Source organism: Mus musculus, chromosome 2, assembly GCF_000001635.26.
Source record: "Mus musculus strain C57BL/6J chromosome 2, GRCm38.p6 C57BL/6J".
Classification (NCBI taxonomy): domain Eukaryota; kingdom Metazoa; phylum Chordata; class Mammalia; order Rodentia; family Muridae; genus Mus; species Mus musculus.
The window spans coordinates 143,383,483-143,960,198 of record NC_000068.7 but is presented as its reverse complement, the minus strand read 5'-3'; the positions used below and the strand labels follow the sequence as shown (position 1 = coordinate 143,960,198).

The 576,716-nt window shown below is 42.4% G+C and overlaps 4 protein-coding genes, 6 long non-coding RNA genes and 3 pseudogenes across 23 annotated transcripts in view; 7 read left to right on the top strand and 6 right to left on the bottom strand.

The window, feature by feature from the left end:
• The window catches only part of Rrbp1 (ribosome binding protein 1), a 63,902-nt gene extending 51,098 nt beyond the window's left edge, over positions 1-12,804 (top strand). For 4 of the 5 annotated variants that reach the window (XM_006500441.2, NM_024281.2, XM_006500443.1 and 1 more), the window contains 14 exons: positions 2,554-2,644; positions 3,339-3,431; positions 4,993-5,085; positions 5,162-5,242; positions 5,375-5,464; positions 5,991-6,083; positions 6,186-6,257; positions 6,870-6,965; positions 7,924-8,007; positions 9,676-9,771; positions 10,444-10,527; positions 10,831-10,929; positions 11,720-11,863; positions 12,270-12,804. In XM_006500441.2, the coding sequence (XP_006500504.1) occupies positions 2,554-2,644; positions 3,339-3,431; positions 4,993-5,085; positions 5,162-5,242; positions 5,375-5,464; positions 5,991-6,083; positions 6,186-6,257; positions 6,870-6,965; positions 7,924-8,007; positions 9,676-9,771; positions 10,444-10,527; positions 10,831-10,929; positions 11,720-11,863; positions 12,270-12,308 (1,255 nt within the window). In that variant the 3' untranslated portion in view covers positions 12,309-12,804. The remainder of the gene's footprint in view (positions 1-2,553; positions 2,645-3,338; positions 3,432-4,992; positions 5,086-5,161; positions 5,243-5,374; positions 5,465-5,990; positions 6,084-6,185; positions 6,258-6,869; positions 6,966-7,923; positions 8,008-9,675; positions 9,772-10,443; positions 10,528-10,830; positions 10,930-11,719; positions 11,864-12,269) is intronic. The other variant, XM_006500440.2, reaches the window with a different exon arrangement.
• A 4,070-nt stretch (positions 12,805-16,874) lies between these two features.
• Dstn (destrin) lies at positions 16,875-44,868 on the bottom strand. Its single transcript, NM_019771.2, has 4 exons — positions 44,552-44,868; positions 21,507-21,814; positions 20,171-20,247; positions 16,875-18,072 (listed from the first exon to the last, which is right to left on the bottom strand). Exons 1-4 carry the CDS (start codon positions 44,552-44,554, stop codon positions 17,963-17,965), a joined length of 498 nt encoding a protein of 165 aa, NP_062745.1. The 5' UTR covers positions 44,555-44,868; the 3' UTR covers positions 16,875-17,962.
• On the bottom strand, positions 19,487-20,164 carry Gm33804. Its single transcript, XR_375040.1, has 2 exons — positions 19,925-20,164; positions 19,487-19,823 (listed from the first exon to the last, which is right to left on the bottom strand). It is a non-coding gene; the product is annotated as a predicted gene, 33804 (long non-coding RNA).
• A 111-nt stretch (positions 44,869-44,979) lies between the features above and the next one.
• On the top strand, positions 44,980-133,671 carry Bfsp1 (beaded filament structural protein 1, in lens-CP94). 7 transcript variants are annotated; one of them, XM_030246932.1, is made up of 8 exons: positions 44,980-45,249; positions 102,082-102,142; positions 111,176-111,271; positions 114,209-114,298; positions 118,418-118,525; positions 128,142-128,362; positions 130,030-130,115; positions 132,560-133,671. In XM_030246932.1, the coding sequence occupies exons 2-8, from the start codon at positions 102,122-102,124 to the stop codon at positions 133,531-133,533; spliced, it is 1,596 nt and encodes a 531-aa protein (XP_030102792.1). In that variant the 5' UTR covers positions 44,980-45,249; positions 102,082-102,121; the 3' UTR covers positions 133,534-133,671. The 7 variants fall into 7 exon arrangements, with proteins under 7 accessions (XP_030102792.1, XP_011237563.1, NP_033881.2 ...); XM_011239261.3 differs by having other exon boundaries at positions 118,400-118,525; NM_009751.2 differs by lacking the exon at positions 44,980-45,249 and adding an exon at positions 97,026-97,623.
• On the bottom strand, positions 78,690-80,397 carry Gm11686 (annotated as a pseudogene).
• Gm33648 lies at positions 87,383-96,873 on the bottom strand. Of its 3 annotated transcripts, none has more exons than XR_375039.4 (3): positions 96,785-96,873; positions 95,653-95,774; positions 87,383-89,659 (listed from the first exon to the last, which is right to left on the bottom strand). It is a non-coding gene; the product is annotated as a predicted gene, 33648 (long non-coding RNA). The 3 variants fall into 3 exon arrangements; XR_866788.3 differs by lacking the exon at positions 87,383-89,659 and adding an exon at positions 91,892-92,725 and having other exon boundaries at positions 93,699-95,774; XR_375038.4 differs by lacking the exon at positions 87,383-89,659 and adding an exon at positions 91,892-92,725.
• Rps13-ps6 (ribosomal protein S13, pseudogene 6) lies at positions 104,077-104,609 on the bottom strand (annotated as a pseudogene).
• Positions 133,672-143,914: 10,243 nt separating the features above from the next.
• Pcsk2 (proprotein convertase subtilisin/kexin type 2) lies at positions 143,915-414,066 on the bottom strand. The gene is made up of 12 exons (NM_008792.4): positions 413,535-414,066; positions 386,652-386,756; positions 272,522-272,635; positions 269,764-269,872; positions 263,505-263,542; positions 210,998-211,074; positions 186,210-186,298; positions 175,496-175,671; positions 166,895-167,110; positions 164,155-164,255; positions 158,968-159,195; positions 143,915-146,874 (listed from the first exon to the last, which is right to left on the bottom strand). The coding sequence occupies exons 1-12, from the start codon at positions 413,706-413,708 to the stop codon at positions 146,388-146,390; spliced, it is 1,914 nt and encodes a 637-aa protein (NP_032818.1). The 5' UTR covers positions 413,709-414,066; the 3' UTR covers positions 143,915-146,387.
• On the top strand, positions 160,733-164,161 carry Gm52527. The gene is made up of 3 exons (XR_003953915.1): positions 160,733-161,176; positions 161,856-162,024; positions 163,331-164,161. It is a non-coding gene; the product is annotated as a predicted gene, 52527 (long non-coding RNA).
• Pcsk2os2 (proprotein convertase subtilisin/kexin type 2, opposite strand 2) lies at positions 171,013-212,616 on the top strand. The gene is made up of 3 exons (NR_040625.1): positions 171,013-172,342; positions 174,449-174,649; positions 210,778-212,616. It is a non-coding gene; the product is annotated as a proprotein convertase subtilisin/kexin type 2, opposite strand 2 (long non-coding RNA).
• On the top strand, positions 412,362-424,723 carry Pcsk2os1 (proprotein convertase subtilisin/kexin type 2, opposite strand 1). Its single transcript, NR_040354.1, has 3 exons — positions 412,362-413,794; positions 417,836-417,988; positions 422,077-424,723. It is a non-coding gene; the product is annotated as a proprotein convertase subtilisin/kexin type 2, opposite strand 1 (long non-coding RNA).
• Positions 424,724-449,830: 25,107 nt separating this feature from the next.
• On the top strand, positions 449,831-453,788 carry Gm11645 (annotated as a pseudogene).
• A 19,252-nt stretch (positions 453,789-473,040) lies between these two features.
• Gm33599 lies at positions 473,041-539,580 on the top strand. 2 transcript variants are annotated; one of them, XR_375037.3, is made up of 4 exons: positions 473,041-473,821; positions 482,017-482,273; positions 539,279-539,339; positions 539,504-539,580. It is a non-coding gene; the product is annotated as a predicted gene, 33599 (long non-coding RNA). The 2 variants fall into 2 exon arrangements; XR_866786.2 differs by having other exon boundaries at positions 539,279-539,580.
• Positions 539,581-576,716: the final 37,136 nt, after the last annotated feature.

Genomic DNA, 576,716 nt, shown 5'->3' with positions numbered 1-576,716 from the left:
ATTCCTCTTCCCAGTTTCTCAAATCAAATAAAATATTTAGAATATATATAACAAAAGAGGTAAAAAAACCTTTACAATGAAAACTTTAAATGTGTGTGAAGGAAGAGATGGAGAAACATACTAGAATTTGAAGATCTCCCAAGTGTATAGCTTGGTAGAATTAACATTGTGAAGAAAGACCTTCCTACCAAAACAGTTTACTGATTCAATGAAATCACAATAAACATCCTCATCTCATTCTTCACATACATAGAAAGAAAATCCTCAGTTTGATATGGGACAACAAAAGACCCAGAATAACCAATTAGTTCTACATAAGTGCTTGCTTCTATGCATCCTGCTAATTTGGAGTGCTAAGTGCGTATGTCTAAGACCCCAACTTTTATACATCTGTTTCTATTGAGTCGATTTTGGTCAATATTATAATGGCTACTCCAGCTTGTTTCTTGGGACCATTTGCTTGGAAAATTGTTTTCCAACCTTTTACTCTGGTGTAGTGTCTGTCTTTGTCACTGAGGTGCGTTTCCTGTATGCAGCAAAATGCTGGGTCCTGATTATGCGTATCTAGTCTGTTAGTCCTTGTCTTTTTATTGGGGAGTTGAGTCCATTAATGTTAAGAGATATTAAGGAAAATTGATTGTTATTCCTTGTTATTTTTGTTAGAGGTGGAATTATGTTTGTGTGGCTATCTTCTTTTGGGTTTGTTGAAAGATTACTTCCTTGCTTTTTCTAGGGTATAGTTCCCCTCCTTGTGTTGGTGTTTTCCCTTTATTATCCTTTGAAGGGCTGGATTTGTGGAAAGATATTGTGTAAATTTGGTTTTGTCATGGAATATCTTGGTTTCTCCATCTATGGTAATTGAGAGTTTAGCTGGGTATAGTAGCCTGAGCTGGCATTTGTGTTCTCTTAGTGTCTGTATGACATCTGCCTAGGATCTTCTAGCTTTCATAGTCTCTGGTGAGAAGTCTGGTGTAATTCTGATAGGTCTGCCTTTATATGTTACTTGACATTTTCCCTTACTGCTTTTAATATTCTTTCTTTTTTAGTGCATTTGGTGTTTTGATTATTATGTGAAGGGAGGAATTTCTTTTCTGGTCCAATCTATTTGGAGTTCTGTAGGCTTCTTGTATGTTCATGGGCATCTCTTTCTTTAGGTTAGGGAAGTTTTTTCCTATAATTTTGTTGAAGATATTTACTGACCTTTTAAGTTGGAAATCTTCACTCTCTTCTATACCTATTATCCTTAGGTTTGGTCTTCTCATTGTGTCCTGGATTTCCTGGATGTTTTGGGTTAGGAGCTTTTTGCATTTTACATTTCTTTGACTTTTGTGTCAGTGTTTTCTATGGTATCTTTTGCACCTGAGACTCTCTCTTCTATTTCTTGTATTCTGTTAGTGATGCTTGCATCTATGACTCTGATCTCTTTCCTAGGTTTTCTAACTACAGGGTTGTCTCCCTGTTGGGAGATTTGTGATTTCTTTATTGTTTCTATTTCCATTTTTAGATCTTAGATGGTTTTGTTCATTTCCTTCACCTGTTTGATTGTGTTTTCTTGTAATTCTTTAAGGGAATTTTGTGTTTCCTCTTTAAGGGCTTCTAGTTGTTTACCTGTGTTCTCCTGTATTTCTTTAAGGGAATTATTTATGTCCTTCTTAAAGTCCTCTATCGTCATCATGAGAAGTGATTTTTAGATCCGAATCTTGTTTTTCTGATGTGATGGTATATCCAGGACTTTCTATGTTGGGAGAACTGGGTTCTGATGATGCCAAGTAGCCTTGGTTTCTGTTGCTTATGTTCTTATGCTTGCCTCCCACCATCTGGTTCTCTCTAATGCTACTTGTCCTCATTTCATCTGACTGGAGCCTGTCCTGCCTGTGATCCTGGCTGTGTCACAACTCCTCAGAGTCCAGCTGTCTCTGGGATCCTGAGATCCTGGGTGTGTTAGAGTGCCTGGGAGTGGAGCTTCCTCTGGGTGTTGTGGGAGTGGCTACAGAGTTTGGGCCCAAGGTCTGCTCAGGCCACCAACCCAGACCAGAAGGCTTATTTCTGAGTGGTGAATGTCAATGAAACTCATTGGGTCTTTGCATCTGGAGAGCTCTAGAAAGTTGTCTTCAGCTGATTCCTTAAACCTCAGTTCCAGAGCTAAGGAGAACTTTTAAGTCTCAGAAGAGTTAGAAGTCAGTTGAGAGCTACTAAAGCAGTGGTGCCCAGAGTTCCAGTGGGTAATGTGACCACACTGTCCTGAGTCCTCAGCACAGTTCTGAGGGCCTGGTATGCACTACAGAGAAGGGTCAGCTCACTTGTTCTGTGGTGCAAGGTAGGATCCAGGCTAGAAAAAGGAAGGCCTTAAAAACACTACTTCTGGCTCTCACTTGGGTCCATGCCCTCTTCTTGGCACTTAAGGTAAGTAGAGAAAGAATCCAGGCAACTAGACAGGCTTCTCTGAAAGCTTCTGCCCAAGCAGATGGGATGGACTCAGACTAGGCCAGGTGCACAGGTGGTGAAGAATTGAGTTCTTGGAGCCAAGACTGAAACCTCATCATGTCTCCTTAGTCTCAAGGAGCTGGAGTCCCAGGTGTCGTGTCTGGAGAAGGAAACCAGTGAGCTCAAGGAGGCTATGGAACAACAGAAGGGGAAGAACAATGTGAGTGGAGGTGCCTACACTGGGGTGGGACGAAGGGGCAGAGAGAGAAGGCTGTGAGTTTCCTCCTGAAATTACCCAAGGATACCTCCATGTAGACCACCGAGGCTCCACAGGACCTAGCTTTCCCTCCAGCTCCTTTCCCATTGTTTGTGCCAGGAGTTCATAGTGTGTGAGCCTCTCTTCTGCCTCTCCACTCTCACACACAGTCCAGCAGCTGTCCCACAGACTGGGCTGGGGATGCAATGTGCCACATATCCTGAGCTTGCACTTGTCATAACCAGGGTATGCTCGTTGTCCAGTGACCTCCCACAGGGACTGGAGCTTCCTAAGGGAGGTGCCAGGGGCCAGCTTTCTGTTTTGGAGGCAGGAAACTTCCCTCTGAAGAGGCAGGCTAGCTCCCTGCTTCATCAGACCAATGTTTCCTGAAAAGGGCAGACTGCTTTACATTGTGCCTTGACAGTTCTACCTCTGGCCACAGTACCTGGCTTTGTGTTAAGCACTTCCCCTGTGTGGCCATATGTACATAGCCTGAGGAAAGGGTAGTTAGTCCCTGGCAGGCCCTGTGAAGTGCCCTGGTCTGAGATAGGGAGTTTCCATGGGTCCTGCTTTTGCTGACACCAGTTTGAGGCAGCCTGTGGGGACCGTGCTGTGACTCACCCTATGCGGCCTGCTGACTTTCTCTGGTTTCCTCTAGGACCTCCGGGAAAAGAACTGGAAGGCCATGGAGGCACTGGCCTTAGCTGAGCGGGCCTGTGAGGAGAAGCTGCGTTCCCTAACCCAGGCCAAGGTCAGAGCACCTGCCCATCCTAAGTCCGCTAAGGCTGGAATAGTAGTACCTCTCTGGTTTAGTAAACTCGATGAAACACATGGACAGGATATGGCCCCAGAGTGTCTTCTATATCCAACATAGCATCTCCCAGGTTCCTGTGTCTCTTTTCTTTTCTTCCCTCCTTCCTTCCTTTTCACAATTCCTTAAGATGGAGAAAAGAAATCTGTGCCCTTGATTGCCTCTCCTCTGTTTCGAGGAGTGCAGACTCTGAGCAAGCCCAGGGTTATGTGGCTTTTGTGCAGTTTTTATCCTTTTTTCCTGTTTCTTGGGCCCTCTGAACTTATAATGCCTCTCAAGGAAAAGATCTTAGCAGCACACATTTGGGCAGAAAAGTCCTCTAGTGTCCTGGTTACTTGGAAGCCAGCATGGAGTCTCATCCCTAGCAGTAGTGGCCCCTAAAGCCACTGCACCCCTGCACACATTTCCACCCCATGGAAAAGGTTCTCCTGCTAGCATCATGTGCACAGGAGTGTCTGTCTCCACAGGACTGGCTTTGCTATGACTCTCATGGATTTCCTGGGAAGCATGAGAGTGCCAGAGGGAAACCTGGGAAGGGCTAGCATTGGTCACACTGTAGTGAAATCAGATTTAGTGAATTCACTTACAGCTAAAATCAGATTCCTGGAGTCTTAGACTTTGAGCCCTAGAAATGACTCGTGACCTTCTAGTCAGTGTTATGGCAGATTTGGAAGTTGTGGCCTCAGCTGTTACCTGACTGGATTGTGACTACACAGGTAGAGGACCACCTCACCTATCAGTAGTTTGCCTCCATGGATCAGATGTAGGTAGTGAGTGCTGCTCACAGTTTCGATGGCCCTTGCCATGGAACGCCTCAAGCCATGCCAACTGGTGTGGAACTGCCAGTGTCCTGTGTCTCAGGACAACACTTTTAGGCCAAAGTTCCCTGGAGCCATTCCTCAGATTTATGTCCTCAGGGAACGCAGGTGTCCTGGGCTTTGCCTCATGGCTCCTTTAATTCTCCGGCTCTTTTTCTGATGTTGTGCTTTCAGTGGTGGAGACTTCTGGCTCCTTCTGGAGGGCCAGAGAGGGGTGTTAGGCATGGCATAACTTAGGATGGGTCAAGCTTTGGTCACCCTCACTATGTTCTCTAAGTTGGTTTAGCTCTGCTTGGTGGGAATTGGGTCCCCTTCTTTAGGGTAGCTCCAAGTGAGCCTCCCCAGCCTCTGTCCCTGTCTCCCACTGGCTCTAACCCCAGTGACTCCTGGAGCTGCCTTGCTGCTGTCTGCAGTTTCCACCCGTTATGACACCATGCGCCTTCTAGCCTGCCTCACCCTGCCCTAGGAATATACTTGGTCTTTATCCGTGTGTATATATTCTTGTACACTCAAGCTGGAAAGGAAAGCTAATGGGACTGGCGTGTCTGCTGGTGTGCACAGATTAACCAGGGGCACAGACCAAACAGCCTAGCCTCCTCTGACCTGTCCCTCCCATGTGGTGAGAATGCACCCTTCTGAGGGCAGAGGTTGAGTGCTGCCCTTCTCTTCCCCCAACCCTCCAGGAGGAGTCAGAAAAGCAGCTGCACCTGGCTGAGGCCCAGACCAAGGAGACCCTGCTGGCCTTGCTTCCGGGGCTCTCTATCTCAGCACACCAGGTAGGAAGGAGGACAGCTCCCTGGGCCCCACAGGCCTCAGGGAACAGCCTGGCCCCACATGCCTGTTTCCTTTTAGAACTATGCCGAGTGGCTACAGGAATTCAAAGAGAAGGGCTCTGAGCTGCTGAAGAAACCACCTACCCTAGAGCCCTCCATGGTAAGTGACATTGTTGTGCCCTGGGCTTCTCTGTCTAAGCCCTCTGACCCCTAGGAATCGAGAGCCCAGTCTTCAGTGAGTTGCCAAGACGACTGAGTAGACACCTGACCACCCTCATCTCTCTGCCTTTAGGACATAGTCTTGAAGTTGAGGGAAGCTGAGGAGACCCAAAACTCTTTGCAGGCTGAGTGTGACCAGTACCGCACCATCCTGGCAGAGACGGTGAGCAACAGGGGCCAACCTTGGTAGTGGCTGTGACTAGATGTTCCTAGGGCACTGCTAGGATTCAGAATTTGGGGTCTTTGGGGCAGGAGATAGCAAGGTTCTATGTGACCTCAAGTAGCCCTGTTGCCCTCTCTGGGCCTCATTTCTTTTGTTGGATGGTAAAGGGGATAAAGAAAGCTCTTGAGTTTTTGTTGTTAAGTTAGAAATAAGTGGGTTTAAGGTTTGTGGCCTGGAGAGATGGTTTCAACAGGGAATGCCTGGGCAGGCAGGCAGGAGTAAGAACAAGGTAGGCCCAGAGTAAACAGGGTTGAGCCCTTTGATTACAAGAACGGTAGGAGTTCTAGCAGCTTTACTGGGGCTACAGGCTTCATTTCCTGCTACAGCTCTGCCAGGGCTGCCTGTGACACTGAATTAAACAGACAGCAGGGCACAATAGTGCTGCAAAGACTCAAGAAGATAGTATGTGTTGGTGGGGTCAAGCTTAGGAGGGAGAGAGCCTACCTTAGTGTCACCTCCCCTCCAGGAGGGCATGCTCAAAGACCTGCAGAAGAGTGTGGAGGAAGAAGAGCGAGTGTGGAAGGCCAAGGTGGGAGCTGCTGAGGAGGAGCTGCACAAGGTATGGCTGGCCTGTATAACCCCGGCCTGTAATACTCACTCCACCCAGTCCCCAAGGAACCTCCAGCCAGATTCTCACGCCTGATGAGTCTTCTCTCTTTAGTCACGGGTCACAGTGAAACATCTAGAAGACATTGTGGAGAAGCTAAAAGGAGAACTTGAAAGCTCAGATCAGGTATGTCTTTCTCTTTCTGAGGGTTCTTTTCTGTTGTGCTATGAATTTGCTGGTCATGTTCTGACAGCCACGCAAAGATTGCATGGGTCCTTGTTCTTTTTTTTTTCCCATGGACCACATGTCCAAGGAGGCTGTCCTCCTCTAAGCAAGGGCTTTATCCTATGTAGCCTCAGTGATAAACTTTTACTCCCTTAGAGTGGCCTTAGAGTCATGGGGTGTATAGTTCTGGCTAGCAGTGGCTTTAGTTGTAAACTTCAGAATTAAGAATTAGTCAAGAATTAAGGGGCCTGATGCTCTTTAGGATACTGCAGCAAACTCTGGCCTTTGTAAAGGTGCCCTGTAGCCTAAGCTTTGCCAATACACATCTAAGAACTGCTCTGCCCACTCCTCCTGAAGCCCGAGGACTGGGGAGGACTCAGCAGGGCTGTAATTTCAGTTCGCTGTTCAGTAGTGTGAGGGACAGGCTTTCTCGCCAGTGATGGTTCCCTTACTGATCTCAGTTTACCCAGTGGCACTTTACCTTTGCTTGTTTCAGGAGCAGCCAGAGTTTGCATGGTTAGGGCCCCTGCTGGCTAGTGAGAGGCTGACCGTGTCCATGTCTGTCCCATCCAGGTAAGGGAGCACACATCACATCTGGAAGCGGAGCTGGAGAAGCACATGGCAGCGGCCAGTGCAGAGTGTCAGAATTATGCCAAGGAGGTGGCAGGGGTGAGTGATTCCATCATTCCAAGTCCTGCTCCCAAGTGGCCCCTGCCCCAGGAAACTAGATTATTCCCAGTGATTCCTTTACTGTTTGTGTGTTTGTCAGCAGGAGCCTAAGAGCTGGGTTTTCAGACTTTCACCCAACACCCTGCAGATGCCCCTTTGGATTGATAGCCCTGGGCACTTGGGGCAGATTTCAGAAAGGGAGCCCCAAGGCAGGGCAGGGGCAAAGCCTTCTTTGTGAGAGTGGTCCCTCATGCTCTGGCTGGCCCATCAGCGTGTGGCTCTCTACCTGACTTGCTGTGGTCATTTTTAGCTGACACTGGATTTTAATCAGTCTCTGTCTTCTGATTTCAGAAGTAGAACTCCCAAGCCTGGTACCTTTAGTCTAGTTTTGATTGCAAACTTTTGCTCTTTAACATGAGACAATGGGCAGGTGTCTTAGGGTTTCTGTTGCTGTGAAGAGACATAACCATGGCAACTTTTATAAAGGGAAACATTTAATTGGGGCTGGCTTTCAGTTCAAGGTTTAGTCTAATTATTGTCATGGTGGGAAGCATGATGGTATGCAGGCGGACACAGTGCTGGAGACGTAGCTGAGAGTTCTGTATCCTGATCAGCAGGCAGCAAGAAGTGAACTATGAGCTAGTAGGCCTGGTGTGAACTTCTGAGACATCAAACCCCACCTGCTAGTGACACACTTCCTTTAGCAAAGCCACACCTACTCCCACAAGACCATGCCCCCTAATAATGCCTACTCCCTATAGGCCTATTGGGACCATTTTCATTAAAACCACCAAAGCAGGTGTTTGTGAAAAGCCTGGGTGTAGGACATTGTTCCTGTAGGACATCTGTCCCTGTGCTGTGTACATCTCCAGGGCTTGGATTCTGGCTCAAGTTTAGGTGTGGACTCATTGTAACTTTTCCCCCCTCCTTTACCCTCATCTGGTTGTTTCCCCTCAAGTTAAGGCAGCTTCTGCTAGAATCGCAGTCTCAGCTGGATGAAGCCAAGAGTGAAGCCCAGAAACAAAGCGATGAGCTTGCCCTGGTAGGTTGACTTAGGTCCTGGGCAGGGGTGTATGATACGGGGTATGCATGTGATGTAACTTGATATCCATGTGGAGTGTCTGCAGCTTAGCAGGGTATGTCATACATTAGTCATGTAGGGCAAGCTTAGGGGGACTACAGCAGTTTGCATAAAACTTAGTTGGGCTTGTAGCTGCCAGGGACCAGAATGTTCACATTCTGTTTCCTGTCTTTGGGCAGATCTGGCATCTGCTCAAGACCATGGGCTGTGGGACATGTAGGCCTTAGTAGCCTGTTTGGTCAGCTGAGCAGCCCAGGATACAGGACTCCTGATACCACAGGAGAGTCCTTTAAAGCCTTTAGGCATGTCTGTGCTTTCTGCATGCTTTCCTGCTTCAATGATGGAACTGGCCTTGCCAGTCTTACAGTTATACGGGATGACCTGCTCCTTCTGGCCCTCTGCCAGGCACTGAGAGCAGATAAACCTGTACAGAGATGTGAGGAGTGGCCCTGTGCACATTGCCTCTTGTAGTCCAGTAGTTTTCCCAGTTTGCCGCTGCTGTGTCTGGAACCATGTCCCAGCTGCTTGGTCTCCCTCCTGGTCCCCAGCCCTGGCCCTAGGCAGCAGCCTGTGCAGCTGCAGCTATCTTCCCTTTATCTTCATTGCCATTTTGAAAACCTTGAAGTAGATGTCAACATTTGAAATTTGGAGATTGAACATGTGCTGTCCAGGAGAGCAGCTCTGGTGTGTTGACTCCACACTTTCTCCTAAGCCCAGCTCCCTGCATCCAGGTTTTAGGCCTTGTCCAGACTACCACACTACAAGTAGATGCTGTCTGGGCCAAGCCTCCCAAATTTAAGGCTGCCATTCTCAGCCATTTGCTAGGTTGGGTCTGGGTAAGAGCCCCCCACTACACCCCCCCCCCCCATGGGACACAGCCCAGCCAAGGCATGTACACAGACCGTGCCTGCCAAGGGTTCTTGTCACCTTTGAACTGTGCTCTTTGCTTTCTGCACTCTGGGGCATTTGAGAAGGCTAAGTGGAGACTGAGGCCACCCAGGTCTCCTAAAGAGCTTATGAGTTCTGTCCCCAGGCCTTCTGACTGGGACCTTTCCCAAGCAACCTGTGTGACTTTGCTGGTCTTCAGATGGAAGGCCCAGTGGTCTGGTGGACCCAGAGAATTACAAGGCAATAATATGGTCTTACTATTTTGTCCAAGCCCCCAAAAGGCTGTGAACAGGACACTACATCCTTGAATAATTGGAATGGGACATGTTGTCAGTTACCTCTGTTCCATGTGGACTCCCTGGTTTTGTGTGGTTGCTCCTGGGGGAGAGGGGTGTTGCCTCACAGGTTCACTTCAAAAAATACACATGGCTCTCATTAGTCAAGGGGCTTGTTGGCCTCAAGGCTTTTGAGATGCTGAGTGGAGTATCCCTCCTGCACTAGGGAACATAAATATTGATCACAGATGGCAGACCTTTACTCTTCCTATGTCTCTGAGGAGTCTCTCTCTCCCCCTCCTGGTCCCCCTCCCCTTCCCTCTCCCCCCTCCCCTCCCCTCTCCCCACTCCCTTTCTCTCCCTCTCCCCCCTCCCATCTCTCTGGCGAGTGCATGGGTGCTTGTGTGTGTGCATGGGTGCATTCCACTGGTGTGTATTTGCACAAACCCACCCCTCCCTGTTTCAGGTCAGGCAGCAGTTGAGTGACATGAGGAGCCACGTAGAGGATGGTGACGTGGCTGGGTCTCCAGCTGTCCCTCCAGCCGAGCAGGACCCTATGAAGGTTAGGGTGATAAGCTGGTCCTCACCCCTAACATCACATGGTGCTCAGGGGTGGGCAGCCTATGTGCTGATTAAACTGAGTGCAGGTACTTCAGTCCCCACTGCTAGCCACCTCCTCATCCCGTGTGATCTGGGTGAGAGGACCCAGAATGGAAGGGTGTAGAGCTAAGGGCGGGTGGCTAGGGCCCTTGGCCCTTACTACACAAGGAAGGGACTTTTGGACCTGTGTGTAGCTTGGGTTTGGGTAGCCACAGAGGAGATTTGTCTTTAGCTGTGGCCCTTTACTGGGGCATTGCTAGCCGGACATCTGTCTTCCAGAGTTTTGACCAAAAGATCAGTTACCAAGAGCAATTGGCAAGAGGCAGGGACCTATCATTGGGCTCCCATTGTAGACCATGTCCTGCCCCATGGCTTTGGGGTCTTTCCTGCCCTGTGAGTCCTGTGAAAGGCTTAGAGTCTAGTGTTTTCCCCAGCACCTTTTTGCGACTTCTCTGGTTCTCTCCTGAGTCTTGAGGCACTCTCTCCCCAGAAATGAGAGTGCTGAGAGTGACTTAGGGTGGGGAAAGGCCCAGGGAATCCTAGAAATAGCTTGAAGGGGGAGCCTGCAGTTACAGTCTGCCCCAGAGGGGCCTCTGCGAGCCTCTCCAGTCCAACTTGTGTTATCTCCATACAGTTGAAAACACAGCTGGAGCGGACAGAAGCCACCCTGGAGGCTGAGCAGACACGGCGGCAGAAGCTCACAGCTGAGTTTGAGGAGGTTAGGTTCTGCCTAGTGGCCCCAGCTCCTACAAGCGTCTTGAGAGCTTGGGCATCATCTCTGTCCTTCCCAACTTTCCCACCAGGCACCTGACTCTGCCCCAGGAGCCTTGTAGGTTTCTGCATCTTTGGGAGGTCCTGAAGGCCTGGGTGCGAGTGGGTTATCTCCAAGCTTCTTGCCCATGTGAATCAATATGAGCTTTTGTCTTAGGCTGGGGATGGCCCTCCCCCTCCCCCAACCCAGTGAATTTAGTCAGGTTTGACTGCTAGGCAACTCACCCAGATGTGTCCCCTCTCTGACAAGGCTCAACGCACAGCGTGTCGGATACAAGAAGAGCTGGAGAAACTCCGTGCTGCTGGCCCCCTGGAGTCGTCAGGAAAAGAAGAGATTACACAGCTGAAGGTAGAGGATGGAGTTGGGGTACAGTTTGGACTTGAAGGTCTTCTAGACTTTGGTCACTGTCTTAGTCACTAGTCTATTACTGTGAAGAGACACCATGACCAAGACAACTCTGATAAAGGAAAGCATTTAATTGAGGGCCTGCTTACAGGTCCAGAAGTCCATTCCTCATTATAGCAATATCCATGGTACTAGAGCAGGAGCTGAGAGCTACATCCTGATCCATGGGTCAAAAAAGTAGACTTTGCATGGGGTTTGAAAGCTCATATCCTACTCCCAGAGATACACCTATTCCAATAAACCACACCTCCTAATTCTTCTCAAATAGTGCTACTCTCTGATGATTAAGTATTCAAATATATGAGCCTGTAGAGGCCATTCTTATTCAAACCACCAGTCAGTCATTCTTGTTCTGGGAGAGGGGCTGATCCTGAGGGAACAGCTCAGGTATTGGCTTCCCTTGCCACACCTAGTGGAAGGCCCTTGGCCAGAAAGAACTAAGTCATATCTCAGTTACAAGTTAGTGTCATTTAAATGTAAGCCTGAAGTCCTGGTTCAGCTACACATGTAGTGGCCTTCACACTAGGCAGTGCACGGTGGACAGTAAGGCCGGGAAGCTGTCCAAGCGTAGCAGAAGCTGACAGAACACAGGCAGAACTGTCAACAACAAAGGCTTTCTCCCAGACAGCACTAAGTAACCAGATAGCTCTCTGTATTCATGAAGTCATTAGAGCTAGCTCTTCCTCCTGTTATATCATCTGAGAGCTGACTGCTTGAACCTTCTGGCCCACAGGAGAGACTAGAAAAAGAGAAGAGGTTAACAAGTGACCTGGGCCGTGCTGCCATCAAACTTCAGGAGCTGTTGAAGACAACCCAGGAGCAGCTGACGAAAGAGAAGGACACAGTGAAGAAGTTACAAGAACAACTGGGAAAAGCAGTGAGTGCTCAGTGCAGGCTGGGCTGCAGGGCGAGCGCCAGGCCTCCAGTGCTTTGCTGTCTAGGGGCCCCAGGGAAGCAGGACACTGGGGATAGAGAACTATATATAAGAGGAACTGACATGTGCACTGCTGGCTTGTCCTGACCCTGCAGCCTGTGTGGAGTCCCTTGCCTGCAAAACCACATTCTCAGCTACACTCAGGGCCTTAGGTTCCTCTCATCATAGGGTCACCCCAGTTCCTGTGCATGCACCCCCAGCCCCTGGAGTCACCTCTGGGCCTCCGAAGCCTGAAGGTGCTTATTGGAGCTTCTCTGAGGCCTTATGAGTCAGTCCTGGCACAGGGAAGTGGAGGGGGTGCCTTGACTCCCATCCAGGTCGTTCCTTTACATGTCTACTTTGTTTGCAGGAGGATGGTAGCAGCTCAAAGGAGGGAACCTCTGTCTGAGTCTCCTCGGCAAACTGTTCAACTTACCAAAATGCCTTACACATTCCTTACAAATAAACCAACCAACACAGCGTTATCCAGGCCCAACTTCCAGTGAAGCCATTGGAGACAAGTCTCAGAACCACAGAATAAAGCTTGCGGAACCCCAGTCTGTAAGAGAACCTTTGTCACACTTGATAAACACTATTCCCGGGAGCAGCCCTGGACCACCTCGAGCAGACGCCAAAGCCCTCCTCAACGCTGACAGACCAGGGTGTGCTGGGAGTCCAGGACTCTCGGGGTTTATGTCAATCAGTGCAATTGTCTGTATTTCTCAGTGGGGCCAGGTTGGGAAGCAACAGGCCAGGTGGTGAGTTCTCAGAGGCTGCTGAGCAGACTGGAGGGCCTCAGCCCAGCCCAGCAAGGCTGCAGCCCATCACCCCTGGAAGTTGCCAAGCAGAACTGACATGTGACTGCCTGGATGTCAATGCCATTAAAACCAACGTGTTGCCCGGCACTGGGGTTCTGTCTGATCTTCTGCGAGACCTCTCCCATCTAGCTACTGAGCCTGAGGAAAGCCAAGAATAGCTGTCCCTCGAGACATGAGGTTTTCTGAAGGCTGGGACCCTGCACAGAATCTGAAGGCTTGGAGTCCCCTGCTTCCTGGCTACCCCCCCCCCCCAGTCATTTCCTAAATTACAGAGTTCCCCAGGCATAGCAGGGACCTGGATACATAACTATGCCGGGGGTGGGGGGTTGAGGGTGGGGGGTGCAGGGCAACTGTTCTCAGGTAGAAGCCACTCTAGACTTCCTGTGACCTCAGAACTATGAGCTCTTGGTGGCCCAATAACCCGACCTAGGGGAGTCTTGTTCAAGTGGTATATGGGCTTGCACAGAGAAAACATGGAGTTTATGTATAAAGTCGTCACAGTAGGGTGTGAGCCACCAGCAAGTGGCCCTGAGCAGTTCCTGGTTCCTGTGCCAGGCTTCATCTAGTCTTGTTAAACTTCTACCAGGCAATAGGTCCCCCACCTAACCTGTTATCCTCTAAATCCTAACAAATCTGACTGGCTGAACTTGGCAAGGGACATCTGACCCTTGGATGCCACTATACATCCTATGGGGTAAGGGGGACTGGAAGGTGAGATTTCCACACTGCTCTGCATTACAGAGCAACCTGGGGTGGTAGGTGGCACTCCTGCTGTCACAGGAATCTTGGGAAATGTCTCCTCACACCACAGAACATAAACCAAGGTTTTGACACTACCAGAGACCACATGGCCAAGCACTCTGGCCCCAGCTTGGGAAGCACCTATGAACTAAGACATGGCTCTGCTGTGTGTTAACAAGGTGCCGGAGGAAGGGTAGGTGGGAAAGAGAAGGAAAGGCTGAGATGATATCAGGTCATGTGGCATGGCAGTAGGAGACAGTTTTTAAGCAAGGAATACAAAACCTTCAAAGAGGCCAAGGGGGAGAGGGGCCTCTGAAACTCTTGAGCCTTAAGCCCCACGGTTTCCTACTGGGAGACTGAGTAGAAATAACAGGAATACATGGTGTGTGGCTCCAGCTCTGTGCCTTAATCACAGGAACTCTTAAGTCAGTTCTCACTCTTCCTATAGACAGTTCATGCTGTGGTACCCCTAAAACCATCAACCTTCATTGCTACTTCATAACTGTAATTTGGTAGTTATAAATCATTATGTAAACATTGTTTTCTGATGGTCTTAGGCACAGGAGTGGGGGAGGGTGTTAACAGCACCCATGCCCAGGGCGATGGCCTCTGATGGCACAGGAGTGGGGCACTACTGAGTAAAGGTGGCAAGATACCAAGGTTACCTTACCAAGCTTCAGAATCGGTGTGCCAAGATGCCATGGCTTCTACTTGTCACCTACTCTCCTCAGGCCACCGGTGGGAGCCATGTTTACCAGTTACAGCCTGTAGGAGGCTGGCCTAGCACCTTATGCACACTACTTAAGCATCTTTGGCTCAAAGGTCCCACCAGTCCTCGAAACCTGCCCAGCAGCAGCACCTCCCTGGCCAGCAGAGGGAGCTTGAGTTTGCCCAGGGTAGTAACTGCTACGGTAGTGTACTGGATCTTGCCTCAGCTAGCCCCAGCTGTTCCTAAACAAGGTTGCTTCTATATACAGGTCTCTTAAGTAGCGAAAAGCAACTCACTCTGAGCATTGGCCTTGTGCAGAGGGAGAGGTTAGTAGGTGCAGCCATTGCTACCACCTTGTTCAATATGGCAGATAGCACAGGGGCCGTGCCCTCACAGCGCCTAGTCTACCAAAACTAAAGAAGTGCTCAAGCAGTCCCAGCTTCTAGTCACTTGACAGAGGAGGTGGGAACAAGTATCTCTTGAGAAGATACCACTCTCTAGGACTGCCCTACTTCCTTTAACACCAGGGCTACCAAAAGCTTCCCTTTAGAACATCCCACACCAGAGCTGCCCTTGATGGCCAATGTCATACAGCCCATACCACCAACCAAGCGGGAAGCTCTACTGTGCAGCCCACTGCTGTGATAAGTGTGCTCCTCTGATCATCTCTCATGGCAGGATGCTGGCTTGTAGGCAGCCTCATGGGGCCCACCTGGACAAGGAAGCAGTGTAATAAGGGCAGGAACAACAGACAACTTACCCAAGTAGGCAAGAGGCAAAGACATCCTCCGCAAATGCCTTCCCATCCCTTGGACATCTTATCCACTGCACTAAACAAAACCCAACCTTCAGATTGAGGATAAAGGCAGGAACATAGCACAGAAGCAGGGCCAGAGTCATGACACCTGAGCTTGTTACAAGTCAAGCTGCCTAGTTAGAACTGCTTTCCCTCCGTGCTGGCTACGGAAGGACTAGCCAGGAGCTTTCCAGGTACCCTGGTCAGCTGCCCTACCATGTCCCAGGAACCCTGGCTCCCCTGAACATCCTGTCACACAGAGTGTCCCTTCTTCCAGTGGCAGCCCAAACTGTATTATTTCAAAATGGTTCTAAATCCTTGGCGGGTTCATTCTCCAATGGGCTACAGAGATGAAGCTGCCAGGGACCTAGGCAGCTCTGTAGTAAGACCATGACTATCCAAGTCATGGCTGCTTTCCAGAAACTGATATTCTCAGAAGTAACATCATCATAGCCAACTTCTGGTAGAATTCTGTCTGCACTGGCCACGTAGGTGTCCTTCTCAGGAACCAAAAGTCCCCATTAGGTGAATCCTAAGTTGACTTTTCATATAGACATTTTAGTGTTTACCCTTGAGAGTATAAACATCTTCAAGAAGTGGCATATGCATAGCAGTTTTGTTCTTGACCAATGTGAAGAAATATGTAAATCTTAACTGTTATAATAACAAATAATTGTTAGTACAACTTGGGACTCAGACTAGGTGTCCCCTGAAACTTAGCAAAAGCCACCTACAGAACACAAACAGGTTCCAGGAACCATCAGGATCTACCCCATTTCTACCCCATGTGCACTTACAGACTGCTTAAAAGCCTCCCTGCAGCACTCCTGTCTTACACACATCTTAGTCAGGGTTTTGCTGCTGTGAACAGACACCATGACCAAGGCAAGTCTTATAAGTGACATTTAATAGAGGCTGGCTTACAGGTTCAGAGGTTCAGCCCATTATCCTCAAGGCAGAAACATGACAGCATCCAGGCAGGAGGAGCTGAGAGTTCTCCATCTTCATCTAAAGACTGCTAGCACAATACTGGCTTTCAGGCAGCTAGGATGAGGGTCTAAAGCCCACATCCACAGAGACACACCTACTCCAACAGGGCCACACCTCCCTGGGCCAACCATATTTAAACCATCACAACACACCTATGTGCCTGAACTTCTGAGCACAGCTGTGGTAAAGGCAGTGGAACCATACTCCACAAGCAGAAACACTTTTAAAGAGCCATGAATAATTCGTGGGGTATTCTTGGTCTCATAGGCTATGAGGCCTGCTACCATGGCTACTGAAAGCTATTTTACACAGATTCAGGAGGAATCTCAACAAGTGGCCAACTGTTTTTAAAGAGTCTGATGAAAGTGCAACTTAGATTTTGCTTGCAAAATCTTCTTGGAATAGAAAAGGGATGTCCAACTTTTACAACTGCATTCTCATTTAAGATGAGCGTGCTATGACCCTAATCCTAGCAAATGCCAAAACCTGGAAGGCTTACTGCCTAAGGACGGTAGACTGGCTTGTTTCATCTTGTGTCAACTTGATACATCTGAGAAAAGGGAATCTCAGTTGCAAAAATGCCCCCATTAGATTGCCCTGTAGCAAGTCTTTGGAGACATTTTCTTAGCGATGATTGACATAGAAGGGCTCAGTCCAATTGTGGGCGGTGCTACCTCTGGGCATGTGGTCCTGAAGTATGTAAGAAAACAAACTGAGCAAGCCAGTAAGCAGCATTCCTTCATGTCTCTTGAGTTCATGTTCTGACTTCCCTCAGTGATGGATTCTGGAAGTTGTAAGATGAACTCTTTCCTCAAGTTGCTTTTGGACATGATCTTTATCACAGCAACAGAAAAACAAACTGAGACAGAAGGCAGATTCTTTACGTCCAACTCATACACAAATAACCACACAAAGAAAGGGTAAGTTACAAATGCTTCCTTTATTACACAAAGCCAGCGTTGCTACTAAGTTCAACTGACTGTGCATCTCTACAGTGTTCGGTGCCATGCCTGTGATGTTAACAATCATTTCCAAGTGTTGTTGGGCAGTCCCGTGTCATCCATGGTACCTGCTTCAATTTCACACATAGCTGGTAAACTGCTCTAGGGATTAGCATCCTACCAGGCCCCAGAGGAAACATAATCAACACCTTCCACAGTCTACTGTACCAGATGCAGCAGTTTTAGAGAAGAAATTACAGATCAAAAGCACCTTGGCTTATCAGTACACTGCTTTGTCATTTTTCATTAATAAAGTAGATTACAATGAAGCCCTAATAATTTGCAATATAATTAGTTGTTGCGAGACACGGAACATTCTCCTGAGGATATACCATGATTTCTAAGACAGAAAGTCACTCTAAGCCATGTCCCAGCCCAGAGCCTCCTGCTGCAGATACAGGGCACTTCCTGCATGCCAGCCCCATGCTCTGGTGCTCTGCAAGGTCAGCGTGAATTTTAAGCAGACATGAGTCTGAAACAGTCTCATGACACATCTGATAGAATTTTTTAAGACTGCCTGGCTTAGTCTTACTGCTGTTAGTGTATATTAGGTGTTGTACACATTATAAAGAAAATTATGTCTCATTATCTTGTTTTAGTCAAGGAAAAATAGAGAACTTTGGTCAAAATACACGGATTGCAATCACTTTTCTAAACAAAAGAAACAAAGTAACTGCTGAGGTTAGCAAAGATGAGTTCTCGTCATACTGCCTTGTACTGTTTTGTGAACTGTGTTATTAAAAATCCTGAGCTTAACAAAATCTTTACAAGTCACCTCATGAAAACAGGCATTTGGCCAATAAGAGTTTAATTCCACACCAGTGAGACCTTAGAGGCTGGATTTAGGTAGGGTAGTGTTTGCAGACACTATACAATTTTTAGTTTACTCTAAAAGATGACAAGACAAATTCCTCAGTGAGATCCTGGCCTAATATATTTGCTTTACTTATATAGTGAAAGGATAGTGTTCAGTATGGAAGCTTTCAACTCGTGGCACTGACTGGCGGTCTACACAGGGGATCCTTCAAAGGCTACAATTAAGGAGCCACCTAGCTTTTCAGCAATACAGGTCCGATTGAGGTCTTCTGGCCCATTTGCTTGATACTCATGCTTTATACCTAGAGAGAAGAACAAATTCTGTTTAGGATTATGCAGCAGCGTATTCCTTTCTCTAAGGTACCAAAACTAATTTACAGTTTTCCAGAACAGAATCCGATTGCGGGAAGAAATCATGGATAAGCACATGCAACAAAATACTGACCCCGTCAACAAATGTAATGCTGCCTGAAAGCAACCAGAAACACAAGTGGACATTCCGTTATGACTCCATCTGTTCAAGTCTAAATCAGCCCCGCTACTGTATGCAGTCAGAAGCCAGGATACCAGTTACTACTGGGGTTCAGGAAGAGGCAGGGGAATGGTACAAGGGAAAGTAAGCATTGAGGAAGGATTTGTGAGCTAGTAACTGGATACAATCCATTGTTCAGTCTGTGAACACACGTTACTAAGGTGGTGCTTCAACAAAAAAGCAGGCCAGTCATTGTAAAAATACAGGCTAGAGACATGGCCGAATGGTTTAAGCGTGCTTATGATCGTCAGAGGACCGCAGATCAGTCCCCAGCACTCACACACAGGATGACTTCCAACCACACAAATGAGCCAGCTGTGACTACGGTGCCCTGGACTCTGAGAGCACCTGCACTCACATGTCAATTGTCAATGAATCTGCACACTGATGCTTATATGCACATGTAAAGTAGAAGCTGGGTGGTGGTGGAGAACACCTTTAATCCCAGCACTTGAAAGAGACAAGTGGCTGGCCTGTCTGGTCTACAGAGAGAATTCCAGGACAGCCAGGACTATACAAAGAAACCTAGCCTCAAAAAAAACTAAATAAATAAATAAACAAATAAAAATGCAAGCATGAACTTAAACACTGTGTTGCAGAAAACCAAGTTCTGTGGTTGCATTTCACACCACACATAAGACTGGACACGTAAGCTGTGGCACTGGTGGGCCTTAGGACAATTCTATCGGCATACTGTAGAACCAGCTCATCCAAGGGCTTAAACGCAGCAGGTTCTATGCACAGAATGTTTTAAACAGCTGAACAGTTAGTCTACCATTTGACGATCACTTTCCAAACTCTTCTCAAAGCACAAAAGATCAGTTTTTATACAACTTTGGACTAATTTGAGAAAGCCACCGATGAGTCCACAAGACAGGTGACATGGTGACTATTACTTAATATCCCTAAATCAAGTCTTATGTAGCAATTCCCCTTAAGTCTTAGGTTTCATCAAAGTACTGAGCTGAGAAGTCACTGAGCTTCAAGTTATCAGTTGATATTTGTGAGCTTACTCTAGGGCCCCCAAATCAACCCAAAGAACAAAGAACCCACTGAAGGGGACTGGGAAAGGAAGCAGGAATGCCGACTATTTAACTCATTAGAACAAGCTGGGGTGAACCAGTTCTACTCCAGGAATGCAAAAACCAGTCACAGAAAACACACAAAACCAACACTGGGTAAACCATGTAAGCTCTGCTCCCTCAGCTGTTTGGCAATCACAGGGGAGGGGAGGTGGCAGGACACACAGACCAAGCCTCCTGCCCCAGAGCTGAGAGAACGAGGCCCATGAGGTTAAGGTTCCGGCTGAGGTCACACAGCAGTTAGCAAGCTCAGCCCTTGTGCAAGCCTGAGTTTATCCCCCATGCTCTTTCTACCATACCAATGTCTTCTGACTGGAGTCTGGCCAAGGCCACGTCATCCGGACCCCAGGGACCCAGCCGCAAGTCAACCTGCCAGCTCAGGTGAGTGTACTTTCCTTTAGGACTCAATTACCTAAAATCACGCCATTCAACAGTAAAGCTAGAGACAAAAGAATGTTCGCTGCTATGAGTATCTCCTTTCTGCAGCTTTGTCATTGACTATATTCAAAAACAAGGAATGACAAACCAATGGATCCCCACCTGTTATGTGAAAAACTAGTTTAAAACCAGCTGTACAGTGATGTACAGCCAATAGGAAATGGACAGGGTCATGAACAGGGCCAGCAGACACCGTGACTCGCCCAAGAGAGATGATGCTCCCTCAGTTGCCCTTTGTTTCTAAAGATCTACGAAGATAATAAGGTGGGCTTTAGAAACAACATTCCAATCCCAACCCTGGGGACCCACTGCACCCATGAAAGCTTCAGAGGCAAGTCTAGCTCCTACCTGGAAATTTCTTCTTGATGGCATCCTTCGAGCTTGCATAGATCATTTTACTTTTCAGAGGTGCTTGTTCTGGTGCCCTGGACAGAAAGATGCCAGAGTCAAAAGGCTGCTGTAGAGAAAGCACACCCTCCATCATCTTAAACACTCTCCAGTGGAGACGAGCCAGGCCTCAGAATCTAAGTTTTCTACTTCTCATGTCATAAATGATCACATACGGTAACCACAGTGGGAAAAAGGTACCTTTCCCTCCCAAATGCTGGAATGAAAGACTTTTGTATAAGGCTTAATGTCAAATATTTCAAGACTAGAATAACCAGAAAAGGCCACATAAATCATCTTAAAATGCTCACTAGCAAACACTGTTCATGGTCTGGAGAGATGGCTCAGCGGTTAAGGTCCCGAGTTCAAATCCCAGCAACCACATGGTGGCTCACAACCGTGTAAGTAATGAGATCTGACACCTTCTTCTGAGATGTCTGAAGACAGCTGCAGTGGACTTATATATATGATAAACAAATAAATCTTAAAAAGAAGAAAAAGAAAAAAGAAAACGCTGTTCCGCTGACTCTTTTGCAACAGTGAAAATGCTGTTTCTGTCAGTCATATGTGGCTACACATTGGAAATACAGATACTCATTCAACTAAACAAAGAGTTTTAGCTGGGCATGGCAGACCATGCCTGTATTTCCAGCACTAGAAAGGACTACTGTTGAGTTCCAGACCAGCCTGGGCTATACAAGGAGACCCTGTCTCAAAATATAGATGTTATCTTTTTAACTAATTGAAATTTCAATTAAAAATGAAGTATCCCTATGCAGGTTCGGGGGAACTAACTAGATACTACAGACATAGTGGGACCACAGTGAAGGAGGAGTGACATCAACATCCTGAAAAGAACCAGATGACAAGTGCTTAAGTGAGGAGCGTGGACCCAGCAGAGCGCGCTGGTGCGCAGCACGGCGTGGTGAGGAGGGCCTGCTTTACAGCCGGCACATTGAGGAGAATCTGGGAATTCTGATTTAGAAGCATTACCTTCTAAGAGTCAACAAAATAAACTACCTAAAGTGGCATCCTTTCAAGTAGACAATGTAGCTAAACTCAAGACAGCTTAGACTTTCTGAAGCTTGTAAGCATTTTGACTATGAGTAGCTTCAACACAAATTTTTTTGCAGGGTCTGGAGATACAGTGCTAGAACCTGTACCTAATTACATGCATGGTCCTGGGCTCAACCCCCAACATTGCCAATACCATTCTGATCCCTAAACTGGTTCCCCACGAGTGGGCAGTAGGAGACTGGCTCTCAGTTCTCTAGCGGCTCCATATCCTAGTGCTCACCACAGGAAGAACATCAGCTCTTCTTTCCTGGACTCCTTGGTCTCAAAGCTGGCGTCATACAAAGCATAGCGACAATCTTTTTCAGGAAGCATTCCGACAAAATGCTTGAAAGGATCAGTTATGGTGGCGCCAACATCTCCCACCAAGATCTCTTTGCCTTCTTCAACGACTATGCACTTTTTGTCTGCACTGAGACAGAAAATGACAGCCTTCTTTCTTTTCTTGATTTCTTCTGGTGTGGAACATTTCCGAACTTTCATGTCGTAGAAAATGCGACATACTTCATCCGCAACCTGAACTCCTGAGGCCTACAATGAGAAATGTGCAAAAGAGCTTACAACTCTTCTAATTGCAAATATAAAACACTGCATTTTGGCTACAGATTGGCATAGACTTAAAATCTTAGGAGTGTGAGCATTACTGACTCCTGACTAGCACACATGGTGTAAGTCATGCCCACCATTAATTATGTGGGGAAATGACTGCAACCGCCCCTCCTCCTAAAATCTCCAAAGGGCTCCTTAAGCAGCTGGGTGGTGTCAAGGTCCCTGAGCCCATCTGTCTCTTTAGGACAAGGTCTCATGGAGCCCAGGCTAGTGTCAATGACTGTGTAGTCAAGTGTGACATAGTTTAAGTCTCTCATCTTCCTCTCCCCACCTCTCCCGTGCTGAGATTACAGTGTCTGGCAGACACTGTGCCTGGTTAATGCCATGTTGGAGATTGAATCCAAGGCTTCACCCATGCTGGGCAAGTACTCTACTGAATGAGCCTAGCCCTGAATTATGTTTTCCTCACAGGTTTCTTAGAGCCTTAGCTGAGATCACCTTCCTAGTCTGTATATTAATAATATCTTGAAAACTTTTACATGAAGCAGAACAGATGGTTTCAGCTTCTTGCTGGGAAAATTCCAGCCCTATAACATCTCTCTCTCTCTCTCTCTCTCTCTCTCTCTCTCTCTCTCTCTCTCTCTCTCTCTCTCACAAAAAAAAAACCAACAAAACAAAAAACAAAACATTATGTAAATATTTCAAAGCCCTGCTCAGTATTCAGTAACATTAATTGCTTGTCTTTAAATTTAACTCACCATTCGGGGAAAGCCCTGGAAGTGCAGTGCAGCCTATGCAAGCCATAAGGACTTGAGTTTGATCCCAAACACCACAGCAAAAGCTGGGCACGGTCCTGCCCTCCTGCTCCCAACCACCGGGGAGACAGCAACCATAACCCTATCTCCTGGGGCTGTGGCCTGCCAGCCAGAACTAATCCATAAACCCTAAGTGAGAGACCTTGTCTCAAAAACAAGAGGGACAGTTTCTGAGAAACATCACCTAAGGATGACCTCTGGCCTCCACCTCCTACCCTCCCCTACCCCCGCCACACACCCATAGGCATATTTCTTTTATAAATTATTTTATAAGTCATTTATAAAATATTTAAATTATAGATTGAGATTAGAATAAATAAAAATTTTACTGTTAATAATGAAGGTTAACAGTTTAATTTGGGATTATACTAGCCAGAAAAATAATCCTTTGTCATGGTATTAGTTATTATTCTGGATGAGGGGTTTAAACAAGTTCTTGATGCCAAAAGATCTTAAAGCAGTTTTTAGCCTTTCTGTCTTCTACTGTCCAACTGCATGTACATAGACACTAACTAACTCCAATAGACACCAGTCTGTACCAGCTTTTCTAAAGCAAAGATTACAAGCTTAAAACACTTAATAACATAAAGTTACCCATACTCAAAATTAACACCAAGTTATATAAGAGCCAAAAGTGCATTTAAAAATGAAGAGAGCCTTACAGAATGAGATTTTCAAATCACTAAGAAATTTTTACTCAGAATATATGAAGAATCTTCTCAACTCGGTAACAATAACAACAACAAAAAGAACCAGAAGCACAGGCAGGCAGATCTCTGTGAGTTCGAGGCCAGCCTGGTCTACAGATTAAGACCAGTACAACCAGGACTATTGCAAAGAAACCCTGCCTTGAAAAACTGAGAGGTTTGCAGACCAGCCAGTCTAGCAAAACACCCCCCCCCCCCCACACACACAAATACACACACACACACACACACACACACACACACACACACACACACACACGTTATCCACTAACAAATGTTAGTGTGGACAAGCTGTAACCTCACATTGCAGCAACAAAATTGCAAACTCAACCACTTGAGCAATTTTCAAAGAGCTAAACATGGAGTCACCAGATACAGTTCTTTGTATACAGAGAAAATAAAAATATCCCCGTATTAACAACCATACACAAATGTTCACAGAACCATTATTAACACAGATACAAACTGGAAACTACCTCAAAGTCCATTAAGTGAAGAGATTTTTAAATGAACTACAGCCACACAATAAAGCAAAAAGGAGGAACTGACATGCTACAACATAAATGAACCTCAGAAGACATCACATTCAGGAAAAAAAAAAAAAAAAAAAAAAAAAAAAAAAAAAAAAAGCCAAAGAGAAAGGGCAGCACACAACATGATTCTATTTATATAAAATGTCCCCAAGGCAAATCTGTAAGTAGACCAGTGGTTTCCAGGGCCCAGAGAACTGGAAAGGGACTGACTACTAAGTGGTAATTTTCTTTTGGGGGTGATGGAAATAAATGCTCTGCAGTAAACTGCTACTTCATCACATTCAAGAAGCTAGTGTTCGCCTATATCCAATGAAGCAGTGTGATGGCTAAGGCGGGAAGATCACCAGTTCAAGCCCAGCCTGGGTGACATTAGTGAGACTCAGTCACAGAAAGACAAGAGAAAAAGATGCCTGCAAGCATGTAGGGGACTGAGATATAGTGGGAACCTAGCATTTGTTTCTAAGGTAATTTGTCATTCAATCATTGATTGTTAAGAGTGCTACATCCACTCCAATCCTGGCTATCTAGTCCACATCTTCCCAATCTCCTCAGATCTTGCTAACCAAATCCACAGTTTTTGTATAGTAAATGAACAGCAGCACATTTTAATACAGTGGCAGTCAGAAAATTAACAGTAGATAGAAAACTAACAAAACTTCAATATTACTATACTCATATTCTTATTACCTGTGTATGCTTATTACATTTTTTTAATCAAATTTAAACCTTTTAGTGCTTTAGCAGTATTTTCTGATCCTTGTAAGAAATGGGGGGAAAAGTTCAAATAATATTACCAAGGAAAAACTAGAAACACTTCAATTCCTCTCTAGTCCATAATAATGCTGATATCTAAGTATTTTTTAAAGACTATCTAAGTATTTTATAAAGATTTATTTATTTATTTTCTGTTTATGAGTACACTGTTTATGAGTTGTCTGCAGACACACCAGAAGAAGGTGTCAATCACAATACAGATGGTTGTGAGCCACCATGTAGTTGCTGGGACTTGAACTCAGGATCTTTGGAAGAGCAGTCAGTGCTCTTAACCACTGAGCTAACTCTCCAGCCCTATGTAAGTATTTTTTAACCAACAACCAAGTCTTTCTTTTTAAAATGTTCTATTTAAAATTTATCATTCAGGGCTGAAGAGATGCCTCAGTGGTTAAGAGCAGCACTCTGTGTGCTCTTCCAGAGGTCCTGAGTTCAATCCCCAGCAACCACATAGTGGCTTACAACCATCTGTAATGGGATCTGATGCCCTCTTCTGGCATGTAGGTGTACACACAGATATAACACTCATATATGTAATAAAATAAATAAATCATCCCTATGATGTTTGAATCAATCCATCCCTCCCTCAGCCTCCCATTAAGTTTACTTTCTAACTTCATGTGTTTTTTTTAATAGCCACCATTTAGTGCTTGCCTAATTCTTAGAAGGCAACACTGGAAGTGCTGTATTCATTTATTCAACCAATACCTGAATATATCTAAAGTATTTAAGTCTCTCAAATGCAACTTGAAACTGACTTAGGAATTGGTCGTGACCTGTAACTGAAAAGAAAGTAAAACACGATTCTGCAGTTGTGCGTGGCTGGCTCTAACCTGGGCAGAGTGGACCTGGTAGCAGAAAGGCTGCCTGTGCTGGTTTCCGGTGAGAAGCGTTATTTCTAAACACCCGAGCTTGAGGAAATGGCCCCTGGAGACAGTGAGGAAGAAGATTTTGAAACATCCAGATTAACAAACTATCAACTGCCATAGTGAGGTAGAAAACCAAATCTAAAGACAGATGTGAAAGGGAAATGTCAGGATGGGTCCAAGACAGGGAGGGCCAGGCATCGGGGTGGAAACCGACTACAAAAGGAGACCAGAGGATGGACAGAAGAGCAAGTAGAGTACGCGGGCGGTGCTAGATAACAGCACTGCGCTCACGGGGGATCAGTGGCCAGGGTCTCCTCCACAGGCAGGCAGGTTCAGGAGCTTGGCGGCATTGGTTAGTTTAAAAACCAACTCAGATGAGCACAGCAGAGCTTTCCACATAAAAGGACGGGAGCAGAGTGCGCTATGGAAGGGCATCAGCTGCGCTAATTCCAAGTCAAGGTGAGGGGACAGGGTTTCCCTGGCAGTGGCAGCAGTACTGAGGCAGCTGTGGGCGCCAACAGGACTCAGCAGCAAGCTCCCTCACAATCCCTAGACTCAAGTCAGGGACGAAGCTGGGGGTGGTGGGCATGCCAATAGTAGTCAGGAGGCAGGTTACTCTCTCCTAAACTTCCACTGCAGTGGTCTAGAGACTGACTACAGTATGGCTCCTCAGGACTGGTACATAATTCTGTACTTTGCCTGTGAAAATAGTAAGAAACCCAGTAGGCAGAATCTATGTTAGATTTAGCTAAATGGATTTTTGAATTGCTATACCTAGGCTCAGTATGTCTAGATGGCCTTTAAACAGCAGCAATATGGAAGAGATGAAAAAATTAACTGTTGCCTGGACCCTTCATGCTTATTTTTATATAGTCAAAGACAAACCCTTTGGGCAAGCAGACGGAGAAAGCACAGAGCAGCTCTCGGAAGCCTGGCCTCACTGCCCAAGCTCCCCACTGCCTCTCCCCGCTGCTCCTCCACCGCCAGCACGCCTCCTGCCTTCAGCAACCCTGACACCTTTTATCCTGATGGCTGAATTAGAAACCAGGTAAAAAGTATAAGTGAGGTGGAAAAAAGACTAAGTAATGATACCTTAAATAATTAATTTTTTCTTAATTGACTGATTTTCTTAATAACTGGGAGGTCAGATTTGACTTTAATGTATACAGGATCTGACTATTGCTAACATTTAGCTCCCAATATTTGATAAAATGATTAATATTTGAGTTCACTGCTGTATTTACTCCCCCTCCCACACCCCATATTTACCCCTTCAACTGCAAGTTATAATGAAATAATCAAGAAGAGTCCTTTACAAACACCAGTGGCCCAAGTCCAAGGATTTGTGCCACAAACACCTGGCACAAACTACTGGCGCCTTCAAAGCTTCTTAAACCAAACCACACAAACCGGGCACAGAAGAAGGTGGCTTGCCCTGGCAGTCTACTGTGAGGACTCACCTGGGTGGCTGTTATCCTAAGACATCAGGGTGAGTCTCTGCACAGGTTGGAGCAATGGTGCAGTCACGCTGTGCATCTCTAACTTGTAAAAAGGCCCTCTGTCCAGGCCTACCCATCCCAGCCTGAGCCTCTCACCTCAGAAGCAATGCCAGTTAGGGCCTGCCCGATACCTTCAAGGAAAGGTGTGAGAGGAAAAGGTCCGCTCCTCTCAGCTTCACTTCCCAGCACTCAATTTAAGACTGAGATGTTTAACTGCTCACAGTCAAGGAGCTGTAAATTTATTAAATGAAGTTAAATCCAGTTCCATTTTAAACTTAAAGTTTGCACAGTTGAAACAATGCAAACCGCTGGAAATCCTCTAAACCAGCAAGTACTGCTGCTGAGCTGGAAGGAACCTGAGAGCAAAACTGGACTCTGCTACCACACGTGCTTAGGCCACCTTAAAAACCTATGGCGCTCACAGCCGAAATTCTCCGAGTTCCACACCAGAACCACTGGAGAAGCCACACTCACTCCCCCCTGCACCACGACAGCTGCTGCTGACCTTGCCTCAAGCATAGTGCGTTATACGCTTGTCTTAAGTCTCCTCTGACGGAGTATTTATAAAACTCACCAACTGAGAGAGTATATCAAGCTTCACACAGCACATGGTCTGAACAAGTCTCTAGTCACACACAGAACTGTGCCCTGTGCCACCCACCAGACACAGTCTTGGGAATGGCAGCAGAGCGACCAGCAAGAGCAAGTCTCTCCATTCTACCACAGAGTGAGTGACACTCCTTGAAACTTATACATGGAATTTGGAGAATTTTTATCAACCACTAAACCAGTCCGATCCTAAACATGATCGTCACTAACAGCAGCCACCCTAAACCAGAACATAGAAAAAGGGTTCATGTCATACTGCCCAAATCAAGTAGGACCCTCCCTTTGGCTCCATTACTAGAACCCATACACTTTAATCCTAATTTAAGATCAAACAACAACAACAAAACAGAATAAAAACCATTTAGCTACTTAAGAAAAGTAGGGCTGAGCGGTGGTGGCCCACGCCTTTAATCCCAGCACTTGGGAGGCAGAGGCAGGCGGATGTCTGAGTTCGAGGCCAGACTGGTCTACAAAGTGAGTTCCAGGACAGCCACAGCTATACAGCTGTCTTGAAGAAAAAAAAAAGTATTCATTTCTAAAACCCAGTTTTTCTAAGAGTTTACACTATCTGAACACAGCAGACACACATGGCAAATAAACAAACTAACAGGAAACAGTCAGTGGTTCCTTTTCTACCAGCTTCTTGAAGGCACTGGGGAGTTTCAAACTGGGCCCCTGATTCCCTTTACTTACAGCAGGCCTTGCACAGGACCAGCAGAGGCAGGAGTAAGTAACAGCTGGGTTGCTAGCTACAAAAGGCTGATGCCTCCCAGCCGTACAGATGATGCACTTCAGCTACAGGGCTCCAGAGCTGACTGAGGGCTGAGCCCTCTAACTCTGCCCCTACTATGGCTGTAACTAGTAGGAGACAATTAGAAACGACCATAATTCAATCAAGACCAGAACAGAAATTTGGGAATTAAATGGGAAGAATGGGGGAAGTTAGTGATTCCCTTTAGAAAACACACACACACACACACACACACACACACACACACACACACACCCCACCTCCCTGCCCCTTGACTTTGGAATTCCAGAGGTCATTCTCTAGAGCGTACTGTGATCACTCCAGTTAGTCATCCTACTGAAGAGAATAGTGAGCATAATGAAGAAGGCAGACTCCAGGCTACAGTAACGTAGGACCCTAAATTACAGCATCCCTACTCCAGCTGTTTTAGGGAAATGTGTGCCAATAGTAGCTATGCCAGTATTTCTTTGCTACTGTCAAATGTGGTAGCCATCCTGTGAGCTGGAATACTGGAAATACATAATAATGAAAAAATGCTAATTTGATTTTAATAAATTTAACAAGAAGCACATAAAACTGGCTCAATATTAAAAATGTTTGGGGCAATTTTTTATTTAACTTTTTATTACTTTTTTGGTGAATTTCATATCAGCACCCCAATTGCACTCCCCTCCTGATCCCTTTGTATGCATCCCCCACCCTTACAAGCTTCCCCCTCACCCACACCACTGCACTGCCGACAAGGGCCCACTCTCTGAGTGCTACAACAGGTAAGGGGCAGGGCGAACTCTCCAACTCTCCAGACAGGTGGGCAAACAAATTTACAAACTGTATTACACAACCCTCAGTCCTGGGAAACAACACACTGTTTTTGTTATGACTCACATTACTTGGAACTTGCTATTTTACTATGCAAAAAATTAATAATACATCTAAGGCAAAGATTTCACATTTAATATTAAATATATTTATAACAACTGACTATTTGTGAGGGCAAGGAAGCAATCTTGAGGTAAACAAACTGCTAATGTTTTTCTTTCTTTCTTTTTTCTTTTTTCTTTTTTTTGAGACAGGGTTTCTCTGTATAGCCCTAATATTTATTTTTGAAACAGGGTTTCATTACATAGTACAGGCTAGCATCAAATTCATAATTATCTTTCTTCAGCAAGAAGCAAAGTACTGGGATTATAGGTTGAACCACCAACCCCTGCCACTGTTTATTAAAAGTACATGTAGTGTTTGTTTTGAAAAACTCAGAGCAACAAAAAGTCAAAGTTTCATGCAAAAAGGTTCAACTTATCTAAGCAAAGCCTTTATATATTTTACCCCTTACAGAAGAAGCACTGACTACTGACTGGGAAAGAAGTGAAGTAAGAACTAGAAAAGCCTATGGAGATTGTGAAAAGCACTTGGCCCAGATCACAAATAACTTGAGGGAAGAGAGAAGGAGGGAGAGAGAGAGAGAGAGAGAGAGAGAGAGAGGAGAGAGGAGAGAGGAGAGACAGAGAGAGAGAGAGAAAGAGGGAGAGAGAGAGAGAGAGAGAGAGAGGGAGAGAGAGAGAGAAAGTGTGCACTGGTTACACTTGTCTCCTCTCCTAAGACTGGAACTGGAAATGCTTCACGGTACATCTTTCTCTGCAAAAGAGCAGCAGCAGCATCCTGCAGCATCCTGCAGCATCCCCCAGGTGACTCAGGGCTGCTCATCCTGCACTGCTAGCTCAAAAGGATGGGTGGAACCACCACACCAAGCCCTGGAATGCAGTGCCTAGCAACACCATTTAATAAGTGCACACTAATTACTACTTTGATTATCTAGAAGATCCAGTTAGAGCTTCTTCAACTCTTTAGTAAACCAGGTTGCCAGTTCTCAGTAAAGCCTTTGGTTATCAGACAAGTTAAAACTTGTATCTGAAACAGGAATTCATTTAGTTATAGATAAAGCAAGATGAGTTTACTAAGTACACTTCGAGGGGCAAAGGGCAGGGCAGTAACAAGAACAGACCATCTGCTCAAATACAGAATCCTTCTTTGTTTCCGGTTCACAGGAACAGTGGACTAAAACAAAACTTAGCATCTGGTAAGTACCATCTCTTTCTTCTCATGAATATTTAGTGGTGTCATTAACTGATAAACAGACATTCAGAGTATGATATGTATACAATGGAATTTTATCTTGCCATGAAAAATAAAATTATAAAATTTGCAAGAAAATAGATCTAGAAACTATTAGGTGAGGTACCCTGACCTCCGAAAACAATATTGTCTGCCTGTTCTGGCTCATATATGAATGTTAGCATTTAATGTCCGTATGTATGTATGAAATTAGAAGTGGGATAATAAAAGGGAGAAAGTGTTGAGGAAGGGCGGGACACCGAACACATGTGAAATGAAAGCAGAAAGGAGGCTGCTGGTGGTGGAAGGGAACAAAGTCTGGAGACAAGATGGAAGGGAAGAGCAAGGTGAGTAAAGTGTGCTTGAAAATGCCACAGTGAAACCTAATGCTCTGCACGCCACAAAAATAAATAAATAAATAAATAAATAAATAAATAAATAAATAAATAAATAAATAAATACTAGGTGGTTGAATAGCAAAGAAAGGGACCACCACGACGGCCCGACAGGTAGTCTGGTCACCGAGTCTAACTGACCACCTGAGTTCACTTCATGGAATTCACATGGTCGGAGGAGAGAATGAGTATCTGCAAGCTGTCCTCTGTCCTCCATGTGTGTCCCATGACAGGTAAATGTGTGCACACATGGAAGGAAGGAAGGAAGGAAGGAAGGAAGGAAGGGAGGGAGGGAGGGAGGGAGGAGGGAGGAGGGAGGGAGGGAGGGAGGGAAGAAAGAAAATAAATCACTAGCATGGAGCTAAGATGTTTTTAATAGTTTAAAGTTTAATAGGCCTCTTGCAGATGACACAAGTTCAGTTCCCAGGACCCACATAGGGTCGCTCACAACCACCTGGAACCCAGCTTCAGGGAATCTTCTCACCCTCTTCCAACATCCATGAGCACCTGCTCACATGTAGTACACATGCGCATGCACACACGCGCGCGCGCGCACACACACATCTCTTTTAAAAAACAGTGAAGAAAGCTGGACGTGGTGGCGCATGCCTTTAATCCCAGCACTCGGGAGGCAGAGGCAGGCGGATTTCTGAGTTCGAGGCCAGCCTGGTCTACAAAGTGAGTTCTAGGACAGCCAGGACTACACAGAGAAACCCAGTCGGGGGAGGGGGGGGGGCAAAGAAATGCTCAATAAAAAGATGGGTGAGAGTTAATGTTTTGATGATGCTCCCTCCAAACACTACCTAACAAAAACCCCACCCAGAACAAGACATGAGTTGTTGGCCAGGGCTGTCTAAAAGGCTCCCAAAACATACAACCTATCGCTGTTGTCCTTGGCTGTCCCTTACTGCTGAAGTACCATGCATTTCAGAAACAGGGTCCATGCCTGAGCTGGAGGTGACTAGAAGCCGCCATGAAAGCAGGGGAGGCACCGACAGTCCTACAGAGCTATAACACCTATGAACCACAGCAACAAACACAATGGCAGGATAACCCTAAGAGTGCACCAGTGGTATGCATACCACCAGCTCTCTAATTGGACCTAAACCCACTGAACAAGAGAGAAACCACGCCTGGTACTGGGAACTCAGCTAATTCAGTGCTAATGAAGTCATGATCTTGAAGGAGAATCTATAACCAGCACTTTATTAAACCAGTACAATCCCTAAGTACAATTTGTCCTTTCAGTTATTAGCTCTCACCTAAATCTGCACCTGTTTCTCTATGTGCTGATGAAGTCTACAGTTACTTCTACTCTTATAGTATTATCTATCTAATACTGCCCTATCTGTTGCTTGACTTCTGCTCTTGACATCTCCCTGAAAGAGTATGAGCTCTTAGTGGGTTCTTTTGATTTACTTATGCCTTGCTAGCCCCAGACTCAAGACCTTGTACATGCTAAGCAGGCATTCTATCACATGCCTATGTTCCCAGTCTGTTAGTATCTCTATCGCTGTACTCTACCCTACATATCTTTACCAATCCTCTGTCTTAGTTAGGGTTTTACTGCTGTGAACAGACACCATGACCAAGGCAAGTCTTATAAAAAACAACATTTAATTGGGGCTAGCTTACAGGTTCAGAGGTTCAGTCCATTATCATCAAGGTGGGAGCATGGCAGTATCCAGGCTGTTATGGCGAAGGCAGAGCTGAGAGTTCTACATCTTCATCCAAAAGCTGCTAGTGGAAGATTGACTTCCAGGCAACTGGGGTGAGTCTTAAGCCCATACCCACAGTGACACACCTATTCCAACCAGGCCACACCTATTCCAACAAGGCCACACCTCCAAATGGTGCCACTCCCTGGTCCAAGAATATACACACCATCACATCCTCCATCCCCGGCTAGAACTGTGAGGCTGCCAACTGCATGATGACTTAACCAATAAAAGTTATATAGTATGTCTTTAAGCTTGTACATGTTTTTTTTTTAAAACTGCCTAAAATGTGAGCATTATATTTCATATAGATTCAAGATCAATGCTACATAAGAGATATGAATGTATACACTAATCAACATTCAAGAGCATAGCTAAAAAAAAATCAATATTCTACAAAACACATTTAAAAATTTGTATGATTTAAGTTGTTTCTACAGGCCCATTTGATCCTGCTGAAAACATTTAAAGACACTACTTAAGCAAGGTGTCTGCTAGTTTTACCAAGTAGGGAGAATGTTTCATGGATTTCCTAATATTTAAAAGACAGAAATGATTCCCTGTAAAGTCAAGGATAAGGGAGGGACAGGCATTTTGCCTGAGTGTAACATCTTACCCAGAGTAGCGTGGCAAGAGAAAGAACCAAAGGATAACCAAACAGGAGAGGAGGCAAGCATAGTCTGTGTGCAGCACCAGGATTCTCTATATGAAGTCTGACTCTCACACTGATAAAACTGGTACGTGAATTCAGTTTCAAGATACGAAGATCAATATACAAAGGCAGTAGCATTTTTATATACCAACAGTGAGCTAGTGAATAAAAAAAAAAGAAAAGAAAAATCAGGAAAGCAATCCCCACTGCCAAAACAAAAACAACAACAGCAACAAAAAACCCTTACAAAGGACTGGGAAATGAAGCTCAGAGATACCTAAGGTGTCCAACAACCTTTCCAGAGCCTTAGCACTACACTATTAAAAAGCAAAAACAAAGCTAAGCCCCTTAGGCCCACATCTAGCCAAGGGAGTGAACTGACCAGCAACCCCCAGAGCTGTGTCTCTAGTTGCGTATGTAGCAGAGGATGGCCTAGTCACAGCCATCATTGGGAAGAGAAGTCCTTGGTCTTGCAAAGATTATATGCCCCAGTACAGGAGAATGCCAGGGCCAGGAAGCAGTGAGCAGGGTTGGGGGAGGGTATAGGGGACTTTCGGGATGGCATTTGAAATGTAAATGAAGAAAATATCTAATAAAAAATTGTTTTTGGGAAAAAAAAAGTATTTTAGCAAAAATAAAAGACCAGAAGCATCATAATAACTCACATCTCAAAACATACTACCTATAGAAAATAAACAAAATAGCACGGTGCTAGCATAGAAGCACACACATTCAGACTAACAGAACAGCTCGAGATCCAGGAAGTCCCTCCCCTCTCTACCCGCGCCATCACGGACAAAAGCACCCAATCCTGCACTAGAGCAAGGGCAATCTGTATGAGTGGTGCTGGGAACCTCACACACAGCGCACAGACTAGACCCTATCTCCCATCACAGATAAATCAAGTCAAGGGCTGGAGAGTCGGCTCAGTGTTTACACTGGCTGCTCTTCCAGAGGTCCTGAGTTCAATTCCCAGCAACCACATGGTGGCTCACAAACCATCTAGAAGGAGATCTGATGCCCTCTTCTGGCCTGCACAGGCAACAAAATAGAGAAACAGGCAAATGGGCAAACAGGTAAATCAAACCAATTAGTTTCTGTACAACAAACAATACGAGAGAGAATAGACTCTTGTGAGACTATGTCGGGGCCTAGCAAACACAGAAGTGTGATGATCACAGTCAGCTATTGGATGGATCACACGGCCCCCAATGGAGGAGCTAGAGAAATTACCCAAGGAGCTAAAGAGATCTGCAACCCTATAGGTGGAACAACATTATGAACTAACCAGTACCCCGAAGCTCTTGTCTCTAGCTGCTTATGTATCAAAAGATGGCCTAGTCGGCCATCACTGCAAAGAGAGGCCCATTGGACTTGCAAACTTTATATGCCCCAGTACAGGGGAACGCCAGGGCCAAAAAGAGGGAGTGGGTGGGTAGCGGAGTGGGGAGGTGGGTATGGGGGACTTTTGGGATAGCATTGAAAATGTAAACGAGGAAAATACCTAATAAAAAAATAAATTAAAAAAAGAATTGTTTCACTAAAAAAAGAGAGAGAGAATAGACAACCTGCAGCGTAGGAGAAAATATTAATAAACCATTCAACCAACAAGGATGACTGAGTATGACTATCCAGAAGAAACAAGAGACCCAACAGAAAAATAACAGTGATCTGACGTAAAGGGGGAGGGAAGGTTATTATCCTTTCTCAAAGGGTAAATGACCAATTATATTAAAAAATGGTATTAGTCAGAAGGGAAGTGCAAAGCAAACCATCACCAAGTACCATCTGTCACATTCCTGTTGAAGGCCGCCATCAAGAATCAAAATCTATCCATGCTGGCAAAGACACAGAAAAAGCTGAACTGTCACATATCTCTGGTAGTATCGTGAACTTAGACAGCATTATGGAAATTAACATGGAAGTTCCTCAGAGCACTAAAGATAGAACTCCCACAATCTAGTGTCCCACTAGTTAGACATGCAAAGGAAATCAAATCAGCCTAAAAAAGAGATGTCTGGTAAATTCCTGTGGTTATCATGACACTATTCAAAAACCGAGGTGTGAAATCAGCCAAGGTCTTCACTGTATCTGACATCACTACTCCACTTTTTCAGACCTGCCTGGAACTCACAATCTTCCTTCTTAGCCTCCCAAACGAGGGAACCATGGGTGTGTGCCACCACACCTGACATCATTTCTCCTTTTAAAGCAGATCATTTGGGATTTTGCTCCTGGGTTAACATATTCTGAACACCACACTACTCCCTGCTGGATGAATAGCTGGCAAGGACTCTTTCCTGTTATTCGGGTTATCAATTCACCCTGTTGTTTCTGCTGTATAGAACACTCAAAGTTACCTTGAGTTGGTAATTTCACAAATCAGACTCTATTTGAAGAGATGATGTGGATGCACAGAAGTTTGAGCACACATGACATTCCTTTAAGTAAGAAACTTAGATGAGCCAGTGCTATCGTGCGGACCATTAACTGAACCAGCAGTGAAATAGCTGGGGCAGGAGTGAGAATTTGAAGAGCTGAGAAACTCAAGGCATTGTCTATCTATGCATAGTTCAATGGCCCAGATGGGGATCAGCGGGAGGAAACAGGTCAGACAGCCGCTGTTTCACTTTGATCTCTGCTTCTGGCAGCGGTGGGCAGGGCACTTAACCCACTGTACACTTCCATCATGACGCTTTTGTCCTGCCAAGGTCTAATGCCACGGAGCCAGGCCATCATGGACACACACATTAGCCAGAATAAAACTTTCTTCCTTTAAACTACTAACTCTGCTATTTTTTTCACAGCAACAAAAGCTGACATACTAATTTTTCTCCTTTGTCTGCAGAATTTTAGCCAGACATGCCTTTCTGTCCAGGCACAGACCAAGGTCATCTCTTCTCAAGGTCCTTTGATGAGTCCTCCTGCCAGAAACTCTCTTCATATAGCTGAATCTCTCAACAAGAAGGATTAGCTTGCCTGGGCCCAGCTAGGCAGAAATCCTTTTTTTTTTTTTTTTTTTTTCCCCAAATTAAGTAAGTAGTTTTGGCTTTTTCTATGAAGCTGAGGAACAAAACAGCAACTAACCTAAGGCCATAAAGAAAGAGACAAACCAGACTCCAAACACACGCTTCTAAGCACTTGGCAGCTTGGCTCAACAGAGGTGGTAGGTAACAGATTTGCTAAGGATGGCACGAGACAAGGTAATACAACGTCTGACAGGTGGGTAACACCTGTAAGCCAGCATTTTTTCTATGGTTCACGATGTCTAATAAGTAAATATTACCCAATCTCATGTCACAAAAGCGGAGTTTCTGTATGCCAGAGTCATTTAGACTCTTACCACTGCAATATTGCTTCATCTATCTCTAAGGATTTTCATGAAAAGACTCCAATGGAATTATAGTATGTATATAAAGGTCAGGTGCTATTCAACTGTTTTAGTGTTTAAACCTCAATTTCCATGGCATTTTTAAAAAGTGAGAACAGGGGTATAAAAATTAAAATATTTCAGCCGGGCAGTGGTGGAGCACACCTTTAATCCCAGCACTTGGGAGGCAGAGGCAGGCAGATTTCTGAGTTAGAGGCCAGCCTGGTCTACAGAGTGAGTTCCAGGACAGCCAGGGCTACACAGAGAAACTCTGTCTAGAAAGACAAAAAATAAAATAAAATAAAATATTTCATCTCTATAGGAACTTTCCCGTCAAAATCCAGAAAATCCTCTTAATCACTTATCCACTATAGTTCCATAACATCTCTGTGAGCTGTAAGAAAGGGACTGTATTGATATGACTATAAGAACGGTACAGTCCGGTGAGTATTATAAAAGAAACTGTCTGGAGAGATGGGTCGTCAATAAAGACTGCTTCCTTACTCTAAGCTCTTGAGCTGAACCCTCATGGTGGCTTTTAACTATCCCTCCACTTTGAGGGATCCAACATTCTCTTTTGGTCTTTGGATGCTTCTGCATGCATGTGGTACACATGAACTCACAGAGGCGCAGATATACACATACACACAAATAATAAACAGAAATGGACATTCTTCACTAACTCTTAGACATGTCCAGAAGTGCACCGAAAATCAAAGTGTCAGTATTCAAGCTAACTTCCCACCACAAACTGAATAAACCAATTCATAGTGTATATAGCTGTTCCAAAAAGACCACCACTAATCATATACAGTTTAGTGACTCACTTAAATGTGGCTAAGGAATTGTATTTTTAAAGTTTATTTTATTTTAATTAACAATTTTAAAATTCTAAATTCCATTGCTAATAATTATTAAGGACAACTAAAAGTAGGTATGAGAAACTACTTTTTAAACTACTGTCCTGGTATCTAAATACAAGTCCAATATCCCCTATTAATACTTAGATGCTTGCCGGGCATGGTGGTGCAGACCTGTAACCCAGCACTCGAGAGGCAGAGGCAGGCGGATTTCTGAGTTCGAGGCCAGCCTGGTCTACAGAGTGAGTTCCAGGACAGCCAGGTCTACACAGAGAAACCCCGTCTTGAAAAACAAAACAAAACAAAACAAACAAACAAACAAAAAACCCTTAGATGTTTAAGTTCCAAACTGGCCAAGAACTCAAGACTGCCCCTGCCCCTGCCTCCAGAATGCTAAGCTAATAGGTGCACAACACCAAAGCCTGAGATGTGCTTTAGTGTAAAATATATACAGAATTTCCAATAATTAAAATATGTAAAACTTATTATTTTATTTTCTACCGGTGAAATACTGATTCAGTATTTTAATAGGGCTAGGGATGGCTTAGTAGAGTGACTGCAGGCATACGGCATACGCAAGGTTCTGGGCTGGTAGGTAGTGCCACAGATGAGTAATTATAGTGGTTTAGATTTTCACCTTTGTTGTTTTCCTTTTTTTAAGGAGCAATGAGAAAAAATTTAAATGTATATACATTTCTGTAACAAAATTTCACAACCTGAGAATTCCTGAAAGCTCAATGACTTTAAGATCTGCCCATAAGCAACAAGCTCAATCTTACCTGTGTGTCAGCTGTATAACCATTTGAGAATGCTAGCAATTGTATTTTATTAAAATTAAATGCTAATTACATCAATAAGCCAACAGAAGAACAATCATTGAAAACTCTGTTTTTTCTTTTTCTGTGATAAGGTTAAAAGAGGCACAGCCTATAAGATAATATACAAATGTCGAAAGAACCGACTTCCTTCAGTGAGATCCAAAAGTCAGCCACTGTCACCAGCATAGGAGCTGTGCTAGGAGTGAAATCTCCATTTCTCAGGCGCTCTTTTATGTCTGACTGTAGTAGTGGAGGGCTAGACTCTTACATACCTTCACTTCAACTAGACACTTAAAATTGTTTTTGTTGTTTTTAACATTATTAAAATGTAATTCTTAAATTTTAAGATAACAGAAAATTAAATAATCAAGCTAGCAACATGTAAGCATGTCTAGTGGCAATGTCAGCCACTAAGAGATTAGTTTGGTATTAGAGTTATGAATCACTTGAGATTAAAAGCTGAATTCAACGGGATCTGATGCATCTAACTACATTTGTTCAAAGGATCACTGGGTTGAATAAACCTGATAAGAGGTTTCTAACTCTACACCTTTCACAGCAAAATGTTAAGGTCAGGAAAAAAAAAAAAGGTACCAGCTCAGAAGTGTAATTCTAAGTGAGAAGCTGTCACTGTAAGAGCATGAGAAAGAGCACAAGGAAGCATACGCAATCCTAGTGTGGGATACCAGCCTTTCAATAAGCTTTCATGAAATCCAAAGGGGAAGAGGCCTGTGGCATTAATAATCTCATGTTTTGTGTTCTGCGGTTTGCACATACAATCAGCAAACTGTACACTAAGAACAGGCTGAATCACTCAGGGCCTGGGGTTCTTTGGAACTGGAGTTATAGGGTGGCTGTGTGCCACCCAATGAGGGTACTGGGGACTGAAGCTGGGTCCTCTGTAAGCACAGCAAGTGCTCTTCATTACTGACCTGCATCTGGCTAAATGAACTTCCCAGGATGAAGAGACAGGTATAGAATAGAGGAGACTAATCTCTGTAGCCCCTGGCTAAGAAAGAACTATTCTGACCAGAAGCCTGAAAATGGCAGGTGAAATAAAAGGCGCATTTGTCTTCTGTGATTTAGCACTTTAAGATGCCTGGAAAGGGGGCTGACGAGATGGCTCAGCGGTTAAGAGCACCGACTGCTCTTCCAGAGGTCCTGAGTTCAATTCCCAGGAACCACATGATGGCTCACAACCAATCTGTGTCTGAAGACAGCGACAGTGTACTCACATAAATAAATAAATCTTACAAAAAAAAAAAAAAAAAAAAAGGTGGTTGGAAAGACACAACATGGAAGAATACTAGAATACTAGTCCACAGTGTTAGGATCCAGCAGTGACAATCATATTCAGGTTGATTTTTTTTTTTTTTTGGTCAGTACTAGATTGTCCAGCTCAGCTGAAGTCAGGTTCACAGGTGTATCATATATATAAAAGCTGCCTATCTGATGTGGAGCATGCTGGTCACCTTGCTTACCTAGCACCACATGAGGCTTTTAGGGTCTATGCCCAGCCTCAATTAAAAAAAAAAAGTACACACACACCCCAGTCAAACATAGAAACCATCTTCTACACATCAGATAGGCAAGAGACTTAAGGCTCATATTAGGTAAAAAGAAATATAAAGAGGCTGTGCCAGTTATTTCTACCAGCTGGGGATCAAGTGTTCAAACACATGAGCTCACGAGGGGCGATCTCTTATTCAAGCCACCAAAAGGTTATAGATACAACACCAAGTCAGACATACCAGCAGAACAGAGAATGCATATAAGAGTCTGTGTGTTTATACCAAGAGACACACAAACAGGGACAAGACAAAGAATACATAATAATGTTAAATCAACTATGGTGAAAAGTTTAAACAGATAAACCAACTGAAGAAATGTTAAAATGTCCAGTAACAGAGGGGCGAATAAACATGTACAGCTTTACAGTAAAATAATAAATATTCGTTCAATCCAGCACCCTGGGCTGCTAAAGTGGCTCAGAGTAAAGGCATATGCCCACCAAGTCTGAGGACCCGAGTTTGTTGCTCAGGACCCACATGGTAGAAGGAGAGAACCAACTCCACCCAGTTGATCTCTGACTGCTACAAGTAGATCTCTGCAAGCTTGGGTAGGAACACAGTGAAGTAATGTAAGCCGGGTGGTGGTGGTGGTGGATTTCTGAGTTTGAGGCTAGCTTAGTCTACAGAGTGAGTTCCAGGACAGCCAGGGCTATGCAGACACACACTGTCTCAAGCCCCCCTTCCTCACCCCAAAATTAAGTAAATATAATAAAAATCAACACCCTCCCCAAAAGAACACAAGATTTTTGACAAGCTGAAAGGGGCTAAGCAAGTACAGCATATATATGATATATATGATATGTATGTATATATAGAGATACACACACACATATATATAATATAAAATGTAACACATTATTGCAGCATGAATTAAGAATGCATGCATGTACAATCAAAGCATGGACCGTGAAGGGGCTGAAGAGACGGCCCAGTCAGCAGTTAAGAGTACTTACTGCTCTTTGCAGAGAGCCTGAGGTCAATTCCACACAGGAATTCACAACCATCCAGTTCAAAGGGATCTGATGCCCTCTTCTGACCTCCACAGGCACCACACACATGGCACACAGACATACAGGTAGGTAAAGCATCCACACACATAAAGAAATTACAAAAAAAAAAAAAAAAAAAAAAAAAGCGTAACAGTACCAAAGAATGAAATCTATCACCTTTAGGTGACATCAGAGAACTGGACCTGAACCCTCTGGAAAGCACTGGTGGCTGAGAAATCCACCCCCATTCTGTGTTCTGGGAAAGAGATCACAGGAAGAGGCAGGCACATACCTATAGGTCTGAGGCTAGTCTGGGTTAGCAGTGAGACCATTTCAATTACAAAAACAAGAACGAAAGAGGACAGGAAAGGCCCACTGTACTTTTTCATGTCCTCCCTCAGGACTCCCTGGGTTATCTGCCAAGGTTCCCATTCTTTTTCTTAGAGAAGTTTCTCCATATGAAACTTCTTTGAATTTGCAACATCCTGAATGAAATCGTTTCCTTTAATGAGCCAATTCTGTAAGATCTCTGATGCAAGAGTGGGACCCTCTTAAGGGAAGGAAAAGACTAACCAGGTAGATGATGTATACTTAGCTACGGTGATAACACCCAAAACTGTCATTGTTTTTTTTGTTTGTTTGTTTTTGTTTTTGATAAAAGGGATCATTATCCGATATACTTTACTACTTAACACTTCAAAATTACTAATTTTAAAGATGAAAAGTGATTTGCAGGCAGTATTGATCCCTTCAGGCAGAGGTTCTCAGCCTTCCTAATCCTTCCTTTAACACATTTCCTCAGGTTATGACATTCCACCACCATAACATTATTTTGGCTGCTACTTCAAAACTGTAATTTTGCTACTGTTACAAACTGCAAAGTAACTAACTATCTGATATGCAAACTACCACCCCTCAAAAGGGTTTTACCACCCAAAAGCAGACTCAAGAATGGCTGCTCTACAATCTCCTTTTTCATGGTAAACCGGCTACAAACAACGTGGTGGCCCATGCCTTTAATCCCAGCATTTGGGAGGCAGAGGCAGGTAGGGCTGAGTTTGAAGGCAGTGTGGTCTACAGAGCAAGTTCCAAGATGGCCAGGGCTACACAGAGAAACCCTGTTTCAAAAAAACAAAGTATGTCCAACCTATTTAGCTGAATTGTTAAAAGTATTTTTTTCCTAATTACCAAGTAGTAGAGTACACTTGTAATGCAGTCCAGGTCAGTTAGCTCAGTTTGTTGGAGCAGAGTCCCATCTATGTTAAGTGAAAGGTTAGATTATGGCATATTCCTTAACTCTAGCTCAAGGCAAAACGACATCCCAACTTTCCAGAGGGCCATAAAACTATGCTGCAAATGCATTCCTTGGTTAAAGAAAAGACGAGCCAAATCTACCTGCGATGTGCCAAGCTGTACCCAGTAGAACTGAGCAAATACGCCTAGGAATTTTATAGCGGGCTGGTAATCTTTGCACATTATGAGGAAGCTGACACACCCAGTACACACACAGAAATGTTGTTTGCCATGTGCAAACAGAAGATACACTTCCCTCCTGTGGAAAGGGGCTTTTATAGACATTTATTGTGATTATTTTGTAGTGAGACATTTGAAAACATGACATCTCATTTCTCTAATTTCAATTTCCTTTATTCCAACTGCTTCTAGAAGACATAATGAGTACCAGGAAGTAATTCTTCTAATTTAAAACAAGCCCATATGTAGTTAAACTTTAATCTTCCCATTACCACCCCAAAAAGAGGAAAGGGGGTAGGGATAACTAAACGCACTCAGGAGTCCGAGAGAGTAGAATGCCAGGCCACTCTGGCCTAATCCAAGGCCCCAACTCAAATATAAAAATACAAAACCAGTGTTGTTCTTGACACCCGAAATCCTAGCACCTGCATCGCCTCAAGTTCAAGTCCAGCTTGGGCTTCACAGTGAGTTCCGTGTGGTTCTGAATTACAGAACAAGATCTGCCTCAGCAGCCTACTACCAAATGTAAAAAGGTTTCAAATACAGAAAAGTGCTAGAATCTGGGATAATAAAGGAAAATCTCTCTATCTCTCCCTTCGCCCCACCCCCCATTCTCTAATAGCTGGACTGAATGGAGATCTTCTGTGCTTATAAAACCAAACATAGTAAAGTCTGTGTTCTAAATTCCTCATTCTTAAAACATATCCAGAACTGGCAAACTGGCTCAGCAGGTGAAAGTACTTGCCAGGCAAGTCTGACAACCTAAGTTCAATTCCCAGAACCCACAGTGAAAGGAAAACTGGCTCCTCAAAGCACCGTGGCACTCCCGTACCCAAGTCCTCAGACCATAATAAATATATCAGTACTTGGATGTAAGAATGAACCCACCTTTAGTTTTTATTTTTGTCTCCCCCAAGTACCAGGAAATCCAACAGACTCTATTTTCATTTTATTTGAATGTACACCGAACAAAAAATTAAGCTTTAAAGCCAAGCTTTTACGTTTAGAATGTTTGGCCCTGTTTTAAATACTTTTGCATTCTCAACTAAAAGAAGACTGGAGAGCAGACACCAGTTCACTTTATTACACTGAGTGCTCAAATTTAAAAGTTTATCAGCACTCAAAACCTTTGGATTTAGTCTTTACTATAAATCAACATATACATACACTTAAAATCTTGCTGAGGTTCAACAGACTTCAAGGTCTGAAATATTTGTAGCTCATAGCATTAAACCCAAACATGACTTAATATCAAGGCACAGCTAAGCATGGTCCGTTTTCAAGAAAACTATCCATTTAATCTAATGAGCCAGCCTGCACCTGCAAGCCAGTTGCTATATCCTAAGAAAAAACCAAAGTTGTTATTCAGTGAAAACACTCTGTAGACAGATAAGTGGGTACCAACTGTTTCCCGGCGCACAGATGTAGCAACAGGATAGTATTTCTAGCAGTGAGGCAAGGCCTTGCCAGCAAATCATTGACCAAAAATGGTAACATTGTGCAGACTACAGTGACAAAATGTTCCACCTGATCGCCCAGTTGAGATACTGTTTTACAACCGATTTGAGTAACACTTTGGAGGTAGAGAAGTTTGTAAATTAAGCAAAATCTCTACCATCTCAATACAACGAATGTTTCTCTTTTTAAAGGGCTGGAGTAATTATACGGGCTTTCTGAAAGTTTTTAAATTTGCATCTGAAAAGCAACAACATCATGTCCAGGACTTGCACCCAAAGTTGTGGTAAAGCCTTGTTCTCAGGTAAAGGCAAATTTCTAGCATGGATGAATGGACCCGGCAGGGAAGGGTTAAAAGAGCCACTGCCAAGCTTGACAAGCCCAACGAGAGTGCCACTGAAGCTGATTGCCAGATACGACAAACAAAGCCACGGCAAGGCCACCCGGTTCTTAATCACGCTCACTAGCAATTACTCCGCCCTCTAGAGTGTTCAATAAAATCCTTTTCCTTCTCAGTAAAAAGGGCTGGAAAAGCTCACGGGTCACCAAGCTGGCCTTGGAGAAAACCGCGCCCACACGGATGGTCTCAGGTTCGGCCGCCCATCCCGGGGATCTACCGACTTCGGGATCGAAGGCAGCGAGGCCGGGCCGAAGGGGATCCCGGGCGGCGGCCTGGAACGGTGGGCATGATGCCGCCCAGGAGCTGCCTTGGAACCGACCCCTCCCTTAGCACACGCCCGAGGATCACTCACCATGTTCGCTGGGGCGGACTTCGGGAGGAGAGCTAGGAGCCTGACGGCAAAGTCTGTGCACCTTCGTCCTCCGGGTAGCAAAAGCAGGAGAGCAGGCGCAGGGCGGACGCGGCAGCTCGAGCTTATTAAGGGCGGGCACGAGTTCCAGCCAGACTGCGGCTGCGCGCGCCCCTCGCTCCGCCCACCGTTGCTACGCAACAGGCCGGCCTCCCCAGACAGGCCCCACCCAGGAGTCCCAATAGTCTCCAGACAACTGGAAACCCCTCTCCAGTTAAGGGGAGTGCATGGGTTCCCCGCCCAGAGGAGCGCCCGGGCTGCTGCTCCGTGAAGGGTGGACACAGGACGCTCCGGGGAATCTGGCCCTGCCCTGGAGGCGGGACCACGCGATGCCCCGCCTACCGCGCGGCCTTTGCCCATACATGGAAGTCGCCACCTGGCCAGGTGTGCGCGCCGCTAGGGGCGGGGCCCCGGCGCGGAGTGGGCGGGGCGAATGCCGGTGGGCGGGTGCTCTGCTTGGCGACGAGAACTCTCAAAACGGCTCTCAGGGACCGCGACCCGCATTTTTTTACCTACTTTGGTGCTGTTCCCACCACCCAGTCCTGATTGGTCAGCGCGGCACTTCGGGCCGTCGCGTGAGAGGGAAAAATCTGCACAGTTTTCCTCCTTCCTGAGGCGACCGTGGCTGATCAAAGTGCTGTGTGAGTCAGCGCTTATTCCAGGACTGGAAAACAGGAGTGATTTGTTTATCTTCTGAGCGGGCTGGGAGGAGGCCCAGTGGCCCGCGGGGGGTGCGTGGGGGACGCCGCGTGGCCCGGGACTGTGGGCCGGGCCCCGCCGCTGCGCTTGGGGGTTTCTCATTGGGGAATTGTGTTTTCCTAAAGGGCGGTTGCACGGAAATACTGCTTCCACAGGGCCACCCGCAATCCTAGCCTTGTTTTCTCCGGGTGTTTTTGTAGCGAATAAAAGGAACTCGTAAGACGTGGGATGATCACCTCACTTTTGAACTGAATTTAGGCAACGAGAACATCAGGATCTCTATAAAAAAAGTCTTAATTATCTAAGAAGGCTTTTGGGCAACATGATCGTTGTTTTTCTTTGTTTCTGTTTTCTGGGCGCTATATAAAAAAAATCTACCCTAGGTAGCAAACCGCGGTTCCCATTAGTTTTAAGGGTTTTGTTTCTTTCTTAAGATTAAAGGCAAGTCGTGGCAATTCTAATCCCTTACTGCATTGCCACGGGGTGTTTGGCAGGCTACGGCAGTGGCGTCAGAATCACCTGGAGAGTTTGCTCAAAGATTTCTTAGTTCTGGCTCCGTGCACCTAGAATGTAACCTAAGAGTTTGCCCTTTTAACAAGTCTTTGGTATTAATAATTGGTAATCACACTGAAGAGAAAGAACCTACATCCAGCTGCAGCCCGAACCCTTCTGGCTTATTTTTGTTTTTTTTTGGGGTTGGTTTTTTGTTTTTTTCTGCTCAGGACTCTGACCCCACTAAATGAGACTTCATTTAAGGACGGTTCAACCTATCATTGGTGTTTCGTCCTCCACAATCCTGTCCAAATACAAGAATGCTGTTTACTGCATAAAATTTTCTGTGCCTTCTTCCAGATTTTTTTTTTTTTTTTTTTTTTTTTTTTTGTCCTGGAACTCACTTTGTAGACCAGGCTGGCCTCGAACTCAGAAATCCGCCTCCCAAGAGCTGGGATTAAAGGCGTGCGCCGCCACCACCCAGCTTCTTCCAGAATCTTAAGCAAGTCTCTCTGGCTCCTCTGCCTCTAGCCTCACTCCCTCTCCTTATGGATTTGCCCAGTAACTGTGTTCCTATCACCTGCCAGCCTGGATTTTTTTTTTTTTTGACATATTTCCAGCGAATCCGTTTTATGTCTTTCCATAATCATTAACTTCATGGAAATCAGGGAACGGGGAGGGGACACCTTTCTTGGGCTTTCATGGATGTTTTGTGGCTATGAACTGTTTTTTTTTTTAATATATTTGCCACTGTTCCCAGATCAAACTGGGAGTCCCAGAAAGACAGAAATTTGGGGTGCGTTCTACATGAAGGGGCCCAGCCCATCAATGTGCTACATGTTTAATAAATGTTTTCCTAAGTGAGCCAGTATCTGAAGATGGTTTAGGATTTGTCAGACAAATTAATGTATCTGCTCACCGTAACCTCAAATGAACTCCCACCGAACTTTAACCCCCACATTTACCCCCAGTTGCTCTAGCTATTTTTATTCTTCTCATTCTGAGAAGGATCAAATTTTAATAAAATGCTATATTGACCAAATGTTGAAACCTAATTCCCAATGTGATGTAATACTATTTGAAAGTCGGTCTTTAAGCTAACCTAGGTTGTCAGGTCAGAGCTTACAAGAGTGGGAGAAGATCGCAGTGTATGAATAAAGAAATGGTTCTGCCGGTCAGTAGTGGCCCACGCCTTTAATGCCAGCACTGGGAAGTAGAGGCAGGCAGGGCTCTGAGTTCGAGGCCAGCCTTGTCTTAGTCTACAGAGCAAGTTCTAGGATAGCCAGGGCTACACAGAGAAACCCTGGGGTGGGGCAGGGGATGGTTCCTCACCAGACACTGAATCTACTGGTCCCTTGATACTGGACTTCCCAAGCTTACAGAACCATGAGAAGTTGCTGTTGTTCTGTTTACAGTAAGTCAGTCTATCACAGCAGCTCAGCAAGGCATAAATGTCAGTGAATAGGAGATGGGTGGGTGCCATTTGTCTCATTTAGAAAGTTTTTGGGCACTGGATCTTTGAACACAGGAGTGATTTCATTTGAATTCACTAATATGAGTAGCAGAGAAGAATAAATTATATACTAGTGAGACCTCAGAGAGCTTCGGACTAATAGTCAGGAGAAAACGCCTATGCCAGGGGTCATAACCCTGTCAAAACCTAAGAGAAAACTATTTCGATCTCGCTGTTATTTTTCCACTACAAATTCATCTCTCCCATATTCGTTGCTTATTTATATCTGTAGTCTTTTAAAATGATATTAGTCACATGAGTAAAATGTATATTCTCCCTAGGGAAGATTTGAACTGCAACAAAAGGATTCATGGGCACTTGCTGTTCCTTCCACTCCCAGTGCCCTCAGAGTAACCACTGGTGTGGGCGCCACTTCTGCCTTTTTAAATACACCCTGTGTGTGTTTGATTTGCGTTAGTATTCTGATGACTGGTTTTATGCTGGGTGTAAATGATCTATAGCTTGCTTTATGCAACTCATGATTGCCCTGGTGACCTTTCCTTATCATTACTTGCAACTGCTATAAGCATGACTATCCATTTATTGAATATGTCCCCACTGATAGCCACTCAGATGATTCCCAGTGTACAGTCATCACCAACAGTGTTCAGTGACCAGCCTATTCCTTGTTCCTTGTATATATAAGCTAGTACACATCTCAGAAAGGGCCAAATAAGGAAATCTCCTATTGTGGTTAGTCTTAAGTCCAAACTCTACATTGTGTATGTGGAAATGATTGTATTCTTAGAGGTTTTCTTTTGCAATAAAAGATGATAACTTGGATAGATCTTCCATATATAGTATTAATGAGAGAATGGATGTATATTGCTTGTATTTTTTTTTTGAAAGTCCTATATTGCAAAGACTTCAAAAGCTAATGATGTGGCTTAATGGTAGGGCAATTCACATTCATGGGACCCTGAGTTCAATTCTTAGCATGTGAAAAAAAAAAATAGTGGTGTAAGCCATTATTGAATTTTGATATGTGAAACATACTTTGCATATCAAAGGCGTCCAGAGACAATTAGTTCCAGCTTGGTGTTATGATTTGTTTTCTGAGAATGGAGATCCCTTTCCCAGAGTCGCCAAATGTCCTAGAAATGGCCGGAGCACCAGCTATCTCTTCCATTTTCTTGATGAGAAGAAGGAGAATGAAAAAAATGTGGAAAGGTCACTTTTTTTCATTTTTAAAAAAGAAACTTCCCAGAATTTCTGCCTTCACTTTCACCAGAATTTCATCGATGAGACGTTTCCCGTGTTCTGGCTAGCAGTGTGCTCTGCTTAGAAACAGGCACAGAGAAAAAATGGCTGTTGGGAGATAAGTAAGTGACTGCCACACATGGATACAATTTGGGTTTACAGAGAAGGCAAGGTGAAGAGGAAGTCCTTAAAAGCCCAAGACCTCAACCATCAGGGGGCATGAGCATCATAAATTGACTAATCTGATTTGTGTTTTTAACACGATGAAGTATTTGCTGGCAAAAAGATTGAAGGAAGTTGTAGAAAATATGGTGTGAATGTAATTTATTGGGCATGAATAGATGCCAGGTAGATAAGAAGATGGAAGGAAGGAAGGAAGGGGAAGGGAAGGGAAAAGGGAAGGGAAGGGAAGCGGGAAGGGAAGGGAAGAGGGAAGGGAAGGGAAGCGGGAAGGGAAGGGAAGAGGGAAGGGAAGGGAAGGGAAGGGAAGGGAAAGGAAGGAAGGGAGGAAGATAGATAGAAAGATCTGTCTTGAGTCCTAAGGCTTTGGCATCTCTTGGTCTTTATGTCACAGTAAAAGTCACTCTTTGATGTTAAGTGTTGAACAGATCTGTGTGGTTTTAGATAACAGTGTGCTACTACCAGGAAAAAATAGAGTAAAATGTGCTGCAACAGATGTGACCACTGATTCTTAGCCCCTCCTTGGCCAGGTATCCCTCTGTGGTTTTGTTTTGGGCTTTTGTTGTTGTGTTTGTTTGTTTGTTTGTTTGTTTGCAGTTTCTAAGTTTATTTGATTACTCAGCTGTTAGTTTTCTTCCATGTTGACTGTAAATTTTGAGGTAGTAGGGACACAGTTACCAGATTAGTCAATTTCTGATGCTCATGCCCCCCGATGGTTGAGGTCTTGGGCTTTTGAGGACTTCCTCTTCACCTTGCCTTCCCTGTAGATGGTGGCAGTATGTGGCTTGTTTGGTGATATCTCTAGCTTCATTTTCTGGACAAACGTACGTTGATGTGGACCATACTTACTTCTTTGGCCCAGACTTGTGGAACTTGTCATTATGCAAGAGGTTCATGCTTCCTGAACCTGCTCTGGTGGGTGTGATCATGGACACTGATGGTGTATTCTCAAGTCTCCACCTCCTGGACAAGTAAACACTTTTTCTAATAATCCTTTGTGGGTCCATCAAGATGCAACAGACAGGGAGGCCTCTGCCTGGCCTGTGATAGATTGGTCTGAGGCTGCTTGTATTGTAATACTAAATGCTGCCGCCCGCCCCCCCTACCCCCCACCCCCCCAGGCCTGGTTGCTTCCTGAGAATATGCGTACAATGTGACCTTGCTCAGCCGTTAATTTCAAACTATTAGTTAAATAAAGAGAGAGAAGCCCCTGATTGAGATTAAATATATTCTACAACACTGGCCCAAACTGGAAAGGAAAGACACAAAGGATTGTCACTACTATGAAATTTTTTTAAAGATTTATTTATTTATTATATGTCAGACACACCAGAAGAGGATGTCAGATCTCATTATGGATGGTTGTGAGGGGCCATATGGTTGCTGGGATTTGAACTCAGGACCTTTAGAAAAGCAGTCAGTGCTCTTAACCGCTGAGCCATCTCTCCAGCCCACTACTATGATTTTTATATATAAAAAAAATATTAAACCTCCTTCCACTCTTGAAAGATTAACTTTTGTGCCAACTCTCAAAACTTGTTTATAATCCCTAGATTGTCAGTTCTCAACCTGGTGACCCTCTGGAGGTCAAATGATCCTTTCACAGGGGTTGCATAAGACCATTAGAAAATGCAGATACTTACATTACAATTCGTAAACCGTAGCACAATTATAGTTATGAAGTAGCAACCAAAGTAGTTTTCTTGTTGGGGTTACCACAGCCTGGAGCTGTATGAAAGGATCGCAGCATTAGGAAGGCTGAGAGCCAGTGCTTTAGAACCCATGTGCACACTGCCCTCAAGTTCAAGTTCTTAAGCTAGGGTTCCAGGAAACTGGGAGGTGCTCTGAAAAGGAAGCCCTGTGTGAGCTATCCCACAATTCCTAGACCAAAATAGGTGTCACGTTGCCCTGCTTCTACGTTTAAAAACCTCCCAGGGCTGGGATGTAGCTCAGTTGATAGAATGCTTGCCTGGAATACAGTAAGAAGGCTAGGCTAACTCCATGACAGGCTTCCAATTGGCAGTTCAGAAGACTAGGCCTAAGATCTGGGCAAGCCCAGGCAAGTCAGTTACTAGGGAAAACCCCAGGCTTCAGGCAGCTAGTCAGAATCTAGCAGCCTTGCCATCACAAGCTGCCCCACCTGAAGCAAGAGCAATGGGTCAGCAACAGTTTCCAGCCCTCATGTCCTGTAAAGGTTCTGGAATGTCCCTAGAGATGGAGCAAGATAAAGGTCATCTACCCTGGAATTCCCCTAATGTGCTTTAAATTGGGCCTTCAAGCTCACTTGGTTGTCTCCATCTTGAATGGGAGACCCCAGCATGCTGGACTTCGGCAGAATAAACACTCTTTGCTTTTACATACTATTTGAGTTCAGGGTATCATTCTTCTGCGAATCATGGACCCTTACAGCAGGAAGTCCTGGGTTTGATACCCAGCAGTGGTGGGGGTTAGCCTTGTACACTGTATATTCAGTTGCTGATTTCTGTGCCCAGAGATCTGGTTACACTCGGAACACTAGCATTGACATAATTATTAAACCATCTCCTGGTATCTGACATGTAAAGAATGTTCCCCAATTATTGTTGATTGGTTAATCAAGAGCTGACCAGCCTGTGGCTGGGCAGAGGAGATAGGAAGGCTGGACTTGCATTCCTAGCCAGGGGTCCCGGAGGGAGAAAGAAGAGATGAAACCATTAGGAAGAGAAGAGGTGGCCATGGGGCAGAGGGTCCAGGAGGAGTCCTGATGAGATTGCCAAGGGATTCACCATGAGGACACACGTGGAGCTGAGCAAGCCAGGGAGAAACTTGGATTGAAGGCACAGGACCACTCGGCTGGAAAATAAATACATAGAGGATTAGAATTGATGAATAGCTGCCCAGTCATAATGCTTAAAGCTTGCTAATAAACAACATGGGCCTTTGTGTCAATTACTTGGGAGCTAGAACGGGAACAGATAAGGTTTTCATCTTTACTACTACACAGCAGCGCATAAACAGGACATGGTAGAACATAACCTGTAATCTTAGTTCTAAGGAGGTAGAGGCAGGAGGATCAGGGGTTCAAAGCCATTTTTAGCAACATAGTGTGATGTCAACCTGGGCTGCATGAGGAACCATAAAATAGAAAACAAAAACACCAAAAAACAAAATCAAGAACAAAACTTCCAAACCTTTATGAAGTATTTAAAAGGTATGCTTGGTCTTAGCAATACACACAGGTCTATAGTTTGTATTGATTCACTCCGTGGTATATCTTGGATTGTGGGGAAACATTCATTTTTGTTATCTTCCTGTTTTTCCTTAAGCATGCTATGTTCTATAGTTTTGATTCAATAGTTGCCTTTCCGAAGAAAGATAAGCTAGGAAAAGTTCATAAAGGGACAAATAAAGAAATTGAATATTTGGCTTCAGGATAAACTCTCCAAAATGCAGAAGAGCCCAAGGGTTGGGTACAGTCACAAATTATAAAGTCAAGGATTGGAATGAAGGGAATAACAATTCCCTGGGAAATTTTGACATAAAAGTGTAAATGCACTCCTGAAAGCTCAGAGGTAATTTTATGGGAAACAACTATTTGATATGGTTGATAAGTAAGTACCAAAGATGGAAGAAAGTGAAATGGCAAGTGGAAAGAAGAAAGGGTTGTCATAGCAACAGCCCAGTCATGCTGAACTCTCTGGTGGAAATCCCATTTTCCCTGTCTCACTGTTCTTTGTTGGTCTAGCCTCCCATACTGGGACTGCAGGGCAGGAATCCCTCAGAACCTACAAAACATCCGTCCTCCTGGCTGTCACATTGGGTCTCTGCCGGGCTGTGGGGAGTTGATGTCAATACCTGCAGGCGTGCCACATTGGCCCGGAGCTTTCCCTCTACCTCTGAGGACTTGATGTTAGATCCTGAAGCAGTGGGAGGACCGGAAGTCATCTGGCAGGGGCGGGACCTCCCAGTTGAAGTGAGTGGTTGTGGACCACTCAAGACTCATCATTGGCTTCCCAGCCTAGAACATTCATCCTCACCTGTCTTTCCAAGGATTAGCCCCATTTCTCGTAAGCATGGGTAGGTGAAGACCCTAAGACACTCGTGACTCTACTGGTCAAGAGAAAGATGGAAATGAAGTTCAGGCACAGTGAGAGTCACCAAGCTAAATAAGCTCAAGCAGAAACAAGATGCGAGTGTAGCAAACATTCTCAGAGAGGCTGGAAGAGCAGTAGGAAGCTGAGGACAGAAACACCGTTAGACCAGTTGAGCCAGTCAGCAGAAGGGCTGTTGGAGCTATCCACCCAAAAGGGTTGTGAAAGATGAAGTCAAGGAGTTAACTTGGAAGACAGCGAAAAGAAAGACATGGAGGAGAGAGAGAAACCAGCCTAAATCTATGGAAAGGGCCCAGCAGAGTGACTTTGGAAAAGGGGAAGCAGATGTTTGAAGATACTGTGAGGATGACCCGTCTGCTTTTCAAAACAAACCACTACTTTTATTCAGTATTTGTTTTGTACCTGCAATGTGCCTGCTCTGTCTAGAGATTGGAATGATAGAAGATTTCTTCCTCTGGCCTTTTAGTATCAAAATTCAACACATAATAACTACACCAGAAAGTACAGGATTGTGGGTAGAAAAGACACCATTGATAAAACTCAGTCCATGAGAGATGAGGGTGACAAAAAAGTTCTATTTAATGACACTTAAATGCCATGAAGGGCACAGCCATGGAAAGATCTTGGGTGAGGAGACACCCTAGATGGAGGAAGAAGCTAGCTTGGCCTGTTCAAAGAAGAGAAGGAAGACAGCAGGGCCTGATTAGTGGGGATTCATGGACCCTAGTGAGACAGGCCCAAGGTGACCATGTAGGGCTGTGTAGATGTGGTGAGGAAGTAGGAGGGTTAATAAAAAATTCTGAGGCATAGCCTCAGTTGTACACTGTGTGTTTATAGTTATATTATCTTCTTTTTATATTGTTCTTTTCATACTCAGGTTTTAGCTAGCATGCTAAATAATTGGTAAATTATGGCATTATCATACATATATTTTGTAGTGAGAATTTTGGTTTCGATAAAAAATACAGACTATATGTTTTCCTTTTAATCCCAGGAATGGGATTGAAACTTTGCAGCAGCTGACTATGATTTGCCTTGTGCTCTGGCAGGAATGTGGTTTTGCCAGCTGCAAATAGTATCTGGGAGTGTGTGAGTTCTGGGGACTTTTTAGAGACTATATGAATGTAGAGCCCCTGAGAGCTGTTGGCTGGTTGGTGGTCAGATGCAATTGGTTGTGGTTCACCAAGAAGTTGTGCACAAAAACACAAGAAGAAGAAATTAGATAATCCTGATGGAGAAGACCAACCTTGCCCCAAGGAACTCAACATCCCTAATCAGCAGGAAGTACCCGAAGAATAACGATGGCCCCTTCCCTTCTGTCCTTTTTTCTCTCCTAACTAGTGTTTGGGGATTGAAGGGGGAAAGGTAGGGCTGGTGAGATAGCTCAGCGGTTAAGAGTACTACCTGCTCTTCCGGAGGTCATGAGTTCAAATCCCAGGGGCCACATGGTGGCTCACAACCATCCATAATGAGAAACAAAAAAAACCTATGGGCCAGAGTGAGTGAGGCTGGAGCAAGACAGAGAAGGGAAGGAGTTGGTAAAGGTCAACGGAGAAGGGTGGAAGAAAGAAGAAGCCACAAAGTAACTGGCCACATACTTCATGTACCTTGTTCCTACTATCCCAGCACCCTCTCTTGCCACCCCTTTCCTAAGACTTGTTTGTCTCCTTTCTTCCTATATATGTATGTGTACACACACACACACACACACACACACACACACACACACATGCATGCATGGGGAACTAAGGGGGAGCCTATGTTCTTTCTGTGCATAAGAGAAAGCACAGACTTTTATCTACTCACATTACTTTCTTTTGGGTTGAACAACTTTCTCTTGTAGTATTCAGCCATCTTTGGAATGGGGCATGGCTGTGTATATGGTGATGCTTATTATCCCAGTACTCAGAAGACTAAGGCAGAAGGACTGCAAGCTTTGGGTCAGCCTTAGAGCAATATCCTATCCAAAATAAAAATATTTTTGACCTACAAAGATTTCTTGTGTTCAGTCCCATAACATACTAGCCACGTAGGAGTCTGAGTAGTCTGGTCTAATGCTTTTTAAAGGGCTGTTTTCATCTTCCTAGTGTCTATTATTGCTAAATGTTTTCCCCATGAAAGAGAAAACAAGTACTAAAGAGAAGCTTGTATTTGGAGGCAAAGCAAGGCTCTTGTTTCCTTCCTAATGGCTCATCCCTTTGACGCTTTCTGACTTTGACCTAGAACTGTTTCCTGGAGTCCACCTTTGCCAGCTGTGGCTGTTAGCCAAAAGCGCAAAGATGACTAAGTCCATACGTTTCTGTCAGGCAGCAACAGATAAAAGGCAAGAGAGGCTGAGCTCCCCTGGGATTGTTCTAGATCCTAAGCAGTGGGGCAGATCACGCCAGGCAAATGTTACGCCACCACCACCTAGCCAAATGTTACCAGGTCTTCAGGCAGCAAGCCATCCACAAAGGGAAGCCATAGAGTTGGCCTCTGTGACCAATGTGAATGAATATAAAGGAGACAGCTGCCAGGTTCACTGAGAGGTGGAAGTTTGGAGGAAGAGAGCACAGATATACTCCTATCAAGAAATTAGACCTCATATCTAAGATATCTGAATGTAGAACTGAACGGCTTGTCTGTATGCATGTTGGTCGTTTTTGGATAAGGGCTGCTGTGGTTTATGTCCTTGGTGTCCCATCTTGACATGAAAGGGGTGGTGCCAAGTAATGACTCAGTCACAGAAATCCAGGTCTTCTCAAGGAGGAAACAGTTATGGCCAAAGAAGCCACTTCTGGAAGTCATAAAATTATTTTCATTGCTACTTCATAACTGTGATTTTTCTACCATGATGTAAATATCTGTGTTTTCTGATGGTCCTAGCGATCCCTGCAACAAAAGGGGTCACTGCCCACAGGTTGAGTGCTGCTGCTGTGGCTGCTTCATTGAGAATGGAGATGGAACTCAGTGGAAGAGGTCACGTTTAGCTCATGTCAGGCAGACCTGGGATTCAATCCTCAGCACCAGAATAGTTAAAATAAATATTTAAAAAATATTATTGAGAGTTTAACCTGGTCTTAGTAATTTGTATTTTATGCTAGCCACATGAAGACGGACAGATTTTCATTTATAAACTCTAAGACTCGGGCACTAGACATAATAGCTGTTGTTTGATTGATTAGTTTTTTATTTTTTGTTTTTGTTTTTGTTTTTTGTTTTTTAAGATAAGGTCCTCTGTAACCTAACTTGGCCTGAAGTCACAGTGTAGCTGAGGGTGGCCTTGATCTTGAATTTCAGATCCTTTTGCCTCTATCTTTGTAGTGCTGAAATTGCAAGCAGGTACTATGGGAGCAGTGCTGGGTACTGAAACCCTGGTGTCATGAATGCAGGCCCAGTCTCTCAGAGGTGAGCCTCTCCCGAGATTCTCTGTGCTGGAGGTGGGAGGAATCACTAGCTCATTTTGTTCTTGTTCCTGTGGAAAACTGACTTGCCTGCTCCTTCAGCCAGTGAGTCACTTCCTCCCTGACAACCTCTGAAGTCTCCTTCCTTGCCCAGCCCAGTTTAGGAGCTTCAGACGACTCCAGGGCGAGCACCCAGACTTTGACCCTTCAGAGATGGATCCTCCAGGCAGGAGTGTGTGGGTGCTCCAACAGAGGCTGAGTGTTGGATTCTAGGCTCTCTGTTTCTTCCTTTTCGTTTTTAACAACTCTAGGAAAGAGACGTCCGTAGAAGGTGCTGCGAGTGCAGGTTTCATTTATGACTCATGGAAATTTCTAAAATGATAAATATTGGCTCCGAAGCAGCCTGACCTAAGAAACACTCCATTAAACCAGATGCCATGGTTACAAGAGAGAAGAGCGTATTCAACAAATAAACTGTGGTCCACTTCCAGGCTGTCAGAGAAGAAAGCTAGGCCTTGCTTCTTCCAGTCCCTGCTGGATTTTCCTGAGACCAGAAACACCCCTGTGAGCTGGTTGCACTGTCTTTCTGGCCAGGAGGATATTTCAGATAGTTTGAATTCTATACTTAGTCCAGATTCTTTTTGCCTAGTGTAATGAAAATATTTTACCAATCATAAAAATTAATGAGAATGAACATAAAAAATGTTCCCTTCAAGAAAGGGATGGGGAGGAGAGAATATTTTCCTTGTTGTTGAAAACATTGACTCTCTCGGTGTGGAAGAAACTGGACTGCAGAGAAGCTAAAAATCTGGACTTACAGACCAGCACCTGCTGGCCTGAGTTTTTCCTGGTAATAAAAGAGCTTTGGTTTATCATGCCATCAGCTGCCTGTATTTTCTAAAGAAAATATTACATGGAAACTTTACACCCAGTTAAAGGCTGATGAAACACTCAGGAAGATTGTAACAAATGTCTGGAACCTGCTTTTCAGTTGGCTTGTCTTCTGTATAGATTTATTAACAGAATTGCCTTGTTGGTCAGCAGTGTTCCTTATAGCTGGATGCCAAGTGCATACATGTGCACGTATATATACACATACACAGCCACTAACACATACCACTCACATGCACACATAAACACACATATATCCACATACCACACACATATACACATGCATGCAGAAACATACACCAATATACCACACACATGCACACATAAATACATATACACACACAAACATACACAGTCTAGAGTCATGATAAACATTAGGTAAGGAGGGTTAATGGCCTAAGTGCTATTTTCTTAAAAGTTTTACTTGACACATAATTATGCTTTTTATTGAAAATATAAGGGGTTGGAGAGATGGCTCAGCAGTTAAGAGCACTGATTGCTCTTCCAGAGGTCCTGAGTTCAATCCCCAGCAACCATATGGTGGTTCACAACCATCTGTAATGGGATCTGATGTGTTTCTGAAGACAGCTACAGTGTACTCACCTACATAAAGTAAATCTTAAATAAATAAATGAATGAAAGAAAATATAAAACAGAAATAGATCTCCTCCCTCATATAATATATCCTATTATGGTTTCCCCTCTCTGTGCTTCTCCCAGTTCCTCCCAGTTGCCCTCCCATCCCTTTCCCATCTCGTGTTGGGAAACAAGCCATGAGTTTATTTATGGTGTAATGATGAAATCAGGATATTTGGCTTACCCACCACCCATAGTTTCTTTAATGGTGAGAACATAGCCAGTCCTAGGTATTTTGAAGTGCACAGTGGAACACTGGATTCTATTCACCCTTGTGTCCAATTGCACTTGAGAGCTTACTCCTCACGTCCAGCTGTGGCTTTACACGTAGAACCAGTCTCCCTGCATTCCCCCTCCTGTTCTCCCTCCCTCCTCTGCTAGCCACTATTCCATCTTCTATTCCCATCGAATCCATGATTTTTATAATCCACACATGAAGTAAGTGATGTGGTACTTGTCTTTCTATGTCAGGTTACACAAATAGCTTACAGGCACCAGGGAGGTTAAGACAGGACGATCACCTCGCTCTGCCAGTCTAGCCTGGGCTACATGGCAAGACATTTGTAAACGGACTGGATGGCCACTAAGATAGCTTAGTGGAGAAAAGCATTTGCATCATAATTTCAATTCCTAACAGAAACAGCTCCACAAAGTTGTCCTGGGACTTCCATACACAGACTCCCACACACATAAAATAATACATTTCTTAGAACCTGGCGTAATGGCATGACATACACCCATGTCCTCGCCAGGACAGGTAGGAGAGGAGGACTGTGAGTTCCAGGACACACTAGGCCGCATAGTGAGATCAGACAGTACTCCACTTGCTAGTGAGCCCATTCTGCCCTTACAGTGCACTCAATAAACGATTCAAACAACCCAACAACAACAAACTAGGTAAGGGAACCATGAAACATGTAAGGATCCCAGGACTTAAAGGAAGGTGCCTGAGGCACCAAAGATTAAACCTCCCGGGTCTTACTGATCACTTCCCACAGCTTTCCAACAATGGTGGAGTTCCCTTCAACAATACAGAAGCCATGTTGGGACAGAGGTAGGGGCTCAGAGTAAAAACTCTAGAGCACATTGAAGAGAGTTGGAGATAAAGGGTGCATGTGTTCCTTTATAGAAGCTCCTGAGGTGGCAAAGACCTGGGTGGTGTGGTCTGGGAAGGGGGAGACAATGACTGCCTTTTGATCCAGCAGCTGGGAAACTTATCTCAAGTTCCATTAAGGAGAGAAACGGAGCCAAATGGACTAGTGGCCTATGCTCTGGCTCTAATGCTGAGCAGTGCTTCTCCTTTAGGCCAGCCCCTCACTTTACTGTCCTTGACTTCTCCTCTTAGATTAACCAGGTTGCAACATGCCAGAAACAGAGCACTCCCCACCCTTCCAGCAGTGACAGGAGTCTCTCTGCAGGTAGTCAAGGTGACGCTGGCAGCTGCATCCACAGCCATTTGATGGTACTGGCAAGACAGGCTTGTTGACTGCCAAGGGAGAAGGTTGGGCCCAGGGCCAGGATGCAAACGGACCTGAGAAATTCTGCATGTTGAACTAGATGACATTAACAATACACTCAGAACAGAAATCATTCAGGTACATTTTTTCCGGTCCTAAAAGAAAATGTTTATTGCATGACTGAATCTCATGCATTTAGCGTTTTCATTATTACATAAAGATCAATGGAGACTCATGTCCAGGGGTAAGAATAATACACTCTGTGGACCCTTCAGTTCCCAAGCAACAGACGGCAACACTATGGTATATGTCTCAGTGCAGAGTACACAAGAATGCCTTGTGGTGGCTTTCGTGTGTGTGTGTGTGTGTGTGTGTGTGTGTGTGTGTGTGCGCGTGCTTACTTGCTTGCTTGCTTGCTATGGGAAAATATGGATGTCAGAGAACAAGTTGGTTCTCCCCTTTTGTCATGTGGATTCCAGGGCTTGAACTCAGGTCATCAATGTTGGTAGCAAGTGCTTTTACCCACAGAACTGTTTTTTTGTTTTGTTTTGTTTTGTTTTTTGGTGGCTCTCATAGTGCCTTTCTTTGGCCATGCGTATGTCCTTCCTCAGCTGACCGCCTTTAGCACATCCACTTACACGCTCTCGTTTGTTCAGTCCTGTCACTGCATTCTGTCAGTGCATTCTGTTTAGTGGCTTTTGTTTCACTAGTACAATTGTTTGGAGGATGCCTTAGTTAGGGTTTCCATTGCTGTGAAGAGACACCATGGCCAAGGCAACTTTATAAAGGACAACATTTCACTGGGGCTGGCTTACAGGTTCAGAGGTTCAGTCCATTATCATCATGGTAGGAAGAATGACTGTCCAGGCAGGCACAGTGCTGGAGAAAGAGCTGATAGTTTATCTTGTTCCGATGGCAAACAGAAGACTGTCTCACCGGTGGATCCTCCTAGGAGAAGGGTCTCTTCCACACAGGGCAGAGCCTGAGCACAGGACCTCAAAGTCCAGCCGCACAGTGACACACTTCCTCCAACAAGGCCACACCTATTCCGACAAGTCCACACCTCCTCATAGTGGAATTTCCCAAGAGCCCAGCTTATTCAAACCACCACAGAGGGTTTTTTAGTTTTTGACAATGTCATATTTGTAAACAATGTACCTTGATCACATCCAACCCAACCCAAGCTCCGTTTCACTCCCTGAAGCCCCCCGCCCCCCAGGGCTTCTTCCTCCTACCTTCACAATGGCCTTCTCCTATTCTATAATCCACAGAGTGAAGTTGAATGACCATGGGTGTGAAGAAACTCTTATTCAGGGCAGGAGTAAACTCCCAGCAGCCACACCCGAAAGGAAACTGACTCCTCCTACCCCACCAATTATTACTAACAGTCACTGAGTGCTGATACCTTCACAGGGAGGGAGTCTCCTGGGCCCCTCTCCCACTCATACTGGAATGCCACTGGCTTGATCTCTGGCAGGAAACCACAGCTTCTGTGGGTTCATGAGGACATACCGTGTCTAGAAGACAGCATTTCATATTGGAGGGTCAGTCTCGTTGTTGAGTATATAAGTAGTTTGTTCCTTTTTAGTGCCAAATTGTATTCCATATGATGAATGTGCTATAACTTAGCCATCCATTGAAGTATATCTGACCTGCACTGGACCTACAGAAGACTAGGCCTATCAACATCCAATCAGGGATAGGAGAGAGACTCACTCGACTCTTACATTCTAAAATATTGGCTACTGATGGATCTGGAGGGAATATGTCTTTTTCTTCAGTTGAACTACCAAACTCCAAGTTTTACAGACAGCCTTCACTAAAATCAGTGGGTCATAAAACAAAACAACCTGAGTATGGGAAAAAGATGTGTATGGAGGGAGAGACAAGATAGTCGGGGTGAAGGTCACCAGAATGCATTTTTACACATATGTAAAAATTTTAAAGAATGAATTTAATCACTAAAAAAGAGTATTTGACTTACTTCCACTTCCCATCCATTACAAATAAAACTACAATTTAAAATTAGGGGTGATGTACAGCTTAATTTGCCTGCAATCTCATCCTTAGAAGGCTGAGCCAGTAGGATTATGAATTTGAGGCCAGTGTAGGCTGTGGAGGGAGGCCCTGTCACAAAAACAAAAACTCCTAATCCATAGAAAACAAACATGAAAATTATGTTTCTATAAAAGAATCATTAAAATGAATGATAAGGAATACTAATGTCTTCTATTGATTACCTTATCACCTTTTAATCTAATAATTTGAAAATGATTTTTCAAACATTTAATTACATGCATATAATTGGAGGATAGCTTTTTAAAAAATGTTATTTACTAATTTCACATGTATGGGTCTAGGCATATGGGCACAAACTGCTTTACTGTAAATGACTCCAACAACTTCTGTGTTAAAGAGTATCTGCAAATTTCGCTCCTAAAACTTTTGTTTTAGTTTGTGTGTAGATTTGTTTCAGGGGGGAGGGGTCCACATGCAACATGGCACATGTGTGGAGGTCAGAGGACAGCATGTTAATGCTATCTTTCTACCGTGTGGGTCCCAGGGATCAAAGTCCTTCAAGATTGGCAGCAGGGACCTTTACCCTCTGAATCCTCTCACTGGCTCTAATTTAGCTTCGAAACCTAAGCTAGAGCACCACTGAGAAAGTTTACCTATACATCCCCACTCAGACAACATAGACGAGCCAGCCTGTTCACGTCCTCACCACCACTGCATATTAGCTTTGCACACTGCTTCAGCCTGACGTGTGCAGAACACTGCTTCCCGATAACTAGAAATGCCGAGTATCTCTGGAGATGTTCGCTTTGTGCTCCCTTGGCTGTGAGATAGATTTTCACTATGACTGATTTTTATTTTGTTTGTCCATCTTGCCCTGATTTTAGAAGTCGTGTATATGTTCTGATCACCAACCCTCTGCTTCGTCTATAAAGATTTACTTCCTAGTTGTTTCTCACTTAATTTTTGTTTATACTGTCTTTTATAATGTTTTAAAAATGCTAAATGGTAGACTTTTAATAAGATAATCTTAGCCACTCTCTTTAGCAGCTATCACATTTTTGATCTAATATTCTTTTTTAAATTCCTAGTGTATATTAGTTATACAAAGCAGTGAATTTCATAAGGGCATCCTTGTCCAAGTTGATTATGTGCTTCAACCCTATCCGCTCTCCACTACTCTCCTGCCTCACGCCGCCTCTCCCTGCTGCTCATTGCTTTCCTGTTCCCAAATAGCCTCCCTTCTATTTTTGTGGACGGTGTGTGTATGTATATATGTGTGTATGCATGTATGTGTGTATAGCTGTGTGTAGTTTTATATGTATGTGTATGGTTGTGTGTATGTGTGTGTGATATCTAGGTCCCACATATGAAAGAATATATGTGCTATTTGCCAGTTTGAGCCTAGCTATCAACATCTTTAATTCCATTTTCCTGAAAATGGCATAGTTTCTCCTTGAAGAAAAACTCACTGTGTATATGTATCATACTTACTTTATTCACTCGCCTGTGGCTCGGAGTCTAGGTTGGTTCCAGGACTTGCTTACTGGGTACAGAATCACACTGAGCATGGTCTGTGTCTGCAGTGTGCTAGATAACATGGTAATTCTGTTTTCATTTTTTTATTGGGTATTTATTTCATGTACATTTCCAATGCTATCCCAAAAGTCCCCCCCCCCACGCTCCCCCACCCACTCCCCCACCCACTCCCACTTCTTGGCCCTGGCGTTCCCCTGTACTGAGGCATATAAAGTTTGAATGACTAATGGACCTCTCTTTCCACTGATGGCCGACTAGGCCATCTTCTGATTCATATGCAGCTAGAGATACGAGCTCGGGGGGTACTGGTTAGTTCATATTGTTGTTCCACCTATAGGATTGCAGATCCCTTCAGCTCCTTGGGTACTTTTTCTAGCTCCTCCATTGGGAGCCCTGTGATCCATTCAATAGCTGACTGTGAGCATCCACTTCTGTGTTTGCTAGGCCCCGGCATAGCCTCACAAGAGACGGCTATATCTGGGTCCTTTCAGCAAAATCTTGCTAGTGTATGCAATGGTGTCAGCGTTTGGAAGCTGATTATGGGATGGATCCCCGGATATGACAGTCTGTAGATGGTCCATCCTTTCGTCTCAGCTCCAAACTTTGTCTCTGTAACTTCTCTGTTTTCATTTTAATAGGACTTCCGTTCTCAGTTTCCTAGGACTCTAGTTTATATTCTCGGCTGCAGTATGTAAGGGTTCCCTTTTCTCTACATCCTTGCCAGAGTCATCGACATCACCTGTTTTCTAATGATAGCCCTTTCCACAATCGTGAGATGGAATTGGCATCTTCTGCTGGCTAAGGGTGTGGATCAATTATCATGTATCCTTTGACGGCATCTGTATTGCAGCTCTGGTAAAGTGCCTGCTCATCACATTTGCCAATTTAATTGTCGGGCTGTTTGTTTTAAGTGTTCAACATTTTTGTGCTTTTTATACTTTAGAAAATAATTTCCCGTGAGGTATTTAGTCAGAAAGATTTTTCTCCCATCCCGTAGGCTGCCCCTGCAACCTGTTAATTATTCCTTGTTCTGTACAGAAGGTTTTTAACTCCAGCAGTCCCATTTTCTTGAGCCACTGGAGTCCTTTGAAGAAAGTCCTTGTCTACCTACATCTTGCATTTCCGCCTTGTAGTTTACACATGTTCCATTAAAGGTCTACGGTCCATTTTGAACTAATCCTTATGCAGAGTGAAAAATACAGTTTTATTCTTCCTCATCTGATACCCAGATCCTCAGCACACTGGTTGAAGAGGATGCCTTGCCTCCAGTTTTTGATGCCATTGTAAAAACCAAGTGGGCCTACAAGTCCTTTCTCAACTCTGTTCCATGCTTTTTTTTGCTACTATGGCTTAAAAAGATCAATATCTTTTTGCTCAAGGTTGTTTTGACTATATAGGGCATTTTGTGTTTCCATGTGATTTTTTTTCCCTATTTCTGTGAACAGTGTCACTGGCCTTTTAATGGGGATTGCACCGAATCTGTAGAGTGCTTTCAGTATTGTAGCTATTTTGTTCATTCTGACATGACATGAGCATGAGAAGTTTTTGCATATTCCAGCATCGTCTTCCATTTCTTTCTTTGTCGTTCTAAAGTAGTCATTATAGTGGTCTTTCACTTCCTTCAGGTGTTTTTTGTTTTGTTTATGTCTATTGTGAATGAGTCGGTTACCCTTATCTTTCTCTGTGTGTTTATTATTAGCACATAGAAAAGCTATCTATGTTTTAAAATTAATTTTTAAAAAAGTTGATTTTGTTTCATTCTATCTTGCTCAAAGAGTTTATCAGATTTAAGAACTTTCTGGGAGTCTTTAGGGTTTTTAAAGTATAGGGTCACATCACCACAAAACACAAGGTCATTTACCTTCTTTTCCTCTTTGTTCCCTTTATGTCTTTCCATTGCCTTAGGGCTCTGCCCAGGACCTCAAGCACTACGTCAAATAAAAGTGGAGAGAGTAGCCAGCATTGTCTTGTTCCTGGTGTTACAGGATATGTTTTTAGTTTTTCCTCACTTCGTATAATCTTTATTATAGCTGGACTATGCTGAGGTATGACCTTGTAGCCTCTGCTGGCTCACAGCTTCTATTAGAAAGGATCTTACATTCTGCCTTTGCTGCATCTACTGAGATGTCTGCACACACGTTTTCTGTCCTGAAGTCTATTTATGTCTTGTGTTATTATACTTATTGATCTATATGTGCTGAATCATCATTGTATCCCTGGAATTCATCTAACTTGCTCACGGTGCGTGATTATTTCAATGTGCAGTTGAATTTGGCGTGCAAGTATTTTATTGGGAATTCTGTGTTCCTGTGTATCAGTGTGATGCTTGTCTATAATTATTCTCTCTTCTCTCTCTTCCTCCTCCTCCTCCTCACTTCCCTCCCCCAACCCCCACTCTGTGTGTGTGTGTGTGTGGTGTATGTGTGTATGTGTGTGTTCAGTTTTTGTAACAGGTTACTAATACCTCCTTCATAAAAATGTGTTTGGTCATGTATCTTGTCTTTCTATTCTATGGAAAGCTCTGAGGAATATTGGAGTTAGTGTATCCTTAAATGTCTGTCAGACCTCTTCAGTGAGTCCAGGCATTCCTAAGCAGTTTTGGTCGGAGGCTCTTTGTTACTGCTTCAGTCTCGCTGCTTATCCACGGGTGTTTAAGTTGTTTATCTCCTTTTGGTTTAATTTTGGTAAGTCAAGTCACATGTGTCTAGGAATGTGTGAGTTTCTTCTACATTTTCTAATTTAATGAAATACAGATTTTTAAAGTATTCCCTAACTGACCTTCTGAAATTGACAGCTATTTTCTGTAATGTAATGCTTGTAATTTGTAGTTTGTGTCTTCTTTCTCTTTTTTTGTTAGTTTAGTTAAGGGTTTGTCAACCTTGATTTCTTTTCAAACAAACAGCTTTGTTGTGCTAAGGTTTGTTTGTTTGTTTTTTTTTTTTGTAATTGCATTTTAAAGTCTCTATATCATTAATTTTTGGCCTGATCTTTATTATTTTTCCCATCTACTAATTTTGAAGGTTTCCCCCCTTTCGTGTTTCTAAAAATTTGAGTTTTATTACTGGATTGTTTTGTTTGAATCTTCTGTGCATTCATAGCTATGAAATCCCCCTTTAGAATCATCTTTGCTGTATCCTAAGGGTGTTGGTTGCATTTTCAATTTTTAATTTGATATTTAAGAGTTTTTCAATTTCTTTCTTGATTTTGTCAAGGGTGTACACTCAGGGACTAGGGAGATGGTTCCGTTGGTAAGATGTATGTATATTGCATAAGAGTGATGGTCCAAGTTTAAATTGCCAGCATTCACACAAAAAACTTCATGTAGCAGCATGTTTTTCTAATGCTAGTGCTCAGCAGATGTGTGCACGTGTGTGCATTTACGTGTGTATAAAGGGGTAGGACGCAGGGTGCTGGCTGAGACAGGTAGCTTCTGGGAACATATTGGCTTCCGCCTCAACAAATTAACAAGCTCCAGATACAGAGAGAGACCTTGCCTCAGACTATAAGGTGGAGAGGGGTGTGGGAGGGCATCGAGCTCTGTGCTATGTACACATCTATGTTCACACATATTTATAGGAACACATACATAGAGCACACACACACTTATGTTCACACATATTTATAGGAACACATACATAAAGCACACCTATGCATTTTTTAAAAAGAGTATATTGTTCAATCTCCATGCATTTGTCTAGATTCTGTAGTTTCTCTAGCTACTGACTTCTAGTTGACTCCATTATGATCTTATCAGGAAACTACTTCAATTCTTTTGTTAAGACTTGAACTTGGCCCAGGATGTGCCCTATTTTGGAGAACATTCCAAAGAGTTGCTGAGTAGATGGTAGGTTTGTTTTAGCTGTTGGATAGATTATTCTGCAAGTGTCTGTCAAGGTCACTTGATTACAGATTACATCTGAAGTTTTTCCATTTTGGGTGTGTGTCTAGCCAATCTATTGATGAGAGAGGAGTAATGAAGTTTCCCACTATTATTGTACCTGGCCCTGTTTGTCACTGTATGTCCAGAAGTGTGTTTTTTTTTTCAATGAAGTTAGATGCACCAACATTTGGTACAAGTATATCTGATGCGCTCCTTTATCTCTTTTGACCAATTTTGTCTTCAAGTCTGATTTGTCTTATATAAGAGTGGCTGTTTCTGCCTGTTTCCTGCTTCAGTTTTCTTGGTACATTGTATTCCATACTTTACCTTTCTAGTTGTGTCTTTGCCAGGGAGATATGTTGTCTGTAAGCAATAGATGATTAAGACCTTGTGGGTGTTTTTGTTGTTGTTTTTAATTCTTAAAATTTATTTTATGTGCATTGGTGTTTTGTCTGTATTCATGTCTGTGTAAGAGTGTTGGATTCCCTGGAACTGAAATCACAGACAGCCATGAGCCACCGGAAGGTGCTGGGAATTGAACCCCGGTCCTCTGGAGCAGTGCCCTTAACTGATGAGCTATCTCTTCAGCCCTGAGTGTGACAGTTCCTCAGCCGCAGCTTTCTTCTGCCTAGTGTTGTGTGCAGAGGCTACTTTCCACTGCTTTATTTGATTGGTTGATTCTTTTTTTTAAATTTGTTTATTTATTATATGGAAGTACACTGTTGCTGTCCTCAGATACACCAGAAGAGGGCGTCGATCTCATTAGGGATGGTTGTGAGCCACCATGTGGTTGCTGGGATTTGAACTCAAGACCTTCGGAAGAGCAGTCAGTGCTCTTAACCACTGAGCCATCTTGCCAGCCCCTGATTGGTTGATTCTTTCATCCCTCTAATTTCAGTTTGGTTCCTTTTCAGAATCTCAGTTTCCTGCTGACTTTCTCCTTCACGCAGTTGAGTCTCTTCCCATGCTGCTGACTTTTAACATCTAGGTCTTGGGCTAGCGAGGTAGCTTAGTGGTTAAGAGCACTTGTTCTTACAAAGGACCCAGGTTTGACACCCAGCACCCACATGGAAAGGCACCAGGCACAAACACACACACACACACACACCCACACACACACACAGGTTTGACACCCAGCACCCACATGGAAGGGCACCAGGCACACACACACACACACACACACACACACACACACACACACACAGGTTTGACACCCAACACCCACATGGAAGGGCACCAGGCACACACACACACACACACACACACACACACACACAGGTTTGACACCCAACACCCACATGGAAGGGCACCAGGCACACACACACACACACACACACCCACACACACACACACAGGTTTGACACCCAGCACCCACATGGAAGGGCACCAGGCACACACACACACACACACACACACACACAGAGAGGTTTGACACCCAGCACCCACATGGAAGGGCACCAGGCACACACACACACACACACACACACACACACACACACACACACACACAGGTTTGACACCCAACACCCACATGGAAGGGCACTAGGCATACACACACACGCACGCACGCACGCACGCACGCACATATGTAAGCAAAAACATTCATGCACACAAAATAAAATAAATCTAAAGAATAATAAAACCTAGGTCTTGAATTGCTTTCTCTCATTTGTCTACTTGTTTGAATCCTCTCTGATGTTGCTGAGTTTTAGTGTTTTGGATTGGCTTCCCTGTATTCCAGTGTCTTTGGCTTCAGCTAGGGAGGCCTTCTGGGGGCTGTGGGAGGCATCGCGCTGGGTTTTTTGTGGTTTGTGTTTCTGTGTTGTAATTTGCACATCAGTTGGGATGAGTGTGTGGTTTTTTTTTTCTCATTCTTTTTGTTAGTTTTAATTTATATATAGATCTTCTTAGTGGTTGTCACTTTGACTGCAGGATCCTCACTACGAGTTAGAAGGGACGTACAGGTAGTGATAACTTATTTTCTTTGCTGATAAAATGAGCCAATCCAAGGCAGATTAAAATATACATAAATGCAGGTTTATTGAGAAACTGCTCTTGGGTGGGCCAGGTCACAGGCCCTAAGAGGAAAGAGACCAGACAGAGGGGAGGGGGAAAAAGGAAGAGAAAGTGCTCGTGCAGAGAGAGGAGAAAATGTCTGGATTATACAGGGAAGAGCATCTGTGGGAAGGGCAGCCCAGCCTCTGGGCTGGAGGTTTCAGGATTGAGGGCAGGGTTTTCCAGGTAGGGACTGAGGGATGCTGGGAGAACCCGGAGGCCAGGATTGCTCTGGTATGTAAAGTATGTACCTAGGTCCCTTGTCCTAGGTCTGAAACTAAACAGCAGTAATAGGAATACTGATTAGATCAAACGCAGTGCTGAGACACATCGGAAAAAAGGTTAGAGGCAAAAAGGGGGGCACTTCAGTTACATTTCCAGTAGGGCTAATGTGGTGACTGATCTTAATTACCAACTTAATAGGGTTTACAATGACCAGAGATACAAACCTCTTGGCACGTGGGTGAAAGACTTTTCAAATTAGGATTTTCTAAGCATGGATGGTGCCATACCATTCCTGGTTAGGTGTCCTCCATTGTGTAACAGAAGGAAGTTAGCTGACCACCAACATGCATTCCTCTCTGCTTTCTAACTGTGGGTGAAATGTGACTAGCTCCCTCAACCACTGGATAAGCCAACGTCCCTGCTGCAGTGGACTGCACCCTCAAACTGTGAGCCAAAGAAACTCCTCCCACCCTTGTTCTGACACGCGTTTTCTTACCACAGTAAGAAAAGTCATTGATAAAGTTAGGAAGCAGAAAGTGAGGATACACTGGGCTGTGGTGGCGCACGCCTTTAATCCCAGCATTTGGGAGGCAGAGGCAGGCGGATTTCTTAGTTCAAGGCCAGCCTGGTCTACAGAGCGAGTTCCAGGACAGCCAGGGCTACACAGAGAAACCCTGTCTCGAAAAAAAAAAAAAAGTCAGAATACTTTGATTAGCAATTGGTTAGCAACGCTAGGAAAGGAGGAGTCGGGAAAGAAATGAGACCAAGAAAGGGAAAGCACGTGGGTCACTGGGGAAGGAGCACAGCAGAATGACCGTAAAGCACAAGCTAGCGAGAAAAGACGAAGATGAAGTAAGTCAGCACACAGATGTGAAGACAAAAAAAAAAAAAAAAAGAAAGAAAGAAAGAAAGAAAGAAAGAAAGAAAAGGTACCGAGGAATAAAGAAATAAAGATAAAACAGAGTACAAAACTAGCCAATAGTTCTCTCCCTTGTAGGACAGTCTTCAGGTCTCCAGACTTCACTTTCTAACCGTACTTTACCGAGAACAGCTCTTTGTGCCTCAGGATTTCAAACAGGTTAGACCGGAATGGTTTGTGTGTGGTGCCCTGCTGGGGTTCAAACTGGTTAGACAGGAATGGACTGCGTGCAGACTACCTTCTGTTTCTCTCTTCAGCAGTTGATTTCCCAGGCAGCAGCCAGCCTGGGTTTTATGTTTGTTTGATTGATTGATTGTTTTAATTTTCACTTTTAACCACGTGCGTATGTGTGGATATGCGCATGTGCATGAGGTGCCCATGGAGTCCGGAAGAGGTCGGCAGATCCCCTGGAGCTGGAGTAACAGGCAGTTATGAGCCTTGAACATGGGTGCTAAGAACCTCCTCTGGGAGGGCAGAGCATGTTCTAATTGCTAAGTCATCCTTCCAGCCCCTCGGAGCCCGAGTTTCTATAAGAGTTTCCTAGCTCTAAGCAAAAGTTGCCCCCTGAAGATAATACCTTTCCTGCCAGCCACTGTCTTCTTTGTATGCGGTGTGGTCACATTTTCCTTGCCTGGATATCAATTTTCTTGCGTCTCATGGGTGGCAATAAGGCTGTATTTATCTTTGCGGTTGGTTTTCCTATCTGTCCAGAGTCCAGGCTGCTTTCTTAAGAGTTTCTGTAAGTTTGTTTGTGGGCACTGAGTTTATGTTCGTCAGCTTCTGTCGGTTGTTACATATTTAGTCAGTGGTGGGAAGGGGTGGGGGGAGCCCCACATGGGATGACATGTTACCGGGGAAGCTGGGGGTTCCTTTTTTAGGAAGCTAGTTTTGTTAATGAAATAATATATAAACAAAATTGAAATGAAGCATGAAGCAATTAGAATTTGAGAGGGAGAGGGAAAGAGAGAGAGAGAGAACCCTACAGGGTAGGCACGCTATAAACGTGGGCAGCCGCTGACAGGAGGAAGGACAGAAAAGGGAAGAGAAAGGCATGTAGTTCATAAGCAGCCGCGTGGCACCAGTGTACAGTGAGCAGCGTCAGAGAAGGAATGAGAAGCTCTGGGCACAAAGTGTGCCCAAGTTTGGACGAAGAGATAGGAATAAGAAAAAGAAAGGTCGTGCCTATCTGAGTCAGTTATGCTCAGCAATGTTCACTCTGGCGGCTCTGTAGCTGTCTGTGGGGACTTAATCTCATAAGGGGATAATTATTCCTCCCCTCTCTCCTCAACACAGCGTCAGGAGCCAGGGCATCAGCCTTCCTACCTGGTAATCTCTTGGCCTGGTGATCAAGAAACCTAGCTGGATTAACATTCAAGGAGAAGGAAACAGTTAAGAATGTTCTATCTAATCTGGAGAAGAGATCAGAATGCCATGCCCCTCCCCTGGGCCAGAGGTAGTTTCCATTCTTTTTTTTTTTTTTTTTTTGGTTTTTCGAGACAGGGTTTCTCTGTATAGCCCTGGCTGTCCTGGAACTCACTTTGTAGAGCAGGTTGGCCTCAAACTCAGAAATATGCCTGCCTCTGCTTCCGGAGTGCTGGGATTAAAGGCGTGCGCCACCACACCTGGCCAGTAGTTTCCATTCTTTAGACCACAAGGAAAGAGCATTCCCTTCATGGTCCTCAGCAAAGCCATGGTATCCATCCTTTATGGCCTCCAGTAAATACTTCTGTAACTGTAAGTGTTAGTATTTCTGAATTCTATCTCGTTTCTTGCCGTCTATTTATCTGTGGCATTTCTTTGCGTCACCCTGCCTCTCACTTCTTCCTGCTATCATAGATCCGATATTCTCTTAAACGTGTGCAGGAGAGTTTTTGTCTCTGCTTTACCGTCTTTCTTCTTCCTCTGTAGTCTTTGCAGTTTTATTCTAAAGCTTGGTTAAAGAAGTCTTCTCCGAGGCTGGAGAGATGGCTCAGTGGTTAGAACATTTTGCTATGTAATTGCGAGGACCAGAGTTTGGAACCTCCTGTGAGTGATCCCATGAACACCTGCAACCCTAGCTCCAAGGAGACCTGAGGGAGGAGGGTCCTTGAGGTTGGTTGGCTACCAACTTAGCTGGAAAAAAAATGCAAGCTCCAGGTTTAGCTACAGACCTGGTCTCAAAGGAGTACAGCAGGGAATGATGCAGGAAGACCCTTCCTGGCCTTGGCACACTCGAGTAGATACACTCAACTACACACACATAAGCATATACTACAAAGTTTGGAGCTGAGACGAAAGGATGGACCATCTAGAGACTGCCATATCCAGGGATCCACCCCATAATCAGCTTCCAAACGCTGACACCATTGCATACACTAGCAAGATTTTATCGAAAGGACCCAGATGTAGCTGTCTCTTGTGAGACTATGCCGGGGCCTAGCAAACACAGAAGTGGATGCTCACAGTCAGCTAATGGATGGATCACAGGGCTCCCAATGGAGGAGCTAGAGAAAGTACCCAAGGAGCTAAAGGGATCTGCAACCCTATAGGTGGAACAACATTATGAACTAACCAGTATCCCGGAGCTCTTGACTCTAGCTGCATATGTATCAAAAGATGGCCTAGTCGGCCATCACTGGAAAGAGAGGCCCATTGGACACGCAAACTGTATATGCCCCACCCAGTACAGGTGAACGCCAGGGCCAAAAAATGGGAATGGGTGGGTAGGGAAGTGGGGGGGAGGGTATGGGGGACTTTTGGGATAGCATTGGAAATGTAATTGAGGAAAATATGTAATAAAAAATATTTAAAAAAAAGGAAAGAAAGAAAAAAATAAGCATATACTACCTCTCTCTCTCTTTCACACACACACACACACACACACACTGAATAAACAAACAAGGTCTTCTCTACTACTTAGATTTCACTTAGAATTAGTTTTATATATTATTAGGTAATCTAAATATTTTTCTTAAATGTAGATCTAATTGTCTCAGGATGATTTGTCTAGTCTTTTCCATTGGTGTGAAATATCATTTTTATTGGGCTTTCATCACTTCGTGGAGACAGATACATATATAGTTATACTGTTCACTTTTAAAAAGATATCACCTTAGAAACTGCTCTAGCATGTGCATATTGTCTTAGTCAGTGTTCTATTGCTGTGAAGACACATCATGACCACCACAACTCAAAGAAAACATTTAGTTGGAGCTTGTTTACAGTTCCAGAGGTTTAGTTTATTATCAGCATGCTGGGAAGCATGATGGCAGGTAGGTAGACATGGTGCAGGAGCTGAGATTTCAACATCCGGATCCACAGGCAGCAAGAAAAGAGAGTCACTAGGCCTGGATTAGGCTTCTGTTTTTCTGTTTTTTGTTTTTTGGGTTTTAATTTTATTTATTTAACGTATGAGTGCTCTGCTGCATATATATCCTCCTGCCTGAGGAGGGCATCAGATCCCCCTGTAGCTGGTTTGCGAGCCACCATGTGGTTGCTGGGAACTGAACTCAGCCTTAACCACTAAGCCATCTCACCAGCCCCTGTCTCCTCCCCTGCCCCAGCTTGGGCTTCTTAAACCCCAAAGCCCACCCCCACAGAAACACACTTCCTCCAACAAGGCCACACCCCCTAATCCCTCTAAGTAGTGACTAAACATTGAAAAACAAGGACCTACGGGAGCCATTCTTACTCAAACCACCATACATACATATACATATACATATACATATACATATACATATACATATACATATACATATACATATACATATACATATACATATACATATACATACACATACACATACACATACACATACACATACACATACACATACACATACACATACACATACACATACACATACACATACATATACATATACACGTACATATACATACATACCTATCTACCTATACACACATCTCCTCACAATTTAGGTTAGCATTGTATTACGCAGCTTCATCTTCTGCCCAGTAATATATTTTAAAAATTGTAAGGTCATTTTGAAAGCTATTTATAAAAGTTCTTAGGCATTTTCTCCCATATGAATTTCAGGCTCACTTGTGAAGTTTTATTTTTTAAATGCTGATGATGTTTTGAGGAAGGCAGGAAGAGATGGGTCTGGTAGTTCAGTGTAGGGGCCTGAGAGCAAACCGTTCTAATCCTTGTCTGGAAATGGGAAGGGACTCCGATTGGTTCTCTCCTGGCCAGAGGCTGGGATGACAGGGGGAGCTCTGGTTTCTTATTGTTCTTCTCCCGGATGAGGACCCAGACTGGAGGCTGCACACGAGGGTGTGGAGGAAACGCTCTCCCAGACACCAGTCTGTCTTGGTGAAGAGCTTTGGAGTTGGATTCCTAGATGTTCGTGGTTTAATAACTATACCAATCCAACCTATCTCCTAGACAATCTTACAGTCTCAATTGAAGAGGGTGATACTGAACTCTCAGAGGCTTCTGAGGATGAACACCAGAGTTTGGTTGAAGCTCATAAAGGGGAAACTCATGGGGAAAAAATAATCTACCTCTGGCCCTGGAAGAAGTCATTCTGATTCTAAACGTGAGAATGTTCTATATGTCCATCCTCTCTCTTCAAAGTTAACCTAGCTGTGCCTCTCAATCACCTGACCAAGAGATTACTACTCAGGAAAGGTTGATCCGCCTAATGCTAAGGAGCGGGAGGAATAATTACCCTTAATGGGGTAATGGCCTTATCCTCCCAAGAAACTCTGCCCTCCATGCAGTTACTCACAGAACCACTGCCACATAGTTCTGCTAAGCCAGCCCGATTTCTTAAATTTCTCAGAAAAACATAACTTTTTTCTTCTTCTTTCCATCATCTTGTAAAAAGCCACAGGCATGCTTTTCCAGATGGTCTGGACTTTCTCAGTCTTTCCTTTTTTGGGGGAGTGGGGTTCCGAGACAGGGTTTTTCTGTGCAGCCCTGGCTGTCCTGGAACTCACTCTGTAGACCAAGCTGGCCTCGAACTCAGAAATCCGCCTGCCTCTGCCTCCCAAGTGCTGGGATTAAAGGCGTGTGACTCCATGCCTGGCATTTTTTTTTTTTTTTTGGTTCTCAGTCTTTCCTTGAAGCTTTGACCAGCAGGATCACCAGGAGAAGTTCTCTGCTATGCCTCTTTTAGGGAAAGCGAAGATCATCGAAGACTTGAGACCCACAGTGGTTACACAGCAAGCCAAGCTCTGTCCCGGTCACTTCGTGGAGTCTTCTTTATACTCTGCAAACATCATGTCATCATGGGTCGTCCATGTGCCTTGCCTCAGCTCGTGCCTCAGCATCCAATCAGCTCAAGTCCAAGGACTTTTGACAAATGCAGCTCAACCACGCAATGTAAGACGGACTAATACACGCGTATTGAAGATTCCTTCATCACGTTCCTTTCACATGCTTGCTTTAGCAGAACATCCTCTCTTCTGTGTCTGCTTCAGCGAAATGTTCCTTCAAGTGTTTGCCCCAGCAGAACACCATCCGACCGACTTTCCAAAGAACCCTTAAGTTTCTACTTCAGGTTTTGTTTTTAATCAGCACTGCATGCCTATCTAGTTTACTAAATATTTTAAAGAGTCCATAGGAGTGTTACCCACTAATCGAACAGGATAAATTATATTGATGGATTTTCTTATGTTGAACAAGTCTTGCCCTTTATGATGCATATCTACGTGGCTATGATTTTTGTTTTCTTGTGTGAGGGGGGAAGGAACTGATATATGCATGTGTGTGTGTATGTACGTGTACATGAGTGTGTGCATGTGCGTTCTTCCTTGCTTACACACCAGTGTACATGCAGAGACCAGAGAAAAATGTCAGATGTATTATTACTCTATCTCTCTCCATCTTATTCCCTTAAGGCAGGGTCCCTTGATGAGTCTGGAGCTATGCTGGCAGCAGAAAGCTCCAGGGACCTGTCCTTTCTCTGTCCTCACAGTGCTGGGCTACAGGCACATACAGGCATGGACAGTGCTTCACACAGTAGAAAGATAGGGAAAAGGAAAAAAAATTTCTGTTCTTGCCAGGTGGTGATGGCACACGCCTTTAATCCCAGCACTTGTGAGGCAGAAGCTGGCAGATTTCTGAGTTCGAGGCCAGCCTGGTCTACAAAGTGAGTTCCAGGACAGCTAGGGCTATACAGAGAAACCCTGTCTCAAAAAACAAAAAACAAAACAAAAAATTCTGTTCTTGTGGAGTTTATATTTAAAAGAAGATAACAGGAATGAACTAAGTTAACTAGAGGTTAAGGACAGGAGAAAAAGCTAGGACAGAGAAGACTGGACAAGGGTCACCAAAATACAGTTTTATAGAGGGGGAAAATTCTAATGTTATACCATAGAAGGGAGATTACACAACAATTTGCTATATATTTTATAAAGAATCAGAGGGGAGGAGTTTGAGAGTCTCAATATAAAGAAATGGTATATTTAAGGAAACACAGTGGTAATTACTCTGATTTGATCATTATGCATTGTACACACATATATTGAATTACCACACTGTAATCAATCAGTATATACAATTAACATATCAGTAAAGAGTTCATGCCCAGCTTGGTGGAATAAACTTATATAGGCTTATCAGTTAGGAGGCTAAGACTAGAGGTTCATCTGAGCCCACGAGTCCAAGACCAGTTTTCTTCTGACATAGCAAGCCTTTATCTCAAAAAGGGATTAAAGCAAACAAGTAAAAGCTACATTAAGTTAATGGTGACAAGTGATACAGAGAAAATGTAGACATTGGAGGGAACTGAAGAGATGGAGGTGGGAGAAAATTTCAGACAGTATAATCAGCAAGGTCTTTCCTAAGGAAGTAATATCTGGGCAGAAAATTAAAGTATGCCATGGGCAAGCCCCATGAATGTCTAAAGAAGGTGTACTCTAGCCTCAAGGAAGATCTAGTTTGGCAGAATAGGCCAGGTTTGCTCAAGGAGAGACGATGTGGTTAGTATGACCAGCATGCAGAAGGCAGAGAAGTGGAGGAGGGACCACAGGTCAGATGAATTGGGTCAGACTAGGCCAGCCTTTCTACAAAATCCCTTGTAATGGTTTTGTTTTGCCATGTCAGTAGGAGACCATTGAGAGTCTGTTGGCACATAGAAGGTTGCAGCAGAGAGCTGTGGGATAAAATAACCGAGTTAGACTCCAAAGTGTTGTTAGGAGGACCCTGAGGGTGTAGAAGTGAGACCCACGAGGCAGCTGTTTTCTGTGAACATGGGCCCACATATAGAGATGGCAGAGTAAAGACGGGGATGAACTGGGTCTAGTGGCCAGGCTACACAGACTCGGAACTGCCCTTCTCGGGGCTCCATATTATCCCAGAGAAGTTCAATCTTATCTGCGTAAGCCATTGCTGTTGGGTGTCTGTTGTGTGCATCAGACCCTGCGTGGTGCCAGCTACCGATAGCTAAGGTCAAGCATAGTCTGACCTCTGAATAGAAAAGAGAAGAGAGCTCTACTATATCAGTCTTCAAGGAGTCTCAGTAATTCCAACACAGTGAGTGGGAGCTGATGCTGTCAGGAGGCTGACAACGAGTAAGAATAGGAGGAAATAGAGAAGCAACTGGGGCTATGCAGATAAAGGTGCCACAAGAAGGGAACAGTGATGGGCAGACTCAGATGCTGATGAGACACTCTCAGGAAAGGAGCACACACATGGGAGGCAGGACTGTACTGGGCTTTTGGCTTCTGTCTTGTTTCTCTGAGATTGCACCATGACCGTGTGTGGTGATTCTGAGTGCTGCCTTGCTGGGTCCGTGCTGCTGTGAAGGTAGGCTAGGGATATGGTTAGCATTAATAATCATTTGCTTTAAGTAAAAGCAGATTGGCTTTAAATAGTTAGCCTCACCCAGCTGGTTGAAAGTCTTTATAGCATATATTAATTTTCTGAAAAGGAAACGTACCTCCAGACTAAAACACAGAACTTGACCTGAGTTTCTATCCTACTGGCCTGCCTGATGCTTTTTCAATTTCAAACTTGCCAGCCCTACAGTCACACGAGCCAGTCCTTTAAAGTAATTGTCCCCGACCCTTCTGTCTGTCTCCAATTCACAATCCATTGCTAGAGACCATTGACAGTTTATAAATTTGCCCTGTTATTTTTTTTTTTAGCTAAGTTCCAGGAAGTAGAACCACTACTGATGTTCATTTAAAGAACTGTGATGCTATTGTTAACTTGCTTTCTAGAAATGCTATGAGACAGGCACACCAGTGGGCGGACCTCATGGGCTGGCAAGCCTTCTGGACTCGCTGCGTGAAGCCGGTATTTATGGGCCCTTTCCATCTTCACTGTTGTTGGGAGATACCACCTGTTCATTTGATATTTGTGATGCTCTTGATGAATAGTGAGTTTTGAAGCTTTTTTGTTTGGGGATAATATGCCTTCTTAAAGACCTCCTGTTTTATGTAGATCTCTAGAGAAATTACTTGCATTTGAAACAATTCTCTTAGTTGCGGCTAATTTTCCTTCTATTTGAAAAGACTGCTGCTGACGTTGAAGACTAATACAAACTTCTCAGCTGCTTGGCTTTTGCCCACGTCTCTCCTGAATGTTTGTCTTGTTCCTTTCAATTTGAAATTTTAGAAAGTTGTGTATTTTTATTAATTTAATTTATTTATTTGTGAATTTATTTATTTACTTGTATGTGTGTGTGTGTTTGCATGCCTGTGTAGAGGTCTTAGCCTGCGTACTGGAGGCTATCTGCAGAGATCTCAGGCCCAGTCTGGTGGGAGGGTTCAAGTGAAGGAAAGGCATGAGCAGGGAGGGGAGGTGTGCAGGGAGCTTCTAGTGCCGAAAGCCTTGGGAGAGCGTTCTCTTCCCAGGCACTTACAGCTCTTGCTGCTCTCGGAGTAATTCTCACACACCTTTATTCCTTCTGGATAGGATTTTTTTTCTTTTATTTATCTACTCTCCATTAGTTTAAATCCAGGATGGGTACAGCATCACATGGATTCTGTGTCCACTGGCCTTTGCAGGAAGGTAGCTTCGGAATTTGGCGCGAACCATATCACTGTTTCCGTGGGCCCGAGTTACTTTTTCCAAGATCGCTCTGGTTTTGTTCGGTTTGCTTCCAGGAATCACTGTATTGTATTTTGCTTTGTACACATAAGCACATCTCTTGCTTAAGTAGAACTCAGTTTCATCTCGAGCATAAACGCCTTCAATTTTAAGAAGAGCCGTGTGCTCTCTTTGGTTCCGGAGACCTCGCTTGTAGCCAGCAAAAATGGCCTTGCCCCACAGCCTTCCAGACAGACTTGCTTTTAGAAGTCCTGTTCCCAGCAGGCCTCCACAGGCTCCGAGGTGGCCTGGATAGGATCTTATATACGGTTTGGGGGTGGGTTGGGCCTGACAGCAGGTACTTCCTATTGGCTTGGCCTGAGATGCCTCATCTACATGCGGAGGGACTTGTGGGCGCTGCCCCTCCATGACTGAGGCCATGATTCTCTCTGTGGAGGGCTGTGGCTTTGTGACAGAGGCATGGAGCAGGAAAAACTCTTCTGTCCCTTCTGGGTCTCCAGGGCTTCAAGCCCTAGCTCGACCTTATCAAGCTTTCTCTCACGGTCTATCACCCCACATAGAGGTATGTCAGGAATTCTATCTTTCCTTTCACCGTGTGAATTCCAAGGGTGGTCATTAAGATTGGCAGCAAGCATCTTTACCCACTAGGCCTTTTCCTTGGCCCCAATTTTCTTTATGTAGCACCGTGTCTTTCATCTAATATTTGAACTTTCCCTCATATTTTGTTTAGTCCTAAACGTTGCTTATGGGTTTTTTTTTTTCCAGGCAGCACATTTACAAAAAAAAAAAAAAAAAAAAAAAGTAACGGTGAAGCCTATCAGTTTTTTTCTTTTTTAAAATTTATTTTTATTTATATAAGTACACTGTAGCTGTCTTCAAACACACCAGAAGAGGGCATGAGATCTCATTATGGATGGTTGTGAGCCACCATGTGGTTGCTGGGATTTGAACTCAGGACCTCTGGAAGAACAGGCAGTGCTTTTAACCACTGAGCCATCTCTCCATGTCTCAGCCTTTTCCTTATCAAAGCTCCTCGATAGTCATTTATTGTAGCAGTGATGACCACACGTATGAATTCTGCTCTTTTTTACATAAAAAGGACACAAACAACCTCAGAAGCAATAGGTGTAGTTCTCTGCTTTGGATGGAGCTTACAGTGCTAGTAATGGTTTTAGCATTTGCCTCTCTGTCTGGATGCATGGGAAAGTCTTATCATGTTATTTGTCCTAAAGCCTTGTCTGGTTTCAGTTGCTGGGGAAACCTGTTATTCAGCTGCTAAAAGCTTAGAAATTTTGGAGGAAAGAGGGATGGTTTCTTTTTTCATGAATGCTTGGCTGAAACATGGCACTGTGAAAAATGAATACAGCTTTAGCTTCAAGTGATAAGCATCAAAGAGGAAGTGAAAGGCTCAAAGTAGACTGAGCATTTAAACTCCACATATTATCCCCAATTCTGTGTTGATCTGATGAAAGCTTATGTAAAAGGTTTTAAAAGTGGCATACTTTATTTCTTGCCTTATTACCTCCATCCAAAACAATACAGAGGAACTGGACTTGAAGCTCAATGGCAAGGTAGTTGCCTGGTATGGGCAAAACCCCTTGGGTTCGATCCCCAACATTACAAAAATAAGATAACTAAACTAAAACCAGCATAAATGAGCTTTGGTTTGTTGTTGTTGCCTTAGCTTCTCTGGAGGGTTGGTCCATTAAAACAATCAGGCATACATCACTAAAGAACACTAATCGAGATGGCTCAGTCTCCTTCACACCTAGAGCAGTCTGCCTATTGGTGCACCTGTATTAGTTACTCTCCAGAGCTGTGGGAAAATACCACGACCAAAAGCAGCGTACGGAAGAGTTTATTTTGGCTCATGGTAGTAGAGGGTTCAGAGTCCATCACGGCAGTGGGGCACAGTAGCAGAGCCAGGCATGAGGGCAGGAGTGAGAAGCTGAGAGCAGGCATCTCCACACAAAAGCACAGAGCAGAGAGAAAAGGGAACGTGTTTGGAGGCTTTGCCCTCTCAAAACCTCACCTCCAGTGCTTCCTCCAGCAAAGGTGCACAGCCCAAATCTCCCCAGACACTGCTACTGAGAACAGAGTGTTCAAAATGGAGACCTACGGGGGAAACTTCTCATTCAAGTTGTGTGTGTGTGTGTGTGTGTGTGCGCATGCATCTATCTATCTATCTATCTATCTATCTATCTATCTATCTATCCATCTATCTATCTATCCATCCATCTATCTATCCATCCATCTATCTATTATCTATCTACTTATCATCTATCTAGTATTTGTTGCTCTGGGTTCATGATTAAGTCAAGTACAAGAGGAAATTAGGCAATCTTTTACCAGCCTAGCATACTGATTCACAGTAAGTAAGGATAGGTTTTTAAAATTTGTTTTAGGTTTATTTATTTACTTTACTTTATGTGGAGGAGTGTTTTGCTCACATGTATATATGTGTGCCATGTATGTGCCTGGTACACACAGAGGTCAGAAGAGGATGGTAGATCTCTTGGAAATGGAGTTGTGAGCCACTGTGTGGGTACTAGGAATTGAACTTGGATCCTCTGTAAGATGATTATTCTAAACAACTGAGACATCTTGCCAGCCCCTACTTTTGCTCCAGCCTCCAGAATCCTAGGATTAGGGGCATGTACTGTCATACCCTTCAAAAAAATTTTTTTTCAGTGCTGGAGATAGAACTCGGGGCCTTGAACATGTTGGGCAAGAACTCTACACTAAACTACATTTCTAGTCTCTTTACCCCACCCACCTGGAAAGATGAAGTTTTGTTTTCTGAATATATTTTTTAAAGATTTATATCTTTTATGTATATGAGTGCACTGTCGCTGTCTTCAGACACACCAGAAGAGGGTGCCAGATCTCATTACAGATGGTTGTGAGCTACCATGTGGTTGCTGGGATTTGAACTCAGGACCTTTGGATGAACAGACAGCGCTCTTAACCACTGAGCCATAGCTCCAGTCTGCTTTCTGAATATTTCTAAAAAGTGTTTTTATTTGTCCCTTGAAAATTTCATACACCTTTATGATGCATTTTCTTTTCTTTCTTTTTTTTTAATGGCGAAAAAGTGTCTGTTTAAAAGTAGCCAGCTGGGGTCAGTTTAGGACAATCCCAGTTTTGTTGTCAACATCCAGCCAGGCCTTCTTCTCTCCATCGGGTCTTAGCAGGGTATTGACTTTGACTACATCAGTGTCATAGAGGCTTCACAGCCTGTTTGATCTGGTGCTTGCTGGACTGGACACCCACAGTAAACACCAGCGTACTGCTGTCTTGTCTTCCTCCCAGCCGACTCCGTGGTCAAGGGGATTTGATGACAGCCTAGTGCTCAAGTGTGTTCCTTCTGGGCACGCTCTTTGGAGGGGGTTTGTGCTGCCCCTGGAGCTGCAAGGTCTTGGGTTGCCAGAAGGTGGGTGACATGTAGATCTTTCTTTCTTTCTTTCTTTCTTTCTTTCTTTCTTTCTTTCTTTCTTTCTTTCTTTCTTTCTCTCTCTCTCTCTCTCTCTCTCTCTCTCTCTCTCTCTCTCTTTCTTTCTTTCTTTCTTTCTTTCATTTCTCTTTTCAGTCACTTATTATTGTTAACGAGTATTGTAGACTCTGCAATTATGATACCATACTTTTTACCATACCTGGCAAAGCTGGAGGCATGCTCACACCTGTGTTGCACAGAAACATAAGGAACGCATTACTGTGACAGCTGTGATATCACTGGGCAGTGGGACTTTTCTTTCTCCATTTTAATCTCTCCACATCACTTTATGCAGGAACTTCAGCGGGGCTCCTGCATGCCTTTGGTAGTTACCTCTCCACACTGAAGGCTGCCTCCTCAGCACCACCTGCTGTTTCCTGTGCTTTGAGTATTCTGCCTTCACCAGCAGAGCATTTCTATCCTGACAGGTGGCAGAGTTGTCTACTGTCAGCATCCAAAGTCTTTTCCTGGGCTGGCTCTGCTCTATGTCTTTTGTCTGTCCCCTAGAGCTCAGTGGGGCAAGGGTTGCCCACAGTGGCACTATGGCCACAGTCCCATCAGGGCCCATCTTCTCTTTCAGGCCTCATTTCCCCTTTCTTTCCTGGCTCTTGTCCCAGATACATGACCTGTATTTGAATTCTTGCTTCAAGGTCAGCTTCTGAGGAACTCCAAACTAAGACCAATGTTAAAATAAATCAGGCTACTTGTAAAAATAATGTCTGATGTCTATTAAGGACTCATCATGTGCCAGACACTGTCCTAAGTACATCATTTAGCCCTCACAGTAACTCTTTGGACACTAGTGTTATTCTCAATTTTCAGCCAAGGTCCATAAAGCTCAGAGATCTTAAGCGTTAGTAACAAATCATGAAGGCTTTAAACCTCAATGAGCTAACTCAAGTGCTCGTGGCTTTAATTACATATGCCCTTTGCTACAGCACATCGAATTACTTCAAATATCTTCCCTGGTTCATTTTTTTATAGGCTTTGGAGAACATTTTGCCTATCGGGGTTTGCTGATAGATGAGTTTATAGATTTTTCTTTGTGATCTCCCAGCAATAATATTGCATAATGTGATGTGAATGCCATGGCCTGCTCTCATCCAGCTGAAATCAGAGTCACATGCAAGAGGCTTTCCTTTTTCTGTTTCTGACTGACTGTTTCTGACTGTTTCTGACTGTTGTTTCTGACTGTTCAGTGGTGTTCGCTTTTCCTGTCTGAGCTGTTCTTCAGTACAAGTCTAGCTTTGCAGGCCAGGGAGGCCGCTTAGCCTCGTTGTTTAGAGTATCTGGTGATATTTTTGCAGATGTATGTTCTTGCTGACTTTGTCAAAGCTAGTTGCCCAGTTTAAAATTTATTATATGGTAAGTAAACGGCACCGTTTCGGTTGCAGTAACTAGTTGAACCGATATAGGCTTCTAGCTGACCAGACACTGGGTGTGGCGTGTTCATTTCTAGTTTGAAAGACAACATTTCATGGACCCTGGGTGACCCTTATTTGAACTGGAATGTTCTTCTAGCAGCTGACCTTGTCAGGCTTTTTTTTTTCTTCTTTTGTTACAATGTAAAATATTATCCTCTGCTCTTACCTCCCCTGTTGTTCCAAAAACAGGAAAACAAATGTTTTGTGGTTCCTAGAAAATGTTATAAAGTTGTTTCCCAAGTTAGGTCATTGCAGTTACAAAATTTCTGTTTTGAAAGAAGATGTGGCCAAAACCAACAGAACCGAGGGTCAGTTATTATTTCAGGGGAAAAAGATCTTGAGACTAGCCAGGAGTTGTGTCTCCCTTTGCACAAAAAATACAGACAGAATTTTTCCAGCTGGGCTTAGACTATTTTGAGATCATCTCTTTCTCTCTCTCTGTAGAGTCAGACTTAGTTTACTGGCTGACTTCACCAGGTTTTGAAAATGCCCTATAAAATATTGAAAGGCATTTTAACTTTATAAGGCAATTTATCATAAATTAATTTTCAGGAACTTTTGAGCCAATGTAAAACAAGAACCAAACTCCTGAGTCACAGGCTCTAATTTTAGTTTGAGATTTTAAAGTTTTTTTTTCTCTGATTATTGATGTGTGTGTGTGAATTTCGCTGATTACTGGTGTGTGTGCGCGTGTGTGAATGTATGTGAATCTGAGGTGTAGAAGTACCATGGTGGACATGTGGACGTCAGAGGACAGCATTTGGGTTTTGGTTCTCACCCACCCTCTGAGGCAGGGCCTTTTCGTTGTTTCTGCTGCTCTGTGTACTCAAAGTGACTAGCTAGTTAGCTTATAGAAGATTCTCTGCTCTCCCTCCCTCCCTCCCTTCCTCCCTCCCTCCCTCCCTCCCTCCCTCCCTCCCTCACTCCCTCCCTCCCTCCCTCCCTCCCTTCCTCCCTCCCTCCCTCCCTCCCCCCTCTCTTTCTTTCTTTTTCTTTCTTTCTCTTTCTTTTCTTTCTTCCTTCCTTCTTTCCTTCCTTCTTTCCTTATCTCCCTCCCTCTCCCCCTCTCTTCTTCCTTCCTTCCCCTCTCCCTCCCCTTCCCCTCTCCCTCTCCTTCCCCTTCCCTCTCCCCCTCTCTTCTTCTTTCCTCCTCCTCACCCTCCCTCCTCCCTCCCTCTCTCTTTCTCTAGCATGGACTCTGGTGCCCTGACTCAGGCAGTAAGGTTTTCATGGCAAGGGCCCTTACCCACTAAACCATCTCAGGATTTCTTCATCTAAGTTTTAAAATTAGGATTTTAAAATTTCAGCATCAGTTAAATTAATATGCTCAGGAAGTCCAACTTCTTTCTTTGTGCTCACAGAGGCTGGGCAAAGTGTGCCAGCAGGTTTTCTTCTTTTTCTTTTTCCTAGAAGTTTCAGTCATCAGGAATTAACATTATTTAAGTAATATAAAAACAGTAAATAGTTATAATTTTTGTGAAAACAGTAAATAATTATAATTTTAACAGTTCACTTGCCAATAAGAAGACATCTTTACTTGCAGGCTTTATCAGTTCCTATGGTGTAAACACCCTCACTGCAGGCTTTGTCAGTTCCTATGGTGTAAACACCCTCACTGCAGGCCAGGCTTTGTCAGTCCCTATGGTGTAAACACCCTCACTGCAGGCTTTGTCAGTTCCTATGGTGTAAACACCCTCACTACAGGCTAGGCTTTGTCAGTCCCTATGGTGTAAACACCCTCACTGCAGGCTAGGCTTTGTCAGTCCCTATGGTGTAAACACCCTCACTGCAGGCTTTGTCAGTTCCTATGGTGCACAGCCTCACTGCATGCTTTGTCAGTTCCTATGGTGTAAACAGCCTCACTGCAGGCTTTATCAGTGCCTATGGTGTAAACACCCTCACTGCAGGCTTTATCAGTCCCTATGGTGCAAACAGCCTCACTGCATGCTTTGTCAGTTCCTATGGTGTAAACACCCTCACTGCAGGCTAGGCTTTCTCAGTTCCTATGGTGCAAACAGCCTCACTGCATGCTTTGTCAGTTCCTATGGTGTAAACACCCTCACTGCAGGCTAGCCTTTGTCAGTTCCTATGGTGTAAACACCCTCACTGCAGGCTTTATCAGTTCCTATGGTGTAAACAGCCTCACTGCAGGCTTTATCAGTGCCTATGGTGTAAACACCCTCACTGCAGGCTTTATCAGTTCCTATGGTGTAAACACCCTCACTGCAGGCTTTGTCAGTTCCTATGGTATAAACACCCTCACTGCAGGCTAGGCTTTGTCAGTTCCTATGGTGTAAACACCCTCACTGCAGGCTTTGTCAGTTCCTATGGTGTAAACACCCTCACTGCAGGCTAGCCTTTGTCAGTTCCTATGGTGTAAACAGCCTCACTACAGGCTAGGCTTTGTCAGTTCCTATGGTGTAAACACCCTCACTGCAGGCTAGGCTTTGTCAGTTCCTATGGTGTAAACACCCTCACTGCAGGCCAGGCTTTGTCAGTTCCTATGGTGTAAAAACCCTCACTGCAGGCTAGGCTTTGTCAGTTATATGGTGTAAACAGCCTCACTGCAGGCTTTGTCAGTTCCTATGGTGTAAACACCCTCACTGCAGGCTTTGTCAGTTCCTATGGTGTAAACAGCCTCACTGCAGGCTTTGTCAGTCCCTATGGTGTAAACAGCCTCACTACAGGCTTTGTCAGTTCCTATGGTGTAAACACCTCACTGCAGGCTTTGTCAGTTCCTATGGTGTAAACACCCTCACTGCAGGCTTTGTCAGTTCCTATGGTGTAAACAGCCTCACTGCAGGCTTTGTCAGTTCCTATGGTGTAAACACCCTCACTGCAGGCTAGGCTTTGTCAGTTCCTATGGTGTAAACACCCTCACTGCAGGCTAGCCTTTGTCAGTTCCTATGGTGTAAACAGCCTCACTACAGGCTAGGCTTTGTCAGTTCCTATGGTGTAAACACCCTCACTGCAGGATAGGCTTTCTCAGTTCCTATGGTGTAAACATCCTCACTGCAGGCTTTGTCAGTTCCTATGGTGTAAACACCTCACTGCAGGCTAGCCTTTGTCAGTTCCTATGGTGTAAACATCCTCACTGCAGGCTTTGTCAGTTCCTATGGTGTAAACACCCTCACTTCAGGCTTTGTCAGTTCCTATGGTGTAAACACCCTCACTGTGACTGACTTCAAGCTGCTGCTGCCAAGCCAAGCACACAGCAGGTTCCTGCAAGTTTAGCAGTCGACTCTCATGAGCTGCTCCGAAGCATCTCCAGACCAATGACAGCAGATGACTCAGTCAAATCACGTCCGCTAAGCAGACTTGGGCTCCTTGGTTTGGTGTCTTTGTGATATCCTGGAATACAGCACAGAGTTTACTAGAACAGCACACAGCAAACCCTGGATGAGTGGCTTGTTCAGATCCAGTGTGCGTCACCATCTTAATTTTCTGTTGCTGTAACACAATACCTGAAAGTGGGTAATTTATGAAGAATAGAGGTTTGTTTCAGCTTCTGGCTTTGTTTTTGTTGTGTCTGCTTTGACACTTAAACACTGAAGCCAGGGCTTTTCTCATGTTAAGTGCTTGTTCATTTTACCTAAATGAGCTATAATTCCAGTTTTTGGTTTACAGGTTAAAAAAAAAAATCTTTTGTTATTTTTGAATGATAGCTCGAATTTATTTTCTTCAAGAACAGGCATTTGATAACCAAACAAAACAAGTAGATTCTAAGCAAAGGCTGACAGGAAAATGATTGGGTCCTCACAGTGTAATAACTGCTTCAGGAAGCTTCATCAGAAGGGACCCAAGCTTAGGTAGAGTCCACTACCTTTTCTCTCATAAGGCTTAGGGGGACATGGTGCATCATGTGGAAAAGCTAGTCAGGATAGTGGAAAATGGAAGCATGAGGCTTGTCAGGAGGTGCAGCAGTCAATCCTCTGGGTCTCCAGCTGCAGGCATATCTACAAAGCCTTAGTATATAGGAGAGACTGATAGGACCTCTTACACGCGTTCTCGCGACCGGCCAGGAAGAACGCAACAAACCGGAATCTTCTGCGGCAAAAGCTTTATTGCTTACATCTTCAGGAGCCAGAGAGCAAGACCTTCTTTTTTTGTTATGCTGGGGCTCCAGGATTGCCAGAGCCGATGGGGTCACTCCCAGTAGTCATCACAGCCACCAGGAATCAACAGGACCTGGCCTACTGTGGTTGATAATAACAACCACTGAAGCCTCCAGGACACCCTCACCACTTTCTGCAGCGTGCATAGCTCCTCGTTCATCTCCCTCAGGCCATGTCTTGACTACTCCCACCTTCTCTGCTGGAAGTCTTCTAACCTACTCTCTTCTCCCTAGTCTCATGGTTCTTGAAGCTGGGAAGCGCAAGGGCATCATCTACCTCAGCAGAAGGCCTCCTGCTGCTCTAACCTGCAGAGGAAAGCTGGAGAAGAAGTGGGCATGTGCAGAAGACAAGACAGTGATACCAGGCTGCAGAAGCGCTCGCTGCCTTATTCCTGGGAGATAGGCGGTTCTATGCTCATGAGGGTCTTGTCCTGGGACACATCTGCTGATGAACCCTGCCTCCAGATGCTGCCAGATGCTGGTGGAGGAGGGAGTTCTGTGGCAGAGCATTTGCCTAGCACGCACAGGGTCCTGGGTTTCATCCCAGCACTTCAAAAAGCAACACAACAACAACAGCAACAACAACGAAGCGAAGCGAATCTTCTAAATATTCCAAAATTTGGACTTTGGAGGACACAATTGTGCCTTTGCTCTCTCCCCTGGGAGAAAACACCCTCTTTAATTATCCTTGCTAGGTCATATAGTTAGGGTCACCAAGGACAGTCCAAGAGCGTTTTAGACACAAGGGCCACTTACAGCTCTGCGGCTGGGGTGAAGACTGCTGTGTTCAGCAAAGGCTGACCACAGAACAAAATAAGCAACTGGAGTCAGCCTGGATGCCGACTGGGTTTTGTTTTAGGCTCATATCTGAAAAGCCACAGCCTCCTTTGAGGAGGCCTGGGATGTGTCCTCGTCACCTAGAGATCGCTTCCTCCCTCCCTCTCAGCCCTTTTCAAGGGACTTAGTTTTTCCCTTTCTCATGTCTTATAAGTACAGCCATTCTCCTGCCTGCTGCAGATACCATGTGACCAAAGATGTATTGGTGCTCTGTTCTTTTATAGGTCCTCTAATGATGAATGATGACATAAATCTAGCTATCAATGTGGGGAAAAGTGGAGAGCAAAGTATATTTCAATTTGAGACTGCTGCTAAATTTGACTCTGCCCTTTGAAACAGTTCAGTCAGCGAAGCTGGAGTGCGAGGCCAGGCCCTCCTCTGAGCTGCTGATAAGAGCGAGCCCAGGCAAGGCTTTATCTGTGGTCACATGGTCTCTAGCTTCCCAGAGAAAGTTTCAAGATGACCCTCCCAACAGCCAACAATCTCATCTTTCATTTTGAGTTTCCAAGGTTCTCTCACACCCCCTCACCTACCCCTGCCTTTTGAAACCAGGCTTCGAGGTGTGTCAGAAGTTTTAGTAGTTGATGAGTGAGATACTGGATCGCTGAGTTCCTGTGTAGCTAATGGGAAATAGACGGGATAAAAAGAAGGCTTAACAGAAGAAAGCTTAAGGCAGGGATAGTATCTAGGGTTATGGACAATGTCCAAGGAAGCAACAAAATACAGCCAAGTGCCCAGGGAGGAGTGACAGTGGGAAACACAGAGAGAAACTAAATATAATTTAGGGGGGAGTTTAAGTGTGAGAGTTGGGGATTAGAGCTTAGTATAGTCTCCACACAACCCTTCCTGTACTCCTGTGCAGGACTTGAAACAGCTGATGAGATAGGCAGCATAGGATATCATTCTTTCAATTTCAGCCAAATCGAGGCAGAGGATCATCCTTGGGGTTGTTCCTTTGTGAAATATTTCAGTCAGTGTCATCTGATAGCATGGGGAAGTAGTCCTGGATAAAACATATAAACAAACAAAATCCAGACAAACAAACAAACAACCTTCACACCGTAGAGTCCCCCAAAGCAATGGCCACCTCCAATGTATGTTTAAGTTTGTTTTGTTACGTTTGCTTTTGTAACCGGATGCCGTGTTGGTCTGGCTGGTTTTGACCCCACTCCCGCTGTGTAGCCACAACTGCCTTGAACTCCTGATTCTCTTTCCTGTGAGTGCTGGGATTGCAGGGGTGCAGCAGGACAGCTGACTGTGCGTTTAAATGTGAGTGTGCCTTTCCATCAGAAATGCCTTCCCAGGTGTCTGTGCTCAGTTCTGGAGGATCCATCTTCTAACTGATATAAAGCAAGGCTTGAAAGAGTCTCTCTAATTTTTTTAAATTGCATTCTTGTTTATTCATTTTATGTGCGTACGTGTGTGTGCGCAGGTGTGTGTGTGTGTGCATATCACAGTACAGCTATGAAAGTCACAGGATAACCTTTGTGGGAGGGTTTTCCCCTTCCACCTTGTGTGTTCTGGGGCTAGAACTCAGGTCATCAGGCACCTTTGCCTGATTGCCATGAATCAAACAACCGCTTTTATTCCCCTCAGACAGGGTTTCATTCTGTGGCCCCCCTGGCTTGAAACTTGCCCTCTGGACCAGGCTGACTTTGAGCTCACAGGGATCTGCCCGCCTGCCTCGGCATCTGATTTAAGGCATTGAGCATCACATCCATCCAGCCTAAAGTGTCTGCTTACAATGTCTTCCTTTTTCATTTTTATTTTAAGTGTGTGGGTGTTTTGCCTGTATGCGCTGCCCATGGAAGCCAGAAGAAGAGTGTGGGATCTCCTGGGACTGGAGTTACAGATGGTTGTAAGCCACCATGTGGGTTCTGGGAACTGAATGTGGGTCCTCTGCAAGAGCAACAAGTGCTTTTCACTGCCGAGCCATCAGTGTTACATCTTAAAGAGAGGTACAGAGCAAAAATCTGGTTAGCAGGGGGAGATTGACATTCACAGAAGTTAGCTGTGAAAGAGGCTTCTCTATACTCAGCCAGGATGGCGAGGCCTGTAGGGACAATGACACATCTCTACATCTCAGAGGCCCTGGGTAGGGTGACTCTTCCTTCACAGCCAGAGTGAGGATGAGTTGGTGTGAACATCAATAACATCCTAAGGATGTGTCCCATTGTCTTATGTGCAAGAAGCACAAGACTTGATATCGCTTAAGAGCTCCAGCGTGATAAAGTTATATGGCAGACTGAAACAGTGCTCATAGCTGTCAGTGGCGTTGTGGTTGCTGAGGCCACTCCATCTGGGGCATCCGTGGATCATTTCTTGCATTTTTAATTGTTACTAAGAGGTATTTGCTGGGTTGGAGAGATAGGTCAGTGGTTAAGAGCACTGACTGCTCTTCCAGAGGTCCTGAGTTCAATTCCCAGCAGCCACGTTGGTAGCTCACAACCATCTGTAATGGGATCTGATGCCCTCTTCTGGTGTGTCTGAAGACAGCTACAGTGTACTCATTCCTATACATAAAATAAATAAATCTTAAAAAAGAAGAAGAAGGAGGAGGAGGAGGAGGAGGAGGAGGAGGAGGAGGAGGAGGAGGAGGAGAAGGAGAAGAAGAAGAGGAGCAATTTGCTTTACAGTTACTTAGGGATGTGGCCCCTGGCCAGTTTATTAAGCTCCAGTGGATGGTTCCTCATCCATATTATATAAGCAGCATTGATAGACTTGATGCATTATTTGTTTATAGAAGGAGGAGGAGGAGGAAGAGGAGGAGGAGGGGAAAAGGAGGAGAGGAGGAAGAGAGGAGGAGGAGGAAAGAGAGCTGGAGAGATGGCTCAGTGGGTAAGAACACTTGTAGTTTTTACAGAGGACCTGGGTTCAGTTCCCAGCACCCACATAACTCCAATTCCAGGGGATCTGACACCTTCTTTTGATTTCCATGAGCATGAAATATGTACATGGGGCACATACAAACATATACACATACATACATACATGCATGCATGCATACATACATACATACATACATACAGGTAAAACACCCACACAATAAAATAAAATAAATAAATATTTTAAAAGGTAAAAAGAAGACATAAGTTGGGAGGGAGTCTTGGAAGGGACCTGGGAGGAGGTGAAGGAGGTGTGAGGGTTACATAAAATCAAAATACATTGTCTATATATATATATATATATATATACATATATATGAAATTCTCAAATAATATATATGCATATATGTATAATTATACATCTATTTGTTATCATCACAATTTTCCTGAAGTTCTTGGGATCTGAGGTTGTAATTTTGTCTTTTGTTATAATGTTAAACTTACAGAAAACTTGAGGGAAGAAGTGAGGGGCTCCCTCTGTACCCCTGACCAAACCCATCATCTCTTTACACGTTGGCTGACTTGCCTTGTTAGTCTATGAATCTATTTGTATGTGTCTAAACTCCATCCCTACCTTTTTATTCCCAACCCAGTGTGTTTCCAAAGGACAGCTTTCACATGTCCTAAATACAGTGATCAAGATAAGGAGTTTTAAATCTGCTTTGATATAATTCGCTAGTCCACATTCCACATTCAAATTTCAGCAACGGTTGCAGTAACACTCTCACTCTCTCCAGTATTTCTTGTTTTCAGCATCGTGCGTTCCAAGAGGCCAACTGTCCTCACGTAAATCTGGGTCATCTGATCCTCCAGTTGGTCAAAGAGAATAGGAGACATAGCATCATACTGATCGCTTTGTACTGCTTGACTCTCAAGTTTCACTTTCCAGAAGCTTCTTGGAGTCAACTGTGCATGTACAGTTGGAGTGACTTCTGAGTGTGATGTCACCCTTCATATTAACTTACCACTCCCAGGACACTGAGCATGCATTGCTGTAAGTCCTTAGACTTGGGGCCTGGTTGGACCACGGGCTACATTAAGCAGGGATCTTAAAGCCAAGAGTCTTCTAGTCTTTCCAGGCTTTCCCGGGCAGGCAGTCTTGCCTTCCGAAGTGGTACAATCTGCCAGGAAGGCTTCAAGCACTGCAGCTGGGCATATGCCTGCTGCCCTCTGGTGGCAGACAGCTATATGTGGTGGGAAAGGATGAGAGCAAGCGTCACAGGCCAGGCAGTTTAAACATCAGACTTCTCCTGGCCTAGGGGCTGGCCATCTGACATCGAGGCGTCATAGGGGCTCTCTGGTTGTCTTCTTCCCCTGTGTGCCTGTGTTCTAATCTCCTCCCAAAAGGACACCAGCCATGAGAAGGCACGCCCTATTATCAGTTATTCCTAATTGCCTTGTTAAAGGTCCCATCTCCAAGTGAAATGGCATTCATGTGAGGTGTACGGGGTGTGAGTGGGCTGGGGGAGGTACAATTTAGCCCATAGCAAGCAAGAAGGACATGTGAGTTTTTTTTTTTTTTTTTATTAAATCAATCATTAAAAAACAAAACCGTTGGAGAGATGGCTTAGTGGGTAAGAGCACTGACTGTTCTTCCGAAGGTCCTGAGTTCAAATCCCAGCAACCTCATAGTGGCTCACAACCATCTGTAATGAGATCTGACGCCCTCTTCTGGTGTGTCTGAAGACAGCTACAGTGTACTTATATAATAATAAATAAATCTTAAAAAAAAAAAAAAGGCTGGTGAGATGGCTCAGTGGGTAAGAGCACCCGACTGCTCTTCCGAAGGTCTAAAGTTCAAATCCCAGCAACCACATGGTGGCTCACAACCATCTGTAACAAGATCTGACGCCCTGAAGACAGCTACAATGTACTTACATATAATAAATAAATAAACCTTAAAAAAAATGAGATTACAAAAAAACAAAACCAAAAACCTTGGTTAATAACATTCTTTAAAGTGTTCAACATCATTAGCAGGCAGAGAAATGCAAATTAAAACTGCCTTGAGATGCCACCCTATTCAAGGTATAATGGTATTATTACCAAGAAATCAAACTTAGACGTTAGGGAGCACCACCCCTCTCCATCTGTTAATAGGATGTTTCTTACTTGGGATTTTTGGGATGCTATCTCACAATTACACTGAGGTCATACCTGAGTTACACAAGCCAGAATCCAAGCACGGAAGATGGTGCTCCCTGGAATGGTGCTCCCTGGAACGGTGCTCCCTGCAATGATTCTGGGATAGGGGATGTGAGTGTGCAAGAGAAGTGTGCGGACTTGGCTGTATCTGTGAGTTCTCATTGCCTTTTCCTCACTGCCATACTGAGTCCAGGTTGGTTCAATCACTTGCTAAATTCTAGAATTTAACCTTGTGTCTTTTTGATTCTAATAACACTCGTTTTCTACCCCCACCCCCAAACTAGCATCTTTTATTTTTAGTTTATTGGGCATGGTTGTTTCCTCTGCATGTATGACTGTGTGGTAGTGTTGGATCCCCTGGAACTGGAGTTATAGGCAGTTGTGAGTTGCCATGTGGGTGCTGGGAATTGAACCTGGGTCCTTTGGAAGCATGGTCAGTGAGTGTTCTTGACCACTGAGCCATCTCTCTAGCCCCTAAACCAGTGTCTTTTAGTTCTATTTAGTGAAACTGTCCTATGGCCTGTTGATATGCTCTCCTAACATGTCTCTAGACCCAACTAATTCATTCATTCATGATTGCTTTAGCACATACATATATGATGATGATGATGATGAAGGTGAAGATGAAGCTCTGTTCCTTCTGGTTGTTGACCAGCACACAGTCCCTTCTGTTGACTTAGAAGTGCATTTGGAGTTTAGTGGGGCCAAGTAATTTGGCCCCATTCAATGATATTGTCTGGAAATGTTCAAAACCAGCCATGCTATCATTCTCTAAGATGAACGTCAGTACTCAGGAACAGTAGCTACTTAGTAAGTATACAGGGCAAAGGTTACAGCTAACTCCGGACTGATGCGTCTCAGGAGCAGTAAGCAAATCTTTGTTGTTTACGCCCCTAACATTGGGGTATTCTTATCACGGCATAAAACAGCTTACATGCCAATATAAACTATTGTTCTTGTCTGCTGACTCAAAGCAACTTGGGAGGAAGATTATAGCCTGTACTATGTCTTATTTCTTGACAGGAGGGACATCACCTTGCTCAGTTATTAGCTGAGTTAGATGGATTTATCACCACATCCAGCTTATTAGTAGGTAGTCTGAAAAATACTTGCTGCACCATATTATATGGGAACTATGCTGTCCTTCTCCTTTGGTATATTTCTGGGATATATTTATTTCCAATGGGATTATTCTGTGCTGTAGAGAGAATTGGTATCGATTCTTTACACTAGTGTGATGGGATAATATATCTAAATCCTTGTCATGGTCTGAGTGAGCCATTCCACCCCACTTCATCCATTTGTATGTACGTATGCCCTTCTGTGTGTGCACAGAGGGAGGCCAGAGCTCAACTCCAGCTGTCTTTCTCTCTTAGCCTATACCTTATTCTCTGAGACAGGGTCTCTCATTGAACTTCAGCTCAAGTAATTTGGCCCCATTCAACGATATTGTCTGGTTCAGTAAGCTGGCTGGCTGGAGAGCACCCTACATCTGCTTGCTTGTCTCCCAGCTCCAGAATTGGGGTTACATAGACTTGTGACACCAAATTCTCCTTCCACCTGAACGAGATGGGTGCAGGGATGAGGGGGACTTCAGGTACTCAGGCTTAGCAGAGAGCACTTTACTGAGTCATCTCCTCAGACTCCCATGTAACTCCCCGCTTGGGCTGTCTGTGAGCCTGTAATTTGACTTAGCAACAGGATGTGAGTGGACTCACTGCCGAGGAAAACCTGGATGAACCTGTTTGGCACGGCTTCTGACATTGCTAACTCAGAAGGAAGGACAAGAGCTATGGTGCTGTCTCAGCCGATCAAAAGACCTGCAGCTAGAAGAACTGTTCAGCCGGGCTGGGGACCCAGAGAGTGGTGATAAATATGTGTTATTTCTCGACTCTTTGGGGTCGTTTGTTCTGTAGCAACAACTGACTAACATGTGATGTCAAAGGCCATGGGTGATTTATCGTACCTGTTACATGTGGGTTTTGCTCTCTGGGAAGTTGGAAATCAATTCATCACCAGCAGTGTGTGGGAAACCTTCAAAATACTCACATCATGCTCTCCTCCACTTGGCCATGAAAACCTAAATGTCTTAGGAGAGAGAGGGAAGGATGGAGGGAGGAGGGGAGGAAGAGAGAGGGGGGGGGAGGGAGAGAGAGAATATGACCATGTCACCACACATACAGATCATACATTGCTTTGTTCCAGACTGAATCCTTTATTATATAGGCTTCTTGGAGTGATAATAAACTAAACAAAGATCTCAGTGATTTTCCCTATTTTTAGTAACTTTAATTTGTAGCATAATTATGTGTAATCCATATGGTTGGTAATATATGGTGTTGCTAAGCCTTAATTTATAAGAGACCAGTCCTTTTGATAATGGTTTTTAAAACTGTGGGTGATACACATGTACTGCTAAGTATGTGGTTATAGAAATGTGAAATGTGTGCACGTATATGCTGTGGTCGGAGGAGAGCATTTAGTGTCTTCCTCACTGCCTTGACGAAGGGTCTCTTATTGAACTGAAGGTTTGCTGCTTCTCCATCACTGTACCTCCCTCTCCATTGCTGAGTTATAGGCATATTTAGCCATGTCCAGCGTTTCGTGGGTGCCGAGGATTTGAACACAGGTTCTCGTGATTGTACAGCATGCTTACCTACTGAGTTATCTCTCCAGACTTTGATAATGATCTTTAAATAAATATTTTAATATGATAAATATTTATATCCTGGAATAATCTCATCAAATAGTTCAATATTTTCAACATTAATTTTACTTTTGAATTTTTCAAAGCCTATCACATTGAGTGATTGTATATATTTCAAAGCTTGTTTTTTAACTCCAACTGCCATTTCCATAATAAAAGTTAAAATGAAACATAATGAGAATATTTATTTGAGAACTGGATAGTTTACTAAGTCCTTAGACTGTAAGGATTTCTGTTAAGTTTGAAGCATCTAACCTCACCTCCTTGGTGAGAGAGCAACGGTGTAGGTCAGTATCACCAGTCTTCCTAAGTCACTATACAAGTTGTCAAGTCCTCACAAATACACCCAAACAGTCATAAGAAATTACTAGGAGGACAGCTCAACACTTACATGCTAGGCCATTTTATCTGCATGCATAGTTAGGAAGCCCTCCCCGAGACAGCCTCAGCAACATGGTATTATTGTAACGCCTTTAAAAGCCTGAAATCAACAACAAACAAGTAAGTTCATAATGAAAGTTGGAAGGGACAGGAGAAAGTGCCAGGCCCTCTGCTGCAGGACTTTAGCAAGCTGGCCTTGGGTGGCTTACACAGAGCCAGTTAAAAGAGCATCATGCATCTCTTGTCCCCCTGATCCTCCGTGCAGTCACATAGCAACAGGCCTCCACAATGGCGGAACAAAGAGGTCCTTGCCCGATGCCCCTTCCACCCGGGAGCTGTATGGGCGGCTTAATCCCGCACACAAAGCACCCGCGGCTCTTCATTGTTGGGCGCCCGCCCCGAGGGCACATCTGCTGACCGGCTCTGGAACGTCCCAGCCCGGCCGGCCGGTTTATTTAGCAGGCGCAGCCCAGGCCGCGGCCTTCCGGGAGCCATGTACCGCCGCAGCTACGTCTTCCAGGCCCGCCAGGAGCGCTACGAGCGCGCCCAGCCCGCGGGCCCCGCCGCCCAGCCCGGGGGAACCGCGCCCGGCCTGGCAGCGCTGCAGGCGCTGGGCGAGCGCGTGGCAGTCCAGGTCCAGCGGGCCCGCGCGCTCCAGCAGCGCCACGCCGGCCTGCGGCGGCAGCTCGACGCCTTCCAGCGCCTGGGCGAGCAGCCCGGGCCCGAGGACGCGCTCGCCCGCCACGTCGAGGCCAATCTGCAGCGCGCCCGGGACCTGACAGCCGAGCACGCGCGGCTCGAGAGGCAGGAGGCCGAGGCGCAGCGCGCGCTCGACGAGTTCCGCAGCAAGTAAGAGGCACGGTTAGGGAGACTGAGGCACGTAGGCGATGTGGCGGGAGGCGTGGGGGTAACTGCAGACTGTCCGCGGAGAGAGGGGCGTCGGGATGCACGGGTCCTGCAGACGTCCAACTTTCAGTTCCATGGCACTTTCGGGATCCGGCTTCATTTACTTTTCCTATGTTTTGGGATGATAGATAGAATGGACCATACAGGTTTTAAATGCATAGTTCGAGTTTTTGGTGTTTAACTTGAGCCAACACCCAAATATGCGAGGTAGTTTGCACCACCCCAGAGCTGCAGTCTCCCAGTTCCCAGTGCACCCCGGTTCTATAATTTCAGGATATGCACTCTCACATGACTGATTTTGACTCCATACTTTTTTTTTTCAATTTAATCTTCATACAGGTACATATTGTACCATAACCGCATTCTCCCCTGGATCCTTACCTTCCCTTTTCTCATTTCTCCTCCCTCCCACTTATCTCCCTTTTCCCCAATTTCTTTTCTTGTATGTGTGTGTATGACTTTATGTGACTATATACAATCTAGGAACTACAAATTGGAGAAAACATATATTTGCTTTCTGAAACTGGCTCAGTTGGCTTTAATGTTAATCTCCAGTTGCATCCATTATCCTGGGAACAGCATAATTTTCTTTTTTATGGCTGAAAAATTCACGTATATATCAACTGTCTGTCTTGTCTGTTTTTTTTTTTTTTTTAGACGGAGTTTCTCTGGGGACTATGTTTGAATGAGTGAATATGTATATTTTAAAGCTTGTTTATCAAGTCCAACTGCTATTTCCATAATAAACGTTAAAATGAAGCATAATGTGAATTTATTGGCAAGCTGGATAGTTTATTAAGTCCATCATCAATCTTTCTGTTCCTGGTTTTGAGCCATAGGAACCCATTTGCAAGAAGGGACCTGAAACTCCATCTCTCATGGGGATATAAGCCTTGCAGAAGCCAGTGGGGAGCAGGGCTTGAACAGAGACTTGGCTGTGGCAAATCTCTGTGAGTTCAAGGCTAGCCAAGCCTACAGAGTGAGTTCCAGCACAGCCAAAGTTACATAAAAAGAAACCTTGTTTGGGGTTGGGGGGGGGGAGCCAAGGTCATGCTAAACTATAGTACCAAGGCCAAGGCTAAGCTATAGCTATGTACACTTCCCTGTGCATGCTGGCCCATCAGCTTCATCTGAAGGAGAGACTATCTCTGCCCACACTCTACAGGAATCCAGTAATGGATATTCCAAAACTGTTTCGGGCACAATGTACAGCCTCTGGAGTGCTGGGATTAAAGGCTTGCACCAGCATGGTCATACTGCCTAGCATAACCTTAGATTTTTTGATCATCCTGCCTCTACCTGCCTAGAGCTGGGATTAGAGATGTGTTCAAATTTGGTGTTGTGATCAAATCTAGGGCTTTGTGCACTCTGGGCAAGCTTTCTACTACTGAGCTGCACCCTTAGTTTCTCCTTCTGGATTTTGTAGACTATGGAATGCTACACTAAACTGCTTATTCCATTTGGGTGGGTCAGTAGCCCTCCTTCTTTTGGTGGGGGTGGTAAAGTGCACACAATGTGAAAATACCACCACAGTCATTTGGCATATACTGTTAGGTTGTATTAAAAACATTCACAGTATCGGGCAGCTCAGATACCAAAGCAGCCTGATGGATTGACTGCCAGGTTGTCCTGGGTCCCCAGATAGCTGTCATCTGTTGTCATTTGGATGAACAGGACTCCTATGAGACCTCACTGGTGAACAACTATGTTGAGATTTCCTGGTTGTTGAAGTTTGATCTTTTGACATTATTGTAATAATAAATACTGGCCCCCAAGGCATGGTTGCTTCCAGAAATGAGGGAATCCACATTATGACCTTTCTCCTTGACTTAAAACTATTGTTAAATAAAGTTGCCAACAGCTAATAGCTGGACATATAATACATTAAAGGTCACATGTGTCTTTTATCTGGGAGTTGAATAATCAAAGGTGGGGTAGAAGCCCCTGATTGAGTTGTATGGCCACCACGGAACAGTTCTTCACACTCCGTGGTTGATTTAATACCTCCTTGGATTATTTACTACCATTTCCCCAAGGAGGAGTTTTAATACTTTGTGTTAGTGGGATTTGAAAATCTTTACACACACACACACACACACACACACACACACACACACACCCCACTCCACATTCATCCTCATTCATGGACACACATATATACAAACACACACACACACACCCCACTCCACATTCATCCTCATTCATGGACACACACACACATCACTCCACACTCATCCTTATTCACGGACACACACACATACACACACACACACACACACACACACACCCACACACACCCCACTCCACATTCATCCTTATTCATGGACACACACACACATACACACACACTAACCGACTTGCATGACAAATTTGTTTTTTCCTTTTCATGGTGAGCTGGTGTGTAGCCAGAGGCAGGTGAGAGTCATTAGGTAAAGGGAAAGCGGGAGCCTCGAGGCCCACAGCCTGTTCGACATGCTCTCCATCTGGGACGTGGGTAATTTCACAGCCGTGTTTTCAGTGCTGATAGCAAAGACTAAATCAAACGGTAAACAACAAGAACTATAAAAACTAGGAAAAGCACCAAAATACAATAATGAATATAATCAATTATCCAAATGGCCGGAAACAAAACAATAATTTACATAAACAACTAGATAATGGAAAATAAAGTATTTTTTACTTTATGAACCCACTGATATGAATATGGGAATTCTTACCATGAATTTTATATAATGAAATCACTTCTCTTTACTATATCTGGATGGGTCTTCCTAGCATGAAAATTACCCATGAGACAATGCTGCTGTGCTCATTACCAAACATGGTGTTAAGCTACAGAGAGTCCTAGATGGTTCTAGTGAGAAAAGGCCGTGAGAAAATTAGATTTTTGTTAGCAATGTTATTCTCAAAGATAATTACCTATTGACAAAACAAGCTCTGGCTCTATTAGAGCCACACAAAGAAGAATGACTGCAAATGACCTCTTGGTGTGAAATGTAAAAGTAGTTTAGAGACGCTCACCCTACAGCAAGCTGCTCAGCCCACTTGGAACTGGCAGGCAGTGTTGCTTGGCTTTGGTTGTCCTTCCAGCCCTTTAAGTCTGAGAACACAGAGGTTACACATAGCACCTTCCATGGCTGGCAGTACTTCACTCTGACTCATGGGCCAAGATGAACTGGCCACAGAAAGTTGTGCTGTGTGGGTTGGGCTCAGTGTTAATTAGAATTGGTTTCTGCTGTGAGTGACAGAAGCACCAGAGTGACATGGGCCCACTCTGTGTCCCTGAGGATGGATAGAGACAGAGATCAAGTGTTTGTAAGGATGGGTTGCCCTGGGCCTCCCCGGTAGGAAGGTGAAGCCACAGAGTTGCTGTAGAGAGGACTTGCCCCAGAAGCTAAACACAGTATTATCTGTAACACAGCATTTCTTTCTCGGCATCCATTGGAAATACTTGAAGTCTGGCTCTGGAAAAGGATAGCTTGCATCCATGCTCACAAAAGCACCATTCACAATAACCAAAAATGTCTACGCAAATGTAGTATATACATAAAATAGACCATCATTCAGCTTTAAAAAGGAAAGAAGGAGCAGCCCTGAGCCTCCTTCTTTCAAAGGTCATTGGTCGCAGAAATCCCCTAGCTTGGATAACTAATGCACGTGCTAGCTGCCTACGGTGCTAGCTTGCTTGACAACACACTTGGTGCTGTTGAGGATGCCCATCATCCTTCCTTACTCCCTGCTCCATGCTCCTTGAAGTCCTTTCTCAAATAAGCTACCTACCTGGCTTCGGAAAGATTCCAAACTAAGAGAAATGGGAGAAAGACTCAGGTCCTCGTGGCTGAGCCGTCACCACGTTAGCACCGGGCCGTATCCCATATCCCCAGCCCCTGAGCTAGGTTCTCAACTCTGTTCCTCATCTCTCCCACAAAGGTAGCAATACTCCCTCCCATTCTTTGGATGTGAGGTTGAGTGATATAATACAGAAATATTGACATGTTGCAGTGTGAAGGAGCACCTCAGATGAGGAAATCTGTCATTTGTTACAGACTGAACAGGGCAGCCTTCCTGTCTCCATCCCATGTTTGGGTTACAGCTATGCTGAGATGTAATGCCCTCATCCTCAGGCGCTGGGTGGGAAGCAGCCGAGGTGGTCCAGAATGGAAAACTTCTATGTCGTTTATATTTTCCCATCATTTGCATTTTCTATGTGCTTGATGGTATGAAAATTATTGGGAAGCAGTGGGCTAGGAAGTGCGGAATTAGCTCTTTCTTTAAGATTATAATTGCCTCCTTAAAGGAAAGGGCACGGTGTTATCTGAGATTGAACTTTACGTTGGGAATGTGATCTGTAACAGTGGAAGTCTAGAAGCTGTCTAACTTGCCCGTGTGTCCGATTCGCAGATACGAAAATGAGTGTGAATGTCAGTTGGTGCTAAAGGAAATGCTGGAACGGCTTAACAAGGTGAGCAGACCACAGCCTTGGATTTAAGGAGCTTCCTTCCAGCTACTGGAATGTCTTTCTACCATTTTCTTCCTTGACTTCTTAATGTCCGAAAACACCTTATGATGCATTGTATGCGGTCTCATGAGAAAACCATAGACCATGAAGCTGATATGGTATGCTAGGTATGTTGACCCTGTTTTCCATAAGATAATGAAATACCCTAGGATGGGAAACGTGTAACAATGAGAGAGTTCTCTACCTCGCAGTTTTGGAAGTTGCTAGTACAAACACACATCACTGGATCTGGTGAAGGAGGTCCCTGACTTAGATCTATTGTGGGAACATGTGAGGTGAGCTTGCATGGCAAAATAGGAAGCCACAGTTGGGGCAGGGGATGGAAGGCCCTCTCACCATGCCCCATCCTTTGAAGGTCCTATTATCTTTTAATACCTCTGCCCTGCTCCCGACACATGGACCATAGTTCTGAACTATCAAAATATGATAGCATTACAGCAAACAACCCGCTGCTGTTTTATCCAGATAGATGGATCACGAATGACAGTGTTTATTGTGTAAATTGATACCTTTATTCTCTTGGCTAATAGTCTTGAGGTTGCTTTTCTGAAGCAAAGGGCTCAAGGAAGAGGGGAAGAACCATCCGTTTCCCTTGAAGCTCCCTCTTTGTGAAGCACAAAAACAGCCACAGGGGAGGTGCCAGGGGTTCTGGAACATTCCAGAAATGGTTGCATGAAGTTGTTCCTAGGGAGGGCAGTTTCCTTTTTCCAATTGTACATCGTCAGCCGGATTGGGTTTTCTGTAGAGCTAGGAGAATTCTGCTATGAGTAGCAGAGTCTATTGTGGACAAAAGGGTTGGACAGACACAGGCATGCCTAAAAACTACAAGAGCCATCTTTTCTGGTCATGCCAGAGCTCACACATTGGGGTGGAGGGAGTCATGCGATGCTGTTGTTGGCTAGCCCTCCAACTCGCCCCTGCTCACATCCTCATCCTCCTTGCTGCTAAGACACTGAATTTGTCCTGTTTGTTCATTTTGTCAACTTGACACAAACTAGAGTCATCTGAGAAGAGGGAATGTCAGTTGAGGGAATGCTCACACCAGACTGCCTGTAGGCAAGTCTGTAGGGCATTTCTTCATCAATGATTGATTGGTATGAGAAGCCCTGGACTCCTGGTCCTGGATGGTTTAAGAAAGCAGGCTGATCAAGGCATGAGAAACAAATTATCAAGCGGCACTCTTCCATGGCTTCTCTTCAGTTCCGGCCTCCAAGTTCCTGCTTTGAGTCCTTGCCCTGACTTTATTCAGTAACAGAGTGTGACCTGAGAGGTGTAAGCTGCCATACATCCTTTCATCTCCAGGTTACCTTTGCTCATGGTGTTATCACAGCAGCAGAAGTCCTAACTTAGACAGAACTCTTCCCCCCTGAGTGCAGATTTGCCTTACAATTCTCCCCATATACCTACCTGGCAGCCGCTTTAGACGGTAGGAGTTACTCACCGTATTTGACACTTCCTAGCTGAACTCTGTTGTCAAAGTGGTAGTAAGATCAGAACTAAACATTTGGGAAGCCCAATTTCATTTTTATTAACATTACCTGCATCCGGTGCTCATTGTCTGTGTGAGCAGCTAATGCGCCATTGAAACCACGACCTCGGGAGAGGTGGGCCATGGACGGTTTAATGAGGTCACCGGTTATCGCTGGGAACTGTCTCAGGCCGAAGAGAGGGCAGGTAGGCATGCTAGGCACAAGAGGAATATGGTGGTAAAGTCGTGCTCCAGCAGCGCTGCAAGGACACAGCCTCTAGGTTGTTGGGGATGAGTGTGTGGGTGAGGGGCAGCGATGGCTCCATGCCTGCTGTAACAGAGAGCTGGGGGGTTCCTTCAGGACCACCCAGCAGCACCCAGCTGTTCTAACATCTTTTGTTTTTTTTAAACTGAAAGTGATTTTATTGCTTGTGTACACAACAGCATTTATGCATTTATGCCACCGGAGCAGAGGCTGTGGACGACTCATATTTCCTATTTGGTGGGAGCATCGAGCCAACCGGTGAATTCTGCTCTCTGTCAGAATCAGGAGGAATTTAGCATCCTTGTCCTTTCTGTTCCTCTCAAGGTGCTTTCGGACAGCAACTGCTTTCTTAATCAAAAGGTAGAGATCCTTAGGGAGATCAGGGGCAAGGCCTTTGGACTTAAGGATTCTCAAGATTTTATTTCCAGTCACAAAACGGACCTGTGCCACAGCATGTGAGTCCCTCAGGATCATCCCTATCTGGGAGGGAGTCAGGCCTTTCTTGGCCAGTTTTTAAATCTGTCCCTTTATGTGGTCAGACTTCAGCCACATGGGGATGCTATGGTGGTAGAGCACCGCCGACTGGGACAAGCCCTTCCCAGGAGCGTGCATGCGACCCGTGATGGCGGAGGTCTGGCAGCAAAGAGAGAATGAGGTAGGAAATGACGTAGGAAGTCCTGTTCTAACATCTTTAACTTATCCCATTTTTGATTGTGGATACAGTCCAAAGGTGCAAGAGGAGGGCCCCATCATCTTCTTGACAGGCCAAGGTTTCAGGGACACAGATACTCAGCACCCTTCACTGACGTGAGGATTCAGGCTCTCTAGAATACCTCCTCAGAGCCACCACAGCGGTGTCCTTCTCTTTACCCTTGGTGCAAAGTGAGTGACAGGGGCTTTTAAAACCTTTTGTCTTTTCTCTCTTCTCACAAAGGAAACTCATATTCTCAGCAGGAATAAATAAGACAGTATAGAAACTGAAACACCAAGGAAAAGATATCCTACCATTTCCCCTCCCAGAGAAAACAGCCACGTGACCTTCATGTATATTGTGATGTTTGCCATTTGAACTTTCAGCCCTGCAAGAATTTTACCCTCATGACATTGCCACTGAGAGTTTAGGTGGCGGCTGGCACAGGGAATGGGTGTGTTTGTCCCCTGGGCCAGGGTAAGACTCTTCTGCCTACAAGTGAGCTGTGTTGTCTAAAAGAAGAGGGTAGCACGTTAGTAGACTCCTACATTACTACTGAGTAAGTATCCATGAGACTGGGGGTTGGGGGCACTTCCCTTACCGCTCTGAGCTTCAACTTCTGAATCTGCGAAATGGGAATAATTACAGTTCCCACCCCCGCTGCCGTGGGAGAATATCTCCGTGCCTCCCTAGCGTGGACTGACTGAACAATATGCGTGACTCGCCCGTCACACGGCAGTGCACAGTCTTCATCTGTGGTGATGAGCAGAGCATTTGATGCCACAGTTACCAGCTTTCCTTCCCCCTAACTGTGACATGCAGGACCTGATGGAATAGGAGCGGATTCCAGCTGATTCTAGCTGGTTCATGGAGGAGTACAGTTCTTCATGGTTGTGAATTGACTTTTTCTTTTTTTTTTTCTTTTTTAGATTTATTTGTTTCATCTTATGTGTGTGGGTGTTTTGTTCTCATGTGTGTCTATGCGACATGTGTGTGGCCTGGTGCTTGCAGAGGTTAGAAGAGGGAACTGGAGCTAGTGCACTGGAGTAATGGATGGTTATGAGTTGCTTTGTGGGTGCTGGGACCCGAACCCAGGTCCTTTGCAAGAGCAACAAGTGTTCTTAACTGCCCAGCCATTTCTCCAGCTCCCGTTATCATTTTTTACCTAAAGAAGTTTTATTTATGTGTATATATGTGTGTGACTGTGTGAGAATATGCCGCGTGTCTGCAGGTACCCATGGAGATCAGAAAGGGCATCCGGTTCCCTGGAGATGGAGTTAGAGGTGGTTATGAACCACCTGACATGGGTGCTGGGAGCTGAACGTGGGCCCCCTGGAAGAGCAGTGTGGGCTTTTTAACTGCTTAGTTATCTCTCAAGTCTCCTGAATTATGAATTTTTATGGTTGCTTTTTATTTCAAGCATTTAAAAAGTTCATTTCGAATAAACCTAAGGAAAAAAAAACTGAATCCATCTAAAGAAAACCCGGAGTGAACAGTAATTTGCACTTGGGTTAAGTGAAGCCATGTAAACACTGGATTGGGAAGGTCCTTGGATCAGCTTGTGGGAGTCCCAGATCAGCCTCTGGTTATATTGATGGGGCAGATGTCACTCTTAGAAAGAAACCAGCCCAGCTCCTTTTTCCTCCAGTGACAAACTCCCATGAGCTTAAGCAGCTGCAGAACCCTGCATCCTGTGCATGGCAGGCACAGGCCAGAGTGTTTTGTATTCATGGCTCATCTGCTTCCTAATGACTATCAGAGAAACAGTCCCTCAGAAGCCAGACACAAAGTCATGTGCTGCAGGTGAGAGGCGGTCTTTAGGTCTTGATAGTGGATCCTTATCCTGGGACACCTGACCCGGTTAGCACATGTGCAGGGAACAAGGAGGCTTCCTGCACCTCTTGCTGTGGGAACGTGACTCACTCAGCCCAGAAGCATGGGTGTGCACACTCCAGGAAGTGAACCTTACTCATTGAGGGTCAGCAGTGTGTGGATAAGTTCCCCAGTTGTTCCTCCCTCAGAGGAGAGAGTTCCACAAGTCTCCATGGTTTCTAGGTGGATGGAGCTTTGTTCACAATGGTGATCTGTCTGCCCGGCTAGCTCTCTGTATCCCATTGTTCTCTGTCTGTGGATGGGTGTCATCAGCTGAGAAGGAGGTTGGAAGAGTGGAATTCTCACCCTGTTGGTCAGAAATTAATGCATGTTTTATTTACATTTGTTGTTGTTGTGTGTTTGTATGTGGTCACATGTGCCATTGCATGTGATCAGAGGACACCTTCAGGGGTCTGTTCTCTCCCTCTACCACAGGATCTTGGGAGCTGAACTCACGTTCTCAGCCTTGGCAGCAAGTATCTTAACTGTTCAGCCATCTTGCCTGGCTTGGGTCAGAGATTTTGCTGCACAAGTCTGGAGATGTTTACTTAGTCAGACCGACTCTTTGCCTCTCCCGTTAGTCTCAGGGCCATTTCCTGGAATGTCACTTGCAGGACGATTTCACCCTTGGGTGTGGCTGTGGGAAAGACATTGATTCAGCCTTTGATTCTTTGTTCACACTCCTGTCATACGTTCACATTGCTCATGCAATTGGACTTCCGGACCAGAACATTTTTGGCTCTCAACAGCACATACATTAGAGCAGGTCACTCTTTGTTACCCGCTTTGAAGGGAAATTAAACCCTCAACATAACACTTAAAACAGTATAGCCAGAGTTAGTCACATGCTCAGTCTTTGATGGAGCAAGAACCACAGATGGCTTTTAAATAAACATTGAGGCTTGTACAACCTCTATAATTCATTGCCACACAGGTGTACTTAGAAGATTACCAGCTACCAATGATTCCCAAGTTTGCTTATCGGTTGAGAGGGCTCTAAGAAGTGAACTTTGAAGCCGTACTCTCCCCCTTTTCTTTAAATTGAACAGTTTAAATTGATTCAGTTTCTAGGTACACGGCTTTACTTAAAAACAATGAAAAACATTCAAAGGCTGGGTCACACCGTGCAGTTTACTGGCCTCTGACGTTGCCTGTGGGAAAGAGCAGGAGGCACTGAGGTCCAGGGCAGTAACGATGGAAAATGACTCGACCACTGTCTGGGTTACCAGCTTCTACCAAGAATTCCTCACGAGTGGGGGCGGGGAGCGGGGCTGGGAAGGGAGGAGGCTAGGAGGAGGCTGGAGGGTGGAGAGGCCTTCAGGAAAGGAAGGTGGAGGAAGAGCAGAAAACAGAAATGAGGCCAAGGAGAGGAGCCTCAGCTCACCCAGAGCCTCCTCCAGACAGACACGGAGAGCAACTTGTAACATTTCTGGGAAGATTTTTTTTTTATCTCCGGGGTTGAAGGAAAAGTGTTTGTAAATTAAATCCTAGCTTTAATAATCAGTGGCTTTAAAGAACTTGGTTCTCCATTTCTTAGCAGCTGGGGTTTGAAGTTGTCAAGGGTGCCTTGAATTTTAATTGTCTCTCTGGTTCCTTCCTCAAAAATGGCTTGGTAGGAAAGTGCTTTCATAGCATGCACAAAACCCTGGTTTCGGTCCCCAGCACAGTGCGGGTGGAGCTGTAAATATCCCGGGTCATGTGGAACTTCACTGTGTGTCCTCAGCACCTGGAGTAGGTATTGGAATCCCCACAAGCATTTGCATGTATGGCTGGCTCTCTCATGGTGTCATCTGTTTTGTGAACGTCTACCTTGTTTTGAGCTCACACAGTATCAGGGTTGGATTATTTTCTCAAATTAGACAGTTGACACAGGCAGTCAGCTCTGAAAACTCTAGATGCCTCTGTTGCTGCAGCGTTTGAAAATTCAGCTGACAGCATCTCAGGCATAATGAAAACACAAGCGTCTACACATTTCTGTGCTCTGGCACAAATAAAAGAACACGCTTCCAAAACAAATTCTCATCATATCAGCAACTGCGCAGTGCAGACCTGCTGGATCTCCTCTGGGGTTTTCCGGGCAGTTTAGTGCATGATTGTCTTCCAAGCAAGACATGTGCTTACAGAAGCATCTGATTATCCTACTTTAAAGACAAGTATTGCATTTTTATTATCGTGACAGGTGGCTTTGAAATATTGCTTTGTGGGAGCCAATGCTGGCCCTGGCGTAATCCCCAGGGGTAGGTGTGGAAGGATGGTAGGTGTCTGTCTGGTAGGAGGAGCTCTCCAGCATCCCAGAAAAGCTCAGGGCAGGGTCCAAGTCCTGTACCATCTGTTAGTTTCCGTTAATGAATGGAGGGACCCACTGCTCCCTCTAAAAGACTTTAGGCTTGAAATGTACTTGCCAGAGCCATACATTCGATGGATTTGGTTGAAGGACCACGAAGGGACTAGAACTGCTGGACTGACAGGCTGTCTGTGTTCTTTTATGATCTGCAGGAAGATGATCCAAGGTGCTTAGCATGTGTAAGGTTCATATCTATTTCCATTTTAAAGGAAAAAAATAAGTGAAGCACCTTTGCTTTGATCCTATACAGTGACTTCCATGGGACACTTTACTTGAAGGACGGTATGGCTGGCTTTAAAAAAATTGTGAGCAGACCAATGTTCTTCAAGGTCTCTCCCATCTACAAGATTCTGAGTGTTTGATTTCTCTTAGCAATAATGCAAGGGACAAGGGGTGCGTGGAATTCCATTTCTAATTCTTCAGTAATTGTGGGTCAAACATAGGTTCATTTTTGGTTAAAAAAAGGAGCATCAATAAGAGTTACTTACACTTAGCCCATCCTAACCCTATAGGGCTAAAAGGGACTGAGGCAAAGTAGAAAACATCCAAGAAATTGGCTTTGTGTCTTTTTCTGACACTCCACATCTGTCCCGGATAACTCCAGCTCTAGGGTGGTGAGCCCCTACCCATCAAAGGGCTATTCCTGAAGGAGGTGAGGGATACATACATTCAGAGTATTTGTTCTGACACAGACCCCAAAAGCCCATGGGGGCATGGGTAGACTCCCTGCAGCTCTGACTCTCCAGTGTCACAGGTGTGAAGACAGCAGTGTCTAGGAAGGCCACTTGAGGCAGGTCCCACTGTAGAGTCAGAATCTCTGTATCCTGCCTGTCAGCATCAGATATCAGGAATCTTCCTACATCTATGGTCTTTTAATAAGAACACTTAGAGACTCAAGTGACATTCCAGAGAATACATTTCTGCTGGGCTAACAGTCAAAGTGTCTCAGTAACCCCTGGCCATCCACTTATCTTGGTTATTCTAACTCTCTCATTGGAGAGTAGTGTCTCTTAAATAGTTTGACCTAACCTGTATCTACTTTTATTAATAAAAAGCCATTACTAGCATTCATCATGCAAAGTTCTTAAGAGGTCAGTACAAAACCATTTGGCACATGTCTCAGGTATTGGCAGGTGTGCTTAGGCAGTGTTGTCTTAGGGAGTGGGGATTCCTGACAGACCTACGTCACACCATACATACTGAAGCATTTAAGTCAATTTCAGATATGAGCACAACCTTTAAAACTATTTTATCATTATTGTTATTATTATTGTATGTATATATAAGTGTGTGTGTATGATGTAATGTGGGGGAGGGGTGGGGTTACATGCTGTGGGGTGTGTGTGTGTGTGTGTGTGTGTGTGTGTGTGTGTGTGTGTGTGTTTGTGTGAAGGTCAGAGGACAACTTTGTGGAGTCATTTCTCTCCCTCCACCTTCATATAGGTTTGGTCTTGAAACTCAAGGTAATGATAGCAAGATACAAAACATAGATGTATGTAAATGTAAAGGCTACTTGGAATGTGAGTATATCTGTACTCTTGGCCTTTTCTTGATAAGGTTTCTGAAACCTTGCACTGTGGATGTTTAGGCTGTAATAGTCTTTGTTGTGTGAGTGTGGTGTGGTGTGGTGTGGTGTGGTGGACTGTTGTGTACTGTAGGAGACTTACAGCAGTCTTCTTGACCCTGCTTTTAAGTCCTGACAATAATTGTACTTCTGGACATTGCCAAATGTCCCTTTGAATTCAAAATCGCCGCATAATGAGAAGTACTGTTCTCAACCAGGTTTACTGAGTAGCCTACTGCTTTATTTAGAACTCAGCATGCAGGGCTGGCAAGATGGCTCCGTGGGGAAAAGCACATGCAGTGCACGGCTGATGACCTGCTCAGGATCCCAGGAACCCATGGTGGACGGAGAGACTCAGCTCCTGAAAGTTGTCTTCTGACTTCCACCCATGCAAGATGGTTCACATGTGTATGCACACACACACACACACACACACACACACACACACACACACACACTCATACACACACACACACACACAAACACACTCATACACACACAAACACACTCATACACACATACACAAACACACTCATACACACACACACACACAAACACACTCATACACACACACCCAAACAGAGAGAGTATGGAAGAGAGAGAGAGAGAGAGAGAGAGTAAGAGAGAGAGAGATCTAGACCCACTGAACAAGAATCCCTTATCAAGTCCCCACCTCGGCCCTGTGTTTCTACACTGGTTCACTTTACACCTAAGTGCTCTTTGTGACCCTAGCATGGCTTTTTTTGTTTGTCTGTTTGTCTGTCTGTTTCAGGAAGCCGATGAAGCCTTATTGCGTAACCTGCACCTTCAGTTGGAGGCACAGTTTCTGCAGGCAGATATCAGTGTGGCCAAGGACAGGTACAAGAAGGTAACTATCACGTGTGGGAAGCCCTTGCTCTTACAAAACCCAGCATGGGTTGGGTTGGACAGGAGACTGCTAGAGTGAGCAATGTTGACTACAGACCCTGAACTGGCATGAGCCGGCCATTGGACAGCACTTACCCAGCCAGAGGTGCCTAGAGAACATCAGTGGACAATGGCAGGATATGCCGGGAATTGCGATGTTAGGTTTTAGTGTCATAATTTACAAAATTATTTTGGCAGCTCCATCCCTATTAAGCAGTCTACTGTTTTATCTCAGAAAAATAAAGAGAAGGGAGAATATGTGTGTGTGCTTAAGGCATTGTTTTACAGTTCTTAGCTCTGCCTTAGAGGCAACCAGATAACACTTTCTTTTAGGAACCTCTTTTATTTGTCTATTTATTATTTATACTAATTATTTTATTTATTTACATTCTAAATGTTTCCCCCTTCTTGGTCCCCCCTCCATGAGTTCTTCATCCCCCTTCCCTGGGGTATCACGTTTCTACAGGATTTAGCACATCCTTTCCCACTGAGGCCAGATGGGGCAGTCCTCTGCTACATATGTGGGTGCCGGGGAATGGAGGGTGGTGGTGGCATGGGCCAGCCCATGTAGGCTCTTTGGTTGGTGGCTTAGTCTCTGGGAGCCCTGGGGGTTCTGAGTTAGTTGATACTGTTGTTCTTCCTATGGGGTTGTAATCCCCTTCAGCTAAGAGCCTCCTCCTTCAGAGTATCCTAACCTTTCCACTCCTTACACGCCTCTGGCAGGTGTGATACTGGAGGCCTTAGCACACTGGACAATCACATCCCAGCATTGTGTAATTGTGAGAGAGCAGCCTGGCCTCTCTGGGCTGCTTCCTATCTTTAAAATGTGAGTGGTATCCTCTTTGGTGCTGCTCTGGGTTAACCATGGGTTAACAGACAGGGGAGGCAGTGGTCTTAGGCTCTGGTCTTCTCTGACTGCCCATATGGTAACCTGAACCTTAGGTCTGTTGTGTCTTGACTTACCAGCAGGAATCTGGACACAGGAATGGGAAAAGCAGAGGTTCTCAACCTTCCTAGTGCTGCAACCCTTTAATATAGTTCCTCCTGTTGTTGTGACCCCACCCCCACCCCCAACCACAGAATTATTTTTGTTGCTACTTAATAACTATAATTTTGCTACTGTTACAAACTGTAGCGTTTTTCCACAGTCTTAGGTGACCCCCTCTGAAAGGGTCATATTATTCCAAAGGGGTCGGGACCCTCAGGTTGAGAATCTCTGGGATAAAGGGAATAAAGTTATTTACAGCTGACCAGAATTCGTACCCCATCTTCCTTGCTATTTTGGAAAAGAGAGGAAACCAAAGCCAGGAAGTGTCCTGCGTAGAGTTAGTTAGCTGCAAGTCTCTAGGGCTGTGAGGATCCTGTTCCTGGGGTGAATGGGGGAGTTTCTTATCTGTCCCGAGGCTCTGTCTGCTCTCACCCAGGCTAGAATTTCTTGGGGAAGCTTTCATTCTGTAGAGTTCTCTTTGGGGTCCTTGTTTCATTGATACAGTACCTGTGTCTTTTTGCCAAGGAGCTTACTGAAGCAGTGGAAAGCTACAATCTCATAGGAAATAGAGGGGAACTTCTCTACCCCTGGAGCAGCCTTGTTCAGTGGCTGATGGGCGGGCGTCTGTGTGTAACCCCCCTGGGCCCCTCTTGTCTGGGTAGCAGGACTTGGAGGAGGTCCTCCGAAGTCTGATCTTCGTGCCCACGGGAGTGCAATTGATGGCACGCCCTGCTTAGCCAGTGTCCTTTCCCTGCCTCTTCTCTGTCCTGTTAGTCACAAGGCCCCGAGCCATTGCCCAACTCAGCTGTGTCCACACCCAGATCTTTCTCTGGGGAAACTCACACTAAGACAAACTTGGTAATTTAGAGACAGCCTGGAGCTGGGCAAGGACCCAGCTAGCCTGGTGTTCCCTCCCACCCTCCCCACCTCCCTGTGTGTACCCTGCACTTTGACTGTAGTACCCTCTCCCTGGCAGTCTTCCCAGCCTCTCACCAGGCCCTTGCCTACTTCCTCCTCCACACCTTCCAGCTTCCTTATATTTATCTTATTGGATCCCGAGAGCAGTGTCTGGAGCCAGCCTGAAGTAGGCAGGCACTTATAACAATGGTGGGAAGCTCCCATTCATTATCTGTTGGGACCCAGCCTGATGAGGAAGGGCTCGAGTCAGCCCCTACAAACAGAGCCTGAGATAGTGGTCCTTGTTCCACAGTTACATCAGTGGAGGACTGTGGGGGATAGTGTGAGAGAGGGGAGCATTGGTCTCATCTGAAGGCCAATCTTTTTCACTCATGGGCTGGGGCCCTCGAAGTTTCCTGGACAAGTTGACCAATGCTTGGTCAAGGCTGTTTTCTGTAGAGGGTTGTGTTATCAGTCATTGCTCAGAGCTAGGAAAGGTGCACTGTCTGTTTAAGGTCACCAGGCCTCCCTGTAGATGGTTAGCCCTGTCTCATAAAAAGACCTTTATTCTAGGAGACTTTGAAGCTTACCTGAGAAGACACTCATATCCACTAAGTCATTTAGTGTAGGCGTGACTGGCTAAAGTTGCCCTCTCACTGAAGCACTGCCCTGTACTGTCACAGTCCTTTGTAGCTTCCAGGCCTTGTTCGGTCCCCTTTCTTCTCACCTGTCATCCAGGGTGCTGTGAGGCCAGGGGCAGTGTGTGAAGGCATCTGAAGGGAAATGGTCAAATAAGCTGAGCCCGATGGTTCTCCTGCCCCGTTGCTTCTGCAGATGTGCAATGCCCACTCCAATATGCCATCCGTGGCAGCTGTAGCTTATTCCTCTGTCCATCCAAGTGTGGCCACAGCTGTGGGCCAATGTGTGCAGGCACTCACTCCTGGGCTCACATAGGAAAGGGGGTGAGATTCCAGCAGCTCAACTTCTAATGAAAATGCTTTCCCTCTGCAACAGAATCTTCTGGAGATTCAGACCTACATCACCGTCCTGCAGCAGATCGTACAGACTGCTCCTCAAGTGTCCCTGGTTACTGGGATGAGGGAGGTAAGTACTGGAGCCCCAGCTGCAGGGAACGCTATCCAGTCCTGCAGGGAGGGGCTGTACTCTGAGTCTTCACTCCCATACCTGTGGAGGAGTTGACCTTCTCAGAGGTCCAGGGACAAGCACGGGGTCTGACTGTTAGAACTACCACAAGTTAACTCCTGCCTACTTCTAAGTGCTATTCAAGTGTGAGGTTTGTTCTTTGTTCAAACTGTAAACGCTGATAGATTTCAGGGGACATAAGCTATGTCCCGTAAGATTACCTTAGGTATTTTCTTCTAGGAAATGTGGTCTGCCAAAATGAAGTGGTTTTCAAAATGCTTTGCTGTATGGCCTCTTTTCTATTGCCCATAGCTTGCCATTCTATGACACAGTCATAGCATGGGCAAGCTATAAAAAGGGTCGTGTTGGCTTACAGTTCCAGAGATTCAGGGTCAAGGGGCTTCATCTAGGTGCAGTGTTCCTGCTGGTAATGTCTTACAGAGTCTGTCTGTTTGTCTGTCTATGTCTGTGTCCTTTGATTTTTCTCTTCTCATAAAGTTAGCAGGATTCACCTAGGGAACTGGGCCCTGATGATCTCCAACCCTAATTACTTTCTATCGGCCTCTTTATAGTCCTGACCAACCTCCCCTCTGTTTTCTTTCGAGTCTGTCTTGCTCTGTAACCCAGGCTGGCCTGGAGCTTTTTACTCATCCTGGCTTGGGCTCCTGAGTGTTGGGATTGTAGACATGGCTTCCACATTCCCAATGCTTCACAAATAGGGACTTGAATCCAGCAGAAATGTGCAGAGGCTACGAATGGTGTTTCTGCTGTACCCAGCTGTGGTTGCAGTCCCTCTAGCTCTGAAAGAGCTCCTGCTTTATATTCCTGACAGAGCTTGCTGCCTCAGCCTTCGTTCTTGGTTCCTGTTTTGTTTCTCTGCTCGGTGTGTAGTGAGTCTGGTTGTGGTTGATTTGCATCCTCCAGTAGCTAATGATGCTAGGTATCGTTGTCTGATTTAGCGGCTGTCAATCAGTTTTCTTTGTTAATGTATCTGCTCTCCTCTTTTGCCTGTGTCTTAAAGTTGGGATGTACCTAAGCCTGTCTGATTTGCTATAATACAGTGCCATATGCTGAATAATTTATAAAGTACAGAAATTAGTTTCACACAGTCTGGAGTTTGGGAAGTCCAAGATCAAAGAACTAGCTTCTGGTTTGGGGCTGTCTTGGGCTGCCTTTCTTGGAAGGTGGGAAGGAAAAAAATGGGCAAATTCCTCATCCTCACATGTCAGAGGAACCGAAAAGGAGAAGCCCCTCCCACGAGCTTCTTCATAGAGGCACCAATCCATTCCCAGGACAAGAACCTTCAACTAGGCCCCATTCTCAACTCTGCTGTGTTGGGGATTCATCTGCGAGGCATCCCCACTGTTTGCTTTCTTCTTCTCTTTAGCATTTTGGTCATGAAGTTGAAACTTGAAGACATTTCATTTTCAAAGGCCAGCTCTGCTCATGACTGTGGGCCTCTGGCAGGCGTGAGAGATGTAAAATCTTTTTCTCAGTCTAAAACTCCCATTTAGATGACGGCTGCTGCACGTGGGAACTTATAACAACCCTCATTACCTGCGTCGGGTCTGCACAAGGCTGTGCTGGTCAACATAGTTATGCATGGTGTGGGGTCATGGGTGTCTAGTCTTCCCCTAAGAGCTATTGGCTGTTGATGGCAGGGGTGGGTGATACTTATTGTCTTGGTGTCCATCTGTGCACAGGAAAGATGGAGGCATAGATTTAGAAAGCTTCCTGCCCTGTTTGTTGTGAATCTCAGCTCCAGAGTTCTGCACACTGCTTAGTTTGCAAAGGTTTCTTACATCAACTCTCACATGTTTTATTTCTGGAAATTTGTGGAAGTCACCTTTGCACAAATGAACAGTTAGCGTTTGAATGTAAAATGTCTCTTACAGGCTCATGTGTTTGAATGCTTAGTCCCTAGTTGGTGGCTTACTTTTGGAAGGCTATGGAACCTCTAGCAGGTAGAGCCTAGCTGGGGGAAGTGAACCAGGCCTTAAAGGTTTCAGACTGGTCAGTTGGCCTCGTGTTGTGAGCCTGTGGCAGTGTGGCACATCATGGAAGGAGCAGAACAAGAAAGAGAAAGGGGGTTTGGGACCCAGAATCTCCTTCAAGGGTATAACACCCCTGCTTGTTCCCACTAGTGTAGGGTTATGGGTCCTGTGTCTGCTCTGCCACAGGGCATGGCCGCTGGAGAGGCAGGACTCGGGAGGTCGACTGCGCTTAGCCCACTCTGTCGCTGGGTAGGTGTTGGGCTGTAGGGAAGTCCCAGGACACTGCTCTGGATGTAGGGAAGCACAGTCTGAGGCAGGGACAGCTGGAGCTGCCTTGGGGTCCCCGAGCCTGCGACAAGGCTGGGGCCCGTCTGGTTTTTAGGCTCTGGCGGCCAGGCATTGCTGGAAGATGAAGGAGGGCTGAGAATGGAGTCGGGGCCCACAGGCTAGGTCTAGCCCAGGGAAAAAGGGGATGCTCAGGCTGGTCCCAAGGGAGAGTCCTTGGCTTGATGGGTGGCAGTCTTAGGCCAGGCTTGGTCATTGAGGCTAGGAGCACAGAATGGCCTTCTACGGGAGATTAGACGGTGGCTCTATAGGCCAAAGCCTTCTCCTTGGCTCCCCATGGTGGATCCCGAAGAAAAGAGAGTCCATGTTTTTAAGATATTTATTGTCATAAATAAAAAGTGGATGAGTAAAACCATACTCTACTTCTCAGGGCGGGCCTGAGGTTAAACAACTTTTGTAGGGAGGAGTGTCTGGGAAGGAAAGTGAATTGGCTAAGCCCTCCAGTCCTCTAGGTACCTCATTAAAATGGAGATCTGTCTTGAACCTATGTGACCACAGGTCACGTCCTCTATAAGTAGAGGGGCTTGGGGCATTGCCCTTACATGACCTATGGCCATAAATCTATTAGGAGCTATGACAAGTGACAGGGGCCTGGTGCCCAGTAACCGGTGAAATACCTACCTTCCCTTCAGGGTCTCTGGGGTTTCAAGCCTTAGCTCAACCGGGGACCAGGCTACCTTTCACGGTCCCACACACTAGGACCCCCTTCTAAAGGCTTCACCCTCTTTCCACAATTCTATATGATAATGACCAAGCCTTCAACACACGAACCCTGGAGATCTACACTATAGCAGTTCCTTGTGAGGTATTGGTGGGCAGGGGCTGCCTTCTGTATGTGGCTTGAACATGGAAAGCACTTGGTATAGACTCAGGTTTGGGTTTCTAGGGTTTTGAGGCAGTGTCCTCTGTGTTGCAGGCAGGGCTCCTGAACAGTTAGCCTTTAAGAATCACTGGTATTTTTGAATAGGTGGAGAGGCAAGCCATGACAGATTGTGGACAGGCTGGAAGGGGGTTTCCTTCTGGACTGCCCCACTGATCATCAGTGTCTCGGCTTCATCAGGCCTCTTCTTGCCTTTCACCTTTTGGGGCTAGATGGTTTCTGCTTGGCACTGTGGCATAGCTGATGGCTCAGAGAACAAAATGATTTTCATCTTCATAGGCACAGAACCCTTAGCCAAATGAGCATCTGCATTCCACAGTGGTCTTTTCACAAAAGGGAAAACGGAGGCTTTGAAAGTCAAATATCTGTCTGGCTAGCCAGTCTGTGGCACAAATAGGTCTATGCTTGGCTCTCTTGCTCTTTGTTGTCTGAGCTTTTCCTCTTGAGCAGTTAATGGTTCAGACAGTGGCCACTGTGGGCCTGTTTGGGTCAGCTTGGGCAGTTGGAACAGGACTCCTTAGTTTATTGCTCAGAGCTCTGGAGACTGGAAGTCCAAGATCAAGGTGCTGGCAGAATTGGTACCTGTTGCAGATTCTTCCTCACTGTGTGCCATGTGGTGGTGGTTGGGGGACAGGGGTAGGTCTCCGTTACCTCTTCGTCTTCTCATTAGCACTAAGTCCTAACGGAGCTCCGTTTTCATGACCCTAATCACCTTCCATAGGTTTCCACTCACCAATGCCTTAGCAGATCGGGGATTGGCACATGAGCTTGGGGGGATACAAAGAAGGGTTCTTACTCCTTCATTGTCTCTTTTATCTTTGCACTTCTTTGTCTGAATCTCAGTCTGGCCTCCTCATGCAGGAGAAGCTGTTCACAGAACGGGAAGTGGCTGCCCTGCAGAACCAGCTGGAGGAGGGCCGAGAGGCAGTCACCCACCTGCAGGCACAGAAAGCTGAGCTGCAGGCCCAGGTATGATCCATCTTCGGCGTATCTTATTGAACCGACACATGAAGGCAGAGGTGTCCAGTTCTGTGGTGTACAGACTCAGCACACCCGTGTGCCCTGCACCACAGCATTCTGAGCAGGGGAACAAACACCTTGCTTTGCCCTGGGCTGAGATTTCCCGGAATGTGTGTTTTAGCATTCTGCTAAGAAGAGTTCTGGGACATAGGATGACAGGGATGGAGACAGGGACACGTGGACACCCAGCCTCATGGTGGCTCTTCTCTTGTCTCCATTGAGTCACATCTCTTCTACCAAGGAAAATAACACATCTCATCATGGATCACTTTGCCTTTGTCAAGCCTGTTAACATTTAGAAAACACACACACACACACACACACACACACACACACCAGGGTTTTAACCACATATTCACTCAAATCTGGGCATCCCTGTTTTTCCTCTCCCTGTGGTCTCTCCTTTGGAATTGATGATGGTCTGGGAAGAGTGCCCGCAGGGAGGCAGGAGGCTGGCTTGTACCAGTGTTCGCCTCTCATGAGATGTCTGCTAGTGTGAGGCTCACAGTTCTGTTTCCTTTTAAGTTGTGGGTTTCATGGTTCACAGCCCTGACTGCTTCACACGCTCTCATTTCCATGCAGATGGGCACAGAGACGTTGAATGTCGGGCTTAAATGCTGCCCTTCCTACAGCTGGGTAACCACACATCCCAAACCAATCAATTGGCATTTAGTAGACAGGTACCCTCAAGGAACAAACGAGAAAAAGATCTAAAATTCTGACTGTAAAACCCGGGGCATCTGGGTTGTCATGACACTCAGGGCCTACTGTTCAGAGTCCAGGGCATCAGGAAAAACTTAACTGGATTCTCATTTAATCACCATTTCTGACATCCTGTTTTCCATCCCCACTGGGCCCCTCATAAAGCTCTCACTGTGCAGCAGTCCCAGAAGACAATGCTACAACAAGGGGGCAACAAGGAACAGTGGTTGCCCCCTGAGTGAAAGATCACAGGAGAGAAATTGAGTCAGGCCTTAAAAATGCCTTCTTCCCAGGACATAACCATGCCTCAGGGACTAGATACTTCTCAGTGACCGTGGTTTCTTTTGAGGGAGGGAGGGGAGTGGAGAAGGGAGAGATGGAGAAATGTTTATGTAGAGAATGTGGTGTGTGTGTGTGATATGTATATAGTGTGTGTGGTGTATGTCGTATATGTGTATATAAGGTCTGTGGGTAGTGTGTGAGTATATGAGGTGATTTGAGTGTATTTGCTGTGTATGTATGTAGAGTATATTGTAAAGTGTGTATGATATGTATATTGCATGCATGTGTAATGTGAAGGGTGCGTGGGCTCTGCATGTGTGCATGTATGTGTATATACATGTGTATATGTGGGGTGTGTAATGTCAGGTATATGTGTGGCGTGTGATGTTCATATGAAGTATGACTTATTCATCTATCTGTGTAGGGCATATGTGCATGCACGTGGGATGTGTGTATGGTGTAAGTGTTTTACATGTGACTGAGGAAGTGGGTGTAGGCCCAGTCCCGGTTCTGGAGACTGTGGTTTTCAAATTGTTCCTTGAAATTCACCAGGTGTAAAATGAATTCAGTAGAATTGACTGGTACAAAAAAGGAAGAAAGCAGGCTGGAGAGATGGCTCAGGGGTTAAGAGCACTGGCTGCTTTTCCAGAGGTCCTGAGTTCAATTCCCAGCAACCACATGGTGGCTCACAACCATCGGTAGTGGGATCTGATGCCCTCTTCTGGTGTGTCTGAAGATAGTGACAGTGTGTTCATATACGTACAGTAAATACATAAGTCTTTATAAAAAATTAGAAGAAAGCAACACAATGGCGCTGGGAATAAGAAGTAACAGAATGCATGGCAGTGAGAAGTATACAAAGTTTATCCTGGAAAACTTTTGTCTTAAATGTATCTGTATATTTTTGACTACACATGTATTTGCTCAAATGCACACATATGATGTGGCCTATGGTGTGAACTATGTCACTTCCTGTGGTCTGGGTGACAAAGTTGAAAAACACAGCCCTAGATACTAAAAAGATCAAGGCCCTAGCCTCACATGGAAAATTTTAGTTCTGCGGGGGGGGGGGAGGGGGGAGACTGTTTGTCTTTCTTTGTGTGCACACATATTTTTGATGGCTATAAAACCATGATATGTATAGGAAGTGTGTGATCTATTGATGTAGGGTACATGTGCCTGCATGTGGGATGTGTGTATTGTGCATGTGTGCATGGGACTGAGGAAGCAGGTGCAGGCCTGTTATGGTCCTGGAAACCCATGTTTTTCAAACTCTTAGTTATAGTTCATTGGGTGGGAAACAACAGGCTTGGCCTGGTTTCTGAGTACATGAGGTATAACTGTTGGGTCAGGTCCTGTTCTCAGCCTCTGACACTACTGAGACTTAGCAGTTTATCTCTGTGTCTAAGGTAGGGTCTCACTTTCTCCTCTAGGTTCCCTTCCCTGTCCCTAGATTTTATTAGTCTGGTGAAGTTTGTGGATCCTTTCTCATAAAATGTTGTTGAAGGCAAAAAAAATTATTCAAAGCAAGCCAATTCTATAAAGATAGTTATCCATATGTTATCCAGTGTCCTTGACTCGAGGGGTCATGTCTGGATGAATCTGCAGCAAGCTGAAGTAACCTGAGGTGCACATGGCTTTTATATGGCCCACTTATCTATTACACACCCCAACCTTACAGCACAGCACCCTGTCGAGTGTAGGGTGTGTCCTGGCTGATACAGTCATGGCTTGCTGCCACACCACTGCTATGCACGAAGGCAAAATGCAAACAGGAAGCATGGCCTCTACAGAAAGCACAGTGCTTCCACACTGTGGTCAAGTGGACCAGTGCACGTCCATGATGCTCTGCAGGGCATGTACAGTCGCTTGTCAGTATCCAAGGGGGATTAGTCTTCACAACCCCACAGGTACTGAAAATCACACTTGCTCAAGACTCCAAAGTGCTTAGTGCTTGTATGTGAACTATGAAGTTCTCCCATAGCCTTGAACTCAACCCCAACAACTTATAACATCCAGGATAGTGTGAGTGGGTATAAGTAGTTTTATTTTTTATTATTTAGGAAATGATGACAAACATGGTTATACACACACACACACACACACACACACACACACACACACACATATATATATATTTTTCAGCAGAGGCATAATTGGTTGATTGGGACTCTTAGGATCCAGAGAGGTGACTGTTCAGTAACAAAATACTGAACATAACAAAATTGGTCTAACAAAATAACAAAAATTGGTCTAATGAACCTCAGGTGTGCCACCTTCACGGGTTGTCACAGCCCATGTATGTGACGTGGCTCCTGCGTATTTTCTCATTTTCACACTGTTCTGTAAGTCAGGGAGTGGGGCAAGCAGGTTGGTCTCTCTGTTCTGGGTCTCCCAGGGTGGCATAAAGTGTGTGTGTGTGTGTGTGTGTAGTCCACCTGGGCCCCTGCTGGAGGATCTTATGGGAGAACTTGCTCACAGTGTCGGGTGTGTGGTTGGTACAAGTCAATTCCGACAGGCTATAGTGGGGAGGACCCTGTTTAGTCAAAGAGGTTGTGCATTCCTTGGCCCAAGGCTATTCCACGCCAGCGCTGTGTGTAAAGTCCTGGGTCTAACCCTCTGCCTCCAACTTCTCCTCTTAGCTGCTGCTGCTGCTTCTGCTTCTGCTTCTTCTTCTTCTTCTTCTTCTTCTTCTTCTTCTTCTTCTTCTTCTTCTTCTTCTTCTTCTTCCTCCTCCTCCTCCTCCTCTTCCTCCTCCTCCTCCTCCCCCTCCCCCTCCCCCTCCCCCTCCTCCTTCTCCTCCTCCTTGGCTTATGTGATTAGGATTAATTTAATTAATTTAAATAACTTACTTTGTGGTGCTGGTTAAGGTTTTCGATGCTTCCAGAATGTCTCCCGGTTAGGACCTTCAGGGTAAGTTCCCTGGCCCAGCAGCATCAGCAGCATCTGGGAACTTGTCAGAAGTGCAGATTCACGGGTACATCCAGACCAGCTGTGGCCTGGCAACTCCTGTCGTAACAAGTCCTCCAGGCGGCTCCACAGGCATTAGATCCATGCCTCTAAGAACAGAGCCCGAGATTGGAGCTGGGGGCCTCTCCTTCAAGTCAGCCAAACACAGGTGCCCAAGTCCCCTGGGGATTAATTTCTTCCAGGCGGACAAGGAATGACAGACAATTCAGTGTCTTGACAGGACCTGAAAACGGTTTTATTGATTGGCAAACAGGATGAGCCCTGACCTCTTTTTCATCAAGGTTCTTTACCGCCATCTAGTGGTGAGATTCAGCATCAGCGCTTGATCAGGGCACCATCCCTGAAGCAAAACAAAACACAGGACATTTACACCCCCCCCCCCTCTCTCTCTCTCTCTCTCTCTCTCTCTCTCTCTCTCTCTCTCTCTCTCTCTCTCGTGTGTGTTCACTCGTGCATATATGTGCATGCATGTGTGGAGTTCAGAAGACAACTCTCACAAGTCTATTCTTTTCCTTTTATTGTTTGGGCCCTGGGGCTCAGACTCAGGTTGTTAGGCTTGGTAACAAGAAACTTTACCCACAAAGCCAACATGCTGGATATATCATCATCATCGTCATCGTCATCATCATCATCGTCTTTACCTAAATTAACCCATTTATTGTCAGAGGTTTCAAATAGTGATGCTCCCATTGGTCTTTAGATCCTTCCGTCCTCTGATGGCTCACTTGACTGTGACAGAATTGTGGTGGGTCCAGGCCCTGACAGCCACTGTTCTTACACAGGGCCACATGCCTATGGCCCACATCTTTGCCTTAGTCTTGCCACAGGAGGGACAAGGATACTTAGTATGCTGCCTGATTTCAATTTTCTTCACCATTTTCTAGGTAGCGCTTCTCAACCTGTGGTTTACAACCCCCTTTGGCAGCTATTTTATCTCCAAAAATGTTTATATTATGATTTATAACAGTAGCAAAATGACAGTTGTCAAGCAGCAACAGAAATAATGTTATGGCTAGGGGGTCACCACAGTAGGAGGAACTGTATTGAAGGGCACAGCATTAGGAAGGCTGAGAAGCCCGGGAGGCAGGCACCATATTGGGTCCCACAGTTACTGACAGTTGTGACCTACTCGGTGCATTTAGCCATGGCACTGAGATTTAGGGATGATCCCGAGAGCCTCTTCCTCCTGTTACATAAAGGTCTTACGCCCAACAGCGTTCTGGTCTTAAGCGGACTGAGGCCGGACTTCACTGCACAGAAGGGCAGTTATCGGCTCCTGCAAAGACTCCTGCTGCCCTGCGCTGCTGTCTGAAGAGATAGAAAGAGACAGACCATCTATGCTCTAAGCAGAGAACATTCATCTCGCTCACAGTGTGAAGTGCACGCTTGCGCGTGGCTCCTGCCCTCCTCCCGCCTCTCTCTCCTGCTTTAGACACTCCCCTCCAGATAACCCTGGCTGCTCTTCCTTTCTTCTGGCTCCTAGGGTACCTGTCTTTTATGAATAATTTCTTTCTTGAACTCCCTTTCCTTATGCAGTGGCAGGAACAGGCCTTTGAGATGTGGCTGGTCATTCAGTGTCAATGGTTGAATCACCTGCCTGATTCTGTGTTTCATTCTCTGCTAACCGGTGCGGGCCGGATAGGGCTGGTGATGACTGGTAGTCCCCATCGCAGTGCAGAGATGTTGCACGTTTGGGGCTTCCCTTAGCCACACCCAAGCTTGCGAAAGTGAAGCTGGTTGTTTTTTCTTGAATATTTTTTTCTGATGCGTAGTTTATGTTTTTGAGCTATAAAAGCCACATTGGTGTAGACAGAAGTTTAGTTTCATAAACAGATCCATCTCCTTGGACAGTGAGGAAGATAGATGGGGTCTAAGGAGCCATGGAGTATTGGCTGCCTGTTAAAGGTTGGGCAGTGCCTGAGACACATGGCATGGATGACGTGCCTGAGGGCTTAGCCTTTAAAACACGGGCATCTTCCAAGAAACAACAGTCAGCAAGTCATAGATTACAAAATCCTCGTCTCTAACTTTGTTCTGTGATTCCCTTTGCTGTCCGACTTACAGTTTAGAAGCCTGAAACACTCCAGGAAATCTCTGCCTGTGGTCACATTGAGTCCCCTGTGCATTCTGTGAGCAGAGCTGGTGTGTCTGGCTGGGGATAGATGGCAGTGTAGTTTACCAGGGCCCTGGAGTGGATTCTATTCCCCACGATTCTCTGTCTCTGTCTGCCTCTGTCTCTGTCTCTCTTTGTCTCTGTCTCTGTCTCTTTCTGTACCTGATGCCCACTGCTCACTTCTACTCTGGGGGGAGGATAGGATGGGGAGGCCACAGTTTCAGGAAACGTCTTGCACTGTGCCCAGGTGGGTTTGCATCTTGCTGTGGTGTTGATGGGAAAGTCATTTCTTCTGTAGGCCTCGATCTCCTCATCTGTAGCAATGGGAACAATAGCAGCTTCTCCCTGACGAGGCAGTAGTGGGTTTGGTGAGTTGATCCATTACTAAGATGAGGACTTCCCTACAGACCAGGACTCCATACACAAAGAGGACGCAGGTTCTCGGCATGCCTCACTCTTTCTCCTACCCTTTATTGAGGAACATTTCAAGAACATACGGAAGGTGAATGAGAGTGCTCTCAAGCCTTGTGTCTCTGTCCCCTGGACCTGTGGCTCCACACATTCCCTCAGTGTCACAGTGAAGCAGCTCTTGAGAGACAATCCCCTTGTTTCTTGAAAACGTTTCTTGGTGTGTGTGACCACTGTCATTTGTCCAGATCATGGCTGCCCCAGTCGGTGGTGGGTGTGACTTGGCATTTAACACTACAGGTGGAGGCTGATTTTGAAGGACTAGAAAAAACATGCAGCAACTGGCTTAACCCAGAAGGACACTGTTGTAGTTTGAAATAAATTTAGATTTCTACAAGGTTGAAAAAGATCGCTCTACAGCCTGTATTTTCTCTGCCCAGCCCCCCTCCCCCCAAGTTAACATTCTGTAATCACATAGGACAATGGACGGCACCAGGGAATTCATGGCGCTTCACCTAACGTCTGCTGCCCTCTGCCTGTGTTGGGCCCCTGTGCCCCCTGAGCCCTGAGCTCCTGCCCTCCAGAGCAGTGCCTTAGTGTTTCTGCCTGGATGGCCTTGATGATGGGAAGGGATCTGTGGACCAGACCTGCCCAAGGGATTCCCTAATGCATTGTCAGGACCTGACTGAGGGCCTGCGACAAGTGCCATTTCTGTGACAAGTGTGATGGCGCTGACTTCCATGACTTGGCTGAAGTGATGCATGTTGCGTTCTCCACTGGGAAGGTTTTCCCCAGCCCTAAAGGAAGTGGTTGTAACAGGAAGCTTATGAAACCTGAGAGCGTGTGTGCATTAGGGACCAGGAACCAGGATCCAGCCTCTGAGGCACCGGCTCACTGGCTCTCTCTCTCCCTCTTCCCTCTCTTGACACAGGCTCCTCCGTCTCTGTTTATCTTCCTTCTTTGGTTTCATTTCTGTGTTTGAAGACTTCTCTCCCAGCTTCTCTATGTACATTACAAAAAGTCACTGCTTCAGAATGGCAGCCTCAGGTCACCACTTGCATGTCCTCCTGGTAGTCTGGAAGCTGCCTCCACTCCACTGCTTCTGAGTTCCCTCTTTCTGAAGTTCCAGGGGAGAAGATAAAGATAGGAACTCTTGAGCTAGCTTCAATGCTGGTTCCAGGCTCGGTACATTGTGGGGTGGAGACAGGCAGCTCTCAAGAGCTTGCTCACCAGCCAGGCTCACCAAATGGTAAGCTTATGGTTCAGTGGGAGATATTGTTCAAGGTAAGAAGGTAGATGATGATTTGGGAAGACCCCTGCTTTCCTGATCTGGCCTCAGCACATGTGGGCCCCCACACCCGCACACTCAGTACATGCCTCACACCTTCTACCACATCCCCACACCTCCAACCATCCCACACAACACACATACAACACACACATACAGCCCTCCACCCCTACATATACCCATCACACATACACACACTCCACAATCACAATATGCCACGCACACATATATATCATGCATACTACATGTACATATAGATACATGTGCATACTCCCCATGTACACAGCCATACATAAATCACATGCATACACACATATCATACACACACATCAGCATACCACAGACATATACACATATCACATTTCTCCACATCCAGCACACATATATACACACTTGCCCCCTAACATCACACATGATATACATGCATGCAAATACCCTCCCTGCACCACACACATTCATAAAAGGGTTCAGTCTATGTATCCATTCCCTTAATTTCCTAATTAACCTTTGCAATCTAAGTTTCCAAGTATTACCACTGAGGGAAGAGTTCAGTTGTCACAGCAATGGTTGTCTCCAGGATACCTAGCGTGCATACTTAGGCTCGGTTGCAGGAAGTACCTCGAGGTACCCATGCACGGACCTGTATACAGACGTCTGTCAAGCTCTCTGTAGCTTTAAGCATGACCCGTGGACCAGCACCATCAGCATCCCATGGGAGCTGGTTACAGAAGAGTTTGCCAGCTCCACCCCTGGAGTCAGAATCCCCACCCTCCGGCCCCTGGCAGCTCGAATGCACAGAGCAGTGTGAGACGTGTTGCTCTCAGGGGAAGCAGTAGCTTTGTTTCGCCCTTTTCAAGGCCCAGGCTTGCCAAATCCTCTCCTTCTTGGGATGAGTTTTTAAGGCCTTATTGCACACAGTAGGCTTATTGCACACAGTAGGCTTGTCACTAAGTTCACATTTAGGCCGTCACACTCCCAGGAGCTCTTGAAAGTAATATAAAATGACTTGTTTTCCCACCCCAGTCTTAAAAACTTAATTTAAATTTGTATGTAATGTGTGTGTGTTTGTGGTGTGTGTGTGTGTGGTATGTGTGTGGTATATGTGTGTGTTTGTGTGTATGTGTGTGTGTTTGTGTGTATGTGTGTGTGGTGTGTGTGGTGTGTGTGTGTGTGTGTGGTGTGTGTGTAGTATATGGGTGTGTATGTGTGTGTTTGTGTGTATGTGTGTGTGTGTTTGTGTGTTTGTGGTGTGTGTGTGTGTGTGGTGTGTGTGTAGTATATGGGTGTATGTGTGTGTGTTTGTGTGTATGTGTGTGTTTGTGTGTATGTGTGTATGTGTGTGTGTTTGTGTTTGTGGTGTGTGTGTGTGTGTGGTGTGTGTGTAGTATATGGGTGTGTAAGTGTGTGTTTGTGTGTATGTGTGTGTGTTTGTGTGTATGTATGTGCTTGTAGGCATGCCCAGAGAAGCCAGCCAAGGATGTCAAGTATCTTTATCATTCTTGACCTTATGTTTTGAGACTGGGTCCCTCATTGGCCTTGAAACTAACCATTTCAAGTAGGCTGGCTAGCCAGCAAGCTCCCTGAATCTGCCTGTGCCTCATCCCTACCTCCCCCCTCCCCCAGCCTACCAGCATGTGGGCCTTTGCATGGATGTTGGGGTTTTGAGCTCAGGTCCTCTTGCTTGTTCTTCAAGCATTCATTCTTATTGAGCCATCTTGACAGCCCCCACATTAGCTTTTACCTGTTTGGGGGAGGAGTGATGAGTCTGTGATGAGTTTCGTACTCTTTGCGTTTGCCCACAGACCACGGCCCTGGAACAAGCTATTAAGCATGCTCATGAGTGTTACGATGAGGAGCTACAGCTTTACAACGAGCAGATCGAAAACCTTCGGAAGGAGATCGAGGAGGCGGAGCGGTCTCTGGAGAGGTCGTCCTATGACTGCAGGCAGCTAGCCGTGGCCCAGCAGACGCTGAGGAATGAGCTAGACCGTTATCATCGGATCATTGAGATTGAAGGCAGCAGGTGCGGTCCTGTGTCTGTATGCCTGGCTCCCTGGCCCCCTGGTCCCCTGGCCTGTCCACACCCTCATTCTACAGATCTTTGTCGAGTGCTCACCGTGTGCCAGGAACAGTTGGAGGGAGTGGTGATGTGGCAGGCAAGGAAACTCAGACGTCCCTGACTTGAAGGTGTAGCAGGAGCGTGACAGACCACTGGAGATTTGGGCAGAGAGCATGGGAGGGAGGGTGGGGATGATTGGAGATATGTCTGATATTTTAAGTTGGGTGACGAGAAACAGCTGCAATTAGGGGTCTGCTTTGTGCCCCCCCCCCCCACCCCCCGGGAGCTGATGGATTTAGCAGGTTTTGTGCCTTCTCCACTGCATGACACTGAGGAGTGTTTAAAGCTACTGCTGCTGCTTCTGCTGCTACCTCTGGGATTTTACTGTCTATGAGGATCAAAGCAGGGCTTCTTCATCACAAATCGTGATAACCCCACTGACTCCTGGGAAATTTCCTTTCTCTCTCTCTCTCTCTCTCTCTCTCTCTCTCTCTCTCTCTCTCTCTCTCTCTCTCAGCTATGCTGATAGCCATCTATAGATAAGCTTTGGAGAATGGATGGGGCAACCAGTTGTGGCTCTTCAACACCATCCCTCAGTTCTTCGGATTTAGGTTGAGTGAGACCAGAAGTCCTTCCTCTCCAAGGCCTTGCAGCAGAGCTTCTCCTGCTGCTCCAGATGCTCTGCCTCAGCTGTGTGTGCCTGGTGCAAGTGTTTCCCAGGGAAAGCAGGCTTTTCTCTGTTCTCTCTCTGTCAAGAGCCCTGTGTCCTGGGGTAGCGCACGTGCTACGTAGGTTTCTGTGACTGCTTTGAGCACACCCATGAAAAGAACTCGAGAACTGCACTTAATTCTTTTTTTTGACAATTTTTGTGTTAGGGAAAGGGCAGCCCACAAAGTTAATGTACACTCATTTGGTTGGCTTGTTGATACCAATTTTTGAAGTAGATTAAAAACAGATGAAAATCTTACAGTGTGGACTGAGCAACTCCTGAGCACTCTGCTTAGATGCAGTAATTTCTTACATCTTCTCTTACTTCTTTAAATAGTTTTATGTTTACATACTATATATTATTTGAAATTTTTATGTATTATTTATCCTAGATAGTATTTTACGTCCTATACTATATGTATCATATACTATATATTATATTTTATGTATTTATATTATATATGTGATTTATATCCTAAATATGTGTATCCTATATATTGTACATCCTATAGAGAATAATTGTTTGCCCTAATTATCTCGAATTTAACTGAATTTAACTATGTAATTAAAAGCTGGAGGCTCCAGACTCAATCTGTTGGAGAACTGAGCTTTAGATTCTGAGTGGTCACTGTGCAGTACCCGTGGCCTTTTCACAGTTGATGGCTTGAGCTCAGAGAAATGAGGATGTCTGTGTGTCTTGCCCAGTGTGTCTATGTGGTTAACACTTTGAAGTGCAATTCATGCCCATTTTGGCCTAGAGAAGGATCTCTCTGTCTCTGTCTCTCTCTGTCTCTGTCCTTCTGTCTGTCTGTCTGTCTCCATTTTTCATTTTTGCTCAATATTCAAGGCTTGATCTTGTCCCTCACTTACTTGATTTGATGACTTAAAGATGGTGCCACATTGTTTCTGGTTCTTCCTTCCAGGCTGAGCTCTGTTTTCATTGAGACGCCCATCTCTCTGATCACCCCGAGCCATGGGGCCCCTCTCAGCCTTGGATCCAGTGTGAAAGGTAACCCCTCAAGCCCGGCCTCTGGCTCCAGCCCTGGCTTCCTCCGCTTTCTTCTCTCTAGGCAACACCAAGATTTTCTTCCTGCTTGACATTCATGTTCCCCTCCAACCTGTCTAGAACCTCAGTGTGTGCAGTGCACATGGGTGTGCATGTGTGTGTGTGTGTGCAGTGCACATGGGTGTGCATGTGTGTGTGTGCAGTGCACATGGGTGTGTATTTGTGTGTAGGTGCACAAGGGTGTGCATGTGTGTGCAGGTGCACAAGGGTGTGCATGTGTGTGTGTGCAGTGCACATGGGTGTGCATGTGTGTGTGTGCAGTGCACATGGGTGTGCATGTGTGTGCAGGTGTACAAGGGTGTGCTTGTGTGTGTGCAGGTGCACAGGGGTGTGCATGTGTGTGTGTAGTGCACATGGGTGTGTATGTGTGTGCAGGTGTACAAGGGTGTGCTTGTGTGTGTGCAGATGTACAGGGGTGTGCATGTGTGTGTGCAGATGCACAGGGGTGTGCATGTGTGTGTGCAGATGCACAGGGGTGTGCATGTGTGTGTTAAGTTCACAAGAATGTGCATATGTGTGTGTGCAGGTGCACATGGGTGTGCTTGTTTGGGTGTGTAGGTACACAAGGGTGTTCATGTGTGTGCAGATGCACAAGGGTGTGCATGTTTGTGTGCAGTACACATGGGTGTGCATGTGTGTGTGCAGTGCACATGGGTGTGCATGTGTGTTGCAGTGCACATGGGTGTGCATGTCTGTGTGCAGGGGCCCAAGGGTGTGCATGTGTGTGTGCAGTGCACATAGGTATGTATGTGTGTGCAGAACAAATGGGTGTGCATGTCTGTGTGCAGGTGCACATGGGTGTGCTTGTTTATTGTACCTTAGGTGATATTCAATCTTCTTGTTTTGCTTTGTTTTTATTGTTTGTTTTGTTTTTGTTTTTATGACAGGGTCTCTACATGTAGCTTCGGTTTACTTGGAACTTTCAAGTAGACCAGGTTAACCTCAAACTCTATAGAGATCTGCTTGCCTCTGACTTCTGAGTGCTGGGATTAATTGCATGCACTAACATCGCTGTCTGTCTGTCTGTCTGTCTGTCTAGATAAGTTTTCTTATTGGCCTGGAACTTGTTAACTAAACTGAGCTGTCTGCCTTGCCCTCATATCCCTCTGGATTTCCCAAAGGGGAGGAAAGGTGCCACTTCACCATTAACCCTCAGCTGGAATAACACACAGAGACACGTGGTACTGTACCATAATACCAAGCTGGAACAACTCCAATCTCACTCCCATCCCCATGCTGTTCACGGCAGAGCGCCTGGCTCCCCACTACACAGTGGGAACTCACTCCACACAGCCATCTCTCTAACTGCCTCAAAAGAAGCCTGTGGCAAGGCTACTGGGCCTATGACAGGTTCAGGTGGCTTCAGGCTGGGGACAACATCTACCTACAGAGTCCCAACAACCTGATTGTGATCTCCCTTGATTGCCATTCCCTCCATGGGGCTGAAAGAGGAATTAATGCTATTTAACTCATAAGTGACTATGTATCTGTATTTCTTCCCCAGTTAAATGTCTTGTATTGAGGCTGGCGTTCCTGGGTGGGCTATTCCCAAGAACTTTTCTCCTTACAAACTTCTTGGCTCAGCTACATATTCCATTCAAGGGGACATACTAAAGAGTGAAGGAAGGCAGTCTCCCTCACATAGAAGCAGTTTCTGGACTCAGGAGGCAGCGCAGTCTGTAAAATGCTTGTTGCACATGCACGAGGACCAGCGTTCACTTGCCAGGATCCATAGGAGGAGAAAAAGTAAAAGAAAGAAGAGGTGTGGTGATATGAGTCATTGCTAGGAGACAGAGGCATGCAGATACATATTCACTTATGAATTTAATAGCACTAATTCCTCTTTCAGCCCCATGGAGGGAATGGCAATCAAGGGATATCACAATCAGGTTGTTGGGACTCTGTAGGTAGATGTTGTCCCCAGCCTGAAGCCACCTGAACCTGTCATAGGCCCAGTAGCCTTGCCACAGGCTTCTTTTGAGGTGGTTAGAGAGATGGCTGTGTGGAGTGAGTTCCCACTGTGTAGTGGGGAGCCAGGCGCTCTGCCGTGAACAGCATGGGGATGGAAGTGAGACTGGAGTTGTTCCAGCTTGGTGTTATGGTACAGCACCACGTGTCTGTGTTTTACTCCAGCTGAGGGTTAACGGTGAAGTGGCACCTTTCCTTCCCTTTGGGAAATTCAGAGGGATATTGTGACTCACGCACAGTTTCTCAGGTGGTCGAGCTGGGACCTCACCATGGGTGACAGATCCCTGGCTCTTTCCCCACGGTGTTTGGCTCAGCCCTTCCTGGGCACTCACCTTCAATGCCGCTGTTATATTTTTCAGTGGCTGTCATTCTTCCCTTTCATTGACACTTGGCTTTCCTGCCTGTGTGTTTTCCATTAGATCTTGCCAGGGCCGTGCAGGATATTACAGCAGCTAAACCGAGACAGAAGGCCCTCCCCAAGAGCCTTCCAAAAAGAAAGGAGATTATAGCTCAAGATAAGGTGGAGGAAACTCTGGAAGATGCACCATTAAAACCTCCGCAGGAGCCAAAGGCACTGCAGGTGGAACGGAAAGCAGAAGGTGGCTCTCAGCCCGGAGCAGGGGGAGGACATGGAGTAAGTCCCACACAAGAAGGGGGTCCTGAGGATGTGCCAGACGGGGGCCAGATAAGCAAAGCCTTTGGGAAACTGTGCAAAGTAGTGAAAGAGAGAGTGAGCGGCCACAAAGAGCCCGAGCCTGAGCCGCCCACGGACCTTTTCACCAAAGGACGGCATGTACTCGTCACAGGGGAGTCTAGTTTTGTTGACCCCGAGTTCTACTCCTCCTCCATCCCAGCTAGAGGTGGGGTGGTGATTTCCATTGAGGAAGACTCTATGCATCATGACGGCCACGTAGAGCCCTCTCCTGGACAGCCCATGCCACCTGTGGAGAATGGACAGGGCGTTCCCCAGGGCAGGGAAGGTGACCACTCAAACCATCAGCAGGGTACAGACAAGAATGGGTTACGGGCCAAGGAACCAAAAGACCTGGAGGAAAAAGATGATGATGGCAAGAAGGAAGCTGAGGGGAGCAGGAGACCCTGTCCTGTGATCATACCTGGTCCTGATGAACCATCTACATCCCATTCACAGACGTCTGGGTCCAATCAGGGTGGACCAGTGGGGCCTGCGAGTAAGAGCAGTAGCCTGCTGGCAAAGGGCCCTTCGAAGGCTCTGTCTATTAAGAAGGTGGAGGTGGTGGAATCCATTGAGAAGATTTCAACAGAGAGTATTCAGACATATGAAGAGACTTCCGTAATTGTGGAGACTCTGATTGGGAAGTCAAAGGGCAACAAGAAACTGGGAGAGAAGAGCTTGCCAGACACAAGGGCTTGAAGGAGGAAAGTGTCCGGGCAGTGTGGGAGGAGGGCTTTGAGATGGGCTCCTGTTTGGATTAGATCATAGTCAACCTGTCTGCATTGCAGGTGACCTCCAATGACCTTCATTAAACTGCTTTCTTTTTTGCTTGCACCATCTCCCTCGTGTAATTAATAGGGCCTTGGGTCAGCTGTACTGAGGTCAAGGGTGATCTCTCTCTCTCTCTTTTAAAGATTTATTTATTTTATTTATGAGTACACTGTAGCTATCTTCAGACATAGTTGAAGAGGCCATCAGATCCCATTACAATTGGTTGTGAGCCACTATGTGGTTTCTGGGAACTGAACTCAGGACCTCTTGAAGAGCAGTCAGTGCTCATAACTGCTGAGCCATCTCTCCAGCCTGGGTGATCTCTTATTGGTCAGCACACCATCCTCTTTCAGGAAGAGACATGCTCTTCAGCATGCTTTGTCATTGTTGGTCTTTGAGACAGGGTCTCTCTATGTAGCAGTCTGTCCTTGAGCTTTCAAGCCATCTGGCCCAGCCTTGGAACTGTGGGGATTACAGGCATGATCCACCTTACCGGACTCAGCATGCTGCATAGATTCATTAAAACCTCAGATGCTGTCTTGGTTTCATACAGAAAACAGCTAGTTGATGACAATGGGTCCTTCATCCCAGTCTAAGCACAAGCATGTGTTTGTGTGGCTGAGGGTTTTGTTAGACATGAATGATAAGAAGTTTCTAAGTAGCCGGGCATGGTGGCTCATGCCTTTAATCCCAGCACTTGGGAGGCAGAGGCAGGTGGATTTCTGAGTGCAAGGCCAGCCTGGTCTACAGAGTGAGTTCCAGGACAGCCAGGGCTATACAGAGAAACCCTGTCTCAAAAAACCAAAAAAAAAAAAAAAAAAAAAAAAAAAAAAGAAGTTTCTAAGTTTGGAAACCCTCAAAAGCTGGTCCTGGAGAGAGAGAGACAGAGAGAGAGAGAGACAGAGACACAGACACAGAGACACAGAGACAGAGACACGGAGAGACAGAGAGAGAGAATGTGTGCATGTGTGTGCATACACATATGTGTGAATATTCATCTGTGTGCAGTTCCACATGTGTGTATGCATGTATGTGAAGACCAGAGGACAGTGTAGGTATTGCTCAGGTGCTGTCTACACGTCTTCTCACTGGATGGGAGTTCACCTGTTAGGATAGTCTGGCTGTCCAGCAAGTCCCAGGGACTCACCTATCTTCCCCAGCATGCACCACTGTGCTTGGCTTTCTATGTAGGCTTTGGGTAACTGAACCAAGGCGTATGGTTGCATAACTGAGTCATCTCTGCAGCCCCCATCCACTGAGCAAACACCTGAATATAAAAAGGGTTTTTTGTAATATGATCTCAGGAAGAACCAGGGAGCAGAAAGGAGTCAGGAAGCCGTGGGAAGTCCATCTCCAGGCAGGGCTAGCAGAGTTGAATTTCACGGAGCAACTTTGGGAGTATGATAGAGAAGGAAGTGAAGAGGTCACCCATCTTCTACACTACCTGCAATGTATGCATGTACACTAACACAAATGCATACACACGCGAGTATATGCATACATATATGTAAGAAGCTAGTGACTTAGTCTAACAGGAACTCTCAATTGACTATATATTACATGCCAGACACTGTAAGGGGAGATTTTTCAGATTTGTTTATGATTTCAATAGCATAGCCTTGTCACATCTGAGCATGCAAGTTTTTTTGTATACACACACACACACACACACACTCAAACATACATACTCAGACATACACGTACATGTGCACCCCCCACACCATATATACACATCACATACATCCCCATACCACACCACATATACATGCACATACACTTGCTATGCCAAGTTCTATAAAATAGAAAATACATCATCATGGGTCTTTACAAAAAGTGTGTGTGAAGTATGTGTGTGTGTGTGTGTGTGGCTGGATAATCAAACCCAGGACCTTGTACCTGACTAACTATACCTTCATCCTATAGAAATGTCAAAACTGCCTGTATGTGCCTACTATTCTATTAGCAGTCTAGAAGTAGGTTTCTAACTTATAACAATTAGAGTTATTTCTTCACATGGATGTTCTGTAATACACAAGGGACACTGAGTGATTGTGCCTAAGTTGATTGTTGTGTTGGCCTCAAAAGGACAAAACAAGCACCTGGCAAGGCAGCCACACACTGTGAGAGAAAGCTGACAGGGTCACAGTGCCATTCGGGTGCTACTTTGTCAGGAACAACAGAAGACTAAACACAGTCACCTTTCATCCTGAGGTAGAGCCTTAAACAGTCTTGTTCCAGATTCATTTGAGGCTATGGTTTCAAGAAAGAAATATGCTTTTGTTGTTCCTTCTAAAAGATGAATGGAGAAGCCAGTCCATTCTGTAGTTTGAAATATTTATAACTTAAAAGCTTAAGAGAGAATGATGTGAGCTGCTGGCTGGACCCTGGGATGCAGGACCATGGGCCCATGTGTCTATTATATTAGACGTTAACAGCCACCGAAAAGCCTTTCTTTTCCCCACTAAGCCTTTTTTATTGTCCAGATTGTGTGTTCAGTGAATATTCTTATACAAAAAGGCAGGGGGTGTCATTTTGGAATGAAAGGCCATTTTTATATTATATTTAATCAGCCAGGAAAAGATGACTGGGAGTCTGTCCTGACAGGCTTTGTAAAGACTGTGGGGGCGGGGATCAGGTGTGACCCTGTTGCTCTGCTGTGGGAAAGAAGAGAGTACAGAGGCAGACAGAACTGCTTGGGAAAGTCGGACACGGTGCTATGAAGGAAGTCAAGGGGGTGGGCTTCTGGACAGTGCTATGAGGGGTGTCCATAGGGTGGACTGCTGGGGTGACTGTGGTGTCTATTTGGGATTGAGGGGTAAAGAGAAGGCCCTATGGGGAATAGGACCAGTGATCTAAATGATAAAATGGGGCTTAGATCTGAGGGAAGAGCATTCCCAGGAGAGATAATATTAAGTGCAAAGGCCCTGGTGCCCGAATGGACTTGGCCTGTTTAAATGAGAGTTTCAGGGGTATAATAGAAGGAGAAGAGGTCAGGATAGGAGGTAGGGACCAGATGAGCCCCATTTCCTGGCAGGCTGCCTCAGCCTGAAAGCAGGGACCATGATGCGCAAAGCGAAGATGGCCTCAGTGGGCACCTTGGCATATAACTGAACTGGCCTCACCTACCCTAGGACCCCTGTGCCCAGCCTCACTTGCTTGAGTTGTTGACTCTGCTGTCTATGGCCTCTGCTTGCTCTTTTTTTTTCCTGGAAAGCTTCAGAATTGGTTAATTTTCTTGGCCCTTCTCAAGATCTCCAAATCTTTTGTTTTCATTGCTTATTAGTAAGAATGAGGACTCTGACATACCCGGCCCCTAGTGTCTAGCACAGGGTCTTCATCTTCTCTTTTCTCACTCTTTCTTGGGAGTGAGATATTCAATATTGCCTCTTGCACATGGCAGTTCCCATTCATGGCAGTTCCCACCCCAGTCAGGCTCCAAGCATCCCAGGTAACCCCTGTCATGGCTACTTGCACCACATCCCTGTGGTACTGGTACTGTCTGCACTCACAGGTCTCAAATCTGGCTGCAAGCACACATGACTCTCTGCCTTAGGGTATCCCCATGGTAGAAAGTGTTTGATCCACACACTGAGAAGTCTGGGAGCTCTGTGAAGTTATGCTTCTGGGGTAGCCCTCAACCAAGGATGGATAGGAACCAGAGTGGAAGACCTCAATCTCCTCCTCCTCTTTTGGAACAACTGAGGCATATGCAACACAATCTCTCAGAAGCTGACGATGAGTTTGAGCCCAGACACCCAGGAGGAAACCCCAGCTGTTAGCTGCCCTCCATTGACCGACCCCCTTGCTTTCCTATATTACTTCCTTCTTGACGTAGATGCTTCTTTTCCACTAAGCCGCTTGCTATTGACCCCTGTTCTCAGGGTTGGCTTCTGGGAAAATCCAGCTTAAGATGTTGATGGACATTGGCTGCCCTTCCTTTCCCAGACACACTGGCTATCAGGCAAGAGATTGTGCCTTCACTGTCCTGGGCTGGGTGAGCCTCCCAGTCTTGACTCATTAGACACTCTCTCACTGAAATCAGGCCAAAGGACCTAAGACTTTGCGTGTTACAGCCTTCCTCTAAGGCAGCATTCTCAACCTGTGCGTTATGACCCCTTTGGGGATCAAATGACTCCTCCACAGAGGCCACCTAAGACTATCAGAAAACACAGCTATTTAAATTATGATTCATAGCAGTGGCAAAATTACAGTTATAAAGTAGCAACAAAAATAATCTTAGGTTTGGGGGTCATTGCAACATGAGGAACTGTATTAAAGAGTGGCAGCATTAGGAAGGTTGAGAGCCACTGCTGTAATGGATGTGGTCTTGTGAGGTCACTCCCCGATTCCCGCTCTGTATCCAGGCTCACAGACTCTCTGTGACCTCTGACAGGCTTTACTTCTGGGAGTTCCACCACATACATTTTGTCTCATGAGCTAGAGTTGGTTTCTTTTGTGCAACCCCAAAGGTCCTAAAACTAACTGCTAGTTATTGAGAGTCAGAATCAGTGGAGAACCAGGGAGGTTTGAATTCTGTTGGCTTTCACTCAAAGTAGATGCTGGACCTTGGTGGCTTGCTGGAGCCATGATGGCAGCCCAGTGTGCTGGCTCAGGAACTCATCTCCTATTCCCAATCCTCTCTCTCTCTTTCTCTCTCTGTCACTCTCTGTCTCTGTCTTTGTCTCTCTCTGTCTCTGTGTCTCTATCTGTCTCTGTCTCGCTCTCTCTCTATCTCTCTTTTTTTTTTTTTCTCTGTGTAGCCCTGGCTGTCCTGGAACTCACGAATCCACCTGCCTCTGCCTCCCAAGTGCTTAAAGGCTTGTGCCACCACTGCCCGGCCCCCAATACTCTCTTTTCTCCGGGATCACCAGGTTGGGATTCTCCAAACCACCCTTGTTCGAGCCTTGCCAGCTATGCTCCGTTAGACAGGAGTGGGAAAGAGTATCCCTGATGCAGGAGGGAGAAAGACCACCCTTTGCTGTTTGCTTATTGTGTCTGTCCACGGCACCCTGGTAATGCTTCTGCTATTGTCTAAGTGTCCCAGTGTCCCCAGATCACACTCCCAAAGTGATGTCAGCTGAAGGAGCAAGCCTCACGGATGAGATTAATACCTTAGTCAATGTAGTAGGTGAGGTTAAGTTAGAAACTGCTGTCTAAAAACCAGGAAGCAGACCTTCGCTGAACCCTCAGATCTGCCATCGTCTCCAACCTGGACTCCTGGTCTTCAGAGGTGTGGGTGGGGTGGGGATCAGTTGCTGTTCTCTGGATGCTCCTGGCCTATGGTGTTCCGCTCTGGTGGCCTGAACGGATGAATGCGGCTTTCTCACCCTGTCCCCTCATGGAACAGCAGCTGAGTCTGGATCTCAGTTGCTTCAGCATTTAAATAAATCAACTTGGTTTCAGTGGCCTTAGAGGCACCCATACTAACCTGTTTAGCCCTTCTCAGAGGCTTAGGGGCACAAGGGACATTAATTCCAGCCTCTCCTATGTATACCTGAGTTCATTGTCTAACACAACCCTGACCCACTTGGGCTTCCTGCCCAGGTTGAAAGCCATGTGTCCTCAAAAGGCCTCTAAGCATCACTCGCCCTCTGTTTCTAGTGGGAATCCAATTTCAGCGACTCAGGGATGCTCATGTGCAAACGCTCTACCAGTGAGCAGTAGGCCCAGTTCTTGTGCATTGCTTTTATAAGGTAAAATGGTAAAGGTTCATGTTTAAGGAACATCAGCTAACCTGAGGGAAAACTGAGGCCCCAACCCTTAACTCAGATGTCTACTTGTTATGTCCGCACCTGTGTGTGTGTGTTTACCTCTACTGGAGTTGATTCCAGCTTCACTCTGCTCAGGCACAGGCTACCATCTTTAAGGCCTTGTGTATGTGTTTATACTCATTACTTCCTGGCAACACAGAGGAGACAGGCCCAGGCACCTCCTTAGAGGCTGAGTGGCTGAGGCTCCCACATATCTTACACACCTCGAGCCACACTACTTAATGTTTTCTTTGGTCTTTTGAATCCACTAACAATTCTTTTGCCTGGTTTCTGCTACTATATTATCACATTCTCTCTGTTAAATGTGTCCTTATGTTTTCTGCCTCCTGAGGGTTTAAAGGGATGGGGCATGTGATAAGGAAAGGACGTGTCAAGCAGGATATATCAATGGACCAGCGACCACTATGGGCAAATTGGCTTTGTCCTGTTGGGGACCTCTTAAGAGACTGTCTAGAAAATCTTCAAGTTGTTCCAGCACAGGGTGAGGAAGCTGAGATCTTACATCATCAGTTCCCATCCTCCTCTAGTTGAGGGTGATGCTTGGGCACTGACACGTCGCTCCTCTGGCCTGCTCCAAGTAGGCCTGCTATGTTTCTGCAGTTGGTGAATACTGCAAGCAGATAGCTTATATGGCTTTTGGTATGTATGGAAACTACATAAGGGTCTTCCAAATGGGCCAAGGAGCTACACTGGTAGGGTTGGCAATTTGGCTCAGTCAGGAAAGTATGTCCTGCACAAGCCTGAGAACCTGAGGTCTACCCCTGGCACCTACTTAAACACATCCAGATGTGTTGAGACATGCCTATAACCCTAGATCTGGGGAGACAGACACAGGAGGGTCTCTGGGGCTTGCTGGCCTGCCATTTGAGCTCCAGGCTCAAGTGAGACACCATGTCTCAAAAATCAAGGTGGAGAGCAACTGAGGAAGGTGCCTGTTGTAAACCTCTGGCCTCCAAAGACACACATGTACCCATCTGTGAATATGCACACACACAGAGACATACTAAATAAATAAGGGTCACATAGTGTCTCTTATCATTACTCAACTCCGCTGTTATAATCTAGCACAGACAGAACAAAGACAAGCAGGCATGCACTCCCAACACAACTGTACTTACAAACACAGGCAGTGCCTGGATTTGTTCCATGGCTATAGCATACTGCCTTCCTGACAGGAATGCACCCACAGGACCTGCCACTACCTCAACTTAGGCCATCGGAAGGTGATTCTGCATCTACATCTTCATGCTGGAAAATTCCAGGTTGTTCCTTCCTTGGCTTGAAACCTATAGGGGAGGATCTTGAAGTAACCATTACAATCATATTTATCCTAAAACTATTTCTGTCATAGATTTGTGGTTGGGGTATATTGGTGAATGAAGTGTCCTCAAAACTCATGCTATTTGACATACTAATGACAAAGAGCATCATTAGGTACAAATGCCTCCATTTCTCCAGGTTTGCATAGTAGCAACTAAATGCCACAAAACAAACAAACAAACAAACAAACAAAAGAGCCAGACTGATGCTAGATAAATAAGTAAACAATAGGACTTTTGAGTCCAAACTGATACAAAATTTTTAAAAAGTAAATAAATAAATAAATAAATAAATAAGTAAATAAATAAAAGGACTTTTGAGTTGAGATTGATTTCTGGGGCAATTACTCCATGGTATTGGTGCCCTTAGCAGCCACACTTGCTTCTTTGCTTACATGTGGGTATCCTGTGGTCATGTTGCTTACCTGTCACCTGTGGGCATAGGACCACAAGGGAAAATGGGAATAGTTCATAGAATGTTCTTTTGGTGCTTCCCTCAACTTCCCAAGAATATTGACTTCATCTTCAGGGATACCCACACCTAGTTCCAGAGGAAAAGCTCTTTCTGCTGCAGCTGAGCCCGCAGATGAGATGATGGGTGAGACACTCCAAGCTGGGATGGGAAGGCCCAGGCCTCAGAAGATTCCTTGGTCTATAAATAGGTGACAGGTGACATTAAGATTTAGGGGAATGGCAGTTTCATTGTTGGGCTGCTCTGATCTCTGAACTCTGTGGGTTGGGATTTCTAACTGCCTTTTCACCCTGCCCCTGCCCCAGTCCACTCAGACTGAGATTTAGGAGTTCAGCAACACAAAACCTTCACCTCTCTGGGCTGAGTTAGCAGGCCAGACTGGAGAATTTACCTCCCAATCAGATTTTCTCAATTCCTTAGAAATCTGAAATCAAATCTGATCAGTTTTTTTAAAATTAAAGGAAAGGGGTTAACTAAATGAATAAGAGACTAGAGGGGAACTCCCCTTCCCCCACTTACTGTCTCATCTGCAGCAGAAAGAGCTTTTCTTCTGGATCTAGGTGTGTGTCTCTCTGAAGATGCAGTTAATATTCTTGGGAAGTTGAGGGAGACACCAGAAGACTGAGAGTGGACATGGGGTGGGGCCACTGGCAGCTGATGGATTCAGTGCATCTAGACCTGGCCCACCCAGTCTACTGGGCTCTGTTCTCAACAGACTTCCATTTTTCAGACACTGGGGTTCTCCTGTGTGCTAGTTGGTCTCTGCCAGGTTCTGCCAGCCTTTCTCTCCATGCATTTAAGTCCCTGTAGGCTGAAAGTCCTTTCTACCACCTTCTCTATCAGCCCACTCTCTTTAGGGGCAGAGAACCACTTTACTGGATACAACTGAATCATCTCACTGGCTCATGAGACATGTGCTGGTGTTATTTATATGAGACGTGTGCTGGTGTTATTTATTTCAAGCTCATATCCATTCTTCCTAATCTTTGTGGTTTTATTTTTATTTTTTAAACATATTAGGCTCTTGCATCTATAAACACTCTGGATACAAAGTCAACACATCTAATTTGGTGTTTTTCTTTCTATCTTAATATGTAAAGTACACAGATATATGGTTTTACACTGTGTGTTTTCCATACAATCACTTGAATTAATGAATGTGTCTACTGTATGGAAAACCATCATTAATTTATAGTGACATGTGTATTGGAGGCACAGAGTGATAACTATAAGAATTTTAAAAACTAGGACTAGAGAGATGGTGCAATGGTTAAGAGCCCTTGTTGCTCTTGCTGAGGACCCAGGTTCAGTTCCCAGTGTCCATATGGTTGCTTACAACCATCTGTAACTCCAGTTCCAAGGGATCCAGTAGGCACACAGGTAGAATGTGCATAAAGTAAAACAAATAAAAAAGTGAACAAAGAGAAAACACTACACACACACACACACACACACACCTTAATCTTTAGTATATCAATGCCTGAACAAATTTACTGGCTTACAATGTTTCAATGTCACAAGACCAAACTTTGGGCCTTATATCTTTCTACATGTGTTTTTAGTCATAGGCTCACTTGAAGTTTTAACAATTGAGTGTAATAAAAATAGGATCCGAGAACATTATAAATGGTTTACAATGAGTTACTTTGAAACAATATTTGGAATAATATAGGGTCACATCGGGGTGAGGTACAATTAGTTTGCAATAATGCATAGCACCATCTGCGAGGAGAGGTCACTGTATCAATCAGAATTAAAAACTTGTTTTCCAGGAATACTAAGCACCATGAGAGGGGGGAGGGGGTCTAAGGCCCACTGAGATCCCATGGGATGCCTTACATTTCCCAGTTGTCTGATGTTCATGTAGGTTCATTGACAAGAACTGGTTGGTGCTGAGGGCAGAGTGTCTGCACATCTCCTGACAGAGGGGAGGGTGGGAAGATGTGTGGTGACTTCAGCAACCCTATGTTCAGACCACTACTCATGAAACTGAAAGAGATCCCTGTTCAGTGCTTGGAGATCTGCAGCTTTGGAGAGTTACCCAAACCCACATTTGAACTCGTGGCAATGACAAATAAACCTTTGCATTAAGCCACTGAGATCCTGAGTCTGTTACTATAGTATAAATTAATCCAGCTTAGTGTGTTCTAGAATCATGTTTCTAAAAGTATCTCTTTTTTTTTCTTCCTGAAACAGGGTCTCTCTATAAGCCCTGGCTGTCTTTGAACTCACTAATTAGACCAGGCTGGTCTCAATCTCACCAAGATCTGCCTGTCTCTTCCTTGCAAATATTGGGATTAAAGGCAGGTGCCATCATATCTGGTCTAAAAAGTTTTTGATCATGGTCCACAACAAGACATAAACTTGACATCATGTGCCAGTGTGCATGCTCAGTTGGAAGAAAGATAGATGCATGCCTGCACACACACACACACACACACACACACACACACACACACACACACACACACCAGGGAGCAGGTACAATACTTAATATACATGGCTGACTTATTCTCCCTTGTTAAGAGTTCTGGTATTGACTACCTACACTGAATTTACAGCCCACTACCGAGGTTGATAACTGAAGTCTCAGAAATGCGGCTGTTGACCATAATTTACTTGCGACTTATCTGCAAATTGCACATCTGTCATGCATATTTACTAAAGCAGGCTTTTAAGATCTGTTTTGGCTCCAGCACTGGGTGGAAGTGTTTTTTTTTTGTATAAGATACAGCACATCCCACATATTTTCCGGAAGGTATGTTTTATTGTTGAGCCTCCTAATTTACAACATATATTTTTAAATTTACTTAAAAATTCTTGTCACAGGGAGTAACAATGTTAACCTGATTGTTATTCACTTGCTTTTCAGTTTTTAAAATAAATGACTGTCTCTTGCATCAGACTCAGGGGCATCATAAAAAACATCACTAGCTTGACAGTTGGTGTTAATACTGATGCCAAAGGTGAAATAGAGACCAAATATTTACACTTAGCACTATTTGTCTTTATATACTATATACTCATATCAAAACTTGCCATTTCTATTAAGAAGCAGATAAGTTACTCTCTAATTTCATAAATTATACCACAAATGTGAAAATATGGACAACTATTTTATATTTCTGCTGCTCATATAAGACAATTAATGTTTATACAGAGAGCTTCAAAATTACAGAGGTGTCATAAATGGGAAGAGATGAACAGACATTTCACCTGAATCTCTACCGGCCTTCTACTCAGCCGGAATCATTTTGATATTTTCTGAATACTCTTTTAGAGATGTATATGGCGTCTGTGTCTTCAATACATACAGAATACACACACATTTAGGTATATGTGTGTATGTACATTTATACAGGTATATATACACACATATACACATGTATATAGTCTACATATGTATATATATATTTCTATGTGCATTTATGTGTATGTGCACACAGAATGTCCTTTGGTTTTATTTCCAGACCATTAATGTGAAATGAATTCTCAATGATTGCCATTTTTTCTTTAAATCTAAGGTGGTTTAAACAGACCTTTGTAACAAATAATAAATTTCTTTTAGAAATCATAAATATTATTACACTCAAAAGCATGACACAGGGAATGTTACAAGGTGCCAGAGAAGAAAAAATCCAGGCTAAAATGGGGGACAAAAGGAATGAAAGAAGCTTCCCAGAATTCTCTCCTAAAGTCGCCCCCCAGGAACGGAACCTTAGTGCTTCTGAGTTGCTGGCTTCAGCAAAGAAACTCCAGGCTCTGCACATGCTTCAGGGAAGGGAGGGGGAGAACCTAGGGTGGGGAGAGGACCAGGGGACACTGAGATCTGAGTGGGAAGCCAATCCTTGGGCAGGCACTCCAAGTGACAGTGGGTTACTTTAGATAGTAACTGGGAATGAAGCGATGTCTTTTAAAGTTGACAGCTGTCACCTTTGGGGTGCTTGCTAGATATTCTCGTGGTTGCTAAAGTGACAACATGTGTTTTTTTGAAAGAGATTGTCTCTTGCTTCCCTTCTGGCTTCGAGTTATGGGGAATGAGGTGGCATGGGCCCCTCTCCATGCAACAAGCTTCTAGCAACTAGAGGTCCACATAAGTATGGCAACTCATGCCTTCTGATGTGCCCCCTTCATCCACTGGCCCCTTCTCAAACAGTGACTCATTTCTCCAAAACACCAGTGAAATTACAACTTGAGGGAGGGAGATATTGCACTCCAGTGATAGTTTTGGGAAATCAAAGCCCTGGTTGGTGTGGGTGACACTGTCAAAACCAAATCAAAATCAAAACTAAACCAAACCAAACCAAACCAAACCAAAAAAACCTCTTGCCTCTTGGTTGTGTCATAACAGGGAACTCTAAAACCACTCAGGAAAGGGGATGCTCCTATTTCTAAAATTGGTAAACTGCTCTTAGCCAGACAGCAGCTAGATTGACCTGGTAGTTTCTCTCTTGGATGGCTGTGTAAAGAGTACCTGAAAACTGCGGGTGTGTGGATAAAGGCAATGTAAGAGGCATTTTGGCTGCTCCAGTGGGTCCAGTCCCAGTGAAGAGCAGTAGCTGGTGACAGAAGAGCCATGTGTTTCCATTTTATGTCATCCTGGCAGAGCAGAGGGGACACGATTTGGGTATAGGGATTAAACTTTCAAAGCTCGTGCCTTTTAAACTTCCTCAGCCTGTCCAGTATTTGGGCTTCAGGGCTCCCTGGGGGACCACATCTTTTCTCATCAGGCACCTCAGTTTACATCCCTGACTAGTCTTGCTTAATCCAAGCCACCCTCCAACCCCCATGCTAGAGCTGTGGAGTTCACTCTCTATCAGCATCTCAGCTGAGGCCACGAATATTCTTGAGTCACCATGTGTGGCTTTTTAGATGCATTCTCTTCTCTTCTCAGATAGGAAAAGAAAAAAAAAAAAGCGAGGGCAGAGCTTTCCTGGTTTCAAGTGCAGCACAACCACCCATTTACATGACAGAAATAAAGGTCGAGTCACACATAGGACATAGATGTTGGTAGGAACGCTATATTTGGGCTACAGAATAAAAACGGTTGCTTCCATTGTAGTGAAAATAATCATTGACAGCGAGCAAAGCTTGAGACCAGGCTGGGATTGCTTGTGTCGGGGGTAACAGGAATTGCTGGGTGGCTGGTGGCTGCCAGAACTGTGGAGCAAGGAGAGGCAGAGACGGGGAGGAAGGGGAGGTGAAGGCGGAAGCGTGGCCCTAGTTCTTTCTCAGGATACTTTGCAGGCTTCTCTCCACAGCCTCATCCAGCTCTTCCTCCAGCTCCTGCTTCTTGGACATGGCCAGCTTAGACTGGTAATCCCTCACCACCTGATCGATGTATGGGGCGCTCTGTGTGCCGTGAAGCATCAGGGTCCATTCCTTCAGCAACCCCTTCTGTGGTGCACTGCCCACAAACCCCAGCTCCAGGGTCCAGGTCCCTCGGGCATCCTCCCCCCAGGTGTGGGTGGTCATGAAAGGCCACTTGTCAAAGCCCACCTTGGAGTCGTCGTCTCTGGGACGCCGGCTCAGCAAAATGGACTTGGTGCCCATTGGGGAGGTCATGTTGATGTTCAGGTCTCCTCTCCTGGTCGCGTTGACTGTGATGACAGCTTGGACGTGCTCCAGGTAGCGGACGAAGTTTTCCTTCCCCTCACATGCATTTGTTTTGAGGGTCAGTACCAGCTTGCCGGTGGGTGGTATTTTTCTGAGGACAGAGAAAGGAGGAGGTTTGGTAAGAGAGGGTTTGGTATACAAGCCATGAGAAGAGGTTTCAAGACACTATTTTGTAGCAGGAAGAGAAAGTACTTTGGGATTAATTATTGAGACTGACCTGGGTTTTGGCTTTCACATCAACTGTGTGATTCTGAGAGTGAACATTCCTTGTAAAGGGACGGTTGTAGCCACTGTTGGTGTCCTTCCCACATCCCCCAGGCCCCCCCGCCCCCCGAGTCACCTGCAGCTACAGCTCCCACAGTTCCCACATAGCCTGACTAGGTCAGCTCTCTCCCAGTTTCCTCCCCTGCCAACACCGTGGGAATCTGCTCCCTCGGTGCAGGGCAGCTACAGGTGCCAGGGATTTCATTCCTCAGGAGAATCCTGCATCAGTGACTGACAGGATGTGGTCCATAAGAGTTCTCTAGCATCCCCGTTCTCAGTGGCCTGACTCATTGTCCCAGATTGGCAAGGTCAGGTCTTAGGGCTAACTTTAAGAGCAACTCAGATGGAGAAAAAAGTCTCATAATGATGTATTTTTCTTTTTATAAAAAAGAACATTTTCAATTTATTCTTTGATAATGTCATAAATTATGTGTCTCGATCAAATCCACCCCACAACCCGATTTCCCATCCCACCCCTCTGGTGCCCCCAACATGGCCCCCTTTTTGTTTTCATGTATTTCTTCTTAAAAAACAACTTACTAAGTCCAACTAATGCTGCCCATTCATGGGTCTGGGGCTGTCCACCAAGGCATGGGTAACAGTGGCCACACCCTGAAGAAAAATGACACCCCCCCCCTAGCTATCAAATACTGGGAACTCCACAGCTAGTGGTGGAGCCCCACGAGCCCCTCTCCTCTATTTGTTGTTAAGGGCTCTGTCTTGTGTAGACTGTGTAGGTGACAACAGCTGCTGTGATTTAATGAGCCATGACCGTGTCAAGGCTGGAAAACAGCATTTCACACCACTCTTCCTTATCTTCTGGTTCTTACATTCTCTCTGTCCCCTCTTCCGAAATGTTTTCTGAGACTCGGGGACTTGGTATAATGTCTCATTTAGGACTGAGCGCTCAATAGTCATTGATTCTCAGTACTTTGTCCAGTTATGAGAGGCACTGCAAAGTTATGAGTTAGCAGAGGCATGGACAGCTAGCCAGGCACTGCAAAAAGAAGTTTCCACAGTGCCTTTCTTTCAAAGTGCTAAGTCCCATGGATGGGAGCTACTGCTGATTTAATGGTTCCCACAGACTGAGTCCTCCTTATTGCAAATGCCTGGGACTAGCAGTGCTTTCGATATGGAACGTTGGAATACGTGCTTATGCATATTTTGGAGATGGAAGGCAAGTCGAAACAGAGAACTCGTATATGTTTCATATCCTGATATACCATCCTGAAGATAATCATAAATACTACTTTCATTTATACAGCGATGTTTTTTTTTTTTTTTTTTTTTTTTTTTTTTTTTTTTTTTTTTTTACCAGAATCTGTCACATGAAATCCAGTGTGAGATTTTCCACTTAGTATCATTTTGAATCTTGGAGCATGTTTGATTCTTAGCTTGGGGATGCTCAACCATTCTACCACTAATACTGCTGAAGGTAGTTTAATTCATTCAAATGAGGGACCGGTTGATTTTGGGGATGTGTTTGGCTAGAGCTGGGGACCTGGGAGGCCAGCCCAGGCATTCTCTAGGCAGTCTATGCTTATAGCATACCTCCTTCTGGGAGACTATGTGAGGGCAGCACGGCATGATGGGAGGACTGCAGAGTCTGGAAACATACTTACTGGGATTAGAATTTACACTTACAGGTCATGCAAGATTGGGAAAATTATTTAAGTGTTTGAAGTGTGTCTGCTGTAGGTGGACCTGTGAGGTTAATGACTGTGTGAAAGCACCAAGCACAGTCCCTGGCTCATGGTACCTGTTAGGGCTCTTCCCTAACTCCTTGTCTATGAAGTATCCTCATTCTATATGACTTTACACTTAGAATTCCTAACAGTACACACTTACTTGTTTTTATGAAATGATAGCTATCTTAAAACATATATCTTGTAGAACGCATTTACAAAAAGATTCTCATCACACACAACTAGCTTGGTGCCATGCCTGATTCTGTATTATCCTTGGAACCAAGATTACAAGTCTGAGAGGGTTTCCGGAAGCACACACCATGTTTAAGGCATACTCTCCTGAGCAACTTGAAAACTATGATGTTTAACACCATCGTTGTCAGCTTGACAGGATCTAGCATCTCCCAGGGAACAAGCCTCTAGGCCCATCGGTGAGGGACCATTTAGACTCAGGTTAGCCTCTGATCATGACTGTGAGGGAGTATATTGGTTGGGTTAATTGCTATAGGTGGGGCCATTTTCTGAATGGGGACTCTGAACTGTATCATTATAAACTCAACACTGGCATTTGCCATTCTCTGCTCTCCGACCATAGATGGGATTTGACCAGTTGCCTCAAGTTGCTGCTATTGTAACATCCCCGCCAAGATGGACTATAACTTTGAACTATGAGCCAAATAAGTTGCTTTGGGCAGGGAATTTTATCACAGTAGCTGTAAAAGTAATGCAGAAAATAGGTATCTCTATGGAGTGAAGTGGCATCAATGCTTGATGGCCCACAAAGCAGCCACTGGCTATAGAGAGCTGGGGACAGTGGGGAAGTGGCATTTTAGTCCTAGGCTCTTCAGAATTTGTTGGTGAGCAGTCATGAAGCCAGCTTTGGAAGTCAGGTTTTATACATGTATGTATACAGAGCATATTAGTAAATGGCTGGATTGGCATTGGCCTACAGAACCTCCTACTGTGGTGGAAGTGTCCTGTACCTGGGCACACTTGTACAGTAGGCACTGGCCACCTATGGCAACGGAACACTTAAGATGCAGTGAGCACGAGTGAGGAGCTGAAGGTTTACTTTAGAATTTCAATTTAATTAACTTTTTATTCATTGATATGATAGTTAATCCCACATAGAAAGCACAAGTGGAAACTGTTTTTGTCTGATAATTTGAATCTAATAAGAACAATGATATGTGGGAGAGGTCCTGGTCTTCTGTGTTTATGAGTGCCAGTTTCTTCCTGGTAGACTAACAATGCAGGATTTCTGGCCACCCTTTGGAGGTTTTTAGAATGGCTAGCACTTTAAGGTATGAGAACAGTTTGCCACAGGGTTTCTGTGAAGATGGTATCCAAGGGGACTGGGATTTGCAAAGAATGAAGTCAGGAAGATGCCTGACACAGTCTGAACAGTATCCTACTCCCACACTCTTGGCTCACTTGAAAAGTTCAGTCACTTGAAAAGTGAGTTCAGGAAACTCACAAGCCAACAACAGGATGGTTACTGTAATAACTGCCTTCCATGCCGTGTAACTTACTCATTATCTGCTGAAGACAACTCATTATTGGTTGGGCATAGAGGTGCACACCTGTAATCCCAGCAAACGGGAACTAGCAGGAGGAACTTGAGTTTCAGGTTAGCCTGGGCTACATAGCAAATTCAAGTTGATGCTGGGCTACATATAAAAGCCTTGTCACAAAACAAAACAAAACAAAACAAAGCAAAACAAAGCAAAACACTACCACTAATAAAACAGTCTATTATCTTAATGATTCAATCCACCTAGGAGACAGGCCGCTGGGCACAGGGAAGTTGTTTTTCTGTTTCAATTAGATCCAGGGTACTTAGGACTGGAGTCACTCAAGGACATTCTCTTTACAAATGAGTTTGTAAAAATTTTGGTAGAAAATTCCTTTTGAGAGCACAGGATGTATTTCTTTGATTGTTTAAGAATCAGAGGCAGGGGAGACATCTTAGCTCAGTGTACATCCGAAGCACAACACACACTTGAGTCTCTGACTTAACGAGTCCTGCAAGTGAGAGAACCACTCTAGGGTTGAGGTGACCTTTGATGACAGAAGAAGAGAAATATGCATGGGGCCAAACCTAAGATACAGGCACATCATAGCTGAAGAGAATCAGTAGATGGTGCCAAGTGCCCAGTCCAGAGCCCATCCCTTCTCCAGCTGTATGAGGGGCTGAAGATGCTTGGCTGGAAAAAATGTACATCAGTCACAAGCACAAGTGCTTCAGGTCAAAGTGGGGCATCTGTTGAGTGCCACTGATGGTCCAGCGTCCAGGTGGCTCAGGTCACAGGAGCATACACAGGATACACATCCTTCTCAGGTCCTTCCTGCTTGCTTCGAACTGGTCACTCCCAACAGGGGCTTTCTGAAAAGCATCCCATCTGTAAAGCATATATATTCAAATCGTTTCTCAGGCTCCACTGGGGCAACTTCCCATCCCTGCAATACCACCTTTCGCCACTCAGCGTCAAAAAGAGACTTGTGTCATTCTTGGCTGGAGAGAATTCTGGTCTATACCATCTTGTAACTTCAATCTTTCCAGTTCCTCTTGTTCCTGTAATCTCAGGACTTCAGAGGAAGGACTGCTAGGAGTTCAAGGTCAACAGGAGCAAGTGGCAAGTTAGTCACTATCTCAAAAGTTGAAATCAGACAAGGAAAAGCCCTTGAGAAGTCCTTGTAGAGAAAACTACGCTGGCACTGCCTTGACATCTTGTGTGCAGAGGCTAGCTGTCCATTGTGCTGTCTGTTTCTCCTAGACCCTGCTCCACCCTACTTAGGGCAGACATTAGAGACAGAGACAAAGGGAAAAGTGTCAGCAAGGTGACAAGGACAGAGGAAACACAGGACAGCTACTTCCTGCCCAGGGCCTTGAGCTGGGGCATTGTATACTTGTGAGAGTGGGTTTAGGGAGAGATGGAGGGAAGTGGATAAAAACATTGGAAGGTTATTACACATCCTGGAAAGCCAAAATTCAGATTGGGGTGGGAACAAATGTAGATTTTCGTTAGGAATTACAAAATTTCCTAGCCGTGGAGGTTGGAATGTGTACAGGGATCAGAAAGCCATGCCGGGGGAGTTTGTGGCTTGTTTGGAGCCATGGGGAAGGAGAATTTCTGCTCCTCCAACTCTTGTGATACTCATGTAAACTGCTCACTGCACAGGAGCTGGGGTCCCCAAAACAGGACCTGCTTAATTGGACTGCATTGGAATGTGAGGTTCTTTGAAATGAAAAGACTGATGTGAATCCCAGAGAGAAGCTTGGTAGATTGACAGCTCCTTGCTGGAAGTGTGGCTTAGTGGTAGAGCGCTTGCCCAGGCTGCTTCTAGCTGCCCTGGGTTCAACTTCAGTACTACAAAAAAGAAAGGGCACCACCCTCTCCTCACAGGCAGGAGTTTTGCAAGTACCATGGCCTCTGGAGAACTAAGATGATATAGCTCCTAACCCATGGCTTGCTAACTCATGGTGTCAACCAATGGCAGATGGGAAAACTCAGGAAGAAGATCACACTGGTACTGAGCATACGTAAGACTCCCCCTCCTCTTTGTTGCATAAACAGTACAGCCTAAGGAATAGCTAAATTAACACATATTCCTTTACATTAATGTCTAGAGGCGAGCTGGAGCATGCAGGAGTATATCACGGGTTATAGGCATGTCGGATGAGGGTTTACAGAAGGGACAGCGGTACCCATTGATGTCCCAAGCATCTGAGGTCCTGGAGCCAAGTCTTTCCGGGGGTTTCTTATTCACTTATTTCTTCTCATTTATGTTTTGATTTTGCTACAGTGACATCATCTTGTTTTTATATAAGGAAAATAGGAAAAAAAAGTTAATTCTAAATGAAAAAAAAATCAAGATCTGTGTTTAGGAAGAGTTATGTTAGAAGAAGTTAAAATAGGAGGTGGCCGTGGAGTAGATATTTCGAGCAGTCACAGAGTGCTCATTCTTAGGCTGTGTTCTGGATCGCTTTCAATGCAAACACTCAGCAGGACACTTCAGGGAAGCTGACCTCATAGGAGGCCATGCACAAAAGCCCAGTGCTCAAGTCCTATACAAACAAACAAACAAACAACAAAAAAACCCCAAAACCAACAACAACAAAAAAACAAAACAAAACAAAACAAAAAAAACCAAACCGCAAAGATAGTTGGCTCCCATCTTTATCTTGCTGTATTTGCTTTAAGCAAGTAGTCAGTGGACTCCTGCCTAGAAGCAGGTGTTTCCCAGAGCACTCAGTGGAATGCCCTTGTGTGACGAATCCTCAACTGTATTGTGATTATCTCATTAGTCACAGACAACAGCCGCTCTTTCTCAAGTGTATAAAATGCCTATAGTGCTGCATTTGTGGGAACCCCTAGTGGGGTGTCCATTTAGGGTTCCTCTTCTGTATAAGCGATAGGGTCAGGTGCCCAGTGACCCACCCAGGAAGACACTGTGGTGCAGCAGCCACTGTGCAGGACCGCACAGCACTTACAGGACATAGCACATTCTTCTCGCTCTCCTCCAGACCACTTCTGACGTTCATATCAGCTTTTAACACATTTCTTTTCCCCCTAGTTCCCCCTGGAACTCAGTTGGAGCACACACCCAGCTAGAGGAGCTGTAGCAACAGTTCCCTTTGGGGTCGGGACAAGTGGGAGGAGTGAGTGGCTGGCCTGAGCTCAGCGCTCCCCTCTGTGCAGGTAATGGGGCAGCAGAGTTCATTCCGTTCTTTGCACATGGCTGGCGCAGCTGGTCACAGCCGGTTTTCTCTTCCCTTTGATCCTTCTTGAGCACCCTTCACTGACTCTCTTGATAAAGTTCTTTAGAAAATTGCTTTTCAAATTGACTCCTTCTCTGGAAAGATAAATGCTGTGGAAACCCATATACCTGACAATCACTGGTTCTGAGAGCCCTCTCTACCTTGCCCGCTGTTTCTGGGCAGCCCGAATGACGTAGAAAGCAGTGGTTTGGAGGCTATTCATCCCTCTTTCAGAGCTCCTTGGAAGTGATTTCGGGTCACCAGGGTCAGCCCTATGTTGTCCACCAAGCTCGCCCGTCAAACCTCTGCAAGCTCTGCTGCTGCTGCTATGGCTGTCCGTGTGTGAGAAATAAGCAGTGGCTCTTCCAGTAACAGGAGCACAAGGGAGGCCCAAGACTGTAACATGAGGCCAGGCACACTCCTAGCCTCACATTCTTGACACTCTTCGTGGAGCTGTTGTTATCAGATTGCCATTTCCCATTCTGTTTGCCCTGTTCATCAACTCCCCTGCCGAGGAGGAACCTTAGAATCAGATTGAATGGGAGCCGCAGCCTCTCAGTTGCTCGTTTAGCATCTCTAGTTCTCCACAGACATCGCTACTCTTTTGGATGGTGTAGATAGAAAACATTTCACTACCCATAAAGCTTTGCAGCTTCCAAACTTTCAAGAAATTCTACTGAACTCTACTAAGAGACAACAGTGGTCATAACTGACTTCGGGAACCATTAGTCATGTTCAATAGGGCAGAGCCCTAAGTGTCCCAGGCAGACAGTGTGTTGCAATGCTCTCTGTTTGGGAGTTTGTTACTTCCAAAGGACACTGGATACTCTATAGTGCAATGACAGTTATGGAGTTTTGGGACCTCTCTATAGGTAGGTTTTCAAAGTCTTCAGGAGACTTCTTAATAGAAAATTTCCCCAGGCTTCACCTCCTTCAGTGCAGACTCACTGAAACACATAAGGCTCTACATAGCTTTCACTCAAATCCAATCTTGGCCACTCAGTAGCTAGGTAATCATTAGTGTGACTTCAGCTTTTGCCATCTAGCTTTCGCAGGACTGCCATATAGCCCAATATAGGACACGAGAGCACAGGGGTCACGTAGTCAATGAAGTAAGGCCAGAATCATATAGTGAAAAGAGCCCAGGTCTTGGCCTTCCCTTTGTTTTGGTGTCCCTTGACCTTGAGCACATTTCTTATGCTTTCTGCATCTCAGCTTCCTTACCTGTAAAAAGTTACAGTGAGAGAACACACCTCCTATGCAAAAGCTTTCAGGAACTCTCTAGTTTTACTGGAACTTATGGCCAAGTTAAGATTACAACCCGAGGTTCCTTAAGTTTAACTTGATATCCTGCTGTGCACTTAGCCTTTGTTTAACTTGTCTTTTAGAGAATGGATTAGCAACCAATCTTACTAGCCTTGGATTTCCCATGTAATCTGCTTTTACAGCTTAACACTAATGTATAGTTCTAATCTTAAGTTATGTGCTTTTCCATGTCCTGGATCAGATAGCAGTGCATGTGTGTTATGATAATTATTTGTTGAAAGCAACAAACAGGCCAAAAACAACCTTATACAACAACTATCTGCAATAAATGTTGGAAGTGGCTTAAGATATTATTTAATAGAGGCATACTTGCAGTATTGAATGCTTTGGGATCAGTTGAAGCAAATACACTTAATACCTTGTAAAACTGTTAAAGGTTTCTATAAAATATCCCTCATTCCTTCATGTGATACTGATTAATAAATGCAGGCCAAAGTCTTTTGCTAGGGGCAAATAAACCTCAGGCAAACGTAGGTACACACACAGCAGTAAGAACAACCAGAGGCAGAGGCAGAGGCAGAGGCAGAGGCAGAGGCAGAGGCAGAGGCAGAGGCAGAGGCAGAGGCAGAGGCAGAGGCAGAGGCAGAGGCAGAGGCAGAGGCAGAGGCAGAGGCAGAGCCAGAGGCAGAGCCAGAGCCAGAGGCAGAGCCAGAGCCAGAGCCAGAGCCAGAGCCAGAGCCAGAGCCAGAGCCAGAGCCAGAGCCAGAGCCAGAGCCAGAGCCAGAGCCAGAGCCAGAGCCAGCTACAGCTAGCCACAGACACAGACATAGACACAGATCTAGATCCAGACACAGAAATAGACACAGACACAGACACAGCTACAGCTACAGCTACAGCTACAGCTACAGCTACAGCTACAGCTACAGCTACAGCTACAGCTACAGCTACAGCCAGACACAGATATAGCCATAGCCGCAGCTACAGTCACAGCCACAGTCACAGACAGAAACACAGATACAGGCGTAGACACAGCCAATACAGCCAGAGCCAGCCACAGCCACAGACAAACATAGATACAGACAGTCACAGCCACAGTCACAGAGACATAGATACAGATACAGACACAACTACAACCGTAGCCACAGCAGACACAGACACAGTGGCAGCCAGACAGAGACACAGATGCAGACACAGATGCAGACACAAACATAGACACAAACAGTCCACAAACTATAAGCGGCATATAGAATAAAAGTCACAGGGAGAGAAATGGGGAATTTAAACTTGGGCTTGCTCTAGGTCAAACCAATCCAAGGAGAAGTTCTGACCTTTCTTTTCTTAATAAACACGGATATATATGGTGCCTCTGAGGCTGTCTTTAATGCATTTAATGTCTTTAATGACTGATGCAGGATCTATAATATTGTTTGAGGCTTGTGTTTTTATATTATCATGGGACCTGGTCTGAATCTTTGCTTTGCTTTTCAGTGCTGACCGAAGTGATGGTTTTTATGAGATCATGGAATAGCTTTGAGGGAAGTGTGGGGACTCTGAAGAATGTATTTTTTTTTTCTTTTTTAGATAGTGAGGATGATCACCAAGGGAGGATGTTACCCCATGGGAAGATATTCACCTATGGGAGGATGCTCATTTATGGAAGGATGCTGAGTCAGGGAAGATGCTCATCCAGGGAGGAGGCTCATAAATAACTGCTCATTCCTGGGGGAATTCTCATTTAGGGAGAATGCTCATCAGTGGAAGGATGCTCAACTATGCCTACTCACTGGTGGGTTTTCCCTCCTAAGAATGTGCTAGTTGACTGGAGGATGAACATCCAAGTCTTTCCACTTGAGAAAACTTTAAACATAAGGCGCAAATTGGAATCCACACAGGAACCTGACAGTTACTCTTTCCTGAGTTTTAAGAGATTATCATCTTTTTTTCTAAAGTGTGAACTAGGAGGGTTTGAAATCATGGATGAAAGGAAGAGGCAAAGCCATGTTCATTATGTACTCGCTGTGGGCCAGCTTTATACTGTGTCACTAACACCTCTCAGAAAGTTTGGTAAGGAAAGAGGCGTTAGTTTCACTGTCACATAAGGAATAAAAGATGTCCTTCTGGGGCCCAACGAATGCAAGCGTATTCATTCACATGAGCGAAAAACCCCTATGCATCTTAACTGTCACTGAAGTATAAGGGAAACTTTGCTTCTGTTTGGTTCATGAATGTGCCCCCGAGACAGAGTGGTCTCAGCAGACCTTGTGAGAGCCACAGCTTTTCACACCTTATACTGCATATACTTTGAAGTAGTCTTTTGAAAAGACAGGGTCTCGCCGTGTGACCTAGGCTTTGTAATTCTCCTGCCTCAGTCTCCCCAGTGTAGGATCGCAGGTGTGTGGTACCCTGCCTGGCTTTGCAGAGGCACTTTCTTCCCCATCACTGCTCTGAATTTATTGTGTATGTTAGATGCACACAATAAACTAAATGTACACTACACATTTTTGTTTAACTTGCTCATAGAAAAGAGCATGGGTTACTTTATTACAAACCAAACTTTTTAAAATGCTGTAATGTTTTTAATAAAATTGACTTTCTTTGTCCCTCTTTATGTTTTCTATAATAAGGTCAAAAACATTATATTGGGCTAGGCTTGTAGATTGCATACTGCCAAAGGGGTCAGGTTGCAATGACCGGAAATTGGCAAAAGTAGAGGGTCATAAAGGTCAAAAGCTCAGTGGAGGGGACTAAATCAGCAAAGTCTAGATTTGAATTCAGGACCAGACAACTGAGTATTCAGCTGCAGAGCATCTAAGACCAAAGGGAGACAGGAGTGGATACCGTCTTCGTCTGATTAGGTCTCTAAGTTCAGATGATCATCAGGAAAGGCAGGAGTGGGAGGTGCCTGAAAGGCACAGCACAGCCAGGCAGATTTAAGTGGCATACATCACAGGGGTGAATCCTCACAATGGCAAACTCATCAATGAGAGTGAAGGAGAGATTACCACATGCAACAGTGGGGGCGCATCTCACAACTTTAATGTCGAGCGCAATAAATAGGAAACAGAAACACCTATGTGATGAGATTCTACCTAAACGCTAGCACCGGTATAATGAATCCACAGTGAGAGGAATATGAATAATGGCTGTAGGTAGGGTGTGTGTTCTGACTGGAAGGGAACATGAGGAACATTTCCAGGTGGGTGGGATATACTATCTTTCTATGGGTGATAGTTCCCCAGTTGCATATATTTGTCAAAACTCAAATAAGATTCTGCTATGGAGCATACCTTCAAGCTCAGCACTCTGGAGGCTGAGACAGGAGGATTGTGAGTTGAAGTCAGTCTATATTACATTGTGATTTCTTATCTTAATACTGTTCCCCACAAATAAATACTTGCATTTTGGGATCTTCAGGGTATATTCATGTATTTTCATGGTGTGGAATATAGAAATTATTAATGTCATCTTATTAACGAACCAGTAAGGATAGAAAGAAATTAAGTGAAGAGGTCTCTTTACTGACTAATTCGCTTGTCACACAGGGCAAGTGGGATGGAGTGTGATATTTGATATTTGAGCGAATCAATGGATTCTGTGTGGGGAACTCACTCGGATGTCTTTAAATCACAGCCTACCTCGTGAGGAATAAATCAAGCCGTTCCCTTGTCCCACGAATAGAGTGAACAGTAGTGTGGTAAGCCCACATTGGATCACTCTTCGACAGTCAACATAAACTACCAGCATACACTGAATGTGCTCAAATCTCACAAATACAATTTTCTACATAAGAATATAGATATAAAAGAGAACACAATATAGGTTCCATTTATATTAAGTGTAGAACAGCAAAACACTCTATGGAGTTAGAATAGTGACTGCTCTTGGAGAGACAATGATGGAAGAGATTTTGGGGTGCCTCTGGGACATGTTTTATTGCCGATCTGTGTGCTTGCTAGATTGGCTGATTGATCTGTGCACCTAAAAATAATATTATAAACTATGGAAACAGTTACAGCAGTGGTGCGGAGTTGCACATCTGTGTTCTGGGTCATGCTTCCTGCACAGCTGTGCATCTCTATAGCTTTCCCCAGAAGTCGATTGTCTCAAATGAAATCCAGGTGTTTCCTGTTGTGGAGAGGGACACTGGGATTATAGTCAATGAGTACCTTCCACACGTGGCAGAAGAAGTTCTGCCCCTACTTACTCAGGGTTCTGCACAGAGCCTCCCACACAATGGAATCTCTCCGGAACAGTTTTCCAGTCTTTAGCCATTTTCACCATGGCACCTGCATCAAGGACTCCGTAGCCAAAGAGGTGATTAAATTCCAGGCCAACCCCATTCCGTCGCCACTGATGAACCTCATCATGAAGCTGGTTCCGCTTGGAGGTGAGCACAGTCAGATGTTGCATGTCTCTCCAGGTCAGATCCAGGCTGGTTATGGGAGGCAGAGAGAGCAGAACAAAGACAAGAGTGAGGGAGGGAGAGACATATGACTGATGTAAGAAACGCTCAAGACATGGCTCCTTAGGAGATTTTGGAACATCTGTGAACTTTTAACTCAAGGAAGGCATTTGTGTGTTATCTAGAATTATTGTATATGTCAATTAAAATATTGTTGCTGTTGTTACTTTTAAAGTAACAAAGAGCATTTTGCATATATATTGGAGCAGCTAAGATGAGAAAGATTGGGAATATCAAGTATGGACAAAGATGTGGAGCAATTGGAACTCAGACTTTGTTGATAGGTGTATAAATCATTGAAAATCAATAGGCTATATCTACTAAGGTGGTCTCAATGTGCATGACATAGCTTGCTAATCCCATTCTTAGATATGTGTCTGGGAGAATGTACAAATATTCAGTAGCTAAGTACAATAGACTATTCATAGCTCTAAATTGTGCTTATTGTAAATGCTCATAATAGTAGAATACATTTTTGAGGTACAACTTGTGGAATGTGGAATACTGAACCAAAATGAAAATGACTGGATTATGATTATTTCTAATAATATGTAGAAATGTCTTCTTTTGGAGACAGGGTCTTATGTAACTCTGACTGGCTTCAAACTGTCTACACAGCTGAAGATGACCTTGAACTCTTGATTCTCCTACCCCTACCTCCTGAGTACTGGGGTTATAGGCGTGTGCTACCACATCTGGTTTATGTGATTGAACTCAGGGACTTGCATATGCTTGACAAGTACCCTGTCGATGGAGCTGCCTCCCTAGCCTTCTATGGACAAATATTACCAAAATAATACTGAAGCCAGGGAGAGAAGAGAATGCTGTGGTTGATATAGGATTGAGTGTATCCCTAAGGGCTTGTGTTGGAAGCTTGGTCGTGGGTCATTGCTTAAAGAGGGTGGAAGCTTTACGAGATGTTGTGGGGGTGGAGGGGAGTGGGGCATTGTGGGCACTGACCTCTGGAAGCATTAATAGGACTCTTATGGTGCTCTGGCTAGGGAAGGAGTTACAAAGGACCAGACACAGCTCTTTCCCATTCTCTGGCTTCCCATTTAATCATGTGATTCCTTCCCCAATTATGTGCTTCTGCCGTGACCAGTGCCTATCAGAGTGGCCTCCACTAGAGGTGAAACTGAGGGAGTACTTGGTCTTAGGCTTTCAGTTCCAAATCTGTGATGTAACAAACCATTTTCTTTATTAAGTACCTAGCATCAGGTATTTTATTATAGCAAGGGAAAATAAACTAGTATAGGGGATATACTATATGGTTAAATTTGTTGAAGGCATAAAAGCAGAAACAACTAATTTATGATATTTGGGAATTGATAAAAGTTAGTTTGGGGTGTCATGACTGAATGTAAATGTAGGGTGCACTCATTTGTGAACTAGGAAATCAATTTATTACACAGGTAATCTACCTGGGCTGTAGGCTCTCTCTAGGGGGATTTGAAGTCCCTCCACTCAGTCCTCATCACAGACAAATTAAACCATAGCCTCTGGGGGTGAGAAGTAGTTGCTGGAGATTGCTAACATTCCCACAGCATTCTAATAGACAAGACTGAGATCCACGCAATCCTAGCAGTTGATGGGCAGAGGGAGGATGACTGACATTTGAGAGTTGTTTGGGATACATCAGTAGAATGTCTTAATACTAATGAATTGATAAACTAGATTAGACTAGAAGAGAAAGACAGTGCATGGATTTAAAATGATATTAGCATTTCCATGAAACATTTGGGGTTAGTGTGTTGGGTTGAAATGTAGAATTAATTTTTTTTTTTTCTGAGGGTCATGGAGGGAGAAAGGCAACCCTGTGAACTACTGTTGTCTTCAGAAGCCAACCAATCAAAAGGACAATGATTCTTTTAAGGAGCCAAGCAATAATTTATCTGGCAAAATTTCAACACATTCAAAGTGCATTGTTCTGAAACTCTAAACCTGAGCTCTGGTAAGCCACACACTCCCCAAACACCGACTGGCGCCTTCAAGGGGGAAGGTTCAAGGCAGGTCAATGCTTTGGGGAAGATTGTGAGCACGTCTGTCCCCTCCAGAAGCTGATTGTGGCTAACTTCTCTAAGGTTTTCCTAGAATGGGATTCTGAGTTTACAAATGCTAGAAGTGCTGACAAATGAGAATCCGAGAGACCCAAGGGCTGGCCAGCAGGTGGAGGAGTTTTCATGTCTTCCATACACAGGTGTTGTATTCTCAGTGTCTGGGGAGGGTCACCTCACCTGCTCTGCTGACGTTTTCCTCATCGGACATGTATGAGACACAACAGAGAAGTTCTCACTTCTGAGATAAATGAGAGCAGTGTAGACTCATCTAACTCTTGAAGGTTTGTTGAGGAGTAAATGTAGGTCATGTATGTAATGTAGGTCATACGTGTAAATTATCTCATGCAGTATTGACACTCAAGAAGGTTTATTGCTCACTTAAGCAAGATAGAAGAAAAAACAGTTAAAGTATTGACAATGATATTTAGGTTGTCGTTTTAACCTAGTGGATGGCCTGATTTTGAATATTTTGCAGATAAGATAACAGAAATCAGGACAGAATATTGGCCCACATGGACACTGGACAATCTCAGTAGTTATCTTTTTCCTGTTCTTTATTCCTCTTTGCAACAGATGGAGACCACTACAGAAAAACCCACAACCAATCAAAAGGTAGAACTGTGGAGCCCTGCCCCAGTGGATACATCTACAAAACATTCCTGCCCCTAAGGCTCAGGGGACACTGCAGAAGAGGGGATGGAAAGACCATAAAAGCCAGAAGACCAGGACTTTTACTTTGAGAGTGAGTTTCCTAGTGATGTCAGAAGCTACACCAAACATGAGCTGAACAAGGACAAGGAAAAGCCCACGAGGCCTCAACTCTATACAGAGAATTATAGGCAACTGAGGGAAGCGGAGACCAGGAGAGATGCCGGGGAAGAGAACACCATTCGGATGTTCAGTACTAAATGGTCAGCTCTGAAGTCACACAAGTAACATTATATGGAGAGGTTATATTTAGGAATACATATGTGCATGATTTTATATATCTCTATCTCTATCTATCTATCTATCTATCTATCTATCTATCTATCTATCTGTAATCTGCCTATTATATATCATCTATTTCTTTCATGTATGTATGTATGTATGTATGTATGCATGCATGTATCTCATATGCAATAATAATGAAAAATGAGGCCATAGATTTGGAGGAGAGTTGGAAGGGGTACATGAGAGGATTTGGAAGGAGGAACGGGAAGGGAGAGATGGTACAATTATAACCTGAAATTTTAAAAAATTAAGAAAAGAAAAAAAAAGGGAAGCTGAGGTTTATTCAGAGCAGCATCATGCTTAGTGACACTGTATTTATCAGCTCCTTTCGCAGTATGAGATGCTCTCATGAATATTTCTAGCCAATGAGAAATAAATAGAGGCTCTGGGTGGAGTTTCTTGGAAAGCTCATGCATTGAGCATGTGGGGAGAAAGAATCCTGATTGGTACAGGACTAAGACTCTGTTTAGCATGCCAGTGGGCTCCTCTCTCCTCCCTCCAACTTACTGAGGTTGTTCATTGTGAGTGTAAGGTCTGGGGAGTGACATTTTGCTTGTCCAAATCCCAAGGAACTGCGCTGAGCCTTGTCTAGTGAGGTTGAAAGGCTGAAGGGAGATACTTATTTGGGCTCACAGCTGAATGAGCAAAGCCAGCTTAGATCCCAGGATCTGCTGAGATCCTGTGATGATTGATCTCAGCTTCTGGTAATGCCTGTCAGGCATGAAGAAGGTTTCACTCTCGGGCTTAGAAGGGCAGAGGTATCAGTCCTTCATAGTCAAGTTTTGAAGTGTTCCATTCATGCTGTCCTAAAACTTACACCTGACTTTTGCTAGAAAAATCAACATTTAGACAGAAAAGGAACAATGAATGTCTGTCTGATTTTTTGGTTATCTGTTTGTTTGTTTTTTTATTTTTGTTTTTTGTTTTTTTGAGACAGGGTCTCTCTATGTAGCCCAGGCTAGCCTCAAATGTCATATTACCCTGTTGCAGCCTCCTGAGAGCTGGGACTTCCAGCCTGCACCACTGTGCCTCCTCAACTCTTGCTTCTTTTGCAGATCAGAGAGCATAGTGAATATTCGGAGAGAGACAAGCAAGCCTGCCTGGATAGTGATGCTAGAAACTGGTTACCTAGCAACTCCTGACAAGGATGGGAACGTGACTCCCCTACCTGAGAAGCCTGAATCCAACTTCTCACAAGTTGCTGGGTGATCCATTCTCTGAACTCCCCCATCTAATCTGTGTGTATAGCAGTATAATTCCTGGAGGGCAAGGCATACTCCAGAATGTAAGTCCAGCCTCTGATTTCTCTGAGAAGGATCCCTACAGGTAGGTATTGCTGCTGATGCTGAAATCTGAGGAAATGATCTCTTATGTGCCACCTAGAGGGCTTCCCAGTAAAGCCTGTTTCCTGGCTGATTCTGCATGGCTTCACCTGCTTTGTCTTGGTGCAGAGAAGTGGATTCATTGTATAGTAACAACCTTGGTAGTTGTTCCTTCATCTAGCTGACTGAGAGCAGGCATAAAATAGCAGTGTAACTCACAGAATATAAAGGAGGGTTTCACGAAGGAAGAAATGCGGTTGTCCTGTATTTTGGTGGTACATTGTTGATTTGTACTGTGGGTGTTGGAGCCTTCTGCTCTTTCAGGCATTCCGTTTTATGATGTATGCATATGACTGGGTGTCATTTAAGAATCGCAAGCCTTTTAAAAATGTCTATCTGAATCCATTAGCTTTGACTTTCTAGGTGCTCATATCCATGCCTGTCTCTGTGGACACCTGGCATGTGGGTGGACACACACACACACACACACACACACACACACACACACACTAGTCTACCCTTCAGAGCTGGGTTTCCAGCTCCAAAGTGAAACATACTTAGCCTCCAAAGCTAATGCAAACACGCCAGCTGCCTCCGGAGCAGCTGCAGATGTCCCAGAGTGTCTCAGAGTACAGTTGCCATACAAGTCTGTGGTAGCCTGGAAGAGAAGATATGGAATACTGAATGAACAAACCACACTGTTTGTACTCCCGACAAGGTAGGATCAGGGTAGAATCCATTTGTCTTATTAAAATTATTTTGAACAGCCGATAGTCAATGGTGATTTGGGTTGCACTGAGCTTGGCTTTTGGACTTTCATCATGAGTCTATCATGAGATGTCATGACTTGTGTTAATAGTTTTCTCTTCCAGAAGGGAAAGTGGTATCCCCAAAGTAGACCAATTATCTGAAGGATACATAGGAAGGTTAGGTTATTCAAAACAAATATTCTTCTCTATCTAAAACTTACAAAGAGATTCTGAGTTATGTTTGAAACCCTGGTGTGTGCTGGTTACCTCCAAGCTCTGTTCAGGGGAAGATGTGGATACCTGAGGGTTAAAAGACTTTTTTGAAATGAGAACAATTTCATTTTCAATATTTGTGAGAGCTGGAGTTCCCATTGAGATCATGTATAAACCACAGAAATTCTCCCTATATAGCAACCATTCTCAACCTGTGGCTTGTGGCCCCCTTGGGGGTCGCATATTAGGTATCCTGCATATCACATATTTACATTATGATTCATAACACTAGAAAAATTTCAGTTATAAAGTATCAGCAAAAATAATTATATGGTTGGGGGTCACCACAATACGAGAAACTGTATTAAAGGGTCATAACATTAGGAAGGTGGAGAATACTGCTCCAGAAAGCTATTTTATCTATCTATCTATCTATCTATCTATCTATCTATCTATCTATCTATCTATCTATCTATCTATCTTTATTTATTTAAATTTACTTAATTTTTTTTAATTAGATATTTTCCTCATTTACATTTCAAATGCTATCCCAAAAGTCCCCCATACCCTCCCTCCCACTCTCCTCCCCCCACTCTCCTCCCCCCACTCCCACTTTTTGGCCCTGGCGTTCCCCTGTACTGGGGCACATAAAGTTTGTGTGTCCAATGGGCCTCTCTTTCCAGTGATGGCTGGCTAGGCCATCTTTTGATACATATGCAGCTAGAGTCAAGAGCTCTGGGGTACTAGTTAGTTCATAATGTTGTTTCACTTATAGGGTTGCAGATCCCTTTAGCACCTTGGGTTTAAATTTAATTTTTTTGAGGTAGGGCTTCTCTGTGTAGCTTTGACGGTCCTGGAATTCACTCAGTAGACTAGGTTAGCTTCAAACTCAGTGATCCATCTACCTCTGCCTCCCAAGTGTTAGACTTAAAGGTGTGCACCACCACCACCCAGCTAATAGAGCATATTATTTTGAGGAATAAAGGATTGGGAAGATTTAAAGGTGTCTATTGGGAAAATTACAATATCAGAAAAAGGGGTCTTCTCTAGGCAAGCACAACAAGGGTCTTAGATAAGGGTTGAAGGTACTTGGGACCTTTGGGTAAGGGCCAGGCTTCCAGAAGCTAGAGGGAGGTACCATACACAGAACAGGTTGGGGGCTGCCCACAACTGTTCCTTTCTGTTTGGCTCTGGATGAGTCAGAGGACTGAAGTCCCATGCTGCTTGAAGGGAATTGGCATATCCTCTTCATTAATCTTAGGAGGAGCACAGAGGGATTAGTAGTTAAGGGGTACACCTCTTCTAGGCAGAAGGTTTCTTTCTCTTCTATCATCTATGAAGCTGACTGGCCAAGGCTGAGAGACCAGAGGAAAGTGTGGTCTTGAAACCCTAATGGTAATAATGTCTGTGTTCCAAGCTCCTGTCCTCTTCTGTTGAGGAGTCTCAATGGCAGTGGAAGGCCAGCCAAGGTGTAGCTTATCTGTGACTTTTAATCGTATGTCAAATGCCTGGCACAGAAGACTGAGGAAAGACTGGAATGTGAGCAAGGCAGCAAGAGAGGGAGAAATTCTTAAAGTGCTATTGTGCTCTGTAGCTGGGGGCTGGGGGGATAATTTACGATTATACCAGTTGCTCTGGAGGAAGATGGTTTCCTCTGGGGTGATGAGAGAGGGGGTAGGGCGGGGGAGGGAGAGAATATGAAGGAGTGCACCCTGTGACTCTTAATTTGTGTTTTAAAAACCATGGATCTCTTTTATAATATGATAAACTTACACTTTCTCCCCCTGAAAAAAATGCACAACTGTGCTGCTGCTCACCTTTAGGAATCAGATGTCACTTATGGATATTATTTATTATTATTATTATTATTATTATTATTATTATTATTTTATACTGGGGATCCAACTCAGGCTGAAGTATATGTTAGGGCAAGCATTCTACCCTTTGCAGCCTCATTCCTAGCCTGGTGGTGTTTCTTACTTCTTACTGGGGTGTTTCTTGGGACTTGTGATGCAATGCCTCAGACCTTACAATTACTGTTATTCTCGCAAGTGACATGCCAAAGAAACTTATTGATAAACTACAGCTCATCATCACTTGTATGCCAAAACAAGGAAATCTATGGGAAATGAACTGGAAAAAGGTTCATCACACGATCTTGCTTCTCACCTGCAGAGGGTAGGTTTCTACCTTGGTAAAGCACACTTGGACACAGAATGTCCTCCTGAGAAGCCATGATAATTTATGAAGAGAAAGGGATGGGGTTGGGAGATGAGTCTGCTATAGAGGGGTTCCTGGTCACATGGAAGCTGGTCAGGCAGTAGCTCGCACTCACCACACCAGCCTCAGGATTCCTCTTCCTCCCATTGCTGAAGGTGGATGCTAAGGTGGAAGAGCAACTCTCATCATACAAGGCAGTCCTGCCATCATTGATGGCTGAGTTGATGGAGATGGTCCACATGCTTGAAGCATAGCCGTCACAGTTGCAGTCATCGTAGCTGCCACCGTCCCCAGAGGCCCACACATAGATGCTGCCTTTGCCCCCACGGCCCTGGTAGAGGAAGGAAGATATGGTGCTAAGCCCAGCATTGAGGAACCAGGTACTGCAGGGATTCAGGGAGGGTTTCCTGCCCAGGTAAGGTTCTGGCTTAGGCAGGGTCAAGATTTGAGCTAATGCAGCTTAAAATCCAACCCCATTTTACCTGGTCAGAAATTATTCTTCTGATGGGAGCTCATAGGAATGATATTATTGCTTGGAATGATATAAAGTCACTAGAATTTATAATTGTAGTTGAGAATAGGAGGTTAGCAAAAGCTGGAAGCAGCACCTTAAAGGGAGGGCTGAAAGAGAGGGAGGGGAGGGAAAGATAGAGTGAGAGTTGCGGGGTGGGAGGGGGAGGCAGAGAGACAGAGGAAGCTGGCCTTCATGAGGTCACCAGGGGTCTGTGATTCAGTGGTTTAAGGTGAGGTGTCATTAAAAAACAAGGGGCTGGATTGCCTCCAAGGTTTGTCTGCCTCTTGACAAAGAGAAGTGGCATTCTGAATTTCTTCTAACAGGGTTGGGAATTAATTAACCTGCGACAGAGTGTGTCAATAAGTCCACAAGTAATTGTTTGACTACAAACTAGAAATTGTCTTCAGATTCTTGGTAAATCCATACAGCTGAAAGACTCCATTAAGACAGGTGACTGCTCCCAGAAACCACAGCAGAGGAGAAGCAGATGGTTTCTGCATGAGTTGTGGAGGGACCTATATCCGGGTTTAGATTAGGGCAAAATACCTGGGTAACCCTTCCTTACCAGTTTCTGAGCAGGCTGCCAGCCAGCTAAGCAACCTTGACACAAAGAAACACTTAGGTAGGGGATGTTACTGTGGCCTCTACTTGCACAATTCCAGGTATCGATGCCCTTCGTAATATGATGTTGCAGTTTTTTTTCCCCCAAGGGGAGAAGGGGGTCTATTTTCTACCCCTTGGGGCCTGACTGGCTTCATGTCTTGATCTGCCCATTAGAATGTGAGAGACATTCGGTGGGCAAAGATTCCAAGCCCAAGACTTAGGAAACCTTGTACATCTCTGCTATGTCTCAGAGCTTGGTTACACCATGGCAATGAATCTGACTTAGCCTGATTGATGATAGTCACAGAGCCCAGTCAAATTCACTGCCCCAGCTGAGAGTGAACAGCTCCCAGACTCCTGCAAGATCTTCCTTAGACCAGTCAGTCTCTGGCTTACCATCCAGTTGATCACAGATGCATGATTGAGGCTGTGGGAGGGCACTGGGCTGCAGAGGGGCTGCCACCAAATGGAAGCAAAGGTTTATAGTCTACCCTGGCTTTGTGATCTCGAACTTACAGAAATCCTCCTGCCCCAGCCTCCCAAATGCTGGTTCCACAAATGGTTTCCACGTTGACATCTTAGTACATTAATATGCTTTAAAAAGTTATTTAACCTTTTATTGTAAAAATTATATGCAATATAGAATAATTGAAATATATGGACTATGGAGAGGAAAATAGGAATTCTTTATAACCTGAGAATAAATGATTCTTAGTGTGATTTTGTGGGTTCCTGACACTTTTATAGAGAGAGGCAAAGTATTAGAATAGCTTTAGAAATGAACCTGGGATAATGAAACAGATTCATTTATTTGTCTTGCTTAAAAATGTGCTTTTTACTGTTATATAACACCTACTCATGTGATTAATAATATTCTATGTCATGTTTTATTAGCTCTTTTAAATAGACATTTTACAATTTATTCTCTTTTTAGACATACGTGGAGGCTTATTTCTAGTTTAATAAAACTGCCTATTGTTTAAAATAAACATAATTCTCTATGTATCTATCTATGTATAATTTATGTATGTATGTATGTATGTATGTATGTATGTATGTATGTATCTATCTGTTTGTCTTTTTACCTCTGTTTGGCAGAGTTACTAAAAGAAGTTTTTGATGGGAAGAAATTGTATGTTTGAAGACTTTCCATCCACATAACATATTTTTGCTCTATATAATGACTATAATATTATCATCTATAAATCATAATTGCCAATATAGATTATTTTTTTGTGGAGCTGGGGATTGAATCCAGGGTCTTGCACATGCCAGGCAGGACTTCCCTTTTTGCTGTAGGAGCTCAGACAGCCCAGGTAGGCCTTGAACTCCTTATGTAGCTGAAAATGACTGTGAATGCATTGAACCTACAGCCTTTGCCTTCCCGTATTTCTTTTATGTCCCAGAAATGCAGAGAAGATTTGCAATGGTATGTGAACATTTCGGAGACTGAATTGCAGGCTTCATGCCAAGCAGCCCTCCCCCAAATGTGAGGCTTTACTGGGCTTCAGAGGATAAATCAGGACTGGTGTCCCTGAGTGCTCTGTGGCAGGAGGCATCCATCGCCTGCCGAGGCCCTGCCACTAGTGCCACTGTATCTGACCCACACTCTGATTAAATTTCAACAAGCAGCATCAGGGCTTGGCCTGGCCTGCACCTGATTAATCACCTTCTCCCAACCAGCCCTGTACACCTCCCTCCTGGATGGGCACTTGAGCCAGTCTCTTGTAAGGGACTCATCTTCATATATTCTAGTACAGAAACCCAATGCTTGTGCTATGCCCCATCCCCACTCAGTCTCATCAGCACCACAGAGGATTGTTGCAGATTGTCGCTAACTATTCCTAAACTAATTATTTACTCTTTCTAGTAGCAGTCCTTAGACGTGATTAATAATGGCGCTGAGATATAGTCATCGGAGCCAGCCAGAATGTTCCAGGCTACCTTGGATGTCTGTGTTCCCTTTATGAGAGAGAAGAACCTCACGAGTCCTGTCACCGTCAAGGTTCTCTCGTGTTGTCTGAATTCTTCCTCTGGTTGTCAGAGGAACGGAAGATGCTGGAGGATGAGATGCTGTGCTCTCTGATGGCTTGCTTGTCTGTTGCTTCACTCATCCTCCTGCAAGGACTGCATTCTTCCATCCACACAGTGAATCTCTGATTAGATTGTGCTTTAGCTGAGCTCCACTGACTGTGACAGGTGACAGATGGCATCCTCGATCCCCTGGACCTCAGAACCTCTTGTGTATGGTTACTTCCCAAGAGGCTGAAGGCTTCTCCATGAACCTGCTCTTTGGCTTTGACTGGTAGGGCACAGCCACTCCCCCCACCCCTCTTTTTAAATCTTAGCTCCTTTGCTAAGATAAATATACCTTTACTGTATGTTCTACGTGGATTTTTGATATCCCATGATTTTTATCGCTCATGTAGGTGACTGGCTTGAGTACATGGTCTGTACTGACCTTTTCTGGTTCTCGTTACACCTCCCTATTTGCTCCTGGTACTCACTTTGCCTCCCAAATAACATCAACTCAAATCCTGAATGTAGAGATAATCTCTTGTGCACTATGTTGACAATTCATCTGTTAATAAGAAGCTGATTGATCAGTGAGCTGAAGCAAAATTAGAAGATAGGACATCAGGAGGGGGGAGGGAGAGGAGGATGATTCAGGGATAGAGACAGGGGAAGAAGAGGTTCAGCCCCACACAAAGAGGAAGAGGTGGCATGTAACTGAGGACCAGCTAACCAGTCACATGGCAGAACATAGAAGAGAATGACAAGATTTAAGTCCTAAGCTAGTTAGGGAATGAGCCAAGGCTTTTGCCTAGGCACTTATTCATATATAAGAAGCTTCAAAGTTGTTATTTCGGGGAAGTTGGTGTAGGTGGAATGCTTGAGGTTACACCTGAACTTGAGTTCAACTCAAGTTCAGCTCAGATCTTAAACTCAAGTCTTGTCTCAGGGTTTGCTTTCGGGAGATCCCAAACTTACACTGTGTCCCAGTTAGGTTTCTATTGCTGTGATAAAACACTGTGACCAGGAGCAACTAGGGGAGGAAAGAGTTTGTCTCAGTTAACAATTTGTAGTCCCTCTTCCAGAGAAGTCAAGGCAGGAACTCAAGGCAGGACACTGGAGGCCATGGGGGACAGCTGCTTACCAGCTTGCTTTCCATGGTCTGCTCAGCCTGCTTCTGTCTAGCACCTACAGTGAGCTGGACCCTCCTGTATCAGTCACTACTTAAGAAAATGTACCATAGGCCTGCCTACAGGCCATTCTGGTGAAGCCATTATCTTGATGGTGGTCCTATCTTTTCAAATGTCTCTAGCTCATGGTCAAGGTAACACAAAACTAGCCAGCACAGGTAGAGATTAACCATGCAGAATCTCCGTTACCAACTTCCCAGCTATACTGTGAAAAACGCTTTAACTATAAACCGAATATGTACACTACAGAGTTAAAGAGGCAACAAACCAAGGGCAAAGAGGTCATTCTTTTCCTGGGATTCTGCAGACCAAACCCAGAGCCTTGTGATTGGCAGGAAAGCACTTGACCACCGAGACATGCCATCTGCTAGTCTCTTTCCTTCTGTCTTGCCTATTCTTTGATGCCTTTTCAAGCATTTACTGAAAAAAATTTAGAAGTGGCCCACTGACATTTCTAAAGATTCAAATAGATGAGGTTTGTGTGTGAAGCAGATGATAGGCACTTGTGAATGGCAAAGACTATGCCAAACAATGTGGGCACTGTTAAGAGTAGAGACCCATCTCTTCATCTCTTTCTCATTTCCATGGCTATTATATTCATAAAAAAGCCCCTTTGCAGAATGTTAATAGTCAAAGACAAATGTAAGAACTGCCTCTCAGTGATACTCACAGTCAGATTCCTGTGTGTGGATGATATCATCTTTCCCAGGTGGGTTTTTCTTTAGAGTAAGTCAAATAACTGATATAGAGGAGCCCTTTGCTTTTATATACTATGCTGTCACTTACAAAGCATCCCAAAACTGTCTAAAAAGTGTTATCTTGAAACAAAGCCCAGGAAAAAGTCAAATGAGAAAACATATTCCCCACTGCACGGTGCACTCTCCTCTCCAAAATATTTGCATGCTGTTGTCTGAAGGTAAGCCATGAAGATTTTTTTCTTCCTTTCCAGCAATCTTGGCATGTGATGCAGAGCCATCCCACTTGAGAAGGCTGTTCAGTTGCAGGCAGGGAGGTTACAGATGGAGCAAAGAGAAGGATCCAGCTCTGAGGTGTGACATTCTGAGGCATGGTAAATGACAGGAGCCGCCCAGGGATGCCCTGTTTCAATGAGATCTGCACTGCATATGTGGACAGAGGCATTTGTTGCAGACTTGCCTGACCCTTCCAGCTTTAGGTGCCAAAACACACCACATCCACTGTCATCTGGTCCTGGGTTGGAAGCATGCTTTTTGTCAATCATGAGGTGAGTCACGTGTTAAGAAGGCAAACTGCTGATGTGTCTAAATGTGCTTTGGCTACTTGAAACAGGGTAGCAATGCCACCTCCTGCCACCAGGTCCTATTGGTAAGCCTTTTTCCTGTGCCATCTAATGTCAGGGCCCTCCATACAGTTTTAGATTGGCTCAATTGCAATGGCAGATTGCCACAACCTTGCACCAGGGCATCATTTTGTTAGTTTGCCAACAGGCCCTACCCAAGTGTAGGAAGTGATGGATGGTGGATGACTGGCAGCTGTACAATTCTAGGACTCTGCGCTTCTTGAACCTTGTATTGAACGTAAGGGAGACAACTCTTAAAGAGAGAGGTCATGGCTTACGTAGCGAAGCTGATCTGCATGGACAGGAGATGTGGTGACTCAGGTTGAAAAACTTTTCTTTTTGCAGAAACACACAATTTGGGATCTCAGGTGAGTTTATCCTAGCTTTTCCCCCTTCCAAAGGGAACTTTAAACCTTACTAGGCCAAGGCTGTCTTCTACATACAGGGTGAATATGAAGTATGCAACTTCTGTGACTGGAGGAAAACCAGGGCTATGTTGGAGTACAAGGTCTCTCTCTGAAGGGGACATAGAAGCTCTGTTTGCCAGCTTCCATGCCTGATTTCAAGCTATCAGTGTGATGTCACCAGGCACACAGGAGCATTTCTATCGTTAAGATGGAATTACAACAATCCCCTATCCACTTTGGCAAACCTATTGGTGTCATTCTTGTTCAGCTCCTGTTTAGGCAGTCATGTTGGTGAGATGTGCATGTAGCTTCTGAAGTTGCTAGGAGACACACTCACAGCAAACTCTCTGGTCCTCTGGCTCTTACCATCTCTCTGCCCCACCTTCCATAATGATTCCTGAACCTTAGATGTGGCAGTGTTTTGTAGATGTATCCCTTGGGGCTAGGCTTCAATTGCCCTGGATTTTGATTGGATGTGGTTTTCTGTAGAGTTTTGAATGCTTGCTCTTTAATTATGATAAAGAATAAAGGAAGACAGTCTTTTGTGTTTGTCAAAGAGGAAGAGAAAAAGCTGTCATTAGACCAGTGATCAGTCTTGGCTATAAAAGAGAGAGCAGGGGACATCAAGGTGAACTGGAAAAGTGATCAGGTCTTTCCACATTGTTACAGAGTCTGGCCAAATGCCCTTTCTGATTGTCTGTTACAAGATTGGAAGGGTGCATTAATTTTCTAGGAGTACCATAACAAAGTACTTTAAACTGGGTGCTTTAAATAACAGATATTCATTGCCTAGCTGCCATAGAATCTAGATGCTGGAGACTGAAGTGTCAACTGAATTGCTTCCTCTCCACAGATTGGAGGAGAGCTCTTCCACACCTTCCCTAGTCGCTGGTGATTCTCTGACACCCTGGCATCTTGGCTTTTGTTTTGTTTTGCATGTGGGTCCTATCTTCAATTTTGTGCAACATTCTTCCTTTGAGCATATCTGTGGGCAAACACTTCCATTTCATAACTGTGGATTTTTTATTCTTATCATACTGGCTTAGAGCCTGACTCACTTAACCATGCCTCATGATCACAAGTTTTATCTGCACTGACCTGAATTTCAAATTAGGCTATATTCCAAGACACCTAGTGTTGAGACCTCAAAGAGGAGGAATTGGGTACGCTATCAAACCCTGTAACAGAGAGGGATATATGGTCTTATATTTATGTTCAGGTCTTTGTTAGAACTCAATAGTACATGAGAGACTTCTCTGTTAGAGGGTGATGATTACTGAATATTCACCATTATCCCACAGAAGAGAAAAAGAAGGCATTATACAGGTCACTGTCCTTGATCCCTTCATATTCTGAGTCTTCACACAGAGCCATATTAGTTTTGAAGTCTCAGCTTGGGAAGGACATGTCTCCTAACTTGGTCCCTGGAAGCAGTAGGGACAAGTGACACAGAAGCTGCCAGGTTGTGATGAGCAAGAATGGGAAGGGGACCTTTGCACTACCTGAATGCATGCCCCAAGGAAGAGAAGAAAGGATGAGGGGGGGGGGAGGGAGAACAGATGGGTAAGGGTGGCCTAGGATTTGGACATCAGAGCCCTAATGTGGGTTTCCACACGTCTTACAGCCATTTGGAACCCAGGCAACACAACTCCCCTTCAGCTATCTGAGGACCTGCCTGAATCACCCTACTGCCCTGGTCATTCCTGTCTCCTCAAAAGACGTCCCTTCAGCTGGGCTACTTGGATGTCTGCTCCTGCAGTATTGAGATAAGGAAGGCATACAGTGTGGTCACCAAACATTCACATGTCCCTGTTATTCCCTGAATGTAAGTGGTTGATATTCCTCTTTCTGTTTAGCATGTGTGTTTAAAGTGCTATTTTAGGATCTTAGTATCTTAGGGTCACAAGTCATAAATTCCAGAGTCATCAACAACAATGTCCCTCAGCTCCTGATAGAATCTTGTTCAAATTAAGCATGGGCTACAGCAGGCCGGCTGGGCTGAGACATGGCATCTCTCTCCACCTCTATCCCCGATGCTTGCCAGGGACCATTGCTTTAAATCCAACAGTTCAGACCAGCTTGTGAGAACAGTTTGGAGACTGATGCTCAAATCACAAATACTTTGGTACTTCAGGCCCCCAGAGGAGAAAAGTCAGGTCACCCCCAATGTACCCTTTCTGAATTCCTGATCCATAGGCTGTGTTTGTGCCATGAAGTCTTGGGTAGTTGACTAAGGGTCAGCTGTGCATGGGACTGCGGGCCTTTTCTGTGGGCCGTGGGCATTTCTTTGAAGGATTCCACATATGACTATTTCATAGGCAACAAAGCAGGCTAGGCTGGGTGAATTCATTTGCTGAGAGCTTCTTGGATACTAGGAATTGGAATAGGGTCTTGGCCCAGGAGTGCTCTGATCCCTGAGCCTGGCTCATGTCCTACCTAGGTGACGCCTGCCCTGTATATTCTCTAGGAATTCTTTACCATGTGCCTCTTACACTACTAAACCCAACTCTGTGCCTATCTTCCACAGGATCTAAACATAGAGGTCTATAGGGATGTAGACCCACTTCCACTTGACCCTGCCACTCCATCCACTCTATATCAATACCACTTCACCCTCTATATCCTACCTCATGGGTGGACCAGGGCCTTGTGGTGACAGGAAAGTCTTTACCTTGTTCACGCCATCAGCCATGGCCTGGAGTGTGAGCTCTCGGGGCCCATCAACCGTCTTCCCATTGTCTGTGGGGCCCCAGCTTGCACTGTAGATGTCGATCAGTTGAGGCATGTGGCTGATGGAGGAGGCTTCGATGATGTCTGTCATAAAGGGCTGGTCCAGCATCCGGATCCCTGTGCGCAGGTGGGACAAGAAACAAGACTTTGGCACCCTAGCTCTCAGAAGACATGGGGGTAGAGAAAAGTTTGGGTTCTGGGAGGAGCTGGGGACCTTCAGTGCTTTCAGAACACCATGGAGTCTGAGGGTCAAAAATGGTTTTCAGAGCCGGGTGGTGGTGGCGCATGCCTTTAATTCCAGCACTTGGGAGGCAGAGGCAGGTGGATTTCTGAGTTCGAGGCCAGCCTGGTCTACAAAGTGAGTTCCAGAACAGCCAGGGCTACACAGAGAAACCCTGTCTCGAAAACCCCTCTCCCCCCAAAAAAGAAAGGTGCTCAGATCACCTTACTCACTCCTCTTTAGACCGGACTCATGTCTTTCCTTGAGGCACATTTATTCTGTAAACAAAAATTACTTGAGTTCTTAATGGGGAAAGACATGCTGTGCAAGGTTATCCCTAAGTTTCTAAGTGGGAACCTAGCCTCCAGCAGTGCACAATTGATCACTGTTGATGGGGGAGGGGGGGAAGCAAGGTTTCTAGGGTGAATACAGTTGTGTGGAAAGAGGGAGGCAGCTGACACTTAGCAAGAAGCTCCAGGGTCCAGAGAGTGGGGGACAGGAATGTTATAAGAGATGAGATAAAAAAGAAAAAGACACTGTCAGTTCATCATAGCTGAGAAGGAATATAGAGAGGACAGAGATGGAGCATGCTATTATAAATGGTCAGTAATGAGGTACTTGGTACAGTCCCTTCCATACGTTTATGATATGTCTGTAAGTCTGTTATTCTCTGATGTCTTTTGGGAGTGACATCTTGCCAGGAAGGAGCAGAGCCTGATGTTTAGGACTAAACTGGGCAAATCAGAGTTGAACACAGGGTCATAAGGGGAAAGAACAAAGAGGCCTTCACGTCTGCCAAGCTGCTCATAGCAACTTCCAGCTGATTATAAGACCTCTTTAGTATTAACTCTCCAGCCTACTGACTCCTCCAGATGATATGATTGGTCCAGACTGGTCTCTACAAGGCTTTGTTATGTGTGTTATGCCTGCTGTAGCTTGGAGTTGGGAAGCTGAAGTAACTCTGACCATGGGAACTTCTGTGGTTTGAGTGTGTCTCCTAAAGATTTGTTCTGGGTCCTGGGTACCCAGTAGCGATATGAGAACTGAGGTAATTAGGTTGTTGTGTGGCATTGCTTTTGGAAGGGATTAAGGTGGTTCATCTTAAGGTGGGGACCCTGGGTGGGTCCCCTGAGAGTGAGTTGTTAAAAACAGCAAAACAGAACCTCTCCATTCTCTGGCATGTATTTCTGCCAGGTCCAATGGGGACCCCTGATCTTGGCCTTTCATCTCTCAAAGCTATAAGCCAAATAAACCTCTTTATACATAACTCAGCCTCAAGTATTTTGTTATAGCAACAGAAATTGAGCTAAAACAAGGATTATGAAGAGGAGTACCTAGGTCGTGCCTAGCTAAAATCTGGACCCCAACGCTCCATTCTTAGTTCCCACGAAGCCATAGGAAAACACTTGCAGTCAAAGGACATTATTGTTCAAGGACATTATTTCTCAGTCTCAATTCTGTAACACAGTATGCAAATTAATGTAAATAAAGGCCACTCAGGTCTTGTAGGGCTTGAAGAATTGACAAGATATTGTTTTCTTTCTCAAGACCTATTCTTTTTCAAAAATTATTTTATTTATTTACATTCCAGCTGTTGTCCCCACTTTAGGCGCCCCCCACAGTTCCTCATCCCATTCCTGCTCCCCCTTGCCTCTGAGAGGGTGCTCCCTACCCCTGAAAGCACCCTTCTTCCCTGGGGTCTCAAGTCTCTCCAGGATTATGGGCATCTTCTCCCACTGAGGCCAGACCAGGCAGTCCTCTGTTAGATATGTGTCCGGGGTGGGACTCTTGGCCAGCCCGTGTATGCTGCTCAAGACCTGTTCTTACCTCAAGAGGCTAGGCATTCTGTCTTACCACCTCAATGATGTGAGGTTCACCCCCTGTCCATGCTTGGATCAAAGTTTCTCCCAGACCCCCTTTAGGCAACTGCAGGGGTAACAGTGCTTTATGTCTTATCAGACAGCAAGGCGTTTTGGTGCCCGGGTGCTATTATCGTGTTTACTTCTGCCCCCAGGTTCAGCATGATGCTGGATACTCACCTCCAGATTGGTTCTTAGGAGCGAATGTTTGTGTGTTATATCTGTGTCTTTTCTCTCCAACAGCAATAACAGTTTCAGAACAAGTAATAAAGGCCAGAGACAGCCATTAATCCCTCAGCCTCTGCCTTAACCCTGGAGTCAGGTCACCGCATTTATGCCAACTAACATTCAATTATGAATTCATATCTTTTCTTTTGGAGGAAGTTCATTTAGATGAAGACTTGATCTGAACTTTTAAGAAGTTGTGTTTCAAGAAAGCTTAAGACTACATTTGGCTATGGACCTATATCTAATTTATTTACCTAAGAAATGTAGCAGGGCATAGTGGTGCATGCCTGTAATTTTCTTGCTTTAAGGAGAAAGTTCATATGCTTTTAAATTTGTTTAGTTTTAGACTCTTAGGCCTGAGTGGCCCACCTCTAAGAGAAGCAACTTAGGGGGGTGAAGTAGGAAGACTGCAGGTTGGTTTACTTACTAAGATTTTGTTCCAAATAAACATTAAGAAATACTGGTGTAGCTCAGTGATAGATACACACACACACACACACACACACACAAATACATAAACACAGACACACAAACACACACATAAATACACACACAAACACACATACACAAACACACACACAAACACACACATAAACATACACACACAAACAAATACAAGTACGCAAACACACACACATACAAACACACACACACACACAAACACATACAAAGCACACACACACAAACACACACACACTAACATAAACACACACAACACAAACACACACACAAACACACATCCACACAAACACACACACAAATATACATATGTGCGTGTATGTATGTATGTATGTATGTATGTATGTATATATGCATGATTTTGGGTCAATTTCTAGCAGGCCTGCAACAATTTAATATAGAGACCACTGGGCTACAGAATAAGCTGAACAGAAATTTTTTAAAAAGTGAAATTGTGTTTGCTTTGGTGGGTGGTAAATAAACAGGTTGTTCTCTTGTTTTAGGGAGAAAGTTCATACAGTTTTGAATTTGTCTGGTATTAATTATCCAGGCTTGACCAGTCAACCCTAAAAAGCAAAAAGCAAGGTGAGGCAAGCTTAACACTGGCCAGAGTAGGCCTTGAGTGTCCCACCAGCTGGCTGATGGCAGCCCTAGGTTTGTCAGAGTCAGTGTGGGCAGGCGGCTGCACCTTGAACCTTCTTCCTCTTTACAACTCTGGTTCCTTAGTGTGCTTCTTACCTTACCATGACATGAGCTCCCTTTGTGATGAACAAGAAAGAACACAGAAACTGATGTGTATTTATCTGGCAGCTTTAGCATCGAGGGAGGTAGGGGTGTCACAGACTGAAGGTTAGACTCATTCATATTTCTGGGGCCAGGCTCTTGGCATTTCTTTTAATCATGTTAACCTCCAGAGGACGGAGGCATGAATTAATTGAATGTGATACAGTATTAATTTTGCAAATGACAGCACTATTAGTGACCAAGACACAGGCTCAGGGTGACCTGAAGTCTGTTAGAGAGGGTCTCTATGTCACCTGTGCTCTGTGAGCAATGGGAGGATAGTGGAAGACAGGGAGAGAGAGGTGTGGGAGGAGCTGGGGGGGTCAGTGCTTTCACATCTGTAAGATGCTATACTGGTTGACATGACTTGATAGGTGGGGACAGCTACAGGCTGCATAGCTGTCATTTTCACCCAACTCACCCCCACCCCCACCCCCAGGTCTGTACATCTCATTAATGGTCAGAGGTATTCTGTCTTTTCCTGCTCCACACATTTAGAAAGGTATAACTTGGTGCCCTGGGGCTGCAAGGACCCAGTGGATTTCAGGAGAACCTCCCTCTCTATTCCTGTCTCCAGAGGTATGCTCTCATCTGACACCAGCGCATGCTATAATATATCACCTGGGCACAGATAATTGGTACTTTCTGTGCTCATGAATATTAGCCCCAGAGGCTAAGAAGCAAGTTCACACTCAACCAGATTTTAGGGTCTGAACAGTCATCATTGATGATGCTTATGGCGACTTTAATTGATTTGCTTAAAAGATCCAGATACTAAGTATAGAAAACTCCCGAACGTGTTGTATAAACAGGTGGTTAATAAGAGCGATGGCCAAGCGGAAGTGACTCATTGGTGACAGAAGTTTCATGTTATGTGATCAATAGTGTCCTTACTATTTGTTTTAAAATTCAATCAATAGTGTCCTTACTAAATTTGTTTTTAAAATTACCTTTTGTTTCTAATTAACACTGAAATCGAACACCGTCGTGGGCTACCATGAGATGGAGCATGTCTGTCTCCTCAAGCGTTTATCTTTTTATGGTGAAGAAATCAGCTAAAGGTGATCTCATCTCCTGTGTGGTTTCATCTGCTCTGGTTTGAGAAGGAAGGCAGCCCAGGGCAGATCCACCTGGGCCTGCTCTGCTTTGGGTTATTTGGGGAAGCCCAAGGTGTCATGGAACTAACTGTGAGCCCGTGCACAAGTGGAGGACTTTCCTGTCTGCCACCTCGCTTTACTCTGCTCAGAGTGGGAATAATTATGTCACATGGTCTTGATTCTCCACCCTTGTCTTCAAATGAGGGAGAGAGGTGTCTCACCTGCTAGTCACCATGGGTTCCCACCTACACAACATCCATGAACTATACAAATGGTTTGAAGGCCTGAGGCCACATCACCCCAAAGGCTGGGCACTGCCCTGAGCTTTCAGCAGCGCTACGCTGACGAATCAGCAAGTAATGTTAATGGGAAAGTTTGTTAGTTTTGTCCATTTACATATTTATGATTGATAGATTTTAAATTTCAGTATTTTCTCAATCTCCCTTTTTCATTATGTTATGTGTGTACATGTATGTATGATATATGTATGTATGTATATTATGTTTGTGTGTGTATAATATACATACACAATGTGTATGATGTATGCATGTGTATATCATGTATTGTGGTGGTTTGAATATGGTGGGCCCAGGGAGTGGCACTATTAGGGCATGTGGTCTTGTTGGAGTAGATGTGGCCTTGTTGAAGGAAATGTGTCATCATGGGTGTGGGCTTTAAGACCCTTATCATAGCTGCCTAGAAGTCAGTCTTCTTCTGTTTGCCTTTAGAAAGTTGTAGAACTCTCAGCTCCTCCTATCTCATGTCTGCCTGGATGCTGCCATGTTCCTACTTTGATGATAATGGACCAAACCTCTGAATTTGTAAGCCAGCCCCAATTAAATGTTGTCCTTGGTCATGGTGTCTGTTTACAGCAGTAAAACCCTAACTAAGACATGTTTGTATGTGCATGCAGTCAACTTTCAGGTGTCAGTTTCCTCCTTCCCTTCTAGGTTTTAGGGACTGAACTCAGGTAACCAGGCTCACATGGCTATATGCTCGTCTACTGAATCATCTTTCAAGTCCAGTCCTTTTGCTGAACAGGTAAAATGCAGTCTAAAAGTGAAAATTTAAAAAGGAGAGGAATTGGGTTACCTCCTTACACAATTACCCACTGAAGAAAGGGACTTGTTCCAAAATAAATAAAATTGTTTTTTTTTTGTTTTGAAATTCATATTAAAGAAGTGACTAAGGGACTATCAACAACTAAAATTTCAGATGCTTTTTGAAATGATTTAAATTCCAGACTATAGCAATAATCCTGGACACCAGTCTCCATGTTAGACAATTACTCTTAAGGAGTCAGTGTGGTTAGAATTCTTCCAGCCTCCTTCCCTGGCTGAGTGGAGAAAATGCAGGAATAACTGTGTCCTTAAAACCAGATGCCAGAACCCAGGGAGCTCCTGCTTTGTCCCCTTCCCCAGGGTCCACCAGTTGTGACCCATCTGGGAGAGCAGGAAAGTGGAGCCTGAATGACACCCCTTAAAGATATTTTTAAGGGTCTCACATGCCCCTGAGTGAACAAATGAAGAGGAAGGAGCTGCTTTCTGGTCACAGAGGCTCGGAATGCCACTCTGATTCAGCTACTTCAGCAGAATGGCAGCTTCCCAATCAGGGACACCAGGTGCAAAATAACCTCACAATTTACTGATGTGCGGTTCCTGTGTTTAAGTTTTGCATGCAAAAGGTTATGACATAATAGTACAAGTCATATAGAGATATAATAATGTGATAGAATTGCACAGAACATAAAATGAGTCGAGATTTGCAGTGTGCTTGACAGAAAGGCAATGTGTTGATTGTTATTATTGGTTTTTATAATTGTCATTATGCAAGTATCTGCAGATATTTGGACTTTTAGAGTCATTTTGGGTTCCAGTATTTAGAGATTCTGAAAACGAGAGCCCGGGAAAAGTCACACACTCTGTTTTCAACAGAGGAAGTTGGCTGATAGTCTTGTACTTTGTTCTGCATGGAGCGTCCCAGGGCACTGTGCAAAGGGTTCACTAGACTGGCATCTCTGCTGTATTTGAGAAGCAATGAGCTGAGAGTGTCTGGAGAGGCTCCTGATTGCTGGGAACTGATCTGAAGGAGGCAAAGTAGCAGAGGCTGATGGTTCTGGTAGAAGGACATGTTTTACCTCCTGGGTGGACATTCCACTGACCTCAGGTCTCCAATCTCTCAGTTCTACTGCTGTCCCCATTCTGTCATTCTGTGGTCATTAGTATCTTAGTGGGTTTGTCCACTGACTGACTCTCTCTCTCTCTCTCTCTCTCTCTCTCTCTCTCTCTCTCTCTCTCCTCCCTTTCCTGTTCATTCTTCCCTCCTATCCAGCAAGGAGGATTTGCACAGACTGTGAACCACACTCTGATCTAGATGCTGCAGTGCTAAGGGGAGATCAAGTAGACACACACTGCATTTGTGGAAACTGTGGTTGCTCAGGGAGAATCAAATGGCCATGCATGGCACGGATGACTTCAGGGGCCAACTTGACTAATGCAGGAGGAATACGTAAGGAATTATTGAAGCATCATTTTGGATGTGTCTGCGAGGTATTTCCAGGAACTGATTGAGCCTGAGAGGCATAGGGGAGAAGCTATGGCCTCAGTCATGGCAGCCATGCCCAGACATACTTTCTAATTAATATGTTAGATGGTTTTATCTAAACTGAATTTACCTAGAGATTGACTCATGTATATAGGAACTTAATAAACAACACACGATACACACATGACTGTCTGTGGGGGTTACTGCAGAGATGGTGCTGGCAACACCAGTTTACCATTTGGAGGAAAACAGACTAAACAGACTAGTCAACTTAGCACTGCATCTACAAGAGCAGATTCTAGATGGACTGGTAGCCTTGTGTCAAAGTGTGTATTTACTGAAACAAACTCATGGCCAGTTGTATATGACATCAAGAATGCTTGAATACCAACAGGAAACAGAAGCAAAGTCTATGAGCTGAAGAGCTGGATAGGCAGGAAGCGGTCTCTCCTCTCTCTCTTTCTCTCTCCCCCTCCCTCCCTCCCTCCCTCCCTCCCTCCCTCCCTCCCTCCCTCCCTCCCTCCCTCCCTCCCTCCCTCCCTCCCTCCCTCCCTCCCTCTCCCTTTAGAAGATTCATTCTCTATTTTCTGTTTTCATATACAGCGCAGGCTGGTTTCTTACTCAAGATGCTTCTGATTTAGCCTCCTGTGTTCTGGGATTCTAAGTCTCTGCCACTAAACCGCGACAAGCCCTTTTCTCTCCTTTTCTAGGCTCACTAAGTATTCCTATCAGAACTAGTTACCAACATGTTACCAAGCACCTCCAGACTACCACAGACCGACAATTATCTCAGTAGATCACCAGGTGGCGCTTTAGTCCTCCATAGCATAGAAAATTGCTTAAGGGAAATTCTTTGGAAGAGTTTGGTTCATTTTTAGTAAAGGACACACACACACACACACACACACACACACACACACACACACACACACACACACACAGTTTTCAGGATTATCAGCCTGAATGAATACAAGATTTTCCCCTCTCAATTTTGTATGACTGGGGGATGCTGAAACTGGTTTTGCTTGCAATTCTTGACCAACTTTGGTGTTTCCTCAAGCAGAAGCCCTCACTGTCTTCTGATACGCTAATGGGGCACAGCATCGCATTGGACCAGACAGGCATGTCCAACCTGCTGCTTACAGGCTAGAAGAAGCTACAGAAGACTATCTACCTTGCTTTTGGTTTTGCTTTTAGGGAATGCAGGGACTAGGGGTTAGGGAACTGAGATGTTTCTAGAGGAAACATCCAGGGAAAAGAGAAAAAGAGTAAAGCAGGCAAAGGAGAAGAAGGAAGAGCCCTGATCTTAACTTTTTCAGAAACGCGCAAGTGTGTGTGTGTGTGTGTGTGTGCGCGCGCGCATCTCTTTCTCTGTGTTTGCACATGTGAGTATGTGTTTGTCTCTCTTTCTGAGTATGTGTGCACACATGTGTGTGTAAATGCCTGCTTGTGTTCAAGCATGCATGTACTTGGGGAGATTGTGGACAACTTTGGGTATTATTTTTAGGAACACTATCCATTTCCTTGGGGACAGTGTGTCACTGGCTTGGAGCTCACTAATTAGCCTAGAATAAGTGCCCAGGAAATGCCTGGAATCCTCTGTCTCCCTGTCCCTAATACCGGGATCATTTTTCTTTTCAAGATAATTGCACCATCCCTTTCCTTTCCTCCAACCGAATCCTTTCATGTACCCCTCCTTGCTCTTTTTCAAATGCATGGCCCCCCTTTTTTATTAATTGTTGCTATGTGTACATATGTATATGTCTATACATGTAGTCCTAAATATAACCCACTCAGTCCATATAATGTTACTTGTATATATGTTACTTCTATGATCATTTGGAATTGAACAGCAAATTGGTAGCTTTGAAGACAATTTCTCAAATTCTAAGCATATTCTAGTTGCCTGTAGCTCTTTGTGTAGGGTTGAGTCCTTATGGCCTTTCCCCTGTCCACTTTGTCATGTCTATTGCTTTCCTTGTTCAGCTCATGTTTAGGAAGTCATGTTGATGATATTTTATGGGTGTAGCTTCTGACAGTACTGAGAGACAGTCTCACAGGAAACTCCCTCACCCTCTGGCTCTTACAATCTTTCTGCCCTCTGTCCCATAATGCTTCCCGAGCCTTAGGTGCCCAAGTTGCTTTGTAGATGTATTTACTGGGACTGGGATCCACAGCTCAACATTTTGGTTGGTTGAAGATTTCTGTTATGGTCTCCATCTGTTGCAAAGAGAAGTTTCTACGTAAGGGATAGGGACCACACTTATCTGTGTGTATAAGGATAAATATTAGGATGTAGCTGGGAATTGTGATGGTTTAGTGAAGTGGTTGTAGGTTCTCCTTCAAGATTCACGACTTCACTAGCTTTGAATAGTTGATTAGGTTTCCTGTACCAGGCACAGTTTCCCTCTTGTTGAGCAGGCCTTAAGTCCAAGCAGAGAGCTGCTGGTTACCAAGGTATTCATGCCACTACTGTACCGTTAGGATTATCATGCCATGCTGATTGTTGGTGTGGTTCATAATGCTTGACATTTTTTATGGGGTTTCTGAGACTCAAACTCAGGTCCTTGTACTTAAAAGGTAGGTATTTTATCAACTAAGCCAGCCTCCAGCCCCCAGACATAGTCTTTTGTGAAATCTGCACCCAGTCCAGTCAGGGGTCTCTATAAACAGTCTGAAAAGAGCTAAGGGTGGGTTTGGAGAGCATCCATTTGCCTTATTTAGGCCTCTAGAAATGCAAGTGTCAGTACAAAGTAGGCTTATGGTCCAATTAAATTGCCAGGAAAGAAATTATCTGTCTGTTTTTCTCCCTAAATCTCAATGACTTTCTGCTCCCATTCTTAAAACCCTTGTAAGGAAGGAAGCATGAAGTACTCGATGCAGCTGTGTTTTATAAGAGGCTACAGGTGGATCAGGTCTCCTTAAGGATGAGTTGGACCACATAAAACAGTTTCAAGACCACCCAGTATCTTTACAAATAATCCTTCACACCTGAAAATACAAATATGTTCTCTCTATAAAAATGTTATTGACATTGACATAATACTTTAAAGTAGCAACTTTGCATTAATATCAAGTTAAAAACCTGAGATAGTCATTTCTTTCTGCTGTCAGAAAACAAGATTGTGGTTACTCTTGGTTGGATAGGTATGGGTAATACCTGGACACAGGGTCATGAGGAGGAGGTCTTTAGGGTTTGGTGGGTTTTGTTGGTCGAGTGGTCCATACATTTATGAAAATCCATTCACATTTGAGCTATGGGCGTGTGTTCTGCCTATTTTGGGGGTGTCTGATGTTTAAAGAATTCTGTGCGAGTGCTAGAATGAAATGACTTTCCCATGCCTGCTCTACCTGTGGGTCTCAGAACTGCCCAGTGGGATAAATGTGCTGAGCCCTGCAAACTGGAGATGAGAATGTGACAGCTCCCAGGTCAGGCTGTGCCTGTCTCGGGCAGGGCTGGCTCACCTGCCACCTTGGAGTTGTATGCTACGCCGACTCCACAGATATTGTTGCTGGCTGCAGCAGAAACTTCTCCTGCACACCTAGTTCCATGGCTGTGGGGAAAATAGAGACAAGTCAGACACATGGTCAAAAGCATTTATAGGGGATTTCTTCAATCCTGTCTGCAGGGAGCAACTTAGTTTTTAAAGATTAAGCTGTATTTGAGCCCCTCCTCCAATGATAATTATCTGTCTGTCAACCCCCAAATTCCCTTCTATCCTCCCCTTTCTCCAGTGGCCTTTCTGACCCTGGGTTGTTTCTATTATAAAGAGGTTTCTGAGAATGCTTTTAACCACAACCACTGGTCTTTACTTTAAAATTTGGAGCATCTTCCAGTGGAAAACACAGGTTTTCTTAAAAATGAAACACACTATAAAATAGCTGTGTGCTAGCCTGTTGGAAGCACTAGGATCTATGGGTGGGTAGTTACTTCCAAGGGTGCCTCAGCATACAGGAGCGAGATATTGCCTACCAAGGATGGAGTGATGGTCAGTTACCTTCAGTTACCTTCATTGAACTAGGTTTCCACTTTGACACAAAAATAAGAAATCACATTTTTTTCAGTATTATGGAAAAGAGGAAGCTAAAGGACCCCTGTTTCCAGGTGATAAGACTCTAGACATAAAGACCCTAAAGATGTCACCAGAAAATTCTGAACCAACAACCAGAATTCCAGCAAAGTGGCAGGACACAAAATTAGCATACAGAATCCAATAGCTTTTTAAGGCATCAATGATAATAAACACACCAAGACAGAAAATAGGAAAACAATCCAAATAGCCCAATAATAGCCAAAACAGCAAGAGTAACAAGAACAAGAACAAGGACACCACCACTACCACTACCACCACCAACGATAACATCAAAACAAATTCTGAGCTAACCTAACCTAGAAGGTGAGAATATTGAATATATTGAAAACTTTGGAAATCTGAAGAAATAAGATCTTACTGTGAAGTTCTGGATGGTAATCAGTAGGATTGGTAATAGCCTATAATTTTTTTTGGGGGGGGGGGAGGCATGTGATCCCATTGGCCAACAACTCAAAATGAGGTAGCCCATTCCTGGTACTGGGGTTTATTTGGTATCATATGGTATCTATTTGAAGTATTGTACCTCTACTATAAAGTAAACTCCATTTAAATTTTTTGTGCATATATATATATACATATATATATATATATATATATATATATATATATATATATTAGAACGTTTCTCAAGTTGTATGTTTCCATGTGAATTTTTCCAAAGGCCTTTAGTGTTAGTGTCACTCCCTATATTCTCTACCCTGCCATCTCTTTCCCCATCCCTTTTAATCCTTCCTGTTCTATTTTTCCACTTTCACCCTTTAAAAACACTATTGTCTATATACTGGAGTAATAGAACGTAAGGAAATCTAGATAATACTCATCTGAAAGCTTTATTCATACTGTTTAGCTTTATAGTTTAGGAAGGTGCTACACATGCCACCAGAGGAGAAAGAAATCATCAGACTCACCCAGTTGTGAATCCTGAACACTATAATAATGACTTGCCTGGCAAGATATGCCTGCTGTTGCAATAATGGCATGAATTTTTTTGGGGGGGTAACCAACCATTTTTTGAATGGATTTAAGTCCTGCTTCATGAGATGAAGCCGTAGTTGACATTGTCAATGAGGCTGAAAACCTGTGGCTAGATAGGTCATGGGAAAATAGTAGCAGGGAAACCGTCTACTTGTGGTATTTTGAATGAGAATGGCTCATGAATACTTAGTTCCAGGATGATTGAACTGTTTGGGAAGGATTAGGAGGTTTGGACTTATTGGAGGTTTTATCTCACTGTGGCTGGGCTTTGAGGTTTCAAGCTGGAGAGTTCAAAGGTCACTCCCTCACAGTACAGGCTCTTGATATTTCTCTTAGTTGCTCAGAGTTAGATGATAAGACCTCATTGTTGAAGATTCTGTGCACTGTGGCAACTCGATATAAAGAAATAAAGCTGGAACTGAGCTAGATGCTTTTGCCATGCTGGCATTCACAGCCCTGAAAGGTCCTATGTAGGATACTGGAGGAGAAAGGCATCAATGGTCTTACCTTCCTGTGATTCTAGTGATCTATTAGACCAACCCACCATGCACAATGTGCTCACTTGTGCAATAATGGCATTACTGTCATGGATGTAACCAACTTCTCTCTGATTGGATTTGAGGCCCTCTTGCCAGGAAAGAGTTTATACTGGTACTACAACCTGGCTCAAAACCCATGCTGGAGGAGACCATAGGTCCTGAGGATGGAACGCAGAAATGAATGCTATTGTTTAGCTAGACTGACATAGTATCAAACTGCTTTCTAAACATTTGCTTCTAGTCATAGACAACTTCTACTCTTTTCAGAGAAACTCCTTTTCAGTGAATTGTATTTAATGTGGAGACTCATGATTGGGCAAGGTGATGGGGGTCCCCAAACACGACATTTACACCATCCCCTCTAAAGCGCAGGGAAGATGGCAGAAGAGGGCTAAAAATAAGATAAGAGGTATAAGATGGGGACAAGGGCTATAAAATGCCATCTTCAGGAAAAGACACAGTCCTTGAAATTATAAACTCATAGAGTAACTAGGGTGCCTGCACTGGGCTTATCAATAGCTTGACACAGATTGAAGAGGGGCTCTACTCTTCTCTGCTGGACTATTTGTAATGGATAGATTCCAGAAGGGAAGGTACCATTGCTTTTATCGATGCATCCACTGGTGATCCTACTAAGCATCATTGAGTAGTTCCAATCCAACAGTCAAACAGACAGCCCAGGGTCACCAAACAAAATCAAAAGCCATGAATTTGGTAAAGGGGGAATTGTTGATAAAGATCAGAGGGAGATAAGAGGAGGTGTGGGGAGAGAGTAATCAGAATATGTCATACATATGTGTGGAATTGTCAAAAAATTAATCAAAACATATTCAAAGATAGATCCCCACATATACTTTTAGATTTGTGAAATTTCAAATAATGTATTTATTAAAATACTTCATTTATGATATAAATTGTAAATATTTATTTTATTATATGTATATATAGTATCTGTGAGCATATTTAGGTATATATATATTAATTACATATTTGATATATATTATATATACACATAGTTTCTTTCTTTAAGTGAGTGAATGTAAACCCTGCCCCTGCCTGTGCTTAAGATTCTCTTTACAACAGAATGGAGTCTGCATTGTGAACACATGAGGCCTGCAGGCTCTGCAGCAGTGATCCTTTTGTTGAAAGATAGAGAGCTATGAAAACTTCAAGTGCTGAGCAAAGATTTTATCTACACATCATGGGCTTTTTGTAAAGCACAGTTGAGACTTGTAAGATGGCACGTTGATATGGTTTAACTCAGGGAAGTTTATCATGGATTCCACTTTCACAGCTACCAAAGCCAAATAAAATACCTGCCCCCAAACCCATGGAAGCTCATGTATATGCATGTTGCATCCTGAACCATATATACATTAGTTCACATATACTTCAAATGCACATATTTCAATATAAATATAGCTATATACTTATAGTATTTCTTTTTTAAGATTTCTTTGTTTTACTTTATGTGTATGAGGGGTTTGGCTATGCACGTGTCTATGCACTATATACACAGAGGCCAGAAGAGGGCATTGGATCCCCTGGAACTAGAGTTACAGATGGTTATAAGCTGCCATGTGGGTGCTGAAACTGAACTTACATCTTTGGAAGAGCAGCTAGTACTCTTAACTTCTGAGCCATCTCTCCATACCAAACTTATGATATTACATGTAGTATATATGTAAAATTTCCCAAGTATTATATATTCAAACATAAAATTATATCAGATACATACCATACATCTCACACATATACTTCATATACATGTACATAAATCATGTTTCTAATACTTTACATATTTATTTGAATTAATATATAATACCACACATATTTATGGGCTGTGGTGTAGTAATTTAACACAAGAATATGATGATACACAATGTGTAATAATCAAATCAGAGGATGACTACTTCTATCTCCTTGGATGCTCATTTCTTTGTCTTGGGAAACTTCGAAGTCTTCTCTTTCAGTTCTTTATAAAATATATAACAAATTATTGTGGACTGTAGTTTCCCTTCTATGCTGTGGACCACTAGGACTTTTCCTATATAGTATATTTTAGTACTATTCATCCAACCGGCTTCTGTGCCTCCTCTTCCTCATCCTCCCTAACTTCCAGTGACTAATCTCCTTATTCCTCTGACTTCAGCTTTCTCAGTTTCCACAACACACACACACACACACACACACACACACGGAACTTTTTTGGAGTCTGATTAAGTTTGGTAGGTGTCAAGGCTGAGTCCTTGAAAGAGTAGAAATCATTGCACCATGCATGAAAAGATGACCAGGTGTCACTCATGTCAATGACAGGACAGCTGTGAGACCAATGCCAGGACTCCTCCTTAAGGGAAAAGACCATTTCCGCCTCACAGGGCTTGTTAAAGACTCTGGGATATATGCCTGTGAGCTGGTTTGTACAGATGTTTTGGTCCCTTGAATTCTTTGAGGAGTGTATGCCCTGGGATCTCCCGAGGCCACATGAGAAAGCAATTGTATTGCTACCTATGGAAGCACTGACAATGGGAAACAACAAACAGAGGTTCCCATAATCCTTTACTCAGTCAGGCAAAAATTTGAGATCTAGCTTCTTTGCTCTAAGTGACTTGATATTGGACAAAAGAGTGTCTGAGGGCCCTGCTTTGCCCTGGGTGCCTTCATATTACAAGCATTTGTGACACCATTTTGAGTGCAAATGTGGAGGCAGGGTGACTTGGCACCTTGGAGGACATGTAATCACACCTCTGTCTGACACTACTCATGAGGCAGCCTGATAAATTATCCCTAAAAACAGAAAGGGGTTGCCCTATAAAAGTGGTTTGGGACCATAAGAACAAAACCATAGCAGAAAAATCCTGCCCGTGAAGTTATTGACTATTATAGACCTCTCTAAGCTCCTTTAAGTCTACTTTTACTCTTTTACTCTTGAATTCTGGATCTGTCTGTCTGTCTGTCTGTCTTCTCTCTATAGCTATCATCTATCTATCTATGTATCTATCTATCATTTATCTGTCATCTACATCTATCATTTATGTTATCTATATCTACCTTCATCATCATCATTTATTTCTATCAGCTATTATCTATTTCTATTAACTATATCTATCTATCTATCTATCTATCTATCTATCTATCTATCTATCTATCTACCATCTACCAATCATCTATCTATCTATCTATCTATCTATCTATCTATCTATCTATCTACTTACCTGTCATCTATCTACCCATCTGTCTTTCTACAGTGTGTGTCTATCTATCTACAGTGTGATGTGTATGTAGTATGTACCCTGAGAGTTAATATTAGTAATTAAGGGTAGAATAAAAGAATCTGTGTGTGCAAATGAACAGTTATCAAAGGAAATCAGGGAAATGTGGAAATGGCTGCCAAATCAATTAATGAGCATGTGAATTTGTTAGTCAGTAAATTCTGATGTGGAAAGCCACAAACTTGTCTATTTTATTTTATTTTTGACACAGTGTGATCATGAAACAGATGTCTTCACTCCCCTATACTTCAGGAAAATCTTTCTAAGTCTATTTTCAGTTGGCCAATTTACTGCTTACTGTGAGTGTGGATGTTAGCGATCTTATTGTTTAATTTACACTTTCCTTGTTACTAATGGGATAATGCTAGTAATACGTTTCACATTTCTTAGAAATTAAGTTAATGAATCAATTTTGAAATGACACATAAAATTGCATGTATCCACTATGTTCAATGTGGTATTTTTAAGTCTGTGTATATTGCAGAATGAATGAGTAATGAGCTAATTAACAAGTGCATGATGCTTATTGCTTTAAGCTGCCGAATTCTGAGTGACTTGTTATGTGGCATTGCTATGGTAGTATATAACTGAAAGAAAATACAGGTGACAGTATAGTGGGGCAAGTCAGGGTTCACTGTGAGGACCTGTGCTGCTGTGACTGACGTGGGCTTCCTGGAACAGTCTTCATCAGCTCCTTAAGTGTCCAAGTGACACGAGGCTCTGTCCCCTAACATCGTGAGTGTTCTGAGAGCCAGAGCAGGCGCTCTCTGCTCCCTCCACTCCGCTGATGTGTACCCGAGAGTGCCTTTGCCACCTCTCTCATCTTTCCAGCCCAAAGCATGCTTCTCCTTTCATCTTCTTCCCTTATCTGTTTCCTTCTCCACATTCTCTTCTTCCTCCTCCCCTCATTCTCCTCCTTCTTTCTTCTTACTTTTTCTTTTCTTTTCTTTTTTTTTCAGGGAGGGGTTGGGGGAAGGGCAAAGCCTTGCTGTATACCACAGAATGGTCTGGAACTCATTCTGTTAGTCCAGACTGGCTTGATTCACATGAAAGCTCCTGTCTAGGCCTCCCAAATGCAGCAATTATAGATACAAATTCATCATGCCCCAAAGAATCTATTTGTGAATATACTGAGGGCATATACAACACATAGTGTAATAGTATAATAGTCTGGATGCCCGTAGTGACTCTTTTCCCCTCATTGGTGCAGACTATAGGCTTGGGACCATGCTCAAAATGCTATATAAGTTATCGTATCTAGCCCTCAAAGGATCTACCATTCTCTCCACTTTGGATAGAGAGGCTTAGCGCCATTGAGTCACTTCTCAGTTAAGAGGCACAGCCACAGTGCAGTTCAAGTTGCTGCTTCTGAGCTTCTTTTGACTTTACCCCTGCCCCCATTGCCATCTATTCCCCAACTCTGAGAAGCGTGCAGAAGAAAGTGGGCTGCTTCGTTTTATTTATCAACTTGGCTGGGCCACAGAACATGTACATATTTTAATTTATGAACTATGTTAAGCATTACAATAGCTCTGATAAATAATATAACGTTTCTTAGGTGGTCACCACACAAGCCTATAAAAGCTAAATATTCTGCAGACTTCAGAGGTTTGAAGTCTCTGCACATCCACAGGATGGTCTGGAACTCACTCTGTAGTCCAGACTGTAGTCCATATGATGGGAGTCTTTTCCAATGTCCTTTCTTCTTTACCTCCTCGGAGATTCATGACTGGACTACTTTCGATGTTTGGCAATAGTCTGTTTATAATACCTTGTAAATTATTTACCCATGAGAGGTATTCTGTAGAGACAATCTCTTATAAGCAACATCTGTCAATAAAAAAGCCTATGGCTAATGAGCTGAGGCAGAAAAATAGGAGGTTGGACATCCATCAGGGATCGAGAACTGTGGGAAATAGCCAGAGGCCAGGAGATTCACCTGGGAATGCGGAGGAGATGGAGAACCAGCAGATAGCTGAACTCGGGGTAGAATAAAGAGGACACTCACCCTAAGAACTCTAAATAGAGGGATAAGAAGACAAGAAGAGGAAACCAGCCATGTAGCTGAACTCAGGGTAGACTAAAGGGATAATAAGTTAAGAGTAAGTCAAGCTGAAGAGTAAGAACAAGCTGAAGATTTGACCTGGGTATTTATTAATAAATAGTCTCAGTCATCATTTAGGGAGCAGGGCTGGGAGGAAAATGGATTTAACTTTTATAGTACTTTTATTAATGATTTTCATGAATATCATACATAATTTGCAAAGAAAAACTCTTATATATTGTTTTATTATGCTCATGTGGGAGAGTTTTTCTGAGCTACTCACATAGGAATGAACATGGACGGGATATAGTTATAAGCTGTCTTTTGCACGGTGGGCGTGTTTCTTATATTCAATACCCTCAATGACACTTGATGTTGTCAAACCTCAGCACCGTGCCTATGGCATTAGTGTGAAATGGCATCTTATTGATTCCTTTTGTTTTGTTTTCATTGTTATGAGCAAGGTATTTTCATATGCTTAATTATCTCAGGGCTCATCTTCTGTTAATTGGCTGTTCATAGCCTTGATACCTCTTTTTCTGTTGAGATATTTGTCTTCCGTTAAACTTTTAAAAATTTAATATTGAGTCTCACTCCTTCTCTATAAAATTCATTGCATATGCCTTTTAGTTTGTGGCTTGATGTTATTTACTACCATACATTTTGAAAAAAAGTTAAATTTATTATATTAGATTTATCAATCTTTTTCTTTATGGTTTAAAGCAGTGGTTCTCCACCTGTAGGCCATGATCTCTTTGGGGGTAGGGAGTCACATATCAGGTATCCTGCATATCAAGTATTTACATTATGATTCATTACAATAGAAACCTTGCAGTTGTGAAGTAGCAATGGAACACTTTTATGGTTGGGGTCACCACAACATAAAAAACTCTATTGAAGGGTTACAGCATTGTGAAGGCTGAGAACCACTGGTTTAGAGTCTTGTTTAAGAACACAGCCTGATGTCAGGATCATAGAGATATTTCCCACACCTGTTTCTCAAAGGCTCAGACAATTTAAGATGCTATTTGTGCTCAGGGTGGAGGGTGTATGTCTAGTTTTCCTCACTTCAGTGGCTCCCACCACTTACTGAATACCATGGTACCTTCTTTCATTTTTATTGCAGTTCCTCTCATGTCAGAAGTTTCTTGTGGTGTCTCTGTGCTCTTTATTCTGTTTTTATTTTTTTAAAAATTATTATCTTATATGTGTATGTATGTGCTTGAATGTGCATGCATATATTATGTATGTGCAGAAACCTATGGAGGTCAGAAGATGGTGTCAAATCTCATGGAACTGGAGCCACAGATGGTTATGAGCCACCAACTGGGTGCTGGGAACTAAACCCAGTTCCTCTGCAAGAGCTCATATGGTCTTAACCACTGAGCCATCTCTCCAGCCCCTTGATATTTCCTCCCTCTCTCCCTCCCACCCTCCCTCCCTTCCTCCCTCCGTTCCCCCTTCCCTTCCCCTCCCTCCCTCCCTCCCTCCCTCCCTCCCTCCCTCCCTCCCTCCCTCCCTCCCTCCCTCCCTCCCTTCCTTCCTTCCTTCCTTGCCTCCCTCCCTCTGTTCTTTCTTTCTTTCTTTCTTTCTTTCTTTCTTTCTTTCTTTCTTTCTTTCTTTCTTTCTTCCTTTCTTTCTTTCGCTTTCCCCATCTTGCTTTACTTTTGTTGTTAATCTGGTCCTTCATTCTCTTTATCTCATTTCTTTACCATTTTTATCTTCTCTCCTTCATGTTCTCCTATTCTTAGCCTTTTTTTTTTTTAAATTCTGACCTATTTTTTTTCCATTTTTTATTAGGTATTTAGCTCATTTACATTTCCAATGCTATACCAAAAGTCCCCCATATCCACCCACCCCCACTCCCCTGCCCACCCACTCCCCCTTTTTGGCCCTGGTGTTCCCCTGTACTGGGGCATATAAAGTTTGCAAGTCCAATGGGCCTCTCTTTCCAGTGATGGCCGACTAGGCCATCTTTTGATATATATGCAGCTAGAGTCAAGAGCTCCGGGGTACTGGTTAGTTCATAATGTTGTTCCACCTATAGGGTTGCAGATCCCTTTAGCTCCTTGGCTACTTTCTCTAGCTCCTCCATTGGGAGCCCTATGATCCATCCATTAGCTGACTGTGAGCATCCACTTCTGTGTTTGCTAGGCCCCGGCATAGTCTCACAAGAGACAGCTACATCTGGGTCCTTTCAATAAAATCTTGCTGGTGTATGCAATGATGTCAGCGTTTAGATGCTGATTATGGGGTGGATCCCTGGATATGGCAGTCTCTACGTGGTCCATCCTTTCATCTCAGCTCCAAACTTTGTCTCTGTAATTCCTTCCATGGGTGTTTTGTTCCCAAATCTAAGGAGGGGAATAGTGTCCACACTTCAGTCTTCATTCTTCTTGAGTTTCATGTGTTTAGCAAATTATATCTTATATCTTGGGTATCCTAGGTTTGGGGCTAATATCCACTTATCAGTGAGTACATATTGTGTGAGTTTCTTTGTGAATGTGTTACCTCACTCAGGATGATGTCCTCCAGGTCCATCCATTTGGCTAGGAATTTCATAAATTCATTCTTTTTAATAGCTGAGTAGTACTCCATTGTGTAGATGTACCACATTTTCTGTATCCATTCCTCTGTTGAGGGGCGTCTAGGTTCTTTCCAGCTTCTGGCTATTATAAATAAGGCTGCTATGAACATAGTGGAGCATGTGTCCTTCTTATCAGTTGGGGCATCTTCTGGATATATGCCCAGGAGAGGTATTGCTGGATCCTCCGGTAGTACTATGTCCAGTTTTCTGAGGAACCGCCAGACTGATTTCCAGAGTGGTTGTACAAGCCTGCACTCCCACCAACAATGGAGGAGTGTTCCTCTTTCTCCACATCCACGCCAGCATCTGCTGTCACCTGAATTTTTGATCTTAGCCATTCTGACTGGTGTGAGGTGGAATCTCAGGGTGGTTTTGATTTGCATTTCCCTGATGATTAAGGATGTTGAACATTTTTTCAGGTGCTTCTCTGCCATTCGGTATTCCTCAGGTGAGAATTCTTTGTTCAGTTCTGAGCCCCATTTTTTAATGGGGTTATTTGATTTTCTGAAGTCCACCTTCTTGAGTTCTTTATATATGTTGGATATTAGTCCCCTATCTGATTTAGGATAGGTAAAGATCCTTTCCCAATCTGTTGGTGGTCTCTTTGTCTTATTGACGGTGTCTTTTGCCTTGCAGAAACTTTGGAGTTTCATTAGGTCCCATTTGTCAATTCTCGATCTTACAGCACAAGCCATTGCTGTTCTGTTCAGGAATTTTTCCCCTGTGCCCATATCTTCAAGGCTTTTCCCCACTTTCTCCTCTATAAATTTCAGTGTCTCTGGTTTTAAGTGAAGTTCTTTGATCCATTTAGATTTGACCTTAGTACAAGGAGATAAGTATGGATCGATTCGCATTCTTCTACATGATAACAACCAGTTGTGCCAGCACCAATTGTTGAAAATGCTGTCTTTCTTCCACTGGATGGTTTTAGCTCCCTTGTCGAAGATCAAGTGACCATAGGTGTGTGGGTTCATTTCTGGGTCTTCAATTCTATTCCATTGGTCTACTTGTCTGTCTCTATACCAGTACCATGCAGTTTTTACCACAATTGCTCTGTAGTAAAGCTTTAGGTCAGGCATGGTGATTCCACCAGAGGTTCTTTTATCCTTGAGAAGAGTTTTTGCTATCCTAGGTTTTTTGTTATTCGAGATGAATTTGCAAATTGCTCCTTCTAATTCGTTGAAGAATTGAGTTGGAATTTTGATGGGGATTGCATTGAATCTGTAGATTGCTTTTGGTAAGATAGCCATTTTTACAATGTTGATCCTGCCAATCCATGAGCATGGGAGATCTTTCCATCTTCTGAGATCTTCTTTAATTTCTTTCTTCAGAGACTTAAAGTTTTTATCATACAGATCTTTCACTTCCTTAGTTAGAGTCACGCCAAGATATTTTATATTATTTGTGACTATTGAGAAGGGTGTTGTTTCCCTAATTTCTTTCTCAGCCTGTTTATTCTTTGTGTAGAGAAAGGCCATTGACTTGTTCGAGTTAATTTTATATCCAGCTACTTCACCGAAGCTGTTTATCAGGTTTAGGAGTTCTCTGGTGGAATTTTTAGGGTCACTTATATATACTATCATATCATCTGCAAAAAGTGATATTTTGACTTCCTCCTTTCCAATTTGTATCCCCTTGATCTCCTTTTGTTGTCGAATTGCTCTGGATAATACCTCAAGTACTATGTTGAAAAGGTAGGGAGAAAGTGGGCAGCCTTGTCTAGTCCCTGATTTTAGTGGGATTGCTTCCAGCTTCTCTCCATTTACTTTGATGTTGGCTACTGGTTTGCTGTAGATTGCTTTTATCATGTTTAGGTATGGGCCTTGAATTCCTGATCTTTCCAGAACTTTTATCATGAATGGGTGTTGGATCTTGTCAAATGCTTTTTCTGCATCTAACGAGATGATCATGTGGTTTTTGTCTTTGAGTTTGTTTATATAGTGGATTACATTGATGGATTTTCATATATTAAACCATCCCTGCATCCCTGGAATAAAACCTACTTGGTCAGGATGGATGATTGCTTTAATGTGTTCTTGGATTCGGTTAGCGAGAATTTTATTGAGGATTTTTGCATCGATATTCATAAGAGAAATTGGTCTGAAGTTCTCTATCTTTGTTGGATCTTTCTGTGGTTTAGGTATCAGAGTAATAGTGGCTTCATAAAATGAGTTGGGTAGAGTACCTTCTACTTCTATCTTGTGAAAAAGTTTGTGCAGAACTGGAATTAGATCTTCTTTGAAGGTCTGATAGAACTCTGCACTAAACCCGTCTGGTCCTGGGCTTTTTTTGGCTGGGAGACTATTTATAACTGCTTCTATTTCTTTAGGGGATATGGGACTGTTTAGAAGGTCAACTTGATCCTGATTCAACTTTGGTACCTGGTATCTGTCCAGAAATTTGTCCATTTCGTCCAGGTTTTCCAGTTTTGTTGAGTATAGCCTTTTGTAGAAGGATCTGATGGTGTTTTGGATTTCTTCAGGATCTGTTGTTATGTCTCCCTTTTCAGTTCTGATTTTGTTAATTAGGATTTTGTCTCTGTGCCCTCTAGTGAGTCTAGCTAAGGGTTTATCTATCTTGTTGATTTTCTCAAAGAACCAACTCCTCGTTTGGTTAATTCTTTGAATAGTTCTTCTTGTTTCCACTTGGTTGATTTCACCCCTGAGTTTGATTATTTCCTGCCGTCTACTCCTCTTGGGTGAATTTGCTTCCTTTTTTTCTAGAGCTTTTAGATGTGTTGTCAAGCTGCTAGTATGTGCTCTCTCCCGTTTCTTCTTGGAGGCACTCAGAGCTATGAGTTTCCCTCTTAGAAATGCTTTCATTGTGTCTCAAAGGTTTGGGTACGTTGTGGCTTCATTTTCATTAAACTCTAAAAAGTCTTTAATTTCTTTCTTTATTCCTTCCTTGACCAAGGTATCATTGAGAAGAGTGTTGTTCAGTTTCCACGTGAGTGTTGGCTTTCTGTTATTTTTTTTGTTATTGAAGATCAGCCTTAGTGCATGGTGATCTGATAGGATACATGGAACAATTTCAATATTTTTGAATCTGTTGAGGCCTGTTTTGTGACCTATTATGTGGTCAATTTTGGAGATGGTACCATGAGGTGCTGAGAAGAAGGTATATCCTTTTGTTTTAGGATAAAATGTTCTGTAGATATCTGTCAGATCCATTTGTTTCATCACTTCTGTTAGTTTCAGTGTGTCCCTGTTTAGTTTCTGTTTCCATGATCTGTCCATTGGTGAAAGTGGTGTGTTGAAGTCTCCCACTATTATTGTGTGAGGTGCAATGTGTGCTTTGAGCTTTACTAAAGTTTCTTTAATGAATGTGGCTGCCCTTGTGTTTGGAGCATAGATATTCAGAATTGAGAGTTCCTCTTGGAGGATTTTACCTTTGATGAGAACGAAGTGCCCCTCCTTGTCTTTTTTGATGACTTTGGGTTGGAAGTCAATCTTATCAGATATTAGGATGGCTACTCCAGCTTGTTTCTTCATACCATTTGCTTGGAAAATTGTTTTCCAGCCTTTTATTCTGAGGTAGTGTCTATCTTTTTCTCTGAGATGTGTCTCCTGTAAACAGCAAAATGTTGGGTCTTGTTTGTGTAGCCAGTTTGTTAGTCTATGTCTTTTTATTGGGGAGTTGAGACCATTGATGTTAAGAGATATTAAGGAAAAGTAATTGTTGCTTCCTGTTATTTTTGTTGTTAAAGTTGGCATTCTTTTCTTGTGGCTGTCTTCTTTTAGGTTTGTTGAGGGATTACCTTCTTGTTTTTTCTAGGGCATTGTTCCCGTTCTTGTATTGGTTTTTTTCTGTTATTAACCTTTGAAGGGCTGGATTCGTGGAGAGATAATATGTGAATTTGGTTTTGTCGTGGAATACTTTGGTTTCTCCATCTATGGTAATTGAGAGTTTGGCTGGGTATAGTAGCCTGGGCTGGAATTTGTGTTCTCTTAGTGTCTGTATAACATCTGTCCAGGCTCTTCTGGCTTTCATAGTCTCTGGTGAAAAATCTGGTGTAATTCTGATAGGCTTGCCTTTGTATGTTACTTGACCTTTTTCCCTTACTGCTTTTAGTATTCTATCTTTATTTAGTGCATTTGTTGTTCTGATTATTATGTGTCGGCAGGAATTTCTTTTCTGGTCCAGTCTATTTGGAGTTCTGTAGGCTTCTTGTATGTTCATAGGTATCTCTTTCTTTATATTTGGGAAGTTTTCTTCAATAATTTTGTTGAAGATGTTTGCTGGTCCTTTGAGTTGAAAATCTTCATTCTCATCCACTCCTATTATCCGTAGGTTTGGTCTTCTCATTGTGTCCTGGATTTCCTGGATATTTTGAGTTAGGATCTTTTTGCATTTTCCATTTTCTTTGATTGTTGTGCCGATGTTCTCTATGGAATCTTCTGCACCTGAGATTCTCTCTTCCATCTCTTGTATTCTGTTGCTGATGCTCAAATCTATGGTTCCAGATTTCTTTCCTAGGGTTTCTATCTCCAGTGTTGCCTCACTTTGAGTTTTCTTTATTGTGTCTACTTCCCTTTTTAGGTCTAGTATGGTTTTGTTCATTTCCATCACCTGTTTGTATGTTTTTTCCTCTTTTTCTGTAAGGACTTCTACCTGTTTGATTGTGTTTTCCTGTTTTTCTTTAAGGACTTGTAACTCTTTAGCAGTGTTCTCCTGTATTTCTTTAAGTGATTTATTAAAGTCCTTCTTGATGTCCTCTACCATCATCATGAGATATGCTTTTAAATCTAGGTCTAGGTTTTCGGGTGTGTTGGGGTGCCCTGGACTGGGCGAAGTGGGAGTGCTGGGTTCTGATGATGGTGAGTGGTCTTGGTTCCTGTTAGTAGGATTCCTACGTTTACCTTTCGCCATCTGGTAATCTCTGGAGTTAGTAGTTATAGTTGACTCTGTTTAGAGATTGTTCTTCTGGTGATTCTGTTACCGTCTCTCAGCAGACCTGGGAGACAGATTCTCTCCTCTGAGTTTCAGTGCTCAGAGCACTCTCTGCTGGCAAGCTCTCTTACAGGGAAGGTGCGCAGATATCTTGTTTTTGGACCTCCTCCTGGTCGAAGAAGAAGGCCCAAAACAGGGCCTCTCTCAGAAGCTGTGTTGCTTTGGCAGTTCCCAGAAGCTGTCAGCTTCTGTGGTGCAGACTCTCACCTGTGCAGACTAAATTCCTAAGTTCCAGGGAGTCCTGGAACCAAGATGGCGACCGCTGCTCCTGAGGCTGAGGCCGCCTCCCAAGCCAGGCGGACACCTGTCCTCTGGTCCGGACGGTGGCCGGCTGTCTGCAGCCTGCAAAGGGTACTGCCTCAGCGGCTCTGTGCTTCTGCCTGTCCCAGAAGCTGTCCGGTTCTCTGGCGCACCCTCTAACCTGTTCAGACTAATTTCCTAGGTCCCGCGGAGTCCAGGAACCCAGATGGTGACCGCTGCTGCTGAGGCTGAGGCCGCCTCCCAAGCCAGGCGGACATCTGTCCTCTGGTCCGGACGGTGGCCGGCTGTCTGAGGCCCGCCAAGGGTGCTGCCTCAGCGGCTCTGTGCTTCCGCCCGTCCCAGAAGCTGTCCGGTTTTCTGGCGCACCCTCTCACCTGTTCAGACTAATTTCCTAAGTTCTGCTGAGTCCTGGAACCAAGATGGCGACCGCTGCTGCTTCTTAGCCTTTTTTTATGTCAGCTTTAGGATTGTCTATCTGGTTTTATTGTAAAATTCCATTGAAACATCCATTGATTGTAATTGCATTGAATTAGTAGATTAACCTGACATTTTTTGATTGTCCCATCCTCTTATCCATGAACTTAGTTTGTCACTCTACAAAGAGTGCCTTTGCTAGGTTTTATGATTTTCTTACATTTTTCTGAGATTTACAATTAATTGATCATCTATGAGATATGACAGTGTTGAATAAAAGGGATGGTTGATGAAATTTTTATCTTGTCCCAACTGAAGAGAATATTATCAAAGTTTCACCATTAAGAATAATATTTGCTGTACATTTTTGATAAACCTCTGTTATCTTCAATTCAATAAGCACCTCTCTACCTTAAGCCACACTAGGCAATATCTCATTTAGTGAGATTGTATTTTAAAGGCTGCATATTTCAAATATAATTGTTCTTTATTCTCATGTTTATGGGCTTTTCTTTTTTTTGTGTGTGTCCTATATATTTATTCTTAATATTTTTTATTTTGTTTTTTATTAGGTATTTATTTCATTTACATTTCCAGTGCTATCCCAAAAGTCCCCCACCCACTCCCCACCCACCCACTCCCACTTCTTGGCCCTGGCATTACCCTGCACTGAGGCAGATAAAGTTTGCACGACCAATGGACCCCTCTTTCCACTGATGGCTGACTAGGCCATCTTCTGATACATATGCAGCTAGAGACATGAGCTCTGGGGGGGGGGTACTGGTTAGTTCATATTGTTGTTCCACCTATAGGGTTGCAGATCCCTTTAGCTCCTTGGGTACTTTCTCTAGCTCCTCCATTGGGGGCCCTGTGATCCACTCAATAGCTGACTGTGAGCATCCACGTCTGTGTTTGCTAGGCCCCGGCATTGTCTCACAAGAGACAGCTATATCTGGGTCCTTTCAGCAAAATCTTGCTAGTGGGGCTTTTCTTTTGAGTTGAGGCAATACTTCTACCATCATTTATTTTTCTTTTTATATTAAATGTTATACCTATATATTTACCACTCTGAACAAACTGCATAATTTTTCAAGACTGATCCACAAAATTAATTATACATGATATACTTATATCTTGGTTTTGAATTTTGTTGGCTGTATTCCCTCCCCAGGCTTTGGGATTTTGGGTTGCAGAATTTTGATTTTTGCTTTTTTATCTCTCCCCCGCCGTTGGACCTATAGCCGGGTTATTGGTTTTATGATTTGCTTTTGTTGATTTCTGGTTGCGAGTATCATATCCGGGCTCTGTGATGGGGTTCGAGGTTCTGGATTCACAGAAAATGGGGAGAAGTCAGATTTAGTCCCAAGGCAGCTTGGGGCATTTCTATGCAGCTTTGTTGTCCTTCATTCTCCCTTTGTTCTGGCTCTTTGCACAGCCAGAGTTTCATGGCAGCCATCTGCAGGCTTTCACCCTTGCCCTTGGAGATGGAAATCTCAGCGTTGGGCATATAATAGCTTAAATGTAGAGAAAGTCCAACTAGCTTGACATGAGTCATGTTTGCTGTGTAGGCTCAGGCTTATGAGCATAGGTGAGAATGCATACACTAGATGAGCTGGTGATGAGTAGGAGCCTGCAGAGCTGCTTTGGTGAAGCCTGGGGTCTGTTTTATTTTGTGCAGGTGAGGGGACCTCTTTGTTTTTCTAAGCCTTCATTTTTGCAGTTAGTCACATTTCTCATGCATGAGGCAACTTTGTGTTGAGCTCATCTTTTCATCAGTAACACAAATATGGAAAGCTTAAGCTTGTGTTGTGTGTGATCTCCTTTTCCCCTTAGACATTCATATGAGAGAGCGGGTGTCTGGGTGCATAAGTAGCGGGGCTGTCCACTTGCAGCTTCGTTAGGTGTTCTCCTACTTTGTGGAGGGGTTTTTGCCTTCACACATGGAGAAATCCCTTTATTGAAATTCGCAATGACATGCGCCTCCGCAGAGGGAGTGCCTACAGGCTCTGCTATGTATCTCCATTGCCCAAGGCAAACCTTCAAGGCAAGAACATTAATTCATTCTATGCCAGGGAAACTGATATAGGCACCACCAATGCCTCACTAAACATTTTGTAGAATATCATATTTGTCTGTCATAGTTGGGTACATTTCTTCTCTCTTGAGAAAAGGGTTATTGCCACTTGAAGACCATAAAATCCATGTGTGAACATGCACAAAATTAGCTTTAAAAGCAGATATGATTATGCAAGTGTACAGGTATTTTACAATCTTTATAATTTTCTCCCAAACCGTTGAGTTTGTCTTGTGTCTATTTCCTTAGCTGAAGGAGCAACATACATGATAGATATTTATGAAGTCTAGGTAGAAGACTAGAGACTGATATTTGCTCAAGGAGTATAAATGACTAAGAACATGATACTCTGCTGGGTGTTGCCAAGCTTTGGCTTGTATATAGAACAAACTCCAAGATAATTTTTCACCTAGGCAGTCATCTCAGTGCTCACATGAACACAGAAGTTTGATCAATGTCTTTGAAAATGCTTTGAATGTTATTATCTAGGAGGTGACTTTAAATGAGTTCATAAAGACATAAGAGGAAGATGTTTATCCCTTCCTAAGCCGTTACGTATTGCCAGGGTAAAGTATGAGTTTGCACCGATGTGGCAGGAGCAAGCCAGAGAGGAACATTTCCCTTACATGACCTGTTGCATAGGGTTCTTTAACATGAAATATGGCATTTAATAAGGAAAAACCATAACCCACTGAAAATCTTTCATATTTGAAGGTTTAACTATATTATCAATCAAATTAGCTCCCATAGATAAGAGTGGTTCTTAGCCTACATCTGCCTTTCCCCTCCCTTGACTTTGGCTGCTTGGGAATAATAAATATCTTCTTTCTTCCTGAATTTATAGCAAACTTTTTATGGCCAGGCAGTGTGTCTAGTCCAAAATTTCTTCCTCTTTAGGGCTTAATAGATAGAATTCACAGCATCCTCTCTGCCACATAAATATCACCAATTGCAGGGATGACATTTCAGTGGCAAGTACCTGTCAAAGACATGCTATGCAAGAGGGGTTTTTATGGACAACAGCACAGTAATGGAGTTCAGATCCATGGCATATGACCGGATAGTCTCTTAAAGCTGAGTGAGGTGAGAGAGTACTGACCAAACGTGTGCTGCAAACCTTGTGAGTAGCAGGCAGCTCTAAAAACAGACAGCTGTCAAGGCCACTCAACAATGTGCCCGAAAAGGTAGGCTACCCTTCCAGCAATCAGCTAATCAGTGTTGACTGAATGCCAGCCAGGAAAAGAACCACTGTAAGATCCCGAGGCCTCCCAGCAAATCAATTATATCTGCTGCGCACATTATTGGTGCCTGTTAAATATGTAATATTTCCTTCCTTTCCTGTAATTTGGATTATCATTTTGTTGGGCCAAAATGTCATTCTCTGATTGCAAGCTAGGAGAAAATTATACTTTGCGAAATTTTCAACTGTGTTTCAGAAGTATCTCTGGAGCTCTAATATTGCATATAGTTATTGAGAGGTCCACAACCACTCAATAACTATGACTATACTACAAAGTGTGGTCAAGCACAGGACAGGGCATATTGAAAGCAGTGCTTGTGTAGGTATGAAGCTTGTTTTCACGAACAGTCCTTGGCTTGGAGTCTTAAATATATTCTATCGGAAATGCATACTTGAAGAAAAACAGAGTTGGTAAGATGCTTTAGAATGCTCAGGAAAACCCAGGGGTGGGGTGGGGGTGGGGCAGCATGCAGCTCTTGAATTTGGTTCCCCGTTCAAGGAATACATTTCAGTCACTTGCTTGAGGGTGCTTTGTTGTATTTTCTTCTTTCCCCAGTAATGGAATCTTAGGATAGATGGCCAACACCACTGCCACTGTTGAAGCCTGTGCAGCAATTGCCCCCGGGCTCTAACTAGCCTCTACAGCAGGCAGCATGGCTAGACTCAATAGCAGCAGCTTCTTCTGGGTCAGCAGACGGCAATTTTACTGCAGACTTAGTGCATGCTGAGATGAGCATTGCTTAAGAGACCATAAAGTCTGGATGGGTGTGCGGCACCACATTTGATACGCATGTCCAGAAAAGTCACCCGAGGAGGCAGTGCCATGTCCCTGTGGTGGTGCAGCTGGCAGGAGGCTCTGGCAGAACAACGACAGATCTTGTGCTGGCCAAGGGTAGGTGCTAACCTAAGGCTCCTTCCTGTGTCTCTGGGTGACAACATTCTTTGGGGGAGATGGGATAGGGATCCTTGTCTGTGACCCTCAGTCAGTTTCTCACCCAGCCACAGTCTGTCCTCTTCTTTCCCTTAGCAACCCAGTATCTTGTCCTCCATAAACTCTTTTTAGGATGCTGTTCCCTGCACTATCTCTGATGTCTGAACCATATGTCCAGGGCACTTCTCAAATGCATTTTGTACCTCTCGCTTTCTTTCATCTTCTTTGTTTTTCCAACTCTACCTATTTGCCCTCACCACTCATTCACTGTGTGACCTTGTACAAATGGCATAGGCTATATGCTTAGGGATCATGCGGATAATTAAGAGTGTAGGGATAATTAGATTAATGCACACAAGGTATTAAAATGATGGTGCCTTAGAAATAGTAAGATTGTCTCAATGTTTATTAGCATGTTGTGTAATGTTAGCCTTGGGCCCAGCCAGTGTTATGATGATTAAGGTGTGTGCTTCCTCCTCACACAATCTGGCGAGTTCCTAAGAAGCTTGCCTAGCAGAACTAGTGCTTTGGTGAATATTGAACTTAACTTCCACGTCCATTCACTGCCTATTTCTACGTCCCCTGAATTTCAAGCTTATTTCTCATTTTAATGTAATGGGTTAGGTCAGGAAATGTCCTCAATAGGCTTATGTGTGGAAGGCTTGGTAGCCAGCTGGAATCTTTTTTGGGGAGGTGAAGGAAATAAGAGGTGGGGGGGGGTTCTACCTGGAGGAGTAGAATTGACACTGAGGGGCTAGATTTGCCCTGGCTTTGTCTTGTCTCTCTGCTTCCTGTCAGTCATAAGGTGAGCTGCTTTCGCTCCACCATACTTCCATCACCATGATAGTCTGCCTTTCCCAGTGCCCAGGGATAGAGCCAAGATGATCATGGACTGAAAGCCCCGAGCCCCAAGACCCCAAAGAAAACTTTCTGCTTTTAAATTTTTTCCCTTGGCTGTTTGAGAGAATGACAAATATCGGATGCAGACTAGAATAGACATGGTGTACAAATACAGAGCAAGCTTTCCCGTTTTCTGCTCTCAGCTTTATTGATGGTTAACCCATGACCGGTTTCATTCCCTCAACACTCAACCCATCCTCCACTTCCTGCCTTAAGTTATAGTAAGCCGTACTGAAGATGGTACTAGGCACAGTGCCCTCTCATTCTGCAGGAAACTCCTAGGAACCTATCCTACACGTGGAAGAAAGACTATTTCATGCCAGGCCAGTGCCAGCTTTCTGGGCCAAGGTTCTCCTAGTGTGGTATGCTTGTCATACTACCTCGTACCATTAGTTACAATCTCTCTTGTTTGTGATTCCATGTGTTTAGCCTGGCATCACCAGATCATTGCAATACGAGATGTAGTAGATGAAAGTATCCGAGAATGAGTTGATAATTGGGGGAGAGGTATTTATTACTCAGAGTGGATGAACATTCTGTCCCGAGTCGTCGGTTTCCTAGGACACAAGCAGTCTGCTTGCCTGATTCACTAGGACTGTGTCTCTGGTAAACTTGTCACTTGGGAATTCTTACTCCTGACAGTGATGGATTTTTATTACACTAAACACTAATTAGATCTAATTAGAGGCTGTTAGCCTGTTTAAAATGGAACTTTCAAGAACAAGCTTGCAAATGAAAATATTTAAGAGATAAGGCATTTTCTAAGAGGATTCTTTTTTTGAGGAAGATTTCTATATGTATCACACGAGAAGACTTAGCTTGTAAAGTAAAAAATGATCTCACTATAACCCACAGTCCCAGAGAAGCTAAGTTAACAAGGAAGGCTTAAAGGGGAAATAGATTTCCCAGCTGGACTGGGGGTGGATTCAGATGGGAACAGGAGGGACGGGGAGATGGAGGGAGAGGATACCGAGTAGAATTGGTGATGCATTTCGGGGGCAAGGTAGAAACCCAGTGCAATCTAAACTCCATGAAATCTACAAGAGGGACACTAGCAAAGACTTCTAGGAACAGGGGACATTGAGCCTGAACCAGCTGTTGTCTGTAACCAGGCAAGGCCTCAAGTGGAGGGATTGGGACACCAACCCAGCCACAAAACCTGTGACCTACAGTTTGTCCTGCCTGCAGGATGTGCTGGGGCTGGAGCCTAGCACAGTCATCATCAGAGGGACCAGAGAAATTTCATCTAGCAACTGATGGGAGCAGATGCAGAGTTCACAGCCAAATACTAGGCAGAGCAAATACTAGTCCTGCAGAGTAAGGAGAGGAAGGGTTGAACAGAGGGGTCAGCGATACCAAAATAACACAGCCTACAGAATCAACTGACTCAAGTGGGCTCACAGAGATCAGGGAGACTTTATGGGTCTGACCTAGGGGCTCTGCATATATATTATGGTTGTATAGCTTGATGTTCTTGTGGGATTCCTCAGTGGTAGTGGGGTAGTGGTAGTGGGAGTCTTAGACTCCCAAAGGATGCCTGCCTGCCTTTAGGATCCTTTTTCCCCTACTGAGTTGCCCCATTCAGCTTTGATGTGAGACTATGTGCCTGTTCTTATTGTAGCTTGTTATGTTGTGTTTGGTTGTTATCTCTGGGAGGTTTGCTCTTTTCTGAGGGGAGAGGAAAGAGAAGGTAGAGGGGAGAGACTAGGAGGAGGGGAGTCAGGGGGGATTGCAGTTGGGATATAATATATGGGAGAAGAGTAAATTAAAAAAAGAAAAATAAAGAAGATTTGGCTTGGAGGGGACTATGTTTACATTCAGGAAAAACTTCTCTATCTGCTTGGGGACAGTTTACTAATACGTAATAGCTATTAGCTACAGAGAGACAGCGCATAGTCGGGAATATGCGCTCTTTATTACACTCATGAGAGGGCCAGAAATCAGTCAATGCTGAGGCCAGATCCAGCTCAACACAGCCTTCCAGAATCACTGCTAGGTATTTCTGAACTTCTTGCTTAGGGGCATTTGTTAGGTAACTTCATATCCTTGTGTCTAAATATAAGTTATCTGGTAAGATACTAGGGTGCAGGGTTCTAAGTTGTGGCAATAAGAAAGACTTCATGGCCAGAGCTCTCAGATCTTACTAGCTGTATTTTCACTGACAAAGATGCTTTTCCAAGCACTGCATGGTCAAATTCTGGCTGCAAGAGCTCAGTAGAGAGTGAATTATGCTACTGCATGCACACGAGTAACTGTCCATTAAGACTAGTATATTTCAGTTTACGTCTGTTCTTCACACTCTGCATTTTCTGAAGTTGTTGGGTCTCCACACGCATGTTCCCTGGTTTGTTAGAAAGCTAGATTAAGCTGCCTGCTTCACTTAGAACCTGTCCTGCCCACTTCTGGATATCACACGTCTTGAGTAAAATTATATAAAAAAATGATACTTATAAAAATGGTACGCATTTGAGCTGAGGATGGTGGTGCACATCTGGAATCCCAGCACTCAGGAGACTGAGGCAAGAGGATTGCTGAAAGTTCAAGGCCAGCTGGGTTACATAGTAAGTTTAAGGTCAACCTGGCTTACAAATTGTGACCCAACTTCAAACCAAACCCAAAACCAAAACCAAAGCCAAAACCAACACCAAAAAAAGAAGCAATAATTATTTAGATTTTTAAAGTATTATAAAACATGGTCTATTATTGACTGAACCTGGTTTGTTTGACCAGAGAAGCTATTCAGTCTTTCTTAACCTATCCCTATCAATAACTGAAGGAGATAACTTCTGCCTTGTCTACAGGTTAGAAGCAAAGGCAATGGAGAAAGAAATCTGTGCATGATATGCTTCTGTGCTGAGAACTGAAATTCACATGCTTTTATGATCTTCACCCAAGGGCAGGGATAATAATGGAAGCAGCTGTTTTATTTATGACTTAATTTACTTTAAAATTTAAATTAGTTTTTTTAACCTATACACAAAATGTACACCGTACTATTACCATGTGATATTTCATTATATCACATTTTGATTAGGTTTAACTTTACTGTCTTCACAAACACTTAACCATTTCATTTTGATGGGAATTCCTTAAACCCTCTTCTCTAGCTTTTGAAATACATAGAGACCACTGCCACTGTTGGTCACCCTACTCTGCAGTTCCTCACCTTTCACTATGATTTAGTTCCCACTGAGCAAACTTTCCCTATGCACCAGGTTTGAAACAAAGTATTTTTTTTCTTGGAGTAATAAAAAACATAAGATTCTGAATACTATTCATGTGCAGCTAAGCATGTAAGCAAGATATTTACCTAAAGAAAAAAAAAGAAGTCACATTTATATGTTTAGTAGCAAAACAGGATGGAAAAAGATGTAGTCTGTAGTTCAAGTCTCTGTCAATCACATGTCTGTTGAGAGGACTACCAAGGCTGCTATGATGTTATAGCAGAAGTAGTTTTAAAGATATGTCAACACAGACCCACTGGGAATTACTGGAAATGAGCTGGGTGTGGTGGTGCATGCCTTTAATCTTAGCACTAGGGAGGCAGAAGAATGGTAGAATGAATTTGAGGCTAGCCTGGTCTACATAGTGAGCTCCATGATAGCCAAAGTTACACAGTGAGACCCTGTCTCAAAACAACAAAAAAGTTTCTCTGGAATAGCTTTAGTAGAACAAGTGGACTCCTAAATCACTGTATGGTAACGTGATAAAAGCTTTCTTGTTTCTGTTTTTTTCCCCCTTATCTGTAATAGGTTGGATTGGAAAACAATTTCTATTTCAAGAGAACAAGATAATCAAAGGATAATTCTTGAGGGGCATTGCAATACTGGAAATCCAAGAATTTAGAAACGAAGCCACTGTGAAGAAGACCACACATCACAGTGCACAGTGTTGGTATGTGACTTTGCTGGTGACACCCACCAAAATAAACTCCAGAGGCTAAGAGCAAGATGTTCTCAAGACTCAGTTTACCTGTTGAACCAGTCATCTGTGTATCGAGGGTATGGGTAGGGGTCATTGCTGCTGAAGTCATAACTTGCATCAGCGTTCTGAAAGACACAAGGTATCTCAGGTCAGTAAAGCTGCAAACACACAAGGTGAGCTGATGCTCTGAACACATCATCTTATCTCCTCCCTGGAGGGGGTGCCAGTGCTCTGCGTTATTGCATTTTGCATATGTTTTTATGTATAATAATTGCATATTACAAGGATAGGCATTTGCAAAATTGTGACAGAGCTGGTGTCCCCCTATTTCAAGCCTTAAAAGGCGTGGCAAATGAGAGCCCTGTGTTCTCCAGGACTAGCTTCATTTTAAGTTGGGGTAACCTTTTGTGTGTTAGGAAGCTCCACCTAGGGCTTAGGCTAAGCGTCTTTGCTACTTTTGTTCACTGGTGGCCAGAATGCTTCATTTCTCGCATCATGAGTGAGGCAGCGTTTAGTGTTTAAGTCCTGCTTTCTGCTGAAGGCTCCCTTTTATAAGGCTACTTCAGAACTGGCTCATTTAAGTCTTGTCTTTCCTCCCAATGTGTTAACTTTTTTTCTCGTCCCCCACAGTGAGCACAGTTAACCTCATTTATTGTCTTTATAACGACCATGAATAGTTCAATGTATGTCAGAGACATGGATAAAGATGACTCAGTGTTGTCATCCCTGCCCTTACGTCTCTTAGAGCCTAGTTGGGGGAACAAACGTCCATCAACTGTTGAACAACGAAACATGTAATTGTACATTTTTGTAGTCATGTGCTCTTGCACCCTATGAGAGTTAGGGGTGTGAAATTCTGTCTTCCTGTAACTCCCCTTTTCCACTGTGAGACGCTTGCCACATCAACTAATCCAGACTCTGTCCAGTCATCGCTAAGTGATTTTATACCGTCCTTAGGTTTCTATTTAGTTTATTTTTGCTCTAGGCCTATGCTGAAAGATGCCTACTGTTACTGAGTGAATAATACAGGCCTTCCCCATTGCCTTCTCTGCCTTCCCAGGAAGGCTGGTCTGTGGAAATTATTTTCTCTATTGTTTCTTCTTTGTTGAGTTTTGTAAGGAAAACTCCAGAAGGCTTCTTGACTCACACTTGGTTAAGAAAGCGATCTTCCTTCCATCTTCAGTGTTTCCTTGATTCCACAGTCCTGAGACATTTTAAGAGCTTTTATGTGCTCCTTTATGAGGTAAAAAATACTTTGGTATGTGACACACTCTAACTTGAAAAGCTAATGTTTTGGTGTTGTTATTCTTTGGGCAGGATATTGACTAATTCCAGTTATTTTTGTTTGACTTGTTGGGTGATGAAGAGCTGCTAGCCATCACTGTTTGCAGTGATCAGAACTGTAGTACAGGCTCCAACTGTGAGATGTGTAATTCCAACATAGGAAACTATTTGCAACCTGGGAAGATGTCAAAAGTAGCAGTCAATTCCACATCTTACCTTGTGCTTAAAGTATAGATATATGAAGAATATTATATCAAAATATCTTATGATAAACTTTCAAGGTATGTATAAAACCTAAGTGATTTTCTTGCGTAGACTTGGGTCCCATCCCCCAAATATCTTGTATATATGTAACTATTCTTAAGTAAAAAATTATCAATCCCAAATACTGTGGTCTCATGCATTTCATATGAGGGATACTCAAATTGTTTAAAGTATCCTCAAACTTGCCCCTTTGAGTCTTTTAAGTGTCTATCCCTCCCCCTCCCCCAGAATCTAGGTCATTATCTGATGGTTAATCTCCATTGTCAACTTGAATGGATTTAGAGTTGCCAAGGAAACATGTATGTAGCTGTCTTTATTAGGGCATTTCCAAAGAGATTTAGCTGTGGATGGGTGATCTACCCCAGATTTGGCTAAGAGTTCTGGACTATCCGGATAAAAAAGAGCAAAGGAGAAAGTAAACTGATTAGCACCCTTCATGTCTTTCTGCTTCCTGACTGTGGTTGTAGTGTGGTTGTAGTGTAGTGTAGTGTGTAGATGTCTCACGAATCCACCGTCACAACGAGCCACAGTAACCAGCATACCTTCATCACCACAATGGACTTTTCCTCCAGACTGTAAATCCTTATGCTGCTTCTATTCCAGTAATGAGAAAAGTGACTAACATGTCATCCAACTCCAGGTCTTCATCGGAGGTCAGCACTGGCCACAGTGATGATTAAGTCCTCAGGCTCTGTGCCCCACTTGTAGCCAAAATCAGGCTCAGACCCCATGGAACCTTCATTCACATGCAAATCTTCATTCGGTGTCTGGTCGACAGTCTTTGTCTCCAGGGCCACCTGCTTTTTCAGATTTGACATTTCTCCCTCTGGAGTTTCTTTGAGCTATTTCCATTTCAGCTGCTGCTGCTGCTTCTTCTTTCTTCTTCTTCTTCTTCTTGTTCTTCTTCTTCTTCTTCTTGTTCTTCTTCTTCTTCTTCTTCTTCTTCTTCTTCTTCTTCTTCTTCTTCTTCTTCTTCTTCTTCTTCTTCTTCTTCCTCCTCCTCCTTCTCCTTCCTCCTCCTCCTCCTTCTTCTTCTTCTTCCTCCTCTTCTTCTTCTTTTCTCCTTCTCCTCCTCCTCCCTTCTCCTCCTCCTTCTCCTTCCTCCTCCTCCTTCTCCTTCCTCCTCCTCCTCCTCCTTCCTTCTCCTCCTCCTCCTTCTCCTTCCTTCTCCTCCTCCTCCTTCTCCTCCTTCTTTAAAAAAAGAAAGTTATTTTGAAATAATTTATTTGTCTTCCTAAAGTATGTTGTTGTTCTTAACCTTCTCTGAAGTGTTCAGAGATTGAGCACTCTTATGTGGAGAGAGTAGGACTGGGTTGGAATACTGAAACATGTCTATATATAAAATTTAAATATATGAATATGTATATTTATATATTAATACATTTATTATATAAAATAATATTTATAAAATGTATAGACATATGTTAATAAAACTATAAAAATAAATATATGTATAATTTTTTCTTTTCTTTTGGGCTTCAGAGTTGAGATTGAGACTTAAGCAATAGATCTTGAAACACATTTACTAAATCTGGTTGGTTTCTCCTTAGAAGTGATCAAGATTTTATGGTCTATCAAAACAACCCTGAGATTCCACCTCACACCAGTCAGAATGGCTAAGATCAAAAATTCAGGTGACAGCAGATGCTGGCGTGGATGTGGAGAAAGAGGAACACTCCTCCATTGTTGGTGGGATTGCAGGCTTGTACAACCACTCTGGAAATCAGTCTGGCGGTTCCTCAGAAAATTGGACATAGTACTACCGGAGGATCCAGCAATACCTCTCCTGGGCATATATCCAGAAGATGCCCCAACTGGTAAGAAGGACACATGCTCCACTATGTTCATAGCAGCCTTATTTATAATAGCCAGAAGCTGGAAAGAACCCAGATGCCCCTCAACAGAGGAATGGATACAGAAAATGTGGTACATCTACACAATGGAGTACTACTCAGCTATTAAAAAGAATGAATTTATGAAATTCCTAGCCAAATGGATGGACATGGAGGGCATCATCCTGAGTGAGGTAACACATTCACAAAGGAACTCACACAATATGTACTCACTGATAAGTGAATATTAGCCCAAAACCTAGGATACCCAAGATATAAGATACAATTTGCTAAACACATGAAACTCAAGAAGAATGAAGACTGAAGTGTGGACACTATGCCCCTCCTTAGAAGTGGGAACAAAACACCCATGGAAGGAGTTACAGAGACAAAGTTTGGAGCTGAGACGAAAGGATGGACCATGTAGAGACTGCCATATCCAGGGATCCACCCCATAATCAGCATCCAAACGCTGACACCATTGCATACACTAGCAAGATTTTATCGAAAGGACCCAGATGTAGCTGTCTCTTGTGAGACTATGCCGGGGCCTAGCAAACACAGAAGTGGATGCTCACAATCAGCTAATGGATGGATCACAGGGCTCCCAATGGAGGAGCTAGAGAAAGTACCTAAGGAGCTAAAGGGATCTGCAACCCTATAGGTGGAACAACATTATGAACTAACCAGTACCCCGGAGCTCTTGACTCTAGCTGCATATGTATCAAAAGATGGCCTAGTCGGCCATCACTGGAAAGAGAGGCCCATTGGACTTGCAAACTTTTTTTTTTTTTTTTTTTTTTTTTTTTTTATGTTCTTTTTTTTTTTTTTTTTTTTATTAGGGATTTAGCTCATTTACATTTCCAATGCTATACCAAAAGTCCCCCTTACCCACCCACCCCCACTCCCCTACCCACCCACTCCCCCCCTTTGGCCCTGGCGTTCCCCTGTACCGGGGCACACAATGGACTTGCAAACTTTATATGCCCCAGTACAGGGGAACGCCAGGGCCAAAAAGGGGGAGTGGGTGGGTATGGGAGTGGGGGTGGGTGGGTATGGGGGACTTTTGGTATAGCATTGGAAATGTAAATGAGCTAAATACCTAATAAAAAATGGAAAAAAAAAAGAAAAAAAAAAGATTTTATGGTCTAGAATGAGCTGGCCACAACACTCAGCGTAAGTCGCACTTGTGAGTTCCTTGGAGGGAGCCCCAAGGGCTGCCTCTTTCTTATGAGCTTGGGGGAATGGGTGTAGGTTAGAATGGCAACTTGACCTAGGTCTTGGCTCATTCTATCACAGGGGCATGGATTACAGATCAGAAGAGTTTCTGCGAGGCACCTCATCTTATAGTCTCATAGTAGTTCTTTCCTGAACCTCACTGACTCCCCATCTCAGAAAAAGAAATAGCAGAATATTCTGTGGGAGGTTGAGATTGGTGATGACCAACTAGCTTGGAAGTTCTGGTGGTCTGGACAGTGAGGACTCAGAGTTTGGGCAAGAGCTTCATGAACTGACAAGTGAGGCCCACGGGAAACACAGTGTTGAGGAAGACTGTGGGGACCATCGAGTGATCTAGGACCACGATTCCTATTTTCTCCTCCTTAACCCTGTGTGTGCTCGAGTGAGTTGACCTGCACAGCATGTGTGCAAGTACCCACCGAGGCCAGAGGGCATCAGATCCCCTGGACATAGAATTATAGGCACTTGGGGGCCTGATTTGGATGCTGGGGACCAAACTCTACTTTCTGTAAAAGCAGTAATCACTCCCGTGCTTGCTCCCTAAGTGAATGATTTGGTAAACTGTCTACTCTGGCACACATGTTGCAGTTATGCTTGGGGCTGAGGTCTCTTGGCTCCCATTCCAGGCACTGGAGAAGGTGCTGTTCTAAAAAAGGTATGGATTAGAAGAAAGGCCTGAGAGATTTTGAAAAAAATTTGAAATTAAAAAGCCTTGAACCCTGTGGATATTTTTATAAAAAGAAGAAAGACCCTGCCTTGTCTGGGGTCAGATTTGCCTCCCAACATCAAAACAGATAGTGGTTTAGCAAACCTGGTAATTTTGTTGATTTTTATAATGACTTTGACAACTAATCCTTAGTTCCTTGAGTAAGAGTCTACAATGAACACTAAGGAAGGCAAATCATTGTTCTGCTTGGCCTGTATATTTTCTGGCCCCAAAATCTAATAGTTTATAGGAAGAACGAACACAAAGCAATACTTTCAAAGGTTCTGCTTATGGTTTTATAGGCAAATGGAGCCATTGATCGCTTGCACAACAATGTGTCTGCTATAAAATTATCTGTGTACAAGAAGTTAAACTGGCCTTGAATTATATCGAACTTTCTCTATGGCAGCCATAGAAAATATTAAGAGGTTGTGAGGACTGTAGTCAATTGGATGCTCTGGCTATTTCAGGTCTAGCTAGATACTTATTTACATTCTTGTGACTTCTGAATAAAATACATTGTTATGTTTTCTTGCCTTAGAAAATATGAGCTGTTTGACAAATATAACTTAATCTTCCGTGATTCAGGCTCGTGGTGATTCAGCGGTCATTAAGAACTTGAATTGTCCTTGTGCCATCAAACAGTCAGGAAAGTTTGGGCTGCATCCAGGGTGACCTCAGGGCTTCCCTACAAGTTATTTCTGGGAGAAACTTCTGAAAACAACTCTTTTTTCTCTCTCCTTAAAGTTCATTGCAGGGAGTGGGGGGACAAAAACCTCTTGTATTTTCAGTAATTCAATAGCTAAAGACCGAGTTTCTGAATATTTGAGTATGTAGGAAGGGAAACTTACTTTGCTCTTAGCTATAAAGTTCATTCATTAGAGTTCTAGTCAGTGTCTGCCCCCATACACTCGCCATGCAGAGGGTGAGTATGTGTACCCAGTTATGAAAAAAACAAAGGAGGTACTGATTTCCATGGCCTCTTTCATTTCCTATCATTGGAGCTATGCTCGTATGGTGCAGGCTGGCAAAAGGCTTACTTTAGATAGTGCCAGGGTCACTGTAAAGGCTGGGAGGAAGAAGGGGACGTGAGCTCAGGGGGCAACTATGCTCATTGATTTCATGTTACAGTGAAGTTTCCGAAGCTCTTAAAGTTGAGGGTGGATCTGATATCGCCATCCTACCGTCAAAGCTAGACTTGAATGTCTAGAGAGGCCTTGCAAGTCCCTTTAGCCTTCAGACAGTAGCCTGATGCAGAAGGGAGAAGTGCCAGAGTCGGAGAGACTTGGTTTTGGATCTAGACTGGGGTTGGCCTAGAAGGCTAACATGCAAGGACAGCTGGATTGCAGCTTGTTCTCTAACCTCTTACTACCTCCCCTCACCCTGCAGGAGAATGTTGTAATGTATGTAGTATGAAAACATTTTTGCACAGTGTAACAAATCATTTTTATCTATCCATTTGAAAATGTGACGGCCATTTATTTGGGTTTCATCGTCTTAATTACCTCGTTCTTTAGGTCTTTAACTTCTCGGTGTCTGGACTGATGAGGCTTGGCTACAGCCAAGTCTGCTTCTGCCTGCTTTGTGGGGACAACAGAGCCTGCCTTCTTCTCCCAGTACTGTTGTCAAGGTTCTTGCTGCCAGATGCTCCTCTGCTCCAGGAGGTGGTCCATCAGCCGAGGAGTCAGAGCAGCATAGGGCCTTGCAACTGGATGAGTGATATTATTCAAAGGTCCTTTCCTTTAAACTCAGCTTCTGCTGAAGCCCTTTCTCCACTGATAGTAACAGACGACTGCACACACATAAAAGCAAATATGCAGGCATCCAAAATGCTTCCACCGGTGCTGGTTTGACTAGTAATGCCCCCCATAGACTCATGTGTTTGAATGCTTGGCCATAGGGAGTGTCACTATTTGGAAGTCTGTCTTGTTGAAGAAGGTGTGATCTTGTTGGAGGAAGTGTGTCACTGTGGAGGTGGGCTTTGAGGTTTTGTAAGCTCAAGTCAGGACCCAGTCTCCTTTTGCTACCTGTGGATTAAGATGTAGAACTCTTGGCTCCTCCAGCATCATGTCTACCTGCACACTGGCATGCTTCCTGCCACGATGATAATGGACTAAACTTTCAAGAGTGTTAAACCCTGGGAATATTGCATGAGATTTCTAGAAAAAACTGTTATCCTGATGGGAAAGAACTTGGCAAATTTAAAACCAAAACTGTTGCCAAAGGTTAGTTACCAGTTAGGACTACAGCTGTTTAGCTTTCTGTCTGTGAAGTGTTTCACTTCATAATTTTAAGCTCTTCCTCCTCCTCCTCCCCTCCCCTCCCCCTCCCCCTCCTCCTTTTCTTCTTCCAATATGGCCCACAGTATTAATTTTTTATATATACAACAGCTAACTCCCTTCCATTTCAAATAATTTATTCACAATAAACAGGAGAATTTAGCAGTGGCTTAAGGCTTGCAAAGCCTCTCTTGGAAAGAGTTTGTGGAACCATGACCCATGTTCAATGCCATTTGTGCTCCAATAGCCCACATTTTAAAGCCTTACATGGATCGTGTCTTCTTGGGTAACCCCTTTTGCTAGGGGACCTGTGCTCTCTAGGTACGGTGAAGCTGCTGAGAGGAATCTGATACAAACAAGTCTGCCTTCATTGTGAGGCGTTTGTGGCTTACTCCGTTCAAGCCTCATATCCATCAAGAAGGGTTGATAGGCAGGTTGATGAGATCACACAATGGGGCCAGCTCGCTATTGGCTGAAGGCATCTGGGAGTGGGGCACCACCTCCATCTCCTTTTTTTTTTTTTTTTTTCTTTTCAGAAACAAGTAACCTGCTTGTTCTCAGGTGACTGTCCCCGACAGAAGGCATGCAGAAGCCACTGCTCAGGGGAGGTGGACACATGGTACACATTGTACCTGTATGCAGGTCTCAGTCATATATTTTTTTTAAAGAAATACCTTTTTTTGAGAGTGCCTCACATGCATATAATGAAACATAATATTTACCCCAATTTCTCCCTGCAGTTCCCCACAAGATCACCAAAGAAGTAGTAACACAAGAGCAGTTTGACCCTTGCTAAGCTTGAGTATTAGTTGGCATATGTAATCTGGACACCCGCTGATAGGATGGTACAGATCAGGGTTTGAGTCCCAAGGAACAAATCTAAGGCTTAACCACAAAACTGAGAAGGTAGTTTCTGAAATGAGGGCTCTGATATACAGTTGAGCAAGACTCGCCTCGCTCAAGGAGCGATTGGAGTTGCAGATGGGCTTGGTGGCACTTTAGGGAGAGGCCCTGTCACTTTCTCACCCCACTGCCCAGGAGAGCATCTTTTCAAATTGTTTGCTGTTCTGCAATTCACCAACTGGCAAAGAGTGGTTGCTTCAGTCCCACACAAGCGCAGCATTATGTATGCACTGGAGTATCTATCAGTCACAATAAGAAATAGGTCTACATTGTTGTAGTTAGACAAGTCTGGACCTCAGAGAAGCCAGACAGGACGATAAGATGTCTCTAGTGAAATATAATACAAGACTGAAACAATGTCTCAGACAATAGGTGTGTGTGACTTGGGTATAGGGTGGCATGTGGTTAATTGTCAAGGCAATCCCAAGCTGCAGGCGTTCAGAATAAGAAACATCACTTTCGTCCTTTTATTCTGGATTGCTACTTTCTCCAAAGGCATTTAACCAAATAACCCAGCTAGGAGCTGTGTAACAGTATTAGCTCAAATTGCAGAGTGTTCATGGGCTAATGAAAGAGAAATGAGCTTCCCCAGATAGACTTTAAACCGCAACCATATTGCCCCAGTGCAAAGCTCATCTATATGGAAACTGAGCAACAAAATAGCCCAGTCCATTAGAGCCTAAAGAATTTTGCTACTGCGCCTACTTGCATCGAATATGGTCATGGCTGAACGTTCCCAACTGTGTCTATTTTGATTTTCCTCAAATAAGTCTCCCACATGCGCTAGTTTAACGATAATGTGCAGCTCACTTTTGACTGAAGCCAGCATTAAAGGGATTTATGTCTATATTAAGCCTGGCTGTAAAACTTAATGAAATTTAACATTTCCCTGCCACTCCAAAAATTAAAAAAAAGGAGGGGGGGGTGATGTTCAGTCAAGGGTTTGTTTGTAATTTTCCTTCATGTGCTTGAGGTTTCCAAGGTCATTTATGCTCTCTTTCCCACAGTGCTCTCCCATGGTAGCCTTGACATCTCCTCTCATTATGTCTTGAAAATTCCAGTGACTTCTTTAGGTACTGACACAGACTCTAGATACTGAGATGTAGCTACCTATAATGATGTAGCCTAATAGTGAGGACATATGAGTGCCAGCATGCTTCAAGCCACATCCTTGTGGCTGGACTTCTTGCGTTTTCCAAAGCAGAGCAGGTCCTGTCTGTGGGACTGGATGCCACCCTTATCAGCAGGATTGGGAGAAGTGTTAAGCACTAAATCTAAGAGGAGATAATGATAATGATAGTAATGATAATAATTTCTAAAGGTTAGCACACAGTGTCCTAAACTAACAGTGTCTTTATTATTTTTAAATGATTAGAAGATTTTTTTTCCTTAGGTCTTTCTCTGAAGTCTGTGGTGCATGTGTTGATGGAAGGGTAGGCAGTTGTTCAAAGAAATAGTCAAGGTATCCTTGGAGTCCCCTTATGATGACCACTGTCTATGGCTCCTTCCACTGTTTTTGGAGCTCAGATGGCCAGCGATGCATATGTCAGGATAGACTGAAGTTGGGTCCCTCACATACATGTGTGTGTGTGTGTATGTGCGTGTCTGGCATGTGTGTCTTGTTTGTGTGTTCATGGGCATGTTTATGCATGTGCATGTGGAAGCTAGAGAGCAAGCTTGGATTGTGTTCCTTGGGTGGCCTGACTTGTATGTGTGTGTGTGTGTGTGTGTGTGTGTGTGTGTGTGTGTGTGTGTGTGTGTAGGCAGGATCTCTTCCCAATCCTCTCACTGGCCTGGAACTCCTGAGTAGACTAAATTGGCTGGTCAATAATCCCCAGAGTTCAGCTTGCTTCCACCTCCTCAGCACTGGGATCACAAGCATATTCCACCGTACTGGCTTTCTTTTACATGGGCTCTGGGGATCGAACTCAGGTCTCTTGCTTGCTTGGCGGTACTCTACACCACCTGAGCTCTCTCAGTTCTGCCACACAGCATATGTTCCTGAGGGTGACCTTGAGAAGCTGCAACTCATAGGAATTCATCTTCCAAAGTCCATTCCAAGACAGGCGTCAGGGCTCAGGTGGGGAAAAGTCTACAGCTTTGTTTTCAGTAGTCACCACCTAGAGCTGAGCATATCCTTTCACATATGCCTATTTTAAGTTTGGCTGTAAAACTTAATGAAGTTTAGCTTTTCTCCAGCATCCTGAACATTATTTACAGTCAGTGCTTTGTTTGAAATCTTTCCTCTTCTATATGTGGAATGAAAGTCATGGTGATATGAGCAGTTTCTATGAGGCTGCCAATCATGTAATTTTAATATTTGTCAGCTATGATCCAACTGTTAGCCTCTTTTGGTGTTTCTTAAGCAATTATATATTGAAATGAAATTTCCAATGTGTTGGTAAGAGTATGTGTTTTTTAAGTGACCGGGGTCATAAGGGTGATGTCCTTGCAAGTGGGATTAGTGTCCTTATTTTCACCTCACCACTGGAGGATGGTCCAAGAAAACACTAATAATGCAGACCAGGTTCTCTCAGACACTGTGTGTGCTGTCCCCATGATTGCAGGCTTTTGGCATTCAGAACTACAAATTAACCTCTGTTGCTTATGAATGACTCGGTCTGAGCTAATTTGTTATAGCACAACAAAGAAATAAACAAAGAAACCTGGTTACTCTGTGTGTTTTAAGTATTTAAAATAAGACCTTAAACGTCTTGAGTGTTTGTTGGTACTACGTGGTGCGATTTCTTTGAGAGGAAAATTGTTAGTATCTATCAAAATAAAAAATGAACTATTTGACCTAACGATCCCACCCCTAAGACTGTACTCTCAAAGTACACTTATGTATTTGCATATATACCTATGTGAATTACATATTCAATTGCACATTACACATTTGAATTATTGAAGACACCTATTAGTGTAATATTAAAAGATTAAAAGTATCCCAAATAATCAATATTATTGATGAGTTAAATTAAGTATAGTTCACTAAGATGCAAAACTCTGTCTCTCTGGCAAAAGATGAAGTACAGACTTGCAATAAGCTCCTTTCCAAGAAATATTGTTAAGCAAAGATGGTAGTGTGCACAGTAGACTGTATAATGAGCTTTCAATTACATGGACAAGAGGCATATACTTTAAAATAAGTTCATAAAATATCTAGACTACATAGAATGCAAAGAAGCACAAAGGCAAAGGCTGGAGTGTTTTGCCTCTGCAGAGAGGCATGGTGTGGATTGGAAGACATGGCTTTCATTGCATAACTTCCTAGTGTAAACTCTGTTGTCATAACAATAGCAGGTAATACATAGATGTTCTGTGTGCAATGGTTTCTCTTCACAATGCTCTTACTAACAAGGCACTCAACATCACTCGTATGCCATGAGCACACACACTGAGGCCCAGGGGACCTGACTGGTTGGCAGAGGTCACACAGAGGATGAGGGAGAGAGCAAGGACTAGGAGGGAGAAGTCCAGCTCCTGGGCCTCTTCCTCTTCCACTACAACCTTGATTTCTTCAAGTTGGAATCAGAACCATTACTTTCTAGAGCACTGCTTAAAAGAGAAGACTGAATCTCCACAAAATGAAGAAAAGAAAAAAAACAAAACAAAAACCCAAAAACCAAAAACCAACTTAGTATCTTTACTCTACAGAGCAGCGACAGATCATTCTCTTTAAATCCAATTGTCATTCTATTTAAATCTAAGCATATAAATTGAGCTGATAAGTTAGCGTCCCTTACATTAAGACATGCTTTACAAGAGTTGGGGACACATGTTTTTTCCTCTGCTAGGTCAATTTATTGTTCTTTAACAGCATGGGTTTATTTAGTGAATTCTTTCATCTGAGGTTGATAGAATACCTTTTGGGCCTAACATGACAAACAGGCTCCCACCAAGGAAGCTCTTTTGCTTTCTAAACTAGTTTCTTTGTTCTCTGTTGGTTATATCATTCTGTATGGAAGTAGGATTTCTTTAAATTAAATTTTGAATGGAGAGATGGCTCAGCATTTAATAGCAAGTACTTTTCTCGAAGAGGACCCAAGGTTGGCTCCCAAAACTCAACGTTGGTCAGCTCACCACCAACCTTGACTCCAGCTCCAGGGCTACTGATAACCTCTTCTGACCTCTGTGGGCGACCACACTCACCTACACAAAGTCTCACACAAACATGCATGCATAAACATAATTAAACCTGGAAAAAAAAACTAAGGCTGAACTCTAGATGAGACAAATAATACTGGTGACTGAATGTCTCAGAAGGTGAAATCTTGGACTCCCCCTCCCTCTTTTTTCATTCCTGGAAGCTCTGAAGCAGCAGCTCCTGGGTTTAGAGTTTGAAACTCATTGGCTGGGAAGGAATCTCTAGAATGTGCACTAGTGTGCATGTGACCTCTAGAATGTGCACTAACTAGTGTGCATGTGAGCTCTAGAATGTGCACTAGTGTGCATATGATGAAAGCTTGGTCCGAAGGCTGTGCTGCTTTCAGGAGGAAGTGGAAATCTTTAACAGGTGGTGCCTCCCGAAAGTCCCAGGCATGTCCATGAGGAGCACTGTAGGACCCTCCTCCCTCCTTCTCTTTCACCTCCAGTCTATGAGGTGAAAAGTTTAGATGTGCCTCCTCTACATAAGCTCCAAAGGAACTGTCAGAAACCTCTAGAACCATGTGCCTCTCTTAAGTTGATCATGTCAGGTATCAGTTATAGTAGCAGGAAGCTGACTAATGCTGATGCTTAGCTGTGGGCCCTCCCCACTTTAAATAGTCTGGGATTCTAGGGAAGGACTGTAGCTCCTGTAAAAACACCCCTTCATCCTTATTATGTGACAATGTCTCTGCTAAGTGCTCCCTTGGTTAACACTTCCCCAAACTTGGTAATCCTTCTTGTCTACCAGGCAAGCATCGGCTTCAGGTGCCCTGGTGGCGTTTATAATCAGCCCCACTGTGTCAGGGTTGCTTTTCTACTTGGAATAGTGATTTGTAGCTTCCCTTTAAATGACACCTATTTAATGTCACAGGACTGCAGTTATGGCTGACAGATGGCTGGGAAATGTTGGAAGAAGGTAATGAAGAAATGCATAGCTCTGGCTTCTCCAGTTATCAGCTGAGTCAGCTTTAAATGTGGCTCTAAAATTACCTATCTATGTGAGACATTTCTAGAAAGAAATGGAAAAGATATTATGCCCTGAACCCTCAACAGAGTCGCTTGGCATTATGACACAATGACTTCAACCTTTTTCATCCTGTAGGCTGTTGGTCTTCAGGGTTGCCCACCCATTCACACATTAATATAATTAATAATGTGCGACAGACATTCGTGAAGTACCTGATACTTTTCAGATATTGTGCAAGTCACAACTAACTAATAACAAGCCCTTAGCTCAGCTGTTTATTTTACTCACCCTCAGGGTGTCAACTCTAGTTGTGGAATTTTTAATTGAGTTGTTAGTTACCAGTTGGTGGTGACTCCTAGCTCAGGCTGCGTGAGAAAAATCACCCTGGGGCTGGATGGCTCAGCCATTAAAAGCTCAGCTCATTCTCTGATAGTCCCGGGGATCCATCCCATAATCAGCCACCAAACCCAGACACTATTGCATATGCCAGAAATATTTTGCTGAAGGAACCCTGTTATAGCTGTCTCATATGAGGCTATGCCAGTGCCTGGCAAATACAGAAGTGGATGCTCACAGTCATCTATAAGATGGAATACAGGCCCCCAATGGAAAAGCTAGAGAAAGCACCCAAGGAGCTGAAGGGGTCTGCAACCCTATAAGTGAAACAACAATATGAACTACCCAGTACCCCGGAGCTCTTGACTCTAGCTGCATATGTATCAAAAGATGGCCTAGTCGGCCATCACTGGAAAGAGAGGCCCATTGGACTTGCAAACTTTATATGCCCCAGTACAGGGGAATGCCAGGGCCAAAAAGTGGGAATGGGTGGGTAGGGGAGCAGGGTGGAGGGAGGGTATAGGGAACTTTCCGGATAGCTTTTGAAATGTATATAAAGAAAATATCTAATAAAATAAAAAAGCTCGGCTTATAATCAAAACTTCAGGAAAAGCACCCCGAGGACCTTTACAAACATAAATACCGGGGCATGGAAAGATGCAGAGTGGGTAAGAGTACTTCCTGCTCTTGCAGGGGACCTGGGCTGGGTTCCTAGCACCTCCTCTAGCAGAACCATCTGCAGCTCCACTTCTGGGGACATCTGATACCCTTTTCAGACCTCTGAAGTCACTGTACTCATGTGGTACACTTACAAATAAAAATAAAATAAAGGAAGTGCAAATACTAAACCGGGCCCTTCAGGGTGATGATGAGAGAGCCTGTTCTTCCCATTCCATAAAAGCTGAACCATGCCTCTGTCCTCCCTGTCAACAGTGTGTGAAGGACCCGGAATCTCATCCTCAGCACAGAGGCAATGCCTACTAAGTGCAGCAAGATGCCATGATTTCCTCAAAGAGGAACCAGCCATTGCGTTTCTCCTTTTGCTAGAAGGCCTATGGAGGAGAAGGGAAAATGTCTTGTGAAATACCCCATGACGAGTGAACCCTGAACCACTCCTACAACCCAATAGAAGAGCATCCGCCTGGGGGCAGCTCTCTGTTGGTGTTCCCCCTCCCCTTTCTGTAGAAAAGCCTCTGCAATGGTTAATCTTATCAACTTGATTGTTTTTGCAGTCAACTAGGAGACACAGCTCCAAGCACGTCTTGGAAGGAATTCCTAGAGAGGGTTAATTGAAGAGATTAGACCAACTCTCTATGTAACCAGGCCCTCCACTGTCCACTATGTTTCCCACCACAGGCTGTTTCCCTTCTTAAACTCTGAGTGAAGATAGATCTATTTTTTTCCCAATGCAATGGCTTTAGGTTTACTGTGTATGGCAGGGAGGGCTTTTGTGGGGATTGGTTCTGTGAGATGATGATGATGATGATGGTAGTATAAGTTCACTGTGAAGGGTGTTCTGCTAGTAAACACACTTTGAACACTAAGATCTAAATTATTTTTGCCCCTCCATGTTTAAAATAAAGTTTCTCCTAACACTTTAAATCACATCTAATTATAGGGAAAATGCCAAGTTGCATAGTAGCAATAGGAGTTAAAATCATCCTTTTAAAATGTGTTTAAATTTGTTGAGGGTGGTGACGCAGCCCTTTAACCTCAGGATTCAGGAGGCTGAGGCAGAGACTTGTAAGTTCAAGTCCAGCCTGGGGTATATAGAGAGACCTTGCCTTAAGAAACATTGAAAAATAATCTTTATATCTCAATGCATGCTTTCCCTGCATCCTGCCTCTTTTCTGTGATATGTTTTCAGGACTTTAACAAAAGATGTAGACAAACTGAAGTCGGTACAAAGAGCTGTAATTTGGATTTTATCAGACGAAGTGCACGTGGGTACCCATAAGGATGCTGTGACTCTGTGGTCAGACAACATGAAAACATAGCCCATAGGGCCCAAAGCAATTCTGAGTTCACAACTAGATCTGAGCCATGATCTATTCACCTGGGTGACAGTTCTAGAATAGTCGGTTCTCCCAGCCTTGTGCCTGCTTTATTTCCCGGGGGCCTTTGTTGCTGAAATCTGTTGTCACCCAGAGTGACCAACTTGACTTTGAGAGCTGCAGCATGAGGTACTTGTAGACAGTGCTTGTGTTTCGAATGGATTCTTCCACCTTTCTCAAAAGCATTGCGGACCTTACATTCTCTAACACCAGGAATGAAATTTGTTGTGAAACAGAAAGCAAGCGGCTTGCTGCAGCATGGCAAGCTAGCCCAGCTTCTGTGCTCTTCTCCTAGGAAGAGGTCTTACAGAAGCCCGGCTTATCTGAAGTTGACGGAAAAGCAGAGACACAGGATTTGGAAAGGCCATGTTTGGCCTTGGTAACTTCTTGAGAGAGGTAGAGCGGGTTACCTAGGATGGCTTCGGAGATGCCCTGCAGCTTTGGGACAGAAGGAGAGAGGTCAGGGACTGAGCAGAACGTCCCCGCAGCTCAGGAACTGGCAGGCTGCAAGGTGCTGTGGCAGTGAGGAGCTGGCTCGGGAGGCAGTTCCTGGCTGCTTCTCACAGTTCCACAAAGCCTTACGTCAGCAACCACGTAAATTAACACCAAGACAGCGAGACTCAGCTCAGGGAGAAGAACTGCAAGGTGATGGTGCAGCCACGGCCTCAATTTGTCTTGTCAAGGTGGCGAGGTATGAGTCAATTTGTGCTCCCTTCTTTCTTTTTTTTTTTTTTTTTTTTTTTTTTTCATTTTTTATTAGGTATTTAGCTCATTTACATTTCCAATGCTATACCAAAAGTCCCCCTTACCCACCCACCCCCACTCCCCTACCCACCCACTCCCCCCCTTTGGCCCTGGCGTTCCCCTGTACCGGGGCACACAAAGTCTGCGTGTCCAATGGGCCTCTCTTTCCAGTGATGGCCGACTAGGCCATCTTTTGATACATATGCAGCTAGAGTCAAGAGCTCAGGGGTACTGGTTAGTTCATAATGTTGTTCCACCTATAGGGTTGAAGATCCCTTTAGCTCCTTGGGTACTTTCTCTAGCTCCTCCATTGGGAGCCCTGTGATCCATCCATTAGCTGACTGTGAGCATCCACTTCTGTGTTTGCTAGGCCCCGGCATAGTCTCACAAGAGACAGCTACATCTGGGTCCTTTCAGTAAAATCTTGCTAGTGTATGCAATGGTGTCAGCATTTGGAAGCTGATTATGGGGTGGATCCCTGGATATGGCAGTCTCTACATGGTCCATCCTTTCATCTCAGCTCCATACTTTGTTTCTGTAACTCCTTCCATGGGTGTTTTGTTCCCACTTCTAAGGAGGGGCATAGTGTCCACACTTCAGTCTTCATTTTTCTTGAGTTTCATGTGTTTAGGAAATTGTATCTTATATCGTGGGTATCCTAGGTTTTGGGCTAGTATCCACTTATCAGTGAGTACATATTGTGTGAGTTCCTTTGTGATTGTGTTACCTCACTCAGGATGATGCTCTCCAGGTCCATCCATTTGGCTAGGAATTTCATAAATTCATTCTTTTTAATAGCTGAGTAGTACTCCATTGTGTAGATGTACCACATTTTCTGTATCCATTCCTCTGTTGAGGGGCATCTGGGTTCTTTCCAGTTTCTGGCTATTATAAATAAGGCTGCTATGAACATAGTGGAGCATGTGTCCTTCTTACCAGTTGGGGCTTCTTCTGGATATATGCCCAGGAGAGGTATTGCTGGATCCTCCGGTAGTACTATGTCCAATTTTCTGAGGAACCGCCAGACTGATTTCCAGAGTGGTTGTACAAGCCTGCAATCCCACCAACAATGGAGGAGTGTTCCTCTTTCTCCACATCCTCGCCAGCATCTGCTGTCACCTGAATTTTTGATCTTAGCCATTCTCACTGGTGTGAGGTGGAATCTCAGGGTTGTTTTGATTTGCATTTCCCTGATGATTAAGGATGTTGAACATTTTTTCAGGTGCTTCTCTGCCATTCGGTATTCCTCAGGTGGGAATTCTTTGTTCAGTTCTGAGCCCCATTTTTTAAGGGGGTTATTTGATTTTCTGAGGTCCACCTTCTTGAGTTCTTTATATATGTTGGATATTAGTCCCCTATCTGATTTAGGATAGGTAAAGATCCTTTCCCAGTCTGTTGGTGGTCTTTTTGTCTTATAGACAGTGTCTTTTGCCTTGCAGAAACTTTGGAGTTTCATTAGGTCCCATTTGTCAATTCTCGATCTTACAGTACAAGCCATTGCTGTTCTGTTCAGGAATTTTTCCCCTGTGCCCATATCTTCAAGGCTTTTCCCCACTTTCTCCTCTATAAGTTTCAGTGTCTCTGGTTTTATGTGAAGTTCCTTGATCCACTTAGATTTGACCTTAGTACAAGGAGATAAGTATGGATCGATTCGCATTCTTCTACATGATAACAACCAGTTGTGCCAGCACCAATTGTTGAAAATGCTGTCTTTCTTCCACTGGATGGTTTTGGCTCCCTTGTCGAAGATCAAGTGACCATAGGTGTGTGGGTTCATTTCTGGGTCTTCAATTCTATTCCATTGGTCCACTTGTCTGTCTCTATACCAGTACCATGCAGTTTTTATCACAATTGCTCTGTAGTAAAGCTTTAGGTCAGGCATGGTGATTCCACCAGAGGTTCTTTTATCCTTGAGAAGAGTTTTTGCTATCCTCGGTTTTTTGTTATTCCAGATGAATTTGCAAATTGCTCCTTCTAATTCGTTGAAGAATTGAGTTGGAATTTTAATGGGGATTGCATTGAATCTGTAGATTGCTTTTGGCAAGATAGCCATTTTTACAATGTTGGTCCTGCCAATCCATGAGCATGGGAGATCTTTCCATCTTCTGAGATCTTCTTTAATTTCTTTCTTCAGGGACTTGAAGTTTTTATCATACAGATCTTTCACTTCCTTCGTTAGAGTCACGCCGAGATATTTTATATTATTTGTGGCTATTGAGAAGGGTGTTGTTTCCCTAATTTCTTTCTCAGCCTGTTTATTCTTTGTGTAGAGAAAGGCCATTGACTTGTTTGAGTTAATTTTATATCCAGCTACTTCACCGAAGCTGTTTATCAGGTTTAGGAGTTCTCTGTTGGAATTTTTAGGGTCACTTATATATACTATCATATCATCTGCAAAAAGTGATATTTTGACTTCCTCTTTTCCAATTTGTATCCCCTTGATCTCCTTTTGTTGTCGAATTGCTCTGGCTAATACTTCAAGTACTATGTTGAAAAGGTAGGGAGAAAGTGGGCAGCCTTGTCTAGTCCCTGATTTTAGTGGGATTGCTTCCAGCTTCTCTCCATTTACTTTGATGTTGGCTACTGGTTTGCTGTAGATTGCTTTTATCATGTTTAGGTATTGGCCTTGAATTCCTGATCTTTCCAGAACTTTTATCATGAATGGGTGTTGGATCTTGTCAAATGCTTTTTCTGCATCTAACGAGATGATCATGTGGTTTTTGTCTTTGAGTTTGTTTATATAATGGATTACATTGATGGATTTTCGTATATTAAACCATCCCTGCATCCCTGGAATAAAACCTACTTGGTCAGGATGGATGATTGCTTTAATGTGTTCTTGGATTCGGTTAGCGAGAATTTTATTAAGAATTTTTGCATCGATGTTCATAAGAGAAATTGGTCTGAAGTTCTCTATCTTTGTTGGATCTTTCTGTGGTTTAGGTATCAGAGTAATAGTGGCTTCATAAAATGAGTTGGGTAGAATACCTTCTACTTCTATCTTGTGAAAAAGTTTGTGCAGAACTGGAGTTAGATCTTCTTTGAAGGTCTGATAGAACTCTGCACTAAACCCGTCTGGTCCTGGGCTTTTTTTGGCTGGGAGACTATTAATAACTGCTTCTATTTCTTTAGGGGATATGGGACTGTTTAGAAGGTCAACTTGATCCTGATTCAACTTTGGTACCTGGTATCTGTCCAGAAATTTGTCCATTTCGTCCAGGTTTTCCAGTTTTGTTGAGTATAGCCTTTTGTAGAAGGATCTGATGGTGTTTTGGATTTCTTCAGGATCTGTTGTTATGTCTCCCTTTTCATTTCTGATTTTGTTAATTAGGATTTTGTCCCTGTGCCCTTTAGTGAGTCTAGCTAAGGGTTTATCTATCTTGTTGATTTTCTCAAAGAACCAACTCCTCGTTTGGTTAATTCTTTGAATAGTTCTTCTTGTTTCCACTTGGTTGATTTCACCCCTGAGTTTGATTATTTCCTGCCGTCTACTCCTCTTGGGTGAATTTGCTTCCTTTTTTTCTAGAGCTTTTAGATGTGTTGTCAAGCTGCTAGTATGTGCTCTCTCCCGTTTTTTCTTGAAGGCACTCATAGCTATGAGTTTCCCTCTTAGAAATGCTTTCATTGTGTCCCAAAGGTTTGGGTACGTTGTGGCTTCATTGTCATTAAACTCTAAAAAGTCTTTAATTTCTTTCTTTATTCCTTCCTTGACCAAGGTATCATTGAGAAGAGTGTTGTTCAGTTTCCATGTGAATGTTGGCTTTCTGTTATTTATTTTGTTATTGAAGATCAGCCTTAGTGCATGGTGATCTGATAGGATACATGGGACAATTTCAATATTTTTGAATCTGTTGAGGCCTGATTTGTGACCTATTATGTGGTCAATTTTGGAGAAGGTACCATGAGGTGCTGAGAAGAAGGTATATCCTTTTGTTTTAGGATAAAATGTTCTGTAGATATCTGTCAGATCCATTTGTTTCATCACTTCTGTTAGTTTCAGTGTGTCCCTGTTTAGTTTCTGTTTCCATGATCTGTCCATTGGTGAAAGTGGTGTGTTGAAGTCTCCCACTATTATTGTGTGAGGTGCAATGTGTGCTTTGAGCTTTACTAAAGTTTCTTTAGTGAATGTGGCTGCTCTTGTATTTGGAGCATAGATATTCAGAATTGAGAGTTCCTCTTGGAGGATTTTACCTTTGATGAGAATGAAGTGTCCCTCCTTGTCTTTTTTGATGACTTTGGGTTGGAAGTCAATCTTATCAGATATTAGGATGGCTACTCCTGCTTGTTTCTTCATACCATTTGCTTGGAAAATTGTTTTCCAGCCTTTCATTCTGAGGTAGTGTCTATCTTTTTCTCTGAGATGAGTTTCCTGTAAGCAGCAAAATGTTGGGTCTTGTTTGTGTAGCCAGTTTGTTAGTCTATGTCTTTTTATTGGCGAGTTGAGACCATTGATGTTAAGAGATATTAAGGAAAAGTAATTGTTGCTTCCTGTTATTTTAGTTGTTAAAGGTGGCATTCTGTTCTTGTGGCTGTCTTCTTTTAGGTTTGTTGAGGGATTACCTTCTTGTTTTTTCTAGGGCGTTGTTCCCGTTCTTGTATTGGTTTTTTTCTGTTATTATCCTTTGAAGGGCTGGATTCGTGGAGAGATAATGCGTGAATTTGGTTTTGTCGTGGAATACTTTGGTTTCTCCCTCTATGATAATTGAGAGTTTGGCTGGGTATAGTAGCCTGGGCTGCAGTTTGTGTTCTCTTAGTGTCTGTATAACATCTGTCCAGGCTCTTCTGGCTTTCATAGTCTCTGGTGAAAAATCTGGTGTAATTCTGATAGGCTTGCCTTTATATGTTACTTGACCTTTTTCCCTTACTGCTTTTAGTATTCTATCTTTATTTAGTGCATTTGATGTTCTGATTATTATATGTCGGGAGGAATTTCTTTTCTGGTCCAGTCTATTTGGAGTTCTGTAGGCTTCTTGTATGTTCATATGCATCTCATTCTTTAGATTTGGGAAGTTTTCTTCAATAATTTTGTTGAAGATGTTTGCTGGACCTTTGAGTTGAAAATCTTCATTCTCATCCACTCCTATTATCCGTACGTTTGGTCTTCTTATTGTGTCCTGGATTTCCTGGATATTTTGAGTTAGGATCTTTTTGCATTTTCCATTTTCTTTGATTGTTGTGCCAATGTTCTCTATGGAATCTTCTGCACCTGAGATTCTCTCTTCCATCTCTTGTATTCTGTTGCTGATGCTCAAATCTATGGTTCCAGATTTCTTTCCTAGGGTTTCTATCTCTAGTGTTGCCTCGCTTTGAGTTTTCTTTATTGTGTCTACTTCCCTTTTTAGGTCTAGTATGGTTTTGTTCATTTCCATCACCTGTTTGTATGTTTTTTCCTCTTTTTCTGTAAGGACTTCTACCTGTTTGATTGTGTTTTCCTGTTTTTCTTTAAGGACTTGTAACTCTTTAGCAGTGTTCTCCTGTATTTCTTTAAGTGATTTATTAAAGTCCTTCTTGATGTCCTCTATCATCATCATGAGATATGCTTTTAAATCTAGGTCTAGGTTCTCAGGTGTGTTGGGGTTCCCTGGACTGGGTGAAGTGGGTGTGCTGGGTTCTGGTGATGGTGAGTGGTCTTGGTTCCTGTTAGTAAGATTCCTCCGTTTACCTTTCGCCATCTGGTAATCTCTGGAGTTAGTAGTTATAGTTGACTCTGTTTAGAGATTGTTCTTCTGGTGATTCTGTTACCGTCTATCAGCAGACCTGGGAGACAGATTCTCTCCTCTGAGTTTCAGTGCTCAGAGCACTCTCTGCTGGCAAGCTCTCTTACAGGGAAGGTGCGCAGATATCTTGTATTTGGACCTCCTCCTGGCCGAAGAAGAAGGCCCAAAACAGGACCTTTCTCAGACACTGTGTTGCTTTGGCAGTTCCCAGGTGGTACAGACTCTCACCTAAGCAGACTAAATTCCTAAGTTCCTTGGAGTCCCGGGACCAAGATGGCGACCGCTGCTGCTGTGGCTTAGGCCGCCTCCCCAGCCGGGCGGGCACCTGTCCTCCGGTCCGGACGGTGGCCGGCTGTCCCCGGCCCACACAGGGTGCTGCCTCAGCGCCTCTGTGCTTCCGCCTGTTCCAGAAGCTGTCAGGTTCTCTGGCGCACCCTCTCACCTGTTCAGACTAATTTCCTAAGTTCGGCGGGTCCCGGACCAAGATGGCGACCGCTGCTGCTGTGGCTTAGGTCGCCTCCCCAGCCGGGCGGGCACCTGTCCTCCGGTCCGGAAGGTGGCCGGCTGTCCCCGGCCCACACAGGGTGCTGCCTCAGCGCCTCTGTGCTTCCGCCTGTTCCAGAAGCTGTCAGGTTCTCTGGCACACCCTCTCACCTGTTCAGACTAATTTCCTAAGTTCGGCGGGTCCCGGACCAAGATGGCGACCGCTGCTGCTGTGGCTTAGGTCGCCTCCCCAGCCGGGCGGGCACCTGTCCTCTGGTCCGGAAGGTGGCCGGCTGTCCCCGGCCCACACAGGGTGCTGCCTCAGCGCCTCTGTGCTTCCGCCTGTTCCAGAAGCTGTCAGGTTCTCTGGCGCACCCTCTCACCTGTTCAGACTAATTTCCTCGCTCCCTTCTTTCTAATTGGGTTTTCTTCCATGCCATAGATGTTGCTAGCTTGGCCCGTTGATAGGCGTTCTGTTTGTTTTGAGTGGTAGGTGAGGTCAAGGACACTATGAATCTGGATGCCCCGGGAGAGATAGAGTGACTAGTTTATGCCTTCCCCATCTCAATGATTATACAACTTCAATATCACTTGCCTCTCCCCTCCCCACCTTTTGGCCCTAAAAATAGCAAAGATGAGTTCACCGATAGCTGAATCACCTCTTCCAAGGGGGTGGGTGTCCTGAGCAAGTATTATTTATTAGGAATTTCACCTTAAACACATTTTATACAATGTGTTTTTATTCACTTGTCAAAAGCACAGCTATGTGGATATAAATATATCAGCCAGGGATCTGTTGCTGTGATACGCACATGCATATATATCATATGTGAATATCCGTGTGTATACTACTGCCCAAATCCATCTCACTTGAGCCTCACTTTGAGCAAGTTTGAGACTTGAACAATGTAACCTCCCATTTCAGAGGTCAGAAAACAGAGGCTCAGCTCATAGCTTTTCAGCTGGAAGCAGCTGGAGAGTGCTAGAAATGACTCCTTTGGATTCAGACACGTTCACTCTCCGGTACACTGAATGACATTTGCAGGGTATTTTGATAATAAACGGGAGAGAAAAAAATGCTTGAGCCCACAAGACCACACTTAGCCCCACTAGCTCAGTGTTCAGAGCAGGAACATCAGGATCTAAAATGTGTACACAACCACAGGATGAGGACAGACAGTTGGGGGCCCTCCGGGCTTTGACTCCACCTACTCTCATATCCATAATAAATCAAAGATGTGCCCACAGTCTTGTCTTGGCTGTCTTTGTATTTTGCACAGTTAATCCCGGCATTCATGGCTCTTTCGGAAGGACAACCTTGCTAAGAGAACATGAGAATAGAAGGCCGTGACCTTGGGAGATGAGTGGGCAGGAAGCACAGGGCAGCCTGTAAACATGGCAGTGTTTGCAGCCGAGGAAGAGCTAAGGGCATCGGTTCCCTTTGATGAAGAAGTTGAGACTTACCTTTGAATGAGACCGACTTTATGTTCCCTGCTAATGTGAAATGTGGCCAAAAAGAGAGAGAAGTGATCCCCAACTGTTCTGGAGAAAGATTAAATGAGCTCCCGTTTCCTTTCACAGCGATTCATCATTTTAATTGGTTTTGATGCCAAAAACTTTGACAGCATTTGCTGATGGGAATCCAACTTCATAATTCATAAACTATGGAAAAGTGATTACAGCTTCGTTTGGAGGCTGTGCACATACTTTATTAAGTTGCTACAAGATGGAATATCAGATCCACATTAATCACACCATCCCCCTCACACTCTGGGTTGCAGCAGGTGAATTATACGGAATGTCCTGGGAGGCAAGCCTTCAGGTCTAGACTCTTTGCCGAAGGCAGGCTCCTGACTTCTCCCATTTGCTGACATCCCTGTGACCACCAGTGTTCTCAGCATTTTTAAGAACCAGGAGGAAAGAGTGTCTGACCTCCGGGGCCCTCAGCAGCTCTCATGCAAGTTCATCCCAGCATCTTCTTAGGCTGCTTAAAACCCAAGACCTTGTTCAAACCACAGAGGCCAATGACTCACTCTCTGTCCTCCGTTTCTTTCATTCTGCATCACAGAACATCCTGTTCTGTGCTCTGCAAAAAACCTTTGTCTGTTCCAAGGTGTGTGTGTGTGTGTGTGTGTGTGTGTGTCTCTATGTGTATGAAGTCCTCTCCCATGTGTGTATATGTGCATGTATGTGGCTCTGTGTGTATATATGCATGTATGTGGCCCTGTGTGTGTATGTGTGTGTCTGTATGTGTATGTGAACGCGTCTCTGTGTGTGCTCATGTGTGTATGTGAATGTATGTGTCTCTGTGTGCATGTGTATGTGTGTGTGTGTTTTCTCAGTTCTATTGTGCATTTCGTCTTGTGTTGGATTCCATTCCCCAGATTGTTCTTCACCTCTAGAGCTGGCATGGTCAGGTCCAAGTACTGGCTTCTTAATTTCATCAAGGTTGTTCATAGTCTGTTTACTTCCAGTTTCTCTCTAGCTTAGAGGTTACCTTGTTTTGAAGGGTCATATGGCAAATGAGGAACCTGTATCACATCTACCTCTATTGTGGGAAAAGATTCACCTGTGATAAATGGGTATGGATGTATTACCATATAACCTCTCTCTCTCTCTCTCTCTCTCTCCTCTCTCTCTCTCTCCCTCTCTCTCTCTCTCTCTCTCCCTCCCTCCCTCCCTCCCTCCCTCCCTCCCTCCCTCCCTCCCTCCCTCCCTCCCTCCCTCCCTCTCTCTCTCTCTCTCTCTCTCTCTCTCTCTCTCTCTCTCTCTCTCTCCATTCTTTTTGGATAAAGATAAAAAAATGAAGTGAGTGTTTAGGCTGCTATTTCTAGAACTCGCCTGTAGGGGGCCGGGTCTCCTCCACAGATAGGCTGAGACTATAATTCTGATAATTCTGATAAAGAAGCCCAGGTTCTTCCCACGACTAATGAAAACGACCCCAGAAATAGCCCCTCTTTACTGGATAGGATGAATCCTAATTCCAATGGCTGCATTTCTTCTGGAGCCAGGTGAAGAGACAGACACAGAGACATCAGAAGGGAATAAAGATAAGGGTCTGGGACAGGAACAATTATGTTGGCCAAACAATGCTAAGGGTGGCCAGCAGCTACAGAAGCCAGGGTCAGGTTCGCTGTCTAGAGTGACAACACTGATCACAGCTTGGCTTCGTATAAGCTTTATATATGGTCCTCTGGAGTGCTTCAAGCCAGCCAGGTTATGGCCACAACAGACCCAGGAATACACTTGTGTCCCTGGTGCCCTGTTCCCACTGTGGTGCAGGCACTCCCACTGTTTTTATTCATCTGGAACTCTCTTCTTCCTTAATGTGCTAAGTGAGCTGACTAGCTTCTGTTTAGAAGGGACCTCATCCCTACCCCAATAGTCAGGTGCTGTGTTGGTCTGTAACACTTGTTCAATATTCCAGTCCCTGAGGCTGGTACATGGGTGTGAACTAGGGCTTTGCCTTGAAAACCACCAACTATACAGGTGGTTCAGGAATCGTCTGTTTTGTTGATTTCAATATAGTCAAGCATTTTGAGAGTTACCAGGCATAGCTTGCATATGTTCTATGCATTAACAAAATTATTAAAATACAGGGATTTATGTAATTGAGGAAAATATGTAATAATAAAAATATTAAAAAAAATACAGGGATTTGATTTTAGAATTAGACAGAACAATATAAGCATGGCCCCAGAGATTTCAAATTATCAAATACTTGACATTTAATTTTTCATTACTTGTGCTTTTATTCAATTAAAAGTTGATCTCAAAGTAGCAAAGCCATTCTGCTAGGCCAGCATAATTCCTTACTGTGTTCTAAATATCAGCCTTCTAGCCACAGATGAGTGTGGCTACTGCCCCTCATTAAAGAAGACTCTTTACAGGCAAGAGGAGACCATGCCAGAAAAACATAACTGGACACAACACAGAGATCAGAGATTACAGGGGCGCACCCCACCAGACGCATCTACACCACACTGAGCATCTCTGGCTCAGCGAGCATTGCAGTACAGAGACAGAAAGACTGCAAGAGCCAGCACGCCAGGAAATCTCCCGTGAAACACTCTCTCCGAGAAATAGCTGCATAAACAAGACCGGAAGAACAGCAATATCAATAGATGTGTTAATGTGGAAGGGGGGAAATTTCATGGTGTGCCACCCATAGACAAAAAACTACAGGCAATTAAAGACCGCAGGAAGGAGAATTAGCCTTTCTCAGGATTATTGGTTGTCTAATACACAGTGGTCAGCCTTGAAAACACACACACACACACACACACACACACACACACACACACACACACACACACACAGAGAGAGAGAGAGAGAGAGAGAGAGAGAGAGAGAGAGAGAGATTCAGTGGGTTATACTTACATCCCTTTGTACAAACACATAATACATACATTTATATATATGTATACCACAATAATGATCAGAGAAAAAAAGCTATCAATTTGAGAGTAGGGACATGGGGGAGTATCTAGGGAGGGAGGGAGAGAGAAAAGGTAGGAGGTAAAGTGATATAATTACTTAATAAAAACATATTAAAATGGTGATATCTTCAAAACTCCTTTAGTTTAGTTTTTTTTTTTTTTATTTTGGACACAGGGTCCTGCTGTGTAGCTCAGGCTAGTCTAGTATTAGCTCGGTATCCCAGGCTGGCTTCCAACTACATAATCCCGCCTCTCCTCCTGAGGGCTGGCAGTGCTCAGCTAAGCCACCAGACTCTGCTCCAGTCTTCCTGCTCCAATGTTAGCATCATACACTGTTGTTTATATCACCTGCTGCTATAGCAACCATAAGCAGTACTGTTTGCATACTTTAATTATATTTTGCTATTGTTACTTTAGAAAAATAAGTGGAATGTCAGGATATAGGATATCTGATTGATTGCAGACAAATACTGAAATTGATGCACAGTACAGGTAGATCATAGGCGTGCTGTAAACAGCAGACCATTAGCCCCGACTGAATATGTGCTAGTGAATATGTGTAATGCAGAGGTGCTTAGTGGCCATTGGAAAGAAATAAAAACTTAAAACTGCTTTTCCTCATCATGAATTCGAGTATACTAGGGATTGTATGATTATCATAATTTAAACTTTTTAAAGTTTATAATACTTTTTGGCTTTCTGCTATTGGATTACAGACCCTTTAGCCCCACCCTCTTCTGAAATCAGGCCCAACCCACCTCCTGCAGCTCTTTCACTGGGGTGGAGTTGATAATGAAACCTGCTATCCTGTGGCCTGCCTTACAACTGCAAGGTAAATTTATGGTCCTACTCAGTGCTTGCCTCCATGCAACTTGACACATAGCTCAGGCTAGACCACATAGTATGACGCTTGCTCAGCCCCACGAAAACTTGCAAGAGTTAGAAATCTGCTTTGTTCTTAGGAACTGAAGGGTCTGTTTGTCCCTGCAGGCTTGGTCATGCGCACCGTGCTGCCAGCTCTCCCAATGAAGCTCATTTTCAGACTAAAGGCTGCCTCCCTTTCAGAACCCATCTCCTAATACAGGGCTTTTGAAGGATGAGCTCATATTAGCTTCTCCAACCAAACTCACGTTTAAGTCATAGAATCTGGGAATATAGTCTTATATTCAAAATGCATATTTAATGTTCAAATGTGTAATATATATATTGGTCTTTTAAGATAGATTTTCCATGGAACTCACTCTGTAAACCAGGTTGGCCTCAAACTCACAGAGATCTGCCTGCCTCTTACTCCTGAGTGCTGGGATTAAAGCCACGAACCATCACCTCTCAGTTTAACAGTGTATATTTTCAAAAACAGAAGAATAGGTATAATTTCATTTAAGCTTATTTCTATAACAAAATAGTAAATAATAAAATAAAAGTCAAGGATCATTTGCTTAGGAAGATTTATGACTTTTAAGACAGACTCAATAGGGAACAGTAAAGAAAATGAAATATCTTGGTTTAGACTGATAAATGATAGAGGAGAATAGTCCAAATGCAAGGACTCTTTGGCTCAAAGCCTTGGAGGACAGAGCTGGAGTTCCTCATCTGATACTGGAGACACAGCTGGATAGGCACCAGGGCTGCACCAGGGAGATGGGTTTTCTCAGAGACAAGATTTCTTGGCCTCTAGAAAATTAAGCTCTTTTGATCTTCTTGCACCCTAGGAATATTGCGATTTCCCAAAGATTGAGTAGCAGTTGGGTTATCATCAGCAATCTTAGTTTCCTATAAAATCAAAGAGGTTTTATTTCTAACTGTGCAAGCTGGATATTATCATAATGTCTCAGAATGGAGACTGGAAAAGCAAATCATAGCACGGCACAGGAGGAAAGTCAAACAGCAACAACAACAACAACAACAACAACAACAACAACAACAACAAGACGAAGTGGCTGATACACACAATCCCATGGAATAATCACAGCTGCACGGAAAGGACACTGGTCCTTAGGACAGTCTAGAGGAGACAGCACTACACAGTGTGCAGCTCTGTGGTTGCCAGTGATGGGCATAGGGAAGGGGTTCACTGCAAGAGGAGCATCAGGGCATTTGGGGGAGCTGCTTGAAAGTGACATTCAGAGCTGGGCAGTGGTGGTGCACACCTTTAATCCCAGCGCTCGGGAGGCAGAGGCAGGCAGGTTTCTGAGTTCGAGGCCAGCCTGGTCTACAAAGTGAGTTCCAGGACAGCCAGGGCTACACAGAGAAACCCTGTCTCGAACCCCCCGCAACCCCTCCCCAAAAGAAAAAAAGAAAGAAAGAAAGGGACATTCATCTTTCTGATTGCAGTGGTATTTACATGATTTTATCTTGTCAACAGTCACAGAATGACACAACCAAACCCAAATTTACTCTTTGTAAATAAATAAAAAAAAAAGAATTGAAAAATAGTGATTGGCTACCAGACTAGTTTTATATAATTTAAGTAAAATGGCCATTTAAAAGTTTAAAGAACTCTCTTAGAACCACTTCTAAAGAAATTGGTATGATTGCTGATGGTGGAGTGGGTGAGGGAAGCTGTCAGTTGGTGGTTTTCAGGGTGTTTCATCATGGGAACAGACACCTCCCTTTGTTTCATGGCCGGGGTCTGTCAGGTTGAGAAAGAGCTTAACTCCACTTAAGGGAAGCCAAGCCTTGGAATTGTAGCCAAACTTAGTTGGAAAGCGTCCTATTTCCTGGAGGATCAGGTACATGAGCTGGGTACTCTGCAGGGTGGAGCCTGTGGCTCTGAGAGGCAGCATACGTTTTCTTTGATGTGCAGAGCTGTGTGGGTTTCCCAGCTCAGCTCTTGTCTCTGTCCCTCACCAGCAGATCATTAGCCAGAATTAAAGGTGAGGCTTGGCTGGCAAAGGAGGGGCCCCATCAATTCATCTTCATCCCTGGCTAATTACAACAAGTGACATAAAACCGTTTCATTCCTTAAATCTATTAGCTCGCATGTGTTCAAGTCATATCCTCTCAGTTTTCATCAATGTTACTGTGTCAGAGGCTTAAAAATCGTATGTTTTATTTCTCATTATGGGAAATTCAAGACAGCAGCCAGAAAATAAGGTCACACTCAGCTTCACTGCCCTCTCAAGGATGCTGGGGCGAGTTCTCATTTTCATTACTTCTCTTGACTTTATTTCCCTTCTATTTGAGGTCAAAATGGGAAAAGACTCTTTTGAGATGACTAGGACATATTTAAAGAATATTTTGAGGAGGGAATAAAAATTAAAATTACACAATAAAATTGCATAACTGTGTAATTAAAATTGCATATGCTCTTTGACCCAGCCATTTGCCTTCCAGGAATTTATTCTGATGGGATAATCACACAAGCATGCCAAGATCCTCAAATCAGGCACGCAAGGCATTCTCCTGTCATTTCTAACAGTAAAGATTCAGAGGAAAGCCAAGATATCAATCATTATAGGATGGTTACATAAATTATAGTATATGCCTACTGCAGGCGACGATATGTTGTTAAATAGAAGAGGAACTTGAATGATGATATGATGTACTGTAGGACTCTGGTTTTAGAAGGAGAAAAAAAATCTAGAAGGATTCACACAGAACTGCCTCAGCACCCAAACTGGAAAGAGAGTGGGATTTATAGAGGATGAAGAAGTAGAGAAGAGAAGAGGGAAGTTGCAGGTTTCTGTCTACTATTCTTCTGTGAGTAGGCATCACAATGAACACGCATTAAAGTCTATGTTAAAAGGCAAATGTAGAGATAAAGGCAACGAGGATGCTTTCCTAAGAATCCAGAAACAATGGTCAGCACTTGGTAGTGTGCAGTGACCGAGGCGCTAAGATGCCTCCTTTCTAAGCTTATAGTGATTTGGGGAGTGGGATGGGCTGGCATCGTACTGGTGGTCATTGGCAAAGCTGAGCGCTGAGGTCCTGGGGTTGGAGCACACATAAGCACATTCATGGTGCACACTGACTTCTGAATTGGCCCTATTACTACAAATCACTTTGAATGTCACTTTTCTGTATGTGTGGCTTATGCACATGTGCCTGTATGATCTGTTGGGTGGCTTGATGCATAGGAAGTGGATACATTGCATAATCATAGCCAATTAAGACTTGGAAAATTTGTTCACCATGTGACACACTTTTGGTCCATCTCTGGATTTCTCAGATAACCACCATGTAGATCCCTACAGCGTGTAGTCCTGCTAGCTTAGAATACCTTGCAGATGGTAGCAAGTCTATGTGTTCCTTTGGGGTTTGCCTTCATTAGTTAACACGGCACTTTGTCATATGCCTATTCTATTGTTTGCACTAGTTTTTATTTTGATGTGAGATAGTATACTGTTGTATGAACTTATCATCCATACACCAGTTTTTACCTATTCACTTCTGATGGACATTATAGTCCTTTCCTTTTGCTAATACAAATGCAGCTGCTGTGTGGATGTCTTTCTATGAGTGGGTGTTTCTCTTATGGGTGGGAGTCGTGTGTTTTCCTGGCTATGTGAAAAGCATGCATGCATTTGTGTGTGTGTGTGTGTGTGTGTGTGTGTGTACAAGAGTGGACAGGAAGCTCCTAGACCTTTTCTTTGGGGGTAGACACTCCAGCATGGGTCTTTGCACCACAGAAGTTTGAGGTAGCAAACAGGTTTGGCTGTTTTAAATTCGCACCCCGATGCATGCCTACAGGCATTTGGCCTTGGAGGAAAGATCATGGGACAATTTCCTTAGCAGTAAAGCTTGCATTGAGTGCCCCCTTACCCACTCTAGTCCCCATCTCTTTAAATCACAGACACAGAAGATACACTGCCCCTTACAAGTCCAGTCCAGAAGACAAGTCTCTCTGCTTGTGGTCTCTGGAGCAGCAAAGTCTAAGAAGTCCTTGGGTACTTAAGTTTTTATTTCCACAACTAAACACCATGACTAAGGCAAACTTAAACAAGAAAGCATTCAATCGGGGGCTCATGGTCCAGAAAGTTAGACTCCGTGACCATCAAGGTAGGAAGCCTGGCATCAGGAAGTTAGACATGGTGCTGAAGCAGTAGCAGAGATTACACATTAAGACAACAACCATGAAGCAGAGAGGTGTAGCTGGGAATGGCAAGGGCTTTTAAAACCTCAGATCGCACTCCCAGAAACACACCTCCCCTGACAAAACCACTAACCCTTCCTAAGTAGTTCCACCAATGGGACCAAACAGTCAAATAAATGAACCTATGGGGGGGTGTTCATTTTTGACACCCTCACATCCCCAAATCTGAGCATATATCCATCACCTTATTCATACTGCAAGTGATATTGTCAGCTATGGAGGTAATATATAGTTCACTTTCAAATGACCTGTTAAGGTAGAATTGCACGTCAAGTGAAAATTATTAAATAAAAGCATGGTGGGTTACAAAAATCCACATCTGATTTCATGTTTAGAAAAATCTCATCTCTGTTACAATTTCTCATTAGCCATTAATGATGCTCCAAGCGACTTGGTTGATGGTCACCATCAAAAGAGATTTGCTAGGTGCCTGCTGTCACTTGGAGTATAATGAGCCCCGAGATAGATATAGGTCCCTGCTTGGGATCCAACATCAATGTCACTGTTGCTAAAAATACTCCCACCAAAATCTTTGTAATTCCCAACACTCCATGATGTGTGGAGGATTCTAGTGTCCAATTAGTTTCCAGGCCAGCACTGCATTCTTTCTGATTAAGATCATAAATGCTTCTCAAAGCTCTTTCTGGACAGCCCAGGTCCTACTGATGTCGAGGGAGGCATCCCATGGGCTTCCCTCCCTGAGCCTGTTCCCCACTGAGGAGACCCCTTGAGGACATAGTGCCTGGCTGACCAAGTACCCTAATAAGACCTGCACTATTGGGCAGCATCTTCATCATCTCTACTTAGAGATACTGGGCCTGTTTCTAGCATCTCATCTCAAGTGCTGAGTGTTTCCAAGGATTTTATTTTATTTTTATTAGCTTTTTCAAGATGGAGTTTCTCTGTGTAGCCTTGGTTGCCCTAGAACTCCCTCTGTTGACTAGGCTGACCTTGAACTCACACAGATCTGGCTGCTTTGTCTCCTAAGTGCTGGGATTAAAGGTGTATAACACCACTTCCTGGATTTTTTTTTTTTAAAGAGGAAGAGGTTTGTAATTGACTACATAATTTTCCATATTTATTTAAATCCAAATAGCTCTCTGGCAAAGAAACTTTCTCTTTACTGGTCACATTGAGAACAGGGCCATACAAGTGCTCTGTTAGTGCAAGGTATGAGGGATAGATACTAGAACTTTTGAGTTTGGTTAAAAGTTTTAGGTACTTCATATAAACCATTGTAAAAATCTGACAGACACTGCACTTTCTTAACTATTTTCAGTGCCGAGTTCAGTAGTTTTTACATATTTCAGTGTGAGCCTGGAGAGATAGATGGTCCAGTGGACGAGAGCAGTGGCTGCTCTTGCAGAAGAACTGGGTTCCATTCCCTGCACCCACATGGAAGTTTACAACTGTTTGTAACCCATCCCGGCGATCTGACACCCTCTTCTGGATGCCAGAGGCACTGCATTCACTCAATGTACAGACATACAAGCAGGAGAAACACCCATCCACATAAATTAAAAAAGAAAAAAAGTGTAAAATACATTACTGTACAGACAATCTCCAGAACATTTGATCTTGCAAACCTGAAACTGTGAGCCTGTTCTACAAGCTAAATAAAAACTAAATAAAACAACAATAAAACAAAACAAAAACAACGCCCCCCCCAATAAAAACCCAAAACAAAACCCAGAAAACAGCAAGAAGAAAACAAAAAACCCAGAAACACTTTTTGAAATCACTTAGCTACTCTGGTGAGTGCTAAGACATGTTTGCCACTCTCAAGAGTGTATTGGCGTATTTAAATAGATCCAAAGCACTGGATGAACATCTCCTTACAAAAGCAACACAGCTTTTGCTTCTTGCTCAGGGGTTTTATTGGAAAGGGGGAGCGTTTTGTATGATTTCACAGTTATGAGAGTCCAATCCTTCCAGCTTACAGCTGAGAGTTCCATCCTGGAGAAGGGTGGCATCCTGCCCGCCAGATGCCACCCAGCTAGAAAATGCTCCTCCCCACCCCTCCCCGGGGACTGGACTCACATTGTATAGATTTGTATTTCCGGTAAAGCCTGTGTCTTTGTCTTGATCATGATTGGTCAAATCAACAGGTTTCAGTAGACCTTTTCTTAAAGGTTCAAATAGCCAACGTCTCAGGCTTTGTAGGCCCTATGGTCTGTGTCACAATTTGCCTTTATAGCAGGAATGCAGTCATCACCAGTAAGTAAAAAAGCCTGTTACTTAGAGCTGAGTGGCGGGGCACGTGATTAGTGTGTGCAAGGCTCTGGGCATGGTGCTCAGCTCTAAAACCCAAAGGAAGTAAATGAGTGTGGCTGTTCCTAACACAAGAGTGTAGTTGTCCCTAACACAAGAGTGTGGCTGTTCCTAACACAAGAGTGTAGTTGTCCCTAACACAAGAGTGGCTGTTTCTAGTACAACTTTATTTTAAAAATCAGAGAGTACAAAAAAAGGTCTCATTTTCCATTTAGTGTTACTACTTTATGCTTGTGCATATAGGAAACAAAATTTTAAGTGTAATTTTGCCAGTTAAATACAGGCTTCAGTGCTTTTTTCTTTAGATCCAGAGGACAGCTTGTTGGGCTCTGTGATATCCCAGTGCCATTTGTCTTCCTTTCAAGTTAATCAACACACTATGCTGCCATGCACGGAGGACACTGATCGTGACACGCAGTGGCACATGCAGACAAGACTCCCCTCAACCCCCCAATGCCGAAATGAAACTGTACATTTTTCACTATGTCAATATTAATTACTTGCAATTTAGCACTCAACATTATTTTTATATTAATCTCAACATAATGGGGTGAGTCTAATTTGGAATGATAAAATTCATTTGCATTTAAATTGATATTTTAAGCGCTCCCTCTGAGGAACTGATACCATCCATGACGACAATTATAAACATTCTTTCCAAGGCAGGTTTGTTTTCCTGTGCAAAGATTTGTAAATATGTTGTAAGGAGCTTCATATTAATAGTGAGGACATTACAATGACCTATTTCTGCTGAGTCCTGTGAGTTTCCATACTTGAGAATTCCCTTCTATTGGAATAACAATTAAACAAAGCCTATTAGCTAAGAACAAATCTATCTATCTATCTATCTATCTATCTATACACACACACAATTTCTTTTTTTTCAAACATTTTCATATAATTTTTATTAGTTTTCGAAGTCTTTCAAATACTGATCCCTACCACAGAAGAAACCCTGGTTATTTTTCAGCTTGAGAAGATGTGCTCTGGAAATCAAATTGCAGCTAACTGCACATAAAGAGTTAAAATCAATAAGAAAGCCACGGCCACACCCTTCCCTGGTTCCTCTCACTTGTTTTCTTTGGGACTGGACAAGGCAGTTTTGCATAGGGGGCCTTCTTTCCTCAGCTTCAGGCTATGAAGAAATACAACAGTTCTGCCCGAGCCAGGAAACATGAAAACACACCCATTTCTTGATTGCATGATTCTTGGTGGGGCAGACAGTTTTTCTTTTATAGTGAGATGCTGGTGGTGATTCAGGTTTAAATAAATCATTCCCACAACAAAGGGAGGAGCTGTCCGGAGAAAGCCGGGTGTCTTAGTGACTCTTCTATTGTTGAGATGAAGCAGCATGACTAAGGCATCTTATAGAAGGCAGGGTTTATTCTGGGCTTACAGTTCCAGAGGGACAAGAATACATGATGTTGGAGGGGAGGTAGCAGGTGGTGTGGTGGCTGGAGCTTCTGAGTGCTCACATTGAGAGCCTTCGGGCAGGAGGCTACTAAAGTATCAAAACCTGTCTCCAGTGACACACCTCCTCCAGCAAGGCCACACCTCCCAACCCTTCCCAAACTGTTCTACCAGCTGAGGACCAAGTATAGAAATCTATGAACCTATGGGGCCCATTACCATTCAAATCACCTCACATGGTCAGCAGAAACAACAGGGTACAGGCTAACATAGAGGTTTTAAGTAAAACACTCATTCCCCAGCCATGTAAGTGCTGATTAACTGCTTACACGGGCCTGGCCACCGACTTTGTGGAGGATAGCAAAGTAAATTTGACAGCCAAGATGGCTGGTGCTCCAATGGGCAGACATCCCCCACTTCACCTTTCCACCCCCTCCCAAAAGCATACACACAACTATAGACTATGAAGAGCCAGGAAGTAGCCAAACAGAGAAAGGTCCCTAAACTGAGATGGCCCTAACAGTGTGTGTGTGGAGGTGGGGGGGTGGGGGGGTGGGGCAGAGGAAGAGTTGCACATGTCTCAGATGCTGGGGCAGAAAAATGGTTGAAAAGGCCATAGAAGTCAGGCCATATTTTGTCTCACGGGACAGAGGAACTATCTCCTGTCTATAGGAGGAAGATGGAATTTTAAGGGCAGTGGACCCCTCAGGTGGATATAGGCAGGGAAGCAACAAGTCTCTCTTTAGTTTCTGCTTGTTTGAGGGAGAAAATGTTCAAAGAGTAGGAGCAAGCTGCTTTTGTGGATGTGAGTGACATTGGCCTGGTCCAGGATATTTTTTTTATGATAGGACCAGAGTAGTGACTACATAGAGGAGAGTGTGGGAGGGCAGGCTGAGGGAATGGAGGAGGGAGAGAGTCAGTGTTTGGGAGGTTTGTCACTGTTTTTGGCAGTGGCATTTGCAGAAGATGACTGAAGGAGGATCAGGTTGAATGAGGTGGCGACAGACATATGGTGAGCTTCACATTTTTCTGCTCCCCGGCTGTGTAAGCCACTAGCCTCTCTGATATTCAGTTTTCTGTTCTGTTCAGGTGAACGAGAAAGTGCCCATGCCCAAGAGGTACAGCTCAGTAGCAGAGCTTTTGACTCTACAAACCGTGTATCTGTTTGGTATAAGATACAGAGTAGATGCAACAATTCATGTAACATACAGGGCCAGGGACACTGTAAATAGCCACACTGCATCCTTACTGGCCAGGGTGAATCAACAGAAATGAAAGGGATCAAGCACCAGGGGCTAGCATATCTGAAGGCAAAGGAAGGGAGAGAGCAGAGATGCAAACACAACCTGGACCTCAGATTCTGTTAACTCACAATCAACTCTGCACAGGAAGGGAGATGGGGTTGTGAGCTAAAGAACTCTCCAACCCAACTGTCACGGAGTATTGGATAATCATGCCTGCTTGTGAGTGATTAGCTGGTGTGTTCCTGAACCACACTGTTATGTGCAGAGGACATTTGTTCTCTGTAAGGAGCTCAGCAAGGGACTTCCTGGATCAAATGGCTCAGTATCGATCTGGTCACTATTGTGGACACTTATGCAGTGACTGTGGACTTTGCACTGAGCCACTGAAGGGAGGGATGGAAGGAAAGGAGGAAGGGAAGGAGAGAGAGATAGGAAGAGGAAGAAGAAGAAAGAAGAGGAGGTATGGTGGAAGAGGAGAAGGTATGGTAGAGGAGGAGGAAGAAGAGGAGGAGGAGGAGGAGGAGGAGGAGGAGGAGGAGGAGGAGGAGGAGGAGGAGGAGATGCAAGGTGGGTCCAGCATCTAGACCAGAACAGAACAGCTTGATACCTTTAACACTCTGGGAGTCATTCTCTGCTTTCATGCCTGAAAGCAAAAACGCCATGTCCCTGCATCAAACCCTCCTGGCTCCTCTGCCCTTAGAATGACATTTTTCTCTCAAGCTGGCAAGATGGCTCAGTTGGGTAAGAGCACTGACTGCTCTTCCGAAGGTCTTGAGTTCAAATTCCAGCAACCACATGGTGGCTCACAGCCACCTGTAATGAGATCTGACACCCTCTTCTGGTGCGTCTGAAGACAGCTACAGTGTACTTATGTATAATAATAATAAATAAATCTTTGGGCTGGAGCGAGCAGGGACTGAGCAAGCAGGGTTGATCAGAGCGAGCAGAGGTCCTAGAATTCAATTCCTAATAACCACATGAAGGCTCACAACCATTTGTACAGCTACAATGTACTCATATACATAAAATAAATAAATAAATCTTTAAAAAAAAGAATTACACTTCTCTCCTCCCCATATGAGGCCAAGGATGGCCTAACTTTCATGGCAGTTTCAACCTTTTCCCTGCCCCATGATCTGAGATTTGTGAGACGCTTCCATTGGTTTCCCATTGTTTTTTGAGGTATGATTTTACTTTGTGTCTCAGGCTGGCCTTGAACTCATGCCAATCTTCTTGGTGCTGAGATTACAGATGTGAGCCCCTTACTTAACTTCAGCTGATGTGTATTTTTCTTGATAGATCAACAAAACCCTGATGTTTATATCTGCAATGTGCATAATTACTCTCTCCTATGACTATGAAGGCAGTTATAGTCTTCTTGAGAAGGGCAACCATCACAGTTTAGACATGGGAAAACCTAGGACCATTAAACAGTGCTTTCTTCCCTCCCTAGCAGCAATTCACAGAGAGTCCTCAAACATTCTGAGTGTCTTAGACATACACCAAACCTCTTACTTAAAAACTTGGCAATGTTAGGGCTATAAAATGCAAGTGCTATAAAACCCTCTCTCCATAGCTTAATGAAAACATCTCCCACACACTGTAATACATCTTATTATTCTATCCAGCAGATTCTGTATCGTGGAGAGGGTACGTACAGGCTACATGGAAAGATCAGTCCTCACCATGATACCCAGGACTGTGTGAAAGAACACTGCTAAGAGCTCAGCCCTGGCTTCCTGTACTTGGCTTCAGGTTTTAATTATTGGTTGGTAATTAAGGGTTCTTTCTCTGTGAAAAATAATTTCCTGTAGGTTGGGAGCTAGCAAGGTTACCATGTGGGAGAAGCTAATCTTATTTTTGCGTCAGAGATTTTTTTTTGGCTTGGCTACATAGGATGGAAAATTTTGCTTAGCCCAAATCTCCAGACTGTTCAACTGTAAGGTCAGCATCGTCCTGTTCTTCAGGAGCTTCCCCTGAGAGGATTGATTAAGAAGTCAGGGTAGCAAGGAGCTAAAGGGATCTGCAATCCTATAGGTGGAACAACAATATGAACTAACCAGTATCCCCTGGAGCTCGTGTCTCTAGCTGCATATGAATCAGAAGTCGGCCATCAGTGGAAAGAGAGGCCCATTGGTCGTGCAAACTTTATATGCCTCAGTACAGGGGAACGACAGGGCCAAGAAGTGGGAGTGGGTGGGTAGGGGAGCGTGTGGGGGGACTTTTGGGATAGCATTGGAAATGTAAATGAAATAAATACCCAATAAAAAAAAAGAACAAACAAACAAACAAAAAAAAAAGAAGTCAGGGTAGGGAAGCAAGCCAAGTCTAGATGTAATTTCGGGAAAATTCCTGAAGGGGGCGCTAGAAGATGTACACATTGTTCAGCCTGACATGGGGACTCACAGTTCAATAGCAGCCAAGAGGGGATGGGAAATCCCAAGCCTACTAGATTTCTATATCTGGAGGGTAATGAAGACTTTAACATCCCCATGGCAATTTTCCAAAAAAAGAGTAAATGCTGGAGTTGGAGTAAAAACCAGTCCAAAGCAACGGGGAAGGCACAGAAAATGGCTCAAATACTCAAATATATACTTTAGAATATTCAAATACATACTTCAGTTGTGAGAGTGATACCTGCAGTCACTGAGACACACTGGAGAGCTGAGTTCCAAGATTAGCTTTGCTCTAACTTGCACCCTGACCTCTGATAGTCTGCTGACCACCCAGCCTCAGTTTCTCTCTCTGTAGAGTGAGAGTCTGGGCCAGGACTTCTGGAAAATCCTCTACTTCTTACAACCTTGGCTTCAGCACGGAGAGCCCCGTCTGTCTACACATTTGCAGGACATTTGTTTTAACCATATACCTGGAGGGCCTTGAGAGGAGATGAAGATTTTGCTAGCTGTGAATTGTTGGTGTATCCTTAGAGCACTGGTGCCTAGGAGGACCCAAGTTCAAGGTCAGCCCTGGAACTCAGCCTTTTAAAGCAAACCATTCTGGGGCTGGAGAGATGGCTCAGTGGTTAAGAATACTTGACTGCTCTTCCCGAGGTCCTGAGTTCAATTCCCAGCAACCACATGATGGCTCATAACCATTTGTAATGAGATCCAATGCCCTCTTCTGGTGTGTCTGAATATAGCTACACTGTACTCACATACATAAAATAAATAAAATCTTAAAAAAAGACACCCTGTCTCTAATGGAAATGTGTCTGAATGTGCTTAGGAAAAAAAAAAAAAGCAAAACATTTCTCTACCAATTTCCCCAAATAGCCTTAAATTCACACTTAGGTCAAGAGCAGTTTTAGCTTTGAGAACACTCATGCTAGAAAAATGGGGAGGGCACAGACGCTCCTATCTACAGAATGAGGCCCAGGAGGCCCATGGTGTGGATTTTGGTCACATGGATCATCTCAGTGTTCATGCCATCTGGCTCCCTGTGCCTCTCAAGGGTGTAAGCTGCTAGATTTCCATGAGGAATAGATTGGGGAAATCAGGCAGGTCACTGCTGGCCTCAGAACGGGCTTACTGGTGTTCCCATGAACTGCTGGGGTAGTAATGCCCCACACTCTAACATTACCCACGTCTTGACCTATCCTCCCCACAATCCCACTTTCTACCTTCAGGGCCAGAAAAGTGGGTTGAGTCCTCATGTTCTAACTCGACTCCGACCCTTCATTAATCTTCATGCCTCTTTTTAACCTGGTGTCTGCTTTCCTTTCTTGATTTAAAGAATATGTGGTTACATTTGGCACAGCTGGGGTTATGGTTAATGGTAGACGGAGCACCCATCACAGGCTCATGAGTTGAATACCTGGCTCTCAGATAATGGCATTGTGGGAGGTTCTGAAACTTCAGGGGATGAGATCTGTCTGGAGGAAGTGGGATCTTGGGGATGCCTGCTACTTCCTGTTCCTGTTTTACTGTTTCCCGCGCATCCAGGAAGTGGGTTATTCTCTACTTGATGTTCTCACTGCCATAACGCTCTGTTCACGCTCTTGGGACCAAGTGACCATGGCCTGAACTCACTGAATCTGTCACTGAATCTGTGCAACAAACCAAACCTTTCCTCCACTAATTGTGGCTCTCATGTATCTTGGTCACATCACCACCAACAAACTAACCATTGGAAAATCTCCCTGTTTTGAGTTCATTTTAAGTCCATTGACAAAGTACCCTTCCATATGCCACAGGATGTCACAGTGTCTGGCAGCAGGGGTCAAGACATGGACATTCTGGAGACTGTTACTCTGTGGACAGCACAGCCATCCTGTCCTTTATTTATTTCTTTGCTTTAGATAGACTCCTTCTCTGTAGTCAAGCCTCTTGACTCTGTTGAGTCAGGTAGAAAACTAACTGGCATTGTGTATCTGCTAAGTTTCAAGTCATGTGCAGAGCTTTGAGGGTGTGGAAAATGAGACACGGCACCTGCTCTCTCTCCGGATGATCACAGACATGAACACAGATCATTGAGTATGTATGGCATTGTCAAAGACAAACTCCACAAAGATAAGGAAATAAAAAAACCCTTAAAAGTATGCAAACATATGAAAACATGTAAAAACTGAAAAGTGATTTGATTTTAGGTAGAGGGTGGGAGGGACTTGGGAGGAAGAGAGAAGGGGGAGGGGGAAAGGGGGCAGGATCAGGTATGGGAGGAGACAAGGATGATATATAGAGGGTCAGGAAATTGAATAGAGGTGTGCAGCAATGGGGGATAGGGAACTGGGGGTAGCCACCAGAAAGTCCCAGATGCCAGGAAAGCAAGAAGCTCCTAGGACCCAATGGGAATGATATTAGCTGAGATGTCCAACAAAGGGAAGGGAGAACCTATGGGGCCACCCACTCATCTCCAAATTTTTAACCCAGAATTGCTCCTGTCTAAAGGAAATACGGGGACAAAGTATGGAGCAGAGACTGAAAGAAAGGCCATCCAGAGACTGTCCCACCTGGGGATCCATCCTATATACAGACACCAAACCCAGACAGTATTGCGGATGCCAAGAAGTGCTTGCTGACAGGAGCCTGATATAGCTGTCTCCTGAGAGGCTCTGCCAGAGCTTGGACATGGACATTCTGGAGACTGTTACTCTGTGGACAGCACAGCCATCCTGTCCTGTGCTTTTCTTTATTTCCTTGCTCTAGATAGACTCCTTCTCTGTAGTCAAGCCTCTTGACTCTGTCGAGTTAGGTAGAAAATTAATGTCCAAATAAATGTCCAAATACAGATGCAGATGCTTGCAGCCAACCACTGGATTAATCATGAGGACCCCAAACGGAGGAGTTAGAGAAAGGACTGAAGGAGCTGAAGGAGTTTGCAGCCCCATAGGAGGAACAAACAACATCAACTAACCAGATCCCCTAGAGCTCCCAGGGACTAAACCACAAACCAAAGAGTACACATGGAGAGACCCATGGTTCCAGCTACATATGTAGCAGAGGAAGGCCTTGTGGGACATCAATGGGAGGAGAGGCCCTTGGTCCTGTGAAGGCTCGATGCCCCAGTGTAGGGGAATGCCAGGGTGGCGAGGTGGGGGAGCACCCTCATAGAAGCAGGGGGAGAGGGGATGGGATAGGGGGTTTGAGGAGGGGAAACTGGGAAAGGAGACATTTGAAATGTAAATAAATAAAATATCCAATAAAAAAAGAAAAAATAGTTAAGTCAGTTCAGAGATGTCTCAGAGGCCTGTAGGAGAATACAGGCTATTTGCATTGCTCTTGGTTGCCCATGGAGATGGTAAGAGCTTATAGCCAAGGGCAGCTCTCAGTTAGGTTATAGGCCACTGAGTTGGAAATTCGCTTCCAGCTGACTACCATGCAAGGCATGGAAGGTACCATGTGGGCTGCTGGGAAGGAAACTTCATCAGCGATCTCACCCATCTGTAGACTGTGTGTGCCACAATACAGATCCACGAAGCAAGATGTGCCCACGTGACAATGGTGGCATGACTATTTTGGTGATAAGAAACCGCTTTGTCATTATATTCGAGGCCTGTTCTTTGAGAGGGGACAACAACCCGAGACAGGCACCCAGGTCAAAAGCCTGTGCTTGAGGTGAACCTGAACTTAAGGGAAGAACCCAATACCATTGTTCCCAATTGAACATGTTGTCAAGCTGCCTTCTAAATATGCATGATATGCATGTTCATACCCATAGGCTAATGTGGCTTTTCACCTGCGGTAGTGAAGCTCTGTTTTATAGAGGTGGGGGAGGTTAATGAGGTCAAAGTGTGGAGAATAAATGACCAATGAGCAGAGTTTTAACCGGGATATTTATATGTAAACACTTCAAAGTCAGGGAGCACTGCAGAAGTGGAAAAGAGGGCATACGTAATTTCAGAGACGGAGGATCGGGAGGACTGTCATGAAATGCTGCTGTTTGGATATGATGTAGACACTGAAACCACGAGCACACAGCAGCTATGGAGCCCTGCATAACTTTTCTGGACCTATGTAGAAAACTACTACAAATATGCTAAGTAATATAAATTATTGTGTCAGATTTCTAGACGTGGGTCACCTGGATTATTTTTCCATACCTGAAATCAAGCAGAGTTGGAGATGGGATCTAAACCTTGGAGGAACTCTTCAAGTTTGCTGACTGTTGACAGAATTTGGTGATTCAAGATTATAAGATTGAAGCCTTCAGTTCCTAGACAGGCCACTACTTATCCTCCAAGTGCCCTGTTGGCAAAATAATATCCATGGAGTACAAAGAACATCGTAGGCAATCTTTGTGTGATGGCAAACAGGTCAAAGGCAACAGGTCAATCATGAGGTTTAAAATCCTTTTGGCTTATTTGTTGTCTGACCTTCAGATCTTCTCTCAAAGTGCACACCTGTTAAGTTCTGGCCCACACGGGAACATCTTCTCTTTGATTATCTAAAATTCAACTAACTAGGCATCTTAATTGATTTTGAAATTCAAGCTAATTAAGGGACTGACATCAGGTCACATTTATAGCTCCTCTCCAGATTCAAGGGGAATTAGTGTTTTACCAGGAGAGAAAACAAGGGGATTATTCTAGAGTTATGAACAACCTAGACACTTGTGTTCAAGGGAAAATGACTGAGATATTTTTTTTAAAGGGAAGAATAGAATTGGGTTGCAGGGTGGGTGGGTATGGGGGACTTTTGGTATAGCATTGGAAATGTAAATGAGCTAAATACCTAATAAAAAATGGAAAGAAAAAAAAAAGAATTGGGTTGCAATGGAAACTGTGGTTCTTATGATTCATCCATTTCCGTCCATCCATCCATCCATCTGTCCATCCATCCATTCATTCTTCCATAATTTAATATTTATTAATAGAAAACACATATATACCAACACTTACATGTGTACTCAGACAGACAGACAGACACGTACACACACGCACACACACACACACACACATACACACACACACACACACACACACACACACACACACACACACACACACACACACACAGCTAGCTAGCTAATCTCAGTTAATAATCTCCCTGGGGAATGAGACCTCCAGGTGAGTCTTTCATGAGTGAAAGAACAGTATTCTGGTTTGTAAGTGACTTAAACTCAGTGTATGAAATGAAATTATGTCAAGTACTTTTAGGAAATTTTAGGAGCAAGGAAGTGATTTTTGTGGGTCACTTTCAGTGTAGACTTCCAGATGTGAGCAGATCTCCTGATGAATGTCCAATCACTGACATGGCAGTGATCCACTGACAGGATTTCTAGGAAGTTGCCACATGCTCTCTCAAGAAAGCAAGCCTATCCCTAGTATGCAAGTTGCTACTCTTGAAGTCCATCTATTACTCTAGTTTTTTGCTCTGTGTGTCTTGTTGATTTTGCTGGACTCTTAAGTGCATAAGACTTTGTTCTTCTGGAGAGTATTGAGCACACGGCAGTGTAATTCTATAACTGCATGGAGACCACCAGGGGCAGGCAGGGATATTTTGCCCCTACATTTTACAATCCTGACCCTTAGAGCAGTACCTTAGAGTAGGGCGCATATACCTTAAAATTGACTAAGTTTACTAGAGCAAAGTCTAGTCCGGTGCGCAATTTGTAAAAGTTCATTAACGGCTGGGCAGTGATGGCACACGCCTTTAATCCCAGCACTTGGGAGGCAGAGGCAGGCGGATTTCTGAGTTCAAGGCCAGCCTGGTCTACAGGGTGAGTTCCAGGACAGCCAGGGCTACACAGAGAAACCTTGTCTCACAAAACCAAAAACCAAAAACCAAAAACCAAAAAAAAAAAAAAAAAAAAAAAATTCATTAACCAGATTTTTTCCTTTGCTTTTAGTTGTAATTTTGCTATAAACATGGAGCCCAAGGAAGGAGATCCATTTAATCAAATGAGGCTTATTTTCTTCCACTTTCATACCAAGTATGTCCTTATAAAAATGGACCATTTCCTCTAATCCACCGATTGAATAAAATTATAGTCATTTGTTCCAGGGTCTTTCCAAGGGATCATTTAGACAGATCTATTTATTCATTCTGGCTTTCTGGAGATGAAGTCCCCTGTGAACTGGTCAACACACACACACACACACACACACACACACACACACACACACACACAAGTGCTGAGAATAGCTCACCTTCCTTTCAATAAGACACAAAGAGTATTTAAGCCTCAATTTCACATGCATTATGAATGAACCTATTTAAATATTAATGAGCCTAAAAGCCTGGAGCAATGTATGCGATCAATACTGCATGACATAAGTCACCCAGGGCTGAGGACAGTATCTGTCTCCAGCCATCACTCCTTCATCATGGAGGCCCTGGGCCACCTGGCGTGCACACTGCTGCCAAGCCCTGGGGCAGAACTTCAGAGCTCTCCACAGGTACCTTCTCAGGGACAGTGATCTGTGAGGCCCCATCTGAAGAGGGCAGAAGAGCAGGTCCTCACCGGTAGCCTTGTTTTCTCTTTTAAGTACTTCGGTCACCTGAATTACAGGTGTGGAATCCCTAATGGTCTGACACTTGAGCTGGAACAAAGCCTCATCTGTCACGCTCAGACCTGGGAAACAAACTGTATCATCTGATAATATTTCCATCACCTCTGTCCAGGGGAGGGGTGTTATAGACAAACGTGGCTTGAGGCTGCCTGAGTGCAGATCACCTTACCTAAATGACAATCTTTTCTTCAGGCCCGTGTCTGTGGGACCTCAGCTAGGGGTCCCTATTTCTGACATTGGTATCAGGCATGGAATCCAAGGGTGACATCTACCTGTGAGATGCTTGGGAGCTGGGCACTAGAGGATTCTGTTTGCCAGATTGTCATTAGCAGACGGGCGTTGTTTGACTTAGTTTTTGGTTTCATTTACAATAGTAAATATTCAACACTATGTGCATATTTATGAAATGCCTAATAGCCACAATGCTAAATATTATGAGAGATACAAACATACACAGACTACATGCACCAAGGGTTCTTGATCTAATTGAGATGTAGTCATATATTTTAGGTAAGTCGAATTGTTGGAAGGATGAGTGGATGCCAACATAAATGACCAGGCTTGTGGCCAGAGTCTTGGGGGAGTGTCTAAAGAAATACTACTTCCTAATTGTGCAACCTTAGACTTTGAATTTTTCTTTGTTAGTGAAAGGGGCACAGTGGAAGTCTGTTTGTTGACACTGTCAGCTATTATTGAGATAATATGTGTATCAGGACGGACACAGGCTAGATGCTCAGTAAAACTTCATTTTCTTCTCAAAAGAGCTGAGATGATGGCTCTGCACAAGTCAGGGTATGCTGATGGAGAGGCAGTATGCAGGGACTCAGGAACAAGTGCAACTGCTCAGCCGGGTTTCCAGTGAGGTCAGAGGTATCAGACGAAGAGGTCAGCCTACCCAGGTCAAGTACAAGGTTGTGAGGCTAGGAAAGTTAAGAGCAAAGAGTGGAGGAGACCAAAAATTATCTCTAAGACTCTTAGAATTATCATTCAAACAAAGTGTAGGTAAGGAGAAAGGGAAGACATCCCAGGCTATCTGCAGACTTCAGACCACAGATGGGACATACCTGAGCCCACTTCTACAAAACTTACAGTAATTAAAACAACAGGAATGCTGTACTTGTTATCTGACAGTTTGTTGTTTAGGGAAATCATGAAATAAAGAAATGTCTCTGTATATACTCAGCTGGAATTCACAGATAGAGAGCTTCAAATCGTTGCCTTAATACCAGTCCCGGAGAAAACTCCAACCCAGCTAGAATATCCTCTCTAAAGTTTGCAGGCCCACCAGCTGTGACTTCAGTAAGGGAAGCAAAGATGAGACTCTGCCCTACCTGCTCCCAAGCTCTGAAAACTGTCACCTCTTTCACAAGCCACACATTCCTAAAGAAGTAGTCCTTAGTGTAGCCCCAGCCTTGAGCCAGTGCTACAGATACAAGTCTGAAATTATCATGGGCTAAGAGTCACAGAACAGAATCACTTCTCCATCTGCTTGCTCCTAAGCCATGCTGTGAGACAGTCCTTGCCTATATCCTTACTCAGCTGGTGCCTGCACCTTCCTGGCATCTCTTCTGCCAGTGTTGCACATGGCTTAACACATGGCGACTGTTCTGAGCTAGGGAAACGGTTCAGACTGTCGCAGCACAGGGAAAACGAGGAAATGAGGCTCTAACTTGGTCCAAAATACTCTCTTGGCCAGTACTCATTTCATGGTTATTGCGACTGGGGTGGAAAAAGGAGAGTTTTAATTATTTGAAATAGTAAGCCCTTACAAATGGGCCAGACCCCGAGATGCAATTCAACCTTTGAACAATAGAATCATCATAGAAGTGGTTGCTATTATCTTTTGCTCTCCACTCAACAGGCTCAGTGTCGATTTGTTGAATTAAATTAACGCTAAAGACTTACATTTATATATTGATTTGCAATTTTCAAAGTATTTTGATTCTTAGTTTAGTGGAAAGAGCCCTGAACTACGCAGCACACTCCCTGTTTTTGTTGTTGTTGTTTTTTCTCTGGTCACACAGAATAACAAAGCTAAGAAAAGAACTTTGCTTTGGGTAGAATTTTTACATCATATTGAAAATAAATTAATAAAGAGGAGGAGGAGGAGTTAGTTCCCACAATATAGAACATTTTAGTTCATTTTAACCTTTGAGAGATTTCTATGGCACACACTGATAGCAGGTGCTGTCACATATCTCTCTGGCTGACACCTGCATGTTCCTGGTGAGCAGCCACTGTTTAAACAGGGATGGGGGCTGTTTTCCATGCTCAAGAGGCAATATAAAGATCCGCTGGGATCAACCCTAAACCAAGGACTGTGTCTTCAGGAGTTGGGTCGAGTCCCCAGGGTTCCCAGATGTCCCATGCCAGGTGAGATGGCTCTAGCACTCTGACATGTTTATTCATGTCTCAGACTGTCCTAGTGGGGTTAAGTTCCAGCTGCCCGCAGTGGTCACATGTTTGAGAATGTACCTATCATGGCTACCTTCTCTCCTCCATTTCTGCTTTCTGGTACCACACAGAAAGAAAGTAGTTCTGCTTGAAACTATTGTCTCAGGGATTTGTTTCTGGGAAAACCCGAATAAGTACCTCCCCAAAGTATCCTTTCCTAGAAGAGCACTGGAGTGAGCTCATCATGTCTAAGCCATTAAATTACTTAGTAATGTGAAGATGAGGTCGGGTAATTGTTTTCTCACTCAGTGCTTGTGTGCTATCCTCGTCCGCTGCCGTCCCTGCTCTCCTCAGCAGGTTGACGCCACTTACGCTTAGTGATTGTGTAAACAGTTTTAGTCAAAAATAAAGAAGACAAATTGTACTGCTAGGTTTGATCTCAACTCTACGTAGACTGAAAGACACCATAATTTGAGGGAGCTGGTCTTTCAGGGTTCTCCGCTGAGGAATTAAGAGTGAGGTGGTAGAATACTTAGCTTTCTCACCATGCCAAAGAGCCAGGAAGTTTAAAAAACAAACAGAGGTGTACACTCATTCTTGGGAAGGTTACAGGTCCTTTAATGAGTGTTTGGACCTTGTTCCAGATGAAATTATCAACATGTAAATCTTTAAACATAATTCATATTTTCTACTCATTTATTATATATTATTATCTAGATCAGCAACGGTTGGTTCTCAACCCCTTTTGGGGGTCGAATGACCCTTTCACAGGAGTTGCCTAAAACCCTTGGAAAGCAGATATTTATATTATAAGTCATCACAATAGCAAAATTGCAGTTATGAAAAAAATCAATGAAAATAATTTTATGTTCTTGGGTCACTGTATTTTATATTCAGAAGAATCGTATTAAAGGGTCACAGCATTAGGAAGGTTGAGCACCAGTGATCTAGATTAAAGTTAGCACACACATCCTCTCTTTAGTGTCCCCTCCCAGTGGCCACAGTCCAGGCCTATGTTTTCAAGTATGGGGAACTTATCATTCCTATGTACTTACTAGCTTCACTCATGAGACAACTCACCCTTGAGGTGAACTGAAAATCTACCTTTGCTCTTGCCAACCCATTGGTGGCAATTTACGTGAGAGAAATGATGGGAGATATAGAATATCTCATTCCACAATACACGTTAAAGTAATTGGAAACTTAGTTAATGTGCCTCTTAAATCTCCTCCCCCACCCCCACCCCCCAGAAATCTTTGGAAAAATTCTTCTCTGGAAAAAAGCTGAGTAGTAGGTGTGTCTGGACTGAATAGTGGGTGTGTCTAGACCGAGTAGTAGGTGTGTCCGGAGCCTCCATGGAGCGTGTCACTGCCTGTCACTCTCCCTCCTACCTCAGTGTAACCACTGTAAACACACACCCAGCTGCCCAACAATACGTTGTGGTGCTTGAATTACAGTGTGAAGCAATTCCACATAGCCCTCAAATAATGAAGACACTTAAAAATGTTCATAACATACGAAGATGTGTGCTCAGAATCCAGTTTTATGAAAAAAAGCATACATAGAGTCAAAACCCCAGATAGTCATGTTGATGGTGTTATGGCTGGTTTTGAATCTGTTTTATGCCTTTCTAAATAGGTCATGCCTTTATCCATATCTCTGGAAAAGGAATAAATGGGAAAAAGCTTAACGCTCACAAGCCATGGGGTCTCCAGATGCGTCTGACATTGCTGGTCTGAGCACAGCTAGCACTCTCCAGATTCAGCTGTGGGTTTGCCATGGCTCTCAACCTTCCTAACACTATGGCCCTTTAATACAGTTCCTCGTGTTGTGGTGTGATCCCCAACCATAAAATTTTTTTTGTTGCTACTTTAAAACTGTAATCTTGCTACTATTATGAATCATAATATAAATATTTTTGGAGATAAAGGTTTTTGCTGAAGGGGTTGTGACCTAAAGGTTGAGAATTGCTTTTGTGGTCTAGGCTTTTGTGGAGCTAAAATCTGTACACAGTAAGAAGGGTAGGTGTCATTAGTCTTTCAGACAAGAGGGACACACCCACCTTGAGGTCCTCCAGGAGACAAGGCAGTGATAGTCCTATATGGCTACTTCTGACATACTGGGGGACCTGGGGCTGAAGAAAATTATGGGAAGTACCAGTGTAGGCAGTTCTCCTAGGCTTCAGGACAGCATCCCTGAGAGAAACATACTTCCAAGAGGGAAGGCCCAGGGATACCAGAACACAGTAGAAAACAAACCATGTGCTCTTTTCAGGCTCCCCATCAGTGATATCTCAGGGCACTGTGTTTATGGAGGACACAGAAAAGAGACACAGCGAAGAGTTGTCCAAGGTGAGGAGTCCAGGCCATTTCAAGAAAGGAAATGAAAAGCTAGAGACATGGGAGCGGGCACTGGGGCAGGTGGCTTCAGGGACAGGCTAGAGAAGGGTTCCCTAGATATGACCCACAGGACCAGTGGTGTAGACTGTTATGTGCAGGAAGCCCATCATGGTCTTCTCCACAGCTATGAGTTATTATCATCTGCAATAAAGCTTTGGTTTATTTTTCTGTCATTTTCCTTGGAGGCCACAGTGACTGGATGATCCATGATGCATTTTATACACACACACACACACACACACACACATCTTTTGGATGATCCATGATTTATTTTATACGTATATATATATATATACATATACACATACATATATGTGTATATGTATATATATCTTTTCTACTATTTCTTCTTTAATACTAATATATGTATAATATAAATACAATATACAAGTCTATAATAACATATGATATATAATGTGTAATATAGACATATATTAGTATTAGGAAATATATATTAGTATCTAATATAATTATAACATTATATAATAGCATAATATAATTAGTATATAATAATATATTATATATCTAATACACACACACACATAAACAGAAACTTTATTATCCTATTTCCTGATACCCAGTGCACAAAACACAAGGCAGCCCCTTGACTTTTATACAGTATAGACAGACACATCTAGGGCAAAGCACCCAGAGGACTGACTTGTCAAGAGCATTGCTTATTAACTGTCCTTTTTACTTAAGCCTTTGTTTTAAATGGAATCCTCAGTCACTAAGATCACGCTTTTTAACTTAGAGTTCAAGCTTATGGGGGAAGTATAACCCAGCTGGGGCAACTTTAAATGACCACACCAAGGCTTGCATAGCATACCTCCTGAAATTGGAATAAAGGGATTGGCTATGTTTAGAGAGTTTGTAAGTTTATCAGGAAACCATCGTATGGATGACTTGCTGGGGTGCAAAAGCAGAGAGTGTATCCAGATAGCTTGATTATCCCTTTCACTTGAGGATTGCCACTGGCATTACCACGCCGCTCTCCTCTCTGCCCTTCTCTCTGTCTACTTTCTTGGTAGTCTGTTCCTCCAAACTTCAGCTTATTATCCTTCTCAAAAAGCCATCCATTTGGCATGTGGCCAGCTCCCATATCTGAATAGTGGCTCTAACAAGATGGGCTGATTCAGTGTGTACAAGCGCACAAGTGGTTGAGTACGTGGTTGTTTTCCTGTGTGCACGTGAACATCTGAGTAGCACACACAGATGCGTATGTGAGTGAGTGTGTGTGTGAGAGGGAGGTGGGGGGCACTGTTCCTGCATTTGGGCATGCATGATCTTCGCATGCACATGCATTTATTGCATGTACTAGAACACTCAGTAATCAGATGCGGCAGGTTAGTTGAAAATACACATTCCTCACACCTTAAAATCAACTTGTACTTACGTAGTTGTAGGCCAGGTCTGGGTGGAGATAGTCAATTCCTGTGAAGAGATAACACAGGAGTGGAAGGTTAATCAGCGCCTGCCACTGTATCTTCAAAGCTGCCCAGGAATAGCTGCTTCCTGCAGGAATGATGGCGGAGACTTGTGGGAGAGGGGGGCAGTGCTTACCCTGAACCCTCTGCCTTGCCTTGCTTTGCCTTTCTGTGTGGAGGAGGGCTGCATCACTTCCTTGGTGGAGAGACAGACAGCTGCCCCCAGACGTACTGCAGAGCAGTGAAGCCAATTAGAGCTCCGGGCCCACGGATAATGTTTCCGGATAAATGTCAGCAGTAAGGGGCTTAGTGACTGTGAGATGGATGGCTCATCGCTGCAGCGATGTAAAAGAGATTTGTAGAAATCCTGACATTTCTAACGCATCTCCTCTGAAATGAACCTGGCCCCGGGGAGGAAAAGCGATGATTATTTAACAGGGCACGGAGAACCACGGATTAGGAGAGCACACTCCAGCATGGAAATAAGAGGCGCACTGCTAGGCAAGAAAAGCCATTAGGAGAAAGCTAGCGGTTTCTAGTGAGGTGTTGCCAGCTGGGAGCTGATGCTTGTCTCTCCAGAACGTGCCTTTCTGGAAAGCCAGAGGCTTCAATTCCCTTGGCTGGAGTTCTGTGTTTTGTTCTTGAGCCAAAGCCTATCCTGTGCTCAGGAGTCATTGCTCGGGTAGAATTACGGTTTATTTATGCTTCTGAGTTCCATCTGAAAATTTGATTTTGACCTCAGAAATCACTGTAGAACACGAGGGGTAACTGAAAGGTTCTTAACCAGCCCTGCTGTGCTATTGTATCTTAGCATACGCTGTATTGTGCTTATATGGAGCAATGGAACAGGACCCCGCAACAGGGTCATAAATGAAGGTATTTGGAGCCAAAGAGCAGAGTTTGACTCCCAACCACTATGATAATGAGCAGTATGGCGTTAGGCTGGTTGCTTGACCTCTCTGTGCTTATTTACTTCTTGAACAATTGGAGATGAGAAAAGGGCATGCCTCAAAGAGGCTCATGTATGTGGTATGTTTAGTCTAGCAGTCGATGCATTTTATTACTATCCTGGGATGCTAGACTTATAAGCTAGAATTATCGTTAAGTACCGCCTGCTGTCATCTTTGTGTTATACCTAGTAAGGCTGTGCCACTATTACAGGGGCTGTGCCAGCCATCTTACATAGGGCTATCCTAAGGCTTTGTAGTAGAGAACAAAAAAGCAAAAAGCAAAAACAAACAAAACCAAAAACCAAAAACCAAAAACCAAAAAAAAAAAAAAAAAAACCCAACAAAAAACAACCAACCAACCAAAAAACCCTCAAACAAGTAAAAACCAATCAGCCAAATCCCCCCAAAACAACCTAACCCCAAAACCAACCAACCATCCAACCAAAACAACCAACCAACCAACCAACCAAAACCAAGATCAAATCAAAACAAATAAAACCTCTTGAGTTAGAATGCACATATTCTAAAAGTAAATTTTCTCTTTTTTCCCTGGTCTCACTTATAATTTGTGGGCTGAGAGTTACTGAACAACGATGTGGGAGTACAGCTAGTCACCTGTCACTCATGGACATGATGCTTTCTCTCCCTACTCTCCTGACAAAGATCTGAGGGAGAAAAGTGATCTGCAGAGACCAACAGATCCAGTTCTAGTCTAGTGCCAGACACAGTGACACTGATGTGGATTTTATCAAGTGACTCAATAGCTCCCAGTTTTGACTTTGTCATCTTTGAAATGGGGCTAAGGTTTACCTTGGAAAGATCTTTCACAGATTGAAAACAATCCATGGAAGTGCTTGGCTAGCAGCAAACATGCTAATGGATTCCTACCATCATCATCATTAGAACGGCATTATTGTGAATATAACGTGTTCCCTCCAGGCTTATATGTGAATGCTGATTTCTCAGCTGGTGGCACTGCTTGAGAGCGTTATGGAACCCTCAGGAGGTGGAGTGTCACTGGACGAAGTATGTCACTGAAGATGTCCTTTGAGGTTTTATATTACAGCCCCATTTCCCGTTATTTATCTCTGCCTTCTGTGCGAGGGAAGATATGATCAGTCTGTTTTCTGACTGCCAGGCTGGCCTCACACTCCTCCATGCCTTCGCAGAGGACTGAATTTCCTCTGGAACTGTAAACTAAAATAAAACCCCTTTAACTAACTTGCTTTTTGTGTATTTTATTAGAGCAGCAGAAAATTAACTATTAAAAAAAATTGGCTTCAGAGAAGTGGTTTTGTTGCTGTGATAAACCTGTTCATGCTTTTTTTTTTTCTTGAAGAGACTTGAAGATTTTGGAACTTTAGCTAGAAAAGCTTTAAGTGCTGAGGGCAGAACGTAATGGGCCATTCTTTTAGGGCCTTGGAAGACAGAAGGTCGGAGAGTGCAATGAACACTAGACACCCAGCTTATGAAGTTTGAGGATTTTATTAGCAACTGGGTTAGAGGCCATTCGCGTGATATTTCATCAAAGAATCTGACTGCATTCTGCCTGTGTCCTGAGAACTTGCATGAAGCTGAATTAAAAAGGAATAGGCTAATTTCTCCAGTGGAGGAAACTTCAAGGCAGAATAACATTCTATGCAATAATTCTTCCTGATAAAGTGTGCACAACGGGAAGGAAGAGAGCATCAGGAAGATTAAGGTTGTCGCTAAGGCATATGTTGAAAAGGATACTACCTTTAAAGGGCTTCCTGCCTTTACAAAGCTTCCTGCTCTACACCAAAAATTCAGGAAAGTTTCCCTAAAGGCAAGATCTTCCTTATGAAAGGAGAAAGATTCCGAGGTTTCCTGGTTCTAGAAAGCAAATACCTAGGGGGATTTTTTTTTTTTATCAGTATCAGTGAGCAGATGCAAGTGATACAACTGTGGTTCAGAGAAAAAGGCTCCACCCCAGGTTGGTAGCAGACCCTGGCAATGTTCTTTACTGGGTGGGTAGGGGCACGACTTTCACTCTGTGGTTTCAGGGAGCAACTGTGGCTAGGTAATGTGTGTTGTTCTTGGAGGCTTGGAGTCCCTGTGAGGTCCTGAGAAGTCCTGAGAGGCTATTCTGCAAAGCTGTGAAGTTGAAGCCTGGGTTGAGATGAAGATTCAAAGATGTTAGAGATACCTGCTATGGAGGGCTGCACATAGGGAGTAGTACAAGCCTGAAGGAGAGAGAGATGTCAGGCAGCAGAGTTGAAAGGGTGGAGTTGCCCAAGCTCTTTGAAACTGAGGTCCCAGATGCCAGATCCAGAGCTACAGGTTTTGGTATTTATCTTGCTGGTTTCAGTCTAGATTTTGCTCAATCTTTCCTCACTGTGTCCCCATTCCTCCTTTTTGGATTGGGTGTGTATATTTTATATATCAGAAGTATATATTTTATCTTTTGGTTTTACAGTTTACAGTAAGGGTTTACCTTGAGTCTTAGAAAGACTTTGGGCATTTGAACAGTGTTGCTATTTTAAAGACTATAGGACTATTGAAATTGGACTAAATGCATTTTGTATTATGAAATGGCCTCAAGACTGTGGGACCAGGTAGGAACTTGTGGTTTGAATATAAAATTACCCCCACAGGCTCATACACATAAACGCTTGATCTCCAGCTGGTGCTGGTATTTGGGGAGGTTGTGGAACCTTAGGGGGTGGGGCCTCACTGGAGGAAGTACATAAGTAAAGATGAACTTTGACACTCATATTATAGTCCCACTTCCTATTCTCTCTCTCAGCTTCTTGCATGGTGATGAAATGTGATCAGTCACCTTCCTGACTGCCAGGTGAGCCTCTTCCTCCTGCTGTCATGTGTCCCCTGTCATGATCCACTGTCTCCCCTCTGAGACAGAAGTAAAAACATGATTCCATGTTCTGAAAATACTTTTTGTTTAAGAGAAGCATTGGTAATCTCTTCTCTGTGAAAGGAAATATGAGTGTAAGGAGTTAATATGAGACCAGAGGAAATAATATTTTAGTAAAATATATTTATTATAATTATAAGAAAGAATCTTTAGTAAGGTTAAGAGAAAATGTTGGTAGAATGGTTACAGACTTGGGGTTGAGAAAGAAAATATTGTTGATAGAATTGTAAAGGATGAAAGACATTTTCCTACCAATGAAAGAATGATCTAAATGGAAGTAATAGCCTGATAGATTATGTTTTAATGTTCTTGTATGCTTGATTATCTCTTAAAGTAGAATATATTGACACATGTTCTGGTGTGTGTGTGTGTTGCACATGTGTCCTTATGCATGTAGAGGGCAGAGGGAGATATCAGATGTCTTCCTCAGTTGCTCTCTGCCTTGTTCTCTGAGGCAAGACCTCTCACTGTTCCTGCCCTCACTGATTCAGTGAGGCTGACCTCCCAGTGAGCTCCAGGGATCTGCCAGTCTCTGCAGCCTGACCTTGATCCTCAGTGCTGGGGTACAGGTGTGCACTGCTGCACTCAGCTTTCACAAGTGTGCTAGGGATGGGGACTCAGGTCCTTATACTTGTACAAAAGCTTTATTGACTGAGCCTCCTTCCCTGACTGAACATATTCTTTTCTTTCTTTAGAGACACCAGCAGAACTTTCCAGTAGAGTCCATCATCTCACAGAATTATAAGACACAGTAACTAAAAAAAAAGGTTATTCTAGGTGGTTTGTTCTGTAGCAGAAGTGACCAAAACAGTAGAGAAATTAGGAATTTTAATTGAGGGACAGTGAATTCAGCTTATAAGGATCCCAATGACCACTAACCTACAAAACTAAGATCAAACAGGAAATCCTTCTGGGACTTACTAAAGAGTTTTGCCTCTTATTCTGGGGCAGAGTGAGGCACCTTCTCATTGGCCATCTTTGGAAGGAATGGCTTGAGTGTCATTCAAGGAGGTTATGGACAGAAGCTGAAACTGGCACCTATAGTACTGTTGGGGCTTGGTCAGGCTGGTGTTGGTTGATCAGAGAGGTTGTCACTGCTGTGCCGCATTTGCTTCTCTATTTACAGTGCAGGACTTCCAATGAGCTGTTTCATTAGTTTTCACAGAATACCCTAGGTGGTTTCTTCAAAATTAGATGTGTCTTTTTCTGGATGGGCTGGCCTCAGCTGCTCTGAAAAGTAGTCTAAGCCAAAGTGTTCAGAAGGAAAAACTATATTCATAAGCTCTGACATCTGCCCACATAGTTCTTTCTTCTAGGGAAAGCTCTCAGGACGAGAGAAGGCTTTTAACATCCACTTCAAAACATCTCACACATCAGATGCTTATGGAGGCAGTGCCGTGCATTGTTTAATGAGCTCCCACAGAGACAGAGCAGGTTCAGAGCATCCTGCTTTGCCTTGTTTTCTCTATCAACTCTGCTTCAAAGGCTTGCTTTTAGTCAACAGTGTTCTCTGAGGATGTTCAGAAGAGAGAGGCTCTGTCGCCTCTCTTCTATGTAGGCTTTGTAGGTAATTAAGCTGATGATGCCCAGTGGGACTTTTAGAGGGAGAGCTAGGGAGCTGACCAAGGACAGAAGGCCATCCTCACAAAATGGCCGAATCATGGTGCTGCCACAGGATTTCCACAGAAACAAGCCATGTGCAGTTATCAAATCACTAATTCACAAAACTCTGTTAAAACACTCGGGAGTGTCAAAGATATAACCATTATCAAAGTCTGCCCTGACAGGGCCTCATTCTGAAAGTAACATCTAAACTATTTTAAACCCCAATCTTGTCGCAGACCCAAAGCCACACTCTCAGATAGAGCTTTCTGTGACTACTGAAATGAATGTTGACTTCAGCCATTCAAACAGGCCATGTGGCTACTTAAAACCAGGAAGTTGAGACTATGGATGGATAGTATATCGGTTGCCTAGCATGTAAGCAAGGCTGGGTTCCCAATAGTTGAAAACCTAAACACTAAAATGTGAAATGGAGCTGTTGTGAAGGACTGAATTTTAAATCGTGCATCTAGAGAAACAGGAGGCAAATATACATGGGGTTGGAAGACGTTTCAGGTAAGTTGTAAGAATCAGGTTCAGCAAGGAAGCAAGGTAAAGACTGGTTTCTTTAGTTTCTTATTTATCAGTTCAAGCAACACTTGTTGAGAGCATCACCAACTGATCAGGATGAAGGGAAGGATTTGATCAAACTGTGGTGTGGCCATCAGGTCCAGTATCAGAATTGCTAATTGCCTGACAGGCTTCTAGGAAACCCAACTCTTTGTGTTTGGAGGCACGAAAGGCACTGCCTTGCAAATGATGTGAGGCCTGTGAGATACTCACCATCATCCATAATTCCAATGGTCACTCCTTTTCCTGTGTATCCCAGCTCCCAGGCTTCGGCCACGTTCAAGTCTAGCCCAGGAGTTCCATCGGCTTGCCCAGTGTTGAACTGACAGAGGAATTCAAAGCAGAGAATCTGATTGGTTTTGGGGTTGTGACAGTCTCATACCTGGTTGCCAATAAAGGCTACACCCTTCATGAAACATGCTTTTGGGTGGCCTACTTTACCCAAAAGGGCTCCCTTCCTATATGTTTCATATGAACAACCTATTTTTCTGTTTTATGTAAAGACCAAATACTGCTCTAATCCCCTCATCTCATAACTAAATTGCTGCCTTCAAATTCTCTTTACAGGGATAGGCATATAGTTCTGTGGTAAAAATGTTTGTCTAGCACATATGAAACCCTATATTTAAATCCTGGCACCACACAGAAAATTCAAATCATCTTATATAATGGTCTTGGAGAAATTATCACAGCAAACCCTCCAAATAGAAAATGAAATGTTTTCTGTCAAACCTCTGTTTAGCTCATGTTTTGAATTTAACATATAATATCTTGGCTTATTACTGAATAACATTGTTTCTGGCGGAATTGTAGTACCATTATACCCAAATTTGCTCTAAAATACGTGTTGAACTAAATTCAAGGTAGGTGGCCATTCCTCAGTGTATATTATAGTATAGAAAAATAAAGTTCTCCTCAGAGTTTTTGTGTGTGCATGTGTGTTCGTGTGAATGCAAGTGTGTGCACACACCATTGTGTGTATGTGCATGGAGGTGGAGGCTAATAGTCAACTTTGGGGATTGTTCCTTAGTGACCATTTTGGGTTTTTAGATGGTTGAGAGCTTGCCAGGCAGGTAGGGAATGACTAGCTAGCGAGGCCAAAGGGTCCTCCGTCTCTCACATCTCAGTCCGGGGATTACAGGCGCATGCTGCCATTTTATAAGCGCGATTACAAGTGCTTTTCATGTGGCTTCTGGGGATTGAACTCTGATATTCATGCTTACATGACAAGCATTTTAGTGACAGAGCTGTCATTCTAACCCCTCCATATTTTTTAAAAGGAAGATTAAGGAATGGTCCACACCAATGCATTCACTAGTTTCTTTCCATGTATATGTGTTCTGTACGAATTTTCTCAAGGCATGTGAAGAAGTAGTGAGGTTGGAGTGTGTGTTGGCAAAGGCCCATGCTGACCAGAGGCTGTTCTGGTATTACTAAGACATTACTGAAATGTCATTAGTGTCTTTACAATTTAACTTTCACAAAGGTTACTTACTCTTTTCCTTTCATGCCCACATTAAAGATTATATTTCGTCTCCATTTCCTTCTTACTTAGAATGGTCATGTGACTCTAATGGTTTTGGCCACTTCAATGTGAGGGCATGTGTTATTTGTCACACCTAGGCAGACGTTTCCAGAGCTATATATAGTTTGTTCCTTTTCCTTGCTGAGGTGCCGTGGAAGCAATTAAAAAAAAAAAGTAGCACCAGAGAAAAACAGGCTTTGATTTTAAGAAGCAACTGTGATTTGGGGTTATTTCTTATTGTAACAAACCTACTCTGTCCTGATTAACATACATAAGCTCATTCAATCACCCAGGCTTTCAGAATTCTATGTCCCAAAGCACAAGGCACAGCCAAATACTGAAGCCTCAGGGGAAACTGGGTTTTATCCCTATGGTGTAGCAGTCCATGTTCTTTAATTTTCTACCTTGCTTGCCATCTTTTAATCCTAATAAAGTAAGCCATCACTCACAGTTAAAAATCAGTCATTTATAAAGTGCTTGGCAACTTGGGTTGGTTTGGAGTCATTGATTTCCTTCTTGAAGAGATTTACTTTTATTATTTTTAATGATGTGTATATGCGTGGGTTTATGAAAGTGAGAGCAGGTGCCTAAGGGGCCAGAGGTGTGGGCTGCATGGGAGCAGGAGTTGCAGACCGTTGTGGGCTGCTTGATAATAGGTACTGGGAACTGAACATGGGTCATCTGGAAGAACAGTATGTGCTCTTAGTCACTGAGCCATCTCTCTTGTCCCTATTAATCTTTTAAACCCACATAGGTCCCAATGGATTGTAGATGGGTCAGAAGCACTCGCCATGAGACAGCCTAGGTTTCAGTGCTCTGAATCCTGATTTGCTGTCATTATTTTAGGCAGTGCTGAAATGCCATCTTTGACAGTCTCTCATCTCTCTTGCTCAGGAAAACACTGGATTCTCACTCTTAAGGCTGTGACCTCAGTAGGTCCCTCTCACCTTTCTATGCCTGTAAACACCTCTGGATTACTTCTCCTAAATATTTGATCTGACCTTCTGAAGTTTGCATGTCTTATTCTCATACAGGTGCACCTGTTTAGAATGCAAGACCATGTGATCAGCTGTTGGTAGATGCTTAGGGGGCAAGATGAATAGGAGGTAACAGATAGACATTGGAAGGATATGGAAGGGCATACAGGCATTCATTAACCTGGATTCTGGTTATTATCCTACCAAATAACAAAGAAATAGAAGTTCATCTTTTTTTAAAAAGATTTGTTTATTTATTTTATGAGTACACTGTAGCTGTCTTCATGCACACCAGAAAAGGGCATTGGACCCCATTACAGATGGTTGTGAGCCACCATGTGGTTGCTGGGAATTGAACTCAGGACCTTTGGAAGAACAGTCAATGCTCTTAACTGCTGAGCCATCTCTCCAGCCCCCTAGAAGTTCATCTTTTTAAGTGTGGGCCATTATAAATAATAGAGAAACTTACCAGGTACCATTGCTTTGTAAAGAGAGGATCATTCATGTTGATGTCAATCTCATTGATGTCCCTGTACCCTCTCTTTTTACGGTCAAATCCTTCTTGTTGCAGCGCCATCTTTATCTGAAACAATACCAACAGATCACGTAAGTGCAAACCTAATACCCGTCTTCTGGAATTCATTGCCACTAATTGAAATTTTATTTGTAAGCAATCTTTATGCTCAAGCACATGTGTTTTCTTTAGCGAATGGAAGAGTATCCTATGTAGGACCTCATCTATTGTCTAAGAGCATTTACTTGTGGTTATTGAGAGCAACCACACATTGGTGATGATCATATTGCTAAGTGGGGTCAGTTCACAAGTCGGTGAGTGCAAAGCTAAAATAGTCAGAGCTAACACGGAAAGAGTGGAGAGAGATTTATTACCTGGCATAGGCAAGGCGAGCATAGGAGTTGTTTTCAAAGCAGCACTCTTTCTCCCTCAGGACTGAAGGAAACTGGGGTTTTATTTACACGTAAATAAATAGGTGTCCTATACATTTTCATACAACGTGGACCCATTCATGAGCACAGTCATTAAGGAGTCCTTCCTGAGCATGCTCAGTTTAAATTCATAATTTATGAAGGAAAAAGTAGACACACACGCTTAGTGGACAGTTCTAAAACACAGGTTTAAAAGATCAAATTCACAGACAGGATGCCTCATAGCACGCTGAGCTTGTGACATAAAGATTTAGCTGAAAATAAGGGGAAGAGACACTTGAAGGTGTATTAATACAAGAATTTGCCTCTGTAGGTGCCTGCCTCTATTAGTGGCTAACACTAACTCAAAACAAATTTCCTTAAAATAGGAATTGGATGGAGAAAATATTCTTGAGGAAGATGAAGTGTCTGGGGTCATTAAATGAAAGAGAGGAAGACAACTGAACATCTGTTAGGAGAAGGAAGCTGATGGAGACTGAGGGGTGGCCCAGGGTGAAGCCCGAATAGCTCTAATAGCTTGTATTGCTGAAAGATTTCAGCCTTTGCATTTGTAGTGCATCCTGCATTGTCACAACTGAGAGTCATAAAATCCCAGCAGACTCAAAGTCACCTACCAAGGAGCAGGCAAGCTCCACTGCCAGGCTTCAGAGGGCAAATGGAGAGGCCCTGGGAGAGAGGCTGAAGAACGGCTCTGTTCTCCTTGTTCCCATAGTTCAGTTTTGGGTAGCCAGGCTCTTGGATAGCAATGAAATTTGGGAGCTGTTAGTTCAAGCAGGCTCCAGGCCATGACCAGACTTTGTTCTAATCAGAGAGTTTCTTTCCACTTAGGCATTCAGTACGTTATAATCTAATTGCTGTGGCCAGTCTGACTACCTATAGACTCAAGGATGAAGGACCAGCACAGAAGGGTGTGTGCTGGGTGGATATTTATTATTATTTCTATTATATATTGTGGCCCAACAGACTTTTTTTACTTCTCCAGTTTCCCTAGAATGTTTGAAGACACTTTCTTCCTGTCCACCAAGTTTCCAAGTGGGTAGGAGTGAAATTCTGAGCACTTCTACTCCAGACAGTAAGGTTTTCCTCAGGATAAAACTCTTTAGTGGCTTCTCTTTTAGCAGTTGATTCTCAGGAAGACAAGGAAAGGCAGGGAGTACTTGGAGCCCATTGACCTCAGAGCCTACTTATTGGACTCTCTCTTGAAAGGCTGCTGGTTAGATCTCCTACAGGCAGACACTGTAGGGCGTCCAAAGCTGACCCTCCAACCTCCCATTGACTGTGAGCCCCTAGCAGCTTCATGTACCCACTCTGTGGACGTGATCCAGAACCACTCTTATACATAGTCAAAACCCATCACTGGTGTGGGTGAGAGTAGGCCAGGAGGGTCACGCCCAGAGTGAGGTGAGAAGGGTGAATGAAAAGACTCCAGACTTTCCTCCACTTCTCCCCCTTCCATAGAGGAGGTTAGTTCTCACTTCGCTATTCTCTACACCTACTTGTAAAGGCTGGACTCATTTGACGGAAAATTAAAATTCTTCCAGGAACTCTATACATGTAGCAAAGAAGACTTTGTGCAGCACTACTCTGGATTCTTGGATGTTTTCCAAAAGGAGGCATACGCTGTGGTATAGCTAGTAGCAAAGTAATTGGAAAAGTGGGGTGGATTTTTTTTTTTATAATGGCAAAATATTGACATAGCTCATGCCCACCAAAAACGATAAATTACAACTCAACTATGTATGTGCCTATACACATATATGATTATATGTATATATGCATTACTGGGCATTTCTGAAGCCCTGTGACCTTCCAGGGAGGTAGGCTTGCCTCAGCACCCCAATACTGGCCTGGAGCAACTATAGGACGTATAGTCTCACTGCTACAGGTATGTAGTCTTCAGGATGCCACAGCTAGGGTCTTTGCCAGTTATATTCCTTAAAGTCAACGGTTTTCAGGACATTACATTCTTATACCACTTTATATATACCCTGTGTGTGTATGTGTGAGCATGTGTGTTGGAATTCATTAATACAAAGAACCTTTAAAAGGTCCCAGCAGATGTGTGGTTCTAAGTCTGGAGAGACAGCCGCTCTGTGCCTCTTTTCTAGACCTTTTACTGTGCAAAGAATTTAAGTCGAGCACCCCTTCAGCTTATGAAGGAAGAAGTCTGAATTCACCAACTTGTTTCCCCAATTTGGTCTCACAGGGAGGCCTTTATTCCCAGGGCTCACCACAGGGACACCTTTATTGCCTTCTATGGACTCAAATCCTGTTGGACTCATTGCCTCGAATAACTTCTGTGAAATAGTAACTTTCCTTCCCAGGATCTCTGGGAAGCAAGTACAACTACCAACTGCCATGGGGGAAGTTTGAAAGTTCTCAGCTACATGCTGCTTCTAGCAGTCGAGGAACAAAGGACCCACAGCAGAGCTGATGTGAAGGGCTGTGCAGGGATGACCTCACCCATCACTCCAAACTCAATTAGGCCGGGAACACACTAATGAAAAGACTGCTAAACCCGTTTCCGTAAAATTAATTGTAATTCCATAAACGAGGTTTTAATGGAAACCGGTGATGCTTTAGGGTGCCGTAGTCCCTGGACATCATCTGTCTTTGCAATCAGGAATCCCAAGCCTGAAGCCCGCCTTCTGTGTCCATACCTTCATATCATAGGCGTGCTTCCGCAGAATGTCCTCCCAAATATGTGTTACACATAACTCCAGAAGTGTGTTGACTTCATGCACATCTATTGCTTTTATTTTCTGGGTTTTTGTTCAATTCTAATTCATAATTATACTTAATTTTTTTTACATAATTAGTAATCATATTGTTGGTAAAACCATGCATTCTTTCTTCCTGGAGTGTCTTACTATAAAACATTTTAATATGCTACCACAGAGCCATGGTATTTGAATTTCTACACCTCCATAGAGTCAGGGACCAACTATTTCCCTTTTATTGGATGTTTAGCTTGTTTTATATTGTAACTGAAATAAACATGACAAGAGAGATTAAATGCAAGCCATTTTTAAAGAGCTCTGGAGAAGATTTCAGTACTATAATTATATGTGTGATACGTCCCCTAATTTCAGAGTAATGTTTTCCTAGTGTCTAAAGGATTTGTCTCGCTATAGCTAAAAGATCACCCAACTTGCCATCCCTTCTCTATGCTTTGAATTTTAATCTATTTCATGCAGAACCTGTCATCACCATTTGGGTGGAGTCCCAGTGACATTTGCATGACTTAACCATGGCTTTCCCCCTCCTAAAACACAATGCACAGTTAACTTAGATTCATAGGGTTAGAATGCCTCCCCAAAGTGTACCATCGATCATTTGTACAAATGTCTAAGCAAAAACATGGGAAAGCAGGAGTGCATAAGTCTTTTTCTTAAAACTAAAGGGAACTGATGGATACCCCACAGTTCTGATTCAATTTTTACACCTTCCTTAGTCATGGGTGCACATATGGGACCCAAATAACTCCACCTACTCCCTACTCCTTCTGGTTCTCAACTGAGAATTTCTCAGTCAACAGATGTTTCTTGTGTGTTTAGGGCACTTCTTGTAGGTACAGTCCAAGGACAGAACAGAAAGTAACCCGGCATGGTTACTTACTACTTTATAGGGAACAAGGTCTGTTCTTTATCTTCTATCTTTCCAACAAAACTATGGAATATTGAAGGGACTCTAACCTGCATGGCTCAGGCAGGCCCTGTCCTTTTTCCCTCCATTCCCTCTGCCTTGCTAAAACCATTAGACCACATTCCTAAAGCTAGGCCCCAAGCTCTATTCCCTTATTTGGCCAATCCCTCACACTGAGGCTTACTACCAAGGTCCAGCTATCAAAGTATTGAAGTCCAGCAATTAAAAGCCCTCTTTGACTCACCTAATTAACACGCCCAATCAAAATTAAACACCTAACGTGGGTTTTCCTTCCTTTACCTTTAGTTTAATTTTTCTTTTTAATTTTAATTTAATCTAATTTTTTACTTATTCACTTTACATCCCCGTCCCGGTCACTTCTTCCCACAATCCTTTCCCCTCCTCCCTCCCCTTCTCTAAGAGGGTGGGTCCACTGGTTATCCCCCCAGCCCTGGCACTTCAAGTCTCTGCAAGGATAGATGCTTCCTTTCCCACTGAGGGCAGACACTGCAGCCCAGTTAGAACATATCCCACGTACCGGCAACAACTTTTGGGATTGCCTCTCCCCCAATCCCCGCCCACCACCACTCTAGTTGTTCAGGACCCACTGGAAGACACAGGAAGACCAACAGTGTCAACTAACCCAGAACCTTTGGGGCTCTCAGAGTCTGAACCACCAACCAGAGAACATGCACAGGCAGGACCTAGGCCTCCTCTTTACCTATGTGCCACCACTGTGTCCTCTCTACCCAGAGGCAGTCCTTTGTCCTCTAGGACAAACCCCTCTTCCCCCTCTCCCTTGCCCCTCTTCTCCCCTCTCCTTTGTTCCCTTCCCACTCTTCCTCTTCGTCTACCTTCTGTCTTTGTTCCTGATACCAGCTCTTTGTCCCTCTGCGGCAAACACATCTCCTCTGTGCTGAGAATGCTTCCTGAGAACTTGGTCTGAGGACTTGGTCTTGGGGGTCCTGAGCCAATACTTTCCCACCCACTGATCACTCAGAGCTTCAGAAGCCATTGCCCCAGCGTGACAGGATGGCCGGGTCACTGAGGATGACCGATTGATTCTAACTTTCTATTAAGCGACACTGCTGTTCTCTAAGTCATTTAGCACAGTCAGCCTTCCAGAATCTGGGTCAGCTTAAGTGGGGAAATAACTGGCTAAGGACTGGACTACTTTCCCTGCTGGGCTGATAATTAAACAGCTGTTAATTATCATGGAATGTGCTGGGTTGGGAGGAGCCAGGAGAAAGGGGAGGGAAGGAGACACCTGCCTCCCACAGGGTGAGAAAGGTTTTGGCTTGAAGAGAATGCAAAGGAAAGAAACTGAAACAGATGGACAGGTCCGGGTTCTTTTAAGTACTGAGGTTTGTCAATCATGCGGTAAACTTAGAACATAAGATGGTGACACTTTGGTTCTGAGCCACCAGCATAGGTCAGGGAGTCAGGAGCAGATGCACATCTCAGCTCAGACCGCAGGGACCACAATATCCTGGGTCATCACTTGCTCTTGTAGGATCCACAGCTCAATAGTAATCACCAGCAGACATTTGGGCTCCAAGTCTGACCATTTGCTTCTGTCAATCATAATCTGAATAAAATTACTTGCATACTTGTGGGTTATGCTTTTTAAAACTCTACCTCTGGTCCGGAGAGATGGCTAAGTGGCTAAGAGCATTAGCTGTCCTTCCAGAGGACTCAAATTCAGTTCCTAGCACCAAAGTGAGCAGTTCACAGCCACCCCTAACTCCAGCTCCAGGGAATCCAGCATCTCCTTCTGACCTCTGAGAGTACCCACAGGTATGTGGGACACACACACACACACACACACACACACACACACACACAGAGAGAGAGAGAGAGAGAGAGAGAGAGAGAGAGAGAGAGAGAGACTTAAAAATAGATAGCAACAATAACAAAAACTCACCATTCTATCTCTTCTGCCAGACATCATCCAGTAGCTATGGGACCCTGTGCTCCTATAGCTCCTTAAAACACCCATGAATAATGAGTTGTACTAACTTGGACTTTGATTTGTTGACTGTGGCATTGACTGTGTCACACTGTCATTTTATGTATCATGAAGAATTATGTTGTTTACAATTGTTATGGGCTGAATTGTGTCCTGGAAGATATAATGAAGTCCTAATCTCCCATGCCTGGGGAAACAAAAATTAAAATGGCTTCACTGTGGCCATATTTTACCTTTCCTTGTGCTTTGTCTGTCTTGCCCACTGTGTCCTGAGCTTTTCCAAACACCAATAAGGTGGTTGCTGTGTGATACAGGTTTGCATAACACTGTGATGATTATCCACAAACACACAGTGTGCATGTAGGCATGCTCACACATTGATGACATCTTTCAACACTTGGCCAATAATTAGGTGGTTTTTAAATTTTCGTAAGGCAGTTATTGCTAAATGCCCTCCGGAATGTTTGCACCAAATGACACTCCCACTAAGAACGTATAAGAATGTGAGAATTTCAGAAATGTGTGAATCTTGATCCAGTAGTCTGAGAGAACAGACAGAGAGGAACTTGGCCTTTTGAGAAATCCTGGGTCCCATGCTTCCTTCCCATCCTGGGCAGAAACTCAGAGTAGCCAAGTTCCTTTGTCTCTCTGATGTTTGGCTTGCCTTCCATAGTGAAACAGAGGTCCCCCAGCTCTGGTTGCATAGTCTTGGAATTTGGTAAGATCTAGAGGCTTGAACCAGACCCCAGAGTGCTGGGACAGGAGAAGGGGTGATTCATGAGGGCAGCTGGGGTTGAGCCCTGTGTATCTCAGCTCTTGCTTGTTCTCTTGTGATCATATTTGACAAAATAAAGGCTGAGAACTAATATCAAACCCGACCGAGGAGGAGGCATCTTTGAATGACCTTGGAGGACCTTTGTCAGACTGGGAGGCAAACATACTCCATTCTTCCAAATAAACAGACTGCTATGTTCACCACCCGGGTGGGGATGGGGGTGATGCAGACCTAGGGCAGGGGTTGAGAACAGTGCAAAAGTCTTCAAAGAATACATAAATCTTATTTGTGAACACACTCTTGTTTTGCGCCATCAGCTTCCTAGCCTTTATTTTGGGTGGAGACTTGTTTCTTACTGGTAAGTTAAAAACTACACCAGAAGGACGACGGCAGCTCTCTCACCCTGCCAGGTAGCAAAGGGGATATTTTACTTTTCAGCTTAAGAAGCTAGAAGACCCTGAACTAAATGAGGCTGGGGACCATTCATCTCTAGACAGGAGACTATAGCTTTGCTTCCTTGGGATATATTGACATCTAACTAGCCACGGCTCCCACATGTTATAGACCAACTTTTGTACACTTCTAAGCCCAAATATTGAACCTGTGACCAGTTCCTCAGAATGAGGTTATATCTGGAGATTTTTGTCCATGAAGGTTGCAGGTAAAATGAATCATTAAGGTGTAGCCTAATCAGACAGCTCTTGTCTAAGAAGGGACTCTGGCCAGCTAAAGCCTGGCAGGCACGGATCTGGCAAGCTTTGCCCCTCTCCCCAGTTCCCTCTGCCCTGCTAAAAACCACTAAATTAAGTTCCTAACACTAGTCCCCCCAAGGTTTATTGCCTTATTTGGCCAATCCCTCTCTTAAGGCTGACTACCAAGGTCTAGCTATCAAAGCATTAAAGTTCAGCAATCTAAAGCCCTCACTGACTCACCTACCTAGCACGCCCAATTAGCATTAAACACCTCATCCTAACACAGGGTTTCCCCTTATTCCTTTATAAAATGTGCCCTGTTTGTCTCCTTTCTATTCAGAGGCAGTCCTTTGTCCTCTGGGACAAATAGCCCTGCCTCCTTTCTCTTGTTCCCTTCCCTCACGCCCTCATCCCCTGTCTCCTGTGTTTGTCTCTTATTCCTTGCCCTCTGTCCCTCTGGGGCAAATGCATCTCCTTTATGCTGAGAACTTGCTTTTGGGTGTGGGTGTGGGTGTGGGTGTCCTAAGCTGATACTTTTTCTTTCAGTGTGTTCATGAAAGAGAAGTTAAGGAGAGACTGCTGAGGGGTTACCTGGAGAAGACTGACTACAAGCCAACAATAAAAGCCCAGAGCAGATACTCCAAACCAGCCCAGCCACATGGTTCCCCCAACAGCCCTGCCAATGCCCTGAGCTGTGACCTTTGTTTCCATCCATTTCTGTTTCTTAAACTCCCTTGACTGTGGATGAGGATGGCCACAGCCACACAAGTGCAATACCTGGCAGTGTAGCTGCAAGGTGCTCTAGTGTATCTGGTCTGGTGTCAAAATCCAAAGAGGTTTAGAGAGTGAAGAGGGTTGGGAAGGGAAGGAGCTGCCTAGAGAGCTCAGATCCAGGAAGGGAGGGAGCAGGTGGCTAAGACTGCTAATTTCTTCCTTGGGCAGGCAGGTGTGACTTTTGGAAAGCCCAATTATGTGCAAATCTCAACTTTTGAAAGAACACGGAGTTAAGCCACAATTATGGCTGAATGCACAGCATTGCTTAGCCTCATTTAGAGAGGTCTGCCCGACTTGCAAGAACGAAGGCAATCGATTGAGGGAACAAACTATGGCTTTGGGCCTCTGACCACAGTTCTAGCTGCTGCATCTCAGTGACAAGATATTAACAAACTGCTATCCATCATCCGAAGCGCTGTGCACAAGGTATGCCATGACATAAATCAATGCAATTAGGGAGGAAACGAAAGAGGTTTCCAGTGGAGCAAAGTGCAGAGAGAACCAATGAAAATGCCATTAAAGGATAACATTCCAGCTCTGCTGTTTGCGGGAACATGTGGAACTTGAACGCCCTCTTGTTCCCATTCCCAAGGTTATGAGTGTCTGTTAGGAGCCTGGTCTGTGGAAGTGAAGACTATTAGAAAATGGCAGATACTCTGCTAAATGTTAATCAAGGGCTGGCTAGACTGGGGTGTCTGGGGGAGCAGGACATGGAAACTAGGAGCCCCTAAATGTTGTCCTTGGCCAAAACTTTCTTGAGAGCTGAGTGTAGAAAAGAGGCTAAGAAAGGTAAAGCCATTATAATGTAATAGTACACACACACACACACACACACACACTCACGACCACTACAAAGACCTGCTTGAGCTGCATAGACCACTCTGGTTCCCATCACAGTGGGCAGAAGGACCCTGGTGTAACAAGAGAAGGGTCCTAGAAAGATAATTGGGAGGAAAAGTCTGAGGATAAGGATGAAGAAAAAGGATGAAGACTCTCTCACCCTTTGTCCTGTTTGTGACCAGTACCAGCCTCACACCTGACAGTCTGCCCAGTATGCCTCGTCTTCAGAAAGGCACCAGTATTAAGGGCAGGGTAAGTTGAAGTGAGTCCCACAGGGTACTTGAGAAGTTGCCCAATGCAGTCCATGGAGAGTAGATGGCTCTAGCTTAATAGAGGAGCACAGCTTCTAACACTGCATCTCAGAGCCCCGTGATGCTGTATCCTCCAGTTCTGTTGGTGAACCAGGAGATGGGAGATGCTAAGTGGGATGTGTTGCTAAGCCCCAAGAAGAGAAGGAAAATGAAAGTCACGATTCTCCCAAGCGCTAAAGACCCAGTGACTGAGCACTAGATATAGAATCAGAAAAACCCAGGCTCAAGCCCTGGCATAGTGGCTCCATATTCGTACATATTTTGAGGCAGGTTCCTCAAAGTCTTTGAGTCATGTTTTATCAAGAGCAGAGATTTGAACTTCTGTAAATAAATAGGGCCTGCTGTATTAGCTCTAGAGCCCTTATATAGGAATTTGCTGACTCTCATGCACAGTACAGAGACGATATAATTCTTGACCTCCTGAACTTCCTGGTGAGATGCAAGTAGAAGAAGCAGTCCTTGTTGGAAACTGGGGAACAGTCTATAAATGTTCCTGAGATAATTATGGCAAGCAACATATTCAGAGAATCTATATCATCAAGAAGGAATGAGAGGCAGAGTGTAAGCTAATGGAACACTTGGTGCACCTTGGTGGGTATGAAAGCAGCCTCCTGTGACCTGAATCACCTGCCCCAGGCACACGCACCTGGGTTGGCTGCAGCCTCGAAGGGTTAAGCCTTAATTTTCAAACATTCATTATCCAGATTGATTGCAACTCTATTTAAATGATTTAGAAAATAGGTCCCCTGGGAAGGAGGCTACATCCAGGTGTTCTCACTTAGCCACACGTGTGCAGAAGTTATTAATTAGAGAGCTTTCTCAATGGTATGTTGGAGATCGGTAGAGGGGATGGGAGTTTATTGAAAAGGTGATTTCAAGAGCCTTGGGCAGTTTCCGCAGGCTAGGGAGAAGTGTCATCAACAACAAAGGATCAACGTTGCATTGGGCACCCCACAGGAGGAAGAACTAAGAATGGGAGGCAAGGGCACTGGAAGGAATGTTAACTGAGTTTTTGGACTCTTTAGCGTAGACCTCATATATGTGGTGTGTGTTTACTGTGGGAAAAAACCCACTTTCACATGCTGTTACAGAGGCTGTGGTTTTGTTCCATCCTAAGAATGGACAAAAACAACTGACTGCTCCAGAATGCAAATAAATTATGGAAAATTTAATCTGCATTTCTTAAATAAGAAGACACTGGGTATCAATTTTTCCGACTAAGAGATGGACTGAGGTATCCAAGGGAAGGATAGAAACCCTTCCTCTGCCTTTCTTCCTCAAGGGCATATGCTTGTGGTCTTCTTTGAAGGCCAGCATCTTTTTCAGCAGCAAAGTCTTCCTTCTTTGGTATATCATTAGTTGCCAATGGCACAGAAGAATGTGTGTTGAAACAGCAGTTGGAAGATATCTGAGATTGTTGGGCCCCCATGACAGTACATCACCAGCACCAGCATTGGAGGAGTCATGTCAGGCTGAGCAGCTCAAGATCACAGTACATCAACAAGGAATAAAGGTCAGAGCTATTGATTCCTAACACACTTCGTCTTCTACAGGGGCCACCCAGTGGCAGGGTGTTAATGAACCCAGCACAGTGGTGCATAATAAATGAAGAACATAATGAATTGGCTTGGCAGTAGCAATTGGTAGGCTTGGAGTCATTCATTCTCTTAGGTCTGCCCTTTGAGAAAGGCCAGAGAAAACAGATTTTCATTCTGAGGTGTCTTAGTTGCCTGTGGCTGCAGTAACAAACTGACACAAACTTAGTGGCTTAAAATATTAATTTATGCCATTGGAGTTATGGAGAGTTATGGTCTAATACTGAGCTGTCAGCAGGCTGTGTTCCTTCTGGGGCCTCCAAGAGTAGGTCTGTGGTTTTGTTTGTTTGTTTGTTTTGTTTGTTTGTTTGTTTCTTTCTTTTATTCTCTACTGGGTTTCCTGCATTCCTAGGTTCATCTCATGGCCTCTCTTTCCTTCATTTTCAAAGGCCTACAATCCAAGCAGTTTGGGAGGCACAGGCAAGGAGATTGAAAGTTCAGGGGTTGCTTAGGCTATGGAGTGAATTTTATGTTATGCTGGGTAACTTAAAACCAACCAACCAACCAACTAACCAACCAACCAACCAACCAACCAACCAACCAACTAATCAACCAACCAACCAAAAAACCTGCTGGGATTATAACTCAGAGGTATGACAGAACACTGGCTTAGAACATGCAAGGAACTAGATTCAACTCCTAATACTAAAGAAAAGAAGAAAAACAAAAACAAAGTGGGTAATTTTAACCTTTGTTCTTTGGCATATATTCTAAAATCCCAGGGATAAATCCGGTCTTCTTATGTAGTTAAACATTTTCCCCTATACACATTGTAAAATGATGACTTGTGTACTTGGCTTTTGTGATGGATGGGGAGGACTCGCCTCGCATCCTTGTTACAGAATCTCCGAGTTCTTGCTACAACAAATGCCTTGGCTTTGGACTAATACTAAGAACAGTCTCATTTTCTGAGTGGAAGAAGCTCCCTCCTGCACGCTTGAGGAATGACCCATTGCTTTTGGATGAACACACTAACGACACTAACAGACGTCTTAAAATGGAGTCTGTGGGAGGGATGCGCTTCTGCCTTCAGCGGAGGGTGGGGTTGGTCAGATGCTTGAGAGACAGGCGTTGGTTTCAAGGCCATGCAAATTGGGGTCAGAGATGAATACCTTCTAATTCTAGAGCATGTTTTGATGTGGGAAGACAAAGGCGATCCATAAAGACATGGCAGTGATTTGATAGCTCGTAGCTGAAGTGAGATTTTTGTGAAGAAAATACATAAATTTAACAGGACTTTTATTAAACTGTTTGACATGATATAAACTAACTCCTTCCTTCCACAAAAAGGGTTTTAACAAACTTATGTCACTCAGTACTTTATTGCGTACATTTGCATTTTAAGGGACGGTGACAAAAATCCGAGTCCTGTTTCATGGCCAGAAGGGGTGAAAGTGAACCCTCTTGGGCGGACACTGTGGGTTTGATATTGTCTTTCATGAGTCAACGCTGCTGAAACTGCTGCATTGCATTTATTCCCACAAACATGTTTAGGTAGCTTACTAAGTACTGGATACCTTGGAGGCCATAAAGAAATAGATGTGTATCCTGACTGTAAGATGTGAGCCCTGCAAATCAATTTGCAGGGGATATCAGCAATATCAGTCATGTTTTTAGAATGTGTGTGAAGGATCTTTAAATAATGTCAACTTTGCATGTGTGAATGTGTATGCATGTGTGTAACTGTGTGTATGTATGTGTGTGCATATGTGTTGTGAATGTGCAATTTGCTGGTGCTCACTGTGTAGACAGCCACACTATAACACTCAAGAAATTCTGTGGTACACAGGCCACGAGTCTAGGTTTTTTTTTTTTTTAATTGTTGTTGTTGTTGTTTTTTAAGATTCTCTACTCCATTTTTTTCCCCTATAAGATGAAACTAGATTGTGCTTTCTACAAACTTACCAGAGAAAAGTAAATTGTACTTCTGGTTTGGATTAATCTTGTACTGGGGGTGGGTTCCGGGCAAACACTTGACTCCCACTGAGCGCAGCTAAAGGGGACTGACCAGGAATGCAAAGATACAAACATGTTGTGCCTGTGGTATTGAGAGTTGTGAGGTGTGTGGTGGGTGTTGAGAGATGCTGGGGAGTCATTTGCATGGGAGACCAGGATAAACAAGGCATACAAATTTCTCTGTGAGAACAGCCTGCCTTTTGAGGGCCATTTTTGATTCTGAATGTGGATAGTGTACCCTGGTCCAGTATCCTTGACTTTTCTTACAGAAATATTCAAGGCAAATTCAAAAAAACTGAATGCCCATGGAGAGGTGGGAAGACAGTGCTTCTAGAGCCAAGAGTCAAAGGCACTGACCACTGAGTGCTAGGTCAGTGCAGTGGAACACATTTGAGGATGTATCCTTCATGCTCTGAGAAGAAGAGGACTTTTCAGCAAAAATTCTCACTCCAGCTGGTGTGGTGGCACATGTCTTTAATTCCAGCATGGGGGGAGGCAGAGACAGGCTGAGGTCTGTGAGTTCAAGACCAGCCAGGATTATGTAGTGAGACCTTGTTTGAAAAAAAATGGAAGGGGAAGTCCTCAGTCCTGTGAAGGATCGATGCTCCAGTGTAGGGGAATGCTACAGGCAGGAGTCAGTGGGTGGATAGGGGAGCACCTTCATAGAAGCAAGGGGTGGGGTGGGGGATGGAATACCGGGTTTGTGGAGGGGAAACAGGGAAGGGGGATAATATTTGAAATGTAAATAAATAAAATAACCAATTTTTAAAAATCCCCAAACTTTCACTTTGTCCCCCCTCTAGTCATAGCTGGGAAGCACAGTATTTCTGTTTCTCCAAGATGGCTGTGTTTTCCCTTCCCACTTTCCTTATTGCCTGCCCCGAGCCAAAACTTTACTTCCACATCAACTGAGGAAAACAGTAGAATAGGCAATAACTGGAAGAGAGGGGAGAGATGCTGCTGCTGGCCCATTTTGCTTCAAGAGCTAGACATCAGAAAAATCACCGTGTCACTTGTGTAGGCAGATGCAGGGAGAAGAACTGGAGGCAGTGTGTACGATACACCTTCAGGTAATCACCTGTGTGCAAGAACATCTGAGAGGGCTGCAGCCAGGGCAGGAGAAGGATGCAGCTCAATCTTGAGCACTCCTTAAACATTTTGAATTTGTTGAAGAACTGAGCATTTTGCATATATCTCAGAAACTGATTTAATTAACAGGTAGACCAATGGCAACACATCAGAACTGGTGAACATTGGGTTTTCATAGAGTTTCCCATTCAAAAACTAAACCAACTAGATCAAGAAGATCACTGGGATGGTTTGTATATACTTGGCCCAGGGAGTGGCACTATTTGGAGGTGTGGCCTTGTTGGAGTAAGTGGGTCACTATGGGCATGGGCTTTAATACCCTCTTCCTGGCTTCCAGGAAACCAGTCTTTTACTATCAGCCTTCAGATGAAAATGTAGAACTCTCAGCTCTGTCTGCACCATGCCTGCCTAGATGTTGCCTTACCTTGATGATAATGGACAGACAGAACCTCTGAACTTGTAAGCCAGCCCCAATTAAGTATTGTCCTTATAAGAGTTGACTTGGTGATGGTGTCTGTTCACAGTAGTAAAATCCTAACTAAGACAACCACAGATAGGGACTGGGAAGGAAGAAACCAGGAACCAAGAGAAGAGGACACCACACTGAAGACCCGGAGAAGAGATATATTAAAAGAAAAGAGAGCCAGAGAAAAATTCTTTGGCATATTGATCAGGACATAAATCAAGATTTTAACGAAACTGAAGACCAAGTCCATAAAGTGGATAGGAGTTCAAAGCAAGACAAAAAGATGTATTGATGAGGCACAGAAGCATGAAGAGGATGACAAGTCTCACAGTGGTCACAGGATAGGATTGGCAATGCAGATGTGGACAGATAAAGGTAATTTAAAACTTTTTCTAGAACGAGATTGTTAAAAGAGAAAATGATGGGACTGTAGAATGTCTAACAGAGAGGCAGATGCAATATAAAGTTACAGCTATTCTGGGAGGTGGGACTAGTTTTTGGGTGCTCATTTAGGGGGGGATGGAGACAATCAAAACCAGACAGCCTTTTCACGATGCTTGGGTCATTCTGTCTGTAAGTAGAGTGTGTGTTCACTTCAGGAGTTTCTTATCTCCTTACTGAAAATGTTGCTGTGTAACTAAGGATACCGAATATGTATCTCAGTAGCTATGGTCCTCACGGTCAGGATGAATTTTGTGAACAAACATCCCTCAAGTCACAGTTCTCTGGTTCTTGCTGGATCAGAAACCAAGCCACCAGGGCAATGGTTCTCACCTGTAAATTGGGACCCCTTTGGGGGTTGAACAAATCTTTCACAGGGATCACCCAAGACAATTGAAAGACACGAGCCACAACAGTAGCAAAATTACAGTTATGAAGTATCAATGGAAAGAATTTTAGGGCTGAGGTCACCACAACACGAGGAGCTCTATTAAGGGGTTGCAGCATTAAGAAGGTTGAGAACCACTGCTAAAGGGCATTCTCCCACATTATGTACACTAATGGATGGGCTGCATGCTCCAAAGAATTCACATCATTTTATTCACCTGTGGTTTTGACAACCCCCCTTATTGGTGAGGAACATGTGAAGAAATGCCCTAAAAGACAGAGCAATCTCACCAGCATTGGAATGGAATAAAGGCTATTTATCTCACAAATATTCATTAGGAACTTTATAGTTCACAACACAGAACTTATTGGGTTGCTTTCTGCTTTAGGGTAGTCCACCCCATCTCTCTTTTGGGCTGTTTGCTTTGCTTAGCTTTGATATATAAAGTTCTATTCTAACTTCTCTTTTCTGAACATTTTCTCTTAACAAACAAGAACTGAAGAATGCCCCCACAACAAAAGGGCTTTAGGAGGGGAAGTTGAAAGAGGTGCTTGGTTCACATGTGTTAATGGGTGCTGGCACTTGAGGCAGACATATTACTTAGGGATTTACAGTTAAAAAATCACCAATTCATGAGGCTTAGAGGAATTGTGTGCCACACTCCAGACCAGCCAAGCATGGTTAGGTTTTATGGAAACTAAAGCTGAACCTTAAGTTTTAAGACTCAGAGGTCCAAACTATTATTGAAGTCAAATCCATTGCCAGGATTCTCTATAACCTAGAATAAACCGAGTCCTTAGTCTACCATAGTTAAAGACTCTTTGACTCTTGTATTGCTGGTCCTTGGATCTGAGGTGGCAAAAACCAAGAGCTGAGTAGTATAAAGAATGGCTTTAACTCTGCACTTCAAACTTACCGGTGGGGGCCCACACCCCATCTTAGGAATATTTCTAACAGTATTCTAGGAAAACAAGCCCACAGAGCACTGAAATAGACACGAAGAAACATGTTTGTGCACACAGACTGGAAGGCTCAGCACATTTCAGGAAAGATGGAGGGCATGAGATCAATATTCCAGGGAATAGATGCACGAAGGGATAGAGACAGAATCCCAGAAGCATCCAAGCAGAGAGAAGGAGTAAAATACAAAATCAGGCTCCATCATTAAATGACAAAAGCCAATTAGTAAATCACTCAAGGTCAATGATTGTATCCAACTACTATTGCTGTATAACAAGTTGACCCAATATTTCACCATTTGTATTCTATGGATCACAAATTTGAAGAGTACATAGATTTTTTAAAAAAATTTCTTTTGATTGTGGTGGGTGTGGAACCCCAAACCACACGTGTGCTTCTGGACCAGCTCTCCTCCAGTAAACTGCATTCCCAGCTCTAGAAGGAAGTGCTGTCTCTATGTTATTCTAGAGCCATAGCTGGAAAGACACAAGGGTAGGTGTGAATGAGAAGCTAGGACTGCACGAAGATTGTGTTGCTGGTTGGAGCTCAGGACGGATCTGGCAGAGGAACGATTTTGTTTCCTTAACTCTGCAGGTTTGCTGTTTTGGCCATTTCTTTCTACAGAAAGGGTTTTCAGGGCTGAGTAGACAAGCTGTTTTCCATATCTTAAACATCCCAGTTTTGAATTCTTCTTAGAGATCATCCCCTACCACTTTGCCAAAGGATGTAGCACTACTTTAGCCTGAGTTTCATGACATCAGAGGACTGCTTGCCCATACACTCCATATTGTGTTCCTTCCCCACTGGTCTACACAGGTGGGTTGCCCTATTGAGGCCTCACATGGCCATACTTAGTTCCTGCCTGGAGCACACTCACTCATAGCTCAATGGGTTTGACCCAGTGGGCCACTCCTCACACCTCCCCGACTTTTTGATGCTTGCTATGTTTCCTGAAGACGTTGAAAACTAGTTTTGAGAAATTCTCAGCCCCTTGTAAACAAGTTGATGGAAACACTTTCCTGTGTATTTATGTATCTTGCTGCTTGCTGTACTGTCATTGGACTGTAAGTCCCTCAAGGGAAAACCAAATCAAGTGTAAACCAATGCTTTTCAGAGAGAGGAAGAATATTTAGGGGCCAGGGCTGTAGGACAATCCCTAAACCCACCACTACTGCCACTTTGCCCACATGTGGCAAGGCCTACCATTGTTCTCTGTAGAGCCCAATTTCTGTTCATCTGTTCCCTCTTCTACACCTGAAGTTTATCCTATGGTTAAATAGACAATCAAAAGCCACCAGTGTGTGTGTAACCCACGAGCAATGTAAAAAGGAGTATCACGTTTCATTTTGTGCTGAAATTCTATCTCCTTTCTGCAGTTGTTTTATGCAGTCTAATAAGTGCCAGGTATTCCCAAGAAGCCAAGAGTCCTATTATACTAATTGTTGAGTGGCTCTTCCTAGAAGAGTATACTGCTCTAAATGAAGAAACAGGGGTCTGTTTTGATGAGCCTAACAGAATTACATTGAAAACAAGATGATGTCTTGAGATCACACCCCACTCAAGCCCTTTCTTGGAGCAATGTCTGAAGATGGGGAAGGCATGGCTTATTCAAAGCTTAGCCACTGATTAAGATAGACCTGTCACATTAGTGTTTTGAGTTGTTTTCCACTTTGGGCCACAACAAACATCACCGAGCAATTGTTCTTTGAATGATGTGGCTTCGTCCTCTCAGTTTCTCATGAAGGTCCTTGTAGATATGGGCTTTGTCCCCAAGCAGTGTCCCTTTTCCTGGAAAAGAGCCATCTCTCTCCTGGTTTCTGAGTTCAGAAGTGCCAAGTGTAATGTAGGAGGTCACTAAGTAGAGTCATGTGCAGGTCAGTGACTATCAAGAGTAGACTACAGAAATGACTATGGTTTCATAAAATGACACTTTTTAAATGGGCATCTTAGTCTGGATACAAACACTGTGTTCACACAATGACAAAAACTGAAGAATAATGCAGGTCTCAGGACATCCCAGTTGGGAAGAGATATATAACAGTATTTGTTGGATTTTAAGAGAAATATATGCTGAAGAGAGTCTTCTTAAGATTGTTATTCTTCAGAAATGATCTTTCCAGAACAAACAAAAAATATCCCCCTTAAAACAAAAGAAATAGCGGGGCATGATGGCGCATGCCTTTAATCCCAGCACTCAGGAGGCAGAGGCAGAGGCAGAGGCAGAGGCAGAGGCAGAGGCAGAGGCAGAGGCAGAGGCAGAGGCAGAGGCAGAGGCAGAGGCAGAGGCAGAGGCAGAGGCAGAGGCAGAGGCAGAGGCAGAGGCAGAGGCAGGTAGATTTCTGAGTTCTGAGTTCGAGGCCAGCCTGGTCTACAAAGTGAGTTCCAGAACATCCAGGGCCACACAGAGAAACCCTGACTCGAAACACCAAAAAACAAGCAAGCAAACAAACAAACAAACAAACACACACACACACAAAACAACAACAAAAACAGAAAACAAACAAACAAAAAAAAACAACAAAAGAAATAAAACCAACCAACAACCAAACAACCCAGCAAAAACAACACAAAAGTATCAGGTTCCTTCTTACAACAAAGAGCCAAAGTCCAGAGGGAAGGGTGAGAATGACTGGGTCTTGTTCTGTGCTTGCCTGTCCATGCCTTGTCCAGGCAAGGGCATTGAGACCTTCGCCTCCTCTTCCTCTATTTTCAATAACTGTGTTGATCATCTAAGCCCATGGTTCTCAAACTTCCTAATGCTGAGACCCTTTAATACAGTTCCTCTTGTCATGGTGACTCCAATCATAAAATTATTTTGTCACTACTTCATAACTGCAATTTTGCTACTGTTAAGAATCAGTGTAACTATCTGATACATGACCCTTGAAAGGATCACAACTCACAGGTTGAAAACTAATGATCTAAGTGACTTCTTACCTCTACATGCTAGGCAAAATGCTTTTTCTAGATGTTCCTTCTATCAATCAGAAAGGAAAAGCATCTTTGATATTTTTTAAATGGAAAAATAGCATATCTTGTTCTCAGTTACAGATGATGGTGAAGTACTGTGCTCCAATACAATTGCTGAAAATGTGCTCTGCAGCCATATATTGGCAAACTTGTTCCCTGAAGTAATTTCTGTAAGGATGTTACAAAGACCTACCACCAAAACCCACAATGCCCTGCTATATACTTTTGGGTGTATTCTGCTAGTAGCAGTAGCCCACTTAAATCAGAAAATTGAACAAAATTACTAAAAGTCTCTTCTGTGGGCATTTTCCTGTCTGTTCTCTGAGGCCATACCAATCTTTTGGGCTGTGTGTTGGAGGTGAGCCAGCTTGAGCTCTGGACCTCTTCGTCATACCCTGTCGGCGGCATGCTTGTAAGATGTTGGTTACATAGCATCAGTATGCTTCCTTTTGGCTACCTAAGCAATCCTCTGGCTTTTAATCTGAACCAAGAAAATAACATCTGTTTCTTGAGTGTCAGCAGCAACATAATATTGATAAATTCTTTCTTTTTTTTCCTTTTTTTTTTTTTGGTTTTTCGAGACAGGGTTTTTCTGTGTAGCCCTGGCTGTCCTGGAACTCACTCTGTAGACCAGGCTGGACTCGAACTCAGAAATCCATCTGCCTCTGCCTCCCAAGTGCTGGGATTAAAGTTGTGTGCCACCATGCCTGGCTCTTTTTTTTTTTTTTTTTTTTTTTTTTTTTTTGATATTTGTTTTCTTGAGACATAGCTTTGTTAAGTTGCCCACATTTCTTGCGTGCCAGGATTATAGGTATGTATAACTACACCAAGCTAAACCAATTCTTAAATACCTTCTATATCAAAGACTCCTAGAAATCTCTAAACCCATGTATTTTAATCACTACTGAGGCAGACTAACACAGACCTTGTTACCTTTGCTAAAGGCATAAACAATTTTGTCTTTAATCACCAGGCTGCATATTCCACCCTGTGAGATGTGGCCCTATCATGACAGGAACACTCAGTTCACCCCAGCTTTCAGTGAGTCCTCTCCAGACAGAGCTCAAGTTTTAGTTCGGTGGATTGATTGGAAACATTTTCTACAGTGCTACCCAGTACCATTTGGGCCAGCTGTGCTACCAATTGGCAGATAATGATGTGTGGAGAAAGGCGAGTGCTTTGCAATCTAAAGTGCGCGCGAGTGTGTGTGTGTGTACCTGATGCTTAACCAGCTTGTGTTCAGAAAGCCAGAGCTGCCTTTCCTTTTCCTCACTTGATCTATTTCAGCACAGTCCACCATTTGCCTGTTGTTTGCTCAGCACTTGGTAAACAGAGAGAGCTTTCAAGAAGAGGTAGAGAAGAAAATCAATATCTTTGCCCGTTTAGATGGACTCTCACCATTTAGGGATGTTTGCCCAGTGCTGTGAAGGAAAGCAGCATGTTAGTACATTTTAGGGACCAGAGAAGGAACCCTGCTATTTCATCTAAGCAACCAATGGCACCCAATGAGCTGCTAGCCTGGATTCAAGTGACCAGGTTAAGCTATGGTTGAAGGAGCAACACCATACACCCATGTTCCCCTTTGATGATAGGCTTCTTTTCAATGGGTGAGATCACCAGCTCATCCTACTGTAGGCAAAAGTCTCAGTAGCATCAAGGGCTAAATACTAGATCATTATTAAGTACACAATCTCTTTATGCTTTGGATTTTCCTCCATGGAGAGATAAGATGCATGCATGTACTTGCCCTTGCCCTCAGTTAAGTATCTACCCAGCATGGCACCTGATTGTCAAGAGTGGGCAGGGCAAGGCTGTCTATTTTGATTGATCTAGAGGAAGAAAGTCACTATGTAAGTCACTATAAAATTGACTCGCTGGAAAGGCTAGCATCCTCACTGGGGCTCCCAGCTTGTGGTTCTCTGAGTGATTGTCTTGGATATCTGACACTAATGAGTCTCACTGCCACCTGACCCAACCATGTGAAATAAGCAGGAGATTCCATGATCATTCTAAATTCTGGACCCATGAAATGTCAATCAATTAGAATCTATGTTGCTTTCTATCTCTAGGTTAGGCACAATTTGCTCTACTCCAACATTACCAAAAACAGCTATTTTCTTATGTGTAAAGACTAAACTTTCTGAAACGGATGCTTGATGTGGCCTATTTCCAGTTGGTTGCTATTTATGCCAGCCATTTTCTGTTTTGAAACTAGTGCTTTGTTTTTATACCATAAGACATTTCTAATAAGCCTGTCAGTTGTAAATGAACCCCACATGACGGAGAATAAGGAGTGAGTAAGGAGTGAAATATTGCTACTTCACATGCTTTCTTGGAGACCCATTTGGGAGTAAGGATGAACATGCCAGCATGTTCAGTATGTGAACAAGGAAAGTGATGACCATGTAGTATTAGGTTGCCATCAAGTCTCTTAGGTGATTCCTTGGGAGTTTTCCTTCCAGGCTGGGCTTCCCTTCATGCCCTCTTCTTGATGACTTGCCTTGTCTCTAGTTCATAATCAGTTTTCTGCTCAAGGCCCACCACTGGGGACAAAGAGCAGATACTCATGGATCATGGACACATTTTCCCCCAGCTGCCACCGTCTCTCCCATTTCTGACACCAAGATTCCTATATTATTTTCTAGTTATTATTAACTGCCAACTGGACACAGCCCAGAATCACCTGCAAAAAGCTTCTATTGAGTAGCTGCCTCTACCTGGTTGGTCTGTGAACACATATGTGAGGTATTGTTTTGATGGTCTGAATTGATGTAGCAGGGCCCAGCCTACCATGGGTGGCACCATTCCCTGGACAGGTGGTTCTGGGTTGTGTAAGGAAGCTATCTGAGCATGGGCATGAGAGTGAACCAGCCAGCAACTAACATTCATCTACCGTTTCTGCTTCCAGCTCCTGTCTGAGTTCTTGCCCCAACTTCCCTCAGTAATGGACTGTGACCTTAAAGTGCAAGCTAAACAAATCATTTCTTCCTCCCATTGCTTTTGGTTAGGGATAGCAATAGCACAGCAATAGAATGAAACTAGGACATTCTGCTCCATGGATGCAGAGAGGGGAGCTAATGGAGAATCGGCAACCTGATCTGGTTGATTGGCACATTTAGACTCATGATCTATTTTCCGAGTTTCCTTAGACAGTGTTACTTTCTTTTCTCTTAAAAATACTAAACATTTGAAAAAGAAATTGCGGTTCAGCAATCCTGTGGGCCCTGGAAATTCTTACTAACATTTTGTCTAAATTAATCAATTTTGATAATTGGTGATAGATATTAATCCTAAATCAAGAGGACCTAGTATGCTAAGGTCAAACTGAGTTCTACCAAAAGATTATCTCTGGGACTCCAGCCCTTGCCACTGATTTTCTGGTTCTCAGTCTTGGGACCACATTGGCAGGAAGTATTTCAGACACAAAGGGCTTGAACTGGTAAGTAATAACAAACTGTAATGTCTTGGGAAGTAGTGATCCATCTGAGTCTATTTCTTTTGGTGTAAAGGGAGATGAACAGGTGAAGTTGACTGTATTATGAACATAAAAATATCTGAATTTGAAGCTATATACATATGAATTGAGATATAGTCAAAAAAGGGTAGAGAAACAACAGTAACAACATATATTTCCTGACCAGCTTATCATGTACTCACTGCAGTTGTGAGCATATTAACTTAATCCTCTTAACTTCTATCATCCCCATTTTTTCAAGCAAGGGAGGAGTTTTGGCAAAAGTGACCTAGGTAGAAAATATGCAAGGTAGGATTTAAACCTGGCCGTTGAGCCCAGAAGCTGCGCTCTTAAACCACTTTAAAGACAACACTTAGTAGTTGTCTAAGTTTATGGGGAGAGCGAGATACTTTGTGGAATGGATACTATGTGTGGTAATCCAACCAGGGTACCTAGCACTTGCACGGGGGAGGGAATTAAAAAACTCTGCAGGGTCTCCACATACTATCCACTCACATTTTCTAAACTAACATTTTTGTCACATCTGTATCATGACTTTCTCTCTCCACATCCATGCATATAAACACACATGGACATGCACAACTAATTTGTGAGTAAATTGTAAACAATATGTCCATTCAAATGCAAATACACCAGTGTGGGTTTCCTAAAAACAATCATTTTCTCTTATATAATCAGCTAAATGCTGAAAGTCAGGAAATTAACATCCCTTCCTTAATGTTATCTAATCTCCACACATTATTTACATTTTGTAAATTGCCCCATTCACTTTTCTATGCTTCCAACATCCATATTTTTACTTTAAAAAATGAAAGCCAAAGATAATATAGAGTTCTCTTTGAAGGGTAGGGCTAGTGTCGTTGACTTGACAGAATTTAGAATCACTTGGGAGGCAGGCCTCTAGGGATGCCTGTTGGTGAGTATCTTGACTGCATCAATTGAGTGGGAAGACCTGTCCACTGTGGGCGGTGCTGTTCCTTGGCTGGGATCCTAGCCCTATATAAGTGGAGAAAGGGATCTGAGCAGCGGAGCATCTATCCCTCTCTGTTTCCTTATCATGGATGTGAAGCTTCCTGAAGCTTGAGGTCCCTTTAACTTTACTTTCTAGCCATGATCATGTGTACCCATGGTCTGTGAGCCAGAGCAGATCTTTTTCCCTCTCAGATCCTTTTGTTAGAGTGATTTTATCACTTGGAGAGGAAAAGAAACCAAGATGAGGACTAAGCTGATGACCTTTTCAGCTACTCTACATAATATATAACAAAGGCACAGGTCATGCAACCAAGAATGTGGATGTCACCATGGGAAACAATTGACCTTTCAGCAGGTCAGCAGTAGTGAATCTTGCATGTATCTCCAACCCCCTCTCTTCTAGCAGGGTCTCTCAAAATGGTAAGAATTTTCTGGAAGCATGTTGAAACTCATATTGTAGGGCCTCACTATCAGAAATGTATCTAACAAAATCCTAACAATCTCCTAAGCCATATTGGTGCTGCTGGTCCGGAAGACCAAACCAGGAATCACTGTACTGGAGCAACCTGTGTGCAAATAGATGTATGTGACGGGTAGATCAGTGAGCCCCCTCTGGCCAACTTTCAATGCCTTATCCTCAATCCCACTTGGCTCTTTGCTAGAGATGACCATGGAGGCATTTCTTTCTCTGCTCCAATCCTCCCTTTCCTACCAAGATTCTATAACTGCTATTTAGGAGTCCAGAGTAAAGGGCATTTTTGTGTGTCATGAGATGTGTGCAATTCACTAACAGGATATACACTAATGAAAATGCTCCTGAACATAGCCTGTGGCTTTGAACCGTGCTGGCTGAGCCTACCACAAACATAACCAAATTGTATACACATTAGTCAAAACTAAGTGTCTGTTGTTTCAGATTTGGTCAACTTTTTAGTTTGTTATCTGGAAATGGCTGGTGGATGCACAGCTGTATTGAATGACTATGAAGTTCAGTGAGAGAGAAAAATGCAGATTTAGAATAGTCCCAGCACGTAGTAGACAAGGAACCTTCCCTCAAACTTGAGAGCCCAAAGCTTTTTCCATATGTTGTAGAACCTATCACAGCTACTTGGTAGGCAATCACAGTTGATCTCTGACTCTTTTTTTTCTAAAGATTTATTTTTTAATTTTATGTGTATTTGCACTTTGTCTGTATGTGTGTATACACGTGTATCATGTGTATACCTAGTGCTCATGGAAGCCAGAGGAGGGCATTGGATGCCCTGGAATTAGAATTCCAGATGATTGTGTGCTACCATGTGAGATCTGGGAACTGAATGTGAGTTCTCTGGAAGAGCAGCCAGTGCTCTTAACTCTGAGCTGTTTCTTCAGTCCCTATTTCTGACTCTTAGTAATTTGTCCTAGCTCACATGTGTGATCTTGACCCAATTATTTAACTTTTCTGAACCTTACAATTGTAAAACCAATAAAAAAATAAAATAAAATTCTGAACCAAATCTAAATTTGGAGATTTGGCATATTTTCTTTTCAAACACAAGGGATGTCAGACATAAGAATACTTCAAGGTCTGGGACTCACCATACTGTCATTATTTTTACTGTCTCTTTAAGAATATCTGCTGTCTATGTATCAGAAGATGGCCTAGTCGGCCATCAGTGGAAAGAGAGGCCCATTGGTCGTGCAGACTTTATCTGCCTCAGTACAGGGTGACACCAGGGCCAAGAAGTGGGAGTGGGTGGGTGGGGGAGTGGGTGAGGGAGCAGGTGGGGGACTTTTGGGATAGCACTGGAAATGTAAATGAAATAAATACCTAATTTAAAAAAAGGGGGGGGGGGAGAATATCTGCTGTCCTCTCAGTTTTCAGGCAGATCATTGAGTTCTAAGACTTGTCTCTCTGGCTTGGCTAGGGTGCCTGTGAGCTTTTACAAAACCTAGAGCTTTTACTGGGAAGGGTTGACTTTGAAATTGGATATTTGAAATTTTGTGTTGAGACTCTTCAATTGTATATTCAATTTTCACAAACTTTTCTTTAAGTCAGATGGGTTGCACATGAGGGTAGAGAAAGCAGCCAGCTTGCACTGATGGCTGGTTCATGGCTCAACCTCTTCTTTGTGGTCTGGGAAAATTATTTCACATCTGGATCAAATTAAGGTGATATTTTTACACTACACATAACTTACCTGAGACTCCAACAATGCCCTACCCTCCTGCACAGGTGATGAAACATGTTTTCTTACACAGCATCGGAGGAAGTGTCAATTCGCACAGGTCACATGGTAACCTGTCCACCCACACGCCATTGTGATCTTCTGGCCGTAGAATCTGGGGATAAGGAAGGGGCACTCGGGGAAGAGTTGTTTTTTGTTTGTTTGTTGTTGCTTTTGTTTTGTTTTGATTTTGGTTGGCTTCCTCCAAGGATAGAGAAAGGTCTCTGTTTTACTTTCCCAGTCGTCTCCCTGCTTCCTGTCTTTGGAAACTGGGGTAGGAAGATGTACTGCCTGGATCTACAGAAACTAATTTGAAATCATGGGGAAACTGGAAAAAATTGGACAACAACTAGGATCTAGGGTTTCTAGAGGTTGGTCCATCTTTGGGATTCTCTACACAGATTGAGGCTTCCTTGCTTCCTTTTCCTCTCCCCTTTTCTTTTCTCCTGCCCCCACATCTCCCTTTCTTTCATTTCTACCAGGCTGGAAAAAGCTGCTTCCCCTTATCCCTTCTGAAAGCTGCGATCATAGGTATATTACTAAAGCCACCGGTGATGGTTAATCTTGGTGGTCATCTTAGCCGGATGGGGATCAACTAACAGATGTGAAGTTTGGCACACCCATGAGGGGTGTTTCTGAATCTGTTTAATTGAAGTGGGAAGACCCCCCCCTGAATGTGGAGGTACCTTCTGGTGGCAGCTCAGATGAAAGAGAAAGCCTGAGAAAGAGAAGCATTTGTTCTTGCCTTCAAGGTGTGCCTGTGAAGTCATCTACCCCGGGGCATCATGTGGCTGCTGCTACCATTCCTCACTGATATTAAGACCCAACATCTTCACCTTCCAAAAGGGAGTGAAGACCACCGGCTCTTCAGGTACACTCCAGGCCTTCAGATCCAGAGGAGGACTGCTGAGACATCAAACATTGGGTGGCTACTCAGCCTCCTCAGTGTGAAGGCCACCATTGTCAGAGCACATAGGGACATCTTGTAAGCTAATTGAATCATATCCTTCCATATATAGTCATTCTGTTGGCTCTGTTCCTCTAGTTGGGAATGCTGACTAACCCTGACTAATTAGTTTTCTTCCTATTAGCAAAAGATTATAAACTGATACACGGCCCTACCATCTGTCTGTCTGACAGCAAGATTTAAAACTGCGTTGTTACACGTGGATTCACTGTTCTGTGTGGCTCCTAAGCCCTTGTAATGTGCCTGGTAGCAACCGAGATGTCTGAGTACTATGCAGCCTATAGCTCACTTTAAATTTACACTGGCTATGGGGCTGGTGAGATGACTCATCAGGTAAGAGCACTAACTACTTCTCTGAAGATCCTGAGTTCAAATTTCAGCAACCACATGATGGATCACAACCACCTGTAACAAGATCTGACACCCTCTTCTGGTGTGTCTGAAGACAGCTACAGTGTACTTATGTATAATAACAAGTAAATCTTTGGGCCGGAGTGAGCAGGGCCAACTGGAGTGATCAGAGGTCCTAAATACAATTCCCAATAACCACATGAAGGCTCACAACCATTTGTACAGCTACAATGTACTCATATACATAAAAATAAGTAAATCTTTAAAAAATGAATGAATTTACACTGGTTAGATGTTGAAGTTAATTCCATTCTTTCCTTTTGCTTTCAATGTGGCAACTTAATATCATGCCCTCAGCTGTGGTTCACTCTCCTTCTCATTCCCAGGTCTGTGATAGAAGGGTAGATACTTAGTGACAATGGCTGCTTCTAGGGTACATGGGGAACTATGTCCTCCCTCTGTAAGCTTTTGCCTTCCCTACACTGAACATACACTTGTGGGTCATCTCTTTGAGTTTTAGAAATATAAGCTCACAATTAACGAATTAACACATATGCAAACATTCTCTGCCAACGTGAAGGAAGACAGATGGGAATCGTAAGGGGGACTTCAAACTTGAGAACCTCTATTCTGGAACTGAGATACCAAATCTTCTAAGTTCAGACTCCATTTTAGAGAACCTGACCTAATTTTGAAGACAGGTAAACCAACAGGCTGGTACCTAGCATTAGTTTCCAAGTTGCTCCCACAACAAAACCTGAGCCTAGCTCCAGTCTCTAGGCTAATCCCCAACATGACCAGCGTTTCCAGGTTACACCCTCAATATGACCAGTGTCTCCAGGTTATTCCCCAATAAACCTGCACCTCCAGGTTACAAACCCACTCCCTGCCTAATGACCACCAGTGCAGGAGCAGAAATTAAGTTTATGATATGACTCCCAGCACCAGCCAATTATGATAAAGGCCACAGTAACTTTCCAATTAGATGCTTGCACACATATTCCCTGCTTGCTGCTTACTATAAAGCCTTGCCCTGATAGACTTTCAGGGCTCCCCCATCACCAGAAGTGTTCTGTGTGATGGTGTTGTGTTGGGGGTGTGAGCTAGCTTGAATAGAATAAGAACCCTGCTGTGAGTTGCATCAGATTGGCTCCTGTCTGTGTTTTTGGGGATCACTAACATTTCCCTGGCAGTACAGAGCATTACACGCATTGAGCCTGTGTAGTAGGTGACATTTTAACTCTACAGTCCCCACAGAGATGCTGACAGAGTTCTGCAATGAGACAGGTTGTCTGTTTTGAACAGCAAATCCTGCTGATCAAACTACCTTGCTTTTGGATAATTAGGGCGTACTTACTCATTCAGCAACACAAATAAAAGCTGGCTTATAAAGGCATTAAGATTGTGTGGCTCGAATGTAACTAGCCATATTTGGGATGATGCTCTTTCCACAGGGGATTTGGTGACTTGTAAAATAGCCAACATCCCCTGGCTCTTGTTTTTTTTTTTTTTTTTTTTTTTTTTTTTTTTTTTTTTTTTTTTTTTTTTTTTGTGGTTCAAGGATGAATTTACTTTTTCCTTCCAAATCTCCAAGTCATTAAAGTTCAGGTTTAATATTGATTTATTTCTTTCGAGAACTTGCCAAATAGAAAGATACATTACTGGGTCTCAGCGATTAAGGAAGAATAATGGCTTGTTTGTCTTCACCACTAGTTAGTGTGTTAATTATTATTATTTTTAATTAAAGAGATCACATGATTCCTAACCTGCCAGCACAGCTGGTGAGAAAGCACCTAACAGAGTTCTGGGAACCAGGTTGAGGGGAAGGAGGCAGGCTCACTGTATGCCCCTGGGCTGTGCTTCCTGCCTCCCTCCAGGGTTTAGGTCCTCTTGCCAAGAGGATGGACACACCAGCATCTTCCAGCATTGCTTCATGGTTGCCCATGACCCAAGAAGACAATTACATGATTTGCCTAGATTTCATCATTTAACTCCTAGCTTCTCAAGGCCCCAAGCTTCTCAGGGTGCTGGCCAGGGCCATTTCCCCTCAAGATCTCTCTTTCTAGGCCAATGAAACAGGCATTTGACCTGGAAGCCATTGTCAGCTTGGCGTTTACCTTTTCCTTTCTTTTCCCTTCTCTGGAGACCTCCCTCCTCTCATGCTCAGTTTGTCAGTAATGATTGCCTGACATGTAGAGCTTCAGTTAGCTACATTTCAAATATTTCTACTGCAAATATATACTATTTATTAAATAATTTATGCTGTTGTATATATAATTATTAATGTCTAAAATTACATGTAATTATGTACTTCAAACAAAAATTATGTATACTTGCATAATTATCTATAATCATCTCTAATAATGTCGAATACACAAAATTATATATAATTTATGTGTTATATAATCATATGCAAATACCATATAATTATATTACATATGATTATACATATGAACACACACACACACACACACACACACCCATACAAAGACGTCTCCAATTGGTAACTATACGCATAAGCTTTCAGATTTCAAGACCTTCTCTGGATGAGATTAGAGGATGAAAAAAATTGCAGTTCCAAATCTGTAATAGAATGTTGCCTCAAAGGTGCTTCCTAACAGCACTGAAAATGTACCACCGGGGAATGCATGGTGGCTTTCTTTCTTTTTATTCTCCTCATTGGTTTTCATTTAAGGTTGTCATCCCTAAACCGGGTCTCTCTAAGGCATAAAGTAGGGATTCCTTGCTGGCTTCCATTCCTTTTCTGTCTAGCACCTCAGTACGAATGTCCTAGGTACACATCCAGACTCAGGCCCCAGCAAACAGCTCATTAGCAAGTCTTGCCTCAGCGAGGGTGTGGCACGCAGACATCCAGGCATGATTTACTCAGACATATTGAGGCAAAAATAAGTAAATTTGGAAGCAGTGAACTATATTAGAAAAGTGACTGAGCATTTAAAAGTCTTTCTCAGTGAAATCATTGGTATATTTGTGGACAGACTCTTTCCTGAGAGTCTAATATGAAAAAAAAAAGTGATTTACCAAAAACTGGTAATAGAAACCAGCAAATACCTTAATTTGTGTTATTATTTCAGGCGATGTAGAATCCAGGGAAGCAGAAAGGCCACGGGTGGAGTCACAGTGCTAGCAGCTGCTCCAGGACATCATGGAGTGAGGTCTACTTGAGGGATGCCTCGTTGCCATGACAGCGAGCTAGTGTGCCTGTGAACTGCCTGGAGCCTCAGAGAGCTGGCTGTACCCCTGGGAAGGTACAGAACATCACTGATCCTTGGGTATTGGGTAAGATGGAGAGGGAGTGAGTGACATAGAATTTTATTAAATCTTTGGAGGATGTAGAATGTATTCAGTTGGTTCTTGTCTTCAGGAGCTTATAGTTAGTTTGGGGAACTTAGCCATAGGGAAATGCTTATATGAAGTAAGCCTGGAGAATATGTTCCTATGCCTGGAGAATGTGTTGCTGCAGTTCTAGTAGCTCAAGAACCTTTGTTTTTGGAAGGAGGCAAGACCATACTATAGAGTTGGAAGAAGAAAATCAAAAGGTGTCATTCTGTTCCTGTTATAGCTATGGACCTTAAAGTTAGTTTACTTACACAATGTGCTTGTTCAACTTTATGTAAGTTTTGTATTGAGTCTGAAATTTATACAATCTGAGTTTCTGTACAGTTGAGGAAGACAGAAGAGGAACAAGTAGGCATATATTTTGGCACCAACAAGAGGAGAATGGAATAAGCCTAGAGGGAGTCCAGATGGAAGGCACATAGGGGATGCAGGCACATAGGGGATGCAGGCACATAGGGGATGCAGGCATATAGAGGATACAGGCACATAGGGGATTCAGGCACATAGGGGATGCAGGCACATAGCAGATGAAGGCTGGAGATCCTTTCTGCAGCTTTCTCCAGGTACTTCTAACTTTTCTACAGGGAGATGTCTCAAATCATTTCAGTTTGAACATTGCATGCAGGGGTAAAGCCACAATTTACTTGTATTAATCAATGAAGCATCTGAGAAAATATTCCTTCCTCTCTTTAGCCGAAATCAGACATTTGCAAAACAGCAGTGAGAAATTGGTGAGCGTCAGTAAGAAGTAATTTCTGGGATAAAAACTATATTCCATCTCTGACTGGTTGTTTGTTTAAATAAACTAACTTTGGGATCATTTTAGATTTATAGAAAAGGTGAAAGTACAAATTCCCATATATTCCTGTGGTGGTGGTTTAAATGAGCATGCCCCGCCCCCCATAGGTGCATCTATTGAAATACTTGATCTCAGTTGGTGGAACTGGAGGTGTAGTCTCATTGGAGAAGGTGTGTCACTGGGGGTGAACTTTGAGATTTCAAAAGTCCACACCATCCCCAGTCCCCTCCCTCTCGTGCTCGTGGATCAGGATGTACTCTTCAGCTTCTCCTTCAGGACCACGTCTGCCTACCTTCTGCCATGCTCTCTGCCATGATAGTCATGACAGTCTAACCTTCTGAAACTGTAAGTCCAATAAACTTTCCCCCTATAGGTTGCCTTGCTCATAGTATCTCTTCACAGGGACAGAAAAGTATCTAAGACAATTTCTTACTTTATTTCTGGTGTTAACATTTAAAATTGCTGTCACAGACATGGCATGTTTGCAACATAGATGGACTGCTTATGCCTTTCCACAATGTCAGAATTTATTGAAAAAAATTCACAACTTATGTCAGTTTTGTTGACTGTGATTCACCAAGTACTTCCAAGTTTCCTTGATAGCTAGTTGAGGTAACTATGGGTTATTTTATTCTGCTGTTAATTGCTAATGCAAACTGATAATATATTACACATTGCACAGTTAACATTTTACACATGTACACACACACACACACACACACACACACACACACACACACACACAGAGAATAGCTATGAAGGGTTGAAGGCCTCTGCCAGGTTAAGGAGTTCAAGGCTTACTGAGAGACAGAAGCAGAAAGTTGCTGGAAAAGAGAATCTCTGCAGGAGGCAGAGAGTGAACCCTGTTGGATGTTTGCTGGAGACTTCATTGAACAATTAAGCTGCAGGATCAGAACTGAGCCGAACCTCAGGGTTAGGTCAAGCTTCCGGGCAAGATAAAGGACTGCGGAGGCTGAAGAGGTGAAGTGAACACATAGCTCTACATGGATGAATGAGTTGATGGGCAGAGGCAGGAGGCTGCATGAGCAGTGGAGAATAGGCCAACTCAAGAGCCCTGGGGCAGTTGGAGTTCCCTGCCTGTCAGTCCCTTGATGCACACACTGGGTCATCACTGTAGTGTTTGGTGTCCTCATTTCTATGGGAACCAAGTGAAGAGATACTCTAGCCTCAGCCTGATGCATTTGATAAGATTTGGACCTGATTTCTCTGATTTTAATATTATCATGTACTGACACGATCCCAATTTTCTTTGATAAATTACAGAATAGTACCTTTTTTTACTTTTAGGGATAAATGATTTGTCAGTCTGTGCCTTTGTGGGTGGTATAAGACAGATGGTGTTGTTTACACATCCAACAAGTCGCAGAGTCAGCCTGCCTCTGCAGTCACACTCAAAACGGAATCAAACATTCTTGTAAAATGGAGTCATGTAGGGCAAAGAACATCCTGAAGAGCCTGTATACACTACTTTAGAGTCACTTTAAGCAGGCACAGCCTTGTTTCACCAACTGATATGGAACATCTCTCACAACAGATAGCCCGCTATTAATGTTATGATAAACTAGAGCCCATACTTTATTCAGGTTCTCTTAGTTTTAACCCAGTGTCTCCCATTCCTATCCCAGGAATTAAAAACATTATCTATTTGCATATATATATATTTATTTATATATACACACATATATATTGCATAATATACATTATATATGTATGTGTATATATATGTATGTATATATATTTGTATGTGTATATATGTGTGTGTGTATATATATGTGTGTGTGTGTATATATATATGTGTGTGTATACACACACACACACACACACACACACACACACACATATAACATTACAATGGAACATTGGAGCAGATCAAGGCATAACTTGCAGGAGCTGGTTCTTCTCGTCCACTATGCAGCTTCTAAAGGTCGAATTCAGGTCACCAGGCTTGGGCAGCAAGGGCTTTAACCCACTGAACCTTCTTACTGGACCATTATCATTTTTATTTGTTGCATTTCCTTAGGCTATTCATGACTATGGCAATTCCCAAATGCTCTCATCTTTGATGATCTGAGTATGTCTAGAGAATTGACCTTGACTGCTCCGTTAAAAGTTTTGAACCTACATGTTGTCTGAGGTTTGGTCACCCTTTGTTCTTGGCTTTCTAAATGCTTGTTGTTATGTACTTGACCATTGCTTTTATGGTAGATCACATTATCTGAAAACCCTTTCTGCTTCCATGTGCTTGCTGTGGACATCGGGTGTGGGCTGCACCTCTTGGCTGTGGGCTTGGTCATGTTAAGTTGTGCTGGTCAAGGCCTCATGGGCAGAGGTGGCACTAGGGCAGGGACAGCTTGGGTGCTGCTAGGACCCCTGTAGCTCTATTTGGATGGCTTTGCTTCTGTCACTGCAGTGAGACGAATGCCCTTGAGCTAGCCCTCTGGTGGCATAAGAAGGATGAAGTTATGTAGAACAGAGCTACCTCAAAGCATCAGGGCCACTATTCCCACTACCAACCAACCACCAATGATGAATACTGGTCACTGATATTGTTTTGTACCTCCAAGCTTTGAAAATATTTATTAGTAGGAATAACTCATTGATAAAACTTGAAGTTTTGGGACCATGTAATGAATAGTCATGTTTTGTTGACTAATTTTCATTAGAGGACATGTTTCTCGGAGAAAATCTGAACTTTTACATTTAAATATAAACACCTTAAGACTTTAGAAAACTTTATAGTGATTTGGGAAAAACTGAAACTGTACTGCTTATTAAGAATGCCTTCTGTGTTTGCCAGGCACCAGCATAGCCTCACAAGAGACAGCTATAGTGGATGCTCACAGTCAGCTATTGGATGGATCACAGGGCCCCCAATGGAGGAGCTAGAGAAAGTACCCAAAAAGCTAAAGGGGTCTGCAACCCTATAGGTGGAACAACAATATGAACTAATCAGTACCCCCCCACTCCCCCAGAGCTCATGGCTCTAGCTGCATATGTAGCAGAAGATGACCTAGTCGGCCATCATTGGGAAGAGAGGCCCCTTGGTCTTGCAAACTTTATATGCCTCAGTACAGGGGAACATCAGGGCCAAGAAGTTGGAGTGGGTGGGTAGGGGAGTCGGGGGAGGCTATGAGGGACTTTTGGGATAGCATTTGAAATGTAAATGAAGAAAATACCTAATAAAAATCATAAAAAAGAATGCCTTCAATGGCTATTTATTTGGTGTCCAATGGGTGTCGGGCCTTCTGACTGTTGAGCACAGAGAACTAGGGACAAGTGAAAGCAGCTCCATCCCCCTCTTGGAGGGATGCAGATAAAAAGCCATTGCAAGGGGAGTGCCTTTCTCAAAGAAAAGTTATTATGTAAGTGTGCCCAGGAGGTCTGACCCTGCTGTGGTCTCAGGAAAGGTTCCTTCTGGAAAGCCTAGATGAATTCTGAGGAGGAAGGAAGAGTACTGGGCAGAGAAGGGGCATGGTCTGTGTGGAGGGAAGAGCTCGCCATGTTGCCTGAGGAAGCATGGTGGCTCATAGGATGTGCAAAGCCTGGCAGGGCTTAGTCTGAGGAAGAAGAGGACTGGCTTCCAGTTACCCCAGATTGAGCGCACTGTGTTTTTGGCTTGTCCCACTTGTTCCTGCAGAGGAATGATAATGGACATGACTTTTCTCTAGCACACTGGTAGCATACAGCCTATGGCCCTCTCTCAGGTTCTAGTTTCATTGCTATGCCAAGAAGGCACTTAACATATTTCCTCATTGGGCTGTTGGTAGCTGAGTATCCGTTTGCCACTGGGATGTCTGGGTAGTGGAATAGGGCAGCAGGAAGCTCTTGGTGAAAGCAGAGATGCATTAGGTTCTAAAGTCAGGAATATTCTAAACATAGATTTTTTTTTTTATGGCAGGATCTTGCTGACCTCAGCCTGCTTCTTGGCTTTCTCAGCTTAGTTAGATGCCACACCATGCCAGCTCTTCAACATCAAACCAGACAGTTACATTTCTCCTGGATAGCTAGTGGTCTCTAGAGGCACTAGAGAGAGATAGGAAAAGGAGCTGCTTAGAGCTTCTAGTGAAAGCCTGGTGTCTTCATTTTCCAGAAGACTCCAAGGCAAGGAGTCAAAGGCAACTTAATTGAGTGATGTTCCCAGAAGAGGAACTGCAAGAGGACTGGCAGCTAGTGAGGGTATATTAGCAAGCCTGTAATTACAGGAGCAGTCAGGGGTCAGTGTTGTCATGAGGAGCTCTGGATAGAGCCTTTATCCATGTGAAGAAGAACAGGGAGGCTTATCCACCAACTCCTGTTTATTATTAGTTTGGGGCTTGCTTCTCTGAAGGACGGATATTAACTTTTCTGGCCTGAGCCAGAGTCAAGCAGTAATCCTCTTAGGTGATGAGTGGCAGGTACTGGGTACCGAAAAATCATGGACTCTCTGGCCCGAAATGGTCAGTTATGACAGAAAGATGAATGTGTGCTCACTTGGAAAAACCAAACAAACCAAAAAAACCACTAGCTGGTCTTTACCCTTGACGGTGTAAAACATTATCTTTGGAGGCTGGAGGCAAACCTGTGTTGAGTGTCCTGTGTTGCTCCGTCTTAGAGAAAGTTGATCAGTCACTAAAATGAGTAACAAAGCCCCCATTACTTTCTATTTAATCTGCATTTGTAATTAGTTTCTGTTTCAGAGGAACACTCAAACAGCGGGAGAGAACTCAGTTTTTGCAGCACAGCAGAATGAAGCTGACTTCTATCTCTGCTGCTTAATCTCCCCCTCTTGGAAGTACCTTCTTGTAGAAGGACAATTGTGGCCCAACTACATTATCTTCTCAGGGTTTCCATAGTAAAATATTACAAAGTCACTGGCTTAAACCAAAGAACTGTATTTGCCCACAGCCCCAAGGGCTAAAAGTCCTAGAATAAGAAGTTAGCATGGTCAGGGTTCTCCTGTGGCCCTTCTCTTTGACTTGCAAATGTCTGCTTTCTCCTTGTGTCTTCTAACATCTACTCTCTGTAGATCTCTGCCTCCTACTCTCTTATTTTAAAAACTTAAAAAGATTTACTTAATTTTAATTTTTGAGATGAATATGCCTGTTTATTTTTACATAAAGAGTTAAATTGTGGTTGAATATTTGTTATTGCAGCATGTAGAGAATTTTCACCATTTTTCAGAATTCATCAATATTTTGGTTTTATAATCATTAATGCTGAGAAAACCATCTTGTATATATACACAGTACAAAACTGTAGAAGTACTTTTAGAAATATTTCAAAAGTCGCAGAAAATTCTGTTCTAATCCCTAGCCAATGTTCATTGGACTTGCTTTTGGCTTATATTTTAATGAAACATGTGCCACCAATTCAAATTGCAGATTTTAAAAATTAAATATGTTAGCGTGATACCAATCTGAGAGTTACGTGTGTAGGAATTATGGAAGAAAATATTGTTTTTGTTTTCCACAATTAAATTCTATACTCTTATTAGAACAGAAAACTATGTAAAAAACCAAACCAACCAACTAACCAACCAAACAAAAAACAGTGCAATTCATAAGGTGCAGCAGTCTCAAATCGTAGCTGAGATTTTCTCAGGCAGTGTTCAGTCATTGGCATAGCATGGTGTGAAGACATGCATGTGTTCAGTCATTGGCACAGCATGATTCGAGGACATGCAAGGTACAGAGTGTTCATGTATATTCAGAATAAGTGCTCTGCATGCATGTATACCTGTGCACTGTGTGTGTGTGTGTGTGTGTGTGTGTGTGTGTGTGTTTGATGCTCATGGTGGGCAGAAGAGGTTGCTTTAATTCCCTGCAGCTGGAGTTAAGATTGTTGTAAGGCACCATATGGGTGCTAGGAATTTATCCCAGCCCTCTGCCAGAACAGCAAGTGTTCTTAACTTTTGAATCTTCTCTCCAAGCTTCTCTCCTAGGGGAGCAACAATTGCTATGGTCCGGATGTTCTTCCAAGTCTACGTATTGAAATTTAATCGCATTATAGTAAAAAGCAGGGCCCTTTTGGGAAATGATTAATATAGGAAGAAGTCACTCCTGAAACTGCAGTACTACCCTTATTTACAAGTCATCTGAGAGTTCACCTCACTTGTTTTTCCTGTCCTTTCTGCCATCAAAGGGTGGCATTCCTCCCTTCCAGAGAATGCAAAAGGACAGTACTATCTCAGAAGGACAGACCAGGCCTTTTCCCAGATACCATACGTGTTGCTTTCATCTTGGACTTCCTAGTTTATAGGCCTGTGAGAATTATGTACAAATTTCATCTTGGACTTCCTAGTTTATAGGCCTGTGAGAATTATGTACAAATTTCATCTTGGACTTCCTAGTTTATAGGCCTGTGAGAATTATGTACAAATTTCATCTTGGACTTCCTAGTTTATAGGCCTGTGAGAATTATGTACAAATTTTTTATAAATTACATACCTAGGTGTGTTATTATAGCAGCCTAAATGAATTAAAATACCAGTCAAAACCACAAAAACCCATAAACCAAAACAAAATACCAGTCATATTGGATTAAGACTCACTCGTGTGACCTCATTTAACCTTAACCTCTTGGTCTAGTTTCACTTTTGTTACTGTGATACAAATACTTTGACTAAAAATAAATATTATGGAGAACGAGTTTTTTCTAGGCCACAGTCCATCACTGAGGTAAGTTAAGGCAGGCACTCAAGGCAGGCACTTGAAAGCAGGCCTGTTTGCTCCTGCACACAGCATTACCTCTGATCGAGGAACTCACTTCGAAGCCAAAGTAAAATGGCAAGGGGCAGGGAGATGCTGCTTGGTGGCCAGCAGGCAGTACCTTTCATACACATTTAGAACTAGTCGACTTGGGAATAGTGATGCCCAGAGTGGGCTGGGTCTCCTTAGATCATCAATTAACAATGAAGACAATCCTCTACAGATATGCCCATAGGCCTATTCCTTATCTCAAGTTCTCTTCCCAGATAATTCTAGACTGTGTCAAGTAGACAATTAAAGCTAACAGGGACACTCCTTTAAAAGCTCATCTTCAAATAGTGTGCTACTCTGAGGTTTGATGAGGTTAGGAATTGAACATGTGAATTTTGGAAGGACTTAATCAACTCCACAACACTGATGAGTTAGATTTGTTATCAAGATTGACAAATTGAAAAAAATCAAAACTCCCTTAAGGCCCTTTCACCAACCTGAAGAAAATAGTAATATTTCTATTACTTTAGTCCCAACAAGCCCCCTCCCCCTTTTGGGACAGAGTCTAGCTTAACCTATCAATCATTCTCCACCAGAGAACTGTGATCTGTTACCGCATTAAGGCTGATAAAGAGCTTTGCTTGGCCAATGAGTTTCTCTGATGGGCTTTGGGGAAAGGCCAGGATCACATAAATGACAAATGAAAACTCTGTCACAGAGCCTGGCATTTAGAGGGACTGAACTAATGTTCATTTTCTTCCCGACACCAATATCCTCACAAGGGGGAAGTTTTCTGTTTTCTTCCTTTGTCATGTTCAAATTGACAAAATAATCTCACTTCAGAGCATTCTGTTGCTCTGTTTTGTCTGAATGAATCTATGCCTTATGTAAGCCAGCATTTTAAAAATTATATTCAATTCCTTCATATAGTCCTTGATATGTCAGAGTCAATTGGAGGTTAGTCAAAGTTTTTATTTTTTATAATTTTAGAGTGTGGTACAATTCTGTTGAACATGGCAGTTGGTGGGAATTTTGCAGACTCTAGCAGTTGACTCTGAATTATAGAATCAACTACTGTTCAGTAAATTGCAGGAAAATAGAGGATAATTCCCCTCTCAGTGAAATATCAGAACATGGCACTGTTTCTATTGAAAGTACTTATCACTACTTCATTTTCTTAGAGTTACTTCTTTAAATGTCTGTCTTTCTCCAAAGCAAGAAGCAACAGAGGGAACTAATTAATTCTCCCTGTGTGCTTAAGGCAGGACTCCAGCCTTCTCTGAATGTTTTCTGCATCTGCCTTTATGAGTGGAAGACTCCACTAGGATACACCAGTGACTTCCAGAAAGCCTTTTTCTTGCATGTTCCTTCAATGTCCAAAGAAATCACATGTGAGGCATAGTGGGGAGGAGACTGAGGCTTGTTCTAGTGTTCCAGAGATCCGGGTTGAGCCCAGGAAGCAGTTTGTATACTTCTATTGTCTTCATTTTATTTCCTGTCACTTTCCTATCATCTACGGTGGCTTTCTGAAGATCTCACTGGAGGTTCAAAGCTCTTTCAGACAAAATGGTCTGGTCCAGAAGTGGGAGAATTCATCCTTCTTTGCCTAGGTGAATCAGATGGGGTATGTTCTAACTGCGGTGTTAGACCCCACCCCCTAAATCAGATGAGGCTTGTTATAACTGTAGTGCCAGGCCCCGCCCCCTAATCAGATGGGTTGTGCTTGTCTCAGACCCTATACCCTGAATCAGAATCTTTGTTTTTACAAATCTATTCATGGCTCAGAGGCACACCAAAGTCTGGGAACTGCCTTCCATGCTGCCTCCCATAGCTAAAAATAATGGGGTATGGTGGTAAGCACCTGTAATCTTTGCAGTAAAGAAGCTTAGACAGCACTCATGATGAATTCAAGGCCAGCTGTGGCTGTAGGAAGTTTGAAAGCAACATGCGCTACATAGAGAGATGGTGTCTTAAAACCAAACAAACTCTCTATACAACCTCCAGAGAAATATGAGGAAAGTCTGACACTGTGGGTTCCAGGTGACTTTCCCTGCTACATATCTTTGTTACTCATCTGAGCTCTGTCTTTTCATTGTACTTTATTGTTAAAATACATTCCAGACTCTAAAACCCTGGCAGGTCCCCCCCTCCACCCCCCTCCAAGACATGGTCATTGATCCCAAAGCTAGCCACATCATTTGAGGCAAATAGAAAAAATTCATTTTGAATTGAATTTCCCTTATCTGTTAAAGGAAGGGTTTGAAGACAACTGAGCTCCTGTCTGTCATGTGATTACATGACTCCAGGTCTCCAAGTTTTAGCTATTTCTAAGGAGAGTTCTCTGGTAGGCTGTTGGAATCATAGCCCTATTTAGCTTCTGCCTCTTATTTTAGTTCTTGGAACTTTCTGTTCACATTGTGCCTGAGTCTGGCCCTCTGACTTGCTTTGTCCAATAGACCATAACAAACATGCCACAGCAGTGACTTGACCAAGGTGAGTGTCCTGGGGCTTGCCCTTTCTTACTGCAGCCCAGAAGGCTGTGGCCATGGGTCAGTAAGTAAGCCTGGGCTTATCTGTTAGAGATGTACAGCTTATCCCATACCTTCCCCAGCCAACAGGAAGTACAAGGGAGGCAACTTGGGATCATCGAAGTCCCAGCCACACCACCTGCTGACTGTTTACAAGAATGCACCAAAGGACAAAAATAGATGTGCCCAAGTGAGCCCACCCTCCTTGCTGACCTAGAAGACCAAGAACTAAGGAGAGCTTCAGTTATAACCCATTCCACCTTGATGACTTGTGAAGCAGTCAAATGGGACGTGATGAAAGCTGTTTGCCTTCAGTTATCCATTCTATTCCTCATGGGAGCAGAGCCCAGTAACTGCTTGTAGGGAAATTATTAGGGCACAGCATGAAAATAACAAGCCTGTTTTTATTACGAGAAATTGGTGCTGTCCCTCACAGTTGATATTTGTGTTGCTTCCTTATGATTAATCCTTGCTTGCCTACATTCTATCAGATTAAAAAAAAATGCTTCTTCATCAAGCATAGCCTCAGAAATGAGTCTTGGACCTAACAAAGTAGAGCATTCCTCTCCCTCTGTTCAATTGAGCAGGATGATGTGACTTCTGTTGTGACTGTGTGCGCGCTCGTCTCGTGAGGTTCTCATCCAATCCAGCAGCTGTATTCCTTTTTGTCCCTGGGAAATGACAATAGAAGCAATCGTGCCTTGATATCCCATTCAAGGGCTGCTAAAAGCAGAGACAGGCTTTGAAGAACCCTGGAGACCTTTGGCATTTGTAGGCATTCTGGCAGATGGCAGTTCTTGGCTAGAACACTCTGAGGTGTTGAGAGAATACTGGCCACAAGTGACTTGGGGTCTCATTGTGTTGAGGAAATGACAAACATATTTATTGTTTCCTGACTTAAGTCAAACTGAGCCAAACCATCTCCCACACTGCCATTAGAGTCACTTGACATTACCCAGCTCAAACACAATCCAGAATTCATTCTGCCTTTTTGACAGGGGCTGGTAATGCTGTTTTCCAGCTATATGGATTTGGGCAAATGGGAAACGTGATTACAGACAAGTAGACCTCAGTCTGTTCTGGATTTCAAACATCTATTAATCAGAAGCCACTCACATCCTGCATCTCCCATGGAGTCCATGTAGAACTTCACAGTGGTGGGGAACAAATGAGAACAAGTTCAAGGGCTGGGATTTACTTGGGTTCATTATGGATGGAAATGGGGCTGGACCTGCTGTTCCAGGCTCTGTTGCTTTTGGCATTTGGAACAGTGTCCCAGCTAGGAGCCCACTGTAAATACATAGCACAACACTGTGACCAGAATGGCACATCTTAAGACATTTCCTGTCATCCACCTAAGTGACATCTAAAACCCATGATGGATATAGAAGATATTGGACATATCCAAACAAATGTGAGTGACATGTAATGTGTGAGAGGACTGTCTGTGTGACAGAGTCAGACAAACCATATTTTTTCTGTTCTGATTTGTGCCCTTCATCTTTAGTGCAGGCTCGCCACTGGCAATTTCATTTTTATCCTTCATGATAGCCATTTTTCCGTGCATTTACATCTTGTTCTAAAACACAAATCATTCCCCAACCTTTTATTGGTTGTTTCTGTTCCTTTTAAAAGTCCCTACATGCATCTATTTGAGGGCAATGTTTTACTATCATTTTGACTTTGTGTTACTTCTTTTTTCTTCTCTTTGGAAGAAAGTTTCACAACTGAACGTGAAGCTGCATAAAGGGTTCTTGGGATGAAAGTGTCTCAGGAGGAAGTGAGGGAGGGGCTGTGGGGGTTGTACGGAGCTGGGAGGACAGGTGACAGCTGCTAATGAAGGAAAAAAAGGACTCATAATAAATGAAGAAATTTTACCATTCTCTAAATGAGATGCATGTGAAAGGTAGGTAGCCCTTCAATCATTAAAATTAGGTGAGGGTAGGGTGGGAAACTGGTTAGCGTTAGACAACCTATAATTTTGTATCTGTTGATTGTCTCTTCTGGTATTGAATGTAGCAAGATTTTGCTTTCTACTCCTAATTCAAAATTTTACCCTACAGGAACTGAAATCATCAAAGATCTGATTGCTCAGGCCATGTCAGAGACACAACAAACTTTAGAACTCATGGAACACAGCCTGTTAGTTCACTCCTTATGGGTTTTTAGCCCCTGAGTAATATCAATGGCACTTAAAATGGAATGGTTAATCTTTTTCAAAGCATTATTGCTGGAGCAGATTAATATGATTCATTTCACAACAGCATGGAACATTTTGAGAAGTTATATCAATCTGCCTAAGAATTCTGGGCGACTCTAACCAACACTGGATGTCTATCTGCAGAGTTCACAGGATACTACAGTGAGGAAAAGAGTCACCCCTCCCACATAGACACGTTAACACTCTTCTTCATCACACCCCACTGTTTTGGGCTGCGAACAGTTGGGTAAAGTTGGACAGAAGCTTCATTATGGAAGCTCTGGAGGCTGAAATGAAGAAGGAGAGGCTAAGACCTGCCCAATGAAGATTAGGTAGAAACCGAAAGGGAGATGGGAGAAAAAGGATCAGGAGGAAGAGGAAGGTGAGGGAGAAGAGGGCTGCAATGGATAGAGGGTCCAGTAATCAGCAAGAAGGGAGGATATGACACTGTCACTCAAACTCCCAGAGCAAGAGAGGGAAGTGAGAAATGGGCTTTCAAGAAACACTTTTGTTAGTACTCTTTGACAAGATTAAGAAATACTAGTGTTAGTTTTTCATAACTTTTGCCTGCTGGGCAAGATTATGAAGAACTCAAGAATGACTTAACAGAAAAACCTATAGACATTTCATTCTTAGAACCTAGATGCCACACCTCAACTTCCAGTATCACATCAGCAACAAACAGTTCCCACACTGCAATATAGGACACAGAAAAGCCAGCATCATTGGTTTATTGATCAAGCACAACTTAATGGTGTTTGGGGATTCTAACTCACTTGTGGGGGGAGGGGTGGTGGTAGTACATGGTCTCTGTGGGCAAGACCAGCCTGACTTCCAGGAAGGATGCTAAGGTGCCACTACTCTAGATAGTCTTATAAAACCAAACCGTTAGTAGAATTTGAGAACACGTCATTTGTGTGTGTGTGTGTGTGTGTGTGTGTGTGTGTGTGTGTGTGTGTGTGCATGTATTACAGAAAGCTCTGGTAAGGGAGAAAGGAAGGGAGGCAGAGTTGGGACATTCAGGTGTGTTTTTAAACCTGATACCTGAAGATTAAATAAGTGCAAGCTAATGTGGGATTCTACCTGAATGTGCCCTTGAAACTCAGATGCTGAAGTACACACACACACACACACACACACACACACACACACACACACACATATGCTAAAACATTTGTGCGACTTGGACAAAGGACTGCATGGGTGGCATCTTTCACTTGAATCTGCTCAACTTTGGGCCAAGTACTAAGCAGATGGAAGCAAGAGCATTGATGTTTGAGGGAAGGAGCTGTGGGTGTCTTTGTCAGGGTTTCTATTCCTGCACAAACATCATGACCAAGAAGCAACTTGGAGAGGAACAGCCTTATTCAGCTTACACTTCCACATTTCTGTTCATTACAAAAGGAAGTCAGGACAGGAACTCATACAAGGCAGGAACTTGGAGGCAGGAACTGATGCAGAGGCCATGGAGGGGTGCTGTTTACTGACTTGCTTCCCCTGGCTTGCTCAGCTTGCTTTCTTATAGAACCCAGGAATGGTACCACCCACAATGGGCCCCCCCACCCTTGATCACTAATTGAGAAAATGCCTTACAGCTGGATCTCATGGAGGCATTTCCTCAAGGGAGGCTCCTTTCTCTGTGATAACTCCAGCTTGTATCAAGTTGACACATAAAGCCAGCCAGTATGGTGGGGTTGCTAATTTATGTATACCAGAGCAAGTGACACTGGATTAAACCTTACAGGGACTTCAGAAGCCACTAAATTTGTAGCTGTTGATGAGGCTGAGTAGATAAACAAACTTTCAGGGAGACTCTGAGAGTAGTCTGGTGGCTTTCTTCACTAGCTTATTTTAGAAAGGGCTGGGAGGGTGTATCTAGCATCTCTTACAGAGATCTTGCTATCTCTGTAAGAAAGTTCCCCCTGATGTCTATTTTGATATCTACCAGTGTACTTTAATAATCTACATGTTCCAAAAAGCAACCCTGAGAACTCAACAGGAACATTGGACATATTAAGGAACCACTCTTATCTTAGTAAACATTTAAGAAGCTCTGATTACAAAAGTGGCAAAGATAACACTGTGAAAATCTAATTTTTAAGGTCACTGACTAGCAGATACTGCAAATTTGGAAAGACTCTTTAAAAAAAATCAATAGAGCAGATCAATATTCTTACTAGAGATGTAATTTTTTAAAAAATCACTCAGAAGTAACATTTGGTATTAATGGGTTTATCTGGCTTAATGCACACTAAGAGAACAAACAAACTCACCTTCCTGGCCAAGCCAGAAACCAAGCCAAGCCCCACTTTGGCCACTTGCACACACCCGAGCTTTAGTTTCGTCCTCTCGGAGCACAAGCCATTGAGTCACTCAGAGCACAAGCTAGGTACCACCTGTTTAATCTATGCCTTCGAAACCCACGGGATTCCACTGTGTCTGGCACACATAGTTTCTCATGGGCTTGGAGAAATCTACCTGGCTTGGTGGTTCCCACATGGATTCTGAGTTTGAATCTAGATGCCCGGCATCATTTTCAAGCTTGGCTTTGTGTGCCCCTGGATATTACTAAGTTGGGGCTGAGTGGAACTCAAAATAAACAGGATAGTTAGAGCAAGTCAGCTACCCCATAAATTGCCAAGCTGTCCTGTCTGTTTGTCAACTGAAGTGCTCTTTCCTTCTTTCTTTCTTTCTTTCTTTCTTTCTTTCTTTCTTTCTTTCTTTCTTTCTTTCTTTCTTTCTTTCTTTCTTTCGGGACAGAATTCAAATGTAACACTGCCATTTGTGATCTTTTGCAAGTTTTTTGGGGGGCACCGCAGGTTAATAGCCGCAGTACATCAGTGCCTTCCGGGTTCGGGTGGGTTTGGGTGTGAGGATCTGGCCTGTTTCTCTCTGGAAAGAGCCACTTAGTCTTCAGTGGAAACAAAGCACATCATTAGTCATTACTCTCTCGGCTGAAAAATGGAGTTTCCAGAGTTTGCCTTGTGCAAGCGAGCTATTCATTTGCAGTCAGGTACACATGATTTGTGTCTCATTTATCTGTGCGGAAGTGCTCAGTAAGTGGGCTTGGGCCTGGAGTTTTCAATGGGCTGGCCAAACAAACATCCACCCTTTTATCTTTCCTCTGTGCGCATCAACATTAATGTGAGGCTGCCATTAGCAGTAGTTGACTCGCTGGGATAAACCTTAGAAATTATGGCCCATTGTTGCCTGATTCGCCCAGCAGTGACCCAGAAAGCAACTTGGGGGGGGGTGTCTCTCTTCTCCCCAGGATGCAAATGGACTGGGGAGGATATTGGTGAGGAGGAGGGAATAGGTTCCCGATGCTCGATTTGCCAGCCTCTCTATAGATCTATGTCCAATTTCCCCTCCTGGGCTGTATGTGGATAGCAGGCTCTCTCAGGATAGAAATTTTGAGTTGCATTTGGGGTTCTTTCTTGGGTGGAGGAAGGCGAGCATATCTCTGAGGGGACATTGTGACAGAATTTGAGGAATAGTTTGTGCTTCTCTGGAGCTCTGGGCATGCTACTGGCTGCCCAGGGCTCTCAGTCCTATGACATATCATCACCTAAACAGAGATTTCTCTGAGCAGAACACTGGTTCAGGATGCAAAATGCCTCCCTAACAAAATTTTTAGATAGATATTGTGCTGAAATGAAATGTTCTGAAACTCTCTGTGGTAAATTGGAAATATTTTTGGAGATATTGGGGTAAATTAATTAAATGTGCTATCAAAATTACATTTTAATGATGTCTCAGCTATCAGAATATGGAAAATATAAGATCATCCGTGTAGTTATGGTAACTTATCTTGATGACTTCAGAGAAAACAACTGTCACTGTGCTAGTGACTGCAAATCTAATCTCTTCTCTTCTTCTTTTTTTCTTTCTCCTCTCTTTCTCTCTCTTTCTTTCCCTTCCTTCCTTCCTTCCTTCCTTCCTTCCTTCCTTCCTTCCTTCCTTTCTTTTTTTCTTTCTTTCTTTCTTTCTCTCTCTCTCTCTCTTTCTTTCATAGAAAACACAGTCAGTATTTATTTATGGTGAGAGTCCAAAGAGAGAGTGGTGGGCAGAGTGGGGTTTGGAACGTAGAAATTATGTGGATGTTTTTTTAATTTTAATGTTTATATTTATTTTTATATATGGGTAATTGTGTTTGCATGTCTGTGCACCATTTGTGTTTGCATGTCTGGTACCTGTGGGGACCAGAAGGGACATGAGTATCTGAGCCCTTGGGACTGGAGTTACAGATAGTTGTAAGCTACCATGTAGGCGCTGGGAAGCAAACCTGTGTCCTTTGAAAGAGCAGCCAGTGCTTTTACCTCCACAGCCCTTGAATTTTTCTTTTTGAGGCCTTCTTGGTGGCTGTTACAAAAATAGTTTGGAGCATACTGCATAGCAGCCCACTGAACCACAAAGACCGCCCCCCCCCCCAGACTTAGAGAAGTTGCTGCTTACAGAAGAGTGGAAAATTCCAGTTGGGGCCAATTTGGGGGTTTTGTTGCTGTTGTCTTGGTAATGTTCAGAGTTTCTGTTTGCCCTTGAGTTAGCTGTTTGCACACTCTGTTCCTCACATTTTTCATTTACTAAATGTCCTAATATTTGATCTGCTGACTGGGCAGCACTGATACATGGATCAAATGAGTAATGGAGCTGAAAACATATTTAGAAATTATTAAATGGTTTTAAATGAACATGTTGTTAATGGTACTCAGACTTGGAGCCAAGAGGGCTTATTTCTTAGGAGATAACAGAGAACATCCTCCCATCCCTGCTGGTGCTCCTCCCATCCCTGTTGGTGCTCCTCCCATCCCTGTTGGCGCTCCTCCCATCCCTGCTGGAGCTCCTCCCATCCCTATTGGTGTTCTCACACTTGTTGCGAAAGTTGGGTTCAGCAGCAGAATTAGGAAAGGATGGAGAAGTGACTTCTGAGTTTTGGTTTTAACCATTTATTTATTATTTATTATTAAATGTGTGTGTGTGTCTGTGTGTGTGTGTCTGTGTGAGTGTATGTATGTGCCTCATGTGTGTAAAAGGTGTCAGCAAAAGTCAGAGAAAGCTGTCTGATTTGGAGTTACAGGTGATTGTGAACCCCCTGACATGGGTGGTGGGATCTGAACCCTGGCCCTCTGCAAGAGTATCACGTGCTCTTGATTGCTGAGCCACCTCCCTAGCCTTGATTTCTGAGTTTCAAAGTCCTTAAAAAATCTAATCTTTCAACCTGAAAAATGAGAAGCTGTCTTTCAGTGTCCTGCTTTTTAAGCAACCCTTGATAAAATGACATGTTTACAGCCACAGGAGAGAATTCTTAATAATAGAGACTGCAGGCCACAGCAGCTGAGCAATAAAAACAGAATGGAATATCTTTTATTGATCTGGCACACCTGTTTAGTAAGCCTTGCTCTGAGCACACGCTGCATGAAGAAAAGGAGAAACTCTGTCCCCGTAGAGCTTAGGAGTGAGCTGCCTCTAAAATCTTTTAGGGTATATTGCTGGTTATAGAAGAGAGAAAAAAAGCAGTATTCCCAATATCACCAGTCCAGGTTGGGGCTGCTGTTTTATGTGTAGTTAATAAAAACATAACAAAACAAAAACAAACAAACAAACAAACAAACAATCTCAAAACAACAACAACAACAAAATCCTCTAATCTCTTATTTTTCTCAGGTCTGGGTTCCTTAAAGGGTGCATGCATTTAGAAACAAAATACCAGGACCAGAAGATGTAGGTTGTTGTCCCAGCCCTATATATCCATTTTACACTGTATAATAAAGGGCTATCCATCACTGTCAACATGCCCAAGATACATCCTAACAGTGGAGAACTTCTTCACACTCTCCCAGAATGAAATGATAAATCACTCACTTTGAGATTCAGTCATCTACATGTTGGGTCACCTTGGGAGACCAGCAGCTTACAATGCCAGTCAAATTGCATGATCTCACACCCCCTCTACTAACCCTAATGAGATACCAAGGGGTAGACATTTTAAACTCTCTGATAAATACAGATCCATGAGACATTCATGCTATATTTATCAGGGATTGCCAGGCAATAATTACTGCATTCACATAACCCTACCCCCCTACCTCCCAAATTAGAACTTGCCTATTCAGTATTTATTGGATTAAAAAATTAGCTATTTTCAACAGAACAACTTCCAAATCCATTAAACAACAGAATAGAAATCAACCTGTTCTTAAAGGCCGAGCACTTTCACTGTGAAGTTCAATTAACAGGCAGTTATGAAACTAGAGGGTCTCAAAGGGCACAAAGACCTGAAGCTACTCTAGTTGATGAGTCTTTCCAATGGATTTTATTTTTATCTTCATCTTTTTTCTTAGGAAGATTTTATTCATCTTTTCATAAATAGTTCTTCACGGTGTACTTCGTGCAGGTGTTGCGTGAGTGAGCCATCAGCCACAAATGATGAACGAAGCAAGGTCTTGGGCTCCAGGAAGTTACTATGTGGTAAGTGAACAGTCTGCTTTTGGGAATTAAACTTAAGTAGAAGAAAGCATGAAGGAGACGTTTGAATACGCCGAATTTGTAAATTCATAAGATTGGCAACATTTTTTTTTTTTTTTTTTTGCAATTCAGCAATCGAGCTCAGATGAAAAAGGCAAGTTGCCAACAGTGTCATTGTGATATTATTATTCATATTTCAATAAGTTATCAAGTGGTTGGGGATATCAGAGGGTAGAAAATTGTATATAAAGGGATATCATGCTTATTTACTTATCAACAGCATTTTAAGTCTTTTGGTAAGGACCAAGTTTCTAGTTATAGCATCCAAGGCTGGTGTTTGTTGTCACATGGCGATGGCAAATGTCATCAAGCGGACAGCACTGATGATGGAAAGACTCCTGTATGGTAATCAGGGGAATGACTATACAACTGCAGCTTCCTATTTAACTCTTCTGACCAGGATGAGGCGGGTACCATTGGCTGAACAGTTTCATCAGTTACACCTACTCACCTCTGCAGCCTTTGCTTTCTCCTTGATAACATTAGTTCATGGTCATATCAGTGGAGAACCTTCCCACTGACCGAGTTCATACCTGGCCATGGATTAGGCAGCAGAGGTTGCCAAACACATAGATAGGATATGTCACTCCTTATTTATATAGTTCCCCATTGCAATGTGACCTTTCAGCTTCTTTAATTGAGAGGCAGAATTTTATCTCCTTCCCTATAATTTGATCTGATCCTATCACTTGCTTTGATGTTAACTCCATTCTGGAATCTAGAAGCAATGATGTGCCTGTTACAGCATTGCTCTTGGAGAAATCCCTGCCCCCCAGCCCTGGGACCTTATTCTGTTAGTAGGTTGGTCTAGGCTGCAGGAGGATGAAGGCCCACAACCAGCAGAGTTGAGATCTGAAAGCTGGCATCTACGGTGCCCCAGATAGTAAGGGTTTTGGCTAACGTCAGCAATAAAATTGCCTAAATTACTCAGAAAAGCCCACAGATATATGAGGAAGTGACTTACCTAGCTCATTTTAAATTACTGACATGTAGAAGAGTGAGCTAAAGAAATCATTGTTTGAAGTCATTCTGTTTTGGACTAGTTTGTTATGCAACAGTAGCTATCTAATACATGAACAAAACCCCCTACACTTGTCATTGGCCTTCTTTCCACTCCTAAAATATGATTTGTCCTCTTTGAGGGGCTTTGAGATTTCTGTTTGCATTGGTCTTTCCTTTGAGCTTTGTACGTTTCTCTCCTTTCCTGAGATTCAGGGATGTTGGCTCTCTGGAAAGGCCCTTCCTGGCCATCTTCCTAATTAACCTCCCTAGTGATGGTCTCCCACAGCTCTAGCACTCTGTGTAGTATCTATTATCTCGCCATCATTTCTACTTACTGCTTTCCTTTGATACTGACTATGTTGCCTAATTAGAATATTAGTACCATGAAATCAGGGAGTTGGCTGCATCCTGGTCCTGGACAACTGCTGGAACACGGTAGGGAACTTCATGAAATGACAAGGAGATAAGAGGCCCTTTTCAATTTGATGTCATCCAGTGGAAGCCACATGTAATGCAGGGGTAGTTTTTACTTCCTGTATTTACGGAGATTTTAGGGTTCTATCCCTAGCTGTCTCTCAGGCTGCTCCTACCACGTCTACCATCCCATTTTGGCTACACCAGGCTGCTTATCATACTCTGGAATGGCTAGTGACCCCCGACAGTGCTGTGTGAGAGTGGCCATGGACAGGTTCTCCTCCATTCCTCAAGGCTCGCTCAGCACCACCTTATCTCCTCCAATTCTTTCTGGTCACCAGGGAGAATTAATTATTCTTCACCTATATCTTCAGAGCTCATACGAAATGTTTCTTTTATATTCTTGTCCATTAGCCTCAAAAGCTATCAGCTGGAGACTGTTCCTTATTCTACAATGTATTCTCAGTGCTTAGCAAGACAGTCTACCCAAATTTGCCAAGCAAAATAAGTTAAAGTCACTGAAATGACTCTGCATGATAACGGGAATTATAATTGAAAAGATGGAATAAGTTTGCAACTTAGCATGGCTGGCGCTGTCGTTTCTAGGATGTCCCAGCTAGACAGCATGTTAAAACAAATTTGCTGCTCATATCTTCTCCAGTGGGAAGATGAATACATCAACTACATCCAGACTGTTCTCCACCACCCCCAAATTAGATACCCAAATGAAAGAGATGCATAACATTTGGATTTGAAAGATTTTTCTAAATATCAATATATTTCCAAGATTTTTTCCTTCCATGATATGACCTCACAAATAATAATAGTAACAAATAATAACTTTTTATTATTTACTTTATTTGCATTTCGAATGTTGTCCCCTTTCCTGGTTTCCCCTACAAAACTCCCCTCCCCTCTCCTCCATCCCCCTGCTCACCAACCCACTCACACCCGCTTCCTGGCCCTGGCATTCCCCTACACTGGGACATAAAGCCTTCACAGGACCAAGGGCCTCTCCTCTCATTGATGACTGACTAGGCCATCCTCAGCTTCCTATGCAGCCAGAGCCATGAGTTCTACCATGTGTACTCTTTGGTTGGTGATTTAGTCCCTGGGAGCTCTGGGTGCATAGTAACTTAACAAATAGTAACAAATAATTCTGGCATTAACTGCTTCAGAACCATCAATTCTGAAAGAGTTCCTACACACTTCATTACATCATCCTGAGCTCTTTAAATAGGGCATAAAGATTCTGGGCTCCTTAGAAACATGTTTTTATTAATAAATCCAACAGTTAAAGCATATGGGGCACTAACAGGAAGTGGAGGGAGGAGGGGATTGCCCGGGCCACTGTTCCTGGCATTCTGGAGAGATGGGAGAGGAACACTGTTTCATTACCCATTCAAACTGAAATCGAAGATAGACCAAGTTATCTCCTGCCTGGATCATCCATTGTTAAAGGAGTCAAATGGTTCTCTTTGGGCAAGTGTAGCACTTGCTCTCAGCAGCGTGCAGGCTTACTCCCAAAGGCTTTATTTATGTAGATTTCCTTCCCACATTCATGTGCTCAGTGTTCAGTGCTGAACCCCCCAAAAATCATCGCAGCATAACAACTTCTTTACAAACCAGCACACACCCAAGGAGCTAAAGTTATTCTAACGGCCCTTGTACAGATTGCACTGCCAATTGTCTGGGTGGAGGGAGATAGGGCTGCATTGCCCATATAACTGTGTTAGAAAGCCCTATTCAAGTAGTGTATCTTAATATATTCAGTACTCAGTACCAAAACATAGCTCATGCAAACTCTGCCCTCATTCTGGGAGTAACACAATTGCAGAAAAGCATCCAGCTAAGAAAAAGATGGTGGCATTCACAGAAAGAATGCCGAGCAAGGACAAAATGCATTCTGTTCAACTTAATCACGGCGCCATTCCTCCAGCGTTTGCATACGTGGCCCGGTGCTAACCCTGCTATGGTTTGATTAATTACTCATTTAGCAATTTAATAAAGCTTCTTGTTTATTTATTTATTTAACAGAGCTTTAATGATGGTCTACTCTTAGAGATGTCATGTTAAATAACATAAAGAACTAAAATAGGCTAACAAAGAAACAAAATAGGGAAAAAAGACATTAGTGGCCTGTGTTCATTTTATGTTTAAGTTTTATTTCCTGAAATCATACTGTCTGGATTTCATGCTTCTAATTTTTTTTAAATTAAATTTTCACAATGGCCCTTGGAAGGAGCTAGTTTTATTCCCAGTTTAAAGCTGGGAATAAACTGCGAGAAACAGCGTGTTCTCTCATCCGTGGGGGACAAACATCAGTCTGATTGTGGAGCAGTGATGTCTACAAGCGGAGAAGGACTTGGGAGAGGGAATAAGGCCAAAGTTCTAGAGTGGCCTAGTGATGCAGGCCCATAATTCCAGCTGCTTTGTAATTCTAGCTGCTAAGGGGGCTTTTTCCAGAAAGATCCCATATTCAAAGTCTCCCTCTGCTACAGCATGAACACAAGACCAGCCTTCGCAATAACACAATGAGACTAATCTCAAAATAAAAATGTCAAAAGAGGGCTAGAGTTATAGGTCAACGGTGGAGTGCTCTCCCAGAATGTGGGAGGTCCTAGGTTGCAGCACAGTTATTGTGATGGTGGTATTGTTGTTGATGGTGGTGTAGTTGTTGATGGTGGTGGTAGTGGTAGTGGTGGTGGTGGTATTGTTGTTGATGGTGGTGTAGTTGTTGATGGTGGTGGTAGTGGTAGTGGTGGTGGTGGTATTGTTGTTGATGGTGGTGTAGTTGTTGATGGTGGTGGTAGAGGTAGTGGTGGTGGTGGTGGTGGTGGTGGTGATGGTGGTGGTGGTAGTGATGATGGTGTTGGTGATGGTACAGTTGTTGATAGTGGAGGTAGTGATGGTAGTAGCTGGGGATATGTTCTAATGTTTATAGAGAAGGAGAAGAGAGGAACTCAAGGGTTCTCTATATAAAGAAATAAATAGATGGAGAGTCCTTGATTTGACTAGTATACACTATTCATGTGTGAACAGCAATGTGTGAAAATATATACAATTATTACATGTGAATCAGAATTTAAAGCAAAGAATTAAATGAGCAATTTAAATCATATGGCTGGGACATGGCTAAGCTGAGACTGGGAGGCCAAGGTCAGGAACCCAATGTTGTCCTACCACAGGTACATGCTTTCTCTTACCCCTGAACCCCCTTTCCACCCATCCTCTTAGAAAACTCATTTAGAGGCTTCAGGGGACCAGAAACACTTTTGTTGCACACAGTTTATCTTCTCTCTCTCTCTCTCTCTCTCTCTCTCTCTCTCTCTCTCTCTCTCTTCTCTCTTCTCTCTCCTCTCTCCTCTCTCTCTCTTTCTCTCTCTCTCTCTCTCTCTCTCTTCCTTTCTTCCTTTCTTTTTCCATTTACATTACAGAAATGCAATGTGACCATTTTTGCTTAAAATGCCAAATAGTCTTGGGATATAGACATCTGCTTAGTGTTGTTTATAAAAGCAGTCCCTAAACTCCTGGAGCATAAGAACATTCTCTTGACTATTATTATTCCTATATATTAATAGGAACATTTTGGAGAGTGCTGCTTTGTTATAATTAGTTTTCAATGAAGCAGAAACTGTACTCCCTCTTAGAAACTTGGAACTCTACCAATAGGAATCCAAGAACAGTACCAGGAATAAGCAGGGAGAGGATGAGTGGGATTTCGAAAGGAGATTGAGATGCCAGGGGTCTGAGTGGAGCTCTGGCACATCCAGATGGGCTATGATGCTTGCCTTTCAGAAACAGACACTGCAGAACAACGCACAGCAGACATCCAGGAGAGGTAGAGTAGAACTAATTATTACTGCTCACATTTTTATTGTAGTTTCTGGGCACTACAGCTTCTATTCCTATTCCCACTGTTTTCTTTCTTTCTTTCTTTCTTTCTTTCTTTCTTTCTTTCTTTCTTTCTTTCTTTCTTTCTTTCTCTCTCTCTCTCTTTCTTTCTTTCTTTCTTTCTTTCTTTTTTCTCTCTCTCTCTCCCTCCCTCCCTCCCTCCCTCCCTCCCTCCCTTCCTTCCTTCTGTCCCTCCCCCCTCTCTCTTTCTTTCTTTTCTTTTTCCTTTTAGACTTTCACTGTTTGTTATCAGTAGTGTGTGTGTGTGATACTGATCATAACAGCTATGTTTTATTGAACGCTATGCACCAGGCTTTATTCCAAGTGTTCACATTTATCTCATTTAGTGCTCACTTGGTTCTCTGATAGTATAACAAATACTAGAATAATCTGTACTTTGTGTCTGGGGAAACTGAGTCATGAAGGGTCTTGGTGGAACATGGTCCAGTGACTAAGTAGGGGTTGCTTAAAAACTCTGAAGCAGTGACTAAGTTGGGGCAGCACTTAGTTCACAGCCCTTTTATAAAAAGATTTGTAAGTTGACTGAAGTATATGCAAGCACACAGTAAAGCTTCCATAGAAACCATCTGAAGTAGATAAAGCTAGCCCAGCTTTCCTACAATAGCTCCTGGGATCACTATCAGAAGATTCTACTGCTTATCAACTAGTAACTGTTTTCCCTAGTAACTAAACAAATAATTCTTGAGTGCTTAGTGCATGCCAAAATGTTATGTTACAGGGATATATCAGAAGGGCGATCCAGCATCATCCTTATCATTGTGGAATCAATTAGGTAAAATCTGCACAGACCAAATAATTGTGCAAATAAATCTATAGTTACCAAAGGACATAAACACTGGGTATATAGTTCTTATCGTTGCCAATTCTCATTCACTGTGCTCCCACACCCTAGCAATGGACTCCTCAAAATGTAAGAAATCAGGACGTAAAAAGGCTGTGGCTTGAAACCAGCCTTTGGCAGATGCATTTTTAGCTGTGTGAGAGCAAACAAATCAATTAATTTTCATAAGGACACATTAAGTTATTCAAGATTCAGCATGCTTTAGATCCATGTATGTTGCCAGTGTTAGAAATTTGAAGTCGCCTTCCGCTCGACTCGAGCCCCGGGCTACCTGCCAGCAGAGTCTTGCCCAACACCCGCAAGGGCCCACACGGGACTCCCCACGGGATCCTAAGACCTCTGGTGAGTGGAACACAGCGCCTGCCCCAATCCAATCTCGCTGAACCTGAGACTGTGCTACATAGGGAAGCAGGCTACCCGGGCCTGATCTGGGGCACAAGTCCCTTCCACTCGACTCGAGCCCCGGGCTACCTGCCAGCAGAGTCTTGCCCAACACCCGCAAGGGCCCACATGGGACTCCCCACGGGATCCTAAGACCTCTGGTGAGTGGAACACAGCGCCTGCCCCAATCCAATCGCGCGGAACCTGAGACTGTGCTACATAGGGAAGCAGGCTACCCGGGCCTGATCTGGGGCACAAGTCCCTTCCACTCGACTCGAGCCCCGGGCTACCTGCCAGCAGAGTCTTGCCCAACACCCGCAAGGGCCCACACGGGACTCCCCACGGGACCCTAAGACCTCTGGTGAGTGGAACACAGCGCCTGCCCCAATCCAATCGCGCGGAACCTGAGACTGCGGTACATAGGGAAGCAGGCTACCCGGGCTTGATCTGGGGCACAAACCCCTTCCACTCCACTCGAGCCCCGGGCTACCTACCAGCAGAGTCTTGCCCAACACCCGCAAGGGCCCACACAGGATTCCACACGAGATCCTAAGACCTCTAGTGAGTGGAACACAACTTCTGCCAGGAGTCTGGTTCGAACACCAGATATCTGGGTATCTGCCCTGCAAGAAGAGAGCTTGCCTGCAGAGAATACTCTGCCCACTGAAACCAAGGAGAGTGCTACCCTCCAGGTCTGCTTATAGAGGCTAACAGAGTCACCTGAAGAACAAGCTCTTAACAGTGACAACGAAAACAGCTAGCTTCAGAGATTACCAGATGGCGGAAGGCAAACGTAAGAATACTACTAACAGAAATCAAGACCACTCACCATCATCAGAACGCAGCACTCCCACCCGACCTAGTCCTGGGCACCCCAACACAACCGAAAATCTAGACCCAGATTTAAAAACATTTCTCATGATGATGATAGAGGACATCAAGAAGGACTTTCATAAGTCACTTAAAGAATTACAGGAGAGCACTGCTAAAGAGTTACAGGCCCTTAAAGAAAAGCAGGAAAACACAGCCAAAGAGGTAGAAATCATTAAAGAAAAACAGGAAAACACATCCAAACAGGTGATGGAAATGAATAAAACCATACTAGAACTAAAAGGGGAAGTCGACACAATAAAGAAAACCCAAAGCGAGGCAACGCTGGAGATAGAAACCCTAGGAAAGAGATCTGGAACCATAGATGCGAGCATCAGCAACAGAATACAAGAAATGGAAGAGAGAATCTCAGGTGCAGAAGATTCCATAGAGAACATCGACACAACAGTCAAAGAAAATACAAAATGCAAAAGGATCCTAACTCAAAACATCCAGGTAATGCAGGACACAATGAGAAGACCAAACCTACGGATAATAGGAATTGATGAGAATGAAGATTTTCAACTTAAAGGGCCAGCTAATATCTTCAACAGAATAATAGAAGAAAACTTCCCAAACATAAAAAAAGAGATGCCCATGATCATACAAGAAGCCTACAGAACTCCAAATAGACTGGACCAGAAAAGAAATTCCTCCCGACACATAATAATCAGAACAACAAATGCACTAAATAAAGATAGAATATTAAAAGCAGTAAGGGAGAAAGGTCAAGTAACATATAAAGGAAGGCCTATCAGAATTACACCAGACTTTTCACCAGAGACTATGAAAGCCAGAAGAGCCTGGACAGATGTTATACAGACACTAAGAGAACACAAATGCCAGCCCAGGCTACTATACCCGGCCAAACTCTCAATTACCATAGATGGAGAAACCAAAGTATTCCACGACAAAAACAAATTCACACAATATCTTTCCACGAATCCAGCCCTTTAAAGGATAATAACAGAAAAGAAGCAATACAAGGACGGAAATCACGCCCTAGAACAACCAAGAAAGTAATCATTCAACAAACCAAAAAGAAGACAGCCACAAGAACAGAATTCCAACTCTAACAACAAAAATAAAAGGAAGCAACAGTTACTTTTCCTTAATATCTCTTAATATCAATGGACTCAATTCCCCAATAAAAAGACATAGACTAACAGACTGGCTACACAAACAGGACCCAACATTCTGCTGCTTACAGGAAACCCATCTCAGGGAAAAAGACAGACACTACCTCAGAGTGAAAGGCTGGAAAACAATTTTCCAAGCAAATGGACTGAAGAAACAAGCTGGAGTAGCCATTTTAATATCGGATAAAATCGACTTCCAACCCAAAGTTATCAAAAAAGACAAGGAGGGACACTTCATACTCATCAAAGGTAAAATCCTCCAAGAAGAACTCTCAATTCTGAATATCTACGCACCAAATGCAAGGGCAGCCACATTCATTAGAGACACTTTAGTAAAGCTCAAAGCATACATTGCACCTCACACAACAATAGTGGGAGACTTCAACACACCACTTTCTTCAAAGGACAGATCGTGGAAACAGAAACTAAACAGGGACACAGTGAAACTAACAGAAGTTATGAAACAAATGGACCTGACAGATATCTACAGAACATTTTATCCTAAAACAAAAGGATATACCTTCTTCTCAGCACCTCATGGGACCTTCTCCAAAATTGACCATATAATTGGTCACAAAACAGGCCTCAATAGATACAAAAATATTGAAATTGTCCCATGTATCCTATCAGACCACCATGGCCTAAGACTGATCTTCAATAACAACATAAATAATGGAAAGACAACATTCACGTGGAAACTGAATAACACTCTTGTCAATGATACCTTGGTCAAGGAAGGAATAAAGAAAGAAATTAAAGACTTTTTAGAGTTTAATGAAAATGAAGCCACAACGTACCCAAACCTATGGGACACAATGAAAGCATTTCTAAGAGGGAAACTCATAGCTCTGAGTGCCTCCAAGAAGAAACGGGAGATAGCACATACTAGCAGCTTGACAACACATCTAAAAGCCCTAGAAAAAAAGGAAGCAAATTCACCCAAGAGGAGTAGATGGCAGGAAATAATCAAACTCAGGGGTGAAATCAACCAAGTAGAAACAAGAAGAACTATTCAAAGAATTAACCAAACGAGGAGTTGGTTCTTTGAGAAAATCAACAAGATAGATAAACCCTTAGCTAGGCTCACTAAAGGGCACAGGGACAAAATCCTAATTAACAAAATCAGAACTGAAAAGGGAGACATAACAACAGATCCTGAAGAAATCCAAAACACCATCAGATCCTTCTACAAAAGGCTATACTCAACAAAACTGGAAAACCTGGACGAAATGGACAAATTTCTGGACAGATACCAGGTACCAAAGTTGAATCAGGATCAAGTTGATCATCTAAACAGTCCCATATCACCTAAAGAAATAGAAGCAGTTATTAATAGTCTCCCAGCCAAAAAAAGCCCAGGACCAGACGGGTTTAGTGCAGAGTTCTATCAGACCTTCAAAGAAGATCTAATTCCAGTTCTGCACAAACTATTTCACAAAATAGAAGTAGAAGGTACTCTACCCAACTCATTTTATGAAGCCACTATTACTCTGATACCTAAACCACAGAAAGACCCAACATAGATAGAGAACTTCAGACCAATTTCTCTTATGAATATCGATGCAAAAATCCTCAATAAAATTCTCGCTAACCGAATCCAAGAACACATTAAAGCAATTGTCCATCCTGACCAAGTAGGTTTTATTCCAGGGATGCAGGGATGGTTTAATATACGAAAATCCATCAATGTAATCCATTATATAAACAAACTCAAAGACAAAAACCACATGATCATCTCGTTAGATGCAGAAAAAGCATTTGACAAGATCCAACACCCATTCATGATAAAAGTGTTGGAAAGATCAGGAATTCAAGGCCCATACCTAAACATGATAAAAGCAATCTACAGCAAACCAGTAGCCAACATCAAAGTAAATGGAGAGAAGCTGGAAGCAATCCCACTAAAATCAGGGACTAGACAAGGCTGCCCACTTTCTCCCTACCTTTTCAACATAGTACTTGAAGTATTAGCCAGAGCAATTCGACAACAAAAGGAGATCAAGGGGATACAAATTGGAAAAGAGGAAGTCAAAATATCACTTTTTGCAGATGATATGATAGTATATATAAGTGACCCTAAAAATTCTACCAGAGAACTCCTAAACCTGATAAACAGCTTCGGTGAAGTAGCTGGATATAAAATAAACTCAAACAAGTCAATGGCCTTTCTCTATACAAAGAATAAACAGGCTGAGAAAGAAATTAGGGAAACAACACCCTTCTCAATAGTCACAAATAATATAAAATACCTTGGCGTGACTCTAACTAAGGAAGTGAAAGATCTGTATGATAAAAACTTCAAATCTCTGAAGAAAGAAATTAAGGAAGATCTCAGAAGATGGAAAGATCTCCCATGCTCATGGATTGGCAGGATCAACATTGTAAAAATGGCTATCTTGCCAAAAGCAATCTACAGATTCAATGCAATCCCCATCAAAATTCCAACACAATTCTTCAACGAATTGGAAGGAGCAATTTGCAAATTTGTCTGGAATAACAAAAAACCTAGGATAGCAAAAAGTCTTCTCAAGGATAAAAGAACTTCTGGCGGAATCACCATGCCAGACCTAAAGCTTTACTACAGAGCAATTGTGATAAAAACTGCATGGTACTGGTATAGAGACAGACAAGTAGACCAATGGAATAGAATTGAAGACCCAGAAATGAACCCACACACCTATGGTCACTTGATCTTCGACAAGGGAGCTAAAACCATCCAGTGTTAGAAAGATAGCATTTTCAACAATTGGTGCTGGCACAACTGGTTGTTATCGTGTAGAAGAATGCGAATCGATCCATACTTATCTCCTTGTACTAAGGTCAAATCTAAGTGGATCAAGGAACTTCACATAAAACCAGAGACACTGAAACTTATAGAGGAGAAAGTGGGGAAAAGCCTTGAAGATATGGGCACAGGGGAAAAATTCCTGAACAGAACAGCAATGGCTTGTGCTGTAAGATCGAGAATTGACAAATGGGACCTAATGAAACTCCAAAGTTTCTGCAAGGCAAAAGACACCGTCAATAAGACAAAAAGACCACCAACAGATTGGCAAAGGATCTTTACCTATCCTAAATCAGATAGGGGACTAATATCCAACATATATAAAGAACTCAAGAAGGTGGACTTCAGAAAATCAAATAACCCCATTAAAAATGGGGCTCAGAACTGAACAAAGAATTCTCACCTGAGGAATACCGAATGGCAGAGAAGCACCTGAAAAAATGTTCAACATCCTTAATCATCAGGGAAATGCAAATCAAAACAACCCTGAGATTCCACCTCACACCAGTCAGAATGGCTAAGATCAAAAATTCAGGTGACAGCAGATACTGGCGTGGATGTGGAGAAAGAGGAACACTCCTCCATTGTTGGTGGGAGTGCAGGCTTGTACAACCACTCTGGAAATCAGTCTGGCGGTTCCTCAGAAAACTGGACATAGTACTACCGGAGGATCCAGCAATACCTCTCCTGGGCATATATCCAGAAGATGCCCCAACTGGTAAGAAGGACACATGCTCCACTATGTTCATAGCAGCCTTATTTATAATAGCCAGAAGCTGGAAAGAACCTAGATGCCCCTCAACAGAGGAATGGATACAGAAAATGTGGTACATCTACACAATGGAGTACTACTCAGCTATTAAAAAGAATGAATTTATGAAATTCCTAGCCAAATGGATGGACCTGGAGGGCATCATCCTGAGTGAGGTAACACATTCACAAAGAAACTCACACAATATGTACTCACTGATAAGTGGATATTAGCCCCAAACCTAGGATACCCAAGATATAAGATATAATTTGCTAAACACATGAAACTCAAGAAGAATGAAGACTGAAGTGTGGGCACTATGCCCCTCCTTAGATTTGGGAACAAAACACCCATGGAAGGAGTTACAGAGATAAAGTTTGGAGCTGAGATGAAAGGATGGACCACGTAGAGACTGCCATATCCAGGGATCCACCCCATAATCAGCATCCAAACGCTGACACCATTGCATACACTAGCAAGATTTTATTGAAAGGACCCAGATGTAGCTGTCTCTTGTGAGACTATGCCGGGGCCTAGCAAACACAGAAGTGGATGCTCACAGTCAGCTAATGGATGGATCATAGGGCTCCCAATGGAGGAGCTAGAGAAAGTAGCCAAGGAGCTAAAGGGATCTGCAACCCTATAGGTGGAACAACATTATGAACTAACCAGTACCCCGGAGCTCTTGACTCTAGCTGCATATATATCAAAAGATGGCCTAGTCGGCCATCACTGGAAAGAGAGGCCCATTGGACTTGCAAACTTTATATGCCCCAGTACAGGGGAACACCAGGGCCAAAAAGGGGGAGTGGGTGGGCAGGGGATTGGGGGTGGGTGGATATGGGGGACTTTTGGTATAGCATTGGAAATGTAAATGAGCTAAATACCTAATAAAAAATGGAAAAAAAAAAAGAAATTTGAAGTCTTTAGTTCCTGTTCCCCAATTCCTAACAATTCCAAATTTCCTGTTTTTCCTTTGTTCTCTAGGTCATGGCCTGCGTGCTGAGAGCCTTGCTTTTTACAATTGATTTCTAAAGACATGTTCACAACACACTCTTTACACTAGCGGAGGCCTTGTCCAAAGTGCTACTAATGATGCCTTTGTTAAGTTTCTGGAATCCTTTACTTACTTCACTGGGTCACTTTCCAAAGTGGCATTGATGAAGGCTGTTCAAGGACCTCGTGTCTCTCCGAAACAGAGCTCCACTATAGATACAATCTAGGGAGTATGTGGCATTCTAAGAGGCTCCTGGGAGGCCTCCTTCTGAGGTGACTTATTCCTTTCTGAGACTAATTCTGGTAGACAACCAGAATTAACTTGTATTTAGGTAAATTTAGTGTTTGTTGTATTATTGTGAATTTTGTTTAAAAACCCTCATATTAGTTATTAACTGACATAGTATAAAGGTGAAAAAAATGAGAAATGAGAAATGATGAAAATGATCTGAAACAAATGAAACACAAAGCCTGACTTTCTCCTAACACCTGGTGCATGGGGTGTCCACTGTTGAAACCTCGGCTTCTGGATGTTTGTGGAAATGACTAATGGGACAGAGAAGGGGAACCCTGCTTCTTACCCGGAAAAGGGCTCTGTGCCTTACTTAAACTCATGTTTCCTCCGCACCCTGCAGATACCAGGAACCTCCACAGAGAGTGGGCATGCCCTTACTCAGCTGGCCAGGCCCTGGGGAGAGTCATCTTAATCTTGTCAATATCACCTAGAAGCAGGTGCACACTGCTGCACAGACACTGGACTGTGCCAGGCACAGAAGGCTATGCTGGGGTGATGGGGTTGTGGAGGCCTAATTGAGGGCAAGTGTAGGTGACAGACCACAAGGACCCTGGATGGGCTACTCCAGGAGGAAGGGAGTAGGCATCCCTCAGTTGCCTGAGTGTTTTCCCTGGCTCCTGTACAGGCAAAATCAAACCAGACTCAAAGCATAACGAGTCAGTTCTCACCCCCATTCTTCTCTCTTTGAGCCTGAAGTATGCCGGAGTCATTCTCCCTGAATTGCCTGTGAGGGGAAAATAGAGGCAGCCTAGACACTGAGAAGACCAGGCTGTTGTTCCAAAGAGTCAGAGAGCTGATGCTGTACACGAAAATAGACTTAGAGCTAAGAACAGGAGGAGGAGGAGGAGTGAATGCTTGTCTCATCTCCAGTGAGATCTGTGAGCAGGCATGAGCATTCCCCAGAGAAGATGCTGGGATGTGAGTGGGGACTGAAGAAAGAACATAGAATTATGAAGCTTAAAACTGCCACTCCAGAAGAATGCTAAATTATGAGGAAAATTGGATTAGTGAAGGAGAGGTAGTTTTGAGAAATCCTTCCAGAATGTCCTTACATACATAAAAGCAAGTTATGAATGCTGTAGAAGGAAAGAAAGTGAGGAGAGTGCTTACTGATATGTAGCACCATAGTAACTCTTCCTGTGTCTGGCAATTGGATGCAATTCCAACCAGCAGCCACAAGGGATGGAGTTTTGAAACAGGATAACTTTGCTCCAGAGCTCTCCTGAGAGAGTAAATGAACAAGGACAGGTAATCAGGTGGTTGTTACCATACAGCCGAAATTTCACAGAGAGACTAGAACACAAAAAGGTCTAATGCAATAGGACATCAACTCTAGAAACCAGCCTTCATGTTGGGAAAGGGGCTGGATGTTTAGCAAGTGGACCAAAACAAATCCTGATGGATTAAAATGATCATGGGTTAAAATATAATTTGAGATAATTAATAAAATATCTGACCTTAAGGTGAAGAGGTAAAAAAATTATAGAAAACATGGCAGAGATTATGCAAAAAGGAAATCAGGCATTGTAAATTAGCTAAGGCATTATTAATGCTGTCTTAAACAGTATAGACTGTCTGTAGGATGTGTATTAGACACGAAGACAATCCATATCAAACACAATATTTTAGACAGGAGAACAAGTAAGATAAGGACAGGCAATTAGCAAGCAGAAGTTCAAATGTGCAAACCAACAGAGAGAAACATCTATCACCAACTCTCCTCCCGAGGAGAAGGGCGGATGATTGGCTGCAGCTATCTGCTACCAGGGAGCTGTCCACAGGGCATTAAGAAGATATGTGCTAGCATCAGAAGCTTTGAAAGCACAGTTCATCTTCAGCATAGGGTCTGATTAAAGAAAAATTATTTTAAATCACTTTCTAGCCAGTCTAAGAATAAATGACAGTTAAAAGCCTTAAGTTTGAGGAGAGGGGGGCTGGAGAGATGACACTGTGGGAAAGTTTGCTGTGTAAGCACAAAGACGCAAGTTTTGATATCTATACTCAGATAGGCCTGGCAAGGCCACATGTGCCTGTAACCTCATCTTTTAAGTGTGCAGGAAGTTTGCTCAGGCTTGCTGACTGCCAAGGTAGCCAAGGAAACAAATTAAAACAGAAAATGATGAACTTTAGATTCTACCAGAGAACATATCTCTGAGAAAGGACAAAAAATGATAGTCTAGACATCTGACATCCTTCTGTGGCCTTCATGTGCATGCATGGACATGCACACTCCCATATGTTATATATACTACACACGCGCGCGCACACACACACACACACACACACACACACACACACACATACTCACACACACACACACGCACACACACACATACTCACACACACACACACACACACACACATACACACACACACACGCACACACACACACATACTCACACACACACACACACACACACACGCACACACACACACACACACATACACACACACACGCACACACACACATACTCACACACACACACACACGCACGCACACACATACACACACTCACACACACACACATACACACACACACACTCACACACACATACTCACACATATACACACACATACACACACATACTCACACATACACACACTCACACACACACTCACACACACACATACACTTACACACACACATACACACACACACACACAGACACACACACACATGTACACACACAGAGCAAGGGTAGTAGTATCAATCTATTCAACAGACCTACTGTAAGACAAGGTAACTGTTTTTAATGACAACAGAAGTAGATTTTAGGTGTTACGTTTTTAAACTGTGTTACCACATTTTGTTTTTAATTACCAAGGGAAAGTGTGGGAAGGACATCTTGGTGACATTTCTTCAGTCCTAAAGTGTGAGATTTCACTTCTGTTTCCAAAGGTCTGCACCAGTGCTCCTAACAAGCAAATGTATGTTTTGAGATATACAACTCCTTGCTTCCAGAAATTCTGCATTTGCTTAGTAATGTCTGATCAATTGCTGATGGTGGATCAGCGCACCTGGAGTGTAAGCTAGGCTTAGAGGAGACCAAACTGGGCTCCTGTGTATTTAGATATTTGAATAAATTTCTTCTAACTGACTAAAAGTTTTCACCATTCACAAATGTGTCTCCAACTTACCCCTGCCCAAGGTCCAAATCCTGATCAGTATCACATGCCACCAATGGATCCTTACCCCCAAACATCAAATTATAAATACATATACAATTATATCTACCCACTTAAACAACAGCAGCACAAGTCCGTCAGAGATATGTGGCTCAATTCTCAAGGCAAAGACGAGCTCAGATGCCCTCTCTTCTCTCTACTTCAAATCCTACTGAAATAACAGAGGCACGTACATTATAAAAGAAATCTGTATCTGTGTTAGAAACCTGCAAGCTCACCCCTGACAGGCTAGGCTTGGAGAACTCTTGGCAGATATGAACAGATGGTGTCAGGATGCGGAGATGGAAGCCGAAAATACGTGAGCAGTTCCGCCATGTGAGTGTAAGGAGTGGGTCAAAGGTCACCTGTAGGCTCCTTCTACTTAGTCTCTATTTTCCATTTCTTTACGTAATTCTATATAAGAAGGAGCCTACGACTTGAGTTTGATGTAGTTGATCATCTCACTTTTTTGAAAGGAGTCAGAGAGCTTCTGAGAGTCATCTGGTTCCTTCTCAAAGCCCCTACCACTTGCTTTTATTATGCTAGGTCTCTCCTCCAGGGAGCCTGATTTACTCAGGCACCCTGCGGTGGTTTGAATGAGAATAGTTCCCAGAGACTACTATATGAATGCTTGGTTCTAGCTGGTAGGACAGTTTGAGAAGGATTATATCTACCCACTTAAACAACAGCAGGCCTTGTTGGAGGAGGCCTGTTATTGGAGGTGTGCTTTGAGGTTTCTGAAGCCCACACCATTCTCTGTTAGCTTTCTCTCTCTGCCTGGTGCCTGTGGACCAAATGTGAGCTCTGAGCTACTGCTCCAGCTCCAGGTCTGTCTGCCCATTTTCCATGTTCCCCACCATGATGGTCATAGACTCAGTCTCTGAAATGATAAGCCCCCATTAAATGCTTTTTTCTATAAGTTTTCTTGGCCACGATGCTTTGTCACAGCAATAGAAAAGTAACTATGCCACAGCCTTTCTGCTATTTCTTTTTTTTTTCTTTCTTTTTTTTTTTTACACACAAGAACCAGACCGGGGAGATGGCAAGGTGGCCTAGTGGTCCTTTCTGCTATTTCTTAGCAGACACATTTCTGTCTTCTAACCTCAGAGGCTGAAGCAGTGAACTCAGGACAGGCAGCAGGTCCTGAGGGGCTGGCATGGCTTTTAGTTTGTGCCTATGTCATCTTGGGACAGGAACTTTGGTGGTACCATCTCACCTTGCTTGGGGAGGGGGAGGGGCATAGCCACATTTATCATTATGGATGCATTTTAATTTTTATTTATGAAAGTTAGGTAGACACAAGAATATTATGGCTATAGCTGTTGATAAAAGCAGTAGGCTTGAAACAGAATGCTAAAGTGGGAAGAAGGATAAATTGTGTTAATGTGTTGTGGTGGTATGCTGCATGCTCTGGAGTCAGCCTGGGTCAGCACCCAGAATCTGCTGCAACAGTGCTTGTAATAGCTGTGCCTGTTGAAGCCTCAGAGTGGCTCTGGGTTCACTGTATGAGCATACACACTGCACTGAAGACAATGCCTGACATCTAGAACTCCCGATGGCACCTGTGTGGACCTCACAGAAGCCATTGAAAGATTAAGAGAAGATTTTCATGACATTGGCTATTATCAGTGAAGTTTGAGGGATGTATTTCCATTACACTATGAGGCAAGAAACACATGGTAAAAGACTCACAGTAAATATTTCAGTTTTGCTTGTCAATGTGCCCCAAAAGCCATGTGTCACAGGCATAGTCTCCAGCCTGTGGCACTACTGGGACATGGTGAAAACTGGATGAGGTGGGGTCTAGTAGGAGGAAATTAGTTTACTGGAAGAACACTTCCGAAGGGAGCTTGGGACTCTAGTTTCTATCTCTTTTGCTTCCTGGACACCATAAGGTGAGCAGGCTTCCTCAACCAAGCCATTGCCATGTCATAGGTCTAAGGCCACACAACCAAGAGACCACCATCCTGGAAACCATGAGACAAAATAAATGTCTCTTCTTCATCTTAAGCTGATTATCTCAGGTGTTTTATTACAAACACTGCTATCCTAAATTTAATTTTCTAATAAAATATGCTGTTAAGAACTAGATTAATAGGTAGAGGGATGGATTTGGCAAACTCACCTAACAGAATGAGGAAAGAAAAAGACAAAAACAGCAGGAAGCTCAGAGGTATGGCGATGAGGCCTGGAGTACCTTGTAGCTTAAGGAGAGCAGACATCAGGAGGTAGAGGAAAATACACAAAACATTTCTAATTTGCTGAAATGTTTTGGTCTTTAGGTTGGGGATCCTCATTGACTGACAGTTAGCATTATTAAAAATGTGATATCATTTCTGAAAGAAACGATAAGTGCTTTTCTTAAGAAAAAGAATAAGTGCTTCTAGAGAAGGAAAAATCCAGCATAAGAGGAGGGAAGACCACAAGGCTACAAACTCAGACTGAGGCAGGGGGATCCCAAGTTCAAGGCCAGTCTGGAAAAACTTAGTGAGACTTTCGCTACAACTAAAACATAAAAGGAAGGCTAGGAATATAGTTAATCATGGAGTCTAGAATGTATGAGGTGCTGGAAAGAGTCCTCACTATTGCTATCAAGAAGGCACGATGGAGGGAGGAACAAACAGAATGTTTTCAGGGCTGGGCTGTTCCTCGATATCAGTATGTCAGGAGAAAATGGAATGCGGTCTGCAGACTGACAGGGAAGTAGACTGTTGCTACTGAATTCAATTCAAAGCCATCTAACCTTTGTATGTGCGGGGAGGTGAAATAACATTAGTTATTCCAGCAAGGAACCAGAAAGGGGAAAGGAAAGGCACTGAAAGAACATGGAGGTTTTATGTAAGACTAAGACAAAGGGAAGTGTCAGGCACACACTGTGCACGGACAAAATCACTCTGAAGGCCTGAGGTGTCCCCACAAAAGCAAATGTCCTCTCCCTGGATAAACAAAAGCAAATACTGTTGATAGAAGATAGATCAATAAGAGGAAGGATCATGGGAACAAATGCAGAGACCTCAAACAGTTCTGGTGTTGCTGGTGTCAGGAGAGACACACGGAAGAGCCCAGGGAGAAACAGGAACATTTCATATTGTTTAAAGGAATAGCCAAGGAAGAGATTTGGCTCCCACAAATCTGCAGGTAACCATCACCTATACAACACAAGCAACAGCTTTGAACACACACACAGCAACAGCTCTTGGAGGGGAAAGGAGAAATCGGCAGGGCATCAACTAGAGCAGACTAAACAGGCTGGTCAAGAAGGGCAGACACTGCACCTGTACATTAAAGATACAGGCTTTAATAATTCTCTAGGAAACACTGCAACCAGGGAGCAGAAGCCATGCATTTTCCTTGAAAACTTGTTTTTAAAAAATAATCAGAGACTACTTAGAAAGGAATAAAAAGAGAAGCTCTCATTTCAAAGCCCGTGACATGACTCTGAATCTTGACATGAATCCAAATCTTGATTCAAAGAAGACTTTTTACATCAAATGCTGTATGTTGATAAGATATAAGTAGCTTCTATTACACGTGAAATAACACAGTGTTAACCCAAGAAACAAAAACAACAATTTCAAAAATAGCAATAACATTACTATGATATAAGAAAAAGAAAAAACAAAACAAAACAAAACAACAACAACAAAAAAAAGGAAAGAAAATCTCCCGTTCCCACTACAAAGTGTGACGTTGGTTAAGAAACCAACTTTTGGTTCTCTGGATGGGCCAGTTTGATAGACAAGGCTCTTAGGACAAAAACAAGGAGAAAGAGAAAAGAGTTATATACTTCATCAGCCATAAAAGCATGTAGTTACAGATAAAGAAGGGGTTTTCAGCAACAAAAGTCACTATATACAGATTTGCAGCACCAAATTCAACCACAGAGATGAATATGCAGTCTGCAAAGGCTAGAGAAAGAACAGTGCAGGCTAAAGCAGAGAGAGGAACCTGAGCAGGCAGTGTGGTTGGAAGGCAGGAGAGGTGAAGGCCAGCTTCCATGAGAATCCAAGAGTCTCAGGTATTTGTTTGTTTATTTATTGGGTGCCAGGAGATTGAGCCCAGGGTCTCAAGTGTGCTGGGTAAGCAAGCATTCTGCCAAGGAGCTACATCCCCTGCCCTTCCAGATCATTGAAAATGTCTCTATTCATCTCTGAGCTGCCTGTTGTTTTCTTACTGTTGAAGATGCTGAGAGGCAGCAGTAGCTGCCGAAAGTTTCCAGTCCTGTTCCATTCCTGAGATAAATTCTTACAAAAAGGATACTAAAACGAGAAGCTCTCGGGAATATAGAATTTCAAAAATAAACTTTATATTAAAAACATGCAAATAAAAAATAAACACATCCTGGCATTAACCAGACCTAAAGCCTTAAACTTCTAAATAAAAATATGATTAAACCAAATGTAAAGATAACAAAAAATAATCACACAGACATAAAATTTAACCATTTTCATATTGGGACACCTAACTATGTAATGTGCTTCACTACATTAATAGCGTAAAAGAACAAAACCATATGTGATCATGTAGAAAGATACATTTTCAAGCACAGATGATGTATGTGAGGATGTTTCTATTTTTGATAAATAGTCAAACATGAAAGCCTTTCAAAACATGATAAATGGGGTTTTATTAGAAATCAGACACACGGAGAACAAAGCAGAGGCACTCAGGAAAACTGGGCATAAGAAACTGCCGCTCCCTCTGATGGCTACTGTTCTTTCTCTCCGGAGGCTGGAGTCAAAACCGTAGCGAGGAGAATGCAGTGATATAAATATTACAGAAGATGTCAAGTGGTCATTATTTATACTGCTTCGGAGTTTCTCTTTTGAATGGCCTATCATAATGAATGGAAAGTCCGCAGGATATAATGAAATTGACATTTAAAATTATATAGTTATGCCAGGGAGATGCCTCAGTGGGTAAAGTGTTTGCACAAGCATGAGGACTGTGCTTTGGGTTCCTACCAACACTGTAAGAAAGTTAAGAGTGATAGCAAGCATTTGTCATCCATGGTAGACAGAGACAGGAGTATCCGGGCTCACTAGGGAATCACTAGGCTCAGTAGTAGCCAGCCAGCCTAGGGAATGGATGAAATTCAGGCTCAGTGAGAGACTCAAAAAGGAAGGTGGAGAGGGATGTAGGAAGGAATCCAATCTCTGTACACACACACACACACACACACACACACACACACACACACACACACACACACACACACACACACACACAAACACACACACACACACACTGCAGAATAGATTGCATAGCTTTCCCATGTATTAGAAAAAAATCTTGAGAACAACAATATCTTTAATAGCCACTCCACCATGAGAGCCTGGGAATAGAGTTGCAGGGATTATGTGAGATATTAACAGAGAGACATCTAAAAGTGTCCTGAGAGGGTGCAAGAAGGTAAACTAAATCAGGACTCACTGTGATTCAATGTGATGGCCCAACATACAGGTGGGTCTGCCTTGCCCCTTCTAATATCTATAAGCTTAATGAAAACTATACCCAAATATGTTGCTTAAAACACTTTGTACGTGATAAATTCAAATGATCAGGGAATGATAAATCAGTTAACATGTGCCTCTGAGCTAGTTAACTAACCAGAAAAGAAATTCTTTAATCACACCACACAGAGAAATGAGCACTGAAGAGATTAACCATGTAAATGTATATCTAAACCAACTCATACGGTGCTTTTTAATTGACTTTGTTTTGTATAAATAGAGAAAAAACTTAAGACGTTTCTCCCCCTCTCCCTCAAGGACTGAACTGGAGATATCTTTATATATATATATTTTTCTATAATAAGGAAAACAGACTTAATGAAAAAAGTTCACTTCAAAATAAATTTAAAATGAATCAGATCTAGAACTGAGTACATAAAAGAATGAAAGAACAGTACAGGTAGATATTTGTTTGGTTTTTGAAAGAGGATACTGGGGGGCAGGATGGGGTGGGGCAGGTCAGGACAGGACAGGAGTAGGCTAGGCAAGGACATTCACTTGCAGGTGAAATTTAAACCTAGGGTGGGTGATGTGTGCGGGCACTGATAGAGATTTAAATGACACAGATTTAAACTATATTCTGTGGGAATTATATTTATGTGGGTAAAGCTAATATCCTTGCTATGAAATGGGAATTAGAGGCTCTTAAGGGAAAAAACTCTGCCAAAAGATGAAAAAAGTAGGAAGAGGCAAATCCTCCATCAGTCTCTTATTGAAGACCTACTATGTGCCAAACATATCCATGTTGGATACTGAAGACCCAGTGTAAACCATACAAGATCACTGCTTTCTCACCCAAGAAGAAAATCTGATGATGAGGACACATGGGGACAAAAGTCACTCTCAGTAAAATCAACTAAATGCAAAGAAAATTAAACTAAGATACGGTGATGCCATCTTTGGCCTGCCATGTGAGTGAAGATAAAATACTGTAATGCCTTGTTGATAGAAATGTGTTCAAAACCCTAGAAATGGGCAAACAGGCTAAGCCAGTGATTTGTCTTCTGAGAATTTATCTTGTACACGTAATCAGAACTGCATTAAGAAGTAGTAATGAGGATTTGTTTTCAAGCTCATTCACGAGAGAAAAGTTAGAAGTGACATCATCCTGGAACAGGGCGATTGTTCGGAAAGTGACACCATTGCTGTGCAGTGGTGTGTGAAACACCTTCAAAGCATGCCACAGAGGAAGGTAAGGTAGGCAGGCATCCATCTCATGGGAGGTTGCCAGCTTGTAGAACTTTATAAGAAGCAGACAAAGAACACTAGAAGGTTAACTAGCAACATTGGGTTAGCTTTGAAGAATTGTTGTTTTTTTTTCCCCCGAATTTTAGTGAATTGCAACCAAAACAAAATATTTTATGCATAGTATAATCCTGCATGCCAGGACCTCATCAGTCCAGCATCTATATAGTCCCCGTGCTGGGGGAGCTCCTCCAGCATACCTTTCAAACAGCATCTCGCCATTCCTGATGCCCAATGCCACCTCCCAGAGGCACCTTTCTTCTTTCTCCTCGTGAGTTTGGTTTTTTTTTTTAGATTCACTATCTGTCTTTAGGTGGCTGGCTTATTTCTTCTAGTACAGCGTCCTCTGGGAGCGGTGAAACATCCACCTCATAGTATTTGACAGTATTACCTGTTTTTAGAGGTGAGGTAAGATGTCCTTGAATGATTTTGAATTTCTATTTTTGTTTTAACACATTCATGAACAGACACTTAGAGTTTTTCCACGTCTTTGTGATTACTAGTCACATCATTTTATAGACTATGTCTCAGGTACTACTTTCTTTTGGTAAGCCTTGCTTTGCAAAGATAAGCCCCTAAAAATATAAACTGATTGATAGATTCAAATATTAAAGGTATTAAGCTAATGATAATTTTTGAATAGTAAGATATTTTAAAAATTTGAAAATTATTAGTTTTTAAAAATTAATACCCCCCTCCTTTTAAAAAGAATTATTTAATGTTCACAGCAAAAATGAGCAGAAGCTTGGGAGTTCTCTTATTCCTCTGTCCCCACATGCCTACAACCTATTTACTGTCGCTGATCACAACCATAGGAATACACTTCAATAATGGAGGTATATCTGTTTTTTAAAAGGAGGCATTCTACAGACCCTCAAACGTGTATCTGGACTTTCTGCCTTAGGATTCAACTTCAATAGCAGCCTGGTCTTTTGAAAAGATCAAGTCTGTCCCCATTTCCCTTCCACTTTGGTACTGGCTAATCAACTGGGCCTAAGCAGCTACGCAAAGTCAAAGCTAATATGACTTCATAAGTTTATTTCCAAGATGACAGGGGATTTGTTAGCCACTCCTGGGACTCTGCCTGTGGGCCTCTGTGGGATGAGAGGAACTGCTTCCTGGCAGGCATGAGGTATGCTGTGGCAATATCTTTTATCTTTATTTCCTTTTGGGATACTATCCTGTATTATATAACTCAGTTTTTTCTCGCTTGTGGCTTTTGAGAATAGCTTTGTGCAGTCTTTCTGGATCACCAACTAAACCAGTGTGACTCAGAGGGAGACAAAGTGTGTTGAGTTTGCTGAGGCTGAAGTCCTGCAGACTGGGCGGCTTAAATACAGACTTTTCCCCCCTCATGATGCTGAAGCTACAAGTCAAGGGCTGGTTTCTGCTCTGGTCTGTCTTCTGCTCGTACTCCCATGTCTTCACAAGGTCTTCCTATTTGTGGGGTCTGCATTTTCTCTTCTTATCTGGTCACTGGTCACATTGGACTAGAGACTCACCCTTAATACCTCATTTTAGCTTAATTTTCTCTCTTAAGGCCCTTACTCAAAATATATACTCATCTTCAGAGGTAGCTGGAGCTGAGACTTCAACATGTGCATCTTAATTTATTTATATTTAGTTGATATGCATTGGTGTTTGTGTGCCTGCATGTGTGTCTGTGTGAGGGTGTCAGATACTGGAGTTACAGACACTTGTGAGCTGTCATGTGGGTGCTGGGAATTGAATCTGGGTCCTCTGGAAGAACAATCAGAAGAGCTCTTAACCACTGAGTCATCTCTCCAGTCCCCAACATATGCATTTTGTAGGGACATAGTGCACCCTATAATAGCAAGCATAATGTTGCCACAGTCATTGGTGATGGAGTGGGTAGCTTAGCCTGTGTTCTGCTGCTGTAACAGAATGTCACTGACTTGAATGGTACATAAATAATAGAGATTTGCTTGACTCAAGCTAAGAGGTTCAAGATGGCGTAGGCAAAGAGGGTGATTGCGCTCTGTCCAAAGATTGTGCAAGGAAATTTAAGAAGGAGCCAAGGCAGAAAGAGCCAAGGCAGAAAGAGCCAAGCAGAACTCATCTGTTTACTGGTAATTTACTTTCCTGACAACTGATGTATTCCTGTATTTTGTCTACTCTACCCTCACAGCCAGATTATTCATAACACTGATGCAATGGTCATTGACTTTCAGCAGGAGTTTTGGGGACGGTATTCAAACCACAGCGGCTGGGGAGGGAAGACCCTTTATGGTTGCCTTTACGGTTGCCTTTACGGTTGCCTTTTCTGGGCAAACAGAGAGTGAGCACCCAGTGAAGCAGCATCTGCTCCAGCTCTGTGGCTTTTGCTGTTGCTCTATAGAAGCCATTCTTCTCTGAGCCAGATAATGTTACAAAGTCCCTTCCTCTTTTTTTCTTCCAGAAACACGGTACCATATTTCCACTGCTCCAGCAGTGTTCTTCTAGTCCCCATTGGAACATTGACACTGCTAAGGTGGAGGCCGGATGGAGATCCATTGGAGGACAAGCTTGAAGTCCATACCAATATCATCTTCCACAAGAAGTGATACCCGAAGGACAGACTTATTAGTTTCTGGAAGGCCTATGAGAGGTCCTGGATTGGTGAGGTGGCTTTAGCACAGGGAAGGGAAGCTTACATGCAACTGCAAGGTACAGGCTGTGTGGATTGCTCTGTGTGGAAACGAGCACTTAGCATGGGCAATGCAATATATGCTCAAAGAGAAGGAAAACCACGCAAAGGTCAGACTCCTTTGGGTATTGCATGTTGTGGGTAAGATGAAGATAATAAGGTCACCACAATAGCAGGCGACCCTCAAGGATAGGTACTCAACAAGGCCCAGGATCTGAATGCTGGCCAGGAGTGGCAATTTTCAGGGGGATGGAATTGAAGGTTTGGCACTCAGATGGAAAATGACAGAATTGTCTGGAATTGAAGGTTTGGCGCTGGAAAATGACAGAATTGTCTGTGCTCTGCCGGTGGTCCTGCTGCCTCTGGAGCCAGTGTTCTTGGAGAAATGAAGCTCATCTTCTAGAAAGGTTTGAGGGTGCTCAAGCTGCTGAGTGAAAAATAAAATCTGACCATATTTGCTCTTGCTGTAGAGTAAGAGATCATCTGGACATGAAGGAATAAATCCTTCTAACCTCCTTCCTTTGGGCTCATCTGCCCCTTCCCTATTTGTTTGCATATTTGCTAGAATGCACTTGTTTGAAAGATCGTTGCCTCCAGGCTCACATGGAGAAGTATCTCATGGTGTTTTTCTCTCTGTAGCCCTTGGAGGCTCCTCCCCAATCCTCTCCAATAGCTCTGTCCATCAACTGCTATCTGATTTTTCTTGCCTTTATTCTTATTCCGAGTGAAGAGTAACGACAAGTGTCAACTTGGATATAATATGGTTCTAGGCATTTGGCCAATCGACAGTTTAAGCGTTGCCCTGAAGGCAGTGATTAGAAGTGATTAATGTTCAGACTGGTAGACTGAGGCAGAAGTAGACAATTCCCGAGGATGGGGGTGGCTCTCTGTACTAGTCAGGCTTTTCTCTCTCTGTGACTTACATCAGGGAGAAATTGCTTTAGCTCATTGTTTCAGAGAGTTCAGTGCATGGTAACAGGGCTGACCATCTTAGTGGCGTGAGTGAGCAGACCATCTTGGTGGTGTGAGTGAGCAGTGGAAGCTTTGTGTTATTTTCCCAATCTTTATTTTCACTGAAGAGGCTAGAGCCCAAGCCTGAGCATGTAGGCCAGTGTTAACCATGCAGATGCATGCCCAGCTCTGTTCTTCACTTCTTGACAGATGGAAAGAAGAGAGAAGGGGACGTATACGATGAGGCAAGTTAAAGCTCCCAGGGAGGTGCCCCAAGTGAGCTATGTCTACCAACCCCACCTTCTACTTTTTATTACCTCCTAATGATACCATCAAATTGCTAATCTATTCATTCCAATTTCTGGTTATCTACTTGTCCCTGGAACTGTCCCTGGAACTGTCTTCACAGACACACCCAAAGGAATACTTCACTAATCTCTTACCTGATTTTTGACCCAATCAAGTTGATGATCAACAGTATCCATCACAGATATGCCTCACTAATCTCCTAGGTGTTTATTAATCTAATTAACTTGATAATCAGCATTGAGCATTGTGGTGTCACGTAGTCAATTTCCAGGCTTTCGTTCAGGTGGAAGTTTCCAGAGGAGGAAAAAGTTTGCTTCCAAAGTGAGAAAAGATTCTTGTTGTCATTTCCAGCCTGCCTTGCTAGCTCCCACAATTGTATAAGGCAATTATTTAGAAGGCACACGAATCCCCTCCCCCACCCCTCCTCCAGGTGCTGTTTCCTTGGAGAACCTTGACTAATGCAGGCTGTGAACATGACCCAGTCCTCAAGGGACAGAGGGGAGTGAAGGTGCTGGGAAGCGAAGCACAGACTGCTCTGCAATTCATGAATAAAATAAAAATGCAAACTCACCGAATTCCTGACAGAATCAGGACTGATACAGAAACGGCTAATGACATGTGACCAAAGGGTGACATTTAAGGCAGTGCTGTATTTCTCCCTCCATACAACTTAATAGTTTTGCCTTTTATTTGCATCTTATGCTCCTGGAATGGTATTTAGTATTTTTCTTATAAAGCACCTGACACATTTTAGGTGTTAAAGAAAAGGTTAATTTTCTTTTAAAAATTCTGTGCAGAGAGCTTTCTCTTCCAACTCCTATGGAGGCTGCATATAATTTCCCTATTTATCTCCAGTCTTCTTTCTCCTGCCTTTAAAACTCTTTTAGCATTAGCCTTCAGTTAACCTTTTCTTCAAGAGACATCTGGGTTTTGTTTGTTGTACACTCTATGCTGATTCTGGCTCGTTTTCACTCCAGATGACTTTCAAATAGCCACGCGTGTCAGGTTCTGTGGCCTCTTGGGTTATTTTCCAGCAATGAGGTTCCAAGATAAGTCTCCATATCATTCCCTAGAATTTGTTCACTTTGGGGAATGCAGGAACAGCACACAATGGCAGCGTCATTTTCTATCCAGAATTATTTTGTGAGATATCTTTGCCATCGTTGACCTGCATTTGTGTATTTTCTTCAGGTTTTGAACATTGCATTTTATCAATTAATATTCACATAAGAAGCAGCTTATGAGTAAAGATTGAAAATTATGGTCATGTGGAATATTCTTAGCACTTTCCACAAGGTTTAGTAATAAGATGCTTCTTCAAGTGCTCCCCAGATCCATTCACATTGACTGTGTCTGTGATGTGCTAAGTCACAGATCACGTTGCGGTCCAACTTCCAAATCTGGAGGAAGGAGAATTCCACTTCTGATTCTTAAGCAGCAGGGATGGATAACAGGACTGAGGGCATAATGAATCCAGATGTGCCCATAGTTGAGCATTTCCTCAGAGGTTTGGCCCAAATGTTACTGCTTTCCTGGTATCTTCTGTCTACTTTTGTCTGTAGGAGGAAGCTCAAACTACAGTCACCTCAAGAACCATGGAGAGATTCACAGCTCATATACGCATCCCCCAAACAAGGGATGACAGGGGAAACAGCAGATAACTTCTGTAGAGCCAGATGGCCATGAAGGTAATTAAGATGTGGCCTAGGGGAAATCAAGGTTTGAATTCATTAAAGGCATTGCCAGTTATGTGCAGTGTATTACAGTTAGCACAACACAGGGTAGTTGGAGATTAAGTGAGCCCCATTGGTTCAAAAGTAGTCAGGAGTTGTATGGATAGGAACACAAGTGTAATTGCCAAAGACCTCTTTGCCTGTTAGATACATATACTCCTCTCTGTAGTAAACGGCAGCCATGGAGAATGATTCTGTATTTGAACGGCATCGCACAGAACACAGGAGACTGATAGAGATTTGTAAATTCCCCAGCCCTGAGATCTGGTGTTGATAAGAATGGAGATGATATGGTGGGATGTCTGAGAGAGCCAGGATGAGATGCCTGCCTTCCAAAAATTTAAACAGCAAAAGACAATGTGGTTGGAGAATAGACCAACCACATAGATGTGGGATATGGGATTTATCACCTGAAGTTTGTTCACTGTACTGGTCAGCTTAGTAGTTAGGAGCCTTCTGGCTGGCCTGCTTTGCTTGTTTGTATCCACGTTTACGTGTGTGGGTAGAAGTTAAAATAGGTAGGTAATGTCTATTTCAGCTGATACAGAGCTAAGCTAGACTGCTAGCCAGACTTAGGCAAACAACAAGGGGTGCCTATATCTTAGATGGGATTACTTCTTGTATAGCAAGATTAATAATTATGTAGCTCCTTAGTACCTAAAACTGAAGCTTTAGGCATAGTTCAAAGCATGCCCATCCTTGGGGGCTAAGAATGTAATTCAGTGGTACAAAAGTCACCTTGTATGAGAGAAGTCATAGATCTCATCTACCAGCACCACTGAATAAATAAACATACAAATAAACAGAAGCTTATCTTTAAAATCATACAGCGGCCATACTGTGGTTGGAGACAGGAAATGCTTAAAGTTAGAACTGGCCTTACTAATCTTGTAGTGACTCAGAGGGTTTGGTACATGATAATTAGATATGTACTGAGTAGAAGGTCATCTTTAGGAGATCTCCCACTCTGTTGAGCTGTGCATAGGGTGGGTTAGTTGTCCAGTTTCTTAGGCTTCAGAGGTTGTCTCAGTCACTATAATGATGGGACGTGGCCAGATATGTCTCAAAGAAGATTTCAGTGTGCTTATACAAACCCTGTGTACCATTCCATGTCTCCTTGAAATACCTTAAGAATTCGACTTCACCCTTATTGCCCTTACTTTGAAAGCAGCTGACTCCCCATATTCAGGGAATTCACATGCCAGGTCCAACCAACAAGTATGAAATATATATATATTTTTTAAAAACTGTGTCTGTGATGAACATGTATAGACTTCTTTCCTTTGTCTTTATTTCCTAACTGATATCCCATAATAACTATTCCCATGTTATCGTTACATTGTATTAAGTATGATAAGGAAGCCAGCAAGGCTCCATAGCTCCTAGGGGAATTGGCATATGTTATATGCAAATACTACAGTTTGTGTAAGGGAGTTGAACAGCTGCTGTTTTGGATATCCCTGGGAGTCCTTAAAACAATTCCTTATGGATCTGAGAGCTGACTAAGCTTTTCTTTATTGTAGATCTGTCTACACGATTTAGTTTGCAAAGATTCACTGGTTTCTATATCATCTATGTATCCACACAGCTATCATTTTGTCTCTCACCAGTCAATATAATAATCATTTATTTGTTTGTCCATCAACTCTTCCATCTTTCTACTAAGTCATCTTCTGTCTTTCATATTTGAATTTGGTACCTGGAGTGAAATGATAATGTTTTTCTAGTTGTTATGCAGGCTCATGGTTCATTGGTTAGTTAGAATAATGGAGTCTAAATGACCGTCCTTAGGCATGGTTCGCTAAAAGATTCCTAAATTCTTAACTCTTTGCTGGTCATGAGATAAACCAATGTAGAAAAGTCTTTCCCTAGAACAGAGAAAAATAAGGAGCCTGAGATCTGAAAATTCTCCCGTTATAGTGACATATTTACAAAACTCACTGAGATTCATTTTCTTCAGTCTGTGTTATTAATAGCAAAAAGACAAAAAGGTCCCACTTTATTAAAAAAAAAAACAGCCATAACACTCTATTCACAGCATGCATGCCCTTTCAGAGGAAATGTTCCCACTAATGAGGCTCCTTTGCGTGTCTATTAGTTATTATATAAAAAACCCTTTCCTTTAATTAATGTGGCTGTGCTTAGGCCTCCTTTGGAGATGTTCTTTTTATCCTCAGCTACAGAAAAGAGATGAGAGGGAGACATTACATTGGATGAACTTATCTGTGTTTGATGCAACAATGGACACTTTCTTCTTTTCTCTCCTTGAGTTTTTGAAAGGAACAGCTCAAGGGATAAAGAGAATATTTAGGTAAAAAGTAATCATAGCCAGTGAAAGAAATAGATGTTTGTACATGAAGCTACACAGGAATCAGCACACACAGCTGACTGGAAGCCACTCTCGATTTCTCTTTCAAATCCTTATATATAACAGAATGGTTTTTCTTCTGACTTCATTCTTTATTAGCATGAGGAGAATCATTCAAGAAAGAAGGGACTCCAGGAGGCCTAGTTCTAGGGAAGGGACACTGCAGAGAAATGAGAAATCTAAAAGCTCATTGCTTAATAAGACAAAGGTTTGTCCCCAAGATCTGTCAATAGATAAATCATCAATATGAATAACATGAGGAAGGTCACATGCCCAACTGAAATCCAAAGGCAGAATAGTAGTGGTAAACTCCTAGGACACTACACATCCAAGTAGGAACATGGTTTTCAAAGGAAGGTGGAAGGAAAGAGGGAGAAGGTAGAGCTGGAGCATAAGGTTGCAATCTAATCACTGTAAGACCCACCAGGCAGACTAAATTGCTGAGGGCAGAAAGGAACAGCCCAGGTAGGTTTAAAGCAAGACAGAGCAATCGATTTCTTAGAGGAGAGACATGCTCTCAGACATGACTCTGGAGTTTATCATTTGCTGTGTTTTACTTTCAGATATACTCAGTTGGTCACCAGGAGAGGCTGCTGGTGCATGGAAAGTGCCGATAAATTATTCACATTCCATTTTGACATTCAGTGCCATAACACGAAGCATACCTTATTATTACTTCCTGATTAGAAGAATTTCTGCCCGATCTTAGGTAGATCTAATAGGTGCTGGAGCATTTTCATAACTTAAGAGTTCTGGAATAATATACCTTGTTATTATACATTACGTACTGTGTCTGTAATGTATTACTTAGCCTGATCAAATGCTGTGCCAGGCTATCCTGAATGTAGGACCCAGTATGTAAGGCAGTGGTTGATAATGGAATAGCAGAGAACAAAGACCTCAACAACAAATGACCCAAGATGGGAAACAAAGAGTTAACTGTCCAGGGTGCCAGTGACCTTGCTGTGAGTGACTGTGACGAGGGAAGGGTTCCATACCACTCATTTTGGTTTTGATTTCCATGTGATATTATTTTGGGTTGAAACATGATCATCAATCTAGGAACGAAACACAAGTTTGACTCAGCAATTCATTGTCTGATTTTTAGCTTAAAGAAACAATTACACATATTTACAAAGAATGATGACATGTATGAAGTTAAAAGCTCGAAACCACCTAACTTGTCATTAATAGTTTAACAGTTAAATAATAATAATAAATAATAATAAAATTATACAAATAAAATAAGTGTATTTGTCATATTAGTATGCAAATTAGCAACGGTATAAGTTTTTATGTAAATTACTTTAAAATGAATTATGATTATATTATCATTAAAATAATGACATACATGCATTTAGAAACATCATGTAGCAGTTCCTATAACAATAACAACAGTTTGGGCTTGAACTCTAAGTCCTGTCTCAGTCTTCCAAGTGCTAGGATCGTAAGTGTGGGCCACAATTTTTAGTGATTTAAGATATACTACTAAAAGGAAAAACAAAAAAGGAACTTTGAAAGTTAGTATCTACAATATGGCCTCACTTGGGCTAAAAACATCCTCTTACATACATACACACATACACACCCTTTCCATATGCAGCACAGATCTAAGTTGACATAGTAAAATTCTGGATGGCTCTGTGAAACCTTCAGCTGTTGCCTTGTAAGGAAACCACTACTATTCTGCCTTTGGATTTCAGACTGAGATTAAAGGATGTTGTGGACAACTTAAACATGATATAATGATCCATATTTCTAGCATAAATGTATTTATGTGATACTTGTGTTATTTAAAAAATGACTTAAAATGTATTTTCTACTTTCAAGGAAGGGACAGCGCAGTGTAGTGCTATAAAGAAAGAAAGGGGAAACTAGGATAGGAGGATTAGAAAGGGGAGAGGGTTAGGAGAGCAGGGTAGAGGAAGGGATATGGGGAGGGACAAATAATGCTATGGGCGCATTGCAAGGCCATATAGCCTTTAATGGCTGAACCATCTTATAGAAACCTACTTCTTTGGAAGCTTCCTAAAATATAACCACAAATAAAAGAAATGTAAACGGAGTTATAATGGGAGATACAATGACTCAACTAGACTTCTTAGGCCACCAAGTAAAACCTCTAGTACCAGGAATGGGTCACATTTTGTCGACCTCCATCCCTCCAAAAACCACAGGCCATTGCTAGGCTATGGGTTACTCTTGCAATCTAATAGTAAGTTCCTGTTGCTGAAGACACAACTTAAGTCAGTGAACTTGGAGGGACCGAACTGGTGCTCAACTAGAAGTTTCACCTAGAAATGACCAGGGGGAAAAGCGTGCATTCTAAAAATCAACTTGAACTAAGAATTTCAGGACAAGATTTCACATTTTTGTCCAAGAAACAGATATCTGTATATAGCTGGTCCATAGAGACATACCCCAAGATACGTAGGATTTGTGCATTAGAACTTAGCAAGTGATATTCAAATATTGCTAAAAAATATCCAGCCTTCAAGGAAAAGAGTTAAGAGAATGAGAGAGGGAAGACCAAGTTTGAGGGAGGAGCAGAAGGGAAGGATCAGAAGAGATTAATGTAGAGAGCTAACTGTGGAAACAGACAGAATGACCTGACCACAAAACCACTGAAGCAGAGATAATGGAGTGACACTGGATTTTAGTAGATGTTGATTTACAGCTCAACAATCAGTAACCCACCAAGCTATCAGTTCAATTGAATAGAGAATGAAAGTCTGATGGTTATTCTCCATACAAATGAATGAGGAATGAATGAGTGCAACCTGAGATCAATAGATGCAGGGAATCTGGGAGAAAGGGACCTGATGCTGAGCAGCCAAAGGGGAAGCTGCAGGGTGTGGCTGAAAGGGAGGAGGTGTGAGCTGTTCCAGAGAGCAGCCAAGCAGAGTGAAGCCACAGGGGGACTTCTCCCAGAGGGACCCAATTAAAGAAAACCGTGGGTGGATAGTTTATCAGATGTGTTGACCACACTGAGAGGGGATTTAGAAAGTTATTAGCCTGGCTAGGGAAAAATTAGATATAGAAATATAAGAAATTGAGAAAATGAAATCATAAAGCCATTATTACCAAGGGAAACACAAAAGCTGCTTGAGAAAGGAGAAGCAAATGGTATAAGTGGTCCAGCTGTGGCTGATACTTAAATACCTTCAATTATATAAACACTGAGTACTGATTTAGCTTCACTCAAAAACTGAAAGAAACTCTGTGTGTGTGTGTGTGTGTGTGTGTGTGGCTACATTTTAAAAAGTTAAATTCTCAAAGAAGCCAAGTTGGTTATAGCCCCCAATTTCCCAATGACAACTTGGGCTACCCCTTCGAGGGGGTAGTAATGAGGACAGGAGATAAAAACTAGACTTGCAGTTCAGAGGAAGGACCCCATAAGTAGTAGTTTCAGAACTGTCCTTGGTTCTCTGGCCAGAAATGCCAGAAGGGTACACAGACATGATTAATCAATCCCTCTTATGAACAGCTTTGGAATGGATCTGTAGATTTTCTTGGTAAAACTTGTTTCCATCTACTCCCCAATTTCAGGCCTAAAGTCCTTCAGGATCACGTCTTCAAAGAAAGAGCGGGAGGTGACACAGCAGTGGTAAGGGCCATTAAGGGAAAACTAGTTTTTTCTGGTCAAAACAATGGAATTGCTAGACTAGGTGGAGACCTGCCAAAATACCCAAAGGATAAAAGACTTAATTGAGCCGGGCTGGTCAATTACCTAGCTAAGGGACCCCATTCAGAAAGGTAGGCTCATCCCTAGGAAGGCAGGCTCAGGTTGAGCCATGTTAAAGAGATAGATGGAATACTTATGCCTATAGTGGGATAATATATTTCTTCTTCCCAGAATTCCTGTCCCCAGCAGAGTATTTACAAATTTAGTTATCAGAACAACCTTTCCTTCCTTCTTTCTTTCCTTCCTTCCTTCCTTCCTTCCTTCCTTCCTTCCTTCCTTCCTTCCTTCCTTCCTTTCTGTCTTTTTCAGATACTGGCTGAACCTGAGTATGCTTTTTGCTGGAACTCTGAGCTTTCTTGATCTTTCTCTGAAGCCCTTCTCTGGCTGTGTGGCTGTTTGTGTGACTGTGACTGACCTCGATGCTGCTGCAACTTCTTTTCCTTCACTCCCCATTCTCAGCAGCTGCTAAGATTCATAGCTTGCTTGCTCTCAGGGTTTTCCTTTTTAATTCTAGCAAAATTGTCCTCCTTGAGTAAATTTTGAATTTGTTTGACAAAATCAAAACAAACAAACAAAAAAGCAAAAACAGAAAACCTAAAACAACCAACCAACCAAAAACCACTCTCAATAGTATAGGACAAAGTTCATATGCAACATTTGAAATGAAACAAATCAATACCTTTTGACATGGATATATCCTTTGAAAATGTGGAGCTTCATAGCACCAGAGTTGTTTAATAAACTGAGAAGGGAGGCTTAGGAGTGATGGAGCAAAATGTAACTGTCATTAATGTTTAAAACCTGCATTTGATATTTAAAACTGTAAACTATTATTTTAGTCAAATCACAATGAAAAATAAAAATCACCTAATTATAACTCAACATGACTTTTATGACATTTAAAGTTACTGAAGGAGAACTGTGAGTAAAAGTGCTTGCCCAGAGCTACATTTCAGATGTCAGTGCTAGTCACTATAGAGTTAAATGCCAGATGACAAAATATCATCAATCGTGGATGCCATATTTTGAATACATAGCCTAGCATCATCTCACTTATTGTCCACATCCATCCCCAACATGGGTACTACAGTTATTAAGCACATCTTACAGATAGAGTGTGAAAAATGAAATCATCACTGAGTGGAGTTATGAACCTGAGACTAAGGTCAAAATTTATGTGCACACTGCCACCACCCTGCCTGGATAGACAACAACTACTCTCCTCCTTACTCAGGAAATCTTCTCTTTGCAGGGAGTGGTGATGAACACTGAGATGTGTGTTCTGTTCAAGGTGCTGAGAACAATTGATGGGTAAGTGTCCTGCCTAAATAGGACATTTAAGGTATCACCTCTAAGATTCAGAGAACATCAAGGAAGAGGAGTCAGAAAGACTCTAAGAGCCAGATGATAGTGAGAAGGCTCATGAAATACTCAAAGTGTCACATATTGCCTAAGTCAAGGTGGACCATTTCTCCCACGTACCTATTCCACAGGAAAAAGCTTCTTGTCTTCTGGACCTGATGGCCAGACTGACTCTGCCTAAAGTTGTGATGGAGACCACAGGGACCTGGGAACTGTTCAGGTATTGGACTATAGACCAACCTCTGTCATTTTAATTAATACACGATTCATTGATTATAATTTATTCTTCCCAGATTTCTGACTACATTGACAGCTAAGGTAACTATAATTTGACAGCTAAAAACAGACAGCAGAGATAAACAAATAATCAACCTGGTGAACAGGAAGCCCACAGAATGGAAGAGAATCTTTACCAACTATTCGTCTGACAGAGAATTAATATCTATAACATATAAAGAACTGAAAAATCAAAGAGTCAAAAAACCTCTTCAAAAAACAGACCTGTGACCTAACAAATAATTATCAAAAGAAGAACAAATGGCTAAGAAACATCTCAAAGAATGTTTATTGCCCTTGCAACTAGGAAAATGCAAATTAAGAACAACTTTGCTATTTCATCTTACCCAAGTCAGAATGGACAAGGACACAGAACAACTGATCACAATTGCTGTGGGGGTGGGGGGATATGAGAAGAAGAGAGCCCTCATGAATTGTTAGTGAGACTGCAAACTTGCTCAGTCACTCTGGAAATCACTGGGTAGAATTCTTAAAATGGCAAAAATAAATCTACCATATGAGCCAGCTATAACACTCCTTGACATATACCCGAAGGACTCAACATCTTACTTTATAGATACTTGCTTAGTCATGTTTATTGCAGTTCTAATCATAATAGCTAGGAAAAAGAAATAACCTAAATGTCCTCCAACTGATGAATAGATAATATAAATGTGTTCCATACACACATAGAGTACATAGAGTGCCAATCATCTGTAAAGTTAAAGGAAATCATGAACTGTGCAGATCTGTGGCTAGAACTAGAAAAGGTCATCTTTTCCAGACCCAGAAAGGTCATCTTTTCCAGACCCAGAAAGACAAATGTCACATGTTCTTTTTCACTGGAGGCTCTAGGTCCAAATCTTCAGATATGAGTAAATATCATAGTGTAACTACAGAAACCATGAAAGTAAAAAGGGACCATTGCCAGGTATATATGGTCTAGAAATGGAAAAATGGAGAGCTTTCATTAGGAAGGGAGATAAATACAGAAGGAGAGAGAAGGGTAAAATAAAATTAAGGATGTTTAAAAAATTATAAGGGAGCATACTATTAACTACCTAAAACAACATAAAATGCATATAAGTCAGGTTATACATATACTCATTTAGTTTAAATAAAAATTTCCCATTTGGGCTGACAATACTTTCCCCAAGAGCTAAAAACCATTTAACAAAAGCACCAACGCCAGGCTGAGAAGCCCTCTTTTGACTATAGTCTATTGCTATTGCCCTTGTTTACCCATCAGAGGTGGAAAGTAAGTTCCTATTTTTGCCAACACCGTGTACTTTAGATGCAGGGTCCGAAGGAGCCTGAGCTAGAACTGATTTGAAAGCCCTCTCCCCAAAGCTTATAAGAAAGTGTCATTTAAGCTTACAAAGAAGGGAAGCAACCACCAGTTCTACCCAGCTATAAAGCTTATGAACCATGACAATGAGGTTATGGCACAATAACCCTAAGAATGAAGTAGAGGTACACACACCTTAGTGGTCACTAGCAGCTCTCTAATTGTATCTAAGACTGGCTCAACCAGAGGGAAATCATGCCTGGTACTGGAAACCTAGTCAACTACCCAGAACTACTGAAGTCATAGAGCTTGAGAAGAGTCTACAGCCACCATTTTACTAAACCAGCACAATCCTTAGCTCCATTTAAAAAAAATCTACTTGTATACCCACAGATAAATGCAGTCCTCATCCTTCATCAAGGTAAATTCTCTGCAACCCACACCAAATCAACAAACCACAACCAATCAAACTGCACAATTGTAGAGCCCCAGTCCCAAGTGATATATCTGCAAACCAGCTCCTGCTTCTAAGGCCCAGGGATCATCGCACAAGAGGGGATGGGATGTTTGTAATAGCTGAAAGATCAGGGAGTTTGCTGTGAGTTCGAGTCTCCTAGGACTGTCAGAAGCCACATCTATAAAGTCTCACCAACAGGACTGCCTATTTGAAAGGAACAAGGACAACAGCAATACACATGCTAAGGGGGATCATGGAAAGCCCATGAGATAGCGTAAACCCTACACAAAGAACTAGAGGCAGCTAAGGAGTGTTGACAGCTGGAGAAAGTATCCTCCCCAGACAAGAGCACATCAATTGATTACCAATACTAAGTGCTCAGCCCCCAAACATATACATACCAGTAACATTATACACACTGGGCAGGTTATATTTATGTGTTTAGGAATGTACATGTGTATACAAATACATATATGTATTTAACAGCATTAATATAAAAAGGCTATGAGAGACCAAGGAGGGATATATGAGAGTATATGGATGGAGATATAGGGTGGGCAATATGATGTAATTATATTATAATATCAAAAGTCAAACAAACAAACAAACAAAAAACAAATAATGAGTGGGTCACAGAGCAAGGTGAAAAGAATGAATATGAGGGAGGGCCTTGTAGGGAGGAGGGAGTGATGGGGGAGGGAGGTGGGAGACAGTGCGAGAGTGACAGTGAGCAGAATGCACTATGTACATGCACAAAACTGCCCGATAGCAAATGTAAACCATTAAAAAGGGAAAATTCTGAATGTATCCAGTACTCAGAATCTTTCCCATAAGCCTTCCACTCCAGAGAGGTCTGGGGGCCACAGAACTTCAGAGAGGAATTAGAGAGCCCTGAATGTCCTCTTTCTTCATAGATGAGGTAACATGAGAGAGCCAGCAGACTTCAAGTTTCCTTCACACTTCAAAGAAAATTTAAGTTCTATGTAATTTGTTATTTGATTTAAATTAAAAAAAATTTAAGCTTCTTTTATACTCATTTCTACACATTGTTAATTAGGTTATTTTTACATTTGTCAGCACATACCTTAAAATGCTGTCCTGACTGGGCAGTGGTGGTGCACACCTTTAATCCCAGAATTTAGGAGGCAGAGGCAAGTGGATTTCTGAGTTTGAGGCCAGCCTGGTATACAGAGTGAGTTCCAGGACAGCCAGGGCTACACAGAGAAACTCTGTCTTGAACTCCATCCCTCTCATCCCCCAAAATGCTGTCCTAAATTTCTGTGCATAGCAGTGAAACTTAAAAGTTGTCAGTGACTCTCCTTTGTCTCCAGTATTTGATAGCTATGGTAAACCCATGACATATGGGGACACTGAGGGTCATGAAAGCAAAGTGGTTTTCTGGAGCTCACATAGATGTTGTGGTCAGAAATTCCAACTCCTGACTCCTTTCTATTCTCCTTACATAGTATGCATTGTCCTTAACCCGCCACGCTGACATCACATCTAAGTAAAAAAGCTCACTCTCAGCAACAGTCTTCCATATTCCTACCAGGATATCCCATTAAGCTCCACTTAAAGCATTCAACTACTTTCCAAATCCAAAGTCCCCAAATCCACATTTTTCCGAACAAAAACATGATTAGGTACTACCCAAGTACCAACTCTGTCTTAGAGTTTTATTGCTGTGAATAGATGCCATGACTAAGACAACTCCTATAAGGACAACATTTAATTGGGGATGGCTTACAGGTTCAGATGTTCAGTCCATTAATCACCAAGGTAGAAGGATGGCAGTATCCAGGCAGGCATGGTACAGGAGGAGCTGAGAGTTCTAAATCTTCCTCTGAAGGTCACTAGGAGAAGACTGGCTCCCACATGGTTAGGAGGAGGGTCTCATTACCCACTCCCACAGTGACACACTTTCTGAATCAAGGCCATACCTATTCCAACAAGGCCACACCTTCTAACAGTACCACTTCTTGGGCCAAGCATATTCAAACCACTACAATGGGCATTTGGGGGCCATTCAATATTCAAACTATAGCAACCTCTAATTCATATAGTTCCTATACTACACCAGCTAAAACTGTTTATAGGTTAAATATAAACAACACCACAGAAACCTCAATATCCAAACTAAACACCCGCATAAGGACAGTATACATCTGTAGACAACTGGAGTTCAGTGTTCAGTCTGTCTCCTCACTTTGACTTCTTCTAAGCTATGACTCAGTTTTTATCATTCACCCCATCCCATTCTCTGGGATTATTGTTTATTATTGTATTCAGTATATATGTAAAATGTAAGTGTCTTAAACAACCATTTAATTTGGATTAGGTCCAGCCTTCAGAAAGGATATGGCTGAGTGGCTGATCCCATCATTGGTGCCAACCTCTTGCAGGATGACTTCTTCATACACGTATCCTCTATCTGGATATTTCTTGTCCCAGATCTTCTCCTGACACATCAGATCTCTACCTGATTTGCACTACATTTTCATTATGGCTTACATTTCCTATATGTCACTATGTCAGAGGAAGGATGACAAGTTACTAGGTCAGGTAGCAGGTGTATCTATAATTGACAAAGCATCATACATTGTAGTCAGTAAAATGTCATTGTGGGTGGAGAAATAAACTCTACTATTCTTTTAATTCTGGGAATAAAACCCAGAACCTTTTGCATGTTGGGCAAGCACTCTATTATTGAGCTACATTTCTAGCCCTTTAGCTTATGTTTGTTAGAAAAGGGACAATGTCATTTTGTTAAAGAGAACAGGTCCTAGGAAGTGTGGCTCTAGCTTTCTTAGGGAAATACAAGAATGTAAGTGCCATATTTAATGCAAATGCCCTTTACTTTCTCTCTAACCACAGACTACATAGTTGTAACTATTGCCAATATAGTTGTAATCCAACTGCTAAGTTTATAGAAACATTTTAATCCCAGGAAATCACCAAGAGAAACACATATTCTGACACACATTCTTATTATTCTGAATTTAAGAGACACTGTGTGAAAGACTTACGCTGTTTCCAATATTTAGTATACATGTTCTTTCTGACCACAGGGAGATCTTCGTGTTTATCTCCTTAACAACAAGATTCTCATGCTGCCCATTTATGAATGTAGGAGAGTGATATATATTGTTTCCAAACTAAGGTGGGTTGAGGTTATATGTCTCATTTTCCTCCCTGGAAGCCATATGTTAGGATGGTGGCATGCCATAATGATCACATGTTCAACAACACCAGTCATTGGAAGATCATGCTAATTAGAATCTCTGCCAACTCAATAGAACTGGTACCATTCTTCACTGTCAACTTGACTGTGTTTAGAGTCACCTATGAGTGTATCTATGTGGGTGTTCCTAGAGGAATAATGACTCACTCCAAAGTCAGGAACTATCACCTCATGGGCAGAGGCTCTGGACCAACAAGAATAAAAAAGGAGCTAGTGAGCTGAGCACTAGCACTTGTTTTTTCTCTTCTCACACTGAACACAATGCAAATAGGTGCCTCACAATCCCATTCCCAGGTCTTCCCTGCTAGGATGGACTGTACTCTTTTTTTTAATTAGGTATTTTCTTATTTTTATTTTCAAATGCTATCCCCAAAGTCTCCCATACCCACCCCCCCTACTCCCCTACCCACCTACTCCCACTTCTTGGCCCTGGAGTTCCCCTGTACTGAGGCATATAAAGTTTGCAAGACCAAGGGGCCTCTCTTCCCAATGATGGACGACTAGGCCATCTTTTGATACATATGCAGCTAGAGACACGAGCTCTAGGGGTACTGGTTAGTTCATATTGTTTTTCCATCAATAGGGTTGCAGACCCCTTTAGCTCCTTGGGTACTTTCTCTAGCTCCTCCATTGGGGGCTCTGTGTTCCATCCAATAGCTGACTGTGAGCATCCACTTCTGTGTTTCCAGGCACCGACATAGCCTCACAAGAGACAGCTATAGTGGATGCTCACAGTCAGCTATTGGATAGAACACAGGGCCCCCAACGGATGAGCTGGAAATCAGTCTGGCAGTTCCTCAGAAAATTGGACATAGTATTACCAGAGGATCCTGCAATACCTCTCCTGGGCATATATCCAGAAGATGTTCCAACCGGTAAGAAGGACACATACTCCACTATGTTCATAGCAGCCTTATTTATAATAGCCAGAAGCTGGAACAACCCAACAGAGGAATGGATACAGAAAATGTGGTACATTTACACAATGGAGTACTACTCAGCTATTAAAAAGAATGAATTTATGAAATAGCTAGGCAAATCGATGGGCCTGGAAGAGCATCCTGAGTGAGGTAACCCAATCACAAAGGAACTCACATGATATGTACTCACTGATAAGTGGATATTAGCCAAGAAACTTAGAATACCCAAGATACAAGTTGCAAAACACATGAAACTCAAGAAGAACGAAGACCAAAGTGTGGTCACTTTGCTCCTTCTTAGAACTGGGACTGTACTCTTAAACCATGAGCCAAAGTACCTCCCCTCCCCTGCACTGCAAGTGGTTTTGTTAGGCGTTCTGGAACAATGAAAAGAAATGTAACTAATGCAATGAATGAGAAAGAGACATTTATATATTAGACTGGTAGGATATGAGGTTAAAGATGCTATTGAAAAATAATGTAATTTACCATGACATTAAAAAAAAATCATTCATGTATTCTGGCTGGAAGTTCAAGGATGCCAGTGTAGTTCAATGTTAGGAACACTGTTTTAAATTCGTACTAAAAGATTTCCAGAGGTATGGACAAGCCAGCAGAATAAGTAGTGAATTAGATAGAGAGCATGCAAAAGAAATAGCTGACAGTGTCAGCCTTCCCCTCTCGATAAAGTTTAAAACAATGAAGCTCTAAGCTAATGAGAACGTTCAGTCTTCTGACTTTGAAGTCTCGGGCACTTATTTTCAGGTATCATTGTAATGTCATCATGGTCAGACTTGAAAATTAAAGCAGTTTATTTTCAGACATTCATTATTAGAAATATTAGAGATGGCAAGATAGAAATAATTAGTGAAGGCTAAGTAACTTGCTCTTGTCACATGAATAAATGTTGCAATAGGTTTTTTTGTGTGTTTGTGCACCTATTTAAGACAAATAATAGGTCATATCTTAGTTGCAGAAAATTTGATCCTCAGTAGAATTAATCTATTTCCCAGACATCTTGACTTACTCATTTAAAAGAAATCTCTTTATTAAGTTTTAGAAAAAATGATTTGGCACACACTTAAGAGCCACCTGGCACTCTCATGATTAGCAATTACTCATTGCTATGGGGTCTCTGATTAAAAATTTCCATGATTCAACACGAGATGTTTGCAGGTGGGTGAGCAAGTTATCAACTAAATTCAAAGTGTCTCAAAGGACCAGGCTGAAAACTGGTTGGTCGGGTGATTTCTGTCATGTGAACGACTGAATCAGATGGCTCCATGGCAAACAATCGGATTTCTCTGAGAGCAACACACACAAACAAATCAACCAGATTCAAAGTAATGCAGTGAAGCCACACACGCAATCCACAAATAGCTGCCTCGGTGAGACTGTTCCTCACTTTCCCTGCTTGATGCTTTGGGGACTTCAAGTGTGTTTTAATTTCCCTTTAACATGGTGTCAGCTTGAGATATTTCTTCAAGCCTAGATTAATAGATTTGTATCATCATGGATGGAAGGCTCTGAGCTTTGTCATATTTTTCTGTCCTCCTCTAGCTTTTCCTAAGAACTAGTTGAGGTCATTGTCACCACTGAGCAAAATCACAGATGCCAGGGAATGGGAAGGAGATTGAATCAGGACTCAGTGAAATCTCAACAGATTGGAATGAATTCTCACACCATGAAAAACTCAAGTCAATTAAAGTCCCTCATTTTAGAATAAACATGCCAATGCCCCATGAGTAGAGCGATTATTAGTGAGTATAAGAAGGACCTAGAAGGTCATTTTAGGCTCAGTATTAGTCAGTAATAAGAGTGATGGCTTTCACAAAAGGCTAAAATGATCCTAGTATGTATTAAGAGAAGAATAGTTTTGAAAATATGGGAAGATGTGGGTAGTCCTTTGTCATGACTAAAGTGTGGCTAGATGATTCATGCATCTCTCAAAAAAGGTACTGAGAGGTGGGTCTGGGAACACTTGGGAAAGAGGCACCAAGATTAATTAAGACACTAGGAAGGAGTTATGAATGTTTGCTCTATGGAGGTCCAGTGTGTAGGATGTCAACTTTCAAGTTGAAAGGGTGTTCAGGTATAACATGAAATCGTTGCTCCAGGAAGCAGACCCTGGATTGTGGACAAAGATTGTAGGGTGGCTTTGTGGTTATTTTAAGGAAGAGATTTGCTTTTGTCTATTTTGTGTCCTTTTTCTTTGAATTTCTTTCTCTTTTTATAACTGTACTTTCCCTTTGGGGATTTTTTAAATTATTTAATTTAATTAATTACTTTCTCCAGGCAGTGGGGGGGGGCACACTCTTAATCCCAGCACTCAGGAGGCAGAAGCAGGGAGATCTCTGAGTTTGAGACCAGTCTGGTCTACAGAGCAAGTTCTAGGACAGCCAAGGCTACACAGAGAAACCTGTCTCAAGCAACCACAACAATAACAACAGCAATAACAACAACCCCAAAACAGGTTTCAAATTTTCTTTTTTATGTTGGTTCTTTGAATTGGTTCTTAGAATTTGTCTAGTGTATTTTGATTATATCACTTCCTTCCCCTGTTCCACTTAGATTCACCCCTCTTCTCCACCCCATCCAACTTTGCATCCTTTATGTAATGTGTGTGTGTGTGTGTGTGTGTGTGTGTGTGTGTGTGTGTAAACATTAAGTGCAGCTGGTGCTGCCCATGCTCTTGGATGTGTGCACATCCATTGGAGTGTGGTCAGTGCACTAGGAGCTATACCCTTAAAGAAACCTGACTCATTTTATCCACAGCTAACAATTTCCAATAGCTTCCTAGATGGGGTGGGAAATGATGAAATGTTCACCTCCCCTTTCCATGCTGGGGCTTTGTCTGTCTTGAGCTTATGTAGGCCTTGTAAATTCATAAATTCCGTAAATTCATATGTACATCTACCATGCCCTGTTCAGAAAATAGCTTTCGTGTAGCTATCCACCACCTATGGCTCTTATAATCTTTTCATCCCCTCTTCTATACCGTGAGCCCTGGGAGGAGCAAATGTAACACAGATATCTTGTTTAGGGCTGAACATTCCACAGTTTTTATTCTTTTTGTGTGTGTGTGTCTTGACATATTATAGGTCTCCGTGTTGATCTCTATTTACTGGGAAAGGAAGCTTCTCTGACTAGGGTTAAAAGCTGCACTTACCTATAACCACAACAATAAGTCATTAAGAGTCAGTTTAATACTATTCATGTTTAGCAGAATAGTTGTAGCAGGTTCTGCCTTAGGCCTTTGATCTGTGTAGCAACAGGGTTTTGGCCTAATACTGGTGCTAGATCTGATTTTCAACTCGTGGAGTGGGCTTTAGATTCAACCATAAATTAATCGGTTACTTTAATGACATTATTGCAACTATTTATACTAGTGGTCATATCTTGCCAGACTAGTCAATAATGTAGCTTATACGGTTCACATTTGGGTGTGTCTTGTGATTACTTTCTTTAAGCATGCATAGCACCTTCCAGTACCATGATAGCTAGACAGTAGCAATGAAACTTTCTAGATTGATTTCTTTGTATTCTATGACTCAAGCTTGTAGTGCCTTCATTTACATCTTACTGCCAAGTTCTGGAGGGGAAGGTTGGGGACTGACAATAGTGTGCAATGTTTGAGGGGGTTTATGGGCTCTCATTGGCTAAAAGCTCCAAAAGAAAATCCATTTATGGCACTGAACTTTTTATTTGTTATCCTGTCCTGTCCAGTAGGGTCATTGATACCCTGTTATAAGGGAACTCTTTTGACATTCTTTTTATATGTGTTTCTATGTGTATTTTAGGAAGTTTCTATAGAAATAGGTTTCCATTCCAGATTGGTTTTAAACCTGTGGCAATCATCCTGCAATAGCTTTCTGAGTGCTGGGATTACAGGCATATACTGCTACCTCTGGTCCTACTCATAGTCAAGGTGAGCCTGGATCTTACACTTACAGTCATCATGTCTGTACTTTCTTAGTTCTTTAATTATAGGCATGCTTTATAACACTTGGATATATTTTTGTTTGTTTGTTTGTTTGTTTTGAAGATGCTTTCCTGTGGACTGTCTTAGTAAATGATACTGGCCCATAGAGCCTTGGGAAATTATAGAGTGAGGATTGCAACATAGTGTTCTATAGGTTTATAGTTAGTTTTTTTTCTCTTACAGCATAGCGCCATGAGCATGTGATGGGCATGTTAGACTTTCTGCAATGCCCAGACTTATTGTGTATCGAGTTAACATGGTTTTGTTAGCTCCAACTTGCTAAGTAGTCCCAGTTTCTCTGGATAGCTGGGTGTAAGCAAGCACAGGTTCTTTCATTTTGACTTTAATTACTGACATTAATTCTCAGATCACACATTATATTTCATACAGTTGATATGTTGGTATCTTAGTTGGAGTTTCTATTGCTGCAATTCATGACCATAAAGCAAGCTGGAGAGGAAAGGGTTTATTCAGCCTACACTTCCATATTTGCTGTTCATCACCAAAGAAAGTCAGGACAGGAACTCAAACAGGGCAGGATCATGGAGGCAGGAGCATGGAGGCAGGAGCATGGAGGCAGGAGCATGGAGGCAGGAGCATGGAGGCAGGAGCTGATGCAGAGGCCACAGAGACAATCTGCTTACTGGCTTGCTTCACATGGCTTATGCTTTCTCACAGAACCCAGGTCTACCAGGTCCCACCCACAATTCAGAAAATTCCTTACAGCTGGATTTTATGGAGGTATTTTTTCAACTGAAGTTCCTTTCTTTCTTTTGACATAAACTTGTTTCAAGTTAACACCCAAATCCAGCATGTATAGTTGGCGTGTCGGTAAATGAGTGTGTGTGTGTGTGTGTGTGTGATTGTTTTTTGAGACAGGATCTCATTATGTATCCCAAGTTGGTCTTAAGTCCCAATTCCCCTGCCTCAGTGTACCAAGTACTAAGTGGTATTAAGTACCACCTCTTTTACCTAATCTCCAACATAAACATTTTTAAAATCAAAGATTCTTCATAATAGGAACTTTCTTGGAAATGAGTGTCAATGGCCACCGTTTGATTTGGGAGGCAGTGGGCTTTTGCTGACTGTGTACCGTCATATGGTCATGTGCTGACTCAGCAGCCTCCATTCCCTGTTCCACTCCTAAAGAGAGGGGAGATGACTTGGTCCTGTGTCCTCTTGGTTGAAGCTCAGCTTTGCTTCTCAATGGCTCACCCTAACTTGAAGCATTTCCCTGCCCTTTCTTGGTATTCTGTTTCTGATTCATGTTGGACAAGAATTGACTGGGATGGAGATTTGCACATATTTAAAAATTGGTTATTTCAAAACACCTGATTATGATATATATATTGGTTTTTTGAGACAGGGTTTCTCTGTATAGCCCTGGCTGTCCTAGAACTCACTTTGTAGACCAGGCTGGCCTCGAACTCAGAAATCTGCCTGCCTCTGCCTCCCGAGTGCTGGAATTAAAGGCGTACACCACCACGCCTGTCTTTGATTATGATATTTTAATGAGTATGTGTCCCATGATAAGATCAACTGTGTGAGGTAGTTCTCTCCTTCCACTGTGAAAGATCAAGGAACGCCTTTAATCCCAGCACTTGGGAGGCAGAGGCAGGCAGATTTCTGAGTTCGAGGCCAGCCTGGTCTACAGAGTGAGTTCCAGGACAGCCAGGGCTATACAGAGAAACCCTGTCTCGAAAAAAAAAAAAAAACAAAAAACAAAAAACAAAAAACAAAAACAAAAACAAAGGGAAGAAGATTGGATACTGAGCTTGACTGCAAGTGCTTTCACCTGCTGAGGCGCCTCACCAGTCTTCAAGGATGATTTTTTTTAGTTGAGGGAACCCCCTTCCCAGATACCCACCATACCAAGTAAATTCTCACACCCAATCCCAATTTATAGAGCTCAGTTGAGCAGTCGTTTTATTTAAATAAGTGAATAACCTCTATCTCACCATCTAATGCTTTCCTTGGGTCAAGAACTGTTCAGCGGGGGCTCTGCTAACCTCAGGTTTGAAGTTCTCTTCCAAAAGACAGGGGTACTAACATGTAAATGGTAGGTCTTCAAATCACGTCACAGTATCAGTTTGAAAATCTGCATTTCCTTAGTTGAGAATAAAAATATGGAAAGGAAGGGTCTTGAACAAGTGAAACTATCTGGGTTTATGCTCCAGCTTTGGCTTCAACCAGATGGAGCATCTTCTGGTTTTTTATGGAATCAAAGCCTGAAAGACCTAAAAGATGGTTTAGAGACCTGCTGATCCACAGTCTTCACAGCACAGGGATAGGGTCTGAAGGAGGGAGGTAGTAAGGCATGTTTAGAGAAACAACAGCTTTTACAGTTGGTGTTACAAGGAGCATCAGAGCCCTAGAAGAACCTCTGATCAGCCTCTTCCCTAAGGTCCTTTTCTCCCAGCTAGACAATTGTTTGGTGTCTCTCCTAACAGTAGGCTATGATTGCTTTGCTCTGCTTCTGTCCTCCGATGGGCTTTCTCATGTGGATTCTCTGAGGTGTCCTTACAGCTAATACCCATTAAGAACTCCTTTAATACTTGGAGATGGGTTGTTCATCTCTTTCAGGGAATGGAAAATTGTTTTGTCTTCCTTGTTTTCTCCCAGGCAATATGTTTCTTTTTTCTTTTAAATTGCTAAATAGGACATACTTGCTATAGAGAAGATGGAAAACACAGCCTTTTCAATCCAGATAATGGCAAACCAATTAGATAAACTCCAGCAGAGGGCCGTTATTCAGACGTGAACATCCTTGTCTAGCTGCTGTGTACGCCTCTGTAGAGCTGGCTTTATCTCCTTAGCCTCCCCTGAACCCACAGAACTTGAGTGTGCCTGGACAGGGCATGGATTCAATTCTACACATTTAAAAAATGTCTTTGATTTGGATTTCAGATCATCAGGCCCTTTTACTGATGGAAAAGATGGACACACACACACACACACACGCACACACACAATGTCATGGTCTACACCAACTTAAAAACAATGGATGGGAGTTCTGAAGACTTAAAAAAAATCTTTCTGAGGAAACACAGATTCAAACCTATCTTTGCCTAACAAAAAGTTATTTCAGAGAATTTAATAATGCAATAGACTTTTATATACTGGCTCATGTTACCACTGAGGATTATTTACAGTTATCCTCAGCTACGTACTGGCTAACATGCATTCCTTTCAGAGAAGCAGTCCCAGTGAGAAATGACTTTCTAGTTAGGGTTTAGAATCTCAACAGAAAAATTATTTTAAGAACCTTGTTTTTCTGAAACCCACAGAAAAGTGTCAGTACTAGCTGGAGTTTTGTTTTCCGTTGATGGAAGTTAACTCATGTCTTCTCATGGTTTCCAGCAACATTTATCCTTCTCTTTGACTTTTTTAGTTCCTTAAAACTAAGAGGAGTCATGTGATGTCAGCGTCCTCACAACAGCAGCGAGAAGCTTTCTCTTGGTAACTTTGTCATACAGTGGTTGGACCAGGTCTCCTCAGTGAAGTATTTCTTTGACCTGATTTCTCTCTGTGTGAGGGCAATGCACATGTCTGCTTCTGTCTGCCTCTGTCTCTGTCTCTGTCTCTGTCTCTGTCTCTGTCTCTGTCTCTGTCTCTGTCTCTGTCTGTCTCTGTTTCTGTCTCTGTCTGTCTCTGTCTCTGTCTCTGTCTCTCTGTGTAGTCAGAGGACAACTTCAAGAGTCATTTCTTATCATCCATCTTGTTTTTGGATACAGTCTCCCATTGGCCTGAGGGTTATCATTAGACCAGGCTGATTGTCCAGTAAACTCACGAATCCTTAAGTACTCACCTCTCCGATGCTCAGATTGTAAGCAGACATTACCATGCTCAGTTGTTTTCCAATGGGGTCTATGGATCCACCATGGGTCCTCATGCATTTGTGGTAAACACATACTGACTGAACCATCTCCTCAGCTCTAGGCTTGAAACCCTAAGAGCTTCATCCTCATTCTGCATCAAACTTGACTTCTTATCTTAATATGCACTGTGCAGTCCAGGTATAGACAGTGGTGTCAAGTTGAAGTGAAATTTATGTCACCAATTTTATTTCATAAATATTATCTATGCACCATGGATTTTAGACTCATGTGAGGATGATTGAAATAGATGAGAGTTAAAAGTGAAACAATCCTGACATCTCCAATAACAAATAATTGTAGGCAAGGCTAGTTTACTCTGACAATGTGAATGCATTAGGAAATACTGACTGGATCATTCTTCCTTGACTTCTGAGTCTCTGATTACATGCTTTGCCATGTCATTGTCTCTTCAGCTGGTCCCCAGTCATCTTCCCTGGGACCCTACATTTTATGATTTCCTAGGTCTCATTCTTAGTCATCTTTTCCAAGCTATCTACTAAACTTTCTTAGGTAATTTCAACTACTCTCATGCCATCTTATTCTATTAATAAATAACTGGGTGATACTTGATTGATGCTTCACCTTTGACCTCTCTCCTAGCTCCCTATGGCCATTTGTTCATGTTACATGCACTTGATAGAGGTTAACAGGCTTGGTACTAAACTCACATTGCCCACCCTTGGCCCATTAACCTGCCCCTTCCCTATCTTTCTCAACTGAGGACTGTTTCCACTCTGTAGTAAAGCAGCTCACCATCTCTGCACTCATGTTGCCTTCTCTTCCTCTCCTTCTCTAACCCACCAACAAAGGCATCAGAAAATTCGAAGACCCCTTCAGAGAATACCCCTAAGTTTGACTTGCTCCACACCAGCTCCCCACTTCCACTTTGCTCATGCCACCCACCTTTCTTTCCTAAAATACTTTGCTTTCTTTGCCTTCATTTTCTCTTTCTCTGTTCCATGTTGTCACTGTTTTTTGCTCACAGCCTTTAGTGTCATTCCAGAGTGCCTGCCCTGGGTGACAGCACTGCACAAGGTCTTGCCCCTTTCTCCTCTCTGATCACACCCCTTCGCTCTTCCTTGCTTCATTTCTTGGCAGCTTTCCTGGCATTCCTAGAGCACACATTGCTATTTCTAGAACACACGATGTGTCTCCAGAATGCAGGTCTCCAGACTTCAGGTCTTGTTGATTCTTCTACCTGGATGCTCTATCTCCAGATATACACACAGATCTCCTCTTACCTCCTTTGACACTATTTTCAATGTAACCTTAAAATGGTAGTTATCCCTAGATGTTATTTATAAACTAGGAGCACCCTCCTATGGTGTGCTCCCTCCCATGGTGTGCTCCCTCCCATGGTGTGCTCCCTCCCATGGTGTGCTCCCTCCCATGGTGTGCTCCCTCCCATGGTGTGCTCCCTCCCATGGTGTGCTCCCTCCCGTGGTGTGCTCCCACCTGTGGTGTGCTCCCTTCCTCCCACTCTGCTCTATTCATCTTTGGAATATTTTGTCTTTTTTTTTTTTAACCGTCAATCATGGTGTGTTATGCCTCACCTTTTCATACACATTAGCACACAAGCTTTGTAGGAAGAGGGCTTTATTTTCTTCAAGATTGTACCTCAGTACCCAGCATTAAGGTAGGGTTCAGTATATATTTGATTCACTAGCAAGCATCCAGATAAAGGACTTACATGGAGAGTTTAATAAGCATATACAAAACACTCACTTTTAAAGCATTAATTAGGGACATTTTTAGGTGGATGGAGATTTTTTGTGTGGTCTCGGGGACTGACTGGGAAAGAACTAAGTAAGGAAAGTCAGGGAATATTTGCTTTGCAATCGTTTATAATTTTCCCAGGAAATCCTAAAAGCTTGCTAGTTCATCTTTGAAGTCAATTTTGTGATCTAGAAAGATGATACATGGGCCCAAGCATGCTAACACATTCCTATAGTCCCAGAACGTGGGAAGCTGAAGCAGGAGGATAGAGTTTGAGAAGAGGCTGGGGTCCATAGTGAGTTTGAGGCCAGCTTCAGCCCTATACTATACACTCTTAGATTCCTACCAATGAAATGCCCAGCTGCTGAGAGTTGTCTGGGCTTGCTCATAGCATCCCCAGGACATTCATGGCCTTTATGAATTTCCTTCTTTATGAAGGATCGACGCAAGAAGAGCAGTCCTCATTTAAAAATGTGCTCGTGTCTAGGGAAATAACCAGGCTTCCTCACTGGCAGCATCCCCCCTGCCATTCTGAAGCTGTAGTAACTGCTTATCCCCAGTTCCCCACAAATAGTTAATTATAGTACAAATAGCAATAGCAGAGCACTGAGGCAGGAAGCCAGGCGCATCTGCAATGCCCAGAGGAGAGATTGCAAGTCGTTCCCTGTTGTAAAATAAAACCAGTAGATTTAGGCAGAAGAGCTTTTCCCACCAATATGGGTACAGATAGGGGCATCTCCCTTGGATTCCCTCCCCGTCATGTTCTTCTCTAAATGCTGCCAAGTCACCATGAAAATACGACACTTCTAAACACCTGCTGGACTCTTGACACGGCATCTTAGAAAATGAGTTTGGAAGCTGATTATGGGATGGATCCCCGGATATGGTAGTGTCTACATGGTCCATCCTTTTATCTCAGCTCCAAACTTTGTCTCTGTAACTCCTTCCAAGGGTGTTTTGCTCCCACTTCTAAGGAGGGGCATAGTGTTCACACTTCAGTCTTCATTTTTCTTGAGTTTCATGTGTTTAGGAAATTGTATCTTATATCTTGGGTATCTTAGGTTTTGGGCTAATATCCACTTATCAGTGAGTACATATTGTGTGAGTTCCTTTGTGAATGTGTTACCTCACTCAGGATGATGCCCTCCAGGTCCATCCATTTGGCCAGGAATTTCATAAATTCATTCTTTTTAATAGCTGAGTAGTACTCCATTGTGTAGATGTACCACATCTTCTGTATCCATTCCTCTGTTGAGGGGCATCTGGGTTCCTTCCAGCTTCTGGCTATTATAAATAAGGCTGCTATGAACATAGTGGAGCATGTGTCCTTCTTACCAGTTGGGGCATCTTCTGGATCCCATAATCAGCTTCCAAATGCTGACACCATTGCATACACTAGCAAGATTATGCTGAAAGGACCCTGATATAGCTGTCTCTTGTCAGAGTATGCCTGGGCCTAGCAAGCATAGAAGTGGATGCTCACAGTCGGCTATTGGATGGATCACATGGCCCCCAATGAAGGAGCTAGAGAAAGTACCAAAGAAGCTAAAGGGATCTGCAACACTATAGGTGGAACAACATTATGAACTAACCAGTACCCCGGAGCTCTTGACTCTAGCTGCATATGCATCAAAAGATGGCCTAGTCGGCCATCACTGGAAAGAGAGGCCCATTGGACACGCAAACTTTATATGCCCCAGTACAGGGGAACGCCAGGGCCATAAAAGGGGAGTGGGTGGGTAGGGGAGAGGGGGTGGGTGGCTATGGGGGACTTTTGGTATAGCATTGCAAATGTAAATGAGCGAAATACCTAATAAAAAATGGAAAAAAAAAAAAAAAAAAAAAAAAAAAAAGAAAATGAGTTTGGCTGCCAGATGGGAGGCGAAGCTAGGAGCTGCTCCACTTGGCTCTCACAGCTTCAGCATCTGGGCTCAAAATGTGATCAAGGTCATTAGCCACAGATTCAGGCTTTTCCCTTGAGTTTAAAGTAAGCTCTGGAGGAGAGTACTGGGGGATGAAGTAGGCACTGGGTTCAGTGGGGATGGCTTGGCTCTGGAAGGCATGCTACCTCTGAATAAAAAAGACTTTTCTTTGTGGTGCTAGATGGGTCATCAGCTCTATATCATCCTAAGGACACCACCAAGCCTCCTCAGAACTGTCACATGTGAAAATAACGAGGTGGGAATGGGGCAGACTGGGAAGTCACGGACTTACGTGCATCTGAGCATGTTACCTCAAGGGAAAGGTGTGAGCGTTTGGTGTGATTCTCAACTCCAGGCTCACGTGCAGAACATTTCTCCAGAGTCAAATGGGAGTTTCCATCCTTTGCAGAAGGCAATTTGAGCTAATTTGGGCATGCTATCTGTGGTGGGCACAGTGATGTGTTCCCAGGTTACGTGGCAGAGTCATCCCACATCCCCAGCTGCTGAAGACAGTCCAGACTTTGCCTCTGACTCTAAATTGCCTTTGATAGCAGGCTGTGATTTGTCTAATACCAAGTACCCTTTAAAGAATAACAATCATCCGGTCAACAAAGGAGCACACTGCTTCCTTCTTTCAAGTTTGTATGGTTCTGAAAGGACATCCCTGCCTTCCGAATTTCCTGTAGGATGATTGGGGTAGCCTATTGCTAGGGCATTCCAAAGTCAGCATCTCCCTCTGCTGACCCCTACCTGCCTCATTCCCCAAGAAAACTGCACGCGACTCTACTTCTCAGAACCTGTTTCTATGAAATCTGAGTGAAGATACCATCTTTGTTTACTTTTTTTCAATCGAGAAATCACACCTCAAGGATCGACTCCTAAAGCATGTAGGGTAGAAATTATGCACAGTTAAAATTAACTTGAAAAATTCCTTGGGGGAAGTTAGACATAAATATTGAGACAATATTCTGCAAGTGTGGAAGTTTGGAACCTGGTCATGTCCCAGTGCTCCCACAGCAGATGATGTCAGTGTGTATTCAGGAAATATTTTGTATCTGAAATATTATCTTCAAATGCTGTTATCTCTCATCCAGAAACTGTGAGAGCCAACCGAGTGCTTGGCTATCCCATTGTTCAGTTTCTGGCCATGACAGAGCACAAAGCAAGCCAGCAGAGGAGTGAAGCCCCTCTTCCTTTCCCCTCTAATCTTTCCGTAGCTCAGCCTGTTTAGTTAACATAAATTATAAAAGTCTATGATGTAGCTTAACATTTTAATAATATTACCTACTTATAATTTAGAGTTAAACCGGTAACAAGGACATTGCTTTAAAGAACTACAAGCTAATAAGCCACAGTCATACTCACTTAGCTTTTTATTTGAATACATCCTATTGTTGGGAGAGGTATTGAATTTTATTTCCAAACTCATCAATTATGGCCCTGTGACCTCAGATGACATTTAGCCCCTCCAACTCCATTTTATCTAAATGCTAAAATTATATGGCAAAGCATCAAGGCAAAGGACACATCCAAGTTTCCCCAGGATGCTTCCTTTTCTTAATTCTCTGTGCACAAGAGCAGGGAAAATTAATTTATGACCTAGGAATCCATGACAAAGTAACACTGTGTAGTGATTAAGGCACTTTGCAATCCTTGCGACTTTTGATAAGTCACGAATCCCTCTTGCTCCAATTGATGCTGCGAGGAAATAAGAATTTGAAGAGACAGCAGTTGCCAACAGCCTCTAGAATAATAGCTTTATGCAAATATAAAATACTAGTAGGACTAGTATAATTGTTAAAACACAATTTATCACCTATCATGCCACGTAACTATGTTTCCTAACAAGTAAAAACACAAGCAAACGTATATACCCCCCCCCGGCCCCCTTCACACTCCCTTTTCTCAAGAAGATATTCAGGATAGCCCAGAGACCTAGGGTAGAACTAAACACAACTAGAAAAAAAAACTAGTAAATGAAATTATTCCTAATGATATTCTGCTAAATTCATAAATTGATGCCTGGCCCCACTGTAATCTGAGAGACTTACTTCAGCAGCAGATGAGAGCAGATGCAAAGGCCTCCAGCCAAACATTAGATGGAGCTCTGGGAACCCCACAGAAGAGGGGGAGGAGGGATTATGGGAGCCATAGGAGTCAAGGACACCAGAAGAACAAGGCCCACAGAATCAAGCAAGCAGGGTTCAAAGGGGCTCACAGAAACTGAAGTAGCAATCTCGGAATGGGCCTGGGCTAGGTTCTCTGCATATATGTTGTGGTTGTTTAGCTTGGGATTTTTGTCTCTCAGCAGTGAGAATGGGGCATCTCCTAATCTTTCGCTTACTCTCGGGACCTTTTTCTCTTTCTGGGTTGCCTCCTCCAGCCTTGATGTTAGGGTTTGTGCCTATTGTTATGCTATGTTCCGTTGATATCCCTGGGAGGTCTGTTCTTACCTGAAGGGAAATGGAGAAGCAGTGGATTTGGGGGAGAGGGGAGGTGGGGTGGCAAGTGGGAGGAGTGGAACGAGGAGGACTGCCCTTGGAATGCATTGAGCGAGAAGAATACATAAAAACAAAAAAGGAGACATCGGGAAGACAAAAGGAGCAGTTCCTAAACATTGCTCTGAGCAGAATATCAAGATAGGAAACCTCTCCACTTGAGAGGCAAAACTATAGAAATAGCCTATTCTCTGTGGAAACACTCTTGTGAGTTATGAATTATAAATGTTCTCGCTGTGTGAATAACACAGCGTCCAGGCTGAGAAACTGTCACACAGTCTATGTGATGTTAAGTAGAGTGGTCTCAAATTTTGTCAGTTGTCCCCTGGAGGAGAGTTTGGCCAGGGCAGAAGCGGGAGGGGGGACTTTCTTTGGTGGCTTGACTTCTGTTTAAAGTAAATGGAAATGCTCTTTCCTCTTTCGTCAAACTTTAAATCCTACGAATAAAATTTTTCATCAGTATAAACCCAAGGGATGATTGTGGCCAGACTGCAGTACTTACCAATGGTCTGTCCTTATTTAAACACCGATGAGGAACTGAAAGCACTTGGAGAAGAATTGGGAACTAACAGCTTAGCAGCTGTGACAAATTTTATGTAACTTTTATGAGAAGGAGGCACATTAATTTCTTGGCTTGCTTCGAACAACCGAGGTTCCAAGACTTTTGTTCAGAAGGTGTGAACTCTGGCTGAATTTCTGACATGGCTCTGTTATTCTCACAGATTCCTTCATAGCTCATTCTTTTTCTGATCTGAGTCTATACATAGCTGAGTAGGGGTTTCACTAATTATGGTTAAGTTTCTGCATTGAATTAACCGCTGGTGTATTACTGTGCTGAGTCAGAAAGAACTTGAAGAAAGTACAAGGGACTCTCAATTTTAGTCAGTCACTCAAGGATCCATTGCAATGATAAATCCATCTTTAAAAACAATATCAATAATCCTATTGTTTAAAGAACAAAGAAAGTCTGGTTTATTCATTACCCCAGACATTTGCAAGCAGATCACATGACTCATATCTAACTTCTGTCAAAAAAGGAACATTCTCTCTTTTATTGGTGATAAGGCTGTGAATATTTGAAGTGATTTATTATCAAAGAAAATGAACTTTTATGCATTATTGGAGTACAAGAAAAACTTCACAAACATGTTCAAAAACAGATCTTTAAGAAGGAAAAACTAGTCTCATTATGTGACTGGATGCCAGACATGTAAAAGAATAAAAGCTGTGAAGTCACCCTGTCTGGTTCTTGGGACATGAGAAACAGAGGGCATTGTCAATGGGCTGCCAGACTTCCCTTCCCTTCTCCCCACTTTCCTAATCTTCCCTTCCCTTCTCTTTCCTCCACTTCCCTCCCCATCCCTCTCCTCCTCTCCTTTTTGTTTTTCTTTCTCTCTCTCTCTCTTTCTCTCTCTCTCCTTCTCTCTCCTTCCTTCCTTCCTTCCTTCCTTCCTTCCTTCCTTCCTTCCTTCCTTCCTTCCTTCCTTCCTTCCTTTCTCCCTCCCTCCCTCCCTCCCTCCCTCCCTTCTCTCTCTCTCTCTCTCTCTCTCTCTCTCTCTCTCTCTCTTTCTTTCTTTCTTTCTTTCTTTCCTTTCACCTTTTTCTGAAGATCAAACCCAATATTTCATTTACCATTTCTAGTCCATTTTAGAAATTTCTGAAGTATAAAACTGAATCAGGTTTAAAAATGAGTTTTGAAGGAAAATTGTATGGTTGAGTAGATTGCTTAGAAAGGAAAATACACATTGTATTCTTAAGACAATAGAACTTCCATCAATAAATAAAGCACAGATTATTTCTTTATCAAATCATTTGACTTCCATTTGACAAGTGTTTATTGCTCATAAAGTAGTTAGTTCTCCTTTCATTTCAACTATATTTGACTTTAAAATCTATTTTAGATGTACAAGTTATATAGAAGAGATCTGTGAAGCAAACACTATCTTGAATAAATCTTTTCTCCAATAGCTTTTCAAGGTCTTGCACAGCACAATTTATGGGGCTTTGATATGTTGACTGTGGACCACAATTGGGTTTGACTTGGAGATTTGCTGACTCTGCTCTGAACAAGTTAGACAAATCTCAGAGAGGTTTTGGCAGAGAATATTTATTTGTTTTGAGCCTGATTTTGAAAATGCATTTTAGCTTTTATTGTTTCATCTCAGATTTTGATTTATCAAATCATCAAACCCTGTTTACCATCTAAACTTTATATATATATATGCCCATGGCTGTGTCAAGAGTATTAATATGCTTAGGAAGAAGCTATATAATAGTTTAGAAAATAAAAAAAATAGGTCATCATGAGAGTTTTTATGGATAAGCTTGGCAGAAATGAAATAGCAACTTGCTTCCTTTACCCATGATTATGAATGCCTTAAAAGGTACTCTAGGTAGAGGACTAAATTTCTGTTTCCTAGTTATATATTAGAATATAGTAAAAAAAAAACAAGCAGAGAAGATTGATGCTATTTCACTATTCAAAACTGAGGCTTGATAATGGTTCATTCAGTCATCACTTGCTGAGGGTCTACTGTATATTCAGATACACACTACAAAAAGACATTGCAGAAATAAACAGCACACAAACTTAAGGGACAATTGATATTCAATACTATGCCAATATTTTGACAGAGAGAAAACTGGAAAAGAGAATACTTTTGAAACAATGTACATGTCTGCATATTGATGGATGTATTAAAGGTGGCACTTCACAGTCACTTTCTGGCATCTCTAGCTTTCAGTAAACAGTAAGTGGAATGGACATTGTTGAAGTTTCTATCCTATAGCTAAACCAAACCAGAACAGAAACCTTCCTTAGTCATCCATTTTTCTCTTTATTAGGTGCTTGTTTGTCTCTTACGTATTTCTTCTGTTGCTACTGAATCCTGATTTCTTAGACAAAAAAGCTGCCTAGCTGAATGCACCCCAAGGGTTTGGAGCAGCTCAGTTCATCTTTTGCATACACTCAGTTCCTTGAGCTTTATATTACCTTTCACAAGTCACAGACAGTAAGTAAAGGGACCCAGAGGGATTATAATGAGGTGACATGCGTAGTTGGGGTTGGCTGGTATGCTATGGGACTCTTAACATTTTCAACTCATAAGCATTTTGTATTCATGTTTTTTTTTTTACATGAGTCTGAGTATCAAGGTCTATAAAATACAAAACAAATATTAATGATAATAAAACATAAAGACATTTATTTTAAGATAGTTTTTTGGCACACCTACAATTTTAGCATTTAGTAAAGATGAAGGGCAAATTCACACTGAGATATTTTCATCCCCAGGTAGATAGATATATGTGTTTCTGGTTAAAGTATCAAATCTTGGCTAAATATTTCATTAAACATTTTAAATACTTCTCAGATTTGCTGGATAGTTTTATTTTATAATTGGCCTCTTTGCATAAACACAAAAAAATCATTGTAAATTCTGATACAACCAAAATTAATTCAATGATATTTTCTGAAACTCAAGTCATCGGCTCAAACAGCCATTTTTAAAGTCAAACATTATAATACAATGCTATCTAATTGTATACTAATTTGATACATGCTGAGGAATTCTGGTAAGAAAATATTAAGTCTTAGTTTTCCACCATGAAACCATTATATTTCTGTATGAGAAGAAAACTGTATAATAAAACACTGTAATTTATAACATGCACTGGACTTGAATTTTGACTGATATGTGTGGTGGTTTGAATGAAATTGGCTCCCACATTGGTCTTTAGTTGGTAGAACTGTTTGGGAAGGATTAGGGGATGTGGTCTTGCTGGAGGAAATGTGTCATGGGTGGATAGCTTTGCTGCTTCAAGAGACTTAGGCTCTCTATCTCTGCCTCGTGGTTGTGGATCAAACTGTGGGATATCTGCAGTTCCTTCACTAAGATATAATGAACTCTAACCCTCTAACTATAAACCAACTAAATGCTTTCTTTTTTAAGTTGCCTTGGTTGTGGTGTTGGATCTCTGTCACAGAAAAATAGGTAAGACAGTGTGTCAGGCAGTATTGGTTGGAGTTGCATTCTGTGATGGCAAAATGTCAGAACCAGGCTGCCTTGAAGTTATGTAGTACAGTATGGGACTAGGCTGCCAGAAACACCTTGGATTCATTGTTTTCATTTTATTTTGAATTAAGTTTTGGCTGTTATATGGTCAGAAACCTCCTCTGTTGCCAATTATTTTATACTTCCCATATTTATTTACCCAACCCCATGTAGGTTGGAGCCCACTGTTTGAGATGTTATGGCTTAGAAGACATTTTCAGAGAAGGAAGAAACAACTTTTAAATTCTTGTTCATGAAATACAATTTGTGACATATATGCAAGGGATGAGAGCTTGTATCAAGTATTCCTCAGGTTCCCTAGCCCTTCTCCCTTTTATTTCTCCATTGTTTATTTCCATTTTGCAATCTGTTGGTATATGTTTTGTAACCCTGTCTTAGGGTTACTAATGCTATGATAAAAACACTATGACCAAAACAACTCAGGAGGGAAAGGTGTATTTTGCTGAGGCTTCCATATCATTGTTCATCACTGAAAGAAGTCAGGAAAGGAAATCAAACAGAGCAGTAACCTGGAGGAAGGAGCTGACACAGCAAGATCTTAAGGGGGTATTTTCTCAACTGAGGTTCCTTCCTCTCTGATGACACTATGTCAGTTCATAGAAAACTAGTCAGTACGATGCCCAAAGCTGCCACATGCCCAAACTACACATGCTTTCATTTCTGTTTAAGGCTTATAAAGCCTCAAAGTGAATTTTCACATAGCCAGCTTTGCAATCTTCCCCAATAATTTTGTGTAAGAAGAGTGTTTGCCAAATCTGACCTCTGAAGACACCTAACATTATATGACCATAAGAATATTACACAGAAAAGACTGAGGCCTTAATGTAACATTAAGGAATGTAACATTTTGGAATGAAGTAGTTGTAATTAGACTTTTCTTTAATTTTTTTTTTGTTAAAGATGTGTGGGAATTTCATGCTTTATTTATTCTCCTAAAATGAGTTTATTATTGACAATATTCAGGTTATTTAACCTTAGTAGGTTCCCTGATGGCTTCTGTGGGTCTTTATGGGAAGGGCAGATATTTACTTCTATCAGGTCCAGGCAGTTGGCCACCAGAATACTTAAAGTGCATGATGAAAGGAACAGATGCCCTTGTTAGTGGTAATGGGAAATGTTTTGAGAAGAAAGACAAATGAGTAGAATTACCAAGATGTGAACTCCTTCTTTATTACCAACCCATCTCATTAGCTTCCCTTTTGTAAACATCACATGACACCAAGAACCACCATGTTAGGAAGCATTTCAGTAAGTGATCAAGTGAAAGAGTGTCAGCTTAGTGGCTCCACAGATGCCCCCTTATCCAACAATGGTCTTATTGATAGCCTGTTCTTCATTTCTGTTTTCAGCCCAGGTTTAAAAGTACCTCTGTTTTTGCCTCATTCTTTTTATGCATTTTGAGTATGTGGGAGGGCACATAAAACTAACAGGGCTTCTATATCATCATACAAGCAGAAGGAAAGTGAGTGGCCATCGTAAGTAAACCAGAACATGGTAGACATTAGAGAAAACCAGTGTCATAGTGTTTGGATAGTATTTACTTAGTTGTACCCATTTTAGATTTACAAATGACATTAGTAAGATCCCTTCTAATTGTCCCCAGGGTGTCCTTGGGCAGTTACTTAGCATGGCCAAAGACAAGGCTATGAAAGACAGTTCTTCACCCTGGTAGTGGTAGTGCCTTCTATAGCAGACTCAGCATTAGGCAATTGGTCTTTACTGCAAAGACAATGATAAAATGGCTTCACAGAATCAAAATTCCTCTTAGGCCATGTGAGAAGTCCTATGTGTATTGGCTGGTTTTGTGTGTCAACTTGACACAGGCTGGAGTTATCACAGAGAAAGGATTTTCAGTTGGGGAAGTGCCTCCTTGAGATCCAGCTGTAAGGTATTTTCTTAATTAGCGATCAGGGGGCGGGCCTCTTGTAGGTGGTACCATCTCTGGGCTGGTAGTCTTGGGTTCTATAAGAAAGCAAGCTCAGCAAGCCAGTGGAGGCAAGCCAGTAAACCACATCCCTTCATGGCCTCTGCATCAGCTTCTGCTTCCTGACCTGCTTGAGTTCCAGTCCTGACTTCCTTTAGTGATGAACAGCAATGTAGAAATGTAAGAAGAATAAACCCTTTCCTCCCCAATTTGCTTCTTGGTCATGATGTTTGTGCAGGAATAGAAACCCTGACTAAGACACTATGTTAAGGAGTAGAACAAAATTGCTGGTGGCCTGTCATCTGGTGACTTGTGGAGGAGGCTTTACTTTCTAATTAAAACCCAAATCTTAAAAGCAATGAAATGTTCATCAGCTTCAGAAGAACAAATTTCACGTTTATTCACTCAAAGGGGATCTTGTAAGAATCCCTAAATCAAACATTTCACCCACTCATCGTTTTCCTTACGAGCCAAAAGAAGGAGTCTTAAGAGTCATGCACTTGACCTTGGGGTTACTCTGTGTCTTAGATATTGCCTAGGAGAAATTAGAATATCCCCAGTGGGATTCAGTGTTCTCTGAAGAGAAGGAGCAGGAACACGAGGGAGGAACTCCTCGTGGTTAGGATCTTACATTTTCTTGGAGGAAAAAGAAATTTTACCTGTTTGAGAGAGTAGAAAATAAGACCTGGAATCCAAGAGTGAGGTAAGAATTGGAGGTATATGAACATTAAGAACACCACTTGGGTTCTCTGTGCAGGAGATGGAGACCTCCTAGATTGACAACTGTTAAAATCAAAGAACAACTGATCTTGGGGTGCCAAGCTTTAGTGGACACATCTCCATCACAGCCTCTTTAGTCAAGACTCAGGGAACATCAAGAAAGAAAAGGTCAGAAAGATTGTAAGAACCAGAGGACCAGGAAGTCTTCTGTTAGATTGGTGTTTCCTAGAAAGGACATGGAAGATGTACCCATGAAACCGTAACAGAGCAAGGCCTGTATCTGTACACATGAACATTATTGACAGACATGGTTACATGGAAGTAGGGAATCTCATGGGGCTAAAGCTCTAGATAAAGAACTAAGAACTATTGAAGTAGGGGGAATCAAACATCCCCAAGAACCAATAATAGGTTATTCAATACCAAGTGATTATATATATATTTTTTCAAGAATGATTACACACACATATATATGTATACACACACACACACACACACATATATATATATATGTATATATATACACATATATATGACTCAGTGGATTGTATTTATATATTTAAGTGTTTTTAGGTATATGAGTACACTGTAGCTGTATTCAGACACACCAGAAGAGGGCCTCAGATCTCATTATGTATGGTGGTTTGAGCTAACACGGTTGCTGGGAATTGAACTGAGGACCTCTGGAAGAGCAGTCAGTGCTTTTAACCATTGAGCCATCTCTCCAGTTGCCTATTTAAATGTTTTTATAAAAATCTAGCAGTAATAAAAGCAGAGGTCATGAATTTAAGAAGGAGCAATGGGGCAAAGGGGAGGGAATGGGTTGAAGGGAGGAAAGGAAGGGGAAAATTTTATAATCATATTTTAATTAAAATGTTATTAAAGCTAAGAAAGAAGACAGCCGAGGAATGAGCATCATACAGGTCAGTAGAAGGAAATGGAGGGGAAGAAGAGTAAATAGCGTCTGTGGCTGCCACCACGCATGGATTCTGAGACACCCATTGCCTGTAGAGAGCTGGTCATTATCTATTGGTCTAATATTTTTCTGTTCATTATATGAAACACAGAAACTTTTTCAGAGCATAAAGTTGCCAGTAAAACCTTCCATAAACAACACAGTAAACAACTGTGTGTCTTTCCATCCATTACAAGCTAAATCATGCTCCCAGGCAACCTGCAGTCTTGATGTAGTAGTTCAAGACTAGGCAGCAAAGCACCTGTGTTTTCTCCTGCATCCATATACATATGGCCTATGGTTATTTACTATGCAAAAAACAGGAGCAGAGTGTCTGTAGTTCTGTTAATGATCCATTTCTCATATCAAAATATACAAGAGCCCAGCGTTTCAACATCTTCTGCTTGTATTCTATATCCACTGGGTGAATTCTGGCGCGGCAGTGGGGGTCAAGAAAGATGCAGGTTTCTGGGCAGAACTTACCCTGGGGTCTCTCTCTAGCTGCCGCTTATGGTGTAGGCTGCGTCTTCTTTTGGCCTTTGCAAGCCCATTGTGATAAAAGTGATACAGGCCTTCTGCAAAGGGGAGCTGTGGAAAGCCAAACACAGGAGGATGGTTAGTTTCTGGGTTGGCACCAGGATAGAACCACGTGAGCAGGAACTGTATGAGGATGCAGGTCAAGCCTCCTATCAGAGCCCTGATCTCTGTCCTCTTGCTTTCCTCACTTTGCTTATCTGGTATCCATTTCTTCCCATTTCTTCCAACTCCCTCTATTCTTTCTTCTAGGTTGTAGCTTTTACAAACTTATCTTCACACTCATACTCATCAAATTCTCTACATTTCTCTCAGACAAGTGTTTATACACTGCGTGGTATCCAGTTGCCACAGGGATGTGCTGTGACAAAGTATTCTCTTGTATGTAGCCATGTCTTTTATCATCTAACAGGATGGCCTTACAAGTTGTTGCTCACTTCTAGGGCTTCCTTCCTTCCTTCCTTCCTTCCTTCCTTCCTTCCTTCCTTCCTTCCTTCCTTCCTTCCTTCCTCCCTTCCTCCCTCCCTCCCTCCCTCCCTCCCTCCCTCCCCCCTCTCTCTTTCTCTCCCTCCCTCCCTCTTTCTTTCTTTCTTTCTTTCTTTCTCTCTCTCTCTCTCTCTCTCTCTCTTTCTTTCTCTCTTTTACATATATACATATATGCACACACACATACACACACACACACACAGACACACACACACACACACACACACACACACACACACACACATATATATATATATATATATATATATATACATATACATATATGAAGACCCAAGATTTCTAGATTTCTGTTCTTCCACATGCCCACATTCCTTCATAAATTATTTGCAGTACTTGCCCTGAACTATTAGCTTAGTTGAATTCCTCAGAATTAAGAAAATAATGTGCATATATACATTTTTACAGGAGAGAGGGCACATGGTTTTGATGAGATTTTCAATGGGGTTCCCTTATTAATATGTTTCACTATTCAGTGTGTTTGATGCTGAAATGTAGATTTGTGTTCCAACCAGATGCTTGGAAGAAAAGGGAACATGATGTGAATGCTTTAAAAGAAGTTTTTCAAAATTAAATAAGGCCTATTTGAGAAATTTTAGATTAAGTAGGGTTTCAGCACAGCATAAATATTTCTTAAGCAACTGTCATCATTATAAAAGGAACAGAAGTATCAGGAAAATACAGACATAATGCACAAAAAGAACCAAAGTAAAAATAATCCACCTTTTCCTTTTCTGTAATATTAGGCATAAGAGATGATCTTCTCTTCTCCCCTCCAAGGCAACCCAGTCTCAAGAGCAAATTATTATTTTCTTAAATAAATCAGTTGATTTTGATCACACACATCACACAGATTATGTTTTACTATATAAAATGGGTTTTTCATCAGCCTCTCACCAGCTATTACACACTCCCAGTCTTGCCTCTGTTGGTAGCAGTTGCTACGATAGAAGAAACACCATGAAGTACCTAGCATCTCCATTGCTGATGCATGCTTAGACATTTTGTTCTCTCGTTCTTGTTTAATATCTAAAGATTCTGCTGCTTTTTGGAACAGGGAGACCTTCAGAAACGAAGAGGCGAGAATCTTCAAAATTCACTTTCAGAAAAGCAACTACAACCCTGGAAAATTGCCAAGCGACCGTTTCATAAGTTTGAAAATTAACAGGAAGCTTGCAGTTTCCCAAGGAACATTTAATCAAGCAGAGCAGTATTCTGCCAATAGTAACCAAAAGACTTGTGGGTTTTTTAAACTTACCTAGTCTGTGCACTGATGCTAGATTCTTCAGTTTCTTTGAAAGCAGATAGTTTCCCAATCATTTCAATCACACTGTGTAAAATAGCAACTTAACATACACTGGAGGGTGTGCCCAGGATTGGAGTTATTCAAGAAGCCCCATTCCCAGACAACTGTAAAACATCCAGAAAGTCCCATTTATAGGGCTAAAGCTTATTATGTGTCTCAGACATTGCTCACCGAGGAAGGCTTTATCTTTGGGGCATTTGATGAAGGCCATCCAATGCAGTTTCCTAGGACTGCAGCTTCTTAGGTTAGCAATGTTAACTGTGGCCAATGAGCAAATGGTCCAATAGCTTCAAATAAAGATAAGAAGATTGGAATATTTACAGGGATTTTACTAGTTACAATGTTTGTAGAGACTTAGAAATTGACACATACCAGAGAATTATTCCCATTACCAAAAAATACCTAAAAAGATGTCAAATGCTCACTTCTGATTGATCTTGGAACTCTATGGAAATAGGAAGTAAAGGTCAAGGACAGGGTTACAAACTGAGTATCAAAGGTGTACCCTAAGACATATTCAAAGCCTGCTAGCAAAGAATAAGAAAGCCCTATTGGTCACTATCTTTAAAAAAATACCAGTCCACACTTTAACTGACCACCAGGCTAAATAAGGAGATTCAGTGGACTCAGTAGAACACTCAAAAAGTCACAGATGTGGGGGAATTAGTCTAGGGAACACAGTAAATGAACAAAGAAATGAATAAATGAACAGGATAACAGTAAAATCCAGAACATCAGCATCAACACAGGGAGTGCGGTGAGCCTCACCCACTTCCAGGTTTCCTACGTGGCGCTTCTTAAAGTGTCAGTCTTCAGGAAAAGTATCAAAACAGGGACACATGGTGCATACGTGGGATGAGGGAAGAGTAAATCGGAACCCTCTGAGTAAGTCCAGGTGTTGGACTCACTAGCCCAAGACTTGAAATCAGCCATTTAAATATATTCAAACAACTCAAAGGGACAACGTGTCTACAGAGTACCAGCAAAGCTTGACAGTGATTGACCATCAAGTGGACAATATGAATACATAGAAATTTAAAAAAGGAGAAATTATGGGGTAGAAAATATAATAATGGAATGAAAAATATCCTTAGAGGACCTTAATAGCACATTTAGGCTGACAGAGAGAATCAATAAGTACAAATACAATCCAGTTGAGATGACCTACTTTGAGTAATACAGAAGAAATTAAGTCAAATGAGCAAAACAAGCATTCTATTTGCTCCTCGTAGATGTCTCTAAAGAAGAAAGAAGTAGACAGGAAGCAGCAGTGTCTGGAAACTGCCCTCCATGGTTTTAAGAATAATGTTAATATTCTTATCTAAGAAGCATAACACAATCAGAATAAGATAAAGCCCGAAATTTGAATACTATACATGTGCAAACATGAGAATCCCCTGAGCGCTGAGCCAAAACTGTGTGCAAGATGCTTAGTAAAATTAAAAACTGACTCTTTTTGGGGGGCCAGGGAGGGACCCCTGGTAGTAGTAGATTGCTTGACTAGAATGCACAAAGTTTTGAGTTTATTTTCAGTGCTGAATACAGCAAACCCAAATACACAAAGCCACTTGACTGCCTACTGGAAGTCATGAAGATGACATGGCGTCTAGATAGCTTATTCCTGATACCCAAAGAAAATGTATTAACTAACAATTCTGTATCTGACAAAACTAATCTCCAAAAATAAAGAGAAGTCATAAAGTCCCAGAAAAACAAGGTATGAGGCAGTTTCTCGCTAGGAATTACTAGCTTCAGCTAAAATGAAAGAGTTTCAGACATATGGAAATCCATGGGAAGAAATGAATAATTGTAGTGCTGGCAAACGCACGGGAAAGTAGAAAGGGCAGGGCTGTTTCCTGGATGTTCCTGTCTCGAAGGTTCCCATCTGGTGACACTGGTAGAAGGTAGTGCAAATGACAGGATTTGAAGCCTCCTTGGAGGAATTAGCTCACGGCAGGACAATGGGAGTGGGTGTCATCCACCTCTTCAAAAGTTATAGTTGAAGAATTGATAAGTGAAACATACAACTTGTGACTACATCATGTACTAGTCATTAAAAGCACATTTCAGATCCAATACACAGATAGGTTGAAAGTTAAAGACCATGAAAAATATACTATCTAAGCAATATTAAAATAATAAGTGTTGTCATGTATCAGACTAAGTCAATTTTAGTACAAAATTTATTGATAGACAAAAAATAATATTTTATGATGATAAAAATAGAATCCACCTAATGACATGAAATTATAAAAAAAATATGTAATTCATCTACTAACAGAATCTCTCAAAGATGAAACAAAACCTTGCAGAATTGCGGGAAGAAATGAAATGATTTGTCAATCCCAGTTGATCTACAGTTTGGACCTGAATATCTCCTCGAAGTCTGTGTATTGAAGGATTCATTTGTAGGGTAGTGCTGTTTGAAGGTAGTGGAATCTTCAAGAGACAGCAGTACTTAAGTCACTGAGGGGCCCTTTCTTCTTTTGTCCCTAATTTGTGATGTAAGTAGGTTCTCTCTATTGCCCTCTACACCATGATATGGGGGCAACTCATCACAGTCTAGACCCTCTGATAATGTGAGACAGTGTATGTGCTTTCACTCTATGGGATAATGATCTCAGGTATTTTGTTATAGTGGTACAAAGGTGATGAGTACAGTTAGAGACTCAAAAGACCTACTTGAATTAGGTGAAATGCTAGGCTGAAGACCACAGAGTATGCTGAAGATGTAAACAAAACTATAACTTAACTATATGTTAAGCCAAGAAGGCTTAACAAATGCACAAAATATTTGTCTACAAGTAGAAGAAAATAAGTCCTCTCAAATACATGTGAGACATTCTCTAGGACAGACCATATGTTAGGATGCTGAATGGGTGTCAATAAATTTAGAAAGACTGGAAATACAGAATATGCTTTCTGATCACACTTTATAATGATGTTATAAAAACAGCAAGCAAAGAAAATCATGTAATTCAACAATCTTCAAAAATTAATACTATATTGGTAAATTATCAATAAGTGAAAGAAAAACTATAAAAGCTCTTGGAAAATACTCTGAGTTGAATAAAACAAAAATAAGAATACATTATGGATGTAGGCAAAGCAATGCTTAAAGAATCATTTGTAGTTATAAAACGCTCATTAGAAAATGAAGGATTGGAGATGAGGCTCAGTAGTAGCATGGTTTCCCAGTGTGCTTGAAGCCATGGGGCCAATCTTAGTCTCTGGAACACGAGAAGAAAGTGGATGGCAAGGAGGAGGGTGTGGGGAAGAAGGACTAGGAAGAGAAGGAAGAGAACAATGAGAAAGATCTGGAGCCAGTAGTCTAATTTTACATCTGATGAAACTTGAAAAAGCCAATTGAGTCCCGAATCTCCCACAACCGTAATCCCAGCGGGAAAGCTGGAGGCGGGAGGGGTATGAGTTTCCCCTAAAGACGTATATTTCAAAAATCTACCAAAGCCAAAGTAAGAACACAAATATCCATTTTTACATATTCTTAACAACATGAAATGTTAATTAACATTCAAATATTTCCCAACTTGATAGATACCAACTTATTTGGGTTTCTTTGTTCTAAACGTTTGAATAATTTTCATATGAAAAATAAACATATGGAAAATAACCATTTTGATTTCTTTGAATTGTCTGAATTTCTAAGCCTCAAACATGACCATAATAAAATAGATATTGCTTTATACTACTAAACTTAGTTTTTTTTATTTTAGCAGTGGATAACAGGAAAAATATCTAAATAAAAAAATGCCTTATTTCCTTGACTTTTAGGTCAACTTGGAAGTCTATAACAAGTAGTTATCTGTGCATTTATGATGTCAGTCATAGCAGCTTAGATAGGGGGCTCTGCTGGGACGTTCTTGAGAAGAGGACTGGGATCAGGTCTGTGGCTATGGCTCCGGCTTCAAGAGCACACAGGGGCTGACATGCAAAAGAAAGTCTTAAGAACACTGTAGCTTTTAAGATTTAGTCTCTGTTCATTAAAAATCAGATTCTCTAGGGCATATTTAACATAAATATTTAACGCACATTTTTCAGGCTCAATGGTTCTTGAATACATTTTTCTACTTAACCCTACTCACATGCTTGGGGTAATGTTAAGATTTGAGTTTTAAGAAGTGGACATAGGGAATGAAAACATTGCCGTAATGCCTTTGCCTACCCCAAACAATATGCCTTTTCACTACTCTTGGATGGCACAGACTTCATTTTTTTTTTTAAATTTCCTATTAAGAAAGGCAATATCAATCAGAATTTTAGCACTAGAAAAGAACTTGGGATTAAATACCAGTGAGTTTTGGAAAGATGTACTTTATTATTATTCTGAGTTAAACATTTGAATAGAGGCAAAGGAAAATTTTCCTTGCAGCGGCAGTGAACTTGTGGAGGTGATGAATTTGAGCATCATTTAGAAATCTGCACATGAGTAAGTGTGGCTGGTGAGCAGAACTAATTGATAACAGAGTCAATGGGGAAAGTTACAACAACAGGCAAATAAAAGAGTCCTAGAAGATACCATCTTAGCCTAGTGTCCTAAGTCAACTGCCCTATGATGAGATGCTCTCGTCACATTCACATGCCTCGGTATCCCCAGGAAGGACACACTGTTCTCTGTGTAAATCTCTAGTGACAAATATTTGATCAGGTGGAAATGTCAGGCAAACTGGCCAAGAGTCTTTGAAGTCATGTTCATCAAAGTCCAAGAGCATTCCAACTTCGAGGAGACAAAGGAGACATGGCAGTTAAGATGCATATTACAGACCCTGGGTTAGATCTTACATCAGAGAAAAGGACATTTGTAGGACAATTGGACAATTTTTTAAAATCTTAGTAATTAGTGTCAAAGCCTCTCTGCTGCTTTTACTAGTTGTATGGTGATTATGTAAGATGTCAGCGTGGAGAAGGTTAGACTACAGGCAGAACTAAGGGAACAGTTTCTCTGTGCTACTGCTTACTAATTGGTTTTCAAAAGAGTGACGGTAAATATAAGTAGTGTCAACATTGCCATTTCAACTACTTTAACATATGCAGATTAGCACTACTAAGTACATTTCACTATGTACCCAGTGTCAACCTCCCATCGTCAGAACCAGTTCACCACCTCCAAATAAGACTCTAAGCCAAGTGTGATGGTGGAGGCCAATATTCCCAGCAGTTCGAAAGACTGAAGAGGCCAACCTGGATTATATATCAAGAAAACCTATTGCTAAGAGCAGGGAAACACACTGAAGGTGGGGCTCAGTGGCACACCACTTGACTAATGACCAGTAACACCACACACACACACACACACACACACACACACACACACAGAGAGAGAGAGAGAGAGAGAGAGAGAGAGAGAGAGAGAGAGAGAGAGAGAGATTGAGATCACAAACACTAAAACATCAAAGAAATCTATAATCATGTCATGGTCAGCATCATTTATCAACTTGGTAGGGTGGTGGTGACTTCGGAGATGAGCCGCTGGGCATGCCTGTGGGAGATGACCTTGATGACTTCAGCTGATGAGACAAGACTCTGGGTGGGGCCGTTCTCTGGGAAGTGGAAATACCATGCACCCACCATTCTCTGCACCTTGACTACAGAAATGTCGTGTGACCAGCTGCCGTAAGCTCTTACGGCCTTGAAACTCCTCTGCACTGATGAACTATAGCCCAGAGGAGTGAGTCAAGAAAAAAAAAACCAACCCCCCCCCAAAAAAAAACAAACCCCAAAACAAGCCCTTTCTTCCCTAAGTTGCCTTTGCTAGTTTCAACACAGCAACAGGCAAAGTAACTATGACAACCTGTTAAAAACAAACTCCCCTTTCCTTTCAGGCTCGCAACTTTCTACTTTCTGTCTGCAATATCTCTTGCCAGCAGAAGACTACAACAGTTGCCCTTTTATGTTTAGCTTATTTCACTTAAGCCCAATGCCCTCAAGGTCCTTGTGTACTGAGCATGTGCCAGAGTTCCTACCTTTTAAAAACAGAGCTAGGGGATGGAGAAAACAAAATCTCCAGTGCTTGGTGTATAGACAGCCTAGCTGAACCAGAGAGGTCAGAGTCAGTGAAAGACCTTGTCTCAAAAATCAGGTGGAGAGTAGAGAGCAATGGAGGAAGACACTGGAGTTACATCCCCCTCACATACAGTAATGGGTGTGCACACATGCACATAACGCGTGCGCGCACACACACACACACACACACACACACACACACACACATGCATCTGTGCAGAAGAACAAAAGAACAGCCTCCACCACCACCACTGTGAGGTAAGGTGTGGGCTCAGGTGTTCTGAGTCCCTTCAGCATCCTTCCTAATTCTGTGCCCCACGCATCTTTGTAAGCAGGGCTGTGAATCAGTGAGACCTTGGGTTGGAGTTCTTGGTAGAGTGAGTTGAACTCACGTGTGTAGCCAGACTGTGAGTGACACTTCCTCTTTTGGGCCCCTGGGAACCATGATGTTGGTTTCTTTGTTAAGAGCTCTCTAAGCTGTAGAAAAAGATGGAACTAATTGGTCCAATGAGGCTAAATTCAGAAACTCTAATGAGCTTCCTCTTGGGCAATGTATAAACAGATACATTGACCAATCACAAATTAATGGACTATTTATCTGCAGATATTGGTTACTTTGCTTCTTATCTTTGGAGTGCAGACTCTAGATCTCGGTCCTCTGACAAGTCAGCTGTTTGAGAACACTGTGTATGCAGGAGCCCCATTGGGAAGGGAAGAGAAATGCTGTGTGCCTCCCAGCAGGGGAAGGCACTTTCCACCCATACATCTGAGTGATTTGATGCTGACACTTGAATTCCTCCATATCTAAGAATAGTTTAGTATTACAAATAGCTGAGAAATTATAAACAGTGGTAGGTCTTCAAACACTCAGCTGAGTGCCCCAGTAGGAAACTTCTCATATTAGGCATCTCATACATGTTTAAATGACTTTCTTTCTAGAAACGCACACATGCACACACACACTCACAGACTTACACACAAATGTATGTAAATAATATACACACTCACACAGACTCACACAAACATGCCTTTGTGCGCACGCACACACACATACACACATAGACTCACACGCATGTGCATGCACACACACATTGTTTTTCTGTGCTATCACTTTATTCTCTTAAGGTCACGATTCCAGAAGGAAGGAGAAAATGAGTGGGAAGAGACTTCACAGCCATCCATCAGGTTGCAGACGCAGGCTGGGTACCAATATAATAACGCCACTAACTCAGACTTTTAGAGAGCCAAGAATTCTCATTATGTGCACTCCAAGCTGAAGCATTTATTTGAACCTACACACTTGCTTCTCCCAGGACCAGGGAACCCCAGATTGAGAGGCAGCGCTTTCTGACTGGGGTTAGACCTGCCTCCTTTGAAGCCAGAGTCCTCTGCTTAGATGATGCATGGGTGCTCCAGAAATGGTGTGTTCTTGGCTCTGTCCGCAAATGGTGCCCTTCTGTGCATCTTAGAAGTGACTTCTGTCATCTGGGATCCAGCACTTTCCAAATGAAGGCCTGTCTTGCAGCCTTGCTGTCAAAAGCTGCTTTTCCTGATGGCTTCCTTGAATTTGCTGCCCCCAACACCCCCACCCCACCCCTCCCTGCTTACTTTTTTGACCTTTGGCTGGGTTTGACTGGGTGTCTGGTTTGGGGGTAAGCCCAGGAGTCAGTCTACGTCTGAACACTCTTACAATTCTGTCCTTGAGAAGCTACTGTCAAGATGTTTCAGAAATGAAACTGGGAGATAAAACAATACAGCCAGGATTGTAAAGTGGATCTGCTGGTAAGTATTTGTCCATTATATTCGGGGGATTGCATTTAACAAACAGGGATGGGGCCTGCATTTTTCTGATAATTTGCAGAGATTACTTTAGATTTTCCTTAATTATACATAATGCTAAGACAAGACATAATACTCTGCAGGAGAGATGTAGAAAAAGAACCAGTGGAGACTATCTATCTATCTGTCTGTCTGTCTGTCTGTCTGTCGGTCTATTATCTATCTATCTATTTATTTGTCTGTTAGTCTATTATCTATCTATCTGTCTGTCAGTCTATTATCTATCTATCTATCTATCTATCTATCTATCTATCTATCTATCTATCATCTATCTGTCTATTATCTATCTATCTATCTATCTATCTATCTATCTGTCAGTCTATTATCTATCTATCTATCTATCTATCTATCTATCTATCTATCTGTCAGTCTATTATCTATCTATCTATCTATCTATCTATCTATCTATCTATCTATCTGTCTGTCAGTCTACTATCTATCTATCTATCTGTCAGTCTACTATCTATCTATCTATCTATCTATCTATCTATCTATCTATCTATCTATCATCATGGCCATCCATCCTTCCAACTTTATACTTCTGAACAATAATATCAGAATAAATTAAACATTAAGATATAAACATCAGTCTCAATGGGACAGAATAACAGAAAGCAGAGAGATGGTGAGATGGTGGTGAAGGAAAAAGGGATCTATAGGAAAATAAGTTTATTGTGTTTTAACAGATGAGAGCTGGAATGACACAGCTTTGAAAGCTCTACTGCCTTCCTTGTTGACACAGAGACCCTTACAATGTACTCTTTTAAGTAAACCAAGAAGTATATATGAGTTAGGCATCCAGGAAAAATGATGCATATCAGATGTTCACCTGCTAGTGAAAATTTATATCAGGTATAACATTTCAGTTGATTTAATTGTCCTGTGTTCACTTCTCTGTATTATTTCCTTCAGTGCTATTTGTGGGCTCTAAAAAGTTGGCATGTACAATAAAGATATTTTTATTCTGAAAAATGAAAGCAAGTGGAGTCCATAGCATCTCACCACCAGGTCTTACTTTCATAGAAACCAAGAGAGTAAAGACTTTACCATCTTGATTGTTCCTGAGAGCGTTTTGGGGGGCAAAAACGTTCAATTTTGGAAAATCATGTGATGGTTGGTCGGTCTGGGAGGCCATAGATGCCCAGGTAAGAAAAAAATGCTGTGCCTGGGCAGAGCTGAGTGCAGTCATGCCATAGGAAGGGGGGATGCCAAAGCAGCACAGACAGAGTACAAAGGGGTGAGGAGCTAGGAGGTCAGAGGATGGCCCGAAGGAACCACTAATCTCATTTCCAAAAGTCCTTTTCAATGTTTGTACCCCAGTGGTGACTGAGGACTTCCCAGGGATACATATTTTAACTCTGCCCTTGATATCATTAAGAAAAGGCCCTGCCAGACGCATGGTCAAGGTTTTGTTGGGGTGGATCAGTCATGATAGTGGCCAAGTTTCAAGATTAAGTAAGCATTCTGGAGAATGTGGATCACACATGTAGGACAGAAATATGATTTGCTAATAGGAAAGTTTTAGGGAAAACTGGTCTGATGAATGAGCTGGAGTTTGTGTGAATATTAGAGAAGCTATAGGGGTTTTATAGCAACTTAATGTGGGGTGGGTGGGTGTCTGTGTGTGTCGTTTAGATCACAAGGGCCTGGGTTTCTAGTTTACATCTGAGCTAAGTAAGAAAAGTGAAGTTCAGACAGTTACCAGTTTGCCTTACAGAAAACTGTTCTGCTGTGGCAGAAGTAGCAAAGCCCACTGTGGCAAAGGCAGTTCAAGCCAGTTCATTTTTAGAGAGGGAGATAGCAGAATGTTGGTTTGGAGTCAGTCCACACATTTCTGTAATAATTTACATTTTAATATACGATTTTAGTCTTACAATACATTGGCAGAAATAGTGAGGCTCCTAGTGCACTGCATATATGTACACACACACACACACACACACACACACACACACACACACATACACACACATTTTCTATTGTTTTACAAGGTCTTTACTCTGTCATGCAAGCAATCCTAAGATTTATGATACACATTGTAAATTTAAATTTACTGGAGTAATTTGTGACTATCTTGTAATGGTGTGTGTATCTCCTAAGAACAAATGCCACATTAATATATGAATATTAATACCAAAGCCAGGAATAGTAGAAATTTTAGCACTCAGCAAGTTGAGGCAGAGAGTGTCATGACTTTGAGGCTATCCTTGGTTTCACAGTAGGAATTGTCTCAACACTCCCCCAAATAAAAAAGGAAAATTATTACTGATATTTTATAATATATGGACATCATCAATATGTTGACAACTGTCTTAATAATATTTGTAGCAAAAATTAAAACTTGGATCTAAAGTTCAGGCCAGGATCACTTACTGCATAGAATTATTATTTTTTTCCAATTTCTAGGAGTTCCTTAGATTGTCCTTATTTCCTTCCATAACATTTCCACAATTGAAGAGGCCAGGTAATTACTTTATACTGTCCTTCAGTGGGGGCTTGTCTGCCATGTTCTTGTGATTAGGTTGACTCAAGGTGTTTTAGCATAGGTATACTTCATGCTGCAACGTACAGTCTTTTAAATGTGGTTACTACAGGTCCACAGTAGTAGTTATGACCACACCTGCCTAACAGTAAACTTACAATCTGAGGACAAGATAGATCTGTGGGCACGTACTGTGCACCTCGCTCACTTGTTTCTGGAATCCACAGCCAAAGGTCTATATAGCAAACAAATGCAGCCTATTTCAATGGACTCCAAATAGCTATAATTATCCAAATGGGAAGTCATTAGGAGTGGGATACAGAACAAGTTCTTCTGGGTATTTGTTTATTTATTTATTTTCTTTCATTTTAATTTGGGAGGGGAGCATAGCTGGGCAATGAAAAAAGAAAATGGAGAAGAAATGGACATTTTGTGTACATCCAACAATGCTAAAACTATAAAAGAATGTCGTAATTGAAACCACTGAACAAGAGGACATTCTGCTCTCAGCAGAGTGGCATATGGATGCACATAAAATCATATGCTGTCTCATAAAACTCAATCAATGAGAAGCAGCACGAGATAATTTCATACGGAAGGCAAGCATGCCACATTATTTAGATGAATAAAGTAAATATGATTTTGCTAGAGGAATGAAAGCTCCACAGCTTCTTTAAACAGATGTCTTTCATGCAGTAAAGCAGCCTCATTACTTACAGTGTCTCTAGCTCTGTGTCAACACGAGGCCAGGGGAAGCAGGCTAGAGCTATACAGCATTCAGCTACAGCTCCTTAGAGTCTTACATAAGGTTTGTTGTTTGCATGTAGAAGACCGAGTGCTAAGAGTTTTCACTCCTCAATTCATAGTGCAGATATTTTAAAAAGCTAAATGGAGACATCAGATTAGGTGAGTTTACCAACCTACCCAAAGAACTAATAATAAGCTTTGTGAATTAAGTTGTATCATCATCCAGTATCATCTATCATTTTAAGTGTTCCTTATTTCCACAGGATTTAACAAAGAATTGTTAATAAAATAATAATGAATGTTCATCCCAAGTTAGCGTATTTGCTATGTTCAATGTGTATGGAATGGAAAGTCATTGGTTCAATCCTTGGAACACATGACTCTAGCCAACCTTGGCCACTTCTGGGCCATACCTAAGCATTTGCTCTCCATGAATGGCAGTCCACTTTGTGGGTGTAAGAACCACACTTCGCATTAACAGAGAGTACAGCAGAATGAAACAGCTGAGTTGTTCTTTGTTTTAATACTGAGTATAAACAGCTTGCATGGGATTCAGACTATGATTTATGCCTAAGAACTGAAGATGGCATCTCAACACAGGCCAGCCAGGTAATGAAGCAGGTAGAGGGTATCTGAGCCCCATCCTTACTTAGCCTTTCTTTCCATTCATCATCCCTGAAGGAAAACTTAGAATGAACATTATTTCTCTGGTGTATTGAGGAACCTTCTGTCTCTCAGGTGGGCTGGCATCTCAGGGATGCTGTTCTGTCCTCCCTGCCCTTTAAAAAATGTGGCTTTTATATGATAGTCTGTCTTCTAAAAGGTACTTGTACGTATTTTGTTCCTAGCTGAATTAAACTTCATAGATATAAGTGGCTGCTTCCTACAGTTATTCACCGAGACTCGAGGACAGTAATTAATCAAACCATTAGCATCATAGATGTCATCAGCCAGTGGGAATGAGATGAAAGATACATAACCTAGCTTCCTAGTAACTCATCTGTTAAAAGGAAAGTGCTGTCTGCTGCTGAGAAGTGAGGGATTCTGTAGAGCAAATGGGATAGGATGAAATATAGCTTCCCTCAACCCCTATCAACTCATTGATTATCCTGGGGTTTCCTGTATGTGGCCACTTTGGTAAGCTAAATATCATAGAAGGCTGACCTTTCTCTACATGTAAATGCAAACTCCTCAGCTTGTGGTGGGAAACTCTTCATGAGTTGGTTCTGGCCCACTTCTTTCAAAAAATGCTACTTGGCGTCTCTTTAAGACCTCTGGGTACTTTCTTACACATCCTGTAATCTCTTCTATAAATTTCCTTTCATTTTAATCTGTTCAAATTACAAAAGTCACATAAGTCACATGATCTCAACATTGCCTGCTTCATGTAATCTTTCATTGCCTCACACGGAGACTCACAGTGCCTTACTTGCTTAGAAAACAATCCCAATCTCTTTAGGATTCTGTAAAGCAGAACCTATGTTTTTTCTAGCTTTATCTGATCTCAGAATCTGCTGATGCTGATGCCCTGCCTCCATTCCCTCAGTCATGAAAACAGTACCTGTACACGCCAGTACTTTTCATGCACCCATCTGCCTGTGGGTGTTCCCTTGTGTTCACGATTCAAAAAATAAACTAGAATTGATTTTTGAAGGTCAACCACCTTCTTGAGTTTGAACTTCTACCACAATGAAAGATAATGGCTGCTAGCTAGTGAAGCTATGTTTTCCTTTAGTGCCAAGAGCACTCTAAAACAGAAAGTATTTGTGGATCACTTTTTTCCCCTTCTCTGTCCTAAGTTCTTAATCAACAATTAAGTCTTAAAATGTTAGGCCATTAAGAGCAGTTAATCAATGGGAAATAATGTATTTAACACAGGTACAAAATAGTATAGTCTGATTACCATTTCTCATATGCTTAGTTTTCTTTGAAAAGTTTTTATGAGTGAATGTACACACATACAAGTTGGCTTTTTTGTGTTTGCATGTGTAGAGGGCAGAAATCAGTTTCAACTATCTTCTCCTATCATTCTCTACTTTAGGTCTTGAGATAGAGTCTCTCATGCTATCTGGACTAGCTATAGCTGAACCTAGGAATCTGACTGTACCTCTTTTCCAGGACCTCAGTTGCAGGCATACACAACTACATACAGCCTTTCCTGCTCAACAGAGAGCATCAAATGACAATGCTAAGATTTTAGGTCTCTGTCATGCTTTATTTTAATATTTATTGAGTGCTTACTAAATGCACTGTCTAGTGTTAGTTACTATGGTGACTTGCATGAGAATGTTTCCAATAGGTTCATAGGCTTTAGTATTTGGTCCCCAGTTGGGAGAACTGTTTGGGAAGGATTAGAAGGCATTGCCTTTTGTAGGAGGTGTACTGGGCTTTGAGAGTATAAAAATGCACATAATTTCCAGTTGTTTTTTGTTTTGTTTTGTGCTTATAGGAAAGGATGTGAGTTTTTAGAATCCTGCTCTAGCCACCATACCTCCCTGCCACAATAATGATGGATTCTTACCTCCCTAGAACAACTGTAAGCTCAAATAAACCTTCCTCTTTATAAGTTGCCTTGGGTCATGATGTTTTATCACAGAAGTGGAGAAGGCAATTAATATGCTCACCAAGAGTGTTCTTAGGGAAGGATAGATTCTTATGCTGTCTTTCATCAAAGGTAAATCCAACAAGCTGTTGCTGGAATCCCTTAATCTATGAACAACTTTGTTTAGAAAGTTATAATTTACAAAAATTTCAGGAGAAAATCATGAAATGCAGATCAGGAGTGTCTGAAGTGAATTGATATGCTCAGCTCAATGAACTTCAAAGTCTACCCCTCTTAGTGACACAATTCCTCCGTAAGGCCACACCTCCTAATCCTTCCCAAAGAGTTCCACTGGGGATTAAATTTTCAAACATATGACTCTATGGAGGACATTCTTATTCAAACCACCATACAAGTACTCAATTATACAACGTATGCCCTAGGCTTGGTAGCTCATGCCTGGAACCTCAGGACTTGGGAGTCCAAGGTAGGAGGATTATTGTCAGTTTGAGTGTACTTTGAGGTACATAATGAGTAGCCAGCCTGGACTATATAGGGAACTCATACCTCAAAAACAAATCAAAACAGACAACACAATAAAGTAAGCAAAATGAAAAATCCAAAGATGTACAAAGAATTGAAATCGCCCCTTGAAAAATGGAACAGCAAAACAACAAATAAAACAACATAAATACCATATTTCATCTCCTTTTCATCACATGTAAAATGAAGGGTAAAACCAATATTTTTCAGAAAAACATCTCTTCCTGCTTCAACAGGCTGTAATTCTATAATTGCCATTATTATTTGTGAAAATTTAAATGACTCTGGGTAAACCAGCTAGAATAATACAGACTCAATTAGTGAGGAATGTCACAATATTTTGGTGGCATAGCAATCTGCCAGTGGTGTGACAAGTATTTAGAAATCATTGTTCATAAGAGTCATTCTAATGACAGCAAATCATGCTGCCTCCTCGCTCCCTTCACCAGCTTCTTAAAAAATTGTTGTCATTTAGTACCTCCACTTGTTTTGACTTCTCCTATCTAACCTTCTTTTTTGAGAAAACTGCTCCTAGCGCATATCAACACCTTCATCTTTACATACTCTGAGAATATGCCACTCCCAGGCCAGAGAAACTATCAGGCCTCAGTAAGTGTGTAAGTGAACTTGTTTCATAGACAGGATAAAACACTGAGGTCCACTGTGCAATGCCAGAGAGCTCTGGTTATTCTGATGTTAATACTTCTTTTTCATCACAGCCATCTGTAGGCTTCCTTAGAAAATGACTCTATGGTGTTATTCTAAGTTTTTCTCCTCAGTTAACTGCTGTGTCCCAGCACTGCCCACAAATCATCTCGTGTCAGGTCTCTCTCCAATTGCCAACAGCAGTGTCCAAAATTTTGACTCCTTTCCAGTCCCACCTTCTCTTCCCTTGGTCCAAAGGTTGACTTTGACTTCTGACACTTTGAAATAATTACAACTTCATATTGGTTATCTTTTTTGTCACTGTGTCAAAGTACTTGACAGAAGCAGCTTAAGGGAGGAAGGGTTCATTTTGGTTCATGGTCTTGGGAAATACAGGCCATTGGCAACAGGGGAGTCTTCATCTACAGTGGTAGGAACATGAGGCAGCTGCTCTTTATACCATGGTGAATCAGAAGTCAGAGAACAAAGCAAGAATGAATTAAAAACCCTCTATGGCTCACCCAGTGCCTCATATCCACTAATTAGGCACCATGTCCTGAGGGTTCCACAGCCTCTCAAAACAGTGCCACCATCTAGGGACCAAGTGCTCAAAACACAAGTGTGTTGGGGACATCTCATATTCAAATAATAGCAATACCATCACCATACTTTCCTTTGAAGCTATATTTGATCTTGATTTTACAACAGGCATTTTTTTTTTTCTGTGTAAAGGTTTCCTCCCTTTTACTACTGTTAACTCCTAAGTTGAGAATTCTAGGGAAATGGAAATGTGCCAAGGCTCACTTGATGGTTATCAATTGCTTAACAAATATAACATCACTGTCCATCTTTCCCCTTTAAACCTTTCATCTCAAACTGAGGACAGCTTTCTTTTTATGCTTAGGCTGCCCCTTTTGCTTTTCAATAAAACTAAAAAAAATAATTTAATGAGAATGAGCAATTTGGGCTTGAAGTCTGGCAAAATGATTAGTAGTGTATTGCAGACACACTACTAATCTCAGATAGAATTAATGTAAGAAATACTATGCACCATGGCTTTGTAGAGAATGGTAACATGTATATGTGACATGATACAGAAGTGACAATCTAACAAGCTGATCAGTATAAGCAGTAATGTAAGGAAGCTCCTAGGATTCTAATTTTCCCATTTTGCAAATCACCAAGCCTATACTCATTACAATTTGAAATACGCAATTGAATAATTAAGCATGTAATTAAATAGATATTCACATATTCTCCCTCTCTCCTCAACATGTAATGACAAACATACAAATTGTATATGCAGTATGTTTCTTAAATTCATGGAAATTTATTAGAAAATATCTTTTTTATATAGCAAATTTATTTGAAGTACAATAATTTTAGTTTTTAATCACACTTCTCTTTTGTTAAAGTCTGTAGTGATTAAATCAGAGGGTTGGAAACGTAAAGACAGTGTGTATGATGTGAGTCCACATCTGTAAGTTCTTTACTGATTTTTTTTTTGTCCTACAGAGTCATGTGAAGATATCTGCATTGAAATCTTGCTGATGACCATATCTGGGTAGCAACAATACTTGGGATAACGGACTCCTCATGGTGCTTGTTTTATTTGGCACGTTAGAGGATGATGGAATTGGAAAACTAAATGGATGAGTGTGGAATTTAATGTCAATGTTAGAGCTGTAAATGAGGTGTGACCTGGATCTTGCCCTTCTCTCTCTCTCCTTGTCGATCTACCGTCAATACCGTATGAAGCCCTCAGTTTTGTTTCTGTCCATGTCAGACTTTGTGCCACTATTTTCAAACACAGTGTGAGGGTTTGTTTCACGTGGCTATGCTCATCAGATGATTTCACCACATCACATTCCTTAAAACATTGTGGTCAAATTAGCTTTGGGATTAAAATCTCAGGAACAATTAGTCAAATCCATGCCATTCTTTTTAATATTAGTTTCACCTGTTCATACACGTAGGCGAGCAGCATTAACTCAGTCGTGCTTTCTTGACTCCTTATTCATTTGTGACCTTGTAAACCACTAAATGGGATTTACAAACAGCAGACTTCAACAAAGAAAGTCAACTACAATGTCTTTCTTTCTTTTTTCTGTCACAGCTATTTAGATAAAAAATAATGGATCTGAGTGGCGATGTGAGAAGAAACAGGAGGAAAAGCTTACCCCTCCCCTCTTTTGGGGTAAAACCTGGCTTTTTTGAGACCCTATGGCTGATATAGAATTGAAGCAAACTCATCTATAGTCTCAGTCATCACTATGTTGTACGGCATTATCCACAGCCGTAAGAGCCCCTGAAATAGATCTAGATTTCCAGTTTCATTCAGTTAAGAAGCACCACCCTCTACCCTTCTGTGTTCAATCATACTTTAATCACAGACTTTATTTTTTTTTCTGTGCAAAGATGTCTTCCATTTCACTCCAGTTAATTCCTAAGTTGGGAGTTGTAGGGAAACAGAAGTGTTCCAATGGCTCACTTGATGGTTGTCAATTGCTTTTACTTCCTGGCTGAACTCTTTCTTACAGAGAAAAGGATCCTATAGCTGTAGCTTTTGAAACCACACTTCTTCCAGTACATTCTTTTGTGCTTATGGCCAAATTATCACCTTGTGGTCCGAGAGTGTTGTCACTGAAGAAGAACCCATTAAGCATCTATTATGAGTAGCTTTATTAGCTGCAGTAGGAGCACAGAGCTTTGAAAGAGTTTTATGTTCTTTCTACAGAAAACAAATTTAAAAAAATTTAGAGAGTTTATTGACAACATGAGATAAGGAAACAGGGCATAAGCTCTGAAAGGCTTTGAGAGATTATTTTTTGTTGTGATTTGACTTGGTTTGTGGTAAGGTTAAGGTCTGAATCTAGAAATATAGAAGGGGGAAGGGGGATATTTATCGATAGCATGTAAGCCTGGAAACACTGATATGTGCCCGGGTAGTGCTGACTGCTCTAAAGATAAGCCCTAAAATCTCAGTGCTCTACCGTAACATTTCATTTCTCACTCATGGAAAACCTGGGTCAGCAATCAGAAATCTGAACTCCTTCCATTTTGTGACTATGTTACTGTCATGATTTGGTTTTCAAAGTTGCTCTTCTCAATATAATTCAGCACCAGTAGAAAAAGAGAATGAAGAATCATTTGGTAGGGACTTTTTTTTTTTGATGCACCAGGCATGAAACAAAGATATATTATTTTTCTTTACACAAGATGGGTTAGAAATATTACATGCTGGCAGTTGTCTACAGCACACACTGAAAGTACATTTACTGAAGCTCAAAGAAAGGAGAAAGTGAGTTTGATGATTAAGGTTTTAGTTCATCCTATAGGTATCTTTCTATAAACTGGGTCTCCAGTGGCCTGGGTTATCTATCTCATAGAAATGATTCTTCTCTCTAAGGCGGCTAGCCAGTAAGAATTTCTAAGGAAGCCAGAGTAGCCAGCTGCAACAGTTACCATGGTCTATGATAAATCAACTTCATGGATATCTTGGATCTAGGACATTTCATGGACTATTGCTAGTCCACAGATGGATTTGTATTGGGCTGTGGCCTATTTCTTTCCTAATCTATTGCAAGTCTTGCAAAAGCTCAATACATGACTGCTTCCTTTTATAAAAGGGTGCTACTATGCCACTGTCTGGTTGTTGTAACTACCAATAAAAGATGTGTGATTCTATGCACCCAGTACTATGCTCAGATCCCCCACACAGTACATTAGTTTTTGCAACAATAATATTTTAAATAATGTTTTTTATTTTTTGTTTTTTTTGAAACAGGGTTTCTCCGTGTAGCCCTGGATGTCTTAGAACTCACTTTGTAGACCAGGCTGGCCTTGAACTCAGAAATCCGCCTGCCTCTTAAATAATGTTCTTAATTTTTGCAAATATTTTACATGTATACAATGAAATATGATATCTACCTTCTATTTCTCCTCTTCCAACTCTCTGAATGTCCCCACAACAAGTCCCCTCCCATTACTATGGATTTTTTGTTTGTTTGTGATAAGCCATTTAATCCAGTTAGTGCTGTCTCAATGTACATGTGTGTGAGGCCATCCATTGGTGAGTAAGAAATGTACCAGAGGTCTTCAAAAAGGAATGATTCTCCCAACCTCAGCAACTTCCAATCCACTGACAATAGCTCCTTTGTTAAGAAACAGAGGCCTGGAGATTACCTGCTAGGTCTGTGATGAAACTTGGGCTGGCTTGATGTCATATAGGTCTCATACAAGTAATCTCAACTGTTAGGAGCTCAGGATTGTGACAGCATTTCACAGTGCTTTTCCCCATCATTTGTCTCTTCCATTCTCCCTACTTCCTTCCATGATGTTCCTTGAGCCTTGGTGATGGTGGGGTTACAATAGATATCTCATTTAGGGCTGAGCACTTAGTCTCTCATTCTTAGCCCTATGAGCAGTTATGAATAAATGTCGAATAAAATAGTATCCAAAACACAACATGCTATGAGATACTTCACTTTAGCTGTTCATCAGGTAAAGCTGCAGTAGAAATTAAAGGGTGGTATGACCACACCTTTCAACAGTTGAAGTGTGAGTATCAAAGGCTGGTGAGGGAGTGAAGCAACTGGAGCCCCCAGGCACTACTGGTGGGAATATAAATTGTCATAAATGCTTTGAGAGACTTTGTGGTTGCTTGTCTGTTGTAGGCAAAAGTTCTAAATATAGTTCAAGACTTCTGTTTCCTATTGCTGATAGCCTTTATAATCTCCTCCCTTGAGTAAGGCAGTATGGGGTGGGACTATAAATAGTTGGAATTTAATTACAACATTTTGGAGGTAGTAATCAAACATGTAAGCTACCAAATCAGTTGGTTTTCAGAAAAAAAAAATCAGAAGAGAAACTTCCATGGTGTGCCTGAGCTAATCAGATTGATCTAAGAAAGGTGCAGAGGCTTCCCAAACAGAAGGTGTTTGAATGGCTAGGGTATGGGAAGGCCTGTGGAGGGACGCTGCTGTGAGTTAATCAATGACTTGGCTTCTAGGAGCATAGCCTTGCTCCAAACAGCAGCCAACAAGGAAACAGATTCTAGGTCTACATCCACAGGGAAGAGAAGGGTTCTGAAAATTTGGGTGTACCTGGAAGCAATTTATTCATTGATCATACTTCTAAGTGACAGCATAGCTAGCTGAAGCTTTAATATTATATTTTGAGGACTTTGGCAAAGGACTCTACTGAAACCTACCAGACTCAATGCAATTCTACAGGATGCACAGTATAGGGATTTATTACACAGTGCTCGATTGCTTTCTGTCGCTGTGATAAACACCACCACCAAAGGAAGGCAATGGTTAATTTTGCCTAAATTTCCGGTCACAGCCCATCCATCATTCAGGGACATTAAGGAAGGAGATCGAGCAGGAGCTGGAGTAAAACTCATGGAGAAACACTGCTTGTTGTCTCCTGTGCTCATGCTCAGCAAGCTTTCTCATACAACTTAGTAATATCTTGGGGGTGGCACCTTTCCTTGTGGGATGGGCCTTCCCACATCAATCAAACATTAAGACAATTCCCAACAGAATTGGCCACAGGCCAATCTAATCTTGGAAATTTCATCACTAGAAATGTACTCTTTCCAGATGACTCTTATTTGTGTCAAGTTGGCAATAAAAACTCACCTGGACACATAGCAATAGAAATCTAATGCTACTTCCTAAACACAGGTGTATGCATAAATTATGAACTCCAGTTTAGTAATATCTTACAGAAGGCACATTCATGTCTACCCAAATCCATGCACTGCTGCCTATTAGTATCTACTGTGAGTTTGTGCCAGCATCCCTGGTACCTAAACTCCAAATGCTTGATCTCTTATATATAAAATTGTATATAGTCAACATACAGACTTTTGTAAGTACTATAAATAATATCTACTTACTTATAGCACCTAATGCAGTGCAAATGCTGTGCAGTAAACACATTGTTTGGGGAAATAACAAGCTAAGAAATATCTGTTTGGTACAGATGCACCTTGGTTTTTTTTTTTTCAGCCACCTCTGATTGAGTCTGCAGATATGAAGCCACCTGGATATGGAGTGCCTGCTGGACTTTGGTATACCCCAAAGTGATGTTTATATCTGCCTAAACTCAGAAGTGCTCAGGAAGCAGTAGGGGGCCTTGGGGATTCTGATAATAATTGTTTCTTGACTTCAGTGCTTATGATCCAGTATACTCACTTTGTGAAAATAGTAAGCTATGTTCTTTCATATGTTAAATTATATATCCACAAAGTACAATGATCCAAAATTTATTTTTATTACCTGCTAGTACTATTACTAGTAGATCACCTTTAGAATAGAAATATCCTTACACTTATAAAAATGGTCATGCAATGTTATCTGTGAAAGCACCCCAGTGAGCTCTCCATCCATAAAAATCTAAACATAATAAAACAAAAAATGTCTAACAGTGTTTAAAATGTTAATTATTAATGGAACTTTACTCTTTTCTTATTTTGCTCAACATTCTCACACACAGTTGGCTGAAACTGTGATATGGGATTCATTATTTTGATAAGTCATTTTTATTTCCATTTCAGAAGAGTCAAAAATAATGTCCTGAGAAGTGGGAGGTGCTATCTGAAGTCAGTCCTGTCACCACTGAATTCTTTGTATATAGCATCTCAGTGGACATGGTTTGGGGTGAGGACCAGGTTAAAATAAAACAGAAAAAATAAACTAGACAGGTATTTTACTTTCTTTCCTGGAGAAAACATAAATATTTGCTTTTACTGATATTCTAGTGATGAAGTAATTAAATCATGAACAAAACCTTTCCCAGCATTTCATGCCCAGCACAACATGTGGCATCAGGGCTAGGAAAAAGCAGAATTGTTTAGTTCCGATCTTCTGAAGATGAATACAGATGTGCACGGTAGTCAGTGACACATTTTCATATCTCAACAGCAAACAAATGGTAATTATAGCACAGGTAAAAAAAGAAAGGAAAGGTAAGAAGCCCCTCTTTCACATTTTCAAAATGGTATCTCCAAGGCAAAGTTCTTGGCAGTCAGGGATGGCTTCCTGGAGACAGCTAGTAGTCAAGTGAATTTGGATTTATGTTTGAATTATTTCCTTTGCCAATATAAGGCAGTTACTTAATATCTTAGAGCTTTGAATTTCATGTGAAGATTGATGCAGACAATTCTACTTATTTTGTGGGATTAGGATGAGATACTCTGTCACAGAAGGCTCCCCTCATCTGCATCCCTGCCCCTTCCTATGTGTGTATAACTAGCTGCTGAGAACCTTTCATACCTGACATTGAGCAGGAGGAGATGAAGAGATCTGCTAAGGCTTAGAGGAACCACAGAGAAGGATGTCTTAGGGTTTAAAGTACAAAATTCAGGATAAGAAGTTGGGACAAGTATAGAGCAGTGCAAAGAGACCAAGAGAGGACAGTGCCTGGGAAACAGTCATACGAATACATTAAGGGCCGTCAAGCACAGCAGTTGACTGGATAAGGCAAAGAAGCCAGGAATACAGAGGACATTGGCTCTGAATACTTAGGTTCCCATGAGTGACTGAGGGTAGGACAGAGGGCAGTGGCTGTTCCTGCCTTGTGGGCAGCTGGGAGAAGGGAAGCTCTTTATGGCTGTAGCATCAGGCAAGATTTAGGTCCAGGTCTTGAAGGATCAACAGCATGTGATCCTTCAAAGAAGGAAAAAAAAAGGCTCATTGGAGGGCTCAATGCTCTCTGGGCATTGCACCACAAAGCTTCTTCAGGCACAAGTACCTTGTCATACATGGGTTAGCCTTTGAATACGTATCAGGGCAAAAGACTAGGATTTGGTTAGGAGGTACTATCTGAGAGGACAAGGAGAGGAAAAAGGAGACACCAAATCGAAAGCCTGTTCTTCATAGCTGAGGATTGCAGCTTGATATTGCAATACAAAATCAGTCAGTGACCTCCTCTCCAAGAAAGAATGGAATGAGGAGAAATAGTTAACCCCAAAGTATATGTGTCTTTCTGTTCAAAGTCGAACCAAATTGCTGATAAACCATAAGATTACCTTTATATTTCCTGGCTTCAATCTCACCATCACAACCGTTAAGCACTCACTGAGTTATTCATTCCCATTAGGAAAAAAAAATATATTGAAAAATTGACAGGGTTAGCCATTATCAGGCTCAGTTACACCTACCTTTCATTAGGTTTTTAGCATCAGATCTCAAGAATGTGTTTTCCAGGGGGAAAGAAAAAGGAGATGGAAAACCATTGCAGCAGATGGGTTTCCTTCCTTGTCAGAAAGGGCTGACACAGAAGGTACCCACAGGTAGGGTTACACAGGTATAGAAGAATTAAAGATCTTGCTGCCTCTTCCCTTCGTAGGGTAGCCCAGCCATAAAGCCCTGTCAACACCTAGCAAGGGTTTTCTAATAACAGAAGCATTCTTGCAGCTGTTGATATTAAATACGAATGCATCTAAGCAGGCTGGAAAGAGAACTCATGGGTTAAGGGTGCATACAGGTGCTCACACGGAGCAGTTCACAACCTTCGGTAATCCCAGTTCCAACCTACACCCCCCCCACCACCCCCCCACACGATGAGATAAATCTTTTTTTTTTCAAAAGGGAAAGTATGCAAGATCTCACAGTCAGATATCAGCTAACTATAATCACTCATTGCCAATGCCGCTAGGACGCTGGATTTTGCCAATGGGGGGAGGAGGGCGGAGCGGGGTTAGGTGGGGTATCAGCTTGTTTCAGGGTTGAATGTCGTTTGAAAGAAGTCTCCGTGGGCCAGGAGGCCAGGAGACTGTTCTATCAACAGGAACCTGGTTTCCCCTGCTCCACCCACACTTCTCTTCTCGGGAGCAACTAGTTCTAGGTGTGTGAGACCCGCCCGCGCGCCACCCGCAGACCTGCGCTTCTTCCAGGACCTCTGTGAAACTCGCTGCCAAACACAGCTGAGGTAGAATACGCGCCCGCCGCGCCGCTGGTGAGTGTAGGCGGGAGAGCCCTGCGCTCCTGAAGGAGTCATCCTAGTAGCTGGGAACTCGGCAAGAGACATAGGAAGTTCTGACAGAGGAGACCAGCCTGTGTTGCCCTTCTAGGGAGGGAACCCAATGCTCTCTCAAGCCTCTTTTCTTGTGGGATCAGGAGGGAGGGGACAGCCCACGGGTACCAAGCTGCATCCTTTGACCTTCCATTCCCCTCAGACTGGCTTCTCCTTGCATCCTCACTCTCCCCTAGCGGTGCCAGGTCCCCTAAGGACACTCCAGATCTGGGATACAGATATTTCGCAGGAAGAGCAGGTCAGGCATGCTCCCCGCCAAATGAATTATTCTCCTCTGTTCCCCGCAGGACGAGTACCCTAACTTATCCAGAGGTTGCCAGAGGCACCCAAAGCTCGAAATCTTATCCAAACAGTTCAACTTGGACAACTTCTTGGAATGGGGATCCCCGTGCTCTCTGGGGAAAACCGCGCTGGCTGCCCACACATCAGGAGAGGACACCTCGACTTTTCCGGGGGGAATCCCCCTCAGAATCCATCTCTCTTGGCAGCGAGGTGTCCTAAAGAAGCAAATTAAGAACTCTCCAAACAGGAGTGCGCTTCTGGAGTGGGAGGTCGTGGGCAGGAGCCAAAGCGCACAAGTTCAGCACTCGTTTTGGACAGAGAACTCCGTCCTTGTTTCCAAGTCAGAAAGCTCTTGTCCACTGGGGAAAAAAGCAGGGACTGAAAGTCGCTGGGAGGGAAGTCCTTAGGCGTGGGTCGGAAAACTGAGGTGAACTGCAACGCTCGATCTTTGAGCCATGTCGGTGGGAAACTATTCTTTCTCCGGGGCGTGGGGGGCTGGGAGACTTCCCTGGCAAAGCAGTCGACGTAAGCCCAGCTGCTCTGGACTCTATCCCTCTGTCCCTAGGCAGCCTGGAGAACTTGGTACCTCGGACAGCAGCCGGGGCGCACAGCATCCTTTGTAAGGTGCGGTCTTATTTTGCCCCCACCAAGTCAAACACCAACAAATTATTTCTCTGACCTTTCTAATACAGATGAAGGACATTTTAATTACATAACCCATGAAAGATCACCGGAGGCAATGTCGTGTTTGAGAACCGATGGCAGAATAGCTGCATAGCATAAAAAGACAGAAAACTTGCAAATCTGCAACGAGATTGCGCAAGGCTGTCCCTCCTCTGGAAACAACATGTGAAATGTATGGAAAAAAAATCTTACCTTTCGGACTCCAAAGCCGTGTTCTGCTGCAACTTGGCGAGCCTCTTCCTCTCCGTCTTTATGCAACTCCACAAGAAAATGATTCGTGAAGACGGGTCTCTCGGCAGACGCAAAAACCATCACACAGAAGAGGAACCCGGCCGCCTTCCACTGGGATCCACAACCGCCCTCCATCCTTCTTTGGGAGTGAAAAGTGGGGCTGTGAGGCGCGCAGGGTGGTGGAGCAGGGGACGAAGAGGGAAGATGCAAATAAAAAATAGGTATGTAGTTTTTGTTTCTGTTTTTCTTTTTTTTTTTTTTTAAAAAAAAAAATCTTTGTATAGCAAAAGAGGCAGAAAAGAAGCTTGGCAAACAGCAAATCTGTACGCTGTCCACCAGCAGCTGGCTGCCAGGGAAGCCGGGGAGTCGCGCAGCCCGGCTGGCTGGCAGGGGTGCGAATGTGCGGAGCTGTGTGTACCCGAGAGAAAGAGCTAGTGTGTGTCTGTGCTTGATGCTAAATCTGCATTTTCAGCTCCTCCTCGGCTCCAATTCTAGAGGGCTGGAGGCGAGCGCCAGCCCGGGTGACGCGCGCCCGCCAGCGGCCAATGGAGGCCAGAGGATCGGCGGGCCCCGCCCCGGGCCGCCCCGAGCCCGCCCCCGCCCGCCCCCGCCCTCCCCTGCCCAGCTGGCTGCCCGGGTCCCCGGGGGCGCCGCGAGCCCGCGCCCCCGCCAGCTCGGAGCGGCTTTGCTCCGCCCGACCGCTGCGCGCCCAGGAAAATCCCCCCCGCTGCCACCCACTGCCGGCGCCCGGTGATGTCATTGTTTGTGGAAATCTGCACAGCTCCGGGCAGGGAATTACGGTGCGTGCCGCTTCAGAGGCCCCGAGGGGAGCGGGGGGGCCCCCGGCCGGCCGGCCGCTCCCTGTTGCTCTTCTTTGCTAGTCTGAGCTACAAAACAACTCTCCTCTCTTTTCTCTCTTCCCTTCCCCTGTCTTCCCTCCTCTCACTTCTTTCTCCTCTCTTTCCCTCTCCACACCTCTCCCATTCTCCCAATAACAAAGCAAATTTGATCCTTCCCGCCCCCTCCACTTTGGGCAAATCCCAGGCTGGGAAGAGCATCCTTCTAGAGGTGACTCATGGGGGCAGGAAGGAGCTTTTTCTCTGTTCTTTTCCCGGTGCTCCAAGGAGGCCAGAAACTAAACATCTGGCAGTCCAGCGGGAGTCCGGACTGCCCTCCCCCCACCTGCGATGGCTATTAGAGACTCCTCTAGAGTCAGCGCTGCACCTGCATCCCAAGACTGCCAAGGGAGACGTGATGCTTATGCTGGGAGACAGATTCTTAGACTCTGGGTTTGGGGCTGCATCAGGACCAAGAATGTCAGAGTTTAAGGAGGTATAGTCATCCATCCCAGGCGTAGGTCAGGATTCCTGCTAAGAGTCTGGCTGCATGATAATTTAGGCTGAGTAGGCAGGGGGCAGCTGTTGTCCAGGTCCAGTTAACTGCTGAGGTCTGACTTCCCCTTCTTGCTCTAGTGTAAGGAAGTAGATCCAGTCTGCTGTAAGGAACTGAGAACCATTGCTCTAAGTAATGTAAATATTAGCTGTTATGGAGTATATTTACATCGTTTTTTTACCATTTAACACCAAAGTTTAAAAAAAAAGTCCTGTTATAAATTGGATAGTCAGGAAGATGCTTTTTCATGGGAAAGAGCGGAAGAAAAGGGAAAGAGAGAGAGAGAGAGAGAGAGAGAGAGAGACTTACTTGACTTGACACCACACCCAGCTACACCCACCCCACTCTCCTCCTTAGCACAAAATCACAGTGTATACAGGAGACACAGGAATGGTGGACAGGAGAATGCTTACTGTACAAGGCACATCGTCTTCACTGACTTAGCTACTCCCCAGCATTGCTAGAGAAGTATAAGCAAGCTCTGCGGATGGGTTCTATCCAGCTGTAGTCTTCAGCATACCACATCTTCAATTTTGATTGAATTCCTTTAAGACAACCAGGAAAGGCAATGGGGAGGTTTGGTAGCGAGGATTCCAGAATGGAAGCAAGGGTTTTAGAAAATTATTAATGAACTAACAGATCAGCCTGGAAGCCTCGGCTTGGAGCTGCACACATTAGCTCATTTCTGCCAGGAATGCTTTCTTATTATCACTATGTTGTACCACATCACCCAGATCGGGCTATAGCACAAGGATTCCTTACCCAGAGGCCTTCAACTTTTCCTCTACTTTTGTCTTCCTTACAGTTCATCCACGTTTTGAGCCAAAGTACTGGTTTAGTGTGAAGCAATAACCACATGGTCCCTCCTGTTCTGTATTGTCATTTGAGAAAAATAGCACCAAATGTGAGCGTTGCATTAGGTAATTCACCACTGGAGAGAACATTTCAAAAGCAGCCACAGAGATACAAATCCAAGCCTTTAGAAAACAGATCTGAAGAGCATCAAATAAGTCAATTTGGAAGATTATAGGTGCTGGGAAATAGCAGTGCTAATGTATCTAAATCTCTCTGAAATTACCATCTGTTTAGACTACGTATTAATTTCTCTGGAACCACTGAGCAATGCTTCATTTCCTAAATAAACTCCAAGGATGAAATGCCAGTGTGTGCTCAATCTACCACCATGGTTAATCTCACCTGGAAATCTTATTGAAATTTGATTCTCTTGGTGGCAGTGGTGGGAGGTGGTGGGGCTGTTGAGGTAGCTGGATAATGAGGATTCTGCCCTCATGAGTGGGCTACTTCAGTTGTAGATTAATGAGTTATTTAGTGAGAGAGGAAGTGACTCTAGCACACAAGCAAACTTTTCCTGAGTAGCTTTTATTATCTTCTTAAGGGATGCTCTCTATCATGACAGGGTGAAAAGCAAGAAGACTGGCCAGGTACTAATGTCATGCTTTTGGACTTCTTAATATCCCAAACTGGGAGAAATCTTTTCATTATTCATACAGTTTGAGGTAGTTTGTTACAGCAAACAGACAAGTGAATTAAGATGCAAGTCTATATTTTAAATAACTAAAGCTATAAAACCAGATACAGTTTGAATAAAACCTGATAACTGATTGAAGTTTGTTGTCTTTTGTAAAAAAAAAAACAAAACAAAAATAAAAACAAAAAAACCCAAAAAACAAAAAAAAAAAAACAAAAAACAAAAAATCAACAACAAAAAATTACATTTGAGTATTTGAGTTTCTTGCCTTTGTGCATGTATGTAAACCATGTGTGTACCTACTGCCTTCTGAGGTCAGGGAGAAGGCATTAGACCCTCTAGAACTGGAGTTACAATTGTGAGCTATGATGTGGGTGCTAGGAATGGGAACTGGGTCCTCTATAAGAGCAATAAGTGCTCTTAGCCGCTGAGCCAGCATTCCGATGCCCTGAAGTCTGGAGTAGTTCATGTAGTGTATAATTTATCACAATACTGTCAGCACAGAAGAATTAAAACAGAACTTTTGTGATGCAAAGGCTAAATTTTTAATACACTTAAGTACTTACTATAAGCCAGTAGAGGAAATACATTGAAATATTTGATTGGTATTTGAAATGTAAATACACCTTCAGCGTGCACAAATTTGCTCTCCTAGAGAAGTATTATTACCCAAACTCTTTTCTAATATCAGTAGACTTAGACAGAGAAAGCCAGCTGGAGAGAGAAGGAGACAAAGAGGTAGCATTAGTGGGTCTAAGGACTGACGCAGAAACCACTGCAAGTTCTGCTGTGCCTGTCAACAGTGGCCACTTGGCCAAACCATAGAATCTCTGTAAACCCGTATTGCTCCACCTGTGGAAACAGTGAGTTTAGGCATCCTTAGATCCTGAACTGTGCTTTCAGAGATGCTAAAGCCCATAGTGTGGTATAAAGCATTTTCAGCTCCAGAGGTGTTGACAGCATTGCCATGGCTAAGAGATCACTGTTCACAAACCTCCTCCAACCCTTCTTACATGCACCTAAGCTGGTGGACTTGAGGAAATAGCTGACAAGTGTTAATAGTCAGTATCAGATATGAAAACCATTAAGATCTTTGAGTCTTTTATTTTATTTTCTGTTATAGCTGTAGCAACAACATAGGTTGGTGCTAATATGTGTCACCAACCCCAAATATCTTGTTGAAGATATTTTACAATGATCAGAATATTTCCGTTTCATAAACACACACACACACACACACACACACACACACACACACACACACTCACACACACACACACACACACACACACACACACACACACACACACTCACACACACACACACTCACATTTACAAGAATAAAAACTACCTGGGACAAGATTGTGATTTTTCCATCCAGGTGTATTCAGACTCTCTAGGAAGAAGAATTCAGATCCACACACTATCAAGTCGAGGAAAATCTGCTATGTCAGAGACGGGGAACAGGGCAAACCATAGTCATCCATAGGAGGAACTTCTGGACCTGTGCATATTGTTTGAACCACCGCAGAAGGTATCTAATTTTGCTGTCATTTTTTCTTACATAGACTGTAGTGGAACCAGGGGGGAAATAGATATGAATGTCTTAAAGTCATAATTTAAATAGAGTCCTGACTGAATCTAGACAGAAGGTGTATATCTTTAATCTCAGCAGTTGGGATTGGAGGCAGGAGAATTGTGAGTTTGAAGGCTAATCTGGGCTAAAAAAAAATAACCGATTTAAAAAAAAATACACAATCTTATCAAACCAAAGTGTGTTGCCATTTTTGTGGTGTTCATTTGACACTTCAAATGCAGCAACACCACCTCACTTGGTAGCATGGCCTTTCTGTGAACATACTGTGCTATTGTGTCTTGCTGGTAGATTCATCCCATCATCCTGTCATCTCCGTCCTTCCTGTTTTGCTACACATACCCATTCTCAAGATTTCCACAAACAGTTATCTCCTCTCTATGTTTCTGCCACATTCTGATCACCCATGTCCCTCTCCCAGTTAACGCTTGCACCACACTTTTCCATGGTGTGGCGTGGATCCTTTTGCACTTGCTGTGGTATAAGATTCAGGCTCTTGATACATTTAACTCACATGCGCAGGTTATACTCATGCCTACACATTACTGGCATGTGGGTGCTCTTCTCTCAAATTCCTATATCTTTTTACCAATTTAATGTGTTTTTCCTTAAGTGATCTAAGTCTATTTTTCCTTAAGCTGAGAATCTTCAGATGGCGTTTGTTTTCTAAGTCATCTTAAATTAATACAGTGGGGTGAACGCATGGCAATTTACCAAGCATTTTACTGTCGGGAAAGCAGTCAGTCCAGAGAATGTTAGGTGGTGTTTTCTTTGCAACTTCATCAACAAATCCTCAGATTAACTCAGACTAATCAACTCTTCAGAAACAAAGGTACTTGCTTTCTTATTTTCCAAAGTGTTGAAAAATTTGTTTCTTCTATTTTAGCTCCTATTATTTTGATAGTATTTGAAGGAGCTAAACAATGAGGACCAAGGTTTCTTTTAATCTTCTTTGGAAAATTAGAAACATGTTGCTCTTCACTGTCTTTAGATTCTTCCCCAGGTCTAGAGGACTACAGGATAATGTTTTCTCACTTTGAAAATTAATTAGTTATTTCTTAGGGCTCATTGGAATGTTGCTTATTGTCTGTAGAAGTGATTAGCTATTCATGAATTCTCCACCTGTGTTCGTTCCCTTTTCTTTCTCTTGATCTTTAAAGAAATGCAGGGAATCTTCCACAATCCACTCTTTGAAGGATTATGGAAATCACCTTAATAGGGAGCCTTTGCTTGTGAGGCTCAAACTACCTGTAACAGACAAATAATTCACACAGAACAAAATGGTTCCTTAGAACATTTAAACTGGGATAATTAAAAAAAATTTTTTTTTAGATAAAAATAAAAGTTCAAACATAGTTTTTCTCTAAGACCAACTTTCAAATAACATTTTAGGATACCTTTGACTTTGACTTGGATGTTTTAAATGCTCTCTGTCTAGAATCAATTTGTATGATCAGTCTCAGCATATAATTGACATTTAATGTTATTTATTATGTTAGAAGGCATTTCAACCTTATGGTGGTATGCTCAGATAAGCCATTTTTATCCCTTTGAAACATTCTATCCTGTCATGACTTGAGAAAACATGACATGATCTATTTTGGGAAACGTCATCATGCATCGTCTTTTTCACCCTCACAGAATACAGAAGAGAATGAACCAAAAGCACGTCTTTACAAACAGATAGTTCTAGAATTAACCACACGGCACAATCTATAATAACTTTGTGGGTTTATCTTCTCCTTTACAATTCTGTTCAGGGCCGGAGTTCTTAGGTTGCAAGGTCGCAGGTCTGAGGTTCACTGCAAGGAAAACAAACGTTTGTACTTAAAATTCAGTCAGTATAGAGCCTACGCAGAGTGTGCTGAATTTCTCTCATCCAACTGCTCGTCAGGCCTGAGCCTGTTTATTTTCCAAGATCGGACAAAACAAGGCATGCTCCAAGTGGTATGCCATAGAATGTACTGAGTTTCTAACAGTACATCCCACCACACACAAATCTGTTCTGGAAGTTTCCCATACTAGGGGTTTTCTCCTGGAGAGGTTTTCTAGAGATCACAATGATAACCAAAATAGTCACAAACTCTTATAAGTTGATTCTTTTCCTGAAAGATTCAGGGTTGGAGCTGTTTCCGGTGTCAGCAAAGATTTGGCTATAGTTGCAGTTAGCTAGAGTTAGTGGCTCTTGATCCTGCCCACTCCATGAAATTGGGTCTGTGCTGCCCAGTTGCATCACCAATGCTTAGGTCCCTTTTTGTGCAGTTTACACTCTTCACCTGGCTCTTAAAGTCACCTGAGTTGGGGACTTCTTGTTTGAACAATCTAAAACATCTCTCTTCATTTTTCCATAAAGATATTTCTATAGTATGTTTAACCCAGCATATGAAAGCAACATATACAGAAGGCATATTCTGTAAATTATGAAAAAATATATAAATGTGTTAAACACAGACTTCCAGAATACAGACTTTCAAGGAAAGGCATGTTGCCCATAACTAGTAATACAAAATAGTCAGGTTAGTAGTTAGTCCCTTCTTGGTTGGTAAAATGTTTGTAAATATCTAGCTCTTTGCTGAAAAGCCAACCACAGAGGAATTCCAGGAGAGAAAATCAGCAGGCATGAGCATAGTGAGATAATCATGCACTATACATCTGCCTACATCCTAGGGATGTTAAGAAGAAAGATGAAGAGAAGGAAGAACTTGAGGTTAGAAGTGAGGGTTCCTTGGACCTTAGCATTGAATGATTTTGCTAGCTAGAAGTAAGTCACCTAACTCTGTGTTAATTGGGATGAAGACTACTTGATTAGATTGTGACTAAGATCATGTTTAGACTAATACTCTTCCCTGTAAGTATCTCATACATTGCAAAACAAAAACAAAAACAAAAACAAAACAAAACAACTATAGGAACAATGTGATGGTGCATGGATCATAGAAGTATGCTTATGCAAATGTAGAGATCAGCTATGCTACCACAGGCTGTGTAACAAATTACCCTGTACTTCATGGCCTAGGTTTGTCCTCATATTGCAGTTTGGTGCAAAATGAATGGTGCAGAACAATACTGACAGATTCAGTTATAGGTAAGATAAGTAAGAGAAACTTGCATTTTTACTTTTAGAGTGTTTTCCCTTATCTTTTGATATTATTTTAGAACAAATAGCTTCTTTCATCCAATAACTTTTACACAATTTTGTATGAGCAGCTTATTCACTTTTTTATATAGCATGTAACCAACCCTTCCCTAACTATAGGGTTCAAGGATTAGGAACAGTTATCTGGATAGGCCTGCATATGGTACCTTTGTTTGTTTGAGTAGATTTCTAACCCCATTCTACACTAAACCACAATAAGTGAGAATGTTTGCTTATGCCAAAGAAAATAAGGGGCTTTTACCTTGAGGAGGACCAAAGATATTAGGCTAACAGAAACCACGGATGTCATGAAAACATCTGTTCATCAGATATAGGTAAAGCTTTGGGGTAAGAGATCATTTATGGTGCAGAACTACATTGAAAGATGTTAACTAAAATCAAGCTCAGGCTGTAGAAACAGTGTGGTCCTCCACATCCCCTATCTGAGGACTAGAGGGAGCAGCACTTAGTATAGTGGTTCTTTGTGGGTGTGAAGAAAGATCATTCACTTCCTATGAACTCAGTAGCCATTGTAGCTCTTAGTTGGCAGCATGCCACCAATTTATGCCTGTTGACTGTTTATGATGGGAGGTTTGCTCTGCTGATGAGTATTAGCCATACCCAGATCCAGGTTTGATTTTCATTAGGGGAAGCTATTAGTCATTTGCCCTAGGACAGTCTGTAAACACCAGGATTAAATGGTGATAAAAATAATTGTTAGAATGCATCATCATGTTTCTTTTACTGGCAAAGAAAGGAGGAAGGACTCCTGTCCCAAGTTCCACATGAGATGGCAAAAATCATCCCAGTTTTCACCGCCGCCCACAGTGCTTTATGTATAATTACATCGTCTCTTCAAGGTGCCCTTATTATTTCTCCTCTCATTTTCCAGGGAGACATGTACAAGGAAGACCTGGCAACTTTCCTCAGCAAGAACAGATGAATGAATAAGGAAAATGAGCTTGTGCCTTTTACCTGAGGTGATTTGTCAAAAGCCCACAGCACTGTGGCTGTTCCCAGACTTTAAGGGATATACTCAACCTCAATCGAAGGAGAATCTCAAAAGCTAAATCATTGAATTGAGGGAGAGGTTTTAGTTGAATGTGAGGTGACCTGTTCACCTGTGGGGCTGAATATATTGGTCTGAAGGCATTTCTTTCTTGCCAAAGCATTAAACAATGGGGACTTATATTATTTGACTTACTGCTTGAGTGGTGTGGAATGAGAGATCCCACAGAATGTGATTTTCTTTGATGCTTGAAAGAGGGTACAGTGTGTGAGCAGGGGACTGGAGAATCAACTGCTTGCTAGGAGCCCCAGCTGGTGAATACTGGAAAAACTGAGTTCTATAGCACAATTAAAGTCATTCTATTAATGATTTTTGACATGCATTAATGTGGACCCCAACAATGCTATACATGTATAGGTATTTCTGGGTTTTCCCTCCATTTTGTGCTATGCATGGAGTTTCGCTGTTATGGAACACATTAATTAGGTTCCTTTCTCTATGGCTTCCCACTGAATTCTGACAATAGGAGGAATTATTTCAAAAATTGAGACTGGGGCAGGAATGTTGGCTCAGGATTTTATATTCCGTAATTTGCCCCTTAGTGGCTCAGCACATGTTCCTTCACCAATTGTAAGAGTTTTTTCTAAGGTTCTTCAGAAATCACTAACCACTATCCTATTTTCTTAAGCCTGTAAGGACTATAGGAGCAGTGTATTGCTATTTCTCTGTGGCTTTGCCATGCTTCTTTTGATTTTCTTGACCCCTTTATGCTTTTGTCAGTAGACTTAACTATACATTTAATTTCTTATGTGTTGGCACCCTGGATAGGGAATTTCCTATAAAATGCAAAACATTTTATACATGTTGAGTGTGTCTAATACTTATACATTAAATCTATTATGATTAAAACACAAATCTTATTTTGAACATAGTTACAACTTTCCAGCCTTTATGGAGATTGGCTGGACATATAGAGTTGTCAACATAAACAAAAAGAGAAAAATGACACAACATGGAAGAAAATATATGAGACATATTCACACAATGCTAATAAGAGGCATAGGGAAATGAGACAGTTGGAATTTTTAGGACATCTCCAGAACCGAACAAGTAGAAGTCAAATTGGGAAAAATCAGAAGGGATTACCAGAAAAACAAAAACAAACAAAAATCCAAATGAAACAAACAAGCAAACAAGCAAGCAAGCAAGCAAACAAACAAACCGGAAACACAACCACTACAAGTCATGGAAGAGGTAGGTTTAAGAAGGCCAGTTAAGCATCCCCTGGAGAGTATGCTCTGTGTGGTGAGCTCTGTCCGTGGTGCTGACGATCCACTGTCTGAGCTTTGCTTCCTCTGTAGAGCAGGGGAATTCAGCCTTAGTGACTGATGTGCCTTCAGACTTGTCTGGAACATACTTTATACTAAGGGTGTTTTCCACAGGGGCAAAGTGTGCAAGGCTAAAGAAGATTGGGAACTATCTCATTTGTCTCCCAGCTCTTGCATGTTTGTACATGATTGATAGCAGCATCAGTGCCATTGGCAATTGCACTGAGCATATTACCATGCTAAAACAATTTACCAAGAAGATAGGCACAAATGTGAGAACCCACAGCAGCAGCTTCAAGATAAGAGGCCAGAGCAAATGTACCCTTTTTTCCACAAGATGGAAACAGCCCAAATACCTGGATAAATATATATTAGCTGAATTGAGACTTCTTTTTCCTATTTCTTAAGTTACATTGTCCTGAACCAAGGAGGACTATTTCTCATTTAAAAAATGAAGAAGATTGTTACAGAAGATATGATGAAAACAAATTAGTTGGTAAAAATAAATGGTATTTGGACAGTTTGGGGAGAAATAACAATGTATTCTAAGGCTTGCCTTTGTTGTTATCATTATTCTTTATAGCAGCAATGACCAAGGAAACAAGTAGGCATTTTTTTCAAGTTATTGTCAATTCATTCATTCTCAATAGACACAGAATGCAATTTCTAGATAAAATCTAATATATAATTATTGAGAAATTTTAACCACCTGCAAGTTTTGCAGAGTATTGCAACTTTGGTATGAAAGATCTTAAGTTTAAAATGTAGGTGCTAAGACAAATGAGATCATTGCAATGACTTAGAAGGCTTCTCATTGAATTAGAGTGAATTCATGAAAATAGGAAAATGGATCTAGAATGGATTGCAGAAATGATGGGAATATTAATATTATGAGACCATATAAATACCTCAGAAATTACCTTGCCAGGTTTGTGATCAAGTTTGTAAAGGAACTCACACACGAAAGAAGAGAGAACACATGCTCACACATAAACACACACACACACACACACACACACACACACACACACACACACACGAGTATAAACTTAGACTTAGATGCTCAACAGCATCACTTGGAAATGCAAGCACTTGAAAGTCACCTTGTGTTCCACTTCTTCCCTTTCCTTTTCTGATTTTTAAAAGTCTTTGCTATGGTGACAAAACATTAAAGAATTCCAGGACACAATTTTCAGCCTGTCAGATGATGTTGTACAGTGGTTTGTACTCAGTTCCCTCTAAATTAATATAATATTTGGCCTTCCAAGGATGACTTAGCTTTTAAGTGTGTGTGTGTGTGTGTGTGTGTGTGTGTACATGAGGGAGACACACACACATACACAGAAAGTGTGTGTGTGTGTGTGTGTGAGAGAGAGAGAGAGAGAGAGAGAGAGAGAGAGAAAGAGAGAAAGAGAGAGAGACAGAGACAGAGAGACAGAGAGGGAGAGAGAGAGAAAGAGAAGGAGAGAAGGAGAATATAGGTTTTTTTTCTCTGCCTGAAACCTGAATTTAATTGTTCCAAGCTTGATTTGGATGGACTGATGGAGTGGGGCTCCTAACATTTCTTTTTGTATCTGAAAATCTTGGACATTGCTCACCCATAACTTCCTTCTCTGCAGGACTGCAGTACTAATTAGAAAGAAAGTGAATACTTTTATGTTATGAAAGTAAATAGCAGTTATAAAAGTAAATATAATGGACATTGATAAGCAATCTCATAAAAATCACAGAAGCTTCCTCAAGATGAAACAAAAATGAATGCTTATCAAACATTGAGTTACATTGTATAAATACCAGCTGTGAAGCTCAACAAAATAGTAATAGTAGAAAGAATCTAACTCTGGTGAAATCTCATCCCATGCCTGCAACGTATGTTCATGTTAGTAGAGTGGAAGTTGATGGAGCAAACTGTACCATGGGTAAGATGGTGGACTAGAAGCTGACTGTGTGGTTCAGTGAAGAAGTGTCAAAGATAAGAAAAAAAGAATTCTCTGAAGAGAGGAAGCAAGGAGGAGCTTCTGAAATCCACATAGGTAGTGTTAGAGTGCCTGAACTGCAGAGCAAATGGTGGGAAAACACAGAAAGGAAGCCAAGGCACACATAGTTCCAGCCGTAAGTTCCCCAGCATGGAGAGGGAAAGCAGACGGTGCCTCCAAAGATCAAACCTGGAAGCCCAAGTGAAGCAGACTAGAATCTTGCCTCTTACCCTCAGGGAAAGACCAGGGTCCTCCGGGACCTCAAAACCTACTGCAGATTTAAGTGAGGTGGTAACTCCTCCATCAGATGACCTGGAAAGGGAGGAACCCAGATCAAGCACTCTGCAGGTCTTGGATGGCAGGGGCCAGGTGCCATTTGGAGAGAAACATCTATTGCTTAAAACAGAGCTCTGCTGAAGTCAGATGATTGGGAAAGACCAATCAGAAGACAGGCAGCTTGCATTGAATCTGCCACAGCTCCAGGGTGGAAGGCAGACCCATGAAGCAATTATGGAAATCCAGAAGGTCAGAGTTTGACAAGCAAAATGTGTTGGGATCAGGAGCCTGTGCTTGGGCAGTGAAGTGCCAAAGCACAACAGGGCTCAAATCAGCAAGTGGGCCAGCGCAGAGAGAAATTGTATAGCCTAGAGCAGAATAGGGGTCACTGCAACAGGTGGATCAACTTCTGGATCTGGCCATCTGCCATCCATCACTATGGAACTTGAGGACTTTGAAACTCCAGAGGCCTATAGGCCAACTATAGTTCTGTGCCCTTAGCATCCTGATTCAGATAGGAAGTCTTGAAAGTATGAAAGTAGGTTCTTTGCCTCTGCAGATCTCAGTGTTACAGGTATCTTCTTCTCTCCTAACACATTTGGGAGATTCCCTTCCCACTCTTCCACTACTTAGAACATTAGCCACACAGACAGCAGATCTAACTGTGTCTGGAGAGGACCCTAGTATCCAGAGAAGGGAAACTACTGAAATAAAGATAACCCTGAGCCAGACATAGTGGGTCACACTTTGACTCTTAGCACTTGGAAGGCAGAGGTAGTTGGATCTTTGAGTTCGAGGCAATTCTAGTCTAGAGAGCAAGTCCTGGGACAGCCAGAGTGACACAAAGGGACCCAGTCTCAAAAGCCCAACTCCCACCCCACAAAAACAATTATGGCAGATGTCAGACATTTGTCCAATACAAGCTGAACCCTGGCACAAAACATAGGGAAGATAAGGGCCCACACATTTAACTGAACCTCTCCACACTGAGCCATATACACTTTCAAGGACCAAGAAAGTATTTTTCTTTTTCTTTTTATCCCTGTTGTATATGCTCCTTCCTTTTTTAAAAAATTTTTTTACTACATGACTGTACTGGCTAGCTTTGTGTCAACTTGACACAGCTGGAGTTATCACAGAGAAAGGAGCTTCAGTTGGGGAAATGCCTCCATGAGATTCAACTATAAGGCATTTTCTCAACTAGTGATCAAGGGGGAAAGGACCCTTGTGGATGGTGCCATCTCTGGGCTGGTAGTTTTGGTTCTAGAAGAGAGCAGGCTGAGCAAGCCAGAGGAAGCAAGCCAGTAAAGAACATCCCTTCATGGCCTCTGCATCAGCTCCTGCTTTCTGACTTGCTTGAGTTCCAGTCTTGACTTCTTTCAGTGATGAACAGCAATGTGGAAATGTAAGCTGAATAAACCCTTCCCTCCCCAACTGCTTCTTGGTCATGATGTTTGTGCAGGAATAGAAACCCTGACTAAGACAATGACTATTACTATTAGCAGTACTCTTTATTGTATTTAACTCAGGTAAAAAAAAAATGGGGATGGTAGTGTTTTCTTGTAATTCCAATGCCAAGGAGGTGACGACAGCTTGGTAGTGAGTCCCATGTTCCAATGAGAGATCCTATCTAGAAAACACAATGGAGAACTCCTGGGGAATGACATTCCAGCTTGGCTTCTGGTGACATGTACCTGTGTCATATTCACAACCACTCAGACTAGCCTAGTTGTCTATTGAGCCCAGGAATCTGCCTGTCTTCACTTCCTTTGTACTGAAATTGCAAGAAGAGCTGAAACAATAATTGTAAGCTCTCATAGCAAATAACTACATCAGGCAAAGCTATCTTTAAAAATTGATGTAGAAACAACGACATTTCAAAAACAATCTCAAAAACAATCACAAATTAGTGCAGTTCAGGACAAGCAAGAGAACACTGCAGAGAGTTATTTAGAAGGATACTATATCCCAGAGAAGAAGAAAGAATTAATTATGAGAGCAAGGAAAATAATGAGTTGCATAAGAAAAAGGATAAACAAGGAACATTTAGGAAAAAATGTATCATATCCTACAATAAATTGCCAAATTTCTGATGCTAATGGAGAGAGACGAGAAAGAACAACAATAACAAAAATCAATTTCACTAGAAAAACAAGGAACACAAAAAGTACAGGGCTTAGTACACATCTCTCAGTTATAACATGAAATATACTTCAACTTATCAATAAAAAGATAGCCACAAACTTATAGTCAAAGGATAAAAGATTATCAAGTATGGAAACTGATAAAGTAGACTCCAAGCTAAAAACCTACTTAGAAGGGATTAGGAAGGTTAGTGAAGGGAATAATTCACCAAGAAGATATAACAATAGTGTGTGCTAGATGTTGGGACTCCAACTTTCATAAAGCAAACAATGACGTGTAAAATAATCTGATGGGTCCTGATACAATAGTCACATATGACTGCAATACTTCAGTCTCATGTTTAAATAGGTCATTTAAACTAATGTAAGAAAAAAAATCTTCAGGCCTTCGGGTTTGACATAAACTATAGATCAGAGATGGATGTGTCATGTATCTACAGAATATTTCATCTACTATCGAGAACATCCATTCTTTGCAGCAACCCACAGGACCTACTTTAAACTAGAACATATTCTAGGTCACAAAGCAAGTCTTTACAAATATGAAATAGCCAAAATAGTTTCTTTTATCTTGCCAGATCATAGTGGAATAAAACTAAAAACGAATAGTTTAGAGAAACTACAAAGATTCCTAGAGACTTAACAATTCTTTCTTGAATGGCCAGTGGGCTAGGTCATTGATGAAACCAGGGAAGAAGTTTTTAAAATTTCTTGAATCAAATGAAAATGAAAGTTCAACTTACAAGAAGTTTTGTGATATAACAATGTTAAGAAGAAACTTTATAGCTATGAATGCTCATGTTTTAAAAAAAATTCAGAGATCTCAAATACTCTGATTCCCTTCAAAATATTGGAAAAACTGAAACCAGCCTGACCTTGAAGTGGTAGGCAATAAAAAAATTAATAAAAAAGCAGAAGTCAATACAATGGAAACAAACTCATCATGCACAGAACTATTAAAAAAATGATCCTTTGAAAAGATGAACAAGATTGATATCTCCATTGAACTTAACCAAAAGGAAAGACAAAGAAAACACAAAATAAATTAGAACCAGAAGAGAAAAAGTTACAAAAGAATCTAATGAATCCATAAGTTCACTAGGGAGTATATCCTCAAAAATGGAAAATCTTAAAGAAATGGATGCATCATTAAACACACATGACTTATTAAAATTAAATCATACACCATAATTTATTCTAGAGATGCAAGGTTGATTCAAAGTGCAGAATCAAATAAATATAATACAAGATATAAATAGATTATAGAAATAAATAGAGTATAGAAATCATATGAACAGGTGAAGAAAAGGTCTTTGTCAAGGTCCAGTGCTCTTTCCTGACAAAAGCCCTGAAGAAACTAGGAATAGAAGGAATGTGTCTTAGTCAGGGTTTCTATTCCTGCACAAACATCATGACCAAGAAGCAAGTTGGGGAGGAAAGGGTTTATTCGGCTTACACTTCCATACTGCTGTTCATCACCAAGGAAGTCAGGACTGGAACTCAAGCAGGTCAGGAAGCAGGAGCTGATGCAGAGGCCATGGAGGGATGTTCCTTACTGGCTTGCTTCCCCTGGCTTACTCAGCCTGCTCTCTTCTAGAACCAAAACTATCAGCCCAGAGATGGTCCCACCCACAAGGGTCCTTTCCCCCTTGATCACTAATTGAGAAAATGCCTTACAGTTGGATCACATGGAGGCATTTCCCCAACTGAAGTTCCTTTCTCTATGATAACTCCACCTGTGTCAAGTTGACACAAAACTAGCCAGTACAGCATGTGTCAGCATAATAAAAACTACATGCCACAAAACTATAGCCAACACTAGACTAAATAAAGAAAAACTACAGCCACTTTCTCTAAAATTGGGATGAAGCAGAATGCTCACTTGTAGGATGCTTCAATAAAGTACTTGAGATGTTAGCTACAGCAATAAGACAAGAAAAAGGAAATGGATACAACAGAAGAGGTCAAAGTATCTCTACTCGGAGAGGACATATCCTATTCTTCAAGATATGTACACAACAGAAACCTCTAAGAACTGATAAGGACTTTCAGTAGAACATAAAGATAGAATATAAGGCAGAGAAATCAGTATTCTTTATACATATCAAAAATGAAGAAATTAGGAAAATAATCTTATTCACAATACTCTAAAAAATACTTAGAAATAATCATTACCAAAGATACAAAAGACCTCTAAAATGAGAAATTTCAGACACAGAAGAAAGATATTATAGAAGATACTAGAAATGAAAGCAAATTATACATCTATGAAATAGAGAATCAATATAATTTAAATGCCTATACTACTAAAAGTGATGTACAGGTTGGATTTAACTCCCAGAAAAACCCCAGTGACATTCTTTACATAGCATAAAAGGACTAAACTATTGAAGCACAAATAATGTTGAATAGCTAAAACAATCCTATGAAGGAAGAGCAATGTTTATCTCAAATCGTGTTACAAAGCCATAGTGACAAAATCCATATGGCAATGGCACAAAAGAGGCAAATTGGACACAACAGAAACAAACACACACAGCCTCAGTTTGCCATGTTTTGCTTGAGATGCCAAGAACATACATTGGAGAATACACATTGAGACAGCCTCCTCAACAAAACAGAGGAAAGCAGACATTCACCTGTAGAAGAATAAATTTAATCCAGATCTTTTACCCTGCACAAAATTTAATTCAAATGGATCAAAACTGATCAAACTTAAGTTATGAACTAAAACTTTGAAACCTCTTGAATAAAAGCTATGTGAAAGATGTGAAGGATACAGGCATAGACAACTTTTCCCAAAGGATGCTGGCAGCACAGGAAGTAATTCCTAAATTGACAGAAATATTGTACCAAATTAAAAAGCTTCCACAGAGAAAAGGAAACAACTATAGTTTCCGTATAGAGTGTAGAAAATATCTCAGGCAAGTTCACATCAGATAGGAGCTAATATGCAAAATACCCAAAGAATGGGTAAAACAGCCCAAATCCTCAACCCTTCAAGCAAAAATGGGCTAGTGAGCTGAAAATTTTTTTTCAAAAGAAGAAATAAAAATAAAGAATACTTGAATTAGTGTTTGCTATCTTTAGTCAATGGGAAAATGCAAATTAAAACCTGTTTGAGATGTTTATCTCACCCTGGACAGCCTGGCTAGTATGGCTATTATCAAGAAAAGAAATGACAAATGCTGGTATGGATGTGGGAAAAGAGAAATTCTTCCTTATTTACTGCTGCCAGAAATGTAAATCAGTATGTCTGCTACAACAATCAGTACAGAGGTGCTTCAAATACTGAAAATAAAGCTACCATTTGAGCTAACCATGCCACAGTAGCCAATCACACCACTCTTGACTATATACACCAGAAGGACTCTACATCAATTCACCACAAAGATACTTCACATCCATGTTTATTGCAACAACCTTTACAATAGCTACAGGATGGAATCAGCCTACATGAACCTCAATGGACAAATGGATAAAGAAAATGTGGTCCTTATACAAAATGCAGTTTTATGCAGCCACAAAGGAAAAATGAAATCATGACATTTATAGGAAAATGAATGTGATTGGAGATTATACTAAGTAAAACAATACTCACAAAGGTGAATTCCACATGTCCTTTCACATGCAGACCCTAGATGTGTGTGTGTGTGTGTGTGTGTGTGTGTGTGTGTGTGTGTGTGTGTGTGTGTGTGTGTGTGATGTGTGTGGTGGTGAGTGTGTGTGTGTGTGTGTGTGTGGTGTATGTGTGCAGAAGTAGAAAGGGGACTATAATATAGAAGGAAGAATTGGAAAGAAGCGAGAGGGAGAAAAAAAGAGAGAGAAATGGATGCAGCATGAAAGGAAGAAAGCCACAAGAGAGTGACAGGGAGAATGGGGGGGGGGAGGGCAGTGTAGGATTTAGGAGGAATAAGAACAATGTGTCACATCATGTGTATGATTGATTATCAGAATATTCCTAGTTAAAAATTAATAAAACCACTGATATGCTTCATTATTTAGAAAACACATTTGCAAAAATGAAAAAATAAGTTTTAAGCTTATAAAGTTTCCATGTCTTTTTGTCTTTTGTTAAATCTTTTAGGACCACGAGTATTAAGTAAGATAAAGCATATGAAGGCTTTGCATAGCTAAAGCCACAGTTAAATTTTACACTGCTATATGTGTAATTATGTTTACTAAACAGAAGAGTCAGTCAGCTCAACCTGCTGCTATCATTTTCTCATTAGAGGTCTCCTGGGACAGCATGACCTTGTGTTAGTCACTGTTTCTCTCCAGCATAGCCTCAGACTTGGCTTGAGCCTCATAGACCAGGGAAAGGGCTTGCACAGCACTGTATTCCACAGGCTTTGGGTAGGTCAAGCATTAAGCCAAGTACTGTGTGGACATTTTGTGTCATCCCTTGGAATTTCATCTGCAAGCTAGGGTGACATAAATTGGTCACAAAACAAACTAATTGCTGTCTCTAATATCAGATACAGAAACACAGGCACAACTTGCAAAACTAGTCTTTATAAGGCCTTAGCCCATGACTCCCTTCCATATATTTTTTTTCTGTGTTTCTGCAGAGAATGGCTGGAGAGAGGCCCTGTGTGGCTTTTTTCTTTTGTTCACAAACCACTTGGCTAAAATGACCAATGTATTTATCTACAAAACTTTTCACTTTACGGGTCTAGATTAGAGGGCTTCAGATAAGAGTTTATGGAAGGATCTGAGTGAATGGAGCCTTCATGCTCTGAAGGTCATGGTGGCCACAGGCAGAGAGGCAGATGTACAGGTAGGTTTTGGTTTATCCCAAATGCTATCATTTCTCAATACCTCCCAGTTCTGCTGCCTCCAGCAACTCTATGTTGACAAGTGGACTCTTGGCTTCCAACCGGGAAAAGCACGAGCCATCAAGAAATAACAGGACCCACAGACTATCCTACCCCTTTCTGTGGTCCTCTCTACTTGCTAGACGGCTTCCAAGATCTCAGATAAGATGTAAAGACTCTGTTCCTTGCTTCTGATGGTAGTTGGAGGTTTCTCCCAGGGATTCCAGTTTGCTTGTCAGATTCTTCTCTCCCAAGCACCTTCCATAACTGCAAGCTGAATTCTTGCAGTAAGTTGCTTTCTCCACAGATATCAGAGCAGTTTTGTCCTTGTGTCATGTTTGGTTGCTATCAGGCATTATGCGTAAGCCACATCAGCTTAATCTCTCCCAGAATCACTTGAAGACAAATAAATTTGAGGGTTTTTCCCTATGTTGTTATCCAAACTTTTTATTGAAACATCCAAGTACAGCCTTGATATGAATCTTTGAAATAAAATTGATGTCAGAAGACATGCTTTTCTTGTCATTCAATGCAATGGCTTTTTTCCCCTGTAGCTTTCAAGAGGCTCAGAGTCATATGTGATCCAAATTACAGGTGGTGGAGAGTATGTGGTGTATGTGGTGGAGTGTGTGTGTGTGTGTGATGTGTGTGTGTGTGTGTTTGTAATGTGTGTGGTGGTGAGTGAATGTGTGTGTGGTGGAGAGTGTGTGTGTGTGTGTGGTGTGTGTGCTGTGTGTTTGTTTGTAATGTGTGTGGTGTGTGTGTGTGTGTGTGTGTGTGTGATGTGTGTGGTGGTGGGTTTGTCTTTTAGCTCTCAGTATGTTTAGTTCCTTTTGCTTACCTTGTATAGTTTTGCTAGTTACTATTGTAATTTTTATCACATTAGAAATGGTTCAAGTGAGATAAGAGACTGACAAGATGTATGCATTAAGTGTCTACATAATGTTATCTAGCCTAGATGCTCCATCTCTTCTTTCTGTTACTTAAGTATCATTTTGCAAAAGAGAAATTAGAGGCCTGTGGTGTTAGGGGATACAGAATTATTAGAGACAGAACCTGTAGGTTGATACATCTGAGCCATGACCAATTCTTTCTCTGTTGGGTAGGGCTGCTTTCCAGATTGAAAGGGCCATTCATAGGCACAGGAAGACAGCGGCATATCCACCTGTTCCTGTTAATGTATTATAAGAATCAGAACTTTGAAACTAGTTCCTTCCTTGTCTTAAGAAGTTTGTAAGTGTACGTTGAAAGAAATATATTAGGAAATGAGAGCTGGCGTTAGAGACAGCAAAATAAGGATGATGATGAAGTTGGTGAAGTTGATGAAGCTGGATCATTCTGGCAAAATCAAGGCTTATATCTGTGTCACAGACTCCATTGCTTCTGTACATGGTTAAGACATCCACCATGAGACAAGTCACATTGCACACTGAAGATTTTGTTACTGGATGAGATCATCCGCCCAGCTCTAATAAGCAATACAAGATAGCTAAAATACTTAACTGAATGATTATCTGAGAACTCACTATGCAGTAGACTCTGGTTTAAACTCCTTTCAAATGCTAGTTCATTTAATGCTTATAAAAGCATTGTAAGCCAAATGCTTTTTAAATTTCCATTTTACACATAAGAAAACCAAGGCACAAGGAGATCGTGTTTCTTTCCTGAGCAAGATCACAGAGCTAATAATTGGAGGAACTAGAATGCCAACCTAGGGTGTCCAGTTTTGGAGTCAAAGCTTACCCTTTACACTGTACCTTATTCTCTGAATCCCTGGCCAGGGAAAGAACGTATTCCCTAGAGATAAACAGACTTGGATTTAAAGCTAGATTCCATAACGTCTTAGCTGTGTGAACTTGAGTTAGTTCATTTATGCCTTTATATCTCAGTTTCTTTGAGGGATCTTTTAAGTGTCAAAGAATAGGATTTTCTTGACTCGACCATCAGACTCACTCAATAAGTGTGCCTGAGCTTAGATCTCAGCTAGGTGCTTTGAATGAAATCACCTATAGGCAGAGAATTATGCTCCCATTCAGTAGTATTGTTCACAAAGACAAGCATAAAGATGCTCCAAATGCTTGCCTAATTAGAATACATTTTCTTGCAGCTGGCCCTCAGGCATCCCAGCTTTCCTGAAAAAAAAAAACAATACAAGAAAAACCTTTAAGCTCTTTAAAAGAAGATTTTAAAAATCTTGAGGTTTTACTTTCTCCATGATTTCTACTCCATCCATTTCTTAGCAAATTTCCTTTAGTCTTCCACAGTCAGTGTAAATCCCTTTGAGAATCTTTCATCTATAGTCATGACTTCACTCCAGGACTCTCCTTGAGATAGGAGCAATGATTTTTCAGGTGCTTACATGGAGACTGATGGTATGGTAGGGCAGGAAGGATGCAGCTCTGCATCCCTGTGTTAGCATCATCAAGAGAAGAGTGTTCTGGCGTGGAGGAAGGGTTCCTACAAGGAGAACGAAGCTGGATACGGCTGAGGACGAGGTGGAGGCATCAGTTCCAGGAGACAAATTGTGACTACCCTCCCTCCCGTCCTCGATTTTGATGGCAGTAAGTATGTGATGTGGAATCACTCAGTCTGATTGTATAACCTTTGGGATTTTTGACAGCTTCATTCACATGCCAGAAGGAGGACCCACAAAAGAAAGGACAAGATTATTTCCTGGGTGTGAGGTCTGTGTAGTTACCAAGGTTTTTCTTGCGAAGAGAGGGCCAACTAAGGTAGAAGGCTTAAAGAAACCTTCATTCAGCCGGGCGTGGTGGCGCACGCCTTTAATCCCAGCACTTGAGAGGCAGAGGCAGGTGGATTTCTGAGTTCGAGGCCAGCCTGGTCTACAGAGTGAGTTCCAGGACAGCCAGAGCTATACAGAGAAACCCTGTCTCGAAAAACCAAAAAAAAAAAAAAAAAGAAAGAAAGAAAGAAAGAAATCTTCATTCTGCGACTTCTGAGGTCATGCCCGCTTGGCAAAAGCTAGGGCTTGGTACCCTTCAGGTATCCATCAAGACCAGATGCTTTCGCTTTAAACAACAAGCTAAACTTTACTTTATGCGACTGTCTTCCTACCCACTTCCGACAGGGAAATTCAAGAACTCAGACAGCTGGCAGTCACTCTATCTTCTTAGCTATTTCCACGTATCATATCGGTATTTCCTTACCAGTTTATCTGGTGGGCGTGGTCTGAGCTGGAATACTGTAGGAGGTTACCTTCCAAAGAAGCCCTCCCCCAGGAGTTGTGAATGACTGGCAAGTACTATCTGTGCTGCATTAAAAAAATATTATTCTCTTATATATACATCCCAACTTCAGTTTCCCCTCCTCTCCTCCCGAGCCTTCCCTCTGCCTTCCTCTCCCCACAGATCCACCTCTCCCTCAGCCTCCCCTCAGACAAGAGCAGCCCCCTTCCCCCGAGAAGTCAATCAACAAGCTACAGTAAGACCAGTCACATACGATCACATCAAGGCTGAACCAGGCAACCTAGAGGAGGAATAGGGTCCCACAAGCACGCAAAAGAGTTGGAGATAGACCCCGCTCCCACAGTTAGGAAATCCCACAGGAACACCAAGTAACTCAGTCATATCATATGGCCGAGGACCTAGTCATTCGACAACAGGCTCTCTAACCTCTTTGAGCCTTCATGAGTCCTGGTCAGTTGATTCTGTAGGCTGAGTTTGTGACTTGTGTCGGATTTTCTAACCTGATGGGAAACTGGCATCTGGGAAGACACTTCAGAGAGAGTGCTGGTTGCCCGGATTGGGGAAGATTGGTAGGTTAAAGCAATGTTGTTTTGTTTTGTTTTTGTTTTTTTGTTTTTTTTTTTTGAATCTTGTAGTTTCTAAACAGATGACTATAGAATTGCATGTTGACCTTAAACTCCATTTTTCCCTTCCTGGCATGTAATAGGGATTGATATGGGAGATAACAGACTTGTGTTTTGTTTTTGTGGTAACAGAGGGGCCATTTGCAAATTGTTCTCTGTTCTCCCGAACTGGAGAGCTTATAAACCACTCTCATCTTCAGGGTTTGTTGAGGTTTGCCAGCAGAAGGCTTTTGGAGGTCAAGAGAGAGTGACAGTGATGCCTGATTAAGGGTATTGTTCTTCTCAGTCAGTGTTTACAAATGTGTGTGTTGGACATCATCAACAGTTGGTGAGAAAAATGAGGCTCACAGCAGCAGACTGTAAACTCCCAGTGAAGGCTTCAGTTCCCACACTCTTTAGATTATGTTTTGTCCTAAAGTCTCCATTTCTGTTGGGTGAAGTCAACAATAGTAAAGTGGGAAATGTGAAAGATGAGGCTCATGGTGTCTGCTGTATAAATAAATTTGCAAGTTAGTGTATCGTGGGCAGCTGTTTATGGTGGTATGATGTTGCCTTCATATGTGACATTCAAAGTGCAATGCTTGACAAATAACCCCCAAACCCACCTATGCACATCCGTATTCTCAGATCTGAAACCAATGTTTGTTTCATTTTTAAAAATGTCTTAAAATTATAATTAAAATGTAGCACTTTATTTTTTTGCTGCATACGAGACACATGTTATATTTTTTAATTAGAAAATTCAGCTCTTAGTAGAGCAATTCTTTGAATCTTGGGACAGATTCCTAGGAGCAGACCAAGAGAGGAGAGTCCTGTTCCAAGTGGTTTGTGAAGGAGCTTTGCTGGAGACTCTGATGAGGCAGGGGAGGAGGTAGGCAGACCTGTGAAGCCAGAAACAGCACTCGCTTAGTCTGGTCCTGCAGGGACCAGGCAGGGGAGTAGTCACTACAGCTCTGGGATATATCAATTGGAGGCAAAGGAGCTGCAGTAGGCTGAGGACCAACTTCTGGGGTTCATGTGCACAAGCACTTATTATCCCCGGTATAAGCAAAATGGCTCTAGTGTTCTGAGGGCAGCCTCTAAAAGGTCAGCTGAGCAGCCTTCCTAAGTAAAAACACACAAAAGCAGGGGAGGAGATAGAGGCTGTAGAAATAGATCCCTGTGGCCCGTGGGCAGAGAGTGCAACCTGCCCGAGCCATTGTCTGGCTGCACTTAGATTTTCTGCTTCTGCACGTGGCACTGCTTCTCAGAAGAAACCAAAGAGACTTTGTGAGTTCTGCATCCCAGTCCCAGGAGGCTCCAGATAAGATTCTCTTACACACTCCACGCGATGAAACTTACTGCAGCCTCCGTGGTGACAGTTGTAAAAAAAATCAGGCCTTTTGATTTCAAATTCACAAGTGAGAAAGATTCTATAGCATCTGGGTTTCATGTTTATTCAACATAATGAGGGGCAAACTTATGCTGAGACCGATGCCGTCAGTCACTCCATGGGCTGTAGAGGATGGTGACCTCTCTGCTTCTGTTATGAATTTATTCCTCCACATGACAGGGCTGTATAATACCAGCATTTGCTCCTGGGAAATGTAAATGCCAAGAGAACAGGAGCTCTTGGAAGGGGAACGGTTCATGGATCTCTCTTGTTCATTAAACTCTAGAGGTGGGCTTCTCAATTCTCCTAGTGCTGCAACCCTTTAACATAGCTCTTTATGTTGTGATGACCCCTCAACAATAAAATTATTTCAGTTTCTATTTCCTAACTGTAATTTTGTTACTGTTATGCATCTTAATTTAAACATCTGTACTTTCCTTTGGTCTTTAGTTGAGAATCACTTATACTGGTGGCTGGTATTTGTTTATTTGTAATCTGAATTAATTATCAACTTTAGAGACAAGGAGAGTTCACATCAAATTTTGGTTTCTGGCATCTCAAGAAAAATAAGATGAACTAGTTGCATGCAGTTTTTCCTAGTCAAGACTTTGCTTCAGCGAAACAGATCTATTTACTTGAAATATGCTCTCTGATATACCAGTCCTTATCCATGCAATACTTGTTAACTAAATGGTCGTTTATGTTTGGCACGTACACAGTAACTAAGCTAATGAGAAGAGTAACTGGTGATTTTGAAGCCCCTGGCCTTCAGTTAGTGCTATTAATGAACTTATAATGATGAATTAATTTATGGAGGAAATAGTTTAGAGAAATTTTGTTTCCAGATAATGGAAATCTCCCAGGTTCTCCATTATGCCAAGGCCAGCTCCTTGTTTTGTGATCTGCTCTGTCTTTTGAATGTGTTTTCCCTTCAGGCTGCCAGTTCTGTAAACATTTCATTGCTAATTAGCGTCCACTATGAAAGACAGGAAGTCACACAAGAAACATAAAAAGTGTTTGTTTGTTTGTCTCTAGAAGTAAACCCAAAGTATAGACCAGCTTGCCCGTGGGTGACTGAACTGGTGAGGGAGGCTTGCCCTGACTCCTATGACCCAAACGTCTGTATTTCATTAGTACATATAAAGTTTGCTTTGTGGGTTATTGCTGTGGGCATGCACACACCTGATTGTTGGCATGTCTTATATAGGTTTGATACTTATATTGCCAAATGATGGCAAGAGACAGACTAAATATCTAGAACCTGTACTTTGTGTTTGAATCTGTGATCAAACTTAGCTGTCAAATCACCCAGAGCTTTGGTTTTTTTTTTGTTTTTTTTTTTTTTTATTCATAAGATGAATAAGTTGGGAAATTGGATAAAGTTCTTAGTTAAGTTTTGCCTGAATTTTCAAACCAGGACTGCCCTATTCTTTCTAGGTCACTTGAAAACTTAACACTTGAATTACGAATCTTCTAAGTTCTTGCCTGTGAGATGCTCAGTTTCCAGGGGTTGGGCCCCTGTGAATGTATCTTCTAGTAAAGGTTTTGGCACTCTGCCTTTTGCCTACAGGGAACAAGACAAAGGGCTACAAATTCTTTTCTGTTACTGAACCATTCCTGCTGCTAGTTCTGAGCATCTGCTTATGCAACAGTGTCTGCAACTAAGATTTCACTTTACTGGGTATTAGCCGAGGAAGAAGAATTCAAATGTAGCGTAAATATTTACCCCATCCACTGCGACTGGAACTTTGTTCTAAGTTCTTCTTAGTATGGCTTGGGGTCCTGTATATTTTGCCGGGAAACACCAATACATTCGACATTACAAATTTGGTTAATCAATTTCATGCAACTAGACTGTAAGTGAAAAGAAAATAAAATAAAAAAGGAGTAACAGAATGGGAAAAATAATGAATCTGAGTGAGATTTTAAAGGTGGAAACTAAAATCAATTTGGTGTTGCTTTAATTTTTGATGATTTACAGTCAGAGTATGAAAGCCCAGCAGGTGCCATTTGACATTTCCATCTCCAGTGCTGCGAAGAGATTAGCACTTACTGGTATTGATTTAACTAGGATTTATACCAGGGCTGTCATTTTTATGGAAAGCACAATAAAAGAGATTAGAAAGAAATTGCCAAGCGGCCTGGGTCTAATCAATAGTAGAATACATTCACCGGGAATTTGCAATTTTACCAAGCAGAAAAGTTAACGTGCAGGGGAAGCAACAGGAAATGAAATTCACATCTGGATTTGAGAACTGTTGTCCAGGCCACAACCAAACCGACCTGCACCAAAAGGCACAAGTTTTTTCATGAAGTTTCTAAGGTGAAATATTACTAATGACACCATTGAGATTCTGCCCATGCCAGCCAGTCTTATTGACAAAACCAAACAAAACGTGTGATATACTTTAGAACAGAAAAGTTAAGGCTGCATTTGAGTGATTTTTTTTTAAAATTAGAGCTGATGTCACATAAACTTAATAGTGGCCCATGACTTCTTTCTGGTTTTACTTAGAGGCAGAAGAGTATCTAGGATTGGCTTCATATCAGGGAGTTCAACACCAGAAAGCATTGCTTTGAGTGCTTAAGTTCAGTACAGTGGCTATTCATGAGGCTGAAACGGGGGGGGGGTTACAAGTTCAAGGCCTCTGTGGGTTCGAAGCTACGTTGGGAAACTTAGTGAAATCCTGTGTTTAAATAAAAAGTTAAAATAAAAGTGACTGGGGCTATAGCTCAGTGGTAGAGTGTTTTCCCAGTATACACAAGGCCTTAGGCAAAGTCTTTACTCATACCCTCTCCCACCCCTGCACCCTCACCCTCTCCCAAAGAAGAGCATCAGCGGAGAGAAAAGCTCTGGGGGGAAAAATGACTGCTAACATCTGCACCTGGCTCATGGGAACACTGGGATGTCAACTAGAGTCCATTAAAAAGGATGTCAATGAAGATTCTTCACATTCTAGCAAAGATACCTCTGCCATGTCAGTAACCTGCTTTCCCAGAAAATCACCCAGGTAGAGGCTTCTAGAGGGATGGAGAGAAGGCTCAACGTGTAAAGTACCTACAACACATATGTGAGGACCTAAGTTAAATCTAACTAAGATTTACCTAAGTAATGGGTAGCATGCACCTTTAGTCTCAGTGCTCCTAAGGTCAAGTTGAAGTCAGGAGAGGAGTGAGAATTGCTAGAAATTCATGGGCTAGCTAGTCTGGCATACATATGCAGTAGCCAACAATGAAAAGACCTGGCCTTAGACAAGGTGGAAGGCAAGGATCAACAAATACCAAGGTTGTCCTTATACACATGAGTGTTCACACACACACACACACACATGAGCATGCAAGCATGCATCATATACATATGAAAAATATAAAAATTCTATTTTTTATTTCATTCAATTAATTATGAGCTATTATCCTAGATGCCAACCAATGTGTAAAAGGACCTAAGATTTTAACTAAAATGTGGGAAGAATGCACACTGGGGACTTACAACAGGCCGAATGACAAGCGTGCAGGTGTCTCAGTACAGAACAGCCATGTGATCATAGCCCAGGTGCTGACAGCTCAGGGGGAAGGCAGCTGCCTTTGGAGATAAGGCAGCAACAAGGTAATAAAGGATGAATCAAAGGGGATCTGATATGAAGGCAGGGTTTTGAAGAGCCAGTGGAGAGAGGAACATTTCAGAAGGGAAAGTAGCAGGTGTGGAAGCACACTAGGTAGGGCGTGGGCTGGGAACAGAGTGTGAACTTAAATTGAGGGTGGTAGGCAAAACATTGGCTGGGGTTGTGAGTCTGGGGGGGGGCGTGTTTTGTGGGCGAATAGGAAGAAGAATTTGCTCACAAGTTTCTATTGGTGATCTAGAGTTTACTGCCTGGACTCATGGGATATTCTACCAGGTCTGTGTTTTACTCACCCCTCAGATGTGATGCTGTAGGAATGTCGATGTTTGCAAACTTATCAGTTTCTACCCATATAAAACCCAGAGAGGCTTAGTGACATGGTTTAGACTGGGATGGTGGATTAAATCAAATTCCCCAAAAGTCTGACTTCAGCATGACTCAGATGCTTCTGTCTCGGGGACTTGGTGTATAGCATTTCTCGTCCTGGAACGCTGTTCCCCAAGGAAGAGCAATGTCAGTTCTTCAGCTGGCCAGATGCTCAAAATTCACCTCTTCACAGTCATCCCAGATCTTCCCACATATTGCAATGTAATCACAAGTCACTGAGCAAATAGAGGGTAAGCGAAGGAGGCCCGATGGGAGTGGGCATCCCAAGTGCTTAGCACAGTAGAAGATACTACAGTAGGCAGAAGGTGAGATGTGTGGATAATGGATGCGACTTAGTAACTGGTTGGATATGGTAATTATGGGTGTAGGATCCTGGGCTTGGAAGGGATAGAGGATTGGCATATCTGGATTGGAGGACTGGATGATCCAGGAGGAGAGGTCTGTTTTAGAGGGAAGCAGGAATGGCACTCACACTTTCTACAGTAGAGCAGAATCATAAACAGACAGAGCAATAGCTGGTAGTTATAGGGACATTATTGCAGGACTATATACTTGGTATGTTAATTTCCTCATTCTCTATGGTTAGTTACTCTTATCATCACCATCATCATTGTCATCATCTTCTTCATCATCATCATTTATTCTAGCTGTAGAAGGTGAGGTTCCAAGGCAATTATGCAAATTTCCCAGGACTATAGGACTAGCAAGGAAGAGGCCCCCAGTTTAGGACTATCTGACACAGTTCACAGGAACTGAGTGACTTTAGCTCTTGTCATTAGATTTAGTTGTGAAAATAGACTATGCTGATATATAGGGATGTTTAGAAGGCACACACACTAGGTATAGCGTTGTATAATGAACAGCATTGGAGTATACTCTTCCTACTAATATTTTGGAACTTTTAGGGAATTTTTGTTTATGACTTCACTGGAATCTTTTGTGCAGTATACTTAATCTTTCTTTTACTCTGAGACCTGTAGGAATCTGAATAATGTATTACCATGGTATCAGGCAAGCTGGCACCTATTGGATTCAGTTTGGATTCTGCTCAACTGTAGAAAGTGTGAGTGCCTTTTCTGCCCCCCACATTGCCCAGAAGTTGTACAGTACGGTAGTGTTAAAATTCTTATGACACATGTCTAAAACTGTCATTCACCGTTCTTACCACTTGTCATTTCAGTGAAGGTAAGAAGAATATTTTCAGAAGAGAAAGAAATGAAGAAAAATAAAAAGGGGTCTTTTAGAGCCAGGGGAAAGAGTGCAGACTATTAGAGGAGGTGGTAAAATATTCCTGAAAGGATGGAGACCTGCATAGGAAAGGCACATTACTAACACACTGCCAGGTGTGCTGGGTGTCCACAGGTAGGGACCAGAAAGCTGAGGCAATTTTCATAAATATTTTATTCCCAGCAAGAACAATGACCTTTTTCTTCAAGCCAAGTCCTTTATAAACATACAAATGGGCAGTCATTTCCTATGAAATTGCCTATCGACTCAAGGGGTAGTTGAAAATACTGCTTAGGAATTTTTTCCAATTTAGACTCTAAACATCAATCTTGCCTAGAAGATGAGATTTTAATCCCTCCCCCTCCCCCTTCCCCCTTCTCCCTCCCTCCTTCTCTCCCTTTTCTGTTGATTTGTATAAAATTTGCCTTTTAAACATTTTCCCAATAAAATAGAATGCCAGCCGGGTCTGGCAGCTCACACCTTAAACTCCAGCACTCAAGAAGTTGAGGCAGGAGGATTGCTGTGAATTTAAAACAAACTTATGCTTCATAGTTACAGGACAACCCGGTGTGCAGAATGAGACCTTGCCTCACCCTCCAAGTAGAATGCACATATAAAAAAAATCCGTAAAATACTTTAAAACAAATTGCTGCAAACACTTTGATACCAGTCAAAGACAGGGATCAAATGTGTTCGCTTCTTAAGCTTCTTCTCCCGTCTTCCCTCTCCCATTTGCTGTTCCACATTTTGTTTCCTATTTACGACATGGCTGGCCACCCTTCCCTTGCCTTCTCTCTGTAGTTTTACCTCTGTAGGTTGGAACTCACATGGGAGTTTTGTCTTTTTCTGTGCGATGTTGTAACACACTGAGCATAGCTGAACTTCATTCGCTTTCCTTTCTCCAAACTGTGCTCAGACATCCTCTGAAGGGGATCGCAGAGGACATGCTAGTATACGTAGGTCACTAAAGTCTCACCTAGTCGCTTATTTTTTTTCTTTCCTTTTCATAAAATAAACGTTTTGAAATGTAAAAATCTCTTAGCTCTCTTGTCAAATGAAACTAAAACCAAAGCATAGTGCCTTACAATGTCCTTAATTACTTCAAGCACATGTTGATCCCCCTCTATTTCTTTGCTCATTGTTAATAATAATATTATAGTTATGCATCACATTCACATAGAATTATCCATATTTTGTGTCTCTTGTAGATTGTTATAAATTCCTATTAATTTCTCTTAATTCCTCTGTTGTTCTTTTTTTTCTTTCCTTTTCTTTTTTTCTTTTCTTTTTCTTTTTCCCTGAGACTATGGTGCCCTGTCTCTCTGTTTGTTTGTCTTTGACTTTGTATTGGGCCTTGTATCATAACTTTAGTTGTAGAAATAATGTTTAGGGTCAGATAATCCTTCTTCCTTCAAAAGATGTTTCCTGGCACCTGGGCATCAGTAGTGAAGGTCACACAAGCCAGTTTTAGAGTTTGGAATTCTATGGGTTGCCAAGAGAAGTTGACACATTTCTGCAGTCTGTAAAAACCTGTCTCCTGCTGCTATGTGGGACTTCTGGAATCTTTGGCTCAAATGGCTGTTTTTCTTTGATAGGCCCAGGATTTTAGTGGGGTTTAGAGCTTGAGAAAGATGTCTGATGTAACAGAGTATCAGTCCTGTTGTCAGGATGCAGGGATCAATGTGTCCTGCAGTTCAGTAATCATCTTTCTGGGACTCATCTCAGTCTCAGTTCTTGACCTAATAATTCCTACTTTCATGTTACTTCCTGATGGTTTAGAAGCATCCTTTCTTCATTTTTTGCTGCATTTTAAATTTAGGGAATGAATTACCATTTACTTGTGAGTTGAAGTCTTCCTATTTGTACTTAACTTATAAATTGGTTTTTCACAGCAAAGAATATTGTAAGACAACTGGAAAGTGAGTTCTGATAGAAAAATAAACACAGAATTCTGTAATCCCAGCCAATTCCATCTCCACTGCTCAGTCTCTAAAATAGACCAACGATAACATTGATTTTTAATAAAAAATGCAACTCAACTCTTGAAGACATTTACAACTTTAAATACAAACACAATATAGTGTATGCAAGTTACTTGTATTCTGTTTAGTAAACTTGTGGATTTACCCTGTTGTTTGGTTTATAATTTCAAGGCAAGAATCCATCCTGTTAAGGTGTTTACCCTACACTAACATATGTGAGCATCACTGAAATTAATTAGGTTTCTTTTCCCACACAATTAAACTATAAACTAAGCTTGGGAGCCTAGCTAAAACAAACAGGGATTACAAAGATATGTCAGAATTTAACAGTGTTACAAAGTTCATTGAAAAGCAAAATTTTCAGTTTTGAAAAAAAAATCTGAAAATCAAACCTAACTTGATTCCCAGAGGTATAAAGACAAGGTGGGTTATGGGGTCACTAGATCTTTGTCTTTGCTGTGGCAGAGTGAAAAATCATCACACGTGTCAGAACTGTAGCCTCGAATATGACTACGTATACTGTGATAAGGCATATTATTATATGCATATTTACACATTTGCATATATTATATGTATATATCTAGGTTTGATAAAATGTACATAAATTAAAAGGCAAGACCACAAAACTTTTACAGCATGTAGGGTGACATACCACAATGTATGAGCTTTCTTCTTCCTATTTATGTTCTTTACATTCATTTCTCCTTTACCTCAACTTGGGGTTCAGTGGTTTCTGGTATATAAGGGAAAGAGCCAGCAGCTACAGGCTTCAGAGTCACATTTGGACCTTTAAGGTATCCAGACTAAACCATCCATGGTTTAAAGTGCCAATTTGATATTCCTCAAGGCTTTCACTGTGTGTGTTATGCAGCTACATCAAGAGCTTGGAGACTGTGGGAACCTGAAGAATGCCACCATAAAGCAGTCAGAAAGGTGTGCTAACTCCATCCTTGTTATCCCAGTAAACAGCAGAAGTGCTGAAAAGAAACAGACAGGAGTCAGAGATACCCACACTAGAGGCTTCTTGGTGACAGGCAAAGCACTTCACCGCTGGCATCCTTGAACCTGTGAATACAATGTGCTCAGAACTGTGCTGGACACAACCGTTGCCTCAGTCTGTTCCAGCGATGCTCACTCTTCAGCCGTGGACTCTAATGCAGATCACCATCTGTTGCCCTGTGCTAGCTTCCGTGTTCTACCACCTCTAGACCAGGAAGTTTCCCAGAAACCGTTTCTTGATCTTTAAAATGGAGATGAGTCTAAGAATTACATAAATTCATTGCTTTTAATAGCTGAGTAGTACTCCAAATGGATGTATCTGGAGGATATCATCCTGAGTAAGGTATCCCAATCACAAAAGAACTCACTTCATATGCACTTACTGATAAGTGGATATTAGCCCAGAAACTTAGAATACCCAAGATACAATGTGCAAAACACAAGAAAATCAAGAAGAAGGAAGACCAATGTGTAGATACTTCATTCCTCCTTAGAATAGGGAACAAAATACCCATGGAAGGAGTTACAGAGACAAAGTTTGAAGCTGAGACGAAAGGATGGACCATTCAGAGACTGCCCAACCCGGGGAATCCATCCCATAATCAGCCACCAAATGCAGACACTATGGTATATGCCAGCATGATTTTGATGAAAGGACCCTGATATAATTGTCTCTTATGAGGCTAGGCCAGTGTCTGGCAAATACAGAAGAGGATGCTCACAATCATCTATTGGATGGAACAGAGGGCCCCCAAAGGAGGAGCTAGAGAAAGTACCCAAGGAGCTGAAGGGGTCTGCAACCCTATAGGTGGAACAACAATATGAACTAACCAGTACCCCCCAGAGCTCGTGTCTCTAGCTGCATATGTTGCAGAAGATGACCAAGTCGGCCATCATTGGGAAGAGAGGCCCCTCTGTCTTGCAAACTTTATATGCCCCAGTATAGGGGAATGCCAGGGCCAAGAAGTGGGAGTGGGTGGGTAGGGGAACAGGATGGGGGGAGGGTATAGGGGACTTTTGGGATATCATTTGAAATGTAAATGAAGAAAATATCTAATAAACAATTGACAAAAAATGGAGATGAGTCCTTCCTTAAAGGATTTTAAGAATTTTAAATGTAAGATTTTAGAATCAGGCTGTGGTCTGACACAGGTAATCAAGAGATAAATACAATATTATTTTCATAGGTTATTGTTACTATTATTATTTAGGCAATTGAACCACAGGTGTGTTATGGTTTGAATCTTTTTTTTTGAATTAATTTTTTTTATTGGGTATTTATTTCATTTACATTTCCAATGCTATCCCAAAAGTCCCACACCCCCCCACCCATTTCCCCACCCACCCATTCCCACTTCTTGGCCCTGACATTCCCCTGTACTGAGGCATATAAAGTTTGCACAACCAATGGGCCTCTCTTTCCACTGATGGCCGACTAGGCCATCTTCTGATTCATATGCAGCTAGAGACACGAGCTCTGGGGGTATTGGTTAGTTCATATTGTTGTTCCACCTATAGGATTGCAAATCTGTTCAGCTCCTTGGGTACTTTCTCTAGCTCCTCCATTGGGGGCCCTGTGATCCATCCAATAGCTGACTGTGAGCATCCACTTTTGTGTTTGCCAGGCCCCGGCATAGTATAGTTTGAATCTTAAATGGCCCCACAGGCTCATATTCTCATATGCTCACTAACTGATGGTGCTATTTTGGAGGCTATGGAACCTTTAGGAAGTGAAATCTGGTTGGAAGCAAGTAGCTAGGGATGTGCCCTCACAGGGTATATCCAGACCCTTTTTCCTGTTGTATTCTATGCTTCCTGGCTAACCATGGCAGGAGTAGCCTCTACTGCATGCTCCCACCACCATAACCAAAGCTGCTTCCCCATGCCTTCCCCATCATTCTGCTCTGTCCCTGAATTCCTCTATCCCAGTTTAACATTCTCTGTTCTACTTTTCCTCTTTAGCCCTTTATCTTCAGTGTTCTATCTTCCCTTCCTTGAAAGACTCTATCCATGGTCCATAATTTTCTGATCTCTATGGTATTCCAAATAAGACATGCATGCTTTCAGAGATAATGTCCACAATGGCAGAAAACATGTGGGATTTGTCATTCTGGGTCGGATTTTACAATTTCTTTGAAAACTTTGATTATCATATTAAAAATATAGCTTATATTTGGATATTTTCATAAAGGTTGATTACCAGGATGCATGAATTTCTCTAAACTGGTCTTTGAGAACATCAAGTGCAGAATGCACATGTAGTGCTTCTGCTGTGTGCTGCTCTTCTTCTAACTCTTAGATGTGGATGGGTGGTACCATCTCCTTGGAAACCCAGCTTTATAGCTACTGTTGCTTTTTCCAGGGTGAGAATAAGAGAGATGTTGTCCTGAGTTATACTTTTTTCTTGAGTATTGGGAGTTGAGATGAGGAATGTAACCAGCATTTTCCATATAGAGATGAAAATAGGAAAATCATATAATATATCAACACCCAAATACATACCAACAGAATCAAAGATGAGCCGTAGAAAAGCAGTCACATCATCCCTGTAATAAGTGATGAGACAGGCAGCTGAGGCTAATCTGAGGGTGATTTGTCTATGAGGACAATCATAAGATGGTTCCCTGTCTCTATGTATTATGGCCTCCTTAATGTGATGGCAGTTACATGGTTCCTACTATGGTGCTAATTCATGCAACCAAAACCAAACTGTAAGAGAAAGTTTGCATGCCTCTCTAATAAATGAGGTCTACCACAGGGATACTCCCCACAGTGGCTGGTAGACTAGGAAATATACAGACGTCTCTGAAATTAAATCTATGGAACATGGTAATAAGCAGGCTGCAGTGACAGCTATGTGGTCTTTGCCCAGCCTACAAAAAGTTTTCCTGCTTAAGGGATGAATTACAAGAAAGAAATATTCAGATGTCACCCTTCAAATTAATCTGTTATTTGGCATGAATGGTGGAAAACATGAAGAATGCCTGTTTTACTTTTTATTGCTGTGATAGGCATAATAACCAAAACCAATTTGTTGAAGAAAGGGTTTGTTTCACCTTCCAGTCCACCATGAGGGGAAGTCAGGGCAGGGACTTCAAGGTCAATGTCCCCCATATGCTTGAGACAAAGGCTGTATGATATAAAGAAAATCAGTCCCCAATGGGCTACTCATACAAGCATTAGGGACAATTCTTTATCATCGAATGAGGTTCTGATGAATATAGGCAACTGGCAGATGACAGAAATGCCAGGGATTGAGGGGTCTGAGCATGTGAGAGGCAGTGTTCAATGCCCAGTGTACCAAACTAGGCAGGACTACATTCTTAGGAGGGTGAGAAGAAATGTTAACTCCACAGGGATCCCAACACAGGTGTGCAGCTTTAGTGGCTTTGTGTAACTCCATGGGAAGAAAGTGAACTTTATGAAGTAGAAGATCTGGCAGATCTGAATGACTTAGCCTTCTGTTCCCAAGAGGGAACAGGAGAAGGGCAAAGCAGATAAGTGAATCTCTCTGGGTTACTCAAGGCAAATGTGGCAGCACTTGTGCCAAGCTAGAGTTCCTGCGGGAATAATGGGCAAGAAGCCCAATTCAGTGCCTGTTCAGTGCTTTTAGATGGTTCTAAAGCCTGTCAAAAGTTCACCAAAAGCATTGAAAGGAGTCAATGGCAGAGCAGCACAGTTGAAGACGATTAAGAGTGTCCCAGAGGTGGGTGACTATCTCTTAGGGTTAGAATGTGTACTCCCATGAAAGAAAGCATAGTGGGTGTGAAGATTGTTTCCCTAGCCCAGGGCCTTCAGTAGCCAGCTGGGGCCAATAGAGGGATGAGAGATGTGGTTTTTGTCTAGAGACTATGAGACATGAATAAGTGGTAGACATGGCAGGTGGAAACATGGCTTTGCTCCTCAGTGCTCCTAGAGTGGCCCAGAAGCTCATATTGGCCCTGTGGGGTCATTTGGGAGAGGAATATGTCACATGGCCTCATAGTAGTGCTCCAGCATAAGGAGGTCAGATGACTGTGGATTATAGAAGGCTAGCTGGGACAACTTCCCCCCCTGACACCACTGCATCCAATATTGTTGGTTTGACTAAATAACGGATACAAGAGATAGTATCTTTTCATGCTGTGTTGGATCTTACTGATGTTTCTCTTTTAACACCCAGTTATCCCTCTAAGACTAGTTGTCACTGGCTTGAAATGGACACTGGTAGACCTTCAGATATCCTGCAATACTCTGAAAAAGTTCACAATCTGATATTAAACACTGTCTTACAGATTTAGAAAAGCATATAGAAAAAGGAGAATCCCCTGCATTGGTAGAAAAAGACCCACTCAAAAGTATCCTGTTTATTAATTCATATCCCAAGATTAAATTACCTCCATATGAAATGTTGGCCAAGAGGGCTTGTGAGTACCCCAGCCTACAAAGGCTATTGCCATCTCTATTGGTTTTATCTCAGAACTAGGTGCAAGTATTTGTTATTGAAGACAACACACTTCAGTTGCAGGATTTAAATCTGGCTGATTATGGACGATCCTTCCCTGCCCACTGGATTTCAAGTGCTGGGAGGCATTATGTAGGTGACTAGAAGCAAATTGTTGCTGACCGATCTGCTCAGCTATGGACCCTACAAGCTATATTATCAGCATATTATGCAAGATGTGTTCACTGGCGCAATAGTGACACAATCGTAGTTGAGGCAATTTGCTTACAGATTGGATTTAAGGTCTGCTCTACCTGCAAGAATTCATGTCTAAATTACAAGCTAGGGCAAAAATCCCATGGCAGGGAACTCAGAGGCTCCAATAGGAAAGCAACTACTATTGTTTTGTTTAATGGATGTGGTATGAAAGTCCAATTGTCTTCTAAATTTTGTGTTTATGAGCATGGCATGTTCTGCTGTTCGTCTGAGCAGTGGGGCTGTAGGTACTGCAAAGGTTCTTAACTTGGGAACAGGTGACTGTGTTTGAGGAATATGTGTGAAATCCCCAGATATCAATGAAATAAAATAATTATGCATGTATGTTATGCCTACCAAGTCTCAGGAGATCTCACAAGAGAGGGCACAGAAAGATGTCAGAGCTGGAAAGAGGGTCAAATGTTGTCTAGCTATTTTCAGAGAACTGACATATTCTCCCTGGGGACTCAGGAAGGCATATATGAGACTCAGAAAACTCACAAGACTGAGAAGACACAGATAGTCATAAGATTCACAGGGTTCTCTCCCCAAGGTTATATAAGCAGTAACAATTGCTGGAAAGAGATGACTCTTTGGTGTCCCTGCTTTCTGGTTGGGCAGGAGCTCAGTTCTTGTAAGTCATCATCATACCTTTTGGTGTTGCAGATGCCTTTGAGTCCCCAGTGATCCTATTAGCAACTCCAATAAACTCATTGATTCACCAAGCTAGACCTGGTGGAATCATTTCTTCTGTCTGTCATCAGTGTCCTATCTGGGGTGTTTGACACTTGTTCATGTATCACCTGCAACTGTTATACCACATTGTTGCAGAATTACTGTTTTTATATAAAGGAAGAGTGATCCTTACACTGATAAATGGATAGCCATCAAGTATTTACTTAAGCCATTGATTATTGAGGGAGCTGGTAAAATATTATAACCAAGTTCAAGGGAGAATTCAAAGCATCACGTATTTTTAGGTGCATGAACAAGAACAATAAAGCAAATTTATAGCTAAGTGTAAAATGTGTTCAGTATCCATAGGGTAATAGCCAGTTGCATTCCATGGGCTCAATTTGCATTTAGATGAGAATGATTTCCACCCCTTTCGGTTTTCTAGAATGTGAGAGTTGTGGCTTAACTCAAGGTATAAATGCTGGAGATACAGTGATGAATACTCAAGACTCCTACTCCTCCCCTCCATTTGTCAAGTCTTCAATACAACATTTATTCACAAGGAGCATTCACTATAAAAAAATACATAGGACAGCAGCAAGAGTGGAGATCACATCCATCTGATTAAAGCTATTTGTGTTAGGCTCACAGCAACCATCTTATCTAGTGATAGACTGAAATTGTTCTCTGATGATGTTCACACCAAGGACAACTTTTCTATAATCTTTCTTGTTATGGTGACAAAATGCCAGACAGAAGCAACCTAAGAGAAGAAATGTTTACTTTGTCTCATGGAGTTAAAGGGTTTGGGCAGTGGTTTCTTGGTCCCATCCACTTGGGAAGAACATCATGTCACTGGGAACACCTGGCGGGAGCATCTTCAGTCTCTGGTTGGCAGGGAACAATGAGACAGTGACAGGTAGGATCTCAGAACAAGGACAGCTTCCTGGTTCTGATCGTTCCAGCTATGACCCACCTCCCAATGTTTCTAAAACCTCTCAAAATAGTTCCACAACTAGGGAAAACTTTTAATGCACAAATCCCTTTGAAGGACATTTTATTTTTAAACCATAATAAGATTGCTTTTTTTTTTTTTATTCTGACCACTCCTGTTCCACTGTAGTTTTCTGTCGTTATTGCCGGTTCCATTTGTTAATGTAATACAGGGCTTACAAATGGAAAATAGCACAAAAAGACAATAAAAGAAAAGTGAGAAGCAATCAAGCTTGCCCCCTAACCGGCTTGGCTGCACTGCAAATGCATTATGCTAAGTCGGAAAGACTAGGCTAAAAAGCACCTTAATATATGATTCTATTTATACAACACTCTAGAAAAGCAAACTATACAGGGACAGACACTAGATCAGTAGTGTCATGGAAGGGGCAGGAAAAGATTTGGCTACAGATGTCATGAGAGGATGTATGGTGTCAAGAAATTGCTTATCTCAATAGTCATGATGGTTATACAATGCTATACATTGGTGACAATTTGTATAAAACTGTGCAGCCACAGAAGTGAGTTTTGTTGTATTGAAATTGTATCTCGGCAGTACATTGAGCTCCATAGAGACAGTGCTCGGGCAAGTGCAGACAGGCACTGGGAGACTCTGTGCCTCGCGGAGGAAAATCAACTAAACAAGGGCAAAGGAGATCCTAAGAAGCCGAGAGGCAAAATGTCCTCATATGCATTCTTTGTGCAAACCTGCCGGGAGGAGCACAAGAAGAAGCACCCGGATGCTTCTGTCAACTTCTCAGAGTTCTCCAAGAAGTGCTCAGAGAGGTGGAAGACCATATCTGCTAAAAAAAAGAGGGGGGGGGGAATTTGAAGATATGGCAAAGGCTGACAAGGCTCGTTATGAAAGAGAAATGAAAACCTACATCCCCCCCCCCAAAGGGGAGACCAAAAAGAAGTTCAAGGACCCCAATGCACCTAAAAGGCCTCCTTCGGCCTTCTTCTTGTTCTGTTCTGCGTACTGCCCCAAAATCAAAGGCGAGCATCCTGGCTTATGCATTGGTGATGTTGCAAAGAAACTAGGAGGGATTTGGAACAACACTGCAGCAAATGACAAGCAGCCCTAGGAGAAGAAAGCTGCCAAGCTGAAGGAGAAGTAAGAGAAGGATATTGCTGCCTACAAAGCTAAAGGAAAACCTGATACAGTGAAAAAGGGGATGACCAAGGCTTTAAAGAGCAAGAAAAAGAAGGAAGAGGAAGATGAGGAGGAGGATGAAGAGGATGAGGAAGAGGAGGAAGAAGAGGAAGATGACGACAAAGAAGATGATGAATAAGTTGGTTCTAGCGAAGTTTTTTTTTGTCTATAAAGCATTTAACGCCCCCCCCCACTTAACGCCCCCCCCATTTAACAACTCACTCCTTTTAAAGAAAAGAATTTGAAATGTAAGGCTGTGTAAAATTTGTTTTTAAACTGTACAGTGTCTTTTTTTGTATAGTTAACACACTACCTAATGTGTCTTTAGATAGCGCTGTCCTGATGGTATTTTCACTAACCTTGCCTAGTACGGTCTGGGGGTTGTAAATTGGCATGGAAATTTAAAGCAGGTTCTTGTTGGTGCACAGCACAGATTAGTTATATATGGGGACAGTAGTTTGGTTTTTTGTTTTTGTTTTTATTTTTTTTATTTTTGGGTTTTATTTTTTTTTCATCTTCAGTTGTTTCTGATGCAGCTTATTCGAAGATAATTGTTGTTATGTTAACTGAATACCACTCTATAATTGCAAAAAAAAAAAAAGGGAAAAAAAATCGCGGCTGTTTTGTTGACATTCTGAATGCTTCTAAGTAAAAACAATTTTTTGATTTAAAAAAAAAAAAAGAAATTGTATCTCAGAAAACTTGTTGAAAACAACTGCCTAACCAGAGAGCCACATGCATGTTCTGTGAACTTGGATGAGTGTGAAATCAAAATATGTGGTGGGTGTAGTCAGGGAACTAGCAATGTAGGCTTAATAGTATGTCTTAGAACTGAGGATATGGGACTAGACAAAAGGTAAGAAGTCAGATGCGATATTAATTATCTTTCCTGTTACTGGGATAAAATACCACTCTGGGGACAAACTTAAGGGAAAAAGTTTGTCTCATAGCTTGGGGTCACAGCCGTCATAATTGGGAAGTCACAACAGGAAGAACTGTGACAGATTGTCATATCATATTGACAGCCAAGAAGCAGAGAGTGATGATAACCGTGCTTTGCGTACTCACTCCTTTTATATAGTCTAGGATCCTAGCCCAGGGAATGATACCATCTAAAGTGGATAGGTCTCTCACATTAATTAACCCAATCAAGATCATCAGTCCCTTACAGAACGCCCAGAGACCTGTCTCCAAGGTGATTCTAGATTCTGTCAGACTGACAGCATGGCTGTGGCTGAGGAACTGGAAATGATTCTGTTACCATGAAAGAAACCTATGAGATAGTTAGAACATTAAAAAAAATGAAAAAGGGAGGAGGGACCTTTCAGCCGGGAGCACAAGCAAACGAGCTCGGGGGGGGGGGGGGGGAGTTATTTAACATAGCAAACTTATGATAGAATTCTAAAGCAAGGATTTTTATTTTAAAGTCAACTTTGATTTATTGCATAAGCAGTAAAGGAAACACCGACTTAATGTCTCCGTGTAGCTACTGATTTATTTAAGAGAATGCAAAAGCCTTATCTTTGTACCAAAGTAAATTCCAAGCACAGTGTAAGTGTTTCCTGTACTAACAACAATCTCTAAAGATTTCAAGAAATATATTGTAATGGATATACAGCCTCTGGCCTGGGAAAGACCAAAAAAAAAAAAAAAAGCAATTTCACAAGCATAACATTAAAGGAAGAAAGTGTACAGAAAAGATAAAAAATTTAATTAAATATAACTTTAAGTTTTGAATATTCAATATGTCTTAACATATAAAGGAAACTGGAAAATACTCGGGAACATTTTATGGACACAGGCTATTGTTACCTATTGTTATTGATACTCTCTGCAGGGCTTTGATAGATTCCTGGGCCTTGTGCATGCTACACAAGTTCTCTGTATCTGAACTATAGTTCCAGCTTGATAGTCTTCATTTCAGTTCATGGTTTTATAATAAAGTAAATAAATCTACTTATTACTATTTTATGTCTGTGAATACCTGCCTGCATGCATATCTATGTATGTCTACCACACGTGTGCCTAGTGTCTGAAATGGTAGAAGATGGTGTCAGGTCCCCTGAAGCTGGGACAAGCTACCATGTGGGATCTGGGAATTGAACCTGGGTCCTCTGCAAGGAATTAAATTCTCATAACCACTGAGACATCTCTACAGCTCTTTATTCATGTCTTAAAACTGGCAGATATCACCATATTTGACTCACATATTAATTTTTCCACTACTTTATTAAAGTATAATTTTCATGTGATAAACTATTTTAAAAGTACAATTGCATGTGTTTGATTTAACTGTGTTCTTATGAGTAATGAGTTTTGAGACTGATGGATCGTATCCTATTTCCCCCCCCCCCCACCCCTGTTCAGTACTCTTCTCAGTATTTGAGGGGGCCTCTATGTACATTTTCCCTCTTTCATACTTTGCCTGTATCCTTGGCCTTCCTGGTGCTTGATTCCATCCTTTGAATTGAGACCCTCTGGTCTCCACTTTGGTTCTCTGTTACTGGGCCATATTTTGGCAGTCTCTCAAGTTAGTAAGACAAGACAATTAGAGTGGCTTCTTCTCTTTACCAGTCTGCCCTACATAGACTGATATCTAGAACCTTGAAATTAATGACTCCATAAACCTTACCTTTTATTAGTCTGTGGTAAAATAAATCCCATTATTCTACCCTGATCTTGTGCCCTCTTGGAGTATAGTACTCAAGAGACTACTGGGACTGAATCTGAAATGTCCTCCACAGGATCGTGTTTTGAATACTTGTTCCCCACAAAGTGTTGCTATTTTGGGGGCCTGTGGAATCTTCAGTGGGAGCCCAATTGGTACAACTAAGTAAGCCTAGGAATCAAATCTTTGAAGGGCATATCCATCCCCTTGTGCTTCTGACACTCTCTGCTAACTGATCTGCTATGATGTGAGTAGCTTTTGCCACATGCTCCAACCACCATTTGAGATCCTCCACCCTGCTTTCCCACTTTGGAGGATTGAGGCTGAAAATTAAATCTTTTCTCCATTAGTTTGATTTGTGAGATATTTTACTACTGTGAGACACACACACACACACACACACACACACACACACACACACACTGGGGACACTGGGGATATGAAATCAAAAGGGTTTTAAAAGCAGAACATAGTGTGTCAATGCACCAAGAAACACACAAAGAGAAGAAGAAAACCTGCTTATATATGAAACCTTTTTGTTGTTTTAAGAAAATTAGAATCTTTTGACAGACACTGAGTTCTTTTTATTGCTTTCTTGTTTTTATATGGTCCTTGATCCCTTTTCCTTAATAATCAAAGTTTGAAAGATCAACTGTTTTTGCAAAGATATGAGCACTTTGTATATTTTATGTTTTAATGTCATCTCTCATCTTTTTGTCTTCCTGTAAATGGATGTTTCTCATCGTGTCCCAATAGATAAAAGATTGAAAGGCATGACAATCCTAAGAAGAACTGGCAATCATGGAAAAGTATTCTACAAATCGAATCAGTTCCTGATTATTCTAGACACAGAATGCAAAGTGTTTGCATTGGTGTGTGTGTGTGTGTGTGTGTGTGTGTGTGTGTGTGTGTGTGTGTTCCTGCATGTGTGTGCTTGTGATTGTATCTGTGAGTGTACACGTGGTGCAGGAACATATCATCAGGAGTGTGTACTTTCCAAGAATTTCCTACTTTATCTTACACTCTTATTCCAAATACCCAAAGCTCTTAGGACCACACTTCACCTAGCTCGGTGAAAACACATATCTCCTATTTAAAGAAATGTTAATCATTCCTTTTTTTTTAACTGTCAGGGATAAAAGGAAATGTTGCTGTGTGAATTCATGGTAACTGGGTTTTAGATTTAAGTGGGTGTACCTAACATATCTATGGTCTGGGACTAGTCTCTAGTCACTGTCTTCTTCTCCCAGGAACTAGGGCAGACTTTTCTTTAACATGATTGCCCAGACATTGTGCGAGAAGCCCAGTGGCTAATCCATTCTACTTTAAACACCATGAAGGAGGACACATTTATCTTTTTCCCCTTCTTACTTAATTTTAATTTTAATAGAACCTTTTGCTGTGGTGGCTCCCACTGTGCTGACAGCCTCTGTAGAATAATTGGAAGAGCGAGTGCCCTCTCCGCTTATATGCTCTGAAGGCTTATCTTTGAGTCTGTGCAGGTCTTGTAACATATTGGTAGCTTTGTGTGCAGCCTTCAGTCTCTGGGTAGAGGCTTAAGGCTGATGCTACAATGGAGTTGATTGACAGGTGCTTGTTCTATCTCTAATACATAAGAAATAAACCTGCCTCTCTCTCCTTCCTGAATTGCCAGCCAGTGGTTCTACTTAACCATATTTCAGAACAAAACGACCTGAACACACCAAGTTATGTTGTATATGCCTGACCTTAAACAAATGAATAACAACCAAAAGGAGAATTTTAAAAGGCTGTTCACAGCACAAAAATGAACAGCAACTGTAAATCACCACATACTGCGGTACATTGGGAAATGCCCCCCACCCCCCACCCTGCACTGGGATCTATGGGAAGCAGGGCTTTGTGAGTCGTGCTGCCGCTTTGAACAGTTCCTAGTTCCTTCCCTCAATGCTAAGCTCCCCTGACCCTTAGATACCAGCTTATTTTTCATTTCCCAGACAGCTTTAGAGATTTCACGGTTCCTGTGGCAGGAAGCCTAAAGGGTTCCTGAGACATCCTGTAGCTACACTTGGTAACGTCACCAGCTCCAAGTGTAATTTTGCCCTTTTGTGAATCCACATGGTGGTTTTTCTCCATTTTCTTCACAGTTGCCCCACAAATGTCCTGACCTATTTTCTCCCTTTTCCCTTTGATGGGGGATCATCTTCCTTGACTCTGAGGGGCTGTATTCTAGGCTCTCCCCCCTCTATCAGTCTCCTGTAATACTATGCAGCCTCAAGTACACATGATGACCAGTAGAATACAGTGCAGGGCTTGTTTGTTGGTGGTTCCAGGTCTTATAGTACCTGTTACATACAGTCTTCAACCAAGGGGTTCAAAGGATTCAAGAACCAGAACTCACATTTTACAGGTTATTTTGTTTATAAATTTTGCAGACAAATAGATGTATGCAGTAGAAGCAAAATCCCAGAAACAGGCAAATTCTCATATAACTTGGACATACGACAGATAGAAAGATGGGACATTGATTATTAGACAACTGGATAGATATACAGAAAACCAGCACTCTTATGTATCATATTAACATCAGTTCTAAATGAACCATGGGCTTAAATATGAAAACTGGAACAATAATTTAAAATGCATAAAAAAGTAATGTTAATGTGGGAGAAAATATTCAAAATATTAGCCAAAGTCAATAACTATAAAATGTTAGGGTTTTGTGTGTGTTGCGTGTAATAAATAAAAAACAATCCCTGCTATCTCCGGCTTGGCACCAGCCAGCGGTCTCGGTGTGTTCCTAGCCTGGCACATAGCCCGAGACCACATGTTTCCCCTTGCCAAGGTCTGCCACCAACGCTGGCTGGCTCTGCCTCTTCTGAGCTCCAAAATCACTCTCACGGTCCTCACAGCTAGCTGCTGCCAGACTGCCCAGAATCCCCAAATATCTGCAGCTAGCTGGGACACACTCTTAGGCCAACCCAGGCTGCACCGCGGTTACCTTTCCCTTGGAGCTCAGTTGAGTTACCACAAAATGGGAAACACTGGACAATCTTTGTTTAGAATCAACAGATAACACAGTCTTTGGGTGCAGAATCTCTCGTCCTAAACTCATTAACTATTCTATGTTAGAAGTCTTCCGGTGGTGGATCCTGGTGGATTATGCCACCAAATCTATCAGTCCCTGGCCTCCATTTTGTCTGCTTCACTCCCGCCTCTCCATCCAAAAGGGACCATTCCTTTCGCCTCATTCCCTCTTCCTCTCTCGGACCCAGAAGGCCCGCCTCCTCCTCACCCAGTGATTGGCTTCTTGTTATCTTTATTACCCAATCAATCTATTAGGGAAAAATTCTGCTACAGTGTGTATGTGTGTGTGTGTGTGTGGGGGGGGGTGTTGTGCACATGTGTGTTCATGTATGGATACACATGTTATATTTTTCTTAAAAGTTTCCCTTCCTCTTTAAAAAAAAAGTTATTTAGTCACAGGTGTATGTGTGTGGGCAAGTCAGGACTGCATTTGAAGTACGCATTTAAAGATCAGTGGACAACTTGCAGTAGTCAATTCTCTTCTCCAACCACATGGGCCTTGAGTCGTCAGGCTCCACGTATGTGCTGTTCACCGCTGCGCGGCCATGCAGGCCTTCCGCCTTATTTTTGTCAGAGGCTCTCTCACTAAATCTAGAGCTTGCCAACTCAGACTGACTGCTTGTTCAGCAAGCCCCAGGGATCCACTTGCCTCTATGCTCACACTGCTTGGCTTACAAGCACTCGATACACTGCGTGACATTTTGACTTGAGTCCCGAGGACCCACACTTAAGCCCTCATGTTTATGTAATAAGTTCTCTATCAATTGAGTCATCGCCTCAACCCCCAAGTGTTCCTTTTATCACAGAAAGTTCCAAAAATCCTGATTGGTAAAATCACAGTAAGCAAAGTCAAAAGGCAAATGCTGAATTAAAAAAAAATGTATGGACTTGTGTTATAGCTCAGGGGCCGAGTGCTCGCTTAACATTCATGAGTTTGAGCCACAGCACCACACACAAACTAGACCAGAAAAATTATGAGCATCCCTGCATGTTCATTAGACAAAACAGAAACTGCACAATAGACAAATAGCAACAAATGAAAGAAGATATTTCAGAGAAAAATAAAAAAGTGACTGAAAACAAGTGTAACTCATAATAATCGAAATTCAAATTAAAACAAATAGAAGACTGCATTAAATTTTATAGCCAAAGCCTTTATTAACTTTGTCCTAGAAAATGTCAAAACATAGGAACGTTTACATTTTATTTCTGGGGGTATTAAGTATCACACCTTGTGGGGCAATCGGGAAGATCTAGAGAGATGACGAGTGCACATCTGCAGACATCTGTCTTTTGGAAATTTATTATGGAGTGTAATGCTCCTCAGTGTGTGGAGAAATCAACTCCCTACTTTATATTGTGGTCTCCCTGTAGTGAGGAGGGCCTGCCTCACAGAAGTAGATTATTCAAGCTGAGAGCCAAGGGCCATCTGTGAGCTTCTCTTCCTCAGACCTGCAGGCTGAGGTGAAGAACTTCTCATCTAGAATAGACTTTCAGAAAGATTTACTTTTGTGACTTTTAAATTGTGTGTACGCTTATGTGGATGTGTGTATGCGAGTGCGGGTTGGTCCCCTGAAGCTTGAACTAAGGGCTGCAGAGAGTCTCAGCGGGAGCTGAGAACCCAACTTAAGTCATCTGCAAGAGCAGTGCTGTTTTAAAAAACAATTATGTCAGATCAATTAATGTATTTGTATAATATTGTTTACAATGTCATTAAATGCAGGATTACACCATGAAAGCAACAAGAAAGTCATAATTTCTTATAAGGGGAAAGCAGAACACACATGCACATGCAGGCAGGTGGATGTGTGTGCACGTGCTCACACACACCACACACACATGCACACACACACTCATACATACCACACACACACACTCACACACACAAACAAACGTACCACACACACACCCCTCAAATAAAAACCAGAAACTAGAACAATAACAACGGAACCCAGCACAGAATCAAATGCATTATCATTTCCTCTGAGGTCATTGTTATAACTTAGCAAGGTGTAGTTTTATGCATTTTGGCTCTCACTTTTAAAATATTTAATCCATCATGATTAGCAAGGCAGAGCAATATGTAGCATATTTAAAAATTATTTTTGGCAATCTTTTACACACACACACACACACACACACACACACACACACACACACACGCACACACACATTCATGCCCTTTTATCGTCTCTGTGCTCTTTCATCCCCTCTCTCTCCCACTGAAACCTCCTTTTTTTTCCATTTTTTATTAGGTATTTAGCTCATTTACATTTCCAATGCTATCCCAAAGGTCCCCCATACCCACCCACCCCAATCCCCTACCCACCCACTCCTCCTTTTTGGCCCTGGCATTCCCCTGTACTGGGGCATATAAAGTTTGCGTGTCCAATGGGCCTCTCTTTCCAGCGATGGCCGACTAGGCCATCTTTTGATACATATGCAGCTAGAGTCAAGAGCTCCGGGGTACTGGTTAGTTCATAATGTTGTTCCACCTATAGGGTTGCAGATCCCTTTAGCTCCTTGGGTACTTTCTCTAGCTCCTCCATTGGGAGCCCTGTGATCCATCCATTAGCTGACTGTGAGCATCCACTTCTGTGTTTGCTAGGCCCCGGCATAGTCTCACAAGAGACAGCTACATCTGGGTCCTTTCGATAAAATCTTGCTAGTGTATGCAATGGTGTCAGTGTTTGGATGCTGATTATGGGGTGGATCCCTGGATATGGCAGTCTCTACATGGTCCATCCTTTCATCTCAGCTCCAAACTTTGTCTCTGTAACTCCTTCCATGGGTGTTTTGTTCCCACTTCTAAGGAGGGGCATAGTGTCCACACTTCAGTCTTCATTTTTCTTGAGCTGAAACCTCCTTTATTCCAACAACTCACCTCTTACTTTGGTCTATTTTTGTTAACCCAAGTGACAAGTGGGGTCTCATAAACCCCTAACCCGTGTATGATGAAATGGAAGTGGGACCATGAGAGAGGATTCTCTGACAAAGGCTGAAAGCAGCACAAGTGTATGGGTATAAAAGATGATTGCTTGTTTGTTTATAATTTATTTTTGCTGAGGAGGTGCCTTAGTACTTTAAACTTTTGCCATCCAAGAAAGAATACTGGGGTTTGGACACCCAGTAGTCACATAACTGCCAGATGTACACGGCAGCTGGCCTCAGAAGGCAAAACTCTGAGGAGCTCAGGAACTAGCTACATAGTGAGACTAGCCCTGCCAGTGAACTTCATGGTCTGGCCGAGGGACTCTGCTTCCAAAAATAAGGAAGAAGAGTGGTGGAGGAAGACTCTGGAAATCAAGCTTTGGTGTCCACATGCCTATATACACATCAGTACTGGTGTGTATACAAACAAGCAAAGATGTCTGCACATGTGCAAACAAGTACACACACCACATCCTCATGCATACAAAAAGAAAAAGATGAGGATTTAGAAACTGGTTTGACCCTGTGTCTATTTAGTAAAATAACAGTTCTGGGAGATCTTTATCCATATATATTGATATATTTGTAAATGAAACTGGGCTGCAGATATGTACTATCTGAGGTAACATTTTGCATCTCACCCCTAAAACTGTTGTTGCTGTTGTTATTTTCCACACACACTGATAAGCATCCTGAAACTGCAACCTGCTATTGAATATGCACCTTGGCTCTCTGTAACAACTGCAGAAGAGCCAAGTGCACAATGGAAAAGGGAATTCCCACAATGCACCCCTTAGATGCTGGTTTCCAAAGTTCCAGAAGGTCAGTAACAAATAGTGTACCTCGGCCCTTAGCTCCCAGTTCACTCTCCACACCATCAAGCATCAGTTTGTTCTATTTCCTCTGACCACACTTGGAACTTCCTACCCTGTACAGTTCACAAGGTTTCTTGGTCTGCATAATATTATATTTTTGAGATTTAAACACTTTGACCTTAATTAAGCTCTCTTTGTACTAATGAAGGAATGATTGTCAACTGTGTTAAATATCAAGTTGGTGTGGCTTCCTATGAGTGTCAGTTGGTCAGTTTTACTCAATATGAGACAGGTAATCAGCAGGATGGATTCAGGCACATGCTAAGAACAAGATTAGACCTTCATAATCTGGCTAGAAGATCCTATGGAAAGCTGAAATGGTTCCATTTGTTTACACTGAGAGTAATGCTGGGTCATGCCCATGGTAGTAGTTGGAGAATGGTCACACTAGTCTTGGGTGGTAATACTTTTAGAGGTTTGTAGCTAAAATCTGAAGTTCGAAAAGTGTGCTGGTTAAGTGTCTCTTCCCCATAGACTTCTGATCTTTATCCCGAGATAACGCCAATAAACCTTGGGGTTTGCCCAATATTGAAAGAGAAGTTAAAACAGTTTGATTTTGCAGCAGTATTTTGAAACTTGGCCTAGAATTTCCTGTATAAGGGGGCTTGGTTAGAGAGTCAGAAATTTCAAGGCCAGATGTTACTCAGCAGGTCTCCTGTGTTGACCTTGGTAATATCATTATGAGTCTGAACCTGGATTTGTTAAAAGTTAAACCATGTCTGTGGTTCTTGTCATAGTCTCACCATGGTCTATGGTCAATTCTGTAAGCTGGAATGGGTGGCTGAAAGAGAGATTGCACTGGAGAGCTGTCTCCACTTGGACTCTGATCAGCTACTTTGTGTGGCTGAGGTTGGTCTCTTAGTCAGGAATCTGGGGTGAGGAAAGGCTATGATAAAGAGAGAGAAAGCATATTGTAGAGGCAGATTCCATATTCCCCAGAGATACCTGTGACTCATGGCTTCAGTGTGGCTTTCATATTCTTTGCCTTCATCAATGTGGTAGCCAGGGGTAAAGAGTGCTTATCTTTGGATATTTTCAACTATCTTTTATTTGAGTTATATCAAGTCAGCTTCTTTCATGCAACCCAAGGAGACTTTGTCAGAGCCTAAGTTTGCTTATCAATATTCCTTTTCAAATGACAAGGACAGATGCCACACAATCTGAAATGAATATTTGTAATATGTAGGTGTAGCAACTACCATGGTTAAGGAAACTTGTGACTTTAATGATATAAGTTGCCAAGTACTAATAGGGAGGGTGTGAGGCCATGAAAAGAAGCCAATTTAGACTCAGGCTCACCTGTGTTTTAACATGGAGTTTGAATAAATAATCTTTGGAGACTGTCTTTTATCACCTGAATATGGAGTAAATACCTATTGTGCTGATTTGCTGAGAAAATTAGAGATAATTCATGTGCAGGATTGAATAATGAGATGAGCGCTTAGAAAACGCCAGGGAGAGGGACTAATGTTCAATGGGAGCATATGTGCACAGGGAGGAAATTAGTTGACCAATTGTGACCATCTGGGTGAGGGAAGAAAGATGTGCATGTGAATAGACTAATCTGAAATTGAGAAATGTAGCATCCCCAGGCAGGTATGTAAGGGATGCTAGGTATTGGAGTTGTAGGCAATTTAGGATTGGAAAAGGAATCTATTCACAAAGAGCAAGAGATTAAAAAAAAAACAAGAACCTATAAGATGTACTTTGTGTTATGTGGGAAACCTGTGAATAATTTCAACAGTGTAACACATCATGCCAGTGGACAAAGACAGAGCTGTGAAAGACAAAATTCTATACACTGGATATGGGAAGATCAAATTTGTTTTTCACAGTAACTATAGTCAATCTGGTGGATAGGTGTAAAGAAATGGGTTAAACTCCCAAGGTACACTGGTGTCAGAACTCCTGAACATGCAAATCTCATGCCTTTTATGCTCATGTGTTCCTGGATCACAGAAGTCATTCTTTCCTTTGAAAATGTTTAAATGCTTTTCTGAGAACTTCAGAGTATCTTACAGTCACCTGGGCATGCAAATCCTGTTCATATGCAGATTGTGGCTCGGCTGGTATATTAGTTAATTGCTGTGGCTAAATATCTGATAGAGGCACCTTAGGGGAGAAAGGATTTATGTTGGCACAGGGTTTGAGAGGACGAAGTTCACATCATGGTGGGGAAGTATTGAAACTGCGACCAGTTTGGTTCAAATGGCGGGAGCTTTTGGTATATCTTTGTTATCCCTCCGTGTACCAAGAAGTGCAAAGATGGGGATTCTAAGCTGATGATGTGTGAGCTAGTAACCCACTTACTCTAGCCAGACCCTAAATCTGAAGGCTTCTACAACCTCCTACATAGAATCTTCAGCTAGGAACCACATGCTCAAATTGTGTGTGTGTGTGTGTGTGTGTGAGTGTGTGTGTGTGTGTGTGTGTGTATGTAGGGGGTATTTCACACTTAAGTCAAAATAGTAGGTCTGGGCTAAGTCTTGAGATGTTTCATGCCTGAATATACACAAAGGTAATTTGGATGCTACTGGTCCACAGATACTAAAACATTGAACAACTCTCAGCTTAAAATACCCAGGCATCTGCCTTGGCTTTCTACTTGGTATCAAACATACAAACCAGACTTTGCTTACTTTGCATCATATCTGAGTTCATAGCCTGTTCCTTAATGCCTATGCTAAAGGAAGTGGGTGGATATGATTTAGGTGCAACGACAGAAAGCAGCCTACGAAATCATATCATATGAAGGTCCAATCTATTTGACTGTGACGGTTCATTGTCATTTAGCAGAGATTGCTGGTTATGAATATTTAACAAATTTGCAATTAGCTCATCTACCAACATGACTACTGAGATGGAATAAGCCACTGAATAATGCCACCAGAATTATGTACATAAAACCTTTCTGATTATGCGTGTTTACACATCTGTTTTTGTTTCTACTCTCTCCTCTGGCACCAATTTGACTAATTTTTATAAAACCACATGCCATACCTCTTTGCCTTCTATAGTCTCATTCTATGCTAAAACAAAAAAACATTTTTCAGATTCCAGTGGACAATTTAGTCATAAACTTCTGGGGTACACACCTGGTGCAGAGACAGCCTGTGGCAAGAATGTCTCTAATCTCTTATCGATTTTGTCTATGTTCCAACTGTCAAATTGCTAAGGTTTGCATCTATTTCCAAGTAGGCATGAAATATCATCTTGATTCATTCTGATTAGCTTGTAATTCAGAGTATTTTTTTTAATGTACAAAGGATGCTTTTAAAATCAAGGAATCTTACAAGAGGCCACAAGACCATGAGCCTAATCTCAGGTCTGTGTCAGAGTCTTAAATCACCATCACTTTTTGGAACTTACTTGTTAAGATATGGTTTGTTCTCTCACTTTAGAATTAGTGTTAGAATTAGTGTCTTGCTATCCTTTCAGAGAACTCTAGGAAAAACTAGACCGGAGAAGATGCTATGTAATGTTCAGTAGGAGAGTAGGAAGTGAACCCTTGTTTTTCTGTGTGGTAGAAAATTTACTTCTGTTGATGGTAACTCAGAGCAGCAACACAATGGTCCCTGTACTTAATCTGGGAAGCAAAAGAAAAAAGGTTGCATTGTACAAGACAGACACGAAATATATGCTTTGAATATTAATTGATTCTGCTGAGAAAAAGTTGTATATTCTCAGGTTTCTCAGGTGAACTTCAAGCTGCCATCCAGGTGGGGCAAATCATTACTGTCAGTCAGGCTCCGCTTCTCTGCCCACCCGCTGTAATCTTGACATGGGATCCTGAGAAGGGAAGTGAGGTGGGAAAGGCAGGAGTGAGCTGAAGAGAGGAAGTGCACGCAGGCCTGGTGTGGGGATCGTGGGGGCAGTAGTCTCAGGATGAGAAGGCTGCGGTTGGGGTGCTCCTTGCCATCACTCTTGCTCCAGCCAGCTCTCCCTGGCCCAAAACTTCCTGGCCCCACACATCGTTTCTGGGTTCTTTGTTGAACTGAGTTGTTTCTGTTGACAGGCCCAGTGCTCTGCTCTATTTTGTTGTTGTTTTAGAAAAATAAATCTTTATTACTACTCACATGCAGAGTGAATTTCTAAAAATAATAAAATCCGATGTTGCTGAAATGCAAAAGGACAATCAGAAACTCTAAGAATAATTACTTACCTCATTTAGGAAAGAGTTGTAGAGCTTTGATGTTTTCAAAACTGTTTGCACACATGTCAGGACACGTACTTTACTGATGTTCTTGGCTGTATGACCTTTCCTAGGGCAACTTGAACAAATGTCCATTAACCTTTGATAGTGCTCATTATAAAGATATGAAAAAGAAGAAGAGAAAAGGAAGAGTCTGTTCAAGTCTAGTTCGCCGAACCAATGAGGTTACTGGAGTTGCTTATGGTAACATAGCTAAGAGGCCACTTAGGGGAGAGCATGGGTGGGGCTCACAGAAGCTGCCTTCCTGAAGCTCCCTGCTCATCTTCCAGTTAATGCCACCAAGGAGTCTCCTTTCTGTTAGCAACTGATAGCTACTTATATATCCTTGGGGAAAGCCTTATAAATCTTGTAATTTCTTTCTTCTAAGCTTTGTTAGTTTCCTGGGGTTTTATCTTGCTTCTCCCTCTAGGAGAAAATATTGAAGTTTGGAAGAAATAGTGTCTTAGTTAGGGTTTTATTGTTGTGAGGAGACACCATGACCATGGCAACTCCTATAAAGGAAAACATTTAATTATGAATGGCTTACAGATTTAGAGGTTCATTCCATTATCATCATGGCCAGTAACATGGCAACACGCAGGCAGACTTGGTGCTGGATAAGTCAAGAGTTCTACATCTTGATGTGAAGGCAGCCAGGAGACTGTCTTCCACAGGCATCCAGGAGGAGACTGGATTTCTTGGCATCCAGGACGAAAATGTATTTTGTAGGCAGCCAGAAGGAGACTGGATCACACTGAACAGACTTGAACATATATATGAGACCTCAAAGCCTGCCTACATAGTGACACACTTCCTCCAACAAGACCACAACTACTCCAACAAGGCCACACCTCCTAATAGTGGAATCAAGGATCCAAACACATGAGTCTGTGGGAGACATACCTATTAAAACCACCACAAGTAGCTACACAACACTCCCCATCCTCAAATAGACTCTGCCAGTTAAAATTGTGTGTGTGCACATGTGCATGTGTGTACAGGTATATTGTGTATGTTTGGTTAAATGTGTGTGTGTGTGTGTGTGTGTGTGTGTGTGTGCACATGTATGTGCAGGTGCTCAACAATATGTTTCTGCCTATATGTGGAGGCCAGAGGTTGACACTGGCTATCTTCAATGGCTCTCCACTCTCATTTAAACCAAGATTTCTTAGATTTGGCCCATTTAGGCAGCCACCTTGCTTCAGGGATACACGCCACATTTCCAGAGTGCTGGGATCACAGATAGTCACCACCCCCACCTGGTACTTACTTGGGTGCTGAGGATCTGAGCTTTGTTCTTCATGTTTTCTCAGCGAGCACTTTACTGCTAAGCCACCTCTCCAGCCATAGGAAGAGTCTTTCCCAGTCCTTCTTTCCATGGTACCACAGTCTTAGCATATGAGATCAGCCTAGTACTGGTTATTCTCCAAGGACCACACTCGAGATTCAACATGCTGCTTGCCCTCCCATTTCTTTCCTGTTGCTTGACATTGGTCCTAAAAGAATATTTGATTCATTTTTCGCCAGTAATGATAGGGTATCACCTACCTGCATTTTTGTTGGAATCCAAAAGCCAGAAATAAACAGGAATCTCTCCTTACTTTTAGGGAGCTCAAAGAAGCAAATGTCCACGTGACAATGGTCAGTCAATATTTACTGTAGGAAAAGTTATGAGATATGAGTGGTCTCAGCTAATGGATGGTGGATGGAAAGTGGGAGGTTTCAAAGGGAGGACAGAATAGTAACATGCTAGCTGCCTGCTACAAACAGGGAGGCCTAAATGCAAATGAGACACTGTGCTGCACTTGGCTCTTTGCCATGGGGCAATTAACTCTTCATTACAGAAAGCCGTGAACACAGAGATATAATGTGATCATTCAGGCCTATCTTCAACCAAATGTATCTGTATTGTTTTATTCAAGAAAAATAAAATTCACTTCTACTGTGAGCTTCGTGACTTTAAGAAACCATTTAGAGGAAGACAAATTTGGCATTGCAGGTCTGGGTACAAAGGACAGGATAGTTATATTAATAGTTATTACACAGAGAGACGAACATGTAGACTTCTTTTTTTTTTAATTAGGCATTTATTTCATTTACATTTCTAATGCTATCCCCAAAGTCCCCCACATGCTCCCCCACTCACTCCCCCACCCACCCACTTCCACTTCTTGGCCCTGGTGTTCCCCTGTACTGAGGCATATAAAGTTTGCACGACCAATGGGCTTCTCTTTCCACTGATGGCCGACTAGGCCATCTTCTGATACATATGCAGCTAGAGACACCAGCTCCGGGGGGTACTGGTTAGTTCATATTGTTGTTCCACCTATAGGGTTGCAGATCCCTTTAGCTCCTTGGTTACTTTCTCTAGCTCCTCCATTGGGGGCCCTGTGATCCATCCAATAGCTGACTGTGAACATCCACTTCTGTGTTTGCTAGGTCCCGGCATAGTCTCACAAGAGACACCTATATCTGGGTCCTTTCGATAAAATCTTGCTAGTGTATGCAATGGTGTCAGCATTTGGAAGCTGATTATGGGATGTATCCCCGGATATGGCAGTCTCTAGATGGTCCATCCTTTCATCTCAGCTCCAAACTTTGTCTCTGTAACTCCTTCCATGGGTGTTTTGTTCCCAATTCTAAGAAGGGGCAAAGTGTCGACACTTTGTTCTTCGTTCTTCTTGAGTTTCATGTGTTTAGCAAATTGTATCTTATATATTGGGTATTCTAAGTTTCTGGGCTAATATCCACTTATCAGTGAGTACATATTGTGTGAGTTCTTTTGTGATTGGGTTACCTCACTCAGGATGATGCTCTCCAGGTCCATCCATTTGCCTAGGAATTTCATAAATTCATTCTTTTCAATAGCTGAGTAGTACTCCAATGTGTAAATGTGCCACATTTTCTGTATCCACTCCTCTGTTGAGGGGCATCTGGGTTCTTTCCAGCTTCTGGCAATTATAAATAAGGCTGCTATGAATATAGTGGAGCAAGTGTCCTTCTTCCCTGTTGGAACATCTTCTGGATATATGCCCAGGGTAGACCGATGGAATAGAATTGAAGACCCAAAAATGAACCCACACACCCGTGGTCACTTGATCTTTGACAAGGGAGCAAAAACCATCCAGTGGAAAAAAGACAGCATTTTCAACAAATGGTGCTGGCACAACTGGCGGTTATCATGTAGAAGAATGTGAATTGATCCATTCCTATCTTCTTGTACTAAGGTCAAATCTAAGTGGATTAAGGAACTCCACATAAAACCAGAGACACTGAAACTTATAGAGGAGAAAGTAGGGAAAAGCCTCGAAGATATGGGTACAGGGGAAAAATTTCTGAATAAAACAGCAATGGCTTGTGCTCTAAGATCGAGAATCGACAAATGGGACCTCATAAAATTGCAAAGCTTCTGTAAGGCAAAAGACACCGTCAATAAGACAAAAAGGCCACCAACAGATTGGAAAAGAATCTTTACCTATCCTAAATCAGATAGGGGACTAATCTCCAATATATATAAAGAATTCAAGAAGGTGGATTCCAGAAAATCAAATAACCCCATTAAAAAATGGGGCTCAGAGCTAAACAAAGAATTCTCACCTGAGGAATACCGAATGGCTGAGAAGCACCTGAAAAAATGTTCAACATCCTTAATCAGCAGGGAAATGCAAATCAAAACAACCCTGAAATTCCACCTCACACCAGTCAGAATGGCTAAGATCAAAAATTCAGGTGACAGCAGATGCTGGCGAGGATGTGGAGAAAGAGAAACACTCCTCCATTGTTGGTGGGATTGCAAGCTTGTACAACCACTCTGGAAATCAGTCTGGCGGTTCCTCAGAAAATTGGACATAGTACTACCAGAGGATCCCGCAATACCTCTCCTGGGCATATATCTAGACTTCTTCTAAAATCTATCTGATTGTAAATTTCAGGTTGCATTAAAGACCTTAAGGTAAAATAAGTAAGCTGTTAAATCTTTCTGTAAAAACTGAAAAAGATGGACATCTATATAGATGGCAGGGATGGATTTAGGGTTAAAAATCAGAATCCTGGCCAGACAGTGGTGGTGTGCCTTTAATTCCAGCACTTGGGAAGCAGAGGCAGAGGCAGAGGCAGGCGAATTTCTGAGTTTGAGCCCAGCCTGGTCTACAGAGTGAATTCCAGGACAACCAGGGCTACACAGAAAAACCCTGTCTCGAAAAACAAAAACAAAACAAAACAAAACAAAAATCGGAATCGTTAAAGAAAAAGCAGTAAATATACTCTTACCAGGACAAAAGCCCATGTCTTTCCCTGTGAAGCAAAGACTATGTAAAAGTGCAAGAATATTTGTGATCCATGTACCTATGTGATCAGGACACAATTCTGGGTCACACGAAGAAGACATAGCATAAGCGAATCAGTGAGAAAACGGTTGGGGACATGCACAGTCAGTCCTAGAGAAGGACACAGGAATGGCTGATGGATACATGAAATTGCACCCCAGCTTACAAGAAATCAGGAAATTCTAATCCAAACCTTAACATCAAGGGAATTACACGGGAAGACTCACTGTGCACAGTTTGTGTCTTAACCTGGCTGGTTGGTGCATGGTCCTCCCTTTACTATTGTATACTTTGTTTAGAGCTTTATATACACATATACACATGTCTATATAAAACATCCATCTATGTAGATGTACATTTTGTACACATTGGATTTCCTTAAATAAATTAGCACTAAGCTCCTTGCAGAGCTTACTCGTATATCATGAGCACTTCAGGATTCACACTGTATGGGAACAATGACATTGAATTTGATTCTTTTCTAGAAACTGACATAATTCGATGGATAGCCTGGGTTAATGGGACATGTAGGACTTAAGGCACGCTGTGACATGATTGAATGAGCATTCTCAGGTCTGTCATTTATCCTCTCCCAGTCTCCTCAATGGATGAAGATACACAATAGACTCTTCAGAACTGCCTCTTGCTTTTTGATCCCACCTTCAGGCAGCATTTCTGACAGAATGTTGGAAAGTCTGTGAGGTGCTAATCAGTACTCTGTTGTCAAGCAAGTTGCCAATCGCTTATCTTTTGAATGCACTCTCCTTTTAGGAGCACTGATGTGGAGTGCAGAGTTGGGAAGGGACAGAAGCACTTGTTCATGAGGGAGAGAACCAAGCCCAAGGATTTGAGAATCCTAGACATGTTCCTTTCTGTCGGGCCACTTCCAGTTGCAGGACCGTGGGAGTCATTTATTGGACAGATGCTTATTTGATTCCTTTGTACAGCCAAAGATAATGAAAGCAAGGAAAAGGGCAGGAGGCCTCCGGTCTTCTGCTTCCCTGTCACTTCCTCGGGAGCATGTTTAGGTCAAGGCGATCTATTGCTTTGGGTTAGTAGGAGAGCAGAGGCAGCTGCCTGCACCTGCTTCGAGTCTTGCTTTCCTGATGCTTTTGAGATCAGCAGAAGCTCACACTCAGCCTAGGTATCTTCTTTGTGAGCCAGGGTAGCAACTTCATCTGGGTCCTTTATTTTCTACCCTATGCAACAAATAACCATGGGTCCTCGGGCGCGCCCAGCCTGGGTTTCAGATTCTCAGCTTTGAAAAGAAGGGAATCATAGAAGAGTACTTCTGGAGTTTCCTCTGGTCATCCATTTCCTCAGAAACTTCTAACTGGCACTTCAGAACTTGGAGGGACTCACTCGTCTGAAAGCAGAGATGAAGGATTCTGAAAGCATATGGATTGGGAAGGCATTCATGAACTCTGGCAGCCATCAAGGACCTAGTCTGGGAATAGTGCATACGCATAGCAGTGTAGACCCAAAGCCCTTTCTTGGCTAAAGATTAGATTTTAATGGGAGGAGGTGGTCAATAAACAATGCTATCTAGACATCAGATAATAAATACTTAGGAAAGTTTAAAATCAGTTCACATAGAGAAAGAATATTAGCAAAGAATACTGTTTAGGAAGTTTGTTAAGATTAAATTTGGGTGGACACTTAAAGGGAGGAGGAAACATTTTTTTTGAGGAAACGTATTTTAGGTAAATGTGTATACAGCAGCCCTAAACCTAGAACTATACCTGGCTTTACAAAGAACACCATGAGTGGATATAGAGACTGGGGTAGCTACCTCTTATAGCCAGGCAGGACTTCCAGAGGAGGGAGGGGGACATCAATCCATCCATAAAACCTTTAACCCAAAATTTGTCTTGGCTAAAGATGCACAGGGATAAAGATGGATCAGAGACTGAGGGGACAGCCAACTAATGACTGCCACAACTTGAGGCCCGTCCCATGTGAGAGAGTCAACCCCTGACACTATTAATGACACTCTGCTGTGCTTGCAGACAGGAACCTAGCACAACTGTCTCCTGAGAGGCTTCATCTAGCAGTGGATGGAGGCAGATGTAGAAGCCCATATCCAAACATCAGGGAGAGCTCCTGGAATCTTGGGTAAGTGTGGGGCATAGAAATAAACATGCCAAAGGGGTCAAGGACACCATAAGAATACCCACAGAGTCAACTAACCTGGGCACATGGGGGTTCACGGAGCCTGGTCTACCAATCAGGGAGGATCCAGGAGCTGGACCCAGACTCCCTACACATTTGTAGCAAATATGCAGCTTGGTCTTCATGTGTGTCCCCTAAGAAGTGGAACAGAGGTTCCCTGACCTTGGATCTCCTTCCCCCTACCTGGACTGCCTGGTTGGGCCTCAGTGGGAGAGGATGTGCCTAGTGCTACTAGGAATAGATGCCCCAGGGTGGGGTGGTACCCAAGAGGGGCTCCCCTTGTCCTCAGAGAAGGGGAGAGGGCAGTGGTGGGAGGGATTTGAATGGGTGGGACTGGGAGGAGAGGATGGAAGAGTGGCTGTGATTATGATGTAATGTGAGTAAAAAGTAATAAATTATTGGGAAAAAGAGAGTCTAACTTGAAAAAAAAAAGCCAAATCACGATGGTATCAGGAGAGTAACTAGGCATAAAGTGCACAAGAAGGATGGGTACAAAGTTTGAATTTCACCCAGACTGTAAAGAGAAGAACTAGAAGAATTGGTATCTGATTACATTTGGAGAAAAGGCCCCTCTGACTAGGAAGTCTATTAGAAATGGGAGAAGAAGGTGGAAGGGAGTGAGGTCCAAAAGAGGTTGTACAATAGTCTATGAAACTGGCAGTGGTGGTTTGCAAAAAGTTCTGAGTTGAATTTTGGAAAATCCCAGGGACGAGCTCAGATTGGCTCAGCCATGGCCAGAACCAGAGTCAGGAATTTATGACAGCAGCATCTCATTGAGACACAAGAATTGGAGAAGCACTGCTCCTTGGAGGTTGAGGTTGGCCAGCAGTGGGCATGGATTATAGCACTATAGATACAACTGTGGCGACTCTGAGATAGAACGTAAATAAGTAAACAAATGAATAAAAGTCCACCGTGGGAGCAAGGGGTAGAAAAGAAGCTATGAAAACTGAACGAGTCCTGCTCAAAATACTCCTCAAAATTGTTCCTCATCATAGTGTCAGAACTAAAGACCTAGGGTAGTTATCAACTTATATTCCTCTGACATCCTCTATCAATGGATATGTGCCAGTTGCTTTTTATACTTTGGGGTGAGGAAAGCAGGGCTTCCTGCACACTAAGGCAGAGTGTGTGTGTCATGTTGCTTCTCCTATTATTTTTAAAAAGCACAGGTTGATTTCTTTCATCCAAAGATGTAGAGTTGAGGCGTTTCAGGATTTTTGAGGATTCATGTTTTCTTCTAGGTTGATGTTCTGCATTTATTATTATGTTGTCTTGTTTCTTGCTTACATGCACACAAAAGAACATAAGGCCTATTTTCAAATGAGCTATGCACTCTTAAAATCTTGTTGTTAACTTCTAAAGACACAATGGACTTGGCTCACAGTTCATGGCTAAATTAAGCTGGTACTAATTCTGGAAGCTTCCATCCTGATGGCTAGCTTTCATAACACCAGGAGTTGTTGGACAGGCTGTTGGAGGAACTTTTTACCAACAGTCCTACTGAGCTATGAACCCTGTAAACTGCAATGTAACAACTGGCCCAACAACATGAGCTGAATTACCATTCCGATAGAGGCATTTATTTACATTATAGAGGTCCGATAGAGGCATTTACGCTACAGAGCTTCCTGGTGGATTTAAGGCACAGGAGAGAGCTCACACTAGCCAAGAAACAGCAGCTCAGGAGGTGCTGATATGCTACCCACTACTATTATTTTGCCATGTAGACAAAGCATCAAACTGATTTCTAAAAACTTATTTTTAAACCCATAGATTAGTAGGGTTCTCATTCCTCATCAGACAAGCTCCTTATTGTAGTGGACGGCAATTAAGACAGACTTGCAACTGGTCAAAGTGCAGAAAGTAAGTGACTGTGGCTATTCTGTAAGAAACTTGATACCTACAGCATGTTGTTGGGACAAGACTTTACATGGGGAGATACAACACACATGTCAACTAACCCCAGACAGGGAGCCTACAAAAGACCGAAGTATGGATACCATCAAAGTCCAACTTGGTGAAGCAGTGAGTTTCACTGGGGTTATGTGCAAGGTCAGAAATGACTCGAAGATGGCTGCATCACCAAAGCTCACCAAGCATGTGTGACAGCTCACAGAAGCTGGAAACCTGAAGAAGGATGCAAAACCTGCAGAGAGCTCAACAGGTTGGAGAGTTTCCTTTCTCAGTGATTAAGTTGGTATGAACATCATCCAGGGAGCTTGGCTAGCTTGTGCTTCTTCAGGAGCTGATCTGGATTGAGAGTCTTCATTGCAGCTTGGTTTGCTCGAGAGTGACTCTAGACCTTTTTATTGTTTATTCTGGGAGAAAGGGACCTAGTGAATCTGATCAGTTTCAGGGACTTCCTAAAGGTATTTTGAATTGTTTACCTTTTGTCTTAAGTAGCTTCCCCAGGGGGGATGAAAAGTTTCAATCTCAGAGGAAACTGCTACAAACCAGACCTATTCCTCCCCAAGTGATAAAGAACATTTTGGAAGAAGGGGACAGTAAGATTACAGCAGGAAGCAGAAGTGTGGGAATACTGCTATGAAATAATGTCTTTTGGACGAGAGAGAACCATTGTACTCATGAGGTCACAGCAGCTGTGGTTGTAAAGACCCTCCCAAGGTCAAGACAATCAATGTTCCAGCATGGATGGAGACACTCATAGCTGAAAGCTGTTGCCAGTTGATGGCTACTGGATAAGATGAAATGGTTTTCTTCAGGGATATAGTCTTTAGGAGGTTGGCCAAGCTCCAATGGATAACCCTATGCCCATATGCATATGGGTAGTACCAACGGAACTCAGTAGGTTATAAAGAAAAAAAAGATAAATATTTAGAGTTGGGAGGCAGATATTAGGGGGTCTTAGAGAAGGTGGGGGGAAGAGTAGACATGAACAAGTACATTGTACTTAGATGAAATTCTCAAAGAATAGATAAATTAAGATCGTAAATTCTAGAAGAAAACAAATAACCTTTAAAAAATCAGCAAGTGACTTGCTCAGCTTAAAAGATATACATTTGGTAAATAAGCATATAAAAATATGATAAAGAGGGTATGGTATTAAGGAAATGCAAATTGAAACCAAAGTGAAATGACACTCATTCGTGTCAGAGCAGGAAAACTTCAGAACAGAGGCAATGACAAAAGTTAATGAGAATGTGGAGCAACAGAAATGCTCATTGCTGGAGGGGATGCAAAATGATGCCCTAAGATAGCTTCTTACAAAGCTGCATGCTCTTGTGTGAGTCAACAGTCATAATTCTTAGTCTATGCCCAAAGGAATTGAAACTGTGCCCACACAAAAACTTAAGCCAAGATGTTTGTAGACATGTGTCTGAGTGCAAGAAGCCAGTCTCCATAGGCCTCTCAGTGTATAACTCTAACTGTAGAAAATTCTGGAAAAGGTATGATGATTCAGGGAAAGACCACAAGACTCCAACTTGATTCATAACCTAGACTAGATCTTGACTTGTAAATGTGTTGAGTTATCTAAGACTCAAAGCTGTAAAGCATAGCTTGTTTGGAAGAAATATCAGCCTACTTATATTTAGATTCAAAACACCTGCATTTGGAGAGAGACACAAACAAACAGCAGGTGCTTCCCTGTTTCCTGAAAACAAAATTCAAACAGATCTCGCCTTCATTAGATATTTCTGCGGAACTTTGCCTCTGCACCTGCTTAGATTGCAGGCAATAGTCGACACCCAAGTATGCTATTTGACTCAGCTGCTTGCTATCTCAAAAACACCCTTGATGTTATTCCATATACATTATGCCCCACAATTGATATTGCTCCAATTCAAAGACATTTGAATCGAGTTATTGAGATAAAGTGGAGAGAATGAACAGAAGATTCACTGAATTTTGTATATTTTCACAATATGCTAGCCTTTGAGACAGACAGTTTGACACAGAGAAATTCTGTAAGTGGAAAAAGAAATACTGCAGAAGCCTACATTTCACCTCCCTTTTTATACCTAAAAATAACAGCTGATATAGAATCTTTATATGTGGCACTTGGAGGTTTTCAGCAAAGACCCTTTCCTCATAACAGTCTTAATGTCTATTTAGACATTAGAATTACCCAGAAAAACTCAAGAAATCTACAGTGGTGTACTATCTATGCAAAAATCAGATGTAGATTATTTGTATGTCAGTGAAAGAGATTCAAGCACGGTACATTAAAAACAGGTAGGGAGGTTCTAGTCAGACTGCTGGTCGAAGGAGTCAATCGACAGTCAAGTTGTGGGCTCTGTGTATTGCCAGACTAACCTGTCCAAGCAAAATATGTCAATTGTTGGAGTAGAAGCATGGCTCTATGGGGAAACCAGTTATTTCTGGTTGAATTTGAGGCTTGTTCTACAGGAGGTTCTTTGTGCCTTTTATGGAAACCTGGATAAAAAGCTGTGCCTATGAGGCCTGGGTAAGTCCTGAACCCTAATGACAAGATACAGCTGCTTTTTTCCCTCTAAAAGAGTAACTTAACTCCCTGGGTCACCAAAAAGGAAAGACATGAAGGAAGAAATGGGACTTGTTGGGGAACTGGACCAACAAGCATAGACGAAGAACAAGAAAGCATTATTTGTGCCAAATATTAACAATATCCATTGCATACATGCATGAAAGTGCCATGATGAAATCATTTTATGCATAATTAACATAGTATAATTAAAAATCTCCAGGTACTTTCAATAACATCATGGTTAGCATTACAGCCCGACGGAGTTGGTATTAGTAACTATATTATTTCATTTGCATCTCTGTGATCGAGTACTTGATAGAAGTAACTTTAAGGAAGAGAGCTTTATCTTGGCTTTCAGTTCAGGGGATACAGTTCATCATGGCTACAGACGAATAGTCTTGGGGACAGCTCAAGGCAATGGTGGTAGGGTGTATAAAGCAGCTGCTCATATTGTGATAAACAAAATGCAGAGTTAGGGCCTGCACCAGAAGTGGAGAGCACTTCCAACACCCATCCCTAGTAACCCAATTATCTAAGCTAGGCAACAGTTACAAAGTCTATATAACTTCACGGAACAGTAGTACTCAATGTCCCCAAAGCCCACATCTGGCAGGGACATCTTACATCTAAACCACAAGATTGATCATTATTGACTATACACAAAATATTTAAAAATTTTAAATTTAGGAAATACATCAAACTTGTTATTTGGAGGGGATTTTGAGGTACCCAAGTGCTAGCCAGTGTGGAAAGCTCTACGTGTTGGGCTAAGTAAGAACTGTTTCCCGTTTGAATACTTGGTCCCCAGTTGGTGGTATTGTTTGCAGAGAATTAGACTTACTGGAGGGTGAAGTAACTGGGGATAGGCTTTGAGATTAGAAAACCTCCAGCATTTCTCTTGCCTACCACCATTGCTGTACTGTCCCTAGCATTATGGCCTCTATGGAACCATAACACTAAAAGAATCCAAAATAAACTCCTTCTATAAGGTGCTTTGGTCCTAGTAGGGTTTTATGACAACAACAGAAAGATAACACTACGTATAGCAAGTACAACAGTATGCATTTGCTCTATTTTAAATCATCCTCAGCTAAAACTCCTATCTTTCTTAATGACCAGAGTTCAGTAGCCATAGTCAGTTACGGAGGCACTGTCTTTTTAAAGCTTAATACTCTTGTCCTAGTGTTGAGTTAATACGTAGCCAGGCGTGGTGGAGCACGCCTTTAATCCCAGCACTTGGGAGGCAGAGGCAGGTGGATTTCTGAGTTCGAGGCCAATGTGGTCTACAAAGTGAGTTCCAGGACAGCCAGGGCAACACATAGAAACCCTGTCTGAAAAACCAAAAAAAAAAAAAAAAGTTAATACGTGGTGCCAGTGTTCTAAACCTGTGAGTTACAACCCGATTCAGAGTTGAATAACTTTTTTACAGGAGGTGCATATCAGATACCCTGCATATCAGATGTTTACATTAGGATTCATAACAGTAGCAAAAAACCAACATGAGGAAATTTATTAAAGGGTTACAGCATTAGGAAGGTTAAGAACATGACTGCTTTATCTCATGGATTGGAGGCCCTGCCTCACTGAAGTCTTGTTGGAAAAAGAGTCCTGTGATCTTGTGCTGTGGTAGCTGGGCTTCTCCTCTGTTCATATTTTGGTTGTGATTTTTTTGATTGATCGCCTTTATTTTCTTTTCCCTCTCTGTAGCCCAGGATGGCCCTGAAATCTCAGTCCTCTGATAGTGTCCCTAGCAGTCAGATTATCTGATGACGTGACTGAATGTTTTATCTTTTTTCTTTTTTTTGAGGCACATATCCTGCACCTGTATTTTTGAAGATAATATTTCAACATATTTATTAATTTTGATGAAGAAAGAGGAATCACACATACACTTGAGATTTGACTTTGTGATATCCAATGAATCTGAAAAAAGTGTTTGTGTGTGTGGGGGTGGGGGGTGGTGAGCTCCAGAAACAAGCAGGGCTTCCTTCCTGGAAATGGTACCACATGGAAGAGTTGCTTTTGCCCTGGAGAGTGAGAGCAGCAGGTGTGTAATAGTAACTGAAAGGCTGTGAGCAATTGAGTTTCCAGATTTTATTTTGAATTTATTTTATATTATTGAATTTATTTTGTCTGTAAATCTGAGGACAAAAGTTTTCTTAAAAAAAAACAACAACAACAACAACCAAATTTAGAATTCAATTGCTGAAAGAATATTTTCCTTAGTATCAGTGGAATATTTCAAACTCAAGGAAAGAGTGCAAAAAGTGTCTCTGTTAAGGGATAATCATTTTGTGCATGATGAGGTAGCCTTCGTATTACTCAAATGCTGATTTCTATATTGGCAGAGCATTGAGTACAGGCTGGGCTTTGGTATTGCCATTTTTTATAAAGCATCACCTGTCTTAGTGCTTTTTTCCCACTCTTTCATTTTTAATTTTTTTGAATATGAGCTGACACACCAGAAGAGGTATTGAGTCCCATTTCAGATGGATGTGAGCCATCATGTGGTTGCTCGGAATAGAGCTCAGGTCCTCCATTCCTGGGCATATACCCAGAAGATGCTCCAACTATGTTCATAGCAGCCCTATTTATAATAGTCAGAATATGGAAAGAACCCAAGATGTCCCTCAACAGAGGAATGAATACAGAAAATGTGGTACATTTACACAATGGAGTACTATGCAGCTATTAAAAACAATGGATTTATGACATTCTTAGACAAATGGATGGATCTGGAGGATATCAACCTGAGTGAGGTAACCCAATCACCAAAGAACACACAGGATATGCACTCACTGATAAGTGGATATTAGCCCAGAAGCTCAGAATACCCAAGATACAATTTGCAAAACACATGAAACTCAAGAAGGAGGAAGACTAAAGTGTGGATACTTCGATCCTTTTTATAAGGGGGAACAAAATACCCATGGAAGAAGTTACAGGAACAAAGTGTGAAGCAGAGACTGAAGGAATGACCATCCAAAGACTGCCCCACCTGGGGATCCATCCCATAAACAACCACCAAACCCAGACTCTATTGTGGATGCCAACAAGAGCTTGCTGACAGGAGCCTGATATAGCTGTCTCCTGGGAGATTCTACCAGTACCTGACAAATACAGAGGTGGATGCTCTCAGCCAACCATTGGACTGAGCATAGGGTCCCCAATGGAGGAGCTAGAGAAATGAACCAAGGAGCTAAAAGGGTTTGCAGCCCCATAGGAGGAACAATACTATGAACTAACCAGCATGTCCAGAGCTCCCTGAGACTAAACCACCAACCAAAGAAAACACATGGTGAGACTCATGGCTCTAGCTGCATATGTAGCAGAGGATGGCTTAGTCAGTCAACAATGGGAGGAGAGGCCCTTGGTCCTGTGAAGGTTCTATACCCCAGTATAGGGAAATGCCAGGACCAAGAAAGAATAGTGAGTGGGTTGGTGAGCAGGGCGAGGGCAGAGGGGATAGGGTTTTTTTTTGGGGGGGGGGGGAAGCCAGGAAAGGGGATAACATTTGAAATGTAAATAAAGAAAATATCTAATAAAAAATACTAGTCTTCAAGTGTCTCCTTGATAGCAGGTTAAAACAAACAAACAAACAAACAAACAAACAACTCAGGAAGAGCAGCCAGTGCTTGTAACCACTGAACCATCTCTCTATCCTTCCCAGTTTCAGTGTTTTGTAAGCATTCTTCTCCATCACCTTCTGATTGGTCAGTAAAGAGCTGATTCAGCCTATGGCTGTGCAGAGGAGATAAGAGGGCTGGACTTCCAATCCCAGTCAGAGGTCCCTCATACAAGTAAGACAAGAACCACAAGGAAGGATGAGAAGAGGTGGTCTTGAGGCAGAGGACCCTGGAGGAGCCGTGATGAACCAGTCGCCAAGGGATTTGTCTTGAGGACACACATGGAGCAGAACAAGCCAGGGTGAGAATCAAACTGCAAGTAACACGGGGCCTGTGGCTGGGATAGTGATAGATTAGAGGGTTAGACTAGCTTAGAATTTGCCCAATCATAGAGCTTAAAGCTTGGTAATAAACTTAATAAGTCTTTGTGTCATTCTTCCAGAATGAGAACAGGCTAAAGAAGGGGTAGAAACATCCTATAGTTATATAGTAACCAAAGAAGCACAGCACCTCTTTCCCCCAAAAAACTTCTCTGGCAGTTTCCTGATGCGTTCCCAGGAGAAAAAGGAGTTAAGTGACAAACTCACAAAGCTGGTGCCCTGTAACAAAATGGTGGTGTGCTGGCCAGCTCGTTTCTTTATTTATAAGCTACCTTCAGATGTGTGGTTTTCTAAACTAGAGGTACTAGGAGCTTAGTACATGGCTGAAGGTGCTAAACTTTACCCACAAGATGAGAACCCATATTTTTATAAACCATTTTCCCCAACTCCCTTTTCAATTTCATTGTTTTTACTTCTCATATTAATGAGAAATGAAAACAAATAAATAGAATAACATTGCACGCACGAGCAACTACTATGAAAATGAAACCCATTGCTAATTAGTTTACCTCTCTGTCTTCATTGTGTTTAAACACAATTGTAATTAAATATTTTTGTCTGTGAAAAAGCTTCATCCATAATTATGCCTTTAATATCCTTAAGTAGGTCACGTTATACTGAAGCAGCCAGACATTTGTCCTGTTCTATAATATACTAAATTTGAAATTTTGCCATGATTCTTATATGCCTAATTTCCAATGTGTGATTAGAAATTATACACTGCTTACATTTAGAGTTTTCTATTTTATTTCAAATATACCTACCATTTTTATTTTACTACAATGACTGTAAATTATATGTGTGGATTTCTAACATCCTCAAATTACATATAACAGTCTCAGATCTAGCAGTTCAATTATCCTGGAAGCCTCATATTAAAGTCATAATGGATGATATACAAAATTATCTGATTGTATCAGTAATCTACTGCTGCCAAACAAACTGCCACCAGTATGATGCTATAGTGTAGCGATTTTATTATACATGCAGGTGCTGTGGTTGGCAGTGATGGTAGAACTGGCTTATGTTTGTCTCAGTATATCTACATTTTAAACTATAAAGTCTGAAGCAAGGCTTGGAGCTGGAGCTATCTGGAGGTACCTCTAGTACCAGTAGTGATGGCCGATGGGAGGGCACATCTGTATATCCTGACCATGAGGTTTCCCTCATTTGACAAGTTTGATGCCTAGATTTCAGTGGGAGCATGCAATAGAACCAGTGGGGCCTGTGTCTTTTAAAACATATAGTAGGTCAGCCACTAGAGTCACCAAACTCTTCCAAAGTCAAGGACACAGAGCTTGTCATGCTTGCTGGAGGGGGATGTGGGAGGCAGGTACTCCCATATTTTTGGAAAATGCATCTGACACATTGTTGCAATTCATTCGAATTATTTATCACTAGTCCCTGAAACTAGAAATCTTCAAGCTTTTAGAATCATAGTTTGTTTTGTAGATAGTCTTTGTAAGTAATGGAGCGAACCATTGGGTTGGCCATAAAAACCCAGAATCCTGGGAATACAGATGGATTTTAGGAGATAACATTTTGCAGGTTTTTAGTGGTTTAAAAAGTAATGTGTCTCTTGGAAGTAGAACAAGACACACTGTCACTAGAAGGGGTTGGGTGCCCTGTGTGAGAAAGAAATCAGATATGAATGATGAGGCCCATCCAGGCCAGTCAATTGATCATTAGTGTGAAAAACAAAGGGAATCTGGCTGGATGTTTGTTCTGAATACTGCTCCTTCCCATGCCTGTGAACTTGGGCAGGTGGCTGACCTCCTTTGAGTCTTGGCTTCCTCATGTGTATAAGATAAATAACTGCATGTGGCTGGGACAGTAGTTGTAAGGTGCAAAACAATATAGTCTGTAGAAATATGTTTGGAAAGCTGTGGACTATGTGATCGCTTAATTTGGAATTCGTGGCTGTGTTTCTTACAGAGTTTTGCAGGAGTTTCAGTGATAGAACAAGGTTGGTGAGGACATTTAGTAGGCAAAAGAGTGAACAGAGGTAAAATGCTTAGGCTGTGATAGATACTTCCAGTTGTGCAAAGGCACGATGTTTTCCTCTCTATAGGTTGTGTGTTGGGAGCCAGGGTTCCTCTACTGCACTGACTTATCCCTTCAACAGCCCAGTATGTTTATATATGTATTTCCTTCTTTCCTCTTCCTTCTCTTCCTCCTCCATCACTGCCGCCATTGCTGCCTCCCTAGCACTGTGATGATAGATACATGCCACCATGTCCAGCTACAATTCTCCTTATGAATTCCACACTTATGCAAACCTCTTCATGGGAAGCTTAATAGTAAGTTCAGTCCAGTCATTTCAAGACTTATATAGAGTTCAACATTTCCAATTTCTGAAATGGAATTTGATATTCAAGTCATTCTTTGTGTCTGCGACAATTCTCTCTCAGAAACGATAGTCCTCTTCCAATCCAGACCCCTGAACATGTAGTACTGTGAACGTTCACTTATATCAAAGCTTTTTACCAACAAGCATTCTGCAGACTCTGGTACCTGGCTTCCAATCCATGTGCTGTTTTCAGATCCTGAAGTTGAAGGTGGAGAAGTAGTGTGAGTCTAACAAACGTATGGCCTCTGTTAGCAAGTGATTGGCTCAAACCCATGTGAGATTGTGTACAAGTCTGTTCAAGAGGACCCTTAGCCATCACACTACTTTAACGTCAAAGGAAGGAATAAGGAAGTCACCCACTGTCAGGTGGATGACAGAGAATATCTTTGAGTAGAAGTTCAAGATGTGGTCACTCAATGTGTGCTTACTGGACCAACAGTATCACTTCGGGACTTGTTAGTTGTGCAGAACCCTACCCACAATGCAGGCAGGTACATTCAGCCCAAAGAGAACAAATACACAAGGCCAACTGGTCCTATCTATATTAGTGAGGACACGTTTGTTTCCTGCCTTGGCCTTCAAAAGTTTAGGCTCTTTGGTCTCCAAAACATCTAGACTAGTTAACCTCTTTCTGGATTCTGAGATTTTTGGCTTGAATTCAGAGGTATGTGATACGTTTCCCCGATTACAAAGCCTTCAGACTTGGGTGGAGCGGTGATCTCAGCATTCCAGGGTCTCCAGCCTGCAGGTGGCCCATCCTTGAATTTCTCATCTGTCACAAACATGTGATTTCTTTTTTTTTCTTTTCCATTTTTTATTAGGTATTTAGCTCATTTACATTTCCAATGCTATACCAAAAGTCCCCCATAGCCACCCACCCCCACTCCCCTACCCACCCACTCCCCCGTTTTGGCCCTGGCGTTCCCCTGTACTGGGGCATATAAAGTTTGCGTGTCCAATGCGCCTCTCTTTCCAGTGATGGCCGACTAGGCCATCTTTTGATACATATGCAGCTAGAGTCAAGAGCTCCGGGGTACTGGTTAGTTCATAATGTTGTTCCACCTATAGGGTTGCAGATCCCTTTAGCTCCTTGGGTACTTTCTCTAGCTCCTCCATTGGGAGCCCTGTGATCCATCCATTAGCTGACTGTGAGCATCCACTTCTGTGTTTGCTAGGCCCTTTTAACTGGGAATCCAGCAGACTTAGAGAACACCATCTGTATTTCACCAATACACACTCTCAGGTGTATACAGTACCACTGGAGAAGCAATGTTATATAGCAATCTTCAAACTTGTCCACATATTAAAATTTTTCATGGAATATACAAATCCATTTGTTCACACTTTGACCATTGGATAAGAGTCTCTGTGAACAGGACCAAGAAGAACTTGAACAGTGAGTTAATTCAGAGAATTCAGAGGCCCGTGACTGCTTCGTGCAGCTTGCAGGGAGTGCTTCTGTGTTGAAGCTGTGATTCCTTATCTTCTTTGGAGACAGGTTCTCACCATGTCTCCAGGCTGGCCTTGGGTTGGTGGTTCTCCGCAACCATCTCCTAAGTTGGATGACAGGAGCTCTGATTTTCTTTAAAAACAGTACTGCCTTCAGTCTTGTCTCCATGAAAAGCCTCTTACGTTAGTTTCTAGCTTGTAATGGCAACAGGAGAAATGATGAGGTTGTGACCTCAGAATTTTCTACTTTTAACACTTTTCTGAATCTTTTTTTTTTTTTTTTTGGGTAGTCTTTTTTTTTTTCATTTGGAGCAGCATTTTAAAAGTTATTCACTTACATTAAAATTTTCCCCCAAGTATGTACAACTGAGTTTTATTAAAAAAGAAGCCTTTCTACATGCATATTTCATTAGTTTTACGTGACATTTAAAGAGCTTGTATAATTTCATGAATTAGGCAACCAGCATAAGCAAGTTTGGGAACAAACACAATTGGCTTTTTCTAAGGTGCCATAGCTTGCATCTGGAAATATCCCCTAAGATGCCCATGTGTTAGAGCAGTGGTTCTCAACTTTTGACCCTTTGGAGTCAAATGACCCTTTCACGGGGGCCACCATTGGAAAATACAGATATTTATATTACAATTCATAACTGTAGCAAACTTACATTTATAAAGTATCAAGGAAAATAATTTTTATGGTTGGGGTTCACCACAGCATGCGGAACTGTATTAAAGGGCTGAAGCATTAGGAAGATTGAGAACCACTTGGTTTGTTATTACTGGCAGGTGGTGGCACATTAGTCTGCAGCTGACAGAGAGGAGGAGGTAGGGGGCATCTCCAGGAAGAGATGGAGACCTGGGATAGGGGAGGTGCCGAAGAATTAATGGTGGTATCTCTAGCTGTGACTCACAGCTTTGGGGATATGAAGTCTGGGGAGGCTGCTTCCTCTGGCTTGGCAGGAACCCTGGTGGAACAAAAGGGACACCAACCATGCACAAAACTTTTGACTCAAAATTTATCCTGGCTATAAGAAATGTAGGGGTTGAGGATAGAAAAGTGATGGAGAGAATGGCCAATGAATAACCAGCCCAACTTGAAACCCATCCCATGGGCAATCACCAATCCCTGAAACTATTAATGATTATCTGTTATGCTTGCAGACAGGAGTCTGGCATGGCTGATCTCTGAGAGGCCCAACCCACCAGCTGACTCAGATACAGACACCCACAGCCAAACAGTAGATGGACCTTGGAGACTCTTATGGAAGAATAGGTGGAAGGATAGCAGCCCCTAAGGGGGTAGGGACTACACAGGAAGACCAACTAACCTGAACCAGTGTGGCTCTCAGAGACTAAACTACCAACCAGAGAACATACATGGGTTGGACCTAGGCTTCCCCACATACATGTAGCAGATGTACAGTTTAGTCTTCATGTGGGTCCTGGACAACTGGAGTGGGGGCTATCCCAAAAGCTGTTGCCTGTATATGCGATATGTTCTTCTAGCTTGTCTGCCTTGTCTGGCCTCAGTGGGAGAGGAAGCACCTAGCCTCACAAAGACTTGAAGTGCTAGGGTGGAGAGATACCCAGGGGGACCTGCTCAGAGGAAAAGGGGAAGGGGGTGGGGGAAGCATTGTGGGAGGGGCTAACCAGGAGGGGGCAGTGAGTGGTATGGACAGTGAATAAGTTAAGAAACAGTGAGCTTAGGGCTCACCTTTAGTTGGTGGGAGCACTATTCTCGGATGAGACCTCAGCTGTGAGGTGGGCGGCTTTCTTTCAGCATATGTGCTTGCCAAGATGTACTACAAGGACTAACCAATAATTTAATGAAATATGTATTAAGTGATTGTCTTGGGTATTTGTTATAGCAATGGAAAGCTAACAAACTTAAGGGCAGAACTTAATTTTGGGGAACAAAGTGCCACTTTTCTTCAGTAGCTCATGTAGACGCCTGCAGAGCAGCTATCCATATAGTTCCTTAGGCTAGACAGGCTCAATATGTTTCATTTCTCTCTCTGCACTGCTGCCAAATGGCAAGACTTATTAGAAAAAAAATGTCTCCGTTATGTAAAGACACAGTCTCTTGCTCACATTTGATGTTCTAATGGGCTCGTGATTTTGGTCATTAGCTCCCAACAAATATGAGGGCTTAAAGTATTTCTGTTCTCCTTGTTTGCTGGTTGTATAAAGACATACTTTTCAGCTCATAAAAAAATTTTAAAAAATCTTCAGCTAGAAGTGAGAGGAAAGGGGAGAAAAGCTGAGGAGGGACAAGTCTTCAGGTGTTGCTTGGTTGCAAGGACTCCTGGCATTTGGATAAAAGGCGGTTAGCTATTTTCAGATGGAATGTGTTCCCCAAGCAAAATCTAGGCAGTTTTAAATTCCTCTCCAAGTCTCTTTGCAAACACAACACTTTGCATGTGTCCTTTTGTGTACTGTCCAAATCAACAGTGATGCCTCTGCCAGTTGCTGTGGGTTCAGCTATTATGTGAGCAAATGAAACAGTGACAGAAATAGAAACTCCAATTAAAAGATAATGCTACACCAGATCATTCTTGCTCCACATTCGCTCTGTGCACACACACGCTGTGGTACCCTGAGAACACTCACTGAGGACACACAGCTCTGCACACACACACACACACACACACACACACACACACACACACACACACATACACTGTGGTACCCTGAGAATACTCGCTGAGGACACACAGCTCTGCACACACACACACACACACACACACACACACACACACACACACACACACACACAGACACACACACACACACACACACACACACACACACACACACGCATTCTGTGGTACCCTGAGAACGCTAGCTGAGGACGCACAGCACGTTTTAAGGCAGATGCATCTCTTCCCACTCTTTGTAATGCAATGAAGCAGCAGTTCATTGTCATCCCTGGGAGCTCATAAGACTTAATATAAATAAAGCGGATAGCTATACAATGGTAAATGGGGATAGTTGTTTAAATAAACATGCATCCTGCAATACACCCCCCCCCACACACACACTCATGGAAATTGTAGACACCACATATAAAATATAGATGAGCAAACTATTAGGAACCTATGCTGCTCACCAATTAAGGATTTTTTAAATGTGTGTTAGCAAATATTTATAAACTTTAATTTTGTAGCTATATATTTGCCTACTATAAGTTTATAACCACTGTGTAAAACAATATACATTAACTTGTGAGGATGCAAACAACCTAGCTCTTTATTATCTTTAAACCTTGTCACGAATGGGCTAGCAAGATGGTAGGTAAGGCACTTATCTGATGGCAGATAGGTCTATCTACCTGAGTTTGAGCCGCAGGACCCACGTGATAGAAGGAGACCTGAAAGCTGTAAGTTGTCCTCTGACCTCCACACCTTGCTGCAGGATGTTCTCTACTACCAAAAGAAGTGTGTGAATGCAAGTTTTAAAATGTTATGCACACATTCACATGCAAAACTGCCTAATTCAAGACTGAGACCAAAACTCAAATACCCTCAAATATCCATGTTGCCTTTCATAACAGTAAACTCACGGATAAGTATGCCCATTAAAAGATCTCAGATTTGGAAGAGAAATGCATTTTATGTCAGTGAAAACATCGTTATTTGTTTTAATGTCTCACTATAAAACGTTAAGATATCAAATGTAAAAAAAAATCAGAGACTATAGAAGAGTTTAAAGACTAAAACTGAGCTGTAATCCTACCATGCAGAAATGACTCCTTTTAACATATTGATCTTTATAATTTTAGATTTTATTGTGGTCTTGAGGATTAAACCTGAACCTCATGCGTACAGAGCTGTGTTCTACCATTGAGCAACACCCCAGTCCCTAGATATCTTTTTATGAGCACATTTGCATCTATTTACTAAAATGGATCACACCATAATATATTTGGTTAAATTTTAATTTCACCAACGTAGTATGAACATTCTTTTGCTAATGAATTTAGATATCTGCATCTTGACTTGAAATCACTACAGAGTTGTTGACACTACAAATGGATTTACTTGTTCAGTGTACCATTTCCCTTTGACATCTGGGTTCTTTCTCAAAGTAAACTCAAAGTAAATTCTGGGATGTTTTATGCAAATATTGTACCACAAGGCTCCACTCGTCCCAGATCTTCAGCTTGGTTTCTCCCCTGAACCTCAGGACTCTTGTTTTTTCCTTTAGTTCTTGGCTCAATCTATCAATTTCTTTTTTGTGTGGGTAAACAGTCTCTTTGCAAAGTAACGTAGTAAGTGTGATGCAAAAATAACTACGTGTCTTTGAATTGTTCTGCAACAAAAAAGCATTCGTTCTTTTTTCCCTGTCATATTTATACTTCACAATAAATATCAAAGTGGGATATACCAGACATTCTAGCTTTTAAAAAAAGCTCTACAACTGCCTTTAAGAGCATTTTGCATTTTAATGACACATGGAGGCTCCAAATGTGCATGCATGCACAAAAAGGTTTATATGGAGGTATGTAATATGTGAGGATATATAAGCATATACATCATATATATATCACATAAGAATATATACATATTAGATATACATAAGAATATATACATATGCGATGAATGCATATCTCCTTACCTCTTCTCTGCTAAGTGGTCTTCATTTGTCCATTCAACATGTTTGCTTTGAAGAAGAAAACTAGACATTCTTCCTAAAGTTCACTTTTTCTGCCAAGATCTTCATCTGTATGTATGTATGTATGTATGTATGTATGTATGTATGTATGTATGTATTTAACAAAAATTAATGAAAATAGAGGTCTTAAATTTAGAAGAGAGCAAGGAAGCCCATACAGGAGGGTTTGAAGGGAAGAAAGGGGGAGACACAAATGATGTCATTATATTATAATTTTAAAAACAAAAGAAATATGTAAAAAAAAATCCTGAGGGAAGCTGAGGCAAAATAAAATGTTACCTCATGGATACATATTTAAGATACAAGAATAAGTACAGAAATATTTTAAAATGACCAGTCGTATCTGATCTGGCATTATTCAACTTTGTTTGAAAAAATAGCAGCACACATGCATTTCTGGTGCCCATGGAGGCCCAGAAGAGAGTGTCAAATTCCCTAGAACTGGAGTAGCAGATTCTTGCGAGTCACCATGTGGGTGCTGAGAATCACAGCCAGGATTTCTAGAAGAGCAGCTAGTGCTCTTAACCACTGAGTCACTGCTCTATCTCCCCACCCCCACCCAATATGACTTGATAGTCTAGAAAACTCTAAGACCACTTAGCAATAAAAAGTATTGTGTTACCTATAGATATCACAATACAGATGAGCATCAAATAAACTTGTGGTGAGTAAAGGAAGCCAGATAAATAGAGCACATACAATGTAGATTCATTTACATAAAGAAACCCAGAGTGACAGAGAGGAGAGGACGGTTGCCTGGGACAAGGGTCTCAGGAGGAGCAGGAGGGGCCCAGGGGAGAGTTTCTGAAAAGCAGGGAAACACTGGGTAATGGATGTGGTTGCTCTATGGTTGTATTCTAGAACGTATCAAAACTGCATACCTTAAGCATGTAAATTGATGCATTAACCACATCCAATGAAGTAGCTCAAAATAAAAGAGCTGGAGGACGTATTAGTTCAAAATAGCCAAGAAAATATTGTGCAAGCTTGCATGGAGGAACAGCGACATAAAAACCAGCGCTTCGCTGTTGTGCGTTCTATTCTTCCCTTCTATTCTTGTCCTTAATTGAAAGTGGTAAAGCAAAGACATTATTGAAGCAACTCTAATTATTTTTTTTTTCTGGATTAGTCTCTAGCAAATTAAGAAAGAGAAGCTGAGAAAGCCATTCCAGGCCTGAAATAACACCACAGGATCTATCCCCTGAGACAGCTTCGGCTATGGAAGCGTAAGCCCTTCAGTGGCATTCATCTTGAGCAGTGAGGACATCTCCATGGTCACGTTGAGATGAACTTTAGGAAGACACTGCTTCCTCTCCCGCTGCTGGCACGCTTCTCTCTCCCTCTTCTGGTTTTAATTAAATGTCACAGCCAAAAGTGGTTATAGAAACAGATAACCTGGAGGATTTCTGTTAACTCCATACATCCTTTAACATGTGAGTCTCTGCTGGGACTTCTCCATAATGGTTTTCTTGTCTTCTTCTGCCTTGGTGGTCCTCCATGGCATATAGTATTGTTATAACATGTGAGTGAGTTCATGAACAATGTCGCTTTCTGTTACTTTCCTTTTGCATGAAGGTCACGGTGATGCTTTTGAACTTTCAAACCATATCTTTCTTTGCTTTGAAAGTGTCTTTACTTTCCACTTTATTTTTAACATCTCTATCAACTCTAGAAGTTTATTGATGTATTTGGGCCACAGTGGGCTTGCCGCTCGACAGTACCATGGCAAATTTTTCCTCAAGCATCTTTTAATTTCGCTCTGGGACTCAAGTATGTGTCACATGGTTGGCTAAAGCCTCCCTATGCAGCTGGAGGCTGATAGACTCAGATACCTACTTCTACATCTCTGTGAGAGGGGGTTTCATCAAGGCTGTTCTTCTTATCCAGGCTAGAAGCAGTTGAATATCAAAGGAGATCTTTCAGGAGATCACTCAGTAAATGAGTGATGGTAGAGACTTCGGGAACATCCTCTTGCCTCAGATCAGTTAGCTTTGAGGTCACTACATGCTTTCTTGGGGTCTCCTATGGAATGCAGTCCCCCTTGTCCATTTTTTAGCTGGCTCTATTCCATACCCTTTCTAAGCTGCCTTTATTTCCATATATTACATCTGTGCTTTCAGATGCAGGACCTTCCCATAAAGCATCAGCTTTCAACTGTCCTCATGGTCTGCTTCCCAGAAGGCTCATCAGATACTGCACTGGAGTCCATGGGAAGCTTGACTCAGAATGCAACTCGCGAAACTCGTTGCTCTTCATAGAATCTCATTTCATAGGGTTGATAATCTGCTAGGGCCCCACCTAGTGCCAAGTGCATAAGTGTTGCAGGCTGCTTTCTTTACAGTTCTTTCTTCCCAGAGTGTCTTGGCTGCTTGAGATATATACCTTTTCTACTTCACAGAGATACAGGAGAGAACACCCTTTTAGGAGATGTGTGAAGAAACTGCAATGTTTTTTGTAACTGGTGATGCCAGGGAGGGCAATATCCCTTGACATAGGGCAGACTTTTATATCATATAAATCTTCCTCGTCCCACAGTTAGACCTTGGTGTCTAGGGAGCAGGGGAAGGGCACGGATAGCAGAGAACACAGATCTGTGAAGTCTCTTCTCAATGCACAGATTTTCTGAAGCTGCAAGAAGTGGTCACTGATCACTTTACTCCAAAGTGTAGACAGAAACTGTGGTAAACTGAGGTTATCAGAATAAAGGTTTCTCCACCCCAGAAAGTGTCTGTGCCTTGGCACTTGTGAGAGGCCCTCTTTTGTTGATGGTAAAAAGAACGTTGATGGTGCAATTCAAGTTGCAGATGTTGAGATGTGGAATCGTATTCTGGGTTAACCAGGAGAACAGAACGGGTACCCAATCTAAGAGGTCTGAATTTTGTCGGCAATAGGATGAAGCTTCCAGCAAGGAAGCTGGGCCGCATTGATTTCTCTGGCCCATGTTATCACTGAAGGCCATGCTGATTTCTGAAGTCCGTGCTGCAACCTGAAGCCACATTTATATCTATACCCTGCTTCTCCTGGGGCCATATTGATGTGAGTGGCCTGCACTGATACCTGGAAACCATAGAGATATCCTGGTCTGTGCTGCTACTTTGGGCCATGTCTGGGTCCATGCTCTTACTGCAGCCAGGATCTGTGTTAGTGTTTGTGGCCCATGTTACCTCCAAAGGCCATGCAGATGTGTGTGATCTGTGCTCTTGCCTGAAGCCATGTTGATGTCTCTGGGTTGTGCTGCTGACAGGGGCCATACTGGTTTGAGTGGCCTGAACTGCCACCTGGGACACAAGGGCCTTGTCTGTGTCTGTGGTCCTGCTGTAGTCCAGGAGTCATGTTTTGGTTTCTGCTGACATCAGAAACCATGCGGAGGCCCGTAATCCAGCTTCCTCTAACTGGGAGGAGCAAGGAAAGATACTTTTGCCATTGTATCGATGATTGCAAATGCACCCCACCAAAAAGGTAAGAGCCTAAACAGAAAGCCTCTGAGAGAACTGTCTAAAAAGTTCTATGGGGATGCTGAATTATAGCTGTCCACAATAGATGACCTCTGGCAAGGGTGTAGGAGGGAAAGGACCCAGTTCTATTTTAGGGGCAGGTCATGGGAGAGTTTGACCATGCTCCAGTGAATGCATAGATAACACAAACTGGACTTTAATTTTGTTTGTCTTTCTATATTTTTATTCTTATTTTTAATTTTAACTTCTTTGGGGGGAGGGTGGATCACAAGGGTGGGAGGGCAGACATGGGGTGCCTGATGTGAAAATCCCAGCAAATCAATAAAAGTGTTATGTTTAAAAAAAAATCCCAAAGATGAGCAAGAGAACGGGTGCGCTCCCAGAGCCACCAGAGACAAGCCCAGTTCTGGCAGCACCAAGATTCTGTTGCCAAGAACCAGGTTCCGTTTCTGACTTAGAGAGCTTTTATATAACATGTTTATTCTTATACTTCTTATTTTATTGCTATTATGGAAATAATACAATATGAGTACACTGGCCATTTGAAGTCTCTTTGCATGCTTCATAGTATCCTAAAGGTAGTCGGTGGCTCTCCTCAGTGGATTACAAAATGGCAAATACTGCTAAAGCTCTCACTGGGCTCTGTGAGGCAGAGGACAAAGGTAGAGCCCCAAGCATCTGAAATGGAGCTAGTGAGTCTCTCAGCCTTGATGGTCCTAAATCGCTAATATAAAACCCCATCCCACATTTGTCTTATCCTATCCCATGCATCCATGCATCCATGCATCCATGCATCCATGCATCCATCCATCCATCCATTCATCCATCTTTTTTCCTTTGACTTCTAAGTTTGTCTAGAAAAGTTGCTGGTAGTTCCAAGTAGTTATCCAGTCAGAGACGCTAGGAAAATTCCCATCAGTTAAAACAGCACTCATGTTTAATCTGTGATTGCCCCCCCCCCCCGGCGCCCCTCCCTCCCCCCGCCGCCAGACTGTAATCTTAGTATGGCCCTGGATTTTCCTCTATACTTTTTTTCTTTTTCTAACTACAGGGTGACATTATTTATTATTTTAAATTATTTATTTATTTTTCTTTTATGTACATTGGTGATGTGACTGCCTGTCTGTCTGTGTGAGGATGTCAGATCCCGTGGAGCAGGAGTTCCAGGCAGTTGCTAGCTGCCATGTGGGTGGTGGAAATTGAACCCAGGTCCTCTGAAAATGTAGCCAGTGCTATTAACTACTGAGCCATCTCTCCCACCCCTGATGACATTATTTGTTTTCAATAAAAGATGATCTGATAAAAGAAAAACCATCACATCAAAGTTGGACACGGCAAACCAACAGACGAGTGAGCCTGAGAGAAGGAACCAGAACCAGAACCCTACTTGTTCACATACTCAGAGGTCCCATAAGAACACTGAACTGAACACTATGATATCTCCGCAGAGGATCTGGTGCAGACCCGTGCAGGCCCTGTGCTTACTGCCCAGTCTCTGTGAGTTTATACAAGCTTTGCTCAGTTGATTCAGAGTGCCTTGTTCTCACTTTGTCCTTCATCTCCTCTGTCTCTTAACTGTTTTCTATTTCCTCTTATGTGGGGTTGCCTATGCTATGAGGGGAGAGGTCTGATAGAGAGATCCCATCTAGAATGGTGTGTTCCAAGGTCTCCCTCTCTGCATAATATCTGGCTGTGGGTCTCTACTTTTTCCCCATCTGCTGCAGGAGGAAGCTTCTCTGATGATAGCTGAATAAGACACTGATATATGAGTATTGCAGACTATCATCAGGAGTCAATTTATCACTACTAACTTTTTTTTAAAGAGCAGTGGTATTTGGTTTTACCCTAGGTCTCTGAGATATCTAGTCTCTGGTTCTTGGTGACTTAAGCAGTGTCAGGTATGAGTTCTGTCTTATGGAGTGGGCTGTAAGTCAAATTCGATATTGACTGACTACTCCCACAGTTCTGTGGCTCCATTGCCCTAGCTTATTTTGCAGGCAGGACAGCTTTGTTCATAATAGTTAGAAATTGGAAACAACATAGATGTCCCTCAACAGAACAATGGATAAAAGAAAGGTACATTTATACATTTAAACATTGGAGCATTACTCAGCCGTTAAAAAAAAATGACAAGATGAAATTTGTAAGCAAATGGATGGAACTAGAAAAATCATCTTAAAGTAACCCAGACACAGAAAGAGAAATATGGTATATATTTACTTATATGTGGATGTTAGCCATTAAATAAATGACAAAGAATCTACAATATGTAGTCCCAGGGAGGTTAGATATAGAGGAAGGGACTTGGGAGACACAGATCTCTCCAGAAGAGGGGAATAGAATGTATTTTATGGATGGAATGAGGGTGAAGGGTGGGAATGGGAACATCAGGTAGGGAGGGAGACGTGACACGGGGTTGGGGAGGGAATGCAGGGAGAATTAAGGTTGGTATGGAAAGCTAGTGCAGTGGAAACTCCCTAAATTATATAAGGATAATCCTAATGAGAGATACAGAGTCCCAACTGGCCATTTCTTGTCACCAAATGAAGCTTCCAGTACCAGGACTGGTTTACATCCAGTTGACTTTGTGGCCAAAGGGGTCCTATAGAAATCCCCAAACAGATTAGGCTGTTGCCGAGACAACAGGTTGCTCTCTACAAACTGAAAGGAAGGCTCCATTGTGGAAGATAACACCCACACAACTCAGTAGACATGAAGAGATGGAGCTGGTGCCTATATAAAGCCTTCAACCCTACATTCTAGTCTCTGTGGTATGGGAAGGCTACAAGCTACCAAGAGAGAAACAGAAATAGCTTTTCTTCAACAATTTCACACCTGTTGTTTTCCAGGTGTCAAAGCAGAGTGGAGAAGGCTGCTTGAGCAATGGGACTGTCCTCATCTGTAGTGGATTTGACATGTCACCTGGTTCTTAGAACTCAGAGTTGTTAGAAATGGTCTCTACCTTACACTGGACACCAAGAAGACCCAAGATGCTAAGAGGCTGAGCAGAGCATTTATTAATCTGAGGCGGTGATGAGGAGGGTCACTCAGACCCTACTTGAGACCTTACAATTCCATTTGAGCATATTATATCATTTTAGAATTTTAAAAAGTAAGGTTTGCATTTGGACTTATTTAAGGATATTCTCTAAAAATTAATTTAGATATGTGTAGGTGTCTTCATTATCTCAGGCAGTGAGGGCTTATTTTGAAGTGGTTTTTGTTTCTCGGAGAGATGGCAGTTTTAAAAGGAGCTTCTGGTCTGTTGTCTGAATGTTCTTTATCTGACTGTTATTATTTTTCTCACCTTCTCTCACCTTTGAGATGATCCACTCCGTGCTGACAGAGAAACGAGAGCTAAGCATCATGTAAAACTTACAATAAATAATTTACAACAAATAACCTGACAGACTTACTTCAGAAATCATGTTATTGATCGATAAATTTAGCTTCTTGTATCTGCTTTTGTGAACAGAAACCTCTACCAGTTTCTTAGTGACTCATTTTAACCACAAGTAATGATTTTATCTTAAAAGTCTGTCTTCTTTAACATGAGCACATGTCCACCTATTCTCCTTCTTTAACTAGATTTTAATTTGAGGCAAGGTCTCACAATGTAGCCTTGGTTGACCTGGGATTTCCTATATAGGCCAGGCTGTCCCAGAAGTCACAGAGATTCGGCCTCTGTCTCCAGAGTACTGGGATTGAAGGAAGACACCACCACACCAGACTTCCTTTTCTAATATTTAAGTAAAATCTCATGTCAGTTTAAGTGTTTCTGAATGTCATTTTTGACCTCTTAATGATTGCTGGCTGTAATTACTTTTTCTTTGACAATTTCATACACGCATATATATGTTCTTATCTCTCCCTAACCCTGTGTTATCCTTCCCATCATCAGAGAAGCTTCCTCCTACAGCAGATGGGAAAAAGTAGAGACCCACAGCCAGACATTATGCAGAGAGGGAGACCTTGGAACACACAGTCCTAAATGGGATCTCTCTATCAGACCTCTCCCCTCATAGCATAGGCAACCCCACATAAGAGGAAATAGAAAACAGTTAACAAATCCTGTCCCGCTACTAGGTTTTTCCCTTTTGTTTGTGTTCTGTGTCTCACTAAGTTTAACAGTGTTGCTCACACAGCATAGATATATAACTACCCACTGGAGCATGGGCAAGTCACCAGTGTCTATACCACTGATGACAGTGACTCCTCCTCCCCAGCATCCACCCACCACCAGTTAGGCTGCAAAGTTTTATCAAAAATTTACATTTCTTGTGATTACAGTGATATTTAGGTTCACATTTATTTATTTTTTTTACTGTTTTTGCATTTTTTCTTATTTTACTTTGCATTTTTAGATTCCTTTTGGACCACATCCATGTATCTCTAATTCACTTTTTTCTGCTCTCATGTTGGCAATCATCTATCATATTCATTCCCCGTACTTCTACCATTTAAGTGATCACCCTAGCCATTTTGCTCTGCGTATTTTAAATATTTACTGAAGTATCATTTACATGGAGAGCTGTATGCATGTCGTCAGTGCAGCACTTCCTGGATGCTCAGAGCATGAACCCCATGTGAAGCTGGCTTGAAGGTCAATAAATGAATGCCTCACTCAAGAAAGCACCCTAATGTACCCTAGCAGATAGCACACACGTATGAATTTAACAAGCTCTGTATTCAGCATCACCTTTAGGCTTCTTTTGAATAAATTAGGATCATAGAATTTTTTTTTAATCACTGGCCTCTGTCTCCTGACTTCCACGCTCTCTTCAAAGATTCTTTGTTATGCTTTTCTTCCAACATCCCACAGTTACCATGAAGTATTTGTTGCTTGCTTACCATTGCTTCTTGCATCTTTGAGTTTGTAGACATCTGTTTTGTCCCCTTTAAAGTTTCGGTATTCTGTTGACAGAAATGTTCCCATGTTGCCTGTCTTTTATTTTCCCTTCTGTCACCTTCAGAGCTGATCAACTCTATGCTGACATTCATCTCTCTCTTGCCACTCTGGATACTTTATTATACAGTCCTGTTTCTTCCATTCTTGTTGGCATAGCTGCTGGTGGTCATTGGCTTTTTTGCTGAGCCTTATTATTTTTTTTAAAGGAGGCCTGGGGAAATGAAGTTTGACTAGGTTATTGCCACACATACTTGCCCTCATTTATGCTGATTTGGATGCATGTGCCTTATGAATCCGAGGATAAAATTTTGAAGATTAATTCTTTCACCATTCTAGGAATTTCTCAGCTGTTATAAGTTTGGTTGTAGCTTCTAACCAATTCTTCCCCTGCATCTCATTCATACTGTTTGATCTGTCATCGTGTAACCCTGCATCTTCTCTCTCCTGGAATCTTACGCCAATGTGTGGGCACTGCTTTCAGGTCAGTTTGCCTTTCCTGAGCTGAGCTGTCATCTCAGATGTGTCAAATCTGCGATTTCTTCCATCCACTGAATTTATAATTTTATGTGACAGTTTCTTCATAGGTTCTCTATTGTTCTTTTTATAAAAAGTCATCAGTCAATTTTGAGTGTGTTCTCATCCTTCATCATTCCTTTCCAGTATTCACTTATACAACCTATTTATTTCATTCTCTGTGTGTTGATGTCAGTATATATATCTTACCTTTCTGAATATCTTATGTGCTGTTTTTGCTTATTCTCCTTTATAGCTCCATCATATTTCATGTCTTCTTTCTGAATATCTTATGTGCTGTTTTTGCTTGTTCTCCTTCATAGCTCCATCATACTTCATGTCTTCTTTGCAATAGGCATGTGATGTGTGACATTTCGGCCAGTGATGGGCCACATAAATGCAGTAGATTATAATGCAATAGAAAGCTCATATTCCCTAGTGATATCACAGCCATTGAGGTGTCATAGCACATGCATTATCCATGTGCTCAGGAAGATGATGTTTTTTTGGTGTAAGTACCCCAACCTGCCATTTATAAAAATACAGCAGCGCAATTATGTGCTGTTCATAATAGTTTATAAAGAAGTAAACTGATGAACTGGGTCTAGAGTGCATGCCTTTAATCCATGTTATTGGGAGACAAAAACAACAGCAGAGGCAGAGGCAGAGGCAGAGGCAGAGGCAGAGGCAGAGGCAGAGGCAGAGGCAGAGGCAGAGGCAGAGGCAGAGGCAGAGGCAGGGTCAGATGGTTGAGTTTGAGGCTAGCCTGGTCTATATCCTGAGTTCTAGGACAGCCAGAGCTACATAGTGAGAATGTGTCTTGAAAACAAAACAAAACAAAAACAAAAAAGTAAAACGTGGATATGTTGCTCACTTGTATATTTATCGCACTATGCTCTTTATTGCTGTTTTAATGTATATTTCTGGTTATTAAAAAGTTTACTGTCAAGTAGTGACCTCTGTTGTGCTAGAAGCCATCTTGCAAGTCTACTGTTTGTCTTAATCACATTTTAAAGCCATGTCAAATGATTGACTTTAACCTTCGAGGTCTTAGCAAAGGCAGCCTAATGCTTTCACAACCTGAAATTTTCTAATGATGTGTTTCCTGGCATGCACCTCATCATTAAGTGACCTTTGACTATATTTGATTGTGAGCTTTAATTTCTTAACCATTCTCTCTGGAATGTTTTGACAGGCTTCCCTAGAGTATGTGCCTTTGTTTCTGCCAACTGTGAGAATATTTCTAACTCTACAACACTTGCATCTGCAATTCAAGGCTTTGATTATTTCAGGACAGGGATAAGTAAACTATGTGCCCGATGTTTAGTGGTGGTTATGGTCATAGATTTAAAGTAATGTTGTTGAAAAATGTGTTATTATTACTAAGCTTCTTCTTGTTATCAAGCCCAAGACATGAAATATGATAGATCAGTCCTTTGTTGGGAGTTCCCTGGTCTACATCTGAGAGTACAAGCTGCATTGGAGTTCAGCCACACGTTGGATCTTTTTTCAAGATATCCTAGTTAATGACAAAGTTTGTCTTGTACTTCCTACCATATATCTCACTAAAACTCCAAATTACTTCTGATATTGCTTCTTGGTTTTTTTTTCCTTAGAGAATTCCCTAATAATGGTAAGCTGTAGGTTTAAACAAATCTTTTAAATCTATTATTGTGTGATACATGTGTTACTGACTAGTGTTTCTTCTAATGTTTTACGATATCTTATGGAAAAATGAAACCCTTTTCTGTCTGGTCAACCTCTGCTACACAGTGTGTGACCTGGTGCACTTTCATTTTGGACAACTGGGTGTATGCAGCTGCAGAACTCTGGGAGACTGTAGAAACTGTCTGAGTTACTACCCATGAAGGATGAAAAACTGAGGATTTTAGCAACCCACTCCATGTTTGTCAGTATTTGTGGACTGCTTCCAAAGGCACTGAGTCTGGTACCTTGTAAACAGGGAAATGTCCGAGGCAGAGATCCACTGAAATTTGCTTTTGGTGTATAGGAGAGAGTACTGAGAAGCTATGGAACAGATGCTCACAGCAATGCTGTAAGATATTGGTTGGCTTGAAGGTCACTGTGAACCTTCATCTTGGAAATCATGAGATGGGGTTTCTTATACTCAGCAATTCATGGGTACATGGAAAAAGGTAAATAGGTAAATCAAAGAGTATTCATCAATACCACTAAAGCTCAGAGAAGCTGCCAAGTGCTATGATCATTTTTTCTTATACTGCTATGGAAGTATAGAAAACACCAAACCCTCTGTAATAACAAGGATGGAGAAAAAGAGAGGAGAGGAGAGCATTGAGCCTGTTGCTCTGATTCATGTGCTCATGCAGAGCCAACCTGACAGCAGCTGGCTTCAGCCTTTTGGACTCTGCTCATAACAGTAGTCTCAGTGCAATGCCTTTTAAATGTCAGAGCCTTCTGGAAAACATCTTGGAGCTTGTAGTCATGAGAAGCATTAAGGAGAATGCTTTCCTCTTCCCTAAGACATAACTCAGCGTAAATGTTAGGCAACCCTGTAACCCTGTTTTAGTTGCTCATCTCATCTCATCTCATCTCATCTCATCTCATCTCATCTCATCTCATCTCATCTCATCTCATCTCATCTCATCTCATAGGAGAACTTCTTTGTTTAAAATCAAGAACATTATGAAGGCAATTGCCCTCTATTTTCAATAGTATCATTTGATAGAAGGAGCTCTGTAGGCTGATTTTGGAAGTTGGGTCAAAGTGTTTGCTTATAGAAGGGCACATATAAGTGCTAATCTGGAGATTAAAAGTCATATGATACCATAGATTCCAGCATTATTATCTCCTAAGTGCTGTTGAGTTTTCCCAGTCTTCTCAATGAGGAACATAGGAGCATAAACAGTAAGCAGATGGTCATATAAATGTCAAGACCAAAATCACGAGGCAGTTTATTTGCTGCTAGGTGATGATTTAACTCAAGTTGGGCATAAGTTACTACATGCTCAATGGTGTCAGTTTCCATGGCAAGGAAGAGGCGAATGACAAAGATTTTTTTCTGAGATATTTAATGCATTTTTCATTACACATAAGCAACATGCAATGACTGTACCAGCCTTTTGTTTTGAGTTTTCTAATAACATAATTCTTGGAGCTTGTCTCCATCATCAGAGAAAGGCTGCATTTTTCTCACTCTGCTTTTGCAATCTTGGTGCTCTCCAGCTAAGCCTCTGATTCACTATTTATTTCTAGTCTTTCTAGATCAAAAACTATGATATAGTCATTAATTGTGGGCATGTATCATTTTGTACTCGGGGAAATGAGTGTGAATGGTCTTTTTAGAATTAGAAAGATCTCAGTGAATTGAAAGTTAAGTGCACTTGTTTTTGTTTTTGTTTTTGTTTTGTTTGTTTGTTTGTTTTTGTTTTTGTTTTTGTTTTGTTTTTTTCCCGAGACAGGGTTTCTCTGTGTAGTCCTGGCTGTCTTAGAACATATTCTATAGACCAGGCTGGCCTTGAACTCAGAAGTCCACCTGCCTCTGCCTCCCAAGTGCTGGGATTAAAGGCGTGAGCCACCACTGCCTTGTAATTGAATGAATTTTGGTAAATTTCTCTCCATAGAGACTATACCTACTTTCTTTGATATCAGAAGTACATTAGAGAACTCATTTCTTCATGTTCTACCTATTCTCCAATGCAATGTGTTATCCAGTTATCCAACCTTCTCTATTTTAGTGAGAAAAAACAGAAAAGTTCATTTTTATGTATTTCGTTCATCGTAAATAAAACTGAACAAATTTCATGTATGTATGTATGTATGTATGTATGTATATATGTATATACATACATATGTTTGTATGCAGAACTTACAGAATTGTGGCTGGGAAAACTGAAGCTAATGTTTTAAGCAGGAGATATCCTGGTTGTTGAATGCTAAGGACATAGATCCCATGGGTATAAATGTGACCATTTGGGGGAAAAATACCAACACAATAATGATGTGAATGTCAAAGGAACAGCAAGAAAGATGACCTTACAGAATAGTTAATCAACATAGAACTAACATCCAGAACATCATGGAAAGAACTAAACAAATAAAGATCTGAAAGGAAAAGCAATTTAACCAATAAATAGGCACATGCATAGGACAGACACTTCTTAAAAGAGAAAACACGTGTCAGCTTTAATACCTAAAATGTTTAAAATCTTTAATATCCAGAAAACACAAATCAAAACCATATCAAGATTCTGGGTTGCCACAGTAAGAGCGTCTATAATAGGAAACATACACACACTCTCAAAATACTAAACAGGATATGGGATGTGAGGTACTATGTGAGGCACTACATGCAAATGATCACTACAGAAAGTGCCATATCTTCCAGCTATACTTCTTCTGGACAGAAAGTATTTAGAAGTCACAGAATAAAGGTACCTGAAAGCCCATGTTTATTGCAATACTGTTTGCATTAGCTGTATTGAAATCATCTGAGATGCACATAAACTGATGAATAGATGAAGAAAATGTGGTATGTGCAAATTAAAGGATACTAATCAACTGTAAAGAAGAATAAAGTTGGACTTATAACATAGGTTAGCAGTTAAGATTCCTTGCTGTGCAATTATGATAACCTGAATTCAGACCCCAGCACTCAAGTAACACTGAAGTAACAAACACCCAAGCTGTGTTTGTCTATTTGTTTGCCTTTAACCCCAGCACTGGAAGGTTGGAGAAAGGTTGTTCTCTAGAGCTCCTAGCTCTAGGTTCCTTGAAAAATGCTGTCGTTAGGAAGTAAAGCAATAAAGTAGATAGTGACAGACTAGAATGCTGACATCTGCACATACTCATAAGTTATGTGCATTTGCACACACACAGAGAAATATAGAGATATATGGAGAGACACGAGTATGCATTCTACCCACATATAATATACAGGGAGAAAGAGAGATTGAGTGGGGAAGGGAGGCAAAAGAACATGACATACTTTCAGAATATGAAAATCATCACTTTAAGCAATTCATGCCAAATTTAGAAAGAGAACTATCAAATATTTCCTGCCATTCATGGACTCTAGGGAAAAAACAAGAAAATAAAAATGGAGTCAATCACTTAGGAGGAGGAGGCAGGTGAGAGAATTGTAGAAGGGAAGAGGAAGCGAACATAATCAAGAACATTATACACATATGGGGAAATCTCACGATAAAGCCCATTATTTCATGTAATTGATTAATATATGATAATAAAAATTTAAAAAGGTGATGTTGCATATGTGCACTTAATAATACAGAACACACACATAATACAGCATGAAAGGAAAAAAATTGTTAAGATTTACTGATCTACAGACATGTTCTCAAAAAAGTAAATATAATGGCCAATAAGGTTATTTTTTTAATGTTTAAATTTTTAAAAAAATGTAAAAATTAGGTATTTTCTTCATTTACATTTCAAATGCTATCCCAAAAGTCCCCCAGACTCTCCCCCCCACTCCCCTAACCACCCACTCCCACTTCTTGGCCCTGGTGTTCCCCCGTACTGAGGCATATAAAGTTTGCAAGACCAAGGGGCCTCTCTTCCCAATGGTGGCCGACCAGGCCATCTTCTGATAATGTTTAACATTCTTAGCCATCAGAGAAATAACACCTAAAGCCACTTTGACTTGCCATCTAGCTTCAGTCCAAATTGGCTAAAGCCAAGAAAACCCCAAATGATAACAAATGCTTGTGAGAATTCAAGGAAAAGGGAATATTTACCCAATGCTGATGGGAGTGTAAACTAGTTTAGCCATTACGGATTTCAGTACAGAGAAGTCTCAAAAACTAAAAGTAGAAATATCATATGACTCAGCTGTATCACCTAGACACATACCCAAAGCACTCTATCTTCCACCACAGAGGTACTTGTGCATCTTGGTTACCACTGCAGTGTTTGTAATAGTAAGGGACGGTAAGCCCTGATGTCTAGGAACAGGTGGATGGATAATGAAAATGTAGCATACAAACACAGTGGAATTTTTTTAACTTTCATCCATAAAGAAAACAAATTTTGAAGCCATGCATGATACTGCGTGTCTTTCATCCCAGCACTCAGGAGGCAGAGATAGGTGAATCTCAGAATTTCATACCAGCTTGGTCTACACAATAAGTTCTAGGACAGCCAGGGCAACATAGAGAAACCCTGTCTTACACCTCCCCCCCCCCCAAAGTAAAATAAGATGAAATTTGAAGAAAAAGTACAGATCTAGAATGTATTTTATTAAACAAGGTGACCTAGACTCTTAAAGACAAAAGAATCAATTTTCTTTCTCTTGGGGCCCTTGCTGTTAATATTTGCATTTAATGTGAGTAAGGGAGTGTGGTAGTTGGTATAGACTGTGCAATGGATAGGAGACTAGGAGGGGTGAACAGTGGGGGGCGGGGAGAAAGAATGATCGCATGCGACCTGAAATTAGAACTGAGGCTACTTAGGGTGAGAAGGCACCAAAGGCATGGGACAAAGATTGGAGAGAGGGACCACGAAAAGCAAACTTCACTTGAAGCATGCTATGATGACATATAGCACTTGGAGGCAAGTAAAACAATACGGATGTGTCTGTAGACATGGGATTAGAGGAAAGACATGAGAGGTTGATCATGGTTATTTCTGGATAGCACGTGACACCTACTTCATGCTTTTCTGTATTTATGAACTAACATCAATTATTAATTTGAAGAATAAAAACTAATTCATTTTAAAAATACAATCTATCATAGTGACAGAAAATATATTTATTGAAGAGGAGAGTATTAGATTAAGCATCAAGAGATGTACTTGTCTCTATCTATCTATCTATCTATCTATCTATCTATCTATCTATCTATCTATCTACCTACCTACCTACCTACCTACCTACCTACCTACCTATCTCTACTATCTATGTACTTACGTACATACCTATTTATCTATTATCTAAGTATCAATCATCAATCATCTGTCTATATATCTATCTATATACCTATCATCTATCTATATTCCTCTTAGTCCAATTATCTACTAGTATGTATGTATGTATGTATGTATGTATGTATGTATGTATGTATATAGTTATCTAGCTATCTTCATCACCTATCAATCTTCTGTCAGCCTATTTAACACTTTCTATCACCTATGTATCATATATCTTTCAGTCTATTCATCTATCCATCAGCTGTCATCCTATCTATGACCTACCTTTTTACCTGTTTATTAACTCTCTATGTATTATCATCTATCGAAATATCATCTATTATTCATCTATTTATCTACTAATATCTATCTACCATATATCTGTCAGTCTGTTGTTCATCTATCAATTACCTACCATCTACTAGTCAGTATATCCAATCTTTCTAGCTACATATCTATTTTTACCTTTCGTTCTTCAACCTGTGGTGTTGTGCATGTTAATAAGGACACAATTGGTATTCAGTATGTGTCCATATTTGTATAATATTTCAATTGGATTACACATATCCATTTCCTTGAATATTTACTTCATTGTGTAAAGCCTTTCTTTCTGCCCTTTAAAATGCATAGTACAAAAGTGCTTTCTAGGATTACTCCCTTGTGAAATGTTATCCGAGAACATCTTGCTCCTGAGTACACCCCGAAGGAGGTCCAATTTTTAGTTCCAGATTTTCAATTACTATGCTCAGAGACATTGGTATTATTTTTCAGTTTTTCTGGGGTTCCACGTCCATGATTTATAAAATAGGAAAACTGAAAAAGTTTGAATTTGAAATACATTTTCAGCTTTCATATCTTTCTTATATGTTGAGGTGAGAGACCCTCAAACTGGTGCTGATTAATTACGGACAAGTGCTCGTGCACGGAATTGCTGATCATGGGTCTCTGTGCATCAGTTGTTCCTCATGTAAATGCATTGTCTGTGAACTGTATTGGTGTGCAAAGCAAAGCAAAAGTCTTCATGCAGAGTAATTATCTCTTCAAGGTTTATTGAGAGAGGTTACCTTGGTAACAAGAAATCAAACCTACCTACTTCATCTTAGGGGTCAGAACAAGGTTCTCCATGTAATCCTCGTTTCTGTTCTCCAGGAACAAGCTGTGAAGAAAGCTCAGCAAGAATATTCAAGTATCAGTAGCAAGCAGCTTTTCATCATAGGCTCAGTGCTTCACACGGTTGTCTTGTCATTTTATACAGGCAGGCTTGCTCTGTGAGCGAAGGACAATGCTGGAGGCTCACTGCTTTCATTACTTCTTTGGCACATCCCTCTCTGTACAGCAGATGTGACAGATACCATCCACTCAATGCTCATTATGTGGGAGCACAGTGCCACTGGTGTGCAGACCACATCTCCAGCTTTTTGTAACAACCTAGTGTTTTGGGTTTCTTTGCTTTGTAATAAACACTCCAAACTTGTCAGCCTAAGCCACGTATACAATCTATGATTCTGCAGGTTGGCAGGGACCGGCTCAGCCCAAAGTATGTTCTGATTTCAGTTAGGCTTGTAGTCATCTTACACAATCAACATTTCTCCTGACATGGTCATTTAGTCCAGTTTAAAATTTCTGGCCTGATAGAAGTCCTAAGAGCAGGTTTTCCTTTGATTTTCTGAAATTTGGTAATTTGCAGGGCAAACTATTTTGTCAGTGCTAGATCTTCAGTACCTTGGACAGCTCTGATACAACCAAGTAGGGGCATGGACCTTAGGGCTCTGGAGTTTCTTTCTCTGATTCCTTGTTAATGCTGCTGATCATAACAAGGATTTACCTCTAGTGCACACTTCTGAGAACCTCAGACCTACAGTGTAGGTAGAGATAGGTGATACAGTGTTAGTGATGAGATGTCAGGGTTAGGAGTTCCCAGTCCAGATACCGCTTCAAGTCAGCATTTGCTTCAAGGAATATTCCAGTCGTGAAGACTCCATGCCATGTATTCCCCTCTCACTTCACAGCAGGTTAGCTCTTAAAGCACTGCAGAACAACACAGAAACTTGCTCTACTTTTTCTTTCAAACTAGGAACACACAGTGTTCCCCATACAGCCTCCCACACACTTCACTGAACTGTCAAGGGAAACAGTGTGCTGGAAACTGCTTCAAGCTGGGGTGAAGTCTGGGACAAGACTGTGCTTTGAGTCTCCCTGTCTTTGCTTTGGACTCTATGTCTACAAGATGCTTCAGGCTCGAGGCTATATCTGGCAGCATCTGCCTGGAGAGATCAGCCAGAGGTGGATTAGTAAGAACATTATCAGTGAGGCACACACAAGCTTCTGCTGCATAGTTTTAAATCCACAGTCTAGGTATCCCTTCTCAGGGCTAGAGGAAAACAAAGGTTGAAGAGGCAGGCTGGCTGTATTCAAAGCACCAGGAGGTTTCAAAGGCAGCATAAATTCAGCCAACTAGAAATTAACTTCAAACAAAAGCATAATTTTATATTGCCATTGGCTTACCTGAGAGAAACACAACAGCCCATCAACCCATAATAAGGTTTGTTTATCTCCTGTGTTGATGGGAGTTACAGATGTATAAATACAGTCATTCCAGCCATGTCCTGGTTAGCCCTGAGTTGGATACAGGGGGTGGGGCAGCTGGGAGAAGCTGCTCTTCTAAATTGATCATCTCCCAGGAATTCTGCCAGAAATGCTAGAGAAAGCACAGAGCATCTCAGGCTCCTGGGATCTGGCTCACATAGAGTACTGGAGCTGAAGATGATCTACAGGAATTCTTTCCCAGGCTCCTTACTCACTTTATAAATGCAGAAGCAGAGATTTAGAAATGGAACAAGGCTAGTGAAGGACTTTATTTGCTGATGTTGCTTCATTTTACTGCCCTTCCTGAGACTAGTGAAGAAGAGAGAATATTAGGTCTACCAAGTCAATAAATAATTTCTGAGTACCCACGTCACACTCATAACTTATTATAGAGATGTGGGAACATCTCAGAATGTCTGAATCATGGGCTCCTACTACAGGAGCATCTCAATTCACAGTGTCATTACCTTTAACATCCACTACTGACCACTTTCTTCTATTCTTCATCCTTGTACCTACCCTCTGACCTAGACATCACACCTCACAACCTGTGTCTAGCCTTTCTCCTCCTACTATTGTTTCAAGGGGTCATTGTGCATAATATTGACCAAAGGAACTCCCTTCAAACACTGTGGAATATTGACTCACCCACCTTTGATTAATGATCTCATAACTACTTAGATCCATACTTCTGCTCATCATTTGAGTTTGTCCTCAGTGTGGACTACTTGTCCACTCTTAGATCTCAGAGTTGAGCTTTAGCTCCCCCTATCCCAAGTGTGAGGTCTATCCCAAGACTGTACTTTGGTCATCCTTATATTCATTTTCTTATGATTTTTGTATTGATGTTTCTTCGGCTGGGAATTTTTCTCTCACCATCTACCTGGTGAAAAATCCTCTATGAAGCCCTGGTCTAGAAATCATGATCAGTAAGGACCAAGAGTTCAAGCTCATGATTTCTTACAAATTTGGTAAAGGAAAGAGACAGGGTAAGAAGTGATCTACTGTGCTCTTAGTTCATTCATAGTTATTTGCCTTGATGAGTGATTAATCCTTTAATCCATGTGGGAGTACCATTTTACTTTCTATTCTCAAAGTATATCAATATTCAACCCAGGTCCTGAGGCATTAGATTTTAAATGACAAAAACTCTGTCTTCATATATGCATGCATGCATGCATGAATTTGCACGCTCAAAGATCGATGACCCAGGTTTATTGACTAGCAGAAAAATTTAAGAATACTATTCAACCATTTAGAAGGGGCTTTCTTTGACAGTGTTTGTCAACAAGGTCTTTAAAGGACTGTGCTTCCCAGTCTCCAGGGTACCTGTCTATACCTGAAAGAGTATGAAGATAATTAAAATAAGTTTGTGTCATGTACAAGTGAAGAAAAATCATAGTACATTCATTGAGGTGGGTTTCTTGTTATCAATTCTTTTCAAGAGAAACTTGGTAACATCAATTTTAAGTCATTTTAAGACATAACACATTCATGTTAGCAAAGGTGAACTGCCTTGGCAATTATGTGTCACAGTCATTGAGGGTTCTAGGGAAAAAGGCATCTCTTTTCAACAGTGCATAACTATGAAGTAAATCAGCATCTATGTAAATTAAACGCTAACTAGATCTCGTTGTTAGAGCTAGATTCTTCCCGGATGCTCTCATTTCACAGAAAGAATACAGTACAGACAAACTCAATTCTTCATCCATCTCATTTTGGAAAGCTTAAGGGAAAGGGGTGCCAGAGAACACTGTAACAAAGGTTTACTCTCTTTGTGCCACAAAAGACCAGAACTAGAGGCGTATACTAACTTTAGCTATTCGGATTGCTATTTAATGATATATCAAAATGAAGGATGCTTTCAGCTGACCAGATGTTAATGTGGAAGCTGTAAGTGATGCTGGGTCATCTCCTGAACGATTTAAGAGGAACCATAGTCAGGAAGGAAATAACATCATATTTGAAAGCCAAGAAGAAATTGTATGAAAGGCTGTTCTCACGGGTCAGGTTTCCTAAAAGACAGAGCCCAAGGAGAGATTTCATGTGCAAATATATATGAAAGAATTAACCTCCGAAGGACACAGAGAAGGAAAACATAGAGTCCTGACTTGAATAAGTGGGGTTGGCTTCCACACTTTTATACCATTGATTAGCTACAAAATGAGACTTCCATGGAGGGAGGCAGAAGTCCAAAGGACTCCCAGCTCTCTGTACTTGTTCTCTATCTGTTATATGTGGGTGTAGAATGGCTATAATAAGCCTAGAGAGCCTTCTGATGCCAAATAAGGCAAAGTCCATGAGAAGTCAAGTACTTGGTAACCCAGACCAGAGACTGCCAGAATAGGTAAAATGGTGTTTGAATGTGTGATACACTTGTACTCTATCGTGGCTCGTTTCATGTGTTAACTTGACTGGCATGTGGGCATCCATATATGATCAAATAAAAATGGATGTTTCTGTGTTTTATTTTGGATGAGGTTAACATTTAAACCAGTGTGTTTTCAGTAAGGCATGTGGCATTCCCTGATATGAGTAGTGCTCACTGCGTCATTTGAAGGCCTTATGGATCCTCTCTCCCTCCCTCCCTCAAGCAAGAGAAAATTTTCGGTTAGGGGCATGACTAGAAACATTAGGTCCCTATGGACTTTGACTGTGTCTGCTCTCAGATCAGAGGGAATCAGATCAGAGCTTACCTCTCACGGCACTCTTGGGATTTACCTGCAGCCACAATCAATCACCCAATTACTTGTAATTGATTCTCTTTCTCCATTCTCCATCTCTCCCCCTCTCATTCATGTGTGTGTGTGGTGTGTTCAGTTGCTCTCCACAATAGCTTTTGAGACCATTCCTGATTCCCCACTGTACCCGGAGCTTGCCAATTACACTAGGTTTAGTGGCCCATAAACTCTAGAATATTCCTGTCTCCATCTAATTCCCCAGTGCTGGGTTGCTGGGAACTCATACTCAGGACCTCATGCTATGCAATCGACATATGTAATCGATATATGATGGATCCATATCCCAGGTCTGTCTGTCATTTGTCTGTCTGTCTGTCTCCCCCCACACTAACCTTCAAATTGGTTTTTTTACACAGTCAGAATATTCTATAGAATATTCTATAATCCTTTGGATGTGAACTGTACAGTGTAATGCAAGCACTCCCTAGATAGACAGAATATGGGGACTAGAATGAGATAACAAAGGAGGCTGGCGAGAAAAACTTGGTAACCAATTCAACAACATGGAGTTCAGTGTCTTGGACATGCTCAATCACTCGTTGGTTTCATTGGTTCTCATTGAACCCTCATTCTTTCAAACTCATGACATTGGCTCATCAAGGGACTCTAAGATAAAGTGATACATATATCTCCTTACTCTCCAGCAACACAGGAATGACTAGGGATGGCATGAGTAGTGACTGGAGGTTCAGATGAGGAAAACGAAGCCAGACAAGAGTCGTGAGACAGAGAAGGGACAGAAATGTGGCTGCTGCTTACACTAGAATTGGTGGATGACTGAATTCTTAAGCTGATAATTTCTGGTTCTACCCTCTAGGATATGGGCAGTCATATTTGAAGGGCTGATGTAAGCCATGTATGGTAACACAGGATTGCAATCACAGAACACAGGAGGGAAGGGTGAGGCAGGAACATTAGAAGTTTGAAGCTAGCTTGAGTTATATTGTGAGACCCTGTTCCCCTCTCAAAAAAAAAAAAAAAACAAATAAAACAACCCTCAACAAAACAAAACAAGCAAACAAGCAAACAAGCAAGCAAGCAAAGAAAAAACCCCCCAGGCCAACTGCAATGATAGTTGTATGTGCAAGTGTCGATGTACTCAGGTCAAAGGACAGTCTCACCAAAGGGAAGACCTCTTCATTGTTTTGAGACCACATACATCAGGCTAGCTGGCCTGATCCAGAGCATCCAGGAATTCTCCTGCCTCTACTTCCTGTTTTGTAGTAGGATTCCTGGAATTACAGGTATATGTTGTGTACCTGATTTTATGTGGGTTGTGGGGGATGGCAGCTGAAAACCTCAAGCTTTTGCAGGGCTTCCCACACTAAGTAGCATTCTCAGCTTAGAATGTTTGAAGGGTCCACAGAACTTCACATTTGAGATTTATCCTGTTAGATATAGATGCTTGAATAGAATGTCTTTGGTTGTAGGTTCAAATCTGGAGGTTACAGGTGTTGGGTAACACTTTATTTATACAATGACCGCTAGAAATGATTTATGTGGCAGGCTCTGTCTCAGACATTGGGGATATATTGGTAAAGAAAACAGAAAAATGCTTTGTTATATAGATTTTAATATCTGAATCAAAAGAAACAGGTAATAAAAATTGTGACAGGTGGTGTCAGAAGGTGATAAGGAAAAAGCACTACTGGAGAGTGGGTAAGTTGGGGTATGAAAGTAATTTTAGAAAAAGATGGCTGTCACTGAGAAGGTGATGTTGAGAGGAAGCCATGGTGTGATCTGAGGAGAAAGGAGGAGAAAGCACTCCAAATAGAGGTGACAAAAACATGACACTGTTAGGTAGAAATACACAGAACATACGTGGCTACCAAGGAGGTCCATAAGGATCGAACAGTGGTAAACAGTAGAAAACAGTACGAAAATGTGAGGCCAGGGGAAAACAAGGAGCTAAATTTGATATGAAAATATCAGTCATTGTTAATTTCTTGGCTTTAATTCCAAATAACAAAAGATTTGATATGTGAAAAGACCTGGGCTGGTTGCTGTGGTGGAAATCACAAGTTGGGGCTAAGGCAGAGATGAAGGTCAGATTCTCACATGGATGTCAGTTGCAATGATGTTGGGGAGTACTGGCGGCAGCCTGGGCTGGGGAGGTGACTGAGGACGTGGCAGGTACACAGGTGCTGGATAGATTTTAAAGGCAAAGCTGAGAGAAGTCGCTGGCACCTTGAAGGGAGAAAAGATGAATCAAACATTTCAATCTGAGCAAAATGGAAGGATGGATGAGAAAAATTAAGAGGACTTTTTTCTTTTAGAGTAACAGGGGATCAAAAGGCAAATTTTGAATATCTGAGTCAAGGTTTGATATGCTCATTATTCATCAAAGTATAGAGAGGTGGCTTAAAGTCCAAGGTAGAGATATAGTGGTAGAAAGTGTTACTCTGCAACATGCACAGGGCATTAAAACTATGTAATAAATGGAAGCTATCAAGGAATGAAATCCATATTGAAGATTATGCCCATGGATGTATACAAAGTAAGTCAACAGGGTGTGAGAAAACAGGTTTGACAAAACTGTAGAGTATGGGAATTTAAAACAAAGCAGGGGAAATGCAGGAGCTGGTGTAGTAAACCAAGGGCTTGTGATGTTTATCATCATTGCCAGTCACACTGGGATTCCAAATAACAAAAGATTTGATATGTGAAAAGACCTGGGCTGGTTGCTGTGGTGGAAATCACAAGTTGGGGCTAAGGCAGAGATGAAGGTCAGATTCTCACATGGATGTCAGTTGCAATGATGTTGGGGAGTACTGGCGGCAGCCTGGGCTGGGGAGTCATTGTGCATCAACCCTGGGCATGTCTCTGAGAGTGTTTCCAGAACAGTTTAGCTGAGGAAGGAAAGATCCACACTGAATGTAGGTTGCATCATCCCATGGGCTAGAAGCTCTGAACTGAGTGAAAAATCAAAAGGAAGCCAGCTAGGCAGAAAGGTCCATCTCTCTCTGCTTCCTTACTATGAGGGTAATGTGATCAGTTACTTTATGCTCCCACAATCCTACTTTCCCTGTCATGTATTCCTGTACTAGCCTTTGGAATCAGTAACAAAAGAACAAAAGCAAGAACAGAGGAACCAGAGGAACGGGAAGGTAGAGTTATCTACTGTCATTAAATACATTGTTGCTTTGTATGGTTATCTATTATAACATAAAAAATGCTCTAAAACAGTGATTTAAATTGGCAATGACATATACGCTTCTCCTGTATCTATAAATTTTTATGGCTACATGGGCATTGCTCATCTTTGATCTATAGTCACATCTAGTGACCCCTTGGGAAGGCTCAGAGCTTAGAACCAGAACTGTGACGGTTGCTGATGCTGTCTGGTGGCTGGGATTTGAGCTGTAGTGTCATATGGAGCATCTACATGTTGCCTTGTCACCTGTTCCTATAAATGGTGGTAAGTTAAAAGTGTTGACCTCTAAAAGTATGAGGCCCAGGGATAAGGTGTATTGCTTTCTGTGATCCACACAGAAATCACTTTGCTCTACTTTAGTCATTAAAGCAGAAACAAAAGTCCAATCAGATAAAGATTGGGAAGATACACTCCAAGTTCTTCAAATTCTTGATATGGGGTTCTGGCTAGTTTTATGTCAACTTGACACAAACCAGAGTTATTTGAAAGGAGGGAAGCTCAACAGAGTATATGCTTCAGTAAGATCCACTTATAGGGTATTTTCTTAGTTGGTGATTGATGGGGGAGGGCCCAGCCCATTGTGAGTGATGTTACTCCAAGACTGGTTGTTCTGGATTCTATAAGAAAGCAGGCTAAGAAAGCTATAAGGAGCAAGACACTAAGCAACATCCCTCCATGACCTCTGCATCAGCTCCTGCCTCCAGGTCCCTGCCCGTTTGAATTTCTATCCTGACTTTCTTTGGTGATGAGCAGAGATACAGAAGTGAAAGCCAAATAAGCCCTTTCCTCTACAAGTTGCTCTGGTCATGGTATTTCATTGCAGAAATAGAAACATTAGTTAAGACCTATGGAAATGGTATATCAAGGAAGAGTATGTGAAACCAAAGATCTTGTTGTATCTGGTTTTGGGGGGGGCAAGAAGGGGATGTTGTTGAATGTAAAATTTATTACATATCTTGATAAATTTGGTACAATTCAGGAGCTACTCTCAGGGATGCAAGCCTGAAAATAAATCACTTGCTAGCTATTTATATCAACATATTGATGTATAAGATAGCAATACCCTTTTTGTTACTTACAGTGAAAAGAAAATGTCATTGACATAGACTCCCCAGACTTTCTGTGCCTCCTGCGTGCTTGACTGAAATGGGACCAGAAATGCTTTAGCAGTTAAGGCAATTCCATTAATGACTTGCATAGCAGTCATTTAAAATACACTTGAGTTCTTATGTCAAAGGGCTGTGAGTTATTGATATCTGCTCCCTGAGACTTCCAGGGTCCCTCTCAATGCTTACTTCAATGCTTTCCTTTTTGAATTCCTTCATAGGCTGACCAGATACACCTTTCAAATATAGCTCTGCCTTGATATCTTCAGGTGATTGCAGAACTGCCATAGATGCCCAAATCAGAAGATGTTTAAATTCCTTACAGGAAATGGCATGGCATGTACAAATTGTATGCACATATTTGCACATATGTTTAATTGATCTGAATTATTTAGCATAGCTAGTATGAAGTGAATCTTTGCAAATAGTTGCTACATTGTATTATTTAAAGAAAGGCAATAAAATAAGCTATGTTCAGTAGAGAAGCACCTTAAAATTATTTTATAGTTTATGTACAATATATAGTATTTTATATTCATTTACTATTTTACCTTGTTAATCTTTGCCCCTACCATTCATACACCTTTTCATGAATATTTGTGCATGGTTGAATGAATTCGCAGATGTGGAGCCTGCAGATAGTTCTTTGAGTGTGTGATGCAGGCACCTTCCTTTGTCTGGCTTACTGAAGGAAAGACAGGTGAAAATTTACACTTTTTCGATAATGAGATCTTACAGCTCATCTCTCAGGAAATAGTTTTAATTCTTTTCATCCCCTACTTCTTGTGGGACAGTGGACAGCAGCATCCATGGCAGTTAATGTGAGCAGTATCATTCAAGGATAAATCTCCCAGGATTTGCTAACAGATTTAGTATGGGAGATATTTAGGGAAGATTAAGAGATCTCAGGATGGTATAGTAGACCCTGCTAGTGTTCACCAGGTTGATCCACAATCCCAGGATGTTGTTATTGCTGGTTTCTTATAGCTTTTATTGTCTCTTTCTCTGAAAGACTGATGTGGATCAATGAAGCCCATAGACATGGACAGGTCCTGATAGAAGTTTGTCACCGGTGACTCATTTATATGTGGCTACCCCTTGCCTTGCAGTGGGTCAACTCTGAGTTGTTCACCTGCCAAAGCTCCTTGCTGCATCTGGCTGAGGCCAAGTCACACCTGCATTAATATCTTTCTCACACTCCCTGTCCTGTCCTATCTTGCCTCTCCCTTTCCCCTGAATCCCAAGAGCCTTGTCATAATCCATCATTTGAACAGGACTTTCCATCACAAAGCCATGCTTTGAAGAATCCCAACCTAAGATAGATTATGTCCCTTACCCACCTCTGGCAAAGGGCAAAGAGATCTTGTTGGTGATGTTGTCCTTAAATCAGTCAGGGGCAGAGAAGATGACATTCTTTTGTTTATCCTAACTCGACACTTGCCAACATACCATGCAACGTGGATGGAAGATGTTACCAAGAGGCTTGTTAGCCTAGTGACCAGCCTGCAGCTGGAGCCACCACAATGTGAGAGTGTATGGAGGTCAGGTGGGAGAAAAAGAGAAGTGAAGCATTATAAAGTTTGAGTGTTATAAAGAAATATGGAAGTGGAAACTGAGGGTGGAGAGGAGTAGCCTGTTGTGAGAGACCAACTCTGCTACCTGGAGCCCTAGTGAGGTCCCAGCCCAAGCTACTGCTGAGGTCTGTGTCTGTGTCACTGGCTTTGCAGTGGCAGGGATCAGTGTCCATGGCTCATATCACCACTAAAGAACATGGAGATGCCATTGACAGGGACTGTAGAACTGGTTTCACCCCTTACTGGATTCTGCACTCTGGAGAGCTGTCACCATCCTTCACCACTGGCAGCACTCAGGAGAGTGGGCCCAGAGTCTCGCCTGGGAAGCACAGTGTAGCTGACCCTGATGGCGAAGACATGGGTGAGCCACCCTGAAAGTGTGAGAGCAGGAGAGCTGCCCCTGCTTCCTGGTGTTGCAGATAAGGGAATGCAGGTAGGCTAACCAACTCTGCTAACACCCATGCCTAAATCTAGGGCTCTGAGATGGCACATCCCAAAATTCATATCATCTGCAAATGGTTGAGATGTGTAAAAGGCCAAGTCTTGCAGTTTCAAAGCTGCACGATCAATGACACAGGGAAACAGGATAACTGGGAGGAGTCTCAATGAGGATCCAATATTGATGATGGTGTCACAGATCTTGAACCAGATCAATTGCAATGAATGTTGCAAGTGAAAATGTGTAGGTAGAGGGATCCACTGTGGGACACACTGCAGCTTCAACAAGATGTTTTCTATGCTCTTCTTTTTCTGTAGTTTGTGTGATTTTTATTTTCTGGGGGAGGTTGCAAGGGCAAAGGATGATGAGCGGGACAGAGGTGCATGATGTGAAACTCAGAAAGAATCAATAAAAACTTTTAAAAAAAAGAAACAAGGATAGATAATGGTTTCTGACTTTGAGTAACTATATAAATTGCAGTGATATTTACTAAGATAGAAAGCACCGGTGAATAAACAGGGTTGTGAGAGGACAGCATGGGGAATCCAGCTTTTATTTGTTAAATTTGAGATGCATGTTGGCCATCTGATGGAGATAGCAAATGTTCTAGAATCTAAAGGAGAGATCTGGACTGTAGACTTGAGAATCAAATAAAGTATATTGTTTAGATTGTAAAGCTAAGACACACATCACCCAAACAGTGATAATAAATTATTACTTGAAGTCTAAACAGGAGTTATTTATGTCAAGGAATAGAAGCACAAATGTTCTGGGCAGGGGAAACAACAGGTGTGAGGTCTGAGTCATTTCTTATTGATGTTAGAGACAGGAACATTCTGAAACCATTGATTCCAGATGCATCATTTTATCCATCTCAGAGGCCAGCCTTCTTTTTTTTTTTTTTTAAGTCAATGAATTTAGAAAGTATTTATTGTTAAGTTTTACCCTCAGCTCTGTTTTTCTTGTTATATTTTTTTTATTCAGGCAGAATTTTTGTTCATTTATATATACAAAATCCATTAGGCTGCCTTATGTTAAAAAGATACATGTATCAAAGAGTTTGTGATTTTTTTTTTTATGTCATAAAATGACACTGGGGAGCAGAGGAATTGTCTGTAGAAAATGAGTATGATTTAGAGTTGGGGCCAGTTGAGTTACTATTAGAAAAACATGATAAATTTGATTAAGAAGTTTTAAAGGAGATCTTAAAAGAATTAAAAGAAAGTGAAACTGAGCAAGAGTTGGTTTTTTTTTTTTAATGAAGTTAATAGCCTGTGAAGGAAGGGTGGTGGTGATGCAGAATGCAAATCCTGAGTTAGAAAAGGTGTGGAGTGCAGAGAACAAACTGCCAGGATAGAGCCTATATGGATGCAAACCCATAGGAAGAGATGCAGTGAATAAGGCCGGTCATCCGGCCCATGAATTAGAGCAATTTGACCCAGGTCCAGCGGAGTCAGGAAACATCATAATAGAGCACTTCTCTCTGACCTCAATGATGGGGTGGTTAGCAAGGTTGCTGTCTAGCCACAGAGTGCCAACTGCTCATCTTCCCCGCAGAGGAAAGAGGGCTGCTGACACAAGCAGGAGGCTTACACTTTGCAAGTTTTGAAGGAGAAGAAAACCCCCCATTGAGAAGACCTTGCAATCCTGCAGACTTTACAGACAGGACTGATGAAGACAGGTGACTAAGTGTTCTTGTTGCAAACATATTGTTAAGAACTTAGGATTTTTTAATGTGTGGCACAACCTGAAGGAAAAACAACCCAGGACTCAAAGGCAACTTTAACTTAGTCCATGCTGAGAAGAACCTGGTCAAGCTTCTCTCATATCTCTATGTATGCCAATGGCAATAATGCTGGAATGCAGGGAAGCCCCTGCAGGAGTCATCCGGTCTTCTGATCTGTTGTTTGGTGTGATGTTATTAAACAAAGATGGAAGAAGAAATGATGCTAGAGGTGTTTTCTCTGTGTGAGCTTGTGTGGCCGTGTGGCTCCTACATCTTTCTTTGTTTTTGTTGTTGCTCTTGTTTTCTTTCTTTCTTTTTTTCTTTTCCTTCCTTCCCCTCTCCCATACTTCATTTGGAATTTTGTTTTCTTTGATACAAGGTCTTCCTTATATACCTCAAGTCGGTCCTGAACTCATGATTCTCCTGCCTCCATCTCCAGAGGACTGGGATTACAAGTTACATCACCACACTGGGCCCAGATACTTAGCTTCCACTTTTGTGAACTGAGCAGGAAAATTTTTGTTTTATAATATTTTCTCGGTCTAAAACTGTTGGAATGTAGAGATCATTTAACTTTATAATGTTACTTGCCTCCAAAAGGTTAAGTATGATTTGGGAAGTCAGGAGGTTGATGATATGGAAGGATAAAGGAAACAAAAACAATGTCCCCATGAAGGCAGAAAGGTGAGCTGATGAGAGATGTGTACACACAATGGATGTCATAGAGTGTCTTTTAAAGCCTCTATTCTACGTAGACTACTTTTTGCTATTTGAATTTTTATTTTTGTTGAGATACAGAGATATTTAACTTTTTCTCTCTGTGAAACGTCTCATATCCCGGTGAGACATATATCCCTGTAAACATAATATAAAACAAAAGAGCAATTTCCTGTATTCTTTAAAGTCCTAGGGTGCTTAGCCACTCAGATCTTCATTGTTTGCTCACAGAGAGGATTCTCAGGTTCTCCTATCATGTGCATATGCAAGACATTCAAAATATCTAGTCAGAAACAGAATTAAAGGAGAAAAAACCTTTCCAAAATGGAGATGAATTGTTTATTGTCGACTCTTCATCTTCTTGCAATATGAGTGTTATAAGAACAACAGAGTTAGAGAAGGGGCGATCTCCTCCATGTAAATAGCATTTCTTCTATACTTTGACTTTGAGCACAATCATCTATAGATTAGTAGTTCTCAACCTTCCCAGTGCTGCGACCCTTTGATACAGTGGTGGTGAAACTCAACCATAGGTTTATTTTCATTGCTGCTTTCTATCTGTAATTTTGTTACTGTTATGAATCATAATGTAAATATCTATATTTTCTGATGGTCTTTGGGGGCCATGACCCACAGGTTGAGAAACACTGAAATAGTCCAATTGTGTGTCATTTAATTTATGGAATTTCCTCAAATCAAACATGGACCAGGCATGGTAAGTAATAAGACTTCTTCTTTTAAAGAACTTTATTCCTAAGTCCATTAGAATTTAATGTGGATCCATACTCATATTTTTAAATAAAATTCATGGGTTACTTATTTAATTGCTAGCATAGTCTCCAAATACAATTTTTAATGAAAAAAAGTTTTTTTATATCTTGGTGGTTAATTTCTATTTGTCTATACCTTAAATTAATGTGATCATATTTTAATGTTTAAATAATTAGTTGTGTGTGTGAACAGGGGAGGCAGGTCTATGTATACAAAATGACTTAGAGCTCATATTTCTCCTTTTCTAGCTTCCTGAGTGCCTGAGCTCAGCTGTGTGTCTCTATATCTGCCTTAGATTAGAGTTTTTTTTTTCAAATGTTGGCAAAAAGTTTTAGTACAAGTTCTCACCTAGAGCCCAGCTCTGACTTCGTTTGAGAAGTTCCATCTCTGCCAAACTGACGCCTCTAACATTAAAGAGCTTGGAGACTGATACTCTCATTCTTGCTATAAAAAAGTTTGTCTAAACTATACATCAATGGCTTTTCTTGAAACCACGAGAAAATTAAGTTTTCAGGAAAGGTTTGAAACTAAAATATATGAACATATCAATAGTTAATGTAGCATGAAAGGAAAATTGTAAGTGAAATTGTTCAAATTCATAACCTGCTTACCATAGAACCCTGGCAAGGTGGTACAAATTAGGTGTCAGCCCTCACACAAGACAGTCTGATAAATTTTTTAAAATGAATTATGGTTTATACTGACTTAGTTAGAGTTTTTGAGCACCTGGAAGGCTTAATATATATATATATATATATATATATATATATATATATATATATATATATATATATTAAGCAGAAATAGTGGGGTTTTTGTTTGTTTGTTTGTTTGTTTATTTCTTGAGACAAGACCTCTCTACATTGCCTAGGGTGGCTTTGAACTTATGATATGTTTGTCTCTGAATGTTGAGACTATAGATGTGCTCTACTACTCTAATTGGCTAGGATATTTGTTTATTCATTTGTTTTTAATTTAACTGAAAGCTGGGTGTAGCGGCTCACTCCAACAGGATCATGAAGCTGAAGGAGGGTCATCCATGGGTTTGAGGGCAGCTTGGTAACAGTGTGAGACCCTACATCTCGAGTTCTAGGACAGCTCAGTGTACAGAATAAAACTTCATCTCAATAAAAGAAGGTAAAGAATAAATAAAGAAGGAAGAGGCAGAAGGGACAGGCTGGGGTGAATAAATAGAGAGAAGAGGCGAGGAGGAGGGGGAATGGAGGGAGGAATAAAGGAAAGGAGGGGAGGTGATGCAGGAAATATGTAAATAATTTTGATGAATTGTTAGACTTTCTGGGAACGAATGGCAGGGCAAATTTCTGGGAGTGTTCAAGAGGACATCACAATTTTGCGGCACAAAATGCACAACTTATTATTCAAATCAATACGTATTATTCATCACAACTTACTATTAAAATAAATATGATTATGTTGTGCAATACATTACAAGGCAAGAAAAACAGTCTGACTATCTGAAGTAATCAGTGATTGGGAATTATATGCTATATATAATGTATTGTTCTTGAAAGGTAAGATAGACACACAAATTGATAAAGAGTTATAAAAAAGAAAAGGAAATTGTAGAAATTAAATAAATTCTCATATCAATGGAGTTTTAAGTTTCTATGAGTAAAATCAACAAGAGTGAGAAAAGAGTCAGTGGCCTAGGTAATGCAGAAAGGAAAAAAATAATAAATAAAAGCAGAGCAGAATCTTCAGGAATGGCAGAGATTTTAAAAATGTTTAATACATGCAATTGAAATGCTAGAAGAGGCATTGGAACAGAAGTAATAACTACTAGCTGGTAGTTTTCCAAACTTAATCACAGACACCAGAGCAAAAATCTAAGACGTTAAAAAGATCATCCAGCAGATGAGATGCACAAAACAAAAACGAGCTGTAGAAAACCAAAGACAAGAAAGGAAAAACCATGAACAAAGCCAGAGAAAAATGCTACCTTATCCACAGGAGGAAAAGAATAATTACATACCCTGAAAACTTATTGCTCCTCACCAGAAACCACATCAGCAAAAACAAAACAAAACAAAAAGAACAGAGTTGTGAACTTTTTAATACTTGATTATTGATAGGATAGCACTCTTGACCATTATAGAATTCTATATATAACAAAAATACTTAAAGGGAAGGACAAAAGTGTCAGACAAACGAATATGTCTTAAATTCATCCCTAGTATATCTGTGTTGCTATAAATGTCAAAATAAGTTCTTTGTGGAGAAAGAAATGTGAATCAGATATTGGGGAGATATCACTGGGGTGAGGAAAAGAATCTCTGAGAAGCAATCTGTAAAATGAAATGAAATGAAAATAATTTTTATTATGCCTAATTGATCTAGGAGATGGCTGTTTGTATACCGCTACAACTAAGATCATATTGGGTGATTGTTACATGGATGGGATAGGTGAAACAAGAGACAGCAATGTCAAAATGGTGGAAGAAGGATTGGCAGGACCTTAGAATGTACCAGAAAAAAAAAGGGAGGACTATAGAATAGTGTTATTTTAAGGTGAGCTTAGGTTATCTAAAAATGTATATCCCATATAGCTACAGCTAAATAACAAGTATATAAATATTCCCAGAGACTTGTGTGCTCTACACTTTATCCCTAGCAGGTGATATTTTGGGAAGTTCTGAGAACTTAGAGGGTAAGATGAATCTGGAGGAATAAGGTCACTGGAAATGGGCTCTTGGCCAGAATATTATCCTTGACTACTTTGGGCTTCAGTCTCTTGGCATCCTCTGCTATGATATGAACTGCTTGGCTCTGCTGTGGTCTAATGTTTCCTGTTCTGCTAGACTAAACCTTCTGCAAATCTGGACCAAACACATCCTGTCTCTTGTAAGTTGTCTATATTAGGTACTGTGGTCACAGCAATGAGAAAATAATAGAATTGAAATGTTCATAGAGAAGATAAAAAAGATCCATGGAAAGGCTTGGTTGGAGCTGGAGGAAATAGAGACAGGGGAAAACATGGTTGATGTTAAAACTTCACATGTGAGTCATTCCTTTAAATAAGTGATATAAATACAAAGGACCCTGATATAGCTGTCTCTGGTGAGGCTATGCCGGTGCCTGGCAAACACAGAAGTGGATGCTCACAGTCAGCTATTGGTTGGAACACAGGGCCCCCAATGGAGGAGCTAGAGAAAGTAGCCAAGGAGCTGAAGGGATCTGCAACCCTATAGGTGGAACAGCAATATGAACTAACCAGTACCCCCAGAGCTCGTGTCTCTAGCTGCATATGTATCAGAATATGGCCTAGTCGGCCATCACTGGGAAGAGAGGCCCCTTGGTCTTGCAAACTTTATATGCCTCAGTATAGGGCCAAGAAGTGGGAGTGGGTGGGTAGGGGAGTGGGGGGGTTATGGGGGACTTTTGGAATAGCATTTGAAATGTAAATGAAGAAAATACCTAATTAAAAAAATACACAAACTAATGAAAGGTAATCAAATGTAAAATAACCGAATGTAAACGTAAGACCAAGATACATTGTTTACATGAATTCTACCTTAAATATAGATTCTCACAAGTTAAAAATAAGGGATACAGGGGGCAGAAGAGGAGAGCCTGCTAATATTAACCAAAGCAAATAAATGAGAGAAACTGTATTAATTTTAGGTAAAGCAGTTTTTAGAACAAGGAGAATTATCGTGGCTAAAGAGCTCTACTACAGGAGGATAAGTCAGCCAGCTCTCCAGCATGACATAACCATTCTCGGCATTGTGCATCTGACTGAATTGCATTAAAATATGTGAAACAAGGCCAAATAGACAGACTTGCTACTCCTTTTGGAGAAAACTAACTTTTCTTTTGCAAAAGTTGTCAATTGGAGATAGTTTCTGGGTTAGGGATGTAAGCTTGTGTCTATTTCCATGTCTAGGACCCCATCTGGCTTGAACACTGCAGGCCCTGTTCAATGCTGCCATAGTCTCTGTGAGTTCAAGTGTGTTAGTCATGTTGTCTCTGGAAGACACTTTCTGTTGTGTCATGCATCTCCTCTAATTCTTACAATCTTTTGCTTACTCTTCCACTTAGGTTCCAGAACCCTGAGGGGAGTGGTTTGATAGACACACCCCATTTAGACAGAGTGTTTCAATGTCTCTCACTTTCTTCACATTTCCCAGTTGCGGGTCTCTGTAGTAGTTCTCATCATCTTCTGTAGGAGAAAGCCTTGCTGAAGATGCCTGAGAGAGCCACCAGTTCATAGGTATAGTAGAATGTTGTTAGGGGTCATTTTATTGCTGTACTCTTTTAGCAGAAAAAAAATTGTACTTGGTTTTCCCCTAGGCTCATGGTCTATCTAGTCTCAGGGTCTTGGCCACCTGATAATTCTAGGAATGGGTTCCTTTTCATGGGGTGGGCCTTAAGATACCAGAATTTATAAAGAGAAGCTGATTAAGACTCAGCAAACAATCAACTAAGAATTCTCAGCAAGTACTTGAAAGTCACAAGATTCACAAGGTATCTCCCCTGCCTATGGTTCCATAAGTGGTAAGGATTACTATGGTGTGGAGAGAACCTCACCATAGAGCTACCTGCAAGTTGTGCCCAGAGTGCAAGATTGCAGCTATTTCCGAGTTTTGCCTACACAGGGGTGGGCTTTGTGATGATGCAGCTGCCTTTGAATCAGTAGTAACAGCCATAAGTAACTCCTCACTCTTCTTCCATACTCCTATATACAACCCCAATAAACTGTCTTGCTCAGTTGAACTTCAGTGGTATTGTTATTTTGATATGCTGTCAGTTTCTTATCTTTGTTGAGTAGACATTTATTCACATCTCCCCATGAACAGTGTTCCAGGACAACTGCCTTGATTTGTAGACATGTATGATATGATTATCTGTGTGGAAAATCAAGAATAATTAATGAAAATGAGCTCAGAGGTAAGTAGAATGATATTTCAGGCTATTATAAGTGTAATATACAAAATATGGTAAGAATATGAAACGCAAAAATCAGTGGATTTCCTATCTACCAACCAGAAGCAACCAGCACTTGAAGCTATAAGACAAAACCATCTACAACACTATCACAAAAGAACTACTTAAGTTTTACAAAATTCATACAAGATCCTTATGCACGACAAGTCCCTTCCGCTCGACTCGAGCCCCGGGCTACCTTGCCAGCAGAGTCTTGCCCAACACCCGCAAGGGCCCACACGGGACTCCCCAGGGGATCCTAAGACCTCTGGTGAGTGGAACACAGCGCCTGCCCCAATCCAATTGCGCGGAACCTGAGACTGCTGTACATAGGAAAGCAGGCTACCCGGGCCTGATCTGGGGCACAAGTCCCTTCCACTCGACTCGAGCCCCGGGCTACCTTGCCAGCAGAGTCTTGCCCAACACCCGCAAGGGCCCACATGGGACTCCCCAAGGGATCCTAAGACCTCTGGTGAGTGGAACATAGCACCTGCCCCAATCCAATCGGGCGGAACCTGAGACTGCGGTACATAGGGAAGCAGGCTACCCGGGCTTGATCTGAGGCACAAACCCCTTCCGCTCCACTCAAGCCCCGGGGCTACCTTGCCAGCGGAGTCGCCTGACACCCGCAAGGGCCCACACAGGATTCCACACGAGATCCTAAGACCTCTAGTGAGTGGAACACAACTTCTGCCAGGAGTCTGGTTCGAACACCAGATATTTGGGTACCTGCCCTGCAAGAAGAGAGCTTGCCTGCAGAGAATACTCTGCCCACTGAAACTAAGGAGAGTGCTACCCTCCAGGTCTGCTTATAGAGGCTAACAGAGTCACCTGAAGAACAAGCTCTTAACAGTGACAACTAAAACAGCTAGCTTCAGAGATTACCAGATGGTGAAAGGCAAACGTAAGAATCCTACTAACAGAAATCAAGACCACTCACCATCATCAGAACGCAGCACTCCCACCCCACCTAGTCCTGGGCACCCCAACACAACCGAAAATCTAGACCCAGATTTAAAAACATTTCTCATGATGATGATAGAGGACATCAAGAAGGACTTTCATAAGTCACTTAAAGAATTACAGGAGAGCACTGCTAAAGAGTTACAGGCCCTTAAAGAAAAGCAGGAAAACACAGCCAAACAGGTAGAAGTCATTAAAGAAAAACAGGAAAACACATCCAAACAGGTGATGGAAATGAACAAAACCATACTAGAACTAAAAGGGGAAGTAGACACAATAAAGAAAACCAAAAGCGAGTCAACGCTGGAGATAGAAACCCTAGGAAAGAGATCTGGAACCATAGATGCGAGCATCAGCAACAGAATACAAGAAATGGAAGAGAGAATCTCAGGTGCAGAAGATTCCATAGAGAACATCGACACAACAGTCAAAGAAAATACAAAATGCAAAAGGATCCTAACTCAAAACATCCAGGTAATCCAGGACACAATGAGAAGACCAAACCTACGGATAATAGGAATTGATGAGAATGAAGATTTTCAACTTAAAGGGCCAGCTAATATCTTCAACAAAATAATAGAAGAAAACTTCCCAAACATAAAAAAAAGAGATGCCCATGATCATACAAGAAGCCTACAGAACTCCAAATAGACTGGACCAGAAAAGAAATTCCTCCCGACACATAATAATCAGAACAACAAATGCACTAAATAAAGATAGAATATTAAAAGCAGTAAGGGAGAAAGGTCAAGTAACATATAAAGGAAGGCCTATCAGAATTACACCAGACTTTTCACCAGAGACTATGAAAGCCAGAAGAGCCTGGAAAGATGTTATACAGACACTAAGAGAACACAAATGCCAGCCCAGGCTACTATACCCGGCCAAACTCTCAATTACCATAGATGGACAAACCAAAGTATTCCACGACAAAAACAAATTCACGCAATATCTTTCCACGAATCCAGCCCTTCAAAGGATAATAACAGAAAAGAAGCAATACAAGGACGGAAATCACGCCCTAGAACAACCAAGAAAGTAATCATTCAACAAACCAAAAAGAAGACAGCCACAAGAACAGAATGCCAACTCTAACAACAAAAATAAAAGGAAGCAACAATTACTTTTCCTTAATATCTCTTAATATCAATGGACTCAATTCCCCAATAAAAAGACATAGACTAACAGACTGGCTACACAAACAGGACCCAACATTCTGCTGCTTACAGGAAACCCATCTCAGGGAAAAAGACAGACACTACCTCAGAGTGAAAGGCTGGAAAACAATTTTCCAAGCAAATGGACTGAAGAAACAAGCTGGAGTAGCCATTTTAATATCGGATAAAATCGACTTCCAACCCAAAGTTATCAAAAAAGACAAGGAGGGACACTTCATACTCATCAAAGGTAAAATCCTCCAAGAGGAACTCTCAATTCTGAATATCTACGCACCAAATGCAAGGGCAGCCACATTCATTAGAGACACTTTAGTAAAGCTCAAAGCATACATTGCACCTCACACAATAATAGTGGGAGACTTCAACACACCACTTTCTTCAAAGGACAGATCGTGGAAACAGAAACTAAACAGGGACACAGTGAAACTAACAGAAGTTATGAAACAAATGGACCTGACAGATATCTACAGAACATTTTATCCTAAAACAAAAGGATATACCTTCTTCTCAGCACCTCACGGGACCTTCTCAAAAATTGACCATATAATTGGTCACAAAACAGGCCTCAATAGATACAAAAATATTGAAATTATCCCATGTATCCTATCAGACCACCATGGCCTAAGACTGATCTTCAATAACAACATAAATAATGGAAAGACAACATTCACGTGGAAACTGAATAACACTCTTCTCAATGATACCTTGATCAAGGAAGAAATAAAGAAAGAAATTAAAGACTTTTTAGAGTTTAATGAAAATGAAGCCACAACGTACCCAAACCTATGGGACACAATGAAAGCATTTCTAAGAGGGAAACTCATAGCTCTGAGTGCCTCCAAGAAGAAACGGGAGAGAGCACATACTAGCAGCTTGACAACACATCTAAAAGCCCTAGAAAAAAAGGAAGCAAATTCACCCAAGAGGAGTAGACGGCAGGAAATAATCAAACTCAGGGGTGAAATCAACCAAGTGGAAACAAGAAGAACTATTCAAAGAATTAACCAAACGAGGAGTTGGTTCTTTGAGAAAATCAACAAGATAGATAAACCCTCTTGTGAGACTATGCCGGGGCCCAGCAAACACAAAAGTGGATGCTCACAGTCAGCTAATGGATGGATCATAGGGCTCCCAATGGAGGAGCTAGAGAAAGTAGCCAAGGAGCTAAAGGGATCTGCAACCCTATAGGTGGAACAACATTATGAGCTAACCAGTACCCCGGAGCTCTTGACTCTAGCTGCATATATATCAAAAGATGGCCTAGTCGGCCATCACTGGAAAGAGAGGCCCATTGGACTTGCAAACTTTATATGCCCCAGTACAGGGGAATACCAGGGCCAAAAAGGGGGAGTGGGTGGGCAGGGGAGTGGGGGTGGGTGGATATGGGGGACTTTTGGTATAGCATTGGAAATGTAAATGAGTTAAATACCTAATAAAAAATGGAAAAAAATATGTATGAATGTTTTTCAATAAAAGTCTAAAAATAAAAAAAAAAAAACAAAAAAGATAGATAAACCCTTAGCTAGACTCACTAAAGGGCACAGGGACAAAATCCTAATTAACAAAATCAGAAATGAAAAGGGAGACATAACAACAGATCCTGAAGAAATCCAAAACACCATCAGATCCTTCTATAAAAGGCTATACTCAACAAAACTGGAAAACCTGGACGAAATGGACAAATTTCTGGACAGATACCAGGTACCAAAGTTGAATCAGGATCAAGTTGATCATCTAAACAGTCCCATATCACCTAAAGAAATAGAAGCAGTTATTAATAGTCTCCCAACCAAAAAAAGCCCAGGACCAGATGGGTTTAGTGCAGAGTTCTATCAGACCTTCAAAGAAGATCTAATTCCAGTTCTGCACAAACTATTTCACAAAATAGAAGTAGAAGGTACTCTACCCAACTCATTTTATGAAGCCACTATTACTCTGATACCTAAACCACAGAACGACCCAACAATGATAGAGAACTTCAGAACAATTTCTCTTATGAATATCGATGCAAAAATCCTCAATAAAATTCTCGCTAACCGAATCCAAGAACACATTAAAGCAATCATCCATCCTGACCAAGTAGGTTTTATTCCAGGGATGCAGGGATGGTTTAATATACGAAAATCCATCAATGTAATCCATTATATAAACAAACTCAAAGACAAAAACCACATGATCATCTCGTTAGATGCAGAAAAAGCATTTGACAAGATCCAACACCCATTCATGATAAAAGTTTTGGAAAGATCAGGAATTCAAGGCCCATACCTAAACATGATAAAAGCAATCTACAGCAAACCAGTAGCCAACATCAAAGTAAATGGAGAGAAGCTGGAAGCAATCCCACTAAAATCAGGGACTAGACAAGGCTGCCCACTTTCTCCCTACCTTTTCAACATAGTACTTGAAGTATTAGCCAGAGCAATTCGACAACAAAAGGAGATCAAGGGGATACAAATTGGAAAAGAGTAAGTCAAAATATCACTTTTTGCAGATGATATGATAGTATATATAAGTGACCCTAAAAATTCTACCAGAGAACTCCTAAACCTGATAAACAGCTTCGGTGAAGTAGCTGGATATAAAATAAACTCAAACAAGTCAATGGCCTTTCTCTATACAAAGAATAAACAGGCTGAGAAGGAAATTAGGGAAACAACACCCTTCTCAATAGTCACAAATAATATAAAATATCTCGGCGTGACTCTAACTAAGGAAGTGAAAGATCTGTATGATAAAAACTTCAAATCTCTGAAGAAAGAAATTAAGGAAGATCTCAGAAGATGGAAAGATCTCCCATGCTCATGGATTGGCAGGATCAACGTTGTAAAAATGGCTATCTTGCCAAAAGCAATCTATAGATTCAATGCAATCCCCATCAAAATTCCAACTCAATTCTTCAACGAATTGGAAGGAGCAATTTGCAAATTTGTCTGGAATAACAAAAAACCTAGGATAGCAAAAAGTCTTCTCAAGGATAAAAGAACTTCTGGCGGAATCACCATGCCAGACCTAAAGCTTTACTACAGAGCAATTGTGATAAAAACTGCATGATACTGGTATAGAGACAGACAAGTAGACCAATGGAATAGAATTGAAGACCCAGAAATGAACCCACACACCTACGGTCACTTGATCTTCGACAAGAGAGCTAAAACCATCCAGTGGAAGAAAGACAGCATTTTCAACAATTGGTGCTGGCACAACTGGTTGTTATCGTGTAGAAAAATGCGAATCGATCCATACTTATCTCCTTGTACTAAGGTCAAATCTAAGTGGATCAAGGAACTTCACATAAAACCAGAGACACTGAAACTTATAGAGGAGAAAGTGGGGAAAAGCCTTGAAGATATGGGCACAGGGGAAAAATTCCTGAACAGAACAGCAATGGCTTGTGCTGTAAGATCGAGAATCGACAAATGGGACCTAATGAAACTCCAAAGTTTCTGCAAGGCAAAAGACACCGTCAATAAGACAAAAAGACCACCAACAGATTGGCAAAGGATCTTTACCTTTCCTAAATCAGATAGGGGACTAATATCCAACATATATAAAGAACTCAAGAAGGTGGACTTCAGAAAATCAAATAACCCCATTAAAAAATGGGGCTCAGAACTGAACAAAGAATTCTCACCTGAGGAATACCGAATGGCAGAGAAGCACCTGAAAAAATGTTCAACATCCTTAATCATCAGGGAAATGCAAATCAAAACCACCCTGAGATTCCACCTCACACCAGTCAGAATGGCTAAGATCAAAAATTCAGGTGACAGCAGATGCTGGCGTGGATGTGGAGAAAGAGGAACACTCCTCCATTGTTGGTGGGAGTGCAGGCTTGTACAACCACTCTGAAAATCAGTCTGGCGGTTCCTCAGAAAATTGGACATAGTACTACCGGAGGATCCAGCAATACCTCTCCTGGGCATATATCCAGAAGATGCCCCAACTGGTAAGAAGGACACATGCTCCACTATGTTCATAGCAGCCTTATTTATAATAGCTAGAAGCTGGAAATAACCTAGATGCCCCTCAACAGAGGAATGGATACAGAAAATGTGGTACATCTACACAATGGAGTACTACTCAGCTATTAAAAAGAATGAATTTATGAAATTCCTAGCCAAATGGATGGACCTGGAGGGCATCATCCTGAGTGAGGTACCACATTCACAAAGAAACTCACACAATATGTACTCACTGATAAGTGGATATTAGCCCCAAACCTAGGATACCCAAGATATAAGATATAATTTGCTAAACACATGAAACTCAAGAAGAATGAAGACTGAAGTGTGGACACTATGACCCTCCTTAGATTTGGGAACAAAACAGCCATGGAAGGAGTTACAGAGACAAAGTTTGGAGCTGAGATGAAAGGATGGACCATGTAGAGACTGCCATATCCAGGGATCCACCCCATAATCAGCATCCAAACGCTGACACCATTGCATACACTAGAAAGATTTTATCGAAAGGATCCAGATGTAGCTGTCTCTTGTGAGACTATGCCAGGGCCTAGCAAACACAGAAGTGGATGCTCACAGTCAGCTAATGGATGGATCATAGGGCTCCCAATGGAGGAGCTAGAGAAAGTAGCCAAGGAGCTAAAGGGATCTGCAACCCGATAGGTGGAACAACATTATGAACTAACCAGTACCCCGGAGCTCTTGACTCTAGCTGCATATATATCAAATGATGGCCTAGTTGGCCATCACTGGAAAGAGAGGCCCATTGGACTTGCAAACTTTATATGCCCCAGTACAGGGGAACACCAGGGCCAAAAAGGGGGAGTGGGTGGGCAGGGGAGTGGGGGTGGGTGGATATGGGGGACTTTTGGTATAGCATTGGAAATGTAAATGAGCTAAATACCTAATAAAAAATGGAAAAAAAAAAGATCCTTATGCACCAAACTATAAAATAGTGATGAAAGTACGGAACAAAGCTCATTTGTGGATAAGAATGAACATATTTCTTTGAAATGAGGAGGAGTTTAGAATGATCTCTGTGGCAATAGTTGAGTGAGTATTAGCACCAGATGAAGTTATACATAGGTTAATGTACACAGACGGTTACACATCTCAACATTTATAGATGTGTGTGTGTATGTACGCATGCATGTACATGGGTTACCATCTCTATGTTGTTAGAACCTATATTCATGACATCCCAGAAGCAATGAGCAGCCTAGAGCCCAGATTTTCATTTTCATATGAGAACTATAATTCTTTTAATAATGGCTAATTCTGTAACTGGAGAGAATGCCCACAATAAGCCTGATACATCTTATAATGCTTTCAAAGCTCTAATGATGGAATCTGTCAAAGGTACATAGAAGACCGGTGAATGAACTTCCGATGGCCAAAACTGGAAAACTTTGAGCAACGAAGTAATAAAGTGGTACTGAATTATACCCAAAGTGTAACGTAATTGCTCATCAGTTCATATATATGTAAATGGGTAGCTGTACAATTAAATATGTAGAGGAGAACAGATGAATTTCCCATGCCGAATTTATGTAGATCTTCTTTTTCAATAATATAGAAGATAATTTCTCATTCCTTAAGTATGGCTGCCTGGTGAAGTTTTCTCCTGAAGATATGGTGTAGAGCTTTGGGAAAACCAAAGATAAGTTTATAGTAGAGACATTTGAACTAATGATTTTAAGGAACATGGTGAAAGAGAACACACTGATAGAATATGCCCTTCATGGGATATAATAGGAATAGTACTTTACCTGTGCATTCCTCCCCTAACACGTTAGGCCTCACTCTTTGTCCACCACGTGACTGACCTCCTTGCCCACTCAACTCATGCATCATGGCCTTCTCTCTTTCTGTTCTCCATCTTTCACCTCTGGAGAGTTGGCGACACTTAAAGCTTTCCTGCCTTGGGTTTTTGTTTTTGTTTTTGTTTTTGTTTTTCTGTGAATGTTAATAAAAGTGTCCTTGAGAATTCTTCTGGACAAAAAGAAATTGTACAATACTCTTATGATGGAAACAAGTCATTTTCTATGCATTCATCCAAAGCCATGAAATATACAACACAACAACAGAGAGTGAGACTTGACATAATCTCTGGACCTTACTTAGATGGCAATCATGTGAAAATATTGACTCATGGCTACTGCCACATGCACTGCAATAATTCTAGGTGCTGAAAATCTGCAAAATTGGAGACAAGGGGAAGGGGTACGTGGGAACTCTGATTATCACTTAATTTTCTCTGCAAATGTAAATGTACCAGTAAAATCTAGATTCACACACACACACACACACACACACACACACACACACACACACTGTAAAAGGTACAAAAACCTAGATTAAACACTTAGACTCTCCAAAATCTATTTTTTTTTAATTCTGACATCTGAGTGTAGGAGAAAACCCACCAAGGAAGAATTATTAAACTGATTAGAGCCAAGTTTCAGTCTGGGGGAAGTTTCTTAGACTTTGAACAAGGTTTTGCAGTGAATCCCTTGTGATCAGCCAGCATAATAGGAAGGATGGCGAGTGAGGTCTGGTGACCATCTGGGATACTGTGTTGATGATTTCTTCCTCCTCAAAGCTTGTTACCCAGTAAAGGGGTATTCTGCTGACTCAGAGTTGTGTAACACCAAGCCAGAGAGGCTTCTCTGCTTCTCTTCAAACACAAGCCACCTGTGATTTTAGGTTCATTAAACTCTCCAAATAATTAATGGTGAGGCTCCACTGCTTCACCAGCAGAGACAAATATTTGATTTTGTGAAGGAACAAAATTCAGCTGACTAAGTAAAAGAGGCATTTAGTCACAGTGCCAGCTGTTGATGTCCATAGGAGAAGGTTACGGGCTTGCATTTAACAACATCCCGTCATCTTTGCGTAGACCATGTTTCTCTCAGGTTCTGATAGCCCATTCCAGGGGCTGCATCTGAATGCACCTCCACAGTTCAGGGTGAAATAAGCATCTTATTTTGGTTTTGCTCTTGAGAGTTAAGAATTCAGGGAAAGCTTGCCTTACAGGGAGGTAGGGGAGCTGCTGCTCTTGGATTCATCGTTATCTTACATCAGCTTGACAGAAGGAGTTGAAGCATCTATATGTAAGATGACTTCTTTACACACACAACAAAGGGGTTGGTTTTCTTTGACCTGTTCGTCTTTCCAGATGGCATCTTATTCTTCAAAGGTTGTTGATTGGGCTTCTTGTGGCATGTGAGATCACAGTTGTTCCATATAAATATATCCATCCATTAACTTTCCTTGACAGAACTAATCTCACATGGCTGTTCTCAGAGTCAGGCAGTAGAAGTTACCACCTCTTATGGGCTTTATTTATTTATTTTTTGCTTTATGTTGACCTGCATATACACCTGTGTACCAGGTGCAGGACTGAAGCCCACAAAGATCATGAAACATACAGTTCACTTGAACTGGAATCAGAGATGACTATGAAACACCATATTAACACTGAGAATTGTGTCTGTGCCCTCGTGGAGTACTCTTAACCACTTAGATATCTCTTCAGCCACAACTAGAACACCATAGCCACTTCTACAATATTATGTTCATCAGAGCATTTCTTGAATGTAGGAATGTATGGAAATGTGTAGAAAATGTTCTTAAATGTTGTGAAAAATTTCCTTTGCTATTATTCATTTTAGGGACAGAGGAGAAGTAGGTACCATTTCGTGTATGTTTCCTTTTTCTTTACATTTGAGAAAACTGTGTGCAGAGCTATAAATCGTCTTTTGATGGTACTTTGGCAGGAACTAGTTTCTGGACAAGTACTCTGTGCCACCCCAATCTCTTCAGGAAAGTGGGGAGCAGTTTTATATGTAGGTGCATGGAGGAACATCTATTCGTTCATTCTTTAATACTATTGGTGCCTGAAACTATCTCCCTAGTCAGTATTATTCTTCATAAAGACTAACTACACCAAGTGCATGTTATTTGGCAAGAGCAGTATGAGACAGAATCAAAATATAAAAGTATTAAGTTTTGGAATAGAGTTATTTCTTTGCCAAGACTTCTTTCCCATGTGGAACATCCTGGTAGGTTTGGCAATGGGGACAATGACAGCATTTCAAATGGAGGACATTTACAAATGGTTGAGAATCCCTGTAGAAGAAATGGGTCAGGTGACTCTCAGTTGGTTTTTCTGCATTTTAAATGCCAAGTCCCACTAAGAACTGGGAAAGGAATAGCTATTATTTTGTCTTCAGTTTAAAATGTTTGGAGTCCAGGTGGACACAAAGGTATGAGCTAAGCAAACCAACAGGGAGCAATACGATGAAAAACTGGTTAATTGTCAAAGTAGAAAACAATTCAGAACTTGCTGCAGAATGAATGTTACTGTATACATCACTGATTATCTGAATTAAAAAAAAAATAGCAGGATCTTGTGTGCTATTTTGCCAGTACGAAGAGAAATCCTGCATGGCACAGATGTTCCTCATAGAAAGATGTCAAACCTGAAATGACAGAGCTAGTAATCAAAGACATTGTACATCAGAGAATGCAAAATGCAACAAATCGCCACTTACCAGCAGTAAATTCCATCTGATTGCTGGGCTCAGCCTGTTCCCTCCCCAAACTACGGAATCTTAAAGATAGGACACTGTGTCATGGGTGACCCAGTTTCCTGAGAGCCCACCACTGGTTCCTCTGCCTAGGACATCTAAGCAGCACTCAGCAGGTGCCTCATTGTAGACTAAGCAGTAAGACAGATAAACAAAAAATTAGCACTCCTGTTATGAAGTATCTGTGATCTTAATGGAGTTTAGATTGGAGTTTTCCCAAATTACTGTGGAGATGGTGACCTTTCACACACTCTATTGTATTATGGGAACAATTTGAACACTTACAGTTACCTTATCTTACTGCCCATGATACCCTGGAAAAATATCCAAAGTGATGTCTGGTAACTCTTGGGGCAAAGATTTTCTGAACTAAAGAGCCAAGAAATAGTTTAGAATTGTACTGCATCTAACATATTTGATTTGATTTGGCTTAACAGACATCATTCTTTTATCATCTTGTCTTAATCAAGCTCTGGATATAAATGGATGAATAAAATATAGTCCACTGCCCTGAAGAAACTCCAGCATGAAGAAAATAGGCGATGAACTTAGTGCCAAAACACACAGAAGAGGTCCTGTGTACTTGGCGAGTGTGGCCAGTCAGGGAGACTGACTGTAGAAGAAATCATTGATTGATCTCAAAAGCAAGTAGGAGGATGTTAGGTGGACAGAGTTACATGGTGGTGAGTTAATTCGAGCAGAGGGCATGAAGTACCCAAACATCATACAATATGCTCATCAAGTTGCCAGCAAGTGTGTGGTAGTACCAGAGGGGTGTGCCTATATGTGGGACTGTAGGGCAAGCAGGCCTGGAGCATGTGATACAAAATGACAGCTTAAAGCTTAAAGTGGGATGTTACTCTGAATGACAGGGATGAGTGGATCCCAAAGAGGTTAGTTGATGCAGGTGATAAAAGCTGTAACTCAGAGCATTCACTACAAGTAAAATGTCATTAAATGAGGAAGGAAATTCTAGGGACCACCAGTGCCCTCAAATACTGTATCTCATCATTTTGTGAAGCATGGGAAAAGTGACTTTATTTTTTGACTTACTCTCTTATCCCTCTTACTTTACCCTGGCTCTAACTCTGAAACATACTATATTTCTTGGACTTTTTTTTTTTTTCTTGGCTTCCATAATTAACATCCCTGACCTGTTCAGGTTTTTTGTCATTGTTGTTTGTTCTTGTTTTTTTGTTTGTTTGTTTGTTTGTTTTGCTCTTTCATTGCTCATTTCTATAGCTAAAACTACCCATTTTGCATTTTAAACTCCCAACTTTACTTTTTATTCCCAGGACCTTAAAATCATGACTGTATGCCATATTCTTGACTTTTAGGAATATCTATATGTATATTTATATCTATATCTATCTATCTCTATCTCTCTCTCTCTCTCTCTCTCTCTCTCTCTATATATATATATATATATATATATATATATATATATATATATATATATATACCTGCCACTTTCTGACTCCTTTCAAAAATTAGTTTTAGTTACTACCACTGCATGCACTGAAATTGTTGCTCTTTGGATCATCTACCATTTCATCCTGTGTGAAGTTCGTTTAATTTTACAAGGTGACAGGAAGCAGAACTGAGAATGAACCTGCAGGACCAAGAAAAGTCCCATAAAACACAGCACACATACTACTGAAATTCCAGTTTGAGGCTCCACCTGCCTTAACTGGGTAATCTCATTCCAACTTACAAAGCAACAGTGAAACTGCTACATGTGGAAAGGGATATCAAAGCTGGGAAACCAGTACAGAAGGAGAGGGACCTTGTAGATAGATATTCAGGGTTGCAAAGCCACATGCACACACCGTTTCCATAGCAGTAGCTCTTACAATTTCCTAAGACAGTGTGACATAGTGGTCCTATGGCTTTGAGGGAAGTTATTTGATCACCCCTGAGTCTTAGCTGCCATACAAATTACTTAAGACTGGGTTGTTTGTAAAACATAATTTGTCACTCTCTGTTCTGGAGGCTGGCATCTAAGGTGGAGATCTGAGTTGGAGTTCTGATGGTTCATGCAGCTGCTTTCTCAGTGTGTCATTATAGAGCAAAGGAATCATGGGAACACCTGAGGGGTTCTTTTATAAGAGATTTAAATAGATTGAGCCACGGGGATGTTGCTCTATTATACTTATCTTCTAACAAAGATGTACCCTTCTGTTTTTTTTTTTCTTTTTTTTACTTTGGGGTTAGGAATCTAATAGGAATTTGGATGGGCACAACCACTGGATCTTTGACTCTCCGTCTGTAAGCTGTGAGTGAAAAGAGCTAAGATAAGTAAACAAACTTCTTAATTGCATTTGTTTCAGTGAAATTCGTTAATATATGCATTTAGTATACACTAAGAAAAATAATTAAAATACTAGATTACACATGAGAAAACATATAAGAGCATTGTTTTATTTTTTCTCTCTTCAGGAGATAACTCTAAAACAATAATTGTCTTCAAGATAAACCAAGGAAACCATGGAAACTGATATGAAGCAGGGAAGGAGGTCAGTATGTAAGTTAGCATTAAAGAGGGGGATCAGGTGTTGCTTAGTTATAGAGGGCTTGCTTAGCAAATATGAATGTGAGGTGACTCCTGGTATCACACATACTCAAGAACAGGATTGGCTAAGAGAATCTGTGGACTAAATTCTACTGAGACTTCTGTGCATGTGACTTCTGGCCAAGAAGGGGTCTGGGATGTTTGGCCACAGTGTCCTGTCTTGCCTAAGGAATAATCTTTGGATGTAACATCTTAGCGTATGTAGCTTTCCCTGCTCTTTAAATGGTCCATTAATATGTTTGTGCAAAAATAAATAACAAATGAATAAACAAATAACCCTAGATGGAGCTTTTGATGTAAATGTCTGTACTAGGAAGATAGTGGTGTGGGACAAAGATGACTATTTTGGGAATGTGGTTGAGCACCACAGCACCAGCTATGAGAATTAGATATAATGGCATAGACAGCTATAAGGACAGTGCCCAGGAGGGACTCAATCAGTTGTGACATTAACACATGGAGAACATGGACTGATTAACAAAAAATCAAGACTCAAGAGACTGGATGTCTTGGTGAACCATCTGGTTTTGTATGTCCCTGTTACATACACTCCAGGTCTTTAGGAGCAACCTTGACACAGATGCTGACAAATGTTCTCTAGTCACTCATGTGAAAGAACTCAAGCTGTCCCAGAGCTCCGAGACACATGCAGGCTGGCTGTGCCCTTTTATAGTCATATCGGCAGCTACCTTCTTGCAAGCTCCTCACACACAGCAGGGCCACATGTGAAGTTCTTGGAGTTATATGACTCTTAACAGGAAGGTTTGGAAATGGGAGGGTCAATAAGTAAAACGTTGCCCAGTTGGGACATTTAATTTATAGTGTTCGTTTCCATGGCTTTTTGGTGAAGAAGAAGGCTACAAGAAGACAGAAGAGGGCTTCCTGTATGTGAAAAAGAAATATGATTCCAAAACTTGCCCATCAGCTGTGTCTTCAGTCATTTGGCTTTGGGGAAGCAGAAGACAGTGCTGAAGAAACCAGATTCAACTTCTTGACATTTAAGCTCAATTGATAACTGCATCAAGGACTGTATACCTAGACTGGCATAATCACTTTCCTAACAGAAGGACAATCTCATGTTAATAATTTCAACTTACTAATAGTTGTTTGGAGCAGATGCTTGCCCAGGTCCAATTAGCCACAATGCAGAGTTCATGGGTCAGCAGGCTAACTGATTTATTATTCTCATTTGTCATCATTTTTATTAGATGTCGTTGAAATACAGGCACCTACTGTTTGGAAATAAAATGTCCTCTACAGACTCATGTGTTGGGAAAACTCAACTCCCTCATGGTAGCATTGTCTGTGCCCTGTGGAACCTTTCAGTCCAAAAGCATAGTGGACAAAGATGCATGCTGAGCAGGCCTCTCAGGATTGTCATCTGGCAAAGTCCTCTCTGCTCCTGCCTTCTGCTGTAATGGAAGCAACCACCTCATGCAAATGTTGCCTTACATGCAAATTTTTTCCACCACCCAGACTTTCCTGCATTAATGGATCAGAGCTAAAAGCCAAAATACAATTGTATTTGGCTGCTCCTGTTATAGTGCTGAGAGAGGTGGTTAATACATGCCTAACTTCAATCTGAACTTCAGTAGGTGAACTTCCATCCCATCAACTACCCAAATCTTATATGTTTTATCCCAGACTCTTCCACAGTCAATGAGTGGTACCCAGTATTCCTAGAGGTAAAACAGGGGCTATCCCTCAGATATGAGCCTCTGCTATTCTGTTCCAGGAAGTTGATTTATAATTCACTCATTGTTTGTACTAGTTCTTTGAGAATTTTGTATGTTTTCTGTATGCTTAAAATGTTTAAAGAATTTGACTTACAATAAGTTTTGACTATATTATTTTTCTTCCCTTAACTCCTCCCATATCCTTCCACCTCCCCATCTATTTCAATTTCTCAAAAAAAAAAAAAACCTAAAAGTAAAAGTAAGAAAAAAGAAGAAGAAGGAGGAGGAGGAGGAGGAGGAGGAGGAGAAGAAGAAGGAGGAGAAGCAGGAGGAGGAGAAGGAGGAGGAGGAGGAGGAGAAAAGAAAAGAAACAAAAAGGACAAAACCATAACAACTCCTACAAAAATAGCACATGCAAAAATCATGGCACCTCTTTTGTGTTAACCAAGTACTCCAGAGCATGAGGATTACTTTGGAGTCTGGTATATATACTCAGTACTACTCTGTGATGGTTTGAATGAAAATAACCTCTATAGGCACATAGGGAATGGCATGACTAGGAGTTGTGGCTTTATTGGAGTAGGTATGGACTTGTTGGAGGAAAGTCACTAGGAGTGGGCTTTGAGGATTCAAATGCCCAAGCAAAGTCCAGTGTCTTTATCTGTCTTCTGCTGCCTGCCTATCAAGATGTAGAACTTCTGGATCCTTCTTCAGCACCATGTCTGCTTGCAAGCTACCATGCTTCCCACCATGATGATAGTGAACTAAATCTCTGAGCCTGTGAGCCAGCCCTGAGTGAATATTTTTCTTTATAAGAGTTGCTGTGACATGGTGTCTCTTCCCAGCAACAGCAATCCTTACTAATAAACATTCCTTAGCTTCTTGATTAGGAATATAACTTTGTGTCCACTTCTCCATGTTTGAGTTTTGTCTAGTCCCAACTTGTGCATACTGCCACAGTCTCTGTGGGTTTATATGTGCATCAGCCCTGTTATGTCTGGAAGATGCATTTTGCTTGGCGTCATCTACTGCTACCTCTGACTCTTATATTCTTTCTGCCTCTTCTTCTACTGAACCTTGATAGGAAGGGTTTGAAGTAGACAATCCACTTAGAGCTGAATCTGCGTATTGCCTGGCGGTGGGTTTCTGTGTTAATTGTTGTCTACTGCGAGGAGAATCATCTGCAGTGAGGGCCAAGTGAGACAGTCACCTTTATGTATAGCAATATGTCATGAAAAGTTGTTTTACAGCTATGTTCATTTAGCAGAATAGTAGCAAATAGGTTTTTCCTACGACTACTGATCTATAGTCCGGGGTTCTTGGCTTCAATAACAGTGTCAGATGTGTGTTCTATCTAATGGTTGGCCCTTTGATCCAATTTTTAAAGACCTCCCATAACATTTGTGCCATTATTCCAGCAGCATATCTTTCAGGGAGATCCTTGTTACAGGTCACAGGGTTTTTAGCTAGGTGATATTAGTGATTGCTTTTCTCCTCTGGTAGTGTGCCAAGTACCTTCCAGTACCATGAACATTAGTCAGTAGGGTTGAAGCTTGTAGTTGAGCACTAGTTAAATTTCTCCATGATCAATGACATGTGTAAGTTAGGTCTTCTTCTATAGGGCCTTACCATCAGGTTATATAAAGTAACTAGCCAAGAGCCTTAGCAATAGTCTGTGGTGTTTGGAGTCTCTGGGACCTCTTTGGCCAATGTCTCATCAAGATGTAACCCATTCCTGGTAGTGGAGGTTTTACTTGGTAGTTGGAGCACTCTTTCCCCATTTCATGGTAACCCCAATTAGATTATTTTTATATATTTTAGTAAACTTCTAAAGCATTGAGCTTCCATATGGCCTTTCCAAAGGCATTTTGTGTTGGTTTTTTCTCCCCATATTTCCTCCTTTATTCTTTCCTATTCCCTTCCCCATTTAATCTTCCTTTTCTAGTTTCCCCTTCATCTATTATTGATAGCACTATAGTCTATTTCCTCTTTCTTATGAGAACTTTTGTCTCCCCCCTCCACCCAGATTTTATGTCCACATTATTTATCCAAGTCAGCTAGAATCCTCCATCAGCTCCAATAGTTGCTCAAAGTTGAGCTCCTATTCCCGGCTTCCACAGCAGCAGGACTACCTATTGATTCTTCCCATAGTAATTTGAACTTCAGCCTGTTGAGGAACCTTGATTTTAGCTTATCTAAAGGAGAGAACCACACATGACCTTCTTGTTACTGATTTCCTGCCAAGAATTAAGGGTATGAACAAGGGGTGCAGTTCCAAGGTTCCCTTGGTCCCCTCTAGGACTGCTCTAGTTTGTCACTGTTTTCTTTCAGCTGTAGCTGCAAACCAACATTGTTTCCATACCCTTTATGTAAAGATGTTGATTTCCTGGGAGCTGATGCTGGGAGGATTCTGCTACCCAGGAAATTTAGGGTAAAGGGTATTTAGTAATAGCTGTCCTGCCCAAGGATCCAGGGCTGGCCAAAACCGCATGAAACCAACTCCTGGGAGCTGTTGAGTGTGAATGAGATGTGTGGGGGGAAAAGCTGTGCTTCACTTGAAGATATTAAATAAATTATTGGAACTGAAAAAAAAAAAGCCCTGAACCAGCAGCCATCTAAAATTGAAAACATGCCAGAGATAAGTGATCTTTGGAAACCATAGCTTAAGGGAAGTTTCCAGTGCCCACCAATTCTGTCTGAATTCTGTGCTTATACTGAATCCATCAGAGCACACTCATGAGCTTTCTTGTCTTAATTCCCTGAAGAATCACTTTGACCATGTTGAGTTCTAATTGTCAGCCTTCCAAGCTTATCCAAGGAGTGAGTAAGACATAGTCCTTCCTTCCACATTTATATACAGCAATCTCAGGAACTCCTACGTAAGATTTCATACAAAGAATATTTTTCAGAATTTAATGCCAAGGTCGACTCATTTTATTCATACATGATGTATTTATTTTGGGACAAAAATTTTTCTAAGTTTTCATTCTTTTCTTGATTCCTACGATATTCAGAGCAGTGTTTCAGTTCTTGGAACAAAATTAACTCTGATTATTAAGTTTTATTCTTTCCTTTACTTCAAGGTCTACAAAATTCTGTGTCTTAGAAGGGGTCAAGTAGGTACAGAGAGATGACATTTGACATCTTACTCAATGCACCCTGTTTCAAGTTCTGCAGAAACACTTACTCATCCAGAGCACTGTTGACATTATTTTCCTCTCCTTTCCTAGGTGAAGAAAGTTACTGTTATTAATAGAACCAGAGTATAGTTTTGAGTCTGTAGGCGATGGACTGGGTCCTTTGATCCATGCAATTTCCTCTGTACCAGGCTGTGATATAAACAATGAGCTGTGGTAAACTCAATCTTTATCTGACTCCTGAGAAAATCCTACTTAGAGATGTTCCTTTTGTGTCTTTTCATACTGTTAGAAGAATATATAAGACTTCGAATCAGTGATGTCACCACAATGAGATAGAAGATGTTGGTTGATACAAGTGAAAATTAGTGGTGCTGATAAAGATGATTGTGTTGATGGTGCTGGAGTAGCTCATGGTAATAACTATGATGTGAGATGTGGTGATGACAGTGTTGATAAGAATGATGGTGTGGGTAAGGATGGGGCTTTTGCAGCATCTCAGCACAAAAGGACTTTGCGGTGAGTACCAATTACTTCCTCCTATTCCTTCTGTTGTGCTTGCTTTTAAGAGATTGCTTCTGAAACATATAGTTTATTTGAAAGTTGAATAAACTGAGGTACAAGAGACATTTGGTAATTTACAAAGTGCCTACAGGTGGAGTGGTAATATTAGAATTTAAATCTATCTTGCTAACTGTCACCACCTACTCTGTGGCTCAGTGGGAGAGGTAAACAGAACCAGCACACAGAGACAAGCATCTGAGAACAGACAGCAAGCAGCAGTACTTGCCATTGTGTCCTTGAGTTTGACAAGTTTGAAGAGACTAGAGACCAAAGATACACAAGTCAATCAATTTAAGGAGATTTGGGAATATCTAACCCACATCATTGTCCATGTCCAGCCCACAGTTGAGTAGAAAAGAATGCTGGGCTATATGACATACTTGGGTCTAGAAACACTGGGCCAAAACAGCAGGAACCTTCTAGAAGGGCAGTGTGGCAAAAGCAGGGATCTATTCAGATCTCTCTTGGTCTTTCTTATTGTTTAGGTATACTCTTCTTACAGCCTCAGTGTGCTTTTCAGTCTAACAGTTTCTTCAGAAGATGCTCTTGACCTGGTGTAGCCACTTTGCTACCCACTCCACCACCCACCATGGTTGTGTAATATTTGATGTCCCTTTGGAAAGGTGGTAGCCAAAGACAGACCCTGAGGGAGTAAATGATGTCTGTACTCCTTAGGATATTCTCTAGTGTTGTTTGCATCCTCAAACTCCTTGTGGCCCTGAGGAACACCCTAGAACACCCTCTGCAGGACTTGCCTGGAATTACACCTCTATTTGGCTTCCTCCCTTTTATATTGTTTTGCTCATTCTCTTTCTTGATCAATTCTGTTAAGAACAACCCTCCAAAAAATCACATGCACAGGAATCTTCATTCATTTTTAGATAAGCTAAGTTAAATGTTTAGAAATGTGTAAAGGCTAAGCAAGCTGTAAGATGGTAATAAGATCTCCTACAAGATAGCACACCAGCAGGGATTTGTGAGGTTGTGGTTCAATCTGAAATGAGCCTTACAGACTCATGTTTTGAGTGTTTTTTCTCCAGCTACGGGCATTGTTTTGAGAGTCTATAGAATCTATAGGAGTCTAGTGGCTAGAAATTGGTCACTAGAGGTAGACCTAGGAATTTTATAGTTCAGACACTGACTCTGGCATTTTCTCTGCATCCTATCTTTTATTGTGTGAGCAGCCATGACCACAGACTAAGTCATTCTGTACTTGGTATATTCTCTGTTAGATATTTTGTCAAAGTGAGGAGACAAAGCAATCAACACGTGTGATGAACAATGTAAACTAACCATACGTAGATCAACATGACAGAGATAATCAACGCATCATAAGGTGGCTTCAGGAAAGGGAGATGAATGTGAAAGCTTATTCAATGAGGACCATCAACTGATGGAGTGATAAAGAGTTCATGCCAACTTGCCTTTGTACAGTCATATTTGAATCTCCTACAAGTATAGCTCACATTGGAGTGATTTTTAAAAATATTTTTAAGTATGAATCTTTAAAATCTGAATCACTATACCAGGAAAGTTGCTGAGCATATGAATATGGCTACATCAATAAGCAACAATTATGCCTTAGAATTAAAAATTGCTCATCCAATCAACTATGTTATTTCCCTATTGCCTAAAGTGATATGATAAGTCTATGGAATGCTCTGTTTATGTACACAAAATATTTAATTTTATAAATGGTTAGCTTTTAAAACGAATATGTACATAGCAATGTATATTAATATTATATAATTGTTTTTTTAATAAAACAAACACTTCTGAAGTGACCATCTAGATCATTTAACAGATTTTTCTGGCACTCTAGTGAACTATTTATGAACCCACCTAGTTAATCTGTTTTGCTTTGGTAAGAGCAATTGGTAAGGCTAATTATGACATCTATCTCAAGATAACACTCTTCTTGCTTTTGGACTTTTCACAAGTAGAATCACAGGCTTTACACTTTGAGTCTGGCTTCTATAACCTAACATGTGGTGAGCTTTATCTATATTCTTTGTTCTTCATATTCTATTAATGTGAAATATTCCATTGTGTGATTCTACTATAACTTATCTGCTATGGTGCAGAATGGTTGTTTCCTAAAATAATAATGAGCTATAGTCTTGGTTGTTCTGAGAGGTGATGGAACCTGAAAGAGCCTGAGAAGTGAATAGATTATTGGGCACTATCCTCAGAAGAGATTAATGCACATGCATAGAGCTTAGAGAAGGTTTCTTGGGAATAGATTGGGTATTCCATGAGCTGACATCGTCAGATCAACTTGATATTTTTGCCCCATTTTTTGTCGCACCATGTAGATGTAATCATGTAATTTATGTCTTTCCATCTCTTTCCATCACACACACACACACACACACACACACACACACACACACACACACACACACATTTATACCCCCACTCCCCCACCCCAGGAATGCAATCCCAAACAATTCTTTCACTAGGAACTGTTGCTGACACCAGAATTTTGAATCTTCAGAATTGTGAACTTCATTTGGGGACATGGATTGGTATCCCAGGTATACAGGATGCCTATAGCAATGGAGATGTATCCTGTCACAGTTCTGGAAGGCAGAGGTCCACAGTTAAGCTGTTGAAGTAGACATCCTCACTGTAGGCTCTAGGGACAAAGCCTTCCTTGCCTCATCTAACTCATGTGTGACTCCATTCTGCCTTTCTCTATATGTCACTCTATCTCTTTTCAAGATCTCTGTTCTTAACTGCATCTCAAGAGGATATTTGCCACTGGGCTTAGATTTATCCAGGCCAGAAACTTAGGATACCCAAGATATAAGATATAATTTGCTAAAAACATTAAACTCAAGAGAACGAAGACCAAAGTGTGGACACTTTGCCCCTTCTTAGAATAGGAAACAAAACACCCATGGAAGGAGTTACAGAGACAAAATTTGGAAGTGTGACGAAAGGATGGACCATCTAGTGATTGCCATATCCAGAGATCCATCCCATGATCAGCTTCCAAACGCTGACACCATTGCATACACTAGCAAGATTTTGCTGAAAGGACCCAGATATAGCTGTCTCTTGTGAGACTATGCCAGGGCCTAGCAAACACAGAAGTGGATGCTCACAGTCAGCTATTGAATGGACCACAGGGTCCCCAATGGAGGAACTAGAGAAAGCACCCAAGGAACTAAAGGGAACTGCAACCCTATAGGTGGAACAACAATATGAACTAAGCAGTACCCGGAGCTCGTGTCTCTAGCTGCATATGTATCAAAAGATGGCCTAGTCGGCCATCACTGCAAAGAGAGGCCCATTGGACTTGCAAACTTTATATGCCCCAGTACAAGGGAACGCCAGGGCCAAAAAGGGGGAGTGGGTGGGTAGGGGATTGGGGGTGGGTGGGTATGGGGGACTTTTGGTATAGCATTGGAAATGTAAATGAGCTAAATAACTAATAAAAAATGGAAAAAAAAGATTTATCCAGGCAATCTAGGATGTTCTTGTTTCAAGATCCCTAAAAGCTAAAACTACAAAACTCCCCTTTCCAAAATCAGGTTACATTTACATACTCTTGGGGTTAAGATAGAAACACATTTTTGGGCGGATACCAACCAACTTTTTATTGAGGTGCTATGAAGAGTGCTTCTGGAAACCTTGGACATCCTTGGATGAGTGTGCTATGCATTTCTCTTAGGTTATTTCTGGGTATAGTTCATAGTATAATGTATGTAGCAGTGACTAAAAGGGGTTGTAGCAGGTGCAGTAATCACTGATGTTAATCCCAGCAGGTCACAAACACAGAACTGAAGAGAATGAAGCTAGAATATGTTAACCAACTACCCAAAATTCCACAGATGATTAGTGGCCAAGCAAGAATGAACATATTTTTTAGATAGCATGAGACATTGCCCAGCAATGCTACTATCTCCTAGTGTTTTCTTTGAATTTCACATTTCACATAAAACACAATCAGTAGATCTGTTAATTAGCCTAGATGCCAATAAGCTGACATTTCTTACCCAAAAGAAATGTCCACTGGGTGCATGGAAATACAGAATTGAGGTCCAACCTTGCCGTTTTAAGGATGAGAAACTTAAACACCAAGAGGAGGAGTATTTTTCTTGTTGCTCATCTATGAAGACAGGTTTCACATTATCTTACCAATTGCAATCAGGATTGTAGTTATTTGTAGATCAAACTTTTTGTTAGGACCTTATGTTTGCTGGAGTATGCCCACAGAAGAAAGGATTAAAGTGCTCTGTAGAAGGAAATAATGATAGGAAGGAGCAGAGAAGAGGAGAGAAAAGCGGAAGGGAGGAGAGGAGACGAGAGAGGAGAAGAGACAGAAAGGGAGGGAAAGGGAAAGATGAATGAAGAAAATGCGCTAATTAGAGGACTCAACCTTCCAGGCATAGTTGACGGTGAAAAAGACAGGGAGACTGAAGAGGCAGCAATGTCATCAGAGACTACAGAGCAGAAATACCTAATGTGCTTCTACACTGCTTCCTACATGAAACGTGGAATTCCTCCCTGAAAAATGCATGATAAAACAAAATACCCATGAAAGGAGTTACAGAGACAAAGTTTGGAGCTGGGACGAAAGGATGGACTATCCAGAGACTACCCCACCCAGGGATCCATCCCATAATCAGCCACCAAACCCAGACACTATTGCATATGCCAGAAAGATTTTGCTGAAGGAACCCTGTTAGAGCTGTCTCATATGAGGTTATACCAGTGCCTGGCAAATACAGAAGTGGATGCTCACAGTCATCTATAAGAAGGGCCCCCAATGGAGAAGCTAGAGAAAGTACCCAAGGAACTGAAGGAATCTGCAACCCTATGGGTGGAACAACAATATGAACTAACCAGTACTCCCAGAGCCCATATCTCTAGCTGCATATGTAGCAGAAGATAGCCTAGTCAGCCATCACTGGGAAGAGAGGCCCCTTGGTATTGCAAACTTTATATGCCCCAGCACAGGGGAATGCCAGGGCCAGAAGTGGGAGTGGGTGGGTAGGGGAGCAGGGCAGAGGGAGGGTATAGGGAACTTTCGGGATAGCATTTGAAATGTTATAAAGAAAATATCTAATAAAAGAGTTGTAGAAAAAAAAAAAACCAGGCAACACATGTGTTAGACAAGACATTTGATTTTATTTTTTGAGTTGAAAGGGCTTAGGAGAGATAATGCATGTGAAAGATAAGCCTAGGCCAGGGAGCACATTTGTGCCTTCCTGGAAATTCACAGAGAACTCTAGGGTTTGTGTACTTTGCTGGTATGTACAAAGCAGAGGTTAAGGTAATTGTGCAGCTGTTTCAGTGGGCTAGGAGCTAGAAATGGATACTAGGGTTCTATTATACAGCTTTGGTGGGCTTTTTTGTTTGTTTTTGTTCTTTTGAGGTAGGGTCTCATTTTTTTTTTTAAATAGAGTTGATTTAGTTTTGGAGTATTCTCCCACCAAATCTTGTAGTTCTTTCCCATAAATCTCACATGGCTAAAAAGAAATGCTTCAATATGGCTCACAATGTGAATAAAACTTCATGAAATGGTATCTTTTCTGCTGTAATATCTATACACCCTTTCATAAATAACCTGGCTGAATTTAAGTGAAATAACAGAATCAATGATCAGTCTTGTCATCAGTGCTGTGGGGTTTTTATTGCTGCCTATAGCCTCTTCTTCTAAATTATTCCTTGGCCTCTCAATATTTCCTGTGCTTTCCCCAGGGGGACTCTATCCATAATTGCCGCCCGGATTCTCCATTTCATCAAGCATTTCCCTTTTACCTCTAGGACATGCTGATCCTAAGAGTGACCCTGTTTGGTATCCTAACAGTGTGAGAGCCTGGTATCTGCTTTCTGCTTTGATTGCTTTCTCTGACTCCTGGGGATTAAAATCAAACTGTCATCTTTAGGAGCAACTGTATAGTTCCAAACAAAATGCACTTTCTCTGTGGGCTCATGCAGAAGGAAATTGTGTATCATCTGTCCTCTTGGATTTATGAGTAAAGGAAATTGAAGATGCCTTTGCCTCACAAGGGACACTTGAATTGTGTGGGTGTTATCACTAATCTCAGATAGATTTGAAGAAGAGCTGTGTGAGTCGATGGGGGATCTGATCATGTGGGGGTGAATGAAGCTTTGTGGATGTCCCTTGGCTTTGCTGAGAAGCCAACGGGACCCCTAAAAAGCAAGCAAACAGAAAGAGCCAAAGGTTGCTTTGAGCATGTACTTTGCTCATGGAATAGTTGGTGAGAAGGGAGTTAGTGACTTTTTTTTGATCATTTTAGTTATGTATCAGGAGAAAGGTTTCCTTTTTCATAGCTCACTCAGCAGCACAACTTCAGTGGCCCAGAGAGAAGAAGGAGAACCATCCTGTTGACAATTTAAGCACTAGGTCTCTGAGAGCTGTGATTGGCTTCCAAAGTATTTATAGCACTCAATTCATCTAGTGATTGTGTTTGGTGGTCTGGACGAGACAGGAACTTAACTATTGTGATGTGAAGAAAGTGGTCCTAGAGATGGCAGGAACCCTTCACATTTACATTGGGAAGAGAGGATGCAACTCAATTTTAATGCTTTCATACAAGAGAAGGCACCTTTTTTTTTTTTTTTTTTGAGACACCAAGATTGGAGAATTGTCTTAAATAAGGATGAAAGAGATCACTATTTATTTTTTTAAATTAATGGCTCAAACGTGGACCATGTTGTTATCTTAAGACAACCTGAGTTCATGTGACTACTAGTCAGCCCCCAATATAGTTTCCAATATATGGTTAGCTTATAATTTCTAAGGACTGTGAAAAAAAAATCTCAGGATAGTGATTCTTCTCTTTCAAGGCTTGAAAGTAAGTCAATTCAAAGATTTTTTTTTCAGCATTCTAGTTACCAGTGCTGTATAACAAATTCCTCCATAATGTAGTAGTGTGAAAAGCATTTGGTCTGTTCACAGAGAGTGGCACATGGATGAGAGTTATGTGTCTCTTCTCATCAGTATCTCATCCATCTGAAGAGATTCAACTAAAGTGAATGAATGGTTAGAGTAGGAGTGATCTAAAGATACCATGAGTCTCATTTCCACTAATGTTTTTTCTTGGATAACTATACATGAACTCACCATGTGGCTTGCCTGGATAGGATAACTAGAGTTTCCTTCATGGATCTTGGGTTCCAAGACCAAATGCTCCAAAAAAGGGCAGCTATGAATGGCAGGTTTTTGATCTAGCCCTTTGCCCTAGTTAGTTTTAACTATCAACTGGACAAAGCCTAGAGACACCTAAAAAGTGAGTCTCAGTTGAGTGATTGCTTAGACTAGACCATGGGCATGTGTGGAGGATATGGTCCTGATTGTTGATGTGGGAGGTCCCAACCTATTTCAGGTAGCACCATTCTCTGGTAGGTGGCTCTGGCCTCTATGAGAAAGCTAAGTATGGGTGTGCCAGCAAGCTAGCAAAAAGTACTCCTCTGTGGTTTACACTTCCACTTCCTGCTTGAATTTTTACTTCCTGACTTCCTTCAATGAGGGATTGTGACCTGGAAGTGTAAGTTAAATAAATGATTTTCTACACTAAGGTGCTTCTAAACACAGTATTTGTCACAACAATACAATGTAATGAAACATCTTTAAAGCTACGTATCAGGGCAGTTTTTTTTTTAAGATTTATTATCTATAAGTACACTATAGCTGTCTTCAGACATTCCAGAAAAAGGAGTCAGATCTTGTTACAGATGGTTGTGAGCCACCATGTGGTTGCTGGGATTTGAACTCATGACCTTCGGAAGAGCAGTCTTACCCACTCTTACCCACCGAACCATCTCGCTCAGACTAGAATTATACTCTCTTGATTTTCACAGTGTTTTCAAGTTGCACTGTTTAGTGTTAATTATTTTACAGAATATAAACTTGGTGTATTATGATTTAAATAAGAAATGAGTTTTTATACATCAAAGAGTGACTGGACTTATGCAGCAATAGTTAAGTGAACAAAGCAACTCTTTCTGAACAAAAGAATTCATAGCATATTCAAGCTTTACTTGCTTAAACAGGCCTTTAAAAAGAATTAACAATTGGTATAAATGTTGCCAGAATTAAGGAATGACTTTTATGAGGAGAATAAAGGAAAATTCCTAGTACATTTAACTCTTCATACCACAGCTGGAGGTAGTACTGCAAATTGCAGCACTGTAACTAAAACAGAAATGAGAATTCCAAATGGTAATCATTAACCTAAATAAAGTGTCATAAACTAAAAAAAAAAAAAAGCTACGTATCATTTCTGTTATACTTTATTGGTCATGACACAAATGTCAGAGGTCCATGCATATTCAAACACAAGGTATTTAGACTCTTCAAATCTCAACAGAGACATTGAAATCACATTGTAAGAAGCACAATGAGATATACCATTGCAAATGCCTTTAGAAAGAACAATCTGCCAAGCTACTAATGAGTTTTAGATTATATTTTAGAGATTATAGAGAAAGAGTTTTAGGTAATATTTTAGATAGGTCGGTGATAGGTAGACAGAAGAACAGAGAAGCCCAGCTATAGAGTAAAAAAATAGTTATAGGTGAGGTAGATTGGGGCCTTACAATCTATAGGTTAGGCTCAGGGCTTGTTGCCTGTCTATACCATGGACACACTTAAAAATGTATTTTGTTCATTACAATTAGGACAGGAATATTTGGGTAGTGTCTTAGATTTAGTTTCTATATAACGTACCATAGATTAGATGGCCTAAAAACAACAGACATCATTTTTCATGGTTGAAAGATGGAGGCCTCTGGGCGGTGGTGGCTCACGCCTTTATTCCCAGCACTTGGGAGGCAGAGGCAGGCAGATTTCTGAGTTCGAGGCCAGCCTGATCTACAAAGTGAGTTTCAGGACAGCCAGGGATATATGGAGAAACCCTGTCTTGGAAAAAAATGAAAGAAAGAAAGAAAGAAAGAAAGAAAGAAAGAAAGAAGGAAAGAAAGAAAGAAGGAAAGAAAGAAAGAAAGAAAGAAAAAGGAGAGAAAAAGAAAGATGGAGGTCAAGAATATATGTAAGAAGGATTCAGAAAACTAACATTTTTTAAACTTAATTTTATTTGTAATTCACTTTTCACACTCCATATTTCATTTCCCACTCCTCCCCTCCCACCCTCCAACTGTTCCACATCTCACACCTCCTCCCCACCACACCCCGATTCCACATGGATGCTCCCACCCTCCACCCCATCTGACCTCTAAACTCCCTGGGGCCTCCAGTCTCTTGAAGGTTCATCATCTCTGAATGAACATAGACCTGGAAGTCCTCTACTGTATGTGTGTTGGGGGCCTCGTATTAGCTGGTGTATACTGTCTGTTTGGTGATCCAGTGTTTGAAAGATCTCAGAGATTCAGATTAATTAAGACTGCTGGTCCTCTTATAGGATCGCCCTCCTTCTCAGTTTCTTTCAGCCTTCCCTAATTTAACAACAGGGGTCAGCTGCTTCTGTCCATTGGTTGGGTGCAAATATCTGCATCTGACTCTTTCAGCTGCTTGTTGGGTCTTTGGAGGGCAGTCATGATAGATCCCTTTTTGTGAGCACTCCATAGCCTTAGTAATAGTGTCAGGCCTTGGGACGTCTCCTTGAATGTAAACAGGCAACCTCAGGAAATAGGAGGTTGGGGGAACCCCCAGTGTGCACAAGAGACCTGGGAGATGAGAGACTCTCAGAGCTCATAGGGAGGGACCTTTGATGAAATGCTCAACAGTAGGGAGAGGAAATTTATAGAGCCTACCACCAGCAGGAAGACAGGACATCAAGTGAGGGATGGGGTTGCCATTCCACAGTCACACCTCTGACCCATAATTGTTTCCATCTGAAAGAATTACAGGGATGGAAATGGAGAGGAGCCTGAGGAAAAGAAGGTCCAGTGACAGGCCCAAAGTGGGATTCAGAAAACTGACATTTAATATCCCTACATAGTGCAAAGGGAACAAGCCAGCTCTCTAATCTCTTCTTATTGGACAATGATAACATTCATGGAGTCTCCAATCCTATTACTTAATTATTCCTAAAGGCTCCACATCCAAATACCATCATACTATGATTAGGATTTTAATCTATGAATATTAGGGGAATATGGGTATTCATTTTATTGCAGGAACTCATTAAAAAACTGATCTTCACTGATGGGAAGGCAACTCACCAGCATATTTTGTAGTGAGAATTTTTGTTTCTTTAAAAAACACAGAAATATTATGGGTATATGCTCTTGTTTTAATATCGGGTGTGGGATATGGGGCCACTTCACAGCGGGTGACTCATTTGCCTCATGTATTAGCAGAGGCATGGCTTTGCCAGCTGCAGATAATCTCTGTGAGTGTGTGATGTTTGGAATTCTGGGGACTCTTCAGAGGATATATAATGCTAGAGCCCAGGCAGAAGGGGCTGGTTGGCCAGTTGGGTTGTTGCAGTTTTTCAAATAGTAGTGGGCAAAGAGACAAAAAGAAGAAATTAGATACCCTGATGACAAAAATCAAACTTGCCCCAAGGAACTCAATGCCCTTAATCATCAGGAAGTAGTCACTGTTATCTTTGCCCTCTTTCTCCTCTGTCTTTTTTTCCTCTTGTATCTAGTGTTAGGGGGTTGAAAGGGTGGAAGAAGATGGGTGGAGAAGGTTGGAAGAAAAAAGAGCTCACAGAGTAACCAAAAGTTTGTTTTTGCTACAATACTCTCTGCCCATTGCTACACTGAGACACACAGAGATGATTTCTAACGTTCTGCAGCCCAATGGCCTCAAGCCCTTTGTTTGTTGGACAGGCATCTGGAACGGGTGTTTTACTAACTTCTAGGATACTGCAAGATGATCACACTGTTCCTTTGGAAGAACAGCCCTGCATTGTAGTCATTGTTTAGATAATTAGCTGGCCATTATCCTACTCTCAAAATAACTAATTTGGGGTCTGGTTCTCTGAGAAATCTTAGATCGAATCTTGTGTAATAATTACAAATGGGCTTTATCACTTTTGCAAAATAAAAGAACATTTAATTAACCATATTTTTATTAACGCATATAATTTCACATATAAATATGTCTACCTCTTTAAAGAGATTTAAAAGTCATATAACTATGCCAGGCACTAAAAAAGAGTCAGTTCAGTTAGCTTAGCACTTAATAAAATCATTAGGATGTGCACAAGGTCTGCTCCGTGGTAATAATGGTTTTCAAAGTGATAAAAGGCCTTTTCATGTCCAAGGGTCTGTCTCTTTCAGATGAACTACACTTGTGGGACTGAGGACTGCATCACCTCTGTGTTTTAAAGGTTGTTCATATGACCCCAAAGCTGGATAGGCTCTTCCATGGAAAGCATTTCAGCACTTCTGTGTGTCTACATCCAGAACTATGTCACTTCCACATGTACAAGGAATGGCTGTGGAATGGTGAATTGATTGTAAACATTTAACCCCCAAACACAGGCACATGTATACAAAGCAAGTCAAAACCAACAGTCAGTGAAATGACTTACAACAAAGTGGCTCTAGAAACTGGACTGTGATCTTCATCATTCTCAGTATACCTCAAGACACAGTAAAGATGATTCTAAGAAATAAGACAGGAGGAAGTATTCAAAGTACAAGACCAAGGTCTCAGACTAAGTCCCTCACTAGTGAATCTTAACAATGAGACCAGCAACACAGCCTCCTCCATCATTGACAGGAAGTGGTGTGGAAATTCCATGTAGGATTTCCTCAGATGGAACCCACACCTCTAGCAGGAGCTTTTACAAGGATGGAGGGAGAACTGAGGGAAATACCTTTTAGATACCTTGGAAATGAGTCATTCCAGAGACAGAAATAAGTGGATCTTTCTAGAAAGTTTCTTCATACAAGGGCCAACAGGACATGAGCCTCCATGAGTGTCGATGGCTGCCATGGGTCTAAGGCTTGTTTCTGTAATAATATACATATTTTATCTTCTTCCTTCAAGGAACATCCTTCCTGTTAATGTTAATGACTCCATGATAATCAGAGATAGAAGGTGTGGCTATGTCTCAGCAAAATGTAAAACACTGGGACCTTCAGGACAGCCCTTAAGACTGTGGAAAAGAACTCTAAAATTGTGGGTTCAAAACATATTATTTCTCAAAATATAAGGTTGCAATATGAACAGTATAAATGCTTCACAAACCTAAAGGAACAAAATCAGCTGGGCTGTGAGCCAACTTGTCAAAAAATTCTAAGGAAGGAGGTCAAGCGACTTAGGGAGTGGTGATCACAGGAGATCCCACCCAGCTAAGGTTTTATGCTTACAAAGAGTTCTGGGAAGGGAGATTGTGGGGGGAGGGAGCAACATTTATAATGTAAATAAATAAAATAATTAATTAAAATAAAAAAAGGAAACAAAGGCAGACAGGTTCCTGAGTACAGAGTGCCTGGGACATAGCAAGCAGGGTTAGACCCACAGAAATGGTAATTTCAGGGTGGGGTCCCATCCAATTTTCTTATTGGTTGTGCTTTACAGAGGCAGGCAGACTTCTGAGTTCTTCAAGTGAAGGGATGGGGTTGCCATTCCACAGTCAAAAACTCTGACCCAGAATTGTTCCTGACTAAAAGAACTCCAGGGACAAAAATGGAGAAGAGAGTGAGGGAAAGGAGATTCAGCGACAGGTCCAAATTGGGATTCAGCTCAAGGGGAGGCTTCAAGGCCTGACACTAAGACTGATGCTGTTGTGTGCTTACAAATAGGAGCCTAGCATAGCTGCCCTCTGAGAGATCCAACAAGTAGCCGACCAAGACAGAAGCAGATACTTACATCCAACCACTGGACTGAAGCCAGGGGCCCCCTGTGGTTGAATTGGAAGAAGTTGTGGAGGAGGGTGATTCCATAGGAAGACCAGCAGTTCCAACTAACCTGGACCCCAGAGATCTCTCAGACAATGAGTCACCAACTAGGCAGCATACAGGAGCTGGTACCAGGGCCCAGACATATATACAGCAGAGGACCTGCCTGGTCTAGCCTCAGTGAGACAAGACACACCCAATGCTCCAAAGACTTGAGGTCCCAGGGAGTGGGGAGGTCTGGTGGGGTTAGGGGTGGGTAGAAACATCCTCATGGATATGGGGGAGGAGGAATGAGATGAGGGGCTGTGGGAGGGCAGTCTGGGAGGGGAATAAAGACAAGACTGTAAAAAAAAATTAAAAAAACAAAAACAAAACCATAAATCACAGAAAGTGAATTTGATATCTTGCAAAAGAAAGAAAGAAAGAAAGAAAGAAAGAAAGAAAGAAAGAAAGAAAGAAAGAAAGAAAGAGAAAGAGAAAAAAGAAAAAGAAATGTATGCTTTCTGTCTGCTAAGAATAAAGGGGCTAGGGTCACAGGATGCTGATTTATAATAGGACAATATAAAGGAAACCTGGAATAAATGACTAGATTGATATATAAAATAAAAGATTGGGCTTATTATCTGCAAGAAATGAGCCATCTAGAGAATTTTTAGAATAGCAAGAGAGAACTGCTTGGAGAACTCTCAGAAGCAGGAAAACACACACAGACACACACACACATAGACACACACAGACACACACACACACACACACACACACACACACACACACACACACGCAGACAGAGACAAAGGCACAGAGAGAGACACAGAGAGACGGAGAAAGAGAGAGAGCTTTCTGGAGATCCCCAGAGAAAGCAGAACAGAGAGAAAGCAGGCTGGAAAGCTGTCTTAAGTAGAACATAGGCCACCAGCTTGAAACTTTGACTTGACTTCAAGTCCTTTGTTTTTGCTGCTCCAGAGACCCCTTCTCTGAACCCCTCTCCAAATTGAGGCTGGTCCTTGACATTGATCAATCTTTCCTATGAGAAAAAAGGTTCTGTGCAATAAAGTTAGTTTTACAGACATTTCACGATCTCCTCAATATCTCTGTGATTACAATCTCTTCAGCAAAAATAAATAAATAAATAAATAAAATGTCACGAGAAAAAGAACAAAGACTTCTTAATGCAAACAAATGGGCTCCACTCATGCCCTGTGCCTGTGCTCTGGGGGAAGCTATGAGCTTCACCGAACATGATGGAGTTAGCAGTGGTGGGTCTTTCAATGTCAACCTACTATGTGCAGAATGTCTCATTAAATTCTTCCAGATGCACAGTGAACATGGCATTTGTAGCACATGCAGGGCTTCTTCAGTAGTGTGAAGTGGGGCCACTGTCTGATGTCCATCTTCCAATTCTCAGGCTGAAATATCTCAAGAAGTTGGTGGTCAGGAGCTCAGGTCAGTTCAAGTGCTTTTAACAAAATAAGTGCCTTTTCAAAATGGGTTTTTAGGTAAGACTAGTTCTGCTAAGTAAGCTCATGGAAACAGTTACTTAACTAGTACCTTCAGTACCTTGCCTTCACTCATTTTTAAGTGTCTGAAAAGAGTTTATTCTTCTAAATTGTGTAAATTTCATGACTCCCAGATCAATATCTTTACCTTCAAACTCATCCTAAAGCTCACAGAAAAGTAGTGGTGAAAACGCTTCAGGATGGAGTTGAATGAATGATGTTCATTGTTTTCTGCAATGATCTTTATGTAAATTGCTAATTGTTGATAATCACTTCTCAAATATGGGTGTCAATTATACTATTGTGACATGGTTAGTTTCTGACAAGTATTATGGAGAAGAAGCAGAACCACTACCATTTTACCTCACAAAAAAGCCAAGCTCACAAACAGGAATCTCAGCATGGTTTTCACACGTCTCCTGGGCATTTCCAGCCACATATGCTTGTCTCTTGGACCAACAGTTCCATCTTCAAATGAACCCTGAAATCTGACTCCTAAGGAGCTAGGTTAAAGTTTCGGTCCATTTTGAAAGTTATAGCTATTTATGGCTATAAGAAAAAGAAGTACTCATTTTCTCCTAGCTAAAACACCATGTGGAAAATTTTGAGTGATAAATTGTATTTTGTACGTCATTGCACATCTATAATTCAAGTCATTCATTAGACATAACCTTGATTTCTTTGCTGTTGGAATGTAAATGGTGGGTGGTGAAGATAAAGATCTGGGACTCAAAACAATTGAGTTAACCATCCCAGAGAAGCAGTTGAAATTTTCATATTGCTTGGTGGCATAATATTAAGTATGGAAACATTCAATTAGATCAACCAGACCTCCATAAAGCAGCCCCATAAGAGGTCAGTACTAACACAATTGGCCCAAGTCTCTATACAGATAGATTCTCAATCATTGGTCAACATGGGGTGAGCCTGGGTTGTTTTTGTTTTCCCTGTTAACCTCTGGATTTGATGACTAAAGCCCATGTAGAGAGAAGATTATTGTAACCAGAAAAATGAGGAAGATAAACAAGAAAGTGCTAGTCTAACAGACTCCGGATTTCAGGATATTGGTCACGGTCAGTAGTCATGACTACACTTTGAGCAGCTACTGCCCACTAGCATCATGGAAATACAGTGCTGACGTCTGAAAGCACATGGAAGCACCTGCTCCAGTTGTTCTAAGAATGAATTCATCTCCATTAAAGAATCAAACTGTGCTCAAATAGGCAGGGGACAATTGTTACACGTCACAGAAATGACTTATCACTTGTCTTTGCATCAAGTTGATGCAGGTTAAGAAGGTGGGCTTTTTTCATATTTTATTACCTCTTCAAATATTTTTACACATCCCTCTCAATAAGTTAAACATCATCTAGATCCAGATAATCAGCATTTCTTGGCACTGGTATGGTAAGACTAGGCTACTGATGGCATAGAATTCTAAGCCAGCACTCTTGAAAGAGAATGATATTGATTGGTGCTATAGGATTATAGCAGGAATCAACATCATATTTGATTAACTAAACATATAGGTAAAATACCAGAAAGGGCACATGCAGGAAATAAGCAGAAGATAAAAATTTCCCACTGTAACTATTCTACCTCACACATGAAGGAAGGTTGTAGAATATCTTAAGACTGACATGTAATCAATTAGGTGTAAAGTATTGAATGTGACTTCCAGAAGATAGATGAGAACCACAGCCCAGTCCTGAAGGGGCAAACTGTATAAGAACATGGAGAGATGTGATTTGATTTTCTCACAGAAAGACCATGAGCTACCAGAGAGCTGGTCCTAGAGTCTCAAGATCTTCCTTCCCAACTTCTTTCTAACTCCACTGTAAGAATCACAATGCAGAAGACAAAGGAATCTGATCACACATGTGCTGATCTCATATTTTACTAATGAGTTGGTATTTTGAGACAGTGCTCTGGATCACGTGTTTTTCCTACACACCAGTGTCTCTAGCAGCAATCCTATTGCTACCTACAAAAACAAAAAGGTGAGTGTCTTAAGGATATTGCCTGTTTTTAAATATGTGGCTGACCTGTGATTGGCTACCTTATATCAAAGATGGAACTTCAGGCAGGAGTAAGAAGGATTCATAAGAGGAATCTATTTTTCATTTGAGCTTGACGTGGAGTTCACTAGCCTTTCATTTCTGTTAAGGCTAGACTTTAGGAGAAGACAAAAAAAGATGTATGCTCAGTTAGACTGGACATTGATTCATGGACTGAAAGAAATTCATAGAGGCAGGCTGAGGCTTTAACATGAAGGTCTTTATCCTCTGAGTACCTCCTCACACACCTCCCTAGTTCTATAGCACCCACTCTGGCAAGATTTCATACCATTCATACTTTTATGAAAACAAATATTTATGTATATTGAATAAGAGCTACTCATACTGTCACAGAATGTTACAGAGGTAGAACAAAATTTCCATATAAGGCTATGAAGAATAATTATAGGACTATTAATGGCTTTGTCGGCACTAAAGCAATTAGGCATCCTTTAAAAAATTAACAACTTCAACCAAGCATTAATGAAGTGCATTTGGAATTTAGACTTTTAAAACAGCCCCTGAGTAAAAGATGGGATCTCTCTGCTCAGGAAACTCAATTGATTTTGAATCCTATTAATGGGCCCACCATGGTGGCTGAGTTTCCAGGATTCAGCCCAGCCTTCCCTCCTGTGGTTACAGGGAAGCAGTTTCACAATTCATTCCTTTTTTTTTTCCATTTTTTATTAGGTATTTAGCTCATTTACATTTCCAATGCTATACCAAAAGTCCCCCATACCCACCCACCCCCACTCCCCTACCCACCCACTCCCCCTTTTTGGCCCTGGCGTTCCCCTGTACTGGGGCATATAAAGTTTGCGTGTCCAATGGGCCTCTCTTTCCAGTGATGGCCGACTAGGCCATCTTTTGATACATATGCAGCTAGAGTCAAGAGCTCCGGGGTACTGGTTAGTTCATAATGTTGATCCACCTATAGGGTTGCAGATCCCTTTAGCTCCTTGGGTACCTTCTCTAGCTCCTCCATTGGGAGCCCTGTGATCCATCCATTAGCTGACTGTGATCATCCACTTCTGTGTTTGCTAGGCCCCGGCATAGTATCACAAGAGACAGCTACATCTGGGTCCTTTCGATAAAATCTTGCTAGTGTATGCAATGGTGTCAGCGTTTGGATGCTGATTATGGGGTGGATCCCTGGATATGGCAGTCTCTACATGGTCCATCCTTTCATCTCAGCTCCAAACTTTGTCTCTGTAACTCCTTCCAAGGGTGTTTTGTCCCCACTTCTAAGGAGGGGCATAGTGTCCACAGTTCAGTCTTCATTTTTCTTGAGTTTCATGTGTTTAGGAAATTGTATCCTCCATTGTTGGTGGGATTGCAGGCTTGTACAACCACTCTGGAAATCTGTCTGGCGGTTCCTCAGAAAATTGGACATAGTACTACCAGAGGATCCAGCAATACCCCTCCTGGGCATATATCCAGAAGATGCCCCAAATGGTAAGAAGGACACATGCTCCACTATGTTCATAGCAGCCTTATTTATAATAGCCAGAAGCTGGAAAGAACCCAGATGCCCTTCAACAGAGGAATGGATACAGAAAATGTGGTACATCTACACAATGGAGTACTACTCAGCTATTAAAAAGAATGAATTTATGAAATTCCTAGCCAAATGGATGGACCTGGAGGGCATCATCCTGAGTGAGGTAACACATTCACAAAGGAACTCACACAATATGTACTCACTGATAAGTGGATATTAGCCCAAAACCTAGGATACCCAAGATACAAGATACAATTTCCTAATCACAATTCATTCCTAATCCTTCTGCCCACAAAGGAGGATGCCTAGCCAGGAGGGGGAGATGTTATTTCCCCATCTGTATTTTTGAAGGTTTTTACGTTTGCAAAATCTAATGAAAAATAAAGCTAAGCTATATAATTTTACCAGTACACATCTCAGAATTATGTTATTAGTGTTTTTTTTTTAAAGTTAAAAAGGATACTTACTTATTTAACCTCGCATTGCAAAAAGAAACCAAATCACAGGAAGTTGACAAGAGTGGTCAAAGGCTAAATACCTATATGGATGGCATGCTAATTATGGTTTCATTTGATATGACAAAATATTTGATGTAATTAACAGAAGCAGAGATATTTTTAATAAATTGAACTATAATTACATTGTTTCTCCTCTTCCCTTTTCTTCCTCCATCCTCTCCCATGTACCATTTTGTTCTCTTTAGAATTAATGATATCCTTTTCTTTAAAATTTTAATATATGTGTGTGTGTATATATATATATATATATATATATATATATATATATATATATATACACACACACACACGTGTAAACACATATTTTGCTTAAACAAGATTTAAGCAAAGGAGCAAAGATTCTTTGAAGACAGCATCTCTAGCTAAGGATAGTTTCAAACTTGTCATGCTCCTAAGGACGACTTTGAACCTCTGCTTTCTTGCTTCCACCTCTTCAGTAATGGGATTACAGGGGTATACACAACGCACAGTATACATAGTGCTGGGGTCAAATCTAGGCCTTCATGCATGCTAGACAAGTCGTCTGCCACCTGAGCTACACACCTCAGGCCAAGAGGAAATATTTATTTTGGTTCATAACTTTCAAGATATGAATCCATCTTGTTGGGGAGGGTATAACAGAGCAGAGAGGTTTAACTCAAGAAAACCAAGAAACAGAGGGAAAGAGAGAGGGCAGGGGAAGGAAGGACACACAGACACACAGACACAGACACAGAGAGAGAGAGAGAGACAGAGGCAGAGACTGACTATGAGACAGTACCACTCACATTTAGGATAAGTGTTCTCCACTTAATCTGTGAAAAATACACATACAGAGAGAGAGGGGAGGGGGAGGGAGAGAGGGAGGGGGAAAGAGAGGGAGGAGATTCAATGTAGATAAGAAATAAGAAGATCTACCTGAATACCCGGAGGTGTATTATGCTGATCACCTAGACAATGTTCAATCCAATATGTGGACAATCTAGACTAACCAACACAGATAGTAAGGCAAGGAATAGAATCCAAGGTTCGTAACTCTCTGTCCTTTCTTTTCCTACTATGGTACTCTGTTCACTGTGTCTCTAGACATGTTTCCAGTGGATCCTTTCCTTTTTCCTTTCCTCTCCTCTCCTCTCCCCTCCCCTCCTCTCCCCTCCCCTCCCCTCCCCTCCCCTCCCCTCCCCTCCCCTCCCCTCCCCTCCCCTCCCCTTTCCTTTCCTTTTCAATAGGAAGAGCCATGTTGAACATTTCTAGGAAGATCATGAGGTGGCCACAGTACTTTCCTGGTACTTATCTTTCCTACCACTCAGCCCAACTATTCAGTGATGCACTGACAAGCTTTCCCAAGTGATTGCTTGGTGGCTAACCCCTAATCAAAAGACAATTACCTATTTTCTAATTTCAATCGTTCATCTTTTTTTTCCTGCTAAAAAGCCTATTGCTATCAGCAAACAATGTAGACATCAGTGTCTTGACGTCTGGTAAGGTTAAGTTTTTATTCATTATTTAGGACTTCCTGCTAACAGGAAATGTATTCAGGAGACAGCAAAAGCAGCTAGAAAAGGACTTCAAAGAACATGAAATAAATAGTGCAATTAATGTGACCTGAAACCAAAATAAGAAAATCTACCTTGAATAAGCAACATCACAAAGATATGGGAAATGTTTCCCAGATAAAAAGGCAAATCTGTTTCTTCTAGTTTCTCTGACAATGGAGTTTTCAAGTTAAGGGTTAAGAGATAAAGCCTGCCTCCTCAGAACCTTATATTTATGCATGTTTTGAAGTATTTTTAGGAATCTGAAGGTAGATGAAGATTATGAGGAACAAATTTAGATGTTTTGTTTCACGCGAAGAATAAAGTGATTAGAACTGGAATTAGCCTGGAGGTGGGAGAGGTGGTGTTTAGCAAGCCAGAGACGCTTCCTATAGATTTTACTATAATTTCTCTATTAACTTTAGGAAGATGCATGATAGTCTGGCACACACAGAGGTGAAAAGCAAGTCGAGAAGATCCATGTTAGAGGGCACTGGGATAAGACTGCTTTAAAGAAGCCTGCTTTAGGCTCATTGTCCTGATGGAGCAATGTCTTCAGAGTGGCTGTTGTGTGGCCACTGCTCCACAGGACAACTTTGCTGCAATACAGAAACAGTTTTCCTGAGATAAAGCACATACACTGTGCCTTTCTATGTGTGTACACTCTAAGGAACCCTTCTGTCTATAAATGAAACAGTAGTAGATTAACATGTGACAAAGGTAAGTTTTAAAAGCGTCAGTAATATGATGTAATAGACACAGGCTTTTATTACACAAGCATAATTACCTAGAACCCACGTTAAAGCAGAAGGAGAGAAATTACTGTCCAAAGCTGTCCTCTGAATGCTACACATGTGCTGTGACATCCATGACCCCCACTACATCATGCACAGAAAGCCACATGATAACAATTTTTTAATTAAAAAATTGCAGACTATTTTACAAAGGTTCAAGATTGAACCAAATTTTCCAGTCTCCCTCTTTGCCACATAGTCCCTAAATAGCAGCTTTTTCTAATAGTGTCTTTCTTTCTGCTGACGTGTGCGTATGTTCAGAAAATTCTTGATTCTGGCAAACTAGCTTGACTCAGGGCTGTGCTTTCTCACTGAACAGAATTTTACATAGGTGAAATCATTTCATTGTTTTTCCAAAAGACCATAAATATGTGGACAGATCTGAGTTATACTTGATTCTGATTCTATCCTTTTCTTTCTAACTTCATAATATTAGTGGATCTCATAGTAGAATGGTTTTGTGCTAAGTCTTGTGTTGATATAGGTTGTCTAAAGACCCTACCCTGACTAAGAGAAAAGATGATGTTGGATCACAAGTCAGTAAGTGGAACACAGAGTCTTCTATGTTGTATGGCTTCCAAAGTACTGAGCCGAAGAGAGCATTGTAAGGTGTTTTGCAGTTCAGAACAGTGTCCCAGCACTTATACAACAACGGCCTTTACTTCCTCTTCTTTTTGTCTAGTGGCATTCATTCAGACCATTACAGTTCATCATTGATCATTGTCTTCATGAATAAATTTAAACTAGTCAAGTATTACCAGGAATGTGCAACCAACACAAACACAGTGTCACCTCTAGATGTTTCTTGGAAGAGCCTCAGTGTTCATCTCTGCCCGACAGGTTTCTTCCCTTCAAGGTTTCTAAGAATATTTCAGCCCCAGTGGAAATGACCACCTCTGGACTCCCAGTTCTTTCCCTTTTGCTTCCATGAAATAACTGCTCAAAGGGTTAGCTGCCTTATAACTTTTACACATTCTGACCTTGAAGAATTTGTCAACTGTTCTATCTTCCTATCTCCTTTCCCCAGCAAATTCCAAACCATATTCTTACAACAGTATTCTTTTCCCGTTTATCTTTCAGAACACATAGAGGAATTACATAGCTTAAAGACATATGATAGCAAGATAGACATACAGAAATTTATGATGCTAATATCAGCCATGCCCTGCTCAAAGCTCAGTGAATCCAAAAGAAAAAAAAAACCACTCTAAATTGACAGGATTCACCGATCCACACAGCAGGGGAACCTATTCATTCTCCATGATTGCTTTAGAACTTGCTCGGGATGTTACATAAATCTAAGAGATTCCTGGTATTGCACAGCGTCCTAATGAAATTCTTAACTGCTAAGCACCTTTATTGATTCCAGAGAATTCATCAAAGAGAACTGGAATAATGAGGTACATTAACACTTTCCATAATACATAATCCTTTTCTGGAAGCTTTGAAGCCCCAAAGGACCCTAGGCTAAGGAAAGAATTTTCTTTCCAGTCTCTTGAGACTCTTAGCCAAAAAGAAAAACAATTTCCCCTAGCCTGTTTTGCATTTGGCTGTTTTTCATGTTTGAGGCATTATTATTATATTAATCTTCTGTTGGCAAATGAATATGCAATATTTACAAGGGATTATTTTTGTTGTTACTCTTTAAATAATGCATATTGTTTCTTCACAAAGCCTGGGGTGAAAAAGCAACTGCACAGTTTGGACTGCGTTTGATCAAATAGATTAAATAGGAAAACTGAGAGGCACCAAGTCGATCCAGTCCCCACCAATCTTTCTAATACTGGTTCTAACCCCGTTTCTCTTCACTAGACCTTTGGGCTGTAGGTATCACTTGTTCCAAGAAATGTCCAGATTCTTGGGGATAACATATTTCCTTGATTGAATTTGGGAAAGTGAGAGTCTATTGATCTGTGTCCTAATTAAGCCATGGAAATTGTATTTTCCATGGTTGTCTCTCAAGGGCCAAGTGTATGACCAGAGCCATAGATCTAGAAGCCAATGGTCCAAGCAATTAGTAGTTCATAACCCTATGCATGCATAGATGTGTCGTACTCAGGGACAGGACAGGATATGCTCTCAACCCTGCATCCTTTTGTAGTATATTTAAGTTCTGTGTGAGGCTATCTGGTTTTCTAGATATTGTAGCAACCATAATAGCCCTAAAGTATTAGCATCTTGGAAAGAAAGCCTTTCTTGTATCTGTGGGTTGGGGGTGATATAACTACTGAGTCCTAAACAGGTAGGGTTTTTGTGTGTATGTGGTTTTTTTTGTTTTTGTTTTTTTTGTTTTTTGCTTTTTTTTTTTTTAATCCTAAATACATCTTGAAGATTCATTGCAATCGTATGTACTTGGATTTTGACTTCTGTGGAGTCAGGATGTCTGGCCAGGTGATTAGGGATGGATTCTCACTTAGTATTTTCTTCTCACATCCAGTCTTCAGAAGAATGGTTAGGAACAGCTGAGTAGAACACATGAGCCTGAGTAGAACATATGACATTCTCGTGAGCATGAGCTGACAAGGTCCAACGTCATAGGACATACTGGGGAAGCAAACCACAGCCCAAAGGAGACCATCCTTGCTGTCAGCAAGCTGTAGCCTGACACAGAAAGGAGATTGAGGTCACAGAGACATAAGACATCAGTTATGGGACAACCCTGTGTGACTCCCACAGTCAGGAGACCACCTGGTCAGAGTCATCATTAAATCTCACCTTTATTTTAATGTGAAAGGGTCAAAGTGCTACCCACTGTACCAGATGAGAGCTCCATGCCTGGGTCACAGATGCCTGATAAGCTATGGAGAAGCACAATTCACAGCGGGGTTGAACCTGGGCTTACCATGTTGAACCTCCACTGTGTCTCCCGTGTTTGTGACCTTCTGCCGAGGCCTTAATACAGGGTTGGCCTGCCTTCTCCTGACTCTTCCTTGTCACTGTGGGTTTTTAATCTCCTGTTCTCTCATCTGCACATGGCTACACAGAGACAGACCAGGCCCATTGCTCTCCTTTGTCTTTGTCCCTCCCCAGTTCATTAGCTGCCGTGTTCCAGCCACACATCCTTCACAGCCTGATATCAATTTCTTTAATGTTTTCACATCTCCCAATTTTGTATTATGGTATCGTCTACTCTGTCTTAACCTTCCTCGTGCTATGACTCTTTAATATAGTAATATAGTTCCTCATGTTGTGGCGACTCCCTCAATGATAGAATTAGTTTTCATTGCTATTTCAAAATGAAATTTGCTACTGTTATGAATTAAGATCTAAATGTCTGATATGCAGGATATCTTATATGTGACCGCCCTAAAAGGGGTCACGACCCACAGGTTGAGAACTACTGCTCTAGCGGCTCCAGTGAGTCTACCAGCTATTCTCAGCCCATCCCTCCCTTCAAATGAAAAAGTGAGTGATTCTTCCCCAGAACCTCGTACCTTCCTTGGGTACTGAAATAGGAGGCTCAGGAATTCAGTAGTCTTAGCTAAGTGACCTATCCCTAGCATGGCATAAAAGTAAGATGGCTATGATTACCTTAAAAGGGTCAGAGTTGAAAAGTGCTGCACATTGAGCTTTGCTGTCAGTGCTCAGTGAATGTCAGTCGCTGTCCTCTGGCTTCTGATTTCCTTTCAGATCAGTTGGTACATTTCCTGCCATCTTACCTTTTCTCGGGCTATTACTTCTGCCAGAGGAGTGTTTTCCTCCCTTCAACTCTATACCAGTATTCTAGCCTTCCCTTTAAGGCAATTATTCCTCCCACCAGACTATAGACATCTGACCACAAGGGACTTGGGGTTACCCTCTTACACACTTCATTTTGCTTTTTCTTTTGATTTGGAGATGGGTTCTTCTGATCCATCCCACCTGACTCCATTACCTTCTCTGAATATAATAATTGTGTGTTAACTTACCTGTCTATAATGTGTCTATTTAGTATTTCTCTAACAGAGCTGTATGCTCCATGAAGGGAGGAGCTAAGACAACAAAATTGGAGCTATGGCAATAGATCTGTCTTTCTAGAACATAGTCCGTGCTTAATAGTGAGAAAATGGACACTTGCAATGAAAGGACAAATCTTCTCATGTTATAAGCTAAACATAGCAGCCAGTATTTCCTTCTTTCCACTCTAAGCTGAAATGCTTTGTCATAGAGACTCCAGAAAGATCTCTACTCCACGTTTCCTGTGTAGTTTAGTGTTCTGCTGTTGTTTGGAGCAGTTTTTTTCACAGTCTCTCTCTCTCCCTCTCTCTCTCCCCCTCCCTCTCCCTCCCTCTCTCTCTCTCTCTCTCTCTCTCTCTCTCTCTCTCTCTCTCTCTCTCTCTCTCTCTCTCTCCCTCTCCCTCTCCCTCTCCCTCTCTCTCCCTCTCTCTCTCCCCCTCCCTCTCTCCCTCTCTCTCTCCCCCTCCCCTCCCTCTCTCTCCCTCTCTATCCCTCTCCCTCTCCCTTTCTCTCTCTCTACCTTGATAAATTAGCAGTCACTCAGGAACCACTTCTCTGTGCTTTCCCCCAAGTACTTCATAAAAGGTTAAAACAAACTCTTTGAAAAGATGAGCTTTCATTGGCAATTTATTTCCCTAATTGATGGAATTAAAATAAGAGTGGCAAATTAGCTGAGTTTGATCTCAGGTACAGAGCTCAACATGAGTAAGCCCTGCAATGCAGCCCTAATTGCTGCCTGCACGACCGTGATTAGGAACATTACATTATTTATTTAGCCCTTGATGCTAATCTCAGAACCAGAACCAAGCAACACATCTTTCAATTTTCATCCCCAGACGATGCCTGCTGCTGCTATAGATTTACACTCTAGGCTGGGAAGCTGCAGGTGGGACCGCTCAAAACCAACTGTGGGGGAGGAGAACCACTTCCACTTCAGAGTAGTCTGAGAAAGAGAAAGGATGCTGGACTATGAAACAATGTGGGTGTGGGTGTGTTACAGATCATACAGATTACAACAGAAATGAGAGTCAAAGACTCTCCAAAGCTGGTCAGAAGTGTCTTGAAGGAACTGCCAGCCAGACAAATTGTCAAGTTTGATAGTGAGACCAGCTGTAGAAAGGCAGATGTAGACTTGCCGAGTGCGTGGCTCCTCCTCTTCAGGGACTTAGAACCAGGGCCTCTCTGATTTGGTCTATTCGTCTCTCATTGGAGTCAGATGCCTGGGTGCTAATTTCATTTTTCATTATTCCAATAGCGGAGCAGCATGCCGAGTGCTAGGGACTTGCTGTCATGGGGACCTGGGTTTAAATCCTTCCCGAAAACCATGAGCCTTAGCAATATTTAATTACCTTTTCTGTGGCCCTAATCTCCTTGAGGAATGAATGCTGGTGGATAACATGAGCTACTTTGCGCCTTTTCATGCAATAAGGATAACCTCAATAAAATATTACTCTCATTTATAATCATTAGAGGCTTTATTGTTAACCTCCAGGTAAGGTATTTGCACTTTAATAAGAGATTTTGAAATCCATAACTCTCACAGTCCAAAATGATTTACTATATATATATTGGTGAAATTTAAATGCTGGAAGTATATGTTAAGTGAGACATTTTAGACCTACTGCAATGAGCTAGGTTGAATCACTAGCTTCTATCATCCTTCTCAAGTCAACATCTACCTATGGCATGTCTCACTGAGCTAGTAAATGAATGCTTGTCATTTTTTAAATTCATTTTTTATTAGATATTTTCTTCACTTACATTTGAAATGCTATCCCCAAAGCCCTCTATACCCTACCCCTGCCCTGCTCCCTTACCCACCCACTCCTGCTTCCTGGCACTGGCATTCCCCTGTACTGGGGCATATGATCTTCCCAAGACCAAGGGCCTCTCCTCCCAATGATGGTCGACTAGGCCATCCTCTGCTACATACGCAACTAGAGACACAGCTCTAGGGGTACTAGTTAGTTCATATTGTTTTTCCTCCCATACAGTTGCAGACCCCTTTAGCACCTTGTGTACTTTCTCTAGCTCCTTCATGTGGGGCCCTGTGTTCCATCAAATAGATGACTATAGATGACTATCCAATAGTTACAGAGACAAAGTTCAGAGCTGAGACAGAAGGAAGGACCATCCAAAGACTGCCCCACCCAGGGATCCATCCCATATAAAACCACCAAACCCAGACACTATTGCATATGCCAGAAAGATTTTGCTGACAGGACCCTGATATAGCTTTCTCTTATGAGGCTATGCCAGTGCCTGGCAAATACAGAAGTGGATGCTCACAGTCATCTATTGGATGGAACACAGGGCCCCCAATAGAGGAGCTAGAGAAAGTACTCAAGGAGTTGAAGGGGTCTGTAACCCTATAGGTGGAACAGTAATATGAACTAACCAGTATCCCCTGAGCTTGTGTCTCTAGCTGCATGTGTAGAAGATGGCTTAATCGGCCATCATTGGGAGGAGAGGCCTTTGATCTTGGGAAGATCATATCCCCAGTACAGGGGAATGCCAGGGCCAGGAAGCAGGAGTGGATAGGTCAGGGAGCAGGGCAGAGGGAGAGTATAGGGGTATTTTGTTCCCCATTCTAAGAAGGAGCAAAGTATCCACACATTGGTCTTCCTTCTTCTTGAGTTTCATGTGTTTTGCAAATTGTATTTTGGATATTCTAAGTTTCTGGGCTAATATCCGCTCAGCAGTGAGTGCATATCATGTGTGTTCTTTTGTGATTGGGTTACCTCACTCAGGATGATATCCTCCAGATCCATCCATTTGCTTAAGAATTTCATGTATTAATTCATTGTTTTTAATTGATGAGTAGTACTCCATTGTGCAAATGTACGACATTTTCTGTATCCATTCCTCTGTTGAGGGACATCTGGGTTCTTTCCAGCTTCTGGCTATTATAAATAAGGCTGCTATGAACATAGTGGAGCATGTGTCCTTATTACAAGTTGGAACATCTTCTGAGTATATGCCCAGGAGAGAAATTGCTGGATCTTCCAGTAGTACAATTTTCAATTTTTGAGGAACCACCAGACTGATTTCCAGATTGGTTGTACCAGTTTGCAATTCCACCAGCAATGGAGGAGTGATCCTCTTTCACCACATCCTAGCCAGTATCTGTTGTCACCTGAATTTTTGATCTTAGCTATTCTGACTGGTGTGAGGTGAAATCTCAGGGTTGTTTTGATTTGCATTTCCCTGATGATTAAGGATGTTGAACATTTTTAAGCTGCTACTTAGCCATTTGGTATTCCTCAGTTGAGAATTCTTTGTTTAGCTCTGAATCCCATTTTTTAATAGGGTTATTTGGTTTTCTGGAGTACATCTTCTTGGATTCTTTATATATATTGCATATTAGTCTGTTATCTGATTTAGGATTGTTAAAGATCCTTTCCCAATCTTTTGGTGGCCTTTTTGTCTATTGACAGTGTCTTTTGCCTTACAGAAGCTTTGCAATTTTATGAGGTCCCATTTGTCTATTCTTGATCTTACAGCACAAGCCATTGGTGTTCTGTTCAGGACACCAATGTTCTGTTTCCCCTGAGCCCATATATTCGAGGCTTTTCCCCACTTTCTCCTCTATAAAATTCAGTGTCTCTGGTTTCATGTAAAGTTCCTTGATCTACTTAGACTTGAGCTTTGTATAAGGAGATAAGAATGGATCTATTCACATTCTTCTACATGATAACTGCCAGTTGTGCAGTACCATTTATTGAAAATGCTGTCTAGCCAAGGAGCTGAAGGGGTCTGTAATCCTATAGGAGGAACAACAATATGAACTAACCAGTACCCCCTGAGCATGTGTCTCTAGCTGCATATGTAGGAGAAGATCACCTAGTTGGCCATCATTGGGAGGAGAGATCCTTGGTCATGCAAAGATTGTATGCCCCAGTACAGGGGAATGCCAGGGTCACGAAGCAGGAGTGGGTGGGTTGAGGAGCAGGGTGGGGGAAGGGTATAGGGGACTTTCAGGGTAGCATTTGAAATGTAAATGAAGAAAATATCTAATAAAAATTATTTAGAATAAAAGGAAAAAGAAAAATCTGTCTTTTTCCCACTGGATGGTTTTAGGTCCCTTGTGAAAGATCAAGTGACCATAGGTGTGTGGGTTCATTTCTGGGTCTTCAATTCTATTCTATTGTTCCACCTGTCTATGGTTGTATCATTACCATGAAATTTTTATCACAATTGCTCTGTAGTATAGCTTGAGGTCAGGCATGGTGATTCCCCAAGAGGTTCTTTTACTGTTGAGAATAGTTTTTGGTATCCTAGGTTTTTTGTTATTCCATATGAATTTGCAAATTGCCCTTTCTAACTAGGTAAAGAATTGAGTTGGAATTTTGATGGGGATAGCATTGAATCTGTAGATTGCTTTCGGCAGGATAGCCCTTTTTACTGTATTGATCCTGCCAATCCATAAGCATGGGAGATCTTTCCATCTTCTGAGATCATCTTTGATTTCTTTCTTCAGAGACTTGAAGTTCTTATCATACAGATCTTTCACTTCCTTAGTTAGAGTCACACCAGGGTATTTTATATTATTTGTGACTATTGTGAAGGGTGTTGTTTCCCTAATTTCTTTCTCTTCCTATTTATCCTTTGTGTAGAGAAAGGCCACTGACTTGTTTGAGTTAATTTTATATCCAGCTACTTCACTGAAGCTGTTTATCAGGATTAGGAGTTTTCTGGTGGAATTTTTAGGGTCATTTATATATATATACTATCACATCATCTGCAAATAGTGATATTTTGACTTCTTCCTTTCCAATTTGTATCCCCTTGAACTCCTTTTGTTGTCTAATTGCTCTGGGTAGGACTTTGAGTACTATATTGAATAGGTAGGGAGAAAGTGGGCAGCCTTGACTATTCCCTAATTTTAGTGGGATTGCTTCCAGCTTCTCACCACTTACTTTGATGCTGGCTACTGGTTTGCTGTAGATTGCTTTTATCATGTTTAGGTATGCGCCTTGAATTCCTGATCTTTCCAAGACTTTTATCATGAATGGGTGTTGGATTTTATCAAATCCTTTCTCAGCATCTAACAAGATGATCATGTGGTTTTTTTCTTTGAGTTTGTTTATATAGTGGATTACATGGATGGATTTCCATATATTAAACCATCCCTGCATCCCTGGAATGAAGCCTACTTGATCATGATGGACGATCATTTTGATCTGCTCTTGGATTTGGTTTGCGAGAATTTTATTTAGTATTTTTGCATCGATATTCATAAGGGACATTGGTCTGAAGTTTTCATTCTTTGTTGGATCTTTATGCGGTTTAGGTATCAGAGTAATTGTGGCTTCATAGAACGAACTGGGTAGAGTACATTCTGTTTCATTTTGTGGATTAGTTTGAGGAGAATTGGAATTAGTTCTTCTTTAAAGGTCTCTTAGAGATCTGCACTAAACCCATCTGGTTATGGGATTATTTTGGTTGGGAGACTATTAATGACTGCTTCTATTTCTTTAGGGGACATGGGACTGTTTAGGTCATTAATCTGATACTGATTTAACTTTGGTACCTGTCATCTGTCTAGAAATTTGTCCATTTCATCCAGGTTTTCCAGTTTTGTTGAGTATAGCCTTTTGTAGTAGGATCTGATGATGTTTTGGATTTTCTCATGTTCTGTTCTTATGTCTCCCTTTTCATTTTTGGTTTTGTTAATTAGGATACTTGTCCCTGTGCCCTCTAGTTAGTCTGGCTAAGGGTTCATCTATCTTGTTGATTTTCTCAAAGAACCAGTTCCTGGTTTGGTTGATTCTTTGAATAGTTCTTTTTGTTTCTACTTGGTTGATTTCTACCCTAAGTTTGATTATTTCCTGCCTTCTACTCCTCTTGGGTGAATTTGCTTCCTTTTGTTCTAGAGCTTTTAGGTGTGTTGTCAAGCTGCTAGTGTATGCTCTCTCTAGTCTCTCCTTTCTTTCTTTCTTTCTTGCTTTCTTTCTTTCTTTCTTTCTTTCTTTCTTTCTTTCTTTCTTTCTTTCTTTCTTTCTTTCCTTCCTTCCTTCCTTCCTTCCTTCCTTCCTTCCTTCCCCCCCCCCCTCTCTTTCTGGAGGCACTCAGGGCTATGAGTTTTCCTCTTAGGACTGCTTTCATTGTATCCTATAAGTTTGGGTATGTTGTTGCTTCATTTTCATTAAACTCTAAAAAGTCTTTAATTTCTTTTTTTATTTCTTCCTTGACCAAGATATCATTGAGTAGAGTGTTGTTCAGCTTTCATGTGAATGTTGGCTTTCTATTATTTATGTTGTTATTGAAGATCAGCCTTAGTCCATGGTGATCTGATAGGATGCATGGGATAATTTCAATATTTTTGTATCTGTTGAGGCCTGTTTTGGGATCAATTATATGGTCAACTTTGGAGAAGGTGCCATGTGGTGTTGAGAATAAGGTATATCCTTTTGTTTTAGGATAAAATGTTCTGTATATAATATGTTAAATCCATTTCTTCATAACTTCTGTTAGTTTCAATATGTCTCTGTTTAGTTTCTGTTTCCAGGATCTGTCCAATGATGAGAGTGGAGTGTTGAAGTCTCCCAATATTATTGTGTGAGGTCTAATGTGTGCTTTGAGCTTTATTATAGTTTCTTTAATGAATGTGGATGCCCTTGCATTTGGAGCATAGATATTCAGAATTGAGAGTTCATCTTGTAAGATTTTACCTTTGATGAGAATGAAGTTCTCCTCCTTATCTTTTTTTTTTTTTTTTTTTTTTTTTTTTTTTTTTTTGGTAACTTTGGGTTGGAAGTCGATTTTATTTGAAATTAGAATGGCTACTCCAGCTTGTTTCTTTGGATTGTTTGCTTAAAAATTTGTTTTCCAGCCTTTTACTCTGAGGTAGTGTCTGTCTTTCCCCCTTAGTGGGTTTCCTGTATGCAGCAAAATGTTGGGTCCTGTTTATGTAGCCAGTCTGTTAAATATGTCTTTTTATTTGGGAATTGAGTTCACTGATATTAAGAGTTATTAAGGAAAAGTAATTGTTGCTTCATGTTATTTTTTGTTGTTAAGGTTAGTATTCTGTTCTTGTGGCTGTCTTCTTTTAGGTTTGTTGAAAGATTACTTTCTTGCTTTTTCTAG

Excerpts from the sequence above, each read along its gene's own strand:
- Dstn (NM_019771.2), bottom strand. Across the intron at positions 20,248-21,506 it reads GAGCTGATGTTCTTCCTGTG|GGCACCAGAACAAGCACCTC; the intron begins GTGAGCACTAGG and ends CTTTCTGTCCAG. Across the intron at positions 18,073-20,170 it reads CATCAAGAAGAAATTTCCAG|GTATAAAGCATGAGTATCAA; the intron begins GTAGGAGCTAGA and ends TCTTCTCTCTAG.
- Bfsp1 (NM_001291061.1), top strand. The coding sequence starts at position 97,268 with ATGTACCGCCGCAGCTACGTCTTCCAGGCCCGCCAGGAGCGCTACGAG. Across the intron at positions 97,624-102,081 it reads CTCGACGAGTTCCGCAGCAA|ATACGAAAATGAGTGTGAAT; the intron begins GTAAGAGGCACG and ends TCCGATTCGCAG. Across the intron at positions 128,363-130,029 it reads ATTGAGATTGAAGGCAGCAG|GCTGAGCTCTGTTTTCATTG; the intron begins GTGCGGTCCTGT and ends TCTTCCTTCCAG.
- Pcsk2 (NM_008792.4), bottom strand. The coding sequence starts at position 413,708 with ATGGAGGGCGGTTGTGGATCCCAGTGGAAGGCGGCCGGGTTCCTCTTC. Across the intron at positions 175,672-186,209 it reads ATACAACTCCAAGGTGGCAG|GGATCCGGATGCTGGACCAG; the intron begins GTGAGCCAGCCC and ends ACCTGCGCACAG. Across the intron at positions 167,111-175,495 it reads TGGCTGATGGCGTGAACAAG|GGCCGTGGGGGCAAAGGCAG; the intron begins GTAAAGACTTTC and ends TTCCTCTACCAG.